Source organism: Podarcis cretensis (assembly GCF_951804945.1).
Source record: "Podarcis cretensis genome assembly, chromosome: 16".
Classification (NCBI taxonomy): domain Eukaryota; kingdom Metazoa; phylum Chordata; class Lepidosauria; order Squamata; family Lacertidae; genus Podarcis; species Podarcis cretensis.
Genome location: NC_137186.1, coordinates 4,418,799 through 4,986,162, shown reverse-complemented (window position 1 = coordinate 4,986,162; position 567,364 = coordinate 4,418,799). Strand labels below are relative to the sequence as shown.

At 47.9% G+C, this 567,364-nt stretch overlaps 8 protein-coding genes, 5 long non-coding RNA genes and 2 pseudogenes across 22 annotated transcripts in view; 6 read left to right on the top strand and 9 right to left on the bottom strand.

Moving 5' to 3' along the window:
• Positions 1 to 97,191: 97,191 nt before the first annotated feature.
• On the top strand, positions 97,192 to 98,413 carry LOC307205926. Its single transcript, XR_013834201.1, has 2 exons — positions 97,192 to 97,816; positions 98,321 to 98,413. It is a non-coding gene; the product is annotated as an uncharacterized lncRNA (long non-coding RNA).
• A 1,195-nt stretch (positions 98,414 to 99,608) lies between these two features.
• LOC307205863 lies at positions 99,609 to 101,765 on the bottom strand. Its single transcript, XR_013834133.1, has 2 exons — positions 101,507 to 101,765; positions 99,609 to 100,291 (listed from the first exon to the last, which is right to left on the bottom strand). It is a non-coding gene; the product is annotated as an uncharacterized lncRNA (long non-coding RNA).
• A 27,327-nt stretch (positions 101,766 to 129,092) lies between these two features.
• Positions 129,093 to 231,172, bottom strand: LOC307205921. Of its 2 annotated transcripts, none has more exons than XR_013834195.1 (2): positions 231,049 to 231,172; positions 129,093 to 129,536 (listed from the first exon to the last, which is right to left on the bottom strand). It is a non-coding gene; the product is annotated as an uncharacterized lncRNA (long non-coding RNA). The 2 variants fall into 2 exon arrangements; XR_013834196.1 differs by lacking the exon at positions 231,049 to 231,172 and adding an exon at positions 165,041 to 165,063.
• Positions 209,228 to 349,957, top strand: SEMA6C (semaphorin 6C). Of its 3 annotated transcripts, XR_013834030.1 has the most exons (20): positions 209,228 to 209,554; positions 287,931 to 288,109; positions 289,054 to 289,168; positions 290,514 to 290,571; positions 291,281 to 291,337; positions 291,680 to 291,781; positions 292,741 to 292,831; positions 296,565 to 296,687; positions 297,145 to 297,233; positions 299,761 to 299,978; positions 301,262 to 301,393; positions 305,134 to 305,289; positions 307,407 to 307,580; positions 310,170 to 310,307; positions 313,910 to 313,987; positions 321,314 to 321,369; positions 322,055 to 322,105; positions 326,897 to 327,052; positions 346,459 to 348,798; positions 348,831 to 349,957. XR_013834030.1 is itself a non-coding variant. In XM_079957955.1 (19 exons), exons 2-19 carry the CDS (start codon positions 288,010 to 288,012, stop codon positions 347,694 to 347,696), a joined length of 3,132 nt encoding a protein of 1,043 aa, XP_079814081.1. In that variant the 5' UTR covers positions 209,228 to 209,554; positions 287,931 to 288,009; the 3' UTR covers positions 347,697 to 349,957. The 3 variants fall into 3 exon arrangements, 2 of the variants coding, with proteins under 2 accessions (XP_079814081.1, XP_079814082.1); XM_079957955.1 differs by having other exon boundaries at positions 346,459 to 349,957; XM_079957956.1 differs by lacking the exon at positions 326,897 to 327,052 and having other exon boundaries at positions 209,229 to 209,554; positions 346,459 to 349,957.
• On the top strand, positions 218,828 to 497,209 carry LOC307205877. Its single transcript, XR_013834146.1, has 3 exons — positions 218,828 to 219,016; positions 496,917 to 497,016; positions 497,086 to 497,209. It is a non-coding gene; the product is annotated as an uncharacterized lncRNA (long non-coding RNA).
• Positions 302,740 to 304,362, bottom strand: LOC307205194 (small nuclear ribonucleoprotein E pseudogene; annotated as a pseudogene). Its single transcript has 2 exons — positions 304,332 to 304,362; positions 302,740 to 303,435 (listed from the first exon to the last, which is right to left on the bottom strand). The product of its transcript is annotated as a small nuclear ribonucleoprotein E pseudogene (transcript).
• LOC307205788 (cortexin-3 pseudogene) lies at positions 374,359 to 382,249 on the top strand (annotated as a pseudogene). The gene is made up of 2 exons (XR_013843936.1): positions 374,359 to 374,797; positions 380,179 to 382,249. The product of XR_013843936.1 is annotated as a cortexin-3 pseudogene (transcript).
• Positions 387,243 to 404,026, bottom strand: GABPB2 (GA binding protein transcription factor subunit beta 2). The gene is made up of 9 exons (XM_079958221.1): positions 403,870 to 404,026; positions 399,381 to 399,520; positions 397,555 to 397,722; positions 396,829 to 397,023; positions 395,221 to 395,371; positions 394,965 to 395,078; positions 393,663 to 393,845; positions 392,410 to 392,558; positions 387,243 to 391,447 (listed from the first exon to the last, which is right to left on the bottom strand). The coding sequence occupies exons 2-9, from the start codon at positions 399,486 to 399,488 to the stop codon at positions 391,169 to 391,171; spliced, it is 1,347 nt and encodes a 448-aa protein (XP_079814347.1). The 5' UTR covers positions 399,489 to 399,520; positions 403,870 to 404,026; the 3' UTR covers positions 387,243 to 391,168.
• On the bottom strand, positions 412,416 to 416,230 carry MLLT11 (MLLT11 transcription factor 7 cofactor). Of its 2 annotated transcripts, none has more exons than XM_079958558.1 (2): positions 415,979 to 416,230; positions 412,416 to 412,858 (listed from the first exon to the last, which is right to left on the bottom strand). In XM_079958558.1, exon 2 carries the CDS (start codon positions 412,850 to 412,852, stop codon positions 412,568 to 412,570), a length of 285 nt encoding a protein of 94 aa, XP_079814684.1. In that variant the 5' UTR covers positions 412,853 to 412,858; positions 415,979 to 416,230; the 3' UTR covers positions 412,416 to 412,567. The 2 variants fall into 2 exon arrangements, with proteins under 2 accessions (XP_079814684.1, XP_079814683.1); XM_079958557.1 differs by lacking the exon at positions 415,979 to 416,230 and adding an exon at positions 414,647 to 414,794.
• Positions 425,668 to 463,491, bottom strand: LOC307205849. Its single transcript, XR_013834115.1, has 2 exons — positions 463,435 to 463,491; positions 425,668 to 425,852 (listed from the first exon to the last, which is right to left on the bottom strand). It is a non-coding gene; the product is annotated as an uncharacterized lncRNA (long non-coding RNA).
• CDC42SE1 (CDC42 small effector 1) lies at positions 463,637 to 472,594 on the top strand. The gene is made up of 4 exons (XM_079958592.1): positions 463,637 to 463,778; positions 466,306 to 466,416; positions 469,250 to 469,353; positions 471,293 to 472,594. The coding sequence occupies exons 1-3, from the start codon at positions 463,725 to 463,727 to the stop codon at positions 469,319 to 469,321; spliced, it is 237 nt and encodes a 78-aa protein (XP_079814718.1). The 5' UTR covers positions 463,637 to 463,724; the 3' UTR covers positions 469,322 to 469,353; positions 471,293 to 472,594.
• Positions 477,238 to 481,820, bottom strand: LOC307205724 (uncharacterized protein). The gene is made up of 2 exons (XM_079958480.1): positions 481,097 to 481,820; positions 477,238 to 477,564 (listed from the first exon to the last, which is right to left on the bottom strand). The coding sequence occupies exons 1-2, from the start codon at positions 481,721 to 481,723 to the stop codon at positions 477,538 to 477,540; spliced, it is 654 nt and encodes a 217-aa protein (XP_079814606.1). The 5' UTR covers positions 481,724 to 481,820; the 3' UTR covers positions 477,238 to 477,537.
• Positions 485,888 to 508,380, bottom strand: BNIPL (BCL2 interacting protein like). 2 transcript variants are annotated; one of them, XM_079958342.1, is made up of 10 exons: positions 508,223 to 508,380; positions 499,366 to 499,482; positions 498,249 to 498,310; positions 497,744 to 497,947; positions 497,222 to 497,401; positions 496,570 to 496,672; positions 494,510 to 494,641; positions 489,682 to 489,768; positions 487,378 to 487,476; positions 485,888 to 486,921 (listed from the first exon to the last, which is right to left on the bottom strand). In XM_079958342.1, the coding sequence occupies exons 1-10, from the start codon at positions 508,264 to 508,266 to the stop codon at positions 486,888 to 486,890; spliced, it is 1,062 nt and encodes a 353-aa protein (XP_079814468.1). In that variant the 5' UTR covers positions 508,267 to 508,380; the 3' UTR covers positions 485,888 to 486,887. The 2 variants fall into 2 exon arrangements, with proteins under 2 accessions (XP_079814468.1, XP_079814469.1); XM_079958343.1 differs by lacking the exon at positions 508,223 to 508,380 and adding an exon at positions 502,104 to 502,251.
• A 2,640-nt stretch (positions 508,381 to 511,020) lies between these two features.
• On the bottom strand, positions 511,021 to 545,729 carry PRUNE1 (prune exopolyphosphatase 1). Of its 2 annotated transcripts, none has more exons than XM_079958210.1 (8): positions 545,600 to 545,729; positions 532,867 to 532,971; positions 531,657 to 531,862; positions 529,883 to 530,067; positions 526,445 to 526,603; positions 524,626 to 524,720; positions 524,377 to 524,535; positions 511,021 to 512,454 (listed from the first exon to the last, which is right to left on the bottom strand). In XM_079958210.1, exons 1-8 carry the CDS (start codon positions 545,636 to 545,638, stop codon positions 511,978 to 511,980), a joined length of 1,425 nt encoding a protein of 474 aa, XP_079814336.1. In that variant the 5' UTR covers positions 545,639 to 545,729; the 3' UTR covers positions 511,021 to 511,977. The 2 variants fall into 2 exon arrangements, with proteins under 2 accessions (XP_079814336.1, XP_079814337.1); XM_079958211.1 differs by lacking the exon at positions 545,600 to 545,729 and adding an exon at positions 533,261 to 533,372.
• Positions 545,730 to 548,031: 2,302 nt separating this feature from the next.
• MINDY1 (MINDY lysine 48 deubiquitinase 1) overlaps positions 548,032 to 567,364 on the top strand; it is a 21,714-nt gene continuing 2,381 nt past the window's right edge. Inside the window, exons 1-9 of one of the 2 annotated variants that reach the window (XM_079958197.1) lie at positions 548,032 to 548,144; positions 549,340 to 549,477; positions 552,266 to 554,119; positions 555,807 to 555,864; positions 558,151 to 558,215; positions 559,425 to 559,583; positions 562,640 to 562,742; positions 565,207 to 565,349; positions 566,620 to 566,811. In XM_079958197.1, coding sequence (XP_079814323.1) covers positions 553,583 to 554,119; positions 555,807 to 555,864; positions 558,151 to 558,215; positions 559,425 to 559,583; positions 562,640 to 562,742; positions 565,207 to 565,349; positions 566,620 to 566,811 — 1,257 coding nt within the window. In that variant the 5' untranslated portion in view covers positions 548,032 to 548,144; positions 549,340 to 549,477; positions 552,266 to 553,582. Of the gene's footprint in view, positions 548,145 to 549,270; positions 549,478 to 552,265; positions 554,120 to 555,806; positions 555,865 to 558,150; positions 558,216 to 559,424; positions 559,584 to 562,639; positions 562,743 to 565,206; positions 565,350 to 566,619; positions 566,812 to 567,364 lie in introns of those variants that run through there. The other variant, XM_079958198.1, reaches the window with a different exon arrangement.

Below are 567,364 nucleotides of genomic sequence, written 5' to 3'. Positions count from 1 at the left end.
AAAACAAACACTCGAAAGCGTTTGCACTGATAAACTGAAAGCAGGCAAAACGCAGACATCAACAGGGTTGCGTTGTCTGAAGAAAAATGCTTTTAGCGGGTGCTGAAAAGGGGCCTGCCGGATGTGTCAATGGGCAGGGAGTTCCGAAGTGCTTTTATACGGCGCCCCGCCATATATTTCCCTGTTTTACGGCGTCTCGTAAGGAAAAGGAAAGAGGAGGAAAGGGAGCAGGATCTCTGCCCTCAGGCAGTTGACAATCTATGCTGGACGTTGGAATGCGGCAGAGGGGAGGGGACAGGAAGAGGTGAAGGCCGAACATGGGCCAAGGGACAAGTCTCTGCCCGCAAGCCGCTTACACAATCTCAGTTTGACGGTAAGAAAGGGGTGGGTGCTGGCAGAATCCGAGACCAGGGAGAAGAGTTGGTAGAAGAAGATTGGAAGAAATTTAAAGTTTATTTACAGAAACACTGTAAAATTAAGGAATGTTAGAGGGAGGTTGGAATGAAGCTAAGTGGTTTTAGCAATAATGTGGTTAAGAGGTACGTAAAAATGGATTGTTAACATGTAAAAATGTAATGTTATAATATATTACGATAAAGTATCAAGATAAATGCAAAAAGGGTAAGGACTTGCTGAAACAATTATTGAACTAGAATACAAAAGAGGGAGGTGTGAGGAGGTCAGGGAAATAAGTAAATGAAAGACAAGACATGGAAAGATTGAAATGTTTTTAATTGTTTTCTTACTTTTTCTGTATTTTGTATTTTTTGTTTTCTTTTTCTTTTTTCATTTTTGTAATTTTTTTTTGAAACTTTAATAAATATTATTATAAAAAAAAAGGTAAGAAAGGGGTGGGTGAGAGAAAGGGTAGCACTTCAAGGGCTGAGCATGAATGAATAAGGTGTCTGTGACAAAAATGGGGTTCAGCCAATGACCTCGTGGGAAAGGAGGGTTTGGAGGAGAAATTGTCTGGCCTGGGACTCTTACTCCCCTCCAACCTCCTAGGAAGGGGTCAGCCCACCACTGGGGTATCATTTGATGAAGGACGTTGAACACCCTTAGTGTAACCAGAGGAGGTTAACCAGGTTGGTGAAGATAATGCCCAATGACAGTAAGGAGGAGGCAGAAATCATATTCAGGCCCAGAAGCGCTATAGATTTACAGCACAATGATAGCCCTTTAAACAGCCAGGGCTTCCCCCAAAGCATTCTGGGAGCTGTAGTTTGTTAAGGGCCCTATTTTATTTCCCAGGCCTACATTTCCCAGAGTTCCCTGGGAAGAGAGATTGGTTGTTGGAGGCTTTCTGGGAGATGATCTATAATGAAATGAAAAAGGTATTTAAATATACCTTCTTGAAGAAACCAGAGGCCTTTCTCCTGGGCATGGTCAGCCAATTGGTGCCAAAGGATAGCAAGAATACTCATCGCAAAGCATTGGAAGACACAAGATCTACCCACCGTGGAAGAATGGCAGATGCAAGTAATGGACTACATGGAATTGGCGGAAATGACCGGCAGAATCCGAGACCAGGGAGAAGAGTTGGTGGAAGAAGATTGGAAGAAATTTAAAATTTATTTACAGAAACGTTGTAAAATTTTTGAATGTTAATGAGGTTGGAATGAAACAAAGTGGTTCTAGCAATAAGGTAAAATAAGAATATGCAAGAATGGATTAATATCAGATGAAAATTTGAAGTTAGAATATGTGAGGAGAAATAATTAAGGGTAAATTAAGATGGTATGAATTTGCTGAACAAATTTCTAAATGGAATACAAGAAAGGAAGGTGTGAGGAAGTCATGAAAATAAATAAATGAGTGGTAAGATATTAGAAAGAGGGATTTTTATTTTTTATTTTTCTTTTCATGTGAAATTTTGATCTTTGTATTTTTCTGTGTGTGTTTTTTGTTTACTGTTTATTGTTTTGTAACTCTTTTCTTTTTGTTAAAATTTAATAAATATTATTAAAAAAAGAGAGAGATTGGTTGTTGGAGCACTCTGGGAATTGTAGCTCTGTGAGGGGAATGTGTGTGTGTGGGGGGGTCTACTAACAACTCTCAGCTGCGCTCTTAACAAACTACAATTCCCAGGATTCTTTGGGAATTACTGTTAATGTGGTGTGACCTCAGTTTGGAGTTAAGGCTGGAACTATTTCCACTTTCCAAAACAATGCAGAAATGCAACCAGCCTTTGAAATTTGCATTTTGAATTTTGCAGCGTAGTTACCCCAGCTAAGTAATGAGTTTTGCACTTTGAATTTTGCAACGCCGTTCTCCAGCGAGGTCTCCAGGGGTAAAGAGGGAACTTAAATCCTTAAGTATGAATGAACCTCGCGTACAGAAATGCATTACGTTAGGGGAAATTGTGTTGGGTTCGGCCAAACCCCACATCCCAATGCGATTTGGGTCAGCCCAGGATTTGGCCAGAGCGGGTTGAGCTAGGCTAGGTTGGCCCAGGGTCACATCAGGGCTGCTCCAAAGTGCTGGATCCGGCCCCAAATTGGATTGTGTGTGTGTGTGACTGTGTGCACAGCCCTAGTTTTTAAGCAGTGTCTGGAGGACCAGGTGCTGGATGAATTACATCTTCGGCCCCGATCCAGCAGGTAGGCTCTTCAGTCGCAACGATTTCTCTACTTCTTCATTTATTCATCACCTCCTAAACCACCATCTCAAGGCAGTTTGCATACACCATAATTAAAAACCAGAAAAACAACAACAGGAAATGCATTTCAAGCACGACCGAAACCTTAACAAATGTGTCCCACCTTGTCTGGCTGGCGTGGGGTTTGATTCAGTAGCTGATTCGCTTCACAGAAGCAGAAGCAGCATGATTGATTGATTTAACGTTTTACTCTCTCCGAAGACGTCTTGTCCTCCCCTCCCGGAAATCGAAAGTTTCCGTGATGGACGAGTGAAAGGAGGGTGGCTGATTATTTTTCTGAGCACCGAGAAATGAAGATAAATCTTTTAAAGGGGATGGAAACGCTTTCTCCCACGCTGTGCTGAAGAGGAGACCTGTTGAGCGGCAGCAGATGCTCGCCCCCAAATCACAGGGGCAATTACACCCCCTTTCTTCTTCTGGCTGATCTTTGCTGATTGGGCAGATAGCTTTGGGGTTTCTAAATAAGACTTCTTCTAATGCTTGACGTGCAAATGCGAGGCGGTGGTTGCGACTGCATAGAGGAAGCACCCAGCAAAACCGCAAGAAGCCTAGAGGAAGCCACGAGTGAGGGGCAGATAAGGGGAAGTTTTGCTGAGCGGAGACTTCATAAAGCGGCAGGCTATTTCGGTGGGGGCTGTGTTTGTTTAATCAGTCCATCGGAACTGCAGAAAATACAAAATATAGAAGGTGGGGCGTCTCAGCAGAGGAGAGAGCCATTGGCAGCTGTGCGAAACAACAATAATAATTAATAATAATTTTATTATTTATATCCCGCCCTCCCCAGCCGAAGCCGAGCTCAGAGCGGCTAACAACTATAAAAGTAACACAGCATTCTAAAACCAATTCATTCTAAAATCAATTCAGAATCAAATTGATGGCAACCATTGGGCTAGAGTTCTGTGAGGATTACAGAAGAAGTGAGGGGGTCAGACTGTGCATTGGGCAAAGGCCTGGTGGAACAGCTCTGTCTTTCAAAAGGTGTCAAGTCCCGCAGGGCCCTAGTCTCTTGGGACAGAGCGTTCCACCAGATCGGAGCCAGTACTGAAAAGGCCCTGACTCTAGTCGAGGCCAGCCTAACTTTCCTGTGGCCCGGGATCTCCAAGATGTTTGAAGACAGTAAGGTCCTCCGTGGGACATACCAGGAGAGGCAGTCCCATAGGTACAAGGGTCCTAGGCCGTATAGGGCTTGAAAGGTTAAAACCAGCACCTTGAAGCTGATCCTGTACTCCACCGGGAGCCAGTGCAACTGGTATAGGACTGGGTGAATGTGATCCCGCAGCGAGGACCCCGTAAGGAGTCTCGCTGCGGCATTCTGCACCCGCTGGAGTTTCTGGGTCAGTCTCAAGGGCAGCCCCACGTAGAGCGAGTTACAAAGCAAAGACAGACCCCAGATTTCAGAAATGCGATGCGGAGTGTTCCACAAAACTGTTGAGCCAGATGCGGAAGTCGTTTGACCCCCCAAAAGCTCCCATCAGCCCTATTGGCTAGTGGTCAGGGGTGATGATAGGGACTGGGAGTTCAGCTGCAGATGGAAGGCCGCAGGCTCCTCCAGGCCATTGTTAAAGGCTCCGCAGAGCCGAAAGTGGAGGCCGCCTGCAGAAGAGGTTCCCCGTCGCACCCCTGCATGAACAACCCTTGCCCTCTCCTTTTTTCTGTTCAGATTCTGCTGCACCCATTTGCACGGCTGGGTCCATGTGTTGCTGCAGATTGGTGCACCCTCAAGGGAGGGTGCCTGTCGCACCCCTGGCTGGCTGGCTGGCCCTTCTTGGCTTTCCACCCCATGTACAAACAGGGAATGGGAATGTGCCTCCTCCTCAGTGTGCACATCTATATATTATCATAGATCTAGGGTATCGGAGTTTGTTAGCAAATGTTAGAAATTAATAATCTTTGGGACAGAAAGCTGCAGAACTGCGCCAGACAGGAAATTCCTGGGTTAGCTTAGGCAAACCAGAGTGGCCAGGCTAGCTAACTGCAGAGCCATTGAGAAATAATGGGGAGTCAGGTGCTGGGCCGTTGGCAATGCAAAAAGCCCCCCCCCCCCCATCTGAAAGCAGCCCTGCTTAGGGAAGTTTTTAATGACTGATGTTTTAATGTATTTTTAATCTTTTGTTGGAAGCCGCCCAGAGTGGCTGGGGAAACCCAGCCAGATGGGCAGGGTGTAAATGATAAATTATTATTATTATTATTACAGTGGCACCTCGGGTTAAGTACTTAATTCGTTCCAGAGGTCTGTACTTAACCTGAAACTGTTCTTAACCTGAAGCACCACTTTAGCTAATGGGGCCTCCTGCTGCTGCCGCGCTGCCGGAGCACAATTTCTGTTCTCATCCTGAAGCAAAGTTCTTAACCTGAAGCACTATTTCTGGGTTAGCGGAGTCTGTAACCTGAAGCGTATGTAACCTGAAGCGTATGTAACCTGAAGCGTATGTAACCTGAGCTACCACTGTAGTATTATTATTATTATTATTATTATTATTATTATTATTATTATATATTATATTGCTCCCGGGATGTCACAGGAAAATGTGTCCCTTTTGAAATCTAAAGGTGTTCTGGGAACAAGAAGGAGGAGGAAGCTAGAACCATAATGACTACTGGCTGGAGGAAACTGAACCGAGAGACTAGGGGGCATTTTGGGTCTCACAATGTCACCTTGAACAAAGCGCTTTCTTCCGGGGCGAGATCTTGCACAGCACCCACAAATGTGTGCTTTCGGGGCGCCGTGCATCTTTGGGGGACCATGATCTCACGCTGGTCCCAGTTTTTCTCACACGTCCCATTTCCACCCCCTGCGTTCTGGTCAGAGGGGATGCTATCCCTTGTCTCAGAGAAATGCTGCCGGCCCGTGTAGACAACCCAGGGCTAGATGGGCCAGTGGGGTGACTCAGTTTAAGGCAGGTTCCTATGTTCACGTAAGATGGCTGAGGGTGACAGGAACCGTCAAGTTTCAGGGCAGGATAAGCGGAAGCAAACAGAGAAAGATACAAAGCAATAGCCTCATTCAACCACCTGGGGGAAAAATATGACCAAAAGAGTCAGGTTGAAACCCACCTAGCCTGTCCAGCAGCAACAAAGGCGCCTCGAAGGCAGTATTGAAACTCTTAAAAGTTTCACTGGAATGCAGTTTGCCTTCAAGGTCATCCTGAAATTCCTTTCACAGAAGAAGCTGTGACATTAAGTCAGCTGCGGCAGTCACATCAAAGAGTCCTGTGGCGCCCTGGAGGCTGGCGCAATTTATTATGGTGCAAGTGCTTGAAACCGTTTCATCAGAGATAGGAAGAAGGACCCTGAACTGATGGCTAGATATACAGTGGTACCTCGGGTTACATACGCTGCAGGTTACAGACTCCACTAACCCAGAAATAGTAGCTCAGGTTCTATCCTTCCTTGGCACCAATTGGCCAACCATACCCAGAAGAAAAGCCTCAGGTTTCTTAGGAAAAGTCCACTTTAGGACTTTCTTAAATGTATAAGACTTTCTTAAATGTACTTTTCACAAGAAACCAGAGGCATTTCTCTTGGGCATGGTCGGCCAATTGGTGTTAAGGAAGGATAGAACGTTTTTTATGTATGCTACTACAGCAGCAAGAATTCTTCTCGCAAAGTATTGGAAGACACAAGAACTACCTACTCTGGAAGAATGGCAGACGAAGGTGATTGACTATATGGGACTGGCAGAGATGACCGGCAGAATTCGTGACCAAGGGAAAGAGACAGTGGAAGAAGATTGGAAGAAATTCAAGATATATCTTAAAAATTATTGCAAAATTGAGGAGTGTTAGATGTCAGGGAAGAAGAAATAGAGAATTGCAGCTGTAACTAATAAGTTAAAGATAAAAGAATGTAATGAAAGTGAATTAAATAATTAATTATTGGAGAATTGCTAAAAAAAAAGGTTAAAAATTAAGGATGCAGTAAAAGGGAGGTATGGGGAAGTCGGAGAAATAAGGGGTATGAAAACAGGACTATGAAATTATACATGTTTTATATGTTTTTGTTTGTGTATGTGAATGTGTTGTTTGTTTTTATTTGTGTTGGAAAACCAATAAAAATCATTAAAAAAGAAAAAGAAAAAAGAAATAGTAGCTCAGGTTAAGAAATTTGCTTCAGGATGAGAACAGAAATTGTGCTCCGGCGGTGCGGCAGCAGCAGGAGGCCCCATTAGCTAAAGTGGTGCTTCAGGCTAAGAACAGTTTCATGTTAAGAACGGACCTCCGGAACGAATTAAGTACTTAACCCGAGGTGCCACTGTATATCTTTTTTCAAATAATTTTTCAAATTGGTTTTACACAATGTTGTACATTTTAACTTTAACCGTTTCAAACCTTAAAGTAAAAGGTTCTTTTGAACCTTCAGACTTCCTCTCCCTCCCTCCCTCCACGGGTTCCATATTTAAGATTAAATTTTCTGCCTCTTTTACCATTATCCATCTGTTGTATATCCATAGTTACCGTGGTGAATTCCACATTACAAGTGTCATTGCATCCCTGCCAATGATTTTAACTGTTTACAGTGGTATTTTAAAGAAATTAAGAATTTACTCCTGCTTTTTAAAAATACTCGATCTTCCTGGTTTCGGATCTTCCCCGTCAGCTTCGCCATTTCTGCGAATTCCATCGGTTTTGTCTGCCATTCTTCTTTTGTTGTTACCTCCCCTTCCTTCCATCTCTGGGCTGGTAGTATTCTCGCTGCCGTCGTTGCAATGCATAAAAAGTCTTTTATCTCTGACAGGAAGGATTCAAAACCTGCGGGACCGGAAATTCACAGAAGATTGGAAGAAATATACGAACTATTTGAAGAGCAACTGTAATCAACAAATTACACTAGTAGGACTACAAAAAGTTTTGTAAGGAGGAATATATGAAATATTGCAAAGAAGAGAGACATTAGTTATTATATTTAAATGTTAATAAATAAATAAAATGCAAAAAAGAGCAAAGTATTTGTCAGGGGTTCAGGAGCAGAGGCACAGGGAAGAGAGGAGATGGAGAGCGAAGGGAAAGAATCCGAGGGGAGCGTAGGAGAAGAGGACAGTGGACCGAGGGATTCCATGAGCCTCTCCAGCGAATCGGAAGATTCACAGAAGGGGGCGCCAGTGGCCAGGGGTAGGGGGTTCCCAAGGGGAACGCCCCAGGAGCAAGGGGGCAGCAGGGACTCCCAGAGCAGTAGTTGGAAATCAGGACCAGCTTCCCCACCAGAGCAGAGTGGGGGGGAAGAGTCCCAAGGATCGGGGCCAGTGCATTCCCCACCAGGGAGAGAAGATAAGGCAGGGCTGACCACACCTCCATCAGAGAGTCAGACAACGGAGGGGAGGTCAGATCCGGCCAGTATCCTGGAAGAGGGAAGCAGAAGTAGTGTAACGGTCAGGAGGAAGGTCACTGGGTTGGCGCGAGAGGCAAGTTCAAATGTACAGGAGCGCGGGACAGCAGAGAATGAGGATTGGGAACCGGGTCCTAAAGCCCGCCGGAGGGAGGGGGAGGAGCTAAGCGACTCAGCGTCGGAAGAGTCCAGAAAGGGCAATGCCCCAGCGGGCAGGAGGACCCAGAGGAGGAGAGAGCAGTGTAAAAGGTGGAGCAGGGCTAGGATCTTAAACTGGTGTCATAGGGGAGGAGACTCAGACGGTACTTCGCCGGTCTAGGCTTTAAGACATAGAGCTGCGCGCTGTGGCTTTGAAATGGAAACTGAACCTCAATAAAGACTTTTGTACATAGCGACAGCCTAGCGTTGATCCTCTGTGAGCTGGGACCTAGAGGCAGCTCTGACAGTATTTTTTAAAAAATAAAAAAATCTGAATTTTTATTTATACCCCATCCCCTCCGGTTCAAAAACCGGGCTCCGGGTGACTAACAACACTTAATTGTAAAAGCAGCATAAAATACAGTATAAAAACATGAATAACAATAAAATTCAAAGTTCAGAAATCAATTTAGGGGAAATCCATCTAATAAGCATTAGATAATCCCCAAGGCTAGCTGGCTAAATTAGTCCTACTTGGGCCAGCGAGGAGGCCAGGGGAGAGTTAGCTGTGGGGTCTCAGAGCGGGTAGTCTTCATAAAAGGGGAGAGGAAGGGAAGGGAAATAAAAGATCAAGCTGAATTCAAATTAAAGGCCAGGCAGAATTGGTCTGTCTTACAGGCCCGCCAGAAGGAGGTTAAATCCTGCAGAGCCCTGGTCTCATGGGACAGAGCATTCCACCAGGTCGGAGCCATCACTGAGAAGGCCCTGGCCCTGGTGGAGGATAGTCTGACTTCCTTAGGGCCCAGGACCTCTAAAGTATGGTTATTCATGGACCTTAAGGTCCTCTGCGGGGCAGACCAGGAGAGGCGGTCCCGTAGATACGAGAGCCCTAAGCCACAAAGGGCTTTAAAGGTCAAGACCAGCACCTTGAACCCGACCCTATACTCCACCGGGAGCCAGTGCAACTGGTAAAGCACTGGGTGAATATGCTCCCATGGCAGGGACCCCGTGAGGAGCCTCGCTGAAGCATTGCGCACCCGCTGGATTTTCTGGGACAGCTTCAAGGGCAGCCCCACATAGAGCGAATTACAGTAGTACAGTAGATGTGTGGCTCTCCTTATTCAGACTCAGAGAACGGAGGGTTGCTGGGCATAAATGGAGGAGAGATAGCAGAGGAAGAAGGGAGATGTGCAAAGGAAAAGCCAAGGGCAACTGAGCAAAGGTGAGGCATTGGCAGCTGCAGGTGTCAGAAAAGATGAGCACCTGAGACCATCTTTGCTTTGGATCCCGAATGCTCATCATTCCTGATTTCCTGCCCTGAAAAGAAAGCAAATCATATCCAGGTTTGCCATCTCAGTTTTTTGCTTGGAGCTTCCCTTTAGGATGGGGAATGTGGAGGATTCTCAGTTGGGTCCGTATTGTGAGTGACGCTGAAACTCTGCCTTCTCTTCAGAACATGAGGTCACCTGGAGCATCCAAGGAGGCAGCAGAAGGGAATCCTCAGAGAGGAAGAGGTTAAACCCGGATAACGTATCTTCCTGTTGGAGTTATGACAGTAATAGTAACAGTTCCATCCATGGGTGGCAATTCCTGCAGCAGAGAGGGGCTGACACTGAACATCTTGGAGGAAGATTTGAAATCTGAAACGAGACATTTTCATAGAGAATTTCAGAAATATGTGGATTCCTAAAGAAATAAGAGTTTGAATTAACATTGTTTAATTGCTGTAGCCTGGCCTGGGACATTAGGGTGAATGAGGCATAAGAAATTCAATAAGGATTTTGAAATAGGAAATGCTGAAAGATTCTTCCCTCCTCCCCGCCATTTTGACAAAGTCTCCTCTTTCTGCTCCCTGTCCCTCCCTGTCCCCTCTGATGAAATCCAACCTTCTTCTTCCATAAGAACACGAGAAGAGCCGGCTGGATCAGGCCCAAGACATCTCTTCCAGCCTGTGGTTTCCAGCGGCTAATGTCCAGAATCATTGCTGGCCACAATTGTGCAGGGAAAGCATAACATTGGTGACTGGTAGCCATCAATAGCCCTCTCCTCCTCCTCCTCCTCTTCCTCCTCTTCCTCTTTTAAAAATTTTTCTAATCCTCTTTGAAAGCCATCCCAGTTGCTGTCTGTGCTGGTCCTGGGGGCTAACCGAGAGGCAAGGTCCAAGTCCAGTCCAAGGTCGTTGGTGCGGTATGGAGGCTGTCTGTCAAAGCTGTAGCTGGGTCCAAGGCAGGGAGTCAGGTGAGGTCAGGAACTCTGGCAGAAGAGCAGGAACAGGCTACCAACAACGTTGCTCCCACGACCTGGGATTGGGGCTGGCTGGCTTTTATCTGCCCCGAGACATAGGGTGGCCCCGATCCTCTGGTGACTCGCCTCTCCTGGCCTGGAGGCGAGCACTCCTCCTGCAGGAACTTAGTTCCATCCGCCTCTCTGCCCTGAGCCTCTGGAGCTCAGGAGAGGCTGGAGGGTTACCGGACCCAGAGGCAACCTCAGCTTCCCCTGACGGGGCTGAGAGTGGGGGACCTGCAGGCAATGGGTCCTCCATTCCCTCAGGGGCCAGAGCAGACTCAGCTGGTGCCTGCTCCTGAGGACCCAGCACAGGTGAGGACCCTTCAGGCTCAGGCCCCAGCCCTGGCTCAGCTGGTTCTGGAGGCGGGGACTCTTGTGCAGACTGGGATTCTTCAGGTTCAGCCTCTGAGTTCGAATCCCAGGCCATCATCACACTGTCCTTCACTGCCTCCCATGGGAAAGACTTGCCCAGTTTGACTCTGTTCTGTGTGAATAAGTCCTTTCTGTCCAAATTTTCCAACATTCAGCTTCATTGGCTGTCCAGGAATTCTAGTGTTGTGAGAGAGGAAGAAAAACCTTTCTCTGTTCAACTTCCTCATGCCCTGCCTGGTTTTATAAACTCCTATCATCATGACTGGGACGCGGGTGGCGCTGTGGGTAAAACCTCAGTGCCTAGGACTTGCTGATCGTAAGGTCGGTGGTTCTAATCCCCGCGGTGGGGTGAGCTCCTGCCAACCTAGCAGTTCAAAAGCACGTCAAAGTGCAAGTAGATAAAGAGGGACCGCTTTATAGCGGGAAGGTAAACGGCGTTTCCGTGTGTGGCACTGGTGCTGGCTCGCCAGATGCAGCTTCATCACGCTGGCCACGTGACCCAGAAGTGTCTTCAGACAGCGCCGGCTCCCGGCCTCTTGAGCGAGATGAGCACACAACCCCAGAGTCAGTCACGACTGGCCCTGACGGGCAGGGGTCCCTTTACCTTTATCATCATGACTCTTACTCGCTTTCCCCCAAAACTAAAAACTCTCAGATGCTGCAAACTCTCTTCATAGCTCCATCCCCCTGATCACTTTCCTTGCCCTTTTCCACTCTCCGATACATTATTTGAAGTGAGGCTGAAGGACCTTCCTTTCTAGCCTTATCTGATACTAGGAGCATCAGGGACACCGCAAGAGTCAAATGACAGCGGAGGAAAAGTTTTGTTTTTTTTTTTAATTTTGGGAAGCAATTGCTTGGACACAAAGGCACAGACAGGCTCATGCTTCGAGTCTGCCTACCCCTTTCTTAGCGTGCCAGCTTTTTATACATTTGCAGAATACAATACCACCTGATTTCTTCTAAAACCACCTGATTTCTGGGAAACTGAAAGGAATATAGTTAGATCCTATTACCATGTAACATCTTGGGCTCCCTCCTTTCCGCAATCTCCCTTCTCCCTTCTATGGCTCCACCATACCAGGCAGCGCGCGTGCCTGAGTCTGCTCATCTCTTTACAACCTTGAATAATAAACATTTAAGCTTGTTCCATCAGTGCCAGCCTTGTTCTCCTGACGGACCTCTCCTTTCTCAGAAAGGCCATTTTTTTTGGGGGGGGGGGTTCTTATGGCCCTACAAGGCAACCCGATCTGTACCCAGCATTACATTCAGAAGAGAGGGAGCTCCTTTTAATGCGTCCGACCTTCTAGCAGAGGGTCGTCCCCAGAGCAGGAATGGGGAACGCTTTGAATCTGAACTACAATTCTCAGCAGCTGCAGGAAGCAGAGGAGACGAGGGCTGTAGTTTGGCAATGTCTGGAGGGCCGGAGGTTCCCCACCTCTCTTCACCAGAAAGAAGGATTCCCTTTCCAGGGTTTCAGGGGAACACCTGGCTCTGCCAGACCTGCCTCATGCAGGAAAGGGTCAGTGTGGCTGGAACAAGGCAGCCCTGCATAGAGTGAGCCTCAAAAATCCAGTTCAGATGCTACATGGGCAGCAGGTGTGACCATGGCCAGAGCAGCTTCCTCCAGAAAGACAGGGAACAGGGACACTAGGCAAGGTTTTGCAAAACCACTCAGGACCACGGCTGCTGACTATCTGTTTTTCCTGAGCTGGCTCCAACCATGAAAGTACCCAGTTTCGCATTTCTAAAAGCCTCAATACAACTCTAGGTTAGAATTTTCTGTTGAGCCCTAAACAATCCCAGTAGCACAACTCCTTGGGTGTAGAGATTTGAGTTCTTCTTCCCAAAACTGCTTCTTGTCTCTCAATTGACAGCTAATTGAGTCAAACCAAATTTCAAAAAGATCTCTGTTCCATAATCAAACAGTTCCTTCCTTCTCTCCTCTAAGAACCGATTCAGTTAAAGACTACTTACCAAGTGATGGAGAAGCCAAGTGACAGGAGAGAGGAGATGTTTCAAGGCACTGGTGGAAAAGCCTTTTATACAGTTTCTCTCTGGACTTTTTGGGCAACAGTTTGGCATGGCGTCACTAATTTGGCTAAGTATATCCCACCTCAGTCCAGTCTAGACGTTACCAGAATGCTCCTGGCCACCCTCCCAGACCATGTAACCCAATTCTAAGATGCTATCTTTCATGTCAGGCGGCGTCTTGGCTCAGGAAACTGCTTTGCTTTTGGCTCAGCTTCATCTTGGAAGTTCTTTGTGTTCCTCTTTATGGGATTTGGGGTTCCTCCTTCTCCTCATGGCCTGTGACTGGACTGGCCAAGAGGGAGGGAGGGAGCACTCTGAGGAGGACAATGAATGGAAGGCACCTGCCTCTCCTGCCGCATCTTCCTCACGTTGCCTTCCTCCCACCCGAGGCCCACCAACACGCACTCATCTTGCGCACCAGGGAGACACACTCCGCCACTGGTCTCGAGGCTTCAGAACAGGAACTGCCATGATGGCCACAGCATAAGTATCCACCGTCCCAGCTAGGTTGGCAGGAGCAGGGACCAAGCAACGGGAGCTCACCCCGTCATGGGGATTCGAACCGCCGACCTTCCGATTGGCAAGCCCAAGGCTCTGTGCTTTAACCCACAGCGCCACCCGCGTCCCATTCAAGGGATAATATGTACCAAAAGGACGGTGGATACTTATGCTGTGGCCATCATGGCAGTTCCTGTTCTGAAGCCTCAAGAGCAGTGGAGGAGCGTTTCTCCTGGTTCCTAGGATTGGTGATTGTCGGTGGGCCTTGGGTGGGAGGAAGGCAACGTGAGGAAGATGCAGCAGGAGAGGCAGGTGCCTTCCATTCATTGTCCTCCTCAGAGTGCTCCCTCCCTCCCTCTTGGCCAGTCCAGTCACAGGCCATGAGGAGAAGGAGGAACCCCAAATCCCATAAAGAGGAACACAAAGAACTTCCAAGATGAAGCTGAGCCAAAAGCAAAGCAGTTTCCTGAGCCAAGACGCCGCCTGACATGAAAGATAGCATCTTAGAATTGGGTTACATGGTCTGGGAGGGTGGCCAGGAGCATTCTGGTAACGTCTAGACTGGACTGAGGTGGGGTATACTTAGCCAAATTAGTGACGCCATGCCAAACTGTTGCCCAAAAAGTCCAGAAAGAAACCATATAAAAGGCTTTTCCACCAGTGCCTTGAAACATCTCCTCTCTCCTGTCACTTGGCTTCTCCATCACTTGGTAAGTTGTCTTTAACTGAATTGGTTCTTAGAGGAGAGAAGGAAGGAACTCTTTGATTATGGAACAGAGATCTTTTTGAAATTTGGTTTGACTCAATTAGCTGTCAATTGAGAGACAAGAAGCAGTTTTGGGAAGAAGAACTCAAATCTCTACACCCAAGGAGTTGTGCTACTGGGATTGTTTAGGGCTCAACAGGAAATTCTAACCTAGAGTTGTATTGGGGCTTTTAGAAATGCGAAACTGGGTACTTTCATGGTTGGAGCCAGCTAGGAAAAGAAGATAGCAGCCATGGTCCTGAGTGGTTTTGCAAAACCTTGCCTAGTGTCCCTGTTCCCTGTCTTTCTGGAGAAAGCTGCTCTGGCCATGGTCACACCTGCTGCCCCTGTTGCATCTCGACTGGATTACTGAGACTCAGGGCTGCCTTGTTCCAGCCACACTGACCCTTTCCTGCATGAGGCAGGTCTGGCAGAGCCAGGTGTTCCCCTGAAACCCTGGAAAGGGAATCCTTCTTTCTGGTGAAGAGAGGTGGGGAACCTCCGGCCCTCCAGACATTGCCAAACTACAGCCCTCGTCTCCTCTGCTTCCTGCAGCTGCTGAGAATTGTAGTTCAGATTCAAAGCGTTCCCCATTCCTGCTCTGGGGACGACCCTCTGCTAGAAGGTCAGACACATTAAAAGGAGCTCCCTCTCTTCTGAATGTAATGCTGGGTACAGATCGGGTTGCCTTGTAGGGCCATAAGAACCCCCCCCCCAAAAAAATGGCCTTTCTGAGAAAGGAGAGGTCCGTCAGGAGAACAAGGCTGGCACTGATGGAACAGGCTTAAATGTTTATTATTCAAGGTTGTAAAGAGATGAGCAGACTCAGGCACGCGCGCTGCCTGGTATGGTGGAGCCATAGAAGGGAGAAGGGAGATTGCGGAAAGGAGGGAGCCCAAGATGTTACATGGTAATAGGATCTAACTATATTCCTTTCGGTTTCCCAGAAATCAGGTGGTTTTAGAAGAAATCAGGTGGTATTGTATTCTGCAAATGTATAAAAAGCTGGCACGCTAAGAAAGGGGTAGGCAGACTCGAAGCATGAGCCTGTCTGTGCCTTTGTGTCCAAGCAATTGCTTCACAAAATTAAAAAAAAAAAAAACTTTTTCTCCGCTGTCGTTTGACTCTTGCAGTGTCCCTGATGCTCCTAGTATCAGATAAGGCTAGAAAGGAAGGTCCTTCAGCCTCACTTCAAATAATGTATCGGAGAGTGGAAAAGGGCAAGGAAAGTGATCAGGGGGATGGAGCTATGAAGAGAGTTTGCAGCATCCGAGAGTTTTTAGTTTTGTGGGAAAGCGAGTAAGAGTCATGATGATAAAGGTAAAGGGACCCCTGCCCGTCAGGGCCAGTCGTGACTGACTCTGGGGTTGTGTGCTCATCTCGCTCAAGAGGCCGGGAGCCGGCGCTGTCTGAAGACACTTCTGGGTCACGTGGCCAGCGTGATGAAGCTGCATCTGGCGAGCCAGCACCAGTGCCACACACGGAAACGCCGTTTACCTTCCCGCTATAAAGCGGTCCCTCTTTATCTACTTGCACTTTGACGTGCTTTTGAACTGCTAGGTTGGCAGGAGCTCACCCCACCGCGGGGATTAGAACCACCGACCTTACGATCAGCAAGTCCTAGGCACTGAGGTTTTACCCACAGCGCCACCCGCGTCCCAGTCATGATGATAGGAGTTTATAAAACCAGGCAGGGCATGAGGAAGTTGAACAGAGAAAGGTTTTTCTTCCTCTCTCACAACACTAGAATTCCTGGACAGCCAATGAAGCTGAATGTTGGAAAATTTGGACAGAAAGGACTTATTCACACAGAACAGAGTCAAACTGGGCAAGTCTTTCCCATGGGAGGCAGTGAAGGACAGTGTGATGATGGCCTGGGATTCGAACTCAGAGGCTGAACCTGAAGAATCCCAGTCTGCACAAGAGTCCCTGCCTCCAGAACCAGCTGAGCCAGGGCTGGGGCCTGAGCCTGAAGGGTCCTCACCTCTGCTGGGTCCTCAGGTGCAGGCACCAGCTGAGTCTGCTCCGGCTTCTGAGGTGATGGAGGACCCATTGCCTGCAGGTGCTCCACTCTCAGCCCCGTCAGAGGAAGCTGAGGTTGCTTCTGGGTCCGGTAACCCTCCAGCCTCTCCTGAGCTCCAGAGGCTCAGGGCAGAGAGGCGGATGGAACTAAGTTCCTGCAGGAGGAATGCTCGCCTCCAGGCCAGGAGAGGCGAGTCACCAGAGGATCGGGGCCACCCTATGTCTCGGGGCAGATAAAAGCCAGCCAGCCCCAATCCCAGGTCGTGGGAGCAACGTTGTTGGTAGCCTGTTCCTGCTCTTCTGCCAGAGTTCCTGACCTCACCTGACTCCCTGCCTTGGACCCAGCTACAGCTTTGACAGACAGCCTCCATACCGTACCAACGACCTTGGACTGGACTTGGACCTTGCCTCTCGGTTAGCCCCCAGGACCAGCACAGACAGCAACTGGGATGGCTTTCTTTTTTTTATATATATAAATATTTATTAAGATTTTTCAAATACAAAATGCAAAAATGATAAACAATATAACATGAATCATAACACATTTTTCAAAACTTCTTTGGACTCCCTCACGTCTCCCACTCCCACTTACATCATTATGACCTTTTTCCAGCAATTTATCATCTTGTTTACATTCTTAAATCTCGTTCAATTAATTTAATCTAATAATTCTCCAAAAATTTTATATTTTCCTCAATCTCACTTATCGTCAAATTCAAATCTAATTCAATGGTAGGCAGTTATTTATGATCTAGCATCCTTCTTAGCCTTCTGCCAAATTACAATACTTTTGTAAATAAATCTTGAATTTCTTCCAGTCTTCTTCAACCCTCTCTTCTCCCAGGTCTCGAATTCTACCAGTCATCTCGGCCAGTTGCATATAGTCCATCAGCTGCATCTGCCACTCTTCCAGTGTGGGTAGATCTTGAGTTTTCCAACTCTTAGCGATAAACAGGTAAACAGCGTTACTGTGCGCTGCTCTGGTTTGCCAGAAGCGGCTTAGTCATGCTGGCCACATGACCCGGAAGCTGTATGCCGGCTCCCTTGGCCAGTAAAGCGAGATGAGGGCTGTAACCCCAGAGTTGGTCACAACTGGACCTAATGGTCAGGGGTCCCTTTACCTTTACCTATCCCTTAAATAGATCAGGGCGCCAAGTTCTGGAGCACGCCAGGGAAGTTCACACTTACAAAGAGATTCATGAATGCCAGGCACTTCCAACCACAGTAGATTACACTACGTGGATTCTGCGAGGCATTTGATTCACCTCAGTCAAGGGTACCTGACTCCTCAGCCTCACATTTATAAAGCCAGGTTTAGCTATTTGGTGGGCCTCGGGTGGGAGGAAGGCAACGTGAGGAAGATGCGGCAGGAGAGGCAGGTGCCTTCCATTCATTGTCCTCCTCAGAGTGCTCCCTCCCTCCCTCTTGGCCAGTCCAGTCACAGGCCATGAGGAGAAGGAGGAACCCCAAATCCCATAAAGAGGAACACAAAGAACTTCCAAGATGAAGCTGAGCCAAAAGCAAAGCAGTTTCCTGAGCCAAGACGTCGCCTGACATGAAAGATAGCATCTTAGAATTGGGTTACATGGTCTGGGAGAGTGGCCAGGAGCATTCTGGTAACGTCTAGACTGGACTGAGGTGGGGTATACTTAGCCAAATTAGTGACGCCATGCCAAACTGTTGCCCAAAAAGTCCAGAGAGAAACCGTATAAAAGGCTTTTCCACCAGTGCCTTGAAACATCTCCTCTCTCCTGTCACTCGACTTCTCCATCACTTGGTAAGTTGTCTTTAACTGAATCGGTTCTTAGAGGAGAGAAGGAAGGAACTGTTTGATTATGGAACAGAGATCTTTTTGAAATTTGGTTTGACTCAATTAGCTGCCAATTGAGAGACAAGAAGCAGTTTTGGGAAGAAGAACTCAAATCTCTACACCCAAGGAGTTGTACTACTGGGATTGTTTAGGGCTCAACAGAGACGCGAGTCACCTGTGGACCGGGGCCGCCCTATGCCTCGGGGCAGATAAAAGCCAGCCAGCCCCAGTCCCAGGTTGCAGGAGCAACGTTGTTGGTAGCCTGTTCCTGCCTGCACCCTGTCCTGCTCTTCTGCCAGAGTTCCTGACCCCACCCGACTCCCTGCCTTGGACCCAGCTACAGCTTTGACGGACAGCCTCCATACCGCACCAACGACCTCGGACTGGACTCAGACCTCGCCTCTCGGTTAGCCCCCAGGACCAGCACAGACAGCAACTGGGATGGCTTTCAAAGAGGATTAGAAAAATTTTTAAAAGAGGAGGAGGAGGAGGAGAGGGCTATTGATGGCTACCAGTCACCAATGTTATGCTTTCCCTGCACAAATGGGGCCAGCATTAGTCGCTGGAAACCACAGCAATTAAGCAATGTTAATTCAAACTCTTATTTCTTTAGGAATCCACATATTTGTGAAATTATCTATGACAATGTCTCGTTTCAGATTTCAAAGCTTCCTCCAAGATGTCCAGTGTCAGCCCCTCTCTGCTGCAGCAATTGCCACCCATGGATGGAACTGTTACTATTACTGTCATAACTCCAACAGGAAGATACGTTATCCGGGTTTAACCTCTTCCTCTCTGAGGATTCCCTTCTGCTGCCTCCTTGGACGCTCCAGGTGACCTCATGTTCTGAAGAGAAGGCAGAGTTTCAGCGTCACTCACAATACGGACCCAACTGAGAATCCTCCACATTCCCCATCCTAAAGGGAAGCTCCAAGCGGAAGACTGAGATGGCAAACCCGGATATGATTTGCTTTCTTTTCAGGGCAGGAAGTCAGGAATGATGAGCATCCGGGATCCAAAGCAAAGATGGTCTCAGGTGCTCATCTTTTCTGACACCTGCAGCTGCCAATGCCTCACCTTTCCTCAGTTGCCCTTGGCTGTTCCTTTGTACATCTCTCTTCTTCCTCTGCTATCTCTCCTCCATTTATGCCCAGCAACCCTCCGTTCTCTGAGTAAGGAGAGCCTCAGGTTCTGCACATCTTCCAGTGAGTTCCTAACTGGGAACTTTTTAGCATGTGGGCCAGGACAACAGGAAAGTCTGGGGAGAACCAACCACCCGCCTTCCTTCCTTCCTTCCTTCCTTCCTTCCTTCCTTCCTTCCTTCCTTCCTTCTGCTTGACCACCTCTCTTTAGAGATATTTTGTTTTCTCACAATCTGTATCACCTCAATAGTGAATGTGCTCTTTACTCGGAATGGGATCCATTTATTTTTCTTCTCCCACTTAAACTGCTGACCACAGAGAAGGTTCCTTCCTTTCTTCTCCTCTATTAAAGCTTCACTGCAGCATCACAGATGTGTCTTGTCTTCTGCCTTCCTGGAACTTGGTCCACCGTCACCAAAACCCCCAAAGCCTCAGCCCAAACCCGTGTCCTGTGATGTGTGAATGACCCGTGTCCTGCCCCCCCATCAGTGATATCCCTAAAGACCAACGCCCAGGAAGTCCATTAAACTCCCAGGAAGTCCACTGTTAAAGCTTCAGTGCAGTATCACAGACTTGTCTTGTTGATGGGAGTGGGGTTAGGGGCAGCAGCGAGATTGACAGTTGAGCTCCCTGTGTCTGTTCTGCACCTGAGCAGCAGCCTCAATGCGCAAAATGGCCTCTCTTGCAACTTTCTTCTGGGATCTGCAGTCACCTTGGCAGTTCTTTAAGACATTGAGCACTTCTGGGGGCAAAGACATCACTTTGCCAGGACCCGGCTGCTTCAAAACCCACCTGAGGACCAGGACACGTCCCAGGCAGGAGCACCTCTGACTTTTTGGCCCCTGAGACCTGTATATATTACCGGTACTTCTTCTTTTTTTGATAATAATTTTTATTAGTTTTCAATTACAATCCAGTAATAGACTTGTTAGAACAATACCAATTTGTAATAAATTAATACCAATAGTTCAAATACCAAATTATATAATTTAGATAAGGTGGGACCCCACGTGCTAGAATTGATGGCTTGATTACATAACAGAAACCTTAGCTAAAATCTTGCGTGATTCTTGTGTGTTTTTTTCACTAATATACTCATTTTTTATACACACTTTCTCCTAAGAAACACATTTTCAATTTGTTGTGGTGCAGAATCATAGAATTGTAGAATCATAGAATTGTAGAGTTGGAATTACCCAAAGGTGTAATTCCCCCTTCCCAGTCCAACCCCGGAAAAGCCATCCAGCCTCTGCTTAAAAATCTCCAATGAAGCAGAGTCCACAAACTTCTGAGGGTGTTTGGTCCACTCTCGAAAGCCTCTTACATTGGGAAGTAGAACTGGGCCCGAAAACCTGTAAAAAATGGAGCTGTTGATCCAGGGCGTAGTATCCTGGGAATCATAAGCCTTGCTCCAACGTTGGCACTGGACATCTTGGAGGAATGTTGGGGAATCTGAAATAAATCATTTTTAAGACATATGTTCACAAATATGTGGAAACAGAGGGAAATTAGTCATTAGCCTTCAGATTGCCAAACAGATGAAAATGTATTTGACTGTTGGGCATTATTTTAAGCAAGGACAGATAGTAACTTAAAAGTATTATTATTATTATTGGTATAAAAAACCCTGAGGCCAGCTCTCTGTGCCTGTTCTCCTTCTGTCTCTGCCTGTGCTGAAATCCAGCGTTCTTCTCAGGCTGGGCTTTCCAGAAGCTTCCTCTTCCTTTAGACCATCAAGAAGAGCCTTGACCCAACAGCAGGGAGGGGAAGCATTGGCCTTCCGTAACTTATGGAACTACAACTCCCAGAACCCCGGCAGCCAGCATGGCCAAATGCCAGGGGAGATGGGAGTTTTAGTTTGGCAACACCTCTAGGGCACGGGGCTCAGCCAGGAATGCTCTGCTCTTGCACACAGAATCCTAGCAGATCTCCCCCTTCCCTGCTCTGATCTCTTAGGAGGAAGAGATCCTCATTCTTCACTCTCATCAGACTCCATTCACCAAAGTGCCAGCTCCACTTTTCAAAAGCCCTCTTGGAAGTGAAATTTCTGTCTGAGCCCAAAACACTGCCAGCGGCACAGGGAATTACATGTAAACCTTTGAAGGCCTCTTCCCAAATCTGATTCCTATGTGGAACTAAGCAGAAAGGCATGTTGAAAAGAAAAGCCCCCAATAAATATCTGCCCCATGGTCTGTGCTTCTATCGTAAAAAATATTTAGGGTACTCTCATTCCGTCTGAGACTCAGGAAACACCGTGACAGGAAATAAGGGCGCCATCAGAGGCGGCGCCGGAACTGACGATTCACCGTGCTAGAGAAGAAACTAAAAAATTCTTCTCCCTTTAGATTCACAAAATGTTTAGGGCTTTGCGTCCCCCTGCTTTCCCCCAGAAAAAAAAGCACTGCCCATAGTCATTCACTTCCTACCTTCCATGGTCTATGAATCGATTTAAAGGTAAAGGGACTCCTAACTGTTGAGTCCAGTTGAGGACGACTCTGGGGTTGCAGCACTCATCTCGCTTTACTGGCCGAGGGAGCCGGCGTTTGTCCACAGACAGTTTTTCCGGGTCATGTGGCCAGCATGACTAAGCCGCTTCTGGCGAACCAGAGCAGCGCACGGAAACACCGTTGACCTTCCCGCCAGAGTGGTACCTATTTATCTACTTGCACTTTGACATGCTTTCGAACTGCTAGGTTGGCAGGAGCAGGGACTGAGCAACGGGAGCTCACCCCATCACAGGGATTCGAACCACCGACCTTCCGATCGGCAAGCCCTAGGCTCTGTGGTTTAGACCACAGCACTACCCGCATCACAAATCGATTTACTTACCTAAAGCTGAAGAAGCTGAGCAGCCGAAGAGAGGAGATCTTCAAAAGCACTGGTGGAAAAGCCCTACGCGTTGAGCCCTTTTATACTGTTTCTCTCTGCAATTGGAGCAAATACTTTGGTGCAGCATCACTAATTTGGCTAATTATGGTCCACCTCCACTTTTGGGGCTGAACGTTCCTCGCCACTGAGACTCCATCCAACTGCAATGTCATGTGTTCCAATAAATTAGCTGTCCTGTCAGCCTCCTCCTTCTCTCAAGGCACCGCTTTCTTTTAACTCGGGTTCACCTTGGGTAATGTTCTTTGCATTCCTTTCAAAGGAATTTGGGGCATATTCTTGACTCAATCCTCCTTTAGGACCTATGACTTGGCACCTACGAAGACACTGGATGTTGCAATCGCAGGGGAAGCACATTTTCTCCCTCAAAGGACACTGGCCCCTCCAGATTGCTAAGGGTGCTGGGAACCAGAGCTCTGAGCGGGAGCACCGGCCAAGAAGAAGGGTTTGCATTTGATATCCCACTTTATCACTACCCGAAGGAGTCTCAAAGGGCTTACATTCTCCTTTCCCTTCCTCCCCCACAACAAACACTCTGTGAGGAGAGTAGGGCTGAGAGACTTCAAAGAAGTGTGACTGGCCCAAGGTCACCCAGCAGCTTCATGTGGAGGAGCGGAGACGCGAACCCGGTTCACCAGATTACGAGACTACAGCTCTTAACCACTACACCACATTGGCCAAAGCTTTGCAAAGCAAGCCAGGACAGCAGCCATGAATGGAGCGCCCCAGAAAGAGGGGGGGGGAATGGGCCCCAAGGAGCTCCCATGCCGCACACCTGATCTTTCAAACATAGGCCAAGCAGATCCAGAACAGGTCACACACACACACACACACACACACACACAGCCAGCCTGCAAGTTCTGCTCTGTTGGGAGCAAGAGATCCCAATTCTTCACCCTCATCTGTTTCCACCCACAAAAGTGCCCAGCTGCCCCTTCCTTCCCTCCTTCCTTCCTTCCTTCCTTCCTTCCTTCCTTCCTTCCTTCACACACATATTTCTTTACAAGATGTTACAACCAGCTTTCCCTCTCTGAGCCCGGACGGTCTCTTTGCTTACGAAGCCCTTGCTGCGCCAAAGTCCGCAAGAGTTCTCTTGCAATTCTCTTGCAACGGAGTCCTGCAACTCTTCCACAAAGGCCTCAGCTCCAATGCTTCTCTCCAGAGTGCTCTACGCTCTCTGCCCTTTCCCACTCTGAAGGCTGTAACCTGAGCCCCTTACCTTCCCAGCCTGACTGTGCCACTTCTGCCCAGCAACACTGCCAAGGAAACATACTGGAAGCCAATATAGGTCTTTCAAGACCAGTGTTATGTGGTCTCGGCAGCCGTCACCAGTCTAGCTGCCGCATTCTGGATTAGTTGTAGTTTCCGGGTCACCTTCCAAGGTAGCCCCACGTAGAGCGCATTGCAGTAGTCCAAGCGGACTGTTGGTTATGGACATATGCTACATCAGTGTAGCCAGCTGCACGTTTCTAAGAGTCTAATGAGAAGTGCAAGCTCAAATTTGAGTGAAATTCCTTCTGGGCGCAAAGGAGTCCCAGGGGCACAGCTAGGAGGTGACCCCTTCTCTGTGGTTCCTCTCGGCCCTGGAAGCTAATGGTTTGGCCTGGCGCTAGTAATCTGGCTAAGTATACCCAACCAAGCTCAGTCTAGAATTTGGCCAGAATATTCCTAGCCATTAAGACACCTCTTGATGTAATGTTTTCAGAGATGTTATCTTTCATGCCAGGCTCCTCCTTGGCACCAGCAGCTGCTTTGATTTATTTTGGCTCAGCTTCATCTGGGATGTAATTTGTGTTCCTTTCAATGGGATTCGTCCCAAAATCCTTCATGCGTCTGAAGTGCCACATTTGGAGGGGAAGTCATGACAGTTACATGCACACTATACCTTTCAAGCAGATTTCACCCCCGAAAGAACTCTAGATTGATAAGGGTGCTGGGAATTGTAGTTCTGTAAGGGGAAAACTACGTGCCATTTTAGTGCAAACACTCCTTTTCTAAACAGCCTTTTAAGCGGGTACCTTTATCCCATTCTTTTTTGGATTTGAAATGGTTTTGATAAATAGGATGCCTTTTAATTTGTCGAAGGTTGAAGTCCCGCAACAGGGTGAGCTCCCGTTGCTCGGTCCCTGCTCCTGCCAACCTAGCAGTTCAAAAGCACATCAAAGTGCAAGTAGAAAAATAGGTGCCACTCCAGCGGGAAGGTAAACAGCTTTTCCGTGCGCTGCTCTGGTTCTCCAGAAGCGGCTTAGTCATGCTGGCCACAGGACCCGGAAGCTGTACGCCGGCTCCCTCGGCCAATAAAGCGAGATGAGCACCACAACTCCAGAGTCGGCCATGACTGAATACATCAGAACCTTAGCTCAATGTTCACTGTGTCTCTATCATTGAGGTTCAGCTCAGGGACGTCTTGTCCATAGAGGCAAGTGGTACGGGGTGCCGGGGCGCCAAGTTCTGGAGGGCGCCAGGGAAGAGGCAGAGGCTGCACGCGGGGCCTCCAGGCATCAGCTCGCCGCCCTCACCCGCCTCGCTGAAGCAGCGCCATGCCCAGAACCTCTGCCTCTTCCCCACCGGAGGAGCCCCCCTCCAGCCTCTGCCCGCCTCCTCCAGCCCCACAAAGCTGCCGACAGTGCCGTAAAAAGGTTGGCAACTCTGGGACAGGGGGGTGGGGTGTGCCGAAGGGATCTTTGCACCACGCACCGGATATACCTAAGACGGCCCTGGTTCAGCTCATGCCGAAGACTTCTTTACCACCTTCTAGGAGGTTTGGAAAGCATTCAGAGTGAGCTGGAGCGGTGGTGGCAGAAAAGCCAAACAGGACAAATAGCTAAACCTGGCTTTATAAATGTGAGGCTGAGGAGTCAGGTACCCTAGACTGAGATGAATCAAATGCCTCCCAGAATCCATGTAGTGTAATCTACTGTGGCTGGAAGTGCCTGGCATTCATGAATCTCTTTGTAAGTGTGAACTTAAGTTGATGGGCTCCTGCTGCTTTGAACCAAAGGCCTTTGCAAAAGCAGGAAAGCCAAAGCCTTATTGCTCTGTTGGAGAAAATGTCTTGAGGGCTTTAAGTGCGAAGGTGGAATGTTCTGGAGCAGGCTGTTTGCCTTCAGGAGAGTCGGTGGAGAACATTCCCTACTTGGAGCCAATTAACTCTCTTTCATTTCAGGTAATTAATAGGCTAAGGACGTCCACCTTGTTGCAATTAGGAATTAGGGCTAGAAGTTATGGCTTCTAAAATGTCGTCATCATCAGGCCCAACAACAGCAGCACAACATTTTAGCACTTGTACCATTGCTTCTGTATGGAAGAAACAAATCTGGGTAACAGGATCGGAGAAGAAATGTACAGGGTATCTGTTGGACTTCAACCTTCGACAAATTAAAAGGCATCCTATTTATCAAAACCATTTCAAATCCAAAAAAGAATGGGATAAAGGTACCCGCTTAAAAGGCTGTTTAGAAAAGGAGCGTCTGCTCTAAAACGGCACGTAGTTTTCCCCTTAAAGGTAAAGGTAAAGGTACCCCTGCCCGTACGGGCCAGTCTTGACAGACTCTGGGGTTGTGCGCCCATCTCACTTAAGAGGCCAGGGGCCAGCGCTGTCCGGAGACACTTCCGGGTCACGTGGCCAGCGTGACAAAGCTGTATCTGGCGAGCCAGAGCCGCACACGGAAACGCCGTTTACCTTCCCGCTGGTAAGCGGTCCCTATTTATCTACTTGCACCCGGAGGTGCTTTCGAACTGCAAGGTTGGCAGGCGCTGGGACCGAGCAGCGGGAGCACACCCCGCCGCAGGGATTCGAACCGCCGACCTTTCGATCGGCAAGTCCTAGGCGCTGAGGCTTTAACCCACAGCGCCACCTGCGTCCCCAGTTTTCCCCTTACAGAACTACAATTCCCAGCACCCTTATCAATCTAGAGTTCTTTCGGGGGTGAAATCTGCTTGAAAGGTATAGTGTGCATGTAACTGTCATGACTTCCCCTCCAAATGTGGCGCTTCAGAAGCATGAAGGATTTTGGGATGAATCCCATTGAAAGGAACACAAATTATATCCCAGATGAAGCTGAGCCAAAATAAATCAAAGCAGCTGCTTGTGCCAAGGAGGAGCCTGGCATGAAAGATAACATCTCTGAAAACATTACATCAAGAGGTGTCTTAATGGCTAGGAATATTCTGGCCAAATTCTGAGCTGTGGTTGGGTATACTTAGCCAGATTACTACTGCCAGGCGAAATTATTAGCTTCCAGGGCCAAGAGGAACCATAGAGAAGGGGTCCCCTCCTAGCTGTGCCCCTGGGACTCTTTTGTGCTCACAAGGAATTCCACTCAAATTTGAGCTTGCACTTCTCATTAGACTCTTAGAAATGTGCAGCTGGCTACACTGATGTAGCATATGTCCATAACCAACAGTCCGCTTGGACTACTGCAATGCGCTCTACGTGGGGCTACCTTGGAAGGTGACCCGGAAACTACAACTAATCCAGAATGCGGCAGCTAGACTGGTGACGGCTGCCGAGACCACATAACACTGGTCTTGAAAGACCTATATTGGCTCCCAGTACGTTTCCAAGCACAATTCATAGTGTTGGTGCTGACCTTGAAAGCCCTAAACGGCCTCGGCTATCTTTCATGTCAGGCGATGTCTTGGCTCAGGAAACTGCTTTGCTTTTGGCTCAGCTTCATCTTGGAAGTTCTTTGTGTTCCTCTTTATGGGATTTGGGGTTCCTCCTTCTCCTCATGGCCTGTGACTGGACTGGCCAAGAGGGAGGGAGGGAGCACTCTGAGGAGGACAATGAATGGAAGGCACCTGCCTCTCCTGCCGCATCTTCCTCACGTTGCCTTCCTCCCACCCGAGGCCCACCAACACGCACTCATCTTGCGCACCAGGGAGACACGCTCCGCCACTGCTCTCGAGGCTTCAGAACAGGAACTGCCATGATGGCCACAGCATAAGTATCCACCGTCCTTTTGGTACATATTATCCCTTGAATGGGACGCGGGTGGCGCTGTGGGTTAAAGCACAGAGCCTTGGGCTTGCCGATCGGAAGGTCGGCGGTTCGAATCCCCATGACGGGGTGAGCTCCCGTTGCTTGGTCCCTGCTCCTGCCAACCTAGCTGTTTGAAAGCACATCAGAGTGCAAGTAGATAAAGAGGTACCACTCTGGCAGGAAGGTAAACAGCGTTTCTGTGCGCTGCTATGGTTCGCCAGAAGCGGCTAAGGTATGCTGGCCACATGACCCAGAAGCTGTACGCCAGCTCCCTTGGCCAGTAAAGCGAGATGAGGGCTGTAACCCCAGAGTCGGCCACGACTGGACCTAATGGTCAGGGGTCCCTTTACCTTTACCCATCCCTTAAATAGATCAGGGCGCCAAGTTCTGGAGCACACCAGGGAAGAGGCAGAGGCTGCACACAGCGCCTCCAGGCATCAGCTCACTGCCCTCGCCCGCCTCGCTGAAGCAGCGCCATGCCCAGAACCTCGGCCTCTTTCCCACCGGAGGAGCCCCCCTCCAGCCGCTGCCCGCCTCCTCCAGCCCCACAAAGCTGCCGACAGTGCCGTAAAAAGGTTGGCAACTCCGGGAAAGGGGGGCGTGCCAGAGGGATCTTTGCACCACGCACCGGATATACGTAAGACGGCCCTGGTTCAGCTCATGCCAAAGACTTCTTTACCACCTTCTAGGAGGTTTGGAAAGCATTCAGAGTGAGCTGGAGCGGTGGTGGCAGAAAAGCCAAACAGGACAAATAGCTAAACCTGGCTTTATAAATGTGAGGCTGAGGAGTCAGGTACCCTAGACTGAGATGAATCACATGCCTCCCAGAATCAATCTGCGTAGTGTAATCTACTGTGGTTGGAAGTGCCTGGCATTCATGAATCTCTTTGTAAGTGTGAACTTAAGTTGATGGGCTCCTGCTGCTTTGAACCAAAGGCCTTTGCAAAAGCAGGAAGGCCAAAGCCTTATTGCGCTGTTGGAGAAAATGTCTTGAGGGCTTTAAGTGCGAAGGTGGAATGTTCTGGAGCAGGCTGTTTGCCTTCAGGAAAGTCTGTGGAGAACATTCCCTACTTGGAACCAATTAACTCCCTTTCATTTCAGGTAATTAAAAGGCTAAGGACGGCCACCCTGTTGCAATTAGGAATTAGGACTAGAAGTTATGGCTTCTAAAATGTCGTCATCATCAGGCCCAACAACAGCAGCACAACATTTTAGCACTTGTACCATTGCTTCTGTATGGAAGAAACAAATCTGGGTAACAGGATCGGACAAGAAATGTACAGGGTATCTGTTGGACTTCAACCTTCGACAAATTAAAAGGCATCCTATTTATATGAAACTGATTTGTAAAAATGTTACATGGAAAACAAATTTGAGAGAGAGACATTGCACACACTTTTGTAAATCAACTAAATCTTGAAGAAGAAGAAGAAGAAGAAGAAGAAGAAGAAGAAGTCATCCTATTTATCAAAACCATTTCAAATGCAAAACAGAATGGGTACCCGCTTAAAAGGCTGTTTAGGAAAGGAGTGTCTGCTCTAAAATGGCACGTAGTTTTCCCCTTACAAAACTACAATTCCCAGCACCCTTATCAATCTAGAGTTCTTTCGGGGGTGAAATCTGCTTGAAAGGTATAGTGTGCATGTAACTGTCATGACTTCCCCTCCAAATGTGGCGCTTCAGAAGCATGAAGGATTTTGGGATGAATCCCATTGAAAGGAACACAAATTACATCCTAGATGAAGCTGAGCCAAAATAAATCAAAGCAGCTGCTTGTGCCAAGGAGGAGCCTGGCATGAAAGATAACATCTCTGAAAACATTACATCAAGAGGTGTCTTAATGGCTAGGAATATTCTGGCCAAATTCTGAGCTGTGGTTGGGTATACTTAGCCAGATTACTACCTCCATGCTAAACTATTAGCTTCCAGGGCCAAGAGGAACCATAGAGAAGGGGTCCCCTCCTAGCTGTGCCCCTGGGACTCTTTTGTGCTCACAAGGAATTCCACTCAAATTTGAGCTTGCACTTCTCATTAGACTCTTAGAAATGTGCAGCTGGCTACACTGATGTAGCATATGTCCATAACCAACAGTCCGCTTGGACTACTGCAATGCGCTCTACGTGGGGCTACCTTGGAAGGTGACCCGGAAACTACAACTAATCCAGAATGCGGCAGCTAGACTGGTGACGGCTGCCGAGACCACATAACACCGGTCTTGAAAGACCTATATTGGCTCCCAGTACGTTTCCAAGCACAATTCATAGTGTTGGTGCTGACCTTGAAAGCCCTAAACGGCCTCGGCCCAGTAGACCTGAAGGAGTGTCTCTACCCCCATTGTTCTGCCCGGACACTGAGGTCCAGCTCCGAGGGCCTTCTGGCAGTTCCCTCATTGCGAGAAACAAAGGTACAGGGAACCAGGCAGAGGGCCTTCTCGGTGGTGGCGCCCGCCCTGTGGAATGCCCTCCCATCAGATGTCAAAGAGATAAACAACTACCTGACATTCAGAAGACATCTGAAGGCAGCCCTGTTCAGGGAAGTTTTTAATGTGTGACATCTTGGTGTATTTTTGGTCTTTGTGGAAGCCGCCCAGAGTGGCTGGGAAAACCCAGCCAGATGGGCAGGGTACAAATAAATTATTATTATTATTATTGTTTCTTGTCTGTTTCAGGGACTGGAGTGTCTTCCCTCCCCTGCAAAGCCAGGAGGCCCCTTTGATAGGTGAACTACCCCTTGGGACTCTTGTGAAGATCAAAAGAGGAGCTGAAGGAAACGTACACACGGGGAACCCATGTACGTTAAGGAAAGCCATTCAAGAGCTGATTCCTCACGATGCAGCTGCAAGGCACTTTGTGACTGCCTTGGCAGTGTTGCTGGGCAGAAGTGGCACAGTCAGGCTGGGAGGGTAAGGGGCTCAGGTTACAGCCTTCAGAGTGGGAAAGGGCAGAGAGCGTAGAGCACTCTGGAGAGAAGCATTGGAGCTGAGGCCTTTGTGGAAGAGTTGCACGACTCCGTTGCAAGAGAATTGCAAGAGAACTCTTGCGGACTTTGGCGCAGCAAGGGCTTCGTAAGCAAAGAAACCGTCCAGGCTCAGAGAGGGAAAGCTGGTTGTAACATCTTGTAAATAAATACGTGTGGGAAGGAAGGAAGGAAGGAAGGAAGGAAGGAAGGAAGGAGGGAAGGAAGGGGCAGCTTGGCACTTTTGTGGGTGGAAACAGATGAGGGTGAAGAATTGGGATCTCTTGCTCCCAACAGAGCAGAACTTGCAGGCTGGCTGTGTGTGTGTGACCTGTTCTGGATCTGCTTGGCCTATGTTTGAAAGATCAGGTGTGCGGCATGGGAGCTCCTTGGGGCCCATTCCCCCCCCCTCTTTCTGGGGCGCTCCATTCATGGCTGCTGTCCTGCCTTGCTTTGCAAAGCTTTGGCCAGTGTGGTGTAGTGGTTAAGAGCTGTAGTCTCGTAATCTGGTGAACCGGGTTTGCGTCTCCGCTCCTCCACATGCAGCTGCTGGGTGACCTTGGGCCAGTCACACTTCTCTGAAGTCTCTCAGCCTCACTCACCTCACAGAGTGTTTGTTGTGGCGGAGGAAGGGAAAGGAGAATGTTAGCCGCTTTGAGACTCCTTCGGGTAGTGATAAAGTGGGATATCAAATGCAAACCCTTCTTCTTGGCCAGTGCTCCCGCTCAGAGCTCTGCTTCCCAGCACTCTTAGCAATCTGGAGGGGCCAGTGTCCTTTGAGGGAGAAAATGTGCTTCCCCTGTGATTGCAACATCCAGTGTCTTCGTAGGTGCCAAGTCATAGGTCCTAAAGGAGGATTGAGTCAAGAATATGCCCCAAATTCATTTGAAAGGAATGCGAAGAACATTACGCAAGGTGAACCCGAGTTAAAAGAAAGCGGTGCCTTGAGAGAAGGAGGAGGCTGACAGGACAGCTAATTTATTGGAACACATGACATTGCAGTTGGATGGAGTCTCAGTGGCGAGGAACGTTCAGCCCCAAAAGTGGAGGTGGACCATAATTAGCCAAATTAGTGATGCTGCACCAAAGTATTTGCTCCAATTGCAGAGAGAAACAGTATAAAAGTGCTCAACGCGTAGGGCTTTTCCACCAGTGCTTTTGAAGATCTCCTCTCTTCGGCTGCTCAGCTTCTTCAGCTTTAGGTAAGTAAATTGATTTGTGATGCGGGTAGTGCTGTGGTCTAAAACACAGAGCCTAGGGCTTGCCGATCGGAAGGTCGGGGGTTCGAATCCCTGTGACGGGGTGAACTCCCGTTGCTCGGTCCCTGCTCCTGCCAACCTAGCAGTTTGAAAGCACATCAAAGTGCAAGTAGATAAATAGGTACCACTCTGGCGGGAAGGTAAACAACATTTCTGTGCGCTGCTCTGATTTCGCCAGAAGCGGCTTAGTCATGCTGGTCACATGACCCGGAAAAACTGTCCGCGGAAAAACGCCGGCTCCCTTGGCCAGAAAAGCGAGATGAGTGCCGGAACCCCAGAGTTGTCTGTGACTGTACTTAACAGTCAGGAGTCCATTACTTTAAATCGATTCATAGACCAGGGAAGGTAGGAAGTGATTGACTAAGGGCAGTGCTTTTTTCCTGGGGGGACGCAGGGGGGCACATACCCCTAAACATTTTGTGAATCTAAAGGGAGAAGAAATTTTTAGTTTCTTCTCTAACACGGTGAATCATCACTTCCATTGCTGCCCCTGATGGCGGCCTGATTTCCTGTCACGGTGTTTCCTGAGTCTCAGACAGAATGAGAGTTCCCTAAATATTTTTTACAATAAAAGCACAGACCATGGGGCAGATATTTATCGGGGGCTTTTCTTTTCAACACGCCTTCCTACTTAGTTCAACATAGAAATCAGATTTGGGAAGAGGCCTTGAAAGGTTTATATGTAATTCCCTGTGCCGCTGGCAGTGTTTTGGGCTCAGACAGAAATTTCACTTCTAAGAGGGCTTTTGAAAAGTGGAGCTGGCACTTTGGTTAATGGAGTCTGATGAGAGTGAAGAATGAGGATCTCTTCCTCCTAAGAGATCAGAGGATGGAAGGGGGAGATTCCCTGTCCTGGATCTGCTCGGATTCTGTGTGCAAGAGCAGGTGTATGGCATGAGAGCATCCCTGGATCCCCTTTTCCAGCCTTGCCCTTTTTGGGGTGAGGCAGGTCTGGCAGAGAGAGATGCTCATCTCAAACTCTGGGAAGGGAATCCCATTCCTGGCTGAGCCCCGTGCCCTTGAGGTGTTGCCAGACTAAAACTCCCATCTCATAGAATCATAGAATCATAGAGTTGGAAGAGACCACAAAGGCCATCGAGTCCAACCCCCTGCCAAGCAGGAAACACCATCAGAGCACTCCTGAATTTGAATTCTGAAACGAGACTGTCAGGGAACTGCCATCGGAAGAACAGGTGGTGGAAGGGCTCCAGGAGGATAGAAGAGATTCAGCAGCAGAAGAGGGAACCAGTAGGGGGGGAGCAGGAGCTTCCAGGGACAGGAAGTCGGAGGGGAGGCTCTGGGACACTTCCAGTGAGAACAGTGAGGAGGTATCAAGGCCCCCTTTAGCGACCCCCACCCCTCGCCGGAAGCTGTCACGCAGGGAATCTAGGAGACGCGTTTCCGTCAAGCAGCTTTTATGCTGGAAACGTTTCCGCAAGCGCCCACTGTCGGATTCTACCAGTGACTGACGGAGCCATGTCCAAGGGCTCTGCTCAAGGCAGAGCTTTGCTACGTTAAGCAAACTCCGAGGGACTAACCCTTTTACGCACAAGTAGCTCATTGTCCCATCACAGCAATCCGACAGTCCCTGAAAGCTCTTGTGCAAGGAGAGGCATCATGAGCAACCCAACCGGAGCCGGAGAAGGGGAAGCAGCTGCAGCCGTTCCAAACCTGGAAGAAAGGTACAGGATGTTGGAGGTGCAGTTAGCCCTGCAAACGGCTAGGCTTGAGGAGAGGAGGGCTCACGATGCAGAGAAGGGAAAAGCCACCCAAGTCTCAAGGAAGGTGCCGGGACTGGTGCAGAAATTTGGGGGTGATCCCAGGAACTATCAAGCCTTAGGACAGAAATGCAATATGCCCTTAATCTGCAGTTTGATGATTTTCCTGATGAGGAATCGAGGGTGGGGTATGTGATTGGCCATCTAGAAAAAGGGGCGAGAGACTGGGTGAGGCCCCTGATGGCAGCCAATAACGAGGTCCTAAAGGACACAAGGAAGTTTTTTCGCGCCATGGATCTGATGTTCTCCAGTGAGATTGAGCAGGAAGTGGCGCGCAGACAGTTAATGGCGTGTAAGCAAGGGAACCGATCTGTCCGTGAGTACTGGACTGAGTTCACCATGTTGATCCATAAATTAAATTGGGATTTGTCTGCGGAACCGATACAAATGCTGTTCGAAGAAGGATTATCTTCGGCAGTAAAAGATGAACTTTCCCGGGCGCCCAGGGCAGAGTCTATGGACCATTTGACTAAATCCGCGCTGGCCATAGGAGCACGCCAGGAGGCCAGAGCCCTGGAGAAGCGGGAAGGGAAAGAGGAGCGTTGGAGGGATTTCCGCATTCCAGAGATTCCAGAGCAGCCTTCCCAGCCAGCAGAGCCGATGGAAATCGGAACAGCGCGTGCGCGCGCAGTTTCAAACCCCAGCGAAGGGCGGAAGAAGGAGGGGAAAGGCGCCAAGAAATGTTTTCTCTGCCAACAGCCAGGTCACTTTGCCAGGGTTTGTCCGCAAAGAAAGGAATGGCAAGGAATGGCGGGAGCTGTTGGGGAGGAGGAGGAGGGAGCTAAGGAGTCAGTAAAAGCCAACACCTGGCTGGAACCATCAGGGCACAGCAGCCAGGCCAAGGATCAGTGAATGTGCCCACGCCGGAACCGCCAAGACCAGCGCTAGTAATAGAGGTGTTGTTAGAGCTGGCAAATGGACACCCTCTAAAGGTTAAGGCGCTATTAGACTCAGGCAGCTCCTGCAACTTTATGAGTAAGGAGTTTGCAGCCGCACACCAGATACAAACCATCCCTTTAAAAAATCCCCTGCAGGTGACCACGAATGATGGGAGGGCGCTGTTGGGAGGAGAAGTTAACCAGCAGACTGTCCCCATGACAATGAGGGTGGCAAGACACACGGAACTGATAGCGTTTAATATAGCCACTTTGGGAGGAGCGCCCATCATTTTGGGGATGAGCTGGCTAGCGCTGCATGATCCGCTTGTGGGATGGCATCAGAGAGTGGTTTCCTTTGGGTCAGCACATTGTATGGGACACTGCACGGAAAAGGGGGGCCAAGTAGGTACCCAGGCCACGTTAGCAAAGATAGAAGCAACGGATCAAGGTAGGGTACCACGACAATATGCAGATTTGGCCAACGTCTTCAGCGAAAGGGAAGCAAATAAACTACCCCCGCACAGACCCTTTGACTGCCAAATCAACTTACTCCCAGGAGCACAATTGCCAGTGGGCAAGGTGTATGCAATGTCAGACAGGGAGATGCAGGAGTTAAGGGAGTTTATTGACAAAAACCTCAAGCGTGGGTTCATCAGAGAGTCACGAGCGGTGGGGGGTAGCCCAGTGTTCTTTGTGGACAAAAAAAATTCAGATAAACCAAGATTGGTTGTGGACTTCCGGGCCCTAAACGCAGTGTCCGAACCCGTGACTTTCCCTATGCCCAGAATTGATGACATTCTGACCCGGGTGAGAAAAGGGAAAATTTTTACCAAGCTGGACCTGAGGGGGGCGTATAACCTGATACGTATGAGAAAGGGAGATGAGTGGAAAACCACTATGTTCACCCCCTTGGGGGCCTTTGAGTACTGCGTTATGCCTTTCGGCCTCCAGGGGGGGTCGGCAGTTTTTCAATCATTCATGAATCACGTCCTAGGACCATTGCTTTACAAGAACTGCGCTGCGTTCTTAGATGATGTACTGGTGTACTCAGAGGATGAAGAGCAGCATGTGCAAGATGTACGAGAGGTACTGAGCAAACTGCAAGAAAACCAGCTGTGGGTGAAACTGGAGAAGTGTCAGTTTCACACCAGAGAGGTGGAATTCCTAGGGTACCGGTTGTCAGACAAGGGGCTGGCCATGGATCCTAGCAAGGTGCAAGCGGTACTGGAATGGAGACCACCGAAAACTAAGAAAGATGTGCAAAGGTTTTTGGGGTTCGGAAACTTCTATCGGAAGTTCATCAAGAACTTTGCCCACTTAACGGCCCCCATCACGGATTGTCTCAGCAGTAAGAAGAAATTTGTCTGGACGGAAGAAGCGCAGCGAGCATTTGAAAGTTTAAAGAGGGCGTTTGCTTCGGAAGAACAACTCTTACACGTGGATCTGCAGCAGCCGATGAGAGTGGAAACCGACGCGTCTGACAGAGCGGTGGGCGCCGTACTCCTACAGCCGGGACAGGATACGTCAGAATGGAGACCGTGTGCCTTCTTCTCGAGGAAATTGAACAAATCCGAGAGGAACTATACCGTGTACGACAGGGAATTACTCGCCATCCATGAAGCGTTCAAGAGATGGCGACACCTGTTGATTGGGGCGCAACACAAGGTTCAAGTGCGGACAGACCACAAAAATCTAGAATACTGGAGGACAGCCCGAGTACTGAACCAGAGACAAGTAAGATGGGCGCAAGAGTTCTCCAAGTTCAATTTTGAAATTCGCTACGTGCCAGGGGCAGAGAATGTCAGAGCGGACGCTCTCTCCAGAAAACCTGAGTACTTAGAGGGGGAAGGAGCGGCGGAAGAAAGACATATCATCGTTCCTCATAAGGCATCGTTTCCAGGCCTTTGACCATTTTGGTTGCCCTCCTCTGGACACGTTCCAGTTTGTCAGTGTCCTTCTTGAACTGTGGTGCCCAGAACTGGACACAGTACTCCAGGTGAGGTCTGACCAGAGCAGAATACAGTGGCACTATTACTTCCCTTGATCTAGATGCTATACTCCTATTGATGCAGCCCAGAATTGCATTGGCTTTTTTAGCTGCCGCATCACCCTGTTGGCTCATGTCAAGTTTGTGGTCAACCAAGACTCCTAGATCCTTTTCACATGTACTGCTCTCAAGCCAGGTGTCACCCATCTTGTATTTGTGCCTCTCATTTTTTTTGCCCAAGTGCAATACTTTACATTTCTCCCTGTTAAAATTCATCTTGTTTGTTTTGGCCCAGTTCTCTATTCTGTCAAGGTCGTTTTGAAGTGTGATCCTGTCCTCTGGGGTGTTAGCCACCCCTCCCAGTTTGGTGTCATCTGCAAATTTGATCAGGATGCCCTTGAGTCCATCATCCAAGTTGTTGATAATACTGAAAACAGTTTAAATCAAACTGCACTCACAGAAATAGGGTATGCCCTGAAAATATATACCACAGGTCTCATAGGCCAAGATAAAGAGCGGTGTCTTTGGCATACACATTCATATATGCAATTTTACCTAATATACACCTTTTGCAAAGCTTATTTTCCCTAACATTTATATTTCCTCAATATAAGGCAGTTTTGTATGTTATCTTTCCACACATACTTTACTCAAGTATATGCATTGTTTTTTTACACAATCTCCCCTGGCATTTGGCCATGCTGGCTGCCGGGGATCTGAGAGTTGTAGTTCCATAAGTTACGGAAGGCCAATGCTTCCCCTCCCTGCTGTTGGGTCAAGGCTCTTCTTGATGGTCTAAAGGAAGAGGAAGCTTCTTGCAAGCGCAGCCTGAGAAGAACGCTGGATTTCAGCACAGACAGGGAGAGAAGGAGAACAAGCAGAGAACTGGCCTCAGGGATTTTTATACCAATAATAATAATAATACTTTTAAGTTACTACCTGTCCTTGCTTAAAATAATGCCCAACAGTCAAATACATTTTCATCTGTTTGGCAATCTGAAGGCTAATGACTAATTTCCCTCTGTTTCCACATATTTGTGAACATATGTCTTAAAAATGATTTATTTCAGATACTCCAACATTCCTCCAAGATGTCCAGTGCCAACATTGGAGCAAGTCTTATGATTCCCAGGATACTACGCCCTGGATCGACAACTCCATTTTTTACAGGTTTTCGGGCTCAGTTCTACTTCCCAATGTAAGAGGTTTTCGAGAGTGGACCAAACACCCTCAGACGTTTGTGGACTCTGCTTCATTGGAGATTTTTAAGCAGAGGCTGGATGGCTTTTCCGGGGTTGGACTGGAATTATCTTTGGGTAATTCCAACTCTACAATTCTATGATTCTACAATTCTATGATTCTGCACCACAACAAATTGAAAATGTGTTATTTGGAGAAAGTGTGTCTAAAAATGAGTATACTAGTGAAAAAAACACACAAGAATCACACAAGATTTTAGCTAAGGTTTCTGTTATGTAATCAAGCCATCAATTCTGTCACATGGGGGCCACCTTATCTAAATTATATAATTTGGTATTTGAACTATTGGTATTAATATATTACAAATTGGTATTGTTGTAACAAGTCTATTACTGGATTGTAATTGAAAACTAATAAAAATTATTATCAAAAAAAGAAGAAGTACCGGTAATATATACAGAAGTTTCTCGTGTTTTGGTGATCTTGGCCGGACCATCGGCCTCTGGGTTGATTTCTGTTCCTTGTGGCTAAGGATTCACTTCTGGAATACTACAAGGGCTACTCATGTTTTGAGAAAAAATCCTATCCCTGACTTTACGAACCCTACTGTAAAGAGTCCAAAATACTTATCCTAAAAGAAGGGCCCCAGTCTGAAAAGTGATGTGGCAAACCTGGATAGAGATTGTGATTGCAGGGCCCAAAAAGTCAGAGGTGCTCGTCCCTGGGACGTGTCCTGGTCCTCAGGTGGGTTTTGTAGCAGCCGGGTCCTGGCAAAGTGATGTCTTTGCCCCCAGAAGTGCTCAATGTCTTAAAGAACTGCCAAGGTGACTGCAGATCCCAGAAGAAGGTTGCAAGAGAGGCCATATTGCGCATTGAGGCTGCTGCTCAGGTGCAGAACAGACACAGGGAGCTCAACTGTCAATCTCGCTGCTGCCCCCAGCGAGGGGGTGACGGTGGACCAAGTTCCAGGAAGGCAGAAGACAAGACACATCTGTGATGCTGCAGTGAAGCTTTAATAGAGGAGAAGAAAGGAGGGAATCTTCTCTGTGGTCAGCAGTTCTCTGTGGTCAGCAGTTTAAGTGGGAGAAGAAAAATAAATAGATCCCAGATCTGAGTAAAGAGCACATTCACTATTGAGGTGATACAGATTGTAAGAAAACAAAATATCTCTAAAGAGAGGTGGTCAAGCAGAAGGAAGGAAGGAAGGAAGGAAGGAAAGAAGGAAGGAAGGAAGGAAGGAAGGAAGGAAGGCGGGTGGTTGGTTCTCCCCTTTTTTAAAAAAATATTTTCCACTGTCAAACAGCTCTTACTGCCAGAGTGTTTTTCCTGATGTTTAGTTGGAATCTCCTTTGTTGTAACTGGAATCAATTAATTGCAACAGTGAGGGAGGTTGTTTGTCCTATTTAGCTCTTTAGTATCCTGACATTAAAGAGACCAATTGGACTATAATTCAGGGTTTGACCAAGTATTTTGGCATGAATTAGTGAATGTTCTCCATCAGCTCAGCAGAGCTGAAGGAACACAACCTGTTCTACAATATGCTGCCTTCTCTGCTTCAACCCTCAAGGCTTTTAAACACCTGAGTAAGGCTTTTACGTTCCAGATTCTGCAAATGCCTTTGGCTCACAGCATCCGTGTGCTTCCAGGGGACTCCAAAACTCACAAAGAGCAATTCCAACCACAATAGATATTATCATTTTGATTTGGCAAGGCATTTGATTCATCTCAGTCAGGGATACCCATTCCCTCAGCCTCACCTTGATAAACCCAGATTTAGCTAATCCATTTTTTGGATTTTCTGCCACCCCCACCAGTTTCGTTCCTTAGGAATGAGCTGAACCCCATTGCTAAAAACAAGATGAATTTTGAACTCTGGTTCTGCTCTATTAAATGGATAAAGTTAAAATGTAAAGGGACTCCTGACCATTAGGTCCAGTCGTGGCAGACTCTGGGGTTGCGGCACTCATCTTGCTTTAGTGGCCGAGGGAGCCGGCGTACAGCTTCCGGGTCATGTGGCCAACATGACTAAGCCGCTTCTGGCAAACCAGAGCAGCGCACGGAAACGCCATTTACCGTCCCGCCAGAGCGGTACCTATTTATCTACTTGCACTGTGACGTGCTTTCGAACTGCTAGGTTGGCAGGAGCAGGGACCGAGCAACGGGAGCTCACCCCGTCGTGGGGATTCGAACCGCCGACCTTCTGATCGGCAATCCCTAGGCTCTGTGGTTTAACCCACAGCGCCACCCGCATCCCAGTATTAAATGGATAGCATGTACCAAAAAGATGGATACCTCTAACTGTGGCTTTCATGGCAATCCCTGAGAGTTTCTGAAGTCTCTCTCTCTTTTTAATATATAAACTTTATTTAACAAGAAAATATCTTAAAATACACACTAAACAAACACACTGTACAAACATTCTATAAGAAAAAAGAACCTACTTAGATATAGAATAAAAAATAGTAAAAGAAAAGAAACTTCCGACTAAACCCATTATACTATTTTGCATTCAATTTTTTTACACAGTTTCTTATTAATATTTTTCTATATCTTAGTTTAAACTTTTTCTAACACTTCCTCATATCCCAAGCCTCATTTGATACTCACAGTGCTACATTTCCCAGCGCCCTTAATGATATACAGCACCCAGAGTTCTGCGAAGGGGAAAAGGTGCTTCAGATGTGTTTTAAAGATGAAGTCCGCACATAGCAGCCATCATTTATGCTCCAAATATGATGTTTTGGATGCATGAAGGATCCTGGAGACACCCCAAATTTCATTAAAAGGAACACGAAGAACAGCTTCACCCAAGGTGAAGCTGAGCCACAATAAAGCAAAACAGTGACCTGAGCCAAGGAGAAAACTGACATGGAAGGCAACATTTTGGAACACAGAATGGGATAGATGGTGTAGGAAGATGGCCAGGAACATTCCGGCAAAATCTAGAGTAAACTTAGGTGGGTGTATAATTAGCTAAATGAGTGACGCCACGCCAAACTGTTTGCCTGAACTCTCGGGAGAAACTGTATAAAAGTGCTCACCACGTACAACTTTTCCACCGGCGCCTTTTCCTCTCATCTGCCGCTTAGATTCTCCCACTCTTGGTAAGTTCTGTGCAGGCGATTCCTTAATTTGACTTATTGTAAATGGATGTACATCTCTGGATTTTATTTTACCAGGTTTTAATTGACTTGCTGGATCTGTAATTGAATTTGTAATAGCTTTTAGTCAAACACAATCAATCAATGACTGGTAAGTTGTCTTCAACTGAATGACTTCTTAGAGCAGGGAAGGAACTGATTGTTTGACTACGGAGCAGAGATTGAGTTGGGATCTGTTCTGGGAAGAGACACTGAAATCACAAGATCCAGTGGGTTGTGCCCCTGGCATTTTTTAGGGCTCAACAGAAAAATCTACACAAATTTTGATTTTGGGGCATTTAGAAATCTGAAGCAGAGTGCGATGAGAGTGAAGAATGAGGATCTCTTCCTCCTAAGAGATCAGAACTGGGAAGGGGAGATGTCTAGCTTCGGATTTGTTTGGACTATGTTTCAAAGAGCAGGTGTGCAGTATTCAAGGATGCCTGGAACATGTCTTCTGCCTCTGGGATGCTTAGATTGTGGCTGTGGTCCTGAGTGGTTTTGCAAAACCACTTCCGACATCAGGAGGAGGTGGTGTTGCGGGCTCATGCCCCCAACACTCGCACGGTGGCTGGCTTTCAGCCCTGCGTGACCAGGGGAATCCTCGGGCCACGTCAGCCCCGGAGCCAGCCAATCAGCTGGCTCTGGGGGCGTGGCCTGGGTCATTTAAGGCTGGCACAGCCCCAGGATCTCCCCTTTTCGACCATGCAGCTGATTTGGTTTCCCACCCACCCACCCTTTAGGTCTTCATTCTGACCTGGCTATGGACTTCAGTTGGTCGCTGTCGAGGGGCCTGGTAGGAATTTTTTCCACTTGGCGAATTGGTACCGGCCATTTGGTTTTTCGCCTACCTCGTAGCAAATCGTCACAATGTCTTTGGTTCTGGCGGTTAGGCATTGGTAGGGGTATTATTATATAGATCCACCATCACCTCCCCCAAATATTTAAGGGTAGTCCGGTAAAGGATTCCGGGAGGCGTTGCTTCATCCGAAACCTATGGAGGCCAGGGCCTAAAGCACGCTCCCCAGCGGTGACCCCGGGGGAGTTCCTAGTTGATGTGCATCGCAGGACTCCTCCTGCTCATGTTAACCCTTTCTGGTTTTCATGCTAACAGGCTGAAGCCGGATAGTCTGATAGGACCAATGCCTAAGCCAATACCACTCTTACCTGTAACCAATAAAGCTGTGGCCAATTTTGCCCATTAACCTAAAATAATGGTGTCCTGTGTCTTTATTGCAAATGGTGGGAGGTGGGAATCGCCACGAAAAACCTTGCCTAGTGTCCCTGTTCCCTGTCTTTCTGGAGAAAGCTGCTCTGGCCATGGTCACCCCTGCTGCCCATGTAGCATCTGAACTGGATTTCTGAGGCTCACTCTATGCAGGGCTGCCTTGTTCCAGCCACACTGACCCTTTCCTGCATGAGGCAGGTCTGGCAGAGCCAGGTGCTCCCCTGAAACCCTGGAAAGGGAATCCTTCTTTCTGGTGAAGAGAGGTGGGGAACCTCCGGCCCTCCAGACATTGCCAAACTACAGCCCTCGTCTCCTCTGCTTCCTGCAGCTGCTGAGATTTGTAGTTCAGATTCAAAGTGTTCCCCATTCCTGCTCTGGGGACGACCCTCTGCTAGAAGGTCAGACGCATTAAAAGGAGCTCCCTCTCTTCTGAATGTAATGCTGAATGTGGGAAGGTGGCTTGGAACATCCAGTAAAATCTAGAGTAAATTGAGGTGCGGCATACTTAGCCAAATTAGTGGCACCACGCCAAATTGTTTGCTTGAACTCTCATGAGAAACCATATAAAAGGGCCGACAATGTATGGCTTTTCCACCAGCTTTCCACCAGTTTCAGCACTTTCCGGAGAAAGCTGCTCTGGCCATTGTCACCTTTGCCCATTTTGCATTTCAACTGGACTGCTGATGCTCATTCTGGGTGGGGATGCCCTGTTCCAGCCACACTGACCCTTTCTTGGATGAAAGGGCAAGTCCCGTATGAAGAAAGGGTGCAGCGTTTGGAACTGTTCAGTTTAGAAAAAAGGTGAGTACGAGACACATGATGGAAGTTTATAAAACTAGGCAGGGCAGGGAGAAGCTGAATAGATGGACTAGAATTCCTGGACGTTGGAAGATTTGGAAACTGAAAGTAGTACCTCTTCACGCACAGTGGAACTCGTTCCCACATGAGGTGGCGAGGGCAAGCAGTTTGGGTAGCTTTCAAAGAGGTTTGGACAAATTCATGCAAGAGAGTGGTATTGCTGGATAACCAGCCACCATGGTTATGCTTTCCCCTCCACAACTGGAGGCAGCAATGTTTCTGAACAAAAGTTCTGGAAATCACAAGAGATTTCCTGTGCCTGATCCAGCCAGCTCTTCTTAGGTTCTTTTTAAAATTGTTGTTTGACCTGTCACCCATCCCTTTCCCTTGCGTCCCAGGGCAGGCTACAACATGAAACACTTATTTCGATGGGAATCCACATCTTTCTGAAAGTATCCTTGAAAACGTTCTCATTTCAAGTTCTCCAAGGCTCCTCCAAGATGTCCAATGTCATCATGGGATTCATCTCTACGGGGCTGATGATGCCAGACTCGGAACCAATTTCCCTTCCTTTTATTTTGCAAATATTAGTCGCTGACGTTGACATCATGAAGTTATGAGGATTTGCTTCTGCTGTTTAATTGGATATCCCAGATGTTCTCATGTTTAGAAGAGAATGCAGTTTCAATGTCACTCAGAATATGGACCCTAGAATAGCCCACGTTCCCCACCCTAAAGGGAAGCCCCCAGCTGGAAACTGAAATAACAAACCTGGAGATGGTTCGTAATCTCGGAGGCCAGCCAGGTCTCTGCGATGACAGGGATGCCATCTTTTCTGACATCCGTAGCCGCCCACACCTCATCTTTGCTCTGTCCCACGTTACTCTTTCCTTACCCATTTTCCTTCTAGCTCTGCTGACTGTGTATCTTTCCTCGTTTTGCGCCAAGCAACCCTCAAGAGCTGCACATCTTCCACTGAGGATTCCCGTCTGGGGCCCTTTTTAGCCGGCTGGGCCAGGGCAAAGGGAAGGATGAGATGCATTCCCTATGCAGCCGTGAGATGAATCTTTACAGAGATCCTGGGAAGGCAGCTCAATCTGCAGGACTGTAGGAGGGTCCGTTAATTGGGGAGAAGGAGTTTGACCAGAATGAGGGATCAGAAAGGGGTGGCAGGCAGGACGCAGGCTTGTCACGGAGAAAGAGGCGCCCCCTTTGCAGCTGGAATCAGACAAAGCTGCCCAGATGCACAGACAGCAGAAAAATTGTTTTGTGGGTATCCATCCTTAAAAGCTTGCCGGTGTGCGTGTCAACTGTCGGGACATTTCCATAGCTTCTGTTCAGTTATGAACCTGCTCCCTCGCTCCTGTATCCTGGAATCTGGACTTCTGAGCTTGCGCTAATAGCCTGAATAAAGATGCTTCTCTTCCTTCCTTCCTCTTTTTTAAAAAAGTGTTTATTAATTTTCCAGTAAGAACATCCAATTAACATATCAAATCCAATCCAATAAAGATAAAAAACTAAAATAAAAAAGTCCAATTGTCTTCCAAATTGTAATCTTTTTTTTTTTTGACTTCCCACGGTCTGAATTCCAAAGCGTTTTCCACATCGTCATAGTCCTGCCTCTTGTCGTCAGTGTTTTCACAATTCCATATCATGATTTTATCCGCCTTTCTTCCTTTCAAGCAAGAGTTGGGGCGTGTTTGGGGATGGGAGCCCAACGTCAGCCTTGTCTCCACTCCTCCCAGTCCTCCATGGAGACGCTGCTGGGGATTGATCTTCTGTTTGCAAGACATGTGCTCTGCCAATGGAGTTTGATGCTCCTACTCATCTGGGGTGGTTTCCCTTGTTAATTAATCTGTGCACTCATTAGTGCTTTGGAGGCATGATATAGCCACTCCCGAACTAAGGAGGGGGGGTTGCGGGCTCACGCCCCCATCCACCTTCTCAAGGGGCTGGCGCCAGCCCCGCAGGACTCAGGGATTCCCATTAGTATTCATCTTCCGTACCACACACATAAGCCATAAGTGAGCACGCTCACTGTGCCATTGAGAGCGTGCTCACTTATGGCTTATGTGTGTGGTACGGAAGCAGGACAGGATGGGGTTGTGCAGAGTTGTTAAGGCAGCAGAGAGCATTGTTGGCTGCCCACTCTCCACCTTAGAGCAGATTTATGCCACAAGGTGCCATAGGAAGGCACTGGACATAGTAAAAGATCCATCGCATCCTGGTCACTGTCTCTTCGAGCTCCTGCCGTCGGGACGGAGATACAGGACGATGAAGACAAGAACGAGCCGTCTCAAGAACAGCTTCTTCTCCAGAGCGATCTCGGCCCTGAATGGGAAACCTGGACTTTGAAAGTTATCTAATCTTCCTTGCTGTATTATACTGTATTGTTTTAATTAGTGTTTTTATAGTTGTTCTGATTTTGTGTGGAGTGCCCTACCTGGGTGGATGGAGCAGCCAAGTAAATTTCGTTGTCCCTGAGAGGGGGCAATAACAATAAAGATATTATTATTATTATTATTATTATTATTATTATTATTATTATTATCATCTTCTGCAGCGGGCCCACCTGAGGGCACTTAAGGTCAGGGCAGCCCTTGCTCGCCCCTTTTCCTTCCTTGCAGCAGCCGCGGTTTATTCTCTACCTTTTTTCGTCGCTGCAATCTTTTGCTTAGGATTTTGCAAGGGCTTTCTCCCTCGGAGCTTATTTCCTAGCTTCTTCTTTAGTTTTCCCCCGTCCTTGCTGGAGCGCAAAGCCGCATTTGCGTTGGGTGTAGCGCTTCCAGCCATCGCCCCCCCCCTTCATCGTTCGCGGACTTACGAAGCCCTCGCCCGACACCGCGAGGACAGCTGGGCACAGACGGCCATCAGGCAGCCTTCGCCTTTCGGACACCTTCTCGTGGCACAGGGGCGCTCCGAAGATCGCCCGCTTCCTAGGTGTTTCCTCTTTGTTGCGCCCGCCCCCTGGATGTTTCATCTGTTTCGCAGTGGGGGGGTATAGGGCGAGTATACATTGAATTTAGACGAGTTCTTGCGCGCTTTGCCCCTTTTCGATTTATTTTGGCCGATTTAGAGTCTGGACGCGGCTGATTTTAAGCAAGGCGTGTGTAGTTGCCTTGGCAACAAGGGCAGTCAGGCACCATTTTGTGTGGACCACGTGGTCCCACCAGCCGCCATTTTAGGTGAGGCATACCCAGGTCCGCAGTTTGCCGGCCGCTACATTGTAACCAAAATAAGAGATACTGTTACATCGCTGGTAAAAGATTGTTCTTTCCGTGGAAAAGGTTACTTTTCGATACAGTTGCTTACAGTTCCCAGCAGTGCAGTGTAATTTAAGTAGCCTGTTGGGGCTATTCATTCCGCCTCCCTTTTTTGCGCAGCCGCATACCTTATTTTTCATAATTAAAATTCAGGGGTTTTAATTAAAAGCCTTGAAAGAGTCATTGCAGCTCCGGGTCCAGTTATTCAGGAATTGTAATTTCGCTGGCAAGCTCGTCTCTCCGTGACTGCTTACTTGTCCTTTAGCCTCCTTGTGGGAGTTCAAACAACAAGGGGGCTCAATTGTTGCAAGAGAGGCTCCCTCTCAGGATTCAAACGTTTATATAAGTCTTTGATTTGTAGTTCAGATTAAGGACTTCCGGGTTAGCGCCATCGGCAATGGCAGAATTCCTCTGACTCAGAGGAACCTGCTCCGCTAAAATCGGGTCGTGCCGCCGTGGCGAAGGCGGAGACCCTTCAAAAATCCCAGGCGGAGGAAGCCTGGGAACGTGGGATTCGGCTGACACCAGGAGCGGCCCCCCTACCCATACGGAAACCCCTTTTCGGGGGCTCCGAAGGGACGTGGGGTGAGTGGCGCGGTGTCTCGAATCGACTGCTATTTTCGCGGAGTGAAGCCGCACAGCCTTTGCCGGAGAGCGCTGACTTCTTTTTGTGGACATTCGGATTTCAAATAACAACCCGTGAGTAGTACGGAAATTGGACTTTATAAAAAATATTTTTAAATTCGGTACGACCGGGGAAGGTCCAAACAGGAAGTCCGCCTCCCCTTTCTGTAAATAATTTAAAGCAAAGAACCTGTCAACTAAGGTCATGGAGAGTTTTTCCTTTGTCTTTTTTTAAAGGATTTTAATTCTACAGATTGACACTATAAGAAACTTTATTTGGAAGCAGGGGAGCCTGCAAGATAAGAGCTAAATTTGGGAATTGATGGGCCACCCCCCCCGGACCTGGGAGTGGTCCGTGAGAGCCCGTTGAGGAAGGATAGAACAATTTGACAGCTGTCAAGCTAGCTGTCAAGACGCAAAAAGAGGACTTTGTTTCTGTTGTCTACATTTGTTACAAGTTTGTTACAAGTTTGTTTTTGGGAAGAAGGAAGGACTGTTACAATTTAACTGGACTTTTGGATCTGTGCTGAATGGAGTAAAAAGAAATCTAAATTCCCCTAGAGGGAGCTGTGGAATACAGCAGAGAATGGCTCTTGGAAAGAAAATCCAGTTTGAGTTGAATAGGACATTTTTTCTCTTGGGAAAGCTGCAAGGTCAAATTGGTGTTTTGACTACAAACGTCACAACTTTGGACACAAGTGTGAGTGCTATCATTGAACTTGATAAGAATTCGGCACAGGAATTTTACTCAACTGAACAAACAGGGGAATTGGAGAAGGAGAATTATGCTGTCTTTGAAGAGAAGAAAGGGGGAGACGTAACCCTGCAGGTGCGAAAGGAGAGCTGTAATTTGAGCTCTGACATGCTGGCAATAAGAGGAAATAACTTCGTGAAGATTCTGAAGATGGAAGCTAGGCCTGAATTGGAAAGTGAAAGATGGAGAGATCTCCTTATGGGGAGACCAGATGACCCTAGGATTATAAACTTGATTGAGTTGGAAGTTGAAGTTTTGGGGACATTTGGAACTGAAGGGAGAATGAAACAAGATTTGGAATACCCCATAGGCCTTACTTTTAAGTACGGAGGCCTGGCTGGAAGGAATGTGGAAGCTGCTGGGTTGGAGCCTCCCCAAGATTTGGCTTTCAATATTAAGGACTATCAAAAAGACTGGCAGAGGGGACATGAGAGAGATTTAAGGGCCTCGGACGTAAGATCTCCGGGCTAATGGTTTTTTGACTTGATGGACTTATGATGGGGACTGAAACCGGGAAGGGGGTATGGGTGGAATGGGAATGGGAAACTCAAAGGATGTACAATATAATTTGCTTTTTGTATTTTTTTTGTTTTTTATGAGAGTTGGGAAATTCGTGGAAGGGAATCGTTTTCGATCTTAGAGAAATGTCTTAAGAATAAGTATTCATATATAGGTTTAAATGAGAGTTAAGATTGCATAAAGTAAAAGTGTTTTTTTAAAAATAATGTAAATTGTTTAAATGGAAATAAGGTGAAGGATTTGCAGAAATAACGGTTTGAACTAGAATACAAAAATGGGAGGTGTGAGGAGGTCAAGGAAATAAGTTAAGGAGGAAAGCTTTGTAAAGGTTTAATCTGTGTGTGTTTTTTACATTTTCTTTTTAAGTGAGTGTATTTTCTTTTTTGATGTTGTTATATTCTTTGGGGTTTTTTGTATTTGGTATTTTTTCTTCTTTTTTTTGTAATTCTTAAACTTTGAATAAATATTTTTTTTAAAAAAAGATTTGTAGTTCAGATTCAAAGCGTTCCCCATTCCTGCACTCTGCTAGATGGTCAGACAGATTAAAAGGAGCTCCCTCTCTTCTGAATGTAATGCTGGGTACAAATCTGGTCTCCTAACCTCGAAAAATCTATTGGAGAGTGAAAAAGGGCAGCCCTAATGATCAAGGGATTGCAGCAGCAACTCTCATATAAAGAAAGTTTCATAAAACTTAGGGAAGTGCTGGGTGAGATCCCATGGACAGTAATACTAAAAGGAAAGGGAGTTCATGATGGCTGGGAGTTTGTTAAGAGGGAGATAGTAAAAGCACAACTTCAGGCAATACCAATGAGACGGAAACATGGAAGGTGCCTAAAGAAGCCAGGGTGGCTATCTAAAGAACTTTTAACTGAGTTAAGATTAAAAAAGGATGTGTACAAAAAATGGAAAAGGGGGGAAACCACCAAAGAGGAATTCAAACAAATAGCCAGCACATGTAGACACAAAGTCAGAAAAGCTAAAGCACAGAATGAACTCAGGCTTGCTAGAGAGGTTAAAAGCAACAAAAAAAGGCTTTTATGGGTATGTTTGTAGCAAAAGGAAGAACAAAGAAACCATGGGGTCACTCAGAGGAGAAGCTGGTGAAATGCAAACAGGGAACACAGAAAGGGCTGAACTCCTCAATGCCTTCTTTGCCTCAGTCTTCTCCGATAAAGAAAACAATGCCCGACCTGAAGAATTTGGAGCAAATGATTCAGCAGAGGAAACACAGCCCAGAATAACTAAGGAGATAGTACAAGAATACTTGGCTAGTTTAGATGTATTCAAGTCTCCAGGGCCAGATGAACTGCATCCAAGAGTATTAAAAGAACTGGCAGATGTGATCTCAGAACCACTGGCAGTCATCTTTGAGAATTCCTGGAGAACAGGCGAAGTCACGGCAGACTGGAGGAGGGCAAATGTTGTCCCTATTTTCAAAAAGGGGGAAAGAGAGGACCCAAATAATTACCACCCAGTCAGTCTGACATCAATACCAGGGAAGATTCTGGAGCAGATCATTAAGCAAACAGTCTGTGGGCACCTAGAAAGGAATACTGTGATCACCAATAGTCAGCATGGATTTCTGAAAAATAAGTCATGTCAGACTAACCTGATCTCGTTTTTTGACAGAATTACAAGCCTGGTAGATGAAGGGAATGCAGTGGATGTAGCCTACCTTTATTTCAGCAAGGCATTTGACAAGGTGCCCCATGATATTCTTGTAAAGAAGCTGGTAAAATGCGGACTTGACTATGCTACCACTCAGTGGATTTGTAACTGGCTGACTGACCGAACCCAAAGGGTGCGCATCAATGGTTCCTCTTCATCCTGGAGAAGAGTGACTAGTGGAGTGCCACAGGGTTCTGTCTTGGGCCCGGTCTTATTCAACATCTTTATCAAGATGTTTATCTTTATCTTTATTCAACATCTTTATCAGTGGAATTTGCTGCCAAGGAGTGTGGTGGAGTCTCCTTCTTTGGAGGTCTTTAAGCAGAGGCTTGACAACCATATGTCAGGAGTGCTCTGATGGTGTTTCCTGCTTGGCAGGGGGTTGGACTCGATGGCCCTTGTGGTCTCTTCCAACTCTATGATTCTATGATTCTATTCTATGATTCTAAGTTTTGGGGTCTTTTTAGTTGAGAAGAAAAATGAAGAAAGGTCAAAATGGTGGGGAGGGGAGGTAGAATCTTTCAGCATTTCTTATTTCAAAATCCTTATTGAATTCCTTATGCCTCATTCAGCATAATGTCCCAGGCCAGGCTACAGCAATTATACAACGTTAATTCAAACTCTTCTTTCTTTAGGAATGTTGATATCAAAGGGTTAAAAGGTAGCAGAAACGCTCTAATCACTGAGCAGCTGGAAGTCATTAGGCTTCCAGGAACATGAGTTTGTATAAATAGTCTCCCGTGTGTTTGCTTGCCCCTTCTCCCCTTTTGGGCGTGTTTGCTGATATGTGTGGTTCGTCGCCGGGTTTTTTGTTTTTGTAAATAAACCTTTCTTTGAGTTCCAAAACCGCTTGCTCCAAGACTCCTCTTTGAAGAAAAAATACTGCCTCTCCTGGCCTTCTTAAACTGCTGCGCGAAATGCTCTGCTGTAACGGGACTTGAGACGATGGAAGCGCACCGGACATTTACTTTGCATTAAACTAATTAAAGTTTAATGGGATAGGTTATGGCTGTTTGTACATCAAGAAGGAGCTAAGGAGTGCAGTTCTGAGTGATTTATGCAAGGACTGGAGTGAAGTCAGAAGCGGTTGCCGATAACGAAAGCCTTCAAAGCAGCTTGAGTCCTGCAACGTGCCTAGAAAAGTTTTAAACAGGCACTGAGCAGTTTGTACTCGCTGGAAGACGCCTTATTCCTCAAGGAGCCACCTCAGCAGCTGGGAGACGGTCTACAGGTGTGTGAGTATCGTTCCTAAGCCCCAGGGAGGATGGCAGAGTCCCAGGAAAGTTTTTCTGTCCCGTTTACGCGACTCAATGGGAAAAATTGGCAAGATTGGAAGGCTAGAGTAAGGGTTTGGTTACAAGCAAAAGAGTTGTGGAGTTGCACTGAAGCACCGCCTTTACAGGCAGCTGCAGACGCGTCTGCAGAAGACAAAGCAGCAGCAGCAGCTTCACAGAAACGCGACAGGAAAGCCCAAGGTCTACTAGTTTTGGCAGTGGGACCAGAGCAAATGCATTACGTTTCTGAGTTAAAGAACACGCATGAGGTCTGGACGGTTCTGCAGCGGTTAAATTCCAGAAACACTGCGGGGGCCAAGATCCATGCTACAAGATGTTTGTTTAATTTACGTCTCCAACCAGGAGCATGTGTGAAAGAACATATTGCCAAAATGGTGTCTGCCTTTAATCAACTAAGACAGCTGGGCATTCCTTTCTCTATGGAGCAGCAGTCATACATATTGTTGTCTTCTCTTGATAAAAGCTATGAGACTCTAGCTCTAACTTTGGAGGCTATGCCTTCAACTGAATACCCTTGAATACATTTCTTCTCGGCTTGCAGATGAACAGGATAAAAGGCAAAGAGAAAGAGGTTTGTCTTCAAAGGGGAGTTATGCTGTGCCTAAGAGTGGGGATGCTGAGTTTGAGAACACAGTAAATGCTTTTACAGCTAGACACTGTTTTCGCTGTGGTTCCCCTTCCCATCTAATCAGGAATTGCACACGTGAACCTGGTCAAGACAGCACCAAGGCCGTTACCCCTAGTTACCAGACAAGGAGTTCCAGGGGACGTCGAAGAAGAGGAGGAGGTCGTGGCTACTCCCACAGCACACAGCACATGGCTTCAGCAATGGCGTTGATGCAAGGGCGTGGTCAAGGCAGCAATCTACGCTGGTTGATCGACAGTGGTGCATCTCACCACCTGGTGGCGCCATCTAGTGTCTGTTTGCAGAATTGCAGACATTTGCAAACCCTTAAAGTTGTGACAATGGCAGATTCAACTAAACGTTCCTTAGAGACCGTAGGCACAGTGTTCTTGAATTGTTTGCAAACAGAAATTGATGCCTACGTGCTAAAGGGAATGAAGGGGTGTATTTTGTCTGTGTCAGAACTTGATAGAGTTGGGTTTAAAACTGTGTTTGAAAATGGGGTTTGCACTATTTCAAAGAATAACGTATCTCTTTTGCAGGTGGAATGCAGAGATGGGTTATATTATTTTGAGACAAGTCCAGATGAAGTTGAACTGGTTCATGCTGGTTGTGTGAACACGCCTACCCATAATTCTTGTGTTCATTTATGGCACCGTCGTCTGGGACATATTAATTTTCAGTATGTTAAAAGGCAACCTGAATTATCAGAAGGGTGCAAAATGAACAAATGTACTAAGTATTTGGATTGTACTGCATGCAAAAGGGCGAAGGTTCATAGATGCAGCTATCCCAGTTCAGATAGGAAATCTGACAAAGTATTCCAACTTGTGCATATGGACCTATGTGGCCCAATGCCTGTTGCTAGCATGGGAGGTTCAAGGTATGCACTGTGTCTCTCGGATGACAAAACGAAGGTTACATGGTTTTTTCCTCTCAAAACAAAAGCAGATACTGCAGAAACAGTTAAAAATTGGGTTCATGCAGTAGAACTTGAATTCGGTACTAAAGTACTTGCTTTTCAGACAGACAGAGGGTCAGAATTTACCGGGTCTGTGTTGCAGAATTTCTTTAAGAAAAAGGGAATTAAGCATCGTCTGTCTACACCTTATTCCCCCCAAGAAGGAGGCGTGGCCGAACGTAAAAACAGGGTTCTGCAAGAGTTGGCAAACTCTATGTTGTTTGATGCTAAACTCCTTCAAAGTTACTGGGCGGAAGCCTGGCAGGCGGCTACTCATATTCTGAACCGAGTATATAATTCGGTAATTGCCACTACCCCATATTTTGCTTTATATGGGAAGAAGCCCAAAATTAATTACTTTCGGGTGTTTGGATGTCAAGCCTATGTACTTATCCCAAAGGCGTTAAGGAAAAAGGGAAGTCCAAGGGCTAGGAAACTCATCTTTTGTGGGTACGAACCACATGCCAAATCTTGGAGATTCGTGAACCCAAATGGGGATACTACAAGAGTGGTCCTCAGTAGGAGCGCTGAATTTTGTGAGCAGTCCGGATGGACTCACTTACATGCTAACCCTGACATTTTGAGAGATGATTTAGGCATTTATGCTGAGAATGAAAGTCCAGAGAGTAGTGAGCCAGAAGGGGATGGTGCACATGGTTCAGATGCAGATTCTGGCCAGGCACAAGGTTCTTCTCCTAAGGTAGAAAAGCCAAAATCTAGGAGTGTTCCAACTTCGCCACCCAGTAGGCCTAGCAGACAGCAAAAGCGAAGCAGGTCACCTGCAACACCAAGCCCAAGGGAGGTATCTAAACGGAGGTCTTTATCCCTAGAGGCACATCCAGATATAAAGTCTGAGACAGATTCTGACAGCCAACGGTCAGAGGGGGCACAAGAGGAACAATTGCGCAGGTCAAACCGTGCCACAAAGGGCAAGCCACCAGAGCGGTTTAAGGTGACAAGTGTATACGTAAATATGGCACAGTGTGAGCCAGATAGCTATATGGAAGTACAACAGCTTCCAAGCTCAGAAGCCGTAAAGTGGCAGGAAGCAATGGAAAAAGAGATGGCTTCAATGAAGTCTCTCGGTGTGTTTACAAGTACAGAGCTTCCGAAAGGGCAACAAGCTGTAGGTTGTCAATGGGTATATCGTTTAAAGCCCACAACTACTGAAGAGTTGCAATATAAAGCCCGACTAGTTGCGAAAGGGTTTTCGCAGTGCAAAGGTGTTCACTATTCTCAAATCTATGCCCCTACTTCAAGATCGGAGTCACTAAGAATGCTTTTAGCCTCTTCAGCTAAGAAGGGAAATAAGCTGTTTCATTTTGATGTCAATGTGGCTTATTTAAATGCAGACTTACAGGAGGAAGTCTATATGACACCACCACCGGGTTTTGAAGGAGACAAGCCAAACCAGGTCTGGCGCCTACATAAATCCATTTATGGGTTGAAACAGTCCGCCCGTAATTGGAATTCCTGCTTAAACGATGCTCTAGAGAGCATGGGGTTCAGAAAGAGCGCAGCAGATGCGTGTCTTTATCTAAAAGGCTCGGGATGTGAACAAGAAGCAGTCTTGATATTTGTTGACGATTTATTATACAGTGGAAAGGATAATAAACTTGCACAACAATTTGCCACAAAGCTTGGAGAAAGGTTTCAGATAAAATCACTAGGCAATGTATCTGTTTATCTAGGAATTAAAATTCAGCAAGATGAAAATGGGAACTATTGGCTCAGCTAAGAAGCTAAGATCCAGCAGTTGCTGGAAAAGTTTAAAATGGACAACTGTGCTGGTGTTAAAACCCCAATGGAGTTAAGTTACATAAAGGATGCTCAAGCCGAGCAACAGGCAGAGTTCTCTAATCCCGGGGTTTACCAGTCAGCGATAGGCAGTCTACTCCACATTGCACAGTGGACTCGGCCCGATATAACATATGCTGTCAACATGCTGTGTAGACAAGCTGAAAAACCATCAATGCATGCTTGGCAAGGAGTAAAAAGAGTTTTAAGGTATCTCCAAACTACCAAAAGGTTTCGCTGAAAACTATCAGCAGAGGGCAGCACACAACTTGAATGTTGGGCCGACAGTAGTTGGGCAGATGCTGGACCAGATAGAAAATCAGTGTCAGGAATGGCGATAAAATTTGGAAATGCACTAATTGGTTGGAGATCAAGAAAGCAGTCACTTATAGCTTTAAGTTTAATGCATTATCAGATGTATGTAGAGAACTGGAATTTTATAAGCAACTGGTACAAGAATTGTTTGGAGAATGTTCCCTACCTATCAGAGTGTGGGAAGATAATCAACCTTGTATTAAACTAGCTAAATCAGGTCAATTCAAGGCACACACAAAACACTTGGATATCCATTATCAAAATGTATGCCAAAGTGTAAAACAAGGTTTAATTGAACTAAAGTATTGTCCAAGCCAAGAAAATCTCGCAGACGGTTTTACGAAAGCTTTGAGTCCGCAATCTCATAAATGTTTCTGTCCAGGTTTAAATTTGAATTAAGGTTGGTGCAGCTCAGTGTTACGAGCGAGAGGGGGTGTTGCTATCAAAGGGTTAAAAGGTAGCAGAAACGCTCTAATCACTGAGCAGCTGGAAGTCATTAGGCTTCCAGGAACATGAGTTTGTATAAATAGTCTCCCGTGTGTTTGCTTGCCCCTTCTCCCCTTTTGGGCGTGTTTGCTGATATGTGTGGTTCGTCGCTGGGTTTTTTGTTTTTGTAAATAAACCTTTCTTTGAGTTCCAAAACCGCTTGCTCCAAGACTCCTCTTTGAAGAAAAAATACTGCCTCTCCTGGCCTTCTTAAACTGCTGCGCGAAATGCTCTGCTGTAACGGGACTTGAGACGATGGAAGCGCACCGGACATTTACTTTGCATTAAACTAATTAAAGTATAATGGGACAAGGAATCCACATATTTCTGACAGTATCTATGAAAATGTCTTGTTTCAGATTTCAAAGTTTCCTCCAAGATGTCCATTGTCATCTATGAACTGGAGCTGCAATCGCCAGACATGGATCAACCTGTTATTATGACTTTCACCATTCCATCAGGAATATTCAATACACTGGTACCTCGGGTTTCGTGCACCATTAGTTACGGAGATCAGTAATTAGACTGAAACTGTTCTTAACCTGAAGCACCACTTTAGCTAATGGGGCCTCCAGCTGCCGCCGCACCGCCGGAGCACAATTTCTGTTCTCATCCTGAAGCCAAGTTCTCAACCTGAAGCACTATTTCTGGGTTAGTGGAGTCTGTAACCTGAAGCCTATGTAACCCGAGGTACCACTGTATCCGGGTTTAAACTCTTCCTCTCTGAGGATTCCCTTCTGCTGCCTCCTTGGACGCTCCAGGTGACCTCATGTTCTGAAGAGAAGGCAGAGTTTCAGCGTCACTCACAATACGGACCCAACTGAGAATCCTCCACATTCCCCATCCTAAAGGGAAGCTCCAAGCAGAAAACTGAGATGACAAACCTGGATATGATTTGCTTTCTTTTCAGGGCAGGAAGTCAGGAATGATGAGCATCCGGGATCCAAAGCAAAGATGGTCTCAGGTGCTCATCTTTTCTGACACCTGCAGCTGCCAATGCCTCACCTTTGCTCAGTTGCCCCTGGCTGTTCCTTTGCACATCTCCCTTCTTCCTCTGCTATCTCTCCTCCATTTATGCCCAGCAACCCTCCGTTCTCTGAGTAAGGAGAGCCTCAGGATCTGCACATCTTCCAGTGAGTTTCTAACTGGGAACTTTTTAGCCACCTGGGCCAGGACAAAAGGAAAGTCTGGGGAGAACCAACCACCTTCCTTCCTTCCTTCCTTCCTTCCTTCCTTCCTTCCTTCCTTCCTTCCTTCTGCTTGACCACCTCTCTTTAGAGATATTTTGTTTTCTCACAATCTGTATCACTTCAATAGTGAATGTGCTCTTTACTCGGAATGGGATCTATTTATTTTTCTTCTCCCACTTAAACTGCTGACCACAGAGAAGATTCCCTCCTTTCTTCTCCTCTATTAAAGCTTCACTGCAGCATCACAGATGTGTCTTGTCTTCTGCCTTCCTGGAACTTGGTCCACCGTCACCAAAACCCCCAAAGCCTCAGCCCAAACCCGTGTCCTGTGATGTGTGAATGACCCGTGTCCTGCCCCCCCATCAGTGATATCCCTAAAGACCAACGCCCAGGAAGTCCATTAAACTCCCAGGAAGTCCACTGTTAAAGCTTCAGTGCAGTATCACAGACTTGTCTTGTTGATGGGAGTGGGTTTAGGGGCAGCAGCGAGATTGACAGTTGAGCTCCCTGTGTCTGTTCTGCACCTGAGCAGCAGCCTCAATGCGCAATATGGCCTCTCTTGCAACCTTATTCTGGGATCTGCAGTCACCTTGGCAGTTCTTTAAGACATTGAGCACTTCTGGGGGCAAAGACATCACTTTGCCATGACCCGGCTGCTTCAAAACCCACCTGAGGACCAGGACACGTCCCAGGCAGGAGCACCTCTGACTTTTTGGCCCCTGAGATCACAACCTCTATCCAGGTTTGCCACATCACTTTTCAGACTGAGGCCCTTCTTTTAGGATAAATATTTTGGACTGTTTAAAGCAGGGTTCGTAAAGTCAGGGAAGGGATTTTTTCTCAAAACATGAGTAGCCCTTGTAGTATTCCAGAAGTGAATCCTTAGCCACAAGGAACAGAAATCAACCCAGAGGCCGATGGTCCAGGCAAGATCACCAAAACACGAGAAACTTCTGTATATATTACCGGTACTTCTTCTTCTTTTGATAATAATTTTTATTAGTTTTCAATTACAATCCAGTAATAGACTTGTTACAACAATACCAATTTGTAATAAATTAATACCAATAGTTCAAATACCAAATTATATAATTTAGATAAGGTGGCCCCCACGTGCTAGAATTGATGGCTTGATTACATAACAGAAACCTTAGCTAAAATCTTGCGTGATTCTTGTGTGTTTTTTTCACTAATATACTCATTTTTATACACACTTTCTCCTAAGAAACACATTTTAAATTTGTTGTGGTGCAGAATCATAGAATTGTAGAATCATAGAATTGTAGAGTTGGAATTACCCAAAGGTGTAATTCCCCCTTCCCAGTCCAACCCCGGAAAAGCCATCTAGCCTCTGCTTAAAAATCTCCAGTGAAGCAGAGTCCACAAACTTCTGAGGGTGGTCCACTCTCGAAAACCTCTTACATTGGGAAGTAGAACTGAGCCCGAAAACCTGTAAAAAATGGAGTTGTCGATCCAGGGCGTAGTATCCTGGGAATCATAAGCCTTGCTCCAACGTTGGCACTGGACATCTTGGAGGAATGTTGGGGAATCTGAAATAAATCATTTTTAAGACATATGTTCACAAATATGTGGAAACAGAGGGAAATTAGTCATTAGCCTTCAGATTGCCAAACAGATGAAAATGTATTTGACTGTTGGGCATTATTTTAAGCAAGGACAGGTAGTAACTTAAGAGTATTATTATTATTATTGGTATAAAAATCCCTGAGGGCAGTTAGAATCATAGAATCATAGAATCATAGAATTGGAAGAGACCACAATGGCCATCGAGTCCAACCCCCTGCCAAGCAGGAAACACCATCTCTGCTTGTTTTCCTTCTCTCCCTGTCTGTGCTGAAATCCAGCGTTCTTCTCAGGCTGGGCTTGCAAGAAGCTTCCTCTTCCTTTAGACCATCAAGAAGAGCCTTGACTCAACAGCAGGGAGGGGAAGCATCGGCCTTCCGTAACTTATGGAACTACAACTCCCAGAACCCCGGCAGCCAGCATGGCCAAATGCCAGGGGAGATGGGAGTTTTAGTTTGGCAACACCTCAAGGGCACGGGGCTCAGCCAGGAATGGGATTCCCTTCCCAGAGTTTGAGATGAGCATCTCTCTCTGCCAGACCTGCCTCACCCCAAAAAGGGCAAGGCTGGAAAAAGGGATCCAGGGATGCTCTCGTGCCACACACCTGCTCTTGCACACAGAATCCTAGCAGATCTCCCCCTTCCCTGCTTTGATCTCTTAGGAGGAAGAGATCCTCATTCTTCACTCTCATCAGACTCCATTCACCAAAGTGCCAGCTCCACTTTTCAAAAGCCCTCTTGGAAGTGAAATTTCTGTCTGAGCCCAAAACACTGCCAGCGGCACAGGGAATTACATGTAAACCTTTGAAGGCCTCTTCCCAAATCTGATTTCTATGTGGAACTAAGTAGAAAGGCATGTTGAAAAGAAAAGCCCCCAATAAATATCAGCCCCATGGTCTGTGCTTGTATCAAAAAAAATATTTAGGGTACTCTCATTCCGTCTGAGACTCAGCAAACACCGTGACAGGAAATAAGGCCACGATTGGGGGCAGCTATGAAAGTGACGATTCACCGTGTTAGACAAGAAACTAAAATTTTCTTCTCCCTTTAGATTCACAAAATGTTTAGGGGTATGCGCCCCCCTGCGTCCCCCCAGGAGAAAAGCACTGCCCTTAGTCAATCACTTCCTACCTTCCCTGGTCTATGAATCGATTTAAAGGTAAAGGGACGCCTGACAGTTAAGGCTAGTCGTGGACGACTCTGGCGTTGTGGCGCTCATCTCACTTTATTGGCCGAGGGAGCCGGCGTCTGTTTTTCCGGGTCATGTGGCCAGCATGACTAAGCCACTTCTGGCGAACCAGAGCAGCGCATGGAAACACCGTTTACCTTCCCGCCAGAGTGGTACCTATTTATCTACTTGCACTTTGACGTGCTTTCCAACTGCTAGGTTGGCAGGAGCAGGGACCAAGCAATAGGACCTCACCCGTCTCAGGGATTCGAACCGCCAACCTTCCAATCGGGAAGCCCTAGGCTCTGTGGTTTAGGCCACATAGCCACCCACATCACAAATCGGTTTACTTAAAAGGAACTTACCAAAAGCTGAAGAAGCTGAGCAGCCGAAGAGAGGAGATCTTCAAAAGCACTGGTGGAAAAGCCCTACGCGTTGAGCCCCTTTATACAGTTTCTCTCTGCAATTGGAGCAAATACTTTGGTGCAGCATCACTAATTTGGCTAAGTATGGTCCACCTCCACTTTTGGGGCTGAACGTTCCTCGCCACTGAGACTCCATCCGACTGCAATGTCATGTGTTCCAATAAATTAGCTGTCCTGTCAGCCTCCTCCTTCTCTCAAGGCACCGCTTTCTTTTAACTCGGGTTCACCTTGGGCAATGTTCTTCGCATTGCTTTCAAAGGAATTTGGGGCATATTCTTGACTCAATCCTCCTTTAGGACCTATGACTTGGCACCTACGAAGACACTGGATGTTGCAATCGCAGGGGAAGCACATTTTCTCCCTCAAAGGACACTGGCCCCTCCAGATTGCTAAGGGTGCTGGGAAGCAGAGCTCTGAGCGGGAGCACCGGCCAAGAAGAAGGGTTTGCATTTGATATCCCACTTTATCACTACCCGAAGGAGTCTCAAAGGGCTAACATTCTCCTTTCCCTTCCTCCCCCACAACAAACACTCTGTGAGGTGAGTAGGGCTGAGAGACTTCAGATAAGTATGACTGGCCCATGATCTCCCAGTAGCTGCATGTGGAGGAGCGGGGAAGCGAACCCGGTTCACCAGATTACAAGTCTACTGCTCTTAACCACTACAGCACACTGGCCAAAGCTTTGCAAAGCAAGTCAGGCCAGCAGCCATGAATGGAGCGCCCCAGAAAGAGGGGGGGGGAATGGGCCCCAAGGAGCTCCCATGCTGCACACCTGATCTTTCAAACATAGGCCAAGCAGATCCAGAACAGGTCACACACACACAGCCAGCCTGCAAGTTCTGCTCTGTTGGGAGCAAGAGATCCTAATTCTTCACCCACATCTGTTTCCACCCACAAAAGTGCCCAGCTGCCCCTTCCCTCCCTCCTTCCTTCCTTCCTTCCTTCCTTCCTTCCTTCCTTCCTTCTTTCACACACGTATTTCTTTACAAGATGTTACAACCAGCTTTCCCTCTCTGAGCCTGGACGGTTTCTTTGCTTACGAAGCCCTTGCTGCGCCAAAGTCCGCAAGAGTTCTCTTGCAATTCTCTTGCAACGGAGTCCTGCAACTCTTCCACAAAGGCCTCAGCTCCAATGCTTCTCTCCAGAGTGCTCTACGCTCTCTGCCCTTTCCCACTCTGAAGGCTGTAACCTGAGCCCCTTACCCTCCCAGCCTGACTGTGCCACTTCTGCCCAGCAACACTGCCAAGGCAGTCACAAAGTGCCTAGCAGCTGCATCGTGAGGAATCAGCTCTTGAATGGCTTTCCTTAACGTACATGGGTTCCCCGTGTGTACGTTTCCTTCAGCTCCTCTTTTGATCTTCACAAGAGTCCCAAGGGGTAGTTCACCTATCAAAGGGGCCTCCTGGCTTTGCAGGGGAGGGAAGACACTCCAGTCCCTGAAACAGACAAGAAACAATAATAATAATAATAATTTATTTGTACCCTGCCCATCTGGCTGGGTTTTCCCAGCCACTCTGGGCGGCTTCCACAAAGACCAAAAATACACCAAGATGTCACACATTAAAAACTTCCCTGAACAGGGCTGCGTTCAGATGTCTTCTGAATGTCAGGTAGTTGTTTATCTCTTTGACATCTGATGGGAGGGCGTTCCACAGGGCGGGTGCCACCACCGAGAAGGCCCTCTGCCTGGTTCCTTGTAGCTTTGCTTCTCACAATAAGGGAACCGCCAGAAGGCCCTCGGTGCTGGACTTCAGTGTCCAGGCAGAACGATGGGGGTGGAGACACTCCTTCAGGTATACAGGGATGAGGCCGTTTAGGGCTTTAAAGGTCAACACCAACACTTTGAATTGTTCTTGGAAATGTACTGGGAGCCAATATAGGTCTTTCAAGACCGGTGTTATGTGGTATCGGCAGCCGTCACCAGTCTAGCTGCCACATTCTCGATTAGTTGTAGTTTCCGGGTCACCTTCCAAGGTAGCCCCACGTAGAGCGCATTGCAGTAGTCCAAACGGACTGTTGGTTATGGACATATGCTAAATCAGTGTAGCCAGCTGCATGTTTCTCAGAGTCTAATCAGAAGTGCAAACTCAAATTTGAGTGAAATTCCTTCTGGGCGCAAAGGAGTCCCAGGGGCACAGCTAGGAGGTGACCCCTTCTCTATGGTTCCTCTTGGCCCTGGAAGCTAATAGTTTAGCATGGAGGTAGTAATCTGGCTAAGTATACCCAACCACAGCTCAGAATTTGGCCAGAATATTCCTAGCCATTAAGACACCTCTTGATGTAATGTTTTCAGAGATGTTATCTTTCATGCCAGGCTCCTCCTTGGCACAAGCAGCTGCTTTGATTTATTTTGGCTCAGCTTCATCTGGGATGTAATGGGATTTAGTTACCCCGCACCCGTCCCAAAATCCTTCATGCTTCTGAAGCGCCACATTTGGAGGGGAAGTCATGACAGTTACATGCACACTATACCTTTCAAGCAGATTTCACCCCCAAAAGAACTCTAGATTGATAAGGGTGCTGGGAATTATAGTTCTGTAAGGGGGAAACTGTTGTCTTTGTCCATGGAGATTTCTTGGCAGGGATACTGGAGTGGCTTGCCAGTTCCTCCTCCCGGTGGATCACGTTTGGTCAAAACTCTCCACTATGATCTGTTCATCTTGGGTGGTCCAGCACGGCATAGTTCATAGCTTCTCTAAAGCCCCTTTGCCACGGCAAGGCAGTGATCCATGAAGGGCAGTGATCTATGAAGGGAAACTACCTTGCCAACAAAGGTCTGTATAGTCAAAGCTATGATTTTCCCTGTAGTGATGTATGAAAGTGAGAGCTGGACCATAAAAGAAGGCTGATCGCTGAAGAATTGATGCTTTTGAATTATGGTGCTGGAGGAGACTCTTGAGAGTCCCATGGACCGCAAGAAGATCAAACCTCTCCATTCTGAAGGAAATCAGCCCTGAGTGCTCCCTGGAAGGACAGATCCTGAAGCTGAGGCTCTAATACTCTGGCCACCTCATTAGAAGAGAACACTTCCTGGAAAAGACCCTTATGTTGGGAAAGATGGAGGGCACAAGGAGAAGGGGACGACAGAGGACGAGATGGCTGAACAGTGTTCTCAGCATGAGTTTGACCAAGCTGCGGGAGGCAGTGGAAGACAGGAGTGCCTGGCGTGCTCTGGTCCAGGGGGTCACGAAGAGTCGGACACGACTAAACGACTAAACATCAACAACAACAAGGGGGAAACTACATGCCGTTTTAGAGCAGACGCTCCTTTTCTATACAGCCTTTTAAGCGGGTACCTTTATCCCATTCTGTTTTGGATTTGAAATGGTTTTGATAAATAGGATGGCTTTTAATTTGTTGAAGGTTGAAGTCCAACAGATACCCTGTACATTTCTTGTCCGATCCTGTTACCCAGATTTGTTTCTTCCATACAAAAGCGATGGTACAAGTGCTAAAATGTTGTGCTGCTGTTGTTGGGCCTGATGATGACGACATGTTAGAAGCCATAACGTCTAGTCCTAATTCCTAATTGCAACAGGGTGGCCGTCCTTAGCCTTTTAATTACCTGAAATGAAAGGGAGTTAATTGGTTCCAAGTAGGGAATGTTCTCCACTGACTCTCCTGAAGGCAAACAGCCTGCTCCAGAACATTCCACCTTCGCACTTAAAGCCCTCAAGACATTTTCTCCAACAGAGCAATAAGGCTTTGGCTTTCCTGCTTTTGCAAAGGCCTTTGGTTCAAAGCAGCAGGAGCCCATCAACTTAGGTTCACACTTACAAAGAGATTCATGAATGCCAGGCACTTCCAACCACAGTAGATTACACTACGCAGATTGATTCTGGGAGGCATGTGATTCATCTCAGTCTAGGGTACCTGACTCCTCAGCCTCACATTTATAAAGCCAGGTTTAGCTATTTGTCCTGTTTGGCTTTTCTGCCACCACCGCTCCAGCTCACTCTGAATGCTTTCCAAACCTCCTAGAAGGTGGTAAAGAAGTCTTCGGCATGAGCTGAACCAGGGCCGTCTTACGTATATCCGGTGCGTGGTGCAAAGATCCCTCCGGCACGCCCCCCTGTCCCGAAGTTGCCAACCTTTTTACGGCACTGTCGGCAGCTTTGTGGGGCTGGAGGAGGCGGGCAGAGGCTGGAGGGGGGCTCCTCCGGTGGGGAAGAGGCCGAGGTTCTGGGCATGGCGCTGCTTCAGAGAGGCGGGCGAGGGCGGCGAGCTGATGCCTGGAGGCACTGTGTGCAGCCTCTGCCTCTTCCCTGGCGCCCTCCAGAACTTGGTGCCCTGGCACCCCGTACCACTTGCCTCTATGGACAAGACGTCCCTGAGCTGAACCTCAATGATAGAGGCACGATGAACGTTGAACTAAGGTTCTGATCTATTCAAGGGTTAGGTAAAGGTAAAGGGACCCCTGACTTTAGGTCCAGTCATGGCCGACTCTGGAGTTGTGGCGCTCATCTCGCTTTATTGGCCAAGGGAGCCGGCGTACAGCTTCCGGGTCATGTGGCCAGCATGACTAAGCCGCTTCTGGCAAACCAGAGCAGCGCACAGAAATGCCGTTTACCTTCCCGCCGGTGCGGTACCTATTTATCTACTTGTATTTTCATGTGCTTTCGAACGGCTAGGTTGGCAGGAGCAGGGACCGAGCAACGGGAGCTCACCCCGTCATGGGGATTCGAACCGCCAACCTTCCGATCGGCAAGCCCAAGGCTCTGTGCTTTAACCCACAGCGCCACCTGCGTCCCATTCAAGGGATAATACGTACCAAAAGGAAGGTGGATACTTATGCTGTGGCCATCAAGGCAGTTCCTGTGAGTTTCTGAAGCCTTGAGACCAGTGGCGGAGTGTGTCTCCCTGGTGCGCAAGATGAGTGCGTGTTGGTGGGCCTCGGGTGGGAGGAAGGCAACGTGAGGAAGATGCGGCAGGAGAGGCAGGTGCCTTCCATTCATTGTCCTCCTCAGAGTGCTCCCTCCCTCCCTCTTGGCCAGTCCAGTCACAGGCCATGAGGAGAAGGAGGAACCCCAAATCCCATAAAGAGGAACACAAAGAACTTCCAAGATGAAGCTGAGCCAAAAGCAAAGCAGTTTCCTGAGCCAAGACGTCGTCTGACATGAAAGATAGCATCTTAGAATTGGGTTACATGGTCTGGGAGGGTGGCCAGGAGCATTCTGGTAACGTCTAGACTGGACTGAGGTGGGGTATACTTAGCCAAATTAGTGACGCCATGCAAACTGTTGCCTTAAAAGTCCAGAGAGAAACCATATAAAAGGCTTTTCCACCAGTGCCTTGAAACATCTCCTCTCTCCTGTCACTCGGCTTCTCCATCATTTGGTAAGTAGTCTTTCATTGAATCGCTTCTTAGAGGAGAGAAGGAAGGAACTGTTTGATTATGGAACAGAGATCTTTTTGAAATTTGGTTTGACTCAATTAGCTGTCAAGACAAGAAGCAATTTTAGGAAGAGAAACGCAGATCTCCACATCCTAGAAGTTCTGCTACTAGCATTGTTTAGGGCTCAACAGATAATCTGCACGAATTTTAACCTAGAGTTGTATTGGGGCTTTTAGAAATGCGAAACTGGGTACTTTCATGGTTGGAGATGCAGCTGAGGTCCAGATCCAAGGGCCTTCTGGCGGTTCCCTCATTGTGAGAAGCAAAGCTACAGGGAACCAGGCAGAGGGCCTTCTCGGTAGTGGCACCCGCCCTGTGGAACACCCTCCCATCAGATGTCAAAGTGATAAACAACTACCTAACATTTAGAAGACATCTGAAGGCAGCCCTCTTTATGGAAGTTTTTAATGTGTGACATTTTAATGTATTTTTAATCTTTGTTGGAAGCTGCCCAGAGTGGCTGGGGAAACCCAGCCAGATGGGCGGGGTACAAATAATAAATTATTATTCTTCCTATTATTATTATTATGGAGCCAGCTCAGGAAAAACAGATAGTCAGCAGCCGTGGTCCTGAGTGGTTTTGCAAAACCTTGCCTAGTGTCCCTGTTCCCTGTCTTTCTGGAGAAAGCTGCTCTGGCCATGGTCACCCCTGCTGCCCATGTAGCATCTGAACTGGATTTTTGAGGCTCCCTCTATGCAGGGCTGCCTTGTTCCAGCCACACTGACCCTTTCCTGCATGAGGCAGGTCTGGCAGAGCCAGGTGCTCCCCTGAAACCCTGGAAAGGGAATCCTTCTTTCTGGTGAAGAGAGGTGGGGAACCTCCGGCCCTCCAGACATTGCCAAACTACAGCCCTGGTCTCCTCTGCTTCCTGCAGCTGCTGAGATTTGTAGTTCAGATTCAAAGCGTTCCCCATTCCTGCTCGAGGGACGAGGAGGAGGAGGAGGAGGAGGAGGAGTTTGGATTTGATATCCCGCTTTATCACTACCCGAAGGAGTCTCAAAGCGGCTAACAGTCTCCTTTCCCTTCCTCCCCCACAACAAACGCTCTGTGAGGCGAGTGGGGCTGAGAGACTTCAGAGAAGTGTGACTGGCCCAAGGTGACCCAGCAGCTGCATGTGGAGGAGCGGAAACGCGAAACCGGTTCCCCAGATTACGAGACTACCACCCTTAACCACTACACTACACTGGACGACTCTCTGCTAGATGGTCAGACACATTAAAAGGAGCTCCCTGTCTTCTGAATCTAATGCTGGGTACAGATGTGGTTGCCTCACTTCAAATAATGTATCGGAGAGCGGAAAAGGGCAGGAAAAATGATAAGGGGGATGGAGCTACGAAGAGAGTTTGCAGTGTTTGGGAGTTTTTAGTTTTGGGGGAAAGGGAGTAAGAGTCATTGTTATGTACTGAGTTGAATAGGATCCAAACTGCAGCAGTCTCATTGGTCCTAGAACAATGCAGCAGTATGATTGGTCCTAGAACAATGCAGCAGTATGATTGGTTGGCAGGAACCACCCAGTCATGCTCCAGATTGAAGTGAATCCACAACCTGATTGGCTTACAGTAGAATTCCAGAATTAGCCAATCATGTGCAGCCCATTGTGTAAATAATGTATATAAAGCAGATACTTTGAGGAGACTTTCATTCATTCCTCCTCACCACTATGAGCTGAATAAAGGGAATGAAATCACTTTGCGACTCTATTTCAGTCATGATGATAGAAGTTTACAAAACCAGGCAGGGCATGAGGAAGTTGAACAGAGAAAGGTTTTTCTTCCTCTCTCACAACACTAGAATTCCTGGACAGCCAATGAAGCTGAATGTTGGAAAATTTGGACAGAAAGGACTTATTCACACAGAACAGAGTCAAACTGGGCAAGTCTTTCCCATGGGAGGCAGTGAAGGACAGTGTGATGATGGCCTGGGATTCGAACTCAGAGGCTGAACCTGAAGAATCCCAGTCTGAACAAGAGTCCCCGCCTCCAGAACCAGCTGAGCCGGGGCTGGGGCCTGAGCCTGAAGGGTCCTCACCTCTGCTGGGTCCTCAGGTGCAGGCACCAGCTGAGTCTGCTCCGGCTTCTGAGGTGATGGAGGACCCATTGCCTGCAGGTGCTCCACTCCACTCGTCAGAGGAAGCTGAGGTTGCCTCTGAGTCCAGTAACCCTCCAGCCTCTCCTGAGCTCCAGAGGCTCAGGGCAGAGAGGCGGAGGGAACTAAGTTCCTGCAGGAGGAGTGCTCGCCTCCAGGCCAGGAGAGGCAAGTCACCTTGAAGGGCCATTAGAATATTGTTCTCTATATGATCCCAAAAACTCTTTTAGGCATTTTCTCCTCTCTCAGATGTTACAGTAAAAATGGGCCTCTCTCTCTGGAATGTCTGACTTAGGTGGGTAGATAAGAGCAAAGTTGAATGGGTGTTATTGTAACCCCAGACAGGGGGAGACTGAAAAGGAGGAGGGTAACACAAGAAACGGGACGCAGGTGGCGCTGTGGGTTAAAGCCTCAGCGCCTAGGACTTGCCGATCGAAAGGTCGGCGGTTCGAATCCCTGCGGCGGGGTGCGCTCCCGCTGCTCGGTCCCAGCGCCTGCCAACCTAGCAGTTTGAAAGCACCTCCGGGTGCAAGTAGATAAATAGGGACCGCTTACCAGCGGGAAGGTAAACGGCGTTTCCGTGTGCGGCTCTGGCTCTGGCCAGAGCAGCGATGTCACGCTGGCCACGTGACCCGGAAGTGTCTCCGGACAGCGCTGGCCCCTGGCCTCTTAAGTGAGATGGGCGCACAACCCCAGAGTCTGTCAAGACTGGCCCGTACGGGCAGGGGTACCTTTACCTTTACCTTTAACACAAGAAACAAAGCCCCATCTTATTGCTATTAGTGTAAATCACATGTTTTACATGTGAACACATGTCTATGCTTCTAAAGGGTATAAAAAGTGGGCGCAACCTTACTGGGTGTGCAGGTTGCAAGCTTATCGCCCTGTACCTTTGTTCTGCATATATGCACTTCAAATAAAATCCTGTTAATAACCTGCAAGGACGTTTTGCCGCTTTGTGTGAATCTGTGCTCCGGGGACCCAATAGCAAAACGTTGGAAAAGGTCCAACAACCTGTGGACCGGGGCCGCCCTATGCCTCAGGGCAGATAAAATCCAGTTAGCCCCAGTCCCAGGTTGCGGGAACAGCGTTGTTGCTAGCCTGTTCCTGGTCCTGCTCTTCTGCCAGAGTTCCTGACCCCACCCGACTCCCTGCCTTGGACCCAGCTACAGCTTTGATGGACAGCCTCCATACCGCACCATCAGCCTTGGGCTGGACTTGGATCTCGCCTCTCGGTTAGCCCCCAGGACCAGAACAGACAGCAACTTGGATGGCTTTCAAAGAGGAGTAGAAAAATTTTTAAAAAAGGAGGAGGAGGAGGAGGAGGAGGAGGAGGAGGAGGAGGAGGAGGAAGAGAGGGCTATTGATGGCTACTAGTCACCAATGTTATGCTTTCCCTGCACAATTGTGGCCATCAATGCTTCTGAACATTAGCCGCTGGAAACCACAGGTTGGGAGAGATGTCTTGGGCCTGATCCAGCCGGCTCTTCTCATGTTCTTATGGAAGAAGAAGGTTGGATTTCATCAGAGGGGACAGGGAGCAGAAAGAGGAGACTTTGTCAAAATGGTGGGGAGGGGAAAAAAATCTTTCAGCATTTCCTATTTCAAAATCATTATTGAATTTCTTATGCCTCATTCAGCCTAATGTCCCAGGCCAGGCTACAGTAATTAAACAAAATAATTCAAACTCTTCTTTCTTTAGGAATCCACATATTTCTGAAATTATCTATGTCTCGTTTCAGATTTCAAAGCTTCCTCCAAGATGTCCAGTATCAGCCCCTCTCTGCTGCAGGAATTGTCACCCATGGATGGAACTGTTACTATTACTGTCATAACTCCAACAGGAAGATACGTTATCCGGGTTTAACCTCTTCCTCTCTGAGGATTCCCTTCTGCTGCCTCCTTGGACACTCCAGGTGACCTCAATCAATCAAAACTTTATTAGCAAAGCCAACAGGCCACAGCTAGACAAGAATTAAAAATAAAAATAAAAATAAGAATAAAAAGAAGAAAAGAACAGGCAAAAGGGGGTCCGTCAGATGAACAAGTCTGTCACTCAGATGGTGGCCCTCAATTTCACAGCTCTCTCGATGTACCTCGCGACCTTCTCTGTTATCTGACTATCCGTATCAGATAAGAGAAAATACAGTGTAATGTCTGGTGAACGGCCGGGGTTGGAGAGAATAAGTGGAGTAATAATCTCATTCCTTAGGTCTTTGTAAATAGGGCAAGATAGAAGGACATGGGACACTGTTTCCGTGTTACCATCTCCACATGGGCAGAGTCGTTTTTCAGATGGAGTCTTTTGGTAACGACCTTCGAGTACGGCAGAAGGAAGAACATCCCATCTAGCCAATGTAAAGGCACGTCTGTATTTTGGGATGGTTAATTTAGACAAATATGAGGCTGGGGAGTCAAAATGAGAAGGGGGAAAGTAGGTATACCATGGGCACAGTTTCTTTAAGATGGTCAGGTTGTTTTGCCGTTCAATGTCTTTCAGGCGCTGGCCAATTAGACTCTTTGCTTTAATGAGGCCCATTGATAGTAGGGACTGTGAATGCAAACCGCATGTAAGGAGTTTTTGATGCACAGTTTTGAACCACTTGCTTTTGTGAGAATCTTGCATTACTAGAGGCAGTAGACCAGGTGGGTTTAGATTAAGACGAAGCCAGTAATTGAATGTTCTTTGCCAAGTCTGAGTTTCTACAGATGGAAGGCAGGCCTCGAGTCGTAATGCTGCGTTTGGAACACAGGGGGGGACGCCGAATATCTGCCTTAGAAATTTAGACTGAACAGTTTCAAGACTGGAGCAGTGGTTCCCCGTCCAGATTTGTGCCCCATACAGTAACTGCGCCAAAGGTTTTGCTTGAAAAACTTCAAGGGCTGCTGGGATGTATCTGCCCCCCTTTGTGTAAAAGAAGCGGGACAGCATCTTAATACTTTGAGCTGCTTTTTCTTTGGCACATTTTTGATGGACATCCCAGGACCCGGTCGACTGGAACACGATACCCAGATATTTGAAGGCTTTAACCTGTTCAATTGTCTGGTTATCCATCCTCCAGCTGTACTGTCTGTGTTTCCTTGCAAAAACCATAATTTTGGTTTTCTGATAGTTTATTGCCAGTTGCTCTCTCCTACAGTATGCTGAAAATTCACCTATGAGCCTATTTAAGCCTATTCTTGTTCGAGATAGGAGTATCGCATCATCAGCATACAAAAGTACTGATATTGATTTGTCAGCCAGTTTGGGGGCGTGGAAGTCCGGAGATGACAAACAGTTAACCATATCATTGATGTAAAAGTTAAATAGAACTGGGGCCAGGATGCAACCTTGCTTGACCCCCTTGCTGACAGGAACTGGTCCTATAAGATGGCCATTTAACGAAGTTCTTACATGCAGCACCGTGTCTTTATATAGACAGCTGATCAGGAATAATAGTCTTTTGTCTATACTTGATGTGCTCAATTTATCCCAGAGTCTTGCACGTGGAATTGAATCGAAGGCAGCCTTTAGATCGATAAAGGCTGCATATAGCACCCCGCGGGATTTTTTGGCATATTTATCAATTAAATAGGCTAGGGTGAAGCAGTGGTCTATGGTGGATCTGCCTTGCCTGAAACCCGCTTGCTCTTCCGCTAGAATAGCTTCAGTTTCCAGCCAGCTAGTTAGCTTAATATAAAGATGTTTGGCATATAGTTTGCTGGGTATAGGCAGAAGGCTGATTGGTCTATAGCTCGCCGGGTCTGGCGTAGGTCCTTTTTTGTAGATTGGAATAACTATTGCCTCAGTCCAACCATCTGGAAGTAAACCCGTTGAGTCGATCCAAGAAAATAGAGACGCCAGCAGGGGGGCCCACCAGCCAATGTTGGACTTCAGAAGTTCGGCAGGGATGTAATCAATCCCTGGGGCCTTGTTGTTCTTTAATTGTGCGATTAAGTTCTCAACTTCCTTAACAGTTACTGGTGGCCAGTGAGGTAGGTCCTCCAATTGAATACATAATTTGTAATGTTGGGCTTCCTGGTCATAGAACACAGATTGAAAATGGCGCAACCACTCCATTGGTTCCACTGTACAGATGGAATTAGTACGCTCCTGGTCCAGTAGACCAGATATGGTTCGCCAAAAGCAAGTGGTATCTTTCTCGTGTGATGCCTTAACCAAACTGTGCCATGCGGCTCTTTCAGCTTCCAGTTTCTTTCTCCTTAGTAATTGTTTGTAAGACCGTCTCAGATCAATATAAGCATTAAGTAGGGGGGCAGTCCCTGATTTCCTATATCTCTGGTAGGCAGTTCTCATTTGTCTCCTTGTTTGCCTGGACTCCAGGTCAAACCAGCTAGCTCCGTCCTTTGCCCTTTTTGTAGCGGCGCTATGTATCACTGTTGTTAAATGGGATTTCAGTCTTTCCAAAAGTAATTTAAAGCGTTCCATCATCACATCTACTGAATTGCCTGACACAATAGCGGAGCGAATAAGCTTTAACTCCACTGACTGAAGAAGGAGGGTTAGGTTTTCATTCAGTATTGGGGACCATTTGAGTCTTTTGGGAGCAGGTATACCCAAATTTACAGAAGGTATATATTGTGGCTCGGCAATCGAATAGTCAAAAGGCCGACCTGCAAGCTCTAAAATTAGAGGTAGGTGATCACTCAGAGTATTGTGGCCCACTAGGAACTTCCTTACAAAGCTGTGAGCAAATCTTGAGATTAGAATATAATCTATAACGCTTCCCCCAGCCTTGGAGAAATGGGTATATTCCCCGGGGCGATCCCCCTCTATGTTGCCGTTTAATATCAGCAGTTCCCTCCGTCTGGCAGCCTGCACTAAGCAGAGACCTGAAAAATTACTTCTGCTATCTTTGGACAGTCGTGTCGCACCAATATCCGTCAGTTCTTCAGGGTCCATAAATAGGTTGAAGTGAGTGTATAGACTGTTGTCATCTGTTCCTATGCGAGCATTGAAGTCTCCACACACAATAGTCAGGGCAGACGGGTAAGTAGATTCGAGAGGCTCTAAAAACGCCTCTAGCTCAGCCCATATAGCCTTGACCACGGAGTTTTTTTGGCCTGGGGGAATATAAACATTGACCAGCAAAAGAGTAGTTCTCTTGAAGCTAAGTAGAGCGGCTGTTGCTAAAGAATTGCAGCTGGGTAGGGCTGTTAGAGAGTGCGCCAGCTCCGTGGAAATGAAGCAAGCTAGGCCACCACTAGATCTGCCGCCCCTTAGAGATGGAGAGGCAGGCAGGTAGTGGCAGTTATACCCATTGAGAAATATAGGGTCATTCTGCCATGTCTCCTGAAAGAGGATGATGTCAAATTGCTTAAGGTAGCACAAAAATTGTTGAGTGTTTTTCTTGGCGTGCCAACCCGCGATATTCCAAGACAGCACTTTTAGGCCCCGGGCCCTTCGGGGAGCTGGGTCTATGTCACCACCACGTCCAGCAATTCTTTGGTGTCTAAAAAAACACACCCGTTGGCTCTTTTCGAGGATGACTGCTTGGAGAGAGTGTAGTGGTCCTCTCTTCTTGGTGATTTGGGGCTAGATTTTGGAGTTGGGGGGGAAGCTAATTCATTCGGAGACAATTTAAGATAGCTGTGCCAGGAGCTTTGAGATTTCACACCTTGATTTGGTCTTACTTTATTGTACATCACAGGGGGCTCAGATTGTAGTTCCACGTCTACGCATTTAAAGGTGCCTCCCACTGTCTTCTTATCCACTAGACATTTGGGAGATATGGGCTGCACATAAGGGTCCTTCATTGTCTCACCTTGGTCATCCTTTTTTTCTAGTCTGCTCCGAAGTAAATCAAGTCTTTTCAGGATCTCAGTTTGAGCTGGTGGATGCAGTGACCAGAATCGCTTTATCAGCGAGAGTTCTTCCTCCAAAAAGGAGTCCTCACTATCACACGTGGGAGGCCAAATGCCAGTTGGATGTGGAGCTTCCTTTTTATCATTTGATACTGTTTGAAGGAGATGATCCTGCTGGAACTTATGCTTTCTGTTTTGATGGTTTTGGTAGTTGGTTTTTTCCCTTTTGTGAACTTCCATTCCTATGCCCTTGGTCCCCATCAGAGAGGTTAAAGGTGCTCTGTTTTCAAATATTCTTAATAGGACTATTCTTTCTTTTTTGAATAGGTTTTTAGCTCTAAAAATAAGGCTGGCCAGATTATGATCTAAAAAGGTAATCAGTGCTCGTACCGAGCAGTCATCTTGATGTAGATACTCTATAGCGGCTATGTCAGTTGCTTTTACTATCCCCGGTAAAATGCCTCTTATAATGGACAAAAAGTGGTCTATACGGTCCGACCCTGCATAAAATCTAGGCGGTTTAGGGTAATTAGCAAAGACAAGCTTTTGTGGGATTAGGACTAAACTCCATTCTCTTTTGGGCCACAGCATCTGTCGAGCTTGAGAGGAGTGGTTCCCCTCAATAGTTTGGGTCGCCAGCTCACCTCTGTCTACAGATTCTGTGCTGGCCATAAGAGGACTCTGGGGCGGTATAACTGTAGATGGATTAGTTCCTTTGTCCCCGCTCGGTGTTGATTCTTCAAAACTTGGTTTAAATTCTTTTGTGGGTGTATCTACTTTACGTGTTTCTTTGATAGCACTTGAGTTGGATTTGTTTGTTCCACTTGTAGAAAGGGATGGAAGAAGGTTAAAGAGCTTCTGCCAATATTTTTTGCAGGTACGGTGAGTTGTCTTAAGCCGCCTTAGATTTTTTATATTTTTGCTTTTCTTCATCTTAGGCTCAGCTTTTTTCCTCCGGGGTTTGCTGGGGAGTGGTGGATCCGGGCTGGCTAGGGGATTTGTATTCTGGACTGAAGCGCTCACATGTTGTTTGAAATTATCCACTAGGGTCAGGAGAAGCCCGTTTGTTATCGCTAAAAATTTTTTGACGTTAAGGAGATCCGTAGAAATCTGGTATATCTGCTCCTGAAGATAATCACCCCGCATTTCTGTTCCGCTGTCGTTGGCTTTCAACCAATGGGTTGAAAGGTTACTTCCAAGTTCCAGCGGTGACAAATAAGGATTAGCATCAGGTGTGTTGGCTGTATTAGCCTTTGTAGCATTCTCTGCTATGGCGAGTTCTTGGGCCAAATTTGTTGGATGGTTTGTCCACTTGTTGTTTGTCTGCAAATCCTTTAGCTGTGTTGACCAATCCAACACTGTGAGTGGCAAAGGCATAGCTACATCTAGAATACTCTCGTTCTGAGTTCTCTTACTCGCGTCTTTTTGAGGAAAGTAGCTGGTAATTTTACTTTGTCTCCTTCGACGCTCCATCGGGCTCTGTGGTGAATTAGGCAAGATTCCTTGGTCCTTGTATTTTTTCCTGGTGAGGACCATAGTGGGTATATGGGTATATATGGATATATGGTAGGGGTTGCTTGCTTGACGGTAACTTATCTTTTTGTTCTAAGCTGGAGTAAGCAATAGCAGAAATGCCGATTTGTGGACGTTGCCTCCTAAACCTCTCCAACCTCTCCAACTTGTTAGTTTCTCCAGCAATTTACTTGTTACCAGCAATTTACTTGTTAGTTTCTCCAGCAATTTACATCGGAGCTTGTGAGGTATCAGTTATTTAAAATGTTAGAAAATAGTACTAGTCCTAGGCTTTCATACTATAACTTGTTTCTTTTAAAGTTCAACTAGGACTTTCTCTCTCATTCAACAGCCTCACGGCGTAGCCAGTTAAGTAATTATCGAGTTGAACTTGCCTTGTGTTTCTTGGGGTTGTACCTACTTCAATTCCTCCCTTTTTATAGATAAAAAGCTCGGCGTCCTTCCAGTAGCTGACCTCCCCGTCTGCTAATTACCAGCTTCGTGAAGATAGGGCGGCTGCCGAACCTCTTTTGGATAAAAATAGGCCTTGAGTTTTTCCTTCCCAGTCCCAGTTCTAGGAGGTGTATGGGGAGATGAAAGGGAGAGATTGTTCACTGAGCACAACCCCAGAGTCTGTCAACCTTTCTCAGCAGATCTTGGTCGCTTGCCATGACCCATTTGTCACTGTCTCACTGACTACGGAGGTTAAAAGTAGAGGTAAACGGAGATAAAAAGAGAACTTATCTTTTGTGGACACAACTCCTCTGCTACTCCTCCTCCACTGCTCAGCATACCCAGTCTTCAAGGCGGCGTTTCTAATCAGCAGCAGGCTTTCTCAGCAGAAGGTTTGAATATCCTTGTTAATTGGCCAACAGTAGAGATAGAATGGTTAAAACTTCTAACAGAGGTAAAATAGTTAAAAGTCTAATAAAAACGGTTATAAAAACGGCTATAAAAGGCTATAAAAGGCTATAAAAGGTTTGTAATCCAGGAGGGTTCACGGAGGAGAAGTTCTAGAAGGCCATCTTGGCAAATAAGAGGCTCTTAAAACAGCAGCAGCAGCAACAACTGCTTAACTCAGTGCTTTCAAGGGAGGGCTTTGTTTCTACACCAGGGGTGGAGAACCTATCTTTCCAGACCAAGGGCTACATTCCCTTCTGGGCCGCCTTCCTAGAGTCACATTCCTGTGGCTGAAACTGGATGGAGCAATGGATGTCAATGTTGCCTTTGTATAGGAACCTAGTTTCTACCCACCCAGGTGACCTCATGTTCTGAAGAGAAGGCAGAGTTTCAGCGTCACTCACAATACGGACCCAACTGAGAATCCTCCACATTCCCCATCCTAAAGGGAAGCTCCAAGCAGAAAACTGAGATGGCAAACCCGGATATGATTTGCTTTCTTTTCAGGGCAGGAAGTCAGGAATGATGAGCATCCGGGATCCAAAGCAAAGATGGTCTCAGGTGCTCATCTTTTCTGACACCTGCAGCTGCCAATGCCTCACCTTTCCTCAGTTGCCCCTGGCTGTTCCTTTGCACATCTCCCTTCTTCCTCTGCTATCTCTCCTCCATTTATGCCCAGCAACCCTCCGTTCTCTGAGTCTGAATAAGGAGAGCCTCAGGATCTGCACATCTTCCAATGAATTCCTAACTGGGAACTTTTTAGCCCTGTGGGCCAGGACAAAAAGAAAGTCTGGGGAGAGCCAACCACCTTCCTTCCTTCCTTCCTTCCTTCCTTCCTTCCTTCCTTCCTTCCTTCCTTCTGCTTGACCACCTCTCTTTAGAGATATTTTGTTTTCTCACAATCTGTACCACCTCAATAGTGAATGTGCTCTTTACTCAGAATGGGATCCATTTATTTTTCTTCTCCCGCTTAAACTGCTGACCACAGAGAAGGTTCCCTCCTTTCTCCTCCTTCATTGCAGCATCACAGATGCGTCTTGTCTTCTGCCTTCCTGGATATTGGTCCACCGTCACCAAAATACCCAAGCCCTCAGCCCAAACCCGTGTCCTGACCCCCCATCAGTGATATCCCTAAAGACCAGCTCCCAGGAAGTCCATTAAACTCCCAGGAAGTCCACTGTTAAAGCTTCAGTGCAGTATCACAGACTTGTCTTGTTAATGGGAGTGGGTTTAGGGGCAGCAGCGAGATTGACAGTTGAGCTCCCTGTGTCTGTTCTGCACCTGAGCAGCAGCCTCAATGCGCAATATGGCCTCTCTTGCAACTTTCTTCTGGGATCTGCAGTCACCTTGGCAGTTCTTTAAGACATTGAGCACTTCTGGGGGCAAAGACATCACTTTGCCATGACCCGGCTGCTTCAAAACCCACCTGAGGACCAGGACACGTCCCAGGCAGGAGCACCTCTGACTTTTTGGCCCCTGAGATCACAACCTCTATCCAGGTTTGCCACATCACTTTTCAGACTGGGGCCCTTCTTTTAGGATAAGTATTTTGGACTCTTTACAGTAGGGTTCGTAAAGTCAGGGATAGGATTTTTTCTCAAAACATGAGTAGCCCTTGTAGTATTCCAGAAGTGAATCCTTAGCCACAAGGAAGAGAAATCAACACAGAGGCCGATGGTCCAGGCAAGATCACCAAAACACGAGAAACTTCTGTATGTATTACTTCTTCTTTTTTGATAATAATTTTTATTAGTTTTCAATTACAATCCATTAATAGGTTTGTTACAACAATACCAATTTGTAATATATTAATATCAATAGTTCAAATACCGAATTATATAATTTAGATAAGGTGGGACCCCACGTGATAGAATTGATGGCTTGATTACATAACAGAAAGTTTAGCTAAAATCTTGTGTGAGTCTTGTGTGTTCTTTTCACTAATATACTCATTTTTATACACACTTTCTTCTAAGAAACACATTTTCAATTTGTTGTGGTGCAGAATCATAGAATTGTAGAATCATAGAATTGTAGAGCTGGAATTACCCAAAGGTAATTCCAGTCCAACCCCGGAAAAGCCATCCAGCCTCTGCTTAAAAATCTCCAATGAAGCAGAGTCCACAAACTTCTGAGGGCGTTTGGTCCACTGTCGAAAATCTCTTACATTGGGAGGTAGAACTGGACCCGAAAACCTGTGAATATGGAGTTGTCGATCCAGGGCATAGTATCATGGGAATCATAAGGCTTGCTCCAACGTTGGCATGGGACATCTTGGAAGAATGTTGGGGAATCTGAAATAAATCATTTTCAAGAATATGTTCACAAATATGTCGAAACACAGGGAAATTAGTCATTAGCCTTCAGATTGCCAAACAGATGAAAATGTATTTGATGGTTGGGCATTATTTTAAACAAGGACAGGTAGTAACTTAAAAGTATTATTATCATTAATATTGATATAAAAAACCCCGAGGCCAGCTCTCTGTGCCTCTTCTCCATCTTTCCCTGTTTGTGCTGAAATCCAGCGTTCTTCTCAGGCTGGGCTTTCCAGAAGCTTCCTCTTCGTTTAGACCATCAAGAAGAGCCTTGACCCAACAGCATGGAGGGGAGGCATTGGCCAAAGTGCCAGCTCCACTTTTCAAAAGCCCTCTTAGAAGTGAAATTTCTGTCTGAGCCCAAAACACTGCCAGCGGCACAGGGAAATACATGTAAACCTTTGAAGGCCTCTTCCCAAATCTGATTTCTATGTGGAACTAAGTAAGAAGGCATGTTGAAAAGAAAAGCCCCCAATAAATATCTGCCCCATAGTCTATCATTTTATTAAAAAAATATATTTAGGGGTATCCTCATTCTGTCTGAGACTCTGGAAACACAGTGACAGGAATGAGGCCGCCATCAGGGGTAGCAATGGAACTGACAATTCACCGTGCTAGAGAATAAACTAAAAATTTCTTCTCCCTTTAGATTCACAAAATGTTTAGGGGTATGCGTCCTCCTGCTTCCCCCCAGGAAAAAAGCACTGCCCATGGTCAATCACTTCCTACCTTCCCTGGTCTAAGGTAAAGGGAACCCTGACCATTAGGTCCAGTCATGACCGACTCTGGGGTTGCGCGCTCATCTCGCTCTATAGGCCGAGGGAGCCGCTGTTTGCCTGCAGACAGCTTCCAGGTCATGTTGTCAGCATGACTAAGCCGCTTCTGGCAAACCAGAGCAGCACACGGAAATGCCATTTACCTTCCCGCCGGAGCGGTACCTATTTATCTACTTGCACTTTGACGTGCTTTCGAACTGCTAGGTTGGCAGGAGCAGGGACCGAGCAATGGGAGCTCACCCCGTCATGGGGATTCGAACCGCTGACCTTCTGATCGGCAAGTCCTAGACTCTGTGGTTTAACCCACAGCACCACCCGTGTCCCAGTTCCCTGCTCTACGAATCAATTTAAAGGTAAAGGGACCCCTGACTGTTAACTCCAGTCATGGACGACTCTGGGGTTGCGGCGCTCATCTCGCTTTACTGGCCGAGGGAGCTGGCGTTTGTCCACAGACTGTTTTTCTGGGTCATGTGGCCAGCATGACTAAGCCGCTTCTGGCGAACCAGAGCAGCGCACAGAAATGCCGTTTACCTTCCCGCCAGAGCGGTACCTATTTATCTACTTGCACTTGACATGCTTTTGAACTGCTAGGTTGAACCTAGCAACTAGAGCTCACCCCATCGAGGGGATTTGAACCCCCAACCTTCCGATCGGCAAGCCCTAGGCTCTAGCCCTAAGCCCTAGACCACAGCGCCACCTGAACTGATTTACTTAAAAGGAACTTACCAAAAACTGAAGAAGCTCAGCAGCTGAAGAGAGATCTTCAAAAGCACTGGTGAAAAAGCACTATGCAATTGGAGCAAATTATTTGGTGCAGCATCACTAATTTGGCTAAGTATGGTCCACCTCCACTTTTGGGGCTGAACGTTCCTCGCCACTGAGACTCCATCCGACTGCAATGTCATGTGTTCCAATAAATTAGCTGTCCTGTCAGCCTCCTCCTTCTCTCAAGGCACCGCTTTCTTTTAACTCGGGTTCACCTTGGGTAATGTTCTTTGCATTCCTTTCAAAGGAATTTGGGGCATATTCTTGACTCAATCCTCCTTTAGGACCTATGACTTGGCACCTACGAAGACACTGGATGTTGCAATCGCAGGGGAAGCACATTTTCTCCCTCAAAGGACACTGGCCCCTCCAGATTGCTAAGGGTGCTGGGAAGCAGAGCTCTGAGCGGGAGCACCGGCCAAGAAGAAGGGTTTGGATTTGATATCCCACTTTATCACTACCCGAAGGAGTCTCAAAGGGCTAACATTCTCATTTCCCTTCCTCCCCCACAACAAACACTCTGTGAGGTGAGTAGGGCTGAGAGACTTCAGATAAGTATGACTGGCCCATGATCTCCCAGCAGCTGCATGTGGAGGAGCGGGGAAGCGAACCCGGTTCACCAGATTACGAGACTACAGCTCTTAACCACTACAGCACACTGGCCAAAGCTTTGCAAAGCAAGTCAGGCCAGCAGCCATGAATGGAGCGCCCCAGAAAGAGGGGGGCAGGGGGGAATGGGCCCCATGGAGCTCCCATGCCACACACCTGATCTTTCAAACATAGGCCAAGCAGATCCAGAACAGGTCACACACACACACAGCCAGCCTGCAAGTTCTGCTCTGTTGGGAGCAAGAGATCCCAATTCTTCACCCTCATCTGTTTCCACCCACAAAAGTGCCCAGCTGCCCCTTCCCTCCTTCCTTCCTTCCTTCCTTCCTTCCTTCCTTCCTTCCTTTCACACACGTATTTATTTACAAGATGTTACAACCAGCTTTCCCTCTCTGAGCCCGGACGGTTTCTTTGCTGCGCCAAAGTCCGCAAGAGTTCTCTTGCAATTCTCTTGCAACGGAGTCCTGCAACTCTTCCCCAAAGGCCTCAGCTCCAATGCTTCTCTCCAGAGTGCTCTACGCTCTCTGCCCTTTCCCACTCTGAAGGCTGTAACCTGAGCCCCTTGCCTTCCCAGCCTGACTGTGCCACTTCTGCCCAGCAACACTGCCAAGGCAGTCACAAAGTGCCTTGCAGCTGCATCGTGAGGAATCAGCTCTTGAATGGCTTTCCTTAACGTACATGGGTTCCCCGTGTGTACGTTTCCTTCAGCTCCTCTTTTGATCTTCACAAGAGTCCCAAGGGGTAGTTCACCTATCAAAGGGACCTCTTGGCTTTGCAGGGGAGGGAAGACACTCCAGTCCCTGACACAAACAAGAAACAATAATAATAATAATAATTTATTTGTACCCTGCCCATCTGGCAGGGTTTTCCCAGCCACTCTGGGCGGCTTCCACAAAGACCAAAAATACACTAAGATGTCACACATTAAAAACTTCCCTGAACAGGCCTGCCTTCTGATGTTTTCTGAATGTCAGGTAGTTGTTTATTTCTTTGAAATCTGATGGGAGGGCATTCCACAGGGCGGGCGCCACCACCAAGAAGGCCCTCTGCCTGGTTCCCTGCAGCTTTGCTTGTCGCAATGAGGGAACCGCCAGAAGGCCCTCAGCGCTGGACCTCAGTGTCCAGGCAGAACGATGGGGGTGGAGACGCTCCTTCAGGTATACAGGGACGAGGCCGTTTAGGGCTTTAAAGGTCAGCACCGACACTTTGAATTGTGCTTGGAAACATACTGGAAGCCAATATAGGTCTTTCAAGACCGGTGTTATGTGGTCTCGGCAGCCGTCACCAGTCTAGCTGCCGCATTCTGGATTAGTTGTAGTTTCCGGGTCACCTTCCAAGGTAGCCCCACGTAGAGCGCATTGCAGTAGTCCAAGAGGACTGTTGGTTATGGACATATGCTACATCAGTGTAGCCAGCTGCACGTTTCTAAGAGTCTAGTGAGAAGTGCAAGCTCAAATTTGAGTGAAATTCCTTGTGAGCACAAAAGAGTCCCAGGAGCACAGCTAGGAGGTGACCCCTTCTCTATGGTTCCTCTTGGCCCTGGAAGCTAATAGTTTGGCCTGGCGGTAGTAATCTGGCTAAGTATACCCAACCGCAGCTTGGTCTAGAATTTGGCCAGAATATTCCTAGCCATTAAGACACCTCTTGATGTTGAGGCATCTGATCAAGGCCTGTATTTTAAAATGAGCTTAAAGATATATTTGCAAATGTTTGTATGTTTCATGCCAGGCAGAAACCAGCTGGCTAAGTACTCTAGCAGTTGTTTATCTTCCTGCTCAAGGGCCCCCCTGATTTATAGCAGTAGCAGGAGCCAAAATTCTCAAAGTTGTAAAAGGGAATTACAGACTGGGAGTAAAGGTTACACTGACCCTACATATTACAGAATACAGTCAAGCTGCAAAAACACTAATTAAGAGTTAGTAAATAGTAGGATTTATTGTTTAACAGAAAATAATACCATGTGCCTCCCATTAGAGACTAGCCACATTTTCCTAAGGTTAAAGTGCAAGAGCTAATGGGAAAAGCAGCTGGCTGGGAAAGGGGGGTGTAAACTGAAGAGTTTTACTTTACAAAGGCCTTTTCTTCTAAAAAGCTATCTATGTTAATGTATGAGATTTGTTGGCTTAAATGTAATTATGCAAAGGATTTAGAAAGTAAGAAATGTTCTTATTTCATTGATGGTGTGTGAGAATGTGAACCCAAGATCTCTGTTTAAGACAGAATGTAAGACCATGAGCCATCTGTTTTAGCCATCTACTTTGGAATGGAGGGGCAACAAGGGCAAAAGGTGATCTGGTAATTAAGGTGCCTTGTTGAGGCAAATGTAAGATATATGGCTACTTGTCTGCCATTTATGGATAGAAGGAAATATAGCTCTTTGTCTCCCATAAAAGGTAATAGGAAATGGATGTATCTTTTATGGTTGGTTCTAGCAAACAGCCAATAGGAATTTCAACCAGGCTGATTGGACAGAGGCAGCCACAGGAGGAGCAAGGGGGCTGGATTAAGGAAATATAAGTGCTGGCCATCAGGGCTAGAAGGGGGCAGAGCTTTGGTAACCATATACCACTGTGCCTATCGTTTATTTGTCTGACAAATAAATTATTATTTTAATTTCTCTATTGCTGCGTTGAATATTTCATTCCAGCTAAGCGTTAACCACAAGCAGGGTGCTACAATGTAATGTTTTCAGAGATGTTATCTTTCATGCCAGGCTCCTCCTTGGCACCAGCAGCTGCTTTGATTTATTTTGGCTCAGCTTCATCTGGGATGTAATTTGTGTTCCTTTCAATGGGATTCGTCCCAAAATCCTTCATGCGTCTGAAGTGCCACATTTGGAGGGGAAGTCATGACAGTTACATGCACACTATACCTTTCAAGCAGATTTCACCCCCGAAAGAACTCTAGATTGATAAGGGTGCTGGGAATTGTAGTTCTGTAAGGGGGAAACTACATGCCATTTTAGTGCAAACACTCCTTTTCTAAACAGCCTTTTAGGCGGGTACTTTTATCCCATTCTGTTTTGGATTTGAAATGGTTTTGATAAATAGGATGCCTTTTAATTTGTCGAAGGTTATCCTGTACATTTCTTGTCCGATCCTGTTATCCAGATTTGTTTCTTCCATACAGAAGCAATGGTACAAGTGCTAAAATGTTGTGCTGCTGTTGTTGGGCCTGATGATGACGACATTTTAGAAGCCATAACTTCTAGTCCTAATTCCTAATTGCAACAGGGTGGCTGTCTGTAGCCCTTTAATTACCTGAAATGAAAGGGAGTTAATTGGCTCCAAGTAGGGAATGTTCTCCACCGACTCTCCTGAAGGCAAACAGCCTGCTCCAGAACATTCCACCTTCGCACTTAAAGCCCTCAAGACATTTTCTGCAACAGAGCAATAAGGCTTTGGCCTTCCTGCTTTTGCAAAGGCCTTTGGTTCAAAGCAGCAGGAGCCCATCAACTTAAGTTCACACTTACAAAGAGATTCATGAATGCCAGGCAATTCCAACCACAGTAGATTACACTACGCGGATTGATTCTGCGAGGCATTTGATTCACCTCAGTCTAGGGTACCTGACTCCTCAGCCTCACATTTATAAAGCCAGGTTTAGCTATTTGTCCTGTTTGGCTTTTCTGCCACCACCTCTCCAGCTCACTCTGAATGCTTTCCAAACCTCCTAGAAGGTGGTAAAGAAGTCTTCGGCATGAGCTGAACCAGGGCCATCTTAGGTATATCCGGCGCGTGGTGCAAAGCTCCCTCCGGCACGCCCCCCTGTCCAGGAGTTGCCAACCTTTTTACGGCACTGTCGGCAGCTTTGTGGGGCTGGAGGAGGCGGGCAGAGGCTGGAGGGGGGCGCCTCCGGTGGGGAAGAGGCAGAGGTTCTGGGCATGGCGCTGCTTCAGCAAGGCGGGTGAGGGCGGCGAGCTGATGCCTGGAGGCCCCGCGTGCAGCCTCTGCCTCTTCCCTGGCGCCCTCCAGAACTTGGCGCCCCGGCACCCCGTACCACTTGCCTCTATGGACAAGACATCCCTGAGCTGAACCTCAATGATAGAGGCACGATGAACGTTGAACTAAGGTTCTGATCTATTCAAGGGGTAGGTAAAGGTAAAGGGACCGCTGACCTTTAGGTCCAGTTGTGGAAAAAGGAACACGACAAGGTTGCCCTATATCCCCTTTGTTATTTATATCGGTCCTAGAAGTGCTCTTGAATATGATCAGAGGAGACCGGTTGGTGGAAGGTATCCAGGTCGGAGCGAAACAATATAAACTGAAAGCATTTGCAGATGACCTAGTTTTGACCCTACAGGAGCCAGAGCCTAGTACTAAAAGGGTATTGCAATTGATTTATGAGTTTGGTCGAGTGGCGGGATTTAAACTTAATAAGCAAAAAACCAAGGTTTTAGAAAAAAATTTGACTTCTTCAGAATCAGAAAGGTTTCAGAAAGAGACAGAATTAAATGTGGTTAAAAAAGTAAGATACCTAGGGGTAAACATAACAGCGAAGAACAGGAACTTATTTAAAGATAATTATGAAAAATGTTGGTCTGAAATTAAAAGGGATCTAGATGTTTGGTCAAGATTGAAACTTTCCTTGACAGGACGTATTGCTGCTATTAAGATGAATGTATTGCCAAAAATGTTGTTTTTGTTTCAAACTTTGCAAATTGTGGATAAAATGGAGTGTTTTGGGAGGTGGCAGAGAGATATTTCAGAATTTGTCTGGCAGGGCAAAAAGCCCAGAATTAAGTTTAAGATATTAACTGATGCTAAAGAAAGAGGGGGCTTTGCCCTGCCAGACTTAAAGTTGTATTATGAATCAGCAGCTTTCTGCTGGTTGAAAGACTGGCTACTTCTTGAGAACACTGATGTTTTAGATTTGGAAGGATTCAACAATGCGTTTGGGTGGCATGCATATCTGTGGTATGACAAGGCTAAAATACATAAGAATTTCAAGAACCATGTTGTCAGAAAAGCAGTATTTAATGTCTGGTTGAAATATAAAGACTTATTGGAAAACAAGACCCCAAGGTGGTTATCACCAATGGAGGCTAAGGCCTTGAAAAAACTCAATATGGAGGCCAAATGGCCGAAATATTGGGAAATGATAGAAAAAGATGGAGATAACTGGAGGTTGCAGAGTATGGAGAAAATAAAAGATAAAGTGCGAGATTGGCTACATTATGCTCAGATTAAAGAAGTTTTTAAGTTGGACAAAAAGGTAGGATTCCAGGTGGAAAAATCAAAGTTAGAAACAGAACTGTTAGAACCCAGCTCTAAGATACTTTCAAGAATGTATAATTTGCTGTTAAAATGGAATACACAGGATGAAACGGTCAAATTAGCCATGATAAAATGGGCACAGGACATAGGGTACAACATCATGTTTGCTGACTGGGAAAAGTTATGGACCACAGGTTTGAGATTTACGGCATGTAATGCCTTGAAAGAAAATATTATGAAAATGATATACAGGTGGTACATGACCCAAGTCAAGCTTGCAAAGATATACCATGTGTCTGATAATAAATGTTGGAAGTGTAAAGAAGCTGAAGGAACATTCTTTCACCTCTGGTGGACTTGCCCTAGAGTGAAGGTTTTCTGGGAAATGATTTATAATGAACTGAAAAAGGTATTTAAGTATACCTTCCTTAAGAAACCAGAGGCCTTTCTCTTGGGCATTGTTGGTCAGAGTGTGCAAAAGAAGGATCGAACCTTTTTTATGTACGCTACAACAGCAGCAAGGATACTCATCGCTAAAAGCTGGAAAACTCAAGAATTACCCACACTGGAAGAATGGCAGATGCAACTGATAGACTATATGGAATTGGCGGAGATGACGGGCAGAATCCGAGACCTGGGAGAAGAACTGGTGGAGGAAGATTGGAAGAAATTCAAGGACTATCTACAAAAATATTGTAAATTGTATGATTGTTAAGAAAGATGTAAGATTAGCAAAAACATGGCTTCAACAAACTAGTTATAAAGAATATAAATTTAAATTTAATTGGAAGATGAAAAGATAAATTTTGGATAAGTAACATTTTATAATTAAGTTTCAATAAGAGTATGTTAAATCTTAAAATTTGAGATATTAAGATTGAAAAATTATATTATATGAATTAAACCAAGTTAATAATTTGCTGGTAAAATTTATGAGTTTAGAAAGCAGGAACAAGGGGTGTGAGGAAGTCCAAAGATGAATATGAAATGTGGATTTTGGAAAAGATTGTGTTATTACCTATGTATTATATTGTTAAACTAAAATTTAATAAATATTAGGTCCAGTTGTGACCGACTCTGGGGTTGCGGCACTCATCTCGCTTTATGGGCTGAGGGAGCCGGTATACAGCTTCCGGGTCATGTGGCCAGCATGACTAAACCGCTTCTGGAGAACCAGAGCAGCACACGGAAACGCCCTTTACCTTCCGCCGGAGCGGTACCTGCAGTGGTGCCTCGCAAGACGAAAAGAATCCGTTCCGCGAGTCTCTTCGTCTTGAGGTTTTTTCATCTTGTGAAGCAAGCCCATTAGCTGCTTAGTGGATTAGCGCTATTAGCGGCTGATAAGCGGCTTAGCGGCTTAGCGGATCAGCTGATAAGCGGCTCAGCGGCTTGGGAAAAAGGGGGGGGGGGAGGGGAAAAAACCCGCAGGAACTCGCAAGACATTTTCGTCTTGCGAAGCAAGCCCATAGGAAATTCGTTTTGCGAAGCACCTCCAAAACGGAAAACCCTTTCGTCTAGCGGGTTTTCCGTCTTGCAAGGCATTCGTCTTGCGGGGCACCACTGTATTTATCTACTTGCACTTTGACGTGCTTTCGAACTGCTAGGTGGGCAGGAGCAGGGACCGAGCAACGGGAGCTCACCCCGTCGCGGGGATTTGAACCGCCAACCTTCTGTTTTGTTTTTTTAAAAATAATATTTATTACTTTTAAACACTACAAAAAAGGAAAGAAAAAAGAAGAGAAAAAAAACAATACAATACAATGTATAAATATTACACAACACAACATTAACACAATAAACTAAACCAAACAAAGCAAAAACAATTTAAAACACACATCATACCATTTCAATATCTTATCTTTCATTCACTTGTTTCAACCTCCCTTTTTGTATTCCACTTCTATTAATTGTTTCAGCAATTCCTTTCCATCTTCCTCTATTTTCTGTCATATAATTGTCTTAACATATTTTAACCTTATTTTCCCTTTAATACTCTAATAATCTATTTGTGCTTAATTCCTTATAACATTTCTACTAAAGCCATATAACTTCATTCCAACATTTTTCTAACACGCATTAATTTTACAATATTTCTATAAATAGTCTTTAAACTTTTTCCAATCTTCTTCCACCGTCTCTTCTCCCTGGTCTCGGATTCTGCCAGTCATTTCCGCCAATTCCATATAGTCCATCAACCTGGTAATCTTCTGTCCGATGCTCTTAACTCTTTTCCAAGTCCCTTTTGCAAGTCTTCTTCGTAATTATACATGCACTTTACTTTGTCTTCTACTGATCTTATTTTTATTTTCCTTCCTTTGAGGCTGTAGAGTAGATCTTGGGGAAACTCCCAAATAGAGATGATTTTATTCCTTCTCGACAGGGCAACCAAATCTCCGTAGTTAAACCTAAGATCCAAAAGATATTTTGGGACGTCTTTCAAAATTTTATCTCTTGACTGTTGTTCTTCTAGGTTCTTCTGGTAGTTCCAACAGTCTCTTATTTTTTTCTTCTCTTTTTTCCCTCCTCTTCCAAGTCTGAAGGCCCTCACAATTTTAATCTCTTCTTGACCCAAGTCCAGGTCCCAAAAATCAGCAAATTCCTGTGTGAGGAAATCTATCAAACTTTCCTTCTCCAGTTCAGGTAGGGCTCTGATCCTCAAAATCTGATTTTCTTTAAATTCAATCATAGAAGGCATCAACTTATGGTCATCAAGTTGCATCTGTAAGGCTGGGACTCTCTCTCTCTCCAATTATGTTACTTTAGGTTCAACGGCAACAACTTTCTCCCTAGCCTTCTCCGCAGTTTGCCATGTCAAAGTAGATTCCTGTATCAATTTCTGAATAGTTTCAGTATTGATGTTCACTTTTTGTCCCAAATTATCGATTTTGGTAGTTACCACATCCACCTTCTTGTTAAGCTGTTCCAGTGAGTCATTTATCTTACTTAATGCAACCGCTAAGGCCTCTTCTGTCGACATTCTTAACCGATTCAAGGTGAGTCCCAGAATCTCACAGCTTTTTATCTTGCAGCTGGAAATTCCCCCAGCTCAGCTCTTGTAACAGTTTCAAAGGCTTCCTCTAGAGGGAAACAGTTTCTATTTGTATTAGTCCTTTTAAACACAGTTCAAACAATAAAGTTAGTTTCAATTTTCAGTTACTTTTACTCCTTTTTAAACGCAGACGGAGACAGTGGAAACAATGTATTTCTCTTATTTGAATAGCTGTCAGTGAACGTTCTAATCATGGTCAATGAGCATTCCAAAACACGTCAGTCCTGCTGGCAGCCCGCTTCCAGGATCGGAACGGTGGTATTTTAACTCTGGTCGCTCTCTCCTGCAGGTATACTCAGTCCAAAACTTCCCCCCCCCTCTTCTCCTGCCACCAAGGGGGGTGTCAGGGAACTGACATCAGAGTGAAAAGCGGAGGCAGGGCTCCAGAGCGATGCCGGAGAGGGAACCAGTCGGTGGGAAGGAATTCAGCGTGACACCAATAGAGAGGAGATGGAGGAATCGGTGTCAGGGCTCCAAGACCCTTCAACCGAAACCAGCGGAGAGAGCGCTGGCACGCCCTTGCCATCCCCTTACTTGCGCAGACGCGTTCCGCGCAGGGAACATAGGCGGAGACTTGGGGTCAAGCAGCTTTTATGCTGGAAGAGATTCAAAAACGCCCACTGGCAGATTCTGCAAGTGACTAACAGGTCACGGAGGGCGAGCTCTAACCCTAAACATGTTTGAGCAAACCATCTAATTGAAGTGGAGGCAGTTTATGCACGAGTAACCACACTATACCATTACAGGGGGTTTAGTATTTTTTACCGATGGAAGTTTAGTCCTTTACAATAGGCTTTCCGAGACTTCAGCTTGCACCCTCATTGCTTCAGTCTATTTACAAAAGGGGAAGGTGGACTTCCTGTTTTGGACCTCCCCGTTTCGACACCAAATTAAGACGTTTAAAAATCCAATTCTCCACTCTACTCACGGGTAGTTGCTTTAAGATCAAATTGTCCACAGGAAAAAGTCAGCACTCTCCGGCAACAGCCATGCGGCTTCGCTCCATGGAAGAAGCAGTCAACTCGAAGCACTGCGCCGCTCACCCCACGTCGCTCCGGTTCCCCGAAACCGGGTTTTCCCGTGAGTAGGGGAGGTGCAAAAGGTGCCAGCCAAATCCCACGTTCACAGGCTTCACCCGCCTGTGGTTTTTAGTGGGTCTCCGCCTTCGCCGTGGCGGCCAGACCCGGATTTCCACAAGGCAAATTCCTCCCGATCAGAGGAATTCCGCCATTACCGGAGGCGCCAACCCGGAGGCGCCAACCTTCTGATCGGCAAGCCCTAGGCTCTGTGCTTTAACCCACAGCGCCACCCGCGTCCCATTCAAGGGATAATATGTACCAAAAGGAAGGTGGATACTTATGCTGTGACCATCATGGCATTTCCTGTTCCAAAGCCTTGACAGCAGTGGCGGAGCGTGTCTCCTTGCGCCCAGGACAGGTGTGTGTTGGTGGGCCTCGGGTGGGAGGAAGGCAACGTGAGGAAGATGCGGCAGGAGAGGCAGGTGCCTTCCATTCATTGTCCTCCTCAGAGTGCTCCCTCCCTCCCTCTTGGCCAGTCCAGTCACAGGCCATGAGGAGAAGGAGGAACCCCAAATGCCATAAAGAGGAACACAAATAACTTCCAAGATGAAGCTGAGCCAAAAGCAAAGCAGTTTCCTGAGCCAAAAAGTCGCCTGACATGAAATCTTACAACATAGTAAGATTGGGTTACTTGATCTGGGAGGGTGGCCAGGGGCATTCTGGTAAAGTCTAGACTTGATTGAGGTGGGGTATACTTAGCCAAATTAGTGGCGCCATTCCAAACTGTTGCCTTAAAAGTCCAGAGAGAAACTGTATAAAAGGCTTTTCCACCAGGGCCTTGAAATATTTCCTCTCTTCCGCCACTCGGCTTCTCCATCACTTGGTAAGTAGCCTTTAACTGAATCGCTTCTTAGAGGAGAGAAGGAAGGAACTGTTTGATTATGGAACAAAATAATTTTGAAATTTGGTTTGACTCAATTAGCTGTCAATTGAGAGACAAGAAGCAGTTTTGGGAAGAGAAACTCAAATCTCTACACCCAAGGAGTTGTGCTACTGGGATTGTTTAGAGCTCAACAGAAAATTTTAACCTAGAGTTGTATTGGGGCTTTTAGAAATGCGAAACTGGGTACTTTCATGGTTGGAGCCAGCTAGGAAAAGAAGATAGCAGCCATGGTCCTGCGTGGTTTTGCAAAACCTTGCCTAGTGTCCCTGTTCCCTGTCTTTCTGGAGAAAGCTGCTCTGGCCATGGTCACACCTGCTGCCCATGTAGCATCTGAACTGGATTTTTGAGGCTCCCTCTATGCAGGGCTGCCTTGTTCCAGCCACACTGACCCTTTCCTGCATGAGGCAGGTCTGGCAGAGCCAGGTGCTCCCCTGAAACCCTGGAAAGGGAATCCTTCTTTCTGGTGAAGAGAGGTGGGGAACCTCTGGCCCTCCAGACATTGCCAAACTACAGCCCTCGTCTCCTCTGCTTCCTGCAGCTGCTGAGATTTGTAGTTCAGATTCAAAGTGTTCCCCATTCCTGCTCTGGGGACGACCCTCTGCTAGAAGGTCGGACGCATTAAAAGGAGCTCCCTCTCTTCTGAATGTAATGCTGGGTACAGATTGGGTTGCCTGACCTCAAAAAATATATGAGCCTTATGATCAAGGGATTGCAGAATGTTTGCAGTTTTGGGAACTTTTTAGTTGAGAAGAACAGTGAAGAAGGGTCAAAATGGCGGGGAGGGCAGGTAGAATCTTTCAGCATTTCCAATTTCAAAATCCATATTGAATTGATTATGCCTCATTCACCCTAATATCCCAGGCCAGGCTACAATAATTAAACAACGTTAATTTCAGAAATATGTGGATTCCTAAAGAAATAAGAGTTTGAATTATCTATGAAAATGTCTCATTTCAGATTTCAAAGCTTCCTCCAAGATGTCCAGTAACAGCCCCTATCGGCTGCAGCAATTGCCACCCATGGATGGAACTGTTACTGTTATTTCTAATAATCCTCTTACTATTACTCTCATAACTCCAACAGGAAGCTATGATATCCGTATTTAACCTCTTCCTCTCTGAGGATTCCCTTCTGCTGCCTCCTTGGACGCTCCAGGTGACCTCATGTTCTGAAGAGAAGGCAGAGTTTCAGCGTCACTCACAATACGGACCCAACTGAGAATCATCCACATTCCCCATCCTAAAGGGAAGCTCCAAGCGGAAAACTGAGATGGCAAACCCGGATATGATTTGCTTTCTTTTCAAGGCAGGAAGTCAGGAATGATGAGCATCTGGGATCCAAAGCAAAGATGGTCTCAGGTGCTCATCTTTTCTGACACCAGCAGCTGCCAATGCCTCACCTTTCCTCAGTTGCCCTTGGCTGTTCCTTTGCACATCTCCCTTCTTCCTCTGCTATCTCTCCTCCATTTATGCCCAGCAACCCTCCGTTCTCTGAATAAGGAGAGCCTCAGGATCTGCACATCTTCCAGTGAGTTCCTAACTGGGAGCTTTTTAGCCATCTGGGCCAGGACAAAAGGAAAGTCTGGGGAGAACCAACTACCCTCCTTCCTTCCTTCCTTCCTTCCTTCCTTCCTTCCTTCCTTCCTTCCTTCCTCTTGACTACCTCTCTTTAGAGATATTTTGTTTTCTCACAATCTGTATCACCTCAATAGTGAATGTGCTCATTACTAGGAATGGGATCTATTTATTTTTCTTCTCTTGCTTAAACTGCTGACCACAGAGAAGGTTGCCTCCTTTCTTCTCCTCTATTAAAGCTTCACTGCAGCATCACAGATGTGTCTTGTCTTCTGCCTTCCTGGATATTGGTCCACTGTCGCCAAAACCCCCAAAGCCTCACCCCAAACCCGTGTCCTGTGATGTGTGAATGACCCGTGTCCTGACCCCCCATCAGTGATATCCCCAAAGATAAACTCCCAGGAAGTCCATGCCAAGCAGGCAGCGCTTGGGATGAAGGAGGAATTCCCAGCCACTCTTTGTGCCATTCCAGGCTCTGCAGTCCTGATGAGTTCAACCCAAAGAGTACTTTTAACCTCAACTAGGAATCAGGCAGTAGGTCATTTCAGTTTGTATTTATGTAGCCTTATTAGACTTTACCGATTGGTGGGCTCTGCGTTGCTCCCGGACGGGAGGAAGGAAGTCAAATGACACCGAGGGTTGGTTCAGAGAAAGAGTTCTTTATTTCTGCTCTCCGGAGCAGCAGAAAGGCACTTGTGTGGTCAGTCCACAGCAAGTCCAAAGAAATGAGAAATTTCATACAGTATATATATCCTCCAGGCACCCTCTCCCCCTACCCCAGGAATCCAAGCACGTCAGCTTGTACATGCAGGTTGACATCACAGATGTTCCTGCTCCGGCACTCTTAACCATAAAAGGGTATTCCTGTTCCTACTCTTATCTTGGAGCAAGAGGTCACCAACTCCAAGAACACACACTGGCGCTGTTCCCAGACTAGGTCTGTGCGTCAGAGTGTGGTCAAGACGTAAGATAAGACCTAGACATGTCATCTACTGGTACAGTCAAGGCCATCCTTGCCGTCATGAACTGATAAAGGAGAGGGCTCTGAGCATGGCCGGGTGTTTATACATTAACTCAGAGCTCAAGTTAATGGATTTTAGCTAAGGAAAAATAGGGATTTTGGTGCCTGTTTCAAACTGCCTGCACAGTCAGTTTTGGGTTTGGGAATCTATCAAACTCACACCACCCTCCGGAATTTGCACTTATTTGAATCTATGATGCAGTTCCCCATCCAAACATTATTTATTAAAAAAAGAGCATCTGTTAAGGGATAAGTGGGCACAACAATGAATTTATTAGTGCAGATTTGCAGACTAGTTGCACTGCAGAAGGCGTGCTGGGGAGACCACACATTACAAGGAACGCAAAAATAACTTTTGCTAGGTTTTAATAACAAAAACAAAAACTCCTTTTACAATATATCAATAAGCATGACCCACCCCCCAGAGTACTGAGAGAGCTAGGTGCTGCTCTTTATATCCTATACCCAACAGCTTAATTAACATAACAGACCTGCTATACTGCTTCACAGCTGTAAAACTAGGTCACGTTATTTGCTCTGGCCCTTAAAGGAATACACATCTTGTGGAACAATAATGAATCTTCGAATTTAAAGAAACCATTCAACACAGATAGCATACAATAATGTATTGTACCTGGGGAATTTTGTATATTAGTCAAAATGTTTTTACTAGGAGAAATTTGCAAGTTTCACAAGGAGGTTTATAAAAATTGAAAACTGCTGCCGACCTGTAGGGAGCCGGATTTTCATTTTAAAAGAATGGGGAACAGAGAGAAGCAAAGCCGGCAGATTAAACTCAACCAGTTTTCCTGGGCCAAAAGTACAGCATATTCCCCTCATGTAATGTGCAGGATGGGAGTGGGTTTGGGGGCAGCAGCGAGATTGACAGGTGGGTTCCCCGTGTCTGTTCTGCTCCTGAGCAGCAGCCTCAATGCGCAATATGGCCTCTCTTGCAACCTTCTTCTGGGATCTGCAGTCACCTTGGCAGTTCTTTAAGACATTGAGCACTTCTGGGGGCAAAGACATCACTTTGCCAGGACCCGGCTGCTTCAAAACCCACCTGAGGACCAGGACACGTCCCAGGGACGAGCACCTCTGCCTGCATGGCTAAATTCCTGCTTTCTGGACTAAACTCAGGAATTGCATATATGCAGGGCTCACCTAAATATTGTTGCATGGCGTTCCAATCTCTAAGCGGCGCCAGATTCAAAGGGGTACAAGCGCTGAACTAGGGACTGTGTTTCTTTTGGAAACGAGGGACAGTGGAGACTGCAGTGTCTTTATGACATATGGTTTATTTGCACATATATACCACCTGAGCCGATGATGGAGGGGCCTACAACAAAGACATCCCAACAGGTTCTTCCTTCTCCCATAGCTACATCACTGCTAGATTCAAACATGCTCCTAAGTGTGGCTCTGACCCTCTGTCCAGCTTGCTGCATTTTACAGACTGCAACCTTTTTGCAAAAAGTCAGTCCTCAACTCTATAGTTCATCTCAAATTCTCCTTTGTCTTCAAAACTAACTCTGGGTTGAGGGAGGGGCCCCTCCCATTTTCCATTTGGCACAGAGGCCTCACTCTCTCTGACTTTCCTGAGGTACCAGCATTTTCTGTTCCCCTTTGGCCAATGGCTGAGTCCCCGGGTGATTTCCTGAACATGGGAAGCTGGTGTCAGAGACGTTCCCTTTCTGATAGATAGAGAGGAATCATCAGAAGGGGAAGGGGAAGAGCCAGAGTGTAGTAGGAACCTGATTCCTTTGCCCAGTAAAAGTGAGGTAAGGGTATCTCACTTAGTTATGCAGCCTGACAGTTCTGAAAGTGAAACAGAACTGAAAGAACAGGACTCAACAGAAGAGGAAGATGAGAAAGTAGGACCAGAGACTCCGAAAAGTTTGTGATTGAGTCATTTAGCAGAAAAGCGCATGACAGGAAAAAGGAGGGAGAAGAGGTGGAGAATACAGTCATACCTCTGGTTACAGCCGCTTCAGGTTGTGTTTTTTTTTGGTTTGCGGACCACGGAAACCCGGAAGTACTGGAACGAGTAACTTCCAGGTTTCGGCGGTCGCACATGCGCAGAAGCGCTAAATCGAGCTTTGTGCATGCGCAGAACCACCGAATCACAACCCGTGCATGCGCAGACGTGAGTTATGAATGCTGTGGGTGGCGAACATGCATCCCGCACGGATCATGTTCGCAACCCGAGCGTCCACTGTAACTTGCTTCACCCGGAAAAAGAAACTTGTTCGGTCAACTGACTCTGAGAGTGACGAATGAGTTAATGAAGCTCAGACCGCTGAACCCTGGAATTGCTGAATAAAACCGAAGTAATAAAACTTTCAGAGGCTACGTGTTGTGTGGGAGAGACTACCAAACCTGACAGCTGGTTGGATCTGCATTTTTACACTGCTAAAGCCATTTCCCGTTCCCTGGGGTACCGACTAGGATTACCCAAAGATGGAAGAGTTTCCTGGATCGCACGAAAGGGAATGCATTGCGACGAGTTCTTGCCAACAGTGAAAGCAAGAGCTGCTTTGATTGGTCCTCCCAAGGCGTTGGTTGTGCAGCTGGGCAAGAATGATTTGGCCTTTTGAAAAGGCGTGGACTTGATTTGGAATATCCTTAAGGACTTTGATGAGCTGGCCTCCCTTTTCCCGGACATTACATTCTTTCAGTCGGCCCTTTTGGAGAGGCGCGTATGGTGCAACAGTCATCGCCCAGCTGCTGTTAACAGGGCCAGGAAACTTGTGAACCGAGCGGTTGCTCGAATAGTGGTGGCGCTGAAGGGTCGGGTGATTGAGCCCCCCACCATAAAAGCCAGCGACGTGGCCCTATACTGAGAAGATGGCGTGCATCTTTCCAATCACGGAAACGATGTGTGGTTGGCCGATGTGACTGAGGGTATTAGGAATTGGTTGCAGGAGTGAGGGTATTGGCGGCGAGCGTTTGGCTTGAGTGGCGGTTAGGCATTGGAGTATTCGGTTGAAGGTGAGGGGAGATAGTGGCCATCACCTACCCCTCCTAATTCAAGGGTATTCCGTTAAAGGAATCCGGGGGGCGTGGTCTCCGTCCGAAGCCCCAGAGGGGGGACTAGGGCCATGGCACAAGCCCTAGCGGTGACCCTGCTGGAGTTCCTAGTTGATGTGCATCAGCAGGGCTCCCCCTACTGGTGGTTAACCCTTCCAAGACTCTTGCAGACGGGCAGCAGTCAGATATAGTCGTGTGGTTTCCAGTGCCTAAGCCAATACCCCTCACATTCTGTAACCAATAAAGTTGTGGCCTTTTTCTCCCATTAACCAAAAATACGGTTTCATGTATCTTTATTCCACTTCCCGGGAGAGTTTGGGACCTTGCCAGGCAAACCCAGTCTGCATTTCAGAGGGTAGTGTGTTTCAGTTCTGATATCATTTTGGGAAATCTGAGTTTCATAGATTCACCTTGAAGTGCAAGCTAAATTGATCCACCCTGTAATGGTTCTAGGGGTTGCTCGTGCGTAAATCGGCGCCACGCTTGGCTGGGTTACCTGGGTGAACCCTTTCTGTCCGGACAGCCACTCACCCGTGGCTGTCTCAATCGCTGGCAGAATCCGTCAGTGGGCGTTTCTTGAACTTCTTCCAGCAAAGAAGCTCTTTGACGCCTAGTCTCCACCTACTCTCCCTGCGTGGAAGCCTTCTGCGCAGGGAGGGTATGGGCAGCGGAGGACCCGTGCTCTCCCCGCTGGTCTCCGGCGAGGAGTCATGGAGCCACCTCGCCAATTCCCCCATCTGCCCCCCTTCTCCACTGGTGCTACGCTGATTTCCTTCCCCAGAAGATGGGCTGCTTCTCTCCCTCCCGGTACGCTCTCCGGAATCCCTCTGGAGCCCTCCCTCCTCCTCTGGCTCCGATGGCAGTTCCCTGACACACCCCTTCATCCCTGGCAAGGGCAAAAACTATTATCGGAAGAGTCCTCTCTCTCTTGATTTCATCAGGACTGGACACACTGGAACTTTGAGACTGGCCAGGGGCATTTCACAAAATGAGGAGCAAGACATAGGAAGCTTTGAGAAAAACACGCAAGAGGCCTCTGTGATGCTGCAGTGAAGCTTTAATGGATAGGAAGGAAGGGGGGAACATTCTCTGGGATCAGCAGTTCAGGTAGGAGAAGAGAAACAAGTACATTCCAAACCAAGGAAGGGGAAAGTCCACATTCAAAGGGGGGATATGCGGGGAAACCAATGAACCCATAAATGGAGGTGGTTGTATTGGAAAAGTGGAAGGCTGGAAGCTTATCCCCAGACCTTCCCTTTAGCCCAGCTCAGTGGCGTAGCGTGGGGGGTGCAGGGGGGGCCGGTCGCACCGGGCACAACATCTGGGGGTTAGGGTTAGGGGGCGCAAATCCACGGGTTAGGGGGCACAAATTACTTGCCTTGCCCCGGGTGCTGACAACCCACTCTACGCCACTGGCCCAGCTGGCTAAAAAGGCAGACCTTGAGGGGAGGGTCCCCTGATTCTGACTCAGCAAACAGACGAAGGCTTGGCATCAGCACAGGGAACATACACAGGCAGCAGAGGAAGAATGACCGAGTCATGTGTTGCAGAGGAAAGTTTCAGCATGGCAGCCCTGGACATCAGAAAAGATGGATTTGGATCATGGATGCTGAGCATTTCTGACTTTTTGGCCCCTGAGATCACAATCTCTATCCAGGTTTGCCACATTACATTTCAGATTGGGGCGCTTCTTTTAGGATAAATATTTTGGACTCTTTACAGTAGGGTCTGCAAAATCAGGTATAGGATTTTTTCTCAAAACATGAGTAGTCCTTGTAGTATTCCAGAAGTGAATCTTTAGCCACAAGGAACACAAATCAACGCAGAGGCTGATGGTCCGGTCAAGGTCACTGAAACCGGAAAAACTTCTGTATATACTTCTAGATATACTTTTTTGGGGGGTATGATTACATAACAGAAACGTTAGCTAAAATCTTGCATGATTCTTGTATGCTCTTTTCACTAATATACTCATTTTTATACACACTTTCTCCTAAGAAACACATTTTTAAATCGTTGCGGTGCAGAATCATAGAATTGGAGAATCATAGAATTGTAGAGTTGGAATTACCCCAAGGGTTATCCAACCCAACCCTGGAAAAGCAGGAATCTCAACTATGGCAGGGACCATTCAACCTCTGCTTAAAATTCTCCAATGAAAGAGAGTCCACAAACTCCTGAGAGTGTTTGGTCCACTGTCGAAAACCTCTTACATTGGGAAGTGGAACTGGGGCCAAAAACCTCTAAAAAATGGACTTGGCCAAAAAGAGCGTAGTATCATGGGTTGTGGCATGGGAATCGTAAGACTTGCTCCAATGTTGGCACTGGACATCTTGGAGGAATGTTGGGGAATCTGAAATAAATCATTTTCAAGACATATGTTCACAAATATGTGGAAACAGAGGGAAATTAGTCATTAGCCTTCAGACTGCCAAACAGATGAAAATGTATTTAACTGTTGGGCATTATTTTAAGCAAGGGCTGGTAATCTCTCCAATACTTAAAAGTATTCTTATTATTGGTATTAAAGCCCAGCTCTCTGTGCCTGTTCTCATTCTCTCCCTGTCTGTGCTGAAATCCAGCATTCTTCTCAGGTTGGGCTTGCAATAAGTTTCCTCTTCCTTTAGACCATCAAGAAGAGTGTTGACCCACAAACACTTCCTACCTTCCCTGCTCTGCAAATTAATTTATTTAAAAGGAACTTACCCAAAGCTGAAGATGCGAAGAGGAGATCTTCAAAAGCACTGGTGGAAAAGCCCTACGCGCTGAGCCCTTTTATACAGTTTCTCTCTGCTCTTGGAGCAAATACTTTGGTTCAGCATCACTAATTTGGCTAAGTATAGTCCACCTCCACGTTTTTGCCAGACTGCCCCTAGCCACTGGGACTCCATCCGACTCTAAGGTTATGTGTTCCAAGACGTTATTGGTCATTCCAGCCTCCTGCTTTGCTTTCTTTTGACTCGGCTTCAATTTGCACCTACGAACACACTGGATGTTGCAATCGCAGGTGAAGCACATTTTCTGCCTTAAAAGACTCTGGTCCCTATAGATGGCTAAAGGTGCTGGGAATCATAGCTCTGTGAGGGGTGAGCTACATTTCCCAGAATTCTTTGGAGGACAATGTTCCATGATTCCTGGAACTGTCAACGTTTGAGGCCTTTAGACTGTTACAATGACCCTGTAATTGTTTGTAGCAGAGATTATTGGTGAGCAGGCCTTTGAGTAGATAGAGAGGGAAGTACTTTATTTAAATGAGAGGGGATTGGATTACTTCTTGTCCCTGTACTCCTGGCTGCTTGGACACCTCAGCTCACTTGTGTCACCTTCCTCTTGTCAGACTTTCACAGGGGACACCCTCTCAGACCAACTCAGCCCCTGGCTCCCTTCTTCTGATCTTACCCAAATGAGTATAAATAACTATTGGGGTCTCCAAATCCTGGTCTGTTTCCTCCAGTTTTTCCTGGTCTCTTCCTCCTTGCACCATCCTCATTGACTTCCTTTATTCCCACAGACTCCTCTCAGCTGACTCTGTCCCCAGTTACCTGGAACTTCCAGCCAATCAGGGTCTGTGGTCACAAAGAGCAATGAAGATCCACGGACCTGATTCTGGCCCTGCTTAATCGATTCTCAATGCATTCCTCTCTCCCTGCATTCACAAGACCTCTCACCAAGGACTTCTACTGCAAACAATCACACACAATAGTACGGGTGGTCACACAACATTTTGCCTTCACAATGCTGCCGTTCCCAACACCCCGAAGAGTCTACAGTGCCCAGAGTTCTATGAAGGGGAAAAGATGCTTCAGATGTGTTTTAAAGAAGTTGTCAGTATGTAGGTTATGCTCCACAGATGATGCTTCTGAATCCTGAAGGAGTCAAGAAAACACCCTGAATTCCATTAAAAGGAACACAGAGAACATCATCCAAGGTGAAGCTGAGCCCAAATTAAGCAAAGCACATTCCTGAGCCAAGCTGTAACCTGACCTGCAAGATACCTTTCGGAACATAGTATGGGAAGGTTGAACATTGTCCTGGTCTTGTGGTAACAGCTTAGGAATGCTTGACCCTTCAACCTCTCAATTTTAGATATCCCAGTTTCTCACGGTTTCCAAATGTGAATTCAGCTCCCTTCGTGTCTACAGCAGTTTTTTTATTTTTTTATTTTTTTAAGCCTTGTGGAAATTCATAAGCATCAGTGCAAAATTCTCCCAATTCCCCACATTTCAGCATGGAATTTTGCAGCCAAAGTCCACTGATCTAATCCACATTTGTATGTTAAGCTAATTCACTAATCTATTCATTTTATGCACTCTTTCATCTTGACATATGGGTTTTTTCTTTCTTTCAAAATATTGCTTGCTTGGGGAACAGCATCACACCTTCATACGAGTGTGTATTTCGAAGGGTGACATGTTTTGGCTATTATGTCAATTTGTAAATTGTGAATTGGAGAGATTCACTTTAAATGCAAACTCAACTCAACCCCCCTAACCCCATTCCTGGCAAGGGTAGAAAGTACTCTCAGAAGAGTCCTCTTTCTGCTGACTTCACCACGACTGGACACCTTGGAACTGCAGAAACAGCTTCCAAGGAGTAGCTGGGAATCCCTCCTTCCAAATGAGCGGTGCCTGTCTTGGCAGAGACTTCCAGGCAGGAGAAGCTAGTAGGGGTCAGCACAGAGGGGTGTTGGACAGGATCAGACACATCTCAAGGAGACATATTTGTGATTGCCAGTTGCCCTTCATGAAAGGTGAGCTGAGCACCAGTAAAGCAGGAGAAAAACACACAAGAGGCCTCTGTGATGCTGCAGTGAAGCTTTAATGGCTAGCAAGGAAGGAGGGAACATTCTCTGGGATCAACGGGTCAAGCAGGAGAAGAGATTCAACATTAAGAGATTAAAGGAAAGCAAAACACTCATAAAAGTGTTCACAGCCGGCCAAAAAGGCCCCAGGCAAGAGCCTCTCGGTGGAAGATGTGCAGATCTTCTGCCAATTCTGACTCAGTGACCTGAGACTTGCTTGGCATAAATGGAGGATATACTCAGCACAGGACGAAGGAAGATTTGCAAGGGGAAAGAATGTGTTACAGAGCAAAGATGACATGCTGGTAGCCGTGGATAGTTTGCATAGTGGGCGCTCAGCATTTCGGACTTCCTGGCCCTCAAGAGCACAAACCATACGCAGGTTTCTTGACTCAGTTGTCAGTTTGGGGCTTTACATTAGGATCAGAAAAGCAGACGATTCTCAACTGGGCGCATCTGGTGAGTGACATGACAGCCCTGCATTCTGTTCAAAACGTGAGACCATCCAAAGTATCAAGCAGCAGAAGTGAATCCTCAAGGACGGAATTGTAGCCGCTTGACACTGACTCTGAATTTGCTTATTATAGCAAAAAATTTGTCTAGTCGGTCGGAGTCCTCTGGGATATCTGAAGAGGGAGTTCCATTGTTGACACTGGACATCTTGCAAGAATCTTGTATACTCTGAAATGATACGTTTTCAATGATACTTTCAGAAACATGTGAAAACAGGGGAAATCAGACATTATCTCTCAGATAACCAGAGAAATATTTGTCAGACAGGGAGGAGTCAGTTCCCCTTACTTTTCAGCTTTTATATTGAGATTCCTTTATAATGACTTAAAGAATGCATCTCCAGGAAGGAGACAGTTCAGATAACGAGAGATATAAAAGATTAATTTAATCTTGATTTTTAATTGTTGCAGCCAGGCCTGGGGCAGTAAGTTGAATGATGGTAAAACATTAAAACAGCGATTCTAAAATGGAAAAGTCTCAATGGTTCCCATCCCCTTTTGACAGGTTGTGTCTCTCGGACCCTTCTCCCTCTCCCTCTGAAATTTGAGAGACTTCTCTCCCGCTCTGGCCCTGCAGGATCCTGCTTCTTCTGGGGTCAGACTGTTGGTCCCCCTAGCTGAGTGTTGTTTCTACAGCAGAGATGGAGAGGGTAGCCTTCCAGAGCTTGTGGAACTACAACTCCCAGCAGCCCTAGCAGCCAACATTGGCCAAGGCCAGAGGGGGTGGGAGTTGTTGTACATCCTGAGGACCCCAGGTTCCCCAGCCCTGCTAAGCTGTGAGTGGGACGGACGTCCCAGGAGTTCAGCTGAGCCTCTTTCCCCGTCTGACCTGCCTCACCCAAGAAAAGGCAAGTGGAGCAAAGGAGCCCTGCCTAAAGTGCTCCTCAGTCCTCCCGTTGAGAGGACATATCCTGTGACAATGGCACAGCTCCTTTCTCAGAGGAAGAGGAGGATGGGGCACTGGCCTGAGATTCCCAGAGGAGGGGAAATGGGTCCAGGGATCTTCCCATTACACAGAGCTGCTCTTTCAAACAAAGCACAACCAGGTCCAGAACAGGACATATTTCCCTTGCCAGTTCTGATCTCTTAGGAGGAAGAGACCCCACCCCCTTTTCACCCTCATCGAACTCCATCCCAGAGAGTGCCCAGCTCCACATTTCAGAAGTCCTATTAGAAGTGGGATTTCTGTTTGAGCCCAAAGCAATGCCAGTGGCACAGGGAATTGCATGTGAAGACCTGAAGGTCTCTTCCCCGATCTGATTTCCATGTGAAGCTAAGCAGGAAGGCATCTTGGGGGAAAAAAACCCCTATAAATAACTGCCCCATAGTCAATCTGTTGCTATATTCTTTGCTCTAGTAATCAATTTACTTAAAAGGAGCTTACCAAAAGCTGAAGAAGCTGAGCAGCCGAAGAGAAGAGATCGTCAAAAGCGCTGGTGGAAAAGCCCTACACACTGAGCCCTTTTATACAGTTTCTCTCTGCACCTGGAGCGAATACTTTGGTGCAGCATCACTCATTTGGCTAAGTATAGCCCACCTCCACTTTTTGGCCAGACTGTCCCTAGCCATTGGAACTCCATCCGACTGCAATGTAATGTTTTCCAAGAAGTTATTGGTCTTGTCAGCCTCCTGCTTGCCTTTCTTTTGACCCGGCTTCAATTTGGGTGATGTGCATTGTGTTCCTTTTAAATGTAATTTGGGGCATTTACTTGACTCAGCCCTGCTTACGCCTCTGCACCTATGAACACACTCGTTGTCGCAATCGCATATGAAGCCCATTTTCTGCCTCAGAGGACTCTGTACCTATAGATGGCTACGGGTGCTGGGAATCATAGCTCTGTGAGGGGTAAGCTACATCTCCCAGATTTCTTTGGGAGGAAAAGGTTCTGGGATTTCCGCCATGAGCTATGGTTAGCCAAATTAGTGGAGCTGAAGCAAGATATTTGCTTCAACTGCAGAGAGAAACTGCGTAAAAGGGCTCAGTGCGTAGGGCTTTTCCACCAGCGCTTTTGAAGATCTCTCTTCTTCCCCTCAACTTCTTCAGCTTTTGGTAAGCTCCTTTTAAGTAAATTGATTGCTAGAGCAAAGAAGTTTGCAACTGATTGTCTATGGGGCAGTTATTTGGACAGAAAGGACTTCTTCACACAGAACAGAGTCATACTGTGCCAGTCTCTCCCATGTTCACACGACATTTTGCCCTCACAATGCTGCCGTTCCCAACACCCCGAAGAGTCTACGGTGCCCAGAGTTCTATGAAGGGGAAAAGATGCTTCAGATGTGTTTTAAAGAAGTCGTCCGTATGTAGGTTATGCTCCACAGATGATGCTTCTGAAGCCTGGAGGATTCAAGAGAACACCCTGAATTCCATTAAAAGGAACACAGAGAACATCATCCAAGGTGAAGCTGAGCCCAAATTAAGCCAAGCACATTCCTGAGCCAAGGTGTAACCTGACCTGCAAGATACGTTTCGGAACATAGTATGGGAAGGTTCGATGTTGTGGGAAGATGGCTAGAAACATTTTGGTATAATCTAGAGTTAATTGAGGTGGTGTATACTTAGCCAAATTACTGATGATATGTAATGATACATTTTCAAGGACACTTTCAGAAACATGTGAAAACGGGGGAAATCAGACATTATCTTGTTGAATAGTTTTTTTAATGTTAGGGTTCATTATTGTTCCACAGAATGGGTACCACTTTAAAAGCCCCGGTGCATATTCTGACCTAGTTGTTACATGTAACAGGTGCTGATAAGTCACTGTAAATAGCTGTGTCAGCAGTTGAGAATGGTATATAATATGCTATATGTACCTTAATCTGCTCCCTGGTGGATGGATGGGTGATGATTATAACCACTATGTAAGATGTATTTTTAGGGGACACGGGTGGCACTGTGGGTTAAACCACAGAGCCTAGGACTTGCCGATCAGAAGGTCGGCGGTTCAAATCCCTGTGACAGGGAGTGCTCCCATTGCTCGGTCCCAGCTCCTGCAAACCTAGCAGTTAGAAAGCACGTCAAAGTGCAAGTAGATAAATAGGTACCTCTCCGGTGGGAAGGTCAACAGCGTTTCCGTGCGCTGCTCTGGTTTGCCAGAAGTGGCTTAGTCCTGCTGGCCACATGACCCGGAAGCTGTACGCCGGCTCCCTCGGCCAATAAAGCGAGATGAGCGCCGCAACTTCAGAGTCGGTCACGACTGGACCTAATGCTCAGGGGTTCCTTTACCTTTTTAAGATGTATGTTTGAGGAGTTTTTGTTATTAAACCTTGCAAATATCTCTTTGCGTCTCTTCAGTGATTCCATCTGTGTGGTCTACTCTGCACGCACTCTGTGGCATGTTTCAAGTGCCCAATATCTCTCTCACATAACCAAAGAAATAATTGTCAGACAGGGAGGAGGGAGTTCTTCTTTCATTTCAGCTTTTAGATTGAGATTCCTTTATGACGACTTAAAGAATGCCCATCCAGGAAGGAGACGGTTTGGGGGCGGAGGGTCTTTGCAGGGCCAGCAAGCTAGGAAGGATCTCTCCGGGTGGGAGAACAGGCAAGCATCCAGGTGAGAGCTTCTGCCTGTGGGGATGAATGATATGACATGTAGGACATGAGCGGGGAGACTCCATCAGGCAAGGCCTCCTTCCACCTGCCTTGCTCTACCCTCTAGTCTCTGCTTCTCAATGCGTATTGTATTGTTTTATGTACTGTGTCTTGCCGTTGTTTTATTGATTATAGTTTAGATATTATTATAACTGTTGAGTGGATTTCTGTTTAACTTTTATATGTTGATATTATTATTTTATACTATTCTAATGGTTGTTGAATGTTACTTTTTTGATGGAGGTTGCCTATTTTAAAGTTATGTTTTATTATCGCATTTTTGCATTGCATTGGATTGTTATGAGATGTACATTTTTTGTTTCTTCAGCTTGTAAACCGCCTTCAGTATTGTAAGATAGAAAGGCGGTATACAAATTAAAAATGATGAGGAGGAGGAAGAGGACATAAAGAGCCTTTTTAGTTCGTCTTTCTTTTTCTCTTTCTTTTTCCTGTATGATTGTGTTTGTATTTTTGTATAGATGAGATAGAGGTTTAGTGTTCAATGCATTTTAAAAAATTCAATGAAAATGTTATTGAAAAAACATTCGAGGCCTTATGCTGTTACAATGACCCCGCAAGCATTTGTAGCCCAAATAATTGGGAGCAGTCCTGTGAGTGGAGACAGAAGGAAGGACTTCGTTTAATTCAGAGGGGCCTGGGTTATTTCTTGTCATTGTACTCCTGGCTGCTTGGACGCATCAGCCACCATAGGTCGCCTTCCTCTTGCCAGAACTCCACACAGGGCACCCCTCTCAAACCAACTCAGCTCCCTTGCACTGATCTTCCCCAAGCAAGTATGAAGAACACACAGAGTCTCCAAATCCTGGTCTCAGTTTTCCGCACGGCTTTTTTATTTTTCCTAATCGTCCCACCTTCCTCGCCAACTTCCATTATTCCCATGGAATCCTCTCAGCTTCGAAACCCAGCTGAGGACCAGGAAACATCCCAGACAGGAGCACTTCTGCCTGTATGGCTAAATTCCTGCTTTCTGGACCAGACAAAGGAATTGTGTATATGCAGGGCTCACTTAAATATTGTTGCATGTGTTATATATTACTTACGTGGATTCAACAACTGGACAAGGAGACACCAAGTCAGGAATCTAGATTTCCTCTTTATTGGTACGCGTTTGCAAAGGCGGGCCCTCCGCTCCGAATTGGTGCGAAGAGCCCCGAGCATACTCCAGCACAAACATTTATACCCTATAGCTGCCGCCCCTCGTTAGAGGCTTGGCTTACAATCTACCTAGCATCATTAGACACCGCACTAATACAATAGCCAGTCTACACTCTCTATTCTAACTCTGCCCTTTTATGGAATTACTCATTACTTCCCTATTCTACCTATTACTTCCCTATTCTACCTAGCCGACGTGGCATTCACACACCCACATCCCCATTACTGAATTCGACACACTCTATTTTCTATTCTCACAATCCCCCCTCTTTTTGTATCTTGTCTCGAATTCACATAAAAGTTCATGGGCCACATTTTCTCCTTCATCCTCTTGTTGTATTATGTGCTATGTACCCCTGTCGAGTCTGAGCCATGGAAAACATTTTTTTTCTCTATCTGTTCCTTTGCTGGCAGTTCCTCCCTTATATCCATATACATATATGCTAGAGGTGATAGGTCCTACTGCCAGGGGTTCATAACACTCCGTTTTGTTTCCCTTTACTTTACATCTATTATTTTGTGTCTGGTTGTGGATGCAAGGCTCTATATATTGGATGCATTCCGGGGCTACATTATAATACATCAATGTTTGTGTAATTTTCCTCCCAGTTCTCGTGATTTTAATACACTCGGTACATGAACCTGAGTCCTTATATTCTCCCCCTATGACTATGCATCCTATCATTATACCCAGAATCTGCCAATTAATTTTCATATTCGGGATCTAGACGGGCTAATGCTTGCTTCACCGTTGGGGTTTCTTTTAATAGGCACGTTATCCGTCCTCCCTCTTCTACCTCACAGAACTCTAGTATAATCTCCTCAATGCATATAAGATTACACTTTTCTGTGCAATGTACACATAGCACACACCCCTCGCAATGACTACAGCAACAGCATTCAAATAAACATTTACAATCACAATAAAAACACATCACTCTTGTGATGCTTGTTTATCCTTGGTTCCTGATTTGGTAAGTCTTATTTTTAGCGGATTATCCGGACTGGTTGTCACCGCCCAATCCTCCGTTGGAGCTCTTTTCACCCGATGATAATGGGTCCATCCATGCTCTCTGGTCCGTACTGCTGATTCAGTAGTGAGCAGGACCTGGTATGGGCCTTCCCAAGTCGGGTTGAGCTTCTCCGTCCGCCACGCTTTTATCAGGACCAAATCTCCAGGCTGAAAGGTATGCTGTTGCTCCAATAGCGGGGGCCGCTGTGCTAATACGCCTTGCCTATGAAAAGACAATAAAGACTGGGACAGTGTATGCAGATATTTTCTGATGAATTGATCCCTAAATTCCACCTGAGGAGTTCCTACAACCGCCAAGTAGGGATGACCCATCATCATTTCAAAAGGCGATAGACCCGTGTCTTTTCGTGGGGCCACCCTCATTCTTAACAACGCCAGCGGGAGGTTTTTCGTCCAAGGTAGCCCATTTTCCAAATACAATTTAGTTAAATGTTTCTTTATCTCTCCATTTGCCCGTTCCACTTTCCCACTGCTCTCAGGGTGCCACGGTGTATGAAGGTCCCATTTGATTCCTATTGCTTTCATCACCTCTTGCATGGCCTTTTGTGTAAAATGTGTCCCTCTATCAGAATCTATTGCTTCTATTATCCCGTAGCGAGGGAGAAGGTGTTCTAAAATTGCTTTGCTGACCACTTGGGCCGTTGCTCTCCTGCTAGGAAAAGCCTCAACCCACCCGGTCAGATGATCTTTAAAAACCAACAAATATTTTTGCCCCCCTCTTTCCAGCAATTCAGTAAAATCTACCTGCACTCTTTGAAATGGCCATACCGCTAATGGTCTTCCTCCCCTCTCTACTTTCTTTGCCCGAGCCTTATTGACTTTTTGACACAATAGGCATTTCCATGCGATGGCGTGCGCCATTGGCCACATATCCTTACTCCAATATAATGGTTTTATCAAATTTATCATCCCCTCTGTACCGAAATGGCTTCTTTCATGTACTTTCTCCAATAAATTTAACATGACCAGCTTTGGGAGCACTATTTGTCCTTCAGGGGTTTCCCATCCATCTCCCTTTTTCTCCCATCCTTCTTTTTCTATATATTCTTTTTCTTTTGGACTGAATACCAGGTGTTCCAGATCCCGTTTATCTATAATGGGTATTTGCAAGACGCACTGTCTAATTATCTCTGTCTTTATTTCACCCTCTGCTGCTTCCCGCGCTCGGTGATCCGCCCATGCATTTCCTCGTTGCTCTGGGCTATGTCCTTTGGTATGGGCCAGAATATGTACAATACTGATCTTATGCGGCCCCATCAAAGCTTCCAATAATCGTTCAAGCAAAGCTACATGTTCTATTTGCTTTCCATCTGCCTTTATAAATCCCCTCTCTTTCCATGTCCTTCCAAAAGTATGTACCACTCCCCATGCATATCTTGAATCCGTCCAAATCGTCACATCCAACCCCCTGGCTAATTCCAATGCCCGGGCTAATGCCATTACCTCACATTTCTGGGCCGACCAAGTGCTAGGGAGTGCACCACTTTCTATGGTTTCTCCATCTTCTCGCACTATCGCATATCCCGATCTTCTCCTCCCCTCCTTAACATAGCTTGATCCATCTACAAACCATCTTTCACCCTCATTCAGAGGCTCTTCCCTCAAATCTTCCCGGACCTTGGCCATCAATTCTATGTCTTTGAGACAATCATGTTCCTCAGGTTCCCATTCCTGTCGCTCGCCTCTCAGAAACTCTGCTGGGTTTAAATTTCTGTCGGTTCCAATAGTTATATCAGAACCTGTCCTGAGTATACCTTCATATTGTACCAAACGCCTGTCTGTCATCCAGGCGGGCGCAGCCCCTGTCATTACTGCGCCGATCTGGTGAGGACTGTGCACTATCAGAGCCCCTCCAAAAGTCAATTTTCGACTTTCTAAAACGAGCTCTGCCGCAGCGGCCACGGCTTGAATACATGCTGGCCACCCTCTGACCACTGGTTCCAAGGTAGAACTTAGATAGGCCACTGGCTGATATCGCCCTCCCCTCTTTTGAGCCAGAACTCCTACTGCCGTCTGGGCAGCCACTGTTACGTATAAGTGGAAGGGTAATTGCAAATTTGGCAAAGCCAGAGCGGGGCTGGCTATTAAAGTTTTCTTAATCTCCTCCCATCTAATCCGATCCTCCTCATCCCACTGCACCTTCTTTTCTTTTTAAGGGAAATTGTTTAAAAGGCGGGGGATCTGGTCCAAAGAATGTTACACGGGACCAAACGTCTATGTAAGGTTTTTCTTTTTCTCTCTTGGTCTTTAACAGATACAATTTCATCTGTTTTATCCAATATGGATCTGTTTCCCCATCCGGCCTCCACCGAGCCTCTCCTTCCGGACCTATGGGGTATCCTGGCCAGGTTACCCTGCATAGTTTAATCATTACTGTCTTCAGTAATCCTTGGCTATAGGGCTTGATCTCCTTTTCGTCCCATTCTAGTAGGACTTGTCCCAGGGGACTATTTGGATCTATCGGATCCCTGTCCTCAATCCTTGGCCCCCTTTTACATTTACTCTGTCCTTTGCCCATCCTCAAATTAGATATGTCTCTTGCAACTCTCGTTCACACAATTACGCGGAATCGCCTGGCCGCTCCCCTCGCGGGAATACGGAACCGCAAGCTAATCCTCTCGCTGGGTCCTGGTCCCCAGTCCACACTCACGCGTCCGTTTGGAACCTCTCTTTCGCACTGAGACCACTCATACACCCGTCCCTTCCCGGGATTCCTTTATATACTCACCCCTCTCAGTCTAGCGCCTCCTTCTCGGTCGGCTGGTAAACTGGCAGGCGTCCCTGCAGGGTAATACAGTCCCTGACTGCAACACTTCCCAACACTATCCTGTTCGGCTTTCTGAGTTGGTGTTCCGTTCTTTAAGCCCTCGGGATCCGTCGCTACCGGGGTCTGAATAGCGGATCTCTCCGAAAATACCGGAGTGCCGGCTGATCCCCTTCCAATACCCCGATACGCAGATCGTCGAGGGCCCCACGTGGGGCGCCAAAATTGTTATATATTACTTACGTGGATTCAACAACTGGACAAGGAGACACCAAGTCAGGAATCTAGATTTCCTCTTTATTGGTACGCGTTTGCAAAGGCGGGCCCTCCGCTCCGAATTGGTGCGAAGAGCCCCGAGCATACTCCAGCACAAACATTTATACCCTATAGCTGCCGCCCCTCGTTAGAGGCTTGGCTTACAATCTACCTAGCATCATTAGACACCGCACTAATACAATAGCCAGTCTACACTCTCTATTCTAACTCTGCCCTTTTATGGAATTACTCATTACTTCCCTATTCTACCTATTACTTCCCTATTCTACCTAGCCGACGTGGCATTCACACACCCACATCCCCATTACTGAATTCGACACACTCTATTTTCTATTCTCACACATGCCACTTCAATCTCGGAGCAGTGAGAAACTGGGATATCTAGAATTGACAGGTTGAAGGGACAAGCATTCCTAAGCTGCTACCACGAGACCAGGACAATATTCAACCTCCACATTGTTGTTGTTGTTTAGTCGTTTAGTCGTGTCCGCCTCTTCGTGACCCCCTGGACCAGAGCACGCCAGGCCCTCCTGTCTTCCACTGCCTCCCGCAGTTTGGTCAGACTCATGCTGGTAGCTTCGAGAACACTGTCCAACCATCTTGTCCTCGGTCGTCCCCTTCTCCTTGTGCCCTCCATCTTTCCCAACATCAGGGTCTTTTCCACATACTATGTTCCGAAAGGTATCTTGCAGGTCAGGTTACAGCTTGGCTCGGGAAGCTGCTTTGCTTAATTTGGGCTCAGCTTCACCTTGGATGCTGTTCTCTGTGTTCCTTTTAATGGAATTCAGGGTGTTCTCTTGACTCCTTTAGACTTCAGAAGCATCATCTGTGGAACATAACCTACATACAGACGACTTCTTTAAAACACATCTGAAGCATCTTTTCCCCTTCATAGAACTCTGGGCACTGTAGACTCTTAGGGGTGTTGGGAACGGCAGCACTGTGAGGGCCAAATACTGTGCGACCACCAGTACTATTGTGTGTGATTGTGTGGAGTAGAAGTCCTTGGTGAGAGGTCTTGTGAATGCAGGGAGAGAGGAATGCACTGAGAATCGATTAAGCAGGGCCAGAATCAGGTCCGTGGATCTTCATTGCTCTTTGTCACCACAGACCCTGATTGGCTGGAAGTTCCAGGTACTTGGGGGCAGAGTCAGCTGAGAGGAGTCTGTGGGAATAAAGGAAGTCAATGAGGAAGGTGCAGGGAGGAAGAGACCAGGAAAAACTGGAGGAAACAGACCAGGATTTGGAAACCTTGTGTGCTTCGCATGGACTTCCAGGGAGTTTATCTTTGGGGATGTCACTGATGGGTGCAGGACATGAGTAACTGACACAACACAGGACATGGGTTTGGGGATTTTGGCAGCGGTGGACCAAGATCCAGGAAGGCAGAAGACAAGACACATCTGTGATGCTGCACTGAAGCTTTAATAGAGAAGCAGAAATGAGTGAACCTTCTCTGTGATGAGCAGTTTAAGTGGGAGAAGAAAAATAAAAAGATCCCATTCCGAGTAAAGAGCACATTCACTATTGAGATGATGCCGATTATGAGAAAACAAAATATCTATAAAGAGAGGGGTTCGTATTGGACAAGCACAAGGAAGGAAGGAAAGAAGTTGGTTTTCTCTAGACCTCCCTTTTGTCCTGGCCCAGCTGGCCAAAAAGTTCTCAGTTAGGAACTCCCTGGAAGATGTGCAGATCCTGAGGTTCTCCTTATTCAGACTCAGAGAACTGAGGGTTGCTGGGCATAAATGGAGGAGAGATAGCAGAGGAAGATGGGCAAGAAAACAGTAAAGGGACGGGGAATGTGGGCGATTCTCAATAGGGTCCGTATTGTGAGTGATATTGAAACTCTTCCTTCTCTGCAGAACATGAGGACATCGTGAGCATCCATTGAAGCAGCAGGGGGTGGGCAGAGGAGGGGGAGGAGTGGTAGAGACGGCCTCCCCATCTTGACCCTTCCAGGGAGAAGGAAGAGGAAAATGGTCTAGTTTTACAACAGGGGTTTGCAGGAGGTGACATCTCAGAGGCAGACAGTTTCTCTCTGCACTTGGAACACATATCGTAGCTTGTAGAATTAATTAGCTAAATTAGTGGTGTTGAAGCAAGATATTTGCTCCAGGTGCAGAGAGAACCTGCATAAAAGGGCTCAGTGTGTAGGGCTTTTCTACCAGCGCTTTTGAAGATCTCTTCTCTTCGGCTGCTCAGCTTCTTCAGCTTTTGGTAAGCTCCTTTTAAGTAAATTGATTACTAGAGCAAAGAATATAGCAACAGATTGACTATGGGGCAGTTATGTACTGGGGTTTTCCCCCCCAACATGCCTTCCTGCTTAGCTTCACATGGAAATCAGATTGGGGAAGAGACCTTCAGGTCTTCACATGCAATTCCCTGAGCCACTGGCATTGTTTTGGGCTCAAACAGAAATCCCACTTCTAATAGGACTTCTGAAATGTGGAGCTGGGCACTCTCTGGGATGGAGTTCGATGAGGGTGAAAAGGGGGTGGGGTCTCTTCCTCCTAAGAGATCAGAACTGGCAAGGGAAAGATGTCCTGTTCTGTACCTGGTTGTGCTTTGTTTGAAAGAGCAGCTCTGTGTAATGGGAAGATCCCTGGACCCATTTCCCCTCCTCTGGGAATCTCAGGCCAGTGCCCCATCCTCCTCTTCCTCTGAGAAAGGAGCTGTGCCATTGTCACAGGATATGTCCTCTCAACGGGAGGACTGAGGAGCACTTTAGGCAGGGCTCCTTTGCTCCACTTGCCTTTTCTTGGGTGAGGCAGGTCAGACGGGGAAAGAGGCTCAGCTGAACTCCTGGGACGTCCGTCCCACTCACAGCTTAGCAGGGCTGGGGAACCTGGGGTCCTCAGGATGTACAACAACTCCCACCCCCTCTGGCCTTGGCCAATGTTGGCTGCTAGGGCTGCTGGGAGTTGTAGTTCCACAAGCTCTGGAAGGCTACCCTCCCCATCCCTGCTGTAGAAACAACACACAGCTAGGGGGACCAACAGTCTGACCCCAGAAGAGGAAGGATCCTGCAAGGCCAGAGCGGGAGAGAAGTCTCTCAAATTTCAGAGGGAGAGGGAGAAGGGTCCGAGAGACACAGCTTGTCAAAAGGGGGAGGGGGTCAGCATTTTAATGTTTTACATCATTCACCTTACTGTCCCAGGCCTGGTTGCAACAATTTAAAAACTAATATTAAATTAATCTTGCATTTTTTGGTTATCTGAGAGATAATGTCTGGTTTCCCCCATTTTCACGTGTTTCTGAAAGTATCCTTGAAAATGTATCATTTCAGATTATCCATGAGTCTTGCAAGTGACGATTATAATGATGATGACTATGCGATGATGCAGCTACTTCTTCACTTACGAGTTGTTGACGAATATGGTAAAGTTGCATAACGTTATACCCTTCGCAATGTAAAGCCCCAAACTGACAACTGAGTCAAGAAACCTGCGTATGGTTTGTGCTCTTGAGGGCCAGGAAGTCCGAAATGCTGAGCGCCCACTATGCAAACTATCCACGGCTGCTGACATGTCATCTTTGCTCTGTAACACATTCTTTCCCCTTGCAAATCTTCCTTCGTCCTCTGCTGAGTATATCCTCCATTTATGCCAAGCAAGTCTCAGGTCACTGAGTCAGAATTGGCAGAAGATCTGCACATCTTCCACCGAGAGGCTCTTGCCTGGGGCCTTTTTGGCCGTCTGTGAACACTTTTATGAGTGTTTTGCTTTCCTTTAATCTCTTAATGATGAATCTCTTCTCCTGCTTGACCTGTTGATCCCAGAGAATGTTCCCTCCTTCCTTGCTAGCCATTAAAGCTTCACTGCAGCATCACAGAGGCCTCTTGCGTGTTTTTCTCCTGCTTTACTGGTGCTCAGCTCACCTTTCATGAAGGGCAACTGGCAATCGCAAATATGTCTCCTTGAGATGTGTCTGATCCTGTCCAACACCCCTCTGTGCTGACCCCTATTAGCTTCTCCTGCCTGGAAGTCCCTGCCAAGACAGGCACTGCTCATTTGGAAGGAGGGATTCCCAGCTACTCCTTGGAAGCTGTTTCTGCAGTTCCAAGGTGTCCAGTCGTGATGAAGTCAGCAGAAAGAGGACTCTTCTGAGAGTACTTTCTACCCTTGCCAGGAATGGGGTTAGGGGGGTTGAGTTGAGTTTGCATTTAAAGGTGAATCTTTCCAATTCACAATTTACAAATTGACATAATAGCCCAAATATGTCACCCTTCAAAATACACACTTGTATGAAGGTGTGATGCTGTTCCCCAAACAAGCAATATTTTGAAAGAAAGAAAAAACCCATATGTCAAGATGAAAGAGTGCATAAAATGAAGAGATTAGTGAATTAGCTTAACATACAAATGTGGATTAGATCAGTGGACTTTGGTTGCAAAATTCCATGCTGAAATGTGGGGAATTGGGAGAATTTTGCACTGATGCTTATGAATTTCCACAAGGTTTAATAAATAAATAAATAAATAACTGCTGTAGACACGAAGGGAGCTGAATTCACATTTGGAAACAGCAAGAAACTGGAATATCTAAAATTGAGAGGTTGAAGCGACAAGCATTCCTAAGCTGTTACCACAAGACCAGGACAATATTCAACTTCCACATACTATGTTCCGAAAGGTATCTTGCAGGTCAGGTTACAGCTTGGCTCGGGAAGCTGCTTTGCTTAATTTGGGCTCAGCTTCACCTTGGATGAAGTTCTCTGTGTTCCTTTTAATGGAATTCAGGGTGTTTTCTTGACTCCTTCAGGCTTCAGAAGCATCATCTGTGGAGCATAACCTACATACGGACGACTTCTTTAAAACACATCTGAAGCATCTTTTCCCCTTCATAGAACTCTGGGCACTGTAGACTCTTCGGGGTGTTGGGAATGGCAGCATTGTGAGGGCAAAATGTCGTGTGAACATGGGAGAGACTGGCACAGTATGACTCTGTTCTGTGTGAAAAAGTCCTTTCTGTCCAAATAACTGCCCCATAGACAATCAGTTGCAAACTTCTTTGCTCTAGCAATCCATTTACTTAAAAGGAGCTTACCAAAAGCTGAAGAAGTTGAGGGGAAGAAGAGAGATCTTCAAAAGCGCTGGTGGAAAAGCCCTACGCACTGAGCCCTTTTACGCAGTTTCTCTCTGCAGTTGAAGCAAATATCTTGCTTCAGCTCCACTAATTTGGCTAATCATAGCTCATGGCGGAAATCCCAGAACCTTTTCCTCCCAAAGAAATCTGGGAGATGTAGCTTACCCCTCACAGAGCTATGATTCCCAGCACCCGTAGCCATCTATAGGTACAGAGTCCTCTGAGGCAGAAAATGGGCTTCATATGCGATTGCGACAACGAGTGTGTTCATAGGTGCAGAGGCGTAAGCAGGGCTGAGTCAAGTAAATGCCCCAAATTACATTTAAAAGGAACACAATGAACATCACCCAAATTGAAGCCGGGTCAAAAGAAAGCCAAGCAGGAGGCTGACAAGACCAATAACTTCTTGGAAAACATTAGATTGCAGTCGGATGGAGTTCCAATGGCTAGGGACAGTCTGGCCAAAAAGTGGAGGTGGGCTATACTTAGCCAAATGAGTGATGCTGCACCAAAGTATTCGCTCCAGGTGCAGAGAGAAACTGTATAAAAGGGCTCAGTGTGTAGGGCTTTTCCACCAGCGCTTTTGACGATCTCTTCTCTTCGGCTGCTCAGCTTCTTCAGCTGCATCCCAGTACAGCTTTTGCCACTCTTTTGTTGACTATGAGGGCCACTCCATTTCTTTTATGGGTTTCTTGCCCACAGTAGTAGATATGATGGTCATCCGAACTGAATTCACCCATTCCCGTCCATTTTAGTTCACTGATGCCCAGGATGTCAATATTTATTCTTGCCATCTCATTTTTGACCACCTCCAACTTACCCATGTTCATGGTTCTTACATTCCAGGTTCCTATGCAATATTTTTCTTTACAGCATTGGACTTTCCTTTCGCTTCCAAGCATATCCGCAACCGAGCATCCTTTCGGCTTTGGCCCAGCCGCTTCATCAGCTCTGGATCTACTTGTACTTGCCCTCCGCTCTTCCCCAGTAGCATGTTGGACGCCTTCCAACCTGAGGGGCTCATCTTCCAGCGTCATAACTTTTATATGCCTGTTGTCTTTGTCCATGGAGTTTTCTTGGCAGGGATACTGGAGTGGCTTGCCGGTTCCTCCTCCAGGTGGACCACGTTTGGTCAAAACTCTCCACTATGACCTGTTCATCTTGGGTGCCCTGCTCGGCATAGTTCATAGCTTCTCTGAGTTCTTCAAGCCCCTTCGCCACGGCAAGGCAATGATCCATGAAGGGGATAAAATGAATAGATTAGTGAATTAGCCTAACATACAAATGTGGATTAGATCAGTGGACTTTGGTTGCAAAATTCCATGCTGAAATGTGGGGAATTGGGAGAATTTTGCACTGATGCTTATGAATTTCCACAGTGAGAAACAGTGAGAAACTGGGATATCTAAAATTGAGAGGTTGAAGCAACAAGCATTCCTAAGCTGTTACCACAAGACCAGGACAATGTTCAACCTTCCCATACTATGTTCCGAAACGTATCTTGCAGGTCAGGTTACACCTTGGCTCAGGAACTTGCTTAGCTCAATTTGGGCTCAGCTTCACCTTGGATGATGTTCTCTGTGTTCCTTTTAATGGAGTTCAGGGTGTTCTCTTGACTCCTTTAGACTTCAGAAGCATCATCTCCTTCGCTCTCTCAAAGGCCTGGTCACCAATAATCTCTGCTCCAAACGTTTACAGGGTCATTGTAACAGCATAAAGGCCTTGAACACTAACAGTTCCAGGAATCACGGAACATTGTCCTCCCCAAGAATTCTGGGAAATGTAGATCATGCCTCACAGAGCTATGATTCCCAGCACCCTTGGCCATCTATAGGGACCAGTGTCTTTTGAGGCAGAAAATGTACTTCACCTGCAAACTCCTACCACAACCCCACACTGTATGCTGTCACCTGAGTCCTTTTGTACTCAAATTTACCTGCCATATCTGCCCAGTAACACGGATAAGAAAGTCACCAGATTTAGCCAGGTGGGGCATGACCAACAGCATTACCAACTTAGGTGGAATTAACCCAACAAACACTTTCCCTAATGCTGCCCTCCTTTAGTTTTTTGCCACCCCCACCCCCAGTTTACTCTGAATGCTTTCCAAACCTTCTAGTAGTTGGTGTAAGAAGCATGAGCTAGACACCAGAACGAGAGACAAAATGAACTTTGAATTGATGTTTCGATCTATTAAAGGGACAATATGTACAGGAAGGAATGTGGATATTTATACTAGGGTCTTCATGGTACCTGATTAGAGTTTCTGAAGCCTCAGGAGACACTGTTGCTGACACCAGTCACTAAGTGTGTTCACCCTCTGGCCATGTTGCGTGGCGAGTTCCCACCTCCCCCACGGAAATAAAGACACAGGACACCAGTATTTTATGTTAATGGGCAAAATTAGGCCACAACTTTATTGATTACAGGAATTGAGCGGTATTGACTTAGGCATTGGTCCTTTGGTTGCAAAATTCCATGCTGAAATGTGGGGAATTGGGAGAATTTTGCACTGATGCTTATGAATTTCCACAAGGCTTAATAAATAAATAAATAAATAACTGCTGTAGACACGAAGGGAGCTGAATTCACATTTGGAAACAGCAAGAAACTGGAATATCTAAAATTGAGAGGTTGAAGCGACAAGCATTCGTAAGCTGTTACCACAAGACCAGGACAATATTCAACTTCCACATACTATGTTCCGAAAGGTATCTTGCAGGTCAGGTTACAGCTTGGCTCGGGAAGCTGCTTTGCTTAATTTGGGCTCAGCTTCACCTTGGATGATGTTCTCTGTGTTCCTTTTAATGGAATTCAGGGTGTTTTCTTGACTCCTTCAGGCTTCAGAAGCATCATCTGTGGAGCATAACCTACATACGGACGACTTCTTTAAAACACATCTGAAGCATCTTTTCCCCTTCATAGAACTCTGGGCACCGTAGACTCTTCGGGGTGTTGGGAACGGCAGCATTGTGAGGGCAAAATGTCGTGTGAACATGGGAGAGACTGGCACAGTATGACTCTGTTCTGTGTGAAAAAGTCCTTTCTGTCCAAATAACTGTCCCATAGACAATCAGTTGCAAACTTCTTTGCTCTAGCAATCCATTTACTTAAAAGGAGCTTACCAAAAGCTGAAGAAGCTGAGGGGAAGAAGGGAGATCTTCAAAAGCACTGGTGGAAAAGCCCTACGCGCTGAGCCCTTTTATGCAGGTTCTCTCTGCGCCTGGAGCAAATATCTTGCTTCAGCTCCACTAATTTGGCTAATCATAGCTCATGGCGGAAATCCCAGAACCCTTTCCTCCCAAAGAAATCTGGGAGATGTAGCTTACCCCTCACAGAGCTATGATTCCCAGCACCCGTAGCCATCTATAGGTACAGAATCCTCTGAGGCATGTTGCGTGGCGAGTTCCCACCTCCCCCACGGAAATAAAGATACAGGACACCAGTATTTTAGGTTAATGGGCAAAATTAGGCCACAACTTTATTGATTACAGGAATTGAGCGGTATTGGCTTAGGCATTGGTCCTATCGACTAACCGGCTTCAGCCTGATTGCTAGAAGACCGACAAGGGTTAACCACCAGTAGGGGGAGTCCTGCTGATGTACATCAACTAGGAGCTCCCCCGGGGTCACCGCTCGGGGGTGTGCCTTAGGCCCTCACCTCCATAGGCTTTGGACAGGGCAACGCCCCCCGGAATCCTTTACCAGACTACCCTTCGATTTGGGGGAAGGTGATGGCGCTCCCCCCCCACTCATCTGCATAACAATACCCTTACCAATGCCTAACCGCCAATGCCGAGGAACTTGTTACGATTTGCTACGAGGTAGGCGAAAAACCAAATGGCTGGTGCCAATTTGCCAAGTGGAAAAAATTCCTACCGGGCCCCTTAATGGCGACCAAGCGAGGTCCATAGCAAGGTCAAGGAACAAAAACCTTAAAGGGCGGGAGGGTGGGAAACCGGAGCAGCTGGGGCGCTGGAGCAGAGAAAGAGGGAAATCCTCAGGCGCGCCGGCCCTAAATAGCGCGGGCCACGCCTCCCGGGCCAGCCGATTGGCTGGCAAGGGACATGACGCGCCTGAGGATTCCCTGCTCTTGCGGGGACTGCAAGCCAGCCCCTGCACATGTGGGGGGAGGGCATGAAGCCCGCAACCCCACCTCCTCTCCAGCTCGGAAGTGGCTTTCCCTAAATCCCCACGTTGGCCAGATACTCCAGCACCCACTCCCACCCGGACCAGTGTGGATGAATTGACTTGATCCAGGCTCCTCCCGATTAAATAAGTTTTCTCTTCTCTCTCACCTCCCAAGACTGCTCAAGAAGGACTTCTGCTATGCATGCTTGCAGGGTATTTTAACAGTACAAGGCCTCAAATGTTCACAGTATATTTTCCCATCAAAGGATTTTGGGAAATGCAGTTTACCCCTCACAGAGCTACGATTCCCAGCTGTCTGACAGAGCCCATCGTTTTTAAAGGGGAAAACTGTACTGTGAATGTGCTCGAAAGGTATGATGTGTGTACCTCTGTGGCCAGGATAACATATGCTCCAAACATTACGCTAAAGGAGCATGAATGATTCAGGAAACACCCCAAGTCCCATTAAGAGGAACATGAAGAATATCCAAGATGAAGTTGCGGAAAAACAATGCTAAACAGCTTCCTGATCAAACGGGTGGCTGATATGAAAGGTAATTTATTGGAACATGTTGCATTTAGTCCTCCTAGTGGTACAACAAGAAAGCTGCTAGCACATTAAGTTCCTAGACATTAGTGCATGGGTAGGCAAACTAAGGCCCGGGGGCCGGATCTGGCCCAATCGCCTTCTAGATCCGGCCTGTGGATGGTCCAAGAATCAGCTTGCTTTTACATGAGTGGAATGTGTCCTTTTATTTTACATGCATCTCTGGGTTATTTGTGGGGCCTGCCTGGTGTTTTTACATAAGTAGAATGTGTGCTTTTATTTGAAATGCACCTCTGGGTTGTTTGTGGGGCATAGGAATTCGTTCATTTTTTCCCTTCAAAATATAGTCCGGCCCCCCACAAGGTCTGAGGGACAGTGAACTGCTGAAAAAGTTTGCTGACCTCTGCATTAGCACATAGAATCATGGGATTGTAGAGTTGGAAGGGACCCCAAAAGCCATCTACTCCAGCCCCCCAGGGAATCTCAACACATAGTCCCCCATCCAATCTGAAACCATACAGGACCCAGCTTAGCTTTGCAAAGTAATTCACGGCATGTAATGCCTTGAGAGAGAATATTATGAAAATGATTTATAGGTGGTACATGACCCCAGTCAAGCTTGCAAAATTTTACCACTTATCAGATAATAAATGTTGGAAATGTAAAGAAAATGAAGGTACATTCTTTCACCTCTGGTGGACATGCCCAAGGATTAAGGCTTTCTGGGAAATGATATATAACGAAATGAAAAAGGTACTTAAATATACCTTCTTGAAGAAACCAGAGGCAGAGATGACTGGCAGAATCTGAGACCAGGACAAAGAGACAGTGGAAGAAGATTGGAAGAAGTTTAAAGACTATCTTGATAAATATTATAAAATTAATGAAGGTTAAAAAGATATGGGTTTAAAAATTAATGGTTTGCAGGGGCGTTGATTAAGAAAAAAGAATAGAATTATTAAAAACTATGGGAAATATGGGAATGGATTTGCTGATAAGATAAATGAGATTAGAATACAGAAGGGGGAGGTGTGAGGAGGTCGGTGAAAATAGGTTTTGAAAATAAGGTTTGAATTTATACTTGTTTTGTTTTTGTTTTGTTTGTTGGTTTTTGTATGTTTTTATTGTTGTTTGTATTTGTGTTTATATGTGTTTATTTGAAACTTAATAAGTATTATTTAAAAAAAAAAAAAGCTTTGCAAAGTAATTAATTGGTTGGGGACCTGCATCACAAATTCATAAAAGGTAAAGGACCCCTGACAGTTAAGTCCAGTCACAAACGACTCTGGGGTTGCAGCGCTCATCTCGCTTTACAGGCCGAGGGAGCTGGCGTTTGTCCGCAGACAGTTTTTCCGGGTCATGTGGCCGGCATGACTAAGCTGGAGCAGTACCTATTTATCTACTTTCACTTTTTGGGGTGCTTTTTTTTTTTTTTTTAATAAATTTTTATTAAGATTTTAAAGGTTACAGAAAAAGAAAAAGAAAAAGAAAACAATCGAAGAAAAGAAAGAAAAAAACAGTACATATAAAAAAAGAAACATCATCAAAAAACAGAAAAAAGAAAAAGAAGAAGTAAAAAACAAGTCAAACCTTTAACTCACTTACATTCACTTATTTCCTTGACTTCCTCATGCCTCCCATTTTTGTATTCTAATTCAATTAGATATTCCAGCAAATCCTTCCAACTTTGTTTTTATACTAATAATTTATCTTAACATACTATAATTCCCCTCTTTGTATTCTAACTCATATAGATATTTCAGCAAATCCCCCATCCTATCCTTATACTTATATCTTATCTTAATATACTATAATTTCCCATTCTTTCTTTCACCAAATAACCATCCACCTTTACTTTATTTAATCTTATTTCTCATCAAAACTTATATATCTGTACTTATTCTTAAGACGTTTTCCCCAGGGTCAAAAAAGATTCCATTCCACGATTTTCCCATCTCTCATTAAAAGAAAAAAACAAAACAAATTATATTATATACACTTTAAGTTCCCAATCTTCTTCCACCAGATCCCCTCCCCGGTTTCGGCCCCTAGCAATAGTTCCATCAATCTCGGAAAACCATCAACCCGGTGATCTCAAGTCCGAGGCTCTCAAGTCTCTTTCATATCCCCTCTGCCGGTCTTTTTGACAATCTTTGGTGTTGAAAACCAGATCTCGGGGAAGCTCCAACCCAACGATAATCATATTCCTTCCTGCCAAACTTCCATAGTTAAAAACAGGGCCCATAAAGGTAAAGGTAAAGGTACCCCTGCCCGTACGGGCCAGTCTTGACAGACTCTGGGGTTGTGCGCCCATCTCACTTAAGAGTCCAGGGGCCAGCGCTGTCCGGAGACACTTCCGGGTCACGTGGCCAGCGTGACATCGCTGCTCTGGTGAGCCAGAGCTGCACACGGAAACGCCGTTTACCTTCCCGCTGGTAAGCGGTCCCTATTTATCTACTTGCACCCGGAGGTGCTTTCGAACTGCTAGGTTGGCAGGCGCTGGGACCGAGCAGCGGGAGCGCACCCCGCCGCAGGGATTCGAACCGCCGACCTTTCAATCGGCAAGTCCTAGGCGCTGAGGCTTTAACCCACAGCGCCACCTGCGTCCCAGGGCCTATAGGATATTCCAAATCTTGTTTCACACTCCTTTCAAATCCAAAGGCCCCCAAAACTCCAACCTTCACCTGGCTCAGATTTGTATCCCAAAGGTCATTTGATCTCCACATAGGGTGATCTCTCCGTCTTTCATTTTCCAGACCAAGCCAGGCTTCCATCTCCAAAAATTTGCTTCTCCTAGTTGCCATCATGTAAGGCCTCAAATTGTAGTCCACCATTTGCCTCTGTAGGGTTACGGCTCCCCCTTTCATCACTTTAATCACAACATGATTCTCCTTCTCAGATTTTTCAATTTGTTCAGTTGGAAGAGGTTCCTGTGCCGAGTTCTTGTCAACTTCTTTACTAATACCCACTTTTGTTCCCAAGATTACAACATTAGTAGTCATAACATTTATCTGGTCTTGCAGCTTTCCCAAGAGATAAAATGTCCTGTTCAGTTCACACTCGATTTCCTTCCCGACCACCATCCTTAAACAGTCCAAGGTCAAAAACTGGTTTCTCAAGGCTTTTATCTTTAAAAACAATTTCCCAGCTGCTTCCTTACGACAATATCCCAAAGCTCCCTCTAGAGGGATTCAAGTTCCTTTTTCACTCCTTCCAGCACAGACCCAAAGGTCCCATACGTTAAATTGTAACAGTTCCTTCCTTCCTTTTAAACGTAAAATTGTAACAGAGACGGACAGTAGAAACAAAGTCCTTCTTTTGTATCTTGACAGCTAACTTGACAGCTGTCAAATTTATCTATTCACCGTCAGCAGGCTCTCACAGACCACTCCCGGGTTTAGGGAAATGGCGCATCAATTCCCGGATTTTAACTTTCTCCTGCAGGCTCCCCTGCTTCCAAAAAAAATATTGATGGTAGTTTCAATCAGTGGAATTTACATCTTTTACATAAAACTCTCCACGACCTTAGTTAACAGGTTCTTTGCTTCAGTTTATTTACAGAAAGGGGAGGCGGACTTCCTGTTTAGACCTTCCCCGATCGGTGCGAATTTAAAAGTACTTTAAAAATCCAATTTCCATTCTACTCACGGGTTGTTGTTTGAAATCCAATTGTCCACAAGAAAAAGTCAGCACTCTCCGGCAACGGCTACGCGGCTTCACTCCGTAAAAATAGCGGTCGAGTCAAAACACCGTGCTGCTCACCCCACGTCACTTCAGAACCCCAGAAAAGGGGTTTCCCTGTGGGTAGGGGGGGGGGCGCTCCTGGTGTCAGCCGAGTCCCACGTTCCCGGGCTTCATCCGCCTGGGATTTCTAAAGGGTCTCCGCCTTCGCCGCGGCGGCACGACCCGAATTCCACGGAGTGGGTTCCTCTCAGTCAGAGGAACGCCGCCATTGCCAATGGCACTAACCCGGAAATCGAACTGCTAGGTTGGCAGGAGTTGGGATCGAGCAACGGGAGCTCAACCCGTCATGGGGATTCAAACCGCCGACCTCCTGATCGGCAAGCCCTAGGCTCAGTGGTTTAGACCACAGCACCACCCTCGTCCCCACAAATTCATACAAATGTGCAATTCGAAGGCTGGTGTTTTTCAGTTCTCATACCATTTTTGGAAACTGAATCTGAATCTGTTGAATGGTCTCTTTAAATTTGAAGGTTCATTATTGTTTCACAAGATGTGTATGTCTTTAAGGGCCAGAGTAAATAACGTGACCTAGTTTTACAGCTGTGAAGCAGTGTAAAGGTAAAGGTAAAGGTACCCCTGCCCATACGGGCCAGTCTTGACAGACTCTGGGGTTGTGCGCCCATCTCACTTAAGAGGCCAGGGGCCAGCGCTGTCCGGAGACACTTCCGGGTCATGTGGCCAGCGTGACATCGCTGCTCTGGCCAGAGCCAGAGCCAGAGCCGCACACGGAAACGCCGTTTACCTTCCCGCTGGTAAGCGGTCCCTATTTATCTACTTGCACCCGGAGGTGCTTTTGAACTGCTAGGTTGGCAGGCGCTGGGACCGAGCAGCGGGAGCGCACCCCGCCGCAGGGATTCGAACCGCCGACCTTTCGATCGGCAAGCCCTAGGCGCTGAGGATTTAACCCACAGCGCCACCTGCGTCCCTGTGAAGCAGTGTAGCAGGTGGTAATTAAGCTGTTGGGTATGGTATTTTACATGGGTTTTCTCTGTGCTTTGAAGAAAATATGTTGGCATGGGGTCACTAATTTGACTACCTTTACCCCACCTAGATTCGCTTGATGTTCGTAGCAATTCATATGCAACTTGACTCCAGTGTTATGTGTTTGGATGAATTACTGTCATGTCAGCATCCTCCTTTGCTTAGCAAGCCATTTTGGGGTGGGTTTTTTGCTTGGCTTCCCTTTGCATGATGTTCTTCATGTTCCTTCTAATGGAATTTGGTGAATTTTATTGTCTCCCTGAATAAGAAGAATGGTAATAATTATTTTAATTTTGTTTTTTTTCTACCCCATCCTCTGATTGGGGCGCCTCAGTCACTCTGGGCAGCTTCCAGCATATACAGAAACATAATAGAACATCAAGGGACGTGGGTGGCGCTGTGGGTTAAACCACAGAGCCTAGGACTTGCCAATCAGAAGGTCAGCGGTTTGAATCCCCGTGACGGGGTGAGCTCCCATTGCTCGGTCCCTGCTCCTGCCAACCTAGCAGTTCAAAAGCACATCAAAGTGCAAGTAGATAAATAGGTACCGCTCCGGCGGGAAGGTAAATGGCGTTTCTGTTCGCTGCTCTGGTTCGCCAGAAGCAGCTTAGTCACCTGGCCACATGACCTGGAAGCTGCTCACCGGCTCCCTTGACCAATAAAGTGAGATGAGCACCACAACCCCAGAGTCAGCCATGACTGGACCTAATGGTCAGAGGTCCCTTTACCTTAAGAGAACATCAAACATTAAAAACATCCCTATAGCCTTCAGATATCTTCTAAATTCAGACAGTTCTGTATTTCCTTGACATCTGATGGGAGGGCGTTCCACAGGGCGGGAATATAATAATAATAATTTCTTAATATCCCACCCATCTTGCTGGGTTTCCCCAGCCACTCTGGGCGGCTTACAATATATATAAAAACACAACAAAACCTGAACTTTATATAAAAAGCACCCTTAACAGACTAGAATGTGGGGGGAGAGCACCCATTTCTGATTCACGAGGTGCCAAAATGTCTGGGACTGGCCCGAGGGGCTCACCATGTGCAGATTTTCTGCCAGTACCTTCTGGCATCTTCTTCAGTTCTTTTGCTAACTTATCTTTCACTTACTCTCTTCTTAGGGCAGGGAATGAAGGAATCACTTGGTTCCGAAGCAGATATTTATTTGAGATTTTATTCAGCATGATTTGATGTCTATCGACAGATAAAATTCAGATTGGTGGAAAGAGACGTTCAAATCTCCACGAGCAACTGGGCGTGCCACTGGAATTGTTTAGGGCTCAAATGAAATTTCACACAAATGGGAACTTAGATTTCCAGTTAGACTCTTAGAGATGCGAAGGTGGCCACCCTCGTGGGTTATTTTCCGTTTTTGTTTTCAAATTGATTTTGTTAAAGTTTGAAAGAAAATACATGTGTACTACCTTGAGCTTCTTGGAGGAGGAGGTGTGATATAAACCTGGTCTATAAACCAGGCTAGGTGGGAGCTATTTTGCCTGACTTGAGATGTGAAATTACTAACCATGGTATTATCCAGGGTCCTGAAAGAGATGACATAAAAATACAGTCTTTGCTTCAGTCTACATTAATTTCTTCTTTATTGAGAGCCTGTCATTGTTGGCTGGTTGAAGGAATGGATGACATTAGAGAATTCACATATTCTAGACCAGCGGTTCTCAACCTGTGGGCCCCCACGTGTGCAAAAGGGAAAGAACCTCAAACAAAGAAAAAAGCTTACATTTATACTTTTGCCCGTTATACAGAGTGGTCAAAAAATGTCACGAAGAGGGATGGTACGATTGCCAGGTAAGTGTTTGACAAAGGGTTGATATTTCAGTGATTGAGGAACTGTAGGGGGCATCCTGCTTATGCGTCGAATACAAACATGTTGACAATAGGGTGGGAGAGGTCGGTGGGTTTTACCAGGGGTCAGCAAACTTTTTCAGCAGGGGGCCAGTCCACTGTCCCTCAGACCTTGTGGGGGGCCGGATTATATTGTGAGAAAAAAGAAAAAAGAAGCCATATGCCCCACAAATAACCCAGAGATGCATTTTAAATAGAAGACACATTCTACTCATGTAAAAACACACTGATTCCCGGACTGTCCACGGGCCGGATTGAGAAGGCGATTGGGCCGGATGCGGCCCCCGGCCCTTAGTTTGCCTACCCATGGTTTTACCTATCGGTGCGCCCATCCTGTTTTCTCCTCTCACTAAACTGCAGAACTCCCTCCCACAGGAGACAGCTATGGCCACCAATTAGGATGGCTTTGAAAGGCGATGAGGCAGTTTCATGGAGGATAATAAGGCTATCAATGGCTCCTGGCCATGGAGCCTTCCCTCTCCCTCCTCCGCATTCTGCCTCTGGGTACCCACTGCTGGGAAATGCAGGTAAGCCTTTGTTTGGATGGAGGGAAGGTTGTAGCCTCTGCCTGCCCCTCCTCATTAAGGGTGTCCTCTTTAAGGGATCTGGGTGGGTGTGTGGATCCTGTCCAATGCCTGTCCCCCCCCCCAGTGCTACAATTCCCAGGGCCCTTAAAGATCTACAGTGCCTAATAATAATAATAATAATAATAATAATAATAATAATAATCTATTTATACCCCACCCATTAGGCTGGGTTTCCCCAGCCACTCTGAGCGGCTTCCAACAAAAGATTAAAATACAATAATTCATCAAATATTTAAACCTTCCCTAAACAGAATTCTGTGAAGGGGGAAAAGTGCTTTAAATGTGTTTCAACAATGAAGTTTGTCTGTAGCCGTGATGCTCCACATATGATGCTTCAGAAGCATGAAGGCTTAAGAAAAACCCCAAATCCCATAAAGAGAAACATGAAGAACTTCCAAGATGAAGCTAAGCCAAAACAAAACAAAGCAGTTTCCTGAGCCAAAAAGTCGCCTGACATGAAAGATTACATCATACAACATAGTAAAATTGGGTTACATGGTCTGGGAGGGTGGCCAGGGGCATTCTAGTAAAGTCTAGACTTGACTGGGGTGGGGTATACTTAGCCAAATTAGTGACGCCATGTCAAACTGTTGCCCAAATAGTCCAGAAAGAAACTGTATAAAAGGCTTTTCCACCAGTGCCTTGAAACATCTCCTCTCTCCTGTCACTTGGCTTCTCCATCACTTGTTAAGTTGTCTTTAACTGAATCGCTTCTTAGAGAAGGAAGGAAGTGTTTGATTATGGAACAGAGATAATTTTGAAATTTGGTTTGACTCAATTAGCTGTCAATTGAGAGACAAGAAGCAGTTTTGGGAAGAAGAACTCAAATCTCTACACCCAAGGAGTTGTGCTACTGGGATTGTTTAGGGCTCAACAGAAAATTCTAACCTAGAGTTGTATTGAGGCTTTTAGAAATGCGAAACTGGGTACTTTCATGGTTGGAGCCAGCTAGGAAAAGAAGATAGCAGCCATGGTCCTGAGTGGTTTTGCAAAACCTTGCCTAGTGTCCCTGTTCCCTGTCTTTCTGGAGAAAGCTGCTCTGGCCACGGTCACACCTGCTGCCCATGTAGCATCTGAACTGGATTTTTGAGGCTCCCTCTATGCAGGGCTGCTAGAAGGTCAGACGCATTAAAAGGAGCTCCCTCTCTTCTGAATGTAATGCTGAATGTGGGAAGGTGGCTTGGAACATCCAGTAAAATCTAGAGTAAATTGAGGTGCGGCATACTTAGCCAAATTAGTGGCACCACGCCAAATTGTTTGCTTGAACTCTCATGAGAAACCATATAAAAGGGCCGACAATGTATGGCTTTTCCACCAGCTTTCCACCAGTTTCAGCACTTTCCGGAGAAAGCTGCTCTGGCCATTGTCACCTTTGCCCATTTTGCATTTCAACTGGACTCCTGATGCTCATTCTGGGTGGGGATGCCCTGTTCCAGCCACACTGACCCTTTCTTGGATGAAAGGGCAAGTCCCGTATGAAGAAAGGGTGCAGCGTTTGGAACTGTTCAGTTTAGAAAAAAGGTGAGTACGAGACACATGATGGAAGTTTATAAAACTAGGCAGGGCAGGGAGAAGCTGAATAGATGGACTAGAATTCCTGGACGTTGGAAGATTTGGAAACTGAAAGTAGTAGCTCTTCACGCACAGTGGAACTCGTTCCCACATGAGGTGGCGAGGGCAAGCAGTTTGGGTAGCTTTCAAAGAGGTTTGGACAAATTCATGCAAGAGAGTGGTGTTGCTGGCTACCAGCCACCATGATTATGCTTTCCCCTCCACAACTGGAGGCAGCAATGTTTCTGAAGAAAAGTTCTGGAAATCACAAGAGATTTCCTGTGCCTGATCCAGCCATACATTGTCGGCCCTTTTATATGGTTTCTCATGAGAGTTCAAGCAAACAATTTGGCGTGGTGCCACTAATTTGGCTAAGTATGCCGCACCTCAATTTACTCTAGATTTTACTGGATGTTCCAAGCCACCTTCCCACATTCAGCATTACATTCAGAAGAGAGGGAGCTCCTTTTAATGCGCCCAACCTTCTAGCAGAGGGTCGTCCCCAGAGCAGGAATGGGGAACACTTTGAATCTGAACTACAAATCTCAGCAGCTGCAGGAAGCAGAGGAGACGAGGGCTGTAGTTTGGCAATGTCTGGAGGACCGGAGGTTCCCCACCTCTCTTCACCAGAAAGAAGGATTCCCTTTCCAGGGTTTCAGGGGAGCACCTGGCTCTGCCAGACCTGCCTCATGCAGGAAAGGGTCAGTGTGGCTGGAACAAGGCAGCCCTGCATAGAGGGAGCCTCAAAAATCCAGTTCAGATGCTACATGGGCAGCAGGTGTGACCATGGCCAGAGCAGCTTTCTCCAGAAAGACAGGGAACAGGGACACTAGGCAAGGTTTTGCAAAACCACTCAGGACCATGGCTGCTATCTTCTTTTCCTAGCTGGCTCCAACCATGAAAGTACCCAGTTTCGCATTTCTAAAAGCCCCAATACAACTCTAGGTTAGAATTTCCTGTTGAGCCCTAAACAATCCCAGTAGCACAACTCCTTGGGTGTAGAGATTTGAGTTCTTCTTCCCAAAACTGCTTCTTGTCTCTCAATTGACAGCTAATTGAGTCAAACCAAATTTCAAAATTATTTTGTTCCATAATCAAAGAGTTCCTTCCTTCTCTCCTCTAAGAAGCGATTCAATTAAAAACTACTTACCAAGTGATGGAGAAGCCAAGTGACAGGAGAGAGGAGATGTTTCAAGGCCGTGGTGGAAAAGCCTTTTATACAGTTTCTCTCTGGACTTTTGGGGCAACAGTTTGGAATGGTGTCACTAATTTGGCTAAGTATACTCTTTTGTTGGAATTGTAGCACTGTGAGGGGGGGGGACAGGCATTGGACAGGATTCACACACCCACCCAGATCCCTTAAAGAGGACACCCTTAATGAGGAGGTGCAGGCAGAGGCTACAACCTTCCCTCCATACAAGCTAAGGTTTACCTGCATTTCTCAGCAGCGGGTACCCAGAGGCATAATGCGGAGGAGAGAGAAGGCAGGCTCCATGGCCAGTAACCACTGATAGCCTTATTATCCTCCACGAAACTGCCTCATCGCCTTTCAAAGCCATCCAAATTGGTGGCCATCGCTGTCTTCTGTCGGAGGGAGTTCCGCAGTTTAATTACGTATTGTGAAAATTGCTCTTTTCTCTGGAGGGGAATTCCAGTAACACAGGGTGGTGGCTGTCTTGATTAAGAACTGGGGGGGCATTCCAGTGGGATGAGAAAATGCCGTTTCGCTCCACGCCGATTTCCATAATGGTAAACAGCAACTCCTGGGTATGAGGAGCTGAGTGCTGCCCTTCCTCTTCGCCCTCTTCTCATCTCAGCGCAGTCCTTTGCCACACACCAACCCTTGTGCGAGAGGAAGAGGCAGGCGGCCATTTTCCTCAGGCTTGGAGCCACTAGTCCTTTCCATGTAACATTGCCATGGGGCTTCAGAGCGGTTCTTTGTTTTCCGCTGAAGGAGAGACAAGAGCCTTTTAGGAAACAGCTCTCTAGTCCTTTTGGCAAACAGCTGAGGCCCAGAGCCTTTCCTTTACAGTGGATTCCAGCCGCCATCTTGAGCCCCACAGCAAAAGGGCCGCTTCCGCTTCCCACAGAGCCAAAAGGCTCTTCCCATGACTTTGGGACTCTCTGTGCCTTCTTCAATGCATCTCTTACGCCCATATCTTGTGGCTCATTTCAGGGAACCAAAAGAACAAGGGGAACCATTTACTCTCTCCTATGTGCCCCCTCCGAAGGGCTGGGGGGGGGGGGAAGACACACGGCGGGTGGTGACATTTTTGCAAAGCAATTTTCCTCTGCGTGTGATGTTCAGTGATATTATTTGTATTTATATTTCTATTTGTATTCATGTGGACGCTTTAGCATGTATCTTCCAAGTGGATGCACAGCAGAGGGAGGAAATTTGTACACATTTCGAATCTGGCAGAACCACAGACTCCTACTTAAAGCTTAGGAAATGGGAGTGATTTGAAATTTTGTTTCCGCAAGCTAAAACTCGTCACCGTTCATAATATTATATTTATTTTATTTCACAGCATTTAGAAACTGCTTGATTGGAGTGGAGAGCAGTTTGCTCCCAGGGAGTCAGTTCAAATCCAGGGCATTGGAAAAGAAAAGAAAAGAAAATTTTTCGTATCTAACAGAAGAGGCATTTGGTTTGCCACTGTGAGAACAGGAGACTGGGCTAGACTGGGTCCCCTCTGGCCTCATCCAGCAGCCAGCCGGTGTTCCTATGGAGCCTCCAGGTCCAGAGGAAGTCTATCTGGATTCCTAGGTTCTTAGGGGCATTGGACCAGTACAGAGACAGGATGGTGGACTAGGTTGGCCCCCTTCGGCCTGATCCTGATATTTGGGCTCTTCTTACGCTCATCTGATTCCAAAGTGAGTTTCTCCGCTTTAGAAGTTTATTTCCAGAAATAAACTTGGCGACTGATAGAGAGATAGATAATTTATTACGGTCGGAGACCAGCTTATAAAACAAACATGGGGGTACAGTCACAGAAGGAAAGCAAACAATTAAAACAATGTACAACAATAAATTTAAAAACAAAGTACAACAATAAACTACCGCAGGGAACTGACACAGAGTCACCCATAGAACCGAGTTTGGGGATTTTCTTAACGAAGTAGTTTAAGTTGGGAGAAGGTCTACACCTACAGATCTGTACTGCATTTTGTGCCAATGAAACCTTAAGGATGGAAGTAGTAGCAGTGTGATGGCCTGGGACTCGGGATCAGACTCGGAGCGAGAGGAGTCTCAGTCCACACCGGATCCTTTGCCTCACGTGGCGTCTGAACCGAGTCTGGGGCCTGATCCTGAAGAGCCCCCGTCTGCACAGGTTCCCCTGCAACAAGCACCAGCTGGGCCGAGTCAGGGGCCCGAGCCTGCCCTGGCTCCAGATGCAGGGATTCCCTCGTTGCCTCCAGCTGGGCCATCACTTACAGCTGCTCCACTACCGGTTGGGTCAGGGGAGGCTGAGGCGGCCTCTGGGTCTAGTAACCCACCGATGTCTCCCGAGCTGCAGAGATTGAGGTCTGAGAGAAGGAGAGACCTGAGTAGTTGCAGGAGGAGTGCTCGCCTTTGGGCGAGACAGGGAGGTGAGTCGCCAGGGGATCAGGACCGGCCGTTACCCCGACAGAGATAAAAGGCTGCTGGACCCCGTCCCAGGTTGTGGGAGCAATGTTGCTGTTTGCCAGAACCTGCCTGTGATCCTGTACCTGTCCTTGCCTGGTTTCCTTTCTTGTGTCCTGCCTTGGCCCTGTTGGACTGACTCCTCGCAGAACCCTTGGATTCGGGATCGGATCTGGACCATGTTACCCGGGTTACCCCCGGGCCCAGCACAAGCAGCAGCCCTGCATGCATAAAGTCTCAGGTCCATTCTCCCGCTTCTCCAGGTAGGACTGGGGGGGGGGGACAGTCTCCTGGAGAGCTTCTGCCAGCCAGTGTTGAGAGCACTGAGCTACACTGGTTGATGGTCTGACTCTATATGAACAGTTTCCTATGTAGCTCATCCCTGCTGGGACATCCTTGCTATTTTCCAGGAATTTGCCTTGCAGAGCAATGGAGATGAGAGAAGAATAACTCATAAAGTGATGGCGGTTAATTAAATTGAACTGTGGGGCAGGTTAAATTAATTTAATCCTCTCAGCAGCCCAAGGAGGAGATTCCTGCTCTTTAATTTCAACAACCTATAAGTTATAGGCAGTTGCTGCTGTTTAAAGTGCCTAAGGTGGCAGTCCTACGGCCACAGACATACGTGCGAGTAAGTCCCACTCAGAGCAACCAGGCTTGCTTCGCTCAGAGTAGAGGTGGACAGGATCCCACTCTTCACATTTGGTGCTTAGGTCCCATCTGCACCATGCATTTAGAGCACTATGATACCACATTAAACATCCATGTGTTATAGGAATTCTAAGGTCTCATATATATAAAATGTTCAATAAATGTACAAGGCAAACACATACAGTAGTACCTTGGTTTTCAACCATTTTGAATTACAACCATGTCAAACCCGGAAGTGTGTGTCCCTTTTTTGGATTGCAACCCATTTTTTTTTTATTATGCCCCATTTTTTTTATTTATTTTTTTTAGGCCCCACTGGCGAAAGCGCACCTTGCGTTACAACCTGTTTTGGTTTACAACCGGACCTCCGGGAACGGATTATGGTTGTAAACCAAGGTACCACTGTACATAAACCACGTGTCTGAAATAGTACAGGAGAACAATCCTGAAGCCATTTTGACTCTCCCAAATTGACCTCAAATATTTCCCTGCAAGGAGGAAGGAAATGGGGAAAGCTTTCCAATTGTCTTTGGATTGTAGGAGCTTACACCTCCCTGTAAATACAGTCTGGCAAGTACCTCTGGTACCTCTGGTTAAGAACTTAATGGTACCTCTGTTTAAGAACTTAATTCGTTCCAGAGGTCTGTTCTTAACCTGAAACTGTTCTTAACCTGAAGCACCACTTTAGCTAATGGGGCCTCCTGCTGCCGCCGCGCCGCCGGAGCACGATTTCTGTTCTCATCCTGAAGCAAAGTTCTTAACCTGAGGTACTATTTCTGGGTTAGCGGAGTCTGTAACCTGAAGCGTCTGTAACCTGAGGTACCACTGTATCTGTTAAGTTGAGCACATTATCAATATGCGTAATAGATTCAGGAACCAAGTAATAATATAATATAATAATAATATCTTTATTGTCATTGCCCCCTCTCAGGGACAACGAAATTTATTTACTTTCTCCAAGGAATGGCCAGGCTACCCAGAAAAGGCAATTGATAAGGCATAATCAGGTATCCTGGCAGACAGGAGAGAAGCAACACACTCAAATTTCTGCTGGGGACCACCTCCTTTTGTGATGTATGTATGATGTTTTGGGGGGTGGTCTTCAGCTACAGGTGAGGCAATTTCAAATGGCTATATAAGAGCTTGAACACCAATGTTCTGGGTTCCTCTCCTCCCTCCCTGCGTGGGGGGAATGGGGGATCCTGTTGCAACAGTTTAATAAAGATCAGGCTTACTAGCTGCTTTGCTTCTCAATATTCTCTGCTTGGCCTCTGCTATTTTCTCCTACTGATAGAAAACCTACATAAGGACTCTATACTGGCTCTTGGATACCCCATAAGGGGTAAAGGAGCAGTTTTTTCTTATAACACATTGATTCCCCCCCAACCCACAAAGATTCCTGGGAAGTATAGTTTGTGAAGGGTGCCAAAACCTCTTAGGGTAGCTGTTATGTACTGAAGTTCTCACCCTGGGCCAGCAGTTGGATACTGTAGATAGTTCAGGTCCACATATGCAAATAAGGGATCGAAAGTAACGTTCAGTGATTGGATAGTTACAGAAAGTGGTTACTGTTGCGTTGTAGTGGAGCTCTATATAAGCAGGCTGGCTGAACCCTTCAGTTCAGTTCTGTTCTGGCCTGTGAATAAACAAGAGCTGTTTGAAGAATCGCTGTGTCATCCGATATGTTCACCCACAACTTAACACTGGCGACGAGGATGGGATGGATGGACAACAGAGCACAGCCAGATGCAGCCACCCTCTGAGCGGAGCTGAATCACTGAGCTAAAACACTGAGTGAAATCACTGAACAGAACCAATTCAGAGCTGACCGTTCTGGCTAGAGCACTGCGTTCCATCCATTGCCTCCACATCGGCATCGGAACCATGGCTTCACTCGTGCCTCTACCGCCGTTTGCGCCAGCCTCTGAATCATGGGACTCCCACCTCGCTCGGTTCGACTGCTACCTCCAAGCCAAAGAGCTGACGAAAATATCACAGGAGCGTAAGTGTCAAAGCTGCCTCTAGGTCCCAGCTCACAGAGGACCAACGCTAGGCTGTAGTTATGTACAAAAGTCTTTATTGAGGTTCAGTTTCCATTTCAAAGCCGTAGCGCGCAGCTCTACGTCTTAAAGCCTAGACCGGCGAAGTACCGTCTGAGTCTCCTCCCCTATGACACCAGTTTAAGATCCTAGCCTGGCTCCACCTTTTACGCTGCTCTCTCCTCCTCTGGGTCCTCCTGCCCGCTGGGGCATTGCCCTTTCTGGACTCTTCCGACGCTGAGTCGCTTAGCTCCTCCCCCTCCCTCCGGCGGGCTTTAGGACCCGGTTCCCAATCCTCATTCTCTGCTGTCCCGCGCTCCTGTACATTTGAACTTGCCTCTCGCGCCAACCCAGTGACCTTCCTCCTAGCCGTTACACTACTTCTGTCACTGCTTCCCTCTTCCGGGATACTGGCCGGATCTGACCTCCCCTCCGTTGTCTGACTCTCCGATGGAGGTGTGGTCAGCCCTGCCTTATCTTCTCTCCCTGGTGGGGGATGCACTGGCCCTGATCCTTGGGACTCTTCCCCCCCACTCTGCTCTGGTGGGGAAGCTGGTCCTGATTTCCAACTACTGCTCTGGGAGTCCCTGCTGCCCCCTTGCTCCTGGGACGTTCCCCTTGGGAACCCCCTACCCCTGGCCACTGGCGCCCCCTTCTGTGAATCTTCTGATTCGCTGGAGAGGCTCATGGAATCCCTCGGTCCACTGTCCTCTTCTCCTACGCTCCCCTCGGATTCTTCCCCTTCGCTCTCCATCTCCTCTCTTCCCTGTGCCTCTGCTCCTGAACCCCTGACATCCATCCCCCCCTCGAAGCCCCCCTTCCCCCCTCCCCCTCTTCTGGCGTGGGTTCTGGGTGCTCCAATGTTGTGGGGGTGAGTGCAGGATACAGTTCTTCCCCCATGGTGTGCCTCCAGCCGGGTAGGTCCGGCCAGTCCTCAACGGGCTCGTCGACGTCGATCTCCTCCGCTTCCATCTCTCTGCCGGTGTGTTCGAACCCCGGATCCTCCCCCAACACGTCCATGACCTCCTCTCCCCCTGTCGCCTGGGGTGACGCTGCGTGCGCGGGCCCGCTCGGCAGTTCACTGCGCCACCCCACCACAGGTTGATCTTCCCACCAATAAGAGCCGCCTGTGCCAAACCCTGAGAGGGACCCCTCTGGGGAGCTAGTCTCCGGCGCTGTGTCCTCCTCTGAAGAGAAACCCCGGAACGTGCTGGCTGAAAGTGTGGGTGTGAAAAGATATTCGTCAAAATAATCCTCCGGCATGGGCCTGTGTGGGAAGAGTGCGTGGAACTCGTCTTTGAGGTAGTGCTCCTCCACCGCATAGTACGGTACCCAGCTGTTGGCGCTGGCCGGGGTACCTTCCCTTGCGAGGAGATATTCAACCCCCTCTTCCCCCCATCTTGAGTCCAAAATCTCCGTGACCTCATTGAGCTGCCCCGCCCTCAGCAACCCCCCTGTCGTGGGTGCGTCTCTAAGCGGGCTAGGAGCTGTCCCTGGCGCCTGAAACCTGTGAGGTGCCTTGTAGGGCGTGAGCACCGATCTATGAAAGACCGGGTGCATTCTGGATCCCTCCGGTAGTGTCAACCGGAAGGCCACTGGGTTGATCTGTGCCTCGACTTGGTAAGGGCCTAACTGCTTGTGTCTGAGCTTCTTCTTAGCTAAGGATCTGGCCGGCACTGCCTGGGCTGCTAACCAGACCCAGTCCCCTACCCTTATGTCCTCCCCAACTCTCCTGTGTCTGTCTGCCTGCATCTTGTAAACGTGTTTTGCTAGCTCTAACTGCCTTCGGAGCTGTTCATGGACCTCCTGTAACTCCTCTGCCAATGCCTCTGCTCCCTGCAGCTCCCCTTCCCCCTCTTTCTCTAAGCCCGGGAAGGTTCTGGGATGTCGCCCATTGTTGGCGAAAAACGGTGTCACCCCCATGGACACGTGGCCAGCGGTAGGTAGTCCACCCAGGTCGAGGGCTGCTGGTTCGCGTAGCATCTCAGGTACTGCTGCATGATGGCGTTGACCCTCTCCGCTTGTCCGTTGGTCTGCGGGTGCCTCGCCGACGCTAGGTTGACCTTGACGTTCAGGATCCCCATCAGCTTCTGCCAAAAACTCGAGATGAACTGGCGCCCCCGGTCGGACAGGATAGACCATGGCAGGCCGTGCACCTTGAACACGTGGTCTATGAACAGCTTGGCTGTCTGTTCCGCTGTGTCCACCTTCGCGCAAGGAATGAAGTGTGCCATCTTGGTGAACATGTCGACTACCACGAGTACTGCTGTTTTGCCCCTCGAGCTGGGTAGATCAGTGACAAAGTCCAAGGCCACCCTCTCCCACGGTTCGGACGGGGTCTGTAGCGGTTCCAATAGTCCCGCCGGCGGTCTGTGTACTGGCTTGGCCCTTTGGCATGTGTCGCACCTCGTGACGTAATCCGCGACTTCTCCCCGCATCTTGGGCCACCAAAAGTCTCTGGCTACTAATTCCACCGTCTTTTCCTTGCCGAAATGTCCGGTGCTGGGTGCGTCGTGTAGCTGTTGCAGTACTCTCGCGCGGAGTTCATCTCCCGACACGTAGATGGCCCCTTTGCGGAGGAGCAGTCCGTCGCGTATCTGGAACTCGTCGTCCTTCGCTGTGCCACTGCGCACCTCCTCCATCTTGGATCGTGCGAAGGAATCCGTTCGAAGCTCGCGCCGTATTGCTTCCAGGTCCACGGTGGCCGAAGCGCATGCCCACGCCTTAGGTGCGAAGATGTGTTTGGCCGCTACCGGTGCTGCTTCCTCCAGATACTGCGGCTTCCTGGATAGCGCATCAGCCATGATGTTGTTGTCTCCGGGGATATATTCTATCCTGAAGTCGAAATCCGCAAAGAACTCCGCCCAGCGGATGTGTCTCTGGTTCAGGAACCGCGCCGTGCGCCAGTATTCCAGGTTCTTATGGTCCGTGCCAACTTGCACCATGTGTTTGGCTCCGATGAGGAAGTGCCGCCACGCCTTGAAGGCTGCATGAATGGCCAGCAACTCTCTGTCCCAGATGGTGTAGTTCTGCTCCGACTTGCTGAGTTTCCTGGAGTAGAAAGCGCACGGCCTCCAATCCCCTTGCGGGTCTTGCTGCAACAGGACTGCCCCCACGGCTCTGTCGGAGGCATCCGTCTCAACCCTCATGGGTCTGCTGGGGTTCACATGTAGCAGTTGTTCTTCAGAAGCGAAGAGACGCTTGAGTTTCTGAAAGGACTGCTCCGCCTGCTCCGTCCAGATGAACTTCTTCTTCTTGGAGCTGAGGGTGTCCGTGATGGCCGCCGTCTGCATAGCGAAACCCTTGATAAACTTGCGATAAAAGTTGGCAAAGCCGACAAACTTCTGGACCTCCTTCCGATTGCGCGGGCTTTTCCAGTCCAGTACCGAGCGTACCTTGGCGCTGTCCATGGCGAGTCCCTTGTCGGACAGCTTGTAGCCCAGAAAATCCACCTCCGTCATGTCGAACTGGCACTTCTCCAGTTTGGCGTAAAGCCTGTGCTCCCGTAGTCTTTGCAGGACTTCCTTGACATCTCTCTCGTGGACCTCCTGCGATTCCGAGAAGATCAGAATGTCGTCCAGGAAGCAGACGCACTTCTTGTAGAGGAGCCCCGCTAACACGTGATGCATGAAGGCTTGGAAGCAGTGGGAGCCATTTTGTAAACCGAACGGCATAACCCTATATTCATAGGTGCCCAAGGGCGTAAACATGGCCGTCTTCCACTCGTCGCCCTCCCGCATGCGTATAAGATTGTACGCCCCTCGTAGATCCAACTTGGTGAAGATGCGTCCCTTCCTCACCGTCGCGAGCAAGTCGTCGATCTTGGGCATCGGGCAAGCCGTGGGCTTGGTTTTCGAGTTTAAGATTCTGAAATCAACTACCAGCCTCTTTTGGGGCATGTCTTTTTTCTTCACGAAGAACACAGGACTGCCCCCCACTGCTTTGGATTCCCGGATGAATCCCTGCTTCAAGTTGTGATCTATGAACTCCCTGAGCTCTTGCAGTTCGTCTTCAGACACGGAATACAGTTTTCCCGTCGGCAGCGTCGCCCCCGGCAGTAGGTCAATCTTGCAGTCGTAGGGTCTGTGTGGAGGCAGCTTGTCCGCTTCCTTCTCGCAGAAGACCTCCAAAAACGCCTTGTACTTGTCGGGTACCGCTTGCAGCATGCCCAGTTGTAGCTGTGGGTCATCCTCTTGCCCCTCGTCCTCCTGGTTAGTCATGATGCAATGTTCTGCGCAGTAGGAGGAGCAGAAGGTCAATTTACGCTGGTACCATGCCAATGCTGGGCTGTGCCTGTCCAACCAGCTCATGCCCAATACTATGGGTGTGTCTGACAGGTGGGTGACGTTGAAGCTGATGACTTCGCGGTGATTTCCGATTCGCATCACCATTGGCGGCGTTTGCTGTACCACCTGTCCCCCCAGCAACTCTCTTCCATCGACTGTCACTACTTTCAGGGGCATCGTGGCAGGCAGGAGCGCTATGCTATGTTGCTTGATGAAATCCACTCCTATAAAGTCTGCATTGCTACCAGAGTCAATGGTAATAGGGACTTCCATGGTGAGCCCATTGGGAAGCTGGAGTGCTGCGGTGAGCTGCACCACTGGTTTGGGCGGGAGGGGGTCTGTGGGCTGTAAGATTCCTGGGGACTGCATCACTGACTCGTCTGGCTGGGCCCCAGTGGCTCTGCTTCCAGCCAGACTTCGTCGTTTCCCTGCTGTGGTTCTCTCTGCTGAACTGCTTCTGTTACTGTTGCTGAGGCTGCAGTGTGCTTGAGGAGCCTCTGGGGCACTCTTTTGCCATATGCTGAGCACTGTCGCAGATGTAACACTTCCTGTTCCCTCTAGGAGGCTTCACTTTGGCTGCTCCCGGTGTTGGGGCTCTGGTTGCTGACTGAGCCTTGGCACCACCTATCTCCATCGGCTCCTCTCCCCCTCCCAGTGGAGGCGTGGATTGAGCGCGCGCTGAGTCCCTGGGAAAGAAAGGAGGTGCTCTTGCTGGTGTGCGTCCCCAACGCCCTTCGTCTTTGCTCCAGGGACATTCTTCCAGACGCACACCAATCGTTAGCGCTCTCTGGACCACTTCTTGAGTGCTCTGGGGTCTCTCCCCCCTTGCGATTTCGTCTTTCACAGCCCCGTTCAGCCCCTCCCAGAACAGGTCCCTGACGGCCGCTGAATCTTTTTCCCATCCCAGCGCGTTGACCAATGCAAAAAAGCGGGAGTGATATTGCCTCACAGTGGCTCTGCCTTGTTTCAATCCATGTATCCCTTTTCTGGCGACATCTACATCTATCGCTGATAAAAAACAAGCATCCATTGCCTTAATGAAGGCTTTTGCATTTTGGAGGGCTGGATCATTATCTCTCCACAGATTGCGCAACCACGCTTTAGCTTCTCCATGGAGATGCGTTAGTATGAAGCCTACTTTCTCCTGCTCATCTCTAAAGTCCTTCTCCAGTAACTTTAGCGCAAAAACCACGTCTGCTCTGAAGTTAGGATATTGCTGCAGACTCCCATCGAAATGAGACACAAGGCTCCCTCCTCTCTTCCCGAGCCCAATCCCCTCTGGTCTGGCTCCCGGTAGCCCCTGTTTAGTCAACATTTCCAACCTGGCTTGCAGATCCTTGCAGACAGCATCTGATTCCTCTTCTCTCCTCCTGGCCGCTAGTATTTCTGCATTAAGTTGTGTCACTGCGTTTTGCAGGGCTGCCAGTTGTTCTTCGGTAGTCATCTTGTGCTGCTTTCGTGAGCTCGCGAAGTACCAATCTTCGCCCCTCGCTGCGTCCCCTCACGTTGCGAGGTTTTTAGTCAGACGGTACTTACTGTCAAAGCTGCCTCTAGGTCCCAGCTCACAGAGGACCAACGCTAGGCTGTAGTTATGTACAAAAGTCTTTATTGAGGTTCAGTGTCCATTTCAAAGCCGTAGCGCGCAGCTCTACGTCTTAAAGCCTAGACCGGCGAAGTACCGTCTGAGTCTCCTCCCCTATGACACCAGTTTAAGATCCTAGCCCAGCTCCACCTTTTACGCTGCTCTCTCCTCCTCTGGGTCCTCCTGCCCGCTGGGGCATTGCCCCTTCTGTGAATCTTCCGATTCGCTGGAGAGGCTCATGGAATCCCTCGGTCCACTGTCCTCTTCTCCTACGCTCCCCTCGGATTCTTCCCCTTCGCTCTCCATCTCCTCTCTTCCCTGTGCCTCTGCTCCTGAACCCCTGACAGTAAGCGAGGCCTATTCCTCAGCCTCTGTGGGCCTGAGGCGTTCAAGACGGCCCGAGCATTGGCTGCGCCTGTAGCAGTCCAGGCAACACCATGGGACACAATTCAAGAGAAGCTCCGCAACCACTACATGCCAAACCCGTCCAAGATTGCTGCCCGCCATGCGTTCTACCACCGGAACCAGGCAGAGGGGGAGTCAATTAACAACTACACCACCGCCCTCCGACAGGCTGCAATGCACTGCGAGTTCCGAGACTTAGACGATGCCCTGATTAATCAAATCGTCTGCAGGGTCCGGGACATCCGTCTGCAACAGCGTCTCCTCGCCAAGCCCAGACCTCACACTGCAGAAAGCCATTGAGGGGGCCGCTGTGTCGTCTGATATGTTCACCCACAACTTAACAGTAACTGCCGTTCCCTTCTCAGAGCTACTACTCTCAGTGTGGTTTATCAGTTCCCTCCTCTTCCCCCCTTTCTTTATTTGTTTATTATTAATGTTGCAATACGTATAAAATCTTTACATAGTGATACATATACATTATATTTGTAAATTCACATTTTCACATTTCATTATGTACCAATATTTATCCATTTCTTATTTCTTGCCCTGTGTCTTCCCTCCACCCATGCGTCACTTCCTTGTTATTGTTTTATAGCTTTATTATTGAGATTGTACTTTTGTATCTTAATTATTAAGCATTCATTCTTGTATATCTGCTTAGCTTAACTTTGTGAAATCAGTCTATACATATCAATAACTTCTTGTTGGAGCATGTGTTGGTCATGTATTCTTCTACACATTTCCATTCCTGTTTGAGATTTTGATTAGATTGCATTCCAATTGTTGCCGTCATTTTTGCTAATTCAATCTTTTTTTAAAAAAAAAAAAATGTTGCCAATCTTTCAATATTGGTACAGTTCCCTCCTCTTGCCCAGAAAACCCTGGGAATTTCAGCACTCCGGCATGAACGAGGGCCCTCTCTAACAATGGCTAGCACCCTTAACAAACTATGCTTCCCAGGAAGCTATGACAGTTTTAAAGTGGGATCATTAAACGGGATGGGTGAGGAAGGGTTTCTCAAATGTGGAGCCAGGCAGACACCTAGCGGTCATTTTTGAGTACCGCAAGATGGAGAGAATGGCCAGGATCTTCTGCATCGAAAAGAGGTGCTCTAACACCAAAATGGGATGCGGGTGACGCTGTGGGTTAAACCACAGAGCATAGGACTTGCTGATCAGAAGGTTGGCAGTTCGAATCCCCGTGACAGGGTGAGCTCCCGTTGCTCAGTCCCTGCTCCTGCCAACCTAGCACTTCGAAAGCACGTCCAAGTGCAAGTAGATAAATAGGTACCACTGCGGCGGGAAGGTAAACAACGTTTCCGTGTGCTGCTCTGGTTCGCCAGAAGCGGTTTAGTCATGCTGGCCACATGACCCGGAAGCTGTACGCCGGCTCCCTCGGCCAATAAAGTGAGATGAGCGCCGCAACCCCAGAGTCGGTCACGACTGGACCTAATGGTCAGGGGTCCCCTTACCTTTACTAACACCAAAATAGAGCCCTTCTCTTAAAATTATGCCTCCTTTTCCTTGCTCACCTGTGTGGGGTGTTCTGTCCTGGCCCACCCCCCAGATTTGGTGGCGGAGTGGGCATTTTGGGATGAGTTCTTTTCCCGCATGCAGAAGACACTGGGATTACTATTTCTACTGTTACTAGTATTATTACTACTAACATTATTACTGCGGTTATTGCTGTTATCACTGTCATTACTACTATTGTTACTATGGCTGCAATTATAATGATGGCGATAATTTTATTGCTGTCATTTTACCCTGATTCACCACCTTCCCTGCAAGGAGGAGCATTGCTCTCTCAATTCCCATTTTATTCTCACAACACACCTGTGAGGTAGGTTAGACGGAGAGGTAGCAACTGGCTCAGGGTCACAGCTTCATGGCTGAGTGGGAGTTTGAACCCGACTCATCCCGGTCCTAGTCCAACACTCTAACTACCACACCATAGTGATTCTCACACCATACATGTGTGTTTGTGTGTGTGTGTGTGTGTGCTTTGCTTTGCTTTGTGGGAAGGCGTAGAGTAAGAGGAAAGAAGCTAGGAGTAGTACCAGTCAGACAAGCCCAATTTTTAGCTGTTGTTTTTTAAATAGTAAATGTTATTAGTATTTTCCACACAACAACAACAACAACAACAACAAAGAAAAAATGACAAAACACAAAAACAAGCATATTAAAAAACAAAACAAATCCACAAGAAATATGAAAAATAAGGTTTAGAAATAAGTAAAAACTAAATGGTGAGGATTTGCTGAACTAACAATTTGAATTGGAATACAAGAAAGGGAGGTATGAGGCGGTCTGGAAAATAAGTTACAGGAAAATAAGTAATGGAAATTCTATGTGTTTTTAATTATTTTTGTATTTTTATATTTTTGTATTCATGTTATTTTTTCTTTTTTTATTTCACATTGTATTATTTCTGGAAAACTTTAATAAATATTCTATAAAATAAATAAATAAATCCAAATCTTACAAATTAATATAAACACTGAAAAGGAAAACAAAGATTGACTTCCACCAGTCCCACAGCACCCCCTTTACCTCTCATTGTATCTTCCAGTTTTCCTTATCATCTCTATCCTAACATCTAGATATAAATCCCCCTTTCTTATCCTGTCACTTCACAAGGTTATTCCAGACTCAGCCAGATTTCTGTCCTTGAACCTTGGCTTTTAAGGAATTCATTTAGACACTCCCATTCCTTTTTCACTTCAGTTTTTGGTTTTTGTCTTTTTATATCTGTCAATTTGGCTAATTCTAAATATTCTGAAAGCTTACATAACCATTCTCTCCTAGTTTTTTTTAGTTTTCAGATAGATCAAAGGCATCCATTCTGTTTGCAGCAAGTGTGTAGGGTGTTCTATCCCAGCACCATGCTCCCCCTAATTTTTGGAGAGGTGTTGGGTGTTTGCATCCCGAGATCTAACCCTGTAATGTACCCAGCTGGTGATAAACCACAGGGCCTTCTCAGTGGTGGCTCCCCATTTGTGGATTGCCCTCCTTGGTGAGATGCCCTTGTCTCTCTCATTACTGACTTTCAGGAGGAATTTGCAAACCTTCCTCTATATGCAGGCGTTTGATGGCTGGAAGATATCATTCCTGGCAACTGTAGTTCCCTCTATAGAACATTTTTTACTTAAAAAAATGCTTTTAAAAATTGCTATTCTTGATACGTTTGCAACACTGGGCTCCTTTGGAAAGGCAGGATGTAAATTGAATCAATAAAACAATAATTCATGGAGGGCCTTATTTGCCTGATGAAATGCTTCTTGCTGACCATCGACAAATATCCTGGAGGGAGGAATCTAAACCACTATCCGTCTGACTCGAGCAGCAATTTTTCTTTTCTTTTCTTTTCCAATGCCCTGGATTTGAACTGACTCCCTGGGAGCAAACTGCTCTCCACCCTGCAGAGCTGGCCAGCTGCTTCCCTGCCCCCAGGCAGGAGAACGCAAGAGAGCAGCGTCTGTTTGGGTTTGCAAACATCAGCAGGAAACATGCACTGATCAGCTGAATGAAGTGGCAGATGATGAGGACAGGAGGCCACAGATTGGAGGGGTTTCTTTGTGCATCCTGTTTCGGGTCAGGCTGGGAAATGGCCGAGTACTGGGATGAAGATGGAGAGGAAGGCGACAGATGCCACAGAGGAGATTGTTTTTTGAAAGCCGTGAAGATTTCCAAAATCTATCCCTGGATATAGGAGATTTGCATTAACTTCTCATTTTTTCTTCAGCGTGCAGTTTGTCAAAATTGGGACCTCGGAAGGGTAATCTTACAGGGCAGGAACATGACTGGGGGTCTGTGGTTGTTATTTTCCCAGAATGCCTCTGGGTCAGGGCCGAGAAGCATTATGGGGTAGTGAAATGGCGGTAGCTGTGGCCATCTTCCCAAGCACTTCTCCTTTCTTTCCGAGCTCTGAATAAAGGAGGGTCTGCTTTGGAGCCTGCTCAGTTTGGCCATGCTATGAAGTCCCCGCTTTGGGGCTTCCAAGCACTAAATCACCTAAGGTCATTTGCAACATCTGCTGATTGGCAGGTGGGGGGGGCACCCACCTGTCAGATCTGGTCTGTGAGGCAGGATCTGATAATTATTATTATTATTAAGCAACTACTCTATTCCAAACTTAAAAATGGAAAGCGTAATGCTGGTGGTCAACAAAAGAGGTTTAAAGACTGTCTCAAGGCAAATCTAAAAAAATGTAGTATAAACACTGGCAAGTGAGGAACACTGGCCTGCGAGCGCTCCAGCCTTGACCAAAGGTGTCATGGGCTTTGAAGACGCTCGAACTCAGGACGCAAGGGAGAAATGTGCTAGGAGGAAGGCACACTTGGCCAACCCACACCGTGATCAGCTCCTGCCCGGAAACTAATGCCCCCACTGTGGAAGGACGAGTGGATCCAGAATTGGCCTCCACGGTAACGATAACGACGGTAACGATAACGATAACGATAATGACGGTAACGGTAACAACGATAACGATAACAACGATAAAAATACCGTTATCGTTGTTATCGTTATCCTCACCGTTATCGTCGTTATCGTTATCATCGTTATCGTAGGTACCGTTATCGTAGTTATCGATATCGTAGTTATCGTTATAGTTGTTATCGTTGTTATCCTTATCGTTACCATTGTTATCGTTACCGTTACCATTATCGTTGTTATCATCACCATTATCATTATCGTTGTTATCGTTATCGTTGCTACTGTTATCGTTATTATTTCCTTCACAAATCCTGTCTAAAGGGCACATTTAAGATATGAATAGGGTGTGAGGCTGTGACCTGGCTCAGGAACTAAGTATTTATCATTACAAAAGAATCGCCAGGCTACCCAGGTAATCCAGTCAAGTGACCATTAAACAGGTAACCTGGCAGACAGGAGGTAAACAAAGCACTCAGATTTCTGCTGTAGGCCGCCTTTTCTGTGATGTAGGTATGTGGGTGGAGGTCTTGAGCTACACCCATTCTGGGATGTATGTATGATGTATGGAGGGGTGGTCCTGAGCTCCAGGGCAGGGAATTTAAAATGTCTATATAAGGCCTTGCGCGCCATTGTTCTGGGTTCCTCCACCCTCCTGCGTGTGGTGAGTGAGGACCCTGTTGCAACAGTTTAATAAAGATCAGGCTTACTAGCTGCTTTACTTGCAATATTTTCTGGTTGGCCTCTGTTATTTTCTGCTACCAATAGGGAACCTACGTAAGGACTCTATAGGGGCTCCTGGATACCCCATAAGGGGGGGAAAGGTCCCCCGCGGCCCACCCCTGCCAGAGAGTGATGCTAATGAGTTGACCCCTTTGAGAATCTGCCATTCTGCAAGTAGGCAGAGCCAAGGAGAGGTAGGCTGGGGCCAAGGTTGCTTAAAAGGCCTCGATTCACTTCCAGCCCTTTTTGGAGCAAGCTGCTTGGTGCCGCAGAGGCTGTGATTGAGTTCCCCTGCACAACGAGTCACTGTTGGCACAGCTGCAGAGCCTAGCTGAAGAGCTGGCCACCTTTCTTCACCATCGACTGATTCCTACCTTTCGTCTCGCTTTCAGCTCTTGGGTCCATGTGGCCACAAGTGGTGAATGGACGCCAGCAAGAGACAAAAGATAGGAAGAGACAGAGCCTAATTTGGGTGGGTGGGGAATATGTGCTGTGTGTTAAATCAGTTTCACAACCTGGTGCATTGCACTTTTTCTCTGTTGGAACTCTGTTCCGGCACCTCTCCAGTGGGCTCCGTTGCAAGGGAGGCATTCACAGTGAGTTCTGGCACCTCGTTTTCTAGAAAAACAGCACTGCTTTTCCAAGCCCCCCGCCAAATATGTTGAATAATGGCAAATGGCGGGCTTTGATCCGTTTGATCCAGGCGACACATAGAGACGAATTTATGGAATAGCTCTCCAAATAAAGACTGTGCAGGAAAATGTATATGTTGGGGGGATGTGTATATAGGATTTTAAAAATGCATTGTATTGGGAAATTGCACTTCTCTCTCTCTCTCTCTCTCTCTCTCTCTCTCTCCCCCTCTCTCCCCCTCCAAACACACACACACACACACACACACACACACACACTAGGACCAGCCAACCCTGTCCACTCTGCTCCCTTTACACCTCAACCGCCCACTCCCTTATTCCCTCGCAGCTCACCCCAAGCCCTTTTAAAGAAGTGCCTCCCCCTGGCTGTAGCTGCTTTTAACAGGGAGAGGCACATCCTAAACCATTCTGCAAAGCACCTCCACCCACTGCCAGTAAACACTTCACCTGAGCCACATGCTCCCCCATGCTGCTTGCTCACGCACTTGCCTGTTTGCCCCCTATTGGTGACCATGCAAACTGCAGTGTGATGACAGCATTGCCTTTTTATGTATAGAGGAGGATATATATAGTGGAGAAAATTGCATACAAAAATATTTACATTAAGAAATATGCACGGTAAAGGAATTTGATGAAGGCCTTTGAAACAAAAGTCACAAACAGGGGCAAACTGATAAACAGGGAGAAATTATATAAGATCATATCGTACCAATCACACCATATTAGCAGGACTTGAATGATACTTGTAAACACAACAAATACCGTTTGTGGAGTAGACAGGAACAATATTAAAGAATATAAAACTGTGCAGGAAAAACGACAGTATAAACAGTACAATGAGAATGATTGGAAGACTCGTTTTGTCAGAAGTCTTTTTTATTTAAGTGTTTAAGTATTAATTAGGAAGATTAAGTTTTTTAAATGTATGTAAATTTGCTTTTTCTTTTCTGTATTTTCTTCTTTTCTTTTTTCTTAATTGTTTTTTCTTTAATTTTCTTTTTGTAGTATGAGATTGTGAATTCTTTGTAAATTCTTTGCATAAGTGTGTAATTTAAATTAATAAAGATTATGTAAAATTTAAAAAAGGGGGGGGGGGAGAGAAACAGGGAGAAATCAGAATCGACAGATTTGTCCATGCCTGGCCCTCTGTTCCACTTCCATCCCCTCCCCTGAATAAGCAGATCAAGCCCCATTTAAATCGAGGGCAATACTTAGGCAACAGGGAGGAAATCTGATAATGCTGAGAATTAGACGGTGACCATTTGATGTTCTGTTTTAAATAAAGCTCAATCTCTCAACTTGGAAATTTAATTTCAGCCTTGGGGTGTATGAAGGCATAGTGAAGGTTGCCCTTGAGCATGTACTGAGTGTCTTTCCATCACTAGTCCTGGCCTGGTCATCCCTGCCTTGATTCAGGAAAAAAAAATATCTGGCTTCAAGGAGACTTACTCCTGAGCAACTAAGCAATAGCTGGGAAGTTGTGGACTCCCTGGAAGGTTTTTAAGCGGAAGCTGGATGGCCACCTGCTATGGATGCTTTAGCTCAGATTCCTGCACTGCAGGGGGTTGGACTAGATGACCCTGGGGGGTCCCTCCAACTCTACAGTTCTATGATTCTAATAGGAACTTGATAGACTTAATGGGAGCTGAGCAGCTGGTACTGAAGCCATCTGCAAACAGAAATGTGCAATCTCATATAATAGACCCACATTCCCGCAAAGCAATTTTGCCTACTATAATGCACTTGGGTATGTTAATTTCAGTAATATATGCATTGTATAGGCATTTACATTACCCTAATAGACGCATTCCTGCACACATTATTTGGCTGCACTGCAAAATTCTGAGAAATGGAGGTTTTTGCAAAGTGATTGTGTTAGCCTCACCCCCACCCAACCCACCTGCTGAATCTGATCCACACACCTGTGACTTGAGGTTAAGAGAGAGGTCTCTCCTGCAAATGAGCTATTATTGAAACGGCAGCGAAGGCTCCTAGCGCACTTTGAAAATCTCCCACTTCAAAGGAACTCGAGACCTCCGCTTACAAAGGAAAGAATAACAAGCTGCACATTGTTCAAAAGAGAAGTCCAAAACACTCTCCTTTAGAGAGCGATTTCAAAAGTCCTCTTTGCAATTTTTTTTTTTTAGACCTTTCAAGCTTAAAGTGGGGCCGCCAATAAAATCTCATCCACTGGCAAGTCAAGTTTGAAGGGTGTAAGAAAACTCGAGGGAAGCCCATAAACCTGGGTGCCCCAGCTACTCTCCCCACTTGCAATCCCTAGCAGTTGGTATTCGGAGACATATTGCTTTTGACACTGAGTGAGGTAGTATATATGTGAGTACTGGGACATTCGCAGGGAAACCGAAATGTTTGTTTACAAAGCTATTGTACAACCAACCTTACTGTATGCTTGTGAAACATGGACCACATATAAACGCCATTTCCAACTCCTCAAAAGATTCCATCAATGGTGTCTCTGAAAAAATGTACACATCACTTGGGAAGACAGGTGAACTAATGCCAGTGTACTGGAAGAAGCAAAAGATTGCCAGTGTGGAAGCAATGATTCTTTAACATCAACTTCGTTGGACTGATCATGTTGTGCGGATGCCTGATGATCGTCTTCCAAAGCAATTAGTCTATTCCAAACTTAAAAATGGAAAGCGTAATGCTGGTGGTCAACAAAAGAAGTTTAAAGACTGTCTCAAGGCAAATCTTAAAAAAATGTAGTATAAACACCAACAACTGGGAAACACTGACCTGCGAGCGCTCCAGTTGGAGAACAGCTTTTACCAAATGTGTCATGGGCTTTGAAGACACTCGAACTCAGGACGCAAGGGAAAAACGTGCTAAGAGGGAGGCACGCTTGGCAAACTCTCATCTTGATCAACTTCCACCTGGAAACCTATGTCCCCACATGTGGATCCAGAATTGGCCTCCACAGTCACTTACAGACTCATTGTTAAACCATGTCTATGGAAGACAACCTTACTCGGCTACAAGTGATCACCAATGAAGATGATGAGTGAGGTAGCTGGATCAGGCCAAGATCCATCCAGTCTTGCCTTCTGTTCTCATAGTGGCCATCCAGATGCCTTATTAGGAATCCCACAACCAGGACCTGAGCAGAAGAACACTCTCCCCTCCTTTGGTTTCCAGAAACAGGTATTCAGAGACATATTGCCACCAGCAAGGGGTAGCCATCAGGTTTAGCAACCATAGACAGACTTCTCCTCCTTGGATGTGTCAAATTCTCTTGCGAAGCCACCCAAGTTGGTAGCTGTTACTGCCTCCTGTGGCAGTGAGTTCCAGAGTTTAACACTGAACTGAACGGCATTTAAAAAAAGTCATTCCTTTGATCTGTCCCAAATCTTCCAACATTCAGCTTCATTTGAGGTCCATGAGAATTCTGGTGTTATGAGAGAGGGAGAAAAAGATCTCTCCCTCCCTCTCTGCTTTCTCCAGTTATATTTGCATGCACCCCAGACCTGTTCCCTCTTACTCCCCTGCCCAGGTTAAAAAGCCCCAAATATTGAAAAAATCCAGGCCTGGGATTTGTACCCCGATTTTGCACAAACCAAACGAAAATGCAACACTCCAAACTTAAGGCTTATTTATTCACGTTGCAGATTCCTGGTGCAATTGGCTGAAAGAGGGGTGGGGAGGGCAGCAAGATACATTTTTTGAAAGTTTAATTTCCAGCTGATTTGCATTTTAATAAGCACATTTCTCCCCCTGCCCCCTCGGCCCTCTTCCTCCCAGAGCTCCTTGGGGGCCCTGCATTTGGAAAATGAAAAAAGGGAGGGGGGTTTTTTATATATAAAAAAGAAGAAGAAGCTAGGCTAGAACACAAATTGATCAAGCGGTGTCTTATGAGAAATTCTAGCTATTGGGACTTTAATAACCAAGGCTTTGCCGTTCTGCATATAAGGTCAGGCAGGTGGGGGAAGCGAGGTCAGAATTAATGTCGGCTGGGGAGAAGGTTTTTAAATATGAAACAAAGGGTCCCTCACATTAGGGATGAAATTTCTGCTGACTTCCGTGGAAAGGAGTTGCAGACTCTGAGAGGATCGGGGGCCCTTTGGCACCCAGCAATCAGACAGAACTGGGTTCCCTTGGCGTGGAGAAGGAGGGGGCTAAAGAGAAGGTTTTGTGTTTATTTTCCCTTTCCTTCCTCCCCAAGGACCATGCAATTCTCTCACGAAGAGAAAAGCCTGGAGGCGCTTTGTAAAATTTGTTTTCGGATAATATAAGCCAAGTGCAGGGGGTCCACGGAGCCTGGGAGGGCAGCTTATTGCCTGCCTCAGCTGTGTGTGGCAGGCACCAGTTCAACAGGTTAAGCTTTTGCTATTGCAAAGGCTCAGCGGCCAGCAAACCTTCCCTGTTGCAGCTCGGCCTGTGCTGGTTTTCGAGGCTGATGGGTGTTACAGAAATTAAAGGTTACAATATTATGCATAAATGAACCCTTTCGGCTTGACAGCTCAGGGAAGTTAAAGGTAAAGGTAAAGGGACCCCTGACCATTAGGTCCAGTCGTGACCAACTCTGGGGTTGCGGCACTCATCTCGCTTTATTGGCCGAGGGAGCCGGCGTACAGCTTCCGGGTCATGTGGCCAGCATGACTAAGCCGCTTCTGGAGAACCAGAGCAGCGCACGGAAATGCCATTTACCTTCCCGCTGGAGCGGTACCTATTTATCTACTTGCACTTTGATGTGCTTTCGAACTGCTAGGTGGGCAGGAGCAGGGACCGAGCATCGGGAGCTCACCCCGTCGCAGGGATTCGAACCGCCGACTTTCTGATCAGCAAGTCCTAGGCTCTGTGGTTTAACCCACAGCGCCACCCGTGTCCCTCAGGGAAGTTACCTAGCTTTAAAAATCATATAAATCAACTCCTTTGCCAGTTTCCTTCATTCCACCACTAATTTGCTTCATTGGTCAAGGACTTGGAAACCACTCGGTCGCCGCCATAATCCCTCGTTGGGAGGTCACCTGCTCACAGGAAGATACTCATAGGTGTCAGCCGCTGGGCAAAGGCACTCCTTTGGACTTGCCCAGGTGGCAGACTATGCAAACCAAAGTTCTATTGTCTCTTTGGGACGCGGGTGGCGCTGTGGACTAAACCACAGAGCCTAGGACTTGCCGATCAGAAGGTCGGCGGTTTGAATCCCTGCGATGGGGTGAGCTCCCGTTGCTCGGTCCCTGCTCCTGCCAACCTAGCAGTTCAAAAGCACGTCAAAGTGCAAGTAGATAAATAGGTACCACTGTGGTCTCGGCGGCTGGTCCCAGTCACCAGTCTAGCTGCCACAGTCTGGATTAATTGCAGTTTCCGAGTCACCTTCAAAGGTAGCCCCAGGTAGAGTGCACTGCAGTAGTCCAAGCGGGAGATAACCAGAGCATGCACCACTCTGGTGAGACAGTCCGCGGGCAGGGAGGGTCTCATCCTGCGTACCAGATGGAGCTGGTAGACAGCTGCCCTGGATACAGAATTGACCTGCGCCTCCATGGACAGCTGTGAGTCCAAAAAGACTCCCAGGCTGCACACCTGGTCCTTCAGGGGCACAGTTACCCCATTCAGCACCAGAGAGTCCCCCACACCAGCCCGCCCCCGTCCCCCAAAAACAGTATTTCTATCTTGTCAGGATTCAACCTCAATCCATTAGCTGCCATCCATCTTCCAACTCTTGAGGAAGTTGGGTATGTTTAGCCTGGAGAAGAGAAGACTGAGAAGTGATGAGATGTCCATCTTCATATATCTGAAGGGCTACTGCATGGAAGATGGAGAAACCTTGTTTTCTCCTGCTCTGGAGGGGGGGACCTGAACCAATGGATTCAAATTACAAGAAGGGAGATTCTGATTAAACCTTTCTGAATGTATGTTGTAAACAAAATCTGCCCTTTTCCCCTTATGGGATATCCAAGAGCCCATATAGAGTCCTTGCACGGGTTCCCTATTGGTAGGAGAAAATAACAGAGGCCAAGCCTGATCTTTATTAAAGCTGTTGCAACAGGGTGCTCCACTCACACACAGGAGGACCCAAAACAAAGCTGTGCCTGCCTTTATACAGTGGTACCTCAGGTTAAGTACTTAATTTGTTCCAGAGGTTCGTTCTTAACCTGAAACTGTTCTTAACCTGAGGTACTGCTTTAGCTAATGGGGCCTCCTGCTGCTGCCGCGCTGCTGGAGCACGATTTGTGTTCTCATCCTGAAGCAAAGTTCTTAACCTGAGGTAATATTTCTGGGTTAGCGGAGTCTGTAACCTGAAGCGTATATAACCTGAAGCGTCTGTAATCCGAGGTACCACTGTATAGACATTTTAAATTCCCTGCCCTGGAGCTCAAGACCACCCCTCCATATATCATATATACATCACAGAAGGGGTGTAACCCAAGACCTCCCCCCACAAACATCATGACTACATCACAGAAAAGGCGATCTACAACAGAAATTTGAGTGCTGTTGTTTTTCCTGTCTGCCAGGTTATCTGAATAATGCCTTGCCTGATTGCCTTTCCTGGTAGTCTGGCCGTTCCTTTCAGATGGTGATTACCCAATTCCTGTAACAAGGAAGGTTTTTTCACCTCCTCCCTCCTTGCAGAGAAACATTTGGTCTGCTTAGGAGTCAAAATGGTTTCAGGGCGGTCTTCCTGTGCTGCTCCAGACATGTGGTCCACATATACTATGTTTGTGCTTGGTTGATACATTTATGAACATTTATGATATATATAAGACCTTAATTTTTTTATTACAAGTAAGAGCTGTTTGGCAGTGGAACAGAAAGGGCTCGCCTTCCTTGGAGATTTTGCGCAGAGGTCGAATGGTCATCTGTCAGTGATTCTTCAGCTATGATTCCTTCACTGCAAGGGGTTGAGCTAGATGACCCCTGAGGTCCCTTTCAGCCGTACAGTTATTTGATTCTATAAAGCAGATGGTGTAATTGCAGCCCTGTATGTCTGGGCTGATTGGGGACGCGGGTGGCGCTGTGGGTTAAAGCCTCAACACCTAGGACTTGCCAATCGAAAGGTCGGCGGTTCGAATCCCTGTGGCGGGGTGCGCTCCCGCTGCTCGGTCCCAGCGCCTGCCAACCTAGCAGTTCGAAAGCACCTCCGGGTGCAAGTAGATAAATAGGGACCGCTTACCAGCGGGAAGGTAAACGGCGTTTCCGTGTGCGGCTCTGGCTCTGGCTCTGCCTCTGGCCAGAGCAGCGATGTCACGCTGGCCACGTGACCCGGAAGTGTCTCCGGACAGCGCTGGCCCCTGGCCTCTTAAGTGAGATGGGCGCACAACCCCAGAGTCTGTCAAGACTGGCCCGTACGGGCAGGGGTACCTTTACCTTTACCTTTATGTCTGGGCTGAAGCCTCTTGTATCCTTGGAATACAATTTGTGCCTGGTTCAGTGTCACTCCACGTTAAAATGCATCGCTGGCTCGGGTCGGCGCCTCCAGCTCATTCTTCAATCCTGCCGCGTCGCCCTTCCTTGAAAGCCACCTGCCTTGAAAAGGGACTCAGCACGACACCTCTTAAATTCAGGACAGACTGCTGCATCCTGCTGCTTCGCTCCCCTCCTCTCTCCCCTACTTTCGGCCTGGGGATGTAGCAGCCATCTCTCTACCCCACCCGCTTCCCAGCTCCTTTTCTCTCTCCCAATCAACCATGAGAGGCCTCAGGCACTTCCATCCTGTTCTATTTCTCTGGCTGAGCAAAAGGGACCCTCGTTGCTTACACACGAAACGGCTCAAGGTTCTTGGCTGAAGCACAGACAAAGAGCACACGAAAAGGTGGCCCTGTCAAATTTAATTGCGCTGTTTTTCGTACCTTGGGTGCTGGAGGAGACTCTTGAGAGTCCCATGGACTGCAAGAAGATCAAACCTATCCATTCTGAAGGAAACAAGCCCTGTGTGCACACTGGAAGGACAGATCCTGAAGCTGAGGCTCCAGGACTTTGGCCACCTCATGAGAAGAGAAGACTCCCTGGAAAAGACCCTGATGTTGGGAAAGATGGAGGGCACAAGGAGAAGGGGACAACAGAGGACGAGATGGTGGGACAGTGTTCTCGAAGCTACCAGCATGAGTTTGGCCAAACTGCGGGAGGCAGTGGAAGACAGGAGGGCCTGGCGTGCTCTGGTCCAGGGGGTCACGAAGAGTCAAACACAACTAAACAACAACAGCTTGGTTGTCAAACACCTTGGTACACGGACATTTCAGATCCTGAATGCCTCAAACCCGGAAGTGAGTGTTCCAGTTTGCGAACGTTTTTTGGAAGCCGAACGTCCAACGCAGCTTCTGATTGAGTATGCAGGAAACTCCTGCAGCCAATCAGAAGCCGCACCTTTGTTTGCGAATTGTTCCAGGAGTCGAATGGTGTTTCAGGGGCTGCTGGTGCCCAATGGAACTGGTAGGGCAGGAGGCTGGGAGCCCAGCAGCAGGGGGTGCCAGAGCCAGCTCATTCTAGTTCTGTTCCCAGCCTCTCCCTCCCTGCCAAGTTCTACAAGGTAAAAATGTTACATGGGGGGGGGGGGGAATATATGAGAGAGACACTGCAAACACTTTTGTAAAAGAAGAAAACCTTTAATAAAAATAAAAATACAAGGGGCAACACAGAGATGGAGGAGGAAGAAGCAGCCAGGACAGTGCTGCCCCCCCCCCCCGACCGGATGTAAATAAGGAGGAAGGCTGGTGAGGGTTGGCAGATGGCGGGCTGAGCTTGGAGAGGTACTGTCCCCCTTTGCCCTAACAGACCAGGCTGCACTGATTTATTTATTTATTTATTTATTTATTTATTTATTTATTTATTTTCCTACAATAAATAATATTTTATTGCATTTTAACAGTAAAAAGGTTATAAGACAATATATAGAAGAAAAAACACAAGAAAAATACAAAAACACAAAAATAAAAGAGTACAAAAATACAAAAATACAAACATTTAACATAGAAAAAAAAGAAAAAACAAAAAACAAAAATCCCTCTTTTTTAATTTCTCATCTTTGATTAACTTATTTTCCTGACTTCCTCACGCCTCCCTTTTTTGTATTCCATTTAAAGATTGGTTCAGCAAATTCATATCGTGTTAGTTTATCCTTAATTATTTTTCCTCACATATTATAGCTTCAAATTTTCATCTAATGTCAATCCATTCTTACATATTCTTATTTTACCTTATTACTAGAACCCCTTCATTTCATTTCAATGTCATCAACATTCAAAAATTTTACAATGTTTCTGTAAATAGATTTTAAATTTCTTCCAATCTTCTTCCACCATCTCTTCTCCCTGGTCTCGGATTCTGCCAGCAGGCTGCACTGATTTATTTAGTGCCCTTCAGCACAGGTGTGGGAAGCCTTTGGGTCGCCAGATGTTGCTGCACCACAACTCCCATCAACACCCGCCATGGCTGCCGGGGCTGATGGGAGTTGTAGTTCATCAACATCTGGAGGGCCAAAGGCTTCGCACACCTGATCTGCAACATGGGAAGCCTCTGTTAGTGTTTGTAATGTCATTTCACTGGGAACGTATTTAGCAAAGGAGATGGTGTTCGAAACTTTAATAATAATAATAATAATAATAATAATAATAATAATAATAATATATTTATTTATATCCTGCCCTCCCCAGCCGAAGCCGGGCTCAGGGCAGCTAACAAAAATATACGTAACATCATACTAAAATCAATTGATTTTAAAATCAATTCAAAATCAAATTAATTCCAGGGTTTCAGGCAGCTGTCATTCTCTGCCCTACCTATAGATGCCATAGATCAGCCACAGGCAAACTCCGGCCCTCCAAATGTTTGGGACTACAATTCCCATCATCCCTGACCACTGGTCCTGTTAGCTAGGGGTGATGGGAATTGTAGTCCCAAACATCTGGAGGGCCAGAGTTTGCCTGTGCCTGCCATTGATTGAACCTGTAACTGTGCGAAGAAGGTCCGTCCATAGATTTAGGGTGTGCGGAACGAAGTCCTTCGCCATCCCAACACCACCATTCTTTTAGCACTGTGAAGTTGATCTTCATCTGGAGTTCCCCTGGTCAGCCTCTGAAAGCAACACAGGCAGAGCTGCAACAGGGAAGGCTTGCTCCCTGTTGCACCTTTGCAGTGGCAAAAGCTCACCTGTTGAATTGGCGCCTGTCACACAGCTGACAGGCACAGGAGCTCGGGGGGGTGGTATGCTGGTGGCTGAGGAAATCTGACTTGAGAACGCTGAATTATTTCAAATGTTGCATTCCGTCAGCAGCACCTGAGAGCACCCCCCGTGCTTATGCGCCGTGGCAGCGCCTCACGCTGTCAGCATCGCTCTGGCACCAGATGGCTTGGGCACGCTGCAATTAGCTCTCGAAATACCCAGGAACAGCCAGTTTCAGGTGTTCTCGGAATAAATCTCTCTTGCTTAGTGAGTCTTGCAAACAGAAGGGAAGGAGAAAGCGAGGCTTGCCAGCTGTTCAGTTGCTTCGCATTTATGCCGTGACTCACCTAGCGGTGAGTGGGAACCGCACGGAGGCCACCAGAGGGGGAAACTTTGCAAACTTTATTGCAAAGTCCCCCATCTTAGGCCAAGTCCCCAAGTCCTCACCTTATGCCAGAAACGTCAGACATGGGCACAGGTGGTCCGGCTGTCTAGCAAGCCGTTTTGTGGACTTGCAATTTGTGCGAGTGTATTTGGAAAAATGGTGTGTGTGAACATGCACGCATGTGTGTGTGCTCATTTTTTCTGGTTTGTAATCTGTCAGGTGGTGGTTATTGTTTTTTATATTCTATTCTATTCTATTCTATTCTATTCTATTCTATTCTATTCTATTCTATTCTATTCTATTATTATTTCTCGTCCCTCACTATAAGGGCATGTCACAACCATTTAAACCTCAAAACCATCAAAAACCGATTAAAATAAATTGCAACTGCAAGAACAGTGTGGGTCCTAATATTACCTAATTCTAGTTTATAATGTAAAGTTTATTATCTGTTGCTTTTATTGTGCTTTTTTCCTTTAAAAAAATGCTACTCTCATTTTCCTACTCATATTGAAATACTGTCCCTCAATGAGACCAAACTTAAGAGTCACAAAATATTTAGGGGTATGCATCCCCCCCAGAAAAGAGCACTGCTTTTATTTATATCTACATTTATATTTTTAAAATTTTGCTTTTAACGTACACATCTAAGAAGGAAACAGGCAACCCTTTGCAGGGTAACTCTAGCTAGCAGACAAAGACCGCCCCCCCCAAAAAAAATCCCTCCCCGGATGCCCGAGTCCCACCCGCAGCCAGTTGGCACTGCCCCCACCCCTACTCTGCGTGCTTCCTTTCCGATGCCAATCTAATAACGCCACTTAGTGTGCCCGACTAATCTTGGCCAGCTGTTTGCCCTTCTCGGATGGCAACTCTGAGCTGGCAGCACAAGCTGTCATTTGCTGGCAAGTCTCCCCCTCTCAACGCCCCCCCCCCCAAGTGGCATCTGCTGGCAACGCCCAAAGGCCTCTGGGAGGGCAAGCGCTGTTGACTCCAATAAGGCCACCCTCCACTCCCCTCGCCCCGGGATCCTGTGCCAGGGCTAAGTCCCAGGAAGCTCCTAGGAGCAATGCAAATTTGTCTAGCTAACGAGGCACCAGCTAATTATCCGTCCGGATTTCTGCCAGGCAACGCCCTCCACCATCTTTTCCCTGTCTGTCTCTTTAATGCAAGCAAACGGACTGAGATTAAAGGGAATGAGATCTCGGGGAGCTCTTTGCCGCCACAAGGGGGAGCGATGCCCCTCTCCAGCTTTCGGATGAAATCTGTGGATTCTCTGCAGACGGAGGCAGTTTTGCCTCTTGGCAGAGGAAAAAGGGTGGCAGTCTCTCTCACCGGCTCGCTGCCCAGCTGCGCACGGTTGGAAGCAGGAGACTGGGTGAAACGGACTGGTGTTCTGATCCAACAGGGCACTGAGCCACTTACGAATACCAGAAGAAACTGGCTGCTGGATTAGGCCAGAGGGGGCCCTTCTAGTCACCAGGCCCGTCTTACCCATAGAGGCTAGTGGCGCGGGGTGCCAGGATGCCAAGTTCTGGAGGGCGCCGAACGGGAGTCTGGGGAACACTGAACGAGCGCGCTAAACAGGGCTGCTTTCAGATGTCTTCTAAAAGTCAGATAGTTGTTTATTTCCTTGACATCTGATGGGAGGGCGTTCCACAGGGCCGGTGCCACCACCCAGAAGGCCCTCTGCCTATTTCCCTGCAACCTCACTTCTTGCAGGGAGGGAACCGCCAGAAGGCCCTCGGAGCTGGACCTCAGTGTCTATGGAGGGCTGTTAGCCATGTAAAGGTAAAGGACCCCTGGATGGTTATGTCCAGTCAAAGGCGACTATGGGGTTGCGGCGCGCATCTCGCTTTCAGGCCGAGAGAGCCGGCGTTTGTCCACGGATGGATTTCCAGGTCATGGGGCCAGCATGACTATACCTCTTCTGGCACAATGGGACACCGTGACGGAAACCAGAGTGCACGGAAATGCCGTTTACCTTCCCGCTGCAGTGGTACCTATTTATCTACTTGCACTGGCCTGCTTTCAAACTGCTACGTTGTCAGGAGCTGGGACAGAGCAATGGGAACTCGCCCCGTCGCAAAGGATTCGAACCGCCGACCTTCCGATCGGCAAGCCCAAGAGGCTCAGTGGTTTGGACTATAATGCCACCCACTGCCCCTCCTGCGAGCCATGATGGCCATCTCGCCTTCCATGCTGGGAGGCAGCAATTATTCTGAATACCAGTTGCTGGAAACCACTGGAGAGGAGAGGGGTCTTGTGTTCGAATCCTGATTCGTGGCTTCCCACTGGGTGGCCCTTGTGAGAAGGGGATGCTGGACTAGGTGGGCAACGGGCCTGATCCTGCAGAGCTCTTCTTGTGTCCTTACATTAGCCAATGTGATTCTTTGCAGCTGTGCTCCCACCACCTCCGCTGTGGCTGATGCTGAGATAGCTTTGACTCCAGCAACATCTAGAGGGCCACATGCTGTCTTCATTCCCTCCCCTCCCCTCTCCAAATATATATATATATAAATTCCCCCGCTTTTGCTCTTACAAAAGAATCCCGTGTCAGAACTGCTGCTCTCGGAAGGGAGCTGTGCTCAACATCGAACGCCACTAAAGAAAAATGACTCCACTCGCTAAGCACTGTTTAAAAATAGAAATGGCTGGCATGGCCAGTTGCCAGCCTCTTCTGTGGGCAGCAGTGCATGGCATTGGGTTTTTCTGGGGGGGTGGGGTGGCAGGCATGCTTTAACACCTGTGGGATGACAGGCTGGGGAGGCTTCACCTGGTGAAAATCTGCCACTTGAGTTTGCATGTCTGGCAAAGCTATGCTAGCTTAGAAAAGGCGGCTGAAGTGGGGCACTGGGGCTCTGGGGCAATGAGGGGGGGAAAGGGGGTTCATCCAAACCAAACATGAGTTTATGGAGGGGGAGAGAAAGGCAAAACCCGTCCAAACAGTCTTGGGAATTCCTAATACAGTGGTACCTCGGGTTACATACGCTTCAGGTTACAGACGCTTCAGGTTACCTACTCCACTAACCCAGAAATAGTGCTTCAGGTTAAGAACTTTGCTTCAGGATGAGAACAGAAATTGTGCTCCGGCAGTGCAGCAGCAGCGGGAAGCCCCATTAGCTAAAGTGGTGCTTCAGGTTAAGAACAGTTTCAGGTTAAGAACGGACCTCCAGTACGAATTAAGTACTTAACCCGAGGCACGTTCACAACCCGCAGCGCCACGTCTGCACACGTGCGGGTTGCAATTCGGCGCTTTCGTGCATGCGCAAAGCGCAATTTAGCTTTTCTGCGCATGCGCGACCGCCGAAACCTGGAAGTAACCCATTCCGGTACTTCCAGGTTTTGGCGGGTCCGTAACCCGAAAAAACACAACCTGAAGCATTGTACCCTGAGGTATGACTGTAATTTATTACTTATACCCTGCCCATCTGGCTAGGCCTCCCCAGCCACTCTGGGCGGCTTCCAACAGGATATTAAAAACACAATAAAACATCAAACATTAAGAACTACACTTCAGAAGCCTTCAGATGTCTTCTAAAAGTCGGATAGTTGTTTATTTCTTTGACATCTGGTGGGAGGGCGTTCCACAGGGCGGGCGCCACCACTGAGAAGGCCCTCTGCCTGGTGCCCTGTAACCTCACTTCTCGCAGGGAGGGAACCGCCAGAAGGCCCTCGGAGCTGGATCTCAATGTCCAGGCTGAACGATGGGGGTGGAGACGCTCCTTCAGGTATACTGGACTAAGGCCATTTACAGCTTTGAAGGTCAGCACCAACCCTTGGAATTGTGCTCAGAAATGTACTGGGAGCCAATGTAGGTCTTTCAGGACCAGTGTTATGTGGTCTCGGCGGCCACTCCTAGTCACCAGTCTAGCTGCTGCATTCTGAGTTAATTGTAGTTTAATGAAATAATAAAACGCCCATTGCATTTGGGTGAAGGCTTTCTCTGCGGATTCAGAGCTGATGCCCACTAATTTCAGTTTTTTTAGGATGCCAACATCATGTGGCAACATGCCAAAAAAAATCCATGGGGCATGGAGGAAGCATGGAAAGGCCCTTGGTTTTCAACCTGTGCATGTCCCGTAACTTCCTGCCAAAATCCTGCAACATATTGTATCCCAAATATTCCGGTTTGTTTATTTGTTCCACTCCTGTTGTGCTGTAGATGAGGAGTGCCCCCCCGGCCGTCAACAACAGGGTGATATTGGGGAAACATCACAGAACAACTAATAAAGTGGAAGGATGAATGGAAGGAAGGTATAGTATAAACCCAGCACAAACATGCTATTATTGCGGCAGTGGCATGTTGCCGAAAAGCAATGGCACCCATCCTTAGGAAGACGATCTCCCTTTGCTTGCAAAATAACTGGTGGTGCAAAAACCTCTGGCATGCAGGGATAATTCAGAGTTTTCACAGTTACCCACCAGACTCCTCTGGGACCGTAATGCAACAATAACTCTTCCAGCTTGTAATAATAATAATAATAATAATAATAATAATAATAATACAGTGGTACCTCAGGTTAAGTACTTAATTTGTTCCGGAGGTCCGTTCTTAACCTGAAATTGTTCTTAACCTGAAGCACCACTTTAGCTAATGGGGCCTCCCGCCGCCGCCACACCGCCACTACACGATTTCTGTTCTCATCCTGAAGCAAAGTTCTTAACCCGAGGAACTATTTATGGGTTAGCGGAGTCTGTAACCTGAAGCATATGTAACCCGAGGTACCACTGTAATAATAATAATAATTTCTTATTTATACCCCTCCCATCTGGCTGGGCTTCCCCAGCCACTCTGGGCTGACTTCCAACAAAATACTAAGATACAGCAATCCATCAAACATTAAAAGCTTCCCTAAAGAGGGCTGCCTTCAGATGTCTTCTAAAAGTCTGGTAGCTGTTGTTCTCTTTGACATCTGGTGGGATGGCATTCCACAGGGCGGGCGCCACCACCGAGAAGGCCCTCTGCCTGGTTCCCTGTAACTTGGCTTCTCGCAATGAGGGAACCGTCAGAAGGCCCTCGGAGCTGGACCTTATTATTTATACCCCGCCCATCTGGCTGAGTTTCCCCAGCCACGCTGGGCAGCTCCCAACAGAATATTAAAAACACAACTTCCCTAAGCAGGGCTGTCTTCAGGTGTCTTTTAAAGATAAGATAGCTGCTTATTTCCTTCACATCTGATGGGAGGGCGTTCCATAGGGCGGGTGCCACCACCAAGAAGGCCCTCTGCCTGGTTCCCTGTAGCTTTGCTTGTCGCAATGAGGGAACCGCCAGAAGGCCCTCAGTGCTGGACCTCAGTGTCTGGGCTGGACGATAGGGATGGAGACGCTCCTTCAGATATACTGGACTGAGGCCGTTTAGGGCTTTCAAGGTCAGCACCAATACTTTGAATTGCGCTTGGAAACATGCAATTCTGAGCAATAGGCAATTCAGAGGTATACTGTCTCTGGCAGCCCCATTCTCCCTTCCTGTGGCTGTCAGTAACCTGTAGCCAGATGGATCCGGCCTCTGACAGCGGAGGTAAAACACAGCTATTGCGGCCACCCAGAATCCCAGAGGTTTAACTCTGGCGCTGCATGTCCTGTGCATATCTGTAACATCTGAGCTCCTTTCCCCCCATGACCTTGAGCTCAGACAACGCCGGCAATCCGTTTCTCCCGCTCGCGGCGTCCAATCTCTGTGTCAGATCTCCCTCTGAGCGTCTGCTCAGCAGCGACATGAAAGGTGCCAATTATCTCTGGCCGCCAGCACTTCTGAAAGATGTCGTTGTGGTGGTGGGAGGGCTGGCGAGGCAGCCCGCAAGGGGGGTCTCTGGGTGCTGAGCGATTGAAGCGATGGCCTTGACGAGAGAGATGCTTTTGTTGCCGGCAGTAGGTTGGGAGGCAGGGAGCCCGGCAGTAGGGGGCGCCAGAGGCAACGGCAGGCAGAGACAGATAACGCTCGCTTTGCTCCGCTCCTCCCTGCTGAGATCTGGTTGAGATCCCTGCTGGTTGTAAGGAAGAAGCTGGCAGAGGGCAGGCTGAGGTTAGTGGGGCAGTGCCATTCGCCCTGATGGACCAGCCTCCTCTGTTCACTGGGGATTGCACCATCCTTCTATTTTTGTGACCAGTCTGACAACTTTGGTCCTGGACTAAACATTCCTGTCGAATCTTTGGGGTCAGTCCTCGATATAGATTCAGGTGTTTCCCAGGCTTAGCGCCCTCCTTTCGTGAGAGGCCTCAGGAGTCAAAGGGTTAAGCCTGGACATTTTTCGGGCATCTGCGCTGAAGGGAATTGGGTCTTGCTGTCTCCAGATCTGGGCTAAACATCTTCCAAGACAATAATGCCCACTTACTCCACCATGATGCTTTTGAATTCTGGTGCTGGAGGAGACTCTTGAGAGTCCCATGGACTGCAAGAAGATCAAACCTCTCCATTCTGAAGGGAATCAGCCCTGAGTGCTCACTGGAAGGACAGATCCTGAAGCTGAGGCTGCAAGACTTTGGCCACCTCATGAGAAGAGAAGACTCCCTGGAAAAGACCCTGATTTTGGGAAAGATGGAGGGCACAAGGAGAAGGGGACGACAGAGGACGAGATGGTGGGACAGTGTTCTCGAAGCTACCAGCATGAGTTTGACCAAACTGCGGGAGGCAGTGGAAGACAGGAGGGCCTGGCATGCTCTGGTCCAGGGGGTCACGAAGAGGCGGACACAACTAAACGACTAAACAACAACACACCACAAATAACTCATAACCTACCTACTTTCAGCAGCCAGAAGCATCATAGCCGGACACTGAAGAGACCTGTCAGGAGTAAGCATGGACCAATGATACCAAATAGTATGGGAAACAGCCTTACTAGAAAAATTAACCGATAAACTGAAACTGACACGGGGACAAATAGAAGAAGACGCCTCCACACCGGTATGGCTCCCCTTTATCACATACACAGCCCAACAAGAGAATGACAAAAATCCACCAACGGCATACAAATCAATATGGCTAACCTGATCCAAAACACCCACCCACCCCACTCACACACGAAAACAAAGACCACCACAGCCAACCACAAATGAACAACCACACCTTGGCCAACCCCAACCTCTCTCACCACCAAAGGAGCACAAGCGAACAGCAGAGAACCTGCACAAGCAACGCTGACACAAAACCCCACATATAGTAAGTAAAATAGAAACATCGCCACCCGACCTCACCCCCATTCATCTTTCCCCCCTCCACCTCTTTCCCCCTTTTCTTCCTAATGTCTCAACAAATGAAACTGATTTGTAAAAATGTTACATGGGGAAAAAACATATTAGAGAGAGAGACATTGCACACACTTTTGTAAATCAAGAAAATCTTTAATAATAATAATAATAATAATAATAATAATAATAATAATAAAAACAGCACACGGCATGGAGACAGAGTCACAGGAAGCTACCTTACACCGGGTCCAACCATTGGCCCATCTGTCTCAGTATCAACAGCCTTCGTCAGTCTTGGGTCCTCAAATAGTGTTGGACTACATTTCCCATCATCCCACGATCAGTGATCAGGGTTGATAGGCTTTGTAGTCCAATAGCATCAGGAGACACACACACCCCACGTTGGCAAAAGCTGATCCACACTGACCGGCAGAGGCTCTCCAGGATCTTAGAGAAGGATCTCAATAATAATAATAATAATAATAATAATAATAATAATAATTTGTTTATATCCCGCCCTCCCCAGCCGAAGCCAGGCTCAGAGCGGCTAACAACAGTAAAAGTAACACAGTTTACATAAAATCACAATCAATTAATTGAAATATGTTCTAAAATCAATTCATTCTAAAATCAATTCAGATTAATGGCAACCATTGGGCTAGAGTTCTATGAGGATTACAGAAGGGGGGGGGGGGGATCAGACTGTGCCTTGGCCAAAGGCCTGGTGGAACAGATCCGTCTTGCAGGCCCTGCGGAAAGATGTCAAGTCCCGCAGGGTCTCTTGGGACAGAGCGTTCCACCAGATCGGGGCCACAACCGAAAAAGCCCTGGCTCTGGCTGAGGCCATCCCTACCTGCGGATGCTGGAGAATGAATCTAGAAGCCTTCTACATGACGGCAGGCGGTGTTGGCTTTGCATAATGAGAGATCTGGGCTTTCAAAACGGGCCTTTTTGATCTCACGTTGCTGAAGTTAACACAACTTGACTTTAATTTCATTTGATGTGCAGGGCTTTGAACATCGGAGACCAGCGATAGCTATGCAAACGGCAGCGGGAACAGAAAATGTTGCCGTGTGTGAGCTCTCCGTTTGGTTCCCCGGCTCACTTGGTTTTCTGCCGCCGCCCCTTAGCTGAAATTAGCATTCTGTGGGCATGGAGCATGCTCAGTCCTTGTCTTGGATGTTTTGGGGGTGCCCCTGTAAAACATTCCCTCTCACTATTTTTTCATGTACTTCTGCACACTGTGAGCTTCTCCCACGCAGCTTGATGCCTGTGGGTCTTTCCATTTTCAGCCACGCAGCCACCGGCACTCACTGCCTGAATTTGGAAAATAGAGGAACCGATTATCAACCGAAACTTTTGTTGTTGTTCAGTCGTTTAGTCGTCTCCGCCTCTTCGTGACCCCCTGGACCAGAGCACGCCAGGCACTCCTGTCTTCCACTGCCTCCTGCAGTTTGGTCAAATTCATGCTGGTAGCTTTGAGAACACTGTCCCACCATCTCGTCCTCTGTAGTCCTCTTCTTCTTGTGCCCTCCATCTTTCCCAACATCAGGGTCTTTTCCAGGGAGTTAATTCTTTGGCGATCAGCCTTCTTTATGGTCCAGCTCTCACTTCCATACATCACTACTGGGAAAACCATAGCTTTAACTATACGGACCTTTGTTGGCAAGGTGATGTCTCTGCTTTTTAAGATGCTGTCTAGGTTTGTCATTGCTTTTCTCCCAAGAAGCAGACGTCTTTTAATTTCACGGCTGCTGTCATCATCTGCAGTGATCATGGAGCCCAAGAAAGTAAAATCTCTCACTGCCTCCATTTCTTCCCCTTCTATTTGCCAGGAGGTGATGGGACCAGTGGCCATGAGTGCTTTTTTGATGTTGAGCTTTAAACCATATTTTGCGCTCTCCTCTTCAACCGAACCTTAAAAGAGCACAAATACACCCTGGGGAAACCTGGGAACTGTAGTTCATTAAGGGTGCTGAGAGTTGTTAGGAGACACCCCCCCCACACACCAATTCCCCTCACAGGGCTACAATTCCAGACCCTCCAAGTGTCCCTATTTTCCAGGGACAGTCCCAGATTTACAGAAGCTGTTCCGGTTTCTAATTTGATCCTGAAATCTCCCGCTTTTCCTTAGGACGTCCCTGTTTTCATCAGAGAAATGTTGGAGGGTATGGAGCTAGGCGACCCCCCGAGCCAGGGAGATAAGGAACTATACAACCATCAGAAGACATCTGAAGGCAGCCCTGTATTGGGAAGTTTTTTTTTATAATGTTTAAAGTTTTATTATGTTTTTATATACAGTGGCACCTCTGGATGCGAACGGGATATGTTCCGGAGCCCCGTTCTCATCCTGAGCAGAATGCAACCTGCGTCTGCCATGCACGGGTTGCGATTCATTACTTCTGCACATGCGTGTGATGTCATTTTGAGCGTCTGCGCATGTACGAGCAGTGAAACCCAGAAGTAACCCATTCGTTACTTTCGAGTCGCCGCGGAACGCAACCTGAAAACGCTTAACCTGAAGTGACTTTAACCTGAGGTATGACTGTATGTTGTAAGCCGTCAGAGTAGCTGGGGCGATATTATTATCATTATTAAATAGAATGTCTCTATTTTCATTGGAGAAATGTTGGAGGGTATGGAGTTCCCAAAGTAGTTTAACAGCCATTCCCTCTTCCCAGAAAACTCAGAATTGTAGCTCTGTTCGGGGGAACGACAGCGTCTCTGCACCTTTAACAAACTATAGTTCCCAGGATTCCCTGGGGGTGTGCTACTGCTGCTCCTTTAGATGTATAGTGCAGATGGGGCCTGATTCTACTGCTGCTTTCGTGTGTGCTAAGTTTGTCAGTGAGGCGTCCTTCCGCTCTCAGCTTTGAGATGCTGTGGGGGGTTACCTAACAGCTCAGGTGAGCTGTCAGCAATGGAATATTGTCCAACATTCTGCGGAGAAGTGAAAGGGCATTTCAACCAGGCGAAAGCTTCACCCTCAGCCCACGGGAGAGGTCTGTCGCCTTCCTGTCCTCATTACAGGCTTCCCCTGTGGCCTCGGGCAGGCCATTATGGGGATTGCAGCAAGGAATAGCTTTTTCCTGATCCAACGCGGCCCTCCTCAAGTCCTCGCGAGAAAGCATTTCCCCAGATGCCCAGCCAAGCCTTTTCCTGAGCTGTGAGAAAATGGGGACTTGTCAACCATCCGCCGCTTCCATTGTTAGGCTGTTTCCCCAGCGGATTAATGAAAAATCTCTTTCAAAGCGAGGAGGTCTGCATCTTCCTCAAGTGGGACAAAATTGCTTCTGCCGATTCCTCCAGGCTCCGGGCTTCACATTGCTGGGCGGGTCTCTTAATTGCCTTTTCCTCTCCGACACCATAATTTCTACAGGTCTCTAGGCTTCAGAGCAACAACACCTTCCTGTTATTAGGAAAGACTGGCCGCTGCTCCCTTTGTCTCTGAAAAATCCCTTTGTGATGGCCTGGGACTTGGACTTGGACTTGGAACCAGAGGAGTCTCAGTCCGCACCGGATCCTTTGCCTCAGGCGGCAGCTGAACCAAGTCTGGGATGGGGAGCCTGTGTCCGACAACATCTCAAGGGCACCACGTCGACAATCCATGTCTTACTTTACAGTACTTTGCAGACAGTCCTCTGTCACAAGGTGTCTTCTGTCTGAAGGGTTTTCCTGCGCAAGTCCAGTTTTAAAACAAAGATCCCTAAGAAGGGAGAGGGAGGCTTGAAATTCTCCCGAAGTCCTAGTAAAGAAAACTTGGATATATTTTTTGCAAGGAAATCGATTAAAAAACAAAAACAAAACCCAAACAAACTCCTAGATTTTTTCAAGATTTAGGAACTTGATCTGTTTTTCAAAAAGAAAATGAAATCTCAGATATTTTTGCAGCCGTTAGGAACAGGAGCTTAATCTCAGGGAGAAAAGAAAGCCTAAGACAGACACCCCCAGAAATGGAGATTCGTACAGTTCTTTGCCACCTGTATACCAGAACATAATTATTTGAGAAAAATAATAATAATAGTTCAAAATTTGAGCATGTTTGTGATTGCAAGGGCTAAGAATTTTATTTGAATTGAAAGTTTATTTTAAAGCCTGCAATCCATTCTGAGATATTATGATGACAGTCGGTATATAAATCTAATACATAAACAAGAAATAAATAAATAAAAATCATATTTCCTTCAAAGGACGCGTCTTGTATCTCCCCGCAAGTCCTACTCAGAGTAGACCCACTGAAATGAGTCAACGTGACCAGGTCTGCATACACACCATACCTTCCAAGCACATCCCCACCCCACAAGTTGAAGCCCTACAATTCCCAGCGCCCTTAACAAACTACAGTTCCCAGAACTCTTTGGGGATGAAAATGTCCTTTAAACATACGGCGTGTGTACACACAGCCAGACTTTGGTCCGTTCATTTCAAATGGACTTGTAAGTGGAATTGAGTTGGACACCACCCAAGGAGTCTACTCGGAGTAGGGACTGATTTACGTACAACCTTTCGGAGTTGCTGTTTTTACTCTATTTTTTTTTTAAATATATTTATTAAAGTTTTAGAACAATAAATGGAGTTACAAAATAGATGTCGGGGAAAAAATATAAATGAAAAATACAGAATTACAGAAGTACAAAGAAAAAGAAAAAGAAAAGGTTACAGAATACAAATTAGGAAAAACAAAAAGTTAAAAACAAGTCCATCTTTTCATAGCTTATACTTCATTTACTTAATTTCCTGACCCCCTCTCACCTCCCTTTTCTGTATTCCAATTCAGATATTTAGTTCAGCAAATCCTTTCCCTCTTTGTTTTAATCTTAATCCAACATCTTAACACATTGTGACTTTATACTTTCATCTGTTATCAATCTATTTTTGCGCATTCATTCTAACCTTATTGCTAAAACCACTTCGTTTCAAGTTTTTACTCTAAAAGCTGGATTCGGCGTCCAACATCCCGTTGGGCTTGCGCCTTGCAGAAGTCTGGCTCCCACATCACCCTGCTCCAATCTTTATGCCCCTTAGAAAAATAACTAGGGCGCATCATTCCACTTTTTATGGGTTCCTCCCCCCTCCTCTCCCCACCCCTTCAGTTTTGGATCGTGCCCAGGAATTCATTATCATCTGTAATCCCAGGGAGATGGATGTTCACAGCCCAGCGGCGAGAGAGGCAGAAGAATGATCCCATAGCATCAGTCCTTCGGATAAATCTCCCTGCGTCCGTCCATCGGCAATTGATGTTTTTCCCCCAGCTGGCTGGGTGTCTACGTTTGCGTATGTTAAAAAATTGCCTCTTTTTGCGGCGCCTGCATAGAAGGGGCCAAGGCAGCCTCTTCCACTTCAAAACAAATTGATTTCAGGCAATTAATGATGGTGGCCTGCAAGAAAGGTTACACAATCTTTAAATGGGGTTGTGAGCCGCGTTAGGGAAAAGGAAATGAAAATCAGCAGAGATTTGAGGGAGGGGTGCGTTTCCTTCCTGGTGACATCTGTCTTGACCAAAGTGCCCTGGTGGGTTGGCAGGCTTCAGAGATATGCAGGGCTACTGGTCAGTTTGAGTGGGAAAGGTAGATAATTCGAGGCTGTATTAAAAACACAGCTGTGCCTATTATGGTGATGATGATTGTTGTTGTATTTATACCCAACCCCGCTGGGTATAAGGGTCCCGCTAGATCAGGGGAAAGCATAGGGGGGAAGCAATCTAATCCAGCACCCTGTTCTCATAGTTGCCAGTTACCCCAAGAATTTAAGAACTGAGATAGACTGCCTCCAGACCTGGAGGTTCAATAAGAATATCAGAAGAGACCTGTAGCTGGATCAGCCCAACTCTTTTTTTTTTTAAGATAATCTTTATTGATTTTTTGATTACATACTATACATATACACATTACTTTACATTTACTCCTAAGAGTTGACTTCCCTCCTTCCTTTTTCTGGCTTTTTTATGTTGTCTCTATAAGTTTTTCGCATTGTCTTTATCGATTTTGTATATTCTTCTTCTTTCAACTTTATCCGTACAGTGTCTATATACAAATAAATCTTTCTGTATATACACGTCTTGTTGTTTGTCTATATCTATTTACAGATACAAGTAGTTACCTTGATTGTATTTTACATTTTAATTCATGTTGTCATTTAACATCCAATAAAGTTTCTTTTAATTTCCCATTATGAGGTTTGGATCAGCCCAACTCTGATCTGGGGCAAGAAGCTACAGAACTGGATGTGGAACAACTGATTGGTTCAAAATTGGGAAAGAAGTATGACAAGGCTGTATATTGTCTCCCTGCTTGTTTAACTTATATGCAGAATTCATCATACGAAAGGCTGGGCTGGATGAATCCCAAGCCGGAATTAAGATCGCCGGAAGAAATATCAACAACCTCAGATATGCAGATGACACAACCTTGATGGCAGAAAGTGAGGAGGAATTAAAGAACCTTTTAATGAGGGTGAAAGAGGAGAGCGCAAAATATGGTCTGAAGCTCAACATCAAAAAAAGAAGAAGATCATGGCCACTGGTCTCATCACCTCCTGGCAAATAGAAGGGGAAGAGATGGAGGCAGTGAGAGATTTTACTTTCTTGGGTTCTGTGATCACTGCAGATGGTGACAGCAGTCACGAAATTAAAAGACGCCTGCTTCTTGGGAGGAAAGCAATGACAAACCTAGACAGCATCTTAAAAAGCAGAGACATCACCTTGCCAACAAAGGTCCATATAGTTAAAGCTATAGTTTTCCCACTAGTGATGGATGGAAGTGAGAGCTGGACCATAAAGAAGGCTGATCGCCGAAGAATGGATGCTTTTGAATTATGGTGCTGGAGGAGACTCTTGAGAGTCCCATGGACTGCAAGAATATCAAACCTCTCCATTCTGAAGGAAATGTGTCCTGAGTGCTCACTGGAAGGACAGATCCCGAAGCTGAGGCTCCAATACCTTGGCCACCTCATGAGAAGAGAAGACTCCCTGGAAAAGACCCTGATGTTGGGAAAGATGGAGGGCACAAGGAGAAGGGGACGACAGAGGACAAGATGGCTGAACAGTGTTGTTGAAGCTGCCAACATGAGTTTGGCCAAGCTGCGGGAGGCAGTGGAAGACAGGAGTGCCTGGCGTGCTCTGGTCCAGGGGGTCACAAAGAGGCGGACACGAATAAACAACACAACAACAACAACAACAACAACAACAACAACAACAACAACAACCTTCCCAGCACCAGAGGAATTCCAGCCTCTGACCTCTGCACACAAATCCATACAAGGTGTGACCGGAAAGTTGAGTGAATGTTCACTATAATCGGACAGCGAGACATATTCCAACATACATACATTGTTGTTTGTTGTTATTCATTTGTTTAATCGTGTCTGACTCTTCGTTGAACTGTTCACAAACTTCTGGAGAAGTCCTCTTCTTGTACTGCTATCAGTTTGCTTGTCACAGCAGCTCGGACGTGTGAAATGTTGGGAAATCTGTGCCCTTTGAGTGCAGATTTCAGTTTGGGAAAAAGAAAGAAATCTGATGGGGCCAGATTGGGAGAATATGGAGGGTGGGGCAACTCAGTAACCTCAGTAATGATTTCATGAGGAATATGCAATTCTTCCGCCATCGTTCAGATGGACGAACGCCGATCCTGCATCAACAACTCACGAATTTTGTTGACATTTGCTGCCGTTCTGCTCGTTGATGGCCTGATAGACTGAGGGTTATCTTCGATGGTTTGCCACCCTTCACAGAAACGGTTAAACTACTCGTACACTGTCTTTCAAGTTTCAACTTCATCTCCATAAACAATTGTGAGGATGTTGTGGGTTTCCAATGCCGATTGTAAGGGACATGGGTGGCTCTGTGGGTTAAACCACAGAGCCTAGGACTTGTCGATCAGAAGGTCGGCGGTTCGGATCCCCATGACGGGGTGAGTTCCTGTCGCTCGGTCCCTGCTCCTGCCAACCTAGCAGTTCAAAAGCACATCAAAGTGCAAGTAGATAAATAGGTACCGCTCCGGCGGGAAGGTGAACGGTGTTTCCGTGCACTGCTCTGGTTCGCCAGAAGTGGCTTAGTCCTGCTGGCCACATGACCCGGAAGCTGTATGCTGGCTCCCTCGGCCCGTAAAGTGAGATGAGTGCTGCAACCCCAGAGTTGGTCGCGCCTGGACCTAATGGTCAGGGGTCCCTTTACCTTTACCTAATGCCGATTGTATGTTCAAATATTTCTCGCTGTCAGATTTCTGTGACCGTTCACCGCACTTTCCGGTCACACCTTGTATAATAGGTAGCAGGGAAGTGAATGCACTCTGCACATGTTCTACGAGCACCTTGCACATTCCGGGATCAGGCCCTTGCTGTTTGAGAGGAGTTAATTCCCATCTCGAGTTAAGTTTGGTGTCTCTCTGCACAGCTGGCTAAATTGGATTATTGCGTGAATTCAAGGACAGGGAGGCTGAAGGGTTTGTGGAATGGGCAGGTTGCGTAAGGGGAAAACGTCCCAGTGTTGTTGTGGGGTGAAGCTGGAAGGCCCCAGAGTCGTAAGCACCCCCATCCATCCATCCATCCATCCATCCATCCATCCAAAGAGATTGGCTGAAACGTATGTAGATGTCACCCTCCGATCGAAGGGTTCACGGCTCCTAAAGTGGATTGCTTTTCTCGGCCCTAAAGATAGACCGTAATCCTTGTTAGCCAGAGATCATCTCATTTAGCATTTAGGGCTGCTAGCCAGAAGCCATCAGTGATGCTGAGACGTTTGTGTGTGTATCAGGGGCAGAGATCTAGCACACAGAACAAGCGGTGCTAAGACAAAACCCAAATAATAGTTTCCCCTTTCTCCAAACAGTTTGCCCCTTGCAAATTGTCTGCTTTGGTAATAATATGGAGAGTCTTCTGAAAATGGGTGTGTGTGTGTGTGTGTGTGTGTGTGTGTCATTTTGCATACAGAGTGAGGGTGAAAAGCATTGCCCTTGCTCCGGTTCGGCTTGGTGACGGAATCGTGTTGCCGGTTCTGATTGGCTATATGGCACTGTGATGTCATCACAATGCTTGCATGGTCCCTGATTGGCTGGTTCACCTAATTAACAAGAATATTGATAGATGACACAATCCCGAGCTAAGTGGAGCAATAGCTTGACTCTGCAGAAGGCAGCTTGCTATGTTCTCATTTAAATCAGAGCCATGAGGACTGGAATCTTATATCTTTAATTTTAAGGGAAGTGCGATAGCTCATTCACAGAGCAGGTCCCAGGTTCAATTGCTGACATATCCAGGAAGGGCTGGGAATGTCCCCTGCCTCGAAACCCTGGAGAACAACTGCCAGTCAGTGTAGGCAATATTAAGCTTGATGGGTCAATGGCCCAGCTCACTATAAAACAGCTTCCTATATTCCTGTTTTAAAATACCCTAAAATAACTGTCACGCGCAACACTGTTAAGAGCAGCAGTCAAATAAAGCAGGTCAACGGAAGCTGAAGAATTAATTCGTTTTCTTCTTAAGGGCCTTGCTGTCTTCAGCTATACTCAGCTCCGAGGAAGCTCCTTCCCACAGCCGAGCAACTGTGTCCCTGAGCACATGCGGACTGCCTCATTTTTGCGTAACTGTTACCTGCCTTCCACCAATCCAGAAAGGCCTTTTTAGAGAAGCTCAAACTCTTGGAATGGACACATTCTTTGGGATTTTCCAGCTGACCTTTTCAGCTTCTGCAAGGCAGATGTACAACAGGTTAAGGGACCACCCCCCTCTTTTATCTCCGCTGGCAGGATCCCATTTGGAATTGGTCTTCACGATTCCCTTGAGTGGAATCCGCAGCCATTCAATTGCTAGTTGTGTGAGTTAAGTCTAGTCTGCCCCTCCGCAGCCAAATAAGAAACCTGAGGACTGTTGTTGTTGTTTCGTCGTTCAGTCGTGTCCGACTCTTCGTGACCCCCTGGACCAGAGCACGCCAGGCACTCCTGTCTTCCACTGCCTCCCGCAGTTTGGTCAAACTCATGCTGGTCGCTTTGATAACACTGTCCAACCATCTCATCCTCTGTCGTCCCCTTCTCCTTGTGCCCTCCATCTTTCCCAACATCAGGGTCTTTTCCAGGGAGTCTTCTCTTCTCATGAGGAGGCCAAAGTCTTGGAGCCTCAGCTTCAGGATCTGTCCTTCCAGTGAGCACTCAGGACTCATTTCCTTCAGAATGGAGAGGTTTGATCTTCTTGCAGTCCATGGGACTCTCAAGAGTCTCCTCCAGCATCAGAATTCAAAAGCATCAATTCTTCGGCGATCAGCCTTGTTTATGGTCCAGCTTTCACTTCCATACATCACCGTTGGGAAAACCATAGCTTTAACTATATGGACCTTTGTTGGCAAGGTGATGTCTCTGCTTTTTAAGATGCTGTCTAGGTTTGTCATTGCTTTCCTCCCAAGAAGCAGGCGTCTTTTAATTTTGTGACTGCTGTCACCATCTGCAGTGTTCATGGAGCACAAGAAAGTAAAATCTCTCACTGCCTCCATTTCTTCCCCTTCTATTTGCCAGGAGGTGATGAGCCCAGTGGCCATGATCTTAGTTTTTTAGATCCCTTCATGGATCACTGCCTTGCCGTGGCGAAGGGGCTTGAATAACTCAGAGAAGCCATGAACTATGCCGAGCAGGGCACCCAAGATGGACAGGTCATAGTGGAGAGTTTTGATCAAACGTGATCCACCTGGAGCAGGAACCGGCAAGCCACTCCAGTATCCCTGCTAAGAAAACTCCACGGACAAAAACCTGAGGACTAGTGGCTTTTTTTTTAGTAAATCTGCATCCTGCCTGTTCCACCAGGTGCTGCTCAAGACAATGGAGACTACAAAATCTTATACTCTTGTAGAGTATAAGATATAAGTATAAGTATAACTCTGAGAGTTTCAGAAACAAACAGCACGTCCGGCAGAACGATTTCTAGCAGGCCTCAAAATGGCTGTAGCCATCTGCATGGCTGATGTTCAACAGGTGCGGCTTCTGGTTGGCTCTGCAGTGAGTGGGAAGAGTGCTGCCCAGGGGCATTTCTGCCTGCTGTACAGCTGTGAGGGCCCTGCCAGGAGCCCAGGGAGGGGGCAGCCCATGCCCTCTCCCCTGTCCTTTTCCCCTCCCACTTCTGAATGAAGCCAGCCCTCCTTGCCACTGTGTCTCCTGCTGCTTCGCCATCGAAGTCTCTGCAGCCTGATATTAATGGATGAGTGTAATATACCTGGGCTCTGCAGATGTTTATTGCTGTTCTGCTAATTGCCTCTGCCTTTAATTGTTTTAGCATGATTGATGGAGACAATGATAAAGGGTTTGTGTGTGCTGATGTCTCTCTGTGTAGGCAGCTATTGTTCTGGATCAGGCAAGGCTCCTTCACAGAGACGTCTTCTGGGCAAAGCATTTTTATATTAATAATAATTTATTTATACCCCGCCCATCTGGCAGAGTTTCCCCAGCCCCTCTGGGGGACTTCCAATTAAGTGTTAAAAACAATACAGCATTAAATGTTAAAAAATTCCCTAAACAGGGCCACATTCAGATGTTTTCTAAATGTCAGGGAGTTGTTTATCTCATTGACATATGGTGGGAGGGTGTTCCACAGGGCGGGCGCCACCACCGAGAAGGCCCTCTGCCTGGTTCCCTGTAACCTCGCTTATCGCAGGGAGGGAACTGTCAGAAAGCCCTCAGTGCTGGACCTCAGTGTCCGGGCTGAACGATGGGGGTGGAGCTGCTCCTTCAGGTATACTGGACCGAGGCCGTTTAGGGCTTTAAAGGTCAGCAACAACACTTTGAATTGTGCACGGAAACATACTGGGAGCCAATGGAGGTCTTTCAAGACCAGTGTTATGTGGTCTCGGCAGCCGCTCCCAGTCCCCAGTCTAGCTGCCGCATTCTGGATTAATTGCAGTTTCCGGGTCACCTTCAAAGGTAGCCCCACGCAGAGCGCATTGCAGTAGTCCAAGTGGGAGATAACCAGAGCATGCACCACTCTGGCAAGACAGTCTGTGGGCAGGGAGGGTCTCATCCTGCATACCAGATGGAGCTGGTAAACAGCTGCCCTGGACACAGATTTGACCTGTGCCTCCATGGACAGCTGTGAGTCCAGAATGACTCCCAGGCTGCGCACCTGGTCCTTCAGGGGCACAGTTTTACCAGGGAGTCCCCCACACCAACCCACCCCCATCCACCAAGAAAAATACTTCTGTCTTGTCAGGATTCAACCTCAATCCGTTAGCTGCCATCCTTCATCCAACCGCCTCCAGGCACTCACACAGGACCTTCACTGCCTTCACTGGTTCTGATTTAAAAGAGAGGTAGAGCTGGGTATCAACCAAATATTTTTCTTTTTCCTTTGGTTGCAAGGAGGGCAGGAGGAACCTCCCAAGAACCCCGCCCCCAATGAAACAGGCAATGTTCTTATTTAAATCAGGACCGATGAGGACTAGAATCTTGCTTATTTTTAATTTTAATTTCTGCACACTGGGATGAAATGAAATTTAGGCCTGCTATTATAGGGTCAAACTGGGCATGTCATCGCGATGAATAAGCCAAGAGGAGTGTTGGCCATGGTGGGGGCAGGGGGGGCTGGCTGACAGCGTGTGAACTGGATTGGGACCCCTCCTTTGCTCTACGCCACTTTAAGCTTCCCGCAAAACCCTTTGAGGGTTGTATTCAACCAAGTTATGACTCAGAGCAAGCTCCGGGGGACGGGGGGAGGAAATGTTTAACATATTTTATTGTTTTTTTTCCAAACTTAAACAGAATCACGCCACTCCTTGAAGTTAATGAATCAAAGTCACATGCATTCATTTAAATACGCCGTCTCTGAGTTAGGACTAGCATTGGACACGACCCGCAATTTATTCCTCATAGCTGCTTCCAGTTTAGGAGGAGAGGGAGAAGCCCCCCCCCCCCCAAGACATTTACTGAATTCCTACATTGAGTCTAGAGTTTGGCCCATGGGTAGGCAAACTAAGGCCCGGGGGCCAGATCTGGCCCAATCACCTTCTAAATCCAGTCCGCAGACAGTCCGGGAATCAGCATGTTTTTACATGAGTAGAATGTGTCCTTTTATTTAAAATGCATCTCTGGGTTATTTGTGGGACATAGGAATTCGTACATTTATTTTCAAAATATAGTCCACATGAGTAGAATGTGTCCTTTTATTTAAAATGCATCTCTGGGTTATTTGTGGGGCATAGGAATTCGTTCATTCCCCCCCCCCAAATAATATAGTCCAGGCCCCCACAAGGTCTGAGGGACAGTGGACAGGCCCCCTGCTGAAAAAGTTTGCTGACCCCTGGTCTGGCCTGTCAGATTTATCCAGGCCAGCAGGTGAGCAGGTGTGAGATTTAATCTCTCTCTCTCTCTCTCTCTCTCTCTCTCTCTCTCTCTCTCGTTTTTAGAATGCTTCCCAGAATCCTCAGCACCACGGAGAGTTTCTGTCACCCTCTCGTGTGACCAAGGGACGGGTATTCCAGAAGGGGCTGTGATGCGAACGAAGGAGGTGTGGCCACCAGGTAGGTACAGACTTGATTCATTCCTTGCTGGTGGAATAAAAAATTTAAGGACTTATATTTATAATAAATGTTCGTCAATGTACCAAGCAAACACGTACATAAATATATAAACCACATGTCTGAAGCAGCACAGGAAAACAGCCCTGGAACCATTTTGACTCCCAAACTGACCAAATGATTTCTCCACAAGGTCAAGGAAAATGGAAAAGCCTCCCCATTGTCTTTTCCTTCACAAATCCTGTCTTAAGGGTATGCCTGTGTATGAATAGGGTGTGAGCCTGTGGCCTGGCTCAGTAACTAAGCATTTATCATTACAAAAGACTGGCCAGGCTCCCCAGGGTATCCAGTCAAGTAAGCATTAACAGGTAACCTGCCAGACAGGAAGGTAAACAACGCACTCAGATTTCTGCTGTAGACCGCCCTTTCTGTGATGTAGGTATGATGTGTCTGGGGGTCGTCTTGGACTCCAGGGCGGGCAATTTAAAATGTCTATATAAGGGCAGGCACACCTGGGTTCTGGGTCCTCCTCCTTTCCTGCGTGCGAGGGGAGCAGCACCCTGTTGCAACAGTTCAATAAAGATCAGGCTTACTAGCTGCTTTGCTTCTCAATATTCCCTGGTTGACCTCTGTTCTTTTCTCCAACCGATGGAGAACCTACAAAGGATTCTATAAGGGCTCTTGTGTCCCCCATAAGGGAATAAGGGCAGATTTTCGTTTATTACACTGGGCTCCCCGGATGAATGGGGCAGGCTGTGCCCCTTCTCTAGTAATATCTGAGTTCTCTCTTTCCTGGCTAGAGAGACGTAAGTGGGCAGGTTCAAGGGGGTTGGTGGGTGTGCTTGTGACCTCGTGGGACCTGGGACCTTCTGCATTCAGATGCAGGTGTCCTCTCGCTGAACTACTGCCCTTCCACAAATGCAAAAGTCAGCTTCTAGTCCCTGTGGTTGTGACCAAAGGGCTGATTTAACAGAGTATCGGAAGCTTCCTTCCACTGACTCAGACCGTTGGTCCATCTAGCCCAGTATTGCCCACACGGATTGGCAGTAGCTCTCCAGGATTCCAGGCAAGGAAAGTTTCCCCAGTGATTGAATCTGGGACCTGCAACTGTCTCTCCCCTAAAAATAAAATTTCCAGTCCTTGTTATGTACTGAAGTTCTCACTCTGGGCCAGCAGGGGGATTCTGTAGATAGTTCTCACTCAGGTCCACATATGCAAATAAGGAATTGAAAGTGCTGTTCAGTGATTGGATAGTTACAGAAAGTTGTTACTGTTGCTTTGTAGTTGAGCTCTATATAAGCAGGTTGGCTGAACCCTTCAGTTCAGTTCTGTTCTGACCTGTGAATAAACAAGAGCTGTCTGAAGAATCGCTGTGTCGTCTGATCTGTTCACCCACAACTTAACAGTCCTCATTGTTCAAAATCAGGGACAGGCAGATCTGTCCATTTCAGTTTCTCTCATTTTTCAGATCTTCAGGTCTTCGCATTTCTGCATAAGTTTGCAAAAAAAGGAAAAAATCTACTGAAAAATCATCTGTGCATTTCTCCCAATAAACATCCATTTACTTTTGCCTAACATATATATTTTTGCAATGCAATGTTTCCTGGTAGAACACATTTCTCTATGTTGTTTTTTTGCCAATAAATGCATTTATCAGCTCTCTTCCCCATTTTCGTTCCTTGGCTAGAGAACTCCAATGCGAAATTCAGGGCGAAATTCGCCATACAGAGGGTGGCTGCATTTCAGCTCACCTGTTTTGGAAACTGCAAAGCGGATTGAATTTCTCCTCCATCCTTAGACGTTCCAAAGAAAGGGACGGTTGAAACAGAATGGAGAAAACTGCTGTATAACAGAGTTAGGGCCTTGGTCCACCCACCTTAGTACCACTGAGCTATTATCTCTCCCCTTAAAAAGAAAGCAAGTTTCCAGTCCTCAGGATTCTGAAAAGAAGAAGCTTGGTTTTCCTTTGCAGTCCTGTCTGATGATGCCAGGAATTTCTGCTTGTGCAATGAAACTTTCCCCTCCCCAAATCTTCCCCAGAGCTGTTTCATAGAATCATAGAATGGCGGTATCGGAAGGGACCTCGAGGGTCATCTAGTCCAACCCCCTCACAAGGCAGGAATCTTTTTTGCCCAACACGGGACTCGAACCCACAACCCCAACATTAAGAGTCTCATGCGCAGCTAATTAAGCGGTGGTGAAAAACCCAGAGCAGATTCAGTGGGGTGTGCAGATTGTGAGGAGGAGGAGAAGGAAGGTAAATTCTTTGGGGGAAATTGGAAACCCTTCTTGAGGGTTGAGAGCCAGTGTGGTGTAGTGGTTAAGAGCGGTAGTCTCGTAATCTGGTGAACCGGGTTCGATTCCCCGCTCCTCCACATTCAGCTGCTGGGTGACCTTGGGCCAGTCATACTTCTCTGAAGTCTCTCAGCCCCACTCAACTCACAGAGTGTTTGTTGTGGGGCAGGAAGGGAAAGGAGATTGTGAGCCGCATTGAGACTCCTTCGGGTAGGGATAAAGCAGGGTATCAAATCCAAACTCCTCTTCTTCTCTTCTTCTGCTAATGGGATGTGTCTGCCCAGAGTGGTACATGCTCTGGTTATCTCCCGCTTGGACTACTGCAATGTGCTCTACGTGGGGCTACCTTTGAAGATGACCCGGAAACTGCAATTAATCCAGCAGCAGCAGCAGCAGCAATTAATGCAGCAGCTAGACTGGGGACTGGGAGCGGCCACCGGGACCACATAACACCGGTCCTGAGAGATCTGCATTGGCTCCCAGTACGTTTCTGAGCACAAATCAAAGTGTTAGTGCTGACCTTTAAAGCCCTAAATGGCCTCGGCCCAGTATACCTGAAGGAGCGTCTTCACCCCCATCGTTCTGCCTGGACGCTGAGGTCCAGCTCCGAGGGCCTTCTGGCGGTTACCTCACTGCAAGAAGCCAAGTTATAGGGAACCAGGCAGAGGGCCTTCTCAGTGGTGGCACCTGCCCTATGAAACGCCCTCCCACAGATGTGAAGGAAATAAGCAGCTATCTTATCTTTAAAAGACACCTGAAGACAGCCCTGTTTAGGGAAGTTGTGTTTTTAATATTCTGTTGAGAGCTGCCCAGCGTGGCTGGGGAAATTCAGCCAGATGGGTGGGGTATAAATAATAAATTATTATTATTATTATTATTATTATTATTATTATTATTATTATTATTATTATCATCATTTGAGGCCAGCGCTGGTTGGGAGCCAAGCCCACCCCACCTTTCCAATGTCATTCTACCAAAAAAGACAAAACGCGTTGCATCTTTTTCTGTGTGCGTGCCGGCGAAGTTATTAATTCAGCGAGGCTAAACGCCCATTAATCTCCAATATTGGACATATATATATATATATATATATATATATATATATATATATATATATATAAAATCACCAGCATCCCCTTGCTGATTCTTGCCGTTTCCGAAAAACGCTGCTGTCGCCGCATTCAGTCGGGGACAATTAATTCCCACGGGAAGGAGGCCAACTTTTTAATTATCTACATCAAAGAGATCCTTTTATAAATAAACGGCCCCGTTATTTACTAGCCAAGCGGGCTGTGTTAGCCGCTGGCTGATATCAGATCTCTCTCCCTCCCCCCCTCTCTCCCACCACCCCTTTTTTCCTCATACATATAAAGGCAAAATGTTTGCAGCTTAGATGAAAGACGGCCGCTCGCCACCCTCTCCTGGCAATAGATTTGTGATGTACGGAATCTGCCATCGGTCCTTTCCAAAGAATGGAGGGGAATGCGTTGCTCTGTGGATCCCTGACTGTAACTGAGAGCTGAATGGTGAAGGTTAAAAAAATCTCCGGGAAAAGTCTCAAGTCTCACTGAGGATCCTGATAATCTGGAGGATGAGGGCTATCAGGGGATGTTGAAGGCTCTGGAAACCGACAGTGAAGAGGAATATTTTTCACCTGTAACCTCCCACAAGCCCCCTGGCATGGCCGGAGACGAAAGTGGGTAGAACAAAGGGTGCCAATTTTACTTTTGGTGCTTTAGGCTAGCCCAGGCACCCCCAAACTCAGCCCTCCAGATGTTTTGGGACTACCATTCCCATCATCCCTGACCACTGGTCCTGCAGATGGGCAGGAGTCAGATATTGTCAGGAGTGCGTGCAGGAGCCGGGCCCTGTGACCAGTAGGGCTTCGCAGGACTGGGGCCTTCCTAAGTTTGTTCTGCAGAGGTAAGGCGCAGCCGCACAGGTGAGGCTGATTGGTAACTCGCTGCACCTGGTGGCAAGAGCCGGGAAGGGATATAAGGTCAGCATTTCCCTTCAGCTCTTTGCCACAGCAACATGTTACCTGTCTTGCTGCATTTGGCTCCTTGACTTCTTGCTTCTTGATCCTCAGACCCTTGACTTCATGACCCCTTGTTTCTTCATCCTTGGACCCTTGACTTCGTGACTCCTTGCTTCTCAACCCTCGGACCCTTGACTTCGTGACTCCCTGTTTCTCAACCCTCGGACCCTGGACTTTGTGACTCCCTGCTTCTCGACCCTCGGACCCTGGACTTCGGGACTCCCTGTTTCTCAACCCTTGGACCCTTGACTTCATGATTCCCTGCTTCCTGACCCTCGGACCCCTGGCTTCTGGACTCTTGTTCCTGCTCCCACCCCGCCATCTTGCCTCTGGTCCCAACGTCCTCAACCAGTACTTCAATCATCCGTAGATCGGACCGTGACAGATATAGTTGTGTGGTTTCCAGTGCCTAAGCCAATACCACTCACATTCTGTAACCAATAAAGTTGTGGCCTTTTTTGCCCATTAACCAAAAATACGGTTTCATGTTTCTTTATTCCACTTCCTGGGAAGAAGAAGAAGAAGAGAAGAGTTTGGATTTGATATCCCGCTTTATCACTACCCTAAGGAGTCTCAAAGCGGCTAACATTCTCCTTTCCCTTCCTCCCCCACAACAAACACTCTGTAAGGTGAGTGGGGCTGAGAGACTTCAGAGAAGTGTGACTGGCCCAAGGTCACCCAGCAGCTGCATGTGGAGGAGCGGGGACGCGAACCCGGTTCACCAGATTACGAGACTACCGCTCTTAACCACTACACCACACTGGGAGGGTTTGGGACCTTGCCACGCAATTCCGACTAAATGTTGGGAAGAAACTTCTGGTGGTAAGAGCTGTTCGAGAGTGGAACAGGCTCCCTTGGAAGATGGTGTCCTTTCTTTCCTTGGAGACAAATACCCAAATACAGACGGTCATTTACCCTCGCTAGATTCAACATGCTGCCATCTGCCTCATTGCAGGGCATTCGAGTCTGCCTCTGCAGCTTGATGGAGGTAGAAACACTCTCTCACGCCTTGTTACGCTTCCGTTTCTACAGGGATATACGCTTGGTATTTATTACCCCTGCTTTGCAAAAAATCTGCAAATGAATCCGAACGTCAATGTCTAAAATCCCTGGTAGAGGACAAGGATCCTGAGATCATGTTAAGGGTAGCCAAATTCTATGCAATTGCCATAAAATTTAGGGAACAAGCTGTGCTATCATAATGATTAAGGCCTTAAATGATAATTTCAAGTTATCGGTTAGTGACCAAGTTTTAATTTATATATTTTTTTTAACTGTTGCAATATCTGTATTGTCTCTGTTCTACCTAATTGCAAATTCAAATGTATCCCTATCGTGTTTTATGACTTCCTTGATATTGTATGTGGGCTGGAACTGGTCTGTGACCGAAATAATAAAATTCATTCATTCTTTCCTTGGAGGTTTTGAAACAGAGGTTCGATGGATCATCTGAAATGATATACTATGAAATGAAGAAAATGTTCCAATTAACATTTGTAAAAAAAGCCTGAAGCATTTTTGTTAGGAATTGTAGCAAAAGACCTGCCAAGGAAACTGAAGAACATATTCATGTATGCGACAACGGCGGCAAGAGTCTTAATAGCACAACGATGGAATAACGAGGAAATCCCGACAAAAGAACATTGGCAAGAGAAATTGATGGATTATGCGGAATTGGCAAAATTGACATACAAACTGCAAGACAAGGACAACTGTGACTTTAAAGAAGAATGGGAACTTTTTACAATTGGACTCCTTGGCAGGTTTTGAATAAACATACACAAATTTATTATTGGTAACATATAGACAGATAATTTAAGGATCTTTAAAATTTTATAATATGCAGAGAATAACATGTGCTGAAAAAACCAGAGAGAGGAGCTGAGGGAAGTCCAGGTGGGGATGGGAGGGTGGGTTTTTCTTGGGGAGGGAAAATTGGGGGGGGGGAATGAGGATGATATGTCTTTGATAAATTGTTATGCTGAAATTCTTAATAAAAATATTTTTTTAAAAAAGAGATCTGTCGGAGATTCTTTAGCTGTGATTCCTACATTGGAGGGGGGTTGGACTAGATGACCACGGGGTTGCCTCCAATCCCTAAAATTCTGCCTACTAAAACTTACTTCCCTGGATTACGTACACCTGCCGCATACCTGTTCACCTGCCTGGGCTCACCCTCTCCTCCTGGCAGAGCGTCAACAGGTGCTCCCGATGGCGGCAGCCTGTTTAGCGTTTCCGACAGGGTGGGGTGGGGGGGAGAGGGGCGAAGTTGACAAACCGCGTTCCTGCCTCTGCGTGCCCGGACAGAGACCCGGGAGGAAGCTGACTTGTCTAGTCGGAGAGGCCTGCAGCCCGTCGTTTGCCTGTCTCTCTCTCGTTCCCTTTCGGGTGGAAATTTAAATGCAAAACCAACATCAGCGGTGCAGATAAGGAGAAAGGAATGAGCATGCACCTTGCTTTCCACATCTTGATATTCTGAGCGGCAATCGCGTGGTCTGGCACTGCCCCAGGTTTGGGGACGGCCCTTAGCTGTTGGGTAGAGAATTTGCTTTGTATGCACAAGAGCGCAGGTTCATCTCCAGGCTGGCCTGAGAACCACCTCGGAGATCCGCTGCTGCTCTGCGTAGAAAACACCGAGCGAGATGGAACAAGGGTCCGAGTTACTGTATTTTTTGCTCTATAAGACTCACTTTTTCCCTCCTAAAAAGTAAGGGGAAATGTGTGTGCGTCTTATGGAGCGAATGCAGGCTGCGCAGCTATCCCAGAAGCCAGAACAGCAAGAGGGATTGCTGCTTTCACTGTGCAGCGATCCCTCTTGCTGTTCTGGCTTCTGAGATTCAGAATATTTTTTTTCTTCTTTTCCTCCTCCAAAAACTAGATGCGTCTTGTGGTCTGGTGCGTCTTATAGAGCGAAAAATACGCTACTCTATGGTAGCTTCCCAACTTCCTATTTGCGCCAGGCCTTTCTCGGGAACCATGAGGACTGGCATCTTACGTTGCTTTTTATCCTTTGAAAGGCCATCATCACTCAGTGGAAGAGCACCTCCTTTGTATATGCATAAGGTCCCAGGTTCAGTTCTCCAGCTCCTTTTCCCTTTTGCATCTATTAGATGGTGAGCCTGCGGGCCGGAGCTGTCTCGCCTCTTAATTCGGTGCTTAGAAAACGCTTTCAGTCTTAATCAGCATGATAATGAACCTTAACTGGAGCTTCCTTGAGGGCAGAGACTTGCTAAGTCCCATTTGGCAAGCTGAGTGGCAGGAAACCTGCGGGAGAAAGAGGCGGGAGACCCATTTCGCAGGCTGTCGAAGGGAAGAGATCTGCTGAGCTCGGCACTTGCCTTTCAGCCTGGGGTTTTTGCTGAAAGCAGCTCCTAGGAGGTATTGAGGAGAGGCCTGGTTTCCTCTCTGTCTGTCTCTGTTATCTGTTTCCTGGGGGGGCTGCTGTCGTCTATACCAGCCTTTGCAAAACTTCTGACGGTAGAGTCAAAACCCATTTTTTTATTGCTGTGATTAAAATAAATTGCATTGCCCTTTTCTCTGCGCTGAGAGTTCCCCCGGCACAGAAAAAAAAGGGAAACCAAATTTAATTGCTGAGGACAATTAAGAGGGGGGAGAGGGGGCAGGGGCTTACAACAACCCTGCTGTGTAGCCTGGCATAGTAACGTGCAGGCAGAGCCCTGGAAAATGTTATGTACGATGATGACTAGCGAGAACCTTTCCACCCCGCTCCCACCCTGCTCAGACTTTGCGTTTATTTATTTTCATTTATTTATTGGATTTCAATCTCTTCCTCCCAAAGGAGCCTGGGGTGGCCTGTGACCTCCGTGCATCCTTTGAAGATGAAAGAAGAAGACATAGTCCTTCTCCCAGAGTCCCTGATGGCTGGCATCAAGGAAGGAGGTAAACACTCTGCGCATGCCCAGATGCCTGCCTTAACCGGCACCGAGAACAGCTTAGCAAGCGGTCACACTGTGTTTGCTGGATGATTCCTTGCATGGGGGATAAATTTCACTTGCATTTCAAAGCAACCCAACCGAATTTCCACTGAGACTGAAAGGCAGCGCTCCATTTTTTAAAAGAAAAGGAAAACAAGCCCACGCTTTTCCAAATTCTTCCTGGTACAGTGTGCCGAAATGCATCTGTCAGAGGAAAGTGGATAAAAAAATGCATATCATATCATCATGTTATGGGAAATGGCACACAAAATAAATGGCATTAGATTAGGGGAAATCACTTGCAAAAAAAGAGGAAAGTATGTGCATTAGTTGAAATATTGTGATGAATTTTCGCAAGGAGCGGAACTTAAGATTGGGGATATGAGAAAATGCATCGTTGGAAGGGTGCCCCAAGGCATCCTGGGATGAGAAGAGAGACCTTCTCCCTAGAAACTAAGGGATACACCAGGCAGGCCCTGAGGTAAGGCTGGGCTCTGAGGGGTCCCCGGGATGAAGGAATTCTGACACCCGTGAGTGTGGCAAGTGTGGCTTGTCTGTTTCAGAGACGTCCCTGATCGCTCCCTGGGTGTGGTTCCTGCTATAGCTCACGGAGAGCTACTTGGAAGAACCTCAAGATTACATTAGTAGCAAGTCCCAGCCGCTAGGCTGAGTTGCTGTTCACAAATGAATGCAGCTATCGAAGGTCCCCTGACCCCTGGACCTCCTGGTAATCACGCCAGACCTACTGCAAGGTTTCCACACACAGATAAATACTCTTTCCCCACCTCCATTAAACAGCTTGCCTGGGTCTCCCTGCCTCCTGTTTCTCACACTGCAGTTGGCATGGCTGCCCATCAGTCTGCGTGACGACAACTTACATTTTTATTATATAGGGAGAGAAAGAAAGAGTCACGCAAAGCAAAACAAAGTCTTTGCTTTTCCACTTCAATTTTGATTGCTCACAGATTGGGTCTGGGAGGGAGGGAGAAATTCAATTCAGTTTACATTTACAGTGGTACCTCGGGTTACAGACGCTTCAGGTTAAGTGATTTCGGGTTGTGCACCGTGCCAAATCTGGAAGTACTGGAACAGGTTACTTCCAGGTTTCAGCACATGTGCAGAAGCGCTAAATCATTCTTTGTGCATGCACAGAAGCGCCGAATCGCAACCTGTGCATGCGCAGACGTGGCGCTATGGGTTGCGAACGCACAGATCATGTTCGCAACCCGAGGTTCCACTGTAAAAGCGAACTTTCTGAAACAATCTGCGAAATGAAATTCACACTTCTCTGAATTTTGAGGTGCAGTTCGCCTACTGAAGAATATTTACTAAAAAATAAATAAATCTTATTGTAGGGGAGAGCATGCCTAAGAATGAACGCATTAGTGAAACCAGCATGCAAAAAGGCATCGTATTAGTGTGGAAACAAGCTTGCGAAAAATGTGCAACACGCATCTAAAAAAAATGCACCAATTGGGAGAAATTTGCAGCAAACTGCTGGCGGATTTTCGTGCAACCTGGAGAATGGGCGACTGGGAAACGGGGGACAAAAGCACGACAACAAAAATACACAATCTCTCCCCAGTGGTGTTCTCTCTCTCTCCACCCCCCCCAACCAGCCCAACTCGCTTACTCCCTTTCCCTGTCGATTCTGTGACTCCAACTTGTCCAACTCAATTAATCTCTTTCTTAGGGGAGAAAAGGAAAGGTTGCGGGGGAGAGAGAGAGAGAGAGAGAGAGAGAGAGAGAGAGGGAGAAAGAAAGAGACCCGAGTCGATTTCAGAGGCGGTGCCCCGCTGTGTGCCACTTTTGGATTGCTCCTCTCGCTAACCGCTGCCAAAGTGACGCCTTCGTTTTGGCAGGCACTCGCTCATAAGGGAGGACGTCCCCCCGCTGGGCTGTAATGAAGGCCGTTTTGGAACTGCTGGCATTTCTGCCGCGGATGGCGCTTGCCTTTTTCAATGAGTGTTTGATTCGGGGATTGCGGGCTGCAGGAGAGAAATCAGGCTTCAGATGGGGGAAATGGGCGTATTTGGGCCTGTCTCAGCTTCTTAGGCCCCTGTTTATATCGGTTCCTCTATTCAGGCCCCTCGAAGCTTGTTTTGCACAGAGCGCTTGGCTCTGAATCCAGAAGCTCTTGGGTCCAGTCTCCAGGCAGAGCTGGGGGTGGATTCAAACTCTTGACAGCGGAGGGGAGCGCCCAGCGTCTTTTCCTGACACAAAGCACCAGGGATGTCCTCCACGCACACACACACACACCCTGAATGATCCCCGATGGCAAAAAAAGAGAGGCAGTAGTGCCCCGACTACTTCCAGCATCTTCTGAGAGCGTGAAAGGGCAAAGAAATGGAACTTCCTTGGTTAGGTGCAGTCTATCTCTCAAAACCAACGGCTTGGGATGAATGACCCAGCTGTCGCCACTGTGTTACTGTTCACCAGCTTCTTACACTTATATCCCACCCCCTTCCCCACCCCTTTCATGGAACTGATGGCTGCATAGGTGGCGACGGTCACCTCCAGGCTTGATTATTGTAACTCGCTCTACGCAGGGCTGCCCTTGAAGCTGACCCAGAAACTCCAGCGGGTGCAGAATGCTGCGGCAAGACTCCTTACGGGGTCCTCGCTGCGGGATCACATTCACCCGGTGCTATACCAGCTGCACTGGCTTCCGGTGGAGTACAGGGTCATGTTTAAGCTGCTGGTTTTGACCTTTAAAGCCCTATGTGACCTAGGACCCACGTACCTACAGGACCACCTCTCCTGGTCTGCCCCACGGAGGACCTTAAGGTCCACAAATGACAACATTTTGGAGGTCCCAAGTCGCAAGGTGGTTAGATTGGTCTCAACTAAGGCCAGGGCCTTTTCAGTACTGGCCCCAACTTGGTGGAACGCTGTGTCACAAGAGACCAGGGCCCTGCGGGACTTGACATCTTTCCGCAGGGCCTGCAAGACAGAGCTGTTCCACCTGGCCTTTGGTTTGGACTCACTCTGACCCTTATGTCTTCCCTCCCCTTACGGTTTGGATCTATGGGCTACTTTTAAAATGAGGCCGCATTTTAAATTGCATTTTAACCCGTATTTTAAATTGGACCCCCCCCCCCCTTATTATGTTTCTATTGTAATTTTACTGGTGTTAGCCAGGGAGGGTGGAGTATAAATAAAATGTATTATTATTGTTATCATCATCATCATCATCATCATCAAACTGTTTATTATTTATTTATAGAATCAAAGAACTGGAAGGGACTCTGAGGAACATCTACTCCAACACTCTGCAATGCAGGAATTTTCAAACATCCCATATCGGGATCGGACCTGCAACCTTAGCATTATCAGCACCACTGTCTAACCCACTGAGCTATATACCTCAAATTGCAAACAGTGAAAGCAATACAGCCTCACCGTCGGGGAATCGAACCCGCCTCCTGCGTGACAGGCAGGGATGCTTTATACAAACAAGGAAGAGCCATAAATTCATTGAATTCATATCCCACTTTTCCCTCTCCAATGACCTCAATGTGGTCTGCTTAGTTCTCCTCTTCCCCGTGTTATCCATACAACAACCCTGCGAAGTATTTACAGTGGTAAAGGTAAAGGTAAAGGTACCCCTGCCCGTACGGGCCAGTCTTGACAGACTCTGGGGTTGTGCGCCCATCTCACTTAAGAGGCCAGGGGCCAGCGCTGTCCGGAGACACTTCTGGGTCACGTGGCCAGCGTGACATCGCTGCTCTGGCCAGAGGCAGAGCCAGAGCCGCACACGGAAACGCCGTTTACCTTCCCGCTGGTAAGCGGTCCCTATTTATCTACTTGCACCCGGAGGTGCTTTCGAACTGCTAGGTTGGCAGGCGCTGGGACCGAGCAGCGGGAGCGCACCCCGCCGCAGGGATTCGAACCGCCGACCTTTCGATCGGCAAGTCCTAGGCGCTGAGGCTTTAATCCACAGCGCCACCTGCGTCCCCATATTTACAGTGGTACCTGGGGTTAAGTACTTAATTCGTTCCAGAGGTCCGTTCTTAAGCTGAAACTGTTCTTAACCTGAAGCGCCACTTTAGCTAATGGGGCCTCCTGCTGCCGCCGTGCCGCCAGAGCACAATTTCTGTTCTCTTCCTGAAGCAAAGTTCTTAACCCGAGGTGCTATTTCTGGGTTAGCAGAGTCTGTAACCTGAAGCGTCTGTAACTTGATGCGTCTGTAACCCCAGGTACCACTGTATTTATTTACTTATTTATTGCATTTCTACCGCACTTCTCTTCTTCTTCAAGGAGAAGGTGGTTATCCAAGGCAGCGTTCACCTGGTTCTCCACTCACTGAATTCCCCACAACTCCTCTATGGGGCAGGCTGAGGCTGAGGGAGGCAGTGACCTGCCCCCAAGGTCACACCTTAAGGTGTCTTATGCCTGAGCGCTGTGATGGCCTAGGACTCAGACTCGGAGCCAGAGGAGTCTCAGTCCGCACCGGACCCTTTGCCTCAGGCGGCAGCTGAACCAAGTCTGGGGCCTGATCCGGAAGAGCCCCAGTCTGCACAGGTTCCCCTGCAACAAGCAGCAGCTGGGCCGAGTCCGGGGCCTGAGCCTGCCCTGGCTCCAGATGCGGGGATTCCCTCGTTGCCTCCAGCTGGGCCATCACTTACAGCTGCTCCACTACCGGTTGGGTCAGGGGAGGCTGAGGCGGCCCCTGGGTCTAGTAACCCACCGATTTCTCCCGAGCTGCAGAGATTGAAGTCTGAGAGAAGGAGAGACCTGAGTACTCGCAGGAGGAGTGCTCGCCTTCGGGTGAGACAGGGAGGTGAGTCGCAGGGGGATCAGGACCAGCCGTTACCCCGACAGAGATAAAAGGTGGTTGGACCCCGTCCCAGGTTGCGAGAGCAACGTTGCTGTTTGCCAGAACCTGCCTGAGATCCTGTACCTCGTGTCCTGCCTTGACCCTGTCGGACTGACTCCTCACAGAACCTCTGGATTCTGGACCAGTCATGGACTGCGTTTCATGAGTTACCCCTGGGGCCAGCACAAGCACTAATTCGAACCCTGGCCTCTCCCAGGCCCTAGCCCGAAGCTCTAACCACTACCCCACGCTGCCACCGCTGTCCCAACATAGACCGAAGACTGGCAACCACCACCCCGCACCCATTGACTGGGCCAGACAATTGTTTTTGCACAGAGACCGGCAGCCCCTTGCCCGCCGTCGCCAAATCTGCTTCGGACGTGCTGCATTGGTATTCCTGGCGTGGCACGGATCCATACCTCCTTGTCAGTGGGAGAGAGATAGATGGAGAGCGAAGATGCGAGATAATGGAGGGGCAGAAAGGGGGGGGGAAACGTTGGAAGGGTGAAACTCTGATGGTTAGGGAACGAAAGAGTGTAATGAATAGATGGAAGGATAAAAAATACTAATGGGAGACGGAGAAGGGGAGGTTTAAGGTGGCTGGGACAGGAGCTGATTAATTCGGAGAGGGAGCGAGGACAGCGAAAGAACAGGAGATGTCTTTAATTGATGGCGTTCCAGCTGGGACATCGATTGCAGTCCAATTAACAAGCTGTGCTCACACGGCCTTCGAGCGTCCGGGTGAAGACCATCAGGAGAACTTGCAGGATCAGGCAAGTTGCTCACCTAGTCTAGTGGCCAAGCAGTTGCCCATGGGAACAACAACAATAATTTTATTATTTATACCCCGCCCATCTGGCTGGGTTTCCCCCGCCGCTCTGGGCGGCTTCCAACAAAATATTAAAATACAATAATTCATCAGATGTTAGAAGCTTCCCTAAACAGGGCTGCTTTCAGATGTCTTCTAAACATCAGATACAGTGGTATCTCAGGTTAAGAACTTAATTCGTTCTGGAGGTCCATTCTTAACCTGAAACTGTTCTTAACCTGAAGCACCACTTTAGCTAATGGGGTGTCCTGCTGCCGCCGCACGATTTCTGTTCACATCCTGAAGCAAAGTTCTTAACCCGAGGTACTATTTCTGGGTTAGCGGAGTCTGTAACCTGAAGCCTCTGTAACCTGAAGCGTCTGTAACCCGAGGTACCACAGTAGTTGTTTCTTTCCTTGACATCTGATGGGAGGGCGTTCCACAGGGCAGGTACCACCACCAAGAAGGCCCTCTGCTTGGTTCCCTGTAACCTCACTTCTCGCAGGGAGGGAACAGCCAGAAGGCCCTCGGAGCTGGACCTCTGTGTCCGGGCAGAACGATGGGGGTGGAGACGCTCCTTCAGGTCTACTGGACCGAGGCCGTTTAGGGCTTTCAAGGTCAGCACCAACACTTTGAATTGTGCTCGGAAACGTACTGGGAGCCAATGTAGGTCTTTCAAGACCGGTGTTATGTGGTCTCGGCGGCCGCCCCCAGTCACCAGTCTGGCTGCCGCATTCTGGATTAGTTGTAGTTTCCGGGTCACCTTCAAAGGTAGCCCCACATAGAACGCATTGCAGTAGTCCAAGCGGGAGATAACCAGAGCATGTACTACAGTGGTAGCTCTGGTTACGTACTTAATTCGTTCTGGAGGTCTGTTCTTAACCTGAAACTGTTCTTAACCTGAAGTACCACTTTAGCTAATGGGGCCTCCCGCTGCCACCGCACAATTTCTGTTCTCATCCTGAAGCAACGTTCTTAACCCGAAGTACTATTTCTGGGTTAGCGGAGTCTGTAACCTGAAGCCTCTGTAACCCGAGGTACCACTGTACTATGGAGAGATCGTGGGAAAGCAGAACACCAGCTCTACTCTGCTGCAGCTTCCACAACTGGGTTCAGAAGCGTCTCTGGGTTCAGAGCATTGCCCTCCTGACTAGTAGCCATCAATAGCCCCCTCCTCCTCCATGGCTGTGTCCCATCCTCATCCTTAGCCCCCCACATCATTGGCCATCTATGCCTCCTGTGGCAGGGAGTTCCACCGGTGCGTGGCACGAAGAAGCACTTCCTTATACTGTACGTGTCCTGAATCTTCCAACAAGTAGACCAGGGAGGGCTGTACCACATCACAGGGATGGGGGGGCATGTTTTGCAGGGGGGGGGCGCAAGGCGGGGAAAGCATCTGGGCTCAGAAATCTGCGCTGGTAGAAATTTGCTCCCAGGTCAGGTATCTAAAGCCTGTAACAACTTGAGGGCAGTTTCCCTGTGAGTTTGCTTTGCCTCACATATGCCCTGCTGACTGCTTTGGTCGGCAAAACTGGTGAGAAATCAATATTTGAGTGTGATAGCACTTACACTTTGGAACTCACTGCCACTTGATATCAGGTCGGTGCTGTACTCTTTTCGGTGCCCGCTAAAAACATTTTAGTCCGGGCAAGCCTATGCAGAGGTGTAGAATGTCGACCTGTGTTTTTATCTAGTTTTTGGCTTATCGTTCATGAAAATTATTATTTTTTGAATGTTTTAAATAGCTGCTTTTAACACTCTCTCTCTCTCTCTCTCTCTCTCTCTCTGTGTGTATATATATATATATATATATATATATAATTTTTAATTAAATTTTCTGTTTTACAATTTAGAATATTCATTTAAACAACCTTAAAATATCAGCGACTTCCCTCCTTCTCTTTCCATGGTTCATTTTGCATAACAAAAATCCCTGCATATTTTATATCAACTAAACCGCTCAGTATTCCGTTATTACTTCCATCAAAACTTATTTACACTGCTGAATTTATCTTAATGCTGCCCAGGTTTTCAAACGGACACCATTTCCCCTCACATATTCAATAAACATTTCCCAATCTTCTTTCAACCTATGTTCTTCTTGTTCTCTTATTCTATGTTAGAACTGTTTCTACTGAAATTTCCATTGTTTTTATTCCATCAGCTTTGAGGTTCCCTTTCCGATTGAGCTGCGTATTAACTTTATTCATTCATTTATTTCAGCTAATCAAGCTCTTTGTTGTCCTCCGAATTAATCCCACATCTTGTTAATATCCTTCTTTCTTTCTTTTTTCCTTGTTCCTTCTGTGATGGAACTCCTAGTTGGGGACTTCCCTGGCTTTTTTCTGGCCCACGTAGGACCAGTCTGGATAGTTAGCCTTGGTAAAGACTTGATGTTTTCATCCCCCAAAAAGTTTGAGTTTCTGCTGAAATGAGGCTGCATTTTAATGTTGCATTTTAATCTTGTTTTTTAAGTTGTATTTCAATCAATTGTTTTATATCTGGTGTTAGCCACCCTGAGCCTGGTCTTGTCTGGGGAGGGCGGGGTATAAATATTATTATTATTATTATTATTATTATTATTATTATTATTATCAGAGGACTCCGAGTGGGGTCTGGGCAAAACAGAACAGAGGGGGAGCTGTTATTTCCCGGTGATCTGAGCTTCCAGGATCGTCTTTGCCTTTTCTGCCGCAGCATCACATACCTGGCTCATGTTCAGCTTGTGGTCTATTAAAAACAAGCACACGCCTATATCTCTTTCAGGTGCCAAGTCTGGCATTCGCCAATCCTGTCTGGGTTGCACCTGATTCTTTCTCCCTCTTTGCAACACTCGGCACGTTATCTCGGCTGAAATTGATGTTGTTAGTCTTGGCTCGGTTTCTCCCTCCTGTCAAGATCATCGCCAATCTGTCTTCCGAGCTATTAGTCACCCCGCCCATCGGAGTGTCACCTACAGATTTGTCATTTACTCCTTGTCTTTCACAAAGATGTCAAAACTCACCGGGCCCAGGACCCAGAAATACAGGAAACTGCTTTATATTTATTTATTTCTTGTTTCGTTTCATAAAAGTTATACTCAACTGGAATGTAGAGAGAGAGAGAAAAAAAACCCTCAAAGCAGTTTACAAAAAGAGAGAGAGAGGGAAAAAACGGTAAAATTACCAGCTAGAAAAATTAGCAACAATAATTTAGCACATTTGAAAAGTTAAAATAACAGCTGACTGAAAACAGCTTAAGTTTCCTGAACATCTGGGTCGGCTTGTCTAAACAAAAATGTTTTAGCAGATGGAAAGAAGACAAAGTCCCGACCAGAGATGAATGGGTGATGAAGATGATGGACTATGCCGAAATGGCGAAAATGACAAGGAAAATCAGAAATCGGGAAGCGAAGAACTTTAAAAAGGAATGGGGAAATTAATAATGTACCTAAGAGAACATTGCAGACAACTAAAAACTTTGGCAGGATTTGAATAACGTTTGTAATGTATTAACAACTAGGGGAAAATTGAATTATATGAGAAAATAAGTGAAGCAGTGGGAAAAGTTTGAAAATGGTAACCACGGAGGGGTGGAGGGGAGTCGGACGATTCAGGGAATCCTAAATGAGGACGAGGATGTTTTTCGTTTGAATTTAAATTTGCAATGTAAAACTCAATAAAAGAGATTTATTTTTTTAAAAAAATGTTTTAGCAGGCCTTACAAAGGGTACAGGGGACGCGGGTGGCGCTGTGGGTTAAATCACAGAGCCTCGGACTTGCCGATCAGAAGGTCGGTGGTTCGAATCCCCGCGACGGGGTGAGCTCCCGTTGCTCAGTCCCTGCTCCTGCCCACCTAGCAGTTCGAAAGCACGTCAAAGTGCAAGTAGATAAATAGGTACCGCTCTGGCGGAAAGGGAAACGATGTTTCCGTGCACTGTTCTGGTTCACCAGAAGCGGATTAGTCATGCTGGCCACATGACCAGGAAGCTGTACGCCGGCTCCCTCGGCCAGTAAAGCGAGATGAGCGCCGCAACCCCAGAGTCGGCCACGACTGGACCTAATGGTCAGGGGTCCCTTTACCTTTATACTCCGCCCAGTACAGTGAAGGCGCCTGCCTGAAATCAAGAGGCACAGAGTGCCAAAGCTTAGGTGCCGCTGCAGTAAAATATTGAGGCTTTGAGTATAAACGATTCTCGAACTCAGAACCCTCGGAACTCGGCTCCTGCACAAGATGCGAGCCAACTGTGCAGATGGCCCCCAGTCAGCATCCTTTCTGGGGAAGCGAGGCATTTTTTTCGAACGAGGGATCTCTTGGCACAGACCGCCGGTCTCTCGCTGCCTCTCCCTCTTCTTGCCCGGTCTGCTTCTCTCGTCTCTTGATCCGACAAAATCTGAGTGTCGAAACCATGGGCAAGGGAGGGAAACCTCGGGGAGCGCAGGAGGGGTGTGGGTGCCGTCGTGCCCTGCAGATCTCCAAGCCCGGGCTTGCCGGTGCCGGGTCTGGACTAGCAGCCGGTTCCTCCTCTTCGCAGCCCCACAAGTCGCAACCTGAGGGGTGTGTTTCTTTTCCTGAGCCGAGAAGCCAAGCTGGAAATACAAGCCAAAGGCCTGTAGCTTCAGTGAGGAACCACGCAGGAGAAACTTTGGCGGTTGCCATCACCTTTGCCACTGCGCTCCCCAAATCCAGACCAATAAACTGACCCCCCCCCCGAAAATAATAATAGGACTTGCCGATCGGAAGGTCGGCGGTTTGAATCCCCGCGATGGGGTGAGCTCCCATTGCTCGGCCCCTGCTCCTGCCAACCTAGCAGTTCGAAAGCACGTCAAAGTGCAAGTAGATAAATAGGTACCGCTCCGGTGGGAAGGTAAACGACGTTTCTGTGCGCTGCTCTGGTTCGCCAGAAGCGGCTTAGTCCTGCTGGCCACATGACCCGGAAGCCGTACGCTGGCTCCCTCTGCCAGTAAAGCGAGATGAGCGCCACAACCCCAGAGTTGGCTACGACTCGACCTAATGGCCAGGGGTCCCTTTACCTTTATACCCCGCCCATCTGGCTGGGTTTCACCAGCTACTCTGCGCAGCTCCCAACAGATTAAAAACAGAATAAAACATCAAACATTAAAAACTTCGCTAAACAAGGCTGCCTTCAGATGTCTTCCAAAAGTCAGATAGTTGTTTATTTCCTTGACATCTGCTGGGAGGGCGTTCCACAGGGCGGACGCCACCACCGAGAAGGCCCTCTGCCTGGTTCCCTGTAACTTGGCTTCTCACAGTGAGGGAACTGCCAGAAGGCCCTCAGCGCTGGACCTCAGTATCTGGGCAGAACGATGGGGGTGGAGCTGCTCCTTCAGCTCTACTGGGCTGAGGCCGTTTAGGGCTTTCAAGGTCAGCACCAACACTTTGAATTGTGCTCGGAAATGTACTGGGAGCCAGTGTAGGTCTTTCAGGACCTGTCAAAGGGGATTGAGGTGAGATTCCTGCTTTGCTGTGATGACTCCTTGGTCCCTTCCATCTCTTAAGAGTCAGGGAATCTTTGGCCCACAGGCTGAATCCAAAGATACAAAGAGCCTGCAGGATCAGGCCAATGGCCCCTCTTTTAAAAAAAATATATAAAAAAATATTCATTTTTCTTTTTCATTCATTACATACATCTCGATTTTTTTAACATATATTATATATTCCTCCCTGTCTCCCCTCTAGGGCTTCCCCCAACTTCCACTTCTGTTTTGTTTCTCGTTTCACCCACTTTGCTATCTCCTAACAGAAAAAGTTTTCAATAACACAACATCAAGCCTAAAAACCTAAAAATAAAAGTAAATACACTATAATATCTCACTATTTTCTGATGGTAATAATGTGGATGTTTATTTAAATCCTGCCATCAAATCTATTGCCTTTCTTTGTTTCTGCAAATATAATATGAATGGTCCCCAATCTTTTTTCAAAGTCGCTGTTGTCTTTTTCTCTATCATTTTTGCCAGTTCTGCATAGTTCATCCACTTCTCTTGCCATTGTTCCTTACCTGGTATTTCTCCAGTCTTCCAATTTTGTGCAATCAACATTCTTGCTGCTGAGGCCAATGGACTCTCGTGTTCTCACAGTGGCCAACCAGATTCCTCTTCCAGGGCATGAACGCAACTCTCCCCAATGGGAATTCCATACCCTCCAACATTTCTCTGATAAAAATGTGATGGGTGTGTCCTATTCCATCATCATTTTCTCATTTATACCCTGCCCATCTGACTGGGTTTCCCTAGCCCCTCTGGGCGGCTTCCAACATACCGTATTTCTGCCACATAAGACACACCTAACCATAAGACCTACCGTATTTTTCACTCTATAAGACGCACCAGACCACAAGACGCACCTAGTTTTTGGAGGAGGAAAACAAGAAAAAAAATATTCCGAATCTCAGAAGCCAGAAGAGCAAGAGGGATCGCTGTGCAGTGAAAGCAGCAATCCCTCTTGCTGTTCTGGCTTCTGGGATAGCTGCGCAGCCTGCATTCGCTCCATAAGACGCACACACATTTCCCCTTACTTTTTAGGAGGGAAAAAGTGAGTCTTATACAGCAAAAAATACGGTACTTTGAAGGCCTGTAAGGTATGTATGTTCGAATATGTCTCGCTGTCCGATTTCTGTGACCATTCACCAAACTTTCCGGTCACACCTTGTATGCATTTTTGTGCAGGAGTCAGAGATGGGAATTCCTTTACTGTTTGGAAGGTTGTTGTTGTTTAGTCATGTCGACTCTTTGTGACCCCCTGGACCAGAGCACGCCAGGCCCTCCTTTCTTCCACTGCCTCCCACAGCTGGGTCAAACTCATGTTCGTAGCTTCGAGAACACTGTCCCACCATCTCGTCCTCTGTCGTCCCCTTCTCCTTGCGCCCTCCATCTTTCCCAACATCAGGGTCTTTTCCAGGGAGTCTTCTTTTCTCATGAGGTGGCCAAAGTACTGGAGCCTCAGCTTCAGGATCTGTCCTTCCAGTGAGCACTCAGGGCTGATTTCCTTCAGAATGGAGAGGTTGGATCTTCTTGCAGTCCATGCGACTCTCAAGAGTCTCTTCCAGCATCAGAATTCAAAAGCATCCATTCTTCGGCAATCAGCCTTCTTGATGGTCCAGCTCTCACTTGGAAGGTAGAAGGACAACTCTGACCCTAAACCTCTGCTGCTTTGCAGGATATCTTCAGGAGAATACAAGGCTAAGGAGTAAACCCTACACCAGGCATAAGCAAACTCGGCCCTCCAGAGGTTTTGGGACTACAACTCTCATCATCCCTAGCTAACAGGACTGGCGGTCAGGGATGATGGGAGTTGTAGTCCCAAAACACCTGGAGGGCCAAGTTTGCCTATGCCTGCCCTACACAAATCCAGAGTGGAGTCCCTAAGAGGATTGGATGGTGCCTTGTACGCCTCCTTTTGGCAACTTCTGCAGCCAAGCTGGCGCCAAATGCACCGTATTTTTCACTCCATAAGATGCACCCAGTTTTTAGAGGAGGAAAACAAGGGAAAAAATATTCTGAACGAAACAGTGGATGTATGATTCTTGTGGTTCATGCTGTGGCCACAGACATGTGATTTGACAGTGAGTTTGGGGTAGCCCAATGCAGAAATTCTGAGAATCCATGTGGATCCGTGCTTTGTAACCACGTTTTTGCGCCATTGTGGCCCCACGAAACAGTGGATGCGTGTTTTTGTGTGTGCAGGCTGTAGCCATGGACATGCTATGTGATCTGATGGTGAATTTGGGGAGACCCAATGTAAAAATCCTGAGGATCCAAGAGTTTTTACCCCTCCCAGGCAGCCTCCTTTATTGCTAGCGTCCCTTATCTCCCTTCCCGATCGCTTGCCGATCAGCGGCTTTGTTTCAACACCCACTTCCTTCTTTCAAAAAAGAAAAAGAAAAAGTATGATCTGCTTTTCGCCCCTCAGCAATTCGGCTCCAGGGACCCCTTACTTTTTAGGAAGAAAAAAGTGCATCTTATGGAGCAAAAAACACAGTATATAAAAGCATAACAAAACATAAAGCATTCAAAAACTTCCCTATACTGGGCTGCCTTCAGATGTCTTCTGAAGGTGGTACAGTTTCTTATCTTCTTGGCTCACAGATCCATACCCTCCAACATTTCTCCTATGAAAATAAGGACATCCTAAGGAAAAGTGGGACATTCTGGGATCCAATCAGAAACCGGGACGGCTTCTTTTAATCAGAGAGTCTGGGATTCCCAGAAACCAGCGTTCAACAACTCGCTCCCATCTTTATTTTCTTAACGAGAATCCTGGAGACCGCACCCCATGGTGGCTCGGGGGCTTGGCCCATTTTTCCTACGGGTGCCTCACTGCCCCACCCCCCACTGGGGAGAGGCCGGCTGTCGCACGTTGCCGTTGCTTTTGCACACTTAATTGCCAGTGTCACTAATGGATCCGCTCGCTGGAACTAATGAGCTCAGTCTGGGAAGGAGATACGGTTGTCGGCCTGTTCCGCAGGGAGCGTGCCTCATCCTGTTATTTCCTGGTTGTGCCGGCCTCTGGGGGGGGTGCCTTTGCCACAGTCCTCTCTCTGGTCTTCAGCAGGCATCTGAGAGCATCTCCCCTCCAATCATCCCATATATATAGATTTATTTATTCCAACACAAGAGGTAAAGGGAAAGGACCCCTGGACGGTTAAGTCCAGTCAAAGGCGACTATGGGGTTGCGGTGCTCATCTCGCTTTCAGGCTGAGGGAGCCGGCGTTTGTCTGCAGAAAGCTTTCCGGCTAATTCTCCCCTGGTCTCCTCATTGCCCAAATAGGACTAATTTAGCCAGCTAGCCCTGGTGATCATCTAATGTTTATTGGATGGATTTTCCCCATAAACAGATTTTTGATTTTATTGTTACTCATGTTTTATACTGTTTTTTGTAGCATCAATTAAGTGTTTTAAATTTGTTGTTAGCCGCCCTGAGCCTGGTTTTCTGAACCGGGAAGGGCGGGGTATAAATAAAAAATTATTATTATTACTATTATTATTATGTGTCCAGCATGACTAAACTGCTACTGGTGCACGGAAGACCGTGACGAGTGCCAGAGCGCACAGAAATGCCATTTACCTTCCCGTCGCAGTGGTGCCTAATTATCTACTTGCACTGGCGTGCTTTCAAACTGCTAGTTTGGCAGGAGCAGGGACTGAGCAATGGGAGCTCACCGCATCACGGGGATTCGAACCGCCAACCTTCCGATCAGCAAGTCCAACACAAGAAGAGCTTTCTGGATCAGGCCACTCACTCAGTCAGGAGAGGTCCTTCAATCTCTCTCTCTCTCTCTGTTTTGTTTTTGTTTTCCCGACCCTGAACTTCAGCAAACTTGGCCACCTCACTGCTCGCTCCTATCTAAACATCCTTTGTGGATAATATAAAAAACGCAGTCTCCCAATACCGATCCTTAAGGGACTCCCACTTTCTACTTCTTTCCATTCGGGAGAACTGCCCTTTGCTTCCTGCAGCTGAACCAATTCCTGGCCCACAAAAGAAGCTCTCCTCTTCTTCCTCGACTGCTAAGCTTGCGGAGGAATCTTTGGCGAGGCGCTCTGTCGAAAGCTTTTGGAAAGGCCAATAGCACAACCTGTCTGGATGGCACAATGTCTACTTGGAAGTACCGTATTTTTTGCCCTATAGGACGCACATTTTCCCCTCCAAAAATGAAGGGGAAATGTGTGTGCGTCCTATGGGGCGAATGCAGGCTTTCGCTGAAGCCTGGAGAGCGAGAGGGGTCGGTGCGCACCGACCCCTCTCGCTCTCCAGGCTTCAGGAAGCTCTGCGCAACCCTCGGGAGACCACCTCTGAGGGTTGCACAGAGCTGCTTGCAGTCCCGGGCTCGGCGCAGCTCTGCGCGGCCATCGGGAGCGGGGCGCAAAGTCCCACCCGGCTCCCGGTGGCTGCGCCGAGCTGCCTGCAGTCCCGGGCTCGGCGCAGCTCTGCGCGGCCATCGGGAGCGGGGCACAAAGTCCTGCCCGGCTCCCGGTGGCTGCGCAGAGCTGCCTGCAGTCCCAGGCTCAGCACACTTCTCCCCATCGCCAGCCCCACAAGCTTGGGGGACAGCGGGGAGGCGGAGCGCGCCTTCCCGCTGTTCCCCGACCTGGTTCTTCCAGCCCCGCACCTGGGGGGGAAATAATATTTTTTTTTCTTTAGGTAAAGGTAAAGGTACCCCTGCCCGTACGGGCCAGTCTTGACAGACTCTGGGGTTGTGCGCCCATCTCACTTAAGAGGCCAGGGGCCAGCGCTGTCCGGAGACACTTCCGGGTCACGTGGTCAGCGTGACATCGCTGCTCTGGCCAGAGCCAGAGCCAGAGCCGCACACGGAAACGCCGTTTACCTTCCCGCTGGTAAGCGGTCCCTATTTATCTACTTGCACCCGGAGGTGCTTTCGAACTGCTAGGTTGGCAGGCGCTGGGACCGAGCAGCGGGAGCGCACCCCGCCGCAGGGATTCGAACCGCCGACCTTTCGATCGGCAAGTCCTAGGCGCTGAGGCTTTAACCCACAGCGCCACCTGCTAGGTGCGTCCTATGGGCCGATGCGTCCTATGGGGCGCAAAATACGGTAAGTCTCACTGAGTTCAGTGGGGCTTCTTGCCAGGAAATGGGTAGAGGATTCAAGCTTTGATATGAAGGAACTAGGGGCTCCGCCCTTGTCCATGTCACTGGCTAACTCTGAACTGCCTGGTGACAACACCTTTTATCTATCCATCTACTTATATTATGATCTATATTATTTTCAGTTTCAGTTTAACAATAATCTTCCTTTACATTTTTATCGACCCTTCCCCCCCCTTCTCTGGTTACATAGAAAAATCATTTATAGTAATTAAACTGCACCTCCCCCTTGACTTCTTTTTTAGATTCTTTCTACCCCCCCCCCCCCCGTAAACTTTTAACTGCTTGATTTTATCTGAAGGCAGCCCTTTTTAGGGAAGTTTTTAATGTTTGGGCTTTATTGTGCTTTTACTATTCTGCTGGGAGCAGCCCAGAGTGGCTTGGGTATAAATAATAACGTTGTTGTTGTTGTTGTTGTTGTTGTTTTTACAATAGTTCTTTAAATAACTACATAACTTCCCCAATCTTTATTTAAGGCTCTTTTTCTTCTTGATTTTTTTTATTCTTCCCGTACGTTTTGCCATTTCTGCATAGTCCATTAATTTCGCTCGCCACTCTTCCTTGGTTGGGACGATATCTTCCTTCCATTTCTGCGCATCAAACGTTCTGGCAGCTGTGGCTGCATGCATAAATAATTCCTTCAGGTCTTTTGGTATGTCCTATTATCCCTAGAAGAAAGGCTTCTGGTTTTTTTTATAAAGGTTATGCGTGACGACACCTTACATTTCTATTTATATAGGAAGACATAGCTCTGCAGTAGCGCATGCATGCAGAAGTCCTTCAGTTCCATCCCCAGTGGGATCTCTGGGTAATAATAATAATAATAATAATAATAGCAATATTTATATGCTGCCCATGTGACTTCGTTGCCCCAGCCACTCTGAGTGGCTTCCAACAAAATATTAAAAACACATCAAACACCAATCATTAAAAACTTCCCTATAACAAGGATGCCTTCAGATGTCTTCTCAAAATCATATATTTAACTGTTTGACATTTGACGAGAGCTGGTGGACCTCACTGCCTACTGTGGGAGGGAGTTCCACAGTCTAACTATGCTCTGCAGGAAGATGTCCTTTCTTTTTTCTACCCAATTTTGATGATATTTTAGCTCTGATGATATTTGAGGATTTGCTGCCGAGTTATTTTAATGTGTGGCAAGGAACGGCATTTAGGGGCAGGTATTTTATTAGAGTTTCAATTCTGCTTTCAAGCTCTATAGCTGCTCTCTCACTGAAAAATAAAAACCCTTAACTTAAAAGCACCACTTATGATTCGGAGTGAGTGTGTTAATGGTACTTTCTGACTTTAAACAGAGATGGGGGGAACCCTATGAAAGATGAATCAGGGATTCCACCCTCCTACCGGAACCAGTTACAAAGCCGTTGTGGTGAAGCGCTTAGGGTGCCGGAATAGGACCCGAGAGACCTGGGTTCAAATCTCCACATTCAGCCACCAAGCTCCCTGGGTGACCCTGGGCTAATCCCTGCTTCTCTCAGCCTACCTCACAGGGTTGTTGTGACGATGAAATGAGGATGAAGGAGAACTCTGTACTATACGCGTATAAATGCAACAAATAAAAAGCTGACAAACGGATTGAATAAAACAAGCAAATAAATGTATTATCGGGGAGAGAGAGAGAGAGAGAGATCCACTGTTTGTTCTCTAGATCACAGCTGTCACCTCCTTCAAGAAACCCTCAGTTGATTAATTGCTGAAATTTTGCTTGCGACTAAAACAGCCTTCAAGGAAAACAAAAAAGCAGGCTTTGTACTATTTTTTTATTTATTTTCAGGTTAAAAAAAGGTGGTATGTATTTTACAGCAAGTACCATCTGCGGAGAAGTATTCCCTCCATATAACGAAGAAAAGCAAATGCTTCTTCTCGGCACCCATGCATCCTAAAGTCACAGAGCTGCAGGGGACCCTTTGTGGTCATCCATCCCAACCCCCGACTCAGGCCGTAGTACAGGATCTTGTCAAAAAGTCCCACAGACCCTGCTGGAACAACTCCCAGCAAAGGAGAGTCTACTACCTCATGAGGCGGGCAGTTCCACTGTCAAACAAATCCTATCATTAGGTAGGGATGGAGTGGCTGACATTTTTCAAGCTGGGGGCCACATGGACCCATAGCAGAGGGCCATACCACTAAATTGTGTGTCTCTGTGTGGGGCCTTTTTTGTTTGAAGGATACATTTTGTCAGCCTTTGGAGGACCACCCAAAACCTTTAGGCATTGCAGAATAACAGCAAGAGACCCACAAAAGTGATTATACAGAAATAAACCCAGTGTATACCCTATGAAATGAATGGAACTAAGCTAGCCATGCCTATTAGTTGTAATGGGTCTACTTTGAGCAGGCCTAGCGCTAGACATAATGCCATATTGCTATGCAATGTTCCCTACCTGCAATTCATGAGGACTAGAAACCTCCTAGTCATGAGAGCTGGACCATAAAGAAGGCTGATCGCCAAAGAATGGATGCTCTTGAATTATGGTGCTGGAGGAGAGTCTTGAGAGTTCCATGGACTGCAAGAAGATCAAACCTCTCCATTCTGAAGGAAATCAGCCCTGAGTGCTCACTGGAAGGACAGATCCTGAAGCTGAGGCTCCAAAACTTTGGCCACTTCATGAGAAGAGAAGACTCCCTGGAAAAGACCCCGATGTTGGGAAAGATGGAGGGCCCAAGGAGAAGGGGACGACAGAGGACGAGATGGTGGGACAGTGTTCTCGAAGCTACAAACATGAGTCTGACCAAACTGCGGGAGGCAGTGGAGGACAGGAGGGCCTGGCGTGCTCTGGTCCAGGGGGTCACGAAGAGGCCGACACGACTAAACAACAACAGAAACCTCCTCAGTTCAAATGGCCATGGATACTGCCAAGGATCCTTGAGAACTGGTGCTGTGGGGATTTCTTAGCCCCAATATAGCAACACATTGGTCCCATCTAGCTCAGTATTACACTGACTGGCAGAGTAAACTGGTTGAAATTAATAGAGCTAAAACCTTATTGCGTTACAGGAGCAGGGAATGAAACGAAGGGAGGCGATGAACTAAGTCCTGCTCAGAGTAGACCCAGCAAAATTGATGGATCCAAATTAAACACGTCCAGCCATTATACTACTCTAAGGTTGGATACAGCACAGTTTCAGAATAAAAATTAAATTTAAAAATGCTCCAAAATTGGGAGGCAGAGGCTGGGGGTGGTCATATAAAGTTTTCGGCACCATGGCACCACAGCAGGGGACACGAGGAGCAAGAAAAACAGATAATCACAAATTGGGGGGTCCTGGGGGGGCTGTATGCTGCCAGTGTGCTACAGGTTAGCCACCCTTTGTGCGATTTTCTCCAAGCCAGAGGCCTGCAGGTTTGGACTACAACTCCCATCAGCCAGCAGTTCTGCATGTGCTTGCTGTGGCTGATGGGAGTTGTAGTCCCAAACATCTGCCCAACCACCAGCTAGCTAGCAGAAGGCTGAGTTTGGATGTTGCGCCTGATCTTCGGCTGAAATCTCATCTGCGATTTCCACCTGGTATCCAGACACAGGCCTCTCTCCGTTTGTTTCACTCAAAGCTGGCGGGACCCTTGATTCTACAGATGCTGCTGAACTACAACTCCCATCATCCCTGATCATTGGCCAAGACAGCTGGGGCTGATGGGAGCTGAAAAATGTCTAGAGGACCAAAAATTCCCCCAACCAGATAAACTGGTGGCAGTGGTTGTTTATCTGCTTTATTGTTTGAATTGAATTGTTCTGCCCCACATGTTGTTTGGGATGTGTTTTTTTTATATATATATATGTGTGTGTGTGTGTGTGTGTGTGTGTGTATACACATACATATACATATATATATATATGTATATATATATATATAGACACACACACATATGAATGATACTTCATATATCATGAAATTAAAAGATGCCTGTTCCTTGGGAGAAAAGCAATGACAAACCTAGACAGCATCTTAAAAAGCAGTCAACACCTTGCCAACAAAGGTCCGTATAGTCAAAGCCGTGGTTTTTCCAGTAGTGATGTATGGAAGTGAGAGCTGGACCATAAAGAAGGCCGATGGCCGAAGAATGGATGCTTTTGAATTCTGGTGCTGGAGGAGACTCTTGAGAGTCCCATGGACTCCAAGAAGATCAAACCTCTCCATTCTGAAGGAAATCAGCCCTGAGTGCTCACTGGAAGGACAGATTGTGAAGCTGAGGCTCCAAGACTTTGGCCACCTCATGAGAAGAGAAGACTCCCTGGAAAAGACCCTGATGCTGGGAAAGATGGAGGGCACAAGGAGAAGGGGACGACGGAGGACGAAATGCTTGGACAGTGTTCTTGAAGCTACCAGCATGAGTTTGACCAAACTGTGGGAGGCAGTGGAAGACAGGAGGGCCTGGTGTCCATGGGGTCACAAAGAGTCGGACACGACTAAACAAGTAAACAACAACAATGAATGATACTGTTATATTGTGTTTGATGTTATATTCTGGTCTCTTTATTCGCCTTGAGCAGCACCTGGCGAAACAGGCAGGTCCTGTATACCTGAAGGAGCGTCTCCACCTCCATCGTTCTGCCCGGACACTGAGGTCCAGCGCCGAGGGCCTTCTGCCGGTTCCCTCTCTGCGAGAAGCCAAGTTACAGGGAACCAGGCAGAGGGCCTTCTCGGTGGTGGCACCCGCCCTGTGGAACGACCTCCCACCAGATGTCAAAGAGAACAACAACTACAAGACTTTTAGAAGACATCTGAAGGCAGCCCTGTTTAGGGAAGCTTTTAATGTTTAATAGACTATTGTATTTTAATATTCTGTTGGAAGCCGACCAGAGTGGCTGGGGAAAACCAGCTAGATGGGTGGGGTATAAATATTATTATTATTATTATTATTATTATTATTATTATTATTTACTAAACAAGTCGCTAGTCCTCAGGCTCCTTATTTGGCTACTGAGAGACAGACAAAACTTGACTCCGCTCACACCATTAGACATCGAGTGAATGTCCTTTCCACTCAAGGGAATTGTGAGTGTGGTTCGTCCAACCCCAAATTAGACCCTGGTAGGAGAGACAGAAATGGGACGCAGGTGGCGCTGTGGGTTAAAGCCTCAGCGCCTAGGGCTTGCCGATCGAAAGGTCGGCGGTTCGAATCCCTGCGGCGGGGTGCGCTCCCGCTGCTCGGTCCCAGCGCCTGCCAACCTAGCAGTTCGAAAGCACCTCCGGGTGCAAGTAGATAAATAGGGACCGCTTACCAGCGGGAAGGTAAACGGCGTTTCCGTGTGCGGCTCTGGCTCTGGCTCTGGCCAGAGCAGTGATGTCACGCTGGCCACGTGACCCGGAAGTGTCTCCGGACAGCGCTGGCCCCTGGCCTCTTAAGTGAGATGGGCGCACAACCCCAGAGTCTGTCAAGACTGGCCCGTACGGGCAGGGGTACCTTTACCTTTACCTTTACCTAGGAGAGACAGAATCATCCAGGAGTTGGACCCTACGAGGGTCATCTGGTCCACTCCACCGCAATGCAGGAATCTCAACTAAAGCATCCATGACTAGGGTTGCCGTATTTCAAAAAGCAAAATTCCTGACACCCCCAAATTGTTGAGCTTTTTCGGGGGAACCTCACCCCCCAAATAGTGCTTTTAAGCTTTAGGGGCGGTTTCTGCTGCTTTTTCCATTGTGTTGCCATACATCCGGGTTTTCCCTGACATTTTGACAATTCAGCAATATATCCACACCCACCCACACACCCCAACGCCTTCCAATCTCTGCTTAAAAACCTTCAATGTAGTAGAGTCCGCAACTGACCAAGGGGTGCTTAAACGTGCTGAGTAATTGCCTTAGGGACGCAGGTGGCGCTGTGGGTTAAAGCCTCAGCGCCGATCCCTGCGGCGGGGTGCGCTCCCGCTGCTCGGTCCCAGCGCCTGCCAACCTAGCAGTTCGAAAGCACCTCCGGGTGCAAGTAGATAAATAGGGACCGCTTACCAGCGGGAAGGTAAACGGCGTTTCCGTGTGCAGCTCTGGCTCGCCACAGCAGCGATGTCACGCTGGCCACGTGACCCGGAAGTGTCTCCGGACAGCGCTGGCCCCTGGCCTCTTAAGTGAGATGGGCGCACAACCCCAGAGTCTGTCAAGACTGGCCCGTACGGGCAGGGGTACCTTTACCTTTACCTTTAATTGCCTAAAGTCATTTTGAGGCCCTGAACTGTTCCAATAATTTGAGCTTCCTTAGCCCCATTTCTGGATGTGTGGAAGGCAGGCAACAGTTATTGGAAGATGCAGGAATTGCACTCAGCCCATGCTCAGAGGCACACTGCGGCTCAGCTGTGGGAAAGAGCTCTCTTTGGGTGAGTGCCACAGGACCCAGAAAGGCGCTTAAGAAGAAAACAAATTCATTCTTCAGCTTCTGTTGACCTGTTTTAATGGGTAGGCAAACTAAGACCCGGGGGCCGGATCTGGCCCAATCGCCTTCTAAATCCGGCACGCGGGCGGTCCGGGAATCAGCGTGTTTTTACATGAGTAGAATGTGTGCTTTTATTTAAAATGCATCTCTGGGTTATTTGTGGGGCATAGGAATTTGTTTATTTTTTTAAAAAAATATATAGTCCGGCCCCCCATAAGGTCTGAGGGACAGTGGACCGGCCCCCTGCTGAAAACGTTTGCTGACCCCTGCGACACACAGTGTTGCTTGTGAAATTACAGAATCAGAAGGGACCACAAAGGGCATCTGGCCCAACCTCTTCCAGTGCAAGAATCCATTTGCCCAACTTGGGAATCGAACCCTCAATCCTCAGAGTGAGAGTCTCATCCTCTACCAGTGGAGCTATCCTGCAGCTATTTCAGAACGTTTTCAAATAGGAAGCCAGGAATCTGCTTTATCCTGCGTCAGACCATGCTCCATATAGCTCCATACTGTTGACACGGACCGGCAGCAGCTCTCCGGGATTTCAGACGGGGAACATTCCCAACCCTATCTGACGACGAGGAGGACTGAACGGGGAATGTCTGCACGCAGAGCAGCCGTTCCACTCCTGAACCACAGCACTGCTCTTTAAAATGAAGTCAAGATTCCAGTCCTCATTGTTCCGCAGAACGGCATGATTCTACAAAAAAAGGCTTCTAACGCGGGGAAGGCTGGCCTAGGAATTAAATCCTGCAGCGGGGCTCAGTCCTGCAACACCCCCCTCCCCCCCAAAATCAGAGCCTTCCTTTTCAGCTGCTTCGCTTCTCCAACCACAACAACGTCTGAACTCTGCAAACGCCGAAGTCTTGCCGATTTACCCCATCGCAACTTTGCCACCCCAAGCCGGATCCGCCCCGCCCTCCAACCCCAATGGGTCTACTCCGAGCAGGGCTCTCTCGCGAACCCCCCCCCCTTGCATTAGCAAAGTGCTGAGTTGGGTCTTTTTTTTTTTTTGCTTCCTCGTCTCCCTCCTCCATCCTGCGCCCTCCTCTCCCTCACCGCCCTGCTACCCGGAGGAACCTGAAGGTCACCCGGACCCTCTTGCTCCCCGTGCCCAGGTCCTGCCTCCTGCCGCCGGAGGCTCCGATCCCGGTTTTCGCGGCGGCGGCGGCCGCGGAGGGAGGCGAAGGCGGGCCTGGCCGGGCCGGGCGAGGCGAGGCGGAGCTGCGCGCAAGGGCGCCCGGCGCAGATTGGCGCGCCCTGCTGCAAGGGGCGGGCTGGCCTGCGCTGGGGCGTTGAGTTACGAGCCTGTGCCTTGCCAGGGGCTTTGTTTGTAAGCTTTCTCGCCGTCTCTCCACCTCTTTTCTCCCCCCCCTCTCTCCCCCCACCCCTGCCTTATGCCTTTCCTTCCTCCAGCTCAGCCATCGGAGCTCCAAAGCAAGGCATCTAATTCCTTAAGTCCTCTCCAGGCGCGCAGAGAATCTTGCACCAGATTGATTTTTATTTTTTTTGTACTGGCTCTGTCTTTTCAGAACCACTCTCTTTCTTCCCTCCCTCCTTCCCTCGGACGGTTCGCCCCATCCCTTCTCCTCTGCAGAGGCGAGAAAAGGAGCTCCTGGATTCCCAAGGTAAGGCAATATCTTTTCTTTCTTCCTTTCTTTTTCTTTCCGGGAGGCGGCTGGCATTCTTTTGGCGAGGATGCGCTTGGGGTTTGCATTGCCAAGCGCGCTCTGGCGATGGTCTTTTCGCTGCGGCGGCGGCGGCGGCGGCTGGCGCGCGGGGTGGCTTGCATCTAGTCACCCCCAAAAAGAAAAGAAGAAAAAAAAACCTCAACCCCCTCTTCAACCTTCCTAAAATACAACCAACCATTCTCCTGTAGCCCCCAAACCAGCGCGCGCCCTCTCTCTTTGCGCGTCAGTTCCGATCCACTCCGAGGATCGCGAAACAGAACCCCCCCCCCTCAGTTTCAACTTTAGAAGCTGGTCGATTTCATTGCCCACCCCCCTTTTAAATAAATAAATAAACGCACGCACTTTTTTTTTTAAAAAAAATTGCATTAGATGTTTAACAAGAAGAAGAACAAGCGTCACTTTTCCAAAAAAAAACAAACAAACCTCAATTGCAGTGTCCGTAATAGTAACCAATCACTGGTTGGGTGTGAAGCCAAAATCGCATACAAAATCGTCAAGGAATAACACACGAATTTATATTGCATTCTGTTTTGTGTTTCTGTTAATATTCTGTTTGCACGACTCCTTCGCCCAGCTTGCGCCACTGTTTGGAACCCAAAGCGCCTCGTAAGTCAATTTCCTGGTCCGAAATTTCGCCCAGAGCTGCTGACGGCGAAATTATACCTGGTGAACTTCCAGTCCTGTTGCTTTGGCTTTCGGCTCCGTTGTTGCTCTTGGCTTGGAAACTGCTCCTCCGAGAGAGGCAGGGAGGAGGAAGTGGTGGTGGTGGTTACGGGCAGGGGCTGAGATCCTCGAATTATGTCTCTTGTCTTCTTGGGGGACTTCGGTTTACTTTCAAGGGATCAAGCCACAAGCTTGTTTTCCAGTCGGGCTCTCCTTTCCTCCCCAAATAAACAGGCTATTATTTGGGTGTGTGTGCGTGCGTTGAAGGGGGCAAGCAACACAGAGAGAAAAAGTGTGTGTGTGTGTGTGTGTGGAGTTGGCTGGAGTTCCAGGACTCCCATCCTGCGGCCAAAAAAACTCTTGTTTTGAAACAATTAAGTGAAGCCAAAACTCACACAGCTGGAGAATTGTAACTGAGCTCCCTTCGTAGCCGGAGAGGGGAAAGGGGGAGGAGGCGCAGTCAAAGGAGCCAGCTCTGAAACTCTTTTTGTGGCATTGATCTTGGACAAAGTAGGCTCAGCTGACTTCTGGGACTGCCAGAATCCAAGAAAAGTGGGGGGCGGGGGGGGGGAGAGAGAGAGAGAGAGAGAGAGAGAAACAAAGGGTTGATTCCAATGCTAGCCCTACTCTGAGTAGACCTTTTGCAGTAAATAGACTTGGCAAACTTTGGCTCATCTTTTGTTTGTAAATGCCTAGATGAGCTTGGTTTGGTTTTGTATTTTAATGCAATGGAGCGGCATATAAATGTTGCGGAACGAAATGAGTTTTAATTTTGATGTGTTTTTCCCTGAGTTGAGTTGAAGAATCTGGAGATCAGGACAAAGGGGTGTGTGTGTGTGCTTCTACAGCCTTGCATTCTCCCAGTGGCCAACCAGATGATGATGATGATGATGATAAATAAATTATTATTTCTACCCCGCCCATCTGGATTGGGTTTCCCCAGCCACTCTGGGCGGCTTTCAACAGAACGTTAAAAACAAAATAAAACTTCAAACGTTAAAAACTTCCCTAAGCAGGGCTGCCTTCAGACAGTCTTCTAAAATTCTAAGAGATGCCTCTGTGGGAAGCACACACCCCCCCAGCTGGACCCGAGTTCAAGAGAACTCTCTCCCCCTCCTGTGATTTGCAGCGCCTGGTAGAACTGGGAAATGCTTGGAATTCTGGAGAGCTGCTGCCAGTCCGTGCAGGCAGTGCTGAGGTAGATGAACTCTGTAGAAGGCAGCTCCTGATGTTCCTGGTAGTAAGGCAGAAAAGACCTTTGAAAGGGCCCTCCTTTCTTTCTTTTTTTCAAATAGATTTTTATTGAGATTTTAAAGGTTACAAAAAGAAAAAAGAAAAAACAATACAAGAAGGACGCAGGTGGTGCTGTGGGTTAAACCACAGAGCCCAGGGCTTGCCAAGCAGAAGGTCGGCGGTTCGAATCCCCGCGACAGGGTGAGCTCCCGTTGCTCGGTCCCTGCTCCTGCCAACCTAGCAGTTTGAAAGCACGTGAAAGTGCAAGTAGATCAATAGGTACCGCTCCGGCGGGAAGGTAAACGGCGTTTCCGTGCGCTGCTCTGGTTTGCCAGAAGCGGCTTAGTCATGCTGGCCACATGACCCGGAAGCTGTACGCCGGCTCCCTTGGCCAGTTAAGCGAGATGAGTGCCGCAACCCCAGAGTCGGCCACGACTGGACCTAATGGTCAGGGGTCCCTTTACCTTTACCTTTATACCTAAAGGAGCGTCTCCACCTCCATCGTTCAGCCTAGACACTGAGGTCCAGCTCCGAAGACCTTCTGGCGGTTCCCTCCCTGCGAGAAGCCAAGTTACAGGGAACCAGGCAGAGGGCCTTCTCGGTGGTGGCGCCTGCCCTGTGGAACGCCCTCCCATCAGATGGCAAGGAAATAACTCTCTGACTTTTAGAAGAAATCTGAAGGCAGCCCTGTTTAGGGAAGTTTTTCATGTTTGATCTTTTATCGTGTTTTTAATGTTCTGTTGGAAGCCACCCAGATGGGCGGTCTATAAATAATAAATTCTTATGATGATGGTGGTGGTGATGTTTTGAACTTTAGTTAGAACCCAGTTCCCAGCAGAGCATTCAGCCCCGAAATACAGGGTACACCACCCAAGACAGTGTCTCTGAGCACGGGCAGAGTGTCTTTTCTGTGGCAACTTCTGGAAAGGTTTGTCAGATCGTATGAGCAGGTGGTTTGGGAGTTTTTGTGTATCAAATTTGCACTCTCAATTTTCAGAGAAGTTATAAACTGGGTGGGTGTTTGTGTCCATGAGCAGTTATGGGAGAAATGGGGGGAGTGGTCTCACCCCTTTGGCAGGGGGGTGCAATCACAGGCCTAGCCCCCTAGGATGACCCAGGGGTTGTCTCCAAATAATTTTCACTCTGAGTAGATCCATTGAAATGAAGGAACCTAAGTTGGTGATGCCCATTGATTTTGATGGGCCTGTTTCAGTGGTTCCTGGAGTGATCAGTCCTGCCTTGTGGGGTGGGGCGGGGGGATAATTTAGGGGGGGGCACTCAGAAGCAGGGGGACTGGAGGTGGTGATTCGAGTCTCCTGCTACGTGGCTTTAAACCAGACCTAGTGGCGCTGTGGGTTAAAGCCTCAGCGCCTAGGGCTTGCCGATCGAAAGGTCGGCGGTTCGAATCCCTGCGGCGGGGTGCGCTCCCGCTGCTCGGTCCCAGCGCCTGCCAACCTAGCAGTTCGAAAGCACCTCCGGGTGCAAGTAGATAAATAGGGACCGCTTACCAGCGGGAAGGTAAACGGCGTTTCCGTGTGCGGCTCTGGCTCGCCAGAGCAGCGATGTCACGCTGGCCACGTGACCCGGAAGTGTCTCCGGACAGCGCTGGCCCCTGGCCTCTTAAGTGAGATGGGCGCACAACCCCAGAGTCTGTCAAGACTGGCCCGTACGGGCAGGGGTACCTTTACCTTTTAGGGGAAACTGCTATTTCTCCATCAAGCCCAACCAAGCCTAACCATTAAGAATACACCGCGCGTTGAAGTACAGCAGTTACTAAATGTGACACTGAAGATTCCTGCTAAATGACTATCAGACTTTGAGAAGCTGGTGGCACTGGATCGAATCCATCAGGTCTGTTGAACTAAGCTAAATAGTTTTAATTACATTTTGAACAAAGGTGCAGTTAATTGTTCTGAATTTCGCCGTGTTGTTATCTTCCCTAGTGTGTCGTGCAAACTGCTATTCTGAATTATTATTATTATTATTTAATTAAATTTGTACATTCCTTAAACTTGCCCAAGGCAACATGCAACAAATAATGCTTTTTATAGGGTAAGGGGATGAGTTTATGGCACCAAGGGGGCAGTGGCCCCCAAACGTTGGGGAGCCACTGGAGTTTTTTGAGTAACACTAGCCTTGCCTGCAGCTCCTGGGTCCCGCCGTTGCCTCTGCCACAGACCTCATCACAGGTTCTCGTTCATAGGGAAATAAAACAGGGCCTTCTCTGTGGTGGCCTCTTGTGGCTTTCAATACCTTCCCTAGAAAGGAGGAAAGTGTGTGGGCCTCCTCTGCATGGGCATTCAGGAGAACCCTAAAGCCTTGTTTTTGTTCTGCTCCACATTTTGTGGTTCTGCTTTCTAATAACTTGTTTTACTGGTTGTTGACGGGCGATAGCTCAGTCGGTAGAGCATGACTCTTGATCTCAGGGTTGGGAGTTTCAGCCTCAAAAGATTCCTGCATCGCCGGGGGTTGGAATAGATGATCCTTGGGGACCCTTACAAATCTAGGATTCTATGGAGCTGTTTTATTACTTTGCTGAGATTTTAAGAACTTTGGAGGGTGGGGCCACTATGCTGTTGTTTTTATTGATTCAAGTTGTCTATTGTCTCTTCATCTTAAATCTTGGCAGTGTGGACACCCTGGAAAATGTGTTTGGGGGGTTGGTGGTCCACGTTCGTTTTTAACCTGTTGAACAAATGCATTCAAACATCGCAGGCCTACCTCACAGGGGTGTTTTTGTAAGGCTGTCGATGGGAATAAGGGAATGTTCTGCCTGTTTGAAAGAGCGGTAGATAAACTTGAAGATTTTTATGCTTGAAAGTGAATTCCTCAAGCAGCGCCTTCCGGTTTTGATTTTTTTATAAAAGGTTAACAGAGAACCAGCCCCTTTTGTAAGTGTTCGCTTTCAAAATATTTCCTCCAAACGGCCAGAGTCCACACTCCAGCCGTACAACAACCTTGTGGGGTAGTTTAGGCTGGGAGACTGTGATTTTCACCTAAGGCGACTTACATTTGTCTCCGACGAAGTTCTATTCAAAGCAAAGCCGCTGGCTCAGAGAAGACCCATTGACTAACACAACTAACTTAGATCCATCCGTATCAATGGGTTCACGCTAAGCAGAACTTAGTTGGAAACCACCCATTGAAATTAGTATTCTCAAGAGTTACACCTTTGATTATTTAAGTGGGTCACCTCTGAGTAGGGCCATTGTGGTGGCCTCCAGAGAGGTTTTCTTGCAAACCACTTAGAGGTTTTCTTACAATCAAGCAGCCCCAAATTTTGTGAAGTAAATAAAACTCAAAGCTCTCGGCTTCTGCTCTAGTAAACTGTGGTAATCCACAAAGCTTCACTTTTACTTAGTTATTTTAATCAGGGGATCATAGAGTTGAAGAACTGTTGAGTTGGAAGGGGCCATGTGGGTCATGTCCAAAGTCTGTTTTGGGGGCCTAATCCGGCCCGCTGGTCGGTTTCATCTGGCCCCTGTGGCAGTTGATTTCCTGGGGTAAAATCCTAAAAAACCTCAACAACTTCAATCCTTAAAAAATCCTAAAAAAACAACAACTTTGGTTGGCCCTCACAGCCCTTCACTTCATCAAATCTGGCCCTCTGTGAAAAAAGTTTGGACACCACTGCTAGTTCGACCCATTGCAAGGAGGAATCTTTTGCCCAACAAAAGGGTTCTTGAACCCACAATTAAGGGTCTCATGCTCTACCAACTTTAGCCGTATTTTCAGAAGTGTCTTTTGCCATGGGAGGGGTCCCAGTTCCAGACGGTTAACCTCCAGTTTCTCTCCCTCCTCCAAGGGTGGGGTGCCAAGTGGAAGCAGGGGTGTGCGATGATGAAGAATGCAGTTTGATCTGGATGCTGGCATACTTTCCTGCCAGTTTAGTTGCTCTCCAAAGAAATCCTGTGGGTGAAGCTTTTCCCTTGAACAGAGCCCCTTGCGAGCAAAACCGCACCTGTTGAATTTTGCCTGCTTAAAGTAGATTGCTAGGAGGGGGGAGTTAATTACGAACAGGAAAAAAAACCAAGGCAGCGCTCCCCTAAGTCGCTTCCTATGCCTATCAATCTATCTTCCTATATGCATAAAAACTGAAGGCTGTCGTCACGCAGCCCCCATTGGAGGATATGCAGTGCTGCATCACTATCCCAGATTTGCATGAAGCAGTGGGGTTGGGAAGGTGGAAAGCAAGCTTGGGGAATTGCATGGGGTGGGAAGGGGAAACTCGGGGGGGGGGGGTTAATGGGGTGTGGGAATGGCAGGAAGTTTGGTGAGCAGATCCAGCAAAGGCACAACCCCCTATCCACACACACAACCCACATATACACACAATTTTTACGGGCAAGTTTTGTGAAAACATCCCTGTTTCCTGCTAGCAGCATGCTCGGAAAAACTAGCTGGGAAGTTGTTGTTTTAAAAAATCCTATTTGTCGTCCATTTTCTCCCCTAGCCTGCCTTAGCTGTAGTTTTTAAAGCAGGAATGATGACCCCATAGCCCCCGGAAGGAGGTTGCTGGACTCTCAACTGCCCACTGAGCCTGCTGGCCACAGGCTCCCAGTTTAAAAGTTTTGAAAGGTTACTTAAGGAAGCTTTCCCCTGGAATGTTTCGTAGCAGGGATTTGGGCGAGAGGGGAATTTAATCGCCTTGGTTTCTGCAGAGAATAGGGGGGGGGGGAGGCTGTTGCTCCTCACTTAATCTGAAGGGTCCATTGCCCTCGTTCTGTCAAGCGACGCCGAGATGCCGTGAGGGGCTTTCGCTGCTGGTGGCTCGCTATCCGCTCCTGCGATTAATTTGGGGATAAGGCTGACGTTTCAGCGGCTCGTTCGTTTATTTATTTATTTTCAAAATCCCTTTCGCCCAAGAAAAGAGTAAGATCGGGGCCACGAGCAAGGCGAAAACGTTTCGTACACGGCGCAACAGTTTTAAAAGCGTGCTTTAATTGCTTAGTTCCTTGAAAAACGAAAACAAAAGTGGGATAATTTATTTATTTGTTGAATTTGCATCCTGCCTTTTCCTCCATGGTTCCTCCCTCCCTCCTCTCTTATTTCCCACAACAACCCTGTCAGGTAGGCGAGGCTGAGAGAGTTTACGACTAGTCGGAGGTCCAGGGAAAATAACTTCATGGCAGAGTGGGAATTTGAAAGCAGTTCCTTCTCTCTTTCTCAGGCTTTTAGGTCCTCCTGTGGGCTGTTCCCCTAATTCTGCATGTGTGTGGACTCTTCTCGGTTTTCCAGCAGAAGTGCACTCTGCACTTTCTCAGGGACCCTCTTCTTCTTTTAATCCCTGGATGGGCCAGGGTTAAGCTGGAGCATCGAAGATTCATGAACCGCACCCGGGGCATGAATTAAGTCCTGGTTTTTGAATGGATGGGAAATCCCAGTGCCTTTTCTCCTAGCATTAAGGCTGCATCGAACAAGCTTATGGATCGATATGTGTTGAACGAGCTGCAAGGTTAATAATTTCTGCAACAATTGATGTTGCTTATATAGATTTCGGGCAGGAGGACGAGGAGGGGCCCAAAGACCAAGGAGGGGCAGCTGGCGGTTGGGGGAGCAGAAAGTCAGGGAATCGATCGGACTTGAGTTGAGTTTTGGAAAGCTGATAGAAACTCTCCAATCATCTTTTTTTCGCCTCTGTCGAAATTTGGGAGGTCTCCAGTACATCAGTGTCCGCCTGCTTTTGTTACCGTGTGGAGAGTCCCTTACAGGGAACGGGGATCAAATATCTCAATGTCTTGAGTGCTGCAGTTTCGGGGGAGACCCTTAATGTTCCGATTAATAATAATAATAATTTATTATTTATACCCCGCCCATCTGGCTGGGCTTCCCTAGCCACACTGGGCAGCTTCCGACAATATATTAAAATACAGTAATCCATCAAACATTAAAAGCTTCCCTAAACAGGGCTGCCTTCAGATGTCTTCTAAAAGTCTGGTAGTTGTTCTTCTCTTTGACATCTGCTGGGAGGGTGTTCCACAGGGAGGCTGCCACCACTGAGAAGGCCCTCTGCCTGGTTCCCTGTAACCTCTCTTCTCGAGGGAACTGCCAGAAGGCTGGACCTCAGCGTCCGGGCAGAACGATGGGGGTGGAGACGCTCCTTCAGGTATACTGGGCCGAGGCCGTTTAGAGCTTTCAAGGTCAGCACCGACACTTTGAACTGTGCTCGGAAACGTACTGGGAGCTAGTGTAGTGTTTCAAGACGAGTGTTATGTGGTCTCGGCAGCACCCCCAGTCACCAGTCTAGCTGCCGCATTCTGGATTAGTTGTAGTTTACAGGTAACTTTCAAAGGTAGATTTTCAGAAGGGGGTTGCCCTGTTAACAAAATCACCTGTCTCCAACCAACCTGGACTCGACTCAACATTGATTTACAGTCGTACCTTGGAAGTCAAATGGAATCCGTTCCAGAAGTCCGTCCGACTTCCAAAACGTTCAGAAACCAAAGTGTGGCTTCTGATTGGCTGCGGGAAGCTCCCGCAGCCAATCGGAAGCCACAGAACATGCATTTGGGTTCTAAAGAATGTTTGCAAACCGGAACACTCACTTCCGGGTTTGCGGCGTTCAGGAGCCAAAACGTTCAACTCTCACGGCGTTCGAGGTCCAAGGTACAACTGTATTGAATTTCTATCCTAACTTTCCCCCAAGGACCGCACGGTGATTTGCCTGGTTCTCCCTGTCCTCGTTTTTGTTTGTTTGTTAACATTTTTATTAATTTTCCAAAAGCAAAAAACATTACCAACAAACTTTTAAACCATAATTTTTCCTTGGTTTCATTGATTAGAATTTATTCACGCACATCCTTAAAACCCTATATACTTAATAATTCAGATTTTAAACCTTTTCCATCTTATTACAAGTGACTTTTGAAAGTTATACTAATGTAAAGATCTATAACCAAAGCTTAAAAGATATGCATTAAACTACCCCCTTTTAAAGAATTCCCTGCCCTCGTTTAATGCCCACAACAACCGTGTGATGTTGGCAAGGGTGAGGCAGGCAGTGACTGCCCCAAATTCACCCAGTGATCTACATGGCCGATGGGGATTTGAACCCTCATCTTTCCCATGTCCAACACTCTAAGTGTCATGGTCCGGTTCACGGGTGATCAAAGTCCTGGCTGGGGATGTCGGGACCGGGGGCAAGATGGCGGGGTGGGAGCAGGAACGGGAGTCCAGAAGCCAGGAGTCAGGAAGCCAAGAGTCCGAGGGTCAGGAAGCAAGGAGTCACGAAGTCAGGGGTCCGAGGATCACGAAGTTAGGGGTCCGAGGGTCAAGAAGCAAGGAGTCATGAAGTCAGGGGTCCGAGGATCATGAAGTTAGGGGTCCGAGGGTCAAGAAGCAAGGAGTCATGAAGTCAGGGGCCGAGGATCAAGAAGCAAGGAGTCACGAAGTCAGGGGTCCGAGGGTCAAGAAGCAAGGAGTCATGAAGTCAGGGGTCCGAGGATCAGGAAGCAAGGAGTCACGAAGGCAGGGGTGCGAGGGTCAAGAAGCAAGGAGTCATGAGTCAAGGGTTGGAGGATTAAGGAACTAAACGCAGCAAGGCAGGGAACGTGTTGCTGTGGCAAAGAGCCGAAGGGAAAATGCTGCCCTTATATCCCTTCCCAGCTCTTGCCACCAGGTGCTGTGAGTTACCAATCGGCCTCACCTGTGCGGCCGCGCCTTGCCTCTCCAGAACAAACTTAGGAAGGCCCCAGTCCTGCAGAGTCCTACTGGTCACAGGGCCTGGCTCCTGCACGCACTCCTGACACTAAGCATTATATGATGCTGGCTCACAGAAGTTGACCTACTGGGAAATGATTGAACCAAAGTTTAATGAGCCTTGGCAACGCCCAAGGGAAGAAGGCTCAGAGCCAGGGGGTTGGTGGTGGGACGGCGACGGGTGGTCAGAGAAAGAAGAGGGAGAAGACTAGGAGGAGGAGGTGTTGAAAGTTGAAGGGGTAACAGGGCTTAGTGAGAAGGGAGAGTCTGTGTCAGAGAGCAGTCCAGAATCAGAGGCAAGAGAGGAGGGAGGCGAAGAAGCAGAGATGAGTCTGTTTGGTGAAGAGTCACAGGTGTCTCTCCCTCTGGCTGCGACAAGCTCCCCTCTCTCCTGGTCTCCCAGGCAGTGGCGTAGCGTGGGGGGTGCAGGGGGGGCCAGCCGCACCGGGCGCAACATTGGGGGGGTGCACTCGCACTCACAGCTCTCTGCCCCTACCTGGCCCACTCACTCTTTCTCACTGCAGTGCTGGCTGTGCGAATCCAATCCGAGCTGCCGGGTCGCCGCCCACTGTGGAGGGGGAGGGCGCCAGGCGTGCGTTGTGTTGCGGAGCAGAGAGAGAGCGAGGGAGGGACTATCTGGGGGAGGGACAGTGCAGCGGCTGCCCAGCGCAGCGCTGAGCGCGGGAGAGAACCGCATCCGACCAGCCCAGGCAGCAGCAAGAAGAAGCTGGCAGCGACGGCAGGTTAGGGGTTAGGGGCACAAATTACTTGCCTTGCCCCGGGTTAGGGGGCGCAAATTACTTGCCTTGCCCCGGGTTAGGGGGAGCAAATGACTTGCCTTGCCCCGGGTTAGGGGGCGCAAATTACTTGCCTTGCCTCGGGTGCTGACAACCCACGCTACGTCACTGCTCCCAGGACCAGGAGACGCATGCAGAGAGGGGAGCAAAGGCAGACATGCCAGCGTAGTCTCAGATTTCTTGGGGAAAACCACAGAGAGGAGGTGACTTGGGCAGCTGTGGGGAGGCAGGCACCTTCAGTCTATCTCATAGGGGCAAGACCATAGATAGGCAAACTAAGGCCCGGGGGCCGGATGCGGCCTAATCGCCTTCTCAGTCCAGCCCGTGGATGGTCTGGCAATCAGCGTGTTTTTACATGAGTAGAACGTGCCCTTTTATTTAAAATGCATCTCTGGGTTATTTATGGGCACAGGAATTCGTTCATTCCCCCCTCCATATAGTCCGGGCCCCCCACTAGGTCTGAGGGACAGTGGACCGACCCCCTGCTGAAAAAGTTTGCTGACCCCTGGGCAAGACTTTCCAAGGTAGACTTGCTGTGCTCACTAGGCCTGCCACCCCTGAGCAGACCTTGTTTCTTCTCATAAAGAGTTAACTTCACGTAACGCCGTGTGATGTATTGCTGGCTCGCATGCCTTTCAATGGGCCCGCAGCACTAACATTGAACGCAGCCCCGACAAATTCATATTTTTGTGTGGATCATGGCCCGTTTCAGATGCGTGGAGCGTGATCTTGAGTTACAGGTCCGAGGTGGAGGCATGGAAGGTATTAAAACAACGAGGTCAGGGGGGAAAAGCAGAAAAATGCAGACGGGCATAATCGCCGAACAAAAAAGTTGTTGATAATGCAGGCGTCCTGGCATTGGTAAGCCAACTGACCCAGGCAACACGCTAAGAACACTTCATTCTCAGGTCATAAATGATCACACCAAACCTCTGGGTGCTTTATAATTCAGCAGTTTCACTTGGCAGCCTCTCTTTGAAGTTCCTTTGCTCCAGGGTGGCCACTTTAAGGAAATTTGCAGAGTATCCTGGGAGGCTAAAATCCGCCCCCCCCCTTTTCCGCCGACCAGCTTCTGAATATTGAAGCAGCAGTGAAATATTGCTGTTCGTTATGTAATTATATCTCTGTCTCTGCTGTTCTGCATTTCCTTTTCCTTCTGATCTCTCCATTCGCAGCTCTCCCTCCGAAAAACACACACCAAGTAATCATCCCTGCCCTCTGAGAATCTGCTTCCCGATATGTGCTGAAATAGACCGCAGTCTGCACAAGACCTCCTGCCCTGCTGGCGTTCAAGGCGCCCCAAACCCTTAATTATAATTTTTGCTTCTCTGGCTGTGTGATCACCTCACTGCGATCCTCTTAGGTCAGGGATTCTTGGGGCTACATTCCGTTCTGGCCAACCTTCCGGGGGCCACATGTGCATGGTGGGTGGGGCCAGAAGCAAAGTGGGTGGAGCAAGATTATAATTATTTATTATTTTGATTTATTACTCATCTTTTACCCTGAGGGTCCAGGGAGCATCGCAGCCATTTAAGACCTAACATTAAAAAACCGTTTGAAACCAGTTACAGCCCCGAGAACAGAGTAGTTTCCTAAAAACACATATCTCAGGGGTCAGAGAGGGGCGACTTCAGCATTCATCGAAAGCTGTAAAATGAAGACACCAGGTGCAACGCTAGCGGAGAGATTCCTACAATTTAGGGGCCACCACAAAGAAGGCTCTCTCCTATGCCACCACTGCTGAGCTCCTAAAGGTCCTCTTCATCTCAAAAGCAGCTCTGAGGATCGGGCATAGCTGTCAACATTTCCCTTTTTTAAGGGTAATTCCCTTGCTCCGAATAGGATTCCTCACAAGAAAAGGGAAAAGTTGACAGCTGTGGGATCGGGTCATAATAATAATAATAATAATAAATTTTATTTATACCCTGCCAGAGCCGGGTTCAGGGCGGCTAACACCAATAAAATGACAGTAAAAAACATGATAGGGGAAAAAGAAAAAGAAAAAAACCCACACAATTTAAAATACAGGTTAAAATGCACTTTAAATGCAGCCTCATTTTAAAAGTAGCCGATAAATCAAGACCATAAGGGGAGGGAAATATAAGGGTCAGACTGAGTCCAAACCAAAGGCCAGGCGGTCAAGATGTCAAGTCCTGCAGGGCCCTAGTCTCTTGTGACAGAGTGTTCCACCAAGTCGGGGCCAGTACCGAAAAGGCCATGTCCCTAGTTGAGACCAATCCAACCACCTTGTGACTTGAGAATCACAGAACTATAGAGCTGAAAGGGGACCTACGCGGTCATCTAGACCAACCCGCTTCAGTGCAGGAATCTCAGCATCCATGACAGATGGCAACCCCACCTCTGGTTAAAAACCTCCAAGGAAGGAGAGTCAACCGCCGCCTCTCATGAGAGACCGTTCCACCGTCACACAGCTCTTACCCTCAGAAAGTTCTTCCTGGTGTTTAGCTGGAATCTCCTTTCTTGTAACCTGGGTTCAAGTCCTGCCCTCTGGAGCTGGAGGAAACTAGCTTGCTCCATCTTCTACTCGAGATATTTGAAGATGGCCATCTTATCACCTCTCTGTCTTCTCCAGGCTAAGCACCCCTCCACCCTTCAACCATTCCTCATCAGGCGTGGCTTCCAGAGCCTCAGTCATCTTGGCCCGCCGTCCTCTGCACATGTTCTAGGGTCACTCGGGAACAGAGTTGTTCTCCAAACCCGACACCTTTCTTGGGAGCAAAGATCCTGAGTTCGGATCATGGCCCAGTTTGTGGGAGCAGGCAGCAGCAGGAGGGAGGTGGGTGGTGTTCGATGCCAGCAAGGCTCACTGTGGAAGCCATTTTTTATTTTTTACTTTCAAAAATAATTACAAATAAGCTGGTGTGTAGAAGGGAACATCTCAACTGGCTCATTCCAGTTGTGCTGTTAACGAGTGACAGCTGATTTCTGCATCGTTAATTGCTAATCAAGCCAGACGAATATCCCACCGGGAAGAGGAAAAGGAGCCAAAGGCAAAGTGAAGCTTATGAGGAAGCTTTTAGTATTATTATTTTTATTTTAAAGTGGGGGTGGCCTTTCTCAGCTGGTGATTGCTCTCTCTCCCCTCAATATTTCGCCTCTCCCTAGCCTTTGCAGAGTTAGTCTGCTGAGATTGTGGAAGGGGGGGGGGTAGAATCGAAGGGTAAATTCTCTTACACTTACTCCCCAAAAAGAAGTATTGTGGAACGGTTTGGTGAAAAAGAAGGCACCTCTCTCTCTTCCCTCTCCCTCTCCTTCCTCGCTTTCTATTTTAAGGCCTCGGATTGTTCATCATAATTTTATTAAAAAGGTGACTGAGGGGAGAAATTGAATCGGCGTCTGCCGCCGCCACGTGGCTTGAATTCCCAATTAAAGAGGACTCTGGCTGTGGGAGAGAGGGAGAGCGCTGGGCCTGAGGCGCAGGCCACAGTCGGGATGGTAGTCGGTGGAGGATGAGAATCTTAATCCCAGGGTTGTGGGTTCGAAATCTGCACTGGGCGGGTTGGACTACATGACCCTTGGGGTACCTTCCAATCTATGACTCTTTGATCTCTGGCCTCAGCATAGCTATGATGGGTTGGGTAAGCTGAAAGGCTTGGAAAACAGAGGTGGGGAGCGGGCTGCTCTCGCACTCAGGGCCTGCTGGGGCGCTTCCCGGATTTTAACCGAATTAGTTCCTATGGTCTCGAGTTCCTTGTAAACCGATTTTTGTTGTTGTTTAGTCATTTAGTCGTGTCCGCCTCTTCGTGACCCCATGGACCAGAGCATGCCAGGCACTCCTGTCTTCCACTGCCTCCCGCAGTTTGGTCAAACTCATGTTCGTAGCTTCAAGAACACTGTCCCACCATCTCGTCCTCTGTTGTCCCCTTCTCCTTGTGCCCTCCATCTTTCCCAACATCAGGGTCTTTTACAGAGAGTCTTCTCTTCTCATGAGGGGGCCAAAGTCTTGGAGCCTCAGCTTCAGGATCTGTCCTTCCAGTGAGCACTCAGGGCTGATTTCCTTCAGAATGGAGAGGTCTGATCTTCTTGCAGTCCATGGGACTCTCAAGAGTCTCCTCCAGCACCAGAATTCAAAAGCATCCATTCTTCGGCAATCAGCCTTCTTTATGGTCCAGCTTTCACTTCCATACATCACTAATGGGAAGTTAAACCGATTATAGAGTCATAAAGTGGTAGAGGAACTGTCAAAAATGAATAAATAAAGCCTCTTGGCCTGTGGATCACCAAATGAGCCACTGTTGACTTCCTGCCTGGGCCTGGGAACAGCCCCCAATAGCTACTTTTTGTTGGATAGTTTTTAAATCTCAAAAATCTTCTGGGCAATTCTGGGGCTGGGCGACTTCCTTCTCCGAAATTACCCGCCGGTCTTCGTAGAAAGGCTGAGTAATCCCTCGAGAGTATTCATGATGCCTTTTTTATGGGAATATTTTCTGCCTCTTCTTCTCCCCGCACCTTCCACTCACTCCCCTTTCGCTTTTGCCCAGATGGGTCATGTATAACTTTAAGGAAAGGCGATTATTACAGGACGATGTTGTGCATGCGCCTAAACTCTTCCTATAAAAGCAGACTCTCTGGTGTGCGGAGGCTCCTTCACACCATTGAGGGAGAAAGGAAATCCCCTCTGGTTCTTGGATGTAGAAAACAGACTGTGGGGTGTAGCTGAGGTTTCCTCTAATATGGGAAATAATAAAATTAGATAGCTTGCTCATCAGGTCCTCCAGCTCCAAGTGGCCTGTAGGTCTTGGGATGTGTGGCGACGTGAGGAGGGGGCAGCCAGGAGGAAGGGCCTGATCCGTGCCGGAAACAGCCTGGTTCAACTGCCCCTTTGAAGCCTCATTTTTTTACCTCTGGTTTTGTGAATAAAATACAGGTGGTTTGGCACATCACGTGGTGAGGTACCTACACAAACACACCACGTTGAATCCCGACAAGGCTGAAGAACTGTTTTGTGGGGACAGGGGGCGGGTGGGGGGGTGGACTCCCTGGTCCTGAATGGAGTAACTGTGCTCCATCCTCGCCCGACCCCCCCCCCCCCCGCGGCTGAGACTTGCGCTGAGAGGTGGAGCCAGCGGCGCCCCCTTCTGCCGGGAGACCCTCGCCCGCCCGCCGGCTTCCTCTCGGAGGGTTTTGGGGAGAGCATGGCGCGGCGAGGCCCCTCGGAGCTCTCCTCCCTCCCAGTCGGCAGAAGCAGCCGCCGCCTGTGGCTGGGCCGAGGGGATGGCGGTGGCGGCGGGGTGCGGAGGCTGCCTGTGCCCGGCCAGGCGTTGGTGGCAGCGTCGGCGCTGGTGCAGCGGCTGCTCCTCCTGCGAGCAGTGAGTGGAGCGCAGCCGCAGCGGCGGCGACGGGGGGGCACGCGCGCGCTAGGGCGCAAGGCTGGCGTTGGCGGTGGCGGCGGGGAGCCCGGCGGAGAAAGGAACTTGTCCCTTCCCTCTGGACTCGCGCCCCCCCAGATGTTGCGCCCGGTGCGGCCGGCACCCCTGGCACCCCCCAAGCTACGCCACTGTATATGACAGTGATGATAGTGATGAAGTGAAGATACTTCTTAGTTGCTTTTTACCGAAAGCAGGGGTTTGAGCTAGATGACCCGTCGGGTCCCTTCTGAAACTTGTTGTTGTTTAGTCGCTTAGTCGTGTCCGACTCTTCGTGACCCCCTGGACCAGAACACACCAGGCACTCCTGTCTTCCACTGCCTCCCGCAGTTTGGTCAAACTCATGCTGGTAGCTTTGAGAACACTGTCCCACCATCTTGTCCTCTGTCACCCCCTTCTCCCTGTGCCCTCCATCTTTCCCAGCATCAGGGTCTTTTCCAGGGAGTCTTCTCTTCTCATGAGGTGGCCAAAGTCTTGGAGCCACAGCTTCCAGTGAACACTCAGGGCTGATTTCCTTCAGAATGGAGAGGTTGGATCTTCTTGCAGTCCATGGGACTCTCGAGAGTCTCCTCCAGCACCAGAATTCAAAAGCATCAATTCTTCGGTGATTCAGCTCTCACTCCCATACATCACTACTGGGAAAACCATGGCTTTAACTATACGGACCTTTGTTGGCAAGGTGATGTACGACTCAGAGCAATGAATGCATGAAGCCAAGAAACAATAAACAAGCAGACCTCTGCGTTTCAGATCTGGAGGGGTGTGTATGTGTGTGTGTGTGTGTGGAACTCTGATCAGTGATATACATTTGGCCAGGTTTTATGTGCCAGAAACGCAAACAAGCACGCACAGACCCCCTTCTGCTTTCCTCCCGAGGTGTCCCAGATTGCCTGGGAGATGCCAGGATCCGTTTTTCCCACACTCGGAAACTTTGGAACGTGCCGATGCGCGCAGGGTGCAAAGTTTGCAGCTCCGAGGTTCCCGGAACAGCTGTTGGGGACGCAGCAGTTCCCAGAAAAGTCCTGCGCCCGGTCCCCTTGGGACGGAGGCTCTGTGCCGGCAGTTCCCCGGAGGGCCTGGAGAAGGACGCAACAGCGGGACAAAAGTATGGCAGGGTCAGCCTCAGCCGCCGGACCTCCGGCCCTTCCCATGACTCTCAGGACGGCTTGCCTGGGATGCTGGGAGGCCGCAGTTTGGGGGGGGGTACCCTCCATCGGCAAGGCCAACAAAGCATCGTGCGGGTTGTGGGGAGTGTTTTTTCTTCGAAGGACAATAGGATGAGGACAGGGAAACTAGGAGTGATGGGTTCTCTTGTGTTCCTTCTCTCTCTCTCTCTATCTCACTCACTCACTCACTCACTCATTCACAAATCTCTCTCACACACACTGATCCTCTCAAAGACACATTGTCTCTTTCTCTCTCAGACAAACAAGATTGATTGAGCTGTATCTGTCTGTCCCTCTTCTGTCTCATTCACACACAGTCTGTTTCTTTCTTTCTTTCTTTCTTTCTTTCTTTCTCTCTCTCTCTCTCTCTCTTTCTTTCTTTCTTTCTCTCTCTCTCTCTCTTTCTCTCTCTCTTTCTCTCTCTCTCTCTCTCTCTCTCACACACACACACACAAACACACACACTTCTTTTCAACCATGAACTAGCTAGAGAGCATCATACCAGTTCATTTCTGTTCCTCGTTTATCCACATCAATTCACTTCTCTTTTTTTTTTTAAAAAAAAAAAGTCCTCATGAAAATTCATCCACATCCCAGTGCAAATTTACCTGAACAGTTTGAATGCAATTTTACCCAACGTCAGGGGTGCCACCTTGAATTAAATACTGGGGTGGGATGTAAGCTCTGCCCCACATAACTGATTGCAAGAGGCCATTTGAATGGCAATACCCATCAACTGGGGTGGGGGGAGGGGATAAGTCCCCTCAAGGGGGAGTGAAGAGACCTTGGCCCCTTGGAGTTGGCTCCTATACCCAGCCTATGCAGTTTTGCCCTTTCCCCCAATATGACTATTTCTGTATGTTGGTTGCACAAATAATACGCATTTGTATGCATGCTTTGCGCTAATATGCACTTTCTATGAACATTTATTTTCCCCCATTGGGGAATCCCACTGCAAAATTCAGAGGAGGGCAGACGTCAACAAATGGCCGTGTTTTTGGTTCTCATATTGTATCGAAAAGTACAAGTTAGGTAGGATCACCTTCAGATTGCAGACTCAAACCAATTTCTCTTCCGTATGTAGTCCTAATGCGGAAGAACTGTGCTGAAATGCCAGGAGTTGGAAAAAGGTTCCTCTTTGCGAAACCCAGATCTCTCTTTCGCTATTTGAAGGCACCTTGTCTTTGAAAGACTTTCCTGTCTGAGTTAAAAGATTCAGCACGCCACCCGCGGTTAGGACTTTGCACGGTGCTTGGGCACTACTCAACAGTCCTCTACTTGAAGGTCTTCTTAGTCCTAGTCCAGTTGTTGTTGTTAACATTAATATTAATTATTGTTAAGTTTCCCTTCCACAGTCTACACCTGCCCAGCAGAACTGATCTCTGCTCTCCCCACTGTAGCGAGACGTGCTGAATTTTCCTTTCAAATAGCATCCATTGTTTCTCAATTTTCATCCCTGCCTGTAAATTAGACCGTACAAATATAATGCAAATGGATGTCCTCTTTCATTCATTTTCGGCGGGGGTGTGTGTGTGGAGCTGTCGTATTCCGCTAACCCTTTTCCTTCAGATATTTTGCCCACCCCCGAGTGGGCATCCCTCTCTCTGAATGACTGTTTTAGAGGACAGCCCTTTCTCGGCAGCCCCCCTCTGTCCAAAGAGTTGTCCCATCCAACCCGCCCCCCCCCTTTAAGGATTAAGAACCCTGAGAAGGGAAACGGGGGGGGGGGGGGGGCAAGGCGTCTTGCAGCTGCCCACCCACAATTCCTCCGCACCTGGGCTGCCAGCTGAGTTGGCGCCCGCAGGTCACCTGGCCGCAGTCTCCTTCCCTGTGGCGAGATGCATTGTATTCCGGGCAAAATTACAGTGATTATTTCTCAATTTGCATCCGTGCATATTAATTAGCTGGTGCCTATTTCACGCAGATGGGTCGTCTTTTGTCTTTTTGGGGGAGGGAAGGGAATGCATTTCTCTCTGTGTGTGTGTGTGTGTTTTGGCAATGTGTAACTGAAACCCCCCATCTCATGCAGGAGACCCCTGTAGAAGCAAGAATGCAGGAAGGCGAGGGATGGGGAAACCACCAACTCTGATTCGTGACCTCTTGGTTGAATCCATTATCCTTGCTTATCCCGAATCGGTGTGTATAGCCCCACCTCCCTACTCTGGCTGGCAGCAGCTGCTCTGTGGTCTCAGAGTGGGGGCAGGCAGAAGAGGGTCGTTCTCATTCTCGACATCCCAGAATTTTCTTAACTGGAGACCCAACGGGTTGAATCTAGGTTATCTTCTGCACGCACGGCTCGACTGCTGAGCGACGGATCAAGGATGGAGGTTTTCTGGGCAAATTCCCATTGGGAAACTTTATGATGCTGGAGTAGGGAACCTCAGAGATGGAGGCGGCCCTCCCAAACTCTCTTTCTGGCCCTCTGGGGCCTCTGGGTTGCTGGATGGAGGGTTTAGAGGGGTGTGTAGAAACTTTGTTGTTGTTTTAATCGTTTAGTCATGTCCGCCTCTTTGTGACCCCCTGGACCAGAGCATGCCAGGCCCTCCTGTCTTCCACTGCCTCCCGCAGTTTGGTCAAACTCATGCCGGTAGCTTTGAGAACACTGTCCCACCATCTCATCCTCTGTCATCCCCTTCTCCTTGTGCCCGCCATCTTTCCCAACATCAGGGTCTTGGTTTCCAGGGAGTCTTCTCTTCTCATGAGGTGGCCAAAGTCTTGGAGCCTCAGCTTCAGGATCTGTCCTTCCAGTGAGCACTCAGGGCTGATTTCCTTCAGAATGGAGAGGTTGGATCTTCTTGCAGTCCATGGGACTCTCAAGAAACTAGCCTACGTCAATTTAAAGGTGAATTTAGTAGAACGGTGCTCCGCCTGTTTTGCAACTAGCTCCTCCCACCGCCAGCATGTGGCCTCCGAAAGCTTTTCCCAGAGAGAAACCAGCCCTTCATGAGGGAAAAGGATCCAAGGCCTAAGGACATCTAGCAGCTCTTCATGATGGAGGGGACGTTTGAACCCGTCTCTTTCCCTTCCTTGTCTGGGCACCCTCAGTACAGTACTCCTGCTTCTATTTATGTTGTGTTAATTGCAGCTATATCTTATTAATCCATAACAAATTGCAGCTGCAATGCTTTCGAGCTGTCGTTTTTTGCAGCCGTCTCTGGCTCGCTTGCGGGTTTTATCTGACGAGCTTTTTGCCGGGTTTTGCCTTGCGAAACGCACCCTCCTGTTTTGCAGTGGGATAAGGCTGTCTGGTTAGACCAGTAAGGGTCACTTTCTGACCGAGCGAGTAACTCTGCTCCCTGGACAAAAGGAGGAATCTCAGCCCAAATCTCTTATCTGGCAGTTCCCAGGGGTTGAGTTACTGGGCTTCCTTGCAATCCGTTCGCAAAACGATTTAAAGCAACTGAAGGCCTAAAAAAATGCCCTGAAATATTGACATAAGAGCATAGGAAGAGTTCTGCTGGATCTGGCCAATCGCCCATCAAGTCACAGTGGCCGACCAGATGCCTGAATGAGAAGCCTGTGAGCAGGATCCGTGCACCAGAGCCCTCTCCTCTCCTGTGGCTTCCAGAAATTGGGATCCAGGAACATTTACTGCCTCCAACCATGGAGGAAGAACAGAACCATTGTGACTAGTAGTCTCCTGCTCCTCCTCCTCTATTGCTCCATAAGACGCACCTGACCATAAGACGCGCCTAGTTTTTAGAGGAGGAAAACGAGAAAAAAAATAATTCTGAAAGAAACAGCGGATGTCTGATTTTTAAAGTGCATCTGTGCTGGAATCATTTTCAAAGTTGTTTTTTAAATAATAATAATAATAATTTGGTTATTTGCTGCCCTGGACTTCTTTGGGAAGAAGGGCAAGGATATAAATTGAAGGGGGAAATAATGTTTTGCCCCAGGATAACTAACATACAGTTTTGCAGATGTTGCCATCCCCATCTGGAGGATATAGGCTACCCCTGTTGAACCTCCAAAACTAGATTTAACCCTTTAAAAAATAAGTTAGAAAGGGCATCCCAAAACGCCACACACTGGATCTCCAGATGCATCTCCAACATCTCCAGATGCAACAATTGCCTGGCTCTGTACAAGGCAGCTTCCAGTGTCCTTATTGAAACCAGCCCTTTTCTTGGGACCATGAGGACTAGAACCTTACTTTACTTTTACAAAGCTCCAGAGCTCAGCAGTAGAGCATTTGCATCACACGCAAAAGTTTTATATTCAATGCCTGCTGTTTCCAGGTCAGGCTTGACTCAAGCCCTGGAGAATTGCTGCCAGTCCGTGTTTATTTTTTATTTGTTTATTAAATTTCCATACCTCCCCTCCCTTCATCCGAAGATCGCAGGGTGATTTGCAATTTGTTGTTGTTTAGTCGTTTAGTTGTGTCTGCCTCTTCGTGACCCCCTGGACCAGAGCACACCAGGCCGTCCTGTCTTCCACTGCCTCCTGCAGTTTGGTCAAACTCATGCTGGTAGCTTCGAGAACACTGTCCCACCATCTCGTCCTCTGTCGTCCCCTTCTCCTTGTGCCCTCCATCTTTCCCAACATCAGGGTCTTTTCCAGGGAGTCTTCTCTTCTCATGAGGTGGCCAAAGTCTTGGAGCCTCAGCTTCAGGATCTGTCCTTTCAGTGAGCACTCAGGGCTGATTTCCTTCAGAATGGAGAGGTTTGATCTTCTTGCAGTCCATGCAGTCTCCTCCAGCACCAGAATTCAAAAGCATCCATTCTTCGGCGATCAGCCTTCTTTATGGTCCAGCTCTTACTTCCATACATCACTATTTTTGTATTTTTGGTCTTTGTGGAAGCTGCCCAGAGTGGCTGGGGAAACCCAGCCAGATGGGCGGGGTATAAATATTATTATTACTACTGGGAAAACCATAGCTTTAACTATGGTTTGCAATAGAAAGGCACAAAAATGAATACCATAATGACAAATAAAAGCATCCTGACCCCAACCCCCACCATGCTGACAGTCCTGAGCTAGATCTGCCTCTGGATAAAGTACAAAGAGCTGACTGATCCAAATTGATGTCCCCCCAGGTGTAAGAGAAGCTGGCCAGTTCCGGTTCTGGACATTTGAAGCAGGTGTTTTTGGTGCTGGAAGGAGGGGGGCTCTGTTCAGGCCAGGTCTCCCCACCCACCCAACACTCCTTTCTGATTCCCCACCCCCTTCCCGAATCCCAATATCTTAGCAGGAGAAGGAGGTTGATTTGTAAAGCCGATGATATCTGACATCTGTTCCTCTGTGATTTATACCCAGCCCTGAGCTGGGGAACCAGCTAAAGCTGTTTAGACACATTCTTTTTTTCCTTCTAAGCTGGGGGGGGGGGCACGGGTGGAGCGCCCTGGAGAGGAGTGGGTGTCACTACAGCGAAATGCTCTCGCTGTGGGATGTTGGCCTCAATTTCTTCCGTTTCTGGATAATTTGGATGATTTCCTGTTTAAAAAAACAGCGACAAGAAGACGGTTGTGGCTGGCTTTCAGTTGTTATTGTTGTTTAGTCGTGTCCACCTCTTCATGACTCCCTGGACCAGAGCACGCCAGGCCCTCCTGTCTTCCTCTGCCTCCCGCAGTTTGGTCAAACTCATGTAGCTTCAAGAACACTGTCCCACCATCTCGTCCTCTGTCGTCCCCTTCTCCTTGTGCCCTCCATCTTCCCCAACATCAGGGTCTTTCCCAGGGTGTCTTCTCTTCTCATAAGGTGGCCAAAGTCTTGGAGCCTCAGCTTCAGGATCTGTCCTTCCAGTGAGCACTCAGGGCTGATTTCCTTCAGAATGGAGAGGTTGGATCTTCTTGCAGTCCATGGGACTCTCAAGAGTCTCCTCCAGCACCAGAATTCAAAAGCATCCATTCTTCGGCAATCAGCCTTCTTTATGGTCCAGCTCTCACCACTGGGAAAACTATAGCTTTAACTATATGGACCTTTGCACATGCCAATAGGAATCACATTGACGCGGACCCACTAGGCAAGGTGCTAGTCCTCAAGGGCGTTACTGGAAAGTAGGGAATTTCCCAATATAAGTGAGGGGTCCGGTGCCCCAGAGAGCGGTCATCCAATGGACCCTCTCTGGGTTTTTTGTTTGCATTTAGTAAACCAAAGCTTTGACGCTTGCCAGTTTTCGGCCTTGCTATCGCCTAGGCAGTTGGCGCCCAGCCAGGGTCCTGACTAAAGAACTCGCGAAACAGAACATTTTCTGCGGTGAGGGAGAATTCATGAAGTGCTGGGGGAAAACTCCGGCCCACGTCACAGCTTCGGAGTCCATTCCTTGTGTAGTGGGGCATAATTTCGAGGCAGGATTTTGGGAGTGGAATAAGAACTGTCATGGGCCGCTTGGAAGCGAAGTGCCTTGAAATATGTCTACTCTTAATCCATGGGTAGGCCAACTAAGGCCCGGGGGCTGGATCCGGCCCCATCGCCTTCTAAATCCGGCCCATGGATGGTCCAGGAATCAGCATGTTTTTACATGAGTAGAATTTGTCCTTTTGTTTTAAATGCATCTCTGGATTTTGTGGGGCCTGCCTGGTGTTTTTACATGAGTAGAATGTGTCCTTTTGTTTAAAATGAATTTGTGGGGCATAGGAATTTGTTCTCCCCCCCTTCAAAATATAGTCTGTCCCCCCACAAGGTCTGAGGGACAGTGGACTGGCCCTCTGCTGAAAAAGTTTGCTGACCCCTGTCTTAATCCTTATAGGGTTGTTGGGAGATTCGAGTTGCACTAAAGAAAGTCCCTTCTTCATGCAGTGCAAAGTTAAACTGTGGAACTCCTTGCCACAGGACGCAGTGGTGGCTTCAGAAGAAGATGAGACAAATTCATGGAGGGAGATTAAGTCTATAGACTAGCTATGTTGGCTATGCTCTGGAAGCAGGAATACAGTACTTCTGAAACCCAGTTTCTGGAAATTGCAGGAGCAGAGAGTGTTCTTTAGCCCGGGTCCGGCTTCCTGGTTTTCCACCGGCATCTGTGGGAATAAGATGCTAGACTAGATGAGCCTCTTTCCTGATCCAGGAAACTTTTCATAAGTTCTTCCTTGGAACTTCCAGTTCTTCGGGGGTCTCCTCTCCTCTCTAATGGCCCCCGGATGTGTTGCCAAATTTATTCTGGCAAGCCAGAAAGCATGTGTGTATGTGTGTGTTTTCACTGCCTTAGAGGGAAGCGGGGCCCCCTCAATTTATGCCACGTGGGGCTGCGTTCGGATGTCTCAGAGGGATTGCAGACCCAACAGCAGGAAAAGCCCTGTTGGCTGGTTTAGGGAGTGATTACGGGCGCTTAATCCCTGCTTCTCAAACCGAAGAGAGTGGGAGAGAAGAGTTGGAGCAGTTCCAGGAACGCCAGGCAGCCTTGAGACCGGGTGATGGCCGCACGGTCCTTAACCTTCCAGGAACAGCTTCTGTTATTAAACCACCCCAGCCTTGCACAAGAGATAAGCGGAACCTGGCAGGGTCTTGTTCGCTTTTAGAGAGATACAGCAAACTTAGACGCAACAGCCAGACACATTATCTGTTTTTTGCTGGGGAGCATCTTGTGACCTTGGAGGCATTGAGAGATGTTTTGTGCTGGCGTGCCCTTGATTCTTGCCACGGCACGCACCCCAAAGTCACCTGTTTGCAGCCTGCTTCTTGCTTGCTGCACGCGGTTGGAAGCAGGAGACTAGGTGTCACGTGTGGACTGCTGCTCCAATCCGGCAGGGTCAGGGCTAAGTTTAAAATGAGGCTACGTTTTAAATTGCATTCTAACCTGTATTTTAAATTAGTTTTTTCTCTTCCCCCTATTATGTTTTTACTGTGATTTTATTGGTGTTATCTGCCCTGAGCCCGGCTCTGGCCGGGAAGGGCAGGGTATAAATAAAAATTATTATTATTATTATTATTATTATTATTATTATTATTATCCTCTGTCTGACTCCAGAAGATTCAGAATGAAATGTCTCCACAACAGTTGTTTTAAATTACCTTCTTTGGACCCCAAGTGCTCAGAAAAATCTGTCCAAATCTTCACTTGAAAACGAGGAAGTTTAATATGAAATTAACATCAGGGAGTACCTTTCGTGTGGTTCACGGTTTTGCAAAATTCCGAAGAACGCACCTTTTAGATTTAAAAAATCTAAACCAAAGCAAAGGTCCGTATAGTTAAAGCCATGGTTTTCCCAGTAGTGATGTATGGAAGTGAGAGCTGGACCATAAAGAAGGCTGATCGCCAAAGAATGGATGCTTTTGAATTCTGGTGCTGGAGGAGACTCTGGAGAGTCCCATGGACTGCAAGAAGATCAAACCTCTCCATTCTGAAGGAAATCAGCCCTGAGTGCTCACTGGAAGGACAGATCCTGAAGCTGAGGCTCCAGTACTTTGGCCACCTCATGAGAAGAGAAGACTCCCTAGAAAAGACCCTGATGTTGGGAAAGATGGAGGGCACAAGGAGAAGGGGACGACAGAGGACGAGATGGTGGGACAGTGTTCATGAAGCTACGAACATGAGTCTGACCAAACTGCGGGAGGCAGTGGAAGACAGGAGTGCCTGGCGTGCTCTGGTCCAGGGGGTCACGAAGAGTCAGACACGACTAAATGACTAAACAACAACAAACCAAAGCCAGTTTTCCTTGATTTGCTGCAAACCTTTCCAGCACTTCTTTCTTTTTTGTGCTGTACTTTTGTACTGTTTTATTGTTGTTAGCCGCCCTGAGCCCGGCTTCAGCTGGGGAGGGCGGGATATAAAAATTATTATTATTATTATTATTATTATTATTATTATTAATTTCTCAAATTCCTTCTCTAACCCCCCCCCCCCAATGTTCTGTGCTTCTCGGCTGTTGGTCTGTGTGCAACCCAAAAAGTTGATTTGATTCACAGCGACCTCCGTTGCACTAAGAAGACCCCAACAAGAGGGAGTGTGCTGGTCCCGAGGGTTAACCGTGTGGCGAGGTCCGAGTCTAGTCCGAGGTCGAGGGTGCAGTATGGAGGCTGTCCGTCAAAGCTGAAGCTGGGTCCAAGGCAGGGAGTCGGGTGAGGTCAGGAACTCTGGCAGAAGAGCAGGACAGGGTGCAGGCAGGAACAGGCTACCAACAACATTGCTCCCGCAACCTGGGACTGGGGCTGGCTGGCTTTTATCTGCCCCGAGGCATAGGGCGGCCCTGGTCCACAGGTGACTCGCCTCTCCTGGCCTGGAGGCGAGCACTCCTCCTGCAGGAACTTAGTTCCCTCCGCCTCTCTGCCCTGAGCCTCTGCAGCTCAGGAGAGGCTGGAGGGTTACCGGACCCAGAGGCAACCTCAGCTTCCTCTGACGGGGCTGAGAGTGGGGGACCTGCAGGCAATGGGTCCTCCATTCCCTCAGGAGCCAGAGCAGACTCAGCTGGTGTCTGCACCTGAGGATCCAGCACAGGTGAGGACCCTTCAGGCTCAGGCCCCAGCCCTGGCTCAGCTGGTTCTGGAGGTGGGGCTGTGCAGGCTGGGATTCCTCAGGTTCAGCCTCTGAATCCGATTCCCAGGCCATCACAGGGAGGAACTCAGGACTCAGAATTCAGGAGCTCAGGACTACCCAAGTTGGCTTCACGCTGGAGGGAGGTCAGTATCCTGGACAGGGCCAAGGGTGCTGGGTCAGAGTTCAAGGGCGAGAGTTTCAGGACCACGGACAGCGGCTGTTGGCTGCGAGCAAGGGGGAACATGTTGCCTCAGCACCAGCCTGGCTCAGTGCAACAGCTGGAACATTATGGTCTGGCTCAGAGGACCCGGGTTCAAGCTCCGCCTTGGGTCACTGCAGCCTGCCGGTTGAAGCGATGGTGTCGTCTGTGATCTTGTGCTCACATCCAGCTTGCAGGTTTCCACCGGCGTGTGGTTGGCCACAGCGTGCTGGACTCGATTCCTGGGGCTCTTGGTTTGTTCCTACGTTCTTTTTTTTTCCTTCTTCAATTATTTTTTATTGATTTTCCAAGTTTATAGCAAGCATAACAACAAACAAACAAAACATTACAATATCAAAAAACAAACAAACATTTATCCTAACTGTTATAGTCCCACTTTTGTTACCTTGCTGGGTGACTAACTCAAATCCCCCAGCTGAGTTTCCATATAGCTCATTGTAGCAGTTTTCCAAGATTATTTTAATACAAAATTTACTTGTTCAAATAATATATTTCTTTCTTTCCATTTTGACTTCTATCCATAATATGATACAATTTCACATATTTAAATCCTAGGCCAGTCTGTTACTCACAAGTAATTCTATTTAAATTATCTTAACATATTTAACTAGATAATCCTTAAATTTCTTCCATTCCTCTTGGTGCTCCTCCTCCTTCTGGTCGTGGACTCTTCCGGTCAGGTCGGCTAGCTCCAAAAAGCCCATCATCTTCATCTGCCATTCCTCCACTGTTGGGACTTCTTGTAATTTCCAATTTTTGGCTAGCAAAATTCTAGCTGCAGTCGTACAAAAACAATCTAACATCTTTCCTGGGTAGTTCCAAACCTATTATTCCAAGTAGAAAGGCTTCTGGTTTCTTAATAAATGTATATTTCAACATTTTTTTCAATTCATTATAAATCTTTTCCCAGAAGTCTTTCACGTTCTTAAGCATGACTTACTTCCCACCTGAACAGACCTTTCACTTCCCTGCAGAGTGTTGGCTGGCATTCTAGTGCTGGCACCTTACCCCTGTTCTTAAGCGAAGCTGCTGTCTCATTCTAGGTGGCAGGAATGTGGAGATTGGCTCCATGAACGCTCAGCGGGGTTTTCACAATCCTCAGGAGAGTCGGTAGCCCGTTTCTCAGGGCTCTCAGGCAAGCGCAGATCCTCAGAGTTTAGGAGATCTAGCTATAGGATCTGTGGCTGCCCGATCCACAAGAGATAGACCGGGGACTGTTTCCATTTTCTCCTTTGAGCTACGACAGGTTAAAGGCATATAAAAGTTCAGGATAAGGGCAGCTCCAGAACTCAACTCATTAATATTGATGATATTGATATATTGATATTAGTGTTAGTATTATTGCCATCATCATCACCATCATCATCCGTATTGGGGACTTAATTGCCAAGACGGCTTTTAACCGGTTTTGGAGTATAAAAACCGATTGCGAAAACACAGATAATTGAAATGCACAATAAAACAATTTCATCGAAACGTTAAAACATTCACAATTAAAACGTGTGATAAAGCAAAGCCCATTAAAACAGCACAATTAAAGAGAGTTAAACCAGCAATTGAAACGAGCGCAGAGATAAGGGGAATGTTTGTCTATGCAGGTGCGTATTTGAGAGTTGGCGGGATGCCAAGGCTGATGGGACCCTTTCATATTCCAGTAGGGGGGGCATTCCACAAGGTGGGGGCCACCAGGGAAAAAGCCTGCCTCTGTGTTAGTGATAAGGCTGTGGCAGAATGATCTGCGTTCGATTTGATGATCTGCATGCCCTTCCCAGGCAGTGGAAGAGAAGGTGATCTTTAATAATAATAATAATAATAAACAACTTTTATTTATACCCTGCCCTTCCTGGTTCAGAAAACTGGGCTCAGGGCGGCTAACAACAAATTTAAAACACTTAATTGATGCAACAAAAAACCAGCATAAAATACAGTATAAAACGTGAACAACAATAAATTCAGAATTCAAAAATCATTTTAGGGGGGAAATCCATCCAATAAACATCAGATGATCACCAGGGCTAGCTGGCTAAATTAGTCCTATTTGGGCCAGCGAGGAGACCAGGGGAGAATTAGCTGTGGGTCTCAGAGCGGGTGATCTTCATAAAAGGGGAGGGGGAGGGAAGAGAAGGGGAACAACAGAGCAGGCTGAATTCAAATTAAAGGCCAGGCGGAATAGCTCTGTCTTACAGGCCCTGCGGAAGGAGGTTAAATCCTGAAGGGCCTTAGTCTCATGGGACAGAGCATTCCATCAGGTCGGAGCCATCACTGAGAAGGCCCTGGCCCTGGTGGAGGATAGTCTGATTTCCTTAGGGCCCAGAACCTCTAAACTATGGTTATTCATGGACCTTAAGCTCCTCTGCGTGGCAGACCAGGAGAGGCAGTCCCATAGATACGAGGGCCCTAAGCCACAAATGGCTTTAAAGGTCAAAACCAGCACCTCTTTCAGGTAACCTGGTCCAGAGTATTTTTCAAAGGAATTTATATATAACCAGCAGGAGTTTTTAAAAGTCCCAGTGGCTAATAGGCAGCCAGTGTGAATCCATGAGAACATGAGATTACTGGATCAGGCCAGTCTCCTGTTGAAACCCACAAGCCGGACCTGAGCACAAAAAGAATTCTTTCCCATCCTGTGGCTTCCAGCAACTGATGTTCAGAAGCATCGCTGCCTTTGACTGCGGAAGCAGAGACAGCCATCGTGGCTAGTAGCCACTGACATCCGAATTTGCCCCATCCGCTTTTAAAGCCATCCCAAATTGCTGCCTTCCTGTGGCAGTAAGTTCCACAGTTCAACTCTGCTCTGTGTGAAGAAGTCGTTCCTCCCCCCCCCCCCCCCCCCGTCTTCCATCTTTGGATGTCCACGGGTTCGGGTGTTAGGAGAGGGGGAGAAGAAAACGTCTCTCCATTGGCTTTCTTCACGCCAACCCTGATTTCATGCGCTTAGCGCAGGTGCAATATCCCTTCACACAGGTGAGATAGGTGCCTGATAAGAGGGAATCTCAAAGGACCCAAAAAGATTGTTTATGTGTGTGACAACAGCCACACGGATGCTCTTGGCTCAGAGATGGAAGGAAAAGTCAACCCCAACCAGAGAAGATCGGCAAACCAAGATGATGGACTAGGCCGAAATGGCAAAAACTAACTGGGAAGCTCCGAAATCAAGAAGACAAGAACCTTTTAAAAAAAGAATGGGGACATCTTATTTTTACTGTATATACGAGACCACTGCAAGCAGGTTAAAACACTGGCAGGATTTAAATCACACTTGCAAAGTACGATACGATACAATAATCTTTATTGTCATTGTCCCATACAGAACTACGAAATTGAAAAACTCTACATAAGACATTCAAAAACCAACAAGCCTGCTATCCCAGCTATCCCAACCTGGTTAGCCCCCTAATGGAAACTATGGACAATTTAGAAGAATAAATATGTGGAAAAATATTGATATGCAGCTGTAATTATTTGTATTAGGACCCACAGAAGCAATGGGGGGAAGTCAGGAGATTCAGAGTAATCTCGGTATTTGGATTTTGAATTGACGTTTGTTGTGTGTTTATATTTTTTAAATCAAATAAAAAATTATTTTTTAAAAGAAGAAGATGATAGAGGACAGCTTCCTGTGTTGTTTGTCTGGGGTCAACCCTCTGTGCTTCAGGAAAGCAAGTTTCAGATTTGAAAGCCTTTCTGTGATCTATCCACACCTCCCTCTCTCTGTCTTTCTCTCTCTCTCTTTCTTTCTTTCTTTCTTTTTTCCTCTCTCTCTCTCTCTCCACACGTCCCTCTCTATCTGCCTCTATCTGGCAGCGGGGAGAGGATGGGCCTGACGGACTAAGGATGCTTTTGGACCGCTGCCCCGATCAAAGTGAATCAAATTAGTGCCTGGCTGCGTATTAATCACCGCCGCCCGGCTCCCTGCTTTAGCCTTGCCTGCTGGCAGGTGGAAAGACACCATTTGTCAAGCAGTCCGGCTAACAGATTAATCAATGCGGGGCGCTGGAGGCGGCCGCGTCGCGCCTGACGCATGCCGATCTGCACATGGCGCCAGAGGGGCTGTGTCTGGCTATGTGAGTTGCAAATGGGTGTCGGTCTTCCTAAAACACCTTCCTCGCATTGAGTAATCTAGCAGCTCAGGGATAGGCGAGATATCTCGCTAAGATACGGGGAAAGGGGCATAGCTCGGTGGCAGAGGGTTCGTTTCACACACAGAGGGTCCTGGGTTCAAATCTCGACAGCTCCACAAGGGACTGGGAATGACCTCTGCCTGAAATCTCAGGAAGCGCTCTTGCCAGTCAGTGTAGACCACCCCTGGGCTTAATGGATCAGTGGTCTGACTCAGTAAAACGCAGCTTGCTGTGATCTCATTTATTTTATTTATTTTGGCTTTCACAATAATATTTATTATTTTCCATACATAAACATAGCCAAAGAAAAAAATTAACAATAATAAAAGAAAAAGAGAGGAATAGAAAAAAGAAAAACAAAAGAGAATATAGAACATAAAATAAAACAAATCATCGCTACAATGACAGTTAATTATTTAATTAAGATCCATCTGCATAAACATATTATTTGACTTCCTCAAATCTCTTCCATCTAAATTTCTTAGTAATTATATGTAGCAGTTTCCAATATCATTATTTCATAAAACCATGTCACAGCCATAATCCTATTTCCTAACTTTTCTTATCGTACATATTCTTATTTATTTATTTAACCCCAATTTAGTCCTAGGCCTAATTGATTCTTTCAAGTGATTACATATCTATAATATTGCAATATTTATTCAGATCGTCTTTAAATTTCTTCCAATCTTCTTGGTGTTCCTCTTCTTTCTGGTCGCGGATTCTCCTGGTGAGATCAGCCAGCTCCATAAACTCCATCATCTTCATCTGCCATTCTTCTTCCGATGGTAGTTCTTGTGTTTTCCATTTTTTGGCTAGTGAAATCCGTGCAGCCGTTGTGGCATACAAAAATACTTTTACATCTTTTTGGGGCAATTCAGAACCTGTTATTCTAAGGAGAAAGGCCTCTGGTTTCTTCATAAAAATATATTTCATCAATTTTTTAAATTCATTATAAATTTATTCCCAGAAGTCTTTTACCTTGGAGCAAGTCTGTGTTGTGATCTCATTTAAACCAGCTCTTTATTCAGAACCCTGAGGACCAGAAACTTGCTTTTTTTGTACGGCGGATGTCAGTAGTTCAGTGGGAGAGCTCCTGTTTTTCACACAGAACCTCCCAGGTTTGATGCCTGCCGTCTCCAGGTAGGGCAGAGTGGAAAATCTCCTGCCTCAAACCCACGTACTGAGGGAAAGCGTGCCTAAGGATGCATATAACTGTGAAGATAACATCCAAAAACGCTTTCTGTCTGGGGGAAATGGCTTTGCAGAAATGCAAAAGGAGGTGCATTTTAGGATAAATTCACCCAGAGAGGCTGACAAATATTCATGAGGACTTTTCTTTTCTTTTTAATTGCAAATCACTGCAGAAATGCGGAGAATTTTTTATTATTTTTTATAGAATATTTATTAAAGTTTTCAAAAAATAATAGAGTGTAGAGTAAGAAAAAGAAAAGAAAAAATAGAAAGATAGCAAAAATACAGAAAAAATACAAAAATAGTAAAGTAATTATAAAAAACACATAGAGTTTCCATTACTTATTTTCTTTTAACTTATTTTCCAGACCTCCTCATACCTCCCATTCTTGTATTCCAATTCAAATTGTTGGTTCAACAAATCTTCACCATTAGTCTATACTTATTTCTAAACCTTATTTTTCATATTTCTTAAGCATTACACCTGGAAACCACTTAATTTCTGTCCAACATCATTCTAACATTCATTAATTTTACAACATTTCTGCAAATAGTCTTTGAACTTCTTCCAATCTTCATCCACCGACTCTTTTCCCTGGTCTCGGATTCTGCCGGTCATTTCTGCCAGTCCCATATAATCCATCATCTTCACCTGCCATTCTTCCAAAGAAATGCGGAGAATTTAAGGTTGGGGAAAACGAGCGAGCCTGAGGACAGAAATGGACCGAGCCATCCATCCCTGGTGACCCCAAGAACAGTTAGAAAGCCTTCGTCCTTTTGCTCCCACAATACTGTTTTATTTTCTCCGACGGAGAAGCAGTTCTGTCCGTCCAGTGGCGTAGCGTGGGTTATCAGCACCCGGGGCAAGGCAAGTAATTTGCGCCCCCTAACCCATGGATTTGCGCCCCCTAACCCGTGGATTTCCCTAACCCCCAGATGTTGCGCCCGGTGCGGCCGGCCCCCCCTGCACCCCCCACGCTACGCCACTGTGTCCGTCCCAAGGAAGTATATGGCCTGTTGAGGAATCAGATTGGCTCCCGTCCACAATTGCTCTTTAGGATTCATCGCTCTTACTCTCCCCCTCCCTCTTCCTCTTCCCTTTTGGCTTTGGGTGGCAGAAATCTATTCGAGATCCTCCAGGGCTTGTTGTTTATGGAGTCCGTGGGGCCTTGCTGAGGCTGAGCTCTCGGTGCCACGGTGGCTGGGGTGGAAAGTCGCTGCGACAGGGAGAGAGCCCAGCGGAGCGTTTTGAAAGCGGCTCTCTGTTTTCTCCCAGCTGTCGCCCTCTGGAAGAAGGGAGAGGCTGTCAAACTCTGCAGACGAGGTTCACTGTTAGACTGCGGAACTCCCTGCCACAGGAGGCGGCCACGGCCACAAGCCTAGATGGCTTTAGAAGAGGATTGGGCAAATTCACGGAGGAAGGAGGGATGTTGGTGGTGACTAGCCGCAATGGCTCTGCTCTGCTCCACAATCAGATGCAATGATGCTTCTGGATGCGAGTTCGAATCCTGCTTGCTGCTTTCCCAGAAGAGGCATCTAGTTAGCCAATGTGATCCTATGGCCTGATCCAGTAGGCTTCTTCTTACACTCTTATGAGGTTTCCATTGATTTCTCTCTGCCGGCTGACCTGAGACTGTATGCTCATCAGGGCAGAGACTTCTTGGCACAGGGTGTCAAAAGAGCCTGCGTTTTTGGACTTCCAAAGAGATGGAGCTGTAGATTGCTACATCCCAAGGCCGATGTAGCCCTTTCTGTGGACTAAACAGTGGGGACCACGGAGAAAATGAGGTCGCTTTATGTGGTTATTATTATTATTATTATTATTATTATTATTATTATTATTTATTATTATTATTATTATTATTATTATTATTATTATTATTATTTGCAATTCGCAGTTGAAGGAACCAATACCCAAACACAAAACCCAGTTCTTCTTTGAAACCTGAGCTTCTCGGGGGGGGGGGGGCAGGTTTGTGGCACTTCTGTTGAAAAACATGCATAAGATTTTTGGAAAAGAATGCATGCATTTGTGGGAAAATGCATACTCCCAATATGCATTGTATTGAGGGAACTTATTTGCCCTCCCCCCCAAAAAATGTATATATGGGGCAAAAGGAGAGGCAATAAATATGTTGCTTGCCAGGAGAAATTTTTTTGGGGGGGGAGTGTTTTTTGTTTTTGTTTTTTAAACAAAATGAAACCTGAAGTTGAGATTGTGCGAATCTGTGACCAGACTCACAAAACCTGATGAAGGTATAAAAGAATACCTGTGGCCCTCTCTCGATCCGGTCATGAACAATGGACGTTGTAGTCCAGAAATACCCGAACGGCCTACACAGGCAACTGTTCCCTGTCCCCTTATCTAGGAAGTCAATAATTCTCCCTTCATCTCCTTTGTTTTTTTCCCCTCTTCATTGTCTCGCAAAGTCTATAATTTTGATGGATGGCGCATTTAACTTTTTTTTTTTTTAAAAAAAGAAACCTCGCATTGTTTCTGTGCTTGGGTCGAAAAGTTCTGGAGGCGAAAGTTGACGGCGGAGAAACAGCGCTTGTTTTTGCTGCTTCGATTGTGAACTAAGTCCTTGTTTTAAGGACTTTCCCCCTCAAGGTCGGGGGCAGAATTGGGGGGGGGGAGGCGGAAGGCTCGCAGGCGCCAGAGGGAATTAATGTCCCACCTCGATGTGGTGGGGGTGAGTATCAGGCTCCCCCCCCCACCTCTTACCTGGGCCTTGTTGAAAAGCAAACAGAGAAGGGAATAAACAAGTATGCGGTACGCCAATGGGTGTTCTCTTCTTGTTGTTCTTTAGTTGTTTAGTTGTGTCCGCCTCTTTGTGACCCCCTGGACCAGAGCACGCCAGGCACTCCTGTCTTCCACTGCCTCCCGCAGTTGGGTCAAACTCATGCTGGTAACTTCGAAAACACTGTCCAACCATTTCGTCCTCTGTCGTCCCCTTCTCCTTGTGCCCTCCATCTTTCCCAACATCAGGGTCTTTTCTAGGAAGGAATTTATTTTCAATATAATTTAGGGTGGAAAGCGCATGTTGAATATCTTCAAAACAAGACAAAAGCCCTATCACACTCCCTCCTTCGTTTTTTTCTACTCTGAGGGGGCCTTATTCATCCCTGCGGCCCTGAAAGTGTATAGCATCAAAGTGACGGCCACAATGGCCTATGCTGCACCTTTAAGGGCTGCCTTTGCAAACCTCTCACCATTAGAGTCACTTCAAAGCCAATTCTTACGCCAACTTTTAAAATTACCAACATGCATAAGTAATGCGGCTATTCGCTTAGAAATGACGATCTCCTCAGTGGAGTTAGTTATATGGAGGAGAGTTTTGATCTATTGGATATCCCTATGGCATAAACTCCCGAACCACTATCTCATTCAATGCATGTGGCGAGATGACTTCACAAATTTGTGGTCAGGAAAAATCCTTGCCAAATTGCAGTCCTATGAGATCTCGCCCACTGAATTGCTCAAACTGGATCTAAATGTGGCAAAAAGGTGTATAAATCAAAGGCTGGATGATGCGGAGCTATACCAAAATTTCGTAGCTGGTGGTGGAGCCTGTTCGCCGTTAAATTTCGGCATAACCCCTATCTACCGCACTCCGTCCTACTTAACATCGCTTATGGCCGCGTCTCACCGATATGCCTTCATTAGAGCTAGGTTTAATGTCTTTCCAACAAACGTGCTGAGACATAGATTCACTAAGGGCCAAGTCCCTTCAACGTGTGCTTGTGAAATGAAAACATCTGAATCTCTATATCATGTTATGTTTATCTGCCCTTTGTACAGTTCAGCCCGTGCTAGCATACTAAACTCCATAATCCAACCTATGGCTGACAAACCAGTAGACCTACAGCTTGCCTGGGTTCTTCAAGATGTGGATCCTTATATTACCCTACAGGTTGCTAAATTCCTAACAGCCGTCCTCTCGTACAAGAGACGGAATGGAATGTTAGCTGATTATTGATAGTTATAAGAATTTTCTATAACGACATCAGATATTGATTTTAGTGTAGTGCAAAATTTATTTAATTTTAATCTTAATCTTAAACTTTTCTTATGAATGGCTGATATTTGTCCTTGTGAGTTGTGAACTGTGTTATACTACTTGTGGCTTGTACGAGTCCACTGTTTTATTTGATTTGTTTTGTTGTGTTGTGTTTCATGATGGGCGTAAAGCCGAATAAACATTTTGATTTGCCTCCCGCAGTTTGGTCAAACTCATGCTGGTAGCTTCGAGAACACTGTCCCACCATCTCGTCCTCCGTCGTCCCCTTCTCCTTGTGCCCTCCATCTTTCCCAACATCAGGGTCTTTTCCAGGGGGTCTTCTCTTCTCATGAGGTGGCCAAAGTCTTGGAGCCTCAGCTTCAGGATCTGACCTTCCAGTGAGCACTCAGGGCTGATTTCCTTCAGAATGGAGAGGTTTGATCTTCTTGCAGTCCATGGGACTCTCAAGAGTCTCCTCCAGCACCAGAATTCAAAAGCATCCATTCTTCGGCGATCAGCCTTCTTTATGGTCCAGCTCTCACTTCCATACATCACTACTGGGAAAACCACAGCTTTAACTATACAGTGGTACCTCATGTTAAGTACTTAATTTGTTCCAGAGGTCCATTCTTAACCTGAAACTGTTCTTAACCTGAAGCACCACTTTAGCTAATGGGGCCTCCTGCTGCCGCTGCGCCGCCGGAGCATGATTTCTGTTCTCATCCTGAAGCAAAGTTCTTAACCTGAGGTTAGTGAAGTCTGTAACCTGAAGCGTATGTAACCTGATGCGTATGTAACCCGAGGTACTACTGTACGGACCTTTATCGGCAAGGTGATGTCTCTGCTTTTTAAGATGCTGTCTAGGTTTGTCATTGCTTTTCTCCCAAGAAGCAATTTTAATTTCGTGACTGCTGTCACCATCTGCAGTGATCATGGAGCCCAAGAAAGTAAAATCTTTCACTGCCTCCATTTCTCCCTACGCCAGTCCAAAATCTATGTAAATGTGCGAAGGAGGGTATCAAACTTCTTCTGTTTCCAACACTCCATTTTCTAGGATTGCCACTTGTTGAGTTTTTGGTTTTTTTAGGAAACCCCCAAAATGGTTGAACTTTTTTTAAACAAGCCCCAAAGTTGTGATTTTTTGATTGACTTGCCTGTCAAAGACAAAGGTTTGCAGCTTTAGGGACCCTTTATTTAGTCTAGGGAAAAGGCATGCAAAAGACGGCAAGATACAAGCTTATAAAACCATTCGTGGCATTGTTTCGTGGTTTTCCTCCATCTCTCATAAAATCAAACCTCGTGCGCTGAATGCTGGGAGGTTTTTAGGCCAGACAAGAGAATGGACTCCTTTCATGTAGGACATAAACTCCCCTCTTTTTTATTTTTTGTATTGCATTTATAAACCACCTTTGTCTTCCAAGGGTCTCAAGGTGGAATATTCCTTCTCCCCATTTCACCCTCACTTATCAGTTCCAACAGTCATACAACATATCTTCTCATCTTATACAATATTTTAGACCTCCGTCAACACCTCTGTTGATTTTCCGTTCTTTATCACTTATTCTGCATTTCTTAATTTCTATATTACATTTGATTGTACTCAACTATAATTCTCTTCATAGTCTTTCTTGCAGTATTTAAAATAATCCACTTTACAGAACTTCTTGCAGTCCTAACTAGCGTAATCTGTTCATCACAATTGCTTTTCAAATAGTTCATATATTTACTCCAGTCTTCTAAGAATCTCTGATCCCGCAGGTTTCGAATCCTTCCTGTTAATTTATCTAATTCTGCATAGTCCATCAACTTCACCCTCCATTCTTCTTTCGTCAGTAATTCTTCTTGCTTCCATTTTTGTGCCAATAATATTCTTGCTGCTGTCATTGCGTATAAAAACAAGTTACAATCCTGTCTATTTATATCACCTCCTACAATGCCAAGTAAAAATGCTTCTGGTTTCTTAATAAATGTATCTTTCAACATCTTTTTCATCTCATTATATATCATTTCCCAGAAGTTTTTCACGGGGTCAGCAAACTTTTTCAGCAGGGGGCCGGATTATATTTTTTGGGGGGGAGGGAATGAACAAATTCCTATGCCCCACAAATAACCCAGAGATGCATTTTAAATAAAAGGACACATTCTACTCATGTAAAAACACGCTGATTCCCAGACCATCTGCGGGCCGGATTTAGAAGGCGATTGGGCCGGATCCGGCCCCCGGGCCTTAGTTTGCCTACCCATGCTCTAACCATTATGCCACCTGGCTCTTTCAAAGCCGTCCAAGTTGTTGGGCTGTCATTGCCTTCATGAGGCAGGGAGTTCCACAGTTTAACTATTCACTGTGTGAAGAAGTCCTTTCTCTTCGCTGTCCAGAATCTTTCACTGTTCATCTTCACGACTTGCAGGGTTAGGGGAGAGCCAGACGGAAGGAAGGCAGTCCTTGTCAGTGCTTTCCTCATCTCTCGGTGTCTGCTTGGTCAGTCGCCTGTTGCTCCTCTCCTCTCCGTAGCCGAACCCGTTGCTGCCGAACGGAGCCCTCCAAAGCTTTCGAAGCTGAGCAGCCTTGCCGCTTCCAGCTCCCTGTCCTTAATCTTATTTTAGTCACAAGGTCTGCAGGAGGCAAGTCGCTGAGGACAAATAGTTCTCTGGAAGGAGAGCCAGGAAAACGGATAAATGACCTTGTTTGCATCTTCTTTTTGGCCCCATGACTGAATCTGCTGTCTCATGATTTCTGAGAGGAAGCATTTAGATATTTGCAGTTTTTCTTCCCTTAGATAAACTCTGTCCTCCACCCTCGCAAGATGGTCCGTTGAGAATCGGCGGGTTGAGCTGTGTGGACGCCTATGCAGGGTTCGACTCTGTTGATATGGCGGTTTCCATGAACCATGAGGACTAGAACTTTGCTTTTGTTTGGGGGCAAGGAGCCATCGCTCAGTTGCTGAGCAGCTGGTTTGCATGCAGAAGGTGCTGGGTGCAATCCCTGGATCCTGGCCATTGCCTCAGTTTGGAATCATAGAGTCAGTACAACCCCCGAAAATGCAAGAATCTCAGCCAAAGCATCCAAGGTAGATGACATGACTGCACACTCCAGCCCCTGCCTCCTGCAAGCCTTGTTTGCTGCTGTGGATCTTGACTACTCCCTGTTCTGGTACCACGCAATGAAAATTTTAAAATAAATAGAAACACAAAAGTTTCTTAAAGTCTGCGGAAGTGAAAAGGACTTGGTCTGGTGCTGTTAAAAAAACCTTTATTGGGTTTTCATATGCAGAAGAAGAGTCATGTCAGATCAGGCTAAAGCAGGGGTCCCCAAACTAAGGCCCGCGGGCCGGATACAGCCCGAGGGACTCGTTTATCCAACCCATGGCGACCCCCGCCACCCGCTCTTACTGGCGCAGCACTGCGCTGCGCAGCTGCCCACTTCCAGAAATTTATTTACGCATGCAAAAATTATTTGACCATGCGCAAGCGTTATTTCCAGTGCACATCCGGGTCGGAGGAGGCCCGTGCACATGCGCACAAGCTATTTCCGGTGCTCCTCCGACCCATAAGTGCGCCAGAAATAGCATGTGTGCGCACGTATGGGCACGAGCTCCCCTGCCTTCCGGCCCGCCGTGCTATCGGGGCTGGAGACACCAGCCCGAGGCGCGATAAGTTTGCTGACCCCTGGGCTAAAGGGAGCTCCTCTAGTCCAGGATCCTTGTTCTCGTTGTTGTTGTGTTGTTTAGTCGTGTCCGCCTCTTCGTGACCCCCTGGACCAGAGCACGCCAGGCCCTCCTGTCTTCCACTGCCTCCCGCAGTTTGGTCAAACTCATGCTGGTAGCTTCGAGGACACTGTCCAACCATCTTGTTCTCTATCGTCCCCTTCTCCTTGTGCCCTCCATCTTTCCCAACATCAGGGGCTTTTCCAGGGAGTCTTCTCTTCTCATGAGGTGGCCAAAGTCTTGGAGCCTCAGCTTCAGGATCTGTTCTTCCAGTGAGCACTCAGGGCTGATTTCCTTCAGAATGGAGAGGTTGGATCTTCTTGCAGTCCGTGGGACTCTCAAGAGTCTCCTCCAGCACCAGAATTCAAAAGCATCCGTTCTTTGGCGATCAGCCTTCTTGATGGTCCAGCTCTCACTTCCATACATCACTACTGGGAAAACCACAGCTTTAACTATACGGGCCTTTCTCTATGAGAAACCTCATTCTGCTAGAGAGACCAAATGCTCCAAAGAATCTAGGAATCCAGATAGACTGCAGCTAAACCCGTAGGTTCCACAAGAGCATCGGAAGAGCCTGCCTGCTGTATCAGACCAAAGGGGGGCTATCTAGTGCAGCGTCCTGTTGGCACAATGGCCGGCCAATTGCCACAAAGGGAACTCCGAAAGGACGACAGCAACTCTCCTCCTTTGCAGCCCCCATTCAGAGTCACACCGGACTCTGATATTTCGCACCTGCCTCTCTTAGCAGTTTCAAGTGTCAGCAGATGCACGTTTGGTGTTGGTGATGGTTGCTTTTTTCGTGATTATTCCCTGCTTCTTCTTCTTCTTCCGCTCTGGCGTTGCTAACTGGCAAGATTGCCGAGGAAGCCGCAAAGCTCTCCTTGTAGCACAGAGACAGGCCGTAATCCTGCCGGTTCAATACAGGTTGCAGCGGGTCACGGAGAGGGGATTAAAAAGCAAACTGGTTGCCTGCGTGAGCATCATGATCTCGGCAAAGGCTGAGAATCCCTTTATCTCCCTCTTCCTTGCGCTCCTGCCTGCCTGCCTGCCGTTCCTGGAGCTCTTCCAGTTCCAAACTCCTGGCACTGCGCTGTAATTTGTCCTTTGTGTTCGTTTATAATTATTACATGTAAAATAAAATTTGATGAGCCGGGGACGGGCCCGGCGTGGATTCAGGAGTCTGCAACTTTGACCGTCTCGGTGTTCTGGGAAGGGAAGGGAAACGTGAAGCGTTCAAGTTCCTAGTCCTCATCGCCAGGAGGGTTTCTGGGCAGTGCATGGATGAAAAACCTAAGAAGCCAGAAAGGAGATAGGGCAAAGTTTGAAACAGGGTGGCACGGTTCAAAATCTGTCCATCCCTGCCCTGAACCAGATTTTGTATGACTGGATAAAGGTGAAGGGACCCCTGACCATTAGGTCCAGTTGTGACCGACTCTGGGGTTGCGGCGCTCATCTCGCTTTATTGGCCAAGGGAGCCGGCGTACAGCTTCTGGGTCATGTGGCCAGCATGACTAAGCCGCTTCTGGCGAACCAGAGCAGCGCACGGAAACACCGTTTACCTTCCCGCCAGAGCGATACCTATTTATCTACTTGCTCTTTGACCTGCTTTCGAACTGCTAGGTTGGAAGGTCAGGGACCAAGCAACAGGAGCTCACCCCGTCGCGGGGATTCGAACCGCTGACCTTCTGATCGGCAAGTCCTAGGCTCTGTGGTTTAACTCACAGTGCCACCCGCGTCCCTATGACTGGATAGATTTGGTGATTTACTTATTTAGTGACAGAATAGTGGTTTCAGTGTTGTGAGGATAAATAGCTGGGGTTTTTTTGCTTTGTTTTCTGATCTGTGTTCTCCCCCTCTCTTCCTGAAAAATGAGTCGTAGTCCTAAACGGAGCCTCCATGTTCAAGAGCAGTCTATCCACAAAAAGCCACTCAGCTCGGGAACAGTGGCAGGGCACTGCTGCTGCTTTTGTACCCAAGCTTGCGGGCTTGTTGAAAGCCCTTGTCTGAACAGCTGTCGGAAGCTGGACCGAGTGGGAAAGACGACAGCTCCGTATGATCTCACATCAGGGTCCTTAGCACCCTTCAGCGGGTGCTGGTGTCCCCTGCCGCCACACCACAAACTTTTTTTTTAAAAAAGGATTTGGCGCATTCTTGGAGGAAGAAGGGGTTCTGTTGACCTCACTTGGTTGCGGCGACTAAATGGAGCCTCCATAGTCCAGCGCAGTCTATCTGTGCATCACAGTGTTCTTGATCTGTGGCTTGGGGTGTAGCTAAAAGAGGAATCAGCCTGTCTTTTCTGCTCTGCATTTCACTCCAGCCCCCCCTAGGGCTCCCGCAAATCTTGCATTTGGTTAACATCTCCTTTTGGTTTCCCTTTTTTTATTAACATTTTTTTATTAGGAATTTCAACATAACATTTTATCAAAAGAAAAACAAGTCATCCTTAATTCCTCCCCTATTTTTCCCTCCCCAAAACATATAACCCCCTTCCCTCCCCCCAAACTTTCCTCAGCTCCTTTCTCTGATTTATCAACATTTGCTATTCTCTGCATGTTGCAAAATTGTACAAATTCTTGATTCATCTATCTAAATGTTATCAATAAAAAGTTTGTGAATGTTTATTCAAAACCTGCCAAGGAGTCCAGTTCATGTTGTTGTTTCTTTAAGTACTTTGTAAAGGGTTCCCATTCATCTTTGAAATCACAGTTATCTTCGTCACGTAGTTTATGAGTCAGTTTTGCCAATTTGCCACAGTTCTTTAGTCGGGACTTCTTTGCTTCTATTGCCACAGTTCTTTAGTCGGGACTTCTTCGTTCTTCCATCCTTGTGCTATTAAGACTTTTGCTGCTGTTGTCGCATACATGAAAATATTTTTAAATTTCCTTGGCAGGTTTTTTCCTACAATCCCTAACAAAAATGCTTCAGTTGTTTTGACAAATGTTAGTTGGAACATTTTCTTCAACTCATTATATATAATTTCCCAGATTTTTACTACAATCCCACCACATATGATAAAAGGTGCCTTCTTTTTCTTTACATTTCCAACACATATTTGAGCTGGTTTTGTACATTCTTCCTAGCTGCACTGGTGTTGTGTACCACTTATACATCATTTTCATGTAATTTTCTTTCAGCAAAGAGAGCAATCTGTAAATTTTAAGTCAGTTTTCCATACTCTTTCCCAATCTTCCAACGTAATATTATGACCTATATCTTGTGCCCATTTAATCGTAACTGATTTCACCTCTTCACCTTTCGTCTCCCATTCTAACATAATCTACTTTTGGTTTCCAAGACACTGCTCTCCTTTTAATATCTCAACCTTTTCGCCCCCCCGCCAGCTCTGTGCCTCCCCACCCAAAATGAAGTGTGCCTGTCAAGAGGGGGTCATTTGACCAGCATGGGACGGCCGGCGTTGAAGAAGAAGCAATTTAGAGATGAACAAGGAGTGTCAGGAGGGGCAGAGAGAGAGAGAAAGACCCCTTTTTTTCTCTCTCTCATTACAAGTTTGCCCGCTTGCCTGCCTGCTTACAGACGCCAAGTGTGCTTTGTTGAGTGGCGGGCAAAATCTTGGCAGTTGTTTCCCCCCAGAAGCACCAGCCCTGTTCCATCGTGCAGCCCCAGGTCGCAGAAGCAGCTGCGGTGCGCCTCTGAGCACTCCTTTCCCCCCTTATTAAATGCGGCGGGTTTGAATTCAGGTGTCGCGGAGAGCGAGGGGCCGCGACGAGCGAGGTTTCCGGCTGGTTGGGATTCGGGGTCCGTGCCGGTGACAGATGGGCAAGATTCCTGATCGGGGACAGGATATGTCTTCCTCAAAATCCTGGGGTTGAATAAATGTGAGGGGGCTCCCTTGCCTCCCCATCTGTCAGAATTTATGAAAACTTTCCAAGTGTGAGGATGTTCTGAGGCTAAAAGAATACAAACGGGGACATTTTTTAGGAGGTGTCCCTGGGCCCTTTTGCATTCCCGCCCCAAATCTCCTTTTTTCATTAATTACCATAATGATTATTGATTTGACTTATGAATCACTTGTTGCCTGGAAGGTCTCCGAGAGGCAGTGTCGCGTAGTGGTTAGAGCATCAGATGATTAATTATGATTCATTGCATTTCTATCCCAGGCTCCCTCCTATGAGCTCAAGATGGCGTCCGTAGTTCTCACTCCCTTCATTTTATCCTCGCAGCACCCCTGTGAGGTTGAGCTGAGAGAGGCAGAGACTGGCCCAAAGTCACCCTGGGCGGGGATTCGAAACCTGATCTCCCAGCTCTTACACTAGGGCTGGGTGATACCACCTCCCACTAATGCAACACTGTGTGTTGAGATTTCCTGGGGGGCACCAAGACATTTGGGAGAAACAGACGGAGACCCCATTTTTTTATAGCTAGAGGTGCATTCATCCCCCGCCCCGGGCCCTGCTGAGGCTGCCCTTCTCCTCTGCCCTAAATTTCGGACAAGCAATGGATTCGCAGTCCCTCTCCGCTTTTGGAAGGAGGGGAGTGTCTTATCACCCTAATGAAAGGAGAAAGATTCGTCTCGGGCGACCCGGAGTGAGATGTCGAAGGTGGGGGAACCCAAGCGGAAAACATATATATATATTTGGCTCCCGCCTGACCGCGTCCGTGCCAGTCTCATCAGAGCCACGCAGCAGGGAGAGTTTCTTATTTTGAGCAAGGGACAGAGAAAGGCAGGAGAACGGCTGCTCTGCACGAAAAACGGCCCCAACTTTGACCCCCAAAGGCAGCTGGATGTGGCCTCCTGTGCACCAGCCCTCTGCCCCATGAGGACTAGAACCTTGCTTTGTTTTGAAGGGTCCCAGCACCTGCTCTGCAGGTTCAAAAAGCCCCAGGTCCCACCCTGGAAGCCTGGGAAAGTCCCCTGCTGGAAACTCTTGCTCTTGATAGGCTCACACTTCCTCTGAAGGAGCAGGTTCATAGCTTGGGGGTGCTCCTGGGTCCTTTGCTGTCGCTCGAGGTTCAGGTGGCCTCAGCGGCCCAGAATTCCTTCCATTAGCTTTGGCTGGTGGCCCAGCTACGCCCCTATCTGGACAGGGATGGCCTAACTACTGTGGTCTGTGCTCTGGTAACTAAGGTTAGATTACTGCAAGGCGTTCTACGTAGGGCTGCCTCTAAAGACGGTTTGGAAACTTCAGCCGGTGCGGAATTTGACGGCCAGGTCGCTCAGCAGATCAAGACGGCTTGTGCCTATTATACAAATCCCGGTCCGACTGCGCTGGCTACCAATTAGTTTCCGGGCCCAATTCAAAGTGCTAGTTCTGACCTATAAAGCCTTAAACCAGGGGTCAGCAAACTTTTTCAGCAGGGGGCCGGTCCACTGTTCCTCAGACCTTGTAGGGGGCCGGACTATATTTTTTTGGGGGGAAATGAACAAATTCCTATGCCCCACAAATAACCCAGAGATGCATTTTAAATAAAAGGACGCATTCTACTCATGTAGAAACACGCTGATTCCCAGACCGTCCTTGGGCCGGATTTAGAAGGCGATTGGCCAGATCCGGCCCCCGGGCCTTAGTTTGCCTACCCAAGGACTACCGTATTTTTTGCTCCATAAGACTCACTTTTTCCCTCCTAAAAAGTAAGGGGAAATGTGTGTGCGTCATATGGAGCGAATGCAGGCTACGCAGCTATCCCAGAAACCAGAACAGCAAGAGGGATTGCTGCTTTCACTGCGCAGCGATCCCTCTTGCTGTTCCGGCTTCTGAGATTCAGAATATTTTTTTTTCTTGTTTTCCTCCTTCAAAAACTAGGTGCGTCTTGCGGTCTGGTGTGTCTTATAGAGCGAAAAATATGGTATATTATCCTTGGAATCCCTTCCAGCTGCACAACTTTATAGAGAAAGAAGGCAAGGGTTCACAAATGCAGGGGGTGTGCCAACGTCATTTGTGGATCGGAGTAATGTGGCAGAGGAGAGACCACCCCCAGATTTTGCCCCAGGGAGTCAGGGATGCTCTGCTGTCCCTCTTAAAGGCTGCAAATGAAACCCGGTTGAAATTGCCCAGGTTGACAGAGCCAGCCCTGTAGATTTCCTTCCTCGCAGGGAGGAAGGAGCGGGCAGTATTCCAGGAAAGCCTCGCTGCCGTGCGGCTTCCAAGGCCAGGCCACAGCTGCCGACGGGGCGTTTTGGCTGGAGAGGGCAGGAGGTAGCTTGGCGTCTGGGCAGGAAATGGTGTGTATTTAACGGGATTAAGGCCCAGGATGGTGACAGCAGCCACGAAATTAAGAGACGCCTGCTTCTTGGGAGGAAAGCAATGACAAACCTAGACAGCATCTTAAAAAGTAGAGACATCACCTTGCCAACAAAGGTCCGTATAGTAAAAGCTATGGTTTTCCCAGTAGTGATGTATGGAAGCGAGAGCTGGACCATAAAGAAGGCAGATCGCCGAAGAATTGATTCCTTTGAATTATGGTGCTGGAGGAGACTCTTGAGAGTCCCATGGACTGCAAGAAGAACAAACCGATCCATTCTTAAGGAAATCAGCCCTGAGTGCTCACTGGAAGGACAGGTCGTGAAGCTGAGGCTCCAATACTTTGGCCACCTCATGAGAAGAGAAGACTCCCTGGAAAAGACCCTGATGTTGGGAAAGATGGAGGGCACAAGGAGAAGGGGACGACAGAGGACGAGATGGTTGGATAGTGTCTTCGAAGCTACAAACATGAGTCTGACCAAACTGCGGGAGGCAGTGGAAGACAGGAGTGCCTGGCGTGCTCTGGTCCAGGGGGTCACGAAGAGTCGGACACGACTAAACGACTAAACAACAACAAGGCCCAGGATCTTCAGAAAAGGCGGTCAGAGGTAAATCTCTGAATCCCAGGCAGCCTGTGGATTCCAGCCAGCCAAGCGGTTGGTTGGTTGGTTGGTTGGTTGGTTGGCTGGCTGGCTGAGTAGTCCCATTGGAATCCATGGGCACAGCTGACTCAGAGCAGATCCGCCAGCATTAATGGATGCGAGTAAAATTTAGCCCGCCTGCTTTCTTTCTTTCTTTTCGATCGTCCCCAGATTCTGGAAGATTAATATTTTATTTCTTAAGAACGTAAGAAGGGCCTGCAGCTGGATCAGGCCCATCTTAAGTCCAACACCCCATTCTTCAAGCGGCCACACAGTTGCCTCTTGGAAACCACCAAGACACAGGATCCGAGCACAAAAGCTAGTTTCCTGCAACTATCATTCAGAATCATTGTATCCTGGAAGGGACCCCAAAGGACATCTAGTCCAACCCCCTGTAATGCTGGAATCCTTCCCGCAGCCGTCCCTGGGTGGGATCGAACCACCAACCTTCTGGTTAATGGTCCGATGCTCTGACCCACGGCGCCACCTCTGTTTCTGTTCGTGGACGCAGAGCATAGCCATTGTGGCTGATAGCCATTGACAGCCTTCCCTTGATGATGTATATAGCCTGCCTTCATTCTTCCAAGGAACTCAAAGAAGGGAGGACATGCACATGTGATAGGAATTTTGAGGTCTTAAAGGTAAAGGTAAAGGGACCCCTGACCATTAGGTCCAGTCGTGACCGACTCTGGGGTTGCGGCGCTCATCTCGCTTTATTGGCAGAGGGAGCCGGCGTACAGCTTCCGGGTCATGTGGCCAGCAGGACTAAGCCGCTTCTGGCGAACCAGAGCAGCACACAGAAACGCCGTTTACCTTCCCGCCAGAGCGGTACCTATTTATCTACTTGCACTTTGACGTGCTTTTGAACTGCTAGGTTGGCAGGAGCAGGGACCGAGCAACGGGAGCTCACCCCGTAACGGGGATTCGAACCGCCCACCTTCTGATCGGCAAGTCTTAGGCTCTGTGGTTTAACCCACAGCGCCACCCGCGTCCCTTTGAGGTCTTAAATATATGTAAAATGTTCCTAAGTGTACCAACCAATCACATACATAGATCAGCACAGGAAGACCGACCTGAAACCATTTTTGATTCCCAAACTGACCTCAGTTCTTTCTCTGCAAGGTCAAAGGAAAATGGAAAAGCCTCCCCATTGTCTTTTCCTTCACAAATCCTGTCTAAAGGGCACATTTAAGATATGAATAGGGTGTGAGGCTGTGACCTGGCTCAGGAACTAAGTATTTATCATTACAAAAGACTGGCCAGGCGCCCCAGGCAATCCAACCAACTGACCATTAAACAGGTAACCTGGCAGACAGGAGGTAAACAAAGCACTCAGATTTCTGCTGTAGACCGCCTTTTCTGTGATGTAGGTATGTGGGTGGAGGTCTTGAGCTACACCCCTTCTGGGATGTATGTATGATGTTTCTGGGGGTGGGCTTGATCTACAGGGTGGCAATTTCAAAAGTCTATATAAGGGCTTGCACACCATTGTTCTGGGTTCTTCCTCCCTCCTGAGTGTGGTGAGTGGGGACCCTGTTGCAACAGATCAATAAAGATCAAGATTACTAGCTGCTTTGCTTGCAATATTGTCTGGTTGGCCTCTGTTATTTTCTCCTACCATTAGGGAACCTACATAAGGACTCTATATGGGCTCTTGGATACCCCATAAGGGGGAAATATTTTTGTTTCCAACCCACACATTTTTCCGGTTCTCCCTTTTGTGTTCACAACAAGCCTGTGAAGTAGGCCAGGGATCCACACCACTACATGGTCTTCCCTCCAGGAAAATGAGAGGCATGAAAACAGTTCTAGGATGCAACCCACAGTTTTTTTGGGGGGGTGGGGAGTCCCAAGGGCAGGGGTGGCCTGAGATTCACTACTCCTGAATTAAATGAAGGCCTTTTGACCCCCCCCTTTTTTCAGCTCCCCCCACCACAAAGGCTCCCTGAGCAACTTTTCAGCGACAAGACAGCCATTTGCTCTTAACGCTCTTGAAAAGCCACGGCACAAAAGGAAAGGTGGACTGGGAGGGAGGAGGAGGAAGTGAACTCTGGCACCTTGCGGGAAAGCTGCCTTTAACTTTCAAGCCTGCTGTAATCGAGCCTCAAAAGCAAAGAGGGTGTTTGTGCGAAAAGGCCCGGAGGAAAATGTCAGCAAGCAGCCCCCGATTGTTTTGTTTTTTTGAACCCGGGGATAAAAAGCCGCCGCCAAATGAGCGGCAATGGCTTCGATTTGCCAATCCCCGGAACGTAACTGTTACATTCTGTTGCAAATAGTAAAGATGGATTAAACCGCGGCACGTTAACTTACTTGGCAACGTCCCTCCCCTCTAAGCGAGTGCTAAAATTAACATGCAAACCAGGAAGGAGCGCATTGATCCATTCATACATAAAAGGCTGGCTTGGTCTTCTTAGCTGAATTCGCACTCGAGGCCGGGGTCGTGATCTATAGGCCGGCCCACTGGGGGATCCTTGTGAAAATCCTTCATCCTTTCTGATCACTATCTGCTCAAAATCTTGGGGAAGGGCCACAGCTCTGTGGGAGAACAGCTGCGTTGAATACAGAAGGGCCCGGGTTCAAATTCCGTCATCTCCTGGTAGGGCTGTGAGAGAAGCCCTGCCAGAAACCCTGAAGGGTTGTTGCCAGTCCGTGTTGGAAATATTGAGCTAGATCATGGGTAGGCAAACTAAGGCCTGGGGCCCGGATCCGGCCCAATCGCCTTCTAAATCCAGACCGCCCAGCGTGTTTTTACATTAGAATGTGCCCTTTTATTTAAAATGCGTCTCTGGGTTATTTGTGGGGCATAGGAATTCATTCATTCCCCCCCCAAAAAAAGAAAATATAGTCCGGCCCCCCATAAGGTCTGAGGGACAGTGGACCGGCCCCCTGCTGAAAAAGTTTGCTGACCCCTGATATAGTCCAGTGAAGGAATATGCAACTGGAGCAAAACTGCTACCTGTCTCTGACTTTTCTGTCGCCTTAAACGAGCTGCCTCAGTCAGGGGGACTCCTCCTCCTCTGCAACCTCCACAGCGGAGCCTCTGAGCATGTACAGACTGCCGCCGCCTCTCCCTCTGGCCCCCAACCTCCCCATGCGGTGATCTGACCCCCGAGCTCACCCCTTGCGAGCTTCAAGCGGGCATTTGAGCTCCGATCTCACCTAGGTCCTAGTCTAACCACTGAACAACACTGCCTTTTTTTAAAGAGAGAGGAAAATCAGCATATTTTGGCATTCTGCTTGCGTTTTTGTTTTTTTGCCTGCCCTGGATTTCACTGCAGTAGTGTTCTCCTGTGCACAACTGCTAATTTTTCTTCCTGTTTCCAAGTGGGGGGGGGGAGAGAGAAATGGGGTTTGTGTGTGTCCTGGTTTCTCTCCCCCCACCCCCCCAAAAATGTATTAAGCCCCATTTCTGCTCCCTGTAACTCCCGCAGCCCCCCCATCTCTGTCGCTTCCATATTCCGTATTCGCAACAGCAACGAGGCCTGAATTATTTATAGTTTAATTTCCAATGCGAGCGCCAGAGCCCTGCGGACAGAGGGGGAGAACTGGGAAGGGGGGGGGCCTGTGCCGACCGGATTCCGTCGCTGCTGCCCCCTGGTGGCCGGAACAAGGTGGACCCACACGTGGGGGGCGAGTGGGGGTTCTCCCACCTTGAAGGCCCACCCAGGTTCCCCCCTGCAAGTCGATCCGCTGCAAAAGAAGCCAGAATAGGACTGGAGCTAGAAGGAAAACTGTAAGGCAGGAACGGCAAAACCCCAGGGCCGCCTAGCCTTCCCGGGGGGCCGCATGTGGTGGTGGGCGGAGCCAGGGGCACGAGTGCGAATCCAGCCTTCAGGTTTGACAAAAATGCGATGCTGGTTTTCTTTCTTCCCCAAGAAACTTGTTGAATCGTTCTTTCGTTCGGGATCCCTGTTTTGAGGGAGGTGGTTCTGTCCGGGGAATTGCGACGTCGGCCATGAGGTTGGGAATTTGTACGTGTAAAAAAGAACTATAAAGGATGTCTGTGTGTTTGCCGTGAGGGAGGGCCTGGTTCCAGGTTTGGTTCCTGAAGGCTTCTCTAGGTGGGGCTGAGGAAAGAGCCCCGGGCAGCAAACTTGGAAAGCTGCTAACGGACACGGCGAAGGGCAGCTTTCTTGGCTCCTGGATTCGCTTATCGGTACAAAATGTGCGGCGTGTGGAGTAAGCAAGCCCTGAGTCTTGATTTAAGGAGATGTGGAGGCTAGGAAAACTAGCAGTGCCTTTTGCAAAGTTCAGGCGGCCTTAGGACGTTCATGAGGGCTAGAAACCTGCTCAGCTTTAAAACGCTTAGATTCCAAGAAGGACCAGAAGCCTGCTGAGCTTTAAAACGTTTTGATTCCAATAATCTCTGTTCATGAGGAATAGAAACCTGCTCAGCTTTAAAATGCTTGGCTTCCAAAAATCTCGTTTCATGGGGGCTAGAAGTCTGCTCAGCTTTAAACCGCTTAGATTCCAAGAAGGTAGAAAGCCTAACAATGTGGAACCCTGTCAGCTCCTCCAAAAAAACCCTGACGACACAGTTTTCTCAAACTCCCCGCTTTCCCCCCCAAAGTCATCTCTCTCTCTCTCTCTCTCTCTCTGCTTTATGGGGAGGCAGCAAGACAGCTGGAGAATTCTCTAAAATTAGCCCATCGTTGCTCAGAGGCGCCGGAATATAATGTGGAGTTGATGAGAAGTAATATATTAAATTTACATCGAAGATGGCCCAGGGTAAGGATTAGACTGGCGTGTGGGGGGCTCTGGATTTTAATTGGCATAATATTTCATTTAATTACATTGTCTAATTTCGGAGACCACGCCATCGCGGGGTCTTAAATCTTGATGCGAGGAGGGAATCTTTTGCAGCGCCTGGTCCCATAATGGGGGCCCCGTTAGCTCCTTGCGATCAATTCGGTGACAAGGTTTTAACTCCTTAGCGGGTAGCTAAGTGGCAGGTCTTAAGCCCGCTGAGGAAGCCAGATGCCGTCGAGGACTGGTATTCATACTTTCCGAGCAGGAGGGCGGATCTAGAATAGGACAGCCAACACTCCCCCCACCCCCATATCTTCGCAGGGTGCTGCCTCGAACACCGGGTTGCCAACTTTTTTCCCAGCCCGTGCTCCTCCGCCTTAAGATCACACACGGTCTGCAGATGGCGGCGACCGATCACACTTCTCCCTGCCTCTTGACAAATTCTCCCCCACTGGTTATATAAGAAGAGACCGGCTAGCTGGATCAGGCTCTCTCTTTTTTTAATAAACATTTTAATTGATTTTTTAACATATCAGTTCCAACAGTCATACAACATATCTTCACATCGTATACAATATTTTTGACTTCCGTCAACACCTCTGATGATTTTCCGTTCTTTATCGCTTACTCTGCATTTCTTAATTTCCTTTTACTCTTAATTATCCTTAACTAATAATTCTTTTCTTAGTCTTTCTTGCAATATTTCAAATAACCCACCTTACAGAACTTCTTGCTGTCCTACTATGGTAATCTGTTCATCACAATTACTTTTCAGGTAGTTCATATATTTACTCCAGTCTTCTAAGAATCTCTGATCCCGCAGGTTTCGAATCCTTCCTGTTAATTTATCTAATTCTGCATAGTCCGTCAACTTCATCCTCCGTTCTTCTTTCATCGGCAGTTCTTCTCGCTTCCATTTTTGTGCCAATAATATTCTTGCTGCTGTCACTGCATATAAAAACAGCTTACAACCCTGTCTGTTAATATCATCTCCTTTTAAAGCCATCACCGCCTCATGTGGCAGGGAGTTCCACAGTCCAGCTATGAAGGACTGTGCTGGATCTTCACTTCGCTGAATGTCCACATTCTCTAGTCTTACGACTAGAAACAACTTACAATCCTGTCTATTGATATCCTCTCCTACAACGCCCCAGCATCCTCTTCTCACAACAGCCGAATGCCAGGAGAAATCCTGATAGACTGCCACTGTTCCTGGAGGCTCCATCAGAACTTCAAGCAAATGGGAGATCGGCCCAATGGGAGATGGACCAATGGCCTGCCTAGTCCAGCCTCCTGTGCTCACAGTGGCCAATCAGATGCCCGAAAGGTGAAGCAGGAACTGGGCACTCATTTCTCTTCTAGCAGCTAGTTTCTACAGAACGAGCTGATGTTTGCAACCGCAGGAGAGAGCCGGGCAGAGAGGATTTTTTTTGGTCAGTTGGCAAGCCCGGTTGCACGAGAAGCAGGAGCTTAATGCAGCTTTACCATGGCCCGGGGGTGCAGCAACAGGCCGCTGCACCTGTTGAACATCTGCCTGCCCTGGAGCAGCTTGAGCCAAGAAGATTTCTGGGGAAAGGTGAGGGGCAGCAATGCATTAGGTCAGGAGTCAGCAAACTTTTTCAGCAGGGGGCCGGTCCACTGTCCCTCAGACCTTGTGGAGGGCCGGACTATATTTTGGAAGAAAATACAGTGGTACCTCAGGTTAAGAACTTAATTCGTTCCGGAGGTCCGTTCTTAACCTGAAACTGTTCTTAACCTGAAGCACCACTTTAGCTAATGGGGCCTCCTGCTGCTGCCGCGCCGCCGGAGCACGATTCCTGTTCTCATCCTGAAACAAAGTTCTTAACCTGAAGCACTATTTCTGGGTTAGCGGAGTCTGTAGCCTGAAGCGTATGTAACCTGAGGTATCACTGTAATGAACAAATTCCTATGCCCCACAAATAACCCAGAGATGCATTTTATATAAAAGGACACATCCTACTCATGTGAAAACAAGCTGATTCCCGGACTGTCCGCGGGCCAGATTTAGAAGGCGATTGGGCCGGATCCAGCCCTGGGGCCTTAGTTTGCCCACTCATGCATTAGGTGAAAGGCTTCACCCTGCCTCCCGAGGCTGCGAATGATTAAGTCACTATTATTAGCCAGATATGGAGCAAAGAGTTTTGCCACAGTTCCTGGCCTTTAGAGCCACTTAGGGGATCTGCAAAGTTGGGTTAAAAGATTGCAGCTCCCAGCATGCACCACTTCCCGACCTTCGGGGCTACTCAGTGAGTAGGGAACCAGAAGGAAGAGTGGGCAGGGCTCTCCTGCACATGACAAAAGCATCCGATTCTTTTTTTGGGTGCAAGAGAGAGAGCCTAACACATATGTGTCAGTTCCTTCTCTTTGCGCACAGAGTAGCACACCCCACAAATGTCCTGGGAAAAAACAGGACATCCCGTGGTTTTTATATCGCAAAAGAACGGCGGCCAAATGCCACGATTTCGCAGCGCGATTTCCCTCTGCAAAAATGCTGGGGGGGGGGGCTGTGATTTTTCATGGTGCCCCCAAATGCACATTTTGGGCTGCTGTACCCATAAAAAGTGATTGGGGGGGACCATGGTGCGAAATTGTGGCCAAAGTGGCCACTGTGCTCGTGATTAAAAAAATATGGGAAGATGGCATCCCAGATTTTGGCTCCAAAGTGTTGGAAGGGATGGAGTTGTTGTTATTTAGTCATGTCCGACTCTTCTTGACCCCCTGGACCAGAGCACGCCAGGCCCTCCTGTCTTCCACTGCCTCCCACAGTTGGGTCAAACTCATGTTCTTAGCTTCAAGAACACTGTCCCACCATCTTGTCCTCTGTCGTCCCCTTCTCCTTGTGCCTTCCATCTTTCCCAACATCAGGGTCTTTTCCAGGGAGTCTTCTCTTCTCATGAGGTGGTCAAAGTCTTGGAGCCTCAGCTTCAGGATCTGTCCTTCCAGTGAGCACTCAGGGCTGATTTCCTTCAGAATGGAGAGGTTTGATCTTCTTGCAGTCCATGGGACTCTCAAGAGTCTCCTCCAGCACCAGAATTCAAAAGCATCCATTCTTCGGCGATCAGCCTTCTTTATGGTCCAGCTCTCACTTCCATACATCACTACTGGGAAAACCATAGCTGAGTAGATCTGTCCATTTAGGTCTGCTGCTTCTCCTTTATACCAGCTTCTTCTTCCGAACCATGAGGACAGGAACCTTACTTTGTTTTTAAGGGAAACTCGGCAGCTCAATGGTAGAGCTATAAAACTGCTAGCGTGTTTGCAAAGCTAAGCAGAGTCCAGTCTGGTGTCAAATTGAGATGGGGACCACGAGATCCCTGCATTGCCGAGCCGAGGATTCGAACGCAGGACAGCCTGTTCCCGGGGATTTCCGCAGCCAGAAACTGGGCTGAGGGGGTTTGGCACCTGCCCAGTCTGAGGCGATAGGCTCTGGCCTAGCGGTGGTGAGATGTGAGGGGCTGGCATGCCGTTCCCTCGGGGACAGGCTAGATGACCCCTGAGGTCCCTTCCAATGAGTCCATGAGTCCATGTGGCCCCACAGAAAATGTTCAGAGGAGGTGCAAGTGGTCCAAAGTGGCGCTCCGCTTCTGCAGAGAAGCAGCAGCTGCAAATAGCATTTTGGCACATGGGGAAAAACCGCCGGCACTTTTTCCGTCCTCAATAGGAACGTTTTTTCTCTCTTTCTGGCGATGCATAGAGGCTGTTCTGTATGCAAAACAAGAACGAGGCAAGCACATGTTTTGCTTCTCCTCGACGGCCGCCTCCTTTCCTGTCACTCCTTTCCGAGCTGAGGATTCGAACGCAGGACAGTCAGGCCCCGGGGATTTCCGCAGCCAGAAACTGGGCTGAGGCGGTTTGGCACCTGCCCAGTCTGAAGCGACAGGCTCTGGCCTAGCGGTGGTGAGATGTGAGGAGCCGGCGTGCCGTTCCCTCGGCGACAGGCCCTGTTCACCCGCGCTGGTCCCTGGCGGGCCACCCACCGACATCTCCGTCACGCCGGCTTCTTAATGGCCTTAAACTTGGGGGCGTATTTTCTCTTTCAGAGAGGAAGAAATCCGCCTGTTCCTCCTGGCGTCTGAAAGGCAGCGTCCTTCTTAAGTGGCAGGCGGCTCCGATGTGAGGCCCGCACAAATTACTGCCGAGACGGCCCAGGGGAGAGGCCCTCCCTGCTTGGCTGCAGCCCTGTGAAGCGGAGCTTAATCGCTCCGCGTTTCGGCGATGAATATCGGGCGCGAAGGCGGAGTGGCCTTGCAAGAGCATCCGGGCCAAAAGGGGGCCCGTCCGGCCACAGCATCCTTTCCCCGCGGTGGCCAAATGCCCCTAAGTACTTCGGATGCGGGTGGCGCTGTGGGTTAAACCACAGAGCCTAGGACTTGCCAATCAGAAGGTCGGCGGTTTGAATCCCCGCGACGGGGTGAGCTCCCGTTGCTCGGTCCCTGCTCCTGCCAACCTAGCAGTTCGAAAGCACGTCAAAGTGCAAGTAGATCAATAGGTACCACTCCAGCAGGAAGGTAAACAGCGTTTCCGTGCACTGCTCTGGTTCGCCAGAAGCGGCTTAGTCATGCTGGCCACATGACCCGGAAGCTGTACGCCGGCTCCCTCGGCCAGTAAAGCGAGATGAGCGCTGCAACCCCAGAGTCGGCCATGACTGGACCTAATGGTTAGGAGTACCTTTACTTAAAGCACAATTCAAATTACAATTTACTTAGAGCACAATACAAAGTGTTGGTGTTGACCTTTAAAGTCCTAAACAGCCTTGGCCCAGTATATCTGAAGAAGCTTCTCCATCCCCATTGTTCTACCCAGACACTGAGGTCCAGCTCTGAGGGCCTTCTGGCAGTTCCCTCACTACGAGAAGCCAAGTTACAGGGAACCAGGCAGAGGGCCTTCTCGGTGGTGGCGCCCGCCCTGTGAAACGCCCTCCCACCAGATGTCAAAGAGAAAACCAACTACCAGACTTTTAGAAGACATCTGAAGGCAGCCCTGTTTAGGGAAGCTTTTAATGTTTGATGTATTACAGTATTTTAATATTTTTTTGGAAGCCACCCAGAGTGGCTGGGGTATAAATAATAAATTATTATTATTATTATTATTATTATTATTATTATTATTATTACTTAGGTATCCAGATAGACTGCCTCTGGAGCTGGAGGTTCCATTAGGACAGGCAAGCCTAGCCCAGGATCTTTGTCTCTCAGTGGCCCAACCAGATGCCCCCATCAGAAGCTGGCAAGCCGGACCCAAGTAGAAACTCTCCCCTTTCAGCAACTGATATTCAGAAGCATGCCGGGGTTTTTTAACTATGTGCTGTGTTACCCTGACCTAAACACCTTCTGCTTCCTAATATAAAATACAAAATGTCTCCGCAGCATCCAGGCCTTAATGTAAGGGGGTATAAGTAGTTAGCAGAAGCTGTGAGAGCAGATCACCAGAAAATCCTTAGCATCATCTGAATGCTGGCAGCCTCTGAAAAGTCACTGAGGGCTAGCGACTTGTTCGCTTCTGTGTTTTAAAGAAGAGGCGAGCTGTGGAAACAAGACTCCTGAGTTGGGGAGCCCTTAAAGCAGAGAGACCGCTGCCCATTCTGCAAAGTTCACGGGTTGTGAACTTTTACTTAGTTTGAGTAAAATAATGAACCTAAATTGCTCGTGTTTATTAACACCAAGAGCTGTACAGTGGTACCTCGGGTTACAAACGCTTCAGGTTACAGACTCCGCTAACCCAGAAATAGTACCTCGGGTTAATAAATTTGCTTCAGGATGAGAACAGAAATTGCGGCGGCAGCGGGAGGCCCCATTAGCTAAAGTGGTACCTCAGGTTAAGAACAGTTTCAGGTTAAGAACAGACCTCCAGAACAAATTAAGTTCTTAACCCGAGGTACCACTGTAAGGGCAAGCAACTGGCTGCAAGCCTGTGTTTTGCTAAGCTACATGCCCTATTCATGAGGACCAGAAGCCTCCTCAGGTCAAATGAGAACTTAGAACCACAGAATTGTAGAGTCGGAAGGGGCTCATCTAGTCCAGGCATAGGCAAACTCGGCCCTCCAGATGTTTTGGGACTACAACTCCCATCATCCCTAGCTGGCAGGACCAGTGGTCAGGGATGATGGGAATTGTAGTCTCAAAACATCTGGAGAGCCAAGTTTGCCTCTGCCTGATGCCTGCCTGCAGTGCAGGAACTTGTTTGAGACATTTCCTCTTCATGAGGACTAAAGGCATCCTCAGGTCTAATCAGAACCCGGGACCTTCTGCCTGCAAAGCACGTGTACTGCTGCTCTGCTCCAGCTGCCTCCTTACACATCCACGTCCCCCTCGGGACCCTGCGAAGCCCCTCTTTCAGAATAGGGGAGCCATAGCGGGATTCTTGCCAACGAAGGTCCGTATAGTAAAAGCTCTGGTTTTCCCAGTCGTGATGGATGGAAGTGAGAGCTGGTCCATCAAGAAGGCTGATTGCCGAAGAATTGATGCTTTTGAATTCTGGTGCTGGAGGAGACTCTTGAGAGTCCCATGGACTGCAAGAAGATCCAACCTCTCCATTCTGAAGGAAATCAGCCCTGAGTGCTCACTGGAAGGACAGATCCTGAAGCTGAGGCTCCAAGACTTTGGCCACCTCATGAGAAGAGAAGACTCCCTGGAAAAGACCCTGATGTTGGGAAAGATGGAGGGCACAAGGAGAAGGGGAGGAGAGAGGACGAGATGGTTGGACAGTGTTCTCGAAGCTACCAGCATGAGTTTGACCAAACTGCGGGAGGCAGTGGAAGACAGGACTGCCTGGCGTGCTCTGGTCCAGGGGGTCACAAAGAGGCGGACACGACTAAACAACACAACAACAACGAGAACAAGGATCCTGGACTAGAGGAGCTCCCTTTAGCCCAGGGGTCAGCAAACTTATCGCGCCTCGGGCTGGTGTCTCCAGCGCCGATAGCGCGGCGGGCCGGAAGGCAGGGGAGCTCGTGCCCATACGTGCGCACACATGCTATTTCTGGCGCACTTCCGGGTCGGAGGAGCACCGGAAATAGCTTGTGCGCATGTGCACGGGCCTCCTCCGACCCGGATGTGCACTGGAAATAACGCTTGCGCATGGTCAAATAATTTTTGCATGCGCAAATAAATTTCCGGAAGTGGGCAGCTGCGCAGCGCAGTGCTGCGCCAGTAAGAGCGGGTGGCGGGGGTCGCCATGGGTTGGATAAACGAGTCCCTCAGGCTGTATCCGGCCCGCGGGGGACCCCTGCTTTAGCCTGATCTGACATGACTCTTCTTCTGCATATGAAAACCCAATAAAGGTTTTTTTAACAGCACCAGACCAAGTCCTTTTCACTTCCGCAGACTTTAAGAAACTTTTGTGTTTCTATTTATTTTAAAATTTCCATTGTGTGGTACCAGAACAGGGAGTAGTCAAGATCCACAGCAGCAAACAAGGCTTGCAGGAGGCAGGGGCTGGAGTGTGCAGTCATGTCATCTACCTTGGATGCTTTGGCTGAGATTCTTGCATTTTCGGGGGTTGTACTGACTCTATGATTCCAAACTGAGGCAATAGCCAGGATCCAGGGATTGCACCCAGCACCTTCTGCATGCAAACCAGCTGCTCAGCAACTGAGTGATGGCTCCTTGCCCCCAAACAAAAGCAAAGTTCTAGTCCTCATGGTTCATGGAAACCGCCATATCGACAGAGTCGAACCCTGCATAGGCGTCCACACAGCTCAAGAGGCGGACACGACTAAACAACAACAACAAGTGGGGTTCTTCTTTTGCTTGGGGGCTGCGAGGGGAAAAAACAGATCTGGGCATGGAGATGGGGGTTGGGGAATGAGAGAAGAGCGTTTGCGCTGGCCCCTCTCCTTCAGGTAAAGCTGGAAGGGGGCGACGGAAGAAAATAGCAGTTGTGGAGTTGTGGATCTCGCTAGATGACTCTCTGTAATAAGCACGGAAGGCTGTAAGACCATAATAATGAGTTTTTGATACCGGGATTGTGCTGGCTGCGAGGTTAGAGAAGCGTCTGTTGGTGCCTTTATCTGCGACTCCAGCCCATCTCCAACAGATGCCCAATTTTCAGGAAAGTGCTTGTATTTCGAAGGAGGGGACTCTGGATTCTGATAGGCACCCCCCCAAAAAAAATTATCTTCTTAACGCTCCCCCCCCCTTCCCAAGTGTTTTCAGTGTGGGTGGGATAAGATCTACTCCACTTTTCCAACCCCAGGACTGGAAAAGAAACGGCATCGTGTGTTTGCATCCTTGCAAAAACACGGAGGCAACGGACCCCAGCCTTCCTGCAAATGTGGGGCGCTTGTGGGCATCTGGGCAGCGTGGGTCTCCATCGCCCGTCGGCTTCGTCAGCGGTCAGGGGCGCAATGATAGCAGCCGTGGTCAGACAGTTCTTCAAGGCCGCTGCGGGTTTCTAGTCCTTAAGAATGTACGGAGAGCCCTGAAGCTGCGTCAGGCCACAGTGGCTCATGCTGTCCAGATTCCTGTTCCTCACGGTGCCCAAAAATGCCCCAAAGGGAATCTAGATAGACTGCCTCTGAACCTGGAGGTTCTGCAAGAAGCTAGGAAAGTTGGGCCAGGCCAAAGAGGGCCATCTAGTCTGGCACCCTGTTCTCTCTTTTTATTATTATTATTAAATTTTTATTGATTTTAACATATAAATTATAAAATGTACCACAAAACGTATCACTTATACAATCTTTTTAGACTTCCATCAGCACCTCTGATGATCCACCGTTTTAACCACTTCTTATGCATTTCTTAACTTTATATTGCCGTTACATCTCTTAACAAATCATCCTTCCCCTTCTCCATTTTTGCAATACTTCCAATAATACTCCTCTCAAAACTTCTTGCAAACCTACAAACGTCGTCTGATCTTCACAAATACTTTTCAAGTAGTCCGTAAATTTACTCCAGTCTTCCGTTAATTTCTGGTCCCACCGGTTTCGAATCCTTTCTGTTAGATTATCTAATTCTGCATAGTCCATTAACTTCATCCTCCATTCTTCAATTGTCGGTAATTCTTCTTGCTTCCATTTTTGGGCCAGTAATATTCTTGCTGCTGTTATTGCATATAATAAGAGCTTATATTCCTTTCTATTTATATCACTTCCTATAACGCCCAGTAAAAATGCTTCTGGTTTCTTTATGAATGTATATTTCAACATTTTTTTCATCTCATTATATATCATCTCCCAGAAGCATTTCACCTTTTTACATTCCCACCACATGTGATAAAATGTTCCCTCTTTTTCTTTACATTTCCAACATTTATTACTGACTTTATACATTTTCGCTAACTTGAGAGGTGTTATATACCATCTATACATTATTTTTATCACATTTTCTTTTAGGGCATTGCATGCAGCAAATTTTAAACCTTCTTTCCATAATTTTAGTCTGGCAATCTGTTCTTACATGATAACTATAATTTTATTATTTTCTCCCTGCCGCTCTGGGCAGCTTACAGCACATATGAAAACATAGTAAAACATCTTATGCAGGTCCCTGGGGATTTTTTAATTTATCAGATGTTCCCCTTCCTCCTCCTCTGGGGTTCTTCATCGGATTTTATCAACCCACAGGACCCCTCTAGGGGATTCTCAGCATCATGTTCAGGGGGGCCCTGCCAGCTCCACATGGTCCTCTCAACTTGTGGCTCGTCCTCCAAGGTGTTCGATTTGGGGACCAGGTCTGGGTTAGGTGAAAACAGGGTGGTCACCTTTGCTCCAGGACTGGAGAAGGAGTGGTTGGGTTGCGGGGAGCAAATCTGGTGCTGAAATGACTTTGGAGCCATCCACTAATCCAGAATGCGGCAGCTAGACTGGTGACTGGGAGCGGCCGCCAAGATCATATAACACCAGTCTTGAACGACCTACACTGGCTCCCAGTCCATTTCCGAGCACAATTCAAAGTGTTGGTGCTGACCTTGAAAGCCCTAAGCGGCCTCAGCCCAGTATACCTGAAGGAGCGTCTCCACCCCCATCGTTCTGCCCGGACACGGAGGTCCAGCGCCGAGGGCCTTCTGGCGGCTCTCTCACTGCGAGAAGCCAAGTTACAGGGAACCAGGCAGAGGGCCTTCTCGGTGGTGGCGCCTGCCCTGTGGAACGCCCTCCCAGCAGGTGTCAAAGAGAAGAACAACTACCAGACTTTTAGAAGACATCTGAAGGCAGCCCTGTTTAGGGTGGGGATTCTTTAGGGAAGCTTTTAATGTTTAATAGGTTATTGTATTTTAGTGTTCTGTTGGAAGCTGCCCAGAGTGGCTGGGGAGGCCCAGCCAGATGGGCGGGGTATAAATGATAAATTATTTTTATTGCTACTATTGTTGTTGTTGTTATCAATCCCAGCCACTGCGTGTGTGGTAGATTAAAATTCCTCAAGGACGCTGGAGTTGCAAGATTTACTCACGGTGTAGGAGCGGGGTCCAATCTATTGCAATCTATTGCAGTCTAACAGCTGGATCTCTGGATTTTCACATGCACACAGACATACACATGAATCTGTCAATCTGTCTGTGCTTGGCTACTCAGAACTGCAATCCATGGCCTTTCACATACCCTTTCACACATATGCATTGGGTCAGGACCCCTAACGTGGGGTGGGGGTGGGAAAGGGGGAAAACAGGAGAAACTGTGTCTTGTATTGACATACCCTCCAACATTCTCTGATGAAAACAGAGAAATACAGGGATGTCCTAGTCTATTATTATTATTATTATTATTATTATTATTATTATTATTATTATTTATTCGTCCTTTTTTCTGGGGGGATGCAGAGGTACGCATACCTAAACATTTTGTGAATCTTCATACTTTTGTCCATTTACTGTATTTATTTTTCCCAATTTGAATTATAAAATGGTGATTTTCTTGAGTCAAAATGAGAGTACAGTCCTATCTCAGGTTATAGACGCTTCGGGTCGTGTGTTTTCGGGTTGCGCACCGCGCCGAACCCAGAAGTACTGGAACAGATTACTTCCGGGTTTCGGCACTCACGCATGTGCAGAAGCACTAAATTGCGCTTTGCGCATGCGCAGAAGCACCAAATGTCAACCCGTGCGTGCGCAGACACGGCGCTGTGGGTTGTGAACGCTGCGGGTTGCGAACATGCCTCCCGCACAGATCACGTCCGCAACCCAAGCGTCTACAGTACCCCTAAACATTTTTTTAGAAAAAAGCACTGATTGTTGTTGTTGTTATATTTTACTATTTAGGCCCCACCCATCTGATTGGGTTGCCCAGCCACTCTAGGCAGCTTCCAACGTATATTAAAACATAATGAAACATTAAACATTATAAAAACTTCCCTATATAGGACTGTCTTCAGATGTCTTCTTATCTCCCTGGCTCAGGGGTAGGATAATTCCACACACCCCAACATTTCTCCGATGAAAATAGGGATGTCTTAAGGAAAAGCAGGGCATTCTGGGATCAAATCAGAAACCGGAATGGTTTCTGTAAATCCGGGAGTGTTCCTCAATTTGAATCAAAGCAGGATATAGCATTTTACACTGAAATATGATCCTGTATTATACAGGTTGGCGGGCCACCCTAGGGAGAAATCACCCAGCTTCTTCAAGTCCCCAGGAACACCTGTTCTTATAAATTATCCCACCAAATTTTGCACCTATGTCTTTCTAAGACCCTGACTACACCCCTCTGTCTAGGAAAGAATTGCCATTGCGCAAAAATTGCCAAGAGCCCGCAATTGCAACCTTTGCAAATGCCATTTCGTGGGAAACTTCGTGAACCCGCAATCACACCTTTTTTTTTTTTTTTTTTTTTTTTTTTTGCATTCCTCTTGCTGGCCAGCAGGTCTTGTATATATATAAAACTGCAACATCTTCCCAACTTTGAGAACTCTTTTGCTTCCAAACGGGGCTGTTTGCTGCTTTCGGCTCCGCTGGCCCCCAACCAATTTGTGCTGGAAGCGTCCAAGTGGCCCGTTCCAGCGCCCGGCCTTCCAATTTCATCTCCTCTTCCCTGCAGCCCCTTGCTCTGTAATTAAAAGCGACCGCCTTTGCATGGCTGAGACGCTGCTGGCTGCGCGACGGTAATTAACTCTGCTAACGATGCGTGTGCTGGATCAAGAACATCCTTTGGAACAATACGGCTGGGGGGGTCAGATTATTTAAATTGAGGGGAGGGAAACAGGAGGGGCCATGAGACGACTGAAAAATCTTATAGCGGGGGGGGGGGGGTGTCCAGAGAAGAGGGTACATAGAGCTCATTGCTTCGTAAAGCAGCTTTTACCGTTTACGAGCCCAATTGCCCCGTTCCACTCCTTTTCCTTCGGAATGACTGTGTCCATTTATGGAGATTGACCAAAGGCGGCCCTCAAAATGTCTCCATCTGGCCCTCGGGACTTTGCCCAAGCCACGCCCCCTCTGAGTGGTTCTGCCCAGTCGGGAATGTTTCCTTGAGCCATGATGATACCTTTGAAAACCTGGGACTTGGGCTCGGACTCAGAACTGGAGGTGTCTCAGTCTGCACCGGACCCTTTGCCTCAGGCGGCGTCTGAACCCAGTCTGGGGCCTGATTCTGAAGAGCCCCAGTCTGCACAGGTTCCCCTGCAACAAGCACCAGCTGGGCTGAGTCCGGGGCCTGAGCCTGCACTGGCTCCAGATGCGGGGATTCCCTCGTTGCCTCCAGCTGGGCCATCACTTACAGCTGCTCCACTACCGGTTGGGTCAGGGGAGGCTGAGGCGGCCTCTGGGTCTAGTAACCCACCAACATCTCCCGAGCTGCAGAAACTGAGGTCTGAGAGAAGGAGAGACCTGAGTACTCGCAGGAGGAGTGCTCGCCTTCGGGCGAGACAGGGAGGTGAGTCGCCAGGGGATCAGGACCGGCTGTTACCCCACAGAGATAAAAGGCTGCTGGACCCCGTCCCAGGTTGCGGGAGCAACATTCCTGCTTGCTGGAACCTGCCTATGATCCTGTGCCGGACCTTGCCTGGTTTCCTGCCTTGGCACTGTTGGACCGGATCTGGACTGTGTTGCTTGGGTTAACCCCCGGGCTCAGCACAATACCTCTGGCTTGCTTGGACAGAGGGGTATGTGTGTGTGTGTTTCTAGAAACTTGTAACTCTTGTAGGGCTGGGGTTTTGGGTTCTGCACCAGAACTCTCCAGACTCTCTCCCTTCCTTGCCACAGACACATCTGTGATCACGTTGGGGGTGTGGATCCTCCTATCGTAGGCCGAGATCCTGGGATAAAACGCAGAGCCGAGCGCCTGGATTGTGGTTGTATTTATAGCGCTGAAGCATTTGATGCTGACAGATGGTTTTCCCAAGCACTGTCGTGTTAGCAGTATCACACTCGATAACACAGGTCTATCCTTTTTGCACTGTTTGTTGTTGTTGTGGTGGTGGTATGTTTTCTTCTCCCCCTCCCCTTTCTGGTTCTTGTTTCCCCTCCCAAAAAAATAAAATTCAGCTGCAGAAGTCTCCAGAACACATGGCAATGCAAACAGTTTATCTTCCCCAATGGGAAATGCGGGGATTGTTTCCCCCACGTTGCAATCCCATCTATTTCTCCAAGGAGATGGAGATGATGCAGAATATTTTTTCTCCCCACTCCTCGCTGAATTCTCCACAACGACCCTGTGAGGTTGGTTTAGGCTGTGGGGCAGCGACGGCCCAAAATCACGCCCAGTGCTCTCCATGGCTGAGGTAGAATTAGAACCCGGCTCCTCATCGGACACACAGATCCTCACCAACAACCCCTGTGAGGTAGGTTTAGGCTGGAGAGAGGCGGGGACTGGCCCACGGTCACACCCAGTGTCCTGGTGGGGATTCGAACCCTGGTCCCTCAGATCCTGGTCCGACACCCTAACCATTATACCACACTTAGCAAAATAAATCCACCGCACCAATCTGGTCAGAAGGAGAGGCAGAGGCAGTTGCCGCGGCGATGAGATCCCCGACCCTTGCGAATTCGCATTTTGTCCTTCAAACCTCACGCGCCACTCAGGCGTTAGTGCTGGGCCGTGTTTTGTCGCCCCGTGGAAAGCTAGAGGGGTGTCTCTTCCAGAACCATCTTGCTTTCCATCTGTTCCATTGCGATTATCTCTCCATCTCCCCCTCCCCTCCTTTTCTCTCTTCTTTTTCGCAGCGAGGAACAAGTTTTAATTAATGGAAGGCTTGGCGGGAGGGAGGGGGCGAAATAATAAATTCCTCCCACAGGAAGTGGTCGCTGTGTATTGTGGGGAGGATAGCGAGGGCCGCATTCGCCCACCCAGGGGCCACAGGGGGATGCAGTGAGGAGTGAATGTGGTCATCACTCGTTCTCACAAGTTGTGTGTGTGTTTTGCCCACACAGTGTCTCCCTTTTCTCTGCTGACGAAGGTGGAAGGTCACCATCAAATTATTGATCTGAGGACATCTCAAGGCAGCCTTGTATAGGGAAACTTTTAAATGTTTTCTTATGTTTTTATATATGTTGGATGCCGCCCAGAGGGGCTGGGGCAACCCAGTCAGATGGATGGGTTGTTATTATTATTATTATTATTATTATCATCATTATCATTGAATAGGACCCCCTAATTTTCATCAGAGAAATGTTGGAGGGCATGCAATTCCCAGAGTGGTTAAACAGCCACCCCCTCTTCCTAGGGAACGCAAGTTGACAAATAATAAATTATTATTCTTTATTACAAATTGATTTTTGTAATAAAGCTATGGTTTTCCCAGTAGTGATGTATGGAAGTGAGAGCTGGACCATAAAGAAGGCTGATCGCTGAAGAATGGATGCTTTTGAATTCTGGTGCTGGAGGAGACTCTTGAGAGTCCCATGGACTGCAAGAAGATCCAACCTCTCCATTCTGAAGGAAATCAGCCCTGAGTGCTCACTGGAAGGACAGATCCTGAAGCTGAGGCTCCAATACTGCGGCCACCTCATGAGAAGAGAAGACTCCCTGGAAAAGACCCTGATGTTGGGAAAGATGGAGGGCACAAGGAGAAGGGGATGACAGAGGACGAGATGGTGGGACAGCGTTCTCGAAGCTACAAACACGAGTCTGACCAAACTGCGGGAGGCAGTGGAAGACAGGAGGGCCTGGCGTGCTCTGGTCTAGGGGGTCACGAAGAGGCGGACACGACTAAATGGCTAAACAACAACAATCACAAATTGATAATCATCATCATCGCGATCAGGGCTATAATTTCTATCCGACTGGGGACCTTAGGTTCCCCCAATTCCAGGGGAACGTCTGACCCAGATCGAGCCCCCAAATCAATTAGGGGGTGGGGGCTAATGTTTAATTCAGGATTTAAACCCAAATTTAATACACAGTCAGGAGTGGGGCTAGTGGAGGGGGGTAGAAGGAGACACTGTTTCCCCAGAAGGCACTTGCAAAGGAGCTTCCTGCAACCCGCAGGATTTAATCCTGCACTCCGCAGCTGGTGGGTGCAGGATTCGGCCCTGCTGGGGTCTGCTTTTCCAGTGACTTCTCTACCGCTCCAGGATGTCTCCACCTGGCCCAGGCGATTCAAATCCCCCGCCCCGATTCACTTTGGGATTGTGGCGTCAGCCAAGTCCAGGCTGCATCCTGAATCCCATTCGTCTTGCTACTCCTGCCTGCCCAAATCAGTGAGGTCTTGACGAGCCGGGGGGGGAGGGAAGATGCCCGCGTGCCAAATCTGGCCACCGCGGTTGGAGGCGTCGGTCGCACCTGTTCAGTATAATAATATAATTGATCTGGTGTGGCATGAAATGCCAACGCTTAGTCACCTTGAAGAGAGGGATGCGAATGCCGCCCACAAGCTGATAGTTAGAGCCACAGTGCAAGTTTTTCACCCCTGTGCTAATTGAAGAATTAGAAGAGAGAGAGAGAGGAGAAGGTTTGCTGGTGATGCCCGCTTGCGTCAGCTTAATGTTTCTGATACAGCAGTACCTTGGTTCTCAAAAGCCTTGGTACTCAAAACAACTTGGAGCCCAAACATTGCAAACCCAGAAGTAAGTGTTCCGGTTTGCGAACATATTTTGGAAGCCGAACGTGCTCCGTTTTGAGTGTTGTTATTTACCGTATTTTTCGCACTATAGGACGCACTTTTCCCCCTCCAAAAATGAAGGGGAAATGTGTGTGTGTCCTATGGGGCGAATGCAGGCTTTCTCTGAAGCCTGGAGAGCGAGAGGGGTCGGTGCGCACCGACCCCTCTTGCTCTCCAGGCTTCAGGAAGCTATCCGCAAGCCGTGGGAGCCCAGCGCGAAGTCGCGCAGCTCTCCCACGGCTTGCGGAAAGCTGCCTGCAGGGTTCGGGCTTCGCGCAGCTCTCTACAAGCCGTGGGAGAGCTGCGCGACTTCGGGCAGATATCCACAAGCCTGGGGAGACCGGCGCGACTTCCCGCCGGGCTCCCTAGGCTTGCGGATGGCAGCCTGTTCTGGGGGCTGGGGTCGGGCTGGCCCCCCCCCCCCCCAAAAAAAAGTAGGTGCGCCCTATGGGCTGGTGTGCCCTACGGGGCGAAAAATACAGTATTTTGGGTTTTTCTTTTTGTGGCTTTGTGCCACACTTCCATTTTGTGTGTGTTACACTGAGGTCTGTCTGTTTTTGCTATTTATTTTGCGTTTTTGCGGCTCTTTTTGTTTTTGTTTTTTTGTGGCTGTGTGGAACCCAGTTCAGCTACTGATGGATCGATTGTGTGACTGCAGTACAGTGGTATATGCACAAAGTATCAAATGTGGTGACAGTAATACTAATGTAATACTAATGCAACAAAACAGCAACACCACTAGTGGAATAGAAATAGACTTGTAACCATTCAAGCAACAAACATTCTAAGGTGCCATTTGCAAAACAAAGCCTGGAGATACTGTAAACATGAAGTGGATAAATGTACAAGATGTTAAGGTACAGTTGTACATTGTCTATTCCAGTTATTATTCTAGTAAATTTATAAGCCAGTTTGTGGTGGTGGTGTTTTGTTGCAGTACAGTGGTATCCCGGGTTAAGAACTTAACTCGTTCCGGAGGTCCGTTCTTAACCTGAAACTGTTCTTAACCTGAAGCACCACTTTAGCTAATGGGGCCTCCTGCTGCCGCCGTGCCGCCGGAGCACGATTTCTGTTCTCATCCTGAAGCAAAGTTCTTAACACAAGGTACTATTTCTGGGTTAGCGGAGTCTGTAACCTGAAAAGTCTGTAACCTGAAGCGTCTGTAACCCGAGGTACCACTGTACATTGTCTATAGCTTTCGTTTTACGGATCAACGGTCTCGTTCAGTAGTAAAATTCATGAAAAATTCATGTTTTAGGGGTTGCTTTTAAAAGTCTGGAACCGATCAATCCATTTTGCATTACATTCTACAGGAAAGCGCGCCTTGCTTTTGGAACGCTTTGGTTTTGGAACAGACTTCCGGAACGGATTCAGTTTCAGAACAAAAGGTACCACTGTATTTGGAAGTGAAAAAGAGGCGTGGCCTTGCGAGGGTCCCGGGGGCCGCATTCAGCTACCCGGGGGGCCGGATTTGGCCTGCCGACCAGAAGTGCACCATCCCTTCTGTATCTGTGCTCTCCCAGAATCCTCCCCTCCTTCCCTATACGATATATAAATATGCGATATAGAATTATTATTAAACCAATTCTATCTCTGGCGTCTCGCTTCTTGGATTCTAATTATACACCAGCTGGAAAGTTCAGTTTAACAAGTGTAAACATAATCCGACATCACAGTCTTCTCACCTTGTCCGCGTCTTGAGAGAATATATATACCGGGTATATATATATTTGTGTGTGTGTGTGTGTGTGTGTGTGCGTGTGTGTGTAATATTCCCCCCCAAAAAAAAACCCCCAACCCTCTGCAACAACCCACAGACAACCCCAGCGAGCGAGCGCCTCATCGAAGGATTAAGGAGACTTCAAGGAAGGAGATCTTGGTGGAAATTAATTTTCAGGCTCCCTGAGAAAGGGATGTGTGGCGTTTGCAAGGTGGGAGGGAGGGAGGGGTGAGCTTGGAGCCAAAATAAGGTTGGTTGGCTGCCTGTTCTGTTCATTGGCAAACTCATTTCAGATGGTTGATTGCTAGTGTGTGCAGGGGGGCGATGGGGAGGGAGGGCGGGGGTTTGTTTGCCCAAGTTCCTGGCATCCTGGAGTGATGGAATATGGAAGGGAGGGAAAGAGTTTGAGGAATGAATGTATTCGGGGAGATGTTTTTAGTGAGTCTCCTCTGAGTTCGTTGGGTGTTGGTTGCTGGGGGTGGGGGTGGGGGAAAATACCGTATTTTTTGCTCCATAAGACTCACTTTTTCCCTCCTAAAAAGTAAGGGGAAATGTGTGTGCGTCTTATGGAGCAAATGCAGGCTGCGCAGCTATCCCAGAAGCCAGAACAGCAAGAGGGATTGCTGTTTTCACTGTGCAGCGATCCCTCTTGCTGTTCTGGCTTCTGAGATTCAGAATATTTTTTTTCTTGTTTTCCTCCTCCAAAAACTAGGTGCATCTTGTGGTCTGGTGCGTCTTATAGAGCGAAAACGGTATTTGTTTGTTCCATTCGTGAATCGCTTCCTCCAAAAAACATACAACAAAAAGCATCCCTAAAAGAAATGCGTGTCTAAAAAGTGGGGGGAACAAATCAGCCTCAAAACTATTCCCTCTGTAAAAGGGATTAACGCCAGCCTTCCGAAATGAGGACTAGGAACATGGCTCTTTAGCATCAAAAAGGCGAGGGTTTCTCGGTTTTGTGCAAAGTGCATGTCCGAAAAGGGATGAAAACAGTTTCAGGTCACATGATTTCGTTCACACCTCCCGTCAGATGTCAAGGAAATAAAGAACTGTCTGACTTTTAGAAGACATCCGAAGGCAGCCCTGTTTAGGGAAGTTTTTAATGTATGGTGTTTTGTTGTGTTTTTAATATTCTGTTGAGAGCCGCTCAGGGTGGCTGGGGAAACCAAGCCAGAGGCGTGGGGTTAGAGATGCAAAATTTCTGGAAATTTTTAAGCCATGGGGGGGGGGGTTTCCCCCCCTGTTTTTTTCCAGGGGGGGAATGGAAATTTTTGAAAAATTGAAAAAAAGTTCATTGTGGAGTAGTTTTACAAATTGCGTGAAACGCAGTGTATATAAAAGGATTAGGATTAGGGTTATGGTTATGGTTACAGGGAACCAGGCAGAGGGCCTTCTTGGTAGTGGCACCCGCCCTGTGGAACACCCTCCCACCAGATGTCAAAGAGAACAACTACTACCAGACTTTTAGAAGACATCTGAAGGCAGCCCTGTTTAGCGAAGCTTTTAATGCTTGATGCATTACTGTATTCTAATATTTTGTTGGAAGCCGCCTAGAGTGGCTGGGGAAGCCCAGCCAGATGGACAGGGTAGAAATAAATTATTATTATTATTATTATTGTTATTATTATTATTATTATTATTATTATTATTATTATTATTATTGTTGCAATAAAACAGGTAACCACCCCCCTTTCCCTCAAAAGCAACAGAAGAAGAAGAAGCAAGAAATCATCAAGATAAATGATAATCAGATTTGCCCCTTAGCACCAACAGCAAATAAAGTTAAGGTCCACCTCAATATTTAAGCTCCATAGAAGGTCTACCCTTTGAGTAGCGCTTTAAAAAGAAAACAGAAGACACAACATATACATGCAGTTTATTCTATCTATCTCATTTTCTGAACTACTGCTATCATTTTCCATTTCTTCTTCCTCTTCGTCATTTTTCTCATGGACTTCTAAAAATACAGCTTTGGGGGGAAACGGGGGGAAACCTGTTTCCCCCCCCCCCCAATTTTTCCGGCTTTTTTCCAGGCCTTCTTCTCATCTCTACTTGAGGACAGCCGGGGCAAAGCGTAAGGCAAATTTTTTGCATGCCAGGCCCCGAAGGAACCAACATCCAGTTACCGAATAGTATGTTGCACTAAGGCTCAAACTCTGTTTGAAAGGAAAAGGAGTGTCTGTGTGTTTGTGTTTTAAATTGAATTTGTTATTATATATTATAAACCGCTTGATGGTAAGAGAGCTTCTAAACAGTTTACACTAATGTACAACAGAACATTAAAATGATTGATAAAACACAGTTAAAAGCAGGTATTTGAGAGTATTCGAAAGGTGATTAAAGTCAGCAGTGGTTAAAAGCAAGTAAATCGCATGCAGCTTCTACGTGTTCAGATGGGCCGGTCCTAACAAAAACGTTTCGTTTTTTTCATTTTTTCTGGGGGGGAAACGGGGGGAAAACTAGTTTCCCCCCCAATTTTTCCGTCCCCCCCCCCCCGGCCTTTCCATCTCTAGCGGGGTATAAAGAATAAATAATAAATAATTACAACTATTGTTCATAAAAGCAACCTGTTTTCTTCTGCCACAAGGACTATGAACTTGACATTTAAAAATAAATTAAAGTCCAGTGTTTCTCAGTTTTGTGCGAAACTCCTGTTGGTTCACCTCTTCGTTCCAAAGGCTACCCAGTGTTTTTCTCCCCACATACCCTTTCCATCTCTCCTCCCTCTCCCTGGCTAGGCGATTCTGCCTCCATAAATATCACACGGCTGTTTTCATTGCCATGCATGGCTAAAACGTGCACCACCCACGGGCTATTTATAAAGGCTGGCGCTTTGCCCCTCGATCTGGGCCGGCTGCCCCGTTGCCCAGGGCGTTGGAAATCCACTTCGTGTTCCTTCTCCTCACGTTCCGTTTGTGGATCTTATTCCACAACGACCTTTCGAGGTAGGCAAATTCCTTTTTTAAAAAAACCAAACAAACCACAACACAGCAGTAAAGTGAAATTGGGATGAATCTGCGACCGCCGTGGGGCTTGAACTATTGCAGCAATGCTGAAGCCACCTGGGGTTCAACTCGTTGAGCTGAAAGGGCTCCCCCAAGGACATCTAGTCCACCCCCTCACCAACGCAGAAAACCCACCAATCAGGCAGCCGCCAGCCTTTTGCTTACAAACCTCTAGGCCATATATTTTATATTTTATTTTCAAAGCGAAATTGCAACAAAAATTACAAACATAAAATCCAAAAAAAGGCAGGAGGAAATGAAACAAAAAGAACAGAAAACATACCTACAAAGAAAACCATGCTATCTTAACATACTTTACGTACAAATACACGTACATATTGACTTCCTTCCTCTGTTTTGAATTGTTGTGTCTAATGTAAATTACCTCTATCTTTATACCTTTTGCACAGTTTTTTTTCAGTTTCTTTAACCCTACACAGCTTCATTCATTACATACCGATATACTTACTCTAGAACAGGGGTAGGCAAACTAAGGCCCGGGGGCCGGATCCGGCCCAATCACCTAAATCCGGCCCGCGGACATTCCGGGAATCAGCTTGTTTTTACATGAGTAGAATGTGTCCTTTTATTTAAAATGCATCTCTGGGTTATTCGTGGGGCTGTAGGAGATCTGTTGAGCAGTTCAGACCATCAGAAGAGCTTCCTAATGTTAGAAACAAGACTTCAGCCGAGTCGAACTGTTGCCCCATTGGCTCAGTATTCCCTGCACTGACTGGCAGCAGCTATTGGGGTTCAGACAGAGGGAACACCCCCTGCCCTACCTGGTGACGTTGGGGGTTGAATCTGGGACCTTTTCTATGGAACGCAGATGCTCTACTAGTGAGCTATGGCAGTTCCTGCTCTTTGGAACTCCCTGCCGATTGATATCAAGCCTTCACTGTATCGGGAACTGGACTGAAGTTGTGTAAAATGGCTTCTGGTTATTTCTCTGATTTGTGGGGGTACAGTGTTGATGGCGGGTGGCACTGTGGTCCAAACCACAGAGCCTAGGACTTGCCGATCAGAAGGTTGGCGGTTCGAATCCCCACCACGGGGTGAGCTCCCGTTGCTCAGTCCCTGCTCCTGCCAACCTAGCAGTTCGAAAGCACGTCAGAGTGCAAGTAGATAAATAGGTCCCACTCCGGCGGGAAGGTAAACGGCGTTTCTGTGCACTGCTCTGGTTCGCCAGAAGTGGCTTAGTCCTGCTGGCCACATGTGGCAGTAGCCACGATGCTCAGGCTTGGTTAGGATTCAAAATGGAGATAGACTGCTTTTGACTTAGGAGGCTCTATTTCCAAGAGGTAGTTTTCACCACGACTAGGCCTGCTGTCAGCATGCTTTTCGCTATTTTTTAAAATGTTTTTATCATTGATGCTTCACACTATGTTTCTAATGTTGTACACTGCCTTGAGATCTTTTGATAAAGGGCAATACATCATTTGAAATTATTATTATTGGTCAGCATTTATTACAGTTTCAACTTTTTACTCTGTTATGACGTAGTATAGGGCTGCATACACACCTTCCATTCAAAGCACAAAGACTCCTGGGAACTATAGTATGTTAAGGGGGCTTGGAAATGTAGCTCTGGGAGGGGAAAACTACAGTTCCCAGATTCCTTAGAAGAAGGACTGTGCTTTACGGTGTCTGTGTGTATATGGAGTCTAACTTGCAGCACACAAAAGAAATCAACCCCCTTTTATTTTTTAAAAAGGGGCTATTTTAGGCGCTGTTTAGACAATTTGTTGTTGTTGTTGTTTAGTTGTTTAGTTGTGTCCAACTCTTCGTGACCCCCTGGACCAGAGCACGCCAGGCCCTCCTGTCTTCCACTGCCTCCCGCAGTTTGATCAGACTCATGTTTGTAGCTTCGAGAACGCTGTCCCACCATCTCATCCTCTGTCATCGTCCCCTTCTCCTTGTGCCATCCATCTTTCCCAACATCAGGGTCTTTTCCAGGGAGTCTTCTCTTCTCATGAGGTGGCCAAAGTCTTGGAGCCTCAGCTTCAGGATCTGTCCTTCCAGTGAGCACTCAGGGCTGGTTTCCTTCAAAATGGAGAGGTTGGATCTTCTTGCAGTCCATGGGACTCTCAAGAGTCTCCTCCAACACCAGAATTCAAAAGCATCCATTCTTCGGCGATCAGCCTTCTTGATGGTCCAGCTCTCACTTCCATCCATCACTACTGGGAAAACCATGGCTTTAACTATACGAACCTTTGTTGGCAAGGTGATGTCTCTGCTTTTTAAGATGTTGTCTAGGTTTGCCATCGCCTTTCTCCCAAGGAGCAGGCGTCTTTTAATTTCGTGACTGCTGTCACCATCTGCAGTTCAGACAATACCTCCCCATATTGCGGAGAAGCAGGATTGAATCTCATGGTCCCATCCTGCCAGCAAGGCACGCATCCCGTTTTCTCTCTGTGCAAGTTTTTCCCTGCAGTAATTGGAGGAACATCTGGGCCTCTGGCTCACGCACACACAGAGAGAGACTGCGCTCCCCAAGGATGCAAAACTACGCCAGGTAGACGTTGAGAAAGGAGACAGACAGTTCCCACAAGAGTTTCCTCTCACGTCACCAGACTGGCGGTGACCGATTCTTCTGTGACTTTGGGGTTCCAGAGAGACAGGGCATGTGGGGAGAGAGGGGGGTGCTGGTTAAGTGGGGCTGGAGGTTTAAAGACTGTCTCAAGGCAAATCTTAAAAAATGTAGTATTGTGTGGCGAGTATTTTTCCGCCTATAAGACTCCCCCATGTATAAGAGAACTCCCTATTTTTGGGGACAGGTTTAAGAAAATCTTAAATACACTATCCATGTATAAGACGTCCCCTAATTTTTGACATTTATTTTTTAAGGGGGGGGGACTAGACTTATACACAGAAAAATACGGTAATTTGTTCATCAGGTGTGGAAAGTCTCTGCCCTCAAGGAGCTTAGAACTGGGCAGCTAAGAAAAGATGAGAATAGATGGCTTGAAATGGATAGTCTAAGAGTCCTACTCTGAGTAGAACCTTTTCGGATGAAGTCTTAACAGTTTGGCACCAGTAAGAAACTTCATCCGATCCTGTGAATTTCAGCCTTCGCTGTAATAAATCCTAGATAATTCTGTGCTTCTCGCTCTGCTGGTATCGAACCCAGTGAACTGAATACTTAGCTGATGCTTTTCCTTCGTTTCATTATAGGTTTGTCCGGAAAGTGAAATCTCCATGTAGGAAATGTGATTTGATTTTTATAGTCATCGCTGCTGGTTTTATTGCGGCTTTTACACAATTCTGTTACTTTGATTTGTTGATTTCCACTTCGACTTTTTAAAAATAATTATCTTATGGTTTGCAAACCTCTCGGAGAGGCGCAGGCTATCAAGCAGCCTGTAATTGCTGTAATAATCACTGCTTCATAAAAGCTAACCAATTATTAAGCGCTTGGAGAGGGAAGCAAAAAGAGTTTAAATGCTAGATGTGCCCATTATTACTCTGTGCTAGGAGCTGTACAGAAACAGCGCTCCATAAATACGGTAAATGTGCTGATTTGTTATTATAGAGCTGGGAGCTGCAAGTAACGAGAGCTTCATAAATACTATAAATGCTAATTATTTAGTGCAAGGCCTGTATGTAATAAGAGCGCCGTCCATGCCACAGTTGCCAATTATTTAGTACTGGTAGCAGCAGAGAATAAGAGCTTGTTTGTTTTCTCTGCCGATGGGCTGTGCATTGTAGTCTTTACAAAAAAGATGAGCGATAGCTTGGGAGAGGAATTATATTCTGAAAAACCGATGGCTGTACTATTATTATTATTATTATTATTATTATTATTATTATTACATACCCTCCAACGTTTCTCCCATGAAAATAGGAACATCCTATTCTCAAACAACAACAATTTTAGTAATAATATTATTATTTCTACCCTGCCCCCAAAAAGCTGGACAAACTCATGCTGGTAGCTTTGAGAACACTGTCCCACCATCTCATCCTCTGTCGTCCCCTTCTCTTTGTGCCTTCCATCTTTCCCAACATCAGGGTCTTTTCCAGGGAGTGTTCTCTTCTCATGAGGAGACCAAAGTCTTGGAGCCTCAGCTTCAGGATCTGTCCTTCCAGGGAGCACTCAGGGCTGATTTCCTTCAGAATAGATCGGTTTGATCTTCTTGCAGTCCATGGGACTCTCAAGAGTCTCCTCCAGCACCACAATTCAAAAGCATCCGTTCTTCGGCGATCAGCCTTCTTTATGGTCCACCTCTCACTTCCATACATCACTCCTGGGAAAACCATAGCATAGCATAATAGCAATAGGTAAAGGTAAAGGTACCCCTGCCCGTACGGGCCAGTCTTGACAGACTCTGGGGTTGTGCGCCCATCTCACTTAAGAGGCCAGGGGCCAGCGCTGTCCGGAGACACTTCCGGGTCACGTGGCCAGCGTGACATCGCTGCTCTGGCCAGAGCCAGAGCCAGAGCCAGAGCCGCACACGGAAACGCCGTTTACCTTCCCGCTGGTAAGCGGTCCCTATTTATCTACTTGCACCCGGAGGTGCTTTCGAACTGCTAGGTTGGCAGGCGCTGGGACCGAGCAGCGGGAGCGCACCCCGCCGCAGGGATTCGAACCGCCGACCTTTCGATCGGCAAGCCCTAGGCGCTGAGGCTTTAACCCACAGCGCCACCTGCGTCCTTATAATAGCAATAGGGAATGCCAATTTACACCTGTTGCTTATGTGTTGGAGGCGCTGATTTGCAATTGCCTTGTTTGTTTAAGAAAATAACTATTTATATACATACAGTGTATATAAGAAAGTTGAGGGAACTTAAAAGAGAAAGACCCTCCAAGCCTTAATTGATCCTTGCTGGATTCTTGCCTGCCCCACACAATCTGACCTCTAGGGCTCTGGGATTATGTCCCCATTTCCCCAAAATATTTGGGGGGGGGGTGGAGCTTGTTTCCATCTGTGGAAGGGGATTTCCACTGCAACCCGATCCAGGACGCCAGCTGTCCTACGCCAATTCGTGGCCGCGCATTCAGAAATAGACAAATTGTACACACTGTTAATTTACTAAACAAATTGGGGGGGCCATGGATTAGATATTTATAGCATTTGATTCTGTGAGCATTGAGGCTCTCTTAGCAGACTCTGCACCCGCCTTTCTTTCCAGGTCCACAGGAAAATTTGAGGGGGCTCAATTGCAGCCGTAGCTGCCCCCAAAAATCTGTGGGTTCACCCTCCCTGCCCCCAAAAAGCTGTTTTCAGTTTTTCAGCTCTGCTCCAGCAAGCACCTGAAGTGTGTTGGGTGCATCTGAGCATGCACAGAGTTCATTTACCTAGCCTTCCCACAGCTTGACTGCAGTTGGAAAGGAATGGGCCGATATATCAATGTCTGAAGTTATTTTATCCAATCGTTGCCACCTAATTTCTGACGTTTGGGCTGTTCCTCCTATTAGCCAAGTTTTAATATATATATATATTTTTAACTGTTGCTATATCTGTATTGTCCCTGTTCTACCTAATTGCAAATTCAAATGTATCCCTATCATGTTTTATGACTTCCTTGATATTATATGTGGGCTGGTACTGGTTTGTGACCAAAATAATAAAATTCATTCATTCATTCCACCTATTAGCAATCATACATCACTTTGGGAAAGTTGTGTTTTTTTTAATCCTCGTGAAAATATATCCGCAAATCTCTCCAAATACGCACATGTCTGCATGAATGTTTGCCTGACATGCATTCCTTTTATTTATTTATTTTTGCTGTGAATCCAGTTTTATTGAAATTTTCACACACTTTTAAACCAATTTTCTACTTTTTTTTTTTTTTTGTTACACATTGTTATCCATCTTATTTAGTATTTCAGTATTTATAACAGAACTTGTTTATTCTAATAGGAGTTCTGGTTTTTCAATATGATTTTGCAAATATTCTTTAAACACCTTCCAATCCTTGTCTACCTTCTCCTTTGAGATCCTTCCAGTTTCCCCCATTGTTTTGGATATATTGTAATACTCCAATAATTTGGCAAGCCACTCTGTTTTTGTCGGTATAATACCACTTTTCCAATGTTTCGCAATCAATAGCGTTGCGGCTACTGCTGCGTATAAATATAATGTCTTGTCTTCTTCCTTTAGACTTCCTGGTACTATTCCCAATAGAAAACCTTCTGGTGTTTTCCTAAATGAATATCTGAACATTTTTTTTCATTTCGTTATATATTGTTTCCCAAAATTGTTTGATGTTTAAACAATTCCACCATATATGCATCAGTGTTTTAATCTTGTTTTTAAGTTGTATTTCAGTCAATTTGTTTTTATATCGGGTGTTAGCCACCCTGAGCCCGGTCTTGGCTGGGGAGGGCGGGGTATAAATAAAATTTATTGTTATTATTATTATTATTATTATTATTATTAACCCTCCTCTTTCCTGCTTTCTTCCAGGGCCTGCCAAAGGGAAGCATGTTTCGCTCCTAGGACCCGCCTCCCTCGCTTCTCCTCTCCTTCCGGGAAAGTTCTGAGAATGATTCTTGCCTTCCTCCAGACTGCGCTTTTATTCTTCCTGGCGTCTGCGACTTCCTTCCCTAAGGATTTGACTCCGCTCAGCACCGTCGGCGGGGCAGGTGAGTCTGCAGCCCGCTTTCAAACTATTTGCACAGTGAAACCAGGGCAGGCAGGCATTCAACAGGTGTTGCTTCCCCTATCCTCCCTTGACCGGAGGGATTGGAGGATGGGAAAACAATCGGCTCTGTTTGAAGGTGTGTCTCCTAAGGAAGGAAGCAGTCTTTCTAAGAGACAGACAGGTATTCAACAGGTGTTGCTTCCCCCATCCTCCCTTGACCGGAGGGATTGGGGGGTGGGAAAACAATCAGCTCTGTTTGAAGGTGCATCTCCTAAGGAAACAAGCAGTCTTTCTAAGAGACAGACAGGTATTCAACAGGTGTTGCTTCCCCCATCCTCCCTTGACCGGAGGGATTGGGGGGTGGGAAAACAATTGGCTCTGTTTGAAGGTGCGTCTCCTAAGGAAAGAAGCAGTCTTTCTAAGAGGCAGACAGGTATTCAACAGGTGTTGTTTCCCCCACCCTCCCTTGACCGGAGGGATTGGAGGGTGGGAAAACAATTGGCTCTGTTTGAAGGTGCGTCTCCTAAGGAAAGAAGCAGTCTTTCTAAGAGGCAGACAGGTATTCAACAGGTGTTGTTTCCCCCACCCTCCCTTGACCGGAGGGATTGGAGGGTGGGAAAACAATTGGCTCTGTTTGAAGGTGCATCTCCTAAGGAAGGAAGCAGTCTTTCTAAGAGGCGGACAGGTATTCAACAGGTGTTGCTTCCCCCACCCTCCCTTGACCGGAGGGATTGGAGGGTGGGAAAACAATTGGCTCTGTTTGAAGGTGCGTCTCCTAAGGAAAGAAGCAGTCTTTCTAAGAGGCAGACAGGTATTCAACAGGTGTTGCTTCCCCCATCCTCCCTCGACTGGAGAGAATGGAGGGCAGAGGGGAGAACTGACTTTTCCTGTAGAAGGAGGCCTTTTCTTTTCTAATAGGGCATTCTTTCTCTCCCAACCCACCAGGAACATCCCAGTATCCTGTTTTCCGTGGCCTCGCAGGGGACGATGACACAGCCCAGCTAGGCCTGGATTTCCAGAGCATGCTGAGACTCAACCAAACACTTTTCATTGCCGCGCGGTAAGTGACAGGGCAGGGAAGGTGGTGTTGGCAGCCATTGTGTTTGCTTTTCCTTTTTAAATTTTATTTTATTCATTTTTCATTCATTACATACAGTGGTGACCCGCAAGACGAACGCATCGCAAGACGGAAAACCCGCTAGACGAAAGGGTTTTCCGTTTTGGAGGCGCTTCGCAAAACAAATTTCCCTATGGGCTTGCTTCACAAGACGAAAATGTCTTGCGAGTTCCTGCGGGTTTTTTTCCCCTTTCCCCCCCTTTTCCTAAGCCGCTAAGCCGCTTATCAGCTGATCCGCTGATAAGCCGCTTATCAGCTGATCCGCTAAAAGCCGCTAAACCGCTAATAGCGCTAATCCGCTAAACTGTCAATGGGCTTGCTTCGCAAGACGAAAAAACCGCTATACGAAGAGCCTCACGGAACGGATTAATTTCGTCTTGCAAGGCACCACTGTACATCTCAAATCCTTAACGGTTACTATATATTCCTCCCTCCCTCCCCTCCAAGACTTGTGTTTCTGGTTTGTTTCTATTCTCACCTGCTTTGCTGTCTTTCAACAGAAAAAGTTATTAATCACATAACACCAAACCTTAAAAACATAAAAATAAAATTAAATACACCATCTTATTTCACTATCTTCCAAACATTTTCTGATGCTAATAATGTGGGTGTTTATTTACATCCTGCCATCGAGTCTATTGCCTTTCTTTGTTTCTGCAAATATAATACGATTGGTTTCCAATCTTTTTCAAAGGCTATGTTGTCCTTTTCTCTTAGTCTATCTGTCATTTTTGCCAGTTCTGCATAGTTCATCAACTTGCCATTGTTCTTTAGCTGGTATTTCTGCAGTCTTCCAATGTTGTGCAGTCAGCATTCTTGCTGCTGTAGTGGCATACATAAATAAAGTCCTCATTTCTTTTGGTATGGTCTTGACCTAAAATACCTAATAAAAAGGCTTCTGGTTTGTTTTACAAAAGTTATTTTTAACATTTTCTTCCATTCATTGTACCTTCTTACAATCACACCACATGTGATAGAACGTCCCTTCTGTTACACATCTCCAACACTCTTTCTTTTCTTCTGTTTGCATTTCCAACGTTTGGGGTCCTGGGATCTGGTCTGAGCTAGGATCTTGCCCTTTGATGCTGAGAACCAGCCATGGACCAGCAGAAGCCGTAATAAAGTCAGGATACAGAGATTCCAAGATGGAGGACCTACCGGATCCCAGACTGTTCAAATGCAAAGTGGTTCTCACCTTTTACCTTCCTCAGCAGTGCTTGAGTTGTACAAGTGAGGAAATTATTTATCTCTTTCTCTTTTCTCTCCCTACCACCCTGCCGGCCATCAGAGACCACGTCTATGCCTTTGATCTGCGACGGACCAAAGACGACTTCTCTCCAAAAAGGGTGAGTTGTTGTTTTTTAACCCAATGGCTTAAGACCTGGTTGTGCTACCTGTTGTTGTTTAGTCGTTTAGTCATGTCCGCCTCTTCGTGACCCCCTGGACCAGAGCACGCCAGGCCCTCCTGTCTTCCACTGCCTCCCGCAGTTCGGCCAAACTCATGCTGGGAGCTTCAAGAACACTGTCCCACCATCTCGTCCTCTGTCATCCCCTTCTCCTTGCGCCCTCCATCTTTCCCAACATCAGGGTCTTTTCCAGGGAGTCTTCTCTTCTCATGAGGTGGCCAAAGTCTTGGAGCCTCACCTTCCAGTGAGCACTCAGGGCTGATTTCCTTCAGAATGGAGAGGTTGGATCTTCTTGCAGTCCATGGGACTCTCAAGAGTCTCCTCCAGCACCAAAATTCAAAAGCATCCGTTCTTCGGCGATCAGCCTTCTTTATAGTCCAGCTGCCTAGAACCTAGTTGTGCTACCTAGAACCTGCCATTGTTGCTATGAGGAACCTAGACCACATTCTCAGTAGGATCTTTTGGGTGTTTCCTCGTACCGCTCTTTCACTGAGAAGAGCATACTACCTAGAAAGAATTCTGCTAAATGTCTGCAACGTTGAAAACCAGCCCCTTGCTTGTTCTAGATCATGTATCACCTAGAACACGATTTCACCACCCTCTAACCATTGCCTTGTTCTGATTTCTCTTTCCTCCACCTCACCTTCAGCACCTCACATGGAAGACGCAAGACATGGAAAATTGTGCGATGAGAGGAAAGCTCCGGGTAAGAACTACGAGGGTCTCGGTTCTAGGATCTGATTATCCTTGGGACTAACAGTGGCATTTGCCTGTGTGAGGTGGGAAAGCTCAGTTGGTAGAGCATGAGACGCTTTATCTCAAGGTTGTGGGTTTGAGCCCCACGTGGCGCGAAATAAATCTGCATTGAAGGGGATTGGACTAGATGATCCTATTATTCTATTATTTTATTTACTTATTTATTAAATATACCCGCAGATCTCAAGCAGGTTACAACATAAAATCACAACATGAAAATAAAAAATTATTCTAAGTGTTCCCCCAACTCTGGGGTAAGTCCCTGACCTTTCTCTCTCTGCCCCGATTCCAGAATGAATGTTACAACTACATCAAAGTCTTGGTTCAGAAGAACGAAGAAACCCTCTTGGCATGTGGGACAAACGCCTTCAACCCCATGTGCCGGACCTACAAGGTATGGAGCTGGTTCGGGACCAGTTGATGGATTGGTCAGGAACCGGAACCCCACGGGGGCCAAATGCGGCCACCTGTCTCTGCTCCACAGAACTCTCCTTAGCCACGCCTCGAGCCAGGCCCTCTGTCCCCAAGCCACGCCCCTCTGCTGACCTTGAGCCACACCTTCCCAGAGTGTTTTTGACCAGCTGGATAATATCTGATAATGCCTCTTGCTTTTCTGAATGGAGAAGGGGATGTGAGAGGGTGACAAAAGTAGCCTCTATTTTATTTTATTTTATTTTATTTTATTTTATTTTATTTTATTTTATTTTATTTTATTTTATTTTATTTTATTTTATTTTTGTTTTGTTTTGTTTTGTTTTGTTTAGTTTTCTAATGTAACGTAATATAATTGTTTTATTGTTTAGTTTTTAAATTTAATTATTTTTGTTTTGTTTTGTTTTTTAATTTATTTGTTTTGTTTTATTGTTTTGTTTTGTTTTTTATTTTAATTTTTTTATTTTATTTTGCTGTCATTGGCTTATTTAATCGCCTTCCTAACAAACCACCTCAAGACAGCTGATGCATAAGATTACTAAAAGCGGCAACAACAAATAGGTTTAAGACAAGATGGAAACTCTAGCTGCCACACAACAGGGAGATTTGCCTTTCCGAAATTTACGCCGGTGAAATTTGCAAATGCATTTGCACGTGCGAAATTTGCATGTGTGGCCCCGCCCCCTTTGGCCCCGCCTACCTCTGGCATGCGGCCCTCAGCAGTCATTGCGGCCCTTGCGTTGAGGAAGATTCCTCACCCGCAAAGGGAGACACCTTCCTGTCGCAAATTGGGTGGTTACTTGGCAGCGCCACAAAGCATGCTGGGACCTTGTGGAACCGAGCATGTGTGGATCTTTCTTGGGTTTGGGGCTTAGGGTGTCCGCCTTTGACTAAACTCACCCCAATTTCTGTGGCCCCCAGATCAGCAACTTGGAGCAGGAAGGGGAGGAGCTGAACGGACAAGCGCGGTGTCCCTTTGACGCAAAGCAGAACAACGTGGCGCTTTTCGCAGGTACGTCCTTAAAACTTGTGTGGTGCGTTTCAGGGTGTGCGTTTTTTGTACCTGAACAATTAAAGGTAAAGGGACCCCTGACCATTAGGTCCAGTCGTGGCCGACTCTGAGGTTGCGGCGCTCATCTCGCTTTATTGGCCAAGGGAGCCGGCGTACAGCTTCCGGGTCATGTGGCCAGCATGACTAAGCCGCTTCTGGCGAACCAGAGCAGCGCATGGAAACGCCGTTTACCTTCCCGCCAGAGCGGTGCCTATTTATCTACTTGCACTTTGATGTGCTTTCGAACTGCTAGGTTGGCAGGAGCAGGGACCGAGCAACGGGAGCTCACCCCGTCATTGCGGGGATTCGAACCGCTGACCTTCTGATCGGCAAGTCCTAGGCTCTGTGGTTTATCCCACAGCGCCACCCACATCCCTTATGCTGTCCACCACGCAAGAAAAGAATATTTGAGAGAGAGAATTGAAGGAAGAAACCTGGGACATAGCAAGGGGCGGTGGTGTATGAGATAGAAAGCAGAGGAAAAAGAGAGCATGAAATATAAGGAGGGTGCATTGCCTGTGACCGCTGAGGTCTCTGAGTCTGGGTGGTGGGACACTATCCACTTGAGTTTTGGTACCGGAGAACCTTTCCTGTGGGAAGGGCTTGATGTGTGGGGCTTGTAAGGTAAAAAGGAGTGGGCCGCTGGACGGTTAAGTCCAGTCAAAGGCAACTATGGGGTTGGGGCGCTCATCTCGCTTTCAGGCCAAGGTAGCTGACGTTTGTCCACAGACAGCTTTCCGGGTCAAGTGCCCAGCATGACTAAACCGCTTCTGGCACAATGGGACACCATGATGGAAACCAGAGTGCATGGAAACGCCGTTTACCTTCCCGCTGGAGTGGTACCTATTTATCTACTCGCACTGGCGTGCTTTCGAACTGCTAAGTTGGCAGGAGCAGGGACCGAGCAACGGGAGCTCACCCCGTGGCGGGGATTCAAACCGCCAGCCTTCTGATCAGCAAGCCCTAGGCTCTGTGGCTTAACCCACAGCGCCACCCGCATCCCACCTGGACTATTGCTTGACTCCAACAATGCGGCTCCAGCTCCGAGCCAGTGTGGTGTTGTGGTTAGAGTGTACAGTGGACGCTTGGGTTGTGAACGTGATCCGTGTGGGATGTACATTCGCAACCCATGTCTGTGCACCTGCGATTTGGTGCAGATGCGCATGCGCAAAGCTCGATTTAGTATCAATCAATCAAACCTTTATTGCATTAGCATACAGCCATAGCAGGATAAAACAAACTAAAAATGGTATAGACAAGCAACCAAACAAGATTCAAAACGATATTACTGGGGTTATGACATTTAAATTACCCTGAGACAATAATGTAAAGATTTAGTTGCCGGCGTCGGGAATCTAGAATGCGGATGAATATAAAGCATATAATGGCCCCAAAATACGCTCGGCACATTAGGTTAAAAAAGGTAATGAAAGAATTAAAACCGGTCCAGGTCTAGAACACACTACCCAGTCAGAGTAGCCCTGAGTTTCAAGGCCTGCACTATAAAGATTGCCACCCCACGTGAAACTTGGGGATTTGCGTCCACAAGAAGCGATTTAGTACTTCTGCGCATGCGCGACAGCCGAAACCCGGATGTATCCCGTTCCGGTACTTCCGGGCTTAGGCTGTCCGTAACCTGAAAAAACGCAACATGAAGGGTCTGTAACCTGAGGTATGACTGTATATGACAAGACGCAGGAGAGACCAGAGTTCAAATCATGAAGCTCAATGTGGTGACCTATACCGCAGGGTCATTGTGAGGGTGAAAAGGACAGAGGGATAACCATGTGTGCCACTTTGTGCTCCTTGGAGAAAAAAGTGGGGTGGAATATTTAAGAGTTCATCCTCGGGATCCTAGTCTTGCCTGAAAGATGCAGAGTGAGTTAGGGCAGTGTTTCCCAACCTTGTGCCTCCAGCTGTTTTTGAACTACAACTCCCATCATCCCTGACTAGCAAGACCAGTGGCAAGGGATGATGGGAATTGTAGTCCAAAAACAGCTGGAGGCACAAGGTTGGGAAACACTGAGTTAGGGTTTCCCCCCTAAATCAGGCAGGGAACCTCCAACCCACCGGCTAAATTTGACCCGCCGGGCTTCCACATTTGGCTAGTGAGGGGCCTTGGGAAGCATTGTGCAAAGATCTCTGCAAATTTCTACGGAAGGAAAAAGATGTATAAGAGATACGTAACAGTGCGGTATAAAACAAAAAAAATTCCTTCCAGTAGCACCTTAAAGACCAACTAAGTTAGTTCTTGGTATGAGCTTTCGTGTGCATGCACACTTCTTCAGATACACTGAAACGTTTCAGTGTATCTGAAGAAGTGTGCATGCACACGAAAGCTCATACCAAGAACTAACTTAGTTGGTCTTTAAGGTGCTACTGGAAGGAATTTTTTTTGTTTTGACTATGGCAGACCAACACGGCTACCTATCTGTAACTAGTGCGGTATAAAGTAATTGATGGATAAAGTACAGTGAGATTAAGTAATTGATGGATAAAGTACAGTGAGATTAAGTGGAAGTCATTTTTTATTTTCTTCTCTATAAGTTTTATAATTGCTTTCAGTACCAGGAGTATATATGATGATAGTTATATTAATCTTGTTGTATCTTTTGGTGGGGTGGTTTGTTTGATTCTTCTGTTTGTTTGTTTGTTTGTATGTTTGTTTACTTGTTTGTCCATCTGTTTTTTCATAAATGTATTTATTTTAAATCAATAAAGATATATTTAAAACAAGGAAAACGATGCTCCATTTGAATACAAGCTGCTTTTTCTGTGGAGGGAAAAACACTCCATTTTTAGCGACCTCTTTTTGTGCTTTGACAGGTGTCAATCACCTGGAACATCGTTCTGACGGCAGGTGACAGACAGGGGTGGTGGTCCCACCTACCTGTCAAAGTTGGTCCGTGGTGGGGTGTGGGGTGTAGGGTAAAATATCTGGCCCGGCAGGCCAAAAAGATTCCCTAAAAGCAAGATTCTAGTCCTCATGGTTTGGAATAAAAGTCTCCTCCCCACCCTGAAAAAGAACATTACATTGACATGATGTTCAGGCAGCTCAAGGTGGCATCTGAATGGAGCATCTGAACAAAAGCTCTCTCTATGCTGCAACACTCGGTTGCAGCTCCCGCTCGGTCCCATGCTTGTGATGTTGCGTGCCTTTGAACGTCTTTGCTGAAGTTCCCACTTCTGTTTTGATATTATGAAAGAAGTTAATAACAGGAGTTAATAACTCGGGGTTATGGCACGGTTGAATGCAGCCTCATGGGAGCCAGTGTGGTGTAATAATAATAATAATAATAATTTATTATTTATATCCCGCCCGTCTGGCTGGGCCTTCCCAGCCACTCTGGGCAGCTTCCATAAAAACCAAAAATACAGTAAAATCACACGTTAAAAACTTCCCTGTAGTGGTTAAGAGCGGTGGACTCGTAATCTGGTGAACCGGGTTCGCGTCTCCGCTCCTCCACATGCAGCTGCTGGGTGACCTTGCGCTAGTCACACTTCTCTGAAGTCTCTCAGCCCCACTCACCTCACAGAGTGTTTGTTGTGGGGGAGGAAGGGAAAATAGATTGTTAGCCGCTTTGAGACTCCTTCAGGTAGTGATAAAGCGGGATATCAAATCCAAACTCTTCTTCTTCTTCTTGATGGGAAATTTGGGGGGGTGTCCCCTCCCTCTTTTTCCTCTCCTTCGCAGAAGGAAATCTCTATTCTGCCACGGTGGCAGACTTCCAAGCCAGCGACACCGTCATCTACCGAAGTCTGGGCGAGAGGAGTCCGGTGTTGAGGACTGTCAAATACGACTCCAAATGGCTGAGAGGTGAGGAGGGGTGTGCAGCGGGAACTGTTGACGGCAGAGTGTGACCAACAGATACGATTAGCGAGTCCTCTTTTTTCGTTCCGGAGACGGCGAAAGGGGGAGCGAGTTCAGGTGACGGGGAAGAACTCGATTCGGTTCGCCAACAGAAGGGGAACCGACCCAACTTACGCTTTCCGAAGCGGTCCGCCAACTGGAAGGCCAAAAACCCCAAATTTTGCAGTGCGGTTCTCTGGCGGAAATGCGTCTGCGAGGGAAACATGCACCGCTAAGCGCATATGCGGGGAGATGGCGCGGTGGAGGGGGAAATGAACGAAGTCTCCTGCGGGAAGAATGGGGATAGCTGCTCAGTTTCTGCTTCCTTTCCTTGATAAACAAAATGGCATCGGGCGGAACGGCCAGGCACTGCTGAGAAACCGCCAGGCGCCCACGTTTTAAAAAACAACTTCTCCCCCTCCAGAACCACATTTCCTGCACGCGCTCGAGTACGGCAATTACGTCTATTTCTTCTTCCGGGAGATCTCCATGGAATACACCACTTTGGGACGGGTGAGTATTCAAGATGGCGGACAGCGCGCATGAGTTTTCTGGGGTATCCAAGATGGCGGACAGCGTGCATGAGTTTTCTGGGGTATCCAAGATGGCGGACAGCGCGCATGAGTTTTCTGGGGTATCCAAGATGGCGGACAGCACGCATGAGTTTTCTGGGGTATCCAAGATGGCGGACAGCGCGCATGAGTTTTCTGGGGTATCCAAAATGGCGGACAGCACGCATGAGTTTTCTGGGGTATCCAAGATGGCGGACAGCGCGCATGAGTTTTCTGGGGTATCCAAAATGGCGGACAGCGCGCATGAGTTTTCTGGGGTATCCAAGATGGCGGACAGCACGCATGAGTTTTCTGGGGTATCCAAGATGGCGGACAGCGCGCATGAGTTTTCTGGGGTATCCAAGATGGCAGACAGCACGCATGAGTTTTCTGGGGTATCCAAGATGGCGGACAGCGCGCATGAGTTTTCTGGGGTATCCAAAATGGCGGACAGTGCGCATGAGTTTTCTGGGGTATCCAAAATGGTGGACAGCGCGCATGGGTTTTCTGGGGTATCCAAAATGGTGGACAGTGCGCATGAGTTTTCTGGGGTATCCAAAATGGTGGACAGCGCGCACGGGTTTTCTGGGGTTTCAAGTGTGCGTTTGACAGGGCCACATGCACGGGCCCAGCCCTCGACTGGCTTTTAACCGCCGTGGCTTCCTCTCTCTGGGGGAATTGCGTAGCTTTGCCGTAAGACGATTGTGATGTCAGACCTGGGAGAGAAACCCGGGTTCACTCAGACAGGACACTCCCTGAGTGACTTTGGGGCAGCGCGACCTAGCAGGGATGTTTTGGGGATAAAACAGGGAGACAGAAAACTATGTACATTGCCTTGAATTCTTGGAGGGGAAAGGGTGGGATATAAAAGCAGCAAATTAAAAAAATTAAATATTAACAAAATTCCCCCTTGGGGTCCATTCCAGCTCTATAATTATGCAGAATAAGGTGGCTTCCTCTCTTATTCTGACCATGAGGACTGGAACCTTACTGCATTTTTAGATTTGGTTGGGAGAAATAGTCTGTTCCTGTAACTGGGAGCATTGGTGTGTTGCCATATTTTTCGCTCCATAAGACGCACCTGACCGTAAGACACACCTAGTTTTTAGAGGAGGAAAACAAGAAGAAAAAATTCTGAACGAAACAGAGGATGTGTAATTTTTGTGGTTCATCCTGTGGCCACGGACATGTGATCTGATGGTGAATTTGGGGTGACCCAGTGCAAAAATTCTAAGGATCCATGTGGATCCGTGCTTTGTAACCACATTTTTGCACCATTGCAGCCCCACGCAACAGTGGGTGCGTGATTTTTTGGGTGCAGGCTGTAGCCATGGACGTGCTATGTGATCTGATGGTGAATTTGGGGTGACCCAATGTAAAAATCCTGAGGATCCATGGGCTTTTACCTGCCCCCTCCCAGGCAGCCTCAGCTAGCCTCCCTTATCTCTCTCCCGATCCCACCGATCAGCTATTTCCTTTCAACACTCCCTTCCCTCTTGTTTGCCTTAGTGTCTTTTCCTTAACTGGAGCAGTTTTTTGTTCCTCCTCTTCTTCTAATTTCTCTCCTTATTGCTTTAGTCTTCCTGTTTCCCCCCTTTGCAAGTTTGCTGTCTTTACCTCCCCACTCCCAGGCAGCCTCCTTTATCTCTAGCGTCCCTTATCTCCTTCCCCGATTGGCAAACGATCAGCAGCTTTGTTTCAACACCCACTTCCCTCTTTCAAAAAAAAGTGCATGATCTGCTTTTTGCACCTGGGCAATTCGGCTCCAGGAACCACACATTTGCTCCGTAAGACACATTTCCCCTTACTTTTTAGGAAGAAAAAAGTGTGTCTTATACGGTAGCTTATTAAATGTAAAAGGTAAAGGTAAAGGGACCCCTGACTATTAAGTCCAGTCATGGCCGACACTGGGGTTGTGGCCACATCTCACTTCATTGGCCGAGGGAGCCGGCGTACAGCTTCCGGGTCATGTGACCAGCATGACTAAGCCGCTTCTGGCGAACCAGGGCAGCGCACGGAAATGCCGTTTACCTTCCCGCCGGAGCGGTACCTATTTATCTACTTGCACTTTGACGTGCTTTTGATCTGCTAGGTTAGCAGGAGCAGGGACCGAGCAACGGGAGCTCACCCCGTCACGGGGATTCGAACCACCGACCTTCTGATTGGCAAGTCCTAGGCTCTGTGGTTTAACCAACAGCGCCACCCGCGTCCCCTTATTAAATGTATAGACTATTAAATTTGGGGGGAGGGCGTTCTTTATTACAAGGTGGATCATGACAGTATAAAAACAAAGCAAATTTATGATGATGCTGTTTGATTGTGATATGATAGCACATGGGACGAATGAAGCCTAATGAGCAGCAATAGCTACTTGATAACATTATTAAATATCCAAAGGTTCATGGTTTAGCTATTCCAGCAGAGATGCATTTTATCCCTCTGGGAAAACAACCCGCCCTGATCTCTCTCCCCTCCATCTCCGATTCCAGGTTATCTTCTCCCGGGTGGGGCGGGTGTGCAAGAACGACATGGGGGGCTCTCCCCGAGTGCTGGAAAAATACTGGACCTCCTTCCTCAAAGCTCGCCTCAACTGCTCTGTCCCTGGAGATTCCTTTTTCTACTTCGACGTCCTTCAGGCTGTGACGGACGTGACGCAGGTGAATGGCCGGCCGGCCATCTTCGGGGTCTTTGCCACCCAGTCCAACAGGTAACCGCTGCTGCAAAGCCTTGCCTTCCCCCAAACTTTGCAGAACCTGAGCTGCTAGTTTGTCTGGGTCCTTAAAATGAGCTTTGCCCAACCTGAGCGCTTAATTCGAAGGGATCTTCTCTCTTTTGGCAAGAAGGAATTAAAGGGTCTTGCGCAGAGCTCAGGTGGTTGAAATGGGCCTTGCAGAACCTGAGCTGTTAGCTTGCATGAGTCTTGTCTCTTTTCCAGCAGCCTTAAAATAAGCTTTGCAGAACCTGAGCTGATAGTTGTTTTTACAAGACTTCCTTGCTATTAGCCACCATTTGGTGGAAAGGAAGGATACGAATGGGACAGGTGGTCAGTAAGTTTTGCCGAGCCGCTAGCTTGTATGACTCTCGTCTTTCTGGCAAGGCCTTGCAAGACCTGAGCTGCAGTTTTGCATCCTAGCGGCTGCAACACGCGACAAGATGAGGCTACTTTGCTTCGGAGAGATACAGGGAGCTGCCTTAGAGGGAGACGGACCATTGGTTCATCTAGCACAATATTGTCCACACTGACTGGCAGCAGCTGTCCAGGGGATGTTCCCAGGTCATTCCTGGAAATTGAATTTGTGACTGTCTGCATGGCTGCTCTGCCACCGAGAGCTCTCCCTCCTAAAGACGGCACATGGTTTATGCATGCAACAACAGCAGCTAGGATCCTTTATGCACAAAAATGGAAGGAAGGAGAAATTTCCACCAAAGAAGAATGGATCATTAAAGCGATGAGCTATGCAGAATTGGCAAAGTTAACAGCCAAAATAAGAGAACCTAATGAAGATTCTTTGTGGAAGAATGGAAGCTTTATCCTTTTTTTAATATTTAAAGAAACATTATAGCATGATGAATTCACAAGCAGGATTCAAACTCTGAGCTACAGAAGGAGTTAGAGATAATAATAATTTAATAATAATAATAATAATAATAATAATAATAATAATTATACCCCACCCATCTGGCTGGGTTTCCCCAGTCACTCTGGGCAGCTTCCAACTGAATATTAAAAACAATACAGCATCAGACATTAAAAACTTCCCTAAAATGTTATTGTTATTGTATTGTGGTTATGATAGGGAGAAGACAGGGTGAAGCAAGGGGGAGAAATAAATAAAAAAAAAACACCATGGAAAATGGGGTGGGAAGTTGACAAAACAAAACAAATCATTATATATGTGAAATTTTTGAAATGTAATGAAATATGGGGGGAGACATCGCAAGTTGCTAGTCCTCACTGATTGCCCTGTTCTTGCTCTCCTCTGTATCCAGCATCACGGGCTCGGCTGTCTGCGCCTTCTACATGGATGAAGTAGAGAGGGTCTTCAACGGCAAGTTCAAGGAGCAGAGGAACGTGGATGCGGCTTGGACCCCCATCCCAGAGGAGAAAGTACCACGGCCCAGGTAGGAACGTCCCCTGCCCGCCCACCTACCCCTGGAACTGACAGATTGGGGGCAGAGAAGCTCTTTTTCCTTGTCAATGGTAGCATATTCCCACAGGGGGTAATCTCTGTCAAGCCTCATGCCAGATGAGAGCAGAGTTTAAGCATATGCAGCGCTGGTGTGATGGCCTAGGACTCAGACTCGGAGCCAGAGGAGTCTCAGTTCGCACAGGATCCTTTGCCTCAGGCGGCAGCTGAACCTAGTCTGGGGCCTAATCCTGAAGAGCCCCATTCTGCACAGGCTCCCCTGCAACAAGCACCAGCTGGGCTGAGTCCGGGGCCTGAGCCTGCCCTGGCTCCAGATGCAGAGATGACCTCGTTGCCTCCAGCTGGGCCATCACTTACAGCTGCTCCACTACCGGTTGGGTCAGGGGAGGCTGAGGTAGCTTCTGGGTCTAGTAACCCCCTGACGTCTCCCGAGCTGCAGAAACTGAGGTCTGAGAGAAGGAGAGACCTGAGTACTCGCAGGAGGAGTACTCGCCTTCAGGCGAGACAGGGAGGTGAGTCGCTGGGGGATCAGGACCCGCCGTTACCCCGACAGAGATAAAAGGCTGTCGGACCTCATCGCAGGTTGTGGGAGCAACGTTGCTGTTTGCCAGAACCTGCCTGTGATCTTGTGTTTCCTGGTTTCCTGCCTTGTGTCCTGTCGGACTGACTCCTCGCGGAACCCTTGGATTCGGGACTGGACCTGGACCGTGTTGCTCAGGGTGCAAAGATCGGCCCGGTGCCCCCCCCCCCCCGTTGCCCAGTCCCAGGCGGACAGGAGGGCAATACCAGCTGGCCGCCTCAGCATTTTGCTGGCTTGGTCGCCCCCGAACTCGCGGCGCAGAGCCGTCCACAGCAGAAGAGCCCGTCGCGGCGCTCTGACCAACGGCCGGGCTCTTCCCCGGACTCAACTCTTGGGCCCCAGACTCTCGGCCTGGCACCCCTGAGAGCCCGGAGCCCGGGTGCCCCGCACCCTAGCTCCTATGGGTAAGACGGCCCTGGTGAGAGCCAAAGGAGGGTGGTCTCTCCCCCTTTCACTCCTCTCTCCCTTTCTGCCTCTCCTCCTGTTTGAGAAACCCTGCTTTCATCTTTATTATTATTATTATTTGTACCAACAAAAAGATTTATTTATAAAGAACTGGGTGGCGCTGTGGGTTAAACCACAGAGCCTAGGACTTGCTGATCGGAAGGTCGGCAGTTCGAATCCCTGCTACAGTTTGAGCTCCCGTTGCTCGGTCCCTGCTCCTGCCAACCTAGCAGTTCAAAAGTGCGTCAAAGTGCAAGTAGATAAATAGGTACCGCTCCGGTGGGAAGGTAAACGGCGTTTCCAATCGCTGCTCTGGTTCGCCAGAAGCGGCTTAGTCATGCTGGCCACATGACCCAGAAGCTGTACGCCGGCTCCCTCGGCCAATAAAGCGAGATGAGTGCTGCAACCCCAGAGTCGGCCACGACTGGACCTAATGGTCAGGGGTCCCTTTACCTTTACCTTTACCTTACAATTCAACACCAATGTAGAAAAGTTATTGAAAATTATGCAAGCACAAATTAAGTAACTGGCTTCATTCTTCACTCTTCAGACACCAATGGTAGAATAGGGAGTGATACCATTAAACTATATTTTCTTCTCTACGTTTAAGGATTAAAATAATAAGCAAAACAGACTCAATAGCTATTTCTAGTCAGAAACACTCTGTAGAAGAGTAATATTGTCTCCTTTTAACATGATTCGACCCAGCTGTTTCCTTGATTTTGTCTTGGAGTGAATCTCCTCAGCTTCATCCAGAACCAAGTTCAGATATTCATCAAATCCAATAATACAGCCTTCTGTCCTCACGTTCACCTGTTCATACGGCCACACCTGAATCCTGGACCTATTCTGTAGGTGTCTGACGATGAGGTTGATGGGCTTCACCATCACTTTCTGCACCTTCTGGCCTTGGCCGGCAGCTGGGCTGGGAACGACCCCGACAGGACGAGCCGACTTAGGCGGGACGGGGCAGCCAACCGCCCTGCTTTCATCTTTAAAAATAACAGATCAGGTTTCTAGTCCCTAAGATCTAGCTCCTGCCCATGTCGTTCGGGGAAAAAGAGGCTTGAAAGCCTGCCGAAATTTGAGAAGCGTAGAGTAGGGTGCAAATAAGGTTTTCTAGGGGCTGCGGGTCAAAATTAGCCGGCGCCCTTGTAGAAATCTTTGCCATTAAACTGTGGAACTCACTGCTACAGGAGGCAGGCAGTGATGGCAGCCAAATTCGACGGCTTTAAAAGAGAACTGGGCAAATTCAGGGAGGAGGAGAGGGCTACCCGTACAGCTACTAGCCTCCGTGGCTACGGTCTGACTCTACAGTTGAAGCAGCAATTGCTTCTGAACACCAGTGGCTGGAAACCGCAGGAGGCGAGAGCGGTCTTGTGTTCGAATCCTGCTTGCAGGTTTCCTGCCAAAAAGGCACCTGCCTGTGATAACAGGATGTTGGACTCGAAGGGGCCTGATCCACCAGGCTCTCCTGACGTCCTTAGCTGTTCAGAGTTGCAGAAGAAGCAGTAGCAATTCTTCACATCATTTGGGCAGAGCATGCAGAGTTTCGGTCACCTGGGCAGCAAACTTTAATTTTAGGGTGGGGGAGGAGTAGTGCAGATTGTCATGCAATGCAGAGAGAGATTTCTCTCTGGTACACGTGGCCTTTTTTTCTTTTTCTTTTTAATTGAATTTGAGGAGCAGATGGCAGCTGTTTTTGAAACTGCACCCTCAGCCGTTGCTAACCTCCTCTCCCACTCTTTTAAATAATTGTAAGCAGCGCTGTTCACTTTCTGGTTTACAGAACTTTATTACTAGGATAATATATACAGTGGAACCTCGGGTTGCGAACGTGATCCGTGCAAGAGGCACGTTCGCAACCCGCAGTGCCGCATCTGCTCACACACGTGACGCAATTCGGCACTTCTGCCCATGCGCAAAGCACGATTTAGGGTTTCTGTGCATGCGCGAGCGCCGAAACCCATTCTGGTACTTCTGGGTTTGGCGCATCCATAACCTGAAAACTCACAACCCGCAGCATTCGCAACCCGAGGTATGACTGTATATGTTCCCCCAAAGATCAGGGTTTTTTGTTAGTTTTTTTAAGCTGCATGGTTCAAGTACAGTGGTACTTCAGGTTAAGGACTTAATTCGTTCCGGAGCTTCGTTGTTAACCTGAAACTGTTCTTAACCTGAAGCATCACTTTAGCTAATGGGGCATCCTGCTGCTACTGCGCCACCGGAGCCTGATTTCTGTTCTCATCCTGAAGCACAGTTCTTAACCCAAGGAACTATTTCTGGGTTAGCTGAGTCTGTAACCTGAAGCGTCTGTAACCTGAAGCATATGTAACCCGAGGTACCACTGTAAATAAATGTTCGGAAGGCAGAAAGTGTAAAGAAATCAGCCATGCCCGGAACTGAAAATGCACCATCAGTCTTGTCTCTCAAAATTTCAAATAGTTGTTGACACTCTCACACACATAAACATGCACAGAGGCCTGCACACACATCACAATTTAAAATAAAACAGCAAGATTCTAGTCCTCATTGTCCAAACATGTAGGCAGGGTGTGTAGAAATCTGTGTGCAGAAGCAGGAGTGGGGCTTGGAGGTTGGGTATGTGTGTAGTTCTTCTTTTTATCTGTTTTTTCCTACCACACCCACCCCGTCCTGACTCCTAATCTCCCAATGCACTTCCCTTCCAGACCGGGCTGCTGTGCTGGTATCGGAAAAGCATCGAGCTTCAAAACCTCCAACAGCTTCCCGGACGAGATGCTTGGCTTCATCAAGTCCTTCCCTCTCCTCGATGAAGCTGTGCCCTCGGTCACGGAGCAGCCCTGGTTTACAAAGACCACCAGCAGGTAAATGTTTGCCAGTCATGGATACAGCCAGGTTTGGGAGCTCATGTGCCGTTCTGCTGAATTTCCCCCTCTGCTCCTGGTATACTTTTGAATTCCTTTCTCTTGAGTTAGCTCTGTTTCCACTGAGGTTGGCTTTCCCCTCGATAGTAGCCATTTTGGGGAAAGCTTTGCAAGACCTGAGCTTTCCTTTTCTTGGAAGAGAACCCACGCAGAACCTGAGCTGCTAGTTGAAGGGAAAGAAGTTCACCTGAAAATAAGCCTTGCAGAACCTGAGCTGCTAGCCAGGGAGAAATCTCCCCTTGTGAACCAGCGCCTTTAAAATAAGCCTTGCAGAACCTGAGCTGCTAGCTAGGGAGAAATCTCCCCTTGTGAACCAGCTCCTTAAAATAAGCCTTGCAGAACCTGAGCTGCTAGCCAGGGAGAAATCTCCCCTTGTGAACCAGCTCCTTAAAATAAGCCTTGCAGAACCTGAGCTACTAGCTAGGGAGAAATCTCCCCTTGTGAACCAGCTCCTTTAAAATAAGCCTTGCAGAACCTGAGCTGCTGGCTAGGGAGAAATCTCCCCTTGTGAACCAGCTCCTTTAAAATAAGCCTTGCAGAACCTGAGCTGCTAGCCAGGGAGAAATCTCCCCTTGTGAACCAGCTCCTTTAAAATAAGCCTTGCAGAACCTGAGCTGCTAGCCAGGGAGAAATCTCCCCTTGTGAACCAGCTCCTTAAAATAAGCCTTGCAGAACCTGAGCTGCTGGCTAGGGAGAAATCTCCCCTTGTGAACCAGCACCTTTAAAATAAGCCTTGCAGAACCTGAGCTGCTAGCCAGGGAGAAATCTCCCCTTGTGAACCAGCACCTTTAAAATAAGCCTTGCAGAACCTGAGCTGCTAGCCAGGGAGAAATCTCCCCTTGTGAACCAGCACCTTTAAAATAAGCCTTGCAGAACCTGAGCTGCTAGCCAGGGAGAAATCTCCCCTTGTGAACCAGCACCTTTAAAATAAGCCTTGCAGAACCTGAGCTGCTAGCCAGGGAGAAATCTCCCCTTGTGAACCAGCACCTTTAAAATAAGCCTTGCAGAACCTGAGCTGCTAGCCAGGGAGAAATCTCCCTTTGTGAACCAGCGCCTTTAAAATAAGCCTTGCAGAACCTGAGCTGCTAGCTAGGGAGAAATCTCCCCTTGTGAACCAGCTCCTTAAAATAAGCCTTGCAGAACCTGAGCTGCTGGCTAGGGAGAAATCTCCCCTTGTGAACCAGCTCCTTAAAATAAGCCTTGCAGAACCTGAGCTGCTAGCTAGGGAGAAATCTCCCCTTGTGAACCAGCTCCTTAAAATAAGCCTTGCAGAACCTGAGCTGCTAGCCAGGGAGAAATCTCCCCTTGTGAACCAGCTCCTTAAAATAAGCCTTGCAGAACCTGAGCTGCTGGCTAGGGAGAAATCTCCCCCTTGTGAACCAGCTCCTTTAAAATAAGCCTTGCAGAACCTGAGCTGCTAGCCAGGGAGAAATCTCCCCTTGTGAACCAGCTCCTTTAAAATAAGCCTTGCAGAACCTGAGCTGCTGGCTAGGGAGAAATCTCCCCTTGTGAACCAGCGCCTTTAAAATAAGCCTTGCAGAACCTGAGCTGCTAACTAGGGAGAAATCTCCCTTTGTGAACCAGCGCCTTTAAAATAAGCCTTGCAGAACCTGAGCTGCTAGCCAGGGAGAAATCTCCCCTTGTGAACCAGCTCCTTAAAATAAGCCTTGCAGAACCTGAGCTGCTAGCCAGGGAGAAATCTCCCCTTGTGAACCAGCTCCTTTAAAATAAGCCTTGCAGAACCTGAGCTGCTGGCTAGGGAGAAATCTCCCCTTGTGAACCAGCTCCTTTAAAATAAGCCTTGCAGAACCTGAGCTGCTAATTAGGGAGAAATCTCCCTTTGTGAACCAGCTCCTTTAAAATAAGCCTTGCAGAACCTGAGCTGCTAGCTAGGGGCTGGGTAAATTCTCATGTGAAAGCTTCTTTTAAACGAAGCATCGTACAACCTGAACTGCTAGCTTTTGAAAGCCTTGTCCCCTTTGCAATTTCTTTAAACAAGCCTTGCAAAGTCTACAAAGTGTGGCCTTTTCTCCTGGCTCCTTCCATTCCCCTCCTAGGTACAAGCTGACCCGCCTGGCTGTGGACACAACGGCTGGCCCCTTTCGGAATTACACGGTCCTCTTTCTGGGCTCGGAAGATGGCACGGTGCTGAAGGTCCTTTCCGCCACCACTGAGAATTCCACGGTCGAGACTTTGCTGCTGGAGGAGGTGTCTGTCTACAACCCATCGCTGTGAGTCCTGCCCCTCTGTTTCCATGCATGCTCTTTTATTTCCATCCTTTAATTTGGAGATATATGGGGCTGAACCTGAGGCCTTCTGCTTGCAGGATTGGAGCACAGCCACTGTTTCCTTCCAGAGCGTTGACAATTGGGGGGGGGGGATTTGGTTTGGTCTGCATTCTAATCCAAAATTTGATGCGCATTTGAAGGCAAAATGCAAAACTTAAAGCAAAATCTAATGCAAATCTCAGTGTGAAGTGCCGATCTTAATGTGAATTTTAATGCCCATTTAGATAGAGAAATACGAAACTTCATGTGGAATTGAATGCACATTTCAATGCGAAACTTCATGTGGAATTGAATGCACGTTTCAATGCGAAACTTCATGTGGAATTGAATGCACATTTCAATGCGAAACTTCATGTGGAATTGAATGCACATTTCAATGCGAAACTTCATGTGGAATTGAATGCACATCTCAATGCAAAACATAATGTGGAATTGAATGCACATTTCTGTTTGCTTGGTATATTAATGTGCATTTGCCTAATTCACAGCAATATGTGAGCTGTGGCACAGCTATCCTTTGAAATCCACGCTTCTCCGAATTTTGCAATAGAGTTTCGCTAACTCTGGAAAAAAATGCGTACAAAACTGCTCAGCTTGGGGAAGAGGGTGCATTAAAATGTATTGGTCAGTGAAAAAAAACCAAAGAAAACCCACACATTACAGTGGGGAGGGGGGCGGAACTGAATTGCAAAAAAACCTGTCTGTTGCACTGTGCACTAACTAAACCACTGATGTTTTTTGTGAGGACTTTTGGAAGAGAAAAATTGTAGCAAACTGAACTTAAAAACTAGGAAACAATGAGAAATGTGAGAGCAACTGAAAGGGACAGCAATCTGTCCACCTCCAAGTTTTGTTACCCTACTACGTCAGGTCCAGCAGGTTTTTGTTGTGCTTCTCAGAAGCCAGCTGGACCTGTTTGACCAAGACATCAGTGGAGGGGAAAATAATAACCTGGGCATGTCCCAGAAAATGGTAGCTTTCATTGCATGGCTTTCAAGTCTTTCTCTTAAAAAATATTTTTAAAAGCCCAAGTGTGGCAGAACCTCCCCGCCTTCTGCAAGATCAACTCTGCCCTTCTCCACCCACACTATCTTTTCAATTAGGCTCCTTCTTCTCGCAGCAGGAACCTGTTTTATTTTGAATTTGAAACCTTCTCCCCCAGCCTTACTAACCACATTTGCAGGTGTTCCAGCGTGGGGAAATTTACTGCATCTGAGGAGGCGTAAAAGGTCTCTTTCGGCTTCCCGTCTCAGCAAAGGGGCATGGAGGGTGGTTTTTTTTGGGGGGGTGTTACCCCCAACAATTCCAGACACACACACACGTATTATGCAAACTCCCCTTAATTCTGCTGTTTTTAGCCTTCTAAATATTATCGGCAGGAGCCACCGAGGCAAAAATAGAACAGCTAGTTTAATTGGCAATAACATCCTTATCTTATCGGAGTTTGGAGGGGGAGAAGGGTTCTGTCTTAGCATTTTTAATTTCTTTGTGCTTCAAGGAGTTTTGAGAGGCGAGCCGTTTCCTACCCCACTTCTGCGCAACATCCTGTCACCATTTCCTTATCTCCCTGGGGTGCCCCCTAACCACCCATTCGCGACCCCACTCACCCAACCCCCACATTCCCTGAATTTTCTGCAACCGCAGCTAAAATGCCTAATAAAACAGGACCATTTCCTCTTACGTGGCAAACTCTACAGACCCTAACCCAGCGGATCTCCACCTGTGGGTCCCCAGATGTTGTTGGGCTACAACTCCCATCATCCCTGAGCTCTGGCCTTGCTAGCAAGGGGTGATGGGAGTTGTAGTTCAACAACATCTGGGGACCCACAGGTTGAGAAAGGCTGTGGGCCTAACCCAAACCCCCCAAACTCGGCCCTCCAGATGTCTTGGGAAATTTCCCGTAGGGGAAATTTTCTGACTGGACATTTGGTAGAGAGATGGACTGAGAATCACAAAACACAGGTTTCGTAACTTCACAGTCAGGGGAAAAACAATGCTGTCCAGGGTTGTGAAGATTGCGGAGAGAATAATTGGGTGCACTCTTCCCACCTTGGATCAAATCTACACTTCCAGGTGCCATAAGAAAGCTGCAGAGATAGCGCAGGATAGTGCGCACCCCGGAAATGATCTCTTTCAGCTTCTGCCTTCTGGAAGAAGGTCCAGGGTTATAAAGACTAGGACTAGCCGCCTGAGAAACAGCTTTTATCCAAATGCAATTTTGGTTTTAAACGCAGTGTAAGGTAGTCTCTATGGGAGTATATTGTATTTAATTATGGGGTATCGGAGTTTTTAGGGGGCTAACCAGGTTGGGATAGCTGGGATAGCAGGCTTGTTGGTTTTTGAATGTCTGATGTAGATTTTTTCAATTTCGTTGTTCTGTATGGGACAATAACAATAAAGATTATCATATCAAACTGTGCAGTTGGAAGGGGCCCCAGGGGTCATCTAGCTCAACCTGCTGCAATGCTTGATTGGATTTCTATAATCTTGCGTTTCTTTGGTGTTCTCTTCCCCTCTCTGCCCCCATCCCAGGTGTAGCGTCAGGAGGGAAGACCGGCGCGTCCTGGGGCTTGAGCTTGACAAAGCCAACCACGCCGTTTACGTGGCCTTCTCTGGGTGCGTGGTGCGAGTCCCTCTCAGTCACTGCGTTGTCTACAATGCCTGCCGCAGGTTAGTGGGATGACCTAATTTTTTTGCTTTCTGCCTCTTCCTTCTTTCCTAACTCTGCCCGTCTACACTGACTGGCCGCAACTCACTAAGCAGTTGGCTCCTTACCTCTCTCGCCCTGATCTGGCCACTGTGATCCTCCAGACTAGATTATTGTAACTCACTCTACGTGGGGCTGCCCTTGAGACTGACCCAGAAACTCCAGTGGGTGCAGAATACCACGGCGAGACTCCTTACAGGGTCCTCACCGCAGGATCACATTCACCCGGTCCTATACCAGTTGCACTGGCTCCTGGTAGAGTACAGGATCACGTTTTTTGGTGCTGGTTTTAACCTTTCAAGCCCTATACGGCTTAGGACCCTCGTACCTACAGGACCGCCTCTCCTGGCATGTCCCACGGAGGACCTTACGGTCTTCAAACAAAAACATCTTGGAGGTCCTGGGCCACAGGGAGGTTAGGCTGGCCTCAACCAGAGCCAGGGCTTTTTCAGCTGTGGCCCTGACTTGGTGCAACGCTCTATCACAAGAGACTAGGGCCCTGCGGGACTTGACATCTTTCCACAGGGCCTGCAAGACAGAGCTGTTCCACCAGGCCTTTGGCCAGGGCACAGCCTGACCCCCTCCTTTGGTAATCCTCACAAATTAATTAATTTGGTAATCCTCTAGCCCAATGGTTGCCATTAATTTGATTCTGGATTGATTTTCGAATGAATTGATTTTAGAATGCTGTCTTGCTTTTTATTGTTGTTAGCTGCTCTGAGCCCGGCTTCGGCTGGGGAGGACGGGATATAAATTATTATTATTATTATTATTATTATTATTATTATTATTATTATTATTTTACGATAGAATACGCTTTCTCCCTGCCCCATAGCTGCAGATTGAACCTGGAACCTCTCCCCGCCCCCAGCAAAGCAGGTGCTCTCGCTAAAAATAAAGCCAAGTTTCCAGTCCTCATGATTCCAAGTGATGATGGGCTCATTTGAAACAGGAGCCTAGGGAGGGCTCTTATACCAAATCAGCCTGTTTGTCTGTATCCGCCTGGCTCTCCAAGACTTCCTAAGAACCTAGTAAGAACCAGCCACAGAGGGGAGGCCGATTAGTCCAGCATCCCCCTCTGGTGTAGTTTGGGTTTTGCAAGGGTTTCTAAAGTTTTAGAGAGTGTTTGCAGGATTTTTTATTTTTATTTTTGCATGGGAGTCGACTGCGGTTATCATTGGCAGTCCGCTTTAATGATTTCTGTGCAGCCTTAACAAGCGGAACTAAATTATATTATGTAAGCTTTCAGAATATTTAGAATTAGCCAAATTGGCAGATATAATAAGACGAAAACCAAAAAGTGAAGTGAAAAAGGAATGGGAGTGCCTAAATGAATACCTTAAAAGCCAAGGTTCGAGGACAGAAATCTGGCTGAGTCTGGAATGACCTTGTGAAGTGAAAGGATAAGAAAGAGGGATTTATATCTAGATGTTAGGAGAGAGATGATAAGGAAAACTGGAAGACACAATGAGAGGTAAAGGAGGTGCTGTGGGACTGGTGGAAGTCAATGTCTGTTTTCCTTTTTAGTGTTTATATTATTAATTTGTCAGATTTGGATTTGTGTGTGTGTGTGTGTTTGTATGCTTCTTTTTGTGTTTTGCATATTGTTATTTTTGTTGTTGCTGCTGCTGTGTGGAAGAAAATAATAATAATAATAATAATAATAATAATAATAATAATAATAATAATAATAATAATAATTAATAAATTTATTTGTACCCCGCCCATCTGGCTGGGTTTCCCCAGCCACTCTGGGCGGCTTCCATAGAAACCAAAAATACAGTAAAATATCACAGATTAAAAACTTCCCTGAACAGGGCTGCCTTCAGATGTCTTCTGAATGTCAGGTAGTTATTTATCGCTTTGACATCTGATGGGAGGGCGTTCCACAGGGCGGGCACCACCACCAAGAAGGCCCTCTGTCTGGTTCCCTGTAGCTTTGCTTCTCACAATGAGGGAACCGCCAGAAGGCCCTCGGCGCTGGACCTCAGTGTCTGGGCAGAACGATGGGGGTGGAGACGCTCCTTCAGGTATACTGGGCCGAGGCCGTTTAGGGCTTTAAAGGTCAATACCAGCACTTTGAATTGTGCTCGGAAACGTACTGGGAGCCAATGTAGGTCTTTCAAGACTGGTGTTATGTGGTCTCGGCGGCCGCCCTCAGTCACCAGTCTAGCTGCCGCATTCTGGATTAGTTGTAGTTTCCGAGTCACCTTCAAATACTAATATATATATATATATATATATATATATATATATATATATAATATTATAATTATATAAATTCAACCAAAATGTCTTTTGAATTCCCAAGGCATGCTACAATTTTTTTTAGCACCCCTCCTTTTTGGAATTTGATATCTGAAACATTTGACAATGCTGCGACAAGGCAACAGAGGCTGTGTGTGTTTGTGTGTGTGTGTAAGGTCCTTACAAGGGGCTGCCTACGGCCCCCTGATTCACCTTGCGTGACCCTTCCCACCCAGCCCCTCCTGCCCCGAACAGGTGTGGGCTGCCGGACCTCGCCGCTTCCAGGAAATGCCGCTCGCCGTGATATTCTGGCCGCAGCTGCCCGCTTCCTTTAATGGTCAACTGAGCCACCTGCTCTCTCACTCTCCTAAAGGCCACGTCCCCCTTTCTAAATCCCAGCGTGGCAGGGACCCAAAGATCTCTAGGGAGGGAGGGAGAGACGCAGCCTCTGCGCCGACAGAGGGCAGCATCCTGGCTCGCCTTGCCGTCATCTCTGCAGAAATCGGGGCAGGGAAGCGGTGACTAGTGGCTAGAGCAAAACGGAAGCTGGCCTGTGTGTGTGTGTTTGTTGCTTTCATATCCCACCTCAGCTGGAAGTATCAAATATTACACGAAAATACATTTAAATTCTAAATTATCATAAATTATAAAACAGTCATAAATTATAAAACAGTGTTATATAACATTTGGTTCCTACCTAATTTTTAAAGGGTTGTGTAAGTTTGAAGACTTTCAGATAAATATATCTTGTTATTTTCTACGTAAAGTCAAGTCAATCCTTTATTAGGCATAGCAAACCACACATTATCAAACAAACACCGTATACAAACTGTGCAAAATACGGATTCAGCATAACAAGGTTTGTCCCAGTCAGATCTTTAACTCCAAAGAAAATCAATTTGCGACTTCCGGTTTGGATCGCGGACAGTGAGGAAGCGCGGAGAAGCCTCTGAAAGGCTTTTCCGAGCAACACGGGGGCTCGGGGGTGACACAAAGGCACTGCGACCCCCAAAATCTCAATTTGCGTAAATAATACAATATAACACTACCACATCACCAATCAATTACGAACCACTAAATCTCTTTATAATGGCCCAGTCTTTCTACATGCACAGCACTCAAAAATTCAGCCACTATTATTTTCTACATTTCTTGGGTACAACAACTGAAAATGATCAATATTAATAATAATTACATGGTGTGTTTTTTTTTCTTGGTATATTTAATAACAAGAACTCCAACTCATTTAAGGGGTGGGTTGGCAGAGGCCTTTGAACTTCCCGCTTTCTGAGTGAACACATTTCTTTTCCTTTTGCAGGAGCTGCCTGGGATCCCGCGATCCGTACTGCGTTTGGCTGAACACGGGGGCCTGTGTTGCATTCAGCAGCGAGATCAGGTGAGGTGGTTTGGGAGGCGGCCATCCCTGTTCTTATGAAGCAGTTGGGCAAGGACCATAGCTGTCAATTTACAGATTTGAAAATAAGGGACCAGCAGCCTCGAAAATAAGGGATCAGCAGCCAAAATAAGGGATTTTCAGAGCACAGGTAGGTTTGACTTCTGAGCCCCTCCAAGCCAAAGGCACAAAGCCCAGCCAGCAGCCAAACGAAGCCTCAAGCGGTGGTTCCCACAGCGCAGCAACCCGGCAAAGGGGATGCAGCAAGGGAAACCACCGTCACCTCTCCGCTGGGAAGCGCTGAGCAAAGGCGAGTCCCCAGGCAAGGCGGCCGATTTGATTGGCACAAGGCATGCAAGCTCCACCACCCAGTCGTTCTCAGACTCCTTACTGGGTGAGCAACACAGCCAAGCAACACAGTTGGAGCCTCCCTCCTCCCTGGCCGGCAGGGAGGGAGGGAGAGAAGCTGCTTCCTTTGAAACCCGGGGAATTTAAGGGACATCATCATTAAGGGACAGCAGTGGGACATGGCGCTGGGATAAGGGAGTTTCCCGCCAAATAAGGGACGGCTGACAGCTATGGCAAGGACCTTTGGCCCTCTAAAAGTTTTCCCTGAATTGCCCCGCTTTCTCTCTCTTTTTCTGCTACCCCTCTTCCTCTCTCTCCGCCTCCTTTTCTAACACCTCCCTTTTCTTACTCTTCCCGATACCCCTTTCTTTCTTTCCTTCCTTCCTTCCTTCCTTCCTTCCTTCCTTTCTTCCTTCCTTCCTTCCTTTCTTTCTTTCTTTCTTTCTTTCTTTCCTCACTCTTTCTGACACCCCCTTTTCCTTTCCTTTTGTTTTGTTTTTGTTTCCATTTTATTTATTTATTAGCGTTCTTATGTTACATATGCATACATTGTCGTATTACATTACAGGACTCATTATAATATAATTTCCAACGTGTATACAAAGTTTATATACAAAATTTATATACCTAAAGAAAGACAAAACAAAGACAAAAAGGTATTCCAAAATCACATATGTACCAACACTTTGGACTTCCTGACAATCCCGTTGTATATTCCTTTTTTACAAATGAATGTACTCTTATTATTGTATAATTCTTTACATTTTATCTAATACATTCCCATATCAATATGTACCCTTAATCTTATTTCTCAATTTCTCCCCAACGTCAATCGAATGCTAGCATAGATAGCGAACCTTTACTGTATTTTTGAACATATATCTTATATCTATCCCTCTGACACCCCTTTTCCTTTTGTTCCTTCCTTTTCTAACATCCTGTTTTCTCATTCTTTCTTTGGCTTCCGACTCCCTCTTTCCTCTTTCTTACACTGCCTGCAACCTTATGCCCTCCAGATATTTTGAACTACGTCTCCCATCAGCCTTAGCAAACATGGCCAGCGGTCAGGGATGATGATGGGAGTTGTAGTTCGACCACATACGGAGGGGCGACAGTTCCCACACCTGCTTCTAGAGATCTTTTCTTCTTCAGTGTGGTATCTCCTAAACTTTGTAACTCCCTGCCCATTGACGACAGCCTTCACTGCATTGTTTTCAGTGCCTACTAAAATCTTCTGATTTGTTGTTGTTGTTGTTTAGTCATTTAGTCGTGTCCGCCTCTTTGTGACCCCCTGGACCAGAGCACGCCAGGCACTCCTGTCTTCCACTGCCTCCCGCAGTTGGGTCAAACTCATGCTGGTAGCTTTGAGAACACCGTCCCACCATCTCATCCTCTGTCGTCCCCTTCTCCTTGTGCCCTCCATCTTTCCCAACATCAGGGTCTTTTCCAAGGAGTCTTCTCTTCTCATGAGGTGGCCAAAGTCTTGGAGCCTCAGCTTCAGGATCTGTCCTTCCAGTGAGTACTCAGGGCTGATCTCCTTCAGAATGGAGAGGTTTGATCTTCTTGCAGTCCATGGGACTCTCCAGAGTCTCCTCCAGCACCAGAGTTCAAAAGCATCCATTCTTCGGCGATCAGCCTTCTTGATGGTCCAGCTCTCACTTCCATACATCACTACTGGGAAAACCATGGCTTTAACTATACGGACCTTTGTTGGCAAGGTGATGTCTCTGCTTTTTAAGATGCTGTCTAGGTTTGCCATTCCTTTTCTCCCAAGGAGCAGGCGTCTTTTAATTTCATGGCTGCTGTCACCATCTGCAGTGATCATGGACCCCAAGAAAGTAAAATCTCTACTGCCTCCATTTCTTCCCCTTCTATTTGCTAGGAGGTGAACCTATTTAGATATGTCAGGACTGCGCATTTTAATACGTAATTTTGTTTTACAATGTACATTTCAACTACTGGTTACATTTGTAATTTGCTTTTGGGTGAACTTGTTTCTGACTCTTATCAATCATCTTAATGAATTTTTTATGATCGCCTTAATGTATATTTCATATTTTGCGCAAGCCGCTTAGAAGTTTTTACGATTCAGTGGCCTTACACATTTTGTTAAATAAATAAGGGCTGTAAAAGCATCTTATTTCTCTCAATTGGACCAAATTCCTCCTGAAGAGATGCTCTTCCAGCTGACAGATGCATTTTCTTAAGGGTGTTTTTTTAATATTGTATATACTTTCGCTTTTTTTCCTCCTGCATTTAATGATTTAATGTAGCTGGATGTACATGCAAGTTTGCTGTTCCCTCTGCTGCAAACCATTTTGAATGTACACAGGGGAAAGCAGGCTACGTAAAGATTTATTTAACAGATAAAGCCAAGTTCCTCCTCACTTCTTCTACCCCCCACCCCCACCCCTACTTTTGGATCTGATGGTGCTTCCCCAAGACCCCCCCCCTGCCTGGTCAGTTTGAGCATCCTCAACTGTCTCTGCCCCAGCATCCTTTCTGCCTCACCATGAGGACTAGAAACCTGACTTTCTGTTGCTTGGAAACAATGAACCAAAGGGGCCTTTTGGGTCACTGAAGGACTTGGCTGGTTTTGCAGCAATGCAGCAGCAAGCAAAGGCTATAGCAGCCAAGTCTGCTGCTTGTGGCTGCAAAGCCAAACAGGATGTGTGTGACTGTTGCCATGGGAACAAAGGGGCAGTCCATTCTGTACTGAGCACCGGATGTTAGCTCAGTGTGTGTGTCATATGACCTGTACAGGATGTACATGGGTGGAGTTTGGAGTTTCTCTCTGTTTGTTGAACAGAGCAGACATGTTTTCTCTGTACTGAAGTGAAAGACAGGAATAAAGACAATGTAGATACATTTCTGTCTGAGTCTGATTCCCCTCCCTGGGGATATGCTGGAGAGCAGGGAGGAGGAGAAGCAGTTTGGTGTGTTTTTCTCACAGCCTGAGGAAAATCGCCGGAACGGACCTCGTGTGTTTTTACTGCCGGGAGTCGCCGGAGGGAGGTCAAAGGAATTCAGCCGGTGCCTGGAGAGATAGGCACATACCTCTGACCGGCCCTGAATTTTGACATTGGTAGCAGTTGACGGTTGCTACGATCCATGGGAGTCTGCATCAAGGAGACTGTATTCATCCCTCTCCAAGAAGCCTGAGATGGATGCTGATTCTCTGCAGCTAGAAGCTGACCAGAAGAAGCTGAAAGCCAAGCTACGGAGCCCAGGTATGAGATTTTCGGGCTTAAGAGTGTGAATGCAGATTGATTAATTCTCTGCTTCATGGGAGCAACGTTTGGGAAAAACAGCTCCGAGAGAGAAGAGTCTGCATTCCAAACATTCCTGTGGTTTTTCCTGTCCAAGGAAAGGAATGTGGTTGCTTAGCAACGCAGATAAGGGCTGGATGTCAGGCTATGCCCAGAGTGGCACAAACAAGTCGTGTTTTGACTAGGCCTTTACACAGGAACTGTTGGAAAGGGACTTTCCAAGCGGCTAGTGTTATTGCTGCCAGGTGCACAGAGTGTAAACAAGCCAGCTATTGGATTTTAGAGGCTTGTGTTTGAGAGTCAATGCAAGGACTCAAAATGGATGCCAAGAAGGGAGGCCTGCCTTCTCCACCCCACTTGACCAGTGACAATTATGCATCTTGGTCTATTAAGATGAAGGCCTTGCTGCAGAATCAGAGACTGTTTGAGGTGATTGAGAACCCCATCCCTGCAGCACCAACGCGTGCTTGGGAATCACAGGATATGAAGGCCAGAACCGCTATAATTCTGTGCGTGTCAGATTCTCAGCTTATTCATATACAAGATTTACCGCACGCGAAAGATGTTTGGGACACGCTGAGAAGGACACATCAGAGAGATGCAGGTTCTTCAGCGTTGCTGTATTTTGAAAAGCTGACCAACCTGAGGCTTGCGCCTGATGGAGATGTTCAAGCGCACCTGACGGAAATGAAATTTCTGCGTCAGCAGATGGTGGAACGCAATTTCCGTCTGCAGGAGGAAGTGTTTTGCTTCATGGTGATCAACAGCCTGAATCGGACTTACAAAACGGTTGCCAGTCAGCTGGGGTCTCTCCCAGCGCAAGATCTAACGTCGGACAGGGTCTTTGCCGTGGTCCTGAACGAACATGACAGACTTGCCGCCCTGGAAGTCAAGGACAGGGGGAGGGAAGAACGGAGTTCAGACACCCCCACTGCTGTAGCTACTGGAGGAGACGCCGTAGCTTTGAACGTTGTCCAATGCCACAATTGTGGACAGACTGGGCATCCTCAGCGGAACTGCAGGAAGCCACGTCAGAACAAAGGAGCCAAGGGAAGCTCCACGAAGTCTGAGGCGTCAGGCAGAAGTCATGCCAAGTCACAGGCGAAGCCTGCAAAGGCTTTGATGTCCCTAAAAGCCACACCACAAGTGGGGAATTCTTTCGTTTTAGACACGGGAGCGACGGTTCACATGACCCATCGCAGGGATTTGTTTTCGTCGTTTAAGAAGCAAATCTTCGTTGTACAACAAGCCAACGGTCAAGAGCTGGAAGCCACCGGAATTGGGACTGTGTATCTTAAAAGTCTGAACTTGACTATAAATAATGTTTATTTGGTTCCAGAGTTGAAGTACAATCTGCTCAGCGTTTCGCAGATTGCCAAGAAGGGACTAAAACTGTCCTATGATGATCAACACTGCGAGATCTACAAAGATGGAGAGTTGTATCTTTCTGCCAAAGAGAAAGATGGACTGTATTTGTTGACTTTTGATCAAAGTGATTACATGGAATGTAATTCTTGTGATTCTAACATGATTTCTTTTGCAGGTGTAGCTGAAAAGAACGCCAAGCAGGTCACCTCGAGGGTTGACAAGGCATTTCAGCGGGTGTATGCTGATGTGATTGGTCCTTTAGCACCATCTAGAGGCAATGCAAAGTATTACCTAATATGTGTTGATTCTTTCACAAGTTTTGTCTGGATTTATCTTTTGGAGAGACCGAAAGAAGCCTTAGAAAGGTTTAAAGAGCTTTGTGGCAAGGTTAAAAATATGCATGATGCTGACATAGATTGTCTTTGCACAGATGAGAAGCCAATTTTTCTCTTACAGGATTTCCAGAGGTTCCTGAAGAAGAAAGGGATAAGACACAAAATTGCTAGTTCCGAAGAAGCTTGGAACAGATGTGTCTGTGTTAGGGTGAACAAAGAATTGCAAAAGGGAATGCATGCGCAATTGCTTAGTTCACATCTGCCACATGAGTACTGGGCTGAGTCGCTAATGTCATTTTGTTACACGTGGTTGAGAAAGGTTTCAAATGAATTGGGAAGTTCTCCTTTTGAGAAACTGTTCCACAGAAAACCTTCTGTTGCCCATTTCAAGGTTTTTGGGTCTCATGTGAGGACAGAAGCTCCGGGTGGAGTAAAGAATGCCAGAGGCATTTTTGTGGGTTATGAAAAGGGTCTCTACAGAGTAATTTTGTCTGAATCTGGTAAGGTGATTCTCACAAAATTTCTAGAGAGTGCTCCTGAACAGGAGAGAGTGATTGTTCACACATTTCCCACAGGAGATGATGATGATTCTGATGATGATGATGAGTTTGATCTTATTGAGTTCAGTAGTACTAATGATGACAGCGATAGCTCAGACAGCTCAGTTGTCACAGTCATTGAGAAGAAATCTCACACAATGACTAGACCCTCAGAAGAGGAGGATGAACCACTGATTAAGCTTAGTACTGGTTCTCCAGAGAGTTCAGAGGCTGAACCAGAAAGCAAGGGAGAGCAGCACCTCTTACGTAGGTCTGAGAGAGCAACGAAGGGTGTACCACCCACGAGGTATTCAAAAGAGTTTGCCAACCAAGCTATTGCATGTGTTGCTGTTGTAAATGACCAAGGTCAAATTGAAGCTGTGTCTGAGTCAGAGACAAAGGCACAACAGAGAGTTGCTAACCAAGGTAATGCAGAAGCACTCATTCCTTGGAAGTCACACAACCAGAGAGGTACATTGGTAAAACCAGTGGCGGGTAGTTCCAAGGGTGGAACTGAAACAACAGGGGAGTGTTATACATATAACAACTGTTTGTTTTCTTCTCTGGATGACGCTTTGCTCGCAGCACGCATTGATACTTTAGGGGGAGTATGTTATTCTAAAGCAGCAATGCAGCAGCAAGCAAAGGCTATAGCAGCCAAGTCTGCTGCTTGTGGCTGCAAAGCCAAACAGGATGTGTGTGACTGTTGCCATGGGAACAAAGGGGCAGTCCATTCTGTACTGAGCACCGGATGTTAGCTCAGTGTGTGTGTCATATGACCTGTACAGGATGTACATGGGTGGAGTTTGGAGTTTCTCTCTGTTTGTTGAACAGAGCAGACATGTTTTCTCTGTACTGAAGTGAAAGACAGGAATAAAGACAATGTAGATACATTTCTGTCTGAGTCTGATTCCCCTCCCTGGGGATATGCTGGAGAGCAGGGAGGAGGAGAAGCAGTTTGGTGTGTTTTTCTCACAGCCTGAGGAAAATCGCCGGAACGGACCTCGTGTGTTTTTACTGCCGGGAGTCGCCGGAGGGAGGTCAAAGGAATTCAGCCGGTGCCTGGAGAGATAGGCACATACCTCTGACCGGCCCTGAATTTTGACACTTTTCACCCCTCACCCCGAATCCCATCCCTCCTCCCTCTCTCCACAAACCCCCAGCCCCCCTACAATGCTCCATTTTCTAAATATTCTCCTTGACCCACAGCCATCCCATGCCAGCGTGTTTCCTCAAACATCTCTGACTGGCGAAGGAAGGGAACAGGAGGGTGAATTGACTGGCTCTTTGGGGGCTCGTAACTTGTCGGGTTCTGCTTTCTTTAATTTCCCACCTCGTGTGTTTTTTTTTATCCTGAGTGCCAGCCAATTGATTAATTAGCGGAGGATTTAATCAAGCCGGCAGGCTCCGTTTTAATGAGATTTCTCTCTTCCACCCTTGTCTCTCTCGCTCCCCCACCTCCATCCACAGAGGCGGCTTTGAGCAAGACGTCGAAGGCTCCGTCAAGTACGTGGGGAACTGCCAAGGTGAGAGTCTTCTGGGGGCAAGGGGGTCTTTTTCTCAGCCAGGAAGCCACATTGCTGTTTTCGCGCGGAGAACCGGCGCTTGCTCCGAGTTCCGATCCTGTTATAAAACTCACTGAGCCGAACGAAAATGGCTGGGCGTGTGTCCTTTTCCTGTTGCTCGCGCACAGAAACATCGGCTCCGTTGGCGGGCGTCTGAAAAGCTGTTTTGTGTAGGAAATAACGGCTCATCCCCTAAAGAGGGTTTTTCTCCCTTTTTGCCTTGAGTTGGCAGCACTCCAGATTTCTCCACTAAGCCCATTGAGTCTTTCCGAGACGTTGACCACCGAGTCAGCTTGTTTTTGCCTCTCCGGCCCTTTTCGCCAATTCCCGAGGGCCACACCCCCTTCCAAGCAACTGTCCCGAGGGCCACATTCTGGGGCGGATGGGGCCAGAAGCACAGCGGACTCGTTTCTTGGTGAGAGGTACTATCGGGTTCGAGGGCAGAGAAGACACTCAGGGCCATGAGTAGTCTGTGGAGGCTTCCAAGGGCCAGATGGAGAGACCTGGAGGGCCAGGGCTGATGTTTCTACCCACAAGCAAATGGCTTCTTCCTTTCCAGATTGCTCCATGCTTAGCTGCCTAGGTTCACCCTGTTCCTCTGCCTTTATCCCCAACCCAGTCTCTTGTCTTCCCCTTCGCTTTTTAGATGTTGTAACGGCCCCCGGGAACCGCGATGGCACCAGCGACTCTGCATATGGTCAGTACGTCCGTCTCCCCTCTCTCCCTCCTTCCCCAAGCTCATCGTCCTTCCTACCCCTCCAGTCTCCTTCCGCCGCTTATTCCACCCCCAAAAACCCAATCACCCACCACCCCACGCTCTAGCGGTGGCGTAGAGGTCAGCCTTGTCAACACTCAAAAGCCCGTTCGGCCATTGAGGTTCAAATGGAGGAAGGCCGCCATATTGGACGGGACAATCATGGCGGTTCAATGTTGGATTTGTTGGGTTAGAGCTAGCTCAGCTCTGTTGCTAGTGGAGGCGTTGAAATTAATAGACCTGCTTTAGCCATGTCTGTCAATTTCAACACGTCTGCACTAAGCAGGACCAAGCCATTGGATCTTGGGATCCTCTGCGTTGACGTCCAATTGGAGGCGCCATCTTGAGAGGATCCAGTCAGCTTCCAGTGGTTGTTGTTTTTTTTAGCAAAAAGGCTACTGGCATGTGAACTGATGACAGGATGTTCCTATTTTCTCCATCGCAAGGGTCTCAAAAGACCCCTTGGGACAAAGCCGCCTCCGTCCAATGCCTTTCCCGGTTGCCACGGTTACCAGCCTCCTGTTGCTTAGGCCCAAGATGGCTGCCGGCCAAGTCCCTTGAAGGTTTATTCTCTTAAAACAGGGGCAAACTCTTTCCTCAAAAGCAACAGGAGGAGGAGGAGGAAGAGTGGAACCCCATACCCTCCGCTTCTGTTGTCTGGGGAATGTGGGAATTCCCACAAACTGGTTTTCAAAACTAACAAGGGACAAATCACTGCTCACTTTCTGTCACGTCAAGCGCCATTTCCTCATCCATCCCACCAACATCCCATTCCCATCATTTACTGCAGGGGTGGGCAAAAGGTCTTGTTACGGTTAACCAACCCCCTGCCGCTCTCTTTGAATTATTTCCAGAGACTGTGTATAAAACCCACTCTCCCCTTTATGGCTTTTGAGAGGGATGGTCTCCGTGCGAACCAAGAAACCTTTCCCTTTTTTTATGTGTGTGTGTCATTCTCCCAGGGCAGAATTTGACCCTCCCTTAACAAACGCAGCTGCAGTTTTTATCTCGAGCCCAAAGGGTTGAAACCGAACCAACTCCGGGCCACGCTCACGCTGTGCCATTTAAAGCTCTATAATGCAACTTTGAACAGTCATGGCTTCTCCCAAAGGATTCTGGGAACGGGTCGTCTGATAAGGGTACTGAGACCCCTGTTTGCCCTCGCAGAGCTACGGTTCCCAAGGTTCCCCATGAAGTATAGCATCTAGATCAAGGGAAGTAATAGTGCCACTGTATTCTGCTCTGGTCAGACCTCACCTGGAGTACTGTGTCCAGTTCTGGGCACCACAGTTCAAGAAGGACACTGACAAACTGGAACGTGTCCAGAGGAGGGCGACCAAAATGGTCAAAGGCCTGGAAACGATGCCTTATGAGGAACGGCTAAGGGAGCTGGGCATGTTTAGCCTGGAGAAGAGGAGGTTAAGGGGTGATATGATAGCCATGTTCAAATATATAAAAGGATGTCACATAGAGGAGGGAGAAAGGTTGTTTTCTGCTGCTCCAGAGAAGCGGACACGGAGCAATGGTTCCAAACTACAAGAAAGAAGATTCCACCTAAACATTAGGAAGAACTTCCTGACAGTAAGAGCTGTTTGACAGTGGAATTTGCTGCCAAGGAGTGTGGTGGAGTCTCCTTCTTTGGAGGTCTTCAAGCAGAAGCTTGACAACCATATGTCAGGAGTGCTCTGATGGTGTTTCCTGCTTGGCAGGGGGTTGGACTCGATGGCCCTTGTGGTCTCTTCCAACTCTAGGATTCTATGATTCTATTCTATGATTCTATGAAGAGGGATTGGCCATTAAACCACTCTGAGAATCGTAGTTCTGGGAGGGGAATATGGGGGAGGGGGTTCTTCTTCCACCTCTCAGCACCCTAAAACATACTACAGTTCCTATAATTCTTTGGTCGGGGAGCCATGACCGTTCAAAGCGAGATCCATGGTGGAAACGTGGCTTCTGTTTATTTGATGAGGAAGCAGTTTCTGCAGCTTCAGCCATGATCCTCCTAGATCTTCAGCCATGGTCCTCTAAATAATCCCAAGGCTGAGGGGAGACCAATAGCAACTTGATTTCCACAGGCTGCCTCTACTCTAAGCGAAGGGTTTTTTCAGAGGGGTAAAAGATGCCAAAGTCAAGGATGGAACGGATACGGGAGGCCTCTAAATATCTCCCCTCAATCCTTTCCTCATCACTTACGTAACTTAAAATCGGATGGGTTGGTGATGTCACCTAAGTGCCCCATATCTCAGAACCTTTTAAAAAAGCGTATTTTCCCCTCTTATCTCGTATTTGAGCTTGTAGGGTAGAAAAGACCTTTTCATACACACACAAGCACACCTTCTAGTTAAATAAGTCCAGGGCACACAAAACCCAGGTGTCTGGGGAATACGGGACCCAGACGTCCGGGGAGTGAGGAACCCAGACACCTGGGGAATATGGGACCCAGGCATCCGGGGTGTGAGGAACCCAGACACCTGGGGAATACGGGACCCAGGCGTCCAGGGGGTGAGGAACTCAGACACTTGGTGAATACGGGACCCAGGTGTCCGGGGGTGTGAGGAACCCAGACACCTGGGGAATACAGGACCCAGGGGTCCGGGCTGTGCAGAACCCAGGCGTCCTAGCATGCCGACAAGCACACACTCCAGAGCTTAGATGGGGCGAGCAGCTCTGGCGATGAAGCTCTCTGCGCAGGCAATCATCTCCCCGCAGGAGGCCCTGCTTCCCTGCCCTCCCCACCTCACCCCCTGAGTCCAGCTCCCCCAAGCAAGAGAGCTCCAGAGCCAATCCGACGCCTGGAAGGAAATTAAAACCGAAGCGACTCCATTAATTACCCAGCAGGGGAGAAATCTCTTGATTTAATGGGTGGGGGGAGGAAGGAGCGGGTAGAAGGAGGAACAGGAGGCTGTTGTGTTCTGTGAGCATCTTTTGCGGGGGGGGAGGAGGGCAAAATTTGGGGGTGCGCACATATTTCCTAGCCCCTCTCAAGCCTCCCCTTTCTCCTGACCTGAGACGGGTCCTTCTCCGGGCTCGTCTTCGATCTCAATCCTACTCAGAGTAGACCCATTGAAATGCAACAGACACGGTTGACTTAGGTCTGCTCTGAGTAGGGCTCCAGGGTCAGCTGAAGGTGATTTTTTAGGGGGGGGGTTCTTCTGGAGCAACAGGCCTCCCCCTTCCTCCCCGCTTCTTATCCCTGTCTCGCTGCAAATCTTGGCCGCTTCCACTCGCCACTTCCTGCGAGGACTGTGGGGCCGGCGGGGGACGTGGGGGGGGGGACACGTGTCTGGGATTCATTAGGCAACTTGGCTGGCTCGGCGTTTGGGGGGGGGGGGCTGACACGCAAGCAGACAGAGGCTCTGCGGATTGCAAAACCGTTGCACAAACTCTGCCAATCAGGTTTTTTTTTGGGGGGGGGGCTTTTTAACCTTCTCTTAATCACCTACATAAAGCCCAGGACACATAACATTTTGAGGGTGGAGAGAGACACATGGGGACATTTTTTGGGTGATATCTGACTAAGGCCGTATTTGCAGCGTACGTTTAAAGCACAATAATTCCACGTTCAACCATGATGGCTTCCCCTATAGAATTCTGGCAGCTGTAGTTGGTTAACGGTGCTGGTTAAGGACTGCCCACCATTTTCTCTCCCGGCGCTACAATTCCCAGCGCGATCCCTCTTCCAGGGAAATCACTAAACCCCTCTGGGATCTGTAGCGCCAGGAGGGGAAATAGGGGTCTCTCTGCATCCTCAACAAACTGCAGCTCCCAGAATTCTCTGAGGGAGGCTCTGACATTTAAAGCAGCGGTTCTCAACCTGTAGGTCCCCAGGTGTTGTTGGACTACAACTCCCATCATCCCTGAGCTCTGGCCTTGCTAGCTAGGGGTGATGGGAGTTGTAGTTCAACAACATCTGGGGACCCACAGGTTGAGAAAGGCTGATTTAAAGCCATATCAGAGTGCCTTAAACATAGGGTGTGTGCCCAACACAGAGTAGACCCACTGGAATGAATGGAACTTAGTCGTGTTGATTTATTTTCAGTGGGGCTCCTCTCAGCGACACTACCCAACATTAGTCATGGCCGGAGCAGACTCCATGGAATGAATGAATACAACTAACTATTTCAGTGGGTTTACTCTTGAGTAGAACTGAGTTGCGTACCAACCAACCCTTCCAGAACGGTTTCCCCATATGCCTTGGCAGGTGAGGGATAAAACTCTTTCCACACCTGATCCCTATGAGTTACTCTGCGCAAAAAGAACAGCTTTTGAGCTCTCAGCGTGCCAACTACGGAAGTCTAGAAATCCTTGCGTGGTGGCACAAACCAAAGGAGTGGCTTGAATATGCACTTTCCCATGTATAAGACTATATTCCCCCCCCCAAAAAAAAATAATAATAATTAAAGTTTAAAATTGGCGGTCGCCTTATACACGGATATGTTGCATTTATCTATTTCTTAATTTGGGGCTAAAAAAAAAAATAGGGGCCGTCTTATACATGGGAGCGTCTTATACACAGAAAAATACGGTGTGTGTTTTTGAGGGAACCTCGGAACTGATACCCTGCATAAGAGGTGATTGTACGGTGTTTGCGAAGATCTTTCCTGGGTCCGCAGCCTTCACCGTGGCTCTTCGGGGGGGCCCTCCTCCCATTACCCCCTAACTGGCCACCCCCCAAAAATGTCAATATTTTATTGCTTCCTCCTCCTGACACTGTCTTTATCACCGGCAACGCAGGAATGACGCAGACCTCCGCCGCTGCCACCGCTCTCTCCTCTCCCTTCCCAGAAGCGCCCACCGGGTCTCCTCCCGCTAGCTTGGCTCCCGACGCCCGCCTGGCCCCGGGCGCAGGAGGGCCACGCTCCACCCTCCACGTGGCTGTGAGCAAGCAGGGTAAGAAGGGGCCGATCACCTGACCCCCGACCCTCTCTGCCCGCATGCGCACAGACACATGTGCCGTGTCCCCACAACTCGTCCCCGCAGTATGGCACCCCCATGATAACAGCAAGCTGTGCAAGAACCACTAACTTGCGCGGGGAGGGCCTGGCGGCGCGCTGGAATGCAGAGGCATGCGAAACGGTTGCGTCGCCGCGTCTTGCACGTCGGGGAGCAGGGGTTGCGCAAGCCGCACATGGTTGCTGTTAAGTTGTGGGTGAGCATATCAGACGACACAGCGATTCCTCAGCAGCTCTTGTTTATTCACAGGCCAGAACAGAACTGAACTGAAGGGTTCAGCCAGCCTGCTTATATAGAGCTCCACTAGAACGCAACAGTAACCATTTTCTGTAACTATCCAATCACTGAATGTCACTTTCGATCCCTTATTTGCATATGTGGACCTGAATGAAAACTATCTACAGTATCCCCCTGCTAGCCCAGGGTGAGAACTTCAGTACATAACAGTCGCCTCTCTCTGAGCAGAGGACGAAGCTGGCGAGTCTTATTTAGGATCTTATTTAGGATGGGAGGTGCGATTGCGATCACCGGAAGTGAAAGCTTTGTCTCTCTATTATTATTTTTTCCATAATATTTTATTTATGTTTTCTTGGTCTACAAAGGTATGCGCGCAACGTCTCTTTTTTCCAGTTACATTTTCCATAGGTCAGTTTCATTTGTTGAGACATTAGGATGAAAAAAGGGATGTGGGTGGCGCTGTGGGTTAAACCACAGAGCCTAGGACTTGCCGATCAGAAGGTCGGCGGTTCGAATCCCCACCACGGGGTGAGCTCCCATTGCTCAGTCCCTGCTCCTGCCAACCTAGCAGTTCGAAAGCACGTCAAAGTGCAAGTAGATCAATAGGTCCCGCTCCGGTGGGAAGGTAAATGGCGTTTCCGTGCGCTGCTCTGGTTCACCAGAAGCGGCTTAGTCCTGCTGGCCACATGACCCGGAAGCTGTACACCGGCTCCCTCGGCCAGTAAAGCAAGATGAGCGCCGCAACCCCAGAGTCGTCTGTGACTGGACCTAATGGTCAGGGGTCTTCTTATCTTTAGGAAGAAAAAAGAGGATAAGAGATGGAGGGGGCCATGGTTTGTGGGGGTGGGGTCGGGAGGCGATATTTCTATTTTGCTTAATGTATGTGTGGGTTTTTGTGTTGGCGTCATTTCCGCAGGTTCTCTTTGCTATTCGCTTGTGTTCCTTTGGCGGTGAGAGAAATTGGGGTTGGCCTCAGGTGCGGTTGCTTGTGTTGAACTTGGTTTTCGTGTGTGAGTGGGGTGGGTGTTTTTGAGTCAGGTTAGCCATATTGATTCATACGCTGTTGGTGGATTCTTGTCGTTGTCTTGTTGGGCTGTGTATGTGATGAAGGGGAGCCATACCGGGGTGAAGGTAAAAAGGTAAAGGAACCCCTGACCATTAGGTCAACCTTTAACAAAGGACATCTCCCAGAACTCTTGGGGGGGGGAGCAGTGCCCATTTAACGTGGTATTGTAGTGCTTTAGATGTACGGCTTCAGCGTAGCCCTAATAATATATACACATTTCTTGAGGAGTGTTCCCTGAAAATTCATTTCCCCCCTATATTATTTTCATTGAATATATGTGCTTTTAATTATGCACACTTTTCCCTAGCTTGCACCCCTTTCTTTACACGAGTTTGTAAAATCCTGGGAAGCACAAATCATAATTTCTGCAGGTGCAGTGAGGTTTGCTTTAAAGTGCAAGCCGGAGGGAATTCCTTCTCAAGCCTCTAGGTTCAGCTCAGTTGTGAGATTCAGCTGGCATGGGGAGGCTTTGAATGAGTCCAGTCTGCAGTCTTCCCATCTGTAAATAATAATAATAATAACAACAACAACAACAACAAAATACAGTGGTACCTCTGGTTGTGAACAGGATCCGTTCCGGAGCCCCATTTGCAACATGAGCAGAACACAACCTGTGTCTGCGCATGCGCAGGTCACGATTCGCCACTTCTGTGCATGCGTGTGATGTCATTTTGCGTGTCTGCGCATGCGCAAGCGGCGAAACCCGGAAGTAACCCTTTCTGGTACTTCCGGGTCGCCGCAGGAATCAACCTGAAAAGATTTAACCTGAAGCAAATGTAACAAGAGGTATGATGATGATGATGATGATAGTAATTTATTTTATACCCTGCCCATCTGGCTGGGTTTCCCCAGCCACTCTGGGCGGCTTCCAACAAAAGATTAAAAATACATTAAATTGTTGAGATTGGTGTGTCCCGCCTCGCAGGGGTGCTGTGTGGTGGGCACTATCGCCTCGCTGGCAGGCAGAGTTTGAGGAGAACTTAATGGGATGGAGAGGGAAGAGGACCGCAAGCTTTCTGTGCATCAGGGTGGGGGAAATAACCCTGATGAAGCAGGAGAGAAAGAACAGAAAAACGGCCCCCAGCGGAAATAGCTCTTAAGAGCTGATCCATTTTGGGAGAATTAGGCGTAATGCGTATTGCAAACACGCTCTCTCCTGAACACAACAAGGCGCGCACACACACACACACACACATATATATATATATATGTGTGTGTGTGTATATATATATATATATATATATATATATATATATATATATTTCCGCCCCCACTCCGAAGCAAAATGTGAGGAGATGGGTTTTTGGCAGGGGGGACAAAATAGCCCTCAAATTGCAAACAGAATGCCCCCAGACAGCTGCGTAGAAATGAGAGAATTAAGCTGGCAGGGAAGAACAGCCGCCAAAAATAAGCTGGATTTTGTTTTTCAATTTAGGGAGAAGCAGGTATCCTGGGAAAGTGTTTTGTGAGCGTTCTCTCCTGCCAAACCCGAGGCAGAATCTGATTTTGGAATGGTTTCCTCTTCTGAGTCCAGGTCCCTCTCTGTACATGCTCAGAGGTTCCCTTCCCACCCGGCAGGGCAGTGGGAGCCATTGCTACGATTATATGGGTCTGTATGTCTCTTCATTTCTGAACCAGAGAAGAATCGCAGAGGGTTGGTCTAGCAGAGACTAGGATTAGGGTTGCAGTTATCAGTATTTAAGGCAGACGGGCAGCAAACCCCTTCAAGGAAGCTCACGTGATAATCTGCATTTTGTAAAATTATAAGTTATGCATGGCACAGAGTGAGTGGCGAGGGGGAAATTTTGTCTCCTGCTCCCTCCAAGCACTGGAACTCGTGCATGTACAGCGAAGCTGAACTTTGGAAGACTCAGGACCGATAAAAGAAAGGATTTATTCACATGGTGCATAGTTAAACGGCGGAACTCCCTCCCACTTGAAACAGTAATGACCACCACTTTAAAAGGCTTTAAAAAAAGGGATTAAATAAAATGGATTGATCCGTTTGGTGTGAATCTGCAGGCTTCGCATCTAGCAGAAATATGGCCTCTCTGTATCTCTGCAAGGAGGAAAGGGTCCTAGTTCAGCGGCAGAACAGGGGAAAGTTCCCCGGGTTTATTCGCTATACCCTCTGAATGGGCTGAGAATGTCCCCGTCTGAAAACCTAGAGAGCTCCTGCCAGCCAGTGTGGGCTATATTGATCTAGACAGGCCTAAGTGCCTGTCTAGCATCTTAAAAAGCAGAGACATCACCTTCCCAGCAAAGGTCCATATAGTTATAAGCTATATAAAGGTTTTCCCAGTAGTGATGTATGGAAGTGAGAGCTGGACAATCAAGAAGGCTGATCGCCGAAGAATTGATGCTTTTGAATTCTGGTGCTGGAGGAGACTCTTGAGAGTCCCATGGACTGCAAGAAGATCAAACCTCTCCATTCTGAAGGAAATCAGCCCTGAGTGCTCACTGGAAGGACAGATCCTGAAGCTGAGGCTCCAAGACTTTGACCACCTCATGAGAAGAGAAGACTCCCTGGAGAAGACCCTGATGTTGGGAAAGATGGAGGGCACAAGGAGAAGGGGACGGCAGAGGACAAGATGGTGGGACAGTGTTCTCGAAGCTACCAGCATGAGTTTGACCAGACTGTGGGAGGCAGTGGAAGACAGGAGCGCCTGGCGTGCTCTGGTCCAGGGGGTCACGAAGAGGCGGACACGACTAAACGACTAAACAACAACAACAAGTGCCTCAGTCAGTATATGTTCCGGTAATCCTAAATAAAGCAGAATGGGGGACAGGACACACAGCCTGTAAGGAATCTGGGACATAGCTCATCTTCCTTTATATGTATATATAACGAGAGACATCTCATCGACTTGTTCCAGCTTTGCCCCTTCGCCATAAATGGCAGCCATTAACTTCTCCCCCAACACCATGAGGACTAGATCCTTATTTTGGGAAGGCCAAACTGGGTCAGCCAGTTTTAGCTTCTCTCATCCTCGCACCTGCCCACATGTCTGGGTCTTGTGAAAATAGGGCAGCATTTCTCTGGCTGCAGGAAAATCCTCAGTTTGGAGGGGTGAGAGCCATACACTCGTCTGACTGAACAGGTCCAGGGGTTTTGTGGCATTCGTAAAACAACCCACATGTCTTCAGATGTCTTCTAAACGTCCGATAGTTGTTTATCTCCTTGACATCTGGTGGGAGGGTGTTCCACAGGGCGGGCGCCACCACCGAGAAGGCCCTCTCCTCCTTTCTTGCAAGCCCTATCCTTTGGAGCAGAAGAAAACAAGATGAAGGCCCTTGAGATATTTGAAGATGGCTGTTGTATCTCCTCTCAGTCTCCACTTTTCCAGGCTAAACAAACCCAGCTCCTTCAACCGTTCCTCATCCGGCATGGTTTCCAGACCCTTGGAAGCAAAAGCAAATTCTGGCTTGTCAAAACATCTTGACTGACAGCAGTGCTCCGAGAGCAACTTTCCCTTCTTTGAAACCTCCTGTGGGCCACATTCTGATGGGGGACGGATCCAGAGGCAAAAGGGAGTGGTCCGGTTAATGGAGACCTTACTTTCCTGCCGCAGGCTAGCTCCTGGTAACGACACACACAAGGTAATAGGCTGTTTTTCACTATGTAACTTCTATTTCAAACACAATTCAACATATAATATCTCACAAAGTGTAATTCCATAGACCAACACATCATGCAAGCAGAACATGTCAAGAGAAATTAAAGCCCAATGGATGGTCTCCTGACCATGTTCTGTTTTCATGATGTGTTGGTCTATGGAATTACACTTTGTGAGATATAATATGGCTTAGGGCCCTCGTATTTACGGGACCGCCTCTCCTGGTCTGCCCCACAGAGGACCTTAAGGTCCATGAATAATCATAGTTTAGAGGTCCCGGGCCCTAAGGAAGCCAGACTATCCTCCACCAGGGCCAGGGCCTTCTCAGTGTTGGCTCCGACCTGGTGGAATGCTCTGTCCCATGAGACCAGGGCCCTGCAGGATTTAACTTCCTTCCGCAGGGCCTGTAAGACAGAGCTATTCCGCCTGGCTTTCAATTTGAACTTAGCCTGATCTTTTATTCCTCTTCCTGCCCTCCCCCTCCCCTTTTTATGAAGATTACCCACTCTGGGATCCCACAGCTAATTCTCCCCTGGTCTCCTCGCTGGCCCAAATAGGACTAATTTAGCCAGCTAGCCCTGGTGATCATCTAATGTTTATTGGATGGATTTCCCCCCCCCAAATTGATTTTTGAATTCTGAATTTATTGTTGTTCCTGTTTTATACTGCATTTTATGCTGTTTTTTGTTGCATCAATTAAGTGTTTTAAATTTGTTGTAAGCCGCCCTGAGCCCGGTTTTCTGAACTGAGAAGGGCGGGGTATAAATAAAATTTATTTATTTATTATATGTTGAATTGTGTTTGAAATAGAAGTTGCATAGTCAAAAACAGCCTGTTACGTCATGTGTGTTGTTACCAGGATTGTATTTACGTACCCTAAGGTTTAGCAGTGTTTTGCAGGCTAGCTCTTGCCCACTCTCTGCCTTCCACCCCGGCAGTCCAGAGGCATTGCTCGGAGTCCAGGGACGTGTCCCAGAAAGGCAAATGATATTTGGGTTGCAAATAAAGCTGTGGTTGAGAGAGAGAAAGTGAATGGGCTGGATGTAGTTGTTCCAAGGGCCAGGCAGCCCCCTTGAGGCTGCCAAACACTTAGCTCTGGTTTCTGCTCATTTTATTGACCTGGCGTGCGGATCCAAACACGCAGGCCCCCACGGCACTCGAGGAAACGGGGATGCAGTTAGAGGGGGGCAACCTCTGAACAAAACTTCCTCCTATTCAGAGCAAAGAAAAGCACAGCTACCCACAGAACAGCTTTCAAGGAACGAAACATCAAACCGTTGCACAACCCTGACTGGGGCGGGGAGAGTAAGGCAGGCTTGGCAGAGGCCCGCCGCTAATTAGCTTGCAATCTTCTTGCCAAGGGGCAAACGTGTCTTTTATTTTATTTTTAAAAAGGACGCTCTCCCTTTTTTTTTATTTCTGGAGATCAGCTGTTCAGCATTAAACCTTCCGTTCGGCCTGCCTTTGCCAAGGCCGCCAGTTCAGCCGATCTCGTTGGGACGGGTGAACGGGACGGTGTTTGTGTGTGCCGTTTTCAGATGCTCTTCTCGTTTGGCGTTATTTTAATTATTTGACCACACGCCACTTTAAAAAAACAAAGAAAGCTCCCGAACAATGAAATCCTGTGCTGAGGAAAGCGGTTTTCTGCGGCCTGTACAATTACAATGCTAAACGTATCCCGCCACCTCTCCAGTTTCTGTTTCCATACATGCAGCACATCGTTACCCTGTGGAACTGCCTGCCACAGGAGACAGTAATGGCCACCAATTCAGAGGGCTTTGAAAGAGGATTAGATAAATCATGGAGGAGGAAGATGATGAACTACTAGATGAGTGACTGGCTCTTCTTAGATTATGAACTCTCTTCCTCCTCTTTCCAGCCCTTTAAGCCCCTGGCCACTGCCAGATCTTGTAGCCAGAAGTTCCACAGGTTTGTTCCATCCGACTTCGCATTACACAATGAAGCCTTTCCCCTTTTTGGCCACTCCTAAATATGCTGCAAAACAGTTTCTCCAAGACAATCCGCAAGTTCTAGTATCCTCTAAGGGAGGGATTTTTCAAAGAGAATTTTGGAGGGTTGCGTCCCGCAAGGGCCCTACTCAGGATAGCCCCATTGAAATTAGCAGGCATGGCAAACAAAGGTCCTTTTTCCATCTCCGCCGTATTAAGCAGTTGGTCCCTTACCTTTCTCGCCCTGATCTGGCCACTGTGATCCATGCGACGGTCACCTCCAGGCTTGATTATTGTAACTCACTCTACGCGGGGCTGCCCTTGAGACTGACCCAGAAACTCCAGCGGGTGCAGAATGCCGCGGCAAGACTCCTTACGGGGTCCTCGCTGCGGGATCACATTCACCCAGTCCTATACCAGTTGCACTGGCTCCCGGTGGAGTACAGGGTCAGGTTTAAGGTACTGGTTTTGATCTTTAAAGCCCTATGCAACCTAGGACCCCCGTACCTACGGGACCGCCTCTCCTGGTATGCCCCGCGGAGGACCATTAAGGTCCACAAACAACAACACTTTGGAGGTCCCGAGCCTCAAGGAGGTTAGATTGGTCTCAACTAGGGCCAGGGCCTTTTCAGTACTGGCTCCGACTTGGTGGAACGCTCTGTCACAAGAGACTAGGGCCCTGCGGGACTTGACATCTTTCCGCAGGGCCTGCAAGACAGAGCTGTTCCGCCTGGCCTTTGGTTTGGACTCAGTCTGACCCTTATGTTTCGCTCCCCTTATGGCTTTAATACATCTGCATTTTAAATTGCATTCTAACCTGTATTTTAAATTGGTTTTCCCCCCCCCCTTATGTTTTTACTGTATTTTTACTGTTGTTAGCCGCCCTGAGCCTGGCTTTGGCCGGGGAGGGCGGGGTATAAATAAAATTTATTATTATTATTATTATTATTAGTATTATTATTATTATTATTTTCAACATGTCTACTCTGAGTAGAGCTTAGCCGGGCAAAAGCCTCTCTGGTTTATGTTACAGTTGTGAGTTGGAGGCAGTAAAATAAGACCGCTGGCTGCTGCTATCTGGGCTTGCAGACAGGGAGACTTTTATTGTGAAGTTTTGAAAAGGCAGGAAAAATACACCAGACTTGAGACTTCCTGTTTTCCATGAAGGGGGTTAAGGAGAAAGAAAAGGGGTCTCGGAGAGAGAATATTTATCGAAGGAACCGCTGGCTTGTCAATCTTCTTTCCAAAAGCGAGGGCTGCGTTCAAAAGCACCTCTGAAATAATTTTAGCGTTCCAAAGAGCACCAGGTTGTTCCCGTTATAAAACAAGGCAGTCCTTAGTGATGGGGAAGAAATTCAGTTAATTCTGTGTTTAAAAGTAACTCGCTCTCCCCGAAAGAATTCAATAACCGAACGGCAGCTTTGAAATTCACACCTCTCCGAATTTTGCGATGACATTCTCCCCCTTTGCCCCAAAAAGACGAACAAAATGTTGGGTTTCCCCAAAAAAGGCGTCTGATTGGCCAATGTGAGAATAGGATACTGAACTCGATTGATCTGGCCTCATCCAGAAACCAGACTCTAATTAGGTCCTTACGAGGGGGGAGTGGTTTGGAAATTTTTTTTATTAGTGCAGAGCCATAATAGTCAACAAAATAAATTCACCCAGGGTTTTATGAATGAGCAGAGTTGGGGAACATCTGTGGCATTCCAGATGTTGCTGCTGGGGTCCAGCTCATAGCAGCCAGCATGACCGATGATCAGGACTGGTGTTGAGATTCCGGCCACATCTGGAGGGCCACAGATTCCACCCCCCCTTGCCTGTAAAAATGCTTGTGGACCTTGCAGAGTCTGAATAGATTCTGGGCCTTGCTTGCTAAATTCCTCCAAATGTTGCAGGGATTTTTTGTGGGGGGGGGTGTCCCAGGAAAACCGATGAGTAAAAAAATTCCATTTTTATACAGGAATTGGTGAATTGTAGTGGAGGGGGGAGAGAAATCAGACTTTCCCAGGAGGGAGATGGTTAGATATTCTTCCTCAAACCCCAACAGCTGGATTTTGTTTGCAGAATCCAAAGAGGCTAGTCCTGATTGTTGATGCAGTGGGTGGAAATAGTCAAGAAATAATAGTTAGCACTGTTATGTTCCTGTTGCAAGGTTTCAGTAGGGCTTAAACCTCACCCCCATCCAGATTTAGGGGAGAGGATGATACACCGCGAAATATACATACCTAAAGCTAGAAAAATATATTTTTTTACTTGCTTACGTAGCACGGTCTCTGCACATGGTGGCATTAGAATGGGAGACCCTGTAGACCCCTGCCCCAAAGGGCTTACAGTTGTGCAGTCATGCCTCGGTTCTCGAACGCCCCAGAACTCGTATGTTTCGGCTCCCGAACAATCGAAAACCGGAAGTGAGTGTTCCGGTTTTCAAATGTTCTTTCGGAAGCTGAACGTCCGGCGGGGCTTCCGATTGGCTGCAGGAGCTTCCTGCAGCCAATCGGAAGCCGCGCTTAGGAAGTCGAACGTTTTGGAAGTCGAACGGACTTCCGGAACAGTTTCTGTTTGACTTCCGAGGTACGACTGTATATCATGCGGTGGTGCCAGAGCAAAGGGAAGAGAGAGAGGGTTAAGTCCAGGATCAACTATTCTGCTATACAGTGGTCCCTTGGTTCTCAAACGCCTTGGTACTCAAACAACTTGGAGCCCAAACATGACAAGCATGGAAGTAAGTGTTCCGGTTTACGAACTTTTTTCGGAAGCCGAATGTGCTCCGTTTTGAGTCTTACGCTTCCAATTTGAGTACCACACTTCTGTTTTGAGTGTTAAGTTGAGGTCTGTCTGTTTTTGCTATTTATTTTGCGTCTTTGTTTTTGCAGCTCTTTTTGGTGTTTTTTTTGCGACTGTGTGGAACCCAGTTCAGCTACTGATTGATTGATTGATTGATTGATTGATTGTGGGACCACGGCTTTCATTTTATGGATCAATGGTCTCATTAGATAGTAAAATTCATGTTAAATTACTGCTTCAGAGGTTGTTTTTAAAAGCCTGGAACGGATTAATCCATTTTGCGTTACTTTCTATGGGAAAGCGCGCCTTGGTTTTGGAACGCTTTGGTTTTGGAATGGACTTCCGGAACGGATTAAGTTTGAGAACCAAGGTACCACTGTATTGGTTTTAAAGCAGGGTGCAGAGACCAGGGGATTCTGCCGAAAGGGTTGCAGAAAAGACGAGGTTTCAAGGAGGGGGTTTGAAGCGAGTTAGACAAGGGGCATCGCTCAGGTTTTCTGAAGGGATATACCGTATTTTTCGCTCTATAAGATTCACTTTTCCCCCTCCTTAAAAGTAAGGGGAAATGTGTGTGCGTCTTATGGAGCGAATGCAGGCTGCGCAGCTAAGCCAAAATGCAGAACATAGAGAGGGAGCGCTGCGCAGCCTCCGGAGTCGCCGAAGAGCCTCGGGCGCAGGCTGCAGCAGAGCCCCATGTCTTGCGGAACCGACGAGCTGTGCGCGCGTCCGGGCTGAAGGCGTCCGGCAGGCAGCGGCTCTCAGCGCTCGTCGCAGTCCCCGCGCGTCAGGGCCACGGAGGGCGCGCCAGGCAGCCCCTCCTCACAGCCCCGCCGCCGCCACCGCAGCTGCTGGGCCATGTTGCATTTTCCTCGCCTCTCTGCCCTCCTCCTCCTCCGCTGGGCAAGCGGCGTCATTTGGGCGGCAGCGCCAGCGGCAACTCGCCTCAGATCACCTGACACGGACCCGCCGCCATCGCCGCCGTGGCTACCTTACCGTAAATACCCCAGCCCAGGCAGCAGCAAGAAGAAGCTGGCAGCGGCGGCAGGTTAGGGGTTAGGGGGCGCAAATTACTTGCCTTGCCCCGGGTGCTGACAACCCACGCTACGCCGCTGCTCCGGAAGCTTCACGGGCTGCTCCAGAAGCCTCCGCAGGACACGGGGATGAAGGCTCCCCGTGCCCTGCGGAGGCTTCGCGCGGCTCTTGCGGGAAGTGGGGGCTCTGTCCCTTCCCCCACCTCCCAGTAAAGCCCCCAAGAACCGCGCTCCCTTTAAAGAGCGTGCGGTTCTTGCAGGAGATGGGGGAAGGTACAGAGGGCAGCTTACCCGCACGCAGCCTCTTCCAGGCAGGGGGAGCCTTCATCCCGCTGCCTGGGAGAAGGTTCAGCGGCTATCCCAGAAGCCAGAACAGCAAGAGACTATCCCAGAAGCCAGATCCCTCTTGCTGTTCTGGCTTCTGGGATTCAGAATTTCTTCTTTCTTGTTTCCTCCCCCCCCCCAAAAAAAACTAGGTGCGTCTTATCGTCTTGTGCGTCCTATAGAGCGCAAAATACGGTAACAGCTAGGAAAGGGCAGGTTGGCTGATCAGAGGCTTGAGAACTTAAATCATAGAATCATAGAATAGAATCATAGAATCCTAGAGTTGGAAGAGACCGCAAGGGCCATCGAGTCCAACCCCCTGCCAAGCAGGAAACACCATCAGAGCACTCCTGACATATGGTTGTCAAGCCTCTGCTTAAAGACCTCCAAAGAAGGAGACTCCACCACACTCCTTGGCAGCAAATTCCACTGTCAAACAGCTCTTACTGTCAGGAAGTTCTTCCTAATGTGTAGGTGGAATCTTCTTTCTTGTAGTTTGGAGCCATTGCTCCGTGTCCGCTTCTGTGGAGCAGCAGAAAACAACCTTTCTCCCTCCTCTATGTGACATCCTTTTATCTATTTGAACATGGCTATCATATCACCCCTTAACCTCCTCTTCTCCAGGCTAAACATGCCCAGCTCCCTTAGTCGTTCCTCATAAGGCATCGTTTCCAGGCCTTTGACCATTTTGGTTGCCCTCCTCTGGACACGTTCCAGTTTGTCAGTGTCCTCCTTGAACTGTGGTGCCCAGAACTGGACACAGTACTCCAATGGAGCCTCCAGATCCAGGAGCAGTATAGCAGGTGTAACTACAGCAGAGGGCTGGTGTTTTCCATGCCCTGTTTTTTTGGAGCCCCCCCCCCAAGGCATCAAACCTCGCCTGTGCTGGAGAAGCAGGACGGTAAGCAAGGCTCGATCCAGATCTTTTTGTGCAGCCCCCAATGCGGTCAATGGCGGCTGTTAGCAGAAAAAGAGCTGCCTGGCTGTAAATATTGTTCATTCCTCTTTTCCCCTGTTAACAAATCCCAAGCCGCCTCTGAAAAAAAACGACAGCTTTGTCCTTCAAACTCTCCTGCCCACATGCTTACAAATGGGTCCTGACAGATTAATCAACTCGACAAATAGTTGGTTAATCTACTCCTTTAAAGCACCGGCACCTTTTCTTGTCGTTTTATTTTTAATGCCCTCTTTTGAAAAACCTGGAGTGCTAGCTAGCTATATAGCCCTTGACATTCATTGGGTTTTATAGCCGCCTTGTTTATTTCTGTCCCTCTCTCCTCCGCTCACCCAGTGTTTTTCCTTTTTACAAAAAAAATAATAATATAAAAAAGCAAAGAAAGAAATTGAGTTTCCATGGAGGCCCTTTTTTTCTGCGCTTCATTGTTTTCTCCGTGGGAAATGGTTTACCTTTCTTTTGTGCATCTCTCCAACAAAATGATGGGATTTTTGCAATTCCCGAAAGCTAACAAAATTTGCCCCCCAACCTGCGCACCTCATACTTTGTTCTGTGGACTGGGAGGGGGGGCGGAAATTGAGGCATGGATAATGCGATGGGGGGGGACGCATCCTTTTGTCCGCTGACCCCTGAAGAACACAGAAGATAGAAATTGCCGGGCAGAGACAGTGGGAGAGTCTGTCCGCGGGAAAAATCCGAAGGCGAGATCATCTCTGCTGCGCCGGCTGACGTACTTTGGGCCTATTAAGCTGCAAATGAACTTAGAGGAGGGGAAGAGATCTCAAAAGATAAATCCAGGAAGCGGGGACGCTGTAAGGAGCATCTCAAATTATTTGTGGTACTGAGGAAGTAGCCAGAGGGACGCTTTTCTCCCTATCGTCACCCATCACACGGTTATCCAAGGAGGCCGAAGTTTGAGAGACTCAGGAAGGAGTTCTTCATGCACAGAGCATGGATAAAACTGTGGAACTCACCGCTGCAGGAGGCCACCAACTTAGATGGCTTTAAACTACATGAGCTCCTGGAAGGCCTATCAGCCTCCACTGAATACCAGTTGCTGGGGGTCGTAAATGGGGAGAGTCGCCCTCGCTTCCCATTGCAGCAATGTTTTGGCTGGACTAGATGGGCCGCTGGCCTGATTCAACACAGTTTTTCTTAGGTTCTTACGACCTCTCTTCGTCCTTTCCCCAGCTCTCTAAGCCCTCGGCCACTGCCGGATCTTGTGGCCTGGAGTTCCGCAGGCTTATTCCATCCTACTAGGCATTCCATCACCAAGCCGCTCCTGAGTCTGAAAAGACTCTTCAGATAACCCTCTAGGTTCCAGCATTGAAGGAGGGAGAGGTTTTTAAAGAAAGTTTAGGCAGCGGTTCTCAACCTGTGGGTCCCCAGATGTTGTTGGACTACAACTCCCATCATCCCTGAGCTCTGGCCTTGCTAGCTAGGGGTGATAGGAGTTGTAGTCCAACAACATCTGGGGACCCACAGGTTGGGAAAGGCCGGTTTAGAGGATGAAGCGCTGCATTGTGCGAGAGTAGCTCCCTTGCAATTAACAGGCGTGACTTTATGCTTCCTAGAAGCATCTATCTGAGTAGTGTTTATCTGACTGGTGCCAGAAAGGCAATAGGGGCCAAAGGCACTGGGTTCGAATTCAGCTGTCCCCAGATGGAGGCCCAGAAAGAGAAATTTGCTGAGATGAGCAGAAGAGGTGGGATCTGTTTGGATAATATGGACTCTCCGTAACACCATCGTGCGACGCCACTGGCTCGTGAACGTGAGCCCCTGAGGCGCGTGGTCTGGTTATGCGTGGCAGCCGGTCTGACGTGGCTCCATGTTTCCTCTCAGCGCCTTGCACCCTCCTCTAACAGCCTGGCAGCTTCCCCGTGGAACGGGTGCCCTTTTCCGCACGTGTCTCACGACCCTCGTGTTAACACACTTGTGCACGTTTGCTCCGGGTAACCTTGGGGGGGGGAAGGAGGGGGGAAAGCGGGGGCTAAGAGTCTGCGCTTCTCCTGAAAGAGATTTTCCCAGTTACTAACCGCATGGTTTATCGCACCCTCGAGAGGAGAGGCTGGCCCGTTCCGCAAAATATTTCACCCTGTTCTTCCCATCCCAGGTTGTGCATCGTACAAAAAATGTGTTTTGCCGGGAGGGAGGGAGGGGGCGGGCCCCGCATTTGGCACCCACCAGACATGCCTTTGTGTCTGGAAATGCCATGGTCCAGAGGTTTCCGTGGCCTTTGAATGATCACAAAAAAATCCCCCAACTTTTCTGCTCACGCAAGGAGCAGAGGAGACCAGTTGCCACGTAGATGGGCTCAATTTTGGAGCCAGCCCTCTCCCCAACAGCCGATAAGTCTGGTTCAAGTGAATGGCGGGCTTAATTCTTTTTGTGTGTGTCTCCCTGGCCACCACCAAGACTTCTGAAAAAGAAGCACAGGATTGGGAGGGGAGGGAAGAAGAGGGGACCCCATTCCTGCCCCCAAAGCTGATCACTTTTGACTATTATTGGGCCCCGAAGCTTCGTGCTTTCTCCTCCTTGCTGTGTGTCCCGAATACCTTCCCTCTTCGAAGATCCATCCCCTTTAACAGCATAAATATCCGTGGTTAAAGGAAGGTTGTTTGTCAAGGCAGGTCGGGCTCTGGCCCCTAGGAGCCTCCATTCCGAAACGGGACCCCCAAATTCGGCAGGTCATGGCCAGGCCTGCGCGGGTGAAATTGACCTACACACGAGATGTTAGAGAGGAGAGGGGAGGAGAAGGGGCAGGGAGGCTAAACAGGGAAGAAATGTGCGTTCAGTTCAGGTCCACCTTGGCGGCAAGGGTCATGGCCGAGGCTTGCACCGGTGGCTTGTCAGAAGCAGCAATCCCTCAGGCAGCTGGATCCCACCCCCCTAAAAGCGGTGAGGTCAAAACCATGCGGACATCTGTCGCTGAATGCAGTCTTCTGGGTAACACTGAGCTCTTCGTCCCATGTGACGCAGAACTCTGTGAAACCTGGGTGCTTACACAGTTGGGTGTCTGCGGAGTTTGAGCCAGTTTGAAGGTGCCCGTTTCCCCTCTCTTCCAAAAGAGGGAAGGAGAGAAACTGTTGGGCGCAATTCAGGGTGGAACTAACTCTCTCAAGGAGAAAAACACAGCAGCCATCATTTCCCTTCTCATCTTCCCTTAGTATTTTCCTTTTTTTTTTTTAATGGATTTTTGCTTTTTAGGCCTTCCTTTGTCCCTTCCCCCCTCCTGCCATCTGTTTTTTCTTTTATTCCTTTCCCCCCTATTCACCTTCTCCCCCCGCCCCGCAAATAAACCCCAGTCTTATTCTTTTTCCACATTTTTAACAACGAAACTGTCAGCTCCTTGATGGCTTTTCCTGATCATCCAGGTCTATGAGGAACAAACGCATCCCAGAGCCATTTGGCTGAGTCTTTGCCTCTGGTTCTGAATTAATTTAAAGCATGTGGATTCTATACACACACACACACACACACACACCTAACTTATCCTGCTCAAAAAAAACAACATATATTTTAAAAAGAAAACCAATTTTCTCCTAACACTCCATTAATGTTCTAGGCTCCCACTGGACCAGAGTGTTAGATCCATTGCTAGGCCTGCTTAAGAGTAGAGCCCATGACATGAATTGACATTGCTCCCTTTCGTGCATTGGTTTCAATAGGTTCTACTCTGAGTAGAACTCAGTTGGAGACAAACTATTGTTTCTGAACTTGCTGACAGTGCCAGATATCAATCTAAATATTATTATTATTATTATTATTATTATTATTATTATTATTAGCTTGGAAGCCACCCTAATAATTGAACGGTATATAAATGTAATTATTAGTAGTAGTATTATCATCACCATCATTAATAATCATGTATTATATTACCGTTTAATTGTCAAGGTGACTCCCAAGCCGTTTGCAAGCGGAAAATCACATGCCGAAAGAATGTAAGTGCACACATTTAAAACACACAATCAAACCATTGCATCAAAACACGGAAATAAGCGTCTGCTATTTTAAAAAAGTGCAATGAAACCCATTAAAGTAGCAGAACAGTTAAAAGGGAATTCTAGGAAAATAGAAAACCGAATCATGAAAAGCCTCTGAGCATGTGCAGAATGTCCCATCTCTCGCTCTCCTGAACTTTTGTGCTCTATTCTCCATCACACACATGCCCCGAATCTGGTGGGCGGGGTCAACGACCAAAGGGACGGGGCCAAAGAGGCCACCCCCCGATACATAGTAGGCTCCGCCCACGGAAAAGTCACGATATTTGCAGAGAGAGAGAGGGAGGTGATTGTATTTCAAGGTCTCCTTCCAGGCAGGCAAAAGCACTCAAGGAGGGTGGAAGAGTTCTGAGGGCCAGAGAAGAGAGGTGTGGAGGGCCGCTTGTGAGCAATGCTCTGAGGGTCCCCTCCTCCCATATTAAATGAGAGCATATTTTCTGCCTTTCGAAAGTCTTTTCCCTCAATGATCGTTATTTACACAGGGGAAGGCAGAATCGGGTTCGAATACTGAAATTAATTAAATTGGGGCGTTCAGACTTCTAAAAGCCCAAAGTGAAAGCATCAAAGATAATTAACCGGGGAGGTGGGAGGGAGCAGGAATCCAGTAAAATAAATGAACTTCATTACTAAAATACATATAATGTTCTGCCTTTTCTGCCCTGGCAAAATTGCAGTAGAGACGCAGCAGTAAAGATCTTTTTCTGTAAAAAAAGCAGCAGCAAGATTAAAAATAATTGAAATTAATGTTGTATTTTAAAACTCTAGACTTTTCCCGTGCCCTGGGTAAGTGAGGCACAATCTTCCATAGCATAAAGATTTTTATTATTATTATTAAATAGCAATATATATATTATTCTGGTCCATTAAAAGTGCGGTATAAATGGAAATTTTACATTAGCGCCCTTTAAAGCCATATTAAATGATCCATTTTCTTTTAATTGTACCGTTTGAGCTCATTAAAAGGGCTCGTTAAAGGGTATCTTAAAATAAGAATGTTTAAAAAGGCATAAGGCATTTTTAATCTGCTTTAAGGTTTTGTGACTGTGCTTCCAGGGCCTCTGTGAACCTTTGAGCATACGCAAAGCATGGGAGCGCTGAGTCAGAGCTGCTGGTCCGCCTAATATTGTCTACACTGATCGGCAGCAGCTGTCCAGGGTTTCAAACAGACAGTCTGTCCCCAGACCCACCAGGAGATCTCGGGACCTGAACCCAGGACCTTCTGCAGGAAAGGAAGGCGTTCTCGATTAACGCAGCCATTGGGAGCCTGGCGCCCTCCATGCGTTGCCATACTATAACTCCCAACTTCTCTGGCTATTGATCAGGCTGGTTTCTGGGATGAATCGGGCCACAGATTGGGGCAGGGCGGCCAATGCAACATCGGCACAAACCGGAAATAGGCTGAAATCCCTACAACCTGGTCCAGCCCCCCCACTTCCTAGGGGTCAGCCCCATGGAGCTCTGCAGGACTGACTTCCGAGTAGACCTGTTGTTGTTGTTTAGTCATTTAGTTGTGTCCGCCTCTTCGTGACCCCCTGGACCAGAGCACGCCAGGCACTTCTGTCTTCCACTGCCTCCCGCAGTTTGGTCAAACTCATGCTGGTAGCTTCGAGAACACTGTCCCACAATCTCATCCTCCGTCGTCCCCTTCTCCTTGCGCCCTCCATCGGTCTTTTCCAGGGAGTCTTCTCTTCTCATGAGGTGGCCAAAGTCTTGGAGCCTCAGCTTCAGGATCTGTCCTTCCAGTGAGCACTCAGGGCTGATTTCCTTCAGAATGGAGAGGTTTGATCTTCTTGCAGTCCATGGGACTTTCAAGAATCTCCTCCAGCACCAGAATTCAAAAGCATCCGTTCTTCGGCGATCAGCCTTCTTTATGGTCCAGCTCTCACTTCCATACATCACTACTGGGAAAACCATAGCTTTAACTATACAGACCTTTGTTGGCAAGGTGATGTCTCTGCTTTTTCAGATGCTGTCTAGGTTTGTCATTGCTTTTCTCCCAAGGAGCAGGCGTCTTTTAATTTCGTTGCTGCTGTCACCATCAGTAGACCTGTAGAGGGCCGCATTGTGAATCGTACCGGCTCTTTCCTTGGACACACAGGGAGGAGGAGGAGAAGCCTTGAAGCTTTGTGACGGCTGGGTAAAAGAGGGGCGCTGTCGCCCCACACCTGCAAAATCCACCCGGCTGAACCACCAGGCGCCATTTCCATTTTCCATCAGCCATCTCAACCTTCCTCATCCCACCTCATCGCCGTTCTGTCTCTCCACGGAGGAGAAATTGCAATTGCACCCACACCATGCGTTTGAAGCGCATTTAACACACCTGGCTTCTCCCAAAGAATCCTGGGAAACATAGTTTGTTCAGGGTGCCAGGAATTGTAGCGCTGCAGGGGTAAACTACAGTTCCCAGAATTCTTTGGTGGAGGTCATGTGCCTTCAATGTATGGTGTGGATGTGACCTCTGTGGGTTTTGTTTTGATGTATAGACAGAAAAAAACTCCAAGACAGATTGAGATATTTGGCTAGTCACATGCCCACGGCTCTTTTTCTAGCTGTGATGTTCTGCTAATCTTTACAGCAAAACCTTCTTCTCATTTGGGCTGATTTCCAAATTTCTCATATGAGATTCTTCCACGTTGCGGGTTTGTTTCTTCTTTTCTTTTCAAGTCTGCTTGAGGTGAAATTTTGGTAGTAACTCTATTTTTAAAAAATTGGCTGCAACTGCTGGAAAGTAGGAAAGACTTTGGAATAAGTCCACAATTTCTGCCCCTTCCTTGAAATTCTTCCCAGTTTTCCCTAGTATTCAGAAGGACCTGAGCAGTGGGCTGTACGCAACGCAAGCCCTACTCAGCGTAGACCCATAGAAGTTAATGAACAGGACGATGGGATAGAGCATGAGATTCTTAATCTCAGGGCTGTGGGTTCGAGTCGCCTGTTGGACAAACGTTTCCTGCGTTGCAGGAGGTTGACCCTTGTCCCTTCTCAGCTCTACAATTCTACTTCTAGTCTTAGTCATTCCGGTGGGTCTCCTCTGAGTAAGACTTGCGTTGGCCACAACCCAGTATAATACGAATGAGGCAAATTTGCTCCCCGCCCTCACCAGATATTGTTGAACTACAACTCCCATCATCCTTCCTTACGCATGCTGGGGCTGGTGGGAGTTGTAGTTGGGCAACATCGAATCATAAAATTGGGCAGCTGGAAAGGGTTCCGAGGGTCATCTAGCCCAACCCGCAGAGATCACGTCTCGAAAATCCCCGACAAGTCAGGTGGCTGTCCCAACCTGGAGGGCCGGAGACACCCTTACACCTGCCAGGTAAAGCGAGGTGGCCACGTTGGCGCCCAGCCCCCTAACTCTCTGTTTCTCTGGCTCCAGGCGTGCGTCAGGAGTCGGGCGGTCGCGAGGACGCCCCGACGGTCCACTTCACCTTCCTGATCGGATGCATCTTCGTGGCCTTCGTCTTGGGGGCCTTCCTCTCGGGGCTGCTGGTCTCTTGCTACTGCAACCACAGCTTCCAGAAAGCCAAGAGAGCTGGGAAGGACTCCGAGGGCGGCCTCCAGCGCCCGCTGTCGCTGCGGAGCCTGGCGAAGATGAACGGGTTGCTGGAGGCGCAGGCCAAAGACGCCTTGGCCGAAGGCGCCGCCACCAAGCTGTACACCACCTTGCTCCCCAGCGAGAAGGAACCACCGGCCACCTCCGTCGCGGCCAAGGCGGGCGTCAAGGATCACCACCCGGAGCTGTCCGGTTTGCCCACACCAGAATCCACCCCGGAACTTCCCGTCAAGAACATGAAGGCCATTCGCAACCAGTGGGAGAAGAACCAGAATTTCAACAACGCCAAGGAGTCGCAGGGGAAGGTGCCCTTGTTCCACACCCCTGTCTCCAACGCCCACCCTTTCCCGTTCGCCAGCGCCGTGGCGGGGCCCGGGCACCTGCGCGGCTACGAGGCCCCCCTGGCGGGCTACCTGGACGAGAAGAAGATCCCCAACCCAGAACGCGTCCTGGTGCGGCACTCCCAGTGCTACCTGCCCAAAGGGGTGGAGGTGGCCGCCCTAGAGGAACTTCTCAAACACCTCCACGAAGCCGAGGGCTCCTCGGCCAAGGGCCTGGCTGGCCCCCGCTTCGCCCCCGCGGCCGTTTCCTTTGCCAACCGGGTGCAGCCCCAGATCCCGGACGTGGAGAGCGCCCCGTACTACAGCTCCTCCACGCTGCCCAGGGACAGCCTGCCGCGGAGGCTGGACGTGCCGCCGGACCCGCCCACGGCCAGCGAGAAAGCGGGCGCCCGGCCGCACAGACACTCACTCTGCGCCGCCCCCAAGCTGGTGAACGTTGGCGGGGGCATGCTGTCGCGCCACCACAGCCTGGGCCAGGCGGGCCGGCCGCCCTCGTCTCTCCTGACTCGCATGCACTCCACGGGGACCTCGGTGCCCCATGAGGGGGCCCATCCTGCCATCTTCCTCTCCCGGCAGCACAGCTACGGCGATCAGGTCCCGTTGGCCAGCCACGGGGGCATCAAGCGATCGGTCTCCCTGGTCAAGCCAGGAGTGGGCGCCCAGGGGCTTTTCATGCCGTCCTCGCCCCCGGCCCAGTCCTCCAGGCAATTTAGTTACTGAGCCTCCAGGGTTTGTTTTTCGGATGCCCGGAGCTGTACCGGGGGGCAAGCAAGGCCTAAAGTGGAGCCCCCCGCCGCTGAAGCCGTTTCAAGATGGAAGGCAAGTGGACAGACTCGCTTCTGCCAACCTGCCTACAACTGGACTACAACTCCCAGCGTGCCTTGCAGTGGGGGGAGGCATTTGCATATGGGAAATGGTGGGAGGGGAAGCGCTGGGTTTTCCTCCCTCCCCATTGGCTGCCTCGTGCTCCTTTGACCTATCCGGTCCTCCCCGTGACCACTGAGCCGAGTTGCCAAAATAAGCAGATTCCGCTCCTTTTTCCTGTCTTCGAAGGCATTCAGACAGGTGGCTTTGAGGGGCAAAGGCCATTCCTGAATCCCGGGCACCCGCAATTGATGCACCAATAGAGCTTACCACAGTTCTTTTCGCCTTGCCCTCGTGCAATTCTGGTTTCGGAAATTCGGGCAGGCTCGTTTGGGGGGCAAGGAGGTAGATGGCCGAGATGGGGTTCATAAAGGGAGAAGGAAAGTAGCAACTGGTTGTTGTAGGAGAAGTCCGGGCGACTTCTGTGTCCAGATCGCCCCCGTTTGAGGACTTGAGGACTAGAAGGTTGCTAAAGCAGAACACAAACTCTTGAGCTTTCTAGAATGTCGGGTTTCTGCACCCTCTGGGCAAAAATCACAGTAGGCTCACCACTTTGGCCAATTTAGGCTATTTTCACCTTGAATTGGCTTCCGATCTTCGTTTGAAGATATATTCTCAATATATTCTCACAGCAGGCTTCAAAGCCACAATGGCCCAGGCCTTGCTAGCTTTGGGGCTGGGTACCCTATACACACACACAGGAGGACTCCTTTTGGAAATGAGACTCTTGATGTGGCCACGGCCGCCTCCGGCACAAAATCTGCCTTTGGAGCCATTTTATCGGCACCCTTCCTTGAGTCTAGAATGTAGCATGTTGGGTGCCCCCCACCGAGGGAAGACCTTGTCCCCCAAACCAAAATTGTAGCACTTTTCTTTCTTCGAGACCAGAACGTGGTGTCCGTTTATTTTATTTCTTTGGTGCAGCCATCCTGGGAATGTGAAGTAGCGGACTCTGAAAGTTGGGGACAGTCTCCCTGGAGAAATTCTAAGTTGTTGGGCTTGATTTTTGGACCGAAGGTGGAGCTGGGACAGGGACAAGCTTGTGGCTCACTCTTGAACAGTTGCTTCCGAGTTACTTCTTCGGCAAGAATATTCTGGACCGTGTGGATCCCAGCTCCTTCTGGAGAGCAGAATGTAGCATTTGAGATCCCCTTAAACCTCATATTTTTCACTCACCGACTTTTCACCGCCACCTTCCGACACCGGAGTTAAGATTGTCCATTTATTCCCTTGGCCCTTAACCCCTCCTTTTTTATTCGTTTTTAGCTCCGCGAATTAAGCCGGTTTTGCAAACCAAGTTCGCACAAGTCGCTAGTCCTCAAGACCTCCGGCGGCCTCGTTTCCAAGGAATTTGCCCCACGTATGAGAACATGCATGGGTTGGTGACTAGCAAGCAAAACACAGGAAGGACAGGCTAGCTCCCCAGTTTACAAAAGTTCAGCTTGGTCACCTGGGAACATTTCTGACTCGCTAGAGGCGATCAGGTCTAAAGCCCCATTTCCCTTGCTGATTAGACGCAACCATATTAAAAAAATTATGAGATATTTAAAAAAGCAGGGAGGGGGTTCTCTTTTTAAAAATATAGACCCCCGTTTGAATCTCTGCAAATGTTTACACCAGTCCCTAAAACTGTTGGCTGCATCCTTTATGGGTTTGATAGCAATTCAAGAAGCAGAGAGGGGAGAAATCTCTCCTTTGGAAGGGATTCAGCAGCTGTCGTCTGCTTCCGCAGCCTTGGAAAGGACAGTTGATCCTGCCACGAATACAAACCGAGCGGGTGTCAGGCGAGGTCGAAAGCCTCCGTTCCATTTTTTTTTTTTTCAAAAAAAAGGAGGGGAAAAACGCAAGCATGGAGGGTGGTTGGGGTTTTTTTGGCACACTGCTCTCGGAAGGTCTTTTAAAAAAGCGTTGTACATAGGTATTCATAGATGTGTATATTTCCTTGTTTAACTTCATATATGAAAAGAGCAGAGACAATAAATATATCCTACTGTGTAGGAACACCAATCCGGAGGCCCTGTCCGGCAGAGCTGAGGACCTGTACATTTGGTATCCAGAATTATCTGTCCCAAGTCGATGCTTGAAATATATGTATAATCTCTTTGTGTCTTGAAGAACCGTTTCTTTGTGTTCTTTCCTCGCGGAATTTGGAAACGGGGACGTCTGTGGAGACCCTGTTTTGTGAGTTTTCTCCGGAGTTGCCAGTTTGGGTTATATCTTGGTTTTCTTGGGGGGGGGGGAACCTCCAGATATTGAAAGACTCCCGGCTCCCGTCATCAGCTCCAACCATTGGTCATGCTGACCACAGGGGATGTGCAAAGGAGGAGGGAGCCTAGCAGCACCAGAAGGGGGGGAAATAGATGCTCCCAGTCTCTGGTACATAAAACTGCACCCTTAATATACCTGCCCCTCTAACTGGAATTGCACAGAGATCTATAAAGCAGTTGGTGGGCTCTCAACTCTCCTTGTTTATTTGATTCCATAAGAAAAGCCCTGCTGGATCAGGCCAGAGGGAGCCCATCCAGTCCAGCATCTTTTCTCACAGCGGCCAACCAAATGGCTGTGGAAAACCTACAAGGAGTATTCCAACACAAGAACAACTCTCCCCTCCTTTTTATTTTTATTTTTATTTATTTTCAAAGAGAAATTACAACAAAAATTAGAAACATAAAATTGATAAAGGGGGGAGGAAATGAAACAAAAAGAGCAGAAAACAAACCTACAAAGAAAACCATATTATCTTAACAAACTTTACGTACAAATACACGTACACATTGACTTCCTTCCTCTGTTTTGAGACCTCAGAGTTTTTAATGTTTCTGAATTGTTGCTTCTAATGTAAATTACCTCTATCTTTATACCTTTTGCACCGTTTTTTCCATTTCTTTAACCCTACAAAGCTTCATTAGTTACATACCAATATACTTACTATAGAACACGGGTAGGGAAACTAAGGCCCGGGGGCCGGATCCGGCCTAATCACGTTCTCAATCTGGCCCGCGGACGGTCCGGGAATCAGCGTGTTTTTACAGGGGTAGAATGTGCCCTTTTATTTAAAATGCATCTCTGGGTTATTTGTAGGGCGTAGGAATTCGTTCATTCCCCCCCCCAAAAAAAAATAATAGTCCAGCCCCCGCTGAGGGACAGTGGACCGGCCCCCTGCTGAAAAAGTTTGCTGACACAGTCCCATTCTTTTGCTAATTTTTGGTCCGATTGTCCCCCTAAGAATGCTGCAAATCTTGCCAAATTTATATATTCACAAAGTTGAATTTGCCATTCTTTTATTGATGGGATTTCCCACCCACCCTTTCCCTTATTCCGAATAGGATTCCTCGCAAGAAAAGGGGGAAGTTGACAGCTATGCAGGTTAGCCTAATAATAATGCATTTAGCAGGGGCGATGCAAGTTCTCTTGTTTGGAACCCTGGTCCTTTTGCAAAATTCGGGCCAGATGCTCCCGGGGAATCTATGCTCTCCTTGCGAGTTTCAACTCTCCCTGAACATCTGGCAGATTGCTACGACCTCCACCACCACCACTCCGTTTGATCGGGCCGCCTGCTAGACGTCTGGGCGAGATTTTCTCTCTCCTTTCCTCCCCCTTGCGTTGACTGCAAGAAGAATTGATGGCTGTGAGCCGGAGACTCCATGGGGTTTTTTTTGGGGGGGCGGCTGCTGTTCCTTCCTGTTTCCCACTGACAGATGGCTCCCCCCCCCCCACTCTGTCTGTCTCTCTCTCTCTCCCCACACCGTCCCAGGTGGCCGGTGGGTAAGGAAGGACCACCGACCCACCAAGGAAACACCTGATCTCCCGGCCATTGATGAACTCATTGTTTGAATTAGTTAAAGGGGGGGGGCGTGTTGTTTTTGCAGGTGGAGAAGGCTGAGAACGCAGCAGGCTTGGAAAACGAGCCCGTCCGGAAATCAGACAGGTTTATTAGAACGCAATATGATTTGTTTATCGTTTGACCGTAATAGATTTATTAGTTTATCACCCATGGCCATGCTTCCCGAAAGCCGATGCCATAATAAATCACAAAGGCCCTTTGCATTTAAAAAATAATTATTATTTCCTGTATTTCTTGTATTTCTATCGCCCTCCAAGGGGTATAGGTGGTTCTGGCCCTCCTCAATCCCGACAACAACCCTATGAGGTAGGTTAGGCTGAGAGGCGTGTGGCCCAAGTCGCATCTGGTGAGCTTTCATCACTGTGTGCAACATTCGAACCCGGGTCTCCAAGTGCGGCTTCCAAGGGCAGCCCCATGTCAATACCAATGCAGTAGTCTAGGCTGACCCCCTCGTTTACTCCACCAGCTTGCCTTTCTGGCTTCCAAGTGAGCAGAAGGAAGGCAGAGAGGCTTGAGATGGGGGAAAGGATATTCCTGGTTTCAGGTTTTTCACATTGGGGTCGGCAGTGGCAGTTCACGCAGCACAATCCCCTCCCCTCGGGGCTGTCAGGGCAACTACTTTAAATGAGGGCTAGCTACTTTAAATGAGGGCTTGCCGAGCAGAAGGTCAGCGGTTCGAATCCCCGCAACGGGGTGAGCTCCTGTTGCTCCGTCCCAGCTCCTGCCAACCTAGCAGTTTGAAAGCACGTCAAAATGCGTAGATAAATAGGTACCGCTCTGGCAGGAAGGTAAATGGTGTTTCCGTGCGCTGCTCTGGTTCGCCAGAAGCGGCTTAGTCATGCTGGCCACATGATCCGGAAACTGTACGCCGGCTCCCTCGGCCAGTAAAGCGAGATGAGTGCCGCAACCCCAGAGTCGCCCGCGACTGGACCTAATGGTCAGGGCTCCCTTTACCTTTAGTAGCACGGTGTAGCGGTTAGAGAGTGCCGGACTCGGACCTGGGAGCAACCCAGGTTCGAACCTTGACACTCGGCCACCTGAGTTCATAGGGTGTGACCTTTGGCCAGTCCCTGCCTCTCTCAGCCTACCTCACAGGGTTGCATGTGAGGTTTAAATGAGGGTTAAATGAGTGAGGGTTAAATGAGAGGGAGAACCACGCGCACTGTCTTGGGAGGGGGGATAGAAATGCAATTTATAAAATAAACTGTTGGGGTCTCAGTGCCCCCCTCAAAAAAGCAACCTGAAAGGGGGCTTTAATCCAGACTCCCACCTCTCTCTCTCTCTCTCTGTCTCTCAAAATGCCATCCTGACGCCAGTGTTTATGCCGATGTTTGCAAAATTGCTTTTTCCCCTCCAGCGAGAGTTCTGGGTTATCTGCCAATCCCATTACAAGATGATGCACGGCACTTAGCCGAGATGATCCTCCGGAGATCTTTCCTTTGGAAATAACTTTTAAGGAGCAACAACACCTTAAAAAAACCCATATATAGAAAGATAGATATATATAAATATCTGGCCTAGGCAAGCGCCTGAGTTCGCGCCTGTGTGTGTGTGTGTGTGTGTGTATACACACAATAAAGGAGACGGCATGTGTAATTCTCCTCGGCTGTTGGAGGATTTAGCAGAAAATTACCCAGCAGAGATTTTCTCTGCTCAGTGATTACCTTGCAGCGGGGGACGCGAAGCGTTCCTTCTCTGCCCACCCCCCCTCTCGACAATTCAATCTCCCACCGTTCCACGGCAAGTGGATTTTTCAATTAATTTCCTAAGGCAGGGCGGAAAGCGGTGGGTGCCTAATGCCATTGGTGACCACTCCTCCTTCTCCTCTCATCGTTTTCTTTGTTTATTTACTCTGATGGCCTCATTCCCTCCGGAAAAAACGGGGAGATTCAGGCAAACTCGGGTGGATAACGGCCATGCCTGTTAATATTAAATACTCAATATCATCGTTATTAAAGATAAAAAGAAACCGATCTCACTGGAAACACAAAACAGAGGGGAGACCTTTGCATGCTTTCTGCCACACTTTAATAAAATTTATCGAAAGGGCATCATATGCCGGATCAGGCCCAAAACCTCTCAAATCTGGCATCCTCACAGCTCACTCAGCGGCCCCCGCAAATGCCCCAATGCATTAACACTTGAACTCAGGACTTCGGGCGAAGCTGAACGTTGGAAGATTCTTTTAAATAAAATATCATTATTTGTCTTGTACATACTTTTACAGTTGTTGTTGTTGTTGTTGTTTAGTCGTTTAGTCGTGTCCGACTCTTCGTGACCCCCCTGGACCAGAGCTTGCCAGGCACCCCTGTCTTCCACTGCCTCCCGCAGTTTGGTCAAACTCATGTTGGTCTCTTCGAGAACACTGTCCCGCCATCTCGTCCTCTGTCGTCCCCTTCTCCTTGTGCCCTCCATCTTTCCCAACATCAGGGTCTTTTCCAGGGAGTCTTCTCTTCTCATGAGGTGGCCAAAGTCTTGGAGCCTCAGCTTCAGGATCTGTCCTTCCAGTGAGCACTCAGGGCTGATTTCCTTCAGAATGGAGAGGTTTGATCTTCTTGCAGTCCATGGGACTCTCAAGAGTCTCCTCCGGCACCAGAATTCAAAAGCATCAATTCTTCAGTGATCAGCCTTCTTTATGGTCCAGCTCTCAGTTCCATACATCACTACTGGGAAAACCAGAGCTTTAACTATACGGGCCTTTGTTGGCAAGGTGAGGTCTCTGCTTTTTAAGATGCTGTCTAGGTTTGTCATTGCTTTCCTCCCAAGAAGCAGGCGTCTTTTAATTTCGTGGCTGCTGTCACCATCTGGAGTGCTCATGGAGCCCAAGAAAGTAAAATCTCTCACTGCCTCCATTTCTTCCCCTTCTATTTGCCAGGAGGTGATGGGACCAGTGGCCATGATCTTTGTTTTTTTGATGTTGAGCTTCAGTAAATCACATAGATACTTTTAGCTCTGCGGCGCTTGCAACTTCCCTCCATCCCTTTATCTTCTTATATTGCGTATTCTATTTTTTAACCTTACATCTGCCGTACATTTTAAGAGCTATTTCAGTCCGGCCAGTGTTTTTAAAGTTTTACAGTTATCCTTCATATACACCGTAAATTTACTCCAATTTTCTTGAAAACTCTGATCGTCCTGATCCCGAATTCTTCCTGTCAGTTTGGTGAATTCTGCATAACTCATCATTTTCGCCTGCCACTCCGCAATGGTGGGAACTTCTTGCAATTCCCAGTTTGGGGCAAGCATGTTTCTTGATGCCGCCGTGGCGCACATAAAGAGTCTTTGGTCCACTTTCTTAATTTCCTTCCCCCATCAAACCCAGCAAAAGGTGTGTTTAAATATTTTCTTAAGTTCGTTGTAAATTAACTCCCAAAAGTTCTTAACTTTATCACAAGTCCACCACGTGTTGGAAGATTCAGGGCAGGTAGAAGAAAGGACTTTGTGATGCGGTGCATCGTTAACCTGCGGAACTCCCTGCCACAGGAAGCGGCAAGGACCACCAACTTGGACGGCTCTAAAAGAGGATTGGACGAATCGGACTCTCCTTCCGTGGAGGTTTTTGAGCAGAGGTTGGGTGGCCATCTCTCATTGATGCTTTGGTTGAGATTCCTGCCTTGCAGGGGTGTTGGACTAGATCAGTGTTTCCCAACCTTGGGCCTCCAGCTGTTTTTGAACTACAGTTCCCATCATCCCTGACCACTGGTCTTGCTAGCTAGGGATGATGGGAGTTGTAGTCCAAAAACAGCTGGAGGCCCAAGGTTGGGAAACACTGGACTAGATGACCCTCGGGGGTCCCAACTCTGCAAATCTATGAATTCAAAGTGGAATAGAGGGCTGTCAATGAATACTAGCCACCATCCTCTTCCTCCAATACTGGAGGTGGTACTTAACCATCAGGACTAGTAGCCATTCATCCTGAACAATGAGGACTAGATTCTTGCTTTGCTTTTAGCGGGGGGCCACTGCATTGTTTGCTTGCAGGAGCCCCCAGGTTTGATTCCCCTGCCTCTCCAGCTAAGGGGGGGGGCGAGAACCCCGCCTGAAACCCCCTCAAGAGCTGCTGCCAGTCAGTGTGGGGAATACTGAGCGAGATAGACCCATAGCCTGACTTGGGATACTGCTCTTACCTAAATCAGCTCTTTTCTCCAGAACCATGAGGACTAGAAACTGAGCTTTAAGAGAGTGGCTGTAGTTCATTGGCAGTGCACCTGGTTTCTATGCAGAACATCCCAGGTCTAGTCCCTGAAGGTATCGCCAAGCAGGCCTGGGGGGTGACCCCCCACCCCACCCAAAACCCTGCAGAGCCCCTGCCTCTCAGTGTATATAAACACTCGCAAAACAACAACAAACCATTGATTACGTGAAACATATTCAATAAACACACAAGACGTAACCGGCTGTACGTCTGAAAAAATAAGGTATACTATTCATTGTATTGAGGGACGCAGGTGGCGCTGTGGGTTAAAGCCTCAGCGCCTAGGGCTTGCCGATCGAAAGGTCGGCGGTTCGAATCCCTGCGGCGGGGTGCGCTCCCGCTGCTCGGTCCCAGCGCCTGCCAACCTAGCAGTTCGAAAGCACCTCCGGGTGCAAGTAGATAAATAGGGACCGCTTACCAGCGGGAAGGTGAACGGCGTTTCCGTGTGCGGCTCTGGCTCGCCAGAGCAGCGATGTCACGCTGGCCACGTGACCCGGAAGTGTCTCCGGACAGCGCTGGCCCCTGGCCTCTTGAGTGAGATGGGCGCACAACCCCAGAGTCTGTCAAGACTGGCCCGTACGGGCAGGGGTACCTTTACCTTTTTTATTCATTGTATTAGGGGCACGGGTGGCGCTGTGGTCTAAATCACTGAGCCTACGGCTTGCTGATCAGAAGGTCGGCGGTTCGAATCCCCGCGATGGGGTGAGCTCCCATTGCTCAGTCCCTGCTCCTGCCAACCTAGCAGTTCGAAAGCACATCAAAGTGCAAGTAGATAAATAGGTACCGCTCCAGTGGGGAGGTAAACGGCGTTACTGTGCACTGCTCTGGTTCGCCAGAAGCGGCTTAGTCCTGCTGGCAACATGACCCGGAAAAACTGTCTGCGGACAAACGGCAGCTCCCACGGCAAGTAAAGCAAGATGAACGGCGCAACCCCAGAGTCGTTCGCAACTGGACTTAACTGGGCCCCTGAAGGACCAGGTGCGCAGCCTGGGAGTCATTCTGGACTCACAGCTGTGCATGGAGGCACAGGTTAACTCTGTGTCCAGGGCAGCTGTTTACCAGCTCCATCTGGTATGCAGGCGGAGACCCTCCCTTCCCGCAGACTTGTTTCGCCAGAGTGGTGCATGCTCTGGTTATCTCCCGCTTGAACTACAGCAATGTGCTCTACGTGAGGCTACCGTTGAAGGTGACTTAGAAACTGCAATTAATCCAGAATGCGGCAGCTAGACTGGTGACTGGGAGTGGCCGCCAAGACCACATAACACCGGACCTACATTGGCTCCCAGTACGTTTCTGAGCACAATTCAAAGTTCTGGTGCTGACCTTGAAAGCCCTAAACAGCCTCGGTCCAGTATATCTGAAGGAGCATCTCCACCTCCATCATCCAGCCCTGACATTGAGGTCCAGCTCCGAGGGCCTTCTGGCAGTTCCCTCCCTGCGAGAAGCGAAGTTACAGGGAACCAGGCAGAGGGCCTTCTCGGTGGTGGCGCCCGCCCTGTGGAACGCCCTCCCACCAGACGTCAAGGAAATAAACAACTCTCTGACTTTTAGAAGAAATCTGAAGGCAGCCCTGTTTAGGGAAGTTTTAATGTTTAATGGGTTATTGTATTTTAGTGTTTTGTTGGAAGCGGCCTAGAGTGGCTGGGGAATAATTATTATTATTATTATTATTATTATTATTATTATTATTATTATTATTATTTATTGCCACCCTGAATTTACAGGCACCTTCAGAGGCTCCTTGGGAGCCTTGTTCGGCCTGGGCCGGGGCCCGGGGGACGTAAACATCCCCAAAGGGACACCCATTAAGCCCAACAGAACAGGCCTTCCTCTCTCCCCCCCCCCTCCGGTCTCCAGCTCATAAATAACCGTGGATGTGCTGCTCCCTCCTCAATGTTTCAGAGAGCGCCTTAAGGGAGGTTTAAGTGCTCACTTCATATGAGGCTGTCTCTGAGTCTTTGTTTAACTCCACTTCAAATAACTGATTAAAAGACAGGGTGGGGAGGGGGGAGTAGGAAAAAAAACCCTGAGGAAGATTTGCCGGAATGGTAGAGAGGGTGAGAAGGGGGGGGGGTGTTGTCAGAAATGGTTCCTTGCAGTGGGGTTTCTTGCCCACTTGCTAACTACTTAAAATGAAACAGCTTTGTAATTGTAGAGCTGCAAGGGACCTCAGGGTCATCTAGTCCAACCCCCTTGCAATGCAAGAATCTCAGCTACTTCCTGTCGATTCCAAACAGGCTCGAGTCTGCCTGGAAAGGGATCTCCTGGGCTTAATAATAATAATAATAATAATAATAATAATAATAATAATAATTTATTATTTATACCATGCCCATCTGACTGGGCTTCCCCAGCCACTCTGGGCGGCTTCCAACAAAATATTAGCTAAAGGGACCCCTGACCATTAGGTCCAGTCGTGGCTGACTCTGGGGTTGCGGCGCTCATCTCGCTTTATTGGCCGAGGGAGCCGGCGTACAGCTTCCGGGTCATGTGGCCAGCATGAATAAGCTGCTTCTGGCGAACCAGAGCAGAGCACGGAAACGCCATTTACCTTCCCGCTGGAGTGGTACCTATTGATCTACTTGCACTTTGACATGCTTTCGAACTGCTAGGTTGGCAGGAGCAGGGACTGAGCAACGGGAGCTCACCCCGTGGTGGGGATTCGAACCGCCGACCTTCTGATTGGCAAGTCCTAGGCTCTGTGGTTTAACGCACAGCGCTACCCGCGTCCCGACAAAATATTAAAATACAGTAATACATCATACATTAAAAGCTTCCCTAAACAGGGCTGCCTTCAGATGTCTTCTAAAAGTCTGGTAGTTGTTCTTCTCTTTGACATCTGGTGGGAGGGGGTTCCACAGGGCGGGCGCCACCACCGAGAAGGCCCTCTGCCTGTTTCCCTGTAACTTGGCTTCTCGCATGGAGGGAACCGCCAGAATGCCCTCAGAGCTGGACCTCAGTATCTGGGTACAAAGATGGGGGTGGAGACGCTCTTTCACTATTCTCCACCCACCCACCTCATTCTAGATCATGGATGTTGAAGGAAACGCACTCTGTGCATGCTCCAGGAGTCCACCATTAGCATGCTTTCATGTTCCCGCAGCCCTGTTGAGTATTGGCCAAGGTGTGGAGTACATGGAAGAACAGAGGATTTATTTCTCGCAATACTTTGCGTCATCAGAAATGAAATAGGCAGGTGAGTGGGGACAGACTGGAGGAAAGCTCCTCTCAAACAGAACAGGATTGATTTGGGGGGTCTTTGCAGCCTCAAGGTTCACATCCATCGTCAGTTACAGATAGGTAGCCGTGTTGGTCTGCCATAGTCAAAACAAAAAAATTCCTTCCAGTAGCACAACAACCACCCTCCCAACAGAACACTGACCACCAACTACCACCGAAAAAGTGTTACACAAAAAGGGACTCCACATGGACCCCTCCTGATGGACGCAATACCACACTGGACTTGTACATTGACTGCTTCCGCCACAGAATCCAAACAGATGTGACCAGAAAACACCATCGCCTACAACAAAATCTAAACCATGCTGAAAGGAGAGCCATAGATAATCTCAGAAACAACCCAGACATTATAATTAAAGAAGCGGACAAAGGTGGAGCTGTCGTCATCATGAACAAAACTGACTACATTCAGGAGGCTCACAGACAACTTTCCAATACCGCCTTTTACATAAAATTGGACTCAGACCCCACACAAGAATACAAAAAAGAACTGAACAAGATTGTTAAGGAGCTACCCCCACACATCCAAGAACAGATCCTCACAAACACACCAACAGAACCTCGACCAGGAACTTTCTATCTTCTACCTAAAATACACAAACCAGGAAATCCAGGACGCCCCATCATTTCAGGTATTGGCACTATTACAGTGGGTGTCTCCGGTTATATGGACTCTGTTCTGAAACCATATGCCATCAGTGCTCCCAGCTATTTGGTCTTTAAGGTGCTACTGGAAGGAATTTTTTTGTTTTATCCATCGTCAGGTAGGTGAGACTGAACCACAAGGTTGTAAAGAAGAAAATTGCAGAGAAGAACAGTTAAGAGAAATCAGTCTTTGTTCTTGATAACGCAGACATCCAGGCATTGGTGAGTTTAGTGACGGATGTACTGTGTTTTTTAAAAAAATAAGTTTTCTCCTGATTCGCTCCACAAATGATAGCATTGAACCTCAAGATCAATCGCAGTTCAGCTGTTTCCTGCTGCCACCTTCCTTTTGCAGTTCCTTTGCTCCTTGATGGTCACTGTAAGAGCATCAACAGAGTGTCGCGTGAGGCTGAAATGGTTGCCTTGTGGCGTTAAGGCAGGGATCAGCAAGGTTCACCTCTCCTGGGCTGGTTCACTTCAGCGGAGATCCCTCCATGTGCCAGATCACACATGCGTGTGAGCGCATGCAGCCGCGATTTCTGGCATCTGAGCATGTGCAGACACGATTTCCGGCACCGCAAAAGCGAGTCCCCGCGCCGTGCTGGTTTAGCGCAGCGCACAGGGACTCGCTGAGTGGGCGGCTCAGTTTGGGGGCGGCTCAGGGGCCAGTTAAACAACCCCCATCCCCCATGGGCCTTAGGTTGCCTACCCCTGCGTTAAGGTGTCTCCTTCTAACTTATGTATTTTTCGCTCCATAAGACGCACCTGACCATAAGACACACCTAGTTTCTAGAGGAGGAAAACAAGAAAAAAAATATTCTGAACGAAACAGTGGATGCATGATTTTTGTGGTTCATGCTGTGGCCACAGACATGTGATTTGACAGTGAGTAGCCCAATGCAAAAATCCTGAGAATCCATGTGGAGCCATGCTTTGTAACCACGTTTTTGCGCCGTTGCAGCCCCATGCAACACTGGGTGCGTGATTTTTTGGGTGCAGGCTGTAGCCATGGACATGCAATGTGATCTGATGGTGAATTTGGGGTGACCTAATGTAAAAATCCGGAGGATCCATGGGCTTTTACCTCCCCCCTCCCAGGCAGCCTCCTTTATCTCTAGTGTCCCTTCTCTCCCTCCCGATCGCTTACTGATCAGCTGCTTCCTTTCAACACTCCTTTCCCTCTTGTTTGCCTTAGTGTCTTTTCCTTAGCTGGAGCAGTTTTTTGCTCCTCCTTTTCTTCTAATTTCTCTCCTCATTGCTTTCATCTTCCTGTCTCCTCTCCTTGCAAGTTTGCTGTCTTTAACTCCCCACTCCCAGACAGCCTCCTTTATCTCTAGCGTCCCTTATCTCTCTCCCTGATCGGCAAACAATCAGGGGCTTCGTTTCAACACCCGCTTCCCTTTTTCAAAAAAAAGAGCATGATCTGCTTTTCGCCCCTGGGCAATTCAGCTCCAGGGACCACGCATTAGCTCCATAAGATGCACAGACATTTCCCCTTACGTTTTAGGAAGAAAAAAGTGCGTCTTATGGGAGCAAAAAATACAGTAATTTTTGCAAATTTCTTCCGTGAGGTGTCTTACAATTTGGGTGTATGTGAGAGAGAGAGGAATTCAAATCCATTATTTTTGTGATTGGGCAACATTTAGCTGGGCAAGTCTGCATTTGATGAAGCAACACAAATTGCTTTTGGAAAACCAAAGAACTTTAATTTTACACACACAAAGGGCCAAGCCCCCGCCATGTGCGAATGTGATAAGGAGACACCGGAGTCGCTCCAGCACATTATGTTCACTTGCCCCCTGTTTAATGTGCCACGGGCAAATTTGTTGGGATCAATCATACAGAAACTAGAGGGCACCCCACCAAAATTCCACCTTGCCCAAATCTTGCAGGATAAGGATACTCATACGACCCTGAAAGTGGCAAGGTTCCTGGTCGCTGTCCTTATCCAAAAGCGACGCCAAGGGGCACTACAAGCTAACTAAGGCATAGTATGCCATTCTATTCTATAGTATTTTATTGTTATAGTGGTGCTTTAGTGGCTGTTTTCCCCACGTGCACAAGTTGTTATTTATGTCTCGTTTTTACCTGTATGGGCCTATGGCCGTAAATAAAATTACTTACTTACTTACTTTAATTTTACCTTCTGAAAATGCCAGGAAATGCTAAATAAATAAATAGCATAACTACAAGTCCTTCCCCCCCCTTTTTTGCGCCCCGCTAATGCAGCAGTTTCACTTCACCCTCTGAGGCGAACTCCATTGTCATTTTTAAGGCTTTCTCTGCAATTTTACCTACCAAGCAAAACTAAATTCATTTAACCAAAATGTCTTCTGAATTCCCCAGTCATATTACAACTTTTTAGCACCCCTCACTTGGGGAAATTAAAAGTTTCCCCAGTGGTTGGCCACTGCGAAGAAGATGCCGGTCTAGGTGGGCCGCCGGCTGATTCGATTTCTGATACCCAATCTGCGTCCTTGTTTAAAAGGCAGCTTTTCTCTGAAGACCGGTGGCTTGATAATTGAAAAGGAAACTTGGTATCTCATTGCTGTGAGAGATCAGGTGGAACCCGAATGGGAAGGGAGCTGTGAGTCCCTCTCTCGCGTGTTGTATAAATATGACTCCTGCGTAGGGTCTCATAAATTCAAGACCGGTGTCTGAGAACGCGGGGGCCCAGGGAGCTGCAAAAACCAGCCCTCCCTGTCTGTGCAGATTTTGCTAAAAATTACAGGCCCAAGCAGCCCGATTCCCAAACTGCTTGGAAGAAACTTCATTCTAATCGAGTCAGAGAGCAGCAAGAGTTAGGAATCCAGTGCTGCCCCAAATGATTTGCTGTTCCTGTTTTCCTATTCGCTCCCTGGAAAATCATTGTGGCTTTTTTATTTTGCTTCTCCCCACCCTCACTTTGACCAGCGGCGTAGCGTGGGTTGTCATCACCCGGGGCAAGGCAAGTAATTTGCGCCCCCTAACCCAGGGCAAGGCAAGTAATTTGCGCCCCTAACCCCTAACCTGCCGCCGCTGCCAGCTTCTTCTTGCTGCTGCCTGGGCTGGTCGGGTGTGGTTCTCTCCCGCGCTCAGTGCTGCGCTGGGCGGCCGCTGCACTGTCCCTCCCCCAGATAGTCCCTCCCTCGCTCTCTCTCCGCTCTGCACCGCAACGCACGCCTGGCACCCTCCCCCTCCACAGTGGGTGGCGACCCGGCAGCTTGGATCGGATTCGCACAGCCAGCACTGCAGTGAGAGAGAGAGAGTGAGCCAGGTAGGGGCAGAGAGCTGCGAGTGCGAGCGCACCCCCGCAAATGTTGCACCCGGTGCGGCTGGCCCCCTCTGCACCCCCCACGCTACGCCACTGACTTTGACTACTGCCTTGTTACACTTTCGTTGGCATTATCCTTCTGTGCAACATAGGATGAAGCCAGCATCGACCGCATCAGGCCACGGGTCCCTCTAGCCTAATACTGTCAACACCAGCTGGTAGAAGTTCCCATCCTTACTTAGAAACTGAACTTTTTTTTTTTTAATAAATTTTTTATTAATTTTCCAATTTTTAACAAACACAACAAAACAACATAGAAACAAACACAAAAAAATCATAATTTCTTAACCTTATTTCCATAAGCCTCTTTTCTCGGACTTCCCCATACCTTCCCCTTTTTGCTTCCTTTTTTTTTTACCATTGTTCAACAACCCTTTTAGCCAATTAAATATAAATTCATTCTCCTTTTCAATTTCACCCTAAACTAAACAAAATTTACCGCTGTAATTCTACATCTTCCTCTCCCTTAGCATTTTAGCAATCCTCAATTTTATAGTAGCTCTTAAGATATATTTTAAACTTCTTCCAGTCTTCTTCCACAGTCTCTTTCTCTTGGTCGCGGATTCTGCCGGTCATTTCTGCCAGTCCCATAAAGTCGATCACTTTTGCCTGCCATTCCTCCAGCGTGGGTAGCTCTTGTGTCTTCCAATACTTTGCTAGAAGAATCCTTGCTGCCGTAGTAGCGTACAAAAAGAAATTTTTATCCTTCCTCGGCCCCAGCTGGCCGACCATACCCAAGAGAAATGCCTCTGGTTTCTTATGAAAGGTGCATTTAAGTACTTTCTTAATCTCATTATAAATCATTTCCCAGAAGGCCTTAATCTTTGGGCAGGTCCACCAAAGGTGGAAGAAGGTACCTTCAGTCTCTTTACATTTCCAACATTTGTTATTGGGCAAATGATAAATCTTCGCAAGCTTGACTGGAGTCATGTACCACCTGTAAATCATTTTCATGATGTTTTCTCGTAAGGCATTGCATGCCGTGAATTTAATACCTGTGGTCCATAACTGCTCCCAGTCAGCAAACATAATGTCATGACCAATGTCCTGTGCCCATCTAATCATAGCTGGCTTCACTGTCTCATCTATTGTATTCCACTTCAACAGCAAGTTATACATTCTTGATAAATTCTTAGTATTGGGTTCTAACAATTCTGTTTCTAGTTTCGATTTCTCCACCTGGAAACCGATTTTCCTGTCTTGTTTATAGGCCTCCATTATTTGAAAATAATGGAGCCAATCCCGTACCTTGGACTTTATTTTCTCAAAACTTTGTAGTTTAAATTCGCCACCTTCTTGTTCTAGAATTTCAGAATATTTTGGCCAATTAGTTCTCATGTTAAGTTTCTTTACCTCCTTAGCCTCCATTGGTGAAAGCCACCTGGGAGTAGAAACTGAACTTTTTGCATGCAAAGCAGATGTTCAACCATAGCAGCCTCTCTTTATCATACTTATTCTGAGTCTACTACAGTATTGCCTACAGACCCTCCAACATTTCTCCAATGAAAATAAGGATGTCCCTAATAATAATAATAATTAATAATAATAATGTTACTCTTTATACCCCTAGACAGGATCTTTAAAAGCAGAGACATCACCTTGCCAACAAAGGTCCGTATAGTTAAAGCTCTGGTTTTCCCAGTTGTGATGTATGGAAGTGAGAGATGGACCATAAAGAAGGCTGATCGCCGAAGAATGGATGCTTTTGAATTCTGGTGCTGGAGGCGACTCTTGAGAGTCCCGTGGACTGCAAGAAGATCCAACCTCTCCATTCTGAAGGAAACCAGCCCTGAGTGCTCACTGGAAGGACAGATCCTGAAGCTGAGGCTCCAAGACTTTGGCCACCTCATGAGAAGAGAAGACTCCCTGGAAAAGGCCCTGATGTTGGGAAAGATGGAGGGCACAAGGAGAAGGGGACGACAGAGGACAAGATGGTGGGACAGTGTTGTCGAAGCTACCAGCATGAGTTTGACCAAACTGCGGGAGGCAGTGGAAGACAGGAGGGCCTGGCGTGCTCTGGTCCAGGGGGTCACGAAGAGTCGGATATGACTAAACGACTAAACAACAACAACAACATTTATACCCCATCCATCTTAATCAGTTGCCCCAGCCACTTTGGGTGGCTTTCAACATATATAAAAACTTAATAAAACATTAAACATCAACAAACTTCCCTATAGAGGGCTGCCTTCAGATGGCTTGGGGGGGGGCAGATAGCTCCATACCCTCCAGCATTTCTCCAAAGAAAACAGGGAAAAGTGGGACATTCTGGTATCAGATCTGAAACTTGGACAGTTTCTGTAAATCTGGGACAGCCTTGGAAAATAGGGACACTTGTAGGGTCTGTGCCTACACTGGCTGGCAGGTTTTCGACAGGAGTCTCACCCCCCCCCCTTTTGTTGTTTTTTTTAAATCGGAAGGTGGACAATTTCAGATCAAATGAAAATTACAGTCTGCAAAAGGCAGGGAACGGAGTCTTTGGCTGTGCGTGAGAGCTGGGCTGGAAGGGCAGGGGAGAAGCTTCGACGGTAAAGCGACCCCCTCTCGGCCGAGTGTTTTTCGTAGCCCACCCCCACTTCCAGCTGCAAAAAGCCGTTCAGTGTTATGGGCCTGTCACAGCGGAGAACAGCGGCCAACGCCTCCGTCTGCCCCCGGCAGCTTCCTGGAGTTCATAAACAGCTGAAGCGTTCCATCCTTCGTCAATATTTCAGGGCATTTTTAATAAAAATAGAAAGGGAAGGGGGAAAACCAGATACACAGAGAGCACGATTTAAGTGCTTGCTGTTTAATCCGGAGCCTGTCTCTCCGAATTTACCCCCAAATAACGGCAGGTGAGGGCCGAGCGGGTGGAAAGCCTCCTCAGGGAAGGGTCTGATGAAAGAATAATGAGGACTAGAAGCCTGACTTCCAAATAGGTTAATGATGAGTTGGTACGGCTGGTCCTGGTCTCTGCAGAAAAACTCATTAATGGTTTCTAGGTCCTTCTTGCTAAGGAATTGAAGCAGGAGAAGAGAGTGGAATTGAGGGTCGCACCCCTTTCTGAGCAGCCTTCCAGGGGCCACTTGGCAGAGGAGGGAGGGGCCCGGGGCAAAAATGGACGGGGCAATCGGTGTCAAATCTGCCAGGTCCTGCCCCCAGGCCTGAGCTCCCGAACCCCTGAAATAAAGTCCCATAGTGCCAATACTCCTATCCCGCTGATGTCCTTGATTCTAAGTCCGCTTTGTGCACAGTTAACTTGTGGAACTCACTGCCACAGGAAGCCATCAGGGCTGCTTGCCCAGTTAGAATAGAATAGAATAGAATTTATTATTTACCATATTTTTCACTCTATAACACGCACCTGACCATAACACGCACATAGTTTTTAGAGGAGGAAAACAAGAAGGAAAAAAATCTGAATGAAACAGTGGATGTATCATTTTTGTGCTTCATGCTGCCAGGAGAGCAGGGGATTTCCCCGCTCTTTGTTGCGTTTGAGCAAACACAGCAACCAAAACAGGAGAGGGTGGGCAGTAAGACCCTGAAGCAGAATGCAAGAAAGCATCAGCCTCCTCTCTGCAGCCTTCCCTCCTCCGTGACGCGCAATCTGATTTTTGCCCCTGCACTCAGGCCAGTCGGCTCCAGGGACCACACATTCGCTCAATAACACGCACAGACATTTCCCCTTACTTTTTAGGAGAAAAAATGTGAGTGTTATAGAGAGAAAAATACGGTATACCCCGCCCATCTGGCTGGGTTTCCCCAGCCACTCTGGGCGGCTTCCAACAGAGTATAAAATACAGTGGTCTGTTAAATGTTAAAAGTTTCCCTAAAGAGGGCTGTCTTCAGATGCCTTCTAAAAGTCTGGTAGTTGTCTTTGACATCTGGTGGGAAGGCGTTCCACAGGGCGGGCGCCACTACCAAGAAGGCCCTCTGCCTGGTTCCCTGTAACTTCGCTTCTCGCAGGGAGGGAACTGCCAGAAGGCCCTCGGAGCTGGACCTCAGTGTCTGGACAGAACGATGGGGGTGGAGACGCTCCTTCAGATATACTGGACCGAGGCCGTTTAGGGCTTTAAAGGTCAGCACCAACACTTTGAATTGTGCTCGGAAACGTACTGGGAGCCAATGTAGTTCTTTTAAGACCGGTGGTATGTGGTCTCGGCGGCTGCTCCCAGTCACCAGTCTAGCTGCCGCATTCTGGATTAGTTGTAGTTTCCAGGTCACCTTCAAATGTAGCCCCACATAGAGCACATTGCAGTCGTCCAAGCGGGAGATAACCAGAGCATGCACCACTCTGGCGAGACAGTCTGCAGGCAGGGAGGGTCTCACCCTGTGTACCAGGTGGAGCTGATAAACAGCCGCCCTGGACACAGAACTGACCTGCATCTCCATGGACAGCTGTGAGTCCAGAATGACTCCCAGGCTGCGCACCTGGTCCTTCAGGGCACAGTGACCCCATTCAGGACCAGGGTTGGCTCTTCAAAGGGATCTGGGGAAGAAGAGAGGGTACACAGGGGGGCTGTTGAATCGACAGAACGAAACGACAGAAACTCCAGGTTCAGAGGCAGTCTACCTCTTGAGGGCAAGCCAAAATGCAGGAAGCGCTCCCTTCGTTTTTTGCTGTTGTTTAGTCGTTTAGTCGTGTCCGCCTCTTCGTGACCCCCTGGACCAGAGCACGCCAGGCCCTCCTGTCTTCCACTTCCTCCTGCAGTTTGGTCAAACTCACGCTGGTAGCTTCGAGAACACTGTCCCACCATCTCGTCCTCTGTCGTCCCCTTCTCCTTGTGCCCTCCATCTTTCCCAACATCAGGGTCTTTTCCAGGGAGTCTTCTCTTCTCATGAGGTGGCCAAAGTCTTGGAGCCTCAGCTTCAGGATCTGTCCTTCCAGTGAGCATTCCAGTGATTTCCTTCAGAATGGAGAGGTTGGATCTTCTTGCAGTCCATGGGACTTTCAAGAGTCTCCTCCAGCACCAGAATTCAAAAGCATCAATTCTTCGGCGATCAGCCTTCTTTATGGTCCAGTTCTTACTTCCATACATCACTACTGGGAAAACCATAGCTTTAACTATACGGACCTTTGTTGGCAAGGTGATGTCTCTGCTTTTTAAGATGCTGTCTAGGTTTGTCATTGCTTTTCTCCCAAGAAGCAGGCGTCTTCTAATTTCGTGGCTGCTGGCTTTAACACAAAGACCCTGCCAGCTGTTAATCTGGCGCCGAACAACTGGGGATTGTGATGTAAACGACAAATGCAGGGGACAAATCGTAGTCAGGGCGTGTGCACTATGATGCATGCAAATCGTGTGTGCATGCAAACTCACACGAGGTCCTCTGCCTTGTGCCCGCAGGGGTGGCGTTGAATACGGGGCCTGCCTTGTTGATTCAAGCTTGCATTCTCCTGCTGCAGCTGCTGAGCAGGAAACGTCCGAGATGCAGCGGCAGCTGTTGTTTCCAGAGACCATTCATCTCGGGCCGGCAGAGGAAGGAACCAGCCGCGGCCAAACAATCGCTCGCCTGCAGGGAACAATGCGCGCGGAATTGGCTCAATGAAGTCAAGGTGTAGAAAGTTATCGATCAAAAGGAGGAGGAAGTCCATTTCAGAAGCAGTTCTCTGGCGCCCTCTGCTGGCAAGCTGAGATCCTGAGTCCTGCCTAACCCAGTATGTTGTTTCCGACAGCGGTCAGCCAGATGGTTATTAGAAACCGCAAGTCGCCTGCGGTGTTGTCCGTTCCCGGCGCCTGATCTTCAGACGAGCACGTCCTCTGAATCTTGACATTCTGATTAGATCTATGGCGGCGAGTTGCAGAGAGTCAGGGTACAAACAGAGCCTTTCTGGATCCGACCAAGGCGGCCCAGTTTTCAGTGACAGCCAAGCCGATGCTTGCAAGGAGAACGCAGAATGTAGAATCGTGGAACTGGAAAGGCAGTGTGGTGTACTGGTTAGAGTGTTGGATGAGGACCGCGGTTCTCAAGCTGTTTTTCTCTGGGCCACACTTTTGGAATAAAAATTTGCTCACGCCACACCTAATTTTTTATTGATAAGAAATAACACTGGAAAACGAAAATAAACAACAACTTGCCGTGCTTGATTTATGACACAGTACGCAGCTGCTTCATAATGTGATCACGGGACACTGAGAAAGTACAAACAATGCAGATAAATAAGAACATGAATCATTCTCAAAATAGAGTATCGAGTGTCCTTGAATCTCCCTGCCACACTTGCCTTCCTCTCCTGCCACACCCTTTGAGGACCTCTGGACTAGGAACCCTGGGAGAGACGAGGGTTCGAATCCCCACCTGGGCGTGAAGCTCACTGGGTCTGACCTTTCACCAGTCGCTGCCTCTCCCAGCCTATCCTACCTTGAAGGGTCGTTGTGGGGACTAAATGAGGAGGCGAGAGAGCCATCTACAACACCTTGACCTCCTTGGAGGAGAAAAAGGTGATTTATAAATGCAATCCATCAGTCAAGTCGTCCAGCCCGGTGAACGTTGAGACTGATGGGACAGAAGGCAGGGAGTCGAACAGTAGGGGGCACCAGAGCCAGTGGCAGGCCGACTCATTCCAGTTTTGTCCCCCTCCTCCTCCTCCGCTCTGCTGAGTTCACAGAGGGGCAACGCTGAGAGTGAGGAAGAATAGGAAAGTGATACAGCACCCCCCCAAAAAAAACTGGTTCTAAGTAAGGGGGCAGGCAAGTAGAGGCTGGCTGAGGGCAGGCCGAGTTTGGTGGGGCAGTGCCCCCTTCATCCGAATGGACCTGCCTGCCTCCGCTGATCAAACTGCAGAGCCTTGCAAGGCCAGATCCCTGATTGACAGCCGTCCAGCCCCTGCATAAATAACTCAATTGCGGGGAGACAGCCTGTTCAATTGTTGGGCAGTAGGAGCAAATTTCTCCTAGTTGAAATCTGCTTCCATTTGTTTTCCAGTTAAGGAGAAGGGCCGAAGCTCAGTGGTGTTGGGCCCCCTGCTTTGCATGCAGAAGGTCCCAGGTTCATCTCCAGGTAGGGCCTAAGTTAGTCCAAGTCGATTCATTTCTGCGTTTCCTCTGTAGCATTAGATACAACCCAACTCTCTATTGTCCACAAGGCTCTCTATTGCGGTTTGAAGGCACAAGATCTATGTCTGTCTGTTTGGCTTTTCAGTTGCCCACTTTCATGCACTGAAGAGCAGATCTGTGGTGTGGAGACCCCAGAAACAAGCAAACAAAAAATGCTGGACTGGCTTCACTTCCCATTTCCTAGTCTCCCACCGCTCAGCTTTGCTTAAAAGGGAATGAGATGTTGCTTCTTCAAAGAGAAAATGTGCCCCCTTGTGGTCTGTCTGGGGATATTTTTGTTGGCTCAGAAGAGGAATCTGCCATAAAACAAGGCAGATTGGCTCCATACTGTCTACTCTGGCTGGCAGCAGCTGCTCCTGAGATTCCAGTGTAGAAGAGGATAGCTTTGGTCTTCCTCAATCCTTCTATTAGGGGATAATGGTGATTGAAAAAAGGAACCTTCTTACATGCAAAGCTTCTTTCCTGAAGACGATGTTGGGGAAACTGTTCTGGCAGGGTTATTGCCACCTCCCCCCCCCCCTTGCCAAGGGTTCCGGTGCCTCTGGGATAATGATGATGTTTTTTATTATTATTTCTACCCCGCCCATCTGGGTAGGTTTCCCCAGCCACTCTGGGCAGCTTCCAGCAAAAGATTAGAAATGCATTAAAACATCAGTCATTAAAAACTTCCCGATACAGGGCTGCCTTCAGATGTCTTCTAAATGTCATATAGTTGTTTATCTGGTGGGAGGGCGTTCCACAGGGCGGGTGCCACCACCAAGAAGGCCCTCTGCCTGGTTCCCTGTAACCTCACTTCTTGCAGCAAGGGAACTGCCAGAAGGCCCTCGGTGCTGGACCTCCGTGTCCGGGCTGGACGATGGGGGTGGAGACGCTCCTTCAGGTATACTGGGCTGAGGCCGTTTAGGGCTTTAAACGGGGTGTGGGATTTCATAAAGCAGTGGTGCCTGCTCTGTCTGGGCGAATGGGGAACTCCCCACCAACCTCTGACTTGCTACCTTCATAAGAGAGCCTGCAGGATCAGGCCAAGGGCCCATCTAGTCCAGCATTCTCACAGTGGCCAAAAAGATAAAGGTAAAGTGACCCCTGACCATTAGGTCCAGTCGTGGCCGACTCTGGGGTTGCAGCGCTCATCTTGCTTTATTGACCGAGGGAGCTGGCGTGCAGCTTCCGGGTCATGTGGCCAGCAGGACTAAGCCGCTTCTGGCGAACCAGAGCAGTGCACGGAAATGCCATTTACCTTCCCGCCGGAGCAGTACCAATAATAATAATAATAATAATAATAATAATAATAATAATAATAATAATTTATTATTTATACCCCGCCCATCTGGCTGGGCCTCCCCAGCCACTCTGGGCGGCTTCCATAGAAACAAAAAATACAGTAAAATATCACACGTTAAAAACTTCCCTGAACAGGGCTGCCTTAAGATGTCTTCTGAATGTCAGGTAGTTGTTTATCACTTTGACATCTGATGGGAGGGCGTTCCACAGGGCGGGCGCCACTACTGAGAAGGCCCTCTGCCTGGTTCCCTGTAGCTTTGCTTCTCGCAATGAGGGAACCGCCAGAAGGCCCTCGGCGCTGGACCTCAGCATCCGGGCAGAATGATGGGGGTGGAGACGCTCCTTCTGATATACTGGACCGAGGCCATTTAGGCTTTAAAGGTCAGCCCAACACTTTGAATTGTGCTCGGAAACGTACTGGGAGCCAATGTAGGTCTTTCAAGACCGGTGTTATATGGTCTTGGCGGCCGCCCCCAGTCACCAGTCTAGCTGCCGCATTCTGGATTAGTTGTCTATTTATCTACTTGCACTTTGAGGTGCTTTCGAACTGCTAGGTTGGCAGGAGCAGGGACTGAGCAACAGGAGCTCACCCCGTCGTGGGATTCGAACCGCCGATCTTCTGATCGGCAAGTCCTAGGCTCTGTGGTTTAACCCACAGCGCCACCCGCGTCCCCACAGTGGCCAACCAGATGCCAAATGGGAAACCTGCAAGCAGTACTCAAGCACAATAGCATCTCTCTCTTTCTGTGGTATCCTGCAACTGATGTTCATAAGCATTGCTGCCTGCACGTACATTTCCAAAAACAAAATAAAACTTACATACAGCAACAGTGTTTTGTATTGTGTAGGCTCCTATTTGTTATGTGCGAATGCTTTGGATACCAATTAGGTCCATAAGAAAAGGTAAAGGTAAAGGTACCCCTGCCCGTACGGGCCAGTCTTGACAGACTCTGGGGTTGTGCGCCCATCTCACTTAAGAGGCCAGGGGCCAGCGCTGTCCGGAGACACTTCCGGGTCACGTGGCCAGCGTGACATCGCTGCTCTGGCCAGAGCCAGAGCCAGAGCCGCACACGGAAACGCCGTTTACCTTCCCGCCGGTAAGCGGTCCCTATTTATCTACTTGCACCCGGAGGTGCTTTCGAACTGCTAGGTTGGCAGGCGCTGGGACTGAGCAGCGGGAGCGCACCCCGCCGCAGGGATTCGAACCGCCGACCTTTCAATCGGCAAGTCCTAGGCGCTGAGGCTTTAACCCACAGCGCCACCTGCGTCCCAAATTAGGTCCATAAATTACCATATAGCATAAATTCAACACAAAAGACAGTGACAATTTGCTGTTGACAAAGGACAGTGGGACGTATAAAGGGCCCCATTGCCTTCAGTAGCTTAGGGACGCATCAAACCTAAATCTGGCGCTGATCGTGGCTAGTAGCCATTGATCGCTTTTGTGAAGTTTTCCACTCCTCTTTTAAAGCCATCTGAATTGGTGCCTGTAGGAGGGAGGTCCATAGTATACTGGTAATTGAAATTGAAATTGAAATACTTTATTGTCACTTGTACAACTTGTATACAGTGAGATTACACAAGCACCCCCCACTCAGCTCTCTTAATCTTAATTTCCCTCGTTTACTGACGCACACTCACCAAACCCGAAAGTCAGTTGCCCTGCTGTTATCTTTTCATTCAGCAGCCTAACAGCCCACGGATAGAAGCTGTTCTTTACCCTGTTGGTGCAACTAATCCTGCTTCTATATCTTCTGCCCGAGGGCAGGAGATCAAGAAAGTCCCGGCCAGGGTGTAAATCATCCTTGAGAATTTTCCTCACTCTCCTGAGGCAACGTTCTTCCACTATTTCATCCAGCGGATTCACGGAACAGACCGTAATATCTTGTGCTGTATTCACCACCCTCTGTAGGCACTTCCTATCAGTTGATGCGCTGCGTGAAAGACTTTCTTTCAACTATCCCAAATCTTCTAACATTCTGCTTCCTTGAATGTCCATCGGTGCAGCCTCCTTCCTCTCCCTCTCCAAGTTTCATCCCTTTTGACTGGTCATGTCTGCCTTCTTACACTTTTCAGATACATATTGTCTTGCTTCTCTCTTGGTAGATTCTTCCTATCCATCTAGTTATTCATTCATCCTTTTTGGCTTTTATCTGCATATTTCTGAATTGCAATGTGTTTGGCTGGATGCTCCTTAGGGTCACTCCCAATCTACAATTCTATGAGTCTCTGCTTCACTGTATGATCTTATTTGGTGCAAAAAAATAGAGAAATGCTAGGTTTGCATTTTGGAGCATTATCGTGGATCTCTTGCTGTCGTTTCCCGTTTTGCACAACACCTACGGAACCAATCTCACAGACTTATCCAACTTCTCACTTATTACTTTCCTGTCTTACTTCTGACTCGCTTATCTAACTTCCCCATGTGATGTACTTCTGACTTACTTATCTAACTGACTTATCTGACTTTCTGTCTCTCCAAACGCTCTTCCTTCCTTCCCTCTTTCTCTACAGCCCTCCTATCCGTTTCTGTTGCAGCCTGTTCTGCCCCCACGCAGCTCACAGCGGGGTAGAATTTGGGGAGCTCGCCCCATTTTTATTCCTCTTACAACAACCCTGCGAGGTTGGTTTCAGCCTACCAGCTGAGGCACGGTCTGCAAATCTGAGAAACAAACAAATAGGCTAGGCTGAAAGAGGAGGATTTGAACTCGTATCTTCAGGTTTCAAGTCCACCACATTGGCAAGACCGATCTTTGAATGAGCTGATTTGGTTCATTCTAAGAGAGGGGTGTCCCTAACCCTTGTCCCTAATGATGGGGGGTTGGCCCATCATTCCACCTCAGCAACGCAGAACGATAGATACTGTCCCTCATCATTATATCATTTCAACTGCAAGGTTACCCCAAAAAACAGCCAGACATGAAATGGAATGATAGGGACCCCCACCAAGCTGTCGTCAGCTTCCTCGCCCCTCCCTGGTCCAGCAGCAAATGAGTTTGCTCCGGCATCTCCATAGCAACCGGTTGCCACCGGCAACAGCTTTGAAGCATCTCTCTGTCCACGCGTGTGTGGGCAAGGAAAAGCTGTAGAAAAGCGATTCTGTCGCCTCCCGGAATTCCCCGGCCCGATCCTGCGTGGGGCTGAGCGGTACACCCCCTCGCCCCTCAAGGGGAAGCGCTCTTCCCTCATCCAGCCACCCTCAGCATCCAAGCTCTGCCTCCGTATGTTTCCAGTCACCAGTCAAGGTAGGAGGAGGAATCCGCTGGAAAATACAATGCTTGGTTTGCAGATCCAACCAGGAATGGGGTTTAAGAAGCAGATCTTCATAGCCAGGCGAATGGGTACAGGGGCCGAGGCATCCGCCCACTGAGGACTCCGGAAGGCTGGCTTACCTGAGACACACAGGTGAGGGTTTCTTTTTTGCATGGTAACTGAATTTGTACTGGTAGGTACAGGTGAATATGCACAGACTAGGTCTGCGGAGAGTGCAGGATGCAAGTTCAAGATTGTGTGTGTGTGTGTGTGTGTGTGTGTGTGTGTGTGTGTAAGAGAGACAGGGGAAAAACCCCACGTTTTTGCTGCCTGAACACACAGACACTTCTCATCTCCACCGGAGAAACAATGAGAATCTATAATGGCACTTAATTTACAGGCTTATATTTCCCTGCTAATATAGTCTTGCTTTTCCTCTTTTTTTAAATAATAATAATAATAATAATAATTTCAAACCCTTTTTGTGCTGAAAATGTATTTCTAAGTGTTTGGTTTTTTTCCTCCCTTGTGGGTGGGAGGGAGACACATTCCCGATTTCACAAACCAGAAAAACTGATACGCATTTGATTTGACACTCCCAAATCATACAAAATTACGTTCGAACAAGACAACCCCCCCCCCCTGCTTTGGAGAGAAGGGCCAAATACCCCTTATTCGCAGGGGAGAGGATAAGCTATCCCCACCCCCACCCTTCCGATTCATATTCACTAAAGTTGAACCCTCGCCCCGATGAGATTTGATTCTTAAAAGAACTCACCTTCTCAAACACCGGAGATTGTGAAATACAGGGGCAAGGCGGTTGTCGTCCAAACAATTTCAGAACTTAGAAATAAATTCTAGGTCTGTTCCTCCGGAATTGCTGATAAGTAAAGCTAGAAATGTATGTATTTTGCCTTTCTGGCTGATGTGAATCAATGTAGGTGCATCAATATACATATATTGACCAAAAAAAATCAGTTTACGTGACAAAAAAGGCAGGAATGGGAGGGTGAGTGGGTGGGAAGATTTAATTTACCTTTGGTGGGCAGGTGGCAACCGTAGCGTCTAATCCAGCAAGGATCCAGAAAGATCTGGTCTTTTTTATGAATACACTCTTAAATGACTTCAGCTTCAAGGCTCCTTAAGCCAGGAACCACACACAGAAGCCCCCGAGACCTTAAGTGACTCTTCCTTCCTTTAAACCCCATCAATGATGCCACCACATCGGCCGAGCCTTCGAAACCCTTGCCTCCAGTTCAACTGGGAGGTGTGTAACCGCGACTCGCTTTCTCCCTCCTTAAATACGGCATTTGGTTCTGCCGCCATCGGACAGCACTGAGCTACACCGAGAGCCGTTGTGCCGTGGTTCCTTTGGCCACCAGCAGGAGGCGGTCTTGCGACATCCACAAATGCAGCCGCAGATCTGGCCCGGGTTTATCTGGTTGCAAGCCGAATTTTGCAGAGATGTTCAAGGAAACTTGACGCAGAAGGACCTCTGGAACGGGGCTTGTTTTTGAGGCGGTTGGCTTGCTAGAGGGGCAGAGGCACAGGCCATCATTTCCTTCCCAGAGGCAACAGAAGAAGCTGTCGCGTACTGAGCCAGACTTTGGTCCCTCTAAATCAGTACTGCTTACACGGACTGGCAGCAGCTCTCCGGGGTTTCGGGAAAGAGGTTTTCTGAAGCCGACCTGGGGATGCTACTGGGGACTGTGTCCAGAATCTCCTGGGGCACGAGATCAAATCTTCCGCAACCATTAGCAATACAGCGAAGAGTCTAGCGACGTTTTGGAGAGCCACTGGTTCCCCAACTCTACATCCCTCATCTAATATTCTCCAGGAAGCCCCCCAGGCAGAGCATCAAGGCGAACCGTTGCCCGTGTTTGGCCCCTGCACTAACTAACTGGCAGTCTGAGGTAGAGTGCTCCTGAATCTGGAGGATCTACGTAGCTATTGCAGCCTTGGGCAGAGATAGGGAGGGAGAGAAACAAGGCCCCTGTTTTCTATACAATGTGGGACGGGCGTTGGGCAAAGCACCCTCCACGGACCCCGTTCCCGCAGCGAATTGACCTCCTCTTTTTTTTAAAAAAAAATTATTTTTATTGAATGGTTTTATGTTACAAAAAACAATACAGCCATACTACCACTAAATATAATTAAGAAATAAAAATTACATACATCGATATTTAGTTTGTTATTTGTTATTTACCGTCTTATTTCCTCCCAAACATTGCATACAACTACACACATATGTGCAGCCACCCACACAGCCACACCCGCACAGAAAATGATAATAATGAAAGTAAATATTTTCCCCCTTTTATCTTCCAAAATCTTTTCTTCAACTTTGACTTCCTGTCAAGTCCCTTTGCATATGTTTTATCTTACATTTGAATGTACACAAAACAATAAACCTTTCTATATAATTTTTCTAATACATTCTGAAAACATAATAAATCCTTAATTGTTGTCCACCTCCTTTTAGTTCCTTTATCACTCGAATGCTAGCACGGAGTCAAAACTATTATTGTATTTTTGAACATATCTTCTATACCCATCCCATTTTTCTGCAAATTTTTGCTTTGCGTTTCCTCTGAGTTTACTAGTCAGTTGAGCCGTCTCCACCAATTCCTGTAATTTGATTTGCCAATCTGTTATTTTTGGACCTCTTCAGCCCATCCAAGAACAAGATGCGGGCAGGATTGCTGCACTGCAAGGGGTTAGACTAGATGATCGGTAGGGTCCCTTCTGACGCTACAATTCTGGGGTTCTAACACCTTTGCCAAGAGCTCTTCTTCATCACGGCTGAATCTTTTGGTGCCAGAGATTTTAAAAATTGGGATATGATCCACGAAGAGATTAAAAAATCGATAAAGGTTTTGTATAACCAAAGAGCAGAAGCATACTTATTAGGAATTTTGAGTAAGGATATTCCCAAAGACAAAATTGACATATTTCTATATGCAACAACAGCAGCGAGAATATTGGCAGCCAGTTACTGGAAAGGAAATAATATCCCAACAAAAAGGGAATGGTTTACTTATGTGAGTATCTGGAGTTAGCAAAATTTACAGATTTAATAAGGCATTAAACCCAAAAGTGTGGTACAGAAACAATGGGAATGTTTAAATGAATACTTACAGAAGCAGGGCTCAGATACGAAAGTTTGGTTGTGCTTAGACTAACCTTGTGAAGAATATAAAGAATACAAAGATTTGATGGGCTATGAAAGAACTTAAGGAAGTGACTGAAGAACAGAAGTAAAGGTGAATTAGAAATTAAGAGACGTGTGGTGAATGCGGTGGAAGTCTTTTATGACATTTTAACGAGGATTTATATATGGTAATGTTTAAAGTATAAATTTGGTATTATGAAAAGTATTTCCTTTTTCCTTTTATTTTATCTTGTGTCATTTTTCTTTTCTAGTCTGCATTTTGGAAAACACGTAGACAAACGTGTTTACAATGTTATGGATGGATTTTTGTTTGGGTTTTCTTTTTCTTTTCTTGTAATATTTAATAAAAACTAATAAAATTTTAAAAAAATAAATCAAAATCCTGCTGGACGGGAACAAGAGGGGCCTTCTCTCTTCTCCCACTGCTGCCAATAAGCTGCGTCCGGCATGTCACAAAGAGGCCTCGAACGTTCCTCACCATGGACTCCTGGCAGCTGGTCTTCAGAGGTAGACTGCGCGGAGACTCAACACAGCCACCTTCCCTTCATCAGTCATTTCGGAACAGTGCGCAGTCAGTCCCTACCCAGAGAAAACGAGAGCAATGTTCCAGGCTGCCTTCCGAAGCGATTTGTCGATTTTTATCAGCCTTATAAATGAGAGTTTGTCGTAACGGGGGTACAGATATATTTATATTCCCCTTCAGTGATAAGGGTACAAAACACCTCGGAAAGCAAGTTCGTTTCCGGAAACAAATGAACAAGCTCTGGAAATTGCAAAGAGCCGGTTGGAGGTTTTTAAAAACTTTTTTTAAAACAAAGAGAAGGGGTTATAAATTGCTTTTTTGAAGCTGCCAGTCCTGGGGGTGGGAGTACGTGGTGGGAAGACGCAGCCGCTTGGGTCCTACTTGGGCTTCAGAACAGTCGCTCTGAACCACTCGCTTGGCTGAGGAAACTGCGCAGAGTGTTCCCATTAACGTGCAAATTGATCATCATTCCCCACCTCCAGGCCAGCGTCAATCGCACCTTGGTCTGACCAACAAGAAATTTAGTCGCTTTTTCGCCAGAGGGGAGCCGTTGCTCCAGTCACTACCCTCCTCTCAGACCTAGCTGCATAGGGAATCATAAAGGTAAAGGGACCCCTGACCATTAGGTCCAGTTGTGGCTGACTCTGGGGTTGCAGTGCTCATCTCGCTTTATTGGCCGAGGCAGCCGGCGTACAGCTTCCAGGTCATGTGGCCAGCAGGACTAAGCCGCTTCTGGCGAACCAGAGCAGCACACAGAAACATCGTTTACCTTCCTGCCGAAGCGGTACCTATTTATCTACTTGCACTTTGAGGTGCTTTAGAACTGCTAGGTTGGCAGGATCAGGGACTGAGCAACGGGAGCCCACCCCGTCGCAGGGATTCGAACCGCCGACCTTCCGATCGGCAAGTCCTAGCCTCTGTGGTTTAACCCACAGCGCCACCTGCGTCCCGTCATAGGGAATCATAGAGCTGGAATAATAATAATAATAATAATAATAATAATAATAATAATAATAATAATATATTTATACCCCACTCATCCAGCTGGGTTTCCCCAGCCACCCTGGGCGGCTCCTCACAGAATTAAAAGCACAATAGAACATCAAACATTAAAAACTTCCCTAAACGGGGCTGCATTAAGATGTCTGCTAAAAGTCAGATAGTTGTTTATTTCCTTGACATCTGGTGGGAGGGCATTCCACAGGGCGGGGGCCACCACCGAGAAGGCCCTCTGCTTGGTTCCCTGTAACTTCACTTCTCACAGAGAGGGAACCGCCAGAAGGCCCTCAGCGCTGGACCTCAGTGTCCGGGCTGGACGATGGGGGTGGAGACGCTCATTCAGGGTCAAGGTCAGCACCAACAAAAGTCCAAATAAAGAATATCTGATTGCGAGGTATATCTGGTAAAGAATATCTGATTACCATACTTGCCAGGTTTGTGATGAGGGTTGTCTTGCAAATGATGGCTGTGTTGCATATGTCCCAAAGGAACATCAAATCGTATAAAAAGTGCCTGCAGGTTCCGGTCCTTGTCAAAATCTCAAATTGTACGTAATTTCCCCCAGTGTATCATTGTTCCAGGGCAAGCGGTACCAAACGTAAGATTTTGGGCTGTTTTCCATTGGAACACTTGAAATTGCTTGGCAAAAATGTTTGTGTTAGAGATGAAATTCACACCCAAATGCTAGCGAATTTTCATGGGGACTTTCTTTTAAGAAATAAATCTGCAGACTGATATGGGAATGAGGAGAGCGGAACTTAAGAGGAAAGCAGAAAAACAAACATTCCTGCAAATTTGCCCGTCCCGAGTGGCTAGTAACCCGCTATTTTCTCCTTGCAGATCTCCTGGATCGATGAGCTCTTGGCTCTCAGGTTTTGAAACGATGGCCGATGGTCTCGCTGGTACTTTGCCCGCCTTGGCCAGCGCTGTCCGTCCAGACCCCACCTTGACCTTGGAGCAGAAAGCAGCCTTCGTCTTCGTCTTCTTCCTCTTCGTCTTCCTGGGGCTCCTGATCGTCCGCTGCTTCCGGATCCTGCTGGATCCGTACCGCAGCATGCCATCGTCCACATGGACCGATTACATGGAGAAAGATACATTCGATTACCGGCTGGCCTGATGGACGGACCATTGCTTTTTTTTTAAGGCTGTTTCAGAGACATACGCAGGGCTTCCAAAGTTGGAATCTGCCCCCTTTCCTCCCGGAAGTCATGGTAGGTCATGTCAAACCTCCACAGGCAGGGATGGTCTACTTACGAATGCTGGTTTCTGGGTGAAGTGAGGGGATGGGCTGCGTCGAACCTCCATGGACAGGAATGGTCTACCTCTAAATGCCAGCTGCTGGGTGAATAACAGCAAGGGAATGTTCTTGCCTTTATGGCCTGATCCGTCGTGGCTTATATTATGTACATTGTTTGTAACCCAGCCAATTAACAATGTCCTCTGGGCAATTATAACAAGAAAAGCTTAAGAAACCACAACACTAATCTTTAAACCAAAAACAAAGGGGGAAGAGTAGAACTAAAACCAAAACCACACCACAAACCCTAAATAGCGCAGTGCCTTTTTCCCCAACATCAGCCATTCCTGGATTCAAGATAACCTGGCCGCAGTGAGTCGTGCAGTTTTAGACTGCCGCAATGAGGTTTGTGTGGGGCTTCCCCTTGAAGACTAGGAACTAGGAAGTCAGAAATGTGGCCCCGAGGCGCCTGGAATTTGTGGGGCTTGGATCAGCTTACACCACCTGTAGCGTTTCTGGCAAACTGTGCTTTCGGTCCAGGGTAGAGAGGGGATGAAATGCAGCGTTAACCGGCGGAACTCATTGCCTCATGAAGACCGTATGACTCCTGGGCTGTTGGTGGCTTTTAAAGAGAACCGGGCACGTTCATCCAGAGGAGGAACAGTCTCTCAAAGGTCAGGAATCAAGCGGCACTTCTTGTGAGACCTGGCACCCATGGGGATCTTTCCCTGGGGACCATAAGGTCTCTCAGCTGCCCGCTTGGTCCTGAGGCAGCGAGAACAAAGCTGAACACTGGAAGATTCAAGGCAGGCGAAAGCAAAGACTTTTTCACACAGAGCAGGGATAATTCATTCCCAAGAGAGACAGGAATAAGGATAAGGTATTAGCCTTATCCCTCCATGACTTAGCAGCTACTAGTAGTCACAGCTCTGGGCTACTGCCAATCTCTGAACACCAGTTTCTGGGACTTGCAAGCGAGGAGAGCGCTCCCGTGTTCGGATCCTGATCGACGCCTTCCCAGAAGAAGGATGTGGTTGGCCATCGCAACAACAGGATGCCGGAATAGGCGGGCTTTTTGGTTTCACTCTGCAAACAGGAGCTCCTGAACTCGACGTGCAGCTATTATTTTCATTCTTTATTAAATCTGTATGCCGCCTTCCAACCGTAGGTCTCACAACATAAAACCGCAATATAAAAAAACGCAAAATGCGTAATAAAAATTAGAACAAAAAGACACCAAAAATTCACAGCACATTTAAAAGGGCATCTGAGGTCAGTCAGCCAAGGGCCTGGTTAAAAAGGAACGTTTTTGGCTGGCGCCTAAGGATATATAAGGAAGAAGCCAGCCAAACCTCCTTGGGGAGCGTCTTCCACAGATGGGGAGCCACTGCAAAAAGGCCGTGTTCTCGTGTTGCCACCCTGCGGATCTCTATTGAAAGAGGCACTGATCACAGGGTCTGGGTTGATTCATATGGGGAGAGGCATTTATATGGGGAGGTCCTCAGCTATTTAAGGCTTTATGGCATGGGTAGGCAAACTAAGGCCCAGGGGCCGGATCCGGCCCAATCGCCTTCTCAATCCGGCCAGCAGACAGTCTGGGAATCAGTGTGTTTTTACCTGAGTAGAATGTGTGCTTTTATTTAAAATGCATCTCTGGGTTATTTGTGGGGCATAGGAATTGGGCATGGGAACTAATTGGCAGCTAGTGAGGCCAGGATCGGTGCAATATGCTCAAACCGTCTGGCCCCCGTGAGCAACTTGGCTGCCGAATTCGGCACCAGTTGAAGTTTCCGAACCGTCTTCAGAGGAAGCCCTACGTATAATGCATTGATGTACGAAGGTTCAGAACAGGTAACAGAAATGACTTCTTCACACAGCGCAGGGTTGAACTATGGAACTCCCTGCCACCACATTGGATGGATTTAAAAGACAAACTCGTGGAAGTAAAGGCTACCAGTGGCTACTAGGTATGATGGCCGTGCTCAGACAAAAAAGCTTCTGAAAATCGCAGGTGGAGAGTGTTGCTCAGGTGCTTAAATGCTACTTGCGGGTTTCCCACATGAGATTCTGGACTAAGATGGACCACTGGCCTGATCTCAGGACATCTTCTGATATCCTTATGGAACGTCCAGGTCCAGTGGCAGTCTATCTTGATTCCAAAATGGGAAGAGGATGCTGGACCAGGTGGGCCAGATCCAGCTACAATCCGATGTTCTTAAAATAATGCCCCTACTTCCCTCTGACAGCGACGCCGCAGGAAAGGGGGGAGAGTCTGTGGAAAGAGGAATTTTCCCAGTCGTCAACCAAACTGCACCAGACCAGAACTTCTACTAGAGGGCAGCACCGCAGCCAGAAGAACGAGAATTCTAGAGATCCCGAAATGTCTTTGATGGATCATTATGCGAGACTCGAATGAGGGAATGATCCGATCAGCACATATTTAAGCTTTGGAGGAGCGTGGCAAATAATAGCTGCCATGCCATGCAGAAATTATTGTTAAGTAAGACCAGAAGAGGGGGGTGGCTTGTGACAGAAATGTACTCTGGGAATGAACAGATCTGAAGAGCGTTGGTGTCTTGTCCTTTTTTAAAAAATTGATGTGGCCGCAGCAGCAGCAATGGAGATGATTTACAGAATAGCAGTCTTGGGGGAGAATGGTCTCTGCCCCGCAGAGCTTACACTCTCCAGATCACCACTGAGCAGAAGCCCAAGATAACACTAGGTGGAGCTGGTTCCGGGGCATTATATATATATATTCGATTAAATGCGATGCTGCTGACCCGCAACCCAAGCGCTTTTGGGTCTCTTTCCCTGAACTTAAAAGCAGTCGTAGCTACCCATAAATTATCCACTGCAGGGATAAATTAGCACCTTTGAGTGGGGAGGGTGCCATGGGCTGGGGGAGGGTGCCATGGGCTGGGGGAGACTGGCCTACAGAAGCGGCACTTGCTGCTTTGCACAGTTAAACTGTGGAACTCCTTGCCACAGGAGTCAGTGATGGCCACAAACTGAGACGGCTTTGGAAGAGGGCGAGACAAATTCATGGAGGAGAAGGCGATGCTTCTGAATACCAGGAGGGGAGAAGTTGCTCTAGTGTTCAAATCTCATGCTCAAATCCTCAAATTCGCAGGCACTGTGGAAAGGGGATGTGGGATCGAATGGGCCATTGATTGGCCTGATCCAGCAGGCTCTAATAATAATAATAATAATAATAATAATAATAATAATAATAATAAAATTTATTTATATCCCGCCCTCTACAGCCGGTCGGCTAACATCAAATATATAACATTAGTATAAAATAAAACAATAATTAAATTACCTCCCAAAGACAGGTCAAAATCAAATTAAAGTCTAATTAGATGGCTTTCCGCAGGGTTAGGGTTGGGAACAGTAACCCACCATTCTTATATAAACAGTGCCCATCTGATTTGGGGGGGAAATAACACAGGGCAGTTTCATTCAGCCCGGGGGCCACATTTCTTCATATGAAACCTTCTGGGGTCCACATTCCAGCCGCAAGTGAGCTCAGAGGCGAGCAGGCTGCTCTGCAGATGAGAGGTTTTGTGTTTGTTGCAGCACAATATGGCCGTGTGAAAGCTGGAGGCTTCTGACTCTCCGTCCTCCATCCTGGCAAGGGGGTGTGGGCATGATCCTGGCTCAATGACACATTCAGGCCCAGTCAAAGCGCTTTGAGGAAGGGGGTTGGGAATAAAAGGTGTGTCATGGGCCAGATTGATAAGGACTTCTGTGCTTATGTGACCATGGTTTCTGTATCGTTTGGTGGGGGTGTATTGTGAAAAAAAGGTGTATAGGGAAAAGGTTTGGGGAGCGGAAGAGGAATCTGCCCCCCCCCAGGTGCCCTGGGATGGGAATAAGGAAAGGAGCAAAGGGAATGGCAGCTTGAGACTGGGGGGCAGACCCAGGCATGGCGAGAAATGAGGGTGGAGGGGGTTATCGGAGGGCACAGGATGGCAGCAGGTGGTCTCAAGGCCAAGGAGGGGGTCTTGTCGTCTGGGTCCATACACACTGACCACCCCGGGGAAGTCAACTGGGTGCTGCTAACACAGGGGTTAGACTTTGCCCCCCAAAAGAATGGATGGATGCCAACATCATTTATTTCATAAAATGTATACACCGCTTGGGACGTGGGTGGCGCTGTGTAAACTCTACGTCTGTTGCTCTGCCAGTTTTGTCAGTGGCCTCACCCACCTCTAGCATGCAGCCCCCAAAAGATTGCTCAGAAGGGAATGCGACTCTTGGACTGGAAATAAAAGGTCCAGTAGGGACACGGGTGGCACTGTGGGTTAAACCACAGAGCCTAGGACTTGCCGATCAGAAGGTCGGCAGTTCGAATCCCCGCGACGGGGTGAGCTCCCGTTGCTCAGTCCCTGCTCCTGCCAACCTAGCAGTTTGAAAGCACATCAAAGTGCAAGTAGATAAATAGGTACCACTCCGGCGGGAAGGTAAATGGCGTTTCAGTGGCTGCTCTGGTTTGCCAGAAGCGGCTTAGTCATGCTGGCCACATGACCCGGAAGCTGTACGCCGGCTCCCTCAGCCAATAAAGCGAGATGAGCACCGCAACCCCAGAGTCAGTCACGACTGGACCTAATGGTCAGGGGTCCCTTTACCTTTACCTATACACCGCTTGGTGGCTAATTAAAAAAAGAAAAAACTCAAAAGCTCTTTCCAAAAAGAACAATGAAACCATCGGTTTAAAATAGTTAAGAACAGCTCTTAAAAACATTGGAAAAACCATTCAGATTAATTATAAAATGGACTAAAACTCGGGTCAACGTCCAAAATGTCTGGGCGAGCCTGCCTGGATGGAAATGTTTATAGGAGGTGCAGAAGAGCGCAGTGAAGGTGTCTGCTTGACGTTCAATTGGCAGGGAGTTCCAAAGTGCCACACTAAAAAAGGTTGACGTCTTACAAGTGTGGATCGAGAATCACGTGAGACCTATAACGGCGCTGGTTTCACAGATCGGAGCCGTGGAGTGGGCGCATGTGGGTTAAGGTGAACTCGCAGGTAAACTGGCCCCAATTTGTTAGGGGCTGCTTAGGACGACACCTCGAACTCGGCCCAGTAGCAGATGGGCAACCAGCAGCAAGGACATTTGAGGCCAAAAAGCTGAAGCAGGGGCAATCATCTTCGTAAGCCGACCGAGATCCAGGACCAGAAGAGGAAGGGACAAGTATGTTCGCCCCAGAACACCCACCTGGGTCCCCCACTCCATGCATTTAGGGGAGCCAGAGGCCCAGAATCCCTCGCTTGGCACACGGCTGCCTTTCAGCTGCTCCCCGATTCTTCCCCCACTTTTCATTTTCCTGGGGAAAGCTAATTACTTTCCCCGTCAAAAGCCCGCTAAGCCGCTATAAATCAAAGCGGGGCTCGCCTGGCGCCTCGTTACCAGCGGCGAAATGTTAGTTATTAGTCAGCGCTTGGCAGAGAGCGAGGCCTGCGACGCCCCAGGAATCTTAACAAGATCCAGGCTCTTTGCAGGGAAGACGGAGGCATTTGGGGCCGACGTCCGGACGGTGCCACCTTGCGGGGGCTCAGATCTGTGGATGAAAACAACGTGCTCGTTTTCCCACCTGGGGTTGGCAAGTCAAAGGAGGGAAATAAACAGCTGTTTTCAGCGTAACCAAGCTTCCCTTCGGACTGGTTCTCCTAAGATTCTCAGGGCGATTTGATTCCTCTCTGAATCAGGAATTTAGCAAGTGGCCTTCTAGCAAGTCAGTCTGCTGGTTTGACTTGTATGGCCACTTTTCAGGGATTCTCTAGCGGTGGTTCCTGCAGTGCAGGGGGTTGGACTAGATGATGCTCTGGGTTCCCTTCCACCGCTACAATCCTATTACAGTGGTACCTCGGGTTACAGACGCTTCAGGTTACATACATTTCAGGTTACAGACTCCGCTAACCCAGAAATAGCACCTCGGGTTAAGAACTTTGCTTCAGAAATGATCAGCGCTCCCCCCCCAAAAAAACTTGAAGCATGGGAAGTCCCAATAAAAATTTATAATTTGGCAGAATATTCGGACTATATGATATGTATTTGTATAATTTGGAATATTTAATGTGATTTGATTGGACTGTCAAAATGGAAAATTTAATAAAAATTATTTAAAAAAAAAAAAAAAAAGAACTTTGCTTCAGGTTGAGAACAGAAATTGTGCTCCGGTGGCACGGCGGCAGCAGGAGGCCCCAATAGCTAAAGTGGTGCTTCAGGTTAAGAACAGTTTCAGGTTAAGAACAGACCTCCAGAACGAATTAAGTACTTAACCCGAGGTGCCACTGTATTCCCCAGCAACCCCCTTCTTCCATTTCCCTCCCTGCCTCATGGGATTATCAGCCAGCAGTAGGGAACCTGAAGCTCTCCAGATGTCGTCGTCAGACTCCCGACTCCCGGCAGCCAGCAGGGCCAATGGTTATGGCCAGCCATATCTGAAGGGCTATGGGCTCCCCCATCCCTTGAGACTGAAATAAGGGTAATAAATGTGGACACATGGCCCAGGGTGTCAAAGAACGCTTCCAGAAGCAGGACCCCCTTGCAGTGGGTCAGGCTCAACTCCGCAGACTCCCAGACCCACAGAACCCGTAACAACGGTTGTCTCGCTACTCCACGAAGGAGTCTCGCTTGTTTTAATTTCCTAGCTCGGAAAGAAAACAGGTGATCATGGCATTTTTATTAACCAAACCAGAGTACAAAAAAAGAGAGAAAATTGTACACATTGTAAACGTAACATTTTCGGGCAAAAGACCCTAAAATATAAAATATATCCCCCCCCCCTTAAACAAGCCAGCCTGTACATAAAGCTATTTTTCATAATAAAAAAAGAAAAAGTCATCTACAAATGTGTAGGGCACTTGTAACAGCTGCCTCCTGGAGTCTGCGCTGGGCCAAGTTAGGAGGTTTCCGTGGCCGTAAAAGGCCAGCGGGGTCCCGACGCTGACGCTGCAGTTTTGACGAGAGACGAGGGTCATCGCTCTGCCTGCTCCCCTTTCTCTCCAGAGACCACCAAGGCACCGGGCGAACGCTAAGGTGCTATGTTTTTTAGCACTTAGAAGGTCGTTTCAAGATCGCTGCTTTAAAAGTGAAAGGCTGCAGCAAGGCTTCTTATTTCCTTTTTCTAAATTGCACATTAAATAAATAGGGTTCCTTTTCCTAAAAACGCAGGAGCATGAATCCGGTGCTCACTGCCTCCCTCGCTCCTAGATGGGAAGGTTCTTCACGAAACCTGTTTGCTTACACTTTATTTGTCCTGAAAATCACCATGCATTTCAAAGCACTATATACCACAACGATACAGTCATGGCTTCCCCCAAAGACTTCTGGGAGATGTAGTTTTGCTAAGAGTGCTGAGAGTTGCTAGAAGTCTTCTATTTCCTCTCACAGAGCTACAATTCCCAGAGATCCCTGGGAAGAGGGACTGATTGCTAAATCACTCTGGGACGTATAGCTCCTATATTTTTTTTTTTTTTTGGGGGGGGGGTGTCTCTTAAAAACTCTCAGCACCCACAACGAACCACAGCTCCCAGAATTCATTGGGAGGAAGCCATGACTGCTTAAAGCGGTATTGCAGTACTTTCAATAGAGGGTGTGAATCTGGCCCTAGTGACAGGTGTTGTGAGAGGGGGGGTCTCCATTTCTTGGGGGGGGGGGTTGTGTGTCTGTGATCCTTTGCACATCTGATTTTCCTCCCTCAGGAGGAACGGAGAAGCCCACAGCTTGCCCCAGGGATTCAACAGCGCATCTGGAGACGGCATGGACATCTCTAGCTTAGTGGAGAACTCTTAGGAATGTTTAAACAACAACCCTGCAAGAAAGTGTGTTTAACCTGCCCCGCCAAAATCGTGGGTTCTCAGTTGCTGATGTGCCCAACATTTGCTTTTATAAGCTATCCCTGAAAATCTTAGGAATGTGGAAAGCTGATTTATGCAGATTGTTGGTCCACAAAGGGCAGTACTGTCTGCACTGACCGGCAGCAGCTCTCTGGGCTTTCAGGGACCTTCTGCACACAAGGCAGCTGCTCTGATGCTCTGCCAGGGCCCTCGCTTCTTCAAATTCATTGAGCAGCTGCTTAGGTGCCCCTGCAGAGGGTGCTGGGAATCGCATCATCCCCCGTCGGCACAGCCAACCATCAGGGATGCTGAGAGCTGCAAAACCCCGTCCACGTTGGCTACCTCTGTTCTGGGTAATGAGGAACTTCAGCTGCTGACCATAGGCCTCGCCCATCATCCTTTGGAAGGAACAAAGGCCCCGCAAGGATCACAAGTGGGGAGTGTGTTGCTGCCGTCATGCTCGAGTCCCGTTCGCATCTGGGGCATCTGGTTGGCCACAGTGAGAACAGGGTGCTGGGCAGGATGGGTCCCCTTCGGCCTGATCCTGCACAGCAGGGCTCTCCATACATTCTTACGGGACCTCCAGACCCAGAGACAGTCTATCTAGGTCCTTCGGTTCCTTGGGGCATTTGGCCACTGTGAGAGCAGGGTGCTGGGCCAGGTGGGCTCCCGCCGGCCTGATCCTGATGTTCCTACACATGTGCAGTTGCTGGCTGCCTTTCAACCCACCCTTGAACACACACGCCCCAGAACCAGGGAGACAAGAGCGACATCAAGGGCTGTTATCAGAGGCTAACTGGTTCCCCTACAGTTCCCACTTTTATTTTATAATAGCCGGGCGGGAGCGGGGAGTAGGCCCTCCCTACAATGTTGGGTTTCAACTCCCAGCATCCTGTCTGGCCAACCATCAGGGATAGCAATGGGGGCTTTCCCATCCGGTCCCTAAGGCATCAAGTGCAACACACAGTAGAGCAGATAGATGGGTGTAAACCTGAATACAGTTTTTGGGGTTGTTTCTTTTTTAAAAAAATGGGGTTCTAGTCCTCAAAGGCACGAAGTAAACCCTGGGAACTGGACTACAATCAGTTATATACATACAATATATATATATATATTAAAAATATAGAGAGCTATGGCAAATATAAATAAATGCACCTTTTGAAATTAAGCCGCACAGTGGCTTCGCAGTCCAAAGGGAACAGATTCGGAAGCCCCACATGCGCTAAGTTTGCAAGATTCCTTGCAATGGGGTGGCTCTTTCCTATAAAATACCAGCCTAGTTGTTAAGAGTCATCGTATTTTTCTGTGTATAAGACTAGGTTTTTCCCCCTTTAAAGTAATGTCAAAAATTTGGGGAGCGTCCTATACACTTGGCCATCTCTCCCCATTTTCTTAAATTTGAGCCCCACAAAATAGGGGGCGTCTTATACATGGGGACGTCTTATAGATGGGAAAATACGGTACATGTTGTATTTTGGGTAGAACTGAAGACTGGGGGCGCGAGGGTGAAGGGAGACAGACAAGAGCGGGAGTCTTTGGGGTCCTTCTGAAAGCTGAATATCCCTAAGGCCTGCACAGAGCAAAGAGCAAGCCTGGGGGGCAGAAACAGGGGAGAGACGGCACCTGCAGCCTTCCACAGGTTGACCCCAAGTCCCACCAGCCCCGGTCAGAATAGGATGGGGATTAAGGAGGACGAGGAGGGCACGGCTTGCGGCCTGGGAACATCCGGAAGGGCTGCAGACATCCCCTCCATCCCTGAGCCAGAGGTAAATATGCACATCTCACAAGGCACAGGCAGGCAGGCTTATGATGGGTCCAGGGAAGCTTCTGCTGCCCAGGGGCCACATCCCCATCTTCCAGGGGCCACCTGGCAAAGGTGCGCAGGGACGAGATAGTAGGTGGAGCAATGGGTGTGGATTTCTACCTTTTATAATCTAAGAAGGCTGGTTTGTACAGTCTCTCTCTCACACACATACACGCCCCTCTAGCCAGATAAGTGAGAGGCACGACTGGAATTCAAGGGCACCCCCAGGGCTAATAAAACCCTCCCCCTCGGCCCCCAGGAGGTACAGAGAGGGCAGCTCAGAGGCTCAGTACCCAGGGCAGTGCTTTTGATACAAGCCGCTGCCCGTGTTTCTAAGAGGAGAGCCTGCCTTCGCTGCACCCGCTATTGTCAAGGCCTCGAGAAACAGGAAAGGGGTGTCTCCTATCAATTTGCTCGCAGGGTCCTTCAGCAACTGGGGCCATTTGGCCGGGGGGGGGGATGGAACATCCTGTGGATCTGCTCCTGTTTTCTGCCACCGGCCCCCCGAGAAACTGGGCTGCACACATCTGCATTCCCACCCCATTCCAGAGAGGGCTGGCACCCTGATAGTAAGGCGGCGCCGCCCTCCTAAAAAGGCCAGGTTTGGTTGGAGCTTTAGGTCACTTGCTGTCGGCTTATAAAAAGGGCTTCCGGTAAGAAAAATATCTCTCTCTGAATGGCTAAGAAGATTATAAAAAAGGCATTTATTTTATGGCTGTGGGTGTTTAAAGCCCTGTTCTGAAAGGGGGGGAAAGCGAGGACAACGGACAGGAGAGGGGATAGGGGGGCTGACTGAACTGCCCCCCACCAAAGGACTTTTATCCAGAGTTTCTTTGGAGGGAGGGGTGTGGCTTCCTTCATTCCGCTATACCCCTTTTCCCAGGCAAGCTTTAATCCTGTTGATTTTCCTATTTTAAGAAAGTAAGCGAAAGGGCGACCTGAAGGGTTACGAGGTGCTGACGGTCTCCACCGCGACGTCGGTCGGGAGTTCCAGGTCCACCGTGGAGCTGACGGCCTCCTCCTCCGACACGGCGGCGGAGCTGACCGCCTGGCCTTCGCCGTCGTCCTCCGCGACCTCTTCCGTCCCGTTGGCCTGTTGCCTGTCCATGGCTTCCAGCTTCTGCCGGTACCCCTCGGCCTCCAGCTCCTTCTTCATCAGCCGGCTGCGGTACTCCTGAGCACGGCGGTTGGCTTCCTGCAGCTGCTGCTGCAAAATCTCCCTCTCCTACGGGGGGGAAGCAGACCCATGTCTTTGTCAGGAGGGGCGGTTCAGGGCAGCTGCAGAGAGGGCTTCCTCCAAAGAGGGGGTGGATGGTGGAGCAGGACTGGGCTAAAAATCCCAGTTTATTGCTGGGGGGAAAGCAAGGTTCTAGACCTCATGAGCTGCGGAGGGAAAAGGCACAGAGGCCGCATCCATCTTCCCTCTGAGAAGGGATGGAATATTCAGCACAAGTAAAATCTTTCTGGCAAAAAGAGTGCTTAAGAGTGTCGGACTAGGACCTGGGAGAGACCAGGATTCAAATCCTACCATTTGCCCATGAAGCTCCTTGGGCCCGTCGCTGCCTCTCAGCCTAACCTACCTCACAGGGCTATTGTGAGAATAAAGAAGAAGAGTTTGGATTTCATATCCCTCTTTATCACTACCCGAAGGAGTCTCAAAGCGGCTAACAATCTCCTTTCCCTTCCTCCCCCACAACAAACACTCTGTGAGGTGAGTGGGGCTGAGAGACTTCAGAGAAGTGTAACTAGCCCAAGGTCACCCAGCAGCTGCAGGTGGAGGAGCGGGGAAGCGAACCCGGTTCCCCAGATTACGCCATGTTGAGTTTCTTGGGAGGGAAAATGATGGGATATGATTGCAACAAAATAAAAACAGTTGCAGCTTGGAAGTCGAAAGGAATCCATTCCGGAAGTCCATCTGATTTCCAAAACGTTTGAGAACCAAATCACAGCTTCCAATTGGCTGCAGGAAGCTCCTGCAGCTAATCGGAAGCCGGAGAAGGACGTTCGGCTTCCAAAAGAACGTTCGCAAACCGGAACAATCACTTCCGGGTTTCAATCGCTCGGGAGCCAAAATATCAGAGTTCCAGAGCATTCGGGATCCAAGGTACGACTGTAAAAGTAAGTAAAATCTCTCGCCGTTCTAGGACATGGGTGCCCAAAAGGCATTGGGTCTCTCCCCCCCTTTACCTTGCTTTCTTCCAGGTCATCTGCAACTTCCTCTACCTTGATCTTCTTGGCAGGGGGTTCCTCCTCCTCCTCTACTATGTGGTGATCGCTGTCACTTTGCTCCTCGATGATGGTTTCTTCTGCAACCTGACCAGCAGGCACTGTGAGGACTGCAAGAGGAGGACGGGGGGTGGGGAGACACAGGGAATTCTGGTGAGGGGAGGAAAGCATGCAGTGCTGCTCAGGGGTTGGAAAGTTCAGTTTTTAGAACAGGGGCCATTCCAGCCTCAACTAATTGCAGTTCACGTTCGTCCCTTTACAGAACAGAGCTTGGTTGGTTCATCTTCAGTTCACAGCTCAATTCAATTTCTTTAATGCTGTATTTAAATTGTTGCAACCCCCCATTGGTACCTTAGACTGAATTGCGGCATGCTAATAAAGATAATAACAATTATTATTATATTATGGTTTCTATTGTTTTATACAGGGCTGCCATACACCCGGATTTTGCCAGACGTTACTGGGATTTCAAAGGCGGAACTGACGTCTGGCTTTGTCCTGGATCTCAGACAACTCAATCGAAAAAATGCAGGGTGTTTTTGGCATTTTTGTAAAAAAAAAAAAATCATCTCAACAACTTGGGGGTTTGTCTTTAAAAGGCTCCTCAACTTTGGGGTTTTCCAAATGGCAACCCTGTTTTATACCCATGATCTTCAGCAAAGTTCCTTCGGATGGGTGGCCCCACACAGTTGGGACTGTGTAAGGGGAGGGTGGGGGAGAGATGAGGTCTGGCTTGCCAGACCAAAAAGATACTATGAAGGCCTTTGACAACCCGTTGCCTTCCAGACAGGGATACCCTCCAAAGGCCAGGGACAATGATCAAAGTCCAAAATCCCTGCAATGCCGCAATCACAGCTAAGGAAGTCCTGATGGACGGCCACCCAACTTCTGCTTAAAAACCTACAGGGAAGGAGAGTCCATCGCCTTCCGAGATCCACTGTCAAACAGCTCTTGCCGTCAGAAAGTTCTTCTTAATGTTTGCTTGGCATCTCCTCCCCTCCAGAGCAAGAGAAGAACAAGCTTGCTTGTCTCTTCCAGGTATCTGAAGGCGGCTCTCCTATCACGTCCCAGATGTAGTCAGTGTCCAGCCACACTGGAAGGGCCAGAGGTGTGTCCCCCACACTCTCTGGTCTTCTGATTGATGCTGGCTGAGCCCCAAAAGAAGGGAGCCGCTTTTGTACCTCTCCCTTGGAGTCGTCCCCCCCCCCCTTTACCTTGCTGCCCATTCTGCATCGTCACGATGAAGGGCTGGCCCAGGGCCCCACTGGGAAGAGCCGCCTGGAGGTTGCCCAGATGGACGCCGTCGGTCATGATTGTGATAATCCGCCGTCCCCCGCCACCAACCACGTGCTGGAGGGGGGAAGTGGCAGAGCTGGAGTCCACTGTTTCCTCAGACGCTGCAAAAAGAGAGAGAGAGAGAGAGAAAGAAAGAAAGAAGTCAAAGGGAAGAACTCAGCCGCTTCTGTTTCTTTTTTAAAAAAATTAACCAGGGAGGAAAGAGCTCAAATCACAGCTTTGGGGGCCACCTGGACAAACACAGCGCTTAAGAACTGGCGCCACAAAGAAAATGAACAAATGAGGTCCAGCAACCCACACACAGCTGCGGTTTTCACGTTTGTTGGAATGGGCTCGAGAAATTCAAAACGAGGTTTCTAGACCTCATGGCAACACAGAGAACAGAAGGGTTTCTTGCTCCCTTTTTCGTGTAGGGGCATGGCTGTTTTCTGAACACAGAGACCTTGAATGGCCTAACTCAGGACTGGCGGGACCTGAGGCCTGCCGGATGCTCACCCCTGACTGTTTGTCCTGCTGGTGGCGGGGCTTTAAAATGCACTATGGGGGGATCGGAGGGGGAGTAACTTTAGCAGAGTAACACTACTAGCTCTTTGTGATTTCCACATTTATTTATTTATAAAAGGCTTGTGAGGATCCGAACAGGGATAGGGAGTTTGTCGCTATCCAGATACTGCTGCGCCTACAACCTGCTGGCTGCTGGGGGTTGAAGTCAGCATCTGAAGAGTCCTGGTTCCTCATCCTACCCCTAAATATTTCAGAAGTGTGTCTTTGCGGCTGGCCTCTCAGGGGTTAAGCAGTGGGTACCTGGCAGCCCTGCTAGCCTCAAGGACTGCATTTCCTTAAACCGGAAATATTAATTCATGTTGTAATTTTGTTTGTTTACCTTGTGATGTAATTGTTTCTTTGTTCATTGGTCTTGTTTATAGGATTCTGTAACTTTCTGTATTGCTTTTCTGATTATTTTTATTACTAGCACTCATTGAAGAGAATGCTACTATAACTAACTAATTCTTACTATGCCCACCAGTTTACTAGGCTTTAAGCCAATCACCCCCTCCCTGTTTATGATCTGGACGGACAGGAGGGCCGCTGGAGAGGGAACAGAGATGACCTGCTTTTTCCCGTCAGAGTTGAGACAGCCTGCATAGGGACAATGCCCAAAGTCTTTCCACCCGTCCACCCATCCCTGGCGACTGATACCCAGATTCCTTTCGACCTACCGGGGGCTCTGTTTGAGTTGGAAAGCGGGCCGGAGGCTTCTGCGATGGCTGCCAGCGTGGCGAGGACTGAGGTTGTTGAGTTTGGAAACTGCACCGTGGAAATGTGGGAATCGCCTGCCCGGGAGGGTGGAAGAGGGAACAAAGGATGTTAACAGAGACGTCCCAGAATGGCAGACACCCGCAGAGGCGGTTTCACTATCCTGTGTTGACACAGCAAGAGGGGAGGAAGTGGGTGTGGCCGCTTCCAGAGTCCTACCTGAGGTTGTTTTGGTGCCTGCTGAGGAGACGATGCTGGCCAGACTCATCATGTCCCCTGAAGCCAAAATAAACGGCTGGCCCACTGTGACGGAGCCTGGGACTGGGTTCACTCTCTCGGGGTTGGTGTTGACCTGGTTTTGCATTGCTTCCTGAGGAAGAGAACGATGCCCTGATTCAGGCAGATGTTTGTCCTTAAACGCTTGCCCCAAAACAGCCTTCCAGTTGCCATATCCACCCGCCTCTTTGCAAGCCCATTGCTGGAGAATCCTTGGTCTAGAAACTGCCGTTCTTGCGGCCCGACCCCTGACAGGAGCAAGACCCTCTCAGCGTGTTACACTTCAGGCTCAGAGATCTGCACTGGGTGCCAATTTGTTACCCAGCCAAACTCAACGGGGAATCACCTTGCTCCTTATGTTCCTACTCAACCACTTTCACAAGAGCCACATTACACCCATTTCACACATGCAAGGAATGAATCTTTCAGCATTGCAGCACTGCTCATCGACATTAGGAAAATGCCTTCACCATACAGTCACCGTTCGACTCTCGGTACCGTTCAAAAACCAAGGTGCGGCTTCCAATTGGCTGCAGGAGCTTCCTGCACTCAATCAGAAGCCGTGTCAGCCGTGCCAGATGTTTGGCTTCCAAAAACTGTTTGAAAACCGGAACACTTCTGATTTTTGATAGTTCGGGAGCCAAAACGTACAAGTACCAAGGCGTTCGGCAACCAGAGTACAACTGTACTCTTTGCAACATCTGCTTAAAACATTTTTCATTTACGTACACACACTCAAACACGCAATCTTACGACATACGTCTATTTTTAAAACTTCTGGTTTTATTTCTGTTTTGATGAATTGGACATCCATTAGTTTTGAACCTTTGGTTCTATCAGTATTTTTAATGAATGCTTTATACTGTTTCATGCAATCTGCTAAAAAATCTTGCCAAATAGGTAGATAAAACCACTGCCTTGGGTCAAAAGAAATTCAACTTTCAAGGCTTGTTGGCGTATTCTGCTTCAGCTGTGAGGTGGGAGAAAGACATCAGAAATCTAAAAGGGACAGTGTCATTTTTAGGTGATGGTCCTTCGGGTCTAAAAAAGATAAATGCCAGTATTGCTAGTCAGAATCATAGCGTTATCCTAGACCCAGATAACAGTGTTGGGCCAGGATCTCCTAAGGCAGGCATAGGCAAACTCGGCCCGCCAGATGTTTTGGGACTACAACTCCCATCATCCCTAGCTAACAGGACCAGTGGTCAGGGATGATGGGAGTTGTAGTCCCAAAACATCTGGAGGGCCGAGTTTGCCTATGCCTGCCCCAAAGCCTCTACCTGCTCCCCTATTCACCCCTTTCCCCCATTGTCTGATGTGCTCCTTTCGTGGCGAGGGTGCCTGGATTGTGGCACACCCTCCAAGAAGGAATTCACTCAGCTCCTTTGCCAATGGAGGTTCAGACAGCAAGTTAAAATTATTATAATAATAATTAAGCACTGCTGTTTTGAGGGCGTTTGGGATATTTAATCCCTTTTAGGTCCTTATTAAGATACAGTTTATCAGGGCTGGTGTTCTGTTGGGAACAAAAAGGCAGCATTTTTCTCCCACCTGCAGTATCAACAAGGTCTCTGGGTTGTTCTTGTCCAGTGCGATGTCAAAGGCAGACTTGTCAAACTTGCTGAAGGCGTGCACGTTGGCCCCGTACTTGACGAGCAGCTCAACGACGTCGCGGTGGTTGTGCTCCGTCGCCCAGTGCAATGCCGTCATCTTCAGCATGTCCTTGGCGTTCACGTCGGCACCGTTCTGATGAGCAGGAGGAAGAGAAACAGTAGCTATGGGTCAAAGCCAATTGCATGAGGAGCATGGGGAACGCTGCTCCCCGGACGTGCAAAGAAATCAAGCCGCCCACACCATCAACGATGCTCCAAGGAAGTGCTTTTCAGCAAATGCTACTCTAGCCACAGTCGAGACAACAAGAATACAACTATGCTAGTCTGTCCCGATGTACCAACTAGACCAGGCATAGGCAACCTTCAGCCCTAGCTAACAGGACCAGTGGTCAGGAATGATAGGAATTGTAGTCCAAAGCATCTGGAGTGCCAAAGGGTGCCTATGCCTGAACAAGACACTATGACAAAAGCAAGATGTGGGTCAGTGAAGGTTCAGCAGATGAGAGGGAATGGAGGATAATTTCTTATTACTGCTTCTATGGGTGAAAACAGATGGTGGGCTTTAGGTTCTGCTGTTATTCCCAACCTGACACCTGGTTGCTTAACCTTAACCGTTGCTCAGGTCTTTTTAAAGCCACCCCCGTTATGACAGAACCTCGCTTACCCTGATGAGGAGCTCCACGATGTGCGAGTGCCCGTCAGCGGCCGCCATGTGCAGGGGCGTCCTGTCCACCTTGGTCCGTGCGTCTCTGCTCACTCCCGCTCGGAGCAGGACTTCCGCCGTGGAATAGTGGCCATGCTGAGCTGCAAGGTGAAGAGGGGATGTTCCCAGCTGCAGGACGAGTGAATAGGAAAATGTTACCACCTTCTTACCGCATAGTCCACCGTCTCTGACTACACTCCACGATGAACGGGCTCGTCTATAGCTCTGCGGACACTCCCCTTGTATTCAAGGCGGCACGCAATCTCCATGACTCAGGAGGTGTGCGGGTACTGTGTGCCTTGTGGACAGGGGAGTGGGGGACAAAGGGCTTCAGCTGACCATGCAGTCTTCCATAACAAGTGTGTAAGGAACTTAAGCCCCTCCAGATGTCAATAGCTTCCAGCTCCCATCATGCCCCATCAGCACAGCCAATGGGCAGGTACGCTGATGGGCGTTGGGAGTCCAACACTGTCTGAGAGGTTGCAAATGTGGGTTCCTCTGAAACTGGTGCAGACAGAGCTGCACATAATAGTCATAATATACTGATCACAAATACACGATTATTTATTTCAGTAGATGCATTAGTATGAGCATATAACGCCTTAAAAGGTTTGGAATCCAAGTATCTAAAAGAGCGCCTTCCCCAGTACAAAATGCTCCAGACCCTAAGATCAGCAGGTGAAGCATTGTTGATGCTGCCGCCACAGGGGGCTGCCTGGTTGGCACTGACCCATCACAGGGCCTTTTCAGTAGTGGCTCCCCGGTTGTGGAATGCTTTCCCTAGCAAAGTGTACCTGTCTCCATCATCATTAACTTCAAGGAGCAATCTGAAAACTCTCCTGTTTACCCAGGAATTTGGTGGCTGAAGAATACAGAGAGACCCTCAAGATCATTAGATACACAAATGTCTTTCAATGTAGTTGCATTTAGAATGTTCCTAACTGTAGCTGCTTTTAGATGCTTTTAATTGTAATTGTTTTTAGAAATGTTTTAGAATGTTTTGCTTTGTTGTTAAATTGTATACAGTGGTACCTTGGTTATCGAACAGCTTAGTTGATGAACAAATCGGCTCCTGAACGCCGCAAACCCGGAAATAAGTGTTCCGGTTTGTGAACACTTTTCGGAAGCCAAAAGTCTGATGCACCTTCCACTTGAGTGCAGAAAGCTCCTGCAGCCAATCGGAAACCACACCTTGGTTTTTGAATGGTATTGGTAGTCGAACTGACTTCCAGAACAAATTAAGTCCGAGAACCAAGGTACCACTGTATCTGCTTGCTCCCAGGGCTCCTTTGGGAGAAAGGGCAGGATATAAATTCAATAAATTAAAAAATAGTCCATAGCTCTATAGTACATAAGAAACAACCAAGTAGGATTTGAGCAGCACATCCCGCTCCCATGGAATTCAGCACCTGAGTACAGTGGTACCTCGGGTTAAGTACTTAATTCGTTCCGGAGGTCCGTACTTAACCTGAAACTGTTCTTAACCTGAAGCACCACTTTAGCTAATGGGGCCTCCTGCTGCCACTGCGCTGCCGGAGCACGATTTCTGTTCTCAACCTGAAGCAAAGTTCTTAACCTGAAGCACTATTTCTGTGTTCGTGCAGTCTGTAACCTGAAGCGTATGTAACCCGAGGTACCACTGTATTTAGAAACAATGTGTGCAAGCGGAGCAGAGCCATCGTGACTAGTAGCCATGAATTTGTTGCTGTGATCCCAGCAAAAGAACCCTCCCCCTTCCCCAATTTCCCTCTCCTTTCCCCTGCAACATTTTTGCCCTCCATACACACCCAGTCCGTAGTGAAAGGCGCACCGTTTGCCATCAACGTCCTGACTTCGTCATCTTGGCCTTTGCGAGCTGCTTCCAGCAGCCTCTTCCCCAGGTCCACCAGGGACATCTTGATACATGGGAACAGATGGTTTCAAAAATCTGGAGTTTGACATGGGGTGCGAGAGAGAGAAGAGGATACGGTACGGTTCAAGGAGAGGACATCAAACTCCATGAGGCTATAATTTAGCATTTTAAAAGGCATGACAATTATCAAATGCTCCAGCCCCTCCTATAACCACTTGCCAGGAGCACAGTGCAACAGGTTAGACCTTAAGCGCTGGTTCACAATACAGCAAGGCCAATTCTTTACAGCAGGGCATGAGAAACCTGCAGCCTTCCCAGTGCTCTTGGACTCCATCTCCCATCATCCCTTGCCACTGGCCTAGCTGGCTGCGAGGAGGCGCGTCCTTGATCTTGCTGCGACAGGGCAAACAAACCCCTAGAAACTTTTACGTGAAAGATAAAACATGGTATCTTTGCAAACCGTTCAGAGGTTTCCTTGCGATCAAGCGGTATGCAAGACTTGTCGAACAGAACAGAAATAATGAATGTGAACAGGCACACGTGCATACGCGTATTTAAAATAAACACATAAAGGATGTTTCCACTTGATATTTACATCATACACATACGAAGGGGTATGTACAAATATTAAAACTGTGGGGGAAAGTGAACGCTAATATTTCATTGAAATGCACATGGCATCTACCCACAGAGGCAGGCATGTCTCTCCCCCCCACAAGAAACAATGAGATAAGGTAAAAAAGGGGGGAGGGCTCCTCCCCCCTCTGTATCCCCACCAAAGGCAGGACCTGAAAGTGGGGTTACAGGGAGGATAGAAGCGTGCTTGTTTGTTGTATTTCCACTCAAATGTATTGGCAAGAGGCCACGGCTCTCCTGTCCTTTTTTAGCATTCTGTTGCTGTCCCCTCCCCATATATATATTTATATGTGTGTGTGTGTGTGTGTGTGTGTGGTTTTCCCAGTCGTGATGTATGGAAGTGAGAGCTGGACCATAAAGAAGGCTGATCGCTGAAGAATGGATGCTTTTGAATTCTGGTGCTGGAGGAGACTCTTGAGAGTCCCATGGACTGCAAGAAGATCCAACCTCTCCATTCTGAAGCAAATCAGCCCTGAGTGCTCACTGGAAGGACAGATCCTGAAGCTGAGGCTCCAAGACCTTGGCCACCTCATGAGAAGAGAAGACTCTCTGGAAAAGGCCCTGATGTTGGGAAAGATGGAGGGCACAAGGAGAAGGGGGCGACAGAGGACGAGATGGTTGGATAGTGTTTTCGAGGTTACCAGCATGAGTCTGACCAAGCTGCGGGGGGCAGTGGAGGACAGGAGTGCCTGGCGTTCTCTGGTCCATGGGGTCACGAAGAGTCGGACACGACTAAACGACTAAACAACAACAAAGTGTGTGTGTGTGTGTGTGTGTGTGTATTACATTTTAGATACAGTGGTACCTCGGGTTAAGTACTTAATTCGTTCCGGAGGTCCGTTCTTAACCTGAAACTGTTATTAACCTGAAGCACCACTTTATCTAATGGGGCCCCCTGCTGCCGCTGTGCTGCTGCTGCACGATTTCTGTTCTCATCCTGAAGCAAAGTTCTTAAACCGAGGTACCACTTCTGGGTTCGCGGAGTCTGTAACCTGAAGCGTATGTAACCTGAGGTACCACTGTATTACATTATATATACATACACACACACACACACACATATATATATAAGTAAATAATGTGTGCGTGTCCGTCATTATACGGCAAAGGGCTTCGAGGTCTCTCTTGGGAATGAAGCCAAATTAAATCCATAATCCTCGATACCCATTTTAGGGGGAAAGAAAACCACTCCCATCACTCCACTTACAGATCTTCCTGCCCCAAAGAGTCTTCTGCAACCTTGAAAACCAGCAAACGCATTAGGGGAAAAGCTTCCCTTAGTTTGAAGCAGTTTTCCAAAAAAAACCACACACATACAAATATTTGTGGCCTCTTTTCTATGGGGCAGGGATCTGCTTTGCTTGGTGCGGTTGTTTCGAGTTTCTATTACTTTATTGTCATTGCTCCCAGTATTTATCTGTTTGTTTATATACCGCTTCGTTATAATAATAATAATCATCATCATCATCATCATTTATTATTTGTACCCCACCCATCTGGCTGGGTTTCCCCAGCCACTCTGGGCGGCTTCCATAAAAACCAAAAATACACTAAAATATCACAGATTAAAAACTTCCCTGAACAGGGCTGCCTTAAGATGTCTTCTGAATGTCAGGTAGTTATTTACCGCTTTGACATCTGATGGGAGGGCGTTCCACAGGGTGGGTGCCACTACCGAGAAGGCCCTCTGCCTGGTTCCCTGTAGCTTTGCTTCTTGCAGTGAGGGAACCGCAAGAAGGCCCTCGGTGCTGGACATCAGCGTCCGGGCAGAACGATGGGGGTGGAGACGCTCCTTCAGGTATACTGGACCGAGGCCGTTTAGGGCTTTCAAGGTCAGCACCAACACTTTGAATTGTGCTCGGAAACGTACTGGGAGCCAATGTAGGTCTTTCAAGACCGGTGTTATGTGGTCTCGGCGGCCGCCCCCAGTCACCAGTCTAGCTGCCGCATTCTGGATTAGTTGTAGTTTCCGTGTCACCTTCAAAGGTAGCCCCACGTAGAGCGCATTGCAGTAGTCCAAGCGGGAGATAACTAGAGCATGCACCACTCTGGCGAGACAGCCTGCGGGCAGGGAGGGTCTCATCCTGCGTACCAGATGGAGCTGGTAGACAGCCGCCCTGGACACAGAATTGACCTGTGCCTCCATGGACAGCTGTGAGTCCAAAATGACTCCCAGGCTGCGCACCTGGTCCTTCAGGGGCTCAGTTACCCCATTCAGGACCAGGGAGGCCCCCACACCAGCCCGCCTCCTGTCCCCCGTTAAAAGAAGAAGGAAGAGGAAGCCTCAAAGCATTGGTGTGTCTGCTGATTCCTGCATGAAATCCAGCGTTGTTTCTAAGGCTGCCCTTTCCTCCGAGGAGCTCGAGGCGGCGGACGTGGCACCTTCCCCCCTTTCTTTCTTTCTTTCTTTCTTTCTCTCTCTCTCTCTCTTTCTTCTTCACAACAGCCCTGCGAGGTCGTCTCTCTTCTTTCTTTCTTTCTTTCTTTCTTTCTTTCTTCCTTCTTCACAACAGCCCTGCAAGGTCGTCTCTCTCCTTCCTTCCTTCCTTCCTTCCTTCCTTTCTTCTTCACAACAGCCCTGCGAGGTCGTCTCTCTCCTTTCTTTCTTTCTTTCTTTCTCTCTCTCTCTCTCTCTCTCTCTCTCTCTTTCTTCTTCACAACAGCCCTGCGAGGTCGTCTCTCTCCTTCCTTCCTTCCTTCCTTCCTTCCTTCCTTTCTTTCTTCTTCACAATAGCCCTGCGAGGTCGTCTCTCTCCTTCCTTCCTTCCTTCCTTCCTTTCTTTCTTCTTCACAACAGCCCTGCGAGGTCGTCTGTCTCTCTCCTTCCTTCCTTCCTTCCTTCCTTCCTTCCTTTCTTTCTTCTTCACAACAGCCCTGCGAGGTCGTCTCTCTCCTTTCTTTCTTTCTTTCTCTCTCTCTCTCTCTCTCTCTCTCTCTCTTTCTTCTTCACAACAGCCCTGCGAGGTCGTCTCTCTCCTTCCTTCCTTCCTTCCTTCCTTTCTTTCTTCTTCACAACAGCCCTGCGAGGTCGTCTCTCTCCTTTCTTTCTTTCTCTCTCTCTCTCTCTCTCTCTCTCTCTCTCTCTTTCTTCTTCACAACAGCCCTGCGAGGTCGTCTCTCTCCTTCCTTCCTTCCTTCCTTCCTTCCTTTCTTTCTTCTTCACAACAGCCCTGCGAGGTCGTCTCTCTCCTTTCTTTCTTTCTTTCTTTCTTTCTCTCTCTCTCTCTCTCTCTCTTTCTTCTTCACAATAGCCCTGCGAGGTCGTCTCTCTCCTTCCTTCCTTCCTTCCTTCCTTCCTTTCTTTCTTCTTCACAATAGCCCTGCGAGGTCGTCTCTCTCCTTCCTTCCTTCCTTCCTTCCTTTCTTTCTTCTTCACAACAGCCCTGCGAGGTCGTCTGTCTCTCTCCTTCCTTCCTTCCTTCCTTCCTTCCTTTCTTTCTTCTTCACAATAGCCCTGCGAGGTCGTCTCTCTCCTTCCTTCCTTCCTTCCTTCCTTTCTTTCTTCTTCACAACAGCCCTGCGAGGTCGTCTCTCTCCTTTCTTTCTTTCTTTCTTTCTTTCTCTCTCTCTCTCTCTCTTTCTTCTTCACAACAGCCCTGCGAGGTCGTCTCTCTCCTTCCTTCCTTTCTTTCTTTCTCTCTCTCTCTCTCTCTCTTTCTCTCTCTCTCGGGCCTCCGCCGCCTCATCCCCTCACGCCAACTGCCCCCCCCCCCATAAAGCCACCCGGCTCCCCCCCTCCCAACAACAACAACGACCCCCCTCCACCCCCTTTTCCCCCTCTCACTCACCCCCTCAGAGGCGTCTGGGGTTCGGTTCTTCTCCTCTCCTAACTTCCTACCGGCATTTTTCCTTTTTTTAAAAAAAAAAAAAGCCCTTAGCCTTTTTTAAAAATATAGGTTATTATCATTTTGGGAAAATATATATATATATATTAAATTGGTTTTGTTTTCCACGCCCCTCCCCTCCCCCCCTCGGCGCCGAAAGGGAGGCAAAATGGCGGAACCGGAAGTGCGCCTCGGCTGGGTTTGAAAACGAAGCCACCGAGGTGAGGGAGCGTCTCACAATGGATATATCCGGTACGTACGGGAAAGGCCCGCCCCCTTCCTCCGACATGCGTTCTCCCGCTCTCTTCCTAGAGGGGGTTGCCGCTCTATCCGTCGCCATCTCCATGGTACAATGGTAAGCGGCCATGGTTGCCCCGAGGACTTTCTCGGACGCTCTATCCCTTGCCACCTCTATGGGGAGCGGCCATGGTTTTTTTTTTTCCTCTCCATCCCTCTCATTTCTATGGTAAGACTGAAGACCGCCCCATAGACTGAGAGTCTATGGGCGCTGAGCGATGGAGCCGCTCTAGCCATGGGCTTCTCTATGGCGATAAGTAGCAATTTGAATATTGGTGATTTTTCCCAAGGGTTTTCAAAGCTAAAATCTGCCCAAAAACCTCAAAGCTAACGTGTTCAGCTTATTTTTCTGCTCCAGAGGGGAGACGTTATTCGTGACTTACTGCTTCATTCTTTTGCACTGGTTTGCCTTAGTGTGAATCTAAATTTGTTGATATTTTTCAAAAAGTCATTTTAAATTTATTTATTTTCCGGTCGTCTGGGCTCCCAGGCTGTGCTTCGCGAACTCCACACTCGTGGCCCGAGGGGAGATGCCGCATTAAATGTTTGCATTGGCTTCTAATTGTATTGTAGCACCCTGCTTGTGGTTAACGCTTAGCTGGAATGAAATATTCAACGCAGCAATAGAGAAATTAAAATAGTAATTTATTTGTCAGACAAATAAATATGAGGCACAGTGGTATATGGTTACCAAGCTCTGGCCTGGCCTCCTGCCATTCTGGCCAGCACTTATATTTCCTTAATCCAGTCCCCTTGCTCCTCCTGTGGCTGCCTCTGTCCAATCAGCCTGGTTGAAATTCCTATTGGCTGTTTGCTAGAACCAATCACAAAAGATACACCCATTTCCTTCTGCCCTTTTATGGGAAACAAAAAGCTATATATTCTTCTATCTATAAATGACAAATAAGTAGTAATATATCTTACATGTGTCTCAACAAGGAACCTTAATTACCAGCTCACCTCGCCCTATTGCCCTCCAAAACAAATGGTTTAATCTCAAATTTTTATCTTAAACAGATGTCAAGGATCATCATTGAAAGATCTTCCTTTGGAGGTCTTTTAAACAAAGGCCTGACAACCAGTGCTCTAATGATGATTCCTGCTTGGCAGGGGGGGGCTAGGCTGGTGGCTGATGGCCCCTGTGATCTCTTCCAACTATATGAAATAAGAATCTAGCATAAGGATTTAACATTTCTTAGCTTCTAATTCCTTTGCATAATTACATTTAAGCCAATATATATTTAATACATAACATAGATAACCTTTTAAAAGGAAAAGAAATCTTAAAAGGATCTCAGTTTAAGAAAGAAACAACTTTAGAAAAAGACTTCCCAAAATACTCTCTTCTCCAGCCAAGCCAGTTGCCTTTTTCACTGCTCTTGACCTTTCAACCTTAGGAAAATATGGCTCAAGTTTAATGGGAGGCACGTGGTTTTATTTTACTATTTACCCACTCTTAATTATGTTTATCTCTTTTTTTTATCTTCTGTAATATGTAGGGTCAGTGTAACCTTGGCTGTCAGCCTGTAATTCCCTTTTTACGACTTTGAGAATTGTTTTCTGCTATAAATCAGGGGGCCCCCTTGTCTAGGAGCAAAAACATTTTGCCAAGGTTCTTAGGCAGCTGCTCTTCTGCCTGGCATGAACATTTGAAAATCTTTAAGCTCATTTTAAGATACAGGCCCTGATCAAGCCTTAATAAAAATGCAGGCTTATGATTAGATGCCTCAGTATTTTAACCACTCCCATTATTTCTTACATTGCATTCTTTTAAAAATTTAAATCCTATGGGATTTTAGAGGCTTGACCGATTTTTTTTTTTTCTTTCCCCTTTACACTGCATTCCTTGTGCACCAGTTAGAGGCAATAGCAATTAGCGGGAAATAAATTGTCTAAGCAAGTAAAATTGTCTAAATAGATATAGGAAATAAAAGAAGAAGAAAAAAATCAGAATCATCTAGCTCAGCACATTTACAATTGCTGCCACAGGCGTGAAGTTCATTCAACCTGCAGTTGTTAAAGGTGCAGGGAACCGCGGCTCTGACAATTATAAACTACAATTCCCATAATTCATGAATAGGGAGGTGCTTTAAATGTACGGCTTGCAGCCTCATACCCAGCCAGACCAATGGTCCATCCAGCCCAGCACTGTCTACACTGACTGGCAGCAGCTCTCCAGGGTTTCTGATGGGAGATTGCCTCCTGGTAGGAGATGCGACTGGGGACTTGGCACCTTCTGCACTCAAGGCAGCCAGTCTGCCCACTGACCTGCGATTCTTCCTTTAGGATTAAACTTCATGAAATGTACTTAAACTATCCCATAGCTGTCAACCGTTCCTTATTTGGCGGGAAAGTCCCTTATCCCAGTGCCGTGTCCCACTGCTGTCCCTTATTGATGATGTCCCTTAAATTCCCCGGGTTTCAAAGGAAGCAGCTCCTCTCCCTCCCTCCCTGCCGGCCGGGGAGGAGGGAGGCTCCACCTGTGTTGCTTGGCTGCGTTGCTCACCCAATAAGGAGTCTAAGAACGACTGGGGGGTGGAGCTTGCATGCCTTGTGCCAATCAAATCGGCCGCGTTGCCTGGGGACTCGCCTTTGCTCAGCGCTTCCCAGCCGAGAGGTGACTGGTTTTCCTTGCTGCATCCCCTTTGCCGGGTTGCTGCGCTGTGGGAACCACCGCTTGAGGCTTCGTTTGGCTTCTGGCTGGGCTTTCTGCCTTTGGCTCGGAGGGTCTCAGAAGTCGAACATACCTGTGCTCTGAAAATCCCTTATTTTGGCTGCCGATCCCTTATTTTCGAGGCTGCTGGTCCCTTATTTTCAAATCTGTAAGTTGACAGCTATGCTATCCATGCAGCAGCACACTGTGAGATTTGGAAGGACTCTTATTTATTCCACTTCTTGTCCATTTCAGGAAACCTTTCCACCCGGTATACGGAGGCCGTGGCGATGCGCAGCAGCAGGGGCGTCGTCCGATGAATCCCTCAAAGGTGTCAAAACTGTCCCCCCAAAAGAAAGCCTTCACTTTCTAGGGGTCAGGTTCACTGCATGTATGGTGTTAAAGGAAAATATTATGAACATGATGTATAGATGGTACTTCACCCCTGTAAAATTGGCAAAGATATATCATAACAGTGATAATTTATGTTGGAAATGTAAAAAAAAAGAAGGTACCTTTTATCATATGTGGTGGACCTGCCCCAAGGTGAAAGACTTCTGGGAGAAGATTTATAATGAACTGGGGGGAAAAATGTTGAAATATACATTTATTAAGAAACCAGAGGCCTTTCTTCTTGGAATAACAGGTTTGGAATTGCCCAAGAAAGATGTTTTTGTATGCCACAACTGCGGCTAGAATTTTGTTAGCTAAGAACTGGAAAACACAAGTCCCAACAGTGGAGGAATGGCAGATGAAGATGATGGATTTTTCGGAGCTAGCCGACCTGACTGGAAGAGTCCGCGACCAGAAGGAGGAGGAGTATCAGGAAGAATGGAGGAAATTTAAAGACTATTTAGTTAAATATGTTAAGGTAACTTAATTGGAAAAACTTGCAAATATCAGATAGGCTTAGGATTCAAATATGCAATGTTAGAGAATAACAGGTTTAAAGTTAAAATGAAAAGAAAGAAAGATGTTAAGTGATTAAGTTAATTTCATGAGAAAATTGGTTTTGAAAAACTGTTGCAATGATATACACTGAAATTCAGCTAGGGGGGATTTGAGGAAGTCAAGTAACAAGTTTGGATTAAGTATAACTAAGATATATGTTTGTTTGTTTGTTTCAAAATTTTGGAAAATCAATTTAAAAAATTGGGGGGGGGGGGGAGAAAGGCTTCGCTTTCTAAGGAAACAGAGCCTCCCCTTCTCTCCTGCCTCCACACCCCACAATTTATTACGTTTGAGGCCTTAGGTCATGTGTTTTCATCGCCAGCAGCCACCACCATCGATGAGACCTTCAGCCTGGCTTTGAGCAAAGTCTGCATGGTGTGAACAGGCATCTTGCGGTCTTTTGAATGAGGCTTTTGTCCGGCGCTGGGAGGCCACGATGCATTGGGCCCCAGTGCACTGTTTGGCTACTCAAAGTCCCATTCTTCTCTCGGATCTCTGTGAGACATACGGGCAGACCGCCTTTTTGTTTGGATTGGCACAGGCTGGGTTAACAGAAGCTGGGTTTTTTTTAGTCTGGGATGTGGTCAAAGGATTTGTGTAGGCCAGGAGCCCCCTATGTCAAAGACAACTCTCCCTTGGGGAGAAAAATCCGTGTGGGGCTGCATGTTGGCTGCGAGCAAAAGAAGAGCCAAGAACAACCTTTAAAGCCCGAGGACCCACGTACCTACGGGACTGCCTCTCCTGGTATGCCCCGCGGAGGACCTGAAGGTCCACAAATGACAACACCTTGGAGGACCCAAGTCGCAGGTAGTTAGATTGGTTTCAACTAGGGCCAGGGCCTTTTCAGTACTGGCCCCGACTTGGTGGAACACTCTGTCACTAGAGACTAGGGCCCTGCGGGACTTGATATCTTTCCGCAGGGCCTGCAAGACAGAACTGTTCCGCCTGGCCTTTGGTTTGGACTCAGTCTGACCCTTATGTTTCCCTCCCCTTACGGTTTGGATCTATGGGCTACTTTTAAAATGAGGCCGCATTTTAAATTGCATTTTAACCTGTATTTTAAATTGGGGTTTTTTTTCCTATTATGTTTTTACTGTAATTTTATTGGTGTTAGCCACCCTGAGCCTGGCTCTGGCTGGGGTAAAGGTAAAGGTAAAGGTACCCCTGCCCGTACGGGCCAGTCTTGACAGACTCTGGGGTTGTGCGCCCATCTCACTTAAGAGGCCAGGGGCCAGCGCTGTCCGGAGACACTTCCGGGTCACGTGGCCAGCGTGACAAAGCTGCATCTGGCGAGCCAGAGCTGCACACGGAAACGCTGTTTACCTTCCCGCTGGGGAGGGCAGGGTATAAATAAAAGTTGTTGTTGTTGTTGTTGTTGTTGTGCTGTCGTTTAGTCGTTTAGTCGTGTCCGACTCTTCGTGACCCCCTAGACCAGACCACGCCAGGCCCTCCTGTCTTCCACTGGCTCCCTCATGCTGGTAGCTTCAAGAACACTGTCCCACCATCTCGTCCTCTGTCATCCCCTTCTCCTGGTGCCCTTCATCTTTCCCAACATCAGGGTCTTTTCCAGGGAGTCTTCTCTTCTCCTGAGGTGGCCAAAGTATTGGAGCCTCAGCTTCACGATCTGTCCTTCCAGTGAGCTCTCAGGGCTGATTTCCTTATCATCATCAATCATCATCATCATCTCTGTGCCACTCCCTTTTCCTTCTTTTCCTTTCTCTGTTTATCTTTTCTCTCTTTCCCTTTCTGCCACACTCCCCTCTCTCTTTTTACACACCCACACACCCTTTCAATCATTTTCTAACACCTCCTTTTCTCTGAATCCCTCCTTTCCTCTTTCTCGCATGCTCCAGAGTCGACTTCCCAAACCCGGTGCCTTCAGGTGGGATCTCCTCCCATCCATCGCTGTCTGGTCCTCTGATTGTCACGACAAGGCTGGCCCAAGTCATTCTGCAGAAGCCGACCAGACTGGCAGTGAATTATCCCAACTCTGCCCATGGGATAATATCCTTCACCACGTAATGGAGTCTGGTTCGATAGGGCAAATGGGAGGTGGCCGGCTGCCCTCCACCAAAGGTGTTTACACAGAGGCTGGACGGACGCTGATCAGGGATGTGGACATGCAAGGTTTTGCATTGTGCTTCACTTGTGCATTTGGGCAAAGGGGACACTGACCAATAGCGGCAGAAGTTGGGCTCTCACATTTCAGCAGCAGCCCATGCAATGCTAAAATTCAGTGCCCACCACCGTTCCACAACATTTTTGCGGCGCCCCCTGCAGAACGGCGTCCAGTGCAGCCACATCAGTCATGGTGCCTTAAAACTTTCTCTAGCACCCAACTCAGCTACGTTAGTAAAGAAAAAGCATTTTTATGGGTTATAACACTGTGACACCAGATGGCGCTGTAGAGCAGAAAACCTTTCTACGCGATTTTACAAAGAGGTTTTTTTCCCTTTGTTATAATTTCTGACATATCTACAGTGCTTAAAAAAGTGTTTAGGGGTACTCTCGTTTTGACTCAAGAAAACCACCATTTTATAGTTCAAATCGGGGGAAATAAATACAGGAAATGGACAAAAGTACAAAGATTCACAAAATGTTTAGAGGGATGCGTACCCCTGCGTACCTCCAGAAAAGACGCACGGCATATCTATAGAATTTTTTTCCTGTGTGTACATCCACCCTCAGTCTTTACCTTCAGCCAGCCTCTCAACCACCCTCCACACTTAACTTACAACCAATTCAGGGGTTTGCCCTGGCGCATAACCCTCCTCCTCCATAGTCTCAGCGTTGCTGCTTGGAGAACTCAGCAGGGCGGAGGAGCAGGATGGGGACAAAACTGGAATGAGTTGGCTATTCCTGCCATTTGCTCTGGCGCCCCCTACTGCTGGCCTCCCGGCCTCCCACCCTACCAGACCCAACGGGAACCTGATGCCACTGTTTCTGCCGTGCCAGAACAGAAGCAGAATACTGTAACTTTACATTGATCCCCTGCTGGTGAGGCTCGCTGACCTCCCGGAAAAGCAAAAATCTGACCTTTTCCTGTTAGGCAAAGATCATAAGACGACCCAGATGGTCGCCGGATTCTGTGTACAGATCTGTAGGCGCAGACCATCCCCTAACCGAAACTAGTTCCTTAAGAAAATCCCCAAACTCGATTCCATAGGTGACTCTGGGTCATCTCTCTGCGGTAGCTTATCTTAAAGTTTTATGTGTCTATATGCTTATCGCATTTATAAATTTATTGTTGTACATTGTTTTAAATGTTTGTTTTCCTTCTGGGATTGTACCCCCAAGTGTGTTTTATAAGCTGGTCTCCGACCGTAATAAATTATCTATCTATCTGTAACTTTAGAAGTTTGCCGCTGGCTCTCTTAAGGCTTCCGGCTCAGGGAACGAGAGCGGCAGGGACTGGCACCGCTCCCAGTGATGTGCCGCCTGAGGCCAATGGGCCACTGCAGGTCACATGATAAGGCCTGAGTCTCCACACATGATGTTATTGAAAAACCTGGATCTTTGTTCTGGTCTGTGGATAAGTGGAGAGGTGGCTGGTGCAACAGTGTTTATAATATTGGCTGCTGTCTGTTAACTTTCAGGCTATGCCAGCCTTTACCCAATTCACTCCCTCTTGCCCTGGCACCACATTGGCCCCTGGGCCGGATTTCCCTTGCGGGCCGCTAGTTGCTAACTCCTGCTGTGGATTGTTTTTGTTTTACGGTTGGAGAGGAGAGGCATTCCCGCTCCAAGGGCCACTGGCGATAAGCCTACCCAGTTCTCATCTTATCCCACATTCCAGCTGATAAAATAAGATTCGTCCTGATTCCTGACTTTGAACCGCAACCCTGTTTTCCCAGCAGCTGCTTAAAAGACAAAGCTGCAATTTGATAGTGTACTTGTGGGGGCGGCAAGGCGGGGGGCAGCCGACCTCCTCCACTCGGTGCACGATAAATCTCCAGGTGCGCAAATCTCTTGTGGTTATTATGAAATCACCACCACAAACGCTCTTAAAGACACCTCTTTTCTTTTGCAGTTTAATCTCAAACACGTCCAGGAGCTGAGCTTTCATCTTGGCCTACACATCTCCCTCCCTCCCCCAAGAAATGGCGCTTCTTTGGCGCCCCCACCCCACCCCCTCAACTGAACCCGGAAGTGGCAGCGCAGACCCCCCAACCCCCTCCCCACACACACAAATTATCCCTCTCGAGTTATTCAGAAGCAAGATGTGTAATTTCACGCTTTCTGGAAGTGGCTGCTGGCAAAAGGAAGAAGGAAACGGGCCAAAGACTCGTGGGCCGGAATTTGCTCACAGGCTGCTTAGTTGCCGACTCCTGCTCCAGATCCTAGCTGCGATCCCCTCAAAAGCCACCCAGCTGTACGGAGTCGTTTTTATGATCAAGGGGGTGTGGAAATGCCTCGCTTACTTCCCCGCACGCTTCCGGCTGCCATCGCCACAAACAGGAACGTGGGCGCACTTTAGGCCATCTCAATGTCGTTCACCCTCTAGCCAATAAATACATTCAGTCCCAGTTTTGCAAACCACAGTCCCCTTCCCTGCCCGTGAAAAGACATAAGAGACAGAACATGAGAAGGAGAGAGACACAGGCAGACGACACCGACAGAAGCAATTTTGCAATTCAGCCTCGCCGTACAATTTGAAAAGGAAAACACTACGGGGAATTGGTCAGAAGGGGAAGAGTGTAGACAAAAGGTTTAGCCGCCTCACTCGTCACACTAAAGGACAGGAGCCCAGCTGCACAGGCCTCAGATCAGGTCAAAATCTAAAGGGCCGACACAGGGTATAGGAGCCCTCCAGAAATTGAAACTGTTGAACTGGAGGAGGCTGGTGTCTTCGCCGTCGTCTTCCCCGTCAGAGATGCTGAGCTTCTGTTTCTTCCGCTCTGCCGCGAAGCTGCCATAGCCTCCCTTGGGCTTGTAGGCGACCAGCTCAGCTAAGCCCAGGTGTTCCAGCTCGCTCAGGTCCAGTTCTGGGATGGGCATCTTCCAGTACAGGAAGGAGTCATACTGGGAGTTGACTGTGTCCCTCATTTCTTGCTGAGAAGAAAGGAGGAAGGAGGGATATTCTGTTAGGGGAACGCTCGGAGGGCTGAGCGCTAGGCATGTCGCTAATAATAATAATAATAATTTATTTATATGGCGCCCATCTGACTAGTTTGCCCCAGACACTCTGGGCAGCTTCCAACTCATATAAACCCATAATAAAACATCAAACATTAAAAACTTCCCTAAACAGGGCTGCCTTCAGATGTCTTCTAAAAGTCAGATAGTTGTTTATTTCCTTGACATCTGATGGGAGGGCGTTCCACAGGGCGGGCGCCACCACCGAGAAGGCCCTCTGCCTGGTTCCCTATAACCTCGCAGGGAGGGAACCGCCAGAAGGCCCTCGGCGCTGGACCTCAGTGTCCGGGCTGGATGATGGGGGTGGACACCAGGTATAGTGGGCTGAGGCCATTTAGGGCAAGCATAGGCAAACTTGGCCTTCCAGCTGTTTTGGGACTACAACTCCCATCATCCCTAGCTAACAGGACCAGTGGTCAGGGATGATGGGAGTTGTAGTCCCAAAACTGCTGGAGGGCTGAGTTTGCCTATGTCTGGTTTAGGGCTTTCAAGGTCAGCACCAACACTTTGAATTGTGCTTGGAAACGTACTGGGATGTAGGTCTTTCAAGTTCGGTGTTATGTGGTCTCGGCAGCCGCTCCCAGTCACCAGTCTAGCTGCCGCATTCTGGATCAGTTGTAGTTTCCAGGTCACCTTCAAAGGTAGCCCCACGTAGAGTGCATTTTGGTAGTCCAAGCGGGAGATAACCAGAGCATGTGTCACTCTGGCGAGACAGTCCGTGGGCAGGTAGGGTCTCATCCTGTGTACCAGATGGAGCTAGTAGACAGCTGCCCTGGACACAGATTTGACCTTCGCCTCCATGGACAGCTGTGAGTCCAAAATGACTCCCAGGCTGCGCACCTGGTCCTTCAGGGGCCCAGTTACCCCATTCAGGACCAGGGAATCCTCCACACCTGCCCACCTCCTGTCCCCCCAAGAACAGTACTTGTCAGGATTCAACCTGTTAGCTACCATCCATCCTCCAACCGCCTCCAGACACTCACACAGGACCTTCACCGCCTTCACTGGTTCTGATTTAAAAGAGAGGCAGAGCTGGGTATCATCTGCATATTGATGGACACCCAGCCCAAACCCCCTGATGATCTCTCCCAGCGGCTGCATATAGAGGTTGAAAAGCATGGGGGAGAGGACAGAACCCTGAGGTCCGGGCCCATCCCTCCCACACCCAACATCAACACTCCTGGGTGGGTCTTAACTGCGGTACCTTCCCTCTCTCCCACCCCCAACCACACATCTCCTTTGCCCCCTCCCTCCTCACTGCCCCACCTCTCAGTCTGGAGATTTCCTTTCTTCAGGCACATAGCACACCTCCCCATCCATCCATCCATCCGTCATCCAAGGAGGGGCTGCCCCCCAACCTGCCCCTCTTTGCGCCTTCTCTGCCAATTTTCTCTGCTCCCTTTTCTCAGACATGCTGCCCTTGGCTAGCAAGACTGCACTCCCATGGGGCAGCGAAAGATCTTTTACGGGGGTTCAAAAATAAAACTCCGAAAGGGGGGAGAGCAGGCTAGTTTCTCGCCTCGCCTCCCCACAAAAATAAGAGCAGCGCCTGTCCATTTTGCCTCATATCTCAGCTTCTAGAAACTTACACTTTTGAAAGAAAGAAAGAAAGAAAGAAAGAGAGAGAGAGGAATTGAAATCTGGAGGTTACGCTTCACCTCAGTGTGCATTTTTTAAAAATATAATTGTACGCATGCAACACACCTCCGTGTTTTCCTTCAAGGGAGCCATCTCCTGGTTCCTGCTGTGCTATATCTATCTCTGCCTTCAATGCCTTTCTGGGCTCCCAAGAAAAATTACATCACTTTTAATTTTAAAAGCGGGGTGGGGATTTGTGTGAGTGTGCAGGCTCCTCTGAAAGACCTTTGTGTGGCATCCCAGGCATGTGGCAGACATCTGCGTTTTGAAAATAGCCCCCTCTTCAAGATGGGGGTGGGTGCGTGGATATTTTTATGTACGCAGACACATCCTTCTAACATTATTTCCGGATAATCGTTTTATTGAAAGGAACCAAATGACTGGCGGAATCAAAACCGAAGGGGCTCTGCGTGCCCCAAATCACCACCTGCTTAATTTAATAAGTGGAAAGGAGGTGGAGAAAGAGAGAGCCATCAAATGGGCTGAGATCCTAACCCTACTTACCTGGGGGTAAGCCCCCCTTGCGTCAAATGGGACTTCCTTCTGAGTAGACCTGGTTAGGATTGCAGCCTTCTTGTTTTAGAAAAACCTGATTTTTAAAATTTTCATTTTCAAAGACCATTTCATTCGTGGAACACCGTCGCCTCTTCGGGTTTCTAAAAATATCTGTATCTCTCCATACTACAAGGGAGTGGTCAGAGAACGGTTGCGTTTCCATAAAGAGGACCAAATTAGCATTTTAAAACGTTTTTAACACTGAACAGGTGGCTGGCGATGACATGGGTAGAAGAAGTCGATGTTAGCCCTACTCTGAGGAGACCCATGGAAATTAATCAGGGTGGCGTTCTTAGGCCCATTTATTTCAATCAATCTAATCTAAACACCTATCTATATCTATATATCTATATCTCCCCCTCTTTCTTTCTTTTTTCCTTTCTCCCCCTGTGATGAGGCTGCATTTTAATGTTTTAATGTTGTATTTTCATCTTGTTTTTTAAGTTGTATTTCAATCAACTTGTTTTTATTATTGGTTGTTAGCCGCCCTGAGCCCGGTCTTGGCTGGGGAGGGTGGGGTATAAAAAATTATTATTATTATTATTATTATTATTATTATTATTATTATGACATTTATCCCTTCCAATCCCAACGTACCCCTCCAGACAGGCTTAACAGGTCTGAATGAGCCTTTTTTTAAAAAAAAGAAGACAAAATGTATTGTATGCAGGAAGATGCTAACTCTGAACAGATTAACAACAATGTGAGATTTATTTGTTTATTTTAAAGGACAAGTGGAAGATGGAAGAATCTGACCAGAATTAAAATACATTCCCCCCCCCCCATTTCCCTCCAAATAATATATATTTCAAATACCCTCTTTCTTTTCCAACTCTTCCTTACCTTCCTCAGAGTAGGACCAAAAGGGGCTCGGAATGCAACAGAAACAGGAGATGCCTTTTGTGCCTCCGGAGGAGAGAGAGAGAGAGATCTCTAGTGGTCCAGAGAGATGGGCAGATGGTGTGATCCGTCTCCCCTCCTGCTTTTGTCTGGCTGGCTGGGTGTGTGTGTGTCTCTGTGTGGATCTGTCTCTGTTGCGCACAAGCCTCTCCTCTCTTTTTTGCTGCAATGCAGCCCCTCCTAAGCCTTCATCGCAGGGACTGCAGCGGCCCCAGTGAATCAGCTCTAAGAAGAATTTTCTATTTTCAGTCGGGGAAGGAGGCTGAAGCCATGGAGATTTTCCTTCCATATATATGCATGGCGGATGCAATCTCTGTGAGCTTGCCAGGAGCGGGGTGTGTGTGTTTTTAAAACGGCAACGATTAGATAATTGCTGCATTATTAGCAATTACGATGCACGTTGTGGAGGAACAGAGAAAGATGAACGCTGGTGACACACGTCTTTATTCTGGCCTTTGATACTATCTATCTATCTATCTATCTATCTATCATCTATCTATCTATAGTATCAAAGGCCAGAATATATACACACACATGAATAATAATACTGATGATGATGATGATTTTATTTATACCCTGCCCACCTCAGCCAAGACCAGGCTCAGGGCGGCTAACACCAAATATAAAAACAGTTGATTGAAATACAGCTTAAAAAACAAGATTAAAATACAACATTAAAACATTAAAATGCAGCCGCATTTCAGCAGAAACGCAATCAAAAGCTTTTTTGGGGATAAAAATGTCAAGTCTTCACCAAGGCTAACTATGTATACACACACACACGTACACACACATACATATATCCATCCTATTCTTCTGATTGCAAATTATTGAATAAAAATTACATACTGCTTGATCATTAAAAAGACAAACACAACCTCAAAGCAGTTTTTAAAGAAAGATGAAACGATAAAGTTACCAATAAGAAAAATTGACAGCAGCAATTGATAAGGCTTTTGGAAAGTTAAATAGACTAAAAACATATTAAGATTCTAAATATCTCGGTAGGTTTGTTTTTAGCAGGTGCCAAAAAGAGCACAGCGAAGGCGCCTGCCTGCTGTCAATAGGCAGGGAGTTCCACAGGTGCTGCCACACCAAAAAATCAAGTTCTTACAAATGTGGCACCCACAGCAGGGCTGGTTCTGTCCATCAAACAGGTAAAGCGGACCTATATGGAGCAAGGCAGTCTCACAGATCAACAAGCCCCAAGTGGCAAATTGTCTGAACCGGTTTTCACGCTAAGTTTTTACGTGGTTATGATCTGCTTTGCGACCTTATGGGGAAGGTTGAGGCTAAGAAATCTAATAGATGATAAAAATAATAATAATCGTACTTTTCTGTTATAGTAGAACTTGGGGTCACCTGGCGAAATTGATGGGAAGTGTTGTCGTTTAGTTGTTTCGTCGTGTCCGCCTCTTCGTGACCACGCCAGGCCCTCCTGTCTTCCACTGCCTCCCGCAGTTTGGTCAAACTCATGCTGGTAGCTTTGAGAACACTGTCCCACCATCTCGTCCTCTGCCGTCCCCTTCTCCTTGTGCCCTCCATCTTTCCCAACATCAGGGTCTTTTCCAGGGAATCTTCTCTTCTCATGAGGCGGCCAAAGTCTTGGAGCCTCAACTTCACGATCTTTCCTTCCAGTGAGCACTCAGGGCTGATTTCCTTCAGAATGGATCGGTTTGATCTTCTTGCAGTCCATGGGACTCTCAAGAGTCTCCTCCAGCACCAGAATTCAAAAGCATCAGTTCTTCAGCGATCAGCCTTCTTTATGTTCCAGCTCTCACTTCCATACATCACTACTGGGAAAACCAGAGCTTTAACTATACGGACCTATGTTGGCAAGGTGATATCTCTGCTTTTTAAGATGCTGTCTAGGTTTGTCATTGCTTTTCTCCCAAGGAGCAGGCATCTTTAAATTTGGTGGCTGCTGTCACCATCTGCAGTGATCATGGAGCCCAAGAAAGTAAGATCTCTCACTGCCTCCATTTCTTCCCCTTCTATTTGCCAGGAGGTGATGGGCCCAGTGGCCATGATGGGAAGTAGGTTGAAGCATTTCCCCACACAAGGCAAGATTTCACTTGCGGAACTCCCCGCTGCAGGATTTGATGATGAACGCTGCCTTAGGTGTTTTGAAGGGGCGGGTCAGGCAGATTGGAGGAAGAGGAGGAGAAATGGCAGTAGCTGAGCGCTGAAAAATCTGCTTTTTGTGCATAAGTTCTTTGGTTCAGTCCCAAGGTAGGGCTGAGAGCAACTTCCTGCCCGAGATTCTGGAGAGATGCTGCCAGTACTGAGTTATGTGGATCAAAGGTTTTACTTGCTATAAAGCCACGTTCTTGATCATGAGAGAACCTCCATGTTCAAAGGCAGTGTATATCTCTAAATATTCTCAGGGGTATACAGTAGCTGTAGTGACGCTCTAGGAAGCTGCCTTTAACTGAGATCATCAGTCCATCTGAAGGAATGGGTTTCCCAAACCCCAAAACCTGACTGGGCAGTCAATCTAAAACGGGCCCCAAAATCCGCATTTTTCCTTCTCCAAGGGAGCATTTCTAAAATGCTTTAACTTGAGCTCTTGAGCCAAAACCCAGCTGTATAAACAAGTGCTCAAAGCTCTCTCCTTTATCAGTCCTTGACGCCTAATGAATGGCCTTGTCCATTCCAAAGTGGAGCGGGGATGGCATGTCTGGGTCTTATCTTACATCCTGACCACACTCTGACGCACAGACCTAGTCCGGGAACGGCACCAGGAGTGCTCTTAGAGTTGGAGACCTTCTTACCCCAAGATAAGGAATACAGGAACAGGTGTCGTTGGATTGGAGTTTCCTCGAGATCTGCTCTTTAGCATCAAAGAATATCAAGAAGAACTGCAGAAGGGATGTGGAAAAGAGTTAAGAGCCTCGGACATAAGATCTCCAGGTTGATGGACTGTATGGAGTGGACGGAAGTGTCTGTCAGAGCCCGAGACCGGGGAGAGGCGATGGTGGAAGAAGATTGGAAGATTTAAAGTCTATATATAGAAATATTGTAAAATTAATGAGTGACAGGAAATTGTTGGAATGAATTTTTATGGCCTTAGTAGAAATGCTATAAGGAGTTAAGTTTAAATAAGTATACTAATTTTAATGGAAATAAGATTAAAAATATGTTAAGATATTTATGTGATAGAAAATGGAGAAAGATGGAAAGGAATTGCTAAAACAATTAATGGAAGTGGAATACAAAGAGGGAGGTGAGAGGAGGTCGATGATATAAGGGAATGAAAGTTAGAATATGGAGAAGGAATGATGTATGTTCTTAAATTATTTTTGTTTTGTTTTGTTTTGTTTATTATGTTGGGTGAGGTGTTGAGGTTGTGTTTTGTATATTGTATTGTATTGTTTTACTTTTTCTTGTTCTTGTTCTTTTTTCTTTTTTCTTTCTTTTTTTGTTTTTTTTGCTTTTCTCTTTCTTTTTCCTTTTCAAAAAGCAATAAATATTATTTTTTTAAAAAAAGGAATACAGGAAGAGGAACAACCTTATATGGTCAAGAGTACCAGAGCAGGAACATCTGTGATGTCAACCTGCGTGTATAAGCTGACGTGGCTGGATTCCTGGGGAACGGGGGAGAGGGTGCCTGGAGGATATATATATACTGCATGTATCTCTCATTTCTTTGGACTTGCTGTGGACTGACCACACAAGTGCCTTCTGCTATCCGGAGAGCAGAATAAACTCTTTCTCTGAATCAACCTCGGTGTCATTTGACTTCCTCCCTTCCTCCCGGGAGCAACGCAGACCCAATTGGTAAAGTCTAATAAGGCTACACATCTAGATCAATATTGTCCACACTGATAGGCAACAGCTCTCCAACGCTTCAGGCAAGGAGCCTGGTTATGTCTGCACCATAAATTTAAAGCACTCTTATAGCACTTTAACAGACTTTGGCTTCCCCCAAAGAATCCTGGGAACTATAGTTCACTAAGAGAGCTGAGAGTTGTTGAGAGACCCCTCTCTCTATCCCCTCTCCCAGAACTACAATTCCCAGAGCTGTTTAACAATCAACGCTTCTTCCCAGGGAACCCTGCACCATTTAAAAATAAAAGGATTCCTGAGTTAGAAAAGTAACTTAAATAACACAGTCTGGAGTGAAAGATGAACTTTACTGAGCAAACTGAACAAAAACAGCCTATGATTTGGGGAGAAAGTCACAGGGAGGTTTTAGCTCAGTCCTTGCGCATAGCAACGTATAGAGGAAAAACAAGATGAACCAATTGCTTGACTCAGTGTAAGTCAGCTTCCTATGTCCCTACCCACGTCCGCACTTTCTTCGGAACTATGAGGACTAGAAACTTGATATTATACTTAAGGGTCTTAGCTCAGTAGTAGGACACCTGCCCTGCATGCAGAAGGTCCCAGGTCCACTCCATCTCCAGGTAGGGCTGGGGAAGACTGTGGACAGCCAGTCCGCACCAACCAGCCTTCAGGGAGTTCAGATTATGATCTGCATGCTCTCCTCCTCCATCGTAGCCGCAGAACAACCCTGTGAGGTAGGCTAGACCGGGAGAAATAAAATGTGTACATGACCCTCCCTTTTCTAAACCCAAACCAATGTAGAAATATGGGGGACTGAAGACTGGAAACAAAGAAAAACAGAACCTGAAATTTACTCATTTCCCCATCCTTACTCCTTGCCGGCATTTTCAGGGAGCCTGTGGAACTCCCCGTCACAGGGAAATGCTTTAATAACCTCTTCTGAATGAGCCTGCAGCATTGCCAGCAATGGATACGACGTGTTCTTTTAAAACTCCTGGGAGACATTGCTCAGCAGGTCTCGGAACAACCTCGCAGCTTGTCTTCAATTTCATGAATCTTTCAGGAGCGGATGCTTTTTGAGCACTCGCGAAGAGGTAAATTATGGGAGCTGTCGTGTTTCATGCTGACGTAATCTCTTTTTTTTTTTTTAATTCTTTTTATTAATTTTCACATTAGATCACCAAAAAGAAAAACAAATCAACGGTTACAACAGTTGTAAAAAACCCCAACACACACAAGAAAGAAAACTAAATAAGTATCAATACATAACGTATAAACAATGTCGATTTCCATTACGCTTCTTTGTCTTCTCATTTATCTCTTTATATCTTTAAGTATTTTAATTATTCTACACACCTATTGACTTCCATCCCTCCCGGTTTCAGGCTTCTTAGTATAAATAGTTTGTTTCTCCTGCAGTTGATAGTTACAATAATTTGCACATCGTAAGATCTATATCAGTCCTGCTATAGTTTTTAGGTTCTTGTAATTCCCTTCAATATAAATCATAAATTTATTCCAGTCATTAATAAACTTTGTATTCTTTTGGTTTCTAATTTTTTGTGTCATTTTTGCAAGTTCTACAAATTCAAATAACTTTGTTTGCCAATCACTAATTGGTGGGATACTTTGGCTTTTCCAATTTTGGGCAATTAATAATCTAGCGGCAGCTGTAGCATACTGGAATAATGTCTTATCTTCTTTTTTAATTTCGTCCCCAATTATTCCCAGAAGAAAAGCCTCTGGTCTTTTGGGAAATGTATATTTAAATATTTTTTTTAACTCATTGTAAATATATTCCCAGTATTTCTTCATTTCGTCGCATGTCCACCACATGTGGAAAAAATTACCTTCTTTAGTTTTACACTTCCAGCAAAACTTATTCCCTGTCTTGTACATTTTCCCTAGCTTTGCTGGGGTAATGTACCACCTGTACATCATCTTTTCTAAATTTTCCCTCAGTGTTACACATGCCGTAAACTTCATTCCGCTAATCCATAAATTCAGCCACTTATCATACTCTATATTATATCCCAGATCCATTGCCCATCTTGTCATGACCTCATGCTGACGTAATCTCGTCGCTTGTAGCCTCCTTTTAGGAAGAGTAATCTCTTTTTAGAAAATGGCCTTGAAGATTTGTAATGCATAGTGGTTGTGAGTCTAAATATAAGTAATTGTACAAACTTCTGTTGCTTTTTATTCGATGTTATTTTTTTATCAGGTGTTATTTTTATCAACGGCTTCCTGTCCATGTTGTTTGACGCCCTGGGAGGGGATCTCATCCCTTCAAAAACAAAAAGAGAAGCCTGTTCCGTATGCTTTCAATATTTGCCTTCAGATTGCTTCTTCCTGTGTTTTAGGGGGAGAAGCACTCTGGACGCGCTCAGAGGCATTCCACTCAAGGTCTTTAAAAAAAATATTATGTAAGCAACCTTCTATCCTGTTGATGAATATTTACAAAACATCCCACATGCATATATATCTTACAAGAGTTGCAGCCAATTTAAGCCCTATTCAGAGTAGGACCATTGAACTTCATAGACCTGGTTAATTTCAGTGGGCCTACTCAAGAAAACAACATGGAAAGGGTTAGGCTGATTTTGGTAATCGGCTTAATTATAACAATATTATTATTATTGCAAGCAGGCATTTAAGAAATTTAGTGAGCTGAGTGAAAAATGAAAATTCAGATAAGAGAGGCCTTTTAAAGTCTAGCGAATATCCTACATTTAGTTTGGTAAGTCTACATTCATCGAAGCAGCACATCAACTGCTTTTGGAAAACCAAATAATTTTAATTTTACTTTCTGAAAATGTCAGCTAATGCTAAATACTTCTACTACTAAAATTAGAATATAAATGGCATTAATTTTAATGATTTCTATGCAATTTTACGTTTTACTTACCAAGCAAAACTAAATTATATGTTGGGCAGCTTCTGTTTAAACCAGCCCTTTCCTTCGCAACAATGAGGACTGGAATCTTATTGTTCTGTTTAAGAGCAGGGCCGCGCACCTCAGCAGCAGAGAACTTTATTTGGTGTACCAAAAGTCCCGGGTTCCAACTCTGGCGAATCCAAGAAGGGCTAGGAACGCCTGTCGCCCAAAACCCCCAAAAGCCACTGAGAAAACCGGCAGCCTGGATTTGTCCCTAAACAGCGAAGCAGAAGAGCCTCCAAGTTTAGTGGCAGTCTACCAGCCATGGGCATACTCAGGGGCTACCCCCCCCCCCAAATCAAGTAAATAAATATAAATACTGAAAGTAGAAATTGTAGAAAGATTTGCACAGGTTTCTTCTGAGTGCTTGGGGTCAAAAGAAAGTAATATAGAACAGCTGTTGTTGAGACATTTCTGCTAGACAGAGCCAGGCAGAGGATAGTGACAGGTGGGTGTTCTCCCCCCGCCCCATGCTACCAGCTGCTACCCTCTGCTGGTAAAAAGGTAAAGGGACCCCTGACCATTAGGTCCAGTCGTGGCCGACTCTGGGGTTGCGGCGCTCATCTCGCTTTACTGACCGAGGGAGCCGGCGTACAGCTTCCGGGTCATGTGGCCAGCATGACTAAGCCGCTTCTGGCGAACCAGAGCAGCGCACGGAAACGCCGTTTACCTTCCCGCCAGAGCGGTACCTATTTATCTACTTGCACTTTGACATGCTTTATAACTGCTAGGTTGGCAGGAGCAGGGACCGAGCAACGGGAGCTCACCCCGTCGCAGGGATTCGAACCGCCGACCTTCTGATCGGCAAGTCCTAGGCTCTGTGGTTTAACCCACAGAGCCACCCGCGTCCCGCCTGTCTGGTGGGGAGACTGCCTCTAAACATGGAGGCTCTTCAGCACACAGAACAGATGCCCAACCGCTGGGGCAGGGCGTCAGAATCATCAAGGGAGAAAAGGATCAGGCCCAGGGCCGGATTCAGGTTTGATGAGGCCCTAAGCTACAGAAGGTAACAGGGCCCTTTCTATGTCCAGCTGTCCTTTGTCAACAACAAATTGTCACTGTTTTTTCTGTTGAATATATGCTATATGGTAATTTATGGACCTACGATACGATAATCTTTATTGCCATTGTCCCATACAGAACAACGAAATTGAAAAAAATCTACATCAGAAATTCAAAAACCCATAAGCCTGCTATCCCAGCTATCCCAGCCTGGTTAGCCCCTAAAAACTCTGATACCCCATAATTGAATACAATATACTCACATAAAGACTACCTTACACTGCGTTTAAAACCAAAATGGCATTTGGATAGAAACTGTTTCTCAGGTGGATAATCAATAGGTATCTCAAGCCATTTGCACATAACAAAATATTTATTTTATCAAAGTAGTTGTTGAACTGAAATACAATTAAGAAGAAGTATATTAATAGTGAAATACAATTAAGAAGAAGTATATCAATAATGATAGGGACGCAGGTGGCGCTGTGGGTTAAACCACAGGGCCTAGGACTTGCCAATCAGAAGGTCGGTGGTTCGAATCCCCGCGACGGGGTGAGCTCCCGTTACGCGGTCCCTGCTCCTGCCAACCTAGCAGTTCGAAAGCATGTCAAAGTGCAAGTAGATAAATAGGTACCGCTCCGGCGGGGAAGGTAAACGGCATTTCCGTGCGCTGCTCTGGTTCTCCAGAAGCGGCTTAGTCATGCTGGCCACATGACCCGGAAGCTGTACGCCGGCTCCCTCAGCCAATAAAGCGAGATGATCGCCGCAACCCCAGAGTCGGTCAGGACTGGACCTAATGGTCAGGGGTCCCTTTACCTTTACCTTTTATGTTAATAGTGAAATAATTATTAAGCTCTAACGTAAAATGATTTTTTATTCATAACAAACTTGATCATGCGAACACATTGGCATTTGGCAATAACAAAAGTTCCTTTAGAAACCCAATTTGCAAAGACTCACAAACTTGCTATAACATGAGATAATAATTGTAGGGGGTTTTTTATCTTATATTTTGGAAATGTGCACCCAGGGGTTTTTTTTCCTTTAATGTTTTTGGGGGCCCCCAAGAGAGTGAGGCCCTAAGCTATAGCTTGTTTAAAGGTAAAGGTAAAGGGACTCCTGACCAATAGGTCCAGTTGTGGCCGACTCTGGGGTTGCAGCGCTCATCTTGCTCTATAGGCCGAGGGAGCCGGCGTTTGTCCGCAGACAGCTTCCGGGTCATGTGGCCAGCATGACTAAGCCGCTTCTGGCGAACCAGAGCAGCGCATGGAAACGCCGTTTACCTTCCCGCCAGAGCAGTACCTATTTATCTACTTGCACTTTGACGTGCTTTTGAACTTCTAGGTCGGCAGGGACCGAGCAACGGGAGCTCACCCCTTCACAGGGATTTGAACCGCTGACCTTCTGATCAGCAAGTCCTACCCTCTGTGGTTTAACCCACAGCGCCACCCGCGTCCCAATAGCTTGTTTAGTTTTTGCATAAATCTGGCACTTATCGGGACCCTGAGAGTCTTGGCATCTTCGTGATACTGCCAGCCTGCTTCTTCTGCCAGCAGTGGCGTAGCGTGGGGGGTGCAGGGGGTGGTCGGCCACACCGGGCGCAACATCTAGGGGTTAGGGTTAGGGGGCACAAATCCACGGGTTAGGGGGCGCAAATTACTTGCTTTGCCCCGGGTGCTGACAACCCACGCTACGCCACTGTCTGCCAGTAGTGATGGAGAGACCTTTGGACCCCAAAGGCCGCCTTTCCTGGCTCCCTTTTTTCTGCAATGCCCCGGCCGCCCCCAAGTCAGCGCTCTTGCATCGCCTCTCCAAGGCGCACTGAAGCACCCGGGTGTGATGTGTGTATGTGTGTGTGTGCGCGCGCGCGCCTCTCTCTGTATGTGGAAAGTCCTTCCGAGCATTTCCTCCTTCTCACACGCAGCGGGGTGGAGAGCCACACCTCGTGCGCGGGGCTGGATTTCCCAAGGAAAGTTTCCATGCCAGTCTGAGCCAGGGAACTGGCTGGAGGCGAGAGAGGAAGGGGGTCGGAGGAGAAGGAGCCGCGCGCCCCAAGAAGACCAGGTAAGGCTGGATCCCCTCTTTTGCCTTTGGAAACTTTCTTCTCGGTTTTTACGCCTGATCCTCTGTGCGCGCTGGCGACTAGCGGGACAGATAACTGCGCTTCGGGTTCTGCTCTTTTGTAAAACGCCTCTGAGCTCCTCTCTTACTTCAAAGGCTCCCAAATATTTCTGTGTATTCTTGTCCCTATTTTCTTTTCTCCCCCCCGAAAAAAAAAGTAAGCCTAGGAGGAACTGGGACCCGTGCTTTTGTCACAAATAATCTTGCCTTTTGTAAGGGGAAAGCTTTTCGGGAAAGTGCAGGGAAACTGGCAAACTTAGGGCGGTGGAAGCCAACCCGGTCCTACTCGAGAGTAGACACTGTGAAATCGAGGGGCCAGGGTCTAGCCGTTCGTTTCAATGGGTCTACTCTGAGTAGGGCAGACTTCGGCGTTGTGTGGCCCTTCCGTGTTTGTTTTACGAAATAAACCTTTCCATTTTCTTTTAAATCCGCTTTCGCTTCAGACCTTGGGAGATGGCGTGTCCTTCCCAAGCCTCTCCCAAATTGGGATTTCTTTTTATTTTTTAGCCAAAGGAAACTCTGAGTCCCATTGATTCAGGGGGAAAAAATGGGTGTTAAAAATCTCTCAGCGTCCTTTGCCTAGAGGATTTTTATTTTTTGAAAGCTGGTTGGCTAAATCCTTTAGCAAAATTCTCATCTCTCTCTCTCTCTCTTTTAATCCCATGACACATTTTGAAAAAAAGTTTTTTAAAAAACTGAACCACCAACAGAAAGGAAAAAAAGAGGGGAAAGCCAAGAAGTCTCTGTCTGCCTCTTAATTCTTCACCCGCCCCTTATTTCAAACATATTTCTGGATTTTCCACCGTCTCTTGTTGGCCGGTCATAATAATTTTTTTCATCCATAAAGCAACATTAGATCCTTGACCTCCTTCCACAAACACACACCTTTTCCTAGGGGGAAAATTACTCAGCCCAAGGCTCATTCATGCTCCTAAAGAAAGCAAAGGCCTCTGCAAAAATTTGAATGCTTAAACCCTTTCCTAAAGTTGCCGCAACTCACAGCGGTTTTGTGTCACCTCTGGATTGTGGGGAGCAGGTGGGGCAGGTGGGTGGGAAGGTTGAAACCCCATAGCTCAGCAAAGTGTGGGCTGGAAACATCATAATTTCTGCAAAACTGGCCCACTTCATGTTAGGCCCATGGTCTTCATGTGGCCTTTGGGAAAGCGCCACAACTCTGCCGGTAAGCAGTTTTGGACTTTGTGGGGGGGCTCAGACAGCCTCAGCACCCCTTTCCCCATCAGCTTTTGGGGAATGGGGGTTTGGAGAGGCCCTGCTCCCCACAGCTTTCTACATCATAATTTTTAGCTCGCTCTTGAAACCCGGGGAGTTTAGCAAGATTCGAGGCCTCTCTCTGACAAAGGGAGCCAAAAATATTATTTTTTTGTACTTTTTAAAAGAAACAGTAGCCACTTCACAAAGCTGCTTACAGGCTCTTACAAAACCGTGCGAAAAGATTCCCCTCCCTCCACTCTACCCATTTCTTCTCCCCCCCCCCCCCATTTCCTTTCTCTAGATTTGACTCATTCAAGTCAGAAGAAAGAAACAGGCTTGTTTTGTGCGGTTGCCTCTGTGTCTGAGAGGAAGACAAGGGCTTGTCAGCTCTGATTCCTAGCTCTGAAGTCGGGCCACATTTTATAGCTCTCCTCCTTGTGAGATTATAATTGTTTCTGAAACTCTTTGTGGGAACGGGGTATTGATGTTTTCCCCCCATAGGGAAACACACACACAGTTTTTTGAAACATCCAACACATTGTTTCAAATTCACATCCCGAGTGTGGATCAATGTGGAAGTCTTCAACTATCAATATTTCTTTTTAAAAAATATGTTTGTTTATTGCATTTGCGGAACACATTTTATCTTTAAAGTGGCACGCATGGTTCCACCCCTCTCATTTAAACCCCACAACAACCCTCTGAGGTAGGTTAGTCTGAGGGAGGCAGGAACTAACCCCCACAATTTCACACCCAGTGATCTCCGTGGGGCCAAGGGGGAGGATGTGAGCCCTGCTGTCTCCCAGGTCCTAGCCTGACACTCTAACCACTACAGCACACTACCAATTTCATCTTTTAGATGAAAATGAACCATTGTCCCGGGCACATTTTTGTAGCATCCAAAACCTTTTCACATTCACTTCCCATGCAATGTGTGTGGAGTTTTTTTTTTGGGGGGGGGCGAATTCTTTGACTTTCTTCTTTACACCCACACCACCAATGTCTGCACACCATCCCAAAAACATTTTAACAGTGCTACCCCCATGCAAGCTTTCTTGGGTGGGTCGGAAACCCCACTGAACTCCATTGCACTTCCCTCCTGAGTAAACAGGCCTACGAAGAGGTTGCGCTGTTGATTTGGGTGGCGTTGCTGTTTTTTAACAGAGAGACAGTTTGCAGTAGGCAGATAAAAAGACTGTCTTTACGCCTAGATATAAAAAAAAAAACCAGAAGATGTTGAGAGGAGGGGGAAAGGGAAGAGAAATTGGAGAAACATGAGTTCTTAAAATGCAAAACTTTTCTCTTAGCTGCACAACTCTCCCAGCCAGAGCTACAAAAAAAAAAAAAATCTGTTCAGTGTCCCAAAATGAAAGGAGGGTCCATCTCTCTCTCCCCTCTGCAGGCACCCCAAATTACTGTATTCCTGAGCTTTTGGGGGGCCCCTCCTTCAATATCCTCTCGGCTGTGGCACTGGATTAAAAAAAAGACCTTTAGTACTTTAGTTTCATTTTCCCCACGTGAACGAGAAGGTAATAGCTGCTTTGGTAACATTTTCCACCCCACCTGAGCAAAGTCCTTAGAGATTTCCTCTCTCCTCTATCTGCACCCCTCACCCAAAAAACCCCCCACCCCATTCCGCTCCCCAACCCCCAGCCGCTACTTCCTAGATTTTTCTCCTCTCTGAATCCCACGCCCATGACGTGAGGTCAACTGGCTTGAAGGATTTCTCAACAGGCAAGTCAGGGGCCTGTTAGGGCTTGGAGAGGGAATGACATGTGCTCTGGAGGCGGGAATATGACGGATCTCTCTGCCAACGTTAGAAACTCAGATGTATACTATATGTTAATTGCCAAACGGCACCCTAAACCTCGTTTACAGTTGCCACAATGAAATGTCTAGGCACCCTTTCTATTTTGCAATGAAATTTATTATTATTTCTTTCATTTCTATACCTCTTTATTGGGACGCTGTGGGGCTAGGGATGATGTAGTCCCAAAACATCTGGAGGGCGAGTTTGCCTAGGCCTGATTTAAGCCAATCATAATATGTGGCTAATGGGATGCGGGTGGCGCTGTGGGTTAAACCACAGAGCCTAGGACTTGCTGATCAGAAGGTCAGCGGTTCGAATCCTCGTGTTGCTCAGTCCCAGCTCCTGTCAACCTAGCAGTTCGAAAGCACGTCAAAGTGCAAGTAGATAAATAGGTACCACTCTGGCGGGAAGGTAAGCGGCGTTTCCGTGTGCTGCTCTGGTTCGCCCGAAGCGGCTTAGTCCTGCTGGCCACATGACCCAGAAGCTGTACGCCGGCTCCCTTGGCCAGTAAAGCGAGATGAGCGCCGCAACCCCAGAGTCGGCCACGACTGGACCTAACGGTCAGGGGTCCCTTTACCTTTAATATGTGGCAAAGGAATTGACTGGGGCCATTCAAATCCATCTGTGAAATTCTGTTTCTTCGACTCGGCTCTTAACCATCCTCTCTCAGTCCCCACTGCTAAACATCCTACATATCCCAAGGCTTCCCGCTCTGGAAACCCCATTGACATCAAATTTTCCAACCCTCGCCTTTCCCCGCGGCTTCAAATCTCCTCTCCCTCAGGGTCTCGGCTGGCAATCTTCATCCCAACCAAACTGACAGCATTCCCTTCCCTCGCAGAGTCTGGCAGCAAACATTCCGTTGCTGCTCCTTATGTCCCTGAACAGTCGAATGTCTGAGTACTATGGGCGTAGCCAGGGGGGGCAGGTGCCCCCAACCAAGTAAAAAACAAAAAACATAACGAACTGACCAACTGCGTCACAGATAACACAGTTCTGCACCCCCTAACACAATAATAATTAATAATAATAATTTATTACTTACCGGTATACCCCGCCCATCTGGCTGGGCTTCCCCAGCCATTCTGGGCGGCTTCCAACAAAATATTGAAATACAGTAATGCATCAAACATTAAAAGTCTCCCTAAACAGGGCTGCCTTCAGATGTCTTCTAAAAGTCTGGTAGTTGTTCTTCTCTTTGACATCTGGTGGGAGGGAGTTCCACAGGGCGGGTGCCACTACTGAGAAGGCCTTCTGCCTGGTTCCCTGTAACTTGGCTTCTTACAGTGAGGGAACTGCCAGAAGGTCCTCAGAGCTGGACCTCAGTGTCCGGGCTGGATGATGGGGGTGGAGATGCTCCTTCAGGTATACTGGGCCATTTAGGGCTTTCAAGGTCAGCACCAACACTTTGAATTGTGCTCGGAAACGTACTGGGAGCCAATGTAGGTCTTTCAGGACTGGTGTTATGTGGTCTCGGCAGCCGCTCCCAGTCACCAGTCTAGGTGCCGCATTCTGGATTAGCTGTAGTTTCCTGCAGCCCTAAAATAAATCCTGCCTACGCATTCAAGAGTCCCTTCGTCTCGCAGAGTGTTTTGTGCTGTTCTTCAGGGCATTGTATCTCTCAGTTGTACCTTACAGCCGCCCCACAGGAGTAGGTCAGTATTATAGACCCCCAGATCTGTGGAGGAGGAGTGGAGGAGACAGAGTGAGGTGCACAAGGGCAGCTGAGCGATTGGATGGCAGAGACAAGATCCACATAGGAGGTACTCGATTTGCCAGCAGGACTTGCAGAAAGGAATTAGGGATCTTGGTAGACCACAAGCTTAGCGTGAGCCGATGGTGTGATGCAGCAGCAAAAATAGCTCATGCAATTCTAGACTTGATAAACAGAAGTGTAATGTTCAGATCAAGGGAGGAACTAGTACATGGGTAGGCAAACTAAGGCTCGAGGGCCGGATCCGGCCCAATCGCCTTCTCAATCCGGCCCGCGGACAGTCCGGGAATCAGCGTGTTTTTACATGAGTAGAATGTGTCTTTTTATTTAAAATGCATCTCTGGTTATTTGTGGGGCCTGCCTGGTGTTTTTACATGAGTAGAATGTGTGCTTTTATTTAAAATGCATCTCTGGGTTATTTGTGGGGCATAGGAATTCGTTCATTTTTTCCCTTCAAAATATAGTCCGGCCCCCACGAGGTCTAAGGGACAGTGGACCGGCCCCCTGCTGAAAAAGTTTGCTGACCCCTAAACTAGTACCACACTTGGCCAGACCCTTGGGGTCCCTTCTAGCCAGGCAATTCTATGATTTTGTGACTATCCACCTCGTCGCTTAGACCACGATCCGAACCCCGCTTACCTGCAAGTAAGCCCCATTGCCTTTGCCAGGACTTTGAAGTGGGACTGGGATAGCTCCATCTGTAAAGCGTGAGACTCTCAATCTTAGGGTTGTGGGTTCAAGCCTCACTTTAGGCAAATTTTTTATTTCTATACCACCCTATACCCGTAGGAAATTCTGCATTTCAAGGGGTTGGACTAGATGACCCTGAGGGTCCCTTCGAATTCTCTTGAGTCGTATGTCTATGGAAGCAGAGCAGAGCCACAAATCGGTAGCCTTTTCCTCCGTGAATTTGCCTGGTGGTTGCTCTTTTAAAGCCGTCCCAGTTGCTTCTTGTGGCAGGGAGTTCCACAGTTTGACTACGCCACCTTTCCTCCAAGGAGCTCTCGATGGCGTATGCGGATTTTGGAGGTGGTTGTGCACATGGCTTGTCCTCACTGTGACCCTGCTGCGAGCCTTTGGAGAAAATTAAATGCCTTGATTTGTATTCCCAAGAGGTAATCACGCCATGACTGGCCCTGGAGCTTCATGGCTGAAGGAGATGGATAAATAAAACTTTATTCACATTAGCCAATGGCTATAGCAACAATAAAACATTACAGTATACGCAGAAAAGGAAATTTGATATAAAAGCACAATTTAAAGTCCTGAATCAGCCGTCAGTTTGTTGTTGTTTAGTCATTTAGTTGTGTCCGACTCTTCGTGACCCCCTGGACCAGAGCACGCCAGGCCCTCCTGTCTTCCACTGCCTCCCGCAGTTTGGTCAAACTCATGTTCATAGCTTCGAGAACCCTGTCCCACCATCTCGTCCTCTGTCGTCCCCTTCTCCTTGTGCCCTCCATCTTTCCCAACATCAGGGTCTTTTCCAGGGAGTCTTCTCTTCTCCTGAGGTGGCCAAAGTCTTGGAGCCTCAGCTTCAGGATCTGTCCTTCCAGTGAGCACTCAGGGCTGGTTTCCTTCAGAATGGATCGGTTTGATCTTCTTGCAGTCCATGGGACTCTCAGGAGTCTCCTCCAGCACCAGAATTCAAAAGCATCAATTCTTCGGTGATCAGCCTTCTTTATGGTCCAGCTCTCGCTTCCATCCGTCACTACTGGGAAAACCATAGCTTGAACTCTACGGACCTTTGTTGGCAAGGTGATGTCTCTGCTTTTTAAGATGCTGTCTAGGTTTGTCATTGCTTTTCTCCCAAAACAGTCAGTTAGTGGCCCTTATTCTGATCGCCCCTGCTATGAACCTAGCAACATTTGCTGTTATCTGCTCATTTTGATCTGATAGAAGAAAGGACATTGCGGCAGTGGCTGAGCGCCCTGGGATGGTTAGTACGAGAGGGGCCTGAGGATCTTGTTCCTCAGGTCTTTGTAGAGAGTACAGGACAGGAGGACGTGTGCCGCTGTTTCGGTGCTGCCATCTCCACAGGGGCAAAGACGTTTCTCAGGCGGGATCTTTGGGAATCGACCCTCAAGCACCGCAGATGGCAAAACATCCAGTCTTGCAAGTGTAGAAGCACGTCTGTATTTTGGGATAATAGGTTTGAGCAGATATGGGGCCAGAGAATCAAAATGGAGAGGTGGAAAATGAACATACCAAGGGCAGAATTTCCTTATACAGTGGTACCTTGGGTTAAGAACTTAATTCGTTCCGGAGGTCCGTTCTTAACCTGAAACTGTTCTTAACCTGAAGCACCACTTTAGCTAATGGGGCCTCCTGCTGCTGCCGCACACAATTTCTGTTCTCATCCTGAAGCAAAGTTCTTAACTCGAGGTAATATTTCTGGGTTAGCGGAGTCTGTAACCTGAAGCGCCTGTAACCCGAGGTACCAGTGTTGTGGCCAGGTTGTTCTGGGGCCAGTTAGACTATTTGCTTTAGTGGGGTCCATGGCTGAACGAGGATTTGAACCCAGGACCTGGTCCCAACACACCAGCTGCTATGTCAGGGATAGGAATAGGAGAGGCAAGCCTTTCAATGAAAGCCTGGCTTAGTATTGCCGTCAGAGTGACTTGGCCTCCCTCTGCTGCTAGAAGGAAACACTCTCTCTCTCTCTCTCTCTCTCTCTCTTCTTTCTGCCTCACTCAAGGCCCTTTTCCTTCCTAGCCTGTACCTCTGCCTGCCCCCCCCCCGCCCTGCGATGAAGGCTCCCTTTGTCTGGAGCATGCAAGGCAACAAGGCGGATGTCTTGGCTGGGATGCCTCTGAAGACGCTGCCTCTGACCCACCCACCCCCCTTGGGAAGGGTTAATTGCATCAGGACTTTTCTGCTGAGATGTCTGCATTGCAGATTCGTGCAAACTTGAAAATCAAAATGCATGCATGGTTGGTCCTCCTTTGTTAGGCGGGTTAGGCTAGGGACATACTGACAAAGCTGACTGCCAAGGGATTCGGGGCAAAGGGAAAGGAAGGGCTTCTTCACGCAACACAAGAGTTAAACTGTGGAACTCCCTGCCACAGGAAGCGGCGATGGGCAGTTTTAAAAGAGGGCTGGGCAAATTTGTGGAGGGGAGGAGGCTGTCGAAAGCTACTTGCCACAATGGTTAGTAGTTTACCCCTTAATTTACACCCTTAATCTACAGTTTCCAAAATTTTCAGGGATGCTGTAAATGTGCTTTCAAGGCATGGCATGGATGTGACTTAATAGCCACTGACAGATCATCTTCCCCTGTGAATTGGCCCAGGTTTAAAAATAATAATGATAATAATTTATTATTTGTACCCCACCCATCTGGCTGGGTTTCCCCAGCCACTCCGGGCGGCTTCCATAAAGACCAAAAATACACTAAGATGTCAAACATTAAAAGCTTCCCTAAACAGGGCTGCCTTCACATGTCTTCTAAAAGCTTGGTAGTTATTTTTCTCTTTGACATCTGGTGGGAGGGCGTTCCACAGGGTGGGTGCCACCACCAAGAAGGCCCTCTCCCTGTTTCCTTGTAACTTGGTTTCTCGCAGCAAGGGAACCGCCAGAAGGCCCTTGGCACTGGATCTCAGTGTCCGGGCTGATCGATGGGGGTGGAGACGCTCCTTCTGGTATACTAGACTGAGGCCATTTAAGGCTTTCAAGGTCAGCACCAACACTTTGAATTGTGCTCGGAAACGTACTGGGAGCCAATGTAGATCTCTCAGGACTGGTGTTATGTGGTCTCGGCGGCCGCCCCAGTCATCAGTCTGGCTGCCACATTCTGGATTAGTTGTAGTTTCTGGGTCACCTTCAAAGGTAGCCCCACATAGAGCGCATTGCAGTAGTCCAAGCGAGAGATAACCAGAGCATGTGTCACTCTGGCAAGACAGTCTGCGGGCAGGGAGGGTTTCATCCTGCGTACCAGATGGAGCTGTTAAACAGCTGCCCTGGACACAGAGTTAACCTGCGCCTCCATGGATAGCTGTGAGTCCAAAATGACTCCCAGGCTGCGCACCTGGTCCTTCAGGGGCACAGTTACCCCATTCAGGACCAGGGAATCCTCCACACCTGCCCGCCTCCTGTCCCCCAGAAACAGTACTTCTGTCTTGTCAGGATTCAACCTCAATCTGTTAGCAGCCATCTATCCTCCAACCGCCTCCAGACACTCACACAGGACCTTCATAGCCTTCACTGGTTTTGATGTGAAAGAGAGGTAGAGCTGGGTATCATCTGCATACTGATGGACATCCAGCCCAAACCCACTTGTGATCTCTCCCAGCGGCTGCATGAAGATGTTGAAAAGCTTTCCAAGCCGTCCACACGAGGCCACGGGAGAGAGGAGGTGGGCGGGAGCAGCGGGCGGCAAGGCGTGTGAGCTGCAGCGAGGCACCTTGTGACCAGACCGCAGATGCCGTGTGTGACCAACAGAACCCAAAATAACCTCTTTGCAGAAGTGCCTGGGGTCTGGGCGGAAAACCCGGCTTTCGGCCAGTGCTGTCACTGGAATCTTAAAACCTCGGTCAGGCGCCCACCATCTGCGGCTAGCAGCTCTTGAGATCTCATCCTCCCCAGACCAAAATTAATTCTGCAGTGGGAAGAATCACTGTGTATATCTGTTTTCCCTTAAGGCAGCGGTTCTCAACCTGTGGGTCCCCAGATGTTGTTGGACTACAACTCCCATCACCCCTAGCTAGCAAGACCAGAGCTCAGGGATGATGGGAGTTGTAGTCCAACAACATCTGGGGACCCTTGGTTGAGAACCGCTGCAAGGCCTGTCTGTCTACCTACCTACCTACCTAAAGGCAAAGGTAAAGGGACCCCTGGCCATTAGGTCCAGTCGTGACAGACTCTGGGGTTGCAGCGCTCATCTCGCTTTATTGGCCGAGGGAGCCGGCGTACAGCTTCCGGGTCATGTGGCCAGCATGACTAAGCCGCTTCTGGCGAACCAGAGCAGCGCACGGAAACGCCGTTTACCTTCCCGCCAGAGTGGTATCTATTTATCTACTTGCACTTTGACATGCTTTCGAACTGCTAGATTGGCAGGAACAGGGACCAAGCAATGGGAGCTCACCCTGTCGCAGGGATTCAAACCACCGACATTCTGATCGGCAAGTCCTAGGTTCTGTGGTTTAACTCACAGCGCCACCCACGTCCCACCTACCTACCTACCTACCTACCTATCATCTATCTATCTATACCTACCTACCTATCATCTATCTATCTATCATCTATCTTTATCTCTCTCTCTCTCTCTCTCTCTCTCTCTATCTATCTATCTATCATCTATCATCATCATCTCTTGGTATTGATAAAGAGGAAATGGCTGCGATTTGGAAATTCACCAGAGTTCGGGGAGAAGAGATTGTGTGTTTGTATTTGTGCTCCTGATGTTATATTGTGGAGGTTAGATATGATCTTGCTCTCGGTCCTCTTTGCACTTGCAAAAGTTTCCAGGTGGACAGACCACTTCATTTCCACTTGGTGTCTGTCTCATTGCTTGCTTCTTAAAATCCGGTTGTTTTTCACCCCCTCAAACATTCCGGTTTATCTTGCGTCTAAATTTGGTCGCGCCACGCACACAGGCACACAGTTACATGTCCGTAAGAACATCAGGAGAGCCCTACAGCTGGATTAGGCCAAAGGAGGACTAGATAGACTGCCTCTGGAGCTGGAGGTTCCATACGAACCTCAGGAGAGCCTTGCTTCTGGATCAGACCAATGGACCAGCTAATCCCAACATCTTCTCCTCTCAGGGTCCACCCAGGTGCTTGTGGGAAATCCATTTGCAGGATCTGAGCACACAAGCACTCTCCTCTCCTGCAATTTCCAGTCCTCTCCCCCTCCACGAATTTGCCAATTCCTCTTTTAAAGCCGTCCAAGTTGGTGGCGATCACGGTCTCCTGTGGCAAGGAGTTCCACAGTCCCACTCTGCAGGAAGAAGGGCGTTTTCTCTCTCTCCTGAATCTTCCCACATTTGGCTTCATTCAGTGTCATCTGAAAAGAGAGGCATTGCTGGCTGGAGTCTGTTGGTGTCCTACAAAAGGAGTCAATTTGGAGATCTGCAGAGAACACACACACATCTACAGCATTAATAATAATAATAATAATAATAATAATAATAATAATAATAATAATAATAATTTATTATTTATACCCCGCCCATCTGGGTGGGTTTCCCCAGCCACTCTGGGTGGTTTCCAACAAAGTATTAAAATACAATAGTCTGTTAAACATTAAAAGCTTCCCTAAACAGGGCTGCCTTTAGATGTCTTCTAAAAGTCTGGTAGTTGTTCTTCTCTTTGACATCTGGTGGGAAGGTGTTCCACAGGGCAGGTGTCACTACCGAGAAGGCCCTCTGCCTGGTTCCCTGTAACTTCGCTTCTCGCAGTGAGGGAACCACCAGAAGGCCCTCGGAGCTGGACCTCTATGTCAGGGCTGGATGATGGAGGTGGAGATGCTCCTTCAGGTATACTGGACCGAGGCTGTTTAGGGCTTTAAAGGTCAGCACCAACACTTTGAATTGTGCTCAGAAACGTACTGGGAGCCAATGCAGGTCTTTCTGGACCAGTGTTATGTGGTCTCGGCGGCCGCTCCCAGTCACCAGTCTGGCTGCCGCATTCTGGATTAATTGCAGTTTCCAAGTCACCTTCAACGGTAGCCCCACGTAGAGCGCATTGCAGTAGTCCAAGCGGGAGATAACTAGAGCATGCACCACTCTGGCAAGGCAGTCTGCGGGCAGGGAGGGTCTCATCCTGCGTACCAGATGGAGCTGGTAGACAGCTGCCCTGGACACAGACTTGACCTGCGGCTCCATGGACAGCTGTGAGTCTAACCATTACAGAAGAGACTAGAGGGGAGAAGCAGAAGGGATCTCATGATATCCGGTCAAAGAAGCCAGAACTCAAGACAGCTCTGGACTCAAGCCGACTGACCCTTTACTCGATGACCAGCTTTGGTCAGCTTCGGAACAGGTCAGCTTCTAGATCAAGGGAAGTAATAGTGCCACTGTATTCTGCTCTGGTCAGACCTCACCTGGAGTACTGTGTCCAGTTCTGGGCACCACAGTTCAAGAAGGACACTGACAAACTGGAACGTTTTTGGAGGAGGGCAACCAAAATGGTCAAAGGCCTGGAAACGATGCCTTATGAGGAACGGCTAAGGGAGCTGGGCATGTTTAGCCTGGAGAAGAGGAGGTTAAGGGGTGATATGATAGCCATGTTCAAATATATAAAAGGATGTCACATAGAGGAGGGAGAAAGGTTGTTTTCTGCTGCTCCAGAGACGCGGACACGGAGCAATGGTTCCAAACTACAAGAAAGAAGATTCCACCTAAACATTAGGAAGAACTTCCTGACAGTAAGAGCTGTTGGACAGTGGAATTTGCTGCCAAGGAGTGTGGTGGAGTCTCCTTCTTTGGAGGTCTTTAAGCAGAGGCTTGACAACCATATGTCAGGAGTGCTCTGATGGTGTTTCCTGCTTGGCAGGGGGTTGGACTCGATGGCCCTTGTGGTCTCTTCCAACTCTATGATTCTATGATTCTAGGGACACAGCAGAACCGTCCCCTGCCAGACCTTCGCAAACCCTTTCCGATCAAGGAGCCGCTGTTACCCATCAACCCCACCCTGGCAAGCAATGGGTGCAAACTCCAAAAAGCCCAGTGAGATGTTGCTGCTACCCAAACTCCCGAGGAAGAAATAATAATAATAATAATAACAATTATTATTATTATTATTATTATTATTATTATTATTATTATTTATACCCCGCCCTTCCCAGTTCAAAAACTGGGCTCAGGGCAGCTAACAACAAATTTAAAATACTTAATTATAAAAACAGCATAAAATACAGTATAAAAACATGAATGACGATAAAATTCAAAAATCAAAAATCAATTAGATAATCCCCAGGGCTAGCTGGCTGAATTGGTCCTACTTGGGCCAGTGAGGAGGCCAGGGGAGAATTAGCTGTGGGTCTCAGAGCGGGTGATCTTCATAAAAGGGGAGGGGAAGATAAAAGATCAGGTTGAATTCAAATTAAAGGCCAGGTTCATTAGCTCTGTCTTAAAGGCCCTGCAGAAGGAGATCCTGCAGGGCCCTGGTCTCCTGGGACAGAGCATTCCACCAGCTCGGAGCCACCACTGAAAAGGCTCTGGCCCTGGTGGAGGATAGTCTGACTTCCTTAGGGCCTCTAAACTATGGTTATTCATGGACCTTAAGGTCCTCTGCGCAGCAGACCAGGAGAGGCGGTCCTGTAGATACGAGGGCCCTAAGATATCCTCTCCGTGCAGGATTAAAGGAACCCAGGAGGAGACCCTCTGGATCAGACCCAAAGGTCAGCTTCTTCTTCCCTACTGCACCCTGCCAGATGCAGCCAGGGAAGCAGACAGGCAGGGCTCCTTTGCCGTTAACTTGTGGAACTCACTGCCACAGGAGGAGGCGACCACCACTGACCTGGCCGGCATTAAAAAAGGATTGGACAAATTCATGGTGGAGGAGAAGAGCTGCCGATGGCTACTAGCCACGATGGCTATACTTTGCCTCTCCTATCCTTCTGAATCCCAGTTGCTGGAGACCACAGGCTCAGATCTTGCATGCGGGTTTCCCAGGAGAGGGACCTGGTTGGCTGCTGTGAGGACAGGATCCTGGGATAGCCGGGATCCCCCTTGGCTGCCCACAGGGCTCTTCTTAGGTGCTTGTGGAACCTCCAGCTGCAGTCACAGTCTATCTGGACCCCCTAGGCTCTTGGTCTGTCCACTGGGAGAACAGGGTGGCTGGGCCTCCGCTTTGGCCTGATCCTGCAGCAGGGCTCTCGTGTTCTCTCTGGCAAGCAACCCGCTCAGCTGGGTGACCCGGAGCCAAGCAGAGACCAGTCCGTAGGAATGGCCGGGCAGCCGGCCTGAACACTTTCCCTGCGCAAACTTACTGCAGATAAGGAGCCCCCCGCATTGCAAGACTCCTCTGTTGCTTCCTGCCATGTCTTGAGCAACGTCTTAGTTATTTTCTTTCTCTCTCTCTTTTTTTGCAATTTATCCCCGGCTGCTGTGTAGCAACAGGCTCAAAACAGAAAGCAAGGAAGGGAGGGTGGGGTGTCATGAGGCCAGGGTCAGTCCCCCAAAGCACCTCTAGGTACGGCCGCGAGAGATTCCCAGAGAGCCTCTGCCAGCCCGTGCACACAGTATTGGGCTACATCAACAGGCAGCTTCCTGTTTAAGTCAGCTCTTGAATCAGAACCATGAGGACTAGGAAGTTGTTTTGGTTTTAGGGGAAGGACTGTAACTAACTGGTGGAGCACATGCGTCGTACGCCGAAGGTCATGTGTTCGATCCCCAGGTAGGGGTGGGTGGACAAAGGGGCTTGACACCTGTGTTGATCTCCAGTCGCCGCTCGGGTTTTTACAAATGGTTTTGTTCCCCGATGTCATGAGGACTCCATAACTCTTGGACGTAGGGAAACAAAAAGGAGCCAATTGCTTCTAACGGGAATCAACACACACACATGAGTGTTGGCCGGCCTGCGGTTTTTAGATAGGCTCCACTTTACTATACAGTGGTGCCCCGCAAGACGAACGCCTCGCAAGACGGAAAACCCGCTAGATGAAAGGGTTTTCCATTCTGGAGGCGCTTCGCAAAACGAATTTCCCTATGGGCTTGCTTCGCAAGACAAAAATGTCTTGCGAGTTCCTGAGGGTTCCCCCCCCCTTTTTCCCCCTTTTCCTAAGCTGCTAAGCCGCTTATCAGCTGATCCGCTGATAAGCCGCTTATCAGCTGATCGCTAAAAGCCGCTAAACCACTAATAGAGCTAATCCCCTAAGCTGTCAATGGGCTTGCTTCGCAAGACGAAAAAACCGCTATACGAAGAGCCTCATGGAACGGATTAATTTCGTCTTGCGAGGCACCACTGTAAAGGGCGAAAGACTCCACCAACTACCGTATTTTTCGCTCTATAAGACACACCAGACCATAAGACGCACCTAGTTTTTGGAGGAGGAAAACAAGAAAAAAAATATTCTGAATCTCAGAAGCCAGAACAGGAAAAAGGATCGCTGCGCAGCGAAAGCAGCGATCCCTCTTGCTGTTCTGGCTTCTGGGATAGCTGCGCAGCCTGCATTCGCTCCATAAGACGCACACACATTTCCCCTTACTTTTTAGGAGGGAAAAAGTGAGTCTTATAGAGCAAAAAATACGGTAATTCATTTTCAAATTAGGGGCAAAATCTAGGCCGCTGGTCTTCCCAGCTGTGCTCCAGGGTTTGAGGCAACGGACGTTCCCAACCCCAATTGGGATTTCCAGGGATAGGACTTTCCTCTGTGTTCTGCCCAGAGCTATGCCCCTTTCTTAAAGCACGATAGTAAGGTGCCAGTCCTCATGGTTTAAACAGGAAGATGCTCAAGCCAAGTTCCAAAACCAGCCCACCGAGCTCTGGACCAGTGGATTCCCTGGGGTTTCCAAGGATGGGGGCATTCCCAGCCCTACCTGGAGACGCCAGGGAACGCCCCCGGGACCTCCTATTGATACTACAGAACTTCCTTTAAAACCAACAGGAAGATTCTAGTCCTCATGAATGTGAGACGAGGTCTGATCTAGGCAGGAACTGAGGAGGTGCTTTCTATGGAGCCAGAAGCCACATCCTCTTCTTCTTCTTTTTGTTCTTAATCAAATAATATTTATTATTTTCAGCAGATTTGTTGTTGTTGTTGTTTAGTCGTTTAGTCGTGTCTGCCTCTTCCTGACCCCATGGACCAGAGCACGCCAGGCACTTCTGTCTTCCACTGCCTCCCGCAGTTTAGTCAAACTCATGCTGGTAGCTTTGAGAACACTGTCCCGCCATCTCGTCCTCTGTTGTCCCCTTCTCCTTGTGCCCTCCATCTTTCCCAACATCAGGGTCTTTTCCAGGGAGTCTTCTCTTCTCATGAGGTGGCCAAAGTCTTGGAGCCTCAGCTTCAGGATCTGTCCTTCCAGTGAGCACTCAGGGCTGATTTCCTTCAGAATGGAGAGGTTTGATCTTCTTGCAGTCCATGGGACTCTCAAGAGTCTCCTCCAGCACCAGAATTCAAAAGCATCCATTCTTCGGCAATCAGCCTTCTTTATGGTCCAGCTTTCACTTCCATACATCACTACTGGGAAAACCAGAGCTTTTACTATACGGACCTTTGTTGGCAAGGTGATGTCTCTGCTTTTTAAGATGATGTCTAGGTTTGTCATTGCTTTTCTCCCCAGAAGCAGGCATCTTTTAATTTCGTGGCTGCTGTCACCAGATAAACACAGTAAAAAAAAAAAAAAAAGATTAACAATAATAAAAACAAGCAAAGAATAAAAGAAAAAAAGAAAAAAGATACATACAGCATATTACCACTACCAAAATTAAGTACCATCCATCTTCATAAACATAGTATTTGACTTCCTCGAATCTCTTCCATCTGAATTTCTTAGTAATTATATGTAGCAGTTTCCAATACAGTGGTGCCTCGCAAGACGAAATTAATTCGTTCCGCGAGTCTCTTCGTCTTGCGGTTTTTTCGTCTTGCGAAGCAAGCCCATTGACGGATTAGCGCTATTAGCGGCTATTAGCGGCTTAGCGGCTTAGAAAAAGGGGGGGGGGAGGAAAGAAACTCACAAGAAGTCGCAAGACGTTTTCGTCTTGCGAAGCAAGCCCATAGGGAAATTCGTCTTGCGAAGCACCTCAAAAATGGAAAACTCTTTCGTCTAGCGAGTTTTTCGTCTTGCAAGGCATTCGTCTTGCGGGGCACCACTGTATCAGTGTTTCAAAAGACCATATCACAGTCCTAATCATATTACATAACTTTCCTTATCGTACATTTTCTTATTTATAGATTTAATTCCAGTTTAATCCTAGGCCTAATTGTTTCTTTCAAGTGGTTACATATCTTTAATATTACAATATTTACTCAAATAGTCTTTAAATTTCTTCCAGTCTTCTTCCAACCACTTCTGTATTGTCTGCACACTAGCTGGCAGCAGCAGCTGTCCTGGGATTCAGATTCTCCCTCCCAGTCCTACCTGGAGAAGCCAATGGCGGGTCAAACCTTCTACGTGCCAAACAGCTGCTCTAGCCACTGAGCCACAGCCCTTTCCCCCTCCAACTGCGCAGACCCAGCCTTCGTCGGACAGCGTCTGACGTTATTCCACTGCAGAGTTGCCAGACTCCTTTCCTGCCCACGGGGCCAAGGGCCTCTGCCCCATAAGTCCAACCTGCCCCCCACAAGCTGCTGGGTGCCCAGCCCCGCTTTCCTCGCAAGCTTCAAACGGAGAGGGCGCCCAGCTCACTCTGGACGTGAGCCTCCCTGCCGACTCTGTGCACATCCTGTTTTCGTCCGACACTCGATCCCTTCCGAGAGCGAAGCCACCAGAGATTTGTTTTTTAAAAAGAGAGAAAGAAAGTGGGGCAGCCGAGGTTAAGGAAGTGAAATATCAGCCGTTGGGTTTCCTGGCCCCCTCGGGTGGCGTTTGTGCCGAACGAAAGGGGGTGGCCTGTTTTATTTTCGTCTCCTGCCTTTTAATCCGAGGGGCTCGAGGCCCCACCCCAATTTAAACAGGCCTGGGGAACACTGGTGAAAACGGGGCAATAATTTTAAGAAATACGTTTAATCCCCTTGACAAAACTGTGAGGTAGGTCAGGCTGAGAGGCAGCGGCTGGCCTCCTAGGTTACCCCCATTTTGCTTCGTGGCTGAGCGGGGATTTGAACCCAGATCCTGGTCCGACACTCATTTATTTATTTATTTATTTATTTATTATTGATACAGTAAGAAAAAAAGAAAAAACACAAATACGGTGGTACCTCGGGTTAAGTACTTAATTCATTCCGGGGCTCCGTTCTTAACCTGAAACTGTTCTTAACCTGAAGCACCACTTTAGCTAATGGGGCCTCCCGCTGCCACCGCGCGATTTCTGTTCTCATCCTGAAGCAAAGTTCTTAACCTGAAGCACTATTTCTGGGTTAGTGGAGTCTGTAACCTGAAGCGTATGCAACCTGAAGCGTATGTATCCTGAGGTACCGCTGTACCAAATTACACACAGGAATAACCACAGACACATAATTTTCTTAACAAACAATAAAACACAAATTGGTCTTAAACCTAAAGACCCAACTTCCCGTCTATTCCATGTTTCAATTTCATATTACTTATTGCCAATACACACTTTTATCATAATTAAAACTTTTTCTTAATATATCTAATTTCTTTTATCTGCCTTGCTACTATTACTGAAGTTCCTCGAATGCTGCAACAGAATTTAAACCACTATTTTTGTTTTTCAAATATTCTTTGAAAACCTCCCATTTCGAGACAAATTCCTCTTTCGATTTATTCTTTATTTTTTTCTGATAGACCGTCTAATTCGGCGTATTCTGTCAGCTTTTGGATCCAATCTTGTATAGAGGGGATTTCATTACTCTTCCATTTTGCCGCGGTCAGAACTCTCGCTGCCGCCGTCGCGTATAAAAAGATACCCTTCCTCTTTTGCGAAATATTCCTGGTCCGACACTCTTAACCGCTAGGTCGCACTAGTTCTTAGAGTGGGGTTTCAAAACTGTGTGTTTACAGGGGAGCCAGACTGGATTGGCCCTAGAGTAGGACCAGTGGGGCACTGCCCCACCAGCTTTGGTCTGCCGTCTGCCAGCCCTCGCTTGCTTGCCTTCCTACTGACAACCAGTTTTGGGGGTGTCCGTTTCTCAGTGTTGCCTCTTCTGGAAGTCAGCAGCGAGGAAGGGGTCAGGGGCAAAAGTAGAATGGGATGGCTCTGCCCGCTATTGCCTCTGGCGCCCCCTACTGCCAGGCTCCCTGCCTCCCACCCCGTCACGCCTAATGGGACACCATGCAAGGAAGAGATTTGGAGAATCTCCCCAAATTACCGTATTTTTTGTTCCGTAAGACACACTTTTTTCTTCCTAAAAAGTAAGGGGAAATGTCTGTGCATGTTATGGAGCGAATGCGTGGTCCCTGGAGCCGAATTCCCAAGGGGTGAAAAGCAGATCATGCTTTTTTTTCTTCTTTTTCTTTTTTTGAAAGAGGGAAGGGGCTGTTGAAACAAAGCTGCTGATTGGGGAGAGAGATAAGGGGCGCTAGAGATAAAGGAGGCTGCCTGGGAGGGGGGAGGTAAAGACAAGGAACTTGCAAGGAGAGGAGACAGGAAGACTAAAGCAATGAGGAGAGAAATTTGAAGAAAAGGAAGATCAAAAAACTGCTCCAGTTAAGGAAAAGACACTAAGGCAAACAAGAGGGAAGGGAGTGTTGAAAGGAAACAGCTAATCAGCAAGCGATCAGGAGGGAGATAAGGGATGCTAGCGATAAAGGAGGCTGCCTGGGAGAGGAGAGGTAAAAGCCCATGGATCCTCAGGATTTTTAAATTGGGTCACCACAAATTCACCATCAGATCACATAGCATGTCCATGGCTACAACCTGCACCAAAAAAATCACGCATCCACTGTTTCGTGGGGCCACAATGGCGCAAAAACGTGGTTACAATGCACGGATCCACATGGATCCTCGGGATTTTTGCATTGAGTCACCCCAAATCACATGTCTGTGGCCACAGCATGAACCACAGAAATCATACATCCCCTGTTTCGTTCAGAATATTTTTTTTCTTGTTTTCCTCCTCTAAAAACTAGGTGTGTCTTATGGTCAGGTGCGTCTTATGGAGCAAAAAAATATGGTCCTTTCATTTTGCAGTCCTCTTCGGTGCCCTCCTTGGGCGCTTCTGCCAGACCAGGATGTGCTTTTGAATTCTTGAAGCTGGTTCTTTCTTCGCTGGCGGAGGATGGCGGGGTGTTTGAGCGTGAGAGAGAAGGGATGGGGTATCAAAATCTCTGGCTTCTGCCTGGCCGGAATGCGGCCCCCGGAACGTCGCCCCCGGGAGAATGTGCGGCCCCCTTGTCCCGGGCTGACCTCTCGAGCCAAGTCTCCTCTTTCAAATGCTGCGTCATTTTAATAGGGGTTTATTATGATGATGATTATTATTATTATTGCCACATGTTGTAATGACTGGTGTTTATTTTTGCACTGTAATGAGACTGGGTTTTAATTAGGGACGTTCATATTTTGAGCTTTGCGCAATTGGCTTTTAGTCTCCGTTAACGGTAGCCTAGTTCAGAGGACTGCTTGGGCTTCAAGCAGCATATATGTTAAGGAAGAATAATAAACACAGGTTATATACATATTGATATATATCTATATGTCTATAATCTATAGTTATCTCTCTGTATATCTGTATATGTGTGTATGTATCTATATATCTACGTACAAACACACACAGTTGCTGTGTCGACCCAAATCCTCCTCAAAAATATACACCTATTGAAATTTATTTTTTATTTTTAAATTTTATTTATTCAATTTATATACACCTTTTATCAGGGAGGTGTGCAACATTAAAACACATTACAGAACATCAGTGATTAAAAACATAATAGAAAACATACTGACAGCCTAATAATAATAATAGAATTGGCGCCATGACTAAGGCCTCATCTTCATTATACGTTTAAAGCAGTCTCATCCCAATTTAAACAGTTATGTTCCCCTGCAAAGCATCCTGGGAACTGTAGTTTTCACCGGGCGCTGCGACTCCTTAGGACCCCCCATTCCCCACACAAAGCTACGATTCCCAGAGCGGTTTAACCCTTCCCATTACTGTGATTTTATTGGTGTTAGCCACCCTGAGCCCGGCTCTGGCCGGGGAGGGCGGGGTATAAATAATATTTATTGTTGTTGTTGAGGGCGGGGTATAAATAATATTTATTGTAGTTGTTGTTGTTGTTGTTGTTGTTGTTTTATTACAGTGGTACCTCAGGATGCAAATGGGATCCATTCTGGAGCCCCGTTCGCATCTTGAAGCGAACGCAACCTGCGACTGTATGGGTCATGATTCGCCGTTTCTGTGCATGCACGTGACGTCATTTTGACCGTCTGCGCATGTCTCTGCGGAGCGCAACCCGAAAGCGCTCATCCTGAAGCATATTCAACCCAAGGTATGACTGTACAGCGGTACCTCGGGTTAAGTACTTAATTCGTTCCAGAGGTCTGTTCTTAACCTGAAACTGTCCTTAACCTGAAGCACCACTTTAGCTAATGGGGCCTCCTGCTGCTGCCGTGCCGCCAGAGCACAATTTCTGTTCTCAGCCTGAAGCAAAGTTCTTAACCCGAGGTACTATTTCTGGGTTAGCAGAGTCTGTAACCTGAAGCTTATGTAACCTGAAGTGTCTGTAACCCGAGGTACCACTGTATTACAATGCCATTTTAAACGTATGGCACAGATGGGTCCTAAACGAAGACCATTTGTTTTGATGGATCTGCTTTGGCTAGGACATAGTAAGATCCCATTCTGGAGGAAACTGTATCTCGTCAGCGAGCCAGATTCTTACGTTAACACCCACCTTGCGGGCCGGCTTGGGCAGGGGGGCGGGACCACAGCCCTGCCAATCACAGTCACCTGGCAGCCTGACCCCAAAGCGACATTGCCAGCCCTGCACACCTGATGCAGGTGGCCGGGGTGGCTAAGCAAACTGCTCTTTCACCGCGTAATTCCTGCCTCCAAAAACAGCCCGCCTGGATTCCCACGTCTCAGGTTCCTTCTTATTTATTTTCTGCCACCCCACCCTGGTCCAGGTGGAGAAATGAGTCAGAGGTGAGCAGGTTGAGGCAGGAAGGTGAGTCAGTTTGGGCCAGGAGGGCTGGCCTTTCGCCTCGGGGAGGCCGGTCGTGCCAGGGCAGGTCGGATCCGTACTTCCCCGCCTCCCTGTAACATGGCAGTTACTTCTCCTCTCTGAAACAAGGGCAGATGGGGCTTTTTGGAGAGGCAAGCCAGTGGGAATAAATGCCTGCACAAACACTCTTTTATTTTTATTTTTTTATAATAGATTTTATTAAAGTTTTGAAGGTTACAGAAAGAAAAATAGAAAAAGTTAAACAAACAAAACACAAAAACAAAAAAAAACCACACAAATCCAACCTTTGCATAACTTTCTTTCCTTTGCGTATTTCCTTGACCTCCTCACACCTCCCTTTTTTGTATTCTAGTTCAATTAGATATTTCAGCAAATCCTTTCCATCTTTGTTTTTATCCTAAAAATTTATCTTGATATACTATAATTTAACATTCTCCTCTTTCACTAATTACCAATCCATTTTTACTTAATCCTTTATAACATTTCTGCTAAAACCACATAGCTTCATTCCAACATCCTTCTAACATTCCTTAATTTTACAATGTTTCTGTAGATAAACTTTAATTTTTTTCCAATCTTCTTCCACCGACTCTTCTCCCTGGACACGAACACTCTTTTATTTCCTTCGTGTGATGCTTTTGAATTCTGGTGCTGGAGGAGACTCTTGAGAGTCCCATGGACTGCAAGAAGATCCAACCTCTCCATTCTGAAGGAAATCAGCCCTGAGTGCTCACTGGAAGGACAGATCCTGAAGCTGAGGCTCCAAGACTTTGGCCACCTCATGAGAAGAGAAGACTCCCTGGAAAAGACCCTGATGTTGGGAAAGATGGAGGGCACAAGGAGAAGGGGACGACAGAGAACGAGATGGTGGGACAGTGTTCTTGAAGCTACCAGCATGAGTTTGACCAAACTGCGGGAGGCAGTGGAAGACAGGAGTGCCTGGCGTGCTCTGGTCCAGGGGGTCACAAAGAGTCGGACACGACTAAACAACCAAACAACAACAACAACAAATTTTATTTATACCCTGCCCTCCCCAGTCAAGACTGGGCTCAGGGCAGCTAACACTAGATATAAAACAATTGATTGAAATACAACTTTAAAAAACAAGATTAAAATACAACATTAAAATGCAGCCTCATTTCAGCAGAAACTCAAAAACCTTTTGGGGGATGAAAACATCAAGTCTTCACCTAGGCTAACTATCCAGACTAGTCCTATGTGGGCCAGAAAAAAGCCAGGGAAGTCCCCAAATAGGAGTTCCATTGCAAAAGGAAAAAGGGGAAGGGAATCAAGTTGATTCCAAGCCAAAGGCCAGGTGGAACAACTCTGTTTTACAGACCCTGCGGAAAGAAATCAGATCCTGCAGGGCCCTGGTCTCAGGAGACAGAGCGTTCCACCAGGCAGGAGCCAGTGTTGAGAAGGCCCTGGCTCTGGTTGAGGCTAATCTGACTTCCTTAGGGCCCAGGACCACTAGGGTGTTGCTGTTTATGGACCTTAAGGTATTCATTGAGTGTACTATCCGATAGTGGCGTGGGTGTCTCTGAGCATGTGCAAATGGCATGGTTTCGTTTCCCGCTGAGCCCAGGGGTTGGCCCTTGCGGGTCAAAGACCGAAAACCCAGGAGATTTCAACTAAACATTAGGAAGAGCTTTCTGATGGCAAGAGCTGTTTGAGACAACCTCGGAAGGTTGTTCTACTCTCCTTCCTTGGAGGTTATTAAACAGAGTTTGGATGGCCATCTTTCAAGGATTCTTTAGCTGTGAGACTCCTGAAGCGCTGGACAAGATCACCCATGAGGCCCAACCCTACAATTCTATGATTCGGTCCACCTGCCTACTGACCTCCTTGCCTCTCTTGGCTCCAGACATAGCTATAGCCTCTCCCATCATCTGGGGCTGTCCCTTGCGAGTCAGAGTCCAGATTTATTGACTGATTTTGTAAAAATAAAAAAAAATGTATACCTCTTTCTCGCTCAAAACAACAATCTCAAAGCGGTTTCCTGGGAAAACAAATTATTAATAAAACAATGGAGTTAGTGGTTAAAAACATTTGAACAATAATTAAAAACCAATGAGCCACAAACAGCTTAAAACACACGTCAACGTTCTACACACCTGGGTAGTCTTGCCAGAACAAAAATGTTTTTAGCAGGAGCCAAAGAGAGCTCAGTGAAGTTGGCTGGCTGAAGTCAATGGCATAGCTGTCGTTTCTTGCGAGGAATCCTATTCGGAATAAGGGAATTTCCCTTAAAAAAAGGAAAACGTTGACAGCTATGCAATGGGAAGGGAGTTTACAAAGATTCAAGACTCTATCTATCTATCTATCTATATCTATCTATCTATCTATCTATCTATCTATCTATCTATCTATCTATCATCTGTCTGTCTGTCTATCATCTACTTACCAACCTACCGTATTTTTCGTCCTATAGGACGCTCGGTCCCATAGGACACACCTAGTTTTTTTGGGGGGGGGAAATAAAGGGAAATTTTTTTTCCTTTATTCCGCCCCCCCCCCCCAAAGCAGGTTGGGGAAACCGAACCAGGTCGAGGAACGGCGCTGCGCCTCCCCGCTGTCCCCCGAGCTTGTGGGGCTGGCCGATGTCTGCCTCAGGCGGCAGGCTGCTATCCGCAGCGTGGGGAGCCCTGCGGAGAACTCCCGCAGGGCTGCCTAGGCTGCGGATGTGTTCCCGAAGCACCGGGCACTCTGCTTTCAGCGCGCCCAGCGTTCCGGGAAGCAGGCTACTATCCGCAGCCTAGACAGCCCTGCGGGAACTCCCGCAGGGCTGCCTAGGCTGCGGATGTCTTCCTGAAGCCTGGAGAGCGAGAGGGGTTGGTGCGCACCGACCCCTCTCGCTCTCCAAGCTTCAGCGAAAGCCTGCATTCGCCCCATAGGACGCACCCAGATTTCCCCTTCATTTTTGGAGGGGAAAAAGTGCGTCCTATAGGGCGAAAAATACGGTACCTACCATCTATCTAATCTCTATGTCTCATAGATAAGCTTGGGAGTGTTCTCATGGCACCCGATGCCCAAATCCACTTTTTCCTTTCCTTTCTCTGAGACGTTTACCGCTATTCCGAAGCAAAACCCAACACAGCAGACAGCACTGATTGGCCAGCGCCCGGGTCGTCACCGACACAATGCTGAGCCCCTGGAGTGGTTTTGCAACCTCTGCTTAGGAAACCTGTACAGAGTCAGACCCTTGGCCTATCTAATATAGTACTGTCCACACTGATTGGCAGCAGCTGGAGAAGCCACTGGGAAATCGAACCCGGATCTTCCTGCACGCCACTTACCCACGACCCTTCCCCATTTGATTGCTTCCTTTCGCCTCCATTTCAACATCCCCCTGTTCTTTATTTGGTGCCAATTTTAACTGCAATCATTGGGTTTGATTTTAGGTTTAACGTGCTGGGTGGCTTAAGGTTTTACTGGTTCGTTGGTATTTTAAGGGTTCGTTTGATGACAAGCTGGGTATTTTGGGAGGTGCCTCTGGCTTGACCCAGAAAGTTGGACGGGAAATATTTCAAACAGATAAATATAGTCGCTGCAGCAAGGGGAGTTGCAGCCTTCCAGCTGTCTCTTCTGGTTAGCCCAAAAGAGCTGCAGCTTGGAGGTGCGGGGTTTTAGAATCAGAGAATCACAGAATTGTAGTCTTGGAAAGGGACCCCAAGGGCCAGGAATCAAGGAATCAGATACTTGCAAAACTCTGGACGAATTACTGTCCCTAGAGAGGGGGAGTCAGGGGAGTGGGAAGCTGTGATTTATTTTCTTACATTCTTAATATGTGTTACATTTTATTTTATTTTATAAAATGTATATGGCGCTCAACTTCAGGAACAACAACCCTCAAAGCAGTTTACAAAGATAATAAACAATAGAATTATCAGTAAATAAAAAAATAAACCTTGTGAACATTTTAAAAAATAAGATCAGCCATAAAATAAAAACTGATCAAAACATACATCCGCATTTTTTCCAGATTTCTTTTTCTTTTATTTCAAGGTTCAAAGTTATATTTTATCACTTAACAGTTTTCTTTATTCTGCCATACTAATGTCTTCCTGCTCACCCTCCCTCGATATTTATAATTATGATTGCAGACAATTGTGTCTTAAAATTCCACCATATCCAGTTTCACCCTCTTTCATGGGTTTCTTAAAATATTCTGCTGTTTTTTTCTTAAACTTCAAACCCCGCTGTGGATTTCACATATGGGAAATTATTTTTTCAATAGGCTAGAAGAAAAAAGCTTCCAGCGCACCTTGAAAGAGTCTGGATTTGTGTCTCTTATACACATTCTCCATGTCTGGGGAAGCCCGTCTCAATAAAAAACCTTTTTAGCAGGCACCAAAAAGAGTGCAGTGAAGACATCTGCCTGATATCAAGAGGCAAGCAGTTCCGTAGGCGCTGCCCCATTAAAATATCAATTTCCTTACAAATGGGGAACGGGTGTTATGTGGCACCTGTTGTTGTTGTTGTTGTTGTTGTTGTTGTTGTTGTTGTTGTCGTCGTCGTCGTCTGTGGGTGACCTTGGACCAGCCTGTCTCCCAGCCTAGCCTGCTCTGCAGCGCTGTTGGGGAAATTAAATGTAGAACGTAATAAATCTTCACACACACACACACACACACACACACACACACACACACAGTGGCCAATAAATGGCTGTGGTTAAAACAATAAAGGTGAAATATTTGCAGAACTTCACAAAGGTTTTCTGGAAAAGCAGCTCATCGCCCTGGAAAAACGAGGTATCCCTGCCAATTTTCTTCTTATAGACTTGTAATTTCTATTACGGTCATACCTTGGTTCGCGAACGCCTTACCAGTCAAACGTTTTGGCTCCTGGACGCCGCAAACCCAGAAGTCAGTGTTCCAGTTTGCAAACGTTCTTTGGAACCTGAACGTCCATCACGGCTTGGTTTCCGAATATTTTGGAAGTCGAACGGACTTGCGAAACGGATTCTGTTTGACTTCCGAGGTACCACTGTATGTCAGAAGTCTGGAACGCACCGTAAGACGCACCTGACTATAAGACGCACCTAGTTTTTAGAGGGGGAATGCAAGAAAAAAAATATTCTTTAAAGGGAGCGCTGAACAGAGCCTGTATGCATCCCAGGCTCTGCTCAGCGCTCCTTTTCACAAGCCGCACGGAGCGTGTGTGCGGCGCTTGCAGGCTTTTCCCCGAGGAGGGAGAAGGGCAGCCCGTATTTTTCGCTCTATAAGACATACTTTTTCCCTCCTAAAAAATAAGGGGAAATGTGTGTGTTATGGAGTGAATGCAGGCTGCAGCTATCCCAGAAGCTAGATGAGGAGGCTTTGCACGGCGAAGCTAGAACAGTGAGAGGGAGCGCTGCGCAGCGATCCCTCTTGCTGTTCTGGCTTCTGGGATAGCTGCGCAGCCTTGCACTCGCTCCATAAGACGCACACACATTCCCCTTACTTTTTAGGAGGGGAAAAGTGTGTCTTATAGAGCGAAAAATACGGTATTACGGATGTCTCTGGACCTCTCTCTCTCACCCTGCTTGAATATTTCACACCTGTTTTCTGGGATGATTTTGTTCTATGCTTGATAATAATATAAAATATGGAGAAACATGTACACCACCTGAGTTCCTTCGGTCTGTCTACAACTTCATTAACATCCATCTACAACTCCACTAGCATCTCTCAGTATTGTGAACAACACCGAACTTACCCTTGGTTGGTATCTTCATGAACTTACCTGAAAGTTAAGCATTTGAAAAATCCATTGAAACCAGACATTATAAGTTCATCTTAAGTTGGGTAGTTCACAAGTCCCTGTGGCTTTTTCTCAGAAGATTGATAAAGAATGTATAATTATTTTGGTAATTATTGTTTGTATATTAGTCGCCAATGTGTTGCATGAGTCGTACTACCAATTTATCTCCTTACAGCAGCCTTGTGAGGTAGACTAGCCTGAGAGACTGACTAGTCCCTGGGGCCGCACCCAGTGAGCTTCATGCCTGTGTGGCAGGATTCGAACTCTGGTCTCCCAGGTTCTGACCGCTCACCACGATGTATAAAACCAATTATACCTTTGTTTTTCCGGCTTTGTCACAGTTAGGGGCGTTCCCACCTTACTGCGCTCTGCTGGGTGGTGTGTACCTGATTGTTTGCCCTGTGTCGTGTCCTCCCCGTGCAATTAATTTGAATTTATGGACTCTTACGTGGCCGGAAAACGTGAAGGTAGTAGCTAGAGGCTCGGGTAGCCTTAAAAGCGGGCTGAGGCAAATTTCTGGCGGAGGAAGAGAGGATACCAGACCCTGGAGAAAATGAGAGGGGAAACAGAGAATGGGGGCTGTTTCTTCTCTGCCCTGTTTATAACCTTCCGAGAAGTAACTTGCTGTCCTCCATCAGGAGCAGGAGACTGGGCACAATGGACCCACGTTGGCTTCCATCCAAATATTAAAATACTGTAATACATCAAACATTAAAAGCTTCCCTAAACAGGGCTGCCTTCAGATGTCTTCTAAAAGTCTGGTAGTTGTTGTTCTCTTTGACATCTGGTGGGAGGGCATTCCACAGAGAGGGCGCCACCACCGAGAAGGCCCTCTGCCTGGTTCCCTGTAACTTGGCTTCTCGCAGGGTGGGAACCGCCAGAAAGCCCTCGGTACTGGACCTCAGTGTCCGGGTAGAACGATGGGGGTGGAGATGCTCCTTCAGGTATACAGGACTGAGGCCATTCAGGGCTTTCAAGGACAACGTTAATACCTTAAATTGTGCTCAGAGACGTAGTGGGAGCCAATGGAGGTCTTTCAAGACCAGTGTTATTTGGTCTCGGCAGCCGCTCCCAGTCCCCAGTCCAGCTGCCGCATTCTGGATTAGCTGCAGTTTCCAGGTCACCTTCAAAGGTAGCCCCACGTAGAGTGCGTTGCAGTAGTCCAAGCGGGAGATAACCAGAGCATACACAACTCTGACAAGACAGTCTTCAGGCAGGGAGGGTCTCATCCTGCGTACCAGATGGAGCTGGGAGACAGCCGCCCTGGACACAGAATTGACCTTCGCCTCCATGGACAGCTGTGAGTCCAGAATGACTCCCAGTCTGCGCACCTGGTCCTTCAGGGGCATAGTTACCCCATTCAGGACCGGGGAGTCTCCCATACCTGCCCACCTCCTGTCCCCCCAAAAACAGTACTTCTGTCTTGTCAGGATTCAACCTCAATCTGTTAGCTGCCATCCATCCTCCAATCGCCTCCAGACACTCACACAGGACCTTCACCGCCTTCACTGGTTCTGATTTGAAAGAGAGGTAGAAACAAAGGGTGTGTGGGCTTCCCTGTTCCCAGAGTGGCCAGACAGATGTCTGTGGGGGAGAAAGTGCATGCAGGATTCGAGCACTAGTTTGTTTCCCTGTCTGGTGGTTTCCCTCAACCGCTATTCAGGGTTCCTATGGGGTATGTATGAAACCTCCAGGTGCAGAGGCAGTCTATCTGAATTCTTGAGTTATCAGGGTCGTATTTGAGAGGACAGGAGGCTGAACCAGGCCTTGACCTCATCCAGCTGCAGGTCTCGTCTTACGTCCACACCTCCGTTGAACCGCGGCTTCAGTTTCCTAATCAGATTGAAGCCTGTTTGAGGGAAAGGAGAGTTTCTCAAGGAGCCGCTTGCGGACGCCACGCGGGCACGGCTCAAGTTTGGGCACCTTGCAGGATCGCAAAGCGAGCGGAGGAAATCTGTGGAAGCCCACCGAGAGAACGTTGGTGGAGTATCAGGAGGAGTATCAGGAAGAGTGGAATAAATTTAATGATTGTTTAGTTAGATTTGTTAAGTTAAACTAACTGAAAACAGCTTGCAGATACTTAATGGGCTTAGGATTTTATTTATGTTAAGTGATGAATTACCGTATTTTTCGCTCTGTAGGACGCACTTTTTCCCCTCCAAAAATGAAGGGGAAATGTGTGTGCGTCTTATGGAGCGAATGCAGGCTTTCGCTGAAGCCTGGAGAGCAAGAGGGGTCGGTGTGCACTGACCCCTCTCGCTCTCCAGGCTTCAGGAAGCTATCCGCAAGCCTTTGGAGTGCCCGCCGGGCTCCAAAGACTTGTGGATAGCAGTCTGCAGCCTGAAGCCCGGGGAGCGCAGCGCCAACTCCCGGCAGCTATCCAACAAGCCCTTGGAGCGCTCCCCCAGCCCGCAAGCTCCGGGAGTGGCAGCAAGGCTGTGCGCAACCTTCCCACCGCTCCCGGACCTGTTCTGGGGGCTGGGGTCGGGGGAAGCTCGGGCTTCCCCCACCCCAGCCCCGCGGCTAAAAACGAAGCCAAGACAGCAAGCGGGATCCTTCCCACTAGCTATCTTGGCTTCTGCCAAAGCCGTGCGCAGCCTCTCCTGGCTGGAGGGTTGTGCGTGGCTAAAGAGGAAGCCAAGACAGCCAGCTCTTTGGGGCTGGGGGGTGGGAAGGAATATTTTTCCCCCTTTATTCCCCCCCCCCAAAAAAAAAACCTAGGTGCGCCCTATGGGCCGGTGTGCCCTATGGAGTGAAAAATACAGTAATATGTTTAATTCCATAAGGTGAAGATCAAAGGATGTTCATGTTTTAAGTTAAATTTCATAAAAATTGGGATTTGGAAAACCGTTAAAAGGACATGCAATGAAATTCAACAAGGGGAAGCGAGGAAGTCACTTAACAAAGTTAATAACTGTAATTTTCAATAAGGCTATGATTTAGGTTTGTTTGTCTTATGTGTTTGTTTGTTTGTTTGTTTGTTTATAATATTGTGAAAACTAATTAAAAAAATTGGGGAGGGGGGGAGAGAATGTTCTCCCGTCCCAGGAAAAGGAGCAAAGACTCTTTGCTGAGTCACGTTTTTCCTTCCTCCTGACGAGGCTTTTCTCCGCTTGCAAAAACAGCAATTTGCTCCATGACTCTGTCTTGATTCCTCCGTCATCCTTTGGCAACAGACGGGAACCCTGCTGATCAGCCACAGCGGCTGCCGGCCAGCCCCGCCGGAGGGATGAAGGCCACGCATTGTTCCTGTCTGGCTGATCCCACAGCAGACAGACTTGGGGGCTGGTTGGGCCTTCCCCAGCGGTTTGCTAAAATGATGCCTTTAACAAAAATCTCTTCTTAATTCCGCTTTGCGAAATCCCCGTCGGAAACTCCTTACCTCCGCCTCAGGAGAGCATTTTGCCGGATCGGGCCAAAAGGGGCCCATCTTTTTTTTATAGTAATTTTTATTCATTTTAACATATAAATTACAGTACGTACCACAAAACTTTGACACTTATACAGTCTTTTTGGACTTCCATCAGCACCTCTGATGACCCACCATTTTAACCACTTCTTATGCATTTCTTAACTTTATATTGCCTTTAAATATCTTAACTAACCATCCTCCCCCTTATCCATTTTAGCAATAATTCCAATAATACTCCTCACAAAACTTCTTGCAAACCTACAAACGTCGTCTGATCGTCACAAATACTTTTCAAATAGTCCGTAAATTTACTCCAGTCTTCCGTGAATTTCTGGTCCCGCCGGTTTCGAATCCTTCCTGTTAGTTTATCTAGTTCTGCATAGTCCATTAGTTTCATCCTCCGTTCTTTTTTCGTCGGTAATTCTTCTTGCTTTCATTTTTGGGCCAATAACACTCTTGCTGCCGTTGTTGCATATAAAAAGAGCTTACGTTCCTTTCTATTTATATCACTTCCTATAACGCCCAGTAAAAATGCTTCTGGTTTCTTTATAAATGTATATTTCAACATTTTTTTCAGCTCATCTCCCAGAAGCTTTTCACCGTTTTACATTCCCACCACATGTGATAAAATGTTCCTTCTTTTTCTTTGCATTTCCAACATTTATTGCTAACTTTATACACTTTAGCTAACTTGACAGGTGTAATATACCATCTATACATCATTTTCATCATATTTTCCTCTAAGGCATTGCATGCAGTAAATTCTAAACCTTCTTTCCATAGTTTTACCCAGTCACTAAAAGGGGCCCATCTTAGTCTGGTATCTTGTTCCCTCTGTGGTCAATTGCCCCCAACCACCTAGAAATCTACATAGACTGCCTCTGGGCCTGGAGGTTCCATCCTGGCTAGTAGCCGCTGATAGCCCCCTCCTCCACCATGAATTTGCCTAATCCTCTTTCACAGCCATCCAAGTTAGTGGCTGTCACCTTCTCCTGTGACAGGGAGTTCCACAGTTTAACTGTGTGATGCACAGCGTGGATTTCACGATTTAAATCACTAGTCAGTAAGACTTGGTTTAAATCATTATTATTTTTTACCGAGAGACTCATTCTTGCTGGTATAATCTTAATATTTACAACCAGATGAAGGTTTCCTTTTTGGAATAATAAATTTTCAGTGCAGTTTTTACAGTTGTATCAAAAATTACTGATTTGGTTATACGATTAGAACTACATAGACAGATAATTATGAAATTATTGTTTATATTTGGACAACTTTCCTGCCGTACTTTATTGGAAGGAGGAAAACAATCATTTCCTTAACAGTTGAAACAATTTATTTGACTAAAACAATAACATTGTAGCATGTGTATCCATGTTTCTTAACTGATGTGGTTAAACAATTAAAAAGAAACCACCTTAGACTGAGTTTTAGCACACATGAAAAACTTAAAATGAATCCTTATTTCCTAATGAATAGCCTTTGGACTATAATGTAACTTAAATAGAAAACTATCTTTGGTAAGATTTTTCCTCCAAAAGGATTTTATTTTAAAAATCCAATTTTCTATTGTCCAAGCCAGGGACAATTATATAAACTTCTATCACGTTGCTTCTTACACACCTTTACCCTACACAAAAATCTCCCAAACACCACTTCGTTTCTTCATCAACCCCCAGCAACCAATTTTAATTCTTTCTTTCAATTCTTTAAAACTTTCAGTTTTCTTTGAATTAAAATCATTTCCTCCTAGATGTGCATCTCTACAAATAAACTCCTTTTCCTTCCTCCCCCACTTTTTTTTCTTTTCCAAATTGGGCGTCCTCTCTGACTTTTGCATCGTTATGCATCAGCGATCAGCTGTACCATCTTTTTGGAACCTCAGGACTGCGATAGAGGAAAACCGGCAGTATTTTTATTTATTTCCGATGCCACTTTGAAATGCGCCCACACAACAGTGACAACAGAGATGATCAGCAACGGTTTCTGGGCTGAATGAGTCACGGGGAAAGAGAGATGAAAACTAGGGACAAAGCAAAGTGCTACAAAAATGCGACAAACCTCTGAGTTCTCAAGAAGTGTTCATCAGGCAAAAGGAGAGTTCTGGAGAACTCAAAAGCTTGTCACATTTTTTTAAAAAACCAGCAACTTTTGCTAATAATAATAATAATTTATTATTTATACCCCGCCCATCTGGCTGAGTTTCCCCAGCCACTCTGGGCGGCTCCCAATCAAGTGTTAAAAACAGTACAGCATTAAATATTAAAAACTTCCCTGAACAGGGCTGCCTTCAGATGTCTTTTAAAGATAGGATAGCTGCTTATTTCCTTCACATCTGATGGGAGGGCGTTCCACAGGGTGGGTGCCACTACAGAGAAGGCCCTCTGCCTGGTTCCCTGTAACCTCACTTCTCGCAATGAGGGAACCGCCAGAAGGCCCTCGGAGCTGGACTTCAGTGTCTGGGCAGAATGATGGGGGTGGAGACGCTCTTTCAGGTATACTGGACCGAGGCTGTTTAGGGCTTTCAAGGTCAGCACCAAAACTTTGAATTATGCTCAGAAACGTACTGGGAGCCAATGCAGATCTCTCAAGACCGGTGTTATGTGGTCTCGGCGGCCGCTCCCAGTCACCAGTCTAGCTGCCGCATTCTGGATTAATTGCAGTTTCCAAGTCACCTTCAAAGGTAGCCCCACGTAGAGCGCATGGCAGTAGTCCAAGCGGGAGATAACCAGAGCATTCACCACTCTGGCCAGACAGTCCACGGGCAGGGAGGGTCTCATCCTGCATACCAGGTGGAGCTGGTAGACAGCTGCCCTGGACACAGAATTGACCTGTGCCTCCATGGACAGCTGTGAGTCCAAAATGACTCCCAGGCTGCGCACCTGGTCCTTCAGGGGCTCAGTTACCCCATTCAGGACCAGGGAATCCTCCACACCTGCCTGCCTCCTGTCCCCCCAAAACAGTACTTCTGTCTTGTCAGGATTCAACCTCAATCCGTTAGCCGCCATCCATCCTCCAGCCGCTAGGGTGAGCGCATGCCCTGATCTGTATTTGAAGGATCTCCTCTATCTGTCCAGACTTGTCTGGTTTAAAAGACCCCAGTGTGTCAGACTAAGGCCTAGGAAACCAGAGTTCGAATCCATCCATCATTAAGAGGCGCCTTGATGGAAGTTTATCAAACGGCATAGAGAAGGTGCATAAGAATTTTCCTGCCTCTCTTGTGACAACTCGAACTCGTCGACCTCCAGCAAACCTGAATGTTGGAAGATTCAGGAGAGGGAGAAGAAAAGTTAACCTATGGAACTCCCTCCCACAGTAGGGAGTGATGACCACCAACGTGGAAAGCTGTAGAGGAGAATTTAAAAGCCAAAAGTTCTCGCACCTTTATACCCATTGACTCCATCTCTCTCCTTCTAGGGAAACAAAAGACACCATCAGATTTCAAGGATACATCCCAGCCAGGCAGGGCTGGTGAGAGAGTTGCGGTGTAGGGAGGATCCCGAGGGCTGGATATATATATAGGCACAGAGGGCCGCATTAAATCTCCAGGTCTGAGTCTCCCTCCACCCACCAAGTATAAACAGCTGTGGTCTCTTAGGAATCAGACAGGCTCACATACGCAGAATAATAATAATAATAATAATAATAATAATAATAATAATAATAAATTTTATTTATACCCCGCCCTCCCCGGCCAAAGCCTGGCTCAGGGCAGCTAACACCAATAAAATCACAGTACAAAATAGGGGGGGGAAGGGGGGGAACCCAATTTAAAATACATGTTAAAATGCAATTTAAAATGCAGCCTCATTTTAAAATTGCTGATAAATCAAAACCAGAAGGGGAGGGAAACATAAGGGTCCAAACCAAAGGCCAGGCGGAACAACTCTGTCTTGCAGTCCCTGCGGAAAGATGTCAAGTCCCGCAGGGCCCTAGTCTCTTGCGACAGAGCCTTCCACCACGTCGGGGCCAGTACTGAAAAGGCCCTGGCCCTAGTTGAGACCAGTCTAACCACCTTGCGACTTGAGACCTCCAAGGTGTTGTCATTCGTGGACCCTAAGGTCCTCCGTGGGACATACCAGGAGAGGTGGTCCCGTAGGTACGAGGGTCCTAGGCCGCAGAGGGCTTTAAAGGTCAAAACCAGCACCTTAAACCTGATCCTGTACTCCACCGGGAGCCAGTGCAGCTGGTAAAGCACTGGGTGAATGTGATCCCATGGCAGGGACCCCGTAAGGAGTCTCGCTGCGGCATTCTGCACCCGCTGGAGTTTCTGGGACAGCTTCAAGGGCAGCCCTGCGTAGAGCAAGTTACAATAATCCAGCCTGGAGGTTCGTGCATTTAAAGCTCCTTCGGTGCACTTTTAAAACACAGGGATTCCTGTCCTGCGAAGCAGAGTTTGCTAAGGATGCCGGGAATTGTAGCTCTGTGAGGGGTAAACTACCTTTCCCAGGATTCCCGGGGTGGCAGTAGTGTCCTAGATCGGCTCCCAATTTTTAAACACAGCTGTGTTCTGTAGAGGACCTGGCCCTTCTCATTTTGGTTATGCTTTGGGCACCATTCATTCATTCATACATAACATACGGAATAAAACTTTAAATAAAGTTCAACAAAACTTTAAATAGAGTTCAACAATAACAAAGAGGAGAAAAACCACAGTATTTGCAACATCAAATCATTACAATTAACCAATTTTAACATTATACCACATCACTTTTAGCTTACTGAGGTTTTCATACTACACTTTTCTCTCTTTATCTTTTTCGTAACGTATCGAAAAAGGGAAGACCAAGAAAGGAAACACCAAAAGGAAAAAAGAAAGAGAAGGGGGGAGGGGAGGGGAAGGAAGGGGGGAGAAAAGGAAGAAAAATACAAAGCAAAACAATCACGTTTAACTTCCGATTAGACTCATTGTATTATTATTTCTACAATTTTTTCACACACAGTTCCAAGTTATTATATTTCTTTCTTTGTTTTCCTCAGCTATCAAAAAACATAATATTTGTTGTTTTACAAGGTTCATTCTGTTTCTGCCAGGAGATATTTGTTATTGTAATACTTTCCCAAATATTCTTTAAAGATCTTCCATTCTTTCTGTACTTTCTGTTTTGGATACCCTCTAATTCTCCCTGTCATCATATCCATCTGTAGATATTCTATCATTTCGACCTGCCAGGGCACCATACATTTAAAGCACATTCATAGAATCACTGAATTGTAGACCTGGGAGAGACCCTGAGGATAATCTAGTCCAACCCGCCGAAATATAGGAATAGGCAGCTGTCCCGGCCGGGTTTCGAACCCAGAACCTTGGCATTATCAGCACCTCACTGTTAACCAACTGACCACATGGCTTCCCGCAAATATTCCTGGGAAACGTAGTTTCCGTTAAGGGCTCCGGGAACCGCGGCTCCGTAGTGGCCCAGCTACAGTTCCCAAGATTCTTTGCAAGGAGGAACCATGGTTCCTGAAGCATTGTAAGAGTGCTCAAAATGTGCGGGTGTGTGACCTCTGTATTTTTTTTTTAAATTGGGCTTTTTATTATTTGCAAGGCTGGGATCCGACGCAGTGCAAGCTCCGCTGAGCTCAGTGGGCTCAATTTTCAGTAAACACACATCAGATTGCGCAGCAGTTGTGTTATGACTTTCCGGCCCGTCGTGTGACGCAGGCGGCCGCAAAAGCTTGAGAAATCCAAGCCCCAGAGCCAGTGACCCTCGCTGAGTCTCTCTCTGTGGCAACGCTTGCAAAATGAGGAAGTGGCGTCTTTTTCGTTTAGAGTTCTTTTTTTAAGAAAAATAAGTCACTCCAGTCTGGTTCTATGGAAACACTCGGTTTCCTGTTATCTGCAGAGAGCAGTCAAGTCGACCAGTAAAAAATGAGGTCTTATCTGCCGGGTCTGATCTTCCTCAAAGGGAAGTTGTGGGGCGATCTCCTTTGCAACGCCCTTCAGTAAGAAGGTGTCCTTTTAAGAAAAGGGAAGTAAAATCATATTAACAGTCTTCCCCAAAAGAGAATTTCCTCCTCAGGACCAAAACAGGGCAGGAAAGGGTTATTAAGCCTTGCGCATGACAAAGGAGGCAGCATAATTAAGAGATTAAAATGTTGAAATATTGAAAGCTTTATGGAGGTTTGGAGCCTTCTTTGGACTATCTGGAAAATTATTAAAGTCCACAAAAGTGCGAACAGGATCCAACATAGCAGCGGATGGGAAAGTGACAATGAATTTTTAAAAGGGGGGAAATAAAGGAATAATTAATTGTAATGAAGGGAAAATATAATAGATAAAAGTATGTTGTAGATAGACAGATAATTTATTACGGTCGGAGACCAGTTTATAAAACCTTCCACTTAAGGGTACAATCCCAGAAGGAAAGCAAACATTTAATACAGCAGGAAAGGGTGGGAATGGAAACATCAAGGGGAAACCAACTTATAAAAAATATTTTAAACTTGTACTAAATTTGAAGTTAAATTGTTAAAAATCTTTGAAATTCAAATTAATTGGCCAAAAAAACCGCACAGCTTCTGCGATCCTAATACTCATAGCTGATGCTGTTTGTAGTTTCTTCCTATATACATAGAAATGCAATGCTGTCGTCACGCAGCTCCCATTGGAGGATTTGCAGCGCAGGATTTGCAGGAAGTCAGAGCTCAGCCTCCCATTGGCCGATCTGTCGTTCCTCAACAGGACCCTGGATTCGCCAAGGGTGGGTGGGGTTTCTGAGCAATTCAAGCGGGGGGGGGGCAGCCCTTCATATAAAAATAAGAGCCTTGTTGCAGGATCAGACCAGTGACCCATTAACCCCAGCTTCCTGTCCGTACAAAGGCTGCTATGAGACCAGTATGCTGAGCTGATCCAGAACGCCTCTTCTGACACTGTCATGTTCTTAAGGAATATTTAAAATCTCCTAAATGACTCTCCCTTTCCTCCCTTCCCCAAAGGTAGACTTCAAACAACGTCTGAGGAACCCTATTTGCTTCTGCCTCGCTGTCAGGGCACGGGAACGAACTCTGCAAATCTCTGCCGGCGTCTTTTCTCCGGAACAGCGGAATTGCCTCAGCTCGCGGAATGATCTCGGAGGCCGTCGTGTGAATTTTCTGGACCCTGCAGTGGTGTTGGTGGGGAACAACTTTGGGTCGCGACGGTCGCAGAAACCTTCCAGCGTAGAGAAGGATCCGGCACGCGGAAAGGGGTCCGGCTTACCAGTATCTGAGAGGAGATCGACCCCCTAGGCGGAAAGCTGGAATCCTCAACGAATATGAGCGATTTCTGGCACAAGCTGGGTTGCTGCGTCGTAGAGAAATCGCGGCAGGTGAGTCGTCCCGAATCTCTTAGCCCAGGAGCGGAGAACAGCAGCCCAGAGATCTGAATTCAGACTTTGGGGTTGGTTTTTCCTGCCCTTGGAATGCTCCAGTGCAGAGAGTTGGCAAGAGTTTTTAAAGGCTTGATTATTTTTATTATGTTTTTTAAGGCTTGGTTTTTATTATTAGTTTTTAGATACAGTGGTACCTCAGTTTTCGAGCGTCCCGGAACCCGAACGTTTTTCAAACGCCGAAAACCCGGAAGTAATTGCTTCCGTTTTCGAACGCACCTCGGAAGTCGAACGGCGTCCGCTGCCTCTTTTTCCATTTTTCCAATTGAACTTGCAGCCAGCCCTTTGCCCCTCGGTTTTCGAACATTTCGGAAGTCAAACGGTATTCTGGAATGGATTACGTTCGAGAACCGAGGTACCACTGTATGCTGTAAGCCGCCCAGTGTGGCTAGGGAAGCCCGGCCAGATGTGTGGGGTATAAATATTATTATTATTATTATTATTATTATTATTATTATTATTATTATTAGTTCCCCCAAGAGGGGTTGACTGCTAAAGCCACTCTGGTAACTATAGCTCTGGGAGGCGGGGAACAGTCGCTTGACAACTCTTCACACCTGTAACAAACTACAGTTCCCAGAATCCTTTGGGGGAAAGCCTTGACCGTTCAGGGTGGTATTAGAGTACATTGAATGTACAGTGCGACAGTAGATTGAGCTAATGACTGTGTTTGTTACCAACACACTGGCAAAATTTCCTGCAGCCGTTTATTTGGACGGATCATGTTGTTTTCTCCTGTTTCTGTGGTACAAGGTATATCTTGACTGGGTTTCCCCAGCCGCTCTGGGCAGCTTCCAGCGAAACGTAAAAAGGCAATAAGACATCAAACATTAAGAACCGACTCTTAAATCACTTAGAGATATTTTGGTAATTAATCACTAACAGGTCTAATGATAAATGAACAGAAATCACCCTCATCCAGCAATCTGCTTCCAATAGCTCAGTCGGTAGAGCACGAGACCCTTAATCTTGGGTTTGTTGGTTCAAAGCCCCCACTGGGCAAAAGATTCCTGCATTCCAGGGGGTGGACTGGATGACCCCTGGGGCCCCTTTGAACTCTACAATTCCATGAGTCTATCTCAGAGGCAGGGATGCGGGTGGCACTGTAGGTTAAACCACAGAGCCCAGGGCTTGCCAAGCAGAAGGTCGGCGGTTCGAATCCCCACGGCGGGGTGAGCTCCCATTGCTCGGTCCCAGCTCCTGCCAACCTAGCAGTTTGAAAGCACATCAAAGTGCAAGTAGATCAATAGGTACCACTCCGGCGGGAAGGTAAACGGCATTTCCATGCGCTGCTCTGGTTCGCCAGAAGTGGCTTAGTCCTGCTGGCCACATGACCCGGAAGCTGTACGCCGGCTCCCTCGGCCAGTAAAGCGAGATGAGTGCCGCAACCCCAGAGTCGGCCATGACTGGACCTAATGGTCAGGGGTCCCTTTACCTTTTTATCTCAGAGGCAGCTATACTTGTGAATACCAGTTGCTAGAAACCGCAGGAGGGCAGAGGGCTCAGCTCCTGTTTGGGGTTTTCGAGTAGGGATCTGGTTGGCTACTCGAAGAACCCCTTTGGCCTGATCTGGCAGCCAGGATCTTTTGGTGTTCCTATGGAACCTCCAGCTCCAGATGCAGTCTATCCAGATTTCCAGGTTCATTAGAATAGAATAGAATAGAATAGAATAGAATAGAATAGAATAGAATAGAATAGAATTTATACCCCGCCCATCTGGCTGGGTTTCCCCAGCCTGGGCAGGTTCCAACAAAGTATTAAAATACAGTAGTCTTAAAAGCTTCCCTAAACAGGGCTGCCTTCAGATGTCTTCTAAAAGTCTGGTAGTTGTTCTTCTCTTTGACATCTGGTGGGAGGGCGTTCCACAGGGCAGGTGCCACCACCGAGAAGGCCCTCTGCCTGGTTCTCTGTAACTTGGCTTCTCGCAGGGAGGGAACCGCCAGAAGGCCCTTGGAGCTGGACCTCCGTGTCCAGGCTGAACGATGGGGGTGGAGACACTCCTCCAGGTATTCAGGACTGAGGCCATTTAGGGCTTTCAAGGTCAGCACCAACACTTTGAATTGTGCTCGGAAACGTACTGTGAGCCAGTGTAGGTCTTTCAAGACTGGTGTTATGTGGCCTCACCAGTCTAGCTACCGCATTCTGGATTAGTTGTAGTTTCCGGGTCACCTTCAAAGGTAGCCCCACTTAGAGCGCATTGCAGTAGTTCAATCGGGAGATAACCAGAGCATGCACCACTTTGGCAAGACAGTCCGGTTTTGGGGGCATTTGGCCTCTGTGGGAACAAGGGGGCTGGATTTGATGGACCCCCTTTGGCCTGACCTGGCAACCGGACTCTTCCAAGTGGCGATTCCAATGCGCCAAAGGCTTTGCTTGCCTTCTGGCTCAGGCGAAGCCCGTTCCCGTGTTTCCTCAACTTTGGTGGTGATGTTTTCCTCCCGTCATGTTCCTCCCTCTCTCCCCACAGCCGAAGAAGACGCGGCGGAGAATTGACCGCAGCATGATAGGGGAGCCCATGAATTTCGTCCACCTGACGCACATCGGGTCCGGAGACATGGCGAACGAGGGTCTTCCCATGGTAAACCTCTGTTCTCTTCGGCGGATCGCTTTGGGTTCAGAAGGAGTTGGGCGTTTCTACGCAGCAGATACAAACTTTCCCATCCACTCTAGCAAATGGCAGGAAGTGGGTTTTTCATTAGGTTCTATGGGGAAGGAAAGGTTTGCCCTCACCCGCCCTCTAGCGGCTGTTTGAGGGCGACAGCCGAACCGGCCTCATTTTTAATTTTGGTTTTGTAAAGTTTTTTTTTAAAAAATTCATTTTATAACGTATATAAACCAGAGAGAGCAGTTGTAGCCGCAGATGCAAATCTAAAGAGGAGCAACAAAACTGTAAATCAGGCATGTAGAATGAGTTCAGTTGCACATGGGTTAAAAAATAAATAAATCCCAAATCGAGACTATCAACATTTGCAGATTATCAGATCTGGTTCCAGGCTTGTGATGTGGACTGGTTTAACTGTAAAGGAATGCGTAATCATATTTAAAGTGTCTGGAGCTTTTGGTCCTTGTCAATATCTCAAATCATGCATAATTTGCTCCATTATACCGATATTGCAAAGCGAGCGATACCAAGTGCGAAATTCTGGGCTGTTTTCTTACTAGCCCGTCCGCCAAGATCATATATAAGGCCAGTTCTTTTGACAATATATCTCTCTTGGTATCATCAGAAATATTTGGCGACATTAATTTTGGACAGCAAACCCTTGGTTCTTTAGTATTTTTCTTAAAAATTATTTATACATTTTTCCATTACAAATTTTCACATTCCATTCAATCTACTCATACAATCAGAATCATCAACTTCCCCTTCCATGGTTCTGTATATATACCCATTACGGCTACATTTTTAAATTGCTCCATAAATTCTTTTGTTCTCCTTCTGCCTCATATCTTTATATACTCTAAACTGCTGAAGTTTAACCTGTTAACATGATACTTCAAATATCCTGCAGTTAACATGATTAACCTGTTAACATGATACTTCAAATATCCTGCAGTTAACATGATTCTTCAAATATCCTGCAAACATTTTCTTCTCTTCTTTTCTCCATCTTCCTGATTTCTTTAGTAATATTAGGGTTGCCATATTTCAAGAAATCCGGACACAAAGGTTGTTGAGCTTTTGGGGGGAAATTGCCCAAAGAAAGCTCTTTTTTTGGAAATTGTTCAATTTTTAAAGGAAAGTTGCTGAGCTTTTTTAAGGAAAAAAACCCAGACGTATGGCAACCCTCGTAATATTTACCATTTGTGTCAAAGTTAAATTCCCTTCATAAAGGATAAGCTATGCCAAGCTTATCACAACCCCTCCAACAATGAGGTGAGATGGAAGAGGACATTTTTGACGTTTGCCAGGGAACAGAGAGCCCTGCTTATTAATCAGGATCGAAAGCTGCAGCAGACAGATTTTGACAGTTTCAGAACTCCAGGGCTGGCAGAATCTGGGCTTGCCACAGCCTGCCCTCCCCTTTTGCAAACATGCCTCTGTGTGTATCTGGGCTTCATCCTTCCTCGACCAGCTGGCGCTGAGAGTCTTGTGTGTGAAAGGGAGATCCGAACGGCAGCCAGACGCCACGCCCTCGCTTCTCCAGCTGAGATAGCGCCAGCCAAAAACCCGCCCTGCCTTCGCCACCCTGATCGCTTCACCCCCAGTTCCGGATTTACGTATAAGCTAAACAAGCTATAGCTCAGGGCACCACTCTCTTGAATATAGAGTGAATATTTTCAGTGATTTATTTTTTGTAACCAACAGAGTGTTGGAAGTCCCTTTTATTTCCCCCTCTTTTTTTCTTTTCTTCTATTTTTTGGTTTTCCTTAGGTGCTTTTATTTTTGTCTTTGAGGCGCTTTCTGCATTTCCAAGGTGGTGGTTCTGAGTTGCCCTCCTCTTTTCGTCCCACTATTCATCTCCCCAGTGTCGTCCTGCACTCTGCATCCTCATGGGGCCGGATCCAACCTCCTCCGAGTAGACCCATCTGAACAAATGAAGATGGGCTAACCTAGGCCTTTTCAGAGAATCTACTCGAGAGCCATTGGTTACGACCCCCAGCATCCAGCTTGGATGCGAGGAGTCAACATAGCTGTCAACCGTCCCTTATTTGGCGGGAAAGTCCCTTATCCCAGCACCGTGTCCCACTGCTGTCCCTTATTGATGGATGTCCCTTAAATTCCCCGGGTTTCAAAGGAAGCAGCTCCTCTCCCTCCCTCCCTCCCTGCCGGCCAGCCAGGGAGGAGGGAGGCTCCAGCTGTGTTGCTTGGCTGCGTTGCTCACCCAGTAAGGAGTCTAAGAACGACTGGGGGGTGGAGCTTGCATGCCTTGTGCCGATCAAATTGGCCGCGTTGCCTGGGGACTCGCCTTTACTCAGCGCTTCCCAGCGGAGAGGTGACGGTGGTTTCCCTTGCTGCATCCCCTTTGCCGGGTTGCTGCGCTGTGGGAACCATCGCTTGAGGCTTCGTTTGGCTGCTGGCTGAGCTTTCTGCCTTTGGCTCGGAGGGGCTCAGAAGTCGAACATACCTGTGCTCTGAAAATCCCTTATTTTGGCTGCTGGTCCCTTATTTTCGAGGCTGCTGGTCCCTTATTTTCAAATCTGTAAGTTGACAGCTGTGGGAATCGAAGGTGCTGTAACAGGACCACTTCTGACACCGTTGTCGTAGAATGGGGGACTTGGAAGGGAATCCAAGGATCATCCAGTCCAATCCCGTGCAATGCAGAAATCCTGACAGACGGGCCTGCTTGAAAAAGGAGGGCCCGCTACCTTCTAAGCTCTGCCATTCCACCTCCAAACAGCTTTTGCCTTCCAAAACTTCTTCCTGATGCTTAGTCCTAACCTCGATCTCTTTCTCTCTCTCCCCACAGACGGGCGCAATGCATGAAATGAGATCCAAATGCGGCCGAGATCGACAGTGGAGCAGCTCCCACGTTTTGTAGCTCTGTGGTATTTCCCCCGCTTTCTCTTCCGTGTAAGTGCCTTGCTAGATACGAAAATCCCTTCCCTTTTTTTAAAAAAAAAAAGTTCCCCATCCGATCATTAAGGACTAGCTGCTTGTTCTGCCATAGAGGCAAGAATCCTGGCTCCCTGCCCAAGGTTTGAGCTGTAGTCCCTGTGGGAATGTTCAGGGAGGCAGGAGAGGATATATTGTTTATTAATATCCTTCCTAACTTGCGCTAGCAAGTTCTGTAACAGGCATCCCCAACCTTTGGCCCTCCAGATGTTTTGGACTACAGTTCCCCTCATCCCTGACCACTGGTCCTGTTAGCTAGGGATCATGGGAGTTGTAGGCCAAAACATCTGGAGGGCCAAAGCTTGGGGATGCCTGTGCTATAACTTAGTAGAGTTTTACATTCCCCTTTTAAATACAGAGCAGATACAGTGGTACCTCGCAAGACGAATGCCTCGAAAGACGAAAAACTCGCAAAACGAAAGAGTTTTTCGTTTTTTTGAGTTGCTTCGCAAGACGGATTTCCCTATGGGCTTGCTTCGCAAGACGAAAATGTCTTGCAAGTTTGTTTCCTTTTTCTTAAAACCGTGCATTCACTTTGAGGAGCAACTCATAGCACTCGGTGTGGTAGCCTTTTTTGAGGTTTTTGAAGACTTTGGTGATTTTTGAAGCTTTTCCAAAGTCCGTGCTTCGTAAGACGAAAAAATCGCAAGACGAAAAAACTCGCGGAACGAATTAATTTCGTCTTGCGAGGCACCACTGTAGCTGGTTGCAGGCTTGTTTAAGCCTCTTACTATTAGGTTCCTGGTAAAGGGACCCCTGACTGTTAGGTCCAGTCGTGACTTACTCGGGGGTTGCGGCGCTCATCTCGCTTAACTGGCCGAGGGAGCCGGCGTACAGCTTCCGGGTCATGTGGCCAGCATGACTAAGCCGCTTCGGGCGAACCAGAGCAGCACACGGAAACGCCATTTACCTTCCCGCCGGAGCAGTACCTATTTATCTACTTGCACTTTGACGTGCTTTCGAACTGCTAGGTTGGCAGGAGCAGGGACCGAGCAACGGGAGCTCACCCCGTCGCGGGGATTCGAACCGCTGACTTTCTGATCGGCAAGCCCTAGGCTCTGTGGTTTAACCCACAGGATCCTAGTAAGTTCCCATATATCCCTCTTAAAAGAATAAACATGCCACAATCTTGTTTAAAGTACAGTCATACCAGTTACAGCTTCAGGTTGTGCGATTTCGGTTGTGCACCGCGCCAAACCCAGAAGTACTTCCAGGTTTCGGCACTTGTACCTGTGCAGAAGCGCTAAATCGCATTTTGCACATGCACAGAAGCGCCAAATCGCAACCCGCACGTGCGCAAACGCGGCGCAGCGCGTTGCGAATGTGCTTCCCGCACGGATCACGTTCACAACCTGAGCGTCCACTGTATATATAAAAATTTACTCACATCATCACTTCACAGTTGGATCCCTGAAGGCAGACTTAAGTTACAAATATGTAGATATGGATCTACCCCATATAGGGGGGTTAATGCCAGTGACTGCAAACTGGCAGTCGCTGCAGTTCACGCGACGAAAGGAAGATGGAGAAGAAGGGAGGGGGGCTGCGTGCTTTTGTTACCTGCACAGGTAAAGTCACACCCACCTCTAGTCACATGCAAAAGGAAGGATGTTCCAGCCCAGGAGGAAACAGGAAGTTTTCGACCGGCTAGAACAAACATCCCCTTGCATGTCCACTCTAGGAAAACAAGGAATGTTGTACTTGTCTCCTACTTATGTATCACATCCCACAGTCCCCACTGCCTAGAGAGCAGCCTGCCAGGGAAGTCTTGAGTTAAAATATATAGCTTAGACGCTGTTTTCTAAGTTTCACTTCCCCTGCCAATTCAGGTGGAGGAGCAGGAAGGAGGTGGAGAGGGAATGTAATTCTTCGTTCTGACTCTCTTTTCTTCTCGCAGGTCCCGGGCAAATTAACGAATCGAGAAAACCCAAAGAAAGAAATAAGTATGTAAACAACCCTCGCGCGAGCGGCCTGCTCGGATCCTGTCGAGGCAGGTCGGCGAAGCTCAGAAGACACCAAACACCCTTCCTAACTTATGCAAACTGATTCCAAATCGGATCGGATTTTCTTTTTCTAAAGAGCATCAGCAACAAAAACGCAGCAGCTTATTCCGCCGCTAATTTTCGCCTCCCAGATTTGCATAGAAAGATTTCCTGAATCCAACACTCCCTTAGCTGCCGCTTCCTCTCTCTCTTCTCTCCCCCCCCCCAAAAAAAATGCAGAAGCATCTCTGGACCCTCAGTCAATCTCTCATGCCGTCCTTCGTTTCGTGGCTGCCGCATTTTGCTTTTTCAGAACTTTGCAAGGAATCGGGGCGGGCGTTTGAGGGAGATTGACGCCTGGGGCTTCATCAAGCATCTTCGTCTGCGAACATGCCATCCATTTAAAGCACACCCAAAGCCTCTTCCACACACACACCTGCAGGCCAATCACCCTGGGAACTGTAGTTTGCTATGGGTGCTGGGAATTGTAGCGCTGTAGGAGTAAACTACAGTTCTCCGGATTCTCGGGGTACATGTGCTTTAAATGTATAATGTGTGTGCCATTTTGCTTCATTTTTTAAAAGCGCATTCTGTTTTATCCCCCCCAAAAAAAATCTGGAGAGGAACTTATCGTAACTGGGTTTGTTTTTTTTTACATGGAAGTGTAATCACTGGATTTTTGGGCGTTTTCTGGGGAGGGGGAGAAGGATCGACCTTTCCATGAGGCACGTTTTTTTAAAAAGAGCAGGAGGCAGAGTGCCAACCCTGCTGGAATCTCCCCTGTGAAAGCCTTGCTGAAATGACTGGAAGGCCCGTGAGAGTGTGGTTAGTGACTTCACAGGCACTAGCCTGTTGCCACCTTCCAAAATTGGCCAGCCTATTGCTCCTGCTCCTGAAGACCTCTTCTCTGTGCCAGTCACTGAAGATGAGGTGTGGCCGCTTTTGGGCTTTCTGCGGCAAAGCATCCCACACGCAGGGCGGCCTCTGCATGTTGGACTTCCTCTACCGAAGGGCAGCAAAACGGGAGCGACGATGTTTGACCAGGCAAAGCGAGAGAACGAACACGGAAGATGGAGAGGATCCGGTCCGGATGATGGCAGAGTCTTGTCGCCTCTTTGGCCGCAAAGCATTGTGAAGGGAGAAAATCTCTGGATCACATCAAGGCAATTTTGGAACTTCCTTTTATATGTATAAAAAATGCAATATTCCTGTTAAAAGCTGGGCAAAGTTGGTCATTCTGTTGGGATAGGGACATTTCACTGAGATCTTGCTTGGACTGCAGGAGCCTTGATCCTCAGTTTTTCCCGTCGAATCATGAATGTTGGGTCTAGAGGTGCTCAGACTACAACTCCCAGCAGCCCTGGCGCACCCAGTGAGGGAATTATGGGAGTTGTAGTCCGGCAATTTCAGGTGGGTGGCAGGTGCTTCCCTGCACCCCCCCCTCCCCAATTTCTGGAAGTTCCTCTCTCTGACCCCGTGAAATTCTCCGCAGAAACATCCCCCCATCTGATCGCTAAGGACTAATCCTGACTCTCCTCCCGAGGGGTGGAGAACCTCAGGCCAAATCCGGCCCCCCGGGCTGCTCTGTTTGGCCCTCGGAACTCTCCACAGGCCACGCCCCTCTCCACAGGCCACGCCCCCTCTCCGTCCCTCCTTCACATCCTGAATGATGTTCCCTGGCTGAGATTTGTCCCTAAACTCTGACGGGGACACAGAGAGAGAGGACTGTGTGAAAATGTGCAGGGACCAGCCCACTGCACAAAAGCGAAAATTATATCCCTTGCTACGCCCGTTTTTCTCCCTGGCACCACTGCCCACAGATGGCACGCTGCCCCCGGAAGGAAATTCAGCCCTCCGGCCAGTTCCTCGCTCCAGAATTACTCCTTCTGACTGAATAGGGTTTCCCAAGAGGAGGAGGAACTCTGAGGTGGGGTGTGTGGGAAGGGCGCTAGGGGCTGGTGTTGGGGGAGCACTTCAGATTTCAAATTTCTAGGCCTCATGAGGCTCTGGCACCGGATGGCGGACCGTTCCCACCCCCATTCCTTCTCTCTCGTTATTATTAGCAGGGGCGTTGCAGGAAATATGAAGCCAGCAAGGCTGAACTCTGGAATCGCTTTAGGGTTCCACTGCAAATAAAATAAAATAAAATAAAAAGCCCACATCTTTCTGTCCATTAAAGGAAAAAATAGTATGCTTAGCTTACTTAAGCAGTGCCAGCTTTGTTTGTCTGTTGATGCCCCCCCCAAAAAAAAACCCCTCTTTGCTTTTTCACATTAAGATGAGGAAGACTTCCATCCATTTGCTCATTACACGACAGGTTTGAAATATATCAGAGTCTGCCTTCATTTCTGTGTGTGCTGGCCAAGAATGTTTTACCGCCATTTTACCACCTTTGTTTAAAAAAAAAGTTAACAAATGCAGGAGGGCGAGATTCAGCTAAGTCAAGCTCAGAGTATACCTCTTGAAATGCTCCCTTGCTTTCCCTGGGTCTCCTCGGAGTAGGACTGATGTCACCCAGAGGCTATCAGATAGCTGGGAATTGACATTTAGACCTTATGGGTGAGGAGCCTCGATCCTTGAGGCCAAAAGTGGCCCCCAAACCCCTCTGCCTGGCCCTCGGAGCCATCTGCAGGCCACGCCCCCTCTCCCCAGGCCACACCCCTCATTGGCTCTCTTTCACACCCTCCTGGAGCAACCTTTCCGTGATTCGAACTCGGATCCTGCTTCCTGCTTGCGTGGATGTAGGATGGAAACTAACCTACTGCACAGAGGCAAAGTTTGTACTCCTTATGCAGCTGACTTTTCCCCCTGGCACATTCGAGCCGAAGAAAACCTCCGGAACTGTCCTTTCGCTCCAAAGTAATCTCAAATCTTGATCATCTCCTGAAGGAAACCGGTTTAAAAATACAGCTATGCTACAATGCGCCCATATTCCTGCTCCCCGTAACTTTGGACCCGCTCCCCTACAGCCCCAAGTATTTCTGGTGCGGCCTGACCACACCAAACAGGGGATTTTCTCAGGCTGGGAATGAAATCGGCTCTGACTCTGCCTGCCGTGTCCTCTGGCGCCACCTACTGTTGACCTCCCGCCCTGATCACCACTTTGCCTAACGTCAGAGCCGGCCCCATCTCACCCCCCCCCCGAAAGCTCCTGCAACCACCTCTCCCCTCTGCGATTTCAATGGGTGACTCCGTGTCAAACTGCTTAAGTTTCGCGCCGGCAGGGCTGGCGTCAAAACCGTTGCTTTTGGGAAAGAATAGCTGGACTATTTGGGTGTATACTTGTTTGCTGAAAACATGTTCTCTTTTCTTCTTTTTTGTAAACGAGGAAATTTATGGGGGGGGGGCGAGGGGGGCAGACCAAGATGTCTAATTATAACAAGGAAGCTTCCTAAAAGAGTATTTTTTTTAAAGGAGGGGAGAAGCCGCAATCTGCGCACAGAAATTTCGCTGGGGTGGATGCAAGAATCTGGTGTGTATCCGATCGGCGGGAAGGTTGGGCTGGTGGGGTAGAGGAGGAGTGGGGTAGATTTTTTTATTTTCCTTCGCCTCTTAAAACGTTTTCTCCCCTCTGCACTGCTGTCTGCCCCCCCCCCCCGCCCCTGCCCCCGCCAACTTGCGACCTGTTCTGGAGAGTGTAATGTATGCTTGAAAAATTAAAAAGTCAAAAGATGGTCAGGATCTGTGTCTTGGATGGCCGGAGGAGGGAGGAAATGACAATACCTGCCCACTCCTCCTCTTAAGAGACTTTCCCTTGAGGTCCCGCCCTGCAATAATTTCATTATTATATGAAGTTTGGATTCCAGAGATGATGGGCCCAGCAGCTGTTCTTAGAGGACCTTCAAGTCCACAGTGCACATCATAGATTTAAAACACATTCAATGCACATTTCCCCCCGGTCCAGGAATCCTGGGAACTGTAGTTCAGCCCCCCGCAGAACTACAGTTCCCAGCACCCTTAAGCTACAATTCCCAGGATTCTTGGGTGGAAGCCAGGTCCATTAAATGCGCTTTCAAGGTATGGCATGGATTTGACCCAATTGCACCTGGCAGGTTTTCTTCCATCTGTGAATTGGTCCGTGTTTATTCTTTAGGGGGGTGGACTGGATGACCCCGGGGTGTCCCTTTGAACTCCACACTTCTATGATTCCCTGAACAGAAAAAGAGGTGCATCTTCAGCATTTTCTGAAACCTATTTCATGAAGGTGCCAGGGGAGAAAGACTCACAACTTAGGGGCCACTGCAGAGAAGACCCCGTCTTGGGTCACGAACCCCCGAACTTCTGAGGGTGGTGGAGCTACCAAGAGGGCCCCTCTGCCAATCTGAACACCCATGAGGTCCATAGGGAAGGAGGTAGCCTTTCAGATATTTGGGGTTTAAGTTGCTTACAGAAAAGAGGTCATGCAAGCGCTGAGCAGAACCTCAAGCAGTAATCTGGCTGCTATGTTTTGAACCAGTTGGACTTCCTGTGTCGTCTTCAAGGGCAGCACCACAAAAAGTGCATTGCAGCAGTCCAGCCTGAAGTTGACCAGGGCATGGAGTGTGGCGGTCCAGTCACCTATGTCTGAAAGGGGCCTCCTGTAACTATGTTGGCTCCAGGAGCAACCCCAGGCTATGACTCTGCACCTTCCATAGGTGTCCAGAACAGATAGTCTCCCCAACTTCTGGACCTGGAAACTCAGGAATATCTCCCTAAAAATCCGTACAGTTTGGAAAGGTTCAGACTGCATCCAAACATTTAAAGGCAGATCCGCAGTGTAGATCCAAAGCAAACCCAATGTGCCTTTATAGCATGGGACACCCACCCCATTGAATTCTGGGAGCTGTCGCCTGTCAACAATGGGGGTTGTTCAGTGAGCAAGAAACTATAGTTCCCAGGATCCTTTGCAGGAAATCACCTGCTCTAAAAGCACGATGCAAGCCTTTATCTCGGGAACGGCCGTGCAAAATTTGGTTATGATATCTCAAGAGAAGGGACACGGGTGGCGCTGTGGGTTAAACCACAGAGCCTAGGGCTTGGCGATCAGAAGGTCAGCGGTTCGAATCCCCGCAATGACGGGGTGAGCTCCCATTGCTCGGTCCCTGCTCCTGCCAACCTAGCAGTTCGAAAGCACGTCAAAGTGCAAGTAGATAAATAGGTACCACTCTGGCGGGAAGGTAAACGGCATTTCTGTGCGCTGCTCTGGTTCACCAGAAGCGGCTTGAGTCCTGCTGGCCACATGACCCGGAAAAACTGTCTGCGGACAAACGCCAGCTCCCTTGGCCAATAAAGCGAGATTAGCGCCGCAACACCAGAGTCGGTCACGACTGGACCTAATGGTCAGGGGTCCCTTTACCTTTACCTTATCTTAAGAGAGCTTGGGATGCGTAGCAAGGAGACAAACAACTTTTTTTCAAAATACATACAGTGGTACCTCGGGTTACATACGCTTCAGGTTACATATGCTTCAGGTTACAGACTCCGCTAACCCACAAATAGTGCTTCGGGTTAAGAACTTTGCTTCAGGATGAGAACAGAAATCAGGCTCTCGCGGCTCGGCAGCAGCAGGAGGCCCCATTAACTAAAGTGGTGCTTCAGGTTAAGAACAGTTTCAGGTTAAGAACGGACCTCCGGAACGAATTACGTACTTGACCCGAGGTACCACTGTAGATACAGTCCTGCACTGGAGAGATATCTGTGCCCTCCTTCCCAGATACTTTAGGATTCCTGCCTCCCATCGTGGCCTCAGCATTCAGTGTGCCTATTGTTCAGGAATGAGGATGATGGGCGTTGTAAGGCCATTGTATCACCTGTCCACAAGTCACCTGTCTGTACCCCAGTCTCTCTACACCAGAGAGAAATAGAAAACGGAAAAACCTACTCAGGAATCAGCATTTTTTATTCAGCTGCTTTCAGCAGCAGAGGGGGTCTCCAAAGGAAGGCCGAGGAGACCCCAAAAAGAATACTCAAAACCCCTTTCTTTCCAACACAGAATGTTTAGGATGCTGCATCAGTCCGTGGTACAACCTCCTTCGCCCTGCCTGTTTTCCCGGCTCGCTTTGTTGCCAATTCGAAAGCAGTTCTGGCAAATCAAGGGCGTTTGCTTTTGGGTAGAAGACCAAGATCCCTAGAAGGCTCTGCTCAGGGCCGATGTTCAGCAATCGCCATGGCTATTTGGCCTTCACTGTTGGCGCCTCGGCTTCGGTTCCTGAAGTGTAAAAATGGGAAAGCAAAGAGAATTAAAATGGGAAAGCAAAGAGAATTAAAATGGGAAAGCAAAGAGAATTAAAATGGGAAAGCAAAGAGTATTAAAATGGGAAAGCAAAGAGAATTAAAATGTAAGAGGGGAAACACATGCCGCACACATTCGTGGGAATCTACCAGCTCCCCGAGATGTTGCTGGTCTGGTCAAACAACTCTGACAGTTGTTTGAGCAACACTAGAGGCGAGGCGGGTCCGATGCGACCCTACAGAAGAGGTTATTAAACGGTAGGTGGCATGGAAAGTTTGGAGAGGGAAAAGGTTTTCTCCCTCTTGCATCATGCTAGAATTCAGGGGCATCCGAGGAAGGTAAACTTTGGAAGATTCAGAACAAGTAAAAGGAAGGCATTCTTCAGAGCATAGTTAGACTGTGGAACTCCCTGCCACAAGAGGCAGGGATGAGCAGCAATTTGGATGGCTTTAAAAAAGGACTGGGCGGATTCATGAAGGAGGAGAAGGCCGTGGGTGACTACTAAGCCACAATGGCCATATACCACGGTATGCGATGTTTCTGCACACCAGCTGCCGGAGACAGCAGGAATAATAATAATAATAGTAATAATAATAATAATAATAATAATAATAATAATAATAATAATAATAATTTATTATTTATACCCCGCCCATCTGGCTGGGTTTCCCCAGCTACTTTGGGCGACTTCCAACAGAACACTAAAATACAATAACCTATTAAAACATTAAAAGCTTCCCTAAACAGGGCTGCCTTCAGATGTCTTCTAAAAGTCTGGTAGTTGTTTTTCTCTTTGACATCTGGTGGGAGGGCATTCCACAGGGCGGGTGCCACTACCAAGAAGGCCCTCTGCCTGGTTCCCTGTAACTTGGCTTCTTGCAGCGAGGGAACCGCCAGAAAGCCCTCGGAGCTGGACCTCAGTGTCCGAGCAGAACGATGGGGGTGGAGACACTCCTTTGAAGGTGACCCAGAAACTACAACTAATCCAGAATGTGGCTGCCAGACTGGTGACTGGGAGCGGCTGCAGAGACCACGTAACACTGGTCTTGAAAGACCTACATTGGTTCCCAGTACATTACCAAGCACAATTCAAAGTGTTGGTGCTGACCTTGAAAGCCCTAAATGGCCTCAAAGGCCCAGTATACCTGAAGGAGCATCTCCACCCCCATCGTTCTGCCCGGACACTGAGGTCCAGCTCCGAGGGCCTTCTGGTGGTTCCCTCCCTGTGAGAAGCCAAGTTACAGGGAACCAGGCAGAGGGCCTTCTCGGTGGTGGCGCCCGCCCTGTGAAACGCCCTCCCACCAGATGTCAAAGATATAAACAACTACCAGACATTTAGAAGACATCTGAAGGCAGCCCTGTTCAGGGAAGTTTTTAATGTGTGACATTTTAATGTATTTTTAATCTTTGTTGGAAGCCGCCCAGAGTGGCTGGGGAAACCCAGCCAGATGGGTGGGGTACAAATAATAAATTATTATTATTATTGGTTTCCCATTGAGACATCTGGTTGGCCACTGTGAGATGCTAGACTAGATACACCTCCTTTGGCCTGATCTAACAGGTTCTCGTGATCTTATGCACCATTGACCACATTGGCCAGGTCCAAGGAGAACTGTGATCCAACGTGACCTGAACCTAGGAACTAAGATAGACTGCCTGGAGACCTGGAGACTCCATGAGAACATCGGAAGAGCCCTGCTGGGTCGACCTTGAGGGAGCTTGGCTGAATCTGTTCGCTCTGAACTTAGCCGGGAATTTTTTCAGTGCCGGCCCAAAACATTTATCTGCCTAAAGGAAGGCCGAGACGGTGTGTTCTAGCACAATTCTAGTGATTACTGGTGAGCTGAAAGGTGGGATATTGGCAGAAGGTGGACCCAGAGCCAATGGCAGGCAGAGCTACCCCCTGGGTTGGTTGTGGGGAAGGAGACAGGCAGGTGGGAGGTCTGGGGAAACACCTTGCTTTAAATTAAAAAGAATCCACTCCCCAAGCAAGCGGTGTAATTCTGATGGGAAGCATTCCTCTGAGCACATGCAGAGAGTAGCCGCAGAGGGCTCCACTCTCGCGACCCGAAACAACAGGTCTCCACAGCTGTGGGGGTCAGAGGAAGGGCTCCCTGTGGGGATAAGCAACCTCATATAACCGACATGCTTAAGTTGAATTAGGGACGTGGGTGGCGCTGTGGGTTAAACCACAGAGCCTAGAACTTGCCGATCAGAAGGTCGGCGGTTCGAATCCCCGTGACGGGGTGAGCTCCCGTTGCTCAGTCCCTGCTCCTGCCAACCTAGCAGTTCGAAAGCACGTCAAAATGCAAGTAGATAAATAGGTACTGCTCCAGTGGGAAGGTAAACGGCATTTCCGTGCGCTGCTCTGGTTCGCCAGAAGTGGCTTAGTCATGCTGGCCACATGACCCGGAAGCTGCACACTGACTCCCTCGGCCAGTAAAGCAAGATGAGCACTGCAACCTCAGAGTCGGCCACAACTGGACCTAATGGTCAGGGGTCCCTTTACCTTTAAGTTAAATTAATGCATGAAGGGGTTAAGACCATAGAGTAAGCTGTCCAGCCAGGCTTAGATCACTTTGGGAGGAGCTAGATAATCAAGACTTGGTTCTCCTCCAGTTTCCCTGAGAAGCTTGGTGTGTAAAGAGATCTGAGCCCGTTGCTCCAAGTTCAGGCTCTTACAAGCCGCTCGAGTTCCTGTACCAATAATTTAGGAACTTCCACCACTGTAACTAAGCCACGTTTTTCTGCCTGCGTTTTCTGACTGATGTGTGGGAAAGCACATGAACCTGACCTTGAAAGAGTTTGTAAGTAAACCAATTTTTAACTTACTAAACGTGTGCTCTTTTTTCTGTGCTAGGGGAAGAGGGGAACTTTGGAAGGAACTCAGAAGGGCATATTTCCATGCTTTTATTTGCTGCATGTGTTATGGTTTTAAATCTCTGCTTTGCCCCAAACCTGGATCTTGGCATCCAGGCAGTCCTTCGTTTATATGCCTATTTTCCCTTGCACCCACGGAGAAGAAAGCCCACCACCCAACATAAGAACATCAGGAGAGCCTGCTGGGTCTGGCCAAGAGGGGCCTTTCTAGTCCAGCATCCTTGTTCTCCAATGGCCAACTCCATCCCTCTTCTGGGAAGCACTCAGGCAAGACCTGAGCGCTACAGCAGCTCTCCCCTTCCGCGGCTCATCACAGAGCATAGCCACCAATAGCCTTTCCCAACCAGCAAGTGCGCCTTCATCAGCCCTAACCCATAGGAGCTGGTTGAGAAATTTGAGTTTTCCTCCTCCCTCCCCATTCCTTTTTCCTTGTGTGTCGTGTTGCTATTGTTTTCCAGGTTGGACGCCAGCGTGGCGGGCCGTCTCGTTTTAACAGATTGTATGCAAGCCACTCTGGGGGGGGGCCTTTGGGCCAAAGAGCAGGGGTGCACCAATGCTCTGAATGAATAAACAAAACGGGGAGCGCATTATGCGGCGCCTCGGCACCCCCTGCCCATCTGTCCCCCACCTGCTCCGGCGGGAAGGCGTCCTTGATGCTCTTCCAGAGGTCCCTGAGTCCCTCGTGGACCTGGGTCCAGAAGTCCTTCCTCTTCTGCTCCTTGTCTTGCTTGATGTCTTGCAGTGCGCACATGTGCATTGGCCCCTGGTCGCACGCCAGCGTCGAGGAGTTGCACTGGCCCCGCTTGCACTGGCAGGCCTGGTAGTTGCACACCTCCCTCTCGAAGCGCAGGATGTCGTACTCAGCCGGGTCCAGGTGGACGCCAGGCTGCGAGTAGGTGATGTCTCGCACCCGGGACATGCTCCCCGCGGCGCAGTTGCAGTGCCACTCGCTCCACTCCTGCCAGGCGTAGCGGTTGTCGCCCACGACGAGGACGGTCTCCTTCTCCTGCGAGGTCCCCGCGCTGAACGTGATGGAGATCGACACCAGCGGCGCTTCTGTGGTCGTCTGGGTCTCGTTGCCGTTGGTGTAGCCCGCCGCCACTGTCGCCTTGGCAGCCTCGGGGATCAGGGCCACCAGGTGTGGCGGCGCACCCATCTGGGTCATGTCTTCCATGTCCTCGCCCAGGCCTGGCCCGGGCGCCAGCCAGCCCCACAGGCAGAGCGTCAGCACCAAAGTGGCGCCCCCTAAGGCCATGGAGGGGGACTGCAGGTTACGAGCTCGGGCAGGGACAGCGCCCGGAGGTCTTGGTCTGGTCGGGATGGGATGAGAAGGAGAGGGAGGGGGCGTGGCCTGCCGTCATTGGGGGCGGGGCCTTGCTAGGCAACCTGCTCAGAACTCTGGGGGAGAACAAAGGAAGGGCGGAACTCTGGGGAGGGAAAGTAGGCAGGATTTATGAAAATGGGGTGGGATTGAAGGCTAATAATAATAATAATAATAATAATAATAATAATAATAATAATTTATTTATACCCCACCCATCTGGCTGGGTTTCCCCAGCCACCCCAGCGGCTTCCAACAGAACACTAAAATACAATAACCTATTAAACATTAAAAGCTTCCCTAAACAGGCTGCCTTCACATGTCTTCTAAAAGTTTGGTAGTTATTTTTCTCTTAGACATCTGGTGGCGGGCCGTTCCACAGGGCGGGTGCCACCACCGAGAAGGCCCTCTGCCTGGTTCCCTGTAACTTGGCTTCTCACAGGGAGGGAATCACCAGAAGGCCCTGGACCTCAGTGTCCAGGCAGAACGATGGGGGTGGAGATGCTCCTTCAGGTATACAGAACCGAGGCTGTTTAGGGCTTTAAAGGTCAGCACCAACACTTTGAATTGTGCTTGGAAACGTACTGGGAGCCAGTGTAGGTCTTTCAGGACCGGTGTTATATGGTCTTGGCGGCCGCTCCCAGTCACCAGTCTAGCTGCCGCATTCTGTATTAGTTGTAGTTTCCGAGTCACCTTCAAAGGGAGCCCCATGCAGAGCGCATTGCAGTAGTCAAAGCGGGAGATAATTAGAGCATGCACCACTCTGGTGAGACAGTCTGCGGGCAGGTAGGGTCTCATCCTGCATATCAGATGGAGCTGGGAGACAGCTGCCCTGGACACAGAATTGACCTGCGCCTCCATGGACAGCTGTGAGTCCAAAATGACTCCCAGGCTGCGCACCTGGTCCTTCAGGGGCACAGTTGCCCCATTCAGGACTAGGGAGTGATATTAGAGCAAATTAAGAGGCACAACCAGGTTCTTTTGAATATTGGGTTCATTCATTCATTCATTCACTGATTTGCTTATTTATTGCTGACCCTCCACCCTACGGTCCCGGGGCGGGTTACAGCATCAAGACACATGGTGAAAAACTGTTTAAAACATACAATCATAAAAGGAATAACATGTGTCTTAAAAGCATAGCTCAAGTCTCAGGGTAAAGAGCACTCTCACATTACACGTGCAAGAGAGTGTATCTTCCTATATACATAAAAACGTAAGGCTGTCGTCACACAAGTGCAATGCAGCCTCAAAACCCTGGATTTGCAGGAAGTCATGGTGGGGGAATGGGAACGAAAGAGAAGGCAGGTTTTAAACAACAGCAGAGGTTTGCGCAACGGAGGGATGCCGAGGAAGAAGAGTTTGGATTTTATATCCCACTTTATCACTACCCGAAGGAGTCTCAAAGTGGCTAACAGTCTCCTTTCCCTTCCTCCCCCCAAACAAACACTCTGTGAGTTGAGTGGGGCTGAGAGACTTCAAAGAAGTATGACTGGCCCAAGGTCACCCAGCAGCTGCATGTGGAGGAGCGGGGAAGCGAACCCGGTTCCCCAGATTACGAGACTACTACTTAACCACTACACCACACTGGCTCTTTATTTTTGAAAACTTATGATTTCCCTCCTCTATACAGTATGCTGTTTTAATGGGGAAAAGCAAAATACATATTTTAAACTCCTCGTGTATATGCCTACTTAGAAATAAATTCAACTGAAGTTAATGGGGTTTGCTCTCAGGTAAGCTATAGTTTCATCATCAATTAGTTTCATCATCAATTAATCATGCGAAAGGCTGGGCTGGATGAATCCCTAGCCGGAATTAAGATTGCCAGAAGAAATATCAACAACCTCAGATATGCAGACGACACAACTGTGATGGCAGAAAGTGAGGAGGAATTAAAGAACCTTTTAATGAGGGTGAAAGAGGAGAGCGCAAAATATGGTCTGAAGCTCAACATCAAAAAAACGAAGATCATGGCCACTGGGCCCATCACCTCCTGGCAAATAGAAGGGGAAGAAATGGAGGCAGTGAGAGATTTTACTTTCTTGGGCTCCATGATCACTGCAGGTGGTGACAGCAGCCACGAAATTAAAAGACGCCTGCTTCTTGGGAGAAAAGCAATGACAAACCTGGACAGCATCTTAAAAAGCAGTCAACACCTTGCCAACAAAGGTCCATATAGTTAAAGCTATGGTTTTCCCAGTTAATGATGGATGGAAGTGAGAGCTGGGCCATAAAGAAGGCTGATTGCCAAAGAATGGATGCTTTTGAATTCTGGTGCTGGAGGAGACACTTGAGAGTCCCATGGACTGCAAGAAGATCCAACCTCTCCATTCTGAAGGAAATCAGCCCTGAGTGTTCACTGGAAGGACAGATCCTGAAGCTGTGGCTCCAAGACTTTGGCCACCTCATGAGAAGAGAAGACTCCCTGGAAAAGACCCTGATGCTGGGAAAGATGGGGGGCACAAGGAGAAGGGGACGACAGAGGACGAGATGGTGGGACAGTGTTCTCAAAGCTACAAACATGAGTCTGACCAAACTGCGGGAGGCAGTGGAGGACAGGAGGGCCTGGCGTGCTCTGGTCCAGGGGGTCACGAAGAGTCAGACACGACTAAACAACAACAACAAGCCATAGTTTTGTTTTACAAGTTTACTTGTGTTCGGTGGTACTGCTATCTCCTTCCAGTCTATCTTCCATTTCCTGCAGTTCATCCTCCAGTTCATGTGAGGATGCAGTGTCACTGTCCCAATCATCTTAATTACATTTGTCCATTGGGTATTTCTGAGGTGTACGTAATTCCATCATCAAAAGGTTTCTGGGCTGGGAGGTTGGGCTGCAGAGAGAGGGGGTGGGCAAGGGGGCAGCTGGAGGGGGTGCGGGTAGAGTCTGGTTGGCAAACTTTGTAAGCTGGGCAGCAGCCCTTAGTGTGTGTGGCAAGATAGATAGATAGATAGATAGATAGATAGATAGATAGATAGATAGATAGATAGATAGATAGATAGGTGATAGAGATAGATAGATAGATAGATAGATAGATAGATAGATAGATAGATAGATAGATAGATAGATAGATAGATAGATAGATTAGATAGATAGATAGATAGATAGATAGATAGAGATGATAGAGATAGATAGATAGATAGATAGATAGATAGATAGATAGATAGATAGATAGATAGGTGATAGAGATAGATAGATAGATAGATAGATAGATAGATAGATAGATAGAGATGATAGAGATAGATAGATAGATAGATAGATAGATAGATAGATAGATAGATAGATAGAGATAGAGATGATAGAGATAGATAGATAGATAGATGATAGATAGATAGATAGATAGATAGATATAGATAGATAGATATAGATAGATATAGATAGATATAGATAGATAGATAGATAGATAGATAGATAGATAGATAGATAGATGATAGATAGATGATAGATAGATAGATATAGATAGATAGAGATATAGATAGATGATAGATGATAGATAGATAGATAGATAGATAGATAGATAGAGATGATAGAGATAGATAGATAGATAGATAGATAGATAGATAGATAGATAGATAGATAGAGTGGTACCTCGGGTTACAGATACTTCAGGTTACAGAGGCTTCAGGTTACAGACTCCGCTAACCCACAAATAGTGCTTCAGGTTAAGAACTTTGCTTCAGGATGAGAACAGAAATCATGCTCTGGCGGCGCAGCAGCAGCGGGAGGCCCCATTAGCTAAAGTGGTACCTCAGGTTAAGAACAGTTTCAGGTTAAGAACGGATCTCCGGAACGAATTAAGTACTTAACCCGAGGTACCACTGTAGATAGATAGATATGATTTACGGATATTGAGCCAATCACTGTCTCTCAGCCTAACCTACCACACTGGGTTGTTGTGATGGTCAATAACAGAGGCAGGGACAAACATTTCCTGCTTGGAGGAAAAGTGAAATAAATTTAAAAACAAATTTTAAAAATAGATAAATGAGCTGCCATTTACCTAGTTTACATTTCGGAGTGGGAAGGAAACTTAACGTATATGTTGCAATTAAATATGCATGCTTAGCTTTACATAAAGAAAAGAAATTAAAGCCAGGTTTTCCAGACCCAGTATTTTATTCCCAGAATGCACAAACCATTTCCTATCAACCTGATCAATAGAAAATTTTGGAGGTAGCTTTTTCAGTCTGGAGGAGGAACACTAAAAACTCAACATCCCATTGGGGGCTTTTGTTAATATCAGTTTATTTACAAATGTACAAGTTATGCCGAGGAGAGTCAGCATGCACCAGGTCAGGTGGGTTCATCTGGGTCCCCCAAACCAAGCAGCATGGGTTTGTGAACCCCTCACCCCCCCAACCCCCCAACCCCCACTTCTCTCTCTTGTTTTGGGCCATCCAGCTGAAAAATACATTCCATTCCAAAACTGTGTCTCCTCATTCTTTCCCCCAGGTACGCTTATTGAAAGCGAGTAGCCGGCAGCTCAAAAAAGCCACCGGCGATTCGTTTAGTGAGCAAAAGTTTCCAGCCGTTTCAGCCTCTTATAAGAATTAAACAAAAATTGGCGTTAAATAGGAATGACCTCGGCAGCAAGCCGAGAGCAGAACGTCGACCCAAAGCTTTCCTGAACAGAACTATGGGTTGAATGCTTGGTTGCAGCCTTGCACTCTGTATGTGCTCAGAGACACTGGGCCACATTCAATGTCAGTCCTGCGCAGAGTTAGACCCTGCAGTACCCAGAATCCGTCTCCTTTTCGAATTCAGGTGCAGAACAAAACTCTCGTAAGTTTCATTTCCTTTTAACCTCTTTAAAGAAATGTTTTTAATTTTTGATGTATTACGGTATTTTAATATTTTGTTGGAAGCTGCCCAGAGTGGCTGGGGAAGCCCAGCCAGATGGGCAGAGTATAAATAAATTATTATTATTATTATTATTATTAGGGAAATGTTTAAGAAGCAGGAGGGTCTTAGCGACAGAGAGGGAAGGAAGGAGGCACCTCTGAGTGTGTGTGTGCTTGTCAGCATTTGACACATTAAAAAAATAAAAATAAAACACTGTTGTAAGGTGCTAAGTCATGCAGCCGGCTTCACGTCTTGTTAGCTCCGGGAACAGACCCTGGCTTGCTCGAGCCTGGAAGAGATGGAGGAAAAGGGAACAGAAAGGGCTGTCAGACATTCAAATATTAAACTGAACAAGGCTGCAAACGCATCGCGCACACTGCCAAAACGCCACACACATTTAAAGCATTTCCAAGTTTCCTTGGAAGCACCCCAACAGAAAGGCCCCCCTTTGTCCTGATCCATGTGCAGAGCTCCTCTTGCATTCTTATGGAACCTCCAGATCCAGAGGCAATCTACCTTGATTCCTAGACCTTAGAGGCCTCTGGCCACAGGATGCTGGACTAGGTGGGCCTCCAGCCTTTCTTACGCTCTTCTATCCCCTTGGGGCTCGCTCACCCACCCAAGTTTGCTTTTAGACATGGTGGTGGTGCAACCACCTGCTGAAGGAACAAGCCGCCCCCCTCTTTCCGCTGCCTCCTCTGGGACCCAGGTGGGGACGGAGGGAGTGGGAGGGCCAGGTACTCACCGGTGGACGCAGTCCGGGATGTGGACCTGCTCCAAAGGGATCAGGTGGCCCAGTTCCTCCAGGCTGTCCACAAATTGCACCTTCCGGCTGAACTTGGAGCTGGAGAAAGAGAGGGTGCAAGAAAGAGAAGCTAAAGGGGCAGGCAGAGGCAGGAGCGAGGCAGCAGTAAATCACACTGAGCAAGCCAGAGTTAACTCTTGATTAGCAAAACAGGATTGCCACAGGAGTGTCAGGCCTAGGGAGTGTGATGGCTTGGGACTCGGACTCGGAACCAGAGGAGACTTAAGTCCACACCGGATCCTTTGCCTCAGGCATCATCTGAACCAAGTCTGGGGCCTGATCCTGAAGAGTCCCAGTCTGCACAGGTTCCCCTGCAACAAGCTCCAGCTGGGCCGAGTCCGGGGCCTGAGCCTGCCCTGGCTCCAGATGCGGGGATTCCCTCGTTGCCTCCAGCTGGGCCATCACTTACAGCTGCTCCACTACCGGTTGGGTCAGGAGAGGCTGAGGCGGCCCCTGGGTCTAGTAACCCACCGACGTCTCCCAAGCTGCAGAGACTGAGGTCTGAGAGAAGGAGAGACCTGAGTACTCGCAGGAGGAGTGCTCGCCTTCAGGCGAGACAGGGAGGTGAGTCGCCGGGGGATCAGAACCAGCCGTTACCCCGACAGAGATAAAAGGCTGCTGGACCCCACCCCAGGTTGCAGGAGCAACATTGCTGTATGTTAGATCCTGTACCTGTCCTTGCCTGGTGTCCTGCCTTGGCCCTGTCGGACCAACTCCCAGCGGAACCTGCAGATTCTGGACCAGTCCTGGACCGCGTTTCACGGGTTACCCCTGGGCCCAGCACAGGGAGCAAAGCAACTGTCTCCGGCAAGTCTTGCCCCCACGAAGCAGCTGCCGAGACTGAAGGTGCCCACCTCTCCAGAATTTTCCCAAAGCAATCTGAGACTACACCGGCATGTCTGCCTTTGCTCCTCTCTCTGCATGCGTCTCCTAGTCCTGGGAGACCAGGAGAGAGGGGAGCTTGTTGCAGCCAGAGGGAGAGACACCTGTGACTCTTCACCAAACAGACTCATCTCTGCTTCTTCGCCTCCCTCCTCTCCTGCCTCTGATTCTGGACTGCTCTCTGCCACAGATTCTCCCCGCTCACTAAGCCCTGTTGCCTCTTCAGCTTCCAACATCTCCTCTTCCCCATCTTCTCCCTCTGACCTCTCATCGCCGTCCCACCACCAATCCCTGGGTTCTGAGCCATCTTCCCTTGGGGGGTTTCCCACCTCATTCCTTCCACCATTCCTCTTCATCCATCCAGCCCATGGCAGCCCATGGATATGTGAGAGGAATTAGCAAGACCGGCCTGGTCAAGAGGCAGAGTGGAGCAGCAGCCAAATATCTATTCATTTTTTTTTATTTTCATTTTTTTACAATCAAGCAATACATAAATTCCAGGAAATCAATCCGTAAGCTTCACTAATCTAGGTTCATTGATTTTAATGGGTCTACTTGATTGGATGCGGTCTACAGACCCGTCACAGAGGAAATTCCTACATAAGAATCCATCTCCCTCGTTGGGTGAAACCCACCATACCAATATCATATTCCTTCTGCTCCACAATCCACTTTCAAAAGTCTTCCACAGACTTTTGAAAGGGCGGTTTATTTTTGTGAGGAGGGGGAGAGTTTGTTGTTATGTCTGTTGTTATCTGCTATAGTTTACAAATCAGATAACATCTTCTTTCCTGCTCAGAGGGGAGGCAATCTGATTCACACTTCTAAAGACAGAGAGTCTGCAATTAAAGAGACCAGAGACACATTCCCAGAATTCTACGGTTTTAACTCTCCCACAATGCTTTTCTCCTGTGTGAACCAAAGTTTTAACATACTAAGATTTCCCAATATCACTACATATGGTTTTTGGTTTTTGGTTTTATTATTATTATTATTCTATAAACTGCCCTATGATCCTCAGATGAAGAGTGGGATATAAATGTAATAAATATAAATAAATAAATAAATAAATAAATAAATAAATAAATAAATAAATTGGGGGGGGGGTGTTAGTTCATGGGTTCCATTTCACACCCACACACCCACAAAAGGACAATTTCCAACAACCCGAAGTCTGGTATTACCATATGGGAACCAGCAAACAGATTATTTGGTTAAATTGATAAAGATACACTAGGAGAATGAGATGTAACCTGTTCCCTTTTTCCAGACTGTCGGATGCCATAATGGGGTGGTGCAGTGGTGAGATTTAATAGATTTAAATGCAGTAAATAATAAAATGATAATAATTGGCCAACCTACCTGATGAAAGGTCTGAACACTGCCATCAACGCTTTGATGTACCAGGTGGGATGGACGATAATCAAGGTCTTCAGGTTCTTCCGGAGCCTGTCGCCAAAAAAATCCAAAGGAACTTAAGGCACTGTTTAACTGGTGGAACTCCCCGCCACAAGATTATCTGCAAATTGGCAAATGAACTTAATTTCCTTTTGGCTAGCCTCTGGTGTGAAAACATGTATTGTCGTTGTTTAAAAAAAAGAAACAGTGCTCAGTTGGTTAGACCGTGGTGCTGATAACACCAAGGTTGCAGGATTGAGCCCATTATGGGACAGCTGCATATTTCTGCTTGCAGAGGTTGGGCTAGATGACCCTCAAGGTCCCTTCCAACTCTATGATTCCATGAAGGAAAGAAACGAAAAGATTTCATTTTCCGGAAACAACGGTCTGTTTTTGCTTTTCTAAAACATCATATCGGTGTTTCGGAAATAATCCATTATTTTCTTACACAGTCCTAGTAGCCCTTTCAAAATAAACAGCGAAACACCAGCACACTGTATTTCAAAGCTGTGGTAGACAAATAAGAAAGAAGAAAAAAATGGACCTGAATGAAACTTAAAAGTGACCACGTCTGTTTAAGAATTTCTGCAGCAGGAAAGAGAAATGTCTTTCCATTATTTGCACCGGCCTATAAGTACAGTGTCCCATGAACTGCATGAAGATCAAACGTATCCATTCTGAAGGAAATCAGCCCTGAGTGCTCACTGGAAGGACAGATCCTGAAGCTGAGGCTCCAAGGCCACCTCATGAGAAGAGAAGACTCCCTGGAAAAGACCCTGATGTTGGGAAAGATGGGGGGCACAAGGAGAAGGGGACGACAGAGGACAAGATGGCGGGACAGTGTTGTTGAAGAGACCAGCATGAGTTTGACCAAACTGCGGGAGGCAGTGGAAGACAGAAGTGCCTGGCGTGCTCTGGTCCAGGGGGTCACATAGAATCATAGAATCATAGAGTTGGAAGAGACCACAAGGGCCATCGAGTCCAACCCCCTGCCAAGCAGGAAACACCATCAGAGCACTCCTGACATATGGTTGTCAAGCCTCTGCTTAAAGACCTCCAAAGGAGGAGACTCCACCACACTCCTTGGCAGCAAATTCCACTGTCAAACAGCTCTTACTGTCAGGAAAAGGCGGACACGACTAAACGACTAAACAACAACAATACGTACAGTGGATGCTTGGGTTGCGAACGTGATCCATGCAGGATGCATATTCGCAACCCGCAGCGTCGGCAACCCGCAACAACATGTCTGCGCACATGCGGGTTACGATTCGGTGCTTCTGCGCATGCACACAGTGTGATTTAACGCTTCTGCACAAGCATGACTGCTGAAACCCGGAAGTAACCCAGAAGTAAGCCATCGAAAGGCGGGATAGAGGGCAATTCGGCCCCCAATCTGGAAAAGATTCCCATAGCAGAGCAGATCCACAATTCCAGCGCAGCGAAAGGAAGCCCAGCTGGCGTTCGGGGAAAGTCCCAGATAGTTATCTGAACTATTTATTGTTCGGACTTGTAGTAAAGTCAGCAGGTGGGGAAAGTGGACTTGAAAAGCAGGTTTTGCAAGAAGACGTCATGGAGATCTGGGCGACAATTTGGCTTCAGCCGAAAGTTCAGGATCAATCCTGCCCAGCCGTGACCTTCAGCGTGAAGAAAGCATCTAGGAAGACCGGATCGTTGTGAGACTATTGCTCAGAGCTCTGGAGCGTAAATTCACGTCCAGTTCTGAAGAAAGAGGTGCTGAGAACTTGGGAATGTTTTCACGCAGCACAGGGCAGGAGAACCTTAGAATCATAAAACTCATTAGAGAGAGAGAGAGTTTAAAAAATATTTAGAATAACTTTTTCTTTAAAAACCTGAAGCCTTCCTTTTAGGAATTCTGGTTTTCCCAGTAGTGATGTATGGAAGTGAGAGCTGGACCATAAAGAAGGCTGATCGCCGAAGAATGGATGTTTTTGAATTCTGGTGCTGGAGGAGACTCTTGAGAGTCCCATGGACTGCAAGAAGATCCAAACTCTCCATTCTGAAGAAAACCAGCCCTGAGTGCTCACTGGAAGGACAGATCCTGAAGCTGAGGCTCCAAGGCTTTGGCCACCACATGAGAAGAGAAGACTCCCTGGAAAAGACCCTGATGTTGGGAAAGATGGAGGGCACAAGGAGAAGGGGACGACAGAGGACAAGATGGTGGGACAGTGTTCTCAAAGCTACCAGCATGAGTTTGACTAAGATGTGGGAGGCAGTGGAAGATAGGAGTGCCTGGCGTGCTCTGGTCCAGGGGGTCACCAAGAGGCGGACACGACTAAACGACAACAGGTGCCGAAATCCCAATGGAACAGAAAAGACTATTTATGTATGCGACCATGGCTGCGAAGATGTTATTGGCCCAGAGATTGAAAGAAAATAAAGTCTTTAGCAGAGAAGAATGGCAGATCGAGTTGATGGATTATGCCAGGAGAATCCGATATCGGGAAGACCAAACTTTTAATAAGGAATGGGGAAAATTTATAATTTATCTTAAAAACCATTGTAAACAGTTAAAATCGTTTGTAGGATTGGAATAACACTTGTAGTTTCATGGTGAATTTTTGGACGCAAGGGAGAGGTAAAAGATCTGGATTATTATAAAAGATGCAGGAGGAAATGATTAACCAAAGGACCCACAAAAGGGGAGGATTGAAGTTCAGGAGACTCTTGGGAATCTTGTTTCTATGTTGTATGTTGGATATATAACCGTAAAATCTTAATCTGAAAAACCAAATAAATAAATTATAAAATTATAAATTATAAAACCAAATAAATAAATAAATTATATATGTATATATAACCCCCTGCAAAGTCAGCCAGAACTGCTATAGCTGCAATCTTTTTTCTTTCTAGAATGTAGTTTTAAAATGTATTCATTTCCCCTCATAAAATTTATACACCGTTTGCTTATGAAAAGCAAAACGCCTACAAATAGAATAAATAAAATAAAAGCAACTCTTTTAAAAGTTCAGAAGATCAGCAATGAACTAAAACAGCTCAAAACACCCACCCACATTCTACATGTCCGGACAGGCTTTGCCTAAACAAAAATGTTTTCAGCAAGCGCCGAAAAGAGAACAGTGAAGGCCCCTGCTTGGCGTCAATAGGCGGGGAGTTCCGAAGTGGATCATTCCCAAAGTGGAAGAATGGGATTCACGTGGCACCTTGAACAGTGTTTTCGCTTTGCTTTTAGACTTTGTATCTGTTTGCTGCCCTGAGCTCCTTGGAGAGGAAGGGTGTCAAAGAGAAAAACAACCCACCGGATGTCAAAGAGAAAAACAACTACCAGACTTTTTGAATACATCTGAAGGCAGCCCTGTTTAAGGAAGCTTTTAATGTCTGATGCCGTGTTGTTTTTAATATTCGGTTGGAAGCCGTCCAGAGTGGCTGGGGAAGCCTAGCCAGATGGGTGGGGTATAAATAAATTATTATTATTAGTTAAAGGTAAATGACCCATGGACTGTTAAGTCCAGTCAAAGGCGACTCTGGGGTTGCAGCGCTCATCTCGCTTTCAGGCCGAGGGAGCCGGCGTTTGCCCACAGACAGCTTTCCGGATCATGTGGCCAGCAGGACTAAGCCGCTTCTGGCGAACCAGAGCAGCGCACGGAAACGCCGTTTACCTTCCTGCCGGAGTGGTACCTATTTATCTACTTGCACTTTGACGTGCTTTCGAACTGCTAGGTGGGCAGGAGCAGGGACCGAGCAACGGGAGCTCACCCCGCGTGGGGATTCAAACCGCCAACCTTCCGATCAGCAAGTCTAAGAGGCTCAGTGGTTTAGACAACAGCACCAGCCACGTCCCTATTACTATTACTATTACTATTACTATTACTATTACTATTACTATTACTAGTCCTGCTCCTTGAAGCTACAGAGCTCAAGCCTGCTCTGTCTGGGGAAGGAGGATTTGTTGATCAACCCAACCAGGCTGATTTTTTATTTTCTTAATAATATTGGGAGTTGTCTGGGACACAGATCCTTTTAAAAACACACAAGCTCTGTCAGGAGTAATCATGGACCAATGGTACCAAATAGTCTGGGAAATAGCCTTACTAGAAAAATTAACAAATAAACTGAAACGGACACGGGGACAAATAGAAGAAGACGCCTCCACCCCGGTATGGCTCCCCTTTATCACATACACAGCCCAACAAGACAACGACAATAATCCACCAACGGCATACAAATCAATATGGCTAACCTGATCCAAAACACCCACCTACCCCACTCACACACGAAAACAAAGACCACCACAGCCAACCACAAATGAACAACCACACCTTGGCCAACCCCAACCTCTCTCACCACCAAAGGAACACAAGCGAACAGCAAAGAACCTGCACAAGCAACGCTGACACAAAACCCCACATATAGTAAGTAAAATAGAAACATCGCCACCCGACCCCATCCCATAGCTGTCAACTTTCAGATTTGAAAGTAAGGGATTGTCAGCCTCACCTGTCTAGGGGACAGTCTACGGGATATCTAACAATCCGGGATAGCAGCGGGAAACAGCGCTGGAATAAGAGAATTTCCCGCAAAAAAAGGGAAGGTTGACAGCTATGCCCCATCCATCTTTCCCCCCCCCCTTCCACCTCTTTCCCCCTTTTCTTCCTAATGTCTCAACAAATGGAACTGATTTGTAAAAATGTCACATGGTGGGGGATATACGAGAGAGAGAGACATTGCAAACACTTTTGTAAATCAAGAAAATCTTTAATAAAAAGAAAAGGGGGGAAAAACCCACAGGCTCAGAGCCAATGCTGCTCACCGTCTGTCGATGGTTTGGTAACACTGCTTGATCCAGGAAAAGGAGGGCACCTGGTTGCGGGGTGTGGCTCCGCTCAGACACACCAGGATGTAATTTTCGGCGACCATCAGCTCCAGAGTCCCGATGATGTACCTGGGATTTGAGGCAAAACAGGGACGTCAGAGCCGGTTTCAAAAGTGCAATAAATACATTGGATAATAGATATCGGTCATTATATTATGGAAGCATGGGAGCGATTGTGGAATATGGATATAAAATTTACAGCTCCCTCGGCCAGTAAAGCGAGATGAGCGCCGCAACCCCAGAGTCGTTTGTGACTGGACTTACCATATTTTTCGCTCCATAAGCCGCACTTTTTTCCGACTAAAAAGTAAGGGGAAATGTCTGTGCGTCTTATGGAGCGAATGTGTGGTCGACCGCTGGCTCCCTTTCTGCCCCCTTGCTCAGGCCTCCATTGCTGAATGTTCTGCAGGCGGAGGCTGTTTGTTTCCCCAGCGACATGTGATTGGCGGATTAGATTATCTGTCTGGAAACTGTAGAAACGGCTCCCTTTCCTTTCCTTAAGAAGCTGCAGAACTGTGATTTGAACCCCATAAAAACGGGATTTTTTCCCTTTGCAAAGTAAGCTCAACAACTTTGAGCTGATCCTCAAAAAAAGGGGGTTCCCCCTTTGTAAAAAAAGCTGCACAATTTTGAGCTGATCCTCCAAAAAAAACAAGGCTTTTCCCATTTGCAAAAGAAGCTGCACAACTTTGAGCTGATCCCCCCAAAACTGGGCTTTCCCCCTTTCCTCCTCTAAAAACTAGGTGCATCTTATGGTCAGGTGCATCTTATGGAGCAAAAAATACGGTGACTGTCAGGAGTCCTTTACGTTTGCCTTTTATGGTTTAAGAGAAAATTACTGTATATGAAAATGATATATTGATGGTGGCGCTGTGGGTTAAAGCCTCAGCGCCTAGGGCTTGCCGATCGAAAGGTCGGCGGTTCGAATCCCTGCGGCGGGGTGCGCTCCCGCTGCTCGGTCCCAGCGCCTGCCAACCTAGCAGTTCGAAAGCACCTCCAGGTGCAAGTAGATAAATAGGGACCGCTTACCAGCGGGAAGGTAAACGGCGTTTCCGTGTGCGGCTCTGGCTCGCCAGAGCAGCGATGTCACGCTGGCCACGTGACCCAGAAGTGTCTCCGGACAGCGCTGGCCCCTGGCCTCTTAAGTGAGATGGGCGCACAACCCCAGAGTCTGTCAAGACTGGCCCGTACGGGCAGGGGTACCTTTACCTTTACCTTTTTTAACAGCGAGTAAATTGGCAAAAATGTCTAAATCTAAATCAAACAAATGTTGGAAATGTAAAGAGAAAGAAGGTTCCTTTTATCATATGTGGTGGTCTTGTAGTAAGGTTACCGGGAAATGATACACACTATATTGTAATGAATTGAAAAGGATGTTTCAAATAACGTTTGTAAAAAAAACACCAAACCAACCCAGAAGCTTTTCTTTTGGGAATTATAGGGACAGAACTACCCAAATTGCATAGAAATTTATTCATGTATGCTGCTACAGAGGCAAGAATGTTACTTGCCCAAAAATGGAAAGAAGCAGAAGTCCCAGTAAAGGAAGAATGGATACAAAAACTTACGGAATATGCAGAAATGGCAAAACTTACCGGAAGAATAAGAAATCAAGGTAACAAACTTTTTAGAAAAGAATGGAAATGGTTTATTGAATATTTACAGATAAATTGTAAACAGATCAAAACACTGGCAGGATTATTGTAATAACCTGCAGTTTCATAAGATTATATAAACAAACGAGCAAACTGAATGAATTTGGATATGCAGAAGAGATTAAAAAATAAATTTAAGAAACGGCAGAAAGGGGGGAAAGGAAGTCGAGCAGTGAAATGTTGAAATGTTTGTAAGATTAATGACATGTATAAATCTGGAAAGTATAAATAAACATGTTTTTAAAAATGCATTTAACGGAGAATTGTAGCATCCCCAGCAGTCGGCCCCCCTGGCTTAAGCCCTCTTTCCTTCCCAGTTTTGAGGGACCAGGTGGCTCTCACCTGAAGAGATTCTCCATGATGTATGGATAATCTGGGATGGAGCTGTCGGGTAAGTAGCACGAGGCAAACATGATGATGGCGTTCAGGCCTTCTCCAAAGTAGCCTGGAAGGGAATAAAGGGAGAGGTCAGCTGGGAATCCTTTGGGAGGAAGGGGTCACCAGTCACACTTGGATTTGTGTCTGCCACACGGTGACAGACAGGTTGGATAATAATAATAATAGTAATAATAATAATAATAATAATTTATTTGTACCCCCGTCCATCTGTCTGGGTTTCCCCAGCCGCTCTGGCCGGCTTCCAACAAAGATTAAAGATACATAAAATTGTCACATGTCAGAGAGCCGAGGGTCAAGGGTCCGAGGGTCAAGAAGCAAGGAGTCAAGAAGCCGAGGTCCAAGGATCAGGAAGCAAGAAGCCAAACGCAGCAAGACAGGGAACGTGTTGCTGTGGCAAAGAGCTGAAAGGAAATGCTGCCCTCATAGCCCTTCCTGGCTCTTGCCACCAGGTGTATCAAGTTACCAATCGGCCTCACCTGTGCGGCCGCGCCTTGCCTCTCCAGAACAAACTTAGGAAGGCCCCAGTCCTGTGAAGCCCTACTGGTCCCAGGGCCCGGCTCCTGCACGCACTCCTGACACTGGCATTATTCCTTACCTCCGTGAGAGATGACTTTCTTGTAGGGCTCGACGGCACCCAGGTCCACTTTCTGCTCCCGCTCGTCCGTCAGGAAAATCCGCCACTTGCGCCCGTCTTGGCCCTTGATGTCCACCACGCGGCCGGTGCAAAACTTCTCGGGCAAGTTGCCCTCCACCCTCCGGGCTCTGGGGAGATCATCTGTGCGCATCGGACAGGGCGGCCGGGGTGGGGGGGGGGTAGGGGAGAGGACCAAATTTGGGTCAATGTCACGCAAAGGATCTGGAAACGCCTGAGCAGAAGCTGGACAGCTTCTTCGGACAGCGTTTCCCAAACTTTGAAGCGGGTTGGTCTAGATGACCGCTGGGGTCCCGTCCAACTTACTGTTCTAGGATTCTATGAGCCTGTTTTCTCCACCACCACCCTCCTAGTTTCCTCAGGGCGCAGTGGATCCCACAAACAAATCTCTTTCCGTTCCCACGCAGGGCCCACCTCCCTGGGGTGTCGTCCGCCTTGGGAGAACCTCAAACCCAGGCCCCTCACCTTCCCATTCGAACTCGTGCCCGTTCTCGGAGCCCTCCTGGAGCTCGCTGTCGGACGGGGTCTCCAGCTCGTCCACGTTAATGTCCAAACTGCCTTCCGGCGTGGCTTCCAGCTCCTCTCCAGATTTCACCGAGCTGAGATCGGGGGCTGGGAGTCTTCTCTTCATGAGCCGTCGACCGCACAGCTCTAGGGTGTTGGGGGCGACTGGTGTGGGGCAGAGGAGAAGAAGGGGGGGGGGAATCAGAGGTCAGAGGCCGGACGCTCGCTTGGCATGCAGAAAGACACTGATTCAATGATTCAATTCTGAAACAGGAGGGTGGACTAGATGGGCCTTGGAGGGCCCTTCCAACTCTTATGATTCAGTGATTTAGGCCCATGGACAGGTCAAACTGAGGCACTGCCAATGAGGGGAGGGGCCTGGACAGGGGCCCCCACATGCCAGAAGGGAGACACACCCACCCTGTTACTCCAGCAAACCCAAGCAGCCACCTGGTGGGTCTCTTACCTGGGCTCATTTCTGAACTGGATTCTTCCAGATCCTCCTCAGAGATCTCCTCTGGAAGAGGCCTGCAAGGCAGAAAAGAGAAGGGGCCTCTGAGGAACGAGAGGAAGGTGGGGGAGGCAGAGGCAGCATTGCCTAGCAGCTATAGCAGGAGCAGCTGGCATTTTCCATCCCAAGAACCTTCTGAGGGCCACAGGGCCAGAGGGAAGAGTGGTACAGCCAGCTAGTTTCTATCCACACCTTCCCCCCATCTTCCAACTAAATAATAATAATCAATAATAATAATAATTTATTATTTATTCCCCGCCCATCTGGCTGGGTTTCCCCAGCCACTCTGGGCGGCTTCCAACAGAACACTAAAATACAATAGCCTATTAAACATTAAAAGCTTCCCTAAACAGGGCTGCCTTCAGATGTCTTCTAAAAGTCTGGTAGTTATTTTTCTCTTTGGCATCTGGTGGGAGGGTGTTCCACAGGGCGGGTGCCACCACCAAGAAGGCCCTCTGCCTGGTTCCCTGTAACTTGGCTTCTCATAGCGAGGGAACTGCCAGAAAGCCCTTGGCGCTGGACCTCAGTGTCCAGGCAGAACGATGGGGGTGGAGACGCTCCTTCAAGTATACTGGACCGAGGCCGTTTAGGGCTTTGAAGGTCAGCAGCAACACTTTGAATTGTGTTCGGAAACGTACTAAGCAGAAATTAGGTTTGACCAGAGGTCAAGGAGACATCCCAGCAAAGGAGGTAGGTGTGTTTCTTGGGGAAGGGCCGGATAAAGGACTGGAGGGCCGCATTGGCCCTGCCCTGCCAGGCCTGAGCTACAGCACCTAAGAACCCAAGAACTGCCTGGGCATAGGTGTGGTGTGTTTCCTCCCAGCGAGGAGTCCCATGGATGCCTCGGGGAGGTGCCTGCCAGGTTGAGATGGATGCCCCTTTTTTCCAGCACCCCTGCGGCCAACCGGACAGCCGGCGAGCTGAGCTGAAAGGCCCACCCCTATCACTCGGGCTCCAGCCAGCCAATGCCCAACGTTCTAAGATAGACTGCTCTTGGGCATGAAGGCTCCGTTCCTCCATCTCCTCCCCGGGACACCCGCCGTCACCTGCGTTACCCCGGCACGCGGCTTACCGAGGGAATTCATCATCCTGCCATTCTTCCTTCAGTTCCATGTCCTTGATGTTCACGGCCTCATCGGTGGTGTCTCCCCGTTCGGGAGAAAGAGGTTCTGCGGCGTCCTTCTTAAACCTGCAACAGAGAGGGAGAGATTGGTCGATTGGACGTCCTGCAGACGTCTCCGCAGAAGTTCGTCTTGGTGCTGAGTTCCAAAGAAGCTTGGTCAAAATTGAGTGGCAACGGCTGTGACCTTTCGCACCCAGAACCCCTCTGTCCAAGGACATCTGAGCTTGGTTTCCCCAGCCACTCTGGGCAGCTTCCAACAAAGTATTAAAATACAGTGGTCTGTTAAACATTAAAAGCTTCTCTAAAGAGGGCTGCCTTCAGATGCCTTCTAAAAGTCTGGTAGTTGTTCTTATTGCCAGCTGGTGGGAGGGCGCTCCACAGGGCAGGTGCCACTCCCAAGAAGGCCCTCTGTCTGGTTCCCTGTAACTTGGCTTCTTGCAGGGAGGGAACTGCCAGAAGGCCCTCAGAGCTGGACCTCAGTGTCTGGGCAGAACGATGGGGGTGGAGACGCTCCTTCAGGTATACTGGACCGAGGCCGTTTAGGGCTTTAAAGGTCAGCACCAACACTTTGAATTGTGCTCGGAAACGTACTGGGAGCCAATGTAGGTCTTTCAGGACCGGTGTTATGTGGTCTCGGAGGCCGCCCCCAGTCACCAGTCTAGCTGCCACATTCTGGATTAATTGCAGTTTCCGGGTCACCTTCAAAGGTAGCCCCACGTAGAGCGCATTGCAGTAGTCCAAGCGAGAGATAACTAGAGCATGCACCACTCTGGCAAGACAGTCTGCGGGCAGAGAGGGTCTCATCCTGCGTACCAGATGGAGCTGGTAGACAGCCGCCCTGGACACAGAATTGACCTGCATCTCCATGGGCAGCTGTGAGTCCAAAACGACTCCCAGGCTACGCACCTGGTCCTTCAGGGGCAGAGTTACCCCATTCAGGACCAGGGAGTCCTCCACACCTGCCCACCTCCTGTCCCCCCCAAAACAGTACTTCTGTCTTGTCAGGATTCAACCTCAATCTGTTAGCCGCCATCCATCCTCCAACCGCCTCCAGACACTCACACAGGACCTTCACTGCCTTCACTGGTTCTGATTTGAAAGAATTATCCCGTCCCAACCAACACACCACTGAAATCGCTGCCTATTCCTCTGCAATAGTGCCGGATTTATGTATAAGCTAAACAAGCTATACCTTAGGGCCCCACCCTCTCGGGGCCCCCAAACAATTTAAAGGGGGGGACTGCTTGTACATTTCCAAAATATAAGATAAAAAACAAATAAAATAAAACCTGCATACAGCAACCGTGTTTTGTGTTGTGTAGGCTCCTAAGCTTACACAATCCCGGACGAGCCCAAACTCTTTAGACTCTTGAGACTCTTGAGAGTCTCATGGACTGCAAGAAGATCCAACCTATCCATTCTTATGGAAATCAGCCCTGAGTGCTCACTGGAAGGACAGATCCTGAAGCTGAGGCTCCAAGACTTTGGCCACCTCATGAGAAGAGAAGACTCCCTGGAAAAGCCCCTGATGTTGGGAAAGATGGAGGGTGCAAGGAGAAGGGGGCGACAGAGGACGAGATGGCGGGACAGTGTTGTTGAAGAGACCAGCATGAGTTTGACCAAACTGCGGGAGGCAGCGGAAGACAGGAGGGCCTGGCATGCTCTGGTCCAGGGGGTCACAAAGAGTCGGACACGACTAAACGACTAAACAACAACAGGCTCCTAAGATGTAAGCAATGGGCCCTGCCTGCTAGCCTGCTCCCTAAAATACCACTGGTTTGCTCCTTTCTATGTGGGACGCAGGTGGCGCTGTGGGTTAAAGCCTCAGCGCCTAGGGCTTGCCGATCGAAAGGTCGGCGGTTCGAATCCCTGCGGCGGGGTGCGCTCCCGCTGCTCGGTCCCAGCGCCTGCCAACCTAGCAGTTCGAAAGCACCTCCGGGTGCAAGTAGATAAATAGGGACCGCTTACCAGCGGGAAGGTAAACGGCGTTTCCGTGTGCAGCTCTGGCTCTGGCCAGAGCAGCGATGTCACACTGGCCACGTGACCCGGAAGTGTCTCCAGACAGCGCTGGCCCCCGGCCTCTTGAGTGAGATGGGCGCACAACCCCAGAGTCTGTCAAGACTGGCCCGTACGGGCAGGGGTACCTTTACCTTTACCTTTACCTATATCTAGGGTGCCTACATTCTGCATGGACTAGTTGCATGGCAACATGTGCAAATGGATTTAGATACCTATTAGCTCCATCAATTACCATATAGCATATATTCAACACAAAAAACAGCAGCAATTTGTTGTTGACAAAGGACAGCTAGACATATAAAGGGCCCCATTACCTTCAGTAGCTTAGGGACGCATCAAACCTAAATCTGGCCCTGACCTCCGCAGGTTCACCCTCTTTCCTCCCTCTGTCGTCAAATTTTGGGCTCTAGCGCCAAGCAGACCTGCTCTCTGGTGCAAAAGCAGTTGCACCTTCTCCCCCTGTCAACGACCTCTGCCTCGGTTTCCCTCCCCTTCCTGCATCATACCGCTCATTGTAAGCTCCTCGGGGCAGAGACCAGCCTCCTCTTTCTCTGCAAACACAGCCGTCGTGCAACACCAGAAATGTTATTTAAAACGACAACAGTGATAATTAACGTCAACAATAGTTGGCGATGCATTAGAACGAAGCCCAAGCCGTCGGGAATTACCTTCCAAATGAATTTGGCCTCTGGGAGCTACCGGTTGCCCAACTGAGTAGCTCAGGAGGTTAAGAACTGGGATGAGAGAAAGTTTGCTCCAGGTAATCCCCAAAGGTTTCTCATGCTAAATATTCACCGCAGGGCTGGTTTTGCAGCCGTGCGCCACACCCAGGAGGGGGAGAGGCTGTTTGCTCCCGTAGCAACCGGGCCGATGGATCGGCAAGCTCTGCACAAACTATGCAAAAAACCAGCTCTGCGATGGGAGGCGGATCCTGGCACGGCATTTGAGTTCTCGAACACAAGGTGAACCTGAAAGGACAAGCAGCCCTGCTGGATTGGGGCCAAGAGGCCTAGCCAATCAGGAATCCTGTTTCCCACGCTGGCCAGTCAGGGAAGACAACAGCCGGCCGAACGCCCGGCCTTCGATTGAATCGCCTGTTCCCAGCGCCAGGCAATTCTGAGAGGTAAACTGCCCCTGAGAATGGAAGCTCCCTTCCACTAGCAAGGCTTTGCTGCTGACCTCTTGGTTTTAGAATCATAGACTCGTGGAGCTGGAAGGGGCCACAAGGTTCATCTAAATCCAGACCCCTGAAATGCAGGAATCTTTGGCCCGATGCGGTGCTCGAACTCGTGGCCTTGAGGTTAAGAGTCTCATGCTCTCATGCTCTGAGCTATCCTAGCGTTTGATAGATAGGTTTCAAAATTTATTTTGTTGTGAAGGATGCAGTCCCTCGACCAAACTGCCCAGAAGGAAGAAGCCCTTCCGACAACGAGGGAAACTTGTGGAACTCCAGGCCACAAGATGTCTTAAATGGAGATTCCAGATTCAGGAGCAGTCTACCACATGTTCGGGACAGGGGAAAGACGCTCCTTGTAACTTTCCGAGAGGTGCCTGGCTCTCTGCTGGCGGGCTAGATGGGAGCCTTACTCGGCCGCAAAGACATTTGTACATGGGATCGTCGAGTTCGAAGGGACCTTGGGGTCATAGACCAACCTGTCGCGATGCAGGCTAAAATTAGATCATACATGACAGGTGGCCATCTATCTTCTTCTTTAAAACCTCCGAAAAAGAGTCTGTTCCACTCTTCCTCTTACTGTCAGAAAGTTCTTCCTGATGGTCTGTCAGAATCTACTTTCTTGTAAATTGAAGCCATGGGTTCGAGTCCTACCCTTGGAGAAAACCAGTTTTTTCCATCGACCATGTGACAGCCCTTAAGGATGCGCTAGCAGCTTTGGAAACTCCAGGGGGCTCCAATCCACAAAAAAGAAAACGGAGTACTCCTCTTTCGGAAGTCATTGGCAGGAACTTAAAAGTGGCTTTGGCAAAGAGCGCTTGGCAAGCAGCTGCTCTCACTGCCAGCCCTTGGTTGCAAGTTGCAACTCAACAAGTGGTAGGCTTGTATTTTAGAATGATTGGGCAAATATAGCATAAATTGGGTGCTGCTTGTTTGTACAGAAAGCTTGGTTAAACGCAGCAGAATTCAAATTGCATTTGGAAGTAAGCATGGCTCCGTGGGGAGAGGAGGGATGTGACCACGGTTGTGTGCCAACCGGAATAATAATAATAATAATAATAATAATAATAATAATAATAATAATAATAATAATTATTATTATTATTATTAATTTATTTATACCCCCCCCCATCTGGCTGGGCCTCCCCAGCCACTCTGGGCGGCTTCCATAGAAACCAAAAATACAATAAAATCACACGTTAAAAACTTCCCTGAACAGGGCTGCCTTAAGATGTCTTCTGAATGTCAGGTAGTTGTTTATCGCTTTGACATCTGCTGGAAGGGCGTTCCACAGGGCGGGCGCCACTACCGAGAAGGCCCTCTGCCTGCTTCCCTGTAACTTGGCTTCTTGCAGTGAGGGAACCGCCAGAAGGCCCTCGGAGCTGGACCTCAGCGTCCGGGCAGAACGATGGGGGTGGAGACGCTCCTTCAGGTATACTGGACTGAGGCTGTTTAGGGCTTTAAAGGTCAGCACCAACACTTTGAATTGTGCTCGGAAACGTACTGGAAGCCAATGTAGGTCTTTCAAGACCAGTGTTATATGATCTCGGCGGCCGTCCCCAGTCCCCAGTCTAGCTGCCGCATTCTGGATTAGTTGTAGTTTCCGAGTCACCTTCAAAGGTAGCCCCACGTAGAGTGCATTGCAGTAGTCCAAGCGGGAGATAACCAGATAATTTCAGAGAAGTGAAATTACACACTTTGGTTCTAATCCGCAAGCCAGCCATGGGCTGCGCCTGTGCTTCCTGAACATGTAGATGACCAGTGTTGTCTCATTTGACATTGCCAATAACTTGCTATCAATAGCCGGAGGAAGGGGTCGCCTCAATTAACTCCCACCCACCCACCCCACCCCAAATCCTTTTAAGCTGCTCACAGGTCCTGGTATGATCAGTAGAAACAGTTGGTCCTGGCAAGTATCAACCACCCTCAATTCCAACCTGACAATTGCCACCTGCCCAGGTTTTAACTTGTCTGAATTAATTTTTAAGATGTATTTTAATGAATTGATGTCTGTTTTTAATGCATATTGTGTTGTATTTATGATGTTAGCCGCTCTGAGCCCGGCCTCAGCCAGGAAGGGCGGGATACAAATAAAAAAATATTATTATTATTATTATTATTATTAAGATATCTGAAAATGGCAATCACACCTCCTCTCTCAGTCTCCTCTTTCTCCTCTCAGTCTCCTCTTTCCCACACCTGACTCCTTCAACTGTTCCTCACCAGGCTTGTATCTTCCTGGTTCACTAGGGGAGTGCACTGAACGAAAGTGAGCCTGAATCTGTGCTGGCTGCAAAACACCTCATTCCAGATCGGTGATCTGTGTCTCGCTGAGCCTCTCAGACATGAATCACGCTCCCCTCCTTCTTCTCCTCCTCCTTCTCTCCGGACAAGTCAAACAGGTCCTAACGCATCTGCACGTTGAAAAGGCAGAGATTTCTTTGGCTGATGTCATGTCCCAGGAACAGCAGCGGCCAGAGAGACAAAATGTGGTTTATTTTGCAGAGGGAGTGTTGTGTCTGTCGTAGAACAATGGAATCGAAGAGTTCCTGGCCAGACCTCTCTACAGAAAACATGAAATTGTCAAGGACGAGAGCCTCCCTGAGCATGTTTGGTGTGTTATTTATTTCTGCGCTCCTTTGCGGCAGACAAGGCCAGAGTCAAGAGTAGATAGACATACACGCCCTGCTCACAGATAGATGCCATTCACATACATAGAAGCAGAATTGTAGAGATGTAAGGGACCCCAGAGAGACGCGGGTGGCGCTGTGGGTTAAACCACAGAGCCTAGGACTTGCCAATCAGAAGGTCGGCAGTTCGAATCCCCGCGACGGGGTGAGCTCCCCTTGCTCGGTCCCTGCTCCTGCCAACCTAGCAGTTCGAAAGCACATCAAAGTGCAAGTGGATAAATAGGTTCTGCTCCAGCGGGAAGGTAAACGGTGTTTCCGTGCGCTGCTCTGGTTCGCCAGAAGCGGCTTAGTCCTGCTGGCCACATGACCCGGAAGCTGTACGCCGGCTCCCTCGGCCAATAAAGCAAGGTGAGCGCCGCAACCCCAGAGTCGTCCGTGACTGGCAGGGGTCCCTTATCTTTACCTTTAAGGGATCCCAGGGGGTCATCCAGTCCAACCCCCAGCAACGTAGGCATCTCAACTACAGCATCCATGACAGCCATCGAACCTCTGCTTTAAAATCTCCAAGGAAGGAGAGCCCACCACCTTCCAAAGGAGCCCATTTCACCATCTAACAGCTCTTGCTGCCAGAAAGTTCTTCCTGATGTTGAGTCGGAATCTCCTTTCTTGTGACTTGAAGCCATGGGTTCGAGTCCTCCCCTCCGGAGCAGGAGACAGCTTGTTCCTTCTTCCATGTGACAGCCTTTCAGATATTTGAAGATGGCTCTCATATCTCCTCTTTCCCAGGCTAAACATACCCAGCTCCTTCAACCGTTCCTCATCAGGCTTGGTTTCCAGACCCTTGATCATCTTGGTCACCCTCCTCTGCACATGTTCCAGCTTGTCAACATCCTTCTTAAATTGTGGCACCCAGAACCGGACACAGCATTCCAGGTGGGGTCTGACCAAGGCAGAAGAGAGTGAGACGATTGCTTCCCTTGATCTGGAAACTAGACTTCTGTTGATGCAGCCTAGAATAGCATTAGCCTTTTTTGCTGCTGCATCACACGGTTGAGTTTGCGGTCTGCTGAAACCACATCACAGCAAAAGGGGCGTCTCATGACACCTGAAAGACTCACCATTGTATTATGGAAGGGGCGGAGAACCTTCTTCAGGCCTGAGGGCCGCAGTCCCTTTTGAGGAACCAACCAGAGGCCAAATGTCAGTCATGGGCGAGGCCTGAGGCAATAGTGGGCGGAGCACTGCAAGTGAATTTTACTTTAATATACAGTCATACCTCGGGTTAAATATGCTTCGGGATGAATATTTTTGGGTTGCGCTCCGTGGCGACCCGGAAGTAACAGAGCGCGTTACTTCCAGGTTTCGCCATTCGCGCATGTGCAGAGGCTCAAAATGGCGTCGTGCGCATGCACAGAAGTGGTGAATTGTGACCCGTGCACACACAGACGTGCAAACGCGGGTTGTGTTCACTTCAGAATGCAAACGGGGCTCCAGAACGGATCCCGTTCGCATCCAGAGGTACCAATGTAATAATCTAATTTCTACACAACAACAATTAAAAGCTCAGAAAGTTGAAACGGAAATAGGCCAAAACCAGAACTCGCATCAACTTTCGAAACATCTGGGTAGGTTTGTCTAAGCAGCAATGTTTTTAGTGGGGCTGGGAGATATATTGATATATCATCCAAAACCAGATCGTGACATCGGTTTCATAATTTCTGACCTGGCAGTATATTGCAAATCGTGATGTGTGCCTCCTATGCAAAAATGTGGGGAAACCAGATTATCGCCCAGCCCTGGTTTTTAGCAGGCCCCCCAAAGACTACAGTGAAGAAGCTTGATATCAATAGGCAGGGAGTTCCACAGTTGACACGCTAAACAATCAAATCTTGCAAATGCAGAACAGGAATTATGTAGCAGCGCCAGTTCCACCGATCGAATTGGCCCAGGAGGCGTTTATGGGCTAAGGCGATTTTGAAGGTAAACCGGTCCCAAGTTGTTAAGGGCTTTGTATATTAATAGTGACACCTTTGAACTTGGTTCTCTCCCTGTTTCATCCTCACTAAACAACCCCAAGAGGTCGGTTAGGCTGAGAAGCCGCAATGCGACCCAAGGATGCCCCATGTCCTTCATGGCCGAGCGAGGATTCGAACTCTCGTCTCCCAGACTGACTCTCTGTCGACACTACGACGTGGGTGTTGGCCCCTAAGACACTTTGGACGGGTCCCAAATGTCGGGTGTGGAACATTTTATATTCACGGCATCCCAAATTCTGCAGAGCCAGGATTTCACATGGTGATTAACCCCGTAAGGTGTGGAGCACGAAACAGGGATGGAGGACTCCTTCCTGTAACCCGCAGAGCAGTGTATTATTATTTTTCCTTTGGCAGGTTCTCCAAGCCTTCTTTTCTCTGTTGCGGTTATAAAGCGCCCTGAGATCTTGCGACAAAGGACGGTATATATATAAATCCAATAAATAATAATAATAAATAAGTAGAATGATACAGGCTTATTTTGAACCTCCCTTGGGAATGTCTCCAAGAATGCCTGAGATTTGCAGACTGAACAGGAAAGGTCATAAAAACATAGCAAGCCAGTTTTTACCTGATCAGAGCCACTTAGCTCACTTAGCCCACTACACGGACCGGCAGCATCTCTCCAGGGGACATTCCCAAATCTACCCAGAACCTTCTGCGTGCAAGGCAGGTTCCCTTGCCCACTGAGTGACGCCCCCTTCCCTTAAAAACAATGCCAAGCTTTCAGCCATGGAGGTATTGAGGAAATGACTGTTTCAATACTGGCACAGGAGGGTTGAAGTCAGTATCGCCCACACTGGCCAGCAGCAACCCCCCAGGATTTTGGACAGGAGGTTTTTTTCGCCTAGCCCTACCTGGAAATGCCAGAAATTAGACAAGGAGCCTTCTGCACACAGAGCAGGCTCTCTGCCTCTGAGACCCCCTTGCGAATCACCTTTCGGACTCACCTTTCCGAAGGCAGAGCCGCCTCATCGCCAACGTAAGAGCCCATCCGGCCCCACTGCAAGGACTAATTCGGGCCTCGCCTGCTCCTAAGAGGAGGTCAAAGACACAAAACAGCAACTCTGGGGTGTTCCAAGATGCCGGCGTACAGCCTGGACTCATCCCAAACTGGTTTTTCAGCATGATTCAGAATTGGGTGGCTGGGTCCTAATGCCGTTGCAAGAGGTAAAACAATTTTTTAAAGTAAGATTGGGAGAAATAAGGACATATGAGCAGTCCTGGTGGTCAAGGGCAGTAGCCTATCTAGATCAGTTTCCTGTTATCACAGTGACCAAAGGGAATCTGGGTAGACTGCCTCTGGGGCTGGAGGCTCCATAAGTCCCTGTAACTTCACTTCTCATCGAACCATGTCCAGCTCTGAGGGCCTATTGGCAGTTCCCTTGCTGGGTGCTTTAGCTGAGATTCCTGCACTGCAGGGGGTTGGACTAGATGACCGTCAGAGTCCCAAGTCTACGATTCTATCATTCTATGAAAAGTGAAGGGAACCAGGCAGAGGGCCTTCTCGGTGGTGGCACCCGCCCTGTGGAATGCCCTCCCACCAGATGTCAAAGAGATAATCTATATGACTTTTAGAAGACATCTGAAGGCAGCTCTGTATCAGGAGTTTTTAATGTTTTTTTTTAAAAAAATGTTTTTACTTATACTTTTCAAATTTATACATTTCACTAGTTTTACAACCAATATAACATTTCAGAGTTTGACCTCCTGCCCCCTCTTTCTGTGGCTCCTTAAATTCATTTTTTAATACCTTCCGCCTATCCAAATTCATTTAATTTGCTCATTTAATTATCTACTTTTAAGTATATACTCTTATGAAACTGCAGGTTATTACAATAATCCTGTTAATGTTTTTATCCATTTGCAATTTATCTGTAAATATTCGGTAAACCATTTCCATTCTTTTATAAAAAAAAGTTTATATTTATTCCTTATTTTTCCGGTAAGTTTCGCCAATTAAAGTTTTCTGTTTTGTGGTGTTTTTTATATTTTGCTGGAAGCGGCCCAGAGTGGCTGGGATACAAATAATAAAGTTATGATTATGGTGATGATTAAGCACATCAGAGGAGCTCTGTATGTGGACCAGGCCAGTGGCCCCTAAGAAACCTGGGAACCAAGTTGAACCAAACAGCAAATAAAAATCGACACCTGAAAACCTTTTCAGTTCTCGTGCTCTTCAGCAAGTGAAACAGCTGTAGACTTTCCAGCCCTGCACCATCTTTTCTGGCCAACATTCAGGATTGTTGTTGGGGCTCCTGATGTTTATTTGCCACGATAACTAGGAATGGAGCCTCCATAGGCAGTGGCAGTCTACCTGGGAGGCCAGACATGGGTCTCTATATTCTCCTGTTTTGCACCCAACCCTGCCCCCTAGTGTTGGCTAGTGGAGTAGCAGCACTGTCAAGTTTTAAAAGCCCTTTTCCGTCAATAAACGGCCCTCTTCTTCCGCAACCTTGTGAAATGTGTATTTTTATGACTGACATGCTGCACATGTTCGTGTGTCAGGGTGCTGGCACCTGCATACGCCCATTGAAAGGAATGCAGCCCGGATAGGCGGTGTCCATAAAAAGGTAAACGGACCCCTGACCATTAGGTCCAGTTGTGGCCGACTCTGGGATTGCGGCGCTCATCTCGCTTTACTGGCCAAGGGAGCCGGCGTACAGCTTCCGGGTCATGTGGCCAGCAGGACTAAGCCGCTTCTGGCGAACCAGAGCTGCGCACGGAAACGCCGTTTACCTTCCCGCCGGAGTGGTACCTATTTATCTACTTGCACTTTGATCTGCTTTCGAACTGCTAGGTGGGCAGGAGCAGGGACTGAGCAACAGGAGCTCACCCCATCGTGGGGATTCGAACCGCTGACCTTCCGATCGGCAAGCCCTAGGCTCTGTGGTTTAACCCATAGCTCCACCCGCGTCCCTTAGGCGGTGTCCATACTCAGATCCAATTTACACCCAGAGTTATCAATCCTGCACATGTTATGCTCCGTCACGGATCGGGGCGGAAATCTCCTCCTGGGACAAAAACTTTAACTTTCCTGCCTTCCCTGGGAGGAATCTCAAACCTTCGCCACTGCCTGCACAAGCGGTTAGGAATTCAACAGGTGCAGCTGCCCTTAGTCCTGCATTTCACAGCCAAGAGAAAAAAAGGGTGGTTTTTTTCTTTCTTTCTTCATTCTATTTGTGAACCTGGCCTTTCCTTCCAAGGAACTCGAAGTGGCGTGCATTTTTTTTTCCTGCACCCCCTCCCTGTTTCATCCTCACACAGCCTTGTGTGGTAGGTCAGGATGAGAGACAGCAGCTGGCCCAAAATCACCCCGGCGAGGGCTTCGTGGCTGAGTGGAGATTTTCGAACCCGGATCTTTCAGGTCGCCGTCCAATGCTCACCCACCCTGGATCTTTATATCTAGTGGATTGATCATGGTGAGGGAGGGGGAATGTTTGATCAGCAGAGGATGGTGTGTGGTGTAGGTGGGGCCAAACCAAGTAGTGGGTGGAGCCAGAGCCAAAAGTGGGTGGGGCATCCTTTTCTCCCTCCCTCTCTCCTCCATCAGCTTTTCTGTCTTCTGCCCCTCTGGTCAGTCCCTCTCTATTTTGACTAATGGGCATATCGAGGATGGATATATAGAATTTTTTAAAAATAGGGGTTTTAAAAAACACGGTATTCCTAGACATCTGATCTCCCAGGAGCTGGCACAGAAATAAAAGACCCGCTATATTCTAAAATAGAATGTATATTTGAGTGCAGGTTCTTTGTTTTTGCTTTTATTCATTAGAAAGTGTATTAAATCCATTTCAAACATACTCCACAACAGCATGCTAGAGACATACAGAGGCAGCTGAAGTCTTTGGCCCGTGGTGAACCCCTCCCCAGACCCGAAATCTTGCAAAAGGTGATTATTCAGCATCGTCTGCAGCGGCTGTCCCAGCGCAAATGCTAAAAGTCTCGTCGTACTTTCCCCTGTGGCCTGGTCCAACAGGTCTGGAAGGTTTCCCACAAAAGCCTGTCTGACCTGTTGAACCGGAGGAGACAGTGAGACAAACAGGGTGTGTGTGTGCATGTTCCGCAGGTAGGATTGCCTGTCTCCGATCCCTCTTGAGACAACAGCCTATCTCTGGATCAACAGCTCGCCAGACCGTTCTCTTCCCCATTTCAACGAGCCTTGGACTCCGTGGATCAAAACCTCTTGCTCTTAACGGCGGATGAAACCGGGGAGCGAACAGCAGACACGAATCGTTTCCAAAAGCCAGACCCGCCCTGGGACTCCCGTCGACAGACGTCTCCCCGCAATTTAGAAAATTATACCTGTCGTTGCTGCATATTGTTTTAAATGTCTGCTTTGCTTTCGGGAGTGCAGTCCCATTATGTGTTTTGCAAGCTGGTCTCTGACCATAATAATGAATTATTATGATTACCTGCGGGCATCTGTTCTGTCACCCTTTGTCTCCAGCCTTTGCCATTAGTGGAGACCCCGCGCTCAAGGTCTGTCTCCCTGAGCCACAGAAACGCTTTGTCCAACCATCTCCCCGCCCAAAATCCTTTCCCCGCTGCCTCTCATTCCTCCGCGTGCGGGACCGCTTGGCGGAGAAACGTGCCGCGCGTTAGATTCCCCCACGTCCATCCGTGCGTCCGTTCGCACACACAAACACATTCACACACCCCTGCTAGAGAATTTCCCCGGGTTCAAAAAGGAGTCCGTCCAGCATCACTTCTTCCCCGGTTTGTCGTCTGCAGAGGAGCGAGCCTCGGCGATGCGGCTGAACTTTTCGAAGACGGCCTCGGCCGACAGTTTGGGGAGCCCCCGGTCGAGGGGGCACTCGTCCACCAGGCTGTTCATGGGCGTGGGGGGCAGCGGGGCGTCGTCGTCCGCGGCCAAGTCGTCTCCCAGGCGGTGTGGCTTCGCGGGGTCCTTCCTGAGGCCGCCGGCACCCCGCTCTCGCTCGCAGGGTTCGGCACCTCGGGGCTCCGGCATCGTCTTGCCGCACGGGGCTGTGGCCTCGGGCTGCATGGCGGCGGGGGCCGGCCGGTCCCACTCCCGCAGGAAATCTCGGACGACGGGGAGGACTTTTTTGCGGGAGGCGGTGGTGTTGCCCTGGTGGTAGGCTCGGACGGTGGCGTACGGGCTCTCAAGGGGAGACAAGCTCAGGGGAGGGCTGCTGGAGGTTTCCAGAGCTTGACAGATCTGGGGAAACAGAAACACAACAAGCTTGATGGTTACAGAAGATACGTTCAGCACTGCAATACAGTGGCACCTCGGGTTAAGTACTTAATTCGTTCCGGAGGTCTGTTCTTAACCTGAAACTGTTCTTAACCTGAAGCACCACTTTATCTAATGGGGCCTCCCGCTGCCGCCATGCAATTTCTGTTCTCATCCTGAAGCAAAGTTCTTAACCTGAAGAACTATTTCTGGGTTAGCGGAGTCTGTAACCTGAAGCGTATGTAACCTGAAGCGTATGTAACCTGAGGTACCACTGTAATAGTTTTGACTCCGTGCTAGCGTTCGAGTGACAAAGGACGTAAAAGGAGGCAGATAACAATTAAGGATTATGTTTCCTGCTTCTTGGGAGTGTCGGTGTCTGCACATATGTGTGTTTCTGTATGGAATGTTTGGGAGGAAATAAGACGGTAAATAACAAATAACAAATTAAATATTGATGTATGTAATTTTTATTTCTTAATTATATTTAGTGGTAGTATGGCTGTATTGTTTTTTGTAACATAAAATCATTCAATAAAAATTATTTTTTTTAAAAAAAAAAGCAATGACAAACCTACACAGCCTCCTAAAAAGCAGAGACATCACCTTGCCAACAAAGGTCCGTATAGTTAAAGCTCTGGTTTTCCCAGTAGTGATGTATGGAAGTGAAAGCTGGACCATAAAGAAGGCTGATCGCCGAAGAATGGATGCTTTTGAATTCTGGTGCTGGAGGAGACTCTTGAGAGTCCCATGGACTGCAAGAAGATCAAACCTCTCCATTCTGAAGAAAATCAGCCCTGAGTGCTGACTGGAAGGACAGATCCTGATGCTGAGGCTCGCAGCGCACGGAAACGCCGTTTACCTTTCCGCCAGAGCGGTACCTATTTATCTACTTGCACTTGACGTGCTTTCGAACTGCTAGGTTGGTAGGATCAGGGACCGAACAACGGGAGCTCACCCCGTCGCGGGGATTTGAACCGCCGACCTTCAGGTCGGCAAATCCTAGGCTCTGTGGTCTAACCCACAGCGCCACCCGTGTCCCTTAAAAATGGTGTAGTCATAGATATATCAGTGAATCCAAATCTGAATTGTCAAATTGTGTTATTACTGTTATTCTGGTTTTTGTTGTATGTGTATTTTGTGGTTGATGTTTGTATCAAAAAATTGATTAAATAATTTTTTAAAAAAAGCAAGGCGGAGGGCTGAAAACCTCTTTCCACAAAGGGTTTTCCTGATGCAAAAAGGTTTTGTTTTTCAGCCCTTTGCCTTGCTTTCTGGGCTTTGGGAAACCCCCAAACAGATTCCCGACAGCCTCGTGAGAGTTTCCAACACTTTGGTAAGCCCCCTTTCTATGTATTTATTTTTCATCGCTGTGCGTACAGCGGCAATTGTGCATGTGAAATTACTTGTATTCCTACCTTATTTATTCAAACTTCACATTTCACCCCCCCCCCCAGACCAAGACTCAAATTAGAACCACACAGATGAAATACAGAAAGCTGAAAAACAACGGTTCAAAAGTAATTAAGTCCTCGCAGAATTACGTGGCCATAGAGTTTAAAAAACCGTATCGATTAGAAATGCAGATCACGAAACGGCTGCTGTGTATGCCTTTCGCTGTTTGGATATTGCTGTGCCCGACTTTCATAAACCGATAGTCAATACTGAAAATAAATGTGTGCAGCCTGGGGTCTCACGACGACAGGAGAAAGGGGTGAGAAAAGGTTAAGGAACTAAAATGAAGCAAGCAAAGAAAGAGCCTTAGCTCAGCTGCAGGCGGTTAGAGGATGGATGGCGGCTAACAGATTGAGGTTGAATCCTGACAAGACAGAAGTACTGTTTTTGGGGGACAGGGGGCGGGCAAATGTGGAGGATTCCCTGGTCCTGAGTGGGGCAACTGTGCCCCTGAAGGACCAGGTGTGCAGCCTGGGAGTCATTTTGGACTCACAGCTATCCATGGAGATGCAGGTTAACTCTGTGTCCAGGGCGGCTGTCTACCAGCTCCATCTGGTACGCAGGATGAGACCCTCCCTGCCCGCGGACTGTCTCGCCACAGTGGTGCATGCTCTAGTTATCTCCCGCTTGGACTACTGCAACGCGCTCTATGTGGGGCTACCTTTGAATGCAACCCGGAAACTACAACTAATCCAGAATGTGGCAGCCAGACTGGGGACTGGGAGCGGCTGCTGAGACCACATAACACGGGTCCTGAGAGATCTGCATTGGCTCCCAGTATGTTTCCGAGCACAGTTCAAAGTGTTGGTGCTGACCTTGAAAGCCCTAAACGGCCTCGGTCCAGTATACCTGAAGGAGCATCTCCACCTCCATCATCCAGCCAGGACACTGAGGTCCAGCTCCGAGGGCCTTCTGGCGGTTCCCTCACTGCGAGAAGTGAGGTTACAGGGAACCAGGCAGAGGGCCTTCTCAGTAGTGGTGCCCACCCTGTGGAACGCCCTCCCACCAGATGTCAAAGAGATAAACAACTACCTGACATTCAGAAGACATCTCAAGGCAGCCCTGTTTAGGGAAGTTTTTTATATTTAACGCTATACTGTTTTTAACACTTGATTGTGAGCCACCCAGAGTGGCTGGGGAAACTCAGCCAGATGGGCGGGGTATAAATAATAAATTATTATTATTATTATTATTATTATTATTATTATTATTATGCAGTGCATCTGTTTGGAGTGCAGAAGGCCATCTGCAGCGGCGCCTCTGGGAAAGGCTGCGAAAGAGGAATGCCACACCAAAGTCCACCTCGTGGCTCCTGTCTGCAGGATGGAGGGGGCTTTCCCCCTACCTGTCGGTCGCATCCTGAGACCCCAACCACTCACCTCGATCAGAGAGGCGAAGGATGGGCGTAGAAGGGGTGGCAGAGAAATCGTCCTAAGCTGGGCTCTCTCTCTTGCTCCGCCGGCGTGGAAGTTTCTACGGCTGCTGATAAGAGCCTCCTATTTTAGGTCTTTTTTACAGCCCCTTTTGGAAATGAGGAAGTCAGCTGAGGACAGCAGCCCTCGGATGGCGGTGACTCACTTGTGGGCTGTACGCGACGTCAGGCAAATCCAGCAATGGCGGCTGCAGGATCTGAGCCTGCCGTCGCGATGCCAGATTAGCCTTTGTCAATAAAAGGCAGAGGAGAGGGTGGGGTGGGGGGTAAAAGGTAAAGGTAAAGGTACCCCTGCCCTTACGGGCCAGTCTTGACAGACTCTGGGGTTGTGCGCCCATCTCACTTAAGAGGCCAGGGGCCAGCGCTGTCCGGAGACACTTCCGGGTCACGTGGCCAGCGTGACATCGCTGCTCTGGCCAGAGCCAGAGCCAGAGCCAGAGCCAGAGCCGCACACGGAAACGCCGTTTACCTTCCCGCTGGTAAGCGGTCCCTATTTATCTACTTGCACCCGGAGGTGCTTTCGAACTGCTAGGTTGGCAGGCGCTGGGACCGAGCAGCGGGAGCGCACCCCGCCGCAGGGATTCGAACCGCCAACCTTTCAATCGGCAAGCCCTAGGCGCTGAGGCTTTAACCCACAGCGCCACCTGCGTCCCTTGGGGTGGGGGGTTAGGAACAGTCCAAAAATATGCCTCCACAAAGAGGAGGCCCCCACCCCATCCGATTCTCTAGGACAGCAAGGTCAACTCGGAGCGGTCAAAAGCCTTTTTTTGGCGCTTCGACGCAGGGCTAGCTCGGATTTTCTGGGCCGAGGGCCACTTCTGTCCTTTGCGGACCCTCCGGGGGCCACGTGGCGGCAGAAAGTGGCCACATGATGCCACACACACGATGCTACATGATGCCACACACACGAGGGAACTTTCTCTCTCCGAAGAGCTCAAGGTGCTCCACGTGGTTCTCCCCCTCCTCCTTTAATCACAACAACAACAACAACAACAACAACCCTGTGAGAAGACAGCAACTAGGCCAAGGTCAGAACCAGGGAGCTTCACGGCTGAAAGGTGATTCGAACCCGGGTCTGTCCCGGGTTCTAATTCAGCACTCTCATCATTGCGCCACGCTGTATCCCGTACAGCAGAGCAGCGGTTGCAAATGCTTCCGCATTAACTACCATGGCAATTCTTAACAACAGCCCTGCAGGGTTGCTCATTTCGAAGCTGCAATTGCTTTGGAGGGGAGGGGGTTAACGGAATTTACGCGGGTCCCAGAGAACCAAAGTTTAGCTGGATGAAGGTCCAGGGTTCAAGGAAAATCCACGCCGGATCAGGCCCCAAGGCCCATCCTAGACCAGGATCCTTTTCTCGCAGCAGACATCCAGCCCAGTACTGCCTGCTCTGGCTGACAGCATCTCTCCTGGGTTTCAGGCAGGAGATACCGTATTTTTTGCTCTATAAGACTCACTTTTTCCCTCCTAAAAAGTAAGGGGAAATATGTGTGCGTCTTATGGGGCGAATGCAGGCTGCGCAGCTATCCCAGAAGAGCAAGAGGGATTGCTGCTTTCACTGCGCAGCGATCCCTCTTGCTGTTCTGGCTTCTGAGATTCAGAATTATTTTTTTCTTGTTTTCCTCCTCCAAAAACTAGGTGCATCTTGTGGTCTGGTGCGTCTTATAGGACGAAAAATAGGGTAGTTCCCAGCCCTACGTATGGATGCTGTCGGATACTGGACCGGGGACCTCCTGCGTGGAAAACGAGCGCTATGCCATAGAGCTACAGCTCTCCCCCTAAAACTAAAATTACAAGATTCTAGTCCTCAGGGTTCTGAATGCTGATCTGAAGAGCAACGCAGGAAGCTGCTTCCTGCGGACTCAGATCACGGTCCCAGTGGCTCCTCAGGGTTTCAGGCATGTATTTTGCTGCCCAAGGTGGAGATCCTGGGGACTGAACCTAGGGGACCTTCCCTTAGGCTCCCCCAAATTCTAGCCTGCCTTCTGGTTCCAAATAGCATTGCACCCACACATCCCTTTTGCCTGAGCCCTACAAATGCCACAGCCTTGACTCTGTGAGGCTCGTTTGACAACCACAAGAAATCAAGCCTTTGGGGTCATCATCGGGCTGGCTCTGTGGAACTCTCTGCCACTGGAGATCCCGCAGGACAACTTTAAAACACCTGCTGAAAACTTTTCTATTCCAACAGGAGTACATCCTTCCACAAGGTTTAATTCATGTCCGTTTTTAACTTTCTAATGGATTTATAGTATGGTTTTATTGCTTTAAACTGCTTTGACATGTACATTTGTTTATGATATGGAGGTAGAAAAGCATTTTTTAAAAATAATGATGGAGTATGGAGAGGTAAGTAAAGGGACCCCTGACCATTAGGTCCAGTCGCGGACGACTCTGGGGTTGCGGCGCTCATCTCGCTTTATTGGCTGAGGGAGCTGGCGTATAGCTTCCGGGTTATGTGGCCAGCATGACTAAGCCACTTCTGGTGAACCAGAGCAGTGCACAGTAACGCCGTTTACCTTCCCACCGGAGCGGGACCTATTTATCTACTTGCACTTTTGACATACTTTTGAACTGCTAGGTTGGCAGGAGCAGGGACCGAGCAACGGGAGCTCACCCCGTCACGGGGATTTGAACCGCCGACCTTCCGATCGACAAGTCCTAGGCTCTGTGGTTTAACCCATAGCGCCACCCACGTCCCGTAGGGAGAGGAGCCCCCCTAAAAAAAACAAACACCAAACCAGTGGGCAGCATCAAAGCTACAGCCAGCCTTGCAACCTGCCCAGCCTTGAAGGCCTTTCTTTGCCAGAGGCGAAATATGTGAGGACTTCCCATTGAAAAAGAAAGAAAGAAAAACCACCCAAAGAAATGCCCTCATTTGTATTCAACGAGGAAGGGCAGAGAGGGAGGAAAAAGGCGATTTTTACAGCTGCCTTGTCAAGGACGGAGGCTAGGGGAATTAGCCGCTTTGTGAACCATGTCCCTCGCTTGTTATGCGTCCATTAATTTCTCCTACTTCCTAATAAAGTCCTTCCACGGGGCGGCGTGCAGGGGAAGAGCCGCAAAAGATATCGAGTTAAGGATAATGGTTTGGGGCCTCTTTCTTTTGCAATAAAAAAATTAAGGTCTTCTATATCTATAATAAATGTTATTTAAATGTACCAACCAAGCACAAACATAGATATGTGGACCACATGTCTGGAGCAGCACAGGAAGACTGTCCTGAAACCATTTTGACTCCCAAACTGACTGAATGTTTTCTCTGCAAGGAGGGAGGGCAGGAATTGGGTAATCACCCAAAGGAATGGGCAAACTACCAGGAAAGGCAATCAGATAAGGCATTATCAGATAACCTGGCAGAAAGGAAAAACAACAACATTCAAATTTCTGTTGTAGACCACCTTTTCTGTGGTGTAGGTATGATGTTTGTGGGGGGTGGTCTTGGGCTACACCCCTTCTGTGATGTATGTTGTATGGAGGGGTGGTCTTTAGCTCCAGGGCAGGGAATTTAAAATGTATATATAAGGGCAGGCACACCTTGGTTACGGGTCCTCCTTTCCTGCGTGTGAGGGGAGCACCCTGTTGCAACAGATAATAATAATAATAATAATAATAATAATAATAATAATAATAATAATAATTTATTTATACCCCGCCCATCTGGCTGAGTTTCCCCAACTGAGTGTTAAAACTAATACAACAGCAATAAAGATCAGGCTTACTAGCTGCTTTGCTTCTCAATATTCTCTGGTTGGCCTCTGTTATTTTCTCCGACTGATAAGAGAACCTACAAAGGGCTCTTGTGTTCCCCGTAAGGGAATAAGGGCAGATTTTTGTTTACAGTGGTACCTCGGGTTACATACACTTCAGGTTACAGACTCCGCTAACCCAGAAATATTACCCTGGGTTAAGAACTTTGCTTCAGGATGAGCACAGAAATTGTGCTCTGGTGGTGCAGCGGCAGCAGGAGGCCCCATTAACTAAAGTGGTGCTTCAGGTTAAGAACAGTTTCAGGTTAAGAACGGACCTCTGGAACGAATTAAGTACTTAACCCGAGGTACCACTGTATTACACTTTAAATGCACTGCACAGCGGAAAAGGTTTCCAAACCAGTGCCCAGTTTGCTCCTTGTGGTAAACGGTCCTTCGACAACCTCCAAATGTTCTGGACCGCAATGAAAAAAGTCTGCAGGATGAGGCCCATGGCCCACCTAGGCCAGCATCCTGTTCTCATGGGGGCCAATCTGTTGGAAACCAGCAAGCAGTATCTGAGCTCAAGAGCAGCTCTTCCCTCCTGCGCTTGCCAGAGACTGGGATTCAGAAGCATCGCTGCCTGCAGCTTTTGAAGGCAGAGCGCAGCCATCATGCCTAGCAGCCATCGCTCGGCCTCTCCTCCGCCGTAAATTTGCCCTGTCCTCTTTCAAAGCTGCCCAGGTTTCAAAGCCATCCTGTGGGAGGAAGTTCCGCAGGCCAAATCGGCCCTTCGCGAAGAAGGAATTCCGTTGATCTGTCCCGAATCTTCCAACACCCAACTTCACCCTTCAACAACCCTCCATTGTGCCCCGCATGAGTGTTTTGGAAGGTTGTGCCCTTGAGCTCTTCCTTGCCCAGGCGGGGGGGGGGGGGGGGCAGAGATGGATGTCTGCATTGAAGCTAGCCTCATGCATAAAACCGACATTTATATCCGTTGCTCCGCCCAGTTTTGCCCCTGGCCCTGCCCACCACCAGCACACGGTGCCCGGAAGGCGCCGTCTCCGAAGAGGCCTCGCCCCTCGGAAGGGTTGGTTGTTGTTTTTCAAACACCTCGGAGGGAATCTCTCTTGCAAGACAATGCTATGGCGGATGGGCTCTCGGCAGCTTAAAAGACAAACAAGTTTGCTGCAGCAGAAGCTTCCGAAACACAAACGCCTGTTCTTGGCAGGCAGGGAAATTTCGCAGGCAAGCGAAAGCGGCCGCGGTTCGGAGCGAAAGGACTTCGGGGGACGGCTGGCTTGGAAGGTGAAATAAATTGGATTCCACCAGTCTGGGCACAAATAGAGACAAGGGTTCCCTCTCCCACTGCCTCCACTGGCTATGTTATCACAAACCATCACTGAACTTTTATTCTTGCAACTGAAACATTGCAGAGGGTTTGTTTCGCTTTCGGTTGCTTTTTGAGCGTATTATTCACCATTTCTGATGCTTCTCTAGCTGGCTGGGTGTGGGGGTGTGTTTGGCTCTCTCACCCAACCCCGAATGATTGCATTACCTCACATGCAGATTGAATTAACCAGTTGCTTAACTAGAACTGATATGATTACTCAGCCAAGGGTTCTTTTTTTCAAGCAGGAGACAGCCCCCAAAGCGCACTTCTCCAAATTTAAATAAATAAGTTTTTTCCATAAAATTTATATACCGCTTGGTGTGGGGGGAGGGGTTGGGTGGGACACACCACTAAGTGATTTGCAAAAAGGATAAAACAATGAAATTATCAGTAAAGAGACGGTTAAAAACAGGCATTTAAAGCCTTCAGAAATCAGCGCTGGGCTGAAAATGAGATTTTAACGCATTTTGATGTTCTACGTGTCTGGAGAGGCTTGCTTAAACTTTGGGGGGTCAACTAAGCCAACTGGAAAGCACGATAATAATAATAATAATAATAATAATAATAATAATAATAATAATAATAGGAGAGAATGAGATTTTCCTAGGTTCTTACCACACTGACAAATTTTCCAGTTTGAAATACAGGTTGCAGTTTCGTAAACATTCGAGGCACTTTGGAAAAAATGAAGCCCTTTGAAAATGCTGAGGACTGGGGGTTTGATCTTTTAAAATAATAATAATAAGGGAGTGGTATAGTCTCCTAGATTTTTACCACGCTGCCATATATTTTTGTATTGAAATACAGGTTGCAGGTTTGTAAACATGCGTGTAATAATAACAATAATAATAAACATTAGTAGTAGGTTGTGCAGGAGAGAAAATTTATCCTGAGCCCTATTGGACACAGCGGCATATCGGCACTGAGCAAATGCATTCAGGGTGGTTAAAAAAGGAGGCGCCTTTAGATTCCTGCCAGAAGACACAAACGAGCTTTTTAAATACTGGCAGGGAGGAAGAAAGGAAGGAAGGAGAAAATGGAATCCGTTAACACCCTTCCTTCTTAAAGCTCTGCCTGTGCAGAAAAGAAAGCAATCGAATCAATACAGAACCGAATTAATGCAGGGCTGAGAAGGATACCCCCCGTCACTCAAAGATGGGGAGTGGGGCAGAGGACAGAGGAAAGTGGGGGGTGTAAAGAAGAAGACCCTCCCCAGAGACCCCACTTACCTTCCGTCAGGCAGGCCAGGGGAAATGTGGTGTGACAACCGCGAGCATGACAGGGCTTTCTCCTGCGCACTGAACGTCCCCCCACTTAGTTAGCTGGTGATCTCAGAAACCTTTGACCGTGGTTAATGAATGACGACTGCTTTAGCAGAGGGGTGGGGGACCCACTCGCCTGCGTAAACATCCCTCCCCCTTGCCTTGGAAATCAGCCAAGCAAGGCTCCCTTATCTCCAGACGGACCGATGGATGGATGGATGAATAAGGACTGTCTCTCCTGCCCCACACACCCCCAGCTATGGCAACTGGGAAGATCTGGGGAGAAGCAGGCAGAGGATATGGTGTGGAGGCTTTGGTGCACCGTGGAAACGTAGTGTGAGAGCTGACGGGGAGGAAGGGAGACCAGGAAATGGACAAAGGACTCAATCAAAATAGCAGGGATTTTTTTTGTTCGCGCATAGAAACCTTGCAGGTCTCGACTTCGAACTCTGGAAGAGAAAGGTGGTTTTCGGACCGGTGGCCAATTTTGCAAGGGGGGAGTTCCAAACAGTTCAGATCCAGGGGAGGGGTGAATGTTGTTCCCTTGGGGAGGGTTAATGTATTGGCAGCAGGTGGGGCCAAAGCGGAGGGGGTTTGTGGAGTGGGTGGGGTTTTGGAAACGGGCCAGGGGTTCAGCTGCAGGTTACCCCGGCACGGATCAATTGGGAGGCCTGATTTCGCATGCTTGTGTGCATCTAGTGTTTACACCATCGTAAAGAGGTTCAGAAAAGGAGGGTGGATCCGTACGAAAGGCGTTCGAGTTAAGATCAACGCACGCCGACGCAGACCCACGTAAAAACTACATGCACCGTGAACAAACATTCATTTCTAAATGCCCCAAGCAAATCGAAGTTATTTTAACACGTATAAAAAATAATAACATCGCACAAACCCCCAATAAAACGATGTAAAACCGAAATTATTTTTTTCGGAAATGCCAGAATGAACACAACATTATGAATTTCCCCAGGCAAGATACAGCAGCCTCTATTAAGTAAATAAAAATCCCCTATCCATTACTTCAGACAAAAACGTGTAGTCTTCGGTATTGAGTATATCTATCCTGTCAAAAGAGCAGATAAACGATGTGGTCTTACCCCAGCTGGACTACAATTCCCATCAGCCTCCACCAGCGCAGCTGCATGGGAGTTGCAGTGCAAAAGATCAAGCTGGGAAAGCCTGAATGGACCTCTCTAACATTTGTCCCACCAGCGTGGAAGACAGAGAGCTCTGTCCGAAACTGCTGCAATTCTACATGTTCGCCCGAGGCGAGGAACAGAAATCACGCAAGTGAATATGAGCAGAGTTCACTCTTGTCATACATTTCAGTCCATGAACATTACATAATGACATTACACACTGGCCAGCAAAATGCCCCAAAAGGAAACCTTGACGCAGGACCTGAGAACAAGAGCCACCCTCCCTTTCTGTTGTTTCCAGCAACTAGCATTTAGAAGCATTCCTGCCTCCGACGTGGAGGCAGAACCGTGGAGCTATTGCAGCTAATAGCCTTCCCCTCCACGAATGTTCCTAACCCTTTTCTAAAGCCATCATTGCCTCCTGTGGCAGCGAGTTCCATAGTTCAACAGCGTGCTGAGTGAAGAAGGAATTCGTTTTATCTGTCCTCCCAACATTCCACAATTCATTCCACAATCGATAAGGGACTCTAGCAATAAAGGAGGCTGCCTGGGACGGGGGAGGTAAAGACAGCGAACTTGCAAGGAGAGGAGACAGGAAGACTAAAGCAATGAGGAGAGAAATTAGAAGAAAAGGAGGAGCAAAAAACTGCTCCAGCTAAGGAAAAAACACTAAGGCAAACAAGAGGGAAGGGAGTGTTGAAAGGAAGCAGCTGATCAGTAAGCGATCGGGAGGGAGAGAAGGGACACTAGAGATAAAGGAGGCTGCCTGGGAGGGGAGAGGTAAAAGCCCATGGATCCTCAGGATTTTTACATTGGGTCACCCCAAATTCACCATCAGATCACACTGAATGTCCATGGCTACAACCTGCACCAAAAAAATCACGCATCCACTGTTGCGTGGGGCCACAATGGCACAAAAACATGGTTACAAAGCATGGATAATAATAAATAATAATAATAATAATAATTTATTATTTATACCCCGCCCATCTGGCTGGGCCTCCCCAGCCACTCTGGGCGGCTTCCAAAAGAATATTGAAATACTATGATACATCAAACACATGGATCCTCAGGATTCTTGCATTGGGCTACCCCAAACTCACTGTCAAATCACATGTCTGTGGCCACAGCATGAACCACAAAAATCATACATCCACCATTTCGTTCAGAATATTTTTTTCCTTGTTTTCCTCCTCTAAAAACAAAAATACGGTATATTAGTCTTGGCCAAAACAGATAGGTTTTAGCAGGAGCCGGACTGCAGCAAAATGGAAACGGCGGCGACTGCAACTAATGCCGGAGGGGATGGAAATCTCTCCCTCTTTAAACACCCCTAGTTTAAAGGCACAGGAGTTCAGAAATAAATGTGACCAGCCTGTCACTGAGAAAAGGGTGGGGGCTATTTCTAACCAATGCTTTGCGGGGTCCAATATCCTGGAAATCAACCACAAGGCCCCTTGCAGCAACCTGTTGTGTTTTCTAGGGAAGGACTCGCTATTTTTTCTCTCATCCCGACAGGGCGCCATTCGAACTCACCGCTGCCTGGAGTTCCAGGCGCTGGGTGTACACGGCGAGTTGCCTGAAAGGCACGTTTTGCTCGTTGAAGGAGATGGTCATGGCAAGCAAGGCGTCGTAGCTCCTCTGTCGGCAGAAGGCAGACAGCTCCTGCTCCAAACTGGGACGGCGCAGGAAGACCTGAGTGGAGAGGAGGATCGTGAGAAAAGACAAGGAGGAAGGAACACAGGAACACACCTGAGATGGTTTCTGGCCCCTTCCTGTGCTCACCTGTAGGTTCATGTATACGGCGCTGAGCGCAATCACAGCATTTTCCCCAGAGAGGGCCTTGAGGTCCTTCCTCAGCATCTGGTCTGTGGTGAGTCCTGGGTCATAAAAACATAAGAAGAGTTTTCCTGGATCAGGCCAGCGGCCCATCTACTGTATTTTTCGCTCTATAGGACGCACCCGACCATAGGACACACCTTGTTTTAGAGGGGGAGAACAAGAAGAAAAAAAATTCTCCCCCTCTCTGCTCAGCGCCCCTTCAGCCAAGCGGCAGGAGAAACGGAGCCCCTTCCATTTCTCCTCCCGCTTGACTGAAGGGGCGCTGTGCAGCTCTCCCTCTCTGCTGAAGCCAGGAGAGTCTGACTCTCCTGGCTTCGGAAAAAGGAACCCGAAGCCTTCGGAGCGCAGCGCGAGTTCCCACTGTGCCCTTAAGGCTTCAGGGATAGCCACCTGAAGCCTTCGGAGTGCAGAGGGAACTTGCACTGTGCTCTGAAGGCTTTGGGTTCCTTTCACTGAAGCCAGGAGAGTCTGGTGCACACCGACCCCTCTCGCTCTCCAGGCTTCAGCGAAAGCAATGCATAGCCTCCGGAGCGTGGAGGGAGCGCTCCCTCTGCGCTTTGGAGGCTTCACGTTGCTTTCGCTGAAGCCAAGGAGCCTGCATTCGCTCCATAGGACGCACAACCATTTCCCCTTAATTTTTGGAGGGGAGAAAGTGCGTCCTATGGAGCGAAAAATACGGTAGCTCAGCATCCCGTTCCCACAATGGCCCAAAATGCCCCAAGAACCTGCAGGTTCCATCAGATGAGCTCTCTAGCTGGACCAGGTCAATGGCCCACTTAATCCAGCATTCCCGTTCTTGTTGGGGCAGCTGGATGCTTTGATGGGAAGCCCCTAGGCGGGACCTGAGTTCGAAAGTGCTCACCCCGCCTGTGATTCCTAAGAAATGGTACAGTCATACCTCATGTTACGTCCGCTTCATGTTACGTTCTTTCAGGTTATGTCCTGCAGCAACCCGGAAGTACCGCAAAGGGTTACTTCCGGGTTTCGCCGCTCGCGCATGCGCAGAAGCGCAAAATGATGTCATGCGCAGAAGCGGCGAATTTCAACCCGCAGACGTGCTGCTGCGGGTTGCGCTCTTTTCATGTTGCGAACGGGCCTCCAAAACGGATCCCGTTCGCAACCAGCGGTGCCACTGTACAGTCATACCTTGGGTTTATGTAGCTTCGGGATGAATATTTTCGGGTTGCGCTCCACGGCGACCCGGAAGTAACGGAGTGCGTTACTTCCAGGTTTTGCCGCTCGTGCATACGCTCGAAATGATGCCATGCGCATGCGCGGAAGCGGCAAATCGTGACCCGCAGACGTGGGTTGCGTTCGCTTCAGGATGTAAACGGGGCTCTGGAACGGATCCCATTCGCATCCAGAGGTACCACTGTGTTCAGAAGCACCCTGCCTCCAGCAGTGGGAGGGAGTTCCAGAGTTTAACTCTGCTCTGGCACAAAGAAGGGCTTCGTTTCACTTGCCTTCAATCACCCAATATTCAGCTTCAAGTTTTACTTTTACAAGAGAGGGAGAGAAACCTTTTCCCCCCATCCACGGTCCCAGCACAATGCATCATCTTATTCACCTCTTACCCTGTTCCTCCTTACTTGCTTTTCCTCTAAATTAAAAATAGCCTCAAGCATGTATTTTACCTTTTCTTATAAGGGAGTTGCCCCACTCCCCCCGCCCCCAATAGTTTTGGTTGCCCTTTTCTCAACCGTTCCAGCTCTCAAATATCCTTTACGAGGCAAGACTAAGGGGGACGGAGGACGGCTCATACCTGAGACATCAAACTTGGCCCTCTGCAGGGCTTCAAAGATGATGCATCTCGAGGGCAGATCGGGGAACTTTGACTCCAAAAGGGAAGCGTAATGGGTGTCCTTCGGGGTCACTTTGCCAGCTTCGGGGGACATGTTGACACAGTCCAGAACGATCGTGCCTGCAGAGTCAAGGAAGAACCAGGATCTAGAGCCGACACACGACAGTGTAATACGGAATGAATCTTTTACGTTTGCAGGTTTGAAAGACGAGAAGGGTGAGAACTGTGGTTCCCAAACTTTGGGGGGCCAACCTCCCCTCCTTGGTTCTACCCCCTAAAGGTAAAAGTAAAGGGACCCCTGACCATTAGGTCCAGTCGTGGCCAACTCTGGGGTTGTGGCGCTCATCTCGCTTTATTGGCCGAGGGAGCCGGCGTACACCTTCCGGGTCATGTGGCCAGCATGACTAAGCCACTTCTGGCAAACCAGAGCAGCGCACGGAAACGCCATTTCCCTTCCCGCCAGAGTGGTACCTATTTATCTACTTGCACTTTGACGTGCTTTCGAACTGCTAGGTTGGCAGGAGCAGGGACTGAGCAACGGGAGCTCACCCTGTTGTGGGGATACGAACCGCCAACCTTCTGATCGGCAAGCCCTAGGCTCAGTGGTTTAGACCACAGCACCACCCGCGTCCCAGTTCTACCCCCTACCCATCCCTATTCAAAAGCTTTATGCAGAATAGTGGTTTGCACAACCCACTAGGGAGGAGAGTAGCACAACAAAATTCAAAACAATCAATTGTGCATTTATTCAAAACCCGGTTAGAACTATTCAGTTTAACTTACGCAGCAAAACTGATGCAGTGATGGGAGCCAGTGACACTTCCAGCAACCCCATGCCTCCCCATTGCTTCTTAGTGACCCCTAGGTAATTCTACTGGGGCCCCCAGGGAGCGGAAACAACCACTTAGGGAACCCCTGGGTTAGAAGATATCAGAGGATATCATTCGCTTGCTGATTTAGTAGCAAGCTACCAAGGCTGGGTCCCACTAGGGACGTGGGTGGCGCTGTGGGTTAAACCACAGAGCCTAGGACTTGCTGATCAGAAGGTTGGCGGTTCGAATCCCCGTGACGGGGTGAGCTCCCGCTGCTCGGTCCCTGCTCCTGCCAACCTAGCAGTTCAAAAGCACGTCAAAGTGCAAGTAGATAAATAGGTACCATTCCGGCGGGAAGGTAGATGGCGTTTCCGTGTGCGGCTCTGGTTTGCCAGAAGTGGCTTAGTCCTGCTGGCCACATGACCCGGAAGGTGTACACCAGCTCCCTCGGCCTATAGAGCGAAATGAGCGCCGCAACCCCAGAGTCAGCCACAACTGGACCTTATAGTCAGGGGTCCCTTTACCTTTACCTTTTACCAAGGCTGCGAAGGATTGGTCTCCGAAGAAGAATTCTGTCCAGCTCCAAAGATGGATGCCTTAACTAGAACTATGGATGCGGAAGAAATTTGTCAGAACATCAGAAACCTCTGCCGTATATGCAACAGTAGCAGCAAGGCTACTGACTGCGAAAATTGGAAAAGTGGTATAATACCGACAAAAACAGAGGGGCCTGCCAAATTATTGGAGTATTACAATATGTCCAGAACAATGGGAGAAATTGGAAGGATCTCAAAGGAGAAGATAGACAAGGACTGGAAGGTGTTTAAAGAATATTTGCAAAATCATATTGAAAAACCAGAACTCCTATTAGAATAAACACGTTCCGCTATAAATATTAAAATATCAAATAATATGGATAACAATGTGTAGAAAGAAGTAGAAAGTTGGTTTCATAGTGTGTGAAAGAAAGTAATAGAAATGGAAAGAAACTGCAATTGAGTAGATTGGAAGTTTAGCACAGGGTTTGGTGAGGGAAGGTGGGGGGAAAAGGAAGTACCGGATTTTTCGCTCCATAAGACGCACCTAGTTTTTAGAGGAGGAAAACAACAAGAAGAAGAAATTCTGAACGAAACAGTGGGTGTATGATTTTTGTGGTTCATGCTGTGACCACAGACATGTGATCTGATGGTGAATTTGGGGTGACCCAATACAAAAATCCTGAGGATCCATGGGCTTTTACTTGCCCCCTCCCAGGCAGCCTCCGCTAGCGTCCCATATCTCTCTTCTGATCCCACTGATCAGCTGTTTCCTTTCAACACACCCTTCCCTCTTGTTTGCCTTAGTGTCTTTTCCTTAGCTGGAGCAGTTTTTTGCTCCTCCTTTTCTTCTAATTTCTCTCCTTACTGCTGTAGTCTTCCTGTCCCCCCCCCCCTTGCAAGTTTGCTGTCTTTACCTCCCCGCTCCCAGGCAGCCTCCTTTGTCTCTAGCATCCCTTATCTCACTCCCCGATTGCAAACGATCAGCGGCTTTGTTTCAACACCCACTTCCCTCTTTCCAAAAAAAAAAGGATGATCTGCTTTTTGCCCCTGGGAAATTCGGCTCCAGGGACCATGCATTCACTTCATAAGACGCACAAACATTTCTCCTTACTTTTTAGGATGAAAAAAGTGCGTCTTATGGAACGAAAAATACGGTATGTGTGGGATTGTATGTGTGGGATTGAATGTGGGTATGTAGGAATATAAGGGACGCAGGTGGCGCTGTGGGTTAAAGCCTCAGCGCCTAGGGCTTGCCGATCGAAAGGTCGGCGGTTCGAATCCCTGCGGCGGGGTGCGCTGCCGTCATTCGGTCCCAGCGCCTGCCAACCTAGCAGTTCGAAAGCACCTCCGGGTGCAAGTAGATAAATAGGGACCGCTTACCAGCGGGAAGGTAAACGGCGTTTCCGTGTGCGGCTCTGGCTCTGGCTCTGGCTCTGGCCAGAGCAGCGATGTCACGCTGGCCACGTGACCCGGAAGTGTCTCCGGACAGCACTGGCCCCTGGCCTCTTAAGTGAGATGGGCGCACAACCCCAGAGTCTGGCAAGACTGGCCCGTACGGGCAGGGGTACCTTTACCTTTACCTTTATGTAGGAATATTTTTAAGGATTGTATGAAATGTATGTTTGTTTGTATATCTGTAATATGTATGTATAAATGTTGAATTATTTTAATAAAAAAAATTAAATAATAATAAAAAGAACAGAAACCTCTGCCGGATCAAGCCAACGGCCAAACAGACGGCGAAAGGAAGACCTGAGCTCTCTGCCGTCCTGCAGTTTCCAGCAACACGTATTCAGAAGCATTACTGACCCAGACCATAGAGGCAGAGCGAAGCCATCTTGGCTAGAATCCACTGTCAGCCTTCTCTGCCATGAATTTATCCAATACTCTTTGATGGAGGGAGCCCAAAAAATCTAGAGGGTGCCATGTTGCCCACCGCTGCTCTGCAGGGCTACGGATTCCCCACCTGCCAGCATTTGCCTGCGGGTTGTTGTTTTTTTAGCAAGCAACCACTTCCCCTCATGTCGCTGCAAGCCGCTAGTCCTCACCGTGCAAGAGAGCTGCTGTCTGCCTGTCCAAAACCTGCGCCGGGCTCTGCAGGATCCTCTCCGTCACCAGCGTGGCGCACGAACCCACCAGCTCTGCCGTGACTCTGCAGGGAGGGCCCCGCTCCCGCTCCAGGGGCCGGTGGTCGATCACCTCAACAACCGCCTCCTCCAGCGCCGCATCCCCACTGCAAAACAGGTGAGATGTAGCAGTGTCAATATATGCACCGAAGCATGAGCAGATGCTGGAAGACATTTCAGCTTCGCTCGCTGCGCATCCCGTTCTGAGAACGTGGCTCAGCGCTTGAGTCACAGCCAGGGCGCCACCAGGCTCGCTTGCAGGTGCACCACACGGCCAGTAGAGGGAAGTGTTTGCTGAGGGAGGGGCCAGGCCCAAGCTCCCCTAGTGTCCATGTGCTGCAACTGCATCTATCCCCAAACCATCATGTGTGGGTCTGTTGGCCAATTCAGTTGTTCTAGGTGCGGGTGGTGCTGTGGTATAAACCACAGAGCCTAGGGCTTGCCGATCAGAAGGTCGGCGGTTCGAATCCCCGTGACGAGGTGAGCTCCCGTTGCTCAGTCCTTGCTCCTGCCAACCTAGCAGTTCAAAAGCACGTCAAACTGCAAGTAGATAAATAGGTACCACCCCGGCGGGAAGGGAAGCGGCGTTTCTGTGCGCTGCTCTGGTTCGCCAGAAGCGGCTTAGTCATGCTGGCCACATGACCCGGAAGCTGTATGCCAGCTCCCTCGGCCAGTAAAGCGAGATGAGCGCCCCAACCCCAGAGTCATCCGCGACTGGACCTAGTGGTCAGGCGTCCCTTTACCTTTAAGCATAGGGGCTGGGGGACACCCATGGGGTTTCCCTGGTGCCCACAAAGCCTCTGAGCTCCGTCACCATCCCCTTGGCCACCAAAATCACATACTGCTGAAGGAGGTAGTTGGAAGAGTGACACTCTTTCTCAATTCCTCCTTCAGCTCTATGTGCTTTTCAAGGCATCCGATTAATTCTACCGGCTCCAGATTTTACCCAGATCCCTTGGAAAAGTGATGTGTGTGTGCGTGTGTGCGCACACGCCCTTTCTCTTTCTGTCTCTTGTGGGGTGCTGATCTGGGCAAAGGGGATGGAGAAGCGACAAACTCGGGGTGATGTTCAAAAATGCTAAAGCACCCATACGGGCCTAAAAAAGGCTGGCGACCCCAGCTCAAGAGACTCTACTCTCACATCCAAGTCCTTTGGGTCCCCTACCCTCTCCCCTACCTAGACAGCATCTTAAAAAGCAGAAACATCACCTTGCCGACAAAGTAATAGTTAAAAAACAGTTAAAGCTATGGTTTTCCCAGAAGTGAGAGCTGGACCATAAAGAAGGCTGATCGCCAAAGAATGGATGCTTTTGAATTCTGGTGCTGGAGGAGACTCTTGAGAGTCCCATGGACTGCAAGAAGATCCAAACTCTCCATTCTGAAGGAAATCAGCCCTGAGTGCTCACTGGAAGGACAGATCCTGAAGCTGAGGCTCCAGGACTTTGGCCACCTCAGGAGAAGAGAAGACTCCCTGGAAAAGACCCTGATGTTGGGGAAGATGGAGGGCACAAGGAGAAGGGGACGACAGAGGACGAGATGGTTGGACAGTGTTCTCGAAGCTACCAGGATGAGTTTGACCAAACTGCGGGAGGCAGTGGAAGATAGGAGTGCCTGGCATGCTCTGGTCCTGGGGGTCACGAAGAGTCGGACACAACTAAATGACTAAACAACAACAACAACAACCCTCTCCACTGACCTCGGCAGGACGTGGTGGTCAACCAGCGTCAGCAAAAGGAGGCCTGCCTGGTGCAGGGTGGCAAGGTCAATCTCGTCCCGGAAGACGAGCGAACTCTCCGCGATGCGCTGCTCTTTGAGGAGGAAAGTGCTCTCTGTGCGCAGAGGGAATTCTGAGCGGGGGATGTTCAGGACCGGGATGAAGGCTGCCTTTGAGTCTGTGGCGGTCTGCGGGGCGCAATGAAAGGCACATTAAAATCCAGGTGTTTGTTACACGGATAAAGTTGCTCAGCCTTGCTGACGTCTTTGAGCAACTGCGGAATTGGATGCCCTCAAACTCTCATTTTGTGGGGAGGAAACAAGCAGGTTTCTAGTCCTTAAGGATATAAAAACAGGCCAAAAACTGCACGGGCAAAGCCCGGCATCAGTCACAAAGGTACATAGATCATAGATCAGGAAGTGTTGGGGTATAAAGCAAGGAGACGAAAGGTATAAAGAAAAGTATTACAAAGAACCTGTGCAAAAGAGGCAATTAAGAAATATTCCAAGATAAGGCATAAACAGATCATGTTTTATATGTGTGTGTGTGTGTTATATATATATAACACACACAAAAGATATATATATATCTTTTGTCTTCTCCCTTATACCTGACCATACTCAATTGTGTTACAGTGGTACCTCGGATTAAGAACTTAATTCGTTCCAGAGGTCCATTTTTAACCTGAAACTGTTCTTAACCTGAGGTACCACTTTAGCTAATGGGGCCTCCCGCTGCTGCCACGTGATTTCTGTTCTCATCCTGAAGCAAAGTTCTTAACCCAAGGTACAATTTCTGGGTTAGCAGAGTCTGTAACCTGTAGTGAAGGGTCTGTAATCCGCGGTACCACTGTATTTACTTTTCCTTTTGTTGAATTGCTGTCTTGTCTTGTTACATGTTCAATAAAATGATTTTTTAAAAAAATATATTTTTTAAAAAAGGAAGAAAGAAAATGTTGAGCGGCTCAGGGGCAACGTCCCTCCCCGTTCTCAGTCTTTTCTTATACAATCCACACCAAATCCATTTCAGAGCACTCTGAGCCCAGAGATGCCACATGGTGATGACCTCATCGCTCCACGCCAGCCTCGCAGGCAAACGCAGAACTGCGGAACTAACCGTGGAAAGGCAGCAAAGAGGGCTCTTCAAAGGGGCAAAGGGAAATTGCTCCAAAGGGTGGAAGCGGAAGACCGACCTTTGCAAAGAAGTAAGCGAGGGCCAAAGCGGACACCATGGAGTCCAGGTCGCAGGCCTCGTTCCCCATCACCACGTGGACCTCCTGGTTCCTCCGGACGTGATCCTACCAAATAAAAACAAAGGGGAAATGGGAGAGGAAACGCAGAGGTTGAGCAACTGCTTTCCCTGGAGAAGATCCATTCCCAGGTGGGGCTGGGAGACTCCTGCCTGAAACCCTGGAGAGATGCTGCCAGTCCGTGCGGACAAGCCTGAGCTAGATGGAAGAAGGGTCCAACTCAAGGCTGCTTCCTACGTCTACACATTTTGCAAATGGAGACGAACGGGTGCCTTATGGATCAAGCCCAGGAACGAGAGACCTGGGTTTACCATTTGCCAGCCAGCGCTGTACTTACGCCCAGAGAAGCCCGTGTAGCCACAGGCCTGCTCCTCGGAAGGAAGATGGTTTCTGGAGGACGAGAGCGCCTGTGGTTTCGGGGGCAAAGGGGAGGACCTTGAGGACCTACAACGAAAGTTGTAGCCTTTCAGCGCTGGGTGCTAGGACAAGGTTCGATCTCCCGTTAGCGAGGGCAGGGTTAAAATCTCCCACTCGGTTGTGAAAACTCAGGGGTTAAGGCCGCTATCACACCAGGCATTGAAAACACACACCTCTCAAAAGAATCCTGGGAACTGTAGTTTGGTAAGATTGGTGGGTGCTGCACCTTTGTGAGGAGTGTGCTACAGTTCATCAAATCATCGAATCATAGAGTTGGAAGAGACCACAAGGGCCATCGAGTCCAACCCCCTGCCAAGCAGGAAACACCATCAGAGCACTCCTGACATATGGTTGTCAAGCCTCTGCTTAAAGACCTCCAAAGAAGGAGACTCCACCACACTCCTTGGCAGCAAATTCCACTGTCAAACAGCTCTTACTGTCAGGAAGTTCTTCCTAATGTTTAGGTGGAATCTTCTTTCTTGTAGTTTGGAGCCATTGCTCCGTGTCCGCTTCTCTGGAGCAGCAGAAAACAACCTTTCTCCCTCCTCTATGTGACATCCTTTTATATATTTGAACATGGCTATCATATCACCCCTTAACCTCCTCTTCTCCAGGCTAAACATGCCCAGCTCCCTTAGCCGTTCTTCATAAGGCATCGTTTCCAGGCCTTTGACCATTTTGGTCGCCCTCCTCTGGACACGTTCCAGTTTGTCAGTGTCCTTCTTGAACTGTGGTGCCCAGAACTGGACACAGTACTCCAGGTGAGGTCTGACCAGAGCAGAATACAGTGGCACTATTACTTCCCTTGATCTAGATGCTATACTCCTATTGATGCAGCCCAGAATTGCATTGGCTTTTTTAGCTGCCGCGTCACACTGTTGGCTCATGTCAAGTTTGTGGTCAACTTCCCTTCCTGCCCCCACCGATAATTTGTAAAAGGGTCACAACTCTGACACGGACACCCCCCTATTACAAACGCAAAACCTTTTGCCAATTGTGCAAGCATTATTTATCGTTTATTATTTACATAGATCTACATTTGTGCATTGCGGTTGCTACCGGCACCCCAGTGCCCGAGTCTTTGTGTTTTCCTCCTCCTTTCCCATCCCTGTTTTCCTTTCATGTTACGCCTTTTAAGATGGTCAAATCTGAAGGCGGTCGCTGTATTGCTTACTGCTCTGGGACACTTTCCTGCTGAAGAGCAGAGTCTAAAATAAGAGATGGGAATACCACCAACACAAACCAGTCTCCGCCACGAAGCACCTTACACTCTTAAGTTAAGGCGGGGAAAGGGGAACAAACTGAAAGGAAGTTCATCCGTGTAGTGTAGGGGTTAGCGTGTCAGACTAGGACCTGGGAGACCAGGGTTCCAATCGCCCCACTCAGCCATGAAGCCAGATGTGAGCCAATTACTGTATTTTTTGCTCTATAAGACTCATTTTTTCCCCTCCTAAAAAGTAAGGGGAAATGTGTGTGCATCTCATGGAGCGAATGCAGGCTCAGCCATGAAGCCAGATGTGAGCCAATTACTGTATTTTTTGCTCTATAAGACTCACTTTTTCCCTCCTAAAAATTAAGGGGAAATGTGTGTGCGTCATATGGAGCGAATACAGGCTGCGCAGCTATCCCAGAAGCCAGAACAGCAAGTGGGATTGCTGCTTTCACTGCGCAGCGATCCCTCTTGCTGTTCTGGCTTCTGAGATTCAGAATATTTTTTTTTCTTGTTTTCCTCCTCCGAAAGCTAGGTGCGTCTTGTGGTCTGGTTTGTCTTATAGAGCAAAAAATATGGTACTATCCCTCTTAGCCTAACCCACTTCACAGTTGTTGTGGGGTTCAGTGAGGGGAGGGAGGACCACGTCAGCCACCTTGAGCTCCTTAATAATTATAAATAATAATAAATTTTATTTATACCTCGCCCTCCCCGGCCAGAGCCAGGCTCAGGGCGGCTAACACCAATAAAATCACAGTAAAAACATAATAGGGGGGAAAGAGGGGGGGTGGGGGAAACACACCAATTTAAAATACAGGTTAAAATGCAATTTGAAATGCAGCCTCATTTTAAAGTAGCTGGAGAAAAAGCTGGAATATCAGTGCAATAAATAATAAAAGTAAATGAGGCAATTCCCCTTCTTTATCTTCTGAGGGGACTGTACATACCACAATGGTACAATTGCAAGGTGCGACCACAAATACACACAAGGCCGCTGTGAGGTGCATTTGGGGTGAGAAGCTGTTGAGAAGCTGGCAAGCGCTTTGCAGAAGCTTTCCCGGTTTAAGCCCATTTTCCTGGCCGCTGGGGAGACCTTGAAAGGTTTCTCTCATCTGCACAACCTAAGAGGCACCAGGCGCCGTTTCCCGGCTACTGCGAAACGCCGCGGCCCATTTGCTAAAGCACTCCAAGAGATAAGCTGGCCCAAGGTAAACTGATTTCCTCCCAGGAGCAGCCTTGAAAGCTGCGGCTGTGGCAAAGGTGGAGGCAGAGAAAACAGCCGCAGATGGTTGAGATGCAAAAAGGGAAATTAAAATCGAGGAGGGGAGAGAGTGGTTTTTAAAAAAAGAAATCAAACAGGAGAGATAGGCACCAGCACTTTGTGTAGAACATTGCTCGAGGGCCTTGGAGAAGCGGGTGCCCTTTTAGAAGCCGATCTCTCTCTCAAAGCACATTAGTCCAGCATTATTGCAGCCCATATAGGCTGGTGTAGAAACATCACCTTGCCGACAAAGGTCTGTATTGTTAAAGCTATGGTTTTCCCAGTACTGTAGTGATGAATGGAAGTGAGAGCTGGACCATCAAGAAGGCTGATCACCGAAGAATGGATGCTTTTGAATTCTGGTGCTGGAGGAGACTCTTGAGAGTCCCATGGACTGCAAGAAGATCAAACCTCTCCATTCTGAAGGAAATCAGCCCTGAGTGCTCACTGGAAGGACAGATCCTGAAGCTGAGGCTCCAAGACCTTGGCCACCTCATGAGAAGAGAAGACTCTCTGGAAAAGGCCCTGATGTTGGGAAAGATGGAGGGCGCAAGGAGAAGGGGACCACAGAGGACGAGATGGTGGGACAGTGTTCTCGAAGCTACCAGCATGAGTTTGACCAAACTGCGGGAGGCAAAGGAAGACAGGAGGGCCTGGCGTGTTCTGGTCCAGGGGGTCACGAAGAGTCGGACACGACTAAACAACCAAACAACAACAACAAGTTCAGCATCTTATGTCTCACCACGGCCAATCGGATGCCTCCAAAAAGCCTGAAGGAAGGGTGCGAGGAACACGGCCCCCTCTTTCCCCACTGCTCGCACCTTGAATTCAGAGGTACAGCCACATCAGATTCTGGTGCAGCTGGGTTAGAAACTCAGATATATACCGTATTTTTTGCTCTATAAGATGCACCAGACCACAAGACGCACCTAGTTTTTGGAGGAGGAAAACAAGAAAAAAAATATTCTGAATCTCAGAGGCCAGAACAACAAGAGGGATCTCTGCGCAGTGAAAGCAGCAATCCCTCTTGCTGTTCTGGCTTCTGGAATAGCTGTTCAGCCTGCATTCGCTCCATAAGACACACACACATTTCCCCTTAATTTTTAGGAGGGGAAAAGTGAGTCTTATAGAGCAAAAAATATGGTAAGTTAGGCGCACCGTGGACTAAGGCAGAGGTTTTTAAACTGCGGTTGCCAACCTAGCGCCCAGAAATCTCCACGTACAGTGGACGCTCGGGTTGCAAACATGATCCATGCAGGATGGGCGTTCGCAACCTGCAGCGTTCGCAAGCCACGTCTGCTCACACGCGGGTTGCGATTCGGCACTTCTGTGCATACGCAAAGCGCAATTTAGCGCTTCTGCGCATGCGCGACCGCCAAAACCTGGAAGTAACCCGTTCCGGTACTTCTGGGTTTCGGCGGTCCGCAACCCAAAAAAAAAACCCAACCTGAAGCGGCTGTAACCCAAGGTATGACCGTAGTTGCATTTGGACCGGCGTCAGTAGCAAAAGGCGCCTGGTGAATTTCGAACGCTGGAGTGCAGCCGTTGTGGTGGATGATGGGTTCAGATACCTAGTGTCTCTTGTCGGTAACTTTTCCTTTGCCCCCACCACGAGAAGAAGAAAAAGGGAAGCGTGGAAAGATCACTTGGGTAGTCCTGGTGATTGAATAACACTCACAAACCACTAACAGGATTAAAAATAGTAGCAACAGCTCTCTGGGTTTTGCAATGCAGTGCTTCGGCCAAGTCATGTTCACAGAAATGCACCCAGAGAATGTGTATCAGTGAGATAAATGCAGGAATTTGGGGTTAAGCAGCTCATTTTAGATGCTCGTTCTAATTTGTGAGTGTGTTTTGGATGCCTGTTCCATGGCGTTTCTCGAACTTGGGTCCCCAGCTGTCGTTGGACTACACCCCCCATCATCCCTGACCACTGGTCCTGCTAGCTAGGGATGATGGGAGCTGTAGTCCATCAACAGCTGGGGACCCAAGTTCGAGAAACGGGAACACGTCTTTGCAAAAACGTGTGTCTTAGGCAAAATGGCAAACATGTGTCTCTTAGGCAAAACCTTTTATTATTACTGAAGCACTGAATATTCTTTTCTGAAGGTTTCTTTTTTTAACTGCAAACTGACGTATAAATGTGGAGACCTGAGCTTAAGATTGGAAAAAAACGAAAAACTTGAGAGAAACCAAAATCAACCACAAACATACATATTTTCCCATTAAAAGCAACCTCTCTAGCTAAAGAAAAGGAAGGAAATTTCCATAGACACAAACTCCCACTATTAAAGTTTGTCGGGCTAAGGAAGATAGGTCTGAAAATTATTATTATTATTTATTGAATTTATATAAAACGAGGGTGCACTGCAAACAGCAGCAATCAGATATTTGCTGATGGGGCAGGAAGTCTGCTGATTCAGGACACGAGGTGATTTATCACCCTATCGGTGGGTTTGGACAGATCCTGGTGGGGAAGCGAGAAAGCTCTGCTTCAGCAAAGTGAGACAGCGTTTGCTCAAGATTCAGAGAGAGTGCAGAGGGAGGACTTTTCCGCTTAGAGAAAAGGCGACAGAGAGGCATGAAATAAAAAATTTAAGGTCTTATATATATAATAAATGTTCATAAATGTACCAAGCAAACACATACATAAATATATAAACCACATGTCTGAAACCAACATTTCCTGCTGCTGCACAGGAAAACAGCCATGAAGCCATTTTGGTTCCCAAACTGACCAAGTGATTTCTCCACAAGGTCGAAGGAAAATGGAAAAGCCTCCCCATTGTCTTTTCCTTCACAAATCCTGTCTTAAGGGTATGTCTGTGTATGAAAAGGGTGAGCCTGTGACCTGGCCCAGGAACTAAGCATTTATCATTACAAAAGACTGGCCAGGCTCCCCAGGGTATCCGATCAAGTCACCATTAACAGGTAATCTGCCAAACAGGAGGTAAACAACGCACTCAGATTTCTGTTGTAGACCGCCTCTTCTGTGATGTATGTATGATGCTTCTGGGGTGGTCTTGGGCTCCAGGGCGGGCAATTTAAAATATCTATATAAGGGCGGGCACACCTTGGTTTGGGGTCCTCCTCCTTTCCTGCGTGAGAGGGGAGCACCCTGTTGCAACAGTTCAATAAAGATCAGGCTTACTAGCTGCTTTGCTTCTCAATATTCTCTGGTTGGCCTCTGTTATTTTCTCCAACTGATGGAGAACCTGCAAAGGATTCTTGTGTCCCCCATAAGGGAATAAGGGCAGATTTATGTTTATTACAGGTGACACGGTAGAAGCTTTGCAAATTTATGCAAGGCGTGGGGAGATGTTTTTCTCCCTCTCTCAAAACACCCAATGAAACTGAACGGTAGAAGATTCCGGACAGATAAAAAGGGAGAATTTCTTCACGCAGCGCAGTGAAACTATGGAACTCCCTGCCACAGGAGGCAGTAATAATAACCACCAACTTAAGAGCATAAGAAGAGGCTGCTGATCAGGCCAGCATCCTGTTCTCACAGAAGCCAACCAGCTGCCTGTTGGGAACCAGCAAACAGGATTCTAGCGCAAGAGGAACTCTCCCTTCCTTGGGGTTCCCAGCAACTGGGCTCACAGTCACAGATGGCCATCCCTTACCAAACTACAGTTCCCATGATTCTCTGGGAGATGTCATGGCCTTCAAATGGGCTTTATGATGCGTACACACCCTTGGCTACTTTTTGCTCTACACCAGGCATAGGCAAACTCGGCCCTCCAGATGTTTTGGGACTACAACTCCCATAATCCCTAGCAAACAGGACCAGTGGTCAGGGATGATGGGAGTTGTAGTCCCAAAACATCTGGAGGGCCGAGTTTGCCTATGCCTGCTCTACGCTTTGCTGGCCTAGCCTCTGGGGCTCTGCTGAATGCCAAAGGCCGGTTGCGGTGCTGTTACTGCATTCAACAATCACGAGAGAAGAATGATTCATGTTTTAAAAATGGGGGGAAAGGAAGATACACACAATAAACTATACAGAAGAGGAGATTGTGAGCACTCAGATGCCATGCTTTGACAATGCGCCCAGCGCAGATGGCTTTTTTCTTACACAAACCAACAAAGGGAGGAGGGGCGGAATAAATAATTTTGGCAACTGCAAATAAAACAGTGATTGTCAAAAGGAAACAGAGGTGCCGCTCACCTCAGATTTTATCCTGAACATGAGCTCAAGGCAATGGTCCCAATCCCAGGTACTAGCGGTCCCCACTTGGTCATATGACAGGTTTGGCAAGGCACTTTGCATGTGCTCAGAAACACTCTCATTCTCCCCCCCACCGAGCATCTTTTTTTTTAAAAAAAAGATGGATTCAGATGCCTAGGATTTTTTCTTCTTCGATTTCCTCGTAGGAAAAATGCTTCCAGGTCTGAACTTTCATGAAATTGTGGATGTAAGAAGAATCCCCAGAGGTAGTTCAGACCGAGGGCTGACCTGGTTGAGCTTCCTGGCTCACCAGCAGGACATGTTGGATCCTGCCATTTGTCTTGGGCATCCAGTAATTAATGATAGACTGCCTTTGAAGCTGGAAGTTCCATCTAACTGGATCAATTTTAGATGCTGTACCGCCTTTCCGTATATCAGGGCAGGCAGTCCTTTTTCAGGCTGAGGGCCGCATCCTCTCACTGAGAACCTTCTGGGGGCCAGAAAATAAGAGAGTGCAGCAATGCACATGACTCTTCTGTAAATTTGGCTGCCTTCCAAACACAAGTCAAGAAGTTTCTACATGCGCACAGACCTCCATCTGGCAAGCAAGAGGCATGAGCAGAGTTCAAGGACACATTCCAGCCAGGCGGGAACACTCAAGGGAGGGGTGGAGCAGGGCTGGTGAGGGGTGTGGCCTGAGGAGAGTCCTGAGGGCCGGACAGAGAGGCTTGGGGGCCGCATTCATCTGCTTGGTCTGAGGTTCCACATATGCTTAAGGGGTGGGGAGGGTTGCAAGGTGGCCAGAGACAAAGCCACCAACGGACTGATCCCCCCACCAATTTGTCTAATCCCTGTCTGACGAGCAGGCTTAATTAAACCTCAAACAAATTTTATTCGTCCTCAAACCGGCTTTCAGCAACTTGGTGCCCTCCAGATGTTGCGTGACTCCAACCCCAGCACATCTGGAGGGCACCAGATTGGGGCCTCCTTAAACAATCCTCTCATTGTTCGTACCAGAAAAACAAGTTTTATAAACACTTACAAAACACCCGTTTCTTTTTTTTTGGACCCTCTGAGTTTAAACAACAACAACCCTCAGTGCAACAACTTTTTCTTATTTTCCTTTTCTAACCCCTTCTCCCAATTACTAGGCTGCTTCATGGCGGAGAATCCTAGAACATCTGTCGGCTTTCTGAAAGCCACCGCAGGCCGGTTCAATCCTCCCCGGAACCGAATCGTTGCTTTGAAGAACGCGGTGCAGAGCACGTGGTCGGAACCTCACCTTACGCTCGGGCAAAGAACCGCTCTTCATCTCAACAGCAAACTCCCTTTGCAGACGCGGAAAGCAACTGGAACTGTTCTTAACAAAGGGCCATCCTCTTTGGGTGGACTTCTTGCTGTTGGCACCCGTCTGTCTCGAGAGACAATGGAGTGCACCTCTGGGGGTGCAAAGCCAAACCACTGCATTAGTAGCACTGAAGCGACCTCCCCTGGGCGCAAGCTTGGGCAGCGGGTCTGGAAGTCCTAGGTTGCCCAGATAACAAGACCCCGCTCTCGGCCTCGCTGCTGTGGTCCAAATGAAACTCTAAACAATCACAGGCAACACAAGGTTAATGATGTTCTAACAAAATATTTGTCACACGTATTATTTCACAATTCTTAAACAGAAAATATGTAATGGAGTCACAAATAATGAAAATCAATCAATTTTGCATCAACAAAATTAGAGAATGCAATCAATCAGTATCAAAGAGGCAAATACAGTGGATGCTCGGGTTGCGAATGCGACCCGTGCGGGAGGCACGTTCGCAACCCGCAGCGTTCGCAACCTGCAGCGGCACGTCTGTGCACACGCGGGTTGCGATTTGGCACCTCTGCGCATGCGCAAAGCACGATTTAGCGCTTCTGCACATGTGTGACCGCCGAAACCCAGAAACAACCCATTCTGGTACTTCTGGGTTTTGGCGGGTGCGTAACCTGAAAAACCGCAACCTGAAGTGGCTGTAACCCGAGGTCTGACTGTAATCCTTTCAACAGTCACAGTCCTGTAACCGTGCAGTAATGGACGCTCCAAACATAGAGCAGTTTTTCCGGATGATGAACTGTTTTGATAGTAACTCTTCATCAGCTAGCGATAATGTAACATATTTTCTGTTTAAGAATTGTTGAAATAATACGTGTTACAAATATTTTGTTAGACCATTATTAGCCATGTGTTTAGAGTTGTCTGTGTTGCGACACAGAGGATTTCCTTTGTTACATATCGGTGGTCCAAACAAAGCAGAGCAAAATATTTGGCACCAGCTGGGCTGCAGGAGATACTGGAAGGAGGCATAAAAGGCACCACCCAACCATCTTAGGGACCCCACTACGGATTTGTGTAGGGTTTACTCCTTAGATACAGCGGTACCTTGGTTCCCGAACGGCTTAGCTGACGAACAAATCGACTCCTGAACGCAGCAAACCCGGAAGTAAGTGTTCCGGTTTGCAAAGGTTTTTCGGAAGCCGAACATCTGTTTCAGCTGTCGGCATTGTTTCCGGGGCCAATCAGAAGCCGCGCTTTGGTTTCCGAACGTTTTGGAAGTCGAACGGACTTCCGGAACGGATTCCTTTTGACTTCCAATGCACGACTGTGTTGTAAACAAAAAGTGCCCTTTTCCCTTATGGGGTATCCAAGAGCCCATATAGAGTCCTTACATAGGTTACCTATTGGTAGGAGAAGATAACAGAGGCCAACCAGAGAATATTGAGAAGCAAAGCAGCTAGTAAGCTTGATCTTTATTGAACTGTTGCAACAGGGTGCTCCCCTCACCCGCAGGAGAGGAGGAGGAACCCAGAATAATGGTGTGCAAGGCCTTATAAAGACTTTTGAAATCGCCACCCTGTAGATCAAGACCACCCCCAGATACATCATACATACATCACAGAAGGGGTGTAACCTAAGACCACCCCTCAGATACATCATACCTACATCACAGAAAAGGCGTCTTAAAACCGAAATGTGACTGTTGTTTATCTCCTGTCTGGAAGGTTACTTGATTGGATTGCCTGGGGAGCCTGGCCAGTCTTTTGTAATGATATATACAGTGGTGCCTCGCAAGACGAAATTAATCCGTTCCGTGAGGCTCTTCGTCTAGTGGTTTTTTCGTCTTGTGAAGCAAGCCCATTGACAGCTTAGTGGATTAGTGCTATTAGCGGTTTAGTGGCTTTTAGCGGATCAGCTGTTAAGCGGCTTAGGAAAAGGGGGGGGGGAAAGGGGTTAGCGGCTTAGCGGCTTAGGAAAAGGGGGGGGAAAGGGGGGAAAACCCGCAGGAACTCGCAAGACATTTCGTCTTGCGAAGCAAGCCCATAGGGAAATTCGTTTTGCGAAGCGCCTCCAAAACGGAAAACCCTTTCGTCTAGCGGGTTTTCCGTCTTGCGAGGCGCGACTGTAATTAGTTCCTGAGCCAGGTCAGGCTCACACCCTATTCATATCTTAAATGTGCCCTTAAGACAAGATTTGTGAGGAAAGAGACAATGGGAGGTTTCCCACTTTGACCTTGCAGAGAAAACATTTGCTCAGTTTAGGAATCAAAATGGTTCCAGGTCGGTCTTCCTGTGCTGATCTATGTACATGCTCAGTTGGTACACTTATGAACATTACCATATATCGAAGACCATAAAATTCCTATCACAACTTTACAGACATACAGTGGTGCCTCGCAAGACGAAAAGAATCCGTTCCGCGATTCTCTTCGTCTAGCGGTTTTTTCATCTTGCGAAGCAAGCCCATTGACGGCTTAGCGGCTTAGCGCTATTAGCGGCTTAGCGACTTATCGGTTTAGAGGATCAGCTGATAAGCGGCTTAGCGGCTTAGAAAAAGGGGGCAAAAAAGAAAAAAACCCCGCAGGAACTTGCAAGACATTTTGTCTTGCGAAGCAAGCCCATAGGGAAATTCGTTTTGCGAAGCGCCTCCAAAACGGAAAACCCTTTCGTCTCGCGGATTTTCTGTCTTGCGAGGCGTTTGTCTTGCAGGGCACCACTGTATATGGATCCGCTGTCCAAAAGACCTCCGTAGCTCAGGGGTTCAGAGTGCGTGCTGACAGTCCCAGGCTCAACCCCACATTGGCATAACCCTGGAAAGCTGCTGCTGCTGCTGCCGGTCAGTGCGGAAAAACAGGGTTGCCATATTTTGAAGAGCAAAACACGGACACAAAAGAGGACTATGGCTCGCTATGATGACTCTACCCAAGAAAAAGATATATACATAACAGATATAGACATAGCTCAACAACTTTGGGCCAAATAGTAATAATAATAATAAGGTCCAGGTTTTCACTTTTTGAAATATAGCAACCCTATTCAGTAATATAATAATAGGGAAAATGTATATGCACACAAATATGGGAGGGAGGGATGTATGTATGAATCTCTTTTTAGGACCCACCTTGTTTCTGTAATTTTAAGCTGTTTCAAACACTTTTTACTATTGTGTTTCAATTGTTGGGCAGGCAATAAATTGTAATAATAATAATCTCTTTCTCATATATATATATATATATATATATATATATATATATAGGTAAAGGTAAAGGTACCCCTGCCCATACAGGCCAGTCTTGACAGACTCTGGGGTTGTGCGCCCATCTCACTTAAGAGGCTGAGGGCCAGCGCTGTCCGGAGACACTTCCGGGTCACGTGGCCAGCATGACTAAGCCGCTTCTGGCGAACCAGAGCAGCGCACGGAAATGCTGTTTACCTTCCCGCCGGAGCGGTACCTATTTATCTACTTGCACTTTGACATGCTTTCGAACTGCTAGTTTGGCAGGAGCAGGGACCGCGTAACGGGAGCTCACCCCGTCGCGGGGATTCGAACCACCGACCTTCTGATTGGCAAGTCCTAGGCTCTGTGGTTTAACCCACAGCGCCACCTGCGTCCCTATCATCATTGATATAAGGTAAAGGTAAAGGTACCCCTGCCCGTACGGGCCAGTCTTGACAGACTCTGGGGTTGTGCGCCCATCTCACTTAAGAGGCCAGGGGCCAGCGCTGTCCGGAGACACTTCTGGGTCACGTGGCCAGCATGACAAAGCTGCATCTGGCGAGCCAGAGCCGCACACGGAAACGCCGTTTACCTTCCCGCTGGTAAGCGGTCCCTATTTATCTACTTGCACCCGGAGGTGCTTTCGAGCTGCTAGGTTGGCAGGCGCTGGGACCGAGCAGCGGGAGCGCACCCCGCCGCAGGGATTCGAACCGCCGACCTTTCGATCGGCAAACCCTAGGCGCTGAGGCTTTTACCCACAGCGCCACCTGCGTCCCTATATATATATATATATATATATATATATATAATGCTGTAAATATGAGGTATATGTCATGTACATCATATATAAAAAATGCTGTAAATATGAGGTATATGTCATGTACATCATATATAAAAAATGCTGTAAATATGAGGTATATGTCATGTACATCATATATAAAAAATGCTGTAAATATGAGGTATATGTCATGTACATCATATTTACAGCTCCGCACCCAGACACACATCCCTGCCCAGGGTGACACAATTTCCTCTCATGAGAGCGTCCCTTTTAAAAGCAGCCTATATTTTTACGTCTATATATGGCGAGGCGGGTACCTGAAGGGCGGCTTTGCGGCCTCCCAGGAAGCTCTCCATGTCCGAGGCGGAGCTGGCGGAGGGGGAGGAGGAGGACGGGAAGGGTTGCTGCTGCTCCTCCTCCCTCTCTTCTTTCTCCCGCCGCGGCCTGCTCCCTCTCCCCCGCCAAGCAGGCGGCTTCGCCGGGAGGGAGAACAAATCGAGGGCGGGGATCGCCGCGGGGCCTACATGTGGGGAAATCGTGTCGTGCTTGTGCAACCCAGTCAGATGGGCGGGGTACTAACAACAATAACAACAACAACATTCTGATTTATTACTGTTTTATTTTAGAGCAAAGAGACAAACGAGCGACCGAGCGCCTTTTTTGGCAGTTAAGCGAGCGTCGTTCCCTCAGGGTGTTTTTTTTTTAAGGGGCGGGGCACGTCGACCGCGCAGGGGCGCAGGCTGATCCTGACAGGCGGAGCGGGACGTCAATCAGAGCACGGTGCGCACGCGCAGAAGAGCACTTGTGCTCTCTTCCGCCCCGCCTCTGTACCGACAGTTGCTCGAACTTACTACAGGCGGCAGGGCCAGCGTGGCGTAGTGGCCGCGCCGTCGGCGGAAGTGACGAAATTGGGAAAGAGACTGGAGGGGGGGGGAGCAGCCGCCATCCTGGGAGTCGCGGGTTCGAGTCCCACCGCCCACATTTCTGAACCACTATGGGGTTGCGTGATACCTAAAGCTCTTCTAAGTTTAGACCCGTTGAAATGGGTCTAATTAATGAATTGAGATTCATGCTGCTTAATAGACCTCGTTTAGGTGCAATTCATTTCAATGGGTCTACTCTTTGGGAGTGCCAGTCCCCATTGAATTTAATGGGTCTTGAAACATCTGAGTAAACGTGAATATTCGGGGCTGGGCTGTGTAAGCTCAAGCCAGTTGTAGTAACCGACAACGCCCTGCTCAGCGTAGACCCATTTAAATTGATGACATGCCTCAAAGACTATTTAGTTAAATATGTTAAGGTAACTTAATTGGAAAAACTTGCAAATACCAGATAGGCTTAGGATTTAAATATGCAATGTTAGAGAATAACATGTTTAAAGTTAAAATGAAAAGAAAGAAAGATGTTAAGTGATTAAGTTAATTTTATGAGAAAATTGGTTTTGGAAAACTGTTACAATGATATACACTGAAATTCAGCCAGGGGGATTTGAGGAAGTCACGTAACAATGTTACTAAGTTTGGATTAAGTACAATTCAGATCTATGTTTGCCTGTTTTAAAATTTTGGAAAATCAATTAGAAAAAATTGGGGGGGGGGGAATTAAATTGATGACATGCCCATTGTTTTCAGTGCGTCTGCTCTTGAGTAGCACTTAGTTGCATATAACCCAATGGGGGAGTGTTGCAGCGCAACCGGGTGATGTTGCAGCGCACCCCACGCATACCCTTATTTCTGAGGAAGTGTGCATAGGAGTGCGTTGTAGGAACGTGATCCTGGCACAGTTTACCTGAGAGTAAACCTACTTCTGGTTGCTCTGCAGGGCTGCAATGCAGGACACACACAGTGAACACAGTGGGACTTAATTCAGAGTAAACATAAATGGAAAAGAGCTATCAGCTCACTTGGGGGTGTCAGGCTAGGACCTGGCAGACCAGGGTTCAAGTCCTCCCTTAGGCTTGGAGCTGACGGCATGTGACCTTGGGCCAGTTATTGACTTGTCAGTCTGACCTCCCTCCCTGGGTTGTTGTTAGGATAAAATGGAGAACCATGTTTGGAGGACAGGCAGGAAATAAATGTTGGTAAATGCAAGAAGTCCTTCCATTACACTCCTGTGTGCATTTATCCTGAAGTAAAGTGGACGCAGGTGGCGCTAAAGGTTAAAGCCTCAGCGCCTAGGACTTGCCGATCGAAAGGTCGGCGGTTCGAATCCCCGCAGCGGGGTGCGCTCCCGCTGCTCGGTCCCAGCGCCTGCCAACCTAGCAGTTTGAAAGCACCTCCGGGTGCAAGTAGATAAATAGGGACCGCTTACCAGCGGGAAGGTAAACGGCGTTTCCGTGTGCGGCTCTGGCTCGCCAGAGCAGCGATGTCACGCTGGCCACATGATCCGGAAGTGTCTCCGGACAGCGCTGGCCCCTGGCCTCTTAAGTGAGATGGGCGCACAACCCCAGAGTCTGTCAAGACTGGCCCGTACGGGCAGGGGTACCTTTACCTTTACCTTTAAAGTCCACTGAGAAGTACCTGGGAGTCAGGAAATGTGGTTTACTGGAGAAAAAATCCCATTGAACTCAGTGGGATTTGCCTGTATGTCTATTACAGTGCCTAAACGAGGCTGCAAATCCAGCAGCATATATTCTGAAGGCAATGGCACTAGCCTCTGAATAAACATAAATACGTCTGGGCTGTCCCGAACTTCCAGCTCTGCCCCTTTAAGACTCCAAACACCCTCCTTTAGAGCTGGCCTTTTGGATTCTAGAACAGAAGGGCTTTCAAATTTCCACAAACAGTAGCATCTCTTTGCCCAGAGAGTGGGTGGGTAATATTTTGTAACGAGAAAAAGGAAGGACGACGGGGGAGGCAGCAGGTATCGAATTAAATATTTCTGGCATCTCATCCTTTCAAAAAAAAAAATGTTTTTTCCACAATATGTATTTCAGATGTGACACAATTTGGAAACAAACCTCTAAAAAGAGTATTTGACATGGGGTAGAGCTTTCCCCTATGTCAGCAAGCTTCTGACCCATGTGAGGTATGAGAAAGATAGAAAGAAATTCCTTGGGCGAGAGATCTTAAGCACGTATGCAGATGGGGAGTTCATCCGTTGTGCCTCTGCATGATGTTCGCCCAAGCAGTCTGCTCCGGAAGGGAGTCACTGTGACCATGCCGCTTTATGGGGCAAAATTTGTCCAGTAATTCCTGGAGAGCATGCAAGTCTTCAAGGAGGGTGCCTGTCGCCCCTCTCTCTGTGTGTCTCTGCCTCTTTCCTTCTTTCCATCCAGCCTCCCACTGGGAAATGAGTCCTCATGGTCTGTACAGCAGCCACCTTGATTCAATTGCTGTGGGATCGCAGGAGGAATTTCCCTGTTGCCCTTCTGAATGAGTCACTGCCTCCTTCCGATCAGATTCACGCCCCCAAAAGCAAACCGTTCTCTCCCCTTGCAGTCTCCCCTTCGTGAGAGCTAAGTAACGCCTCCCATTTTAATTTGGAAAATAAGCGTTTAAAGGGTAAAGGGACCCCTGACCATTAGGTCCAGTTGTGACCGACTCTGGGGTTGTGGTGCTCATCTCGCTTTACTGGCCGAGGGAACCAGCGTACACCTTCCGGGTCATGTGGCCAGCAGGACTAAGCCGCTTCTGGCGAACCAGAGCAGTGCACGGAAACGCCGTTTACCTTCCCGCCGGAGTGGTACCTATTTATCTACTTGCACTTTGACATGCTTTCGAACTGCTAGGTTGGCAGGAGCAGGGATCGAGCAACGGGAGCTCACCCCGTCGTGGGGATTCGAACCGCCGACCTTCTGATCGGCAAGCCCTAGGCTCTGTGGTTTAACCCACAGCACCACCCGCTATCAGACCTTTTTTTAAAAAAAAAAAAAGCTGTCAGCGGCTTTGGAAAACACTGCCCTTTTGTTATGTGACCCTAATTCCTCTCCCTTTTTCCGGGCACATTGCACAAGACCCCTCCAGTGCTGTAAAACCTCCGCCCCAATAGATGTCTCTGTGGGGAGGCGAGAAGGTAAACAAGCCGGTGCAAAGTGACTCTCCTTTTTCTCCGCCAGGTCTCCTCTCGTCTGCACATTTGGGGAGAGAAAAAAGAAGGGAAGGAAGAGGGAGAAACTTCGGAAGGATCCAAAACGGAGGAAGATTTGCAAAGAGAGAGAGGGAGAGAGGCCTTGGGGATGAAAGCCAAAGGAAAGGTGAGCAAAGATTCCCTTTTCGCTCCACATTTCGCCTCCCGCATTTGGATCTGCTTGATTCGGATCAGGGGGTGTTTACATTAGGATCCAGGAGCGGAGAAGCAGCCAGCCCCCTCATTGGCCCACAGCCCCACTTTCTCGCCTTCCGCACCCGTCACTTTTTCTCGCAAAGCTTTCCCTAATAATATTTTGCCAGCCTTCCCAAAAAACCCCATCCTTTCCCCCCTTGTCTTGGACCCTGGCCGGCTGTCCTGGTTGGGTAAGCAGAACAAGGCAGACACGATTTGACCCGCTGCTACGCCACACAAAGACCCCACCACCCGTCCCGGTCCTGGGTGCGAGTTCCTTTGCAAGATGGGTGTGTCCAGACTGGCAGGTTTGGCTTACTCAGCTCTGGGGGGACTGACCCCCAGACTCTCTTAACAGGCTGTTAGCACACACTCCTTGGCCTTAAGAGCATTTCCATTTACAGTATTTAATTTGTTAAGCCGTCTAACTGGCTCAGTGGGCAGTGCTTTGCATTCAGAAAGTCCTGGGTTCGGTTCCTGGTGGGCCTGAGAGAGTCCCGCTCTCTCAAACTCAAACAGAGAGCTGCTTCCAATCAGTGTAGACAACACTGAACTAAATGGAGCAATTGCTGGCTTGGTAATAAGGAAGCTTCTCTGTGTTCCTATTCAGCCGACTCTTTATTCGGAATCATGAGGACTAGAACCTTAAGGTTATTCTTGATAATGATAATAATAATAATAATAACTTATTATTTATACCCCGCCCATCTGGCTGGGTTTCTCCAGTCACTCTGGGCGGCTTCCAACAGAATATTAAAAGACAATAATCTATTAAACATTACAAGCTTCCCTAAACAGGGCTGCCTTCAGATGTCTTCTAAAAGTTTGGTAGTTATTTTTCTCTTTGGCATCTGGTGGGAGGGCGTTCCACAGGGCGGGTGCCACCAACGAGAAGGCCCTCTGCTTGGTTCCCTGTTGCTTTGCTTCTTGCAATGGGGGAACCGCCAGAAGGCCCTCAGAGCTGGACCTCAGTGTCCGGGCTGAACGATGGAGGTGGAGACGCTCCTTCAGGTATACTGGGCCTTTGAGGCTCTTTCAGGTATACTGGACCGATTCTTAGGGAGCCCTATGTCAGAGATGGACATACACTGCATGCAGGAAGTCCAGCCCCCAATGGCATCCCCAGGTGGGGTTGGGAGAGGCCCCTGCAACAGAATTGTGTTTTCAGAATCATGATGACTGGAGTCTTGCTTTATTTTTAAGGGCAGGGCTGTGGCTCAGTGGTGAGAGCATCTGCTTTGCACGCAGAAGGTCCAAGGTCCAGTCCCCATTGGATTCAAACCCGGGGCAACCTAGTCCTAGCCTAACACTAACCATTTCACTGCACTGCCATTTAGCCCTAGAAATATATTTTTATTTGATTTCTATTCTGTGTTTCCTCCCAAAGGAGCCCCGAGGCAGCCTGCAAAGCATAACTAATGAAATAATATATAATTAAAGGGCTACAAAATGTAAAGTGGCTAAAGTAAAAATAACAAGAATAATATTCAGAACAGAAACGTCGAAGGAGTGAGGAGAGTGCGCAGCCCATAGGTAACCAATGTTAGCTTGCTGCTGCTTCTTTCCTCCTCCCTCCTCCTCCCTCTTTCCTTGTGTGCCGTGTCTTACTACCAATCTTTGTAAGCCAAAGGGTGGGGGTTAACATGAATAAATTTTGAGGGAACTTGGATGGGGTGGGGTGGAGAGTTATCTGTTGCAGCTCCAGCTGAAGGTGGATTTGCACCGATCCTGCTCTCCCCTTCACCTCCCTCCTGGGTTGTTTGAAACCCAGGTTCCAGCTGTTGCCTGGATCCAACCAGGCTGCAGAGCTAAGCTGTTTCCCCACCCCAACCCCACCCCTAGGACTGGCTTGACAGCTTCCCTCTTGCAAAAACACCCCACAACAACCACCCCAAAGCTATGCAACAACCGCGGCAACTGAGCGTTCAGCTGACTGACGGCTGGCCATTCACCTCCCTGATCGGATCGCATGGGGAGAGGGGAGCAGCTGGCTCTGCCCTCCCCAATTTACCCAGATCCCCGGCTTTCATCTAAAAAGACGAGAGCTATAGCAGAATCATGCATTTAAAGTCCATTCATCTCCCATCTGAAGCACGTGACTTCCCCAAAGGAATCCTGGGAAGTGTAGTTTCCAACCTCACCAAGTTCCAATTCCCAGGATTCTTTGGGGGAAACCATTCTGTGCTTTCCATTTATGGGGCAGAAAGGAAATATTGTTCTGTCCGATTGGGAGAGGAAAGAACGCTTCCAGCTGAGGGTGGTGGGGCCTCGGAGCGTAATATGGCCCTTAGGACCTCTCCCTGTGGCCCCCGGGGGCACACCCCTCGCCTGCCTCGCTTTGCACCCTCCCAGAGTGCTTTCTTCTGCCGTAAATACGTCCTTCCACCCTGATCATGCCTTTTACATGTTTAGATGGAGGAGAGAGAGAGAGAGAGATTATGTATGGAAGCCAGCCTAATTTGCAAAGGTACTCATGGCTCCACCCACTTTTACCTGTGGCCCCGCCCACCCCTGCATGCGGCCCCTGAAAGCCTGCCTGGAAGGGAATTCCGCCCTTGGTTGGTCTGGAAAAGACCCATCCCAATTTCAGTCCTTGGAGGTGAAAACATACATGGCTTTTAAATGAAATTCTTCCGTGGAAGCGAGGTGAAGGTGTGTCCAGGTGGAAAAATCCAGGTGTTTCTCTTACCACCCTCTTCCCTTCTTTTTTTTATTGCCAGGATCCTGCCGCCCGGCTGATTTAAAACCCCTCCGGCTGAGCCGCTCTCTCTGCAAAGGCAAGCTGTCAACAACCCGCCAAACTCGCTCTAGAGACTGAGCAGCGCGTGAGTTGTGGTTGGCGGCGAGGAGAGAAAGTCAATATGCTGGGATGCCTCCGAGCGGAAGGAGAAACTCAGATCAGATGAAAATAAGATAGGGGACTGGCTGCCTCTGTTTGCGGTTGCCCAACCTCAAGGACAACAAAAGCAGGGCGAAGGTTTGGAGCCGGTGGGGCAGAGTCCGTCCGACACTTTAGGAAAGCGAAAAACAACACACCCAAATAACCTTCGTCTTCTACAGCTGTCTTTGCTTTTTTAAAAAACAAAACAAAAACTTTTTTTAAAAGGAAAAAACCAAACCGTCCGTGCAGCAAAATCTTTGCATTTTTATCCTATTTTTAACCAGTTTATGGAAATTTACTTCTTTTAATTTCATATATATATATATATATATAGGCGTGGGTTTCTTTGTTTTTTTAAAAAGATTTTTTTTTGTACAAAGAAAGGGAGATTTTTCTTATTTCTTTTTTTTAAAAAAAGGATCTTGAAAGATAATAATCCTTTGCGGATCTAGAAGCGGAGAGATTGAGAGGCGGTCGGCGATTGGGTTTCCTGGGTGTTAAATAATTAAATTTTTAAAGCTGAGCTGGAGAAGAGGTGGTGGAATTGATTTCTCCGTGGCCCCCACGAGAAGCAGAAAACGCAAGGGAAAAACCAGCCTGGAAAAAAAACATCGGTTTCTATTCTCATTTTTATTTCCGCCTCGTGTTTTCTCAGCAGTGCCTGACAGCCCCCAAAAACAGCAGACCCCAAATTGTTGCCCCCCCCCCACTTTTAAGGTCTTTTACAGTAGCCTTTGAAAACGGGAAAGGCGACGTCGAGCGAGATCCGGTTGGGAAACGGAGGATAAATTGAAACAGGAATCTTTTCCCACGTGCTTTTTAAAAAAGTGTTAACGTTTTCTACCGCTTGGAAGAAAAAGGCGGGGAGTTGCGGGCAGAGGAACTGTACCTAGCAAACGTTGCATTTTGTCAAGGCGACTAGAAGTTTGCGAATCGCTTATTGATCCGGGGAGAAAGTGAGAGAGGTGAATTTCTGCTGCCAAACGCCCGAATCCGTTTTCCTCTTGAGAGGCAGAGTCGGAAAGCACATTCAAACTTCAGCAGAAAGCGAGAAGGAAGCTATCATTTAGGACTCGATCCGACAGCCAGCCCGTTGGCTCGTCCGCGGTGGATGCTTAGGTTTTTATAAGGAAGGCGGCAGTAGGGGCAGCGCCGAATGGAGCCCGAATTATCCGCAGAACCGTCAGCGAAGGGGGAGAATGTGCCGGCCGAACCCCAAACCACAGAGGCCTCCCCGGAGGAGCGAGGCGTAGAGGACGTTGGCGCCATGTGCACCAAGGTGCCCGCCGCAAACGGGCAAGACCAGGAGGAGGCACTGAAGGCCCCGGCCTGCGAGGAAACCCCCCCGGGGGCCGGGAAGGGAGGCGAAAGTCCGGAACCCGAATCTGCGGAGTCTGCAGAGGCCGGAAAGCCAGATTCCAAAGAGCGTCCGGGACAGGAGGAACCACTGGCGGGCGCTGACTCTTTGCCAAGCGTCTCTGACCCGGCTGATGCGCCCCCCACCGCCGCCGAGCAGCCCGCGGAGGCGGCCCCCGAGCCCCGGTCTTCTCCCGCCAGCCACCCCCAGCCCCCCGACTTCTACTGCGTGAAGTGGATCAGCTGGAAAGGGGAGAGGACACCCATCATCACGCAGAGCGAGAACGGGCCCTGCCCGCTGCTGGCCATCATGAACATCCTTTTCTTGCAGTGGAAGGTGAGTAGAGCTTCCAGGGTCAGGGGCAGTCTACCCCCGAAGGCATAAACTCTTATCTCTAATTCTGTAACAAATTATTGTGTTCGGTGAAGGTCCTGTGTGAGTGTCTGGAGGCGGTTGGGGGATGGAGGGCGGCTAACAGATTGAGGTTGAATCCTGACAAGACAGAAGTACTGTTTTGGGGGGACAGGAGGTGGGCGGGTGTGGAGGATTCCCTGGTCCTGAATGGGGTAACTGTGCCCCTGAAGGACCAGGTGCGCAGCCTGGGAGTCATTTTGGACTCACAGCTGTCTATGGAGGCACAGGTCAATTCTGTATCCAGGGCAGTTGTTTATCAGCTCCATCTGGTACACAAGATGAGACCCTCCCTGCCCACAGACTGTCTCGCCAGAGTGGTGCATACTCTGGTTATATCCCGCTGGACTGTTGCAATGCGCTCTATGTGTGGCTACCTTTGAAGGTGACCCGGAAACTGCAGTTAACCCAGAATGCGGCAGCTAGACTGGTGACTGGGAGTGGCCGCCGAGACCACATAACACCAGTCTTGAAAGATCTACATTGGCTCCCAGTACGTTTCCGAGCACAATTCAAAGTGTTGGTGCTGACCTTTAAAGCCTAAATGGCCTCGGTCCTGTATACCTGAAGGAGCGTCTCCACCCCCATCGTTCTGCCCGGACACTGAGGTCCAGCTCCGAGGGCCTTCTGGCGGTTCCCTCATTGCGAGAAGTGAAGCTACAGGGAACCAGACACAGGGCCTTCTCAGTAGTGGAACGCCCTCCCACCAGATGTGAAGGAAATAAGCCGCTATCTTATGTTTAAAAGACATCTGAAGACAGCCCTGTTTAGGGAAGTTTTTAATATTTAATGCTGTATTGTTTTTAACACTTGATTGGGAGCTGCCCAGAGTGGCTGGGGAAACCCAGCAAGATGGGCGGGGTATAAATAATAAATTATTATTATTATTATTATTATTATTATTATTATTAGTATTATTACATATCCTTATGAATTTGAGTTTGCAATCTCTGTTTTGAGTTTGTAATCTCTATTTGAGTTTGCAATCCTTGTCAGAATACATACTTTTGAATGGATTAGTTTTTGTTACAATTGACTATTGATTTGCGAGTAGGGACCCCTCCCACTACTGAAACTTATATTGGCCTGAGTTCTAGGTGTGCTTTTTTCTTGGTAAAGGTAAAGGGACCCCTGACCATTAGGTCCAGTTGTGGCTGACTCTGGGGTTGCGGCCCTCATCTCGCTTTACTGGCCGAGGGAGCCGGCGTACAGCTTCCAGGTCATGTGGCCAGCATCACTAAGCCGCTTCTGGCAAACCAGAGCAGCGCATGGAAATGCCATTTACCTTCCCACTGGAGTGGTACCTATTTATCTACTTGTACTTTGACGTGCTTTCGAATGCTTGGTTGGCAGGAGCTGGGACTGAGCAGCGGGAGCTCACCCCATTGTGGGGATTCGAACCGCCGACCTTCTGATCGGCAAGTCCTAGGCTCAGTGGTTTAACCCACAGCGCCACCCGCGTCCCCTTTTTTCTTGGTATATACCCCCAAATGCAGGCATTTGGAGGGAGGAGGAGGCGCACACGGGGCAAGGCGGGCTGGTCCTCTTGGCCAAATGTCCTTTATCCTCCCGAATCGCTTCTCTCTCTCTTTCTCTCTTCCTCCCTTTTCAGGTGAAACTGCCCCCCCAGAAGGAAGTGATCACTTCCGACGAGCTGATGGCTCACCTTGGTAAGTGGCAGGATGTGGCCACCATCGTTTTCACATTTCCCGAGGGCTGGGGCTGTGTTTTTTTGGAGGGGGGTTCTGGGTACTAGACAAAGGGCCACCTACCGTATTTTTCGCTCCATAAGACACACTTTTTTCTTCCTAAAAGGTAAGGGGAAATGTCTGTGCATCTTATGGAGCGAATTCGTGGTCCCTGGAGCTGAATTGCCCAGGGGCAAAAAGCAGATCATGCTTTTTTTTTTTTTTTTTTTTGAAACAAAGCCACTGATCATTTGCCGATTGGGGAGAGAGATAAGGAACGCTAGAGATAAAGGAGGCTGCCTGGGAGGGGGGAGGTAAAAGCCCATGGATCCTCAGAATTTTTACATTGGGTCACCCAAAATTCACCATCAGATCACATGGCTGTGGCCACAGCATGAACCACAAAAATCATACATCCACTGTTTCGTTCAGAATATTTTTTTTCTTGTTTTCCTCCTCTAAAAACTGGGTGCGTCTTATGGTCGGGTGCGTCTTATGGCGCGAAAAATACGGTAGTTCCTCCGACTGTGTGGAGCTGCCTTTGTTCAGAGTGAGATCATTTGGTACAGGGGTGGAGAAACCTGTTTTTCGTTTTCGTTTTTGCTCAAGGGCCGCTTCCTGCTTCCGGGCAAGGTTCAGGGGCCGCATGCCGTTGGTGGGCGGGGCCAGAGGCCAAAGTGGGCGGAGCAACAAAGGCGGCTGCTTCCCTTTGCATAGTCAGCTTTCTTCTCTATGCAGGCTTGTATTCAAGCAAGTTACAGATCCGCCAGAAGTGATGGGCTTAAATTAGCCCTGTCTTTTAATCACAGCGGGTCTGATCCGCGTCGGACGAGCGTTGGACGCAACCCTGAATGCAGATGGCAGATGCAGGGCAGGCGAAAGGAAGGACTTCTTCCCAAAACGTGTAGCTAAACAGTGGAACTCCCTGCCACTGGAGACAGTCTATCTAGATTCCTAGGTTACCGGAGGCGTTTCTGAGCAATGTGAGAACAGGAGGCTGGACTGGGTGGGGCCCCTTTGGCCTCATCCAACAATGGCACCCTTCTTACGTTCTTTTTTTTTTCTTCCAAAAAATTTATTAGTTTTCACAATATTATATACAAACTAACAAACACACAAGACAAACAAACATAAATCATAGCTGTAGTGGTTGTAAGGGGGTTACTTGTGCGTAAGTTGCCTTCAGTTTTAGTTATATTGCCTGCCCAACCATGCCTTGGCTGACAGCTCACACTCCGTGGCCGGTCAGTCACTTGCAGAATCTGCCAGTGGGCGTTTCTTGAACCTCTTCCAGCATAAGAGCTGTTTGACGCCTAGTCTCCTCCTACTTTCCCTGTGCGGAACTCGTCTGCGCAAGTACGGGGAAGGCAGGGGTGTGTCAGCGCTCTCTCCACTAGTCTCTGGTGAAGGGTCTTGGAGACCTGTCTCCACTTCCTCCATCTCCCTCTCTTCTCTACTGGTGTTACGCTGAATTCCTTCCCCCCTGCTGGTCCCCTCTCCGGCATCGCTCTGGAGCCCTGCCTCCGCCTCTCGCTCTGATGTCAGTTCCCTGACAATAGCCTTATTGAAAATTACAGTTATTAACTTTGTTAAGTGACTTCCTCGCTTCCCCTTGGTTGAATTTCATTGCCTGTCTTTTTAACGGTTTTCCAAATCCCAATTTTTATGAAATTTAACTTAAACATTAACATCCTTAGATCTTCACCTTATGGAATTAAACATATTAATTCATCACTTAACATAAATAAAATCCTAGGCCCATTAAGTATCTGCAAGCTATTTTCAGTTAGTTTAACTTAACAAATTTAACTAAATAATCATTAAATTTATTCCACTCTTCCTGATACTCCTCCTCCTTCTGGTCATGGACTCTTCCAGTTAGGTCAGCTAGCTCCGAAAAATCCATCATCTTCATCTGCCATTCTTCTATTGTTGGTAATTCTTGGGTTTTCCACTTTTTAGCTAACAAAATACGGGCAGCAGTTGTGGCATACAAAAATAATTTAACATCTTTCTTGGGCAATTCCAAACCTGTTATTCCAAGAAGAAAGGCCTCTGGTTTCGTTATAAATGTATATTTCAACATTTTTTTTCAATTCATTATAAATCTTCTCCCAGAAGTCTTTCACCTTGGGACAGGTCCACCACATATGATAAAAGGTTCCTTCCTTTTCTTTACATTTCCAACATATATTGTCACAGTTATGATATGTCTTTGCTAATTTCTTACGTTCTTAATGAAAAAGGTCTGTTTTCTCTCTATGCCAGGTGACTGCATCCTGTCCATCAAGCCCCAAAAACAGTCGGAAGCACTCCAGCTCAACTTTCAGCAAGTGAGTTCCTTTCTTTCCCCGCTTCTCTCATTCTCATTCTCTCTCTCTCTCTCTCTCTCTCTCTCTCTCTCCCCCCCCCCCTTTTGGGCTCCCCCAAGGTACTTGGCAGGTCTCTGTTTATTGTAATAACCTGCTGAGAACTTCCACCATCTGCCCTGTGCCCAAAGCTCCCGCTGCAGAGAATGCGTGCGCATTAAAACCAAACAATGGCACACCAAGAAGCAGCTTGCGCTTCACCACGTACCGTCGTAAAAACAGCAGGCGAGGGGAGCCGCCAGTTTGCCCCAGCAGCGCCCTTTGCGCTTCCTTCGGAGAGTGAGATCAGGATACCAAGGGAGCTGAGTGCTAGGTCAGACCCAGCAGGGCTCCTCTTTGGTGGTAAGGAGTGGAACCTCCTTGGGAAGGAGCAGCCTACCTCTGAAAACTGCATTCAGAGGATACGCAAACTGCAGTATGTCTGCCCTCGCTGTGGACGGCAGTACCACAGGTCGTTGCCGAAAAGGAGAACCCTGAGTTCCTCGCGGCCTGATCCAGCGAGGGCATAATCCCTTACAAGTAATACTATAACACCGGTCTTGAAAGACCTACACTGGCTCCCAGTACGTTTCCAAGCACAATTCAAAGTGTTGGTGCTGACCTTTAAAGTCCTAGACGGCCTCGGTCCAGTAGACCTGAAGGAGCGTCTCCACCCCATCGTTCTGCCCGGATGCTGAGGTCCAGCTCTGAGGGCCTTCTGGTGGTTCCCTCGCTGTGAGAAGGGAAGTTACAGGGAACCAAGCAGAGGGCCTTCTTGGTGGTGGCGCCTGCCTTGTGGAACGCCCTCCCACCAGATGTCAAAGAGAAAAATAACTACCAGACTTTTAGAAGACATCTGAAGGCAGCCCTGTTTAGGGAAGCTTTTAATGTTCAATAGGTCATTGTATTTTAGTGTTCTGTTGGAAGCCACCCAGAGTGGCTGGGGAAACCCAGCAAGATGGGTGGGATATAAATAATAAATTATTATTATTATTATTATTATTATTATTATTATTATTATTATCTCTGATTAACTCATTTGTTTATTGGTGGATTCGAACCCTGGTCTCCCAGAGTTGAGGTTCCTTATCCCTCCCCCCCCCCAAAAATGCAGGCTTTCCCAGCTAGACTTTGTTCCGTCCCCCAGTTTCAAAAATACCCAGCATGCCCTTCTTCCTCTCCTGCCGCGGACAGAATGTCAACGACGCCATGACGGTTCTGCCCAAACTCTCCACGGGGCTGGATGTCAACGTGAGGTTCACGGGAGTCTCCGATTTCGAGTACACCCCCGAGTGCATTGTCTTCGACCTTCTCAACATGCCTCTCTATCACGGCTGGCTAGTGGACCCACAGGTGAGATGCTTGGTCCTCTATTTCTTCTCTCCACACGCCATCGCTTCCTAGGAGCTGAGCTTGCGAGTCGTCAGCGTCTCAGATGCCGCCGAAGGCGTCTTTGAGAGAGTGCGAGCCGAATCTCTCCAGTCTGAGAAGCGCAAACGGCACCTGCCATTCAGTCAGTGCCGGATTTACATACAGTCATACCTCATGTTTGCTTAGAATCATAGAATCATAGAGTTGGAAGAGACCACAAGGGCCATCGAGTCCAACCCCCTGCCAAGCAGGAAACACCATCAGAGCACTCCTGACATATGGTTGTCAAGCCTCTGCTTAAAGACCTCCAAAGAAGGAGACTCCACCACACTCCTTGGCAGCAAATTCCACTGTCAAACAGCTCTTACTGTCAGGAAGTTCTTCCTAATGTTTAGGTGGAATCTTCTTTCTTGTAGTTTGGATCCATTGCTCCGTGTCCGCTTCTCTGGAGCAGCAGAAAACAACCTTTCTCCCTCCTCTAGGTGACATCCTTTTACATATTTGAACATGGCTATCATATCACCCCTTAACCTCCTCTTCTCCAGGCTAAACATGCCCAGCTCCCTTAGCCGTTCCTCATAAGGCATCGTTTCCAGGCCTTTGACCATTTTGGTTGCCCTCCTCTGGACACGTTCCAGTTTGTCAGTGTCCTTCTTGAACTGTGGTGCCCAGAACTGGACACAGTACTCCAGGTGAGGTCTGACCAGAGCAGAATACAGTGGCACTATTACTTCCCTTGATCTAGATGCTATACTCCTATTGATGCAGCCCAGAATTGCATTGGCTTTTTTAGCTGCCGCGTCACAATGTTGGCTCATGTCAAGTTTGTGGTCAACCAAGACTCCTAGATCATTTTCACATGTACTGCTCTCAAGCCAGGTGTCACCCATCTTGTATTTGTGCCTCTCATATTTTTTGGCCCAAGTGCAATACTTTACATTTCTCCCTGTTACTGTCAGGAAGTTCTTCCTAATGTTTAGGTGGAATCTTCTTTCTTGTAGTTTGGAACCATTGCTTCATGTTACATGTTTTCAGGTTGCATCCCACGGCGACCCAGAAGTACCAGAAAGGGTTACTTCCGGGTTTCACCGCTCACACATGTGCAGACGCGCAAAATGATGTCACGCACGTGCGCAGAAGCGGTGAATCACAACCCGTGCGTGCGAAGACGCGCTGCTGCGGGTTGCGTTCCTTTCATGTTGTGAACAGGTTTCCGGAATGGATTCCGTTCACAACCCGAGGTACCACTCTATAAGCTAAACAAGCTATAGCTTACGGCCCCATTCTCTTGGGGGCCCCCAAAAAAATCAAAGGAAAAAAAAATTTCCAAAATACAAGATATAAAACAAAATAAAACCCACATACAGCAACAGTATTTTGTGCTGTGTAGGCTCCTGTTTGTTATGTGCAAATGGCTTTAGATACCTATTAGGCCCATAAATTGCCATATAGCATATTTGTTGTTGTTGTTGTTTAGTCGTTTAGTTGTGTCCGACTCTTCGTGACCCCATGGATCAGAGCACGCCAGGCCCTCCAGTCTTCCACTGCCTCCCGCAGTTTGGTCAGACAAATGTTTGTAGCTTCGAAGACGCTATCCAACCATTTCGTCCTCTGCCGTCCCCTTCTCCTTGTGCCCTCCATCTTTCCCAACATCAGGGTCTTTTCCAGGGAGTCTTCTCTTCTCATGAGGTGGCCAAAGTATTGGAGCCTCAGCTTCAGGATCTGTCCTTCCAGTGAGCACTCAGGGCTGATTTCCTTCAGAATGGAGAGGTTTGATCTTCTTGCAGTCCATGGGACTCTCAAGAGTCTCCTCCAGCACCATAATTCAAAAGCATCCATTCTTCGGCGATCAGCCTTCTTTATGGTCCAGCTCTCACTTCCATACATCACATATAGCCTATATTCAACACAAAAAAACAGCAACCATTTGTTGTTGACAAAGGACAGCTGGACGTATAAAGGGCCCCATTGCCTTCAGTAGCTGAGGGCTTCATTAAACCTAAAGCCGGCCCTGCGTTCAGCCATCCCCAGCTGTTGGGATATTAAACTGCAATCCACATTTTTGATTAAAATTTTAAAAATAAGAATTGAAATTTAAAAATTTTAAATTCTAAACTGGGGTGTCCTGTGAAAACCACCCACCCAGATGTTTGTTGAACTGCAACTTCCCTCACCTCCAACCATTGGCCAGGTGGGCTGGGGCTGATGGGAAATTGAGTCCCGCACTAGCTCAGGCCTCCATTCCTGACCTAAGTCTAAGATAATGAGAACAGTGCAAAGTCTTCCCAACACCACCACAGTCTTCATACATTTTTTTATTCTGTTTATTTATCTCATTCTTCCTCTCCCTGCAAAAAATATATACCGTATTTTTCGCCCTATAGGGCGCACTGGCCCATAGGGCGCACTTATTTTTTTTTTTGGGGGGGGAATAAAGAAAAAAAGATTTATCCCCCCCCCCCCGAGCCCCAAAGAGCAAAGAAGCCATGACAGCGAGCGGGATGGATCCCGCTGGCTGTCCTGGCTTCGTTTTTAGCCTTGGGGCAGGGGGTCCGGGAGCGAAGGCGAGGTTGCACTCAACCCTGCCATCACTCTTGGAGCTTGCGGGGCTGGGGGCGGGGGATGCCCGAGCTTCCCCCGACCCCAGCCCCCAGAACAGGCTGTTGCTCGCAAGGCTTGCGGACATCTGCGCAAAGCACGGGGCGCGCACTGACCCCTCTCGCTCTCCAGGCTTCAGCGAAAGCCTGCATTCGCCCCATAGGACGCACACACATTTCCCCTTCATTTTTGGAGGGGAAAAAGTGCGTCCTATAGGGCGAAAAATACGGTCTATATTGTGGGTTTGCTGTATGATCCTCCTCTGTCCTCACAACAGCCCTGCAAGGTTAGGCTGAGGGGTGGGTGTGGGGAAATTGACCTAAGGCCACCCTGGGAGTTTGGTGGCCGAACTGGGATTTGAACCTGCCTCTTGGCCGTCGACACCCCTTGCGCCGTGGACTCCCAGACTCCAGCTCACAACCTGTTTCTGCACACTCCAGATACCAGAGGTGGCCCAGGCCGTCAGCAAGCTGACCTACAACCAGTTGGTGGAGAAGATCATCACCTGCAAACACTCAAGCGACCCTAATCTGGTGACGGAAGGTGAGGCCCGTCTGCCTGGGCTCATTCACACAGTCAAGGTCCGGGGTAACTGGTACCTGGAGGTGGGGTTGTCATCAGCCCTGGGGTGGAGGCCATTAAGTAAGATCTGATTTGTGCTCGCTTTGGCACATGTACTAAAATTGGAACGATACAGAGAAGATTAGCATGGCCCCTGTGCAAGGAAAAATAAAATAAGATCTGGTTTACGGAGACGAGCAGCAGGGCCTGCTTGGTGGTAGTTTCACGCTTGCAGAAACTTGCTTTCCAAGCCTCATCTCTCATGGTTTTCACCTCAGGAGACCTCTCTGCTTCAGCAAAGGCCTTTTAACCATCTTTGAGCTATTAGACACCTATTTTGAACAACCGTTACATGTATGTACAGTGGAACCTCAGTTGTCGAACATAATCCATTCCGGAAGACCGTTCGACTTCCAAAACGTTTGACAACCGAGGCAAAATCGCCAGGCGGCAAAATCCATTGAAAAAGTGGAGAAACACACTGCGGAAGCCGTTTGACTTCTGAGGCACCTTTGAAAATGGAAGCATTCACCTCCGGGTCATTGGCTTTCAAAAGCCAAAACATTTGACTTCTGAAGCGTTCGACAACCAAGGTCCCACTGTATATTTCTTGTATCATTTACAACCATTGAAATTTTGAATTCTTTTAAACTGTACCTACGGGATCGCCTCTCCCTGTATGCCCCACGGAGGACCTTAAGGTCCACAAATGACAACATTTTGGAGGTCCCAGGTCGCAAGGTGGTTAGATTGGTCTCAACTAGGGCCAGGGCCTTTTCAGCGCTGGCCCCGACTTGGTGGAACGCTCTGTCCCAAGAGACTAGGGCCCTGAGGGACTTGACATCTTTCTTCAGGGCCTGCAAGACAGAGCTGTCTGTCAAACATTAAAAGCTTACCTAAAGAAGGCTTTCTTCAGATGTCTTCTAAAAGTTTGGTCGTTGTTTTTCTCTTTGACATCTGCTGGGAAGGCATTCCACAGGACAGGCGCCTCCACCGAGAAGGCCCTCTGCCTGGTTCCCTGTAACTTGGCTTCTTGCAGGGAGGGAACCGCCAGAAGGCCCTCGGTGCTGGACCCTTGGTGAAGGCCCTCGATGTCCGGGCAGAACGATGGGGGTGGAGACACTCCTTCAGGTATACTGGAACTTTGAGGGCGTTTAGAGCTTTAAAAGTCAGCACCAACACTTTGAATTGTGCTCGGAAACGTCCTGGGAGCCAATGCAGGTCTTTCAAGACCGGTGTTATGTGGTCTCGGTGGCCGCTCCCAGTCACCAGTCTAGCTGCCACATTCTGGATTAGTTGTAGTTTCCAGGTCACCTTCAAAGGTAGCCCCACGTAGAGTGCATTGCAGTAGCCCAAACGGGAGATAACCAGAGCATGCACCACTCTGGCGAGACAGTCTGTGGGCAGGGAGGGTCTCGGCCTACGTACCAGATGGAGCTGGTAAACAGCTGCCCTGGATACAGAATTAACCTGTGCTTCCATGGAGAGCTGTGAGTCCAGAATGACTCCCAGGCTGCGCACCTGGTCCCTTCAGTTGCACAGTTACCCTATTCAGGACCAGGGAATCCTCCACTCCCGTCCGCCTCCTGTCCCCCCAAAACAGTACTTCTGTCTTGTCAGGATTCAACCTCAATCTGTTAGGATGCGAAAACTGTGCTTTGGAGACCTCCCTGGGGGACCTAATGGGGAGTTAGTGCTGCGAGCCGCTCCATCCTATCCTCGCGGTGTAAAATAAAACTACGTATCCTAGGGACACCACCATCTCCTTTGAGCACTCAGAGATTTGGCTGCAGGCAGCAGAGTACAGTGGTGCCTCGCAAGACGAAAAGAATCCGTTCCGCGAGTCTCTTCGTCTTGCGTTTTTTTCGTCTTGTGAAGCAAGCCCATTAGCGGATTAGCGGATTAGCGCTATTAGCGGCTTAGGGGCTTAGCGGATCAGCTGATAAGCGGCTTAGCGGATCAGCTGTTTAGCGGCTTAGCGGATCAGCTGTTTAGCGGCTTAGCGGATCAGCTGTTAAGCAGCTTAGCGGATCAGCTGATAAGTGGCTTAGCGGCTTAGAAAAAGGGGGGGAAAGGGGAAAAAACCCGCAGGAACTCGCAAGACATTTTCGTCTTGCGAAGCAAGCCCATACGAAATTCGTTTTGCGAAGCACCTCCAAAACGGAAAAGCCTTTCGTCTAACGGGTTTTTTGCGAGGCATTCGTCTTGCGGGGCACCACCGTATCATTCAGGCCGGACCCTATTATTTTAAACAGCTTTTAATGCTGCGTTCTCAAAGGTTGCGGCCCACCCTGGGTCCTTAGGGTGAAGGCCGAGTAAGGAATTTGAAAGAACTGTGGATCCAATTCATCATCAGAGTCAATCGCCATCATGCTTTGCCTGCATTTCACCTCATCTTTGCTCCTTCTGCTCCCTGTTGCACCGCAACGCCCCCCGCCCCTTGCAGGCCTGATAGCAGAGCAGTTCTTGGAGTCCACGGCCTCTCAGCTGACCTACCACGGCCTCTGTGAGCTGACGTCCATGGTCAAGGAAGGCGAGCTGAGCGTCTTCTTCAGGAACAACCACTTCAGCACCATGATCAAGCACAAGGTAACCGCCCCGCAGGGCTGTTGTTTTTTTAAGAAAGGTGGGCGATGTCTGGGACTGGGCAGGGGAGGAGCAATGGTGGAGACGGCCTCCCCATTTCACCAGGGAGCAGGTAAAGGAAGACAATATAGCTTTGCAGCAGGGGTTTGAGGGAGGTTGCAGCTCAGAGGCAGATGAGGGGGAAAGCTAGGAAATGGTGGGACAACCAGAACAACACCCTGTTGGCTATTTGCAGATTAGTTGCGCTGCAGAAAACTTGCTAGGGAGACCACACATTACAAGGAACACAAAATAACTTTAGCTAGGCTTTAATAACAAAAACAAAAACTCCTTTTACACTAAATATATCAACAAGCATGACCCATCCACCAGGGTACTGAGAGAGCTAGGTGCTGCTCTTTATATACTATACCCAATTGCTGACACAGCTTAATTAACGCAACTTAGCAGCACCTGCTATACTGTTTCACAGCTCTAAAACTAGGTCACGTTATTTTTTGCTCTGGCCCTTAAAGACATACACATCTTGTGGAACAATAATGAATCTTCAAATTTAAAGAGACCATTCAACATACCCAGCTGACACGCTGTCATTAGAAAGCATTCCAGACCCTCCATCTCCCAGAACCCGGCGAGCCTTAAAAGTAGGAGAGCAAAGAGCTCAAAGACAGAGGGCACTTGTCAGCACCCGTAGAAGTGACGAAGGAGGAAGTGGGAGAGACGAGGGGTGGAGATTCACTCGGGACAACGCGATTATCCAAGAGGACCAGGAAGTTCAATAGCCTCTCTCTGTGATTAGAGCCCAAGAAGGAAGTAGATGCTCGCAAGTGGTAGTGTTTTTAAATAGTTTTACGCGGGTGGCGCTGTGGGTTAAACCACAGAGCCTAGAACTTGCCAATCAGAAGGTCACCGGTTCGATTCCCCGCAACAGGGTGAGCTCCTGTTGCCCAATCCCTGCTCCTGCCAACCTAGCAGTTTGAAAGCACAAAGTGCAAGTAAATAAATAGGTACCGCTCCAGCGGGAAGGTAAACGGCGTTTCCGTGCGCTGCTCTGGTTCTCCAGAAGCGGCTTAGTCATGCTGGCCACATGACCTGGAAGCTGTACACCAGCTCCCTTGGCCAGTAAAGCGAGATGAGCGCCGCAACCCCAGAGTCGGCCACGACTGGACCTAATGGTCAGGGCCCCCTGTACCTTTACTTATGCCGATTTACCACCATCCTGCCTCCGAATTAACCAGAGCCTGTTTGTTTTCTCTCCCTGCTCCCTCTCCAGAGCCACTTGTACCTCCTGGTGACCGACCAGGGCTTCCTCCACGAGGAGCAGGTCGCCTGGGAGAGCCTGCACAATGTGGACGGGGACAGCTGCTTCTGCGATGCAGAGTTCCACCTCAGCCACGCCCTGGGCAAGGAGGCAGCTGGCGGCTCCCCGCAGGAGCAGCACCTCAACCAGAGACAGGTGGACCAGGTGAGAGCAGGGGCCACCGAGGCAAGACCATGCGGGGCGTAAGCGCTGCCCCGGTTCACCCAATCAGTTGAAAGGGGAGGCTTTTTAGCCAATGGTAAGCAACCTTCTCACCCTCCATGCTGATTGGAGCCAATCAGAGCGAAAGGAGCCGATCCGGCCACTGAGGACGGGCTCAGAGGGTCCCTCTGGCGAACGGGGAGAAAGAGGAGTTGTTCTGCGTGTTCCCAAGCTGAGCATTTAGGAGCACTGAAAATGCAATGCTTCTGTTTCAAGAGAAGCGTGGCTGAGTTCTGCTGTGCGCAAATATAATAATAATAATAATGATAGGTATTGTATATAAGAAGATCTTGAAACACTCCACGTCCTATGTATGTACAAAAGAAATAGTATATTTAGCTGAAAGTAAACACACTTGAGATCTGCCATGAAAGTAAAAAGTTCTTTAGATTCTCTTTCCAACCCCCCCCCCCCCGCCCCCGAGCCCTTTCTGTTAGGCATCATGTCCACTGAAATTCCAAAAAGAGAGAGAACTATTTTTATGTGTGCAACCATG

Bases quoted from the DNA above. Each gene is read 5' to 3' on its own strand.
- PRUNE1 (XM_079958210.1), bottom strand. From the start codon at position 545,638: ATGGAGAGCTTCCTGGGAGGCCGCAAAGCCGCCCTTCAG. The intron at 532,972-545,599 runs GTACCCGCCTCG...TTTATTTGGTAG, and splicing joins GCCGCAAAGCCGCCCTTCAG to GATCACGTCCGGAGGAACCA. The intron at 530,068-531,656 runs GTCAGTGGAGAG...CCTGTTTTGCAG, and splicing joins GACCACCACGTCCTGCCGAG to TGGGGATGCGGCGCTGGAGG.
- BNIPL (XM_079958342.1), bottom strand. From the start codon at position 508,266: ATGGGCTCTTACGTTGGCGATGAGGCGGCTCTGCCTTCGGAAAG. The intron at 489,769-494,509 runs GTGAGCAGCATT...TTTTGGCGACAG, and splicing joins TACCAAACCATCGACAGACG to GCTCCGGAAGAACCTGAAGA. The intron at 486,922-487,377 runs GTGAGTACCTGG...CATCTCTTCCAG, and splicing joins ATCCCGGACTGCGTCCACCG to GCTCGAGCAAGCCAGGGTCT.
- LOC307205724 (XM_079958480.1), bottom strand. From the start codon at position 481,723: ATGGCCTTAGGGGGCGCCACTTTGGTGCTGACGCTCTGCCTGTGGGGC. The intron at 477,565-481,096 runs GTGGGGGACAGA...TTTACACTTCAG, and splicing joins ACGCCTTCCCGCCGGAGCAG to GAACCGAAGCCGAGGCGCCA.
- MLLT11 (XM_079958557.1), bottom strand. From the start codon at position 414,673: ATGGCTCCCTTGAAGGAAAACACGGAG. The intron at 412,859-414,646 runs GTGTGTTGCATG...CTTTCTTCTCAG, and splicing joins CCTTGAAGGAAAACACGGAG to CAAGAAATGAGGGACACAGT.
- CDC42SE1 (XM_079958592.1), top strand. From the start codon at position 463,725: ATGAGCGATTTCTGGCACAAGCTGGGTTGCTGCGTCGTAGAGAAATCG. The intron at 463,779-466,305 runs GTGAGTCGTCCC...CTCTCCCCACAG, and splicing joins TCGTAGAGAAATCGCGGCAG to CCGAAGAAGACGCGGCGGAG. The intron at 466,417-469,249 runs GTAAACCTCTGT...CTCTCCCCACAG, and splicing joins CGAACGAGGGTCTTCCCATG to ACGGGCGCAATGCATGAAAT.
- SEMA6C (XM_079957955.1), top strand. From the start codon at position 288,010: ATGATTCTTGCCTTCCTCCAGACTGCGCTTTTATTCTTCCTGGCGTCT. The intron at 290,572-291,280 runs GTGAGTTGTTGT...CCTCACCTTCAG, and splicing joins ACGACTTCTCTCCAAAAAGG to CACCTCACATGGAAGACGCA. The intron at 327,053-346,458 runs GTAAGAAGGGGC...CTCTGGCTCCAG, and splicing joins CGTGGCTGTGAGCAAGCAGG to GCGTGCGTCAGGAGTCGGGC.
- GABPB2 (XM_079958221.1), bottom strand. From the start codon at position 399,488: ATGTCCCTGGTGGACCTGGGGAAGAGGCTGCTGGAAGCAGCTCGCAAA. The intron at 392,559-393,662 runs GTAAAGGGGGGG...CTCCTCTTGCAG, and splicing joins GATGCAGAATGGGCAGCAAG to TCCTCACAGTGCCTGCTGGT. The intron at 391,448-392,409 runs GTAAAGGGGGGG...TCCCCCCCGTAG, and splicing joins ATGACCTGGAAGAAAGCAAG to GAGAGGGAGATTTTGCAGCA.